Raw genomic sequence first — 576716 nt, 5'->3', positions numbered from 1 at the left:
CCCCTTATATTCAACTGGCACTATGTCCAAGCTGAGGAATATTACCATGGGTCCCAGGCCTTCCAGAGTTGGCCCCTTTGGCTTCTCCACCTTGACTAGCCTGGACTCCCTTGATGCATTGTCAGTCTTCACTGTAGCATCCCCTTTTGGCCATTGCCAACACTTGCCCAGCTCGTTGGGGACCCACATGGCCTTTTTGTCTGGGGTCTCTACAGCCCTTCTTACAAGGCTCTAGGATCTCTGACTCCTTGCTAGCACCTCTCACCAACCACTTGGTACTTTCCTCTTCTGGGCAAACTGCGTTGCCCTCTCCTGGACTCTTTTGAGTACCTTACAGGGCTTTATTTGGGACCTCCTGTAGTACCTATCTCAGTCCTCTCTGCAGCATCCCACTTAGCATTTCCCTGCTGCATTCCTCCACTTTCAGGCCCTCCAGGGTTTCCAGAGCACACTGTCCTAGTTTGCTCATTAGTACAGTGTTCTCTCTGGCAGCTTGCTTTAGGTCCACCTCCCATTGGTTCACCTCTTTAGCTATCTCCTGAAGTGCTGCGATCAACTGCTGCCACTTAAATCTATCTTTCACTTTCTGGGCATCCCTGGCCTCTGAGAGTGGCTTCATTACTATGCAACTCTCCAAAGCCCTCCAGCTCCTCTTCCTTCTCCTTCCCAGGAAAAAAAGCCCTTGCACGCATTTCTCTAGGGATAGGGAAACAAAAATAAAAACCTGCTGACCTCTCCGGCTCTTACTCACTGCTTGACCCTTGACTATACAGGCGGGGATAGCCCCCCTTGGCTTGTTGCCAATGCTGGGTGTATGTGTGTTAGTGGAAGACTCCAGGAAAAGAAAAACCTCTACGTGTTTTTTTTTTCTTCCATTTGCATTTCAGCAGTGTTTCTCTGTGCAGTAAAAGCAAACACTTTCTTAAGTCTCTCTTACTTCAGTATGCTTTTGCACTAGTGTTTCTCTGTGCGGTACTTAGAGCAAACACTTTCTCCCAAAACAAAATTCCTCTCTTCCTTCAGTGAAGCAGAGTTCCTGCCAGTGCAAACACTTTCAAAGACTCCTCTCTTCCTAGACACTTCTAGGAGGCTTGGACTTCTGCCTGTGCAGTCGCTTAGAGCAGAAAATCCCCAATCCTAAGCCATGTGTCACAGAGCACAAGTGGCCTATGACTGGCTGGGGGACAGACTCACAATCTGGACTCCAGTTTTCATCTTGCACAACTTTTATTCTTTTCACATCAAACAGAATTCAAGACTGCTTACCTTGCAGCAAAACACATCAGTAGGTCAGTTATGTTTAAGGAGCTGCCTTTTCCTTCTCCCCAGGGCCTGTCTTGCTCTCCTCTGAGCCTATGCTTTATTCCTGCACACTCTGTAACCGGAAGGCCCTGCGTGAAGGTGGACTGAGCCCAGACTTCTGGGACCGATCTATTAAGGTGTTCTGAGGGTTTCTATAGGGCACTCTGTCACAAGCTCCAAAGTGATCATGCTGGTAGCTTTGCAAATCAAAGTCATTTACTGGTCATGCAGATTATGTTGCTAGCCCTCTCACTGCCACTGGTGGTATCGTGCTTCCTCCCAACATAGGCATGAAAATCCTATCAGGTGTCATGGTGCCAGGTGCATTGACTGGCAGTGGCCATTTCAACTGGTGCCATGAGGCAGTGAAGCGGGGTGGCCTTTGCATTCAGCCCTGAAGTTTCCAGAAGGCATTCATTATGTCTGTACTCGAACTGGCAAGCATTTAGGGGCAACAGGCTGGCCAGGATTCACTGCCTTCCAGCTATGCTGAACCTCATTCAGTAGAGAAAATGTCATAATGCCTCTGCATCGCTCCATGGTGAGACCGCACCTTGAAAACTGTGTACAATTCTGGTCGCCGCATCTCAAAAAAGATATAATTGCGAAGGAGAAGGTGCAGAGAAGGGCTACCAAAATGATAAGGGGAATGGAACAGCTCCCCTATGAGGAAAGACTAAAGAGGTTAGGACTTTCAGTCTGGAGAAGAGACGGCTGAGGGGGGATATGATAGAGGTGTTTAAAATCACGAGAGGTCTAGAACGGTTTGATGTGAATCTGTTATTTACTCTTTCAGATTATAGAAAGACTAGGGGGCAAGTTAGCATGTGGCACATTTAAAACTAATTGAAGAAAGTTCTTTTTCACTCAACGCACAATTAAACTTTGGAATTTGTTGCAGAGGATGTGGTTAGTGCAGTTAGTATAGCTGTGTTTAAAAAAGGATTGGATAAGTTCTTAGAGGAGAAGTCCATTACCTGCTATTAATTAAGTTGACTTAAAAAATAGCCACTGCTATTACTAGCAACAGTAACATGGAATGGACTTACTTTTTGGGTTCTTTCCAGGTTCTTATGGCCTGGATTGGCCACTGATGGAAACAGGATGCTGGGCTTGATGGACCCTTGGTCTGACCCAGTATGGCATGTTCTTATGGTCTTATGACATGAGGAAACATGGAACTTGGAACTCAGAACATGGAAATCAGATGAACAAGGACAAAGGTAGCTTGGAACTCAGACGAGACGAAGACATGAGGTAGCTTGAAACTCAGATGTAAGACGCTCAGACATAGATTGAAGATCAGAGATGGATTCTAGAGAGTCAGGTGAGGATTCGGATACTCTGATGAGGACTTGGAAATTGGGAAGACTCAAGCAAGGATAAGGACTCAGGATACTCGGAGACTTAGACAGGCGCTGCCCCTCAAGGTGCCCTACACAGCCGACATGGGCTGGTCACGGACCACTCTGTCCCATGGTGCGCCCTACACAACCTAAAGAGGCTGGTCACAGACCACGCGGAGAGTGGAGCGAGCATACTATACTCACGAATGGACTCTGACTCTCCCAGGTTAAAGCACCATTAAGCTTTAACCCGTACGCCCTATGGTATCACTTCATATTTATTTCCTGCCTTATCTTCTTTCCAGCTTGTTGCAAGCTTCCAAGTTCTCTTCCCTGTTGATTGTAACTTTGACTCATTCCTACCTACTGTTTATCTTTCGTTTACTTGAATAGTTACCCCAGTTTTATTCTTGTTAATTGTAAACCGATCCGATATGGTTATTTACTATGAAGGTCGGTATATAAAACTGTTAATTAAATAAATAAATAAATAAATAAATAAATAAGATTGAGGCTCAGGACAAGGAAGGAATCCGGGAAGTGCTCAAAGACAAATCCTTCCGGAAGAAGGTTCCAGCCACCAGGAAGGACATCGGATTGTGACGGATTTACTCCCAGGGAAAGTCAGCTGAAGACGAGGACCGGGGCAAGCAAAGCTAAACCCGGAGCTTGGAACTAACGGAACATCAGGAACAGAACTGGACAAAGGACATCAGGATCAGGACTTGGAACTTGGAACATCAGGAACTTGGAACTCGGAACATCAAGACTTGGAACTTGGAACATCAAAATCAGGACTCAGAATTCAGAACATCAAGGTCAGGACTAGGAACTCGGGACTTGGAACATCAGGGCTGGAACATAGGACATCATATACAAAGGAACATCGGTACCTTGGCACATCAGGACATCTAGGCCTCTGGACATCAGGAACCTCAAGAGAGGAGGACCTCAGGGACATCTGAAACATGAAGGACGAAGACATCAGAGGACAGAGATGTCTGGACATCCGAAGACAAGGGGACATCGGGATGTCTGGACATGGAGACATATGGACATCAGGACATCTGGAGACGTGGACATCTGAACGAGAGATCAAGGGACATCAGGACGAATGGACATCCGGACATCTGGTTGCAGACGAGGAACTCCAAGGCTTCAGGAAGGGAAGCCAGGGACTGGAACATACCATGAAGGAGATCCAACGAGGGATGAGACCCAAGACATCGGACGGAGACATCAAGAACGCGAGGAACATGAAGTCATCTGAACAGGAGCAGAAGATGGATTCCTTGGAAGCTGAAGCAGGACCAAGGGAGATGTGATTCGGAGAAGGTAACCGATCTGAAGGCCCTGAGGGAATGAAGCAGGGCCTTTTTATAGGGCAGGTCCAGGAAGTGCCCTAAGGACGTCAGGAGGAGGGCCGAAGGGTGCTTCCTGCTTCTGGCCCTTTAAAGCCTAGAGGATCCCCGGTGGCAGGTGGGTGGAGTCAAAGCCTGCAGCGGTGTCCTGCCATGAAGAGAAGGATAAACAGGCCAGTCCAACCAAGAAGAGGAGCTGAGCTGGGCCAGGCCGTGGCTCCGAAGAGAAGCGGGCTGAAGCGGCGGCTCCTGGCCACTGAAGAGGGCTCCAGCAGTGGCGTTCGGCGGCGTGGGCGGAGGGAGTCCTGACGGGGACTTCCCCACTGAAGGAGGAATCGGTGGCGCAGCATCAGGCCACTCAGAGGAGCAGTGGTAGTGGCGGCAAGGCCACAGAGGAGAGCGGCTGTGTCGGGCAGGCCGGGGAGAGAGGTGACAGCCTGTCTGCAGGATGGGGTCCACAGACAGGATCGTAACACTCCCCTAGGGTAGACTCCATCAGTCCTTGTGTTCGTGGAGCCTGATGCCTCCACTTGGGGAAGAAGATGTTAGTGGGTAGGATTTCCCTCCCTTAACTCCAGGAAAATAAATGGGACTATGAATAAGGCTGGCAGTATGTTCATATATACACAGGTTTATTAGACTATATAAGTATATACAATTCTACATGATTATGTACAGCACTAATAGGATATCAAACAGCACACTTATCTACTCATGATTAGTAATCTCAGGCCACGCAACAATATATATTTCTACAAGATAGCAAGAACATTTAATATTTGGCAATTTGGGATTATTGGGCCCCACAGTATACCACATATACTTGTGTTCCTGCTTAATTATTATTACTGTACTCCCCTTTTTATCCCAAGGCTCACCCATGTGAAAAGATACAACTTGGCTGGTAGGCAGTGCTGGCTTGAGGGGGGGGTCCATGTTGACTAAGCCACTGCCATCTCCTCTGTGCCACCTCTGCTCCACTGAAAGCTCCGTGCCCTCTTTAGAGGACTTGGCTCTGTCTCCTGGTCCAACGCTGGGGTCTTCATCCTCCTGGGGAACCCAACTCCAGATCTGCCTCTGGAATCCCCTTCCTCCTGGAGGACCACTTGTTCTTCTGCTGGGGTCCCCTCCCTCCTGGGGGACTACTCAATCTGCTGCTGAAGTCCCCTTGCTCAAGAGGAAGCTGGGTCACCTCCCAATCTGCTGCTGTCCTTCAGTACATCTTCCTCAGTAGGAGGGTTTTCTCTGGCTTGGGTTTACAGCTCTACTAAGCTCATGGCTTGTTTAATATTCAGTGATTCAGGCTCTCCACAGTCTTAGCTTTCAGTGATTTTAGCTCCAATAATCTCATGACTAGTCATTTGCTGTTACCCAGCCTGGATGGATCAACTTCTCAGTCAAAAAACCAAGACCCAGGCAGGACTATGGAAACAGAATATGTGCATACCCTTCCATCCTGCCTGGTCTTTTTTTCTATTGTCTGAGAACCGGGTACCCAAGGGTCTGACTCCCCTTGTTAGTGAGAGTGAGAATCTGTGCCTTAGGACTGTTTTTCAGTACATTTTTCTCACACATCCCTCTCTCATTCAGAATTCTCCAATGTATGACTTTTCCAGACATAGTTTTATAATTTAAGATTTTGCTATCCTTTGATTTAAAGTGATATTTCACTGCAAGTTACCAACAGAAGTCCAGGGGGCTATGACATGCAGATCTCTACATGAGTCTCTGACTCATCTATTCAATGGTGATTTAAGCACCTTTATAGTAAGGAGCCTGGCAACCTCTTCAATCTCATTCTGGGTTTCCTGGGCTAGTGGCTCATGTTACATAGCTCTATTGTCCTCTTTTTTTTTTCTCTGCTGCAATTCACTTAAATGGTAGCATGCTCTTTAACTACCATCTCCCTTGGGAGGTAGGTTTCACTTGTTCATTATAAAAAGCTAGTCAAAAGATAGGAAAAAGCTTAGAGTTTGTGTTATAAAAAGCTAGACAAAAGGTAGGAAAAAGCTTAGAGTTTGTGTGTTCACCTTTATCTACAAGTTTATTCACCCCTACTAAACTGTAGCAGATTTATAAGGCAAGACTTCCCTTGGGTAAATCCATACTGGCTGTGATTTTATTCTTTATAATATTTTCCACAATTATTCCTGGTACTGAAATCAGACTCACTGGTCTATAGTTTCCTGGATCACCTCTGGAGCCCTTTTTAAATATTGTGGTTACATTGCCCACCTTCCAGTCTTCAGGTGCCATCTAGTCCAGGTGATTTGCTACTCTTCAGTTTGTCATTCTGGCCTCATGCATCTTTCAGGTTCACCGTAGTTCAGTTCATCTGAATCATCACCCTTGAAAACTGTCTCCGAATTGAGGTATCTCCCAAACAGTTTCATCAGTAATGAGTAAATGACCATTTTTTTCCAGGCAGAACAGTCTTCTGAGCACTCAACAAAGTAGCATCAAAGCACCAATGCTGCGCAAGCACTCTTGTGATTAATCTCCTCATTCAGGCAGGCAAATTTAATTGTGATTTATAGGTCCTCCACGTCTGGTCACTAGTATAGGTAGACAAGCTTTAGAGGAAAGCAGTCCTATAATGTTTTGGACACGTCACCTTATCTCAATTTTTCAACATTCATTATAACCTCTCTTTGTGCATGTTATGGTTTTGAGGTGTTTGAGTGGATTCTTGGGTACTGTGGACGATGACCTCGCCCACGGGGAGGAGCCCCGTGGGGAGCCACAGTACTGGGCTAGATTCAGGATGCACAAACACTGAATTGTCTTTTATTATATAGCAGATGTAAGCCACCAGAGGTGGCAGTAGTGAGCAGGTCCTGAAGTAGCAGGAGGTTCCGATGTAGGTTCCCCAGCATGGCAAAGCTGTAGATGAGACAGACTGAGAATTAGATTACTCACTAGATGGTAGCTGTAATGTTGAAGGTTTTCACAAGGCAGAAGTAGATGGTTCCAGGCACCAAAGCAGGGAGAACAGGCCCTCGAGGAGCGAGTACCTGATCCCAGTAAGGCACCTGAAAGAAAAGGAAGGGCCCCCAAGGAGCTGGTACCCAGGTTAGCAATTACCCCGAAGGGCAGAGAGAGAGAGCTTCCAGCGGCAGCACAGAAGTGGCTGAGCAGCGTAGACCGGACGAATCCAATCCTTGCTAACTCAATGAGCTAGCAAACAAGCGAAGGCTAAATACCCGGATGTTGTGACGTCACTCGAGGGGGACGCCCCCGAGGTATGTGCCATAGCTGGAATAAAGATGTGGGAGAGAGTGCGCGCGCACCCTAGGAGGTCCTTGGGAGGAACATGGCGGAAGGCAACGCCATAGCCATTCCAGGGACATCGGAGAGGGCGACTTGCAGATGCGGCGGTGGCCATCTTCCCAAGGCTAGCGGAGAGAGCAGAGAAAAAGGTGAGGCACAAGGGTCGAAGCCATCTGAGACCGATGGATGCAACAGTGCGCTGTTACAGTAATACATTCTTTACCCAGATCCAGCAACTCTTGCAAACCTCGTGCTATAATAGTAATCATATTGCTTACTGCAAGGTCTCCAGACTGAACGCTTTGCAATTTAGCATAGCTATGCTTGCAAATCACATTACTTAGCCTGTTCTCCTCACACTTCCTTGCCAAAAATGTTTTTTTTGTTGTGGATTTGGGTGCCTTAGGCCTGGCTGGCAGACTAAATTTCTTCTGTTTTAATTGGCAAAGGTGGTTCTACTCACAATAGTGGCCTCTTGCTGGGCTACTCACCACTGAAGGGTGGCAGAGTTGCTATTTGGTGGTTAGCTATTAGGATAGCTACATTTAAAAAAGATTTGAACAAGCTCCTGGAGAAATAAACAATAAACCATCATCAAAGTGGAGTTCCAGAAATCCACTGCTTATCCCTGGGATATGCAGTATAGACTCTATCTTCCCCTTTGTGATCCTGCCAGGATCTTGTGACTTTGAATAGCCACTGTTTGAAGCAGAATACTGGGCATGATGGACATTGGGCTGACCCAGTATGGCAAATCTTATGTTCTTATGCTTTTACCCTGCAACAATGCCTTTACTCTCTGACCAACCACATATTGCCCATGATTTGGTGTGACCAGGTATTCCCGGGATGCCAGTCTTGAATATAGGTTAATCTGTGCTCCTGCCTTCGAGATCCCAGGGAAGCAATGCAGGGGCATAATAGCCATGGCACCACACCTCAGGCCCACCACCCCACTTTTCAGACACTATGATGAGGATAAAAAAGTTTGTCTCCTGCAGCTCTTGCAACCCCACACCCAAGAAAGTGAGTTTGTTACAACGTAGGCTAGGGACCCATCATTTTCTTTATGGAAGACCTATTCTTTCATCTCACAATAGCTATGCATCCGCATCTCAGAAGTTGTACTGCTGTCTGAGGGCCTGCATTTATCCGCCATTTTTCACAGTCCCCTTAAGGCTTTTAATCCTCTATGAGGACACTTCAGCCCCTTGTGTGCAATGCGCATTCAGTTATACCCAAGAAAGGTACTGTGTGGCCCCCTTGAGGATTGAGTAATTTAAAAAATACCATATTCCCTCGAGGCATACTGTGGTTAGATGTGGCCAAGCAAATGTTACTTTCTATCTGGGCTATAGTCCGGGTGGCCTGAGTTAAGCACATCCTTGTTCTGCCGGCGTCATTATATATGGAGCTAAAGGCCAAGCAGCCTGCACTAAAAGCATCCTGCTTCTGTGGGCAGCACAGTTAAAAGCATCCTTGTTTCTGCAGGCAGTGCATAATATCTGATATACCTAGTGGTCACTAGCAACAAGCAGCATCATTAGGTTATGGGTGGGTGATGCACAAACATAGTGTCACGATCCTGTTCACGGAGCCCATCCCGCAAGCAGGAACCACCGCCGGTACGCCTCTCCACGGCTGGTGCCGCCGCTGGGACGTCCTTTTCTGCACCTGAAGCCACCATTCTTCACGGCCTAGTGCCGCCCTTGGGAGATCTTCATCTTCGCGGCTCTGAGCCACTGCCACTGACTCCGCCTTCGGTGGGGGAAGATGCTGCCGAGATACCTTTAGGCAGCAGGAAACTGCCGCTGCCTCCTATGCTACCTGTACACCGCCACCAGGACCTCTCTCCTCTACGCTGTAGGGACATCGCTGTCCTCAGACCTGCTTCCACTCCTGGGCCCTTCCTAGGCACCGGTGTGCGCCTCTTCAATCTATTTAAAGGGCCAGTGGCGGGAAAACCCCACGGCCCCACCAGAAGCCAGCCTTAGTCCACTTCCTGCTTCAGCCCTATAAAAGGGCTCAGTTCCTGTTCCTCAGGGCCTTCGGATAGGAATCCATGGTTGTCCATGTTCTTCCTTGCCGGTCAAGGTCCTCCGTGGTCTTCATTTGTCTAAGATGGCTCTTCGTTCCATGTCTTTCATGTTCCTGGTCTCGTTCCTCATCGAAGCTCCTTCGTTGCCTTGTCCTAGTTCCTAAAGTCCTGATGTTCCTGATGTTCTGAGTCTTCCAATTTCCGAGTCTTCCAGCTCTTCAAGTCCTCTAGATGGCCACCCCGAGGGTAAATCTGAATAGATCCGGTTCCTGTTTCCGGTCATTGGAGCCTCGTTTGGTTGGATCCTCTTCCGGCGCTTGTCTCACTCCTATGTGAGACCGTGACCAGCCTTCCCAGGTTGTGTAGGGCACGCAAGCAGACAGGGTGGTCTGTGACCAGCCCCTGAGGGACAGTGCCCACCTGTACCTTCCAAGTTCCAAGTCCTCGTCTGAGTCTTCCAGTTCCAAGTTCTCATCTTGTTTCTGCTCTCAGCCTCTGGCCTCACGCACTTGTCATTCCCAAGCGGCAGGTCCGGAATGGCTTCCGAGTGGCCGGAGGCTACTCCTAAGACCAGCATTGCGTTGCTGGGTCTCATTGGTGCGTGTAGGTCCAGCGAAGGGCTGACTCAGACTTGTTTGTTTATTTATTTATTTTAAATCTTTTCTATACCATCATTAAGATGGGTACCGTCACAACGGTTTACAGAAAGGCACATAAAAGTAGTGATACTAGAATCTGTCCGTTTACACAGGTGCTATAAGGTTGGTAACATAGTTTGTAATCACTATTTATTGTTAAATGTGATAAATCATGTCCAGGTCTCCCTATATCAGTTTTGAGTGCAAAACTAGTTTTATAATTGTAACTTATCATTTAGTGATGAACTATCAATTAAAAACTACACACTTAGTGATTGCTGTAGTGTGTGCAGATGTTCAATTGTTCGTACCTTGCACTTCCCTGGGTTCTATTCTCCCTTCTCTTTTTGAAAAGCTTGTTTAAAGAGCCAGGTTTTTAAATTTTTTCTAAAGGATTTGCTGTCTCTTTGTAATCTTAACTCCAAGGGCATGGAGTTACATAGAATGGGTCCTGCCAAGGATAGCACCCTTTCTCTTACTTGTGTTAGTCTTGCTGTTTTGACTGATGGAATAGTTAGGAGTGCTTTGTTGGCTGACCTTAGGTTTCTGTTAGGGATGTGTACGCGAAGGGCTGTGTTCAGCCAGTCTGTGTTTTCGTTGTGTATTAATTTATGTATGGTGCCTGGTGTTTTGTGCTGTATTCTTTGTTCAATGGGAAGCATTTGTTCAATGGGAAGCCATTGTTCTGAAGTTCCTTGCCTTAATTCTAGTGCTGCCTTGTTCCTGCTCCACCCGTTCTTGCATGCTCTCACCTCCCACGGTATGCCTTGGGGCTCCTCCCTGAATCGTACCGTGGTTCAGGGGTTCACGCTCTCCCATGAGCTAGCGACTGCGCCTCTGCGCTCTCAACACCAGCCATAGGCCTCGCCCGCAAAAGGATCCGTAGGCCTCGCAGTCGCAACTGGAACCGAAGGCCTCGCGGTTGCAACACATAGGGCATTCATGTATCTGGTATTAGGGGTGGGAAGGGAGGAAAATTTAGTTTACTTTTGGGGGGGCATTTTCCCCATGAATTTCATTTTGTGTGATGTTTAATTTGTTTCTTTAGCTTAAAAAAATGAAATAAACATTGGAAAAAAAAAACAAATTTGGAAAAAAATAGAAAGAAACGGGGCCTCCCCGGGCCTCCAGTGTCCCCCACCCATCCTTTCTATCCAGAAAAATGATTAGGCCAGGATCATTCCTGGCCCCTAATTATTCAGTCCAGAGGGGATCCACAGATAAAGTCTAGGCCCCGGCTCAAGCTGGGGTGTTCATGGGGCCTAGGCCAAGGTCACGGTGACCTACGACAGCCTAAGTCTATGCAAGGCCAGGGCTTCGGCCTGGGCCTAAGTGTTGAGGTCAGCTGGTCCCGAAGCCTCGGACTTGCATAGACCTAGGCCACAGTAGGTTGCGGCAGACTTAGCCAAAGCTTCCTTCAGGTCTTCTTTGCCAACTGACACCATCCGCTGGGGTCTTTGCCATACATCAAAAAGTCATCTTCTGCTGCAGAGGATGCACTAGAGTTAATTAACTCTGGCACAATGACCCCAGCAGACAGCCTCAATTGGCAAAGAAAAACCAAATAAAGAAGTCACTGAAGAAGAGCTCTGAGGCCTGGACTGAGGCCCAGGTGTCGGGACCTGGCCTCCGAGTCACACCTTGGCATCGGACCTGAGTCCAGAATGAGGCCCGGGGTGATGGGCCTGGGTCCAGGCCCTTGATAAAGCTGAGACTCAGGCATCAGGACCCAGCTTCTGGACTGGGCCCTGGTGAGCCTGGGACTGGTCTGAGGCTCTGGCATCAGGATTGAGGTCAGCTGGTCCCGAAGCCTCAGACTTGCATAGACCTAGGCCACAGTACGTTGCGGCAGCCTTAGCCAAAGCTTCCTTCAGTTCTTCTTTGCCAACTGACACCATCCGCTGGGGTCTTTGCCATACAGCTTCTGGACTGGGCCCCGGCGGGCCTGGGACTGGTCTGAGGCTCCGGCATCGGGACCCAGCCTCCTATCTGAAAGTTTGCATCATATCTCCCCTGTGCTATCTCTCTTCCAAGGTATATATATTTAGATCCTTCAGCCTTTCCTCATAAGTCTTCTGATACAGACCCCAAACCATTTTGGTGGCCTTTCTATGGACCGCCTCCATCCTACCATTTCTATCCTTTTTTAGATATGGTCTCCAGAACTGAACATGGTATTCCAGGCGAGGGCATTAAGAAGAACATAAGAACATAAGAAAATGCCATACTGGGTCAGACCAAGGGTCCATCAAGCCCGGCATCCTGTTTCCAACAGTGGCCAATCCAGGCCAAAAAAACCTGGCAAGTACCCAAAAACTAAGTCTATTCCATGTTACCATTGCTAATGGCAGTGGCTGTTCTCTAAGTGAACTTAATAGCAGGTAATGGACTTCTCCTCCAAGAACTTATCCAATCCTTTTTTAAACACAGCTATACTAACTGCACTAACCACATCCTCTGGCAACAAATTCCAGAGTTTAATTGTGCGTTGAGTAAAAAAGAACTTTCTCCGATTATTTTTAAATGTGCCCCATGCTAACTTCATGGAGTGCCCCCTAGTCTTTCTACTATCCGAAAGAGTAAATAACCAATTCACATCTACCCGTTCTAGACCTCTCATGATTTTAAACACCTCTATCATATCCCCCCTCAGTCGTCTCTTCTCCAAGCTGAAAAGTCCTAACCTCTTTAGTCTTTCCTCATAGGGGAGTTGTTCTATTCCCCTTATCATTTTGGTAGCCCTTCTCTGTACCTTCTCCATCGCAATTATATCTTTTTTGAGATGCGGCGACCAGAATTATACACAGTATTCAAGGTGCAGTCTCACCATGGAGCGATACAGAGGCATTATGACATTTTCTGTTTTATTCACCATTCCCTTTCTAATAATTCCCAACATTCTGTTTGCTTTTTTGCTTGCTGCAGCACACTGAACCAACAATTTCAATGTGTTATCCACTATGGCACCTAGATCTCTTTCTTGGGTTGTAGCACCTAATATGGAACCCAACATTGTGTAATTATAGCATGGGTTATTTTTCCCTATATGCATCACCTTGCACTTATCCACATTAAATTTCATCTGCCATTTGGATGCCCAATTTTCCAGTCTCACAAGGTCTTCCTGCAATTTATCACAATCTGCTTGTGATTTAGCTACTCTGAACAATTTTGTGTCATCTGCAAATTTGATTATCTCACTCGTCGTATTTCTTTCCAGATCATTTATAAATATATTGAAAAGAAAGGGTCCCAATACAGATCCCTGAGGCACTTCACTGTCCACTCCCTTCCACTGAGAAAATTGTCCATTTAATCCTACTCTCTGTTTCCTGTCTTTTAGCCAGTTTGCAATCCATGAAAGGACATCACCACCTATCTCATGACTTTTTACTTTTCCTAGAAGCCTCTCATGAGGAACTTTGTCAAACGCCTTCTGAAAATCCAAGTATACTATATCTACCAGTTCACTTTTATCCACATGTTTATTAACTCCTTCAAAAAAGTGAAGCAGATTTGTGAGGCAAGACTTGCCCTGGGTAAAACCATGCTGACTTTGTTCCATTAAACCATGTCTTTCTATATGTTCTGTGATTTTGATGTTTAGAACACTTTCCACTATTTTTCCTGGCACTGAAGTCAGGCTAACCGGTCTGTAGTTTCCCGGATCGCCCATGGAGCCCTTTTTAAATATTGGGGTTACATTTGCTATCCTCCAGTCTTCAGGTACAATGGATGATTTTAATGATAAGTTACAAATTTTTACTAATAGGTCTGGAATTTCATTTTTTAGTTCCTTCAGAACTCTGGGGTGTATACCATCTGGTCCGGGTGATTTACTACTCTTCAGTTTGTCAATTAGGCCTACCACATCTTCTAGATTCACCGTGATTTGATTCAGTCCATTTGAATCATTACCCATGAAAACCTTCTCCATTACGGGTACCTCCCCAACATCCTCTTCAGTAAACAATGAAGCAAAGAAATCATTTAATCTTTCCGCGATTGCCTTATCTTCTCTAAGTGCCCCTGTAACCCCTCGATCATTTAACGGTCCAACTGACTCCCTCACAGGCTTTCTGCTTCGGATATATTTTTTAAAGTTTTTTTACTGTGAGTTTTTGCCTCTACAGCCAACTTCTTTTCAAATTCTCTCTTAGGCTGTCTTATCAATGTCTTACATTTAACTTGCCAATGTTTAAGCTTTATCCTATTTTCTTCTGTTGGATCCTTCTTCCAATTTTTGAAGGAAGATCTTTTGGCTAAAATAGCTTCTTTCACCTCCCCTTTTAACCATGCCGGTAATCGTTTTGCCTTCTTTCCACCTTTCTTAATGTGTGGAATACATCTGGACTGTGCTTCTAGAATGGTATTTTTTAACAGTGACCACGCCTCTTGGACATTTTTTACTTTTGTAGCTGCTCCTTTCAGTTTTTTTCTAACAATTTTTCTCATTTTATCAAAGTTTCCCTTTTGAAAGTTTAGCACGAGAGCCTTGGATTTGCACACTGTTCCACTTCCAGTCATTAAATCAAATTTGATCATATTATGATCACTATTGCCAAGTGGCTCCACCACCGTTACCTCTCTCACCAAGTCCTGTGCTCCACTAAGAATTAGATCTAAAATTGCTCCCTCTCTCGTCTGTTCCTGAACCAATTGCTCCATAAAGCTATCATTTATTCCATCCAGGAATGTTATCTCTCTAGCGTGACCCGATGATACATTTACCCAGTCAATATTGGGGTAATTGAAGTCTGTATAGAAACACGTGGTATTTAAAAATATGAACAATCACAACGCTATGAAAATTTATCATGTATGTTTAAGGACCATCATACCACCCACAGTGCTGACAAGTCAAACTTGCCTCTCATGCACTTTCACATCAGCACTGTGGGTGGTATGATGGTCCTTAAACATACATGATAAATTTTCATAGCATTGTGATTGTTCATATTTTTAAATACCACGTGTTTCTATACAGTTCATTTCAATCGTGGGATTTCCCATTAAGAGAATTTGTGTGTTTGGTAATTGAAGTCTCCCATTATTACCGCACTACCAATTTGGTTAGCTTCCCTAATTTCTCTTAGCATTTCACTGTCCGTCTCACCATCTTGACCAGGTGGACGGTAGTATACCCCTATCACTATAGTTTTCCCCGACACACAAGGGATTTCTACCCATAAAGATTCAATTTTGTATTTAGTCTCATGCAGGATGTTTATCCTGTTGGACTCTATGCCATCCCGGACATAAAGCACCACACCTCCTCCCGAGTGCTCCTCTCTGTCATTGCGATATAATTTGTACCCCGGTATATCACTGTCCCATTGGTTATCCTCTTTCCACCATGTCTCTGAGATGCCAATTAAGTCTATGTCATCATTCACTGCTATACATTCTAATTCTCCCATCTTACTTCTTAGACTTCTGGCATTAGCATACAAACATTTCAAAGTTTGTTTTTTGTTTGTATTTTCATTCTGCTTTTTAATTGATAGGGATAAGTTAGAATTTTTTAGCTCAGGTGAGTTTTTAGTTACAGGCACTTGGACTACTTTTCTAATTATTGGAACCTCACTGTCGGGATGCCCTAATTCTAATGCATCATTAGTATCCTTTAAAGATACCTCTGTCCGAACCATGCGCTGCTGAGTGACTGTCGGCTTTCCCCATTGTTCTAGTTTAAAAGCTGCTCTATCTCCTTTTTAAAGGTTAGTGCCAGCAGTCTGGTTCCACCCTGGTTAAGTTGGAGCCCATCCCTTCAGAAGAGACTCCCCCTTCCCCCAAAAGGTTCCCCAGTTCCTAACAAAACTGAATCCCTCTTCCTTGCACCATCGTCTCATCCACGCATTGAGACTCCGGAGCTCTGCCTGCCTCTGGTGACCTGCGCGTGGAACAGGGAACATTTCAGAGAATGTTACCCTGGAGGTTCTGGATTTAAGCTTTGTACCTAAGAGCCTAAATTTGGCTTTTAGAACCTCCCTCCCACATTTTCCTATGTCGTTGGTGCCCACATGTACCACAACAGCCGGCTCCTCCCCAGCACTGTCTAAAATCCTGTCTAGGTGACGTGTGAGGTCCGCCACCTTCGCACCAGGTAGGCATGTTACCAGGCGATCCTCATGCCCACCAGCCACCCAGCTATCTACATTCCTAATAATCGAATCCCCAACTATGACAGCCGACCTAACCCTTCCCTCCTGGGCAGTAGGCCTTGGGGAGATATCCTCAGTGCGAAAGGACAATGCATCACCTGGAGAGCAGGTCCTTGCTACAGGATCCTTTCCTGCTGCACCTGGTTGGTGCTCTCCCATCATGAGACCTTCTTCCTCCAAGGCAGCACCAGGGCTGCCAGTCTGAAGTTGGGACTTGACTACTATGTCCCTGAAGGTCTCATCTATATACCTCTCTGTCTGCCTCAGCTCCTCCAGGTCTGCCACTCTAGCCTCCAGAGATCGGACTCGTTCTCTGAGAGCCAGGAGCTCTTTGCATCGCATGTACATGTACAACTTCTCACGATTATTACTTCCTTATTCCTTTCTTTATGCAGCCCAGCATTCTTCTGGCTTTAACTATTACCAATGCCTTGTCACACTGCTTTGCTTCCTTCAGATCGCCAGCCACCATTACCCCAAGATCCCTCTCCTAGTCCGTGCACATTAGTCTTTCACCTATCACATACAGTTCTTTTGGATTACTGCATCCCAGATACATGACTCTGCACTTCTTGCATTGAATCTCAGCTACCAAATCTGTTCAATATTAAGTCCCAAAGGACTCAAACACTGGAGCTTATGTATCCAGCATTGCTCCAATTGGAGTAATCTCAATGCCTGATCTCCTCCTCACCAATCAGAAAGCCTCATACACCATACACTATTACACAAAAACGTACATCTTCAAAAGACTGGGTTTGCTGTGCACAATGTGAGACTAGAGGTGCTGCTGAATGTACACATAAAAGCAACTCCTATATTCAATCATCTTAGTTTTAACCTTACTTGTCATCTTGCCTACATACATTTTATCACGTGGGCAAGCGAATATGTAAATGACATATGATGATAGACATATGGTGCCAAAAACTTAGGTGTATATTAGAATCTATTGAGGATATATAAACTATATGTTGCATCCGTCGCTGCTCGACGCCCTCACTCCACCCTCTTTACCTCTGTGGCGACTACCTCCGGGTCTGATGGACGGATAGCTGCCGCGGCGGCGTCTGGAGTTCTCCGTCCAGCGTCCCCGGACCGGCACAACGCTGCGGATCCGCCATGTTGCCTGATGATGTAGGGCACGCGCTCCGATTGATGTACCAGCAAGGGCGCGAACCTCGGGGGTGTTCGCCGAGATGACGTCATCCGCTTCCAATATAAAAGGTATCAGTATTCGCTAACGAATCGAGTTAGCAAGCATTGATAGCGGAGATTGATTTGGACTCACTTGTCTCTCTACGCTACTCTGCCTCCTCGGACTTACCAGGGGTACCTGCTCCTCAGGGGCCTCGCTCTCTTTTCTTTATTTCAGATTGCAGATAGGAACCGGTACTCGCTTCTCGAGGGCCCATGTTCCTGAACACTCTGAAGATTCTCTATTGCCTGGAAGCTATCACAGATACAGACATTTGTGAGTTATCATCACTCTCTCAGAGCTTTCCCTAGAACCAGGTACTTGCTCCTCGAGGGCCTAACCCTTTCCAGCTACTGAGCTTCCGTAAACCTTATGTGAGTTTTGTCATCCAGTTCTGGCTATGAACACAGCATACCCTGTCTACTCACTATCTATAGTTTCTCTACAGCTCAACCCTGGGATCGCTGTTCCAGTTTCTGAGGGACTTCAGCCCTGCCGGGCATATCAGCTCACTACTGCCACCTCTGATGGTTCTACTATCCTGTCTAATAAAAGAACTATCTGTGTCTGTCTCCATACCCAAGCCTAGCTGGTGGTCCCTCTCAGGATATCCTCCTGGGGCTGCAGTCATCTGACTTCGGCCCAAGGATCCACCTATCTATATTCTTCTACAGCCGAGTGCCCTCTCCAAGCACTCCAGTGATAACAGATTGCTACTCCTTCCCCATCAGGAGTCTTCAGCAACAGATTCATAACAGATTGCTAACTCCGCAGTCTATACCTTAACAGATTGTTAACTACTCTCTTACAGGAGCTGAGCATATCAGATTGCTATCTCCTCCTTCCACAGGAGCCAGTTCATAACAGATTGCTAACTCCTCCCTTCTTGAAGAGTAGAACATACAGATTGCTAACTCCTCCTTCCATAGGAGCCGATTCGTAACAGATTGCTAACTCCTCCCTCTACAGGAGTCGAACCTTAACAGATTACTAACTCCTCACGGAGATCCATAACACTATATTCATATTCATTGAGATAGCACATACAGTACAACCTCCACAAGGGCGATGTCCAGATATAAAATCAAGTGTAATCATTAAGACACCCCCTACAGTAGAGCTTGTTTATTTGATGACATGTAATGGTGTGTTAGGCAGATAAAGACCAAAATGTCCCATCCAGTCTGCCCAATTAAGATGTAGTCCCTTCTTGTGTTAGTGTGAAATCTATAACCAAGACTGGTGGAGAAAACAAATAATTTAGAGGGAGGTAACTTACAGAAAACAAAAAATAATTATTCTTTGTATGCATCTGATGGCTGACTAAAGAAGAGATATAGAGATGGGCCAGAAAATCACAATTATGAGCCCTGAAGAGGAAAGCTTTGGAAAGGATGGGGAAAAGGCAAGCCCATTATATATATGACTAACTTATTAATATTCCAGTTTTACTAGATTGTTTCTCTCTGATCTTAGATCATGATCCACTTAACCCAGCTCATCAGGAAATAGTTGGATCATAGATACAGTTTTGGTTTGTGATTGTTTACCATCACTAATTATAATCATTCCCAACCTTAAGCTCTTGTGTAAAATATTAAGTTCCTTAATATTTACCATGCATTCATCAAGATAGAGGGTCTTACCCTTGTTTGGAGTTTTACTGGGTGGGTTTTGCCTTCCATTTCCATCCCAAGCAGCTGTCACCCAACTGTCTACATTAAAACTTTTGTCACTTTAAAGCAAATATGGCCTTAAGAATATTTGGTATTCCGAGAGGTCTTTTGGGAAACCTTGTGCAGTCACAAGAAAGCAAGCTGGTGGTAAAGTAAATCAATACAAATAATTATATGGGATTTATTTACTACAGAGAGTCAAGCAGAGAAATTGTTCATGGCTCCTCTCAAGAGAACTCCGTAACTTCTTCTGCAGGTAATTGTAGTGTAGAAAAAAGATGAAGAATCCTGTTATTTACATTCTAGAGCAGACATTTCTGAGTAGATATGAGCAGTAGCCTACTTAGAAGATAAAATAGGCATGATGACCATTCATTCAGAGCCATTGTAATTATGATGTACACAAGGATAATCATCTGTGTTTGTGAAATTAAAAAATAAGATACAATATGAAAATGCCTTTGTTGCGCAGGCCGGCCGCATGGCCGCGCGGCCGACTCCACTTACCAGCGCAACCCGCTCTTCTGTGGCAATTCCCCGGCTCACTCCCCGTGTGCCACCCCCCCCCCCCCCCCCCCGCTCGGGTCGCCGACACAGATGCCGTCAGACCCGTGTGCAGGCAGGCCTACAGACACTCGTCCCCACCTCTTAAAGGGGCCTGGGAACAGGAAATGCCCCGGTCCCAGGAAGTGACGTTAGGACCGGCACCCTATCTAAGCTTGGACCCCGGCAGTCTGCTTTGCCTTGCAACGGGTCTTCCTCCGTGTGAGCTGCTGACTGCTGAGCTTGGCATCTCTGTTCCTGCTTCGTGCCCCTGCCTTCCATCCTGCCTCTGTGTTCCTGTCCCAGCCTGCCTGTCTCCGTGTTCCTGCCCTTCTACCCATCTCCTGTCCGGCTTGTCTTCAGTCTTGACTTTGGAACGCCCCTGGATTCTGCTTGCCTACCTCTGACCTCGGAACGCCCCTGGATTCTGCTTGTCTGCTGCCTGCCTCTGACCTCAGTACGTTCCTGGATTCTGCCTGCCTGGTACCTGGCCGACCTCTCCTTCACCTAGCGTTGTGGGATCTTCTTCATCAGGAACCCCACTTAAGTCCTTCCTGCCCCGACACCCAAGGGTTCAACCTGCGGGGAATGAGGGTGGGTACAGGTGAAGGCCCAGCTCAGGTTCCTGCTCCAACCAGTTCCGCCTGCCAACAACGGGGACTTGCGGGGCTTCCCTGACAGGTAGCGCTAACCTCAACTTGGCCAAGGGTCCACACCTCAGCTGGCAACAGCCAACAGCCTTAAGTAATATTTTCTGCACAGTAAATAGGAGAAGAGCCTCATAGAACATTTTGATCATGTTGTACAGCTGTTTTTCATTTTAGGCTGCCTGGTACCCTAGCAACATTTGACATAGAAATGACATTTAAACAGTAATTTACTATTTGTGTGTAGAGTGTGCCGCTGTTTTTACCATGGAAAAATGATGATGCTATGTGAAGAGGTCATGTTTTTCCAGCTTATCTGGGATGAGTTTCCAAAAATAAAATACCAATATATATAAAAATTAAGGTGTCATTGATGGAGTCAGGCCTCTCTGCACACCACCATAAAGCTGTCTCCCAGATTCGCTGCCCTTTATATGCAACACTGGGGTTTATTCTATTAAAATTGGAAGCAAATAACAATGATATCCTATATTAATGCTAATTTTTGTATCTACACATCACCATATTGGTTTGTTTACAAGAAGAGTGGCCCAGGCCCTAAATCATTTATCCTAAATTTTCTCATGTAATCTCTTATGTTTGGTTATGTGAGATTTTCTCACTGCCTCTTTAACTTATACTTTTTTTTAATTTACTTTATTTATCTTCCGCCTTTCATACACTTCAAAGCGCATTACATCTAGGTACTGTATGTAACTAAATGTGTGAGAGCGGACCTCGAGGTGGAGTCTGCTCTGGTTCAGTATAAGGTTGTGCTGAAAATGGGAGTGTGTGAATTTGAATTTGGGGATTTTTTTTCTGCAGCAATTCCTGGTGAGTCTGTGGGTTTACCTGGCCTAGCAATTCCAGAGCATCATGAAAAGGAAAGTGCCATCACTTGGCTCCTAGGCAGTGCCCAGTGGCAGCCTATCTGGGACCACAATGTCCTTGTGGGAAACAGCTGAGAGAGGTTCCTGTGAAAGGATGCAAGCACTGATAAGAGCTTGCTGGAAGAAGTGACTAAGCCACTTAGGATGTCTAAGAATCTGATTAAGATCTGGAACATGTAGGTGTGGGTTTGACGTGTGAGGCTGACAGTCAAAGTAAGAGCACGGTGACAGATTTACTGTTATAGGGGTGCAGTCAAATGATCACAGAGAGGAAAGGGAGGAACTGGCACTTTTCCCTATCCATCATGAGAAACACAGCTCTTGCCTTTGGGCCAGGTCCACTCAATCATCTGCTTAATCATTTGTATGATTTTTTTTAACCCACAGAGGCAAGTTACAGACTCTGAAATCCAGCATCAGACACTTTTTATTTTATGTGCCCCAGCCTGGGTTACATAGGAAATTAAAAGTTAATTTGTTGCTCAACAAAAGCTTTAAGATGCTCAGGAATAAAGAAAATATAAACATCTTGATTTTTCTTAACAATACATTTACAGGGATATCTGAGGGTAAATGCAAATCCCATTGCCAGCAATTCCTGAGCATCTTAAAGCTTTTGTTGAGCAAAAAAGAATAGCCATGTCTCCAAGCTTAATCCAGTAAAAAAGAAAAATATAGCAGGAATACAATGCAAGTTTTGAATAAATCAATATTTCTTAATTTTCTCCCTTAGTTTGCTATGCCTCTGGTTATATACAGATATTTAGAAATGTTATCCTTTGATTAGATCATAATTAGACCAATATATGTTATTTAAAAACAAGGTTGGATTTATATTTATAATTTGAATTATGGTGTAATTATATACCTATTTTTTGTTGTCTAATACTGAAAAATCAATAAAAACTTCAAATATAAAAAAAAAAAGTTAATTTGTTAACCAGGAAAGCCAGTTACTTTGTTTTCAAGAGGCACAGGAAAATAAAGTTTCTTAGAAAAATCACAAAAAACAGATGGCATGGAAGAATCTTGAATTCATAACAGCATATTAAATGGAGACTAAAGACTGAAATGCACATCCATCTGCTCAGTCGAGAACTGTTCCCTTTGGATAGATGCACATATAAATTCTCATATGCTGACCTCTCACTACTTTTCCTAAAACAGCCCTCTATATCTGTCCCAAGCATCTCCAAAATCCATTATGGTGCTGGCTTCCACCTCCTTGGCTGGCAGGCCATTTCAGGCCTTGCTATCTTCAACTTTGTTTTTTATAAGACCAATATTCAAGCCAACACCCAGGCCCCATACCATGTTTTGTAATAATCCCAACAGCGACCAAATAGGGTCTTTCATCAAAATGCGTTAGGGCTCTAATGCACGTTAAATGGGGTCTAATGTGCATTGCATGCACAATAAATAGTGCAACGCAAACTAGCATGCAAATTTTAATTTTAGTATACAAGTGAAAGGAGTTAATGCAAATTAAGATGACCTACCGCATTCCGTGATAGATTAATGCACACTAACGCGGGATTTTAACGTCACCTTTATTTTGTGGTACAAGGGAAAAAAATGTTTTTATCATGCGTTCTCAGCCATTATCACAGATCACGGCTATTAGCGCAGCTATTATTTCGCTCAATAAAATGAGGTCTTTTATCAGACACACCTACCAAGCCCTTCTAGGCCAATAAAAACACCTTTTCTTACCTAGCCTGTTCTCCTAAACCTATTATGTTTGTGGCAAGTTTACTTGTTGGGAGATACTGGATGCTTCAGAATGCTCTCTGCAGACAACAACAAAAACATTAACCAAAGAACAGGAAGGAAAGTTCCAGGCCCTACTAGGGAAGTCTCTGCACCAGAGCCCGAGCCACTGGCCCCGCAGGGAGAGTGTCGTGGCCCAAGGCAGCACTTGGCATACAGGCAGCCAAGGTGGAGGAGATAAAGAGAGTGCATCTTTCCTCCACGAGTTTCATTGCTTGCCATACCAGAAGATTATGTGGTTGGCAGGTAATGCCTCAGCTCTCAGGCTATCCTGGAATTATATCAAGAAATCCGAGGGGATCTGGGTCCGGTCACAGAAAGGTCCCTCTCTATACCAGGGCTCACCAAACTATTGGCTACCCTGCATTTCCTAGTATCTGGCTCCTTCCAGGTGACAGTAGGGGTCGTCCGAGGATTGTCCCAAACCACTTTTTCTCGCTGTCTGGGTCAGGTCACAACAGCTGTATCTGACCGCATTAATCACTACATAGCATTTCCTCAGGACCTGCAGGACTTGATGGAATTGAAGAAAGGCTTTTATGCCATAGCTCATGTTCCCAATGTTCTGGGAGCTATCATCCCACTTCGTGACAGGGAGGAGATCTTCTGCAACAGAAAGCTCTTCCACTCCCTCAACGTGCAAGTGGTCAATGGTGCTCAACTGCACATCTTCGACATGATGGCCAGGTACCTGGGAGCTGCACACAATTCCTTTATACTTAGACAATCGGGACTCAGAAAAATTTGATGATGGCCTTTATGGTGACGGTTGGCTCGTAGGTAAGAGAGATGCCTCTTTATCTATTCCATCTCTGTCTGTGTTTGCAGCAAATGGCAGGGGGGGGGGTGGATCGTGGTGATGTAACAGCATTGCTGACACGACAAGTGAATCTGCATGCCATTGTGCCAGGGCCTGCTTTTCTCTCCCCATGCTTGAGAGACCTGCTCTTCTTGTGAGGCCAAACAATGCACTTGTCATAAAGCTTGGTGTGTAACAGCCACTACACACTTTCTACAGGTTCACTTTAAACAATGGTCTTTCCAATCCTCCCATTTTGAGCAATTGAAATCTCATTGGTTAATCACAACCTTTAAGTGTCCACACTACTGGTACTCGCAGATCAGGTGTGCCCTGTTAGTGATGGGTCAGCCAGGATGTCAGGTACAGTTTGTCTTGCCCATCACACAAGTAAACCAGCAGCAGCGGCCTGTGCATTTTTGGGCCTAGCATATTCCCTGTGGTCAGGGATAACAAATTTGTATCGCTGGAGGACCTTCTGGAGAGCAGCCAGGGACTTGGACATTCAGACCACAAGTTAGATTTCTGTGCTAGGACAGGTGTGGCAGCTCTGATGTACTGCTTCATGGTTTGATGATTGCTACAAATGAGTGGCCTTAGCTTAGTTGTGAGGGGCTGCTACACATTTGGTGGAATCTTCAAATGCAGTTTACTAGTCTGAAAGTCTGACCCAGATTCAGCTAGTGCTATAGTCGTCTTATAGTGTCATAGAAAAAGGTGCCATGCACTTAGGTTATGGAAATAGGCTTTTAAGACTCATGCTAAGCTAGAGGTTACCTTCTAGAGTCTTATAGCATGCTGTGGTTTGGCAGCCATATCTCAAAGTGAATGTGGTGTGAATGATGCCCCCATTCTGTCTTTGATGCAGGAAATTTGAGATATGGTTGCAGTACCTGGCTTCTCACTCCCGTTAACTATTCCCAACACGCTGGTGGAGGCAAGGTACAATGAGGCCTTATGTTCTACCCGCTGTGTCATAGAATGCACCTTCAGAGTTCTCAAAAGTCAATTTCACTGTTTGGACAAATTGGGTGGAGCTTTAATGTATGCCCAAACCAAAGGAGCAGATAATGCTGCTGTGCAGAGTATTCCAAAATCTCACTCTATGCCATGGAATACCAATGGAGATATTTCCGTATTTACTAGGGATGTGAATCGTTTTTCAACGATTAAAATTATCGTCCGATAATGTTTATATCGTCTTAAATCGTTATAGAACACGATACAATAGAAATTCTAACGATTTATCGTTAAAAATCGTTAAATCGTGTTAGTGCGCACTAACTCGAGTTAGTGCGCACTAACTCCCCGTTAGTGCGCACTAACTCGATTTAGTGCGCACTAACTGAAAATGATACAAATAAACACTTTCCAGGTCACTGAAGGTCAGTTAGGAATGAATATGTGTTCCTATTGGCTGGCTGCCCTCTTATCTATTGATGTTACCAAGGTTACCACTGAGGTGATGGTTGGGGGGATGGGAAATGGAACTGGAAACTAACGAACACCAACAGAAAATGAAACAAAGTGTTCACACTTCCCAGGTCAGTAAAGGTCACTTAGGAATGAATATGTATGTATGTATTCCTATTGGCTGGCTGTGCTCTTATCTATTGATGTTACCAAGGCTAATACTGAGGTAATGGTTGGGGGGATGTGAAATGGAAACAGTTGGAAGCTTGACAAAAAAAGTAATGTAATGATCAGCACTCACGTGACTAGAACTTGTTTGTTTATTATTTTTGTTAGCAGGCACCTGAAATGCTAGTGCATGTTGAATTTGCCAATCACTGTGCATTTTAGAAAGGTGGTCCTGGCTGGAACTGTACACAGTTCAAATATATGTAATTGATTGTTGGTAAGTGTATTTTTTAAGTAGCCACACTGGCACAAGTATGTTTACTTTTCCTCCTACTTAACTCACTAGCTCAGCTTTGTAAGAAGGGCTTCTCTGCTTGTGTGTTGTTTTTGTTTGGTGTGAGGAGAGCAGAAACATCAGATCTTTATTCAATCTACTACAGTCATCTCTTACAGTGCCCTATCCCTATTAATACCAGGAGTGTTGTGATCTTCCTGCACACAGTGCCCTAACCCTGATACCAGTCTGAGACAGCTCCCTCCCTGCATTACTAGTGAGAGGCTGGCTTCACAGACAGGGGGGAGCTGCCTGACCCTCACTCCTGACTTCCCCCATGTCCCAGCTAGTGAATGGTGTGTGGGTGAGGGGGGGGGGGGGAGGATGGTGAAGTCTGAGACAGCTCCCTCCCTGCATTACTAGTGAGAGGCTGGCTTCACAGACAGGGGGGAGCTGCCTGACCCTCACTCCTGACTTCCCCCATGTCCCAGCTAGTGAATGGTGTGTGGGTGAGGGGGGGGGGGAGGATGGTGAAGTCTGAGACAGCTCCCTCCCTGCATTACTAGTGAGAGGCTGGCTTCACAGACAGGGGGGAGCTGCCTGACCCTCACTCCTGACTTCCCCCATGTCCCAGCTAGTGAATGGTGTGTGGGTGAGGAGGGGGGGGGAGGATGGTGAAGTCTGAGACAGCTCCCTCCCTGCATTACTAGTGAGAGGCTGGCTTCACAGACAGGGGGGAGCTGCCTGACCCTCACTCCTGACTTCCCCCATGTCCCAGCTAGTGAATGGTGTGTGGGTGAGGGGGGGGGGAGGATGGTGAAGTCTGAGACAGCTCCCTCCCTGCATTACTAGTGAGAGGCTGGCTTCACAGACAGGGGGGAGCTGCCTGACCCTCACTCCTGACTTCCCCCATGTCCCAGCTAGTGAATGGTGTGTGGGTGAGGGGGGGGGGGAGGATGGTGAAGTCTGAGACAGCTCCCTCCCTGCATTACTAGTGAGAGGCTGGCTTCACAGACAGGGGGGAGCTGCCTGACCCTCACTCCTGACTTCCCCCATGTCCCAGCTAGTGAATGGTGTGTGGGTGAGGGGGGGGAGGATGGTGAAGTCTGAGACAGCTCCCTCCCTGCATTACTAGTGAGAGGCTGGCTTCACAGACAGGGGGGAGCTGCCTGACCCTCACTCCTGACTTCCCCCATGTCCCAGCTAGTGAATGGTGTGTGGGTGAGGGGGGGGGGAGGATGGTGAAGTCTGAGACAGCTCCCTCCCTGCATTACTAGTGAGAGGCTGGCTTCACAGACAGGGGGGAGCTGCCTGACCCTCACTCCTCCGGGGTATTGTGATCTTCCTGCACACAGTGCCCTATCCCTGATACCAGGGGTGTTGTGATCTTCCTGCATGCAGTGCCCTATCCCTATTAATACCAGGAGTGTTGTGATCTTCCTGCATGCAGTGCCCTATCCCTATTAATACCAGGAGTGTTGTGATCTTCCTGCATGCAGTGCCCTATCCCTGATACCGGGATGTGTGCAAGAAGATCACAACACCCCCGGTATCAGGAATAGGGCACTGTGTGCAGGAAGATCACAACACCCCCAGTATCAGGAATAGGGCACTGTGTGCAGGAAGATCACAACACCCCTGGTATTAGGGATAGGGCACTGTGTGCAGGAAGATCACAACACTCCTGGTATTAATAGGGATAGGGCACTGTGTGCAGGAAGATCACAATACCCCTGGTATCAGGGTTAGGGCACAAGTTCTAGTCACATTGACTGATCACATTACTTGTTTTGTCAAGCTACCAACTGTTTCCATTTCCCATCCCCCATATACTGTCAGTAGGAAACTTGGTAACATGAATAAATAAGAGGGCAGCCAATAGGAATACATATTCATTCCTAAACTGACCTTAACTGACCTGAAAAGTGTCAAATTGTATCATTTTCAGTTAGTGCGCACTAACTCCCAGTTAGTGCGCACTAATCGGAAAAAAACGATTTTTAACGATTTTTTAACTAAAAAATCGTGCCTAAGACGATTTTCTTGCCCTGCCACACGATTTCTATCGTTAAGACGATATGGAAAACGATTCACATCCCTAGTATTTACCCCTGGATCTCCCATATGCACTCACACAACCTGCACTTGTCGTGGCAGCCAGCTTCGGCAAAGCCTCATAGAAAGCTACTTTGCCTGTTAGGCCTCAACTAACCTTTCCCCTTCCATGGAAGGGAGGCCAGTAGTGTTTGCAGCTGCTCTCCTCTCTATCATCTTTCTTTGACTCACTGCTCCTCTGTCTGGGTCAGTGAGTAACAGAAACCACGTATGCTTTCTAAGGCTTAAGAAGTTGCCAAACTGGGTCAGACCAAAGGTCTATCAAGCCCAGCATCCTGTTTCCAACAGTGGTCAATCCAGGTTACAAGTACCTGGCAAATACCCAAACACTAAGTAGATCCCATGCTACTAATGCCAGAAATAGCATCTTGACAATGGAGCAGTAGACTGTACTTGAAAAATTGTAGTCAAAGTAAAGATAACACCAAATACATGTGACTGGCCTAAAGGTTTCTGATTGATAGTGAGTCTAAAAGAGGCATGTATCACAATAGAGTTCGTGTAGGACTGCCAACACAGTGTACATAGCTTGGCCTAGCTTGCAGCATTTTGCTTGGCGGGCCTACCTCTAGGACCCTGTCTTACCCCTCATATGTGGATGACATAGTGCCATAGGTGTGATGAAACTGCAGCTGGGTCTTGAACAGAGAAAGCAACAGCTCTAGAAATCCTATAAATCCAAGTAGCTCTGAAGCTTAAAGGCACAGCCTAAAGCTACAGGTAGACAGTTTAAAGTATCAATCATAGAGTTGCTATTTTACAGCCTCATCCCATAGCTGACAACTATGTGCATGTGAAGCTGTTTCAGAGCCAGTGCTGACATCAGAGTGCTCACCTAGCAGGCCTTCAGTTATAGCCTTTAGTAAAATGCCTGTCCAACTGTTGCGTTCGTGCCTATTCTCACCCTTGCTCCACCCTCTCTACCTTTGTGGCGACTCCCTTCGGCTCAGATGGACAGATGCAGCCGTGGCTTCTCTCCGCATCTTGGTCCCAGTGTCCCCGGGCTGGCTTGACGCTACGGATCCGTCATGTTCCTGATGACATAAGGGCGCACGTGCGCGCGCGTTCCAGACTTTGTACCAGCAAGGGCGCGAACCTCGGGGGCATCCCCCCTCACTGACGTCATCGGTTTTCAATTTAAAAGGTCTTTGCTAACTACAAACGAGTTAGCAAGGAACTCCAACGGGACTTGCTTGGGCAGTCCACGCTACTTGCAACCACGCTCCGAGTCAGCAAGGGGAATTCTTCTCCACTGCTCGGCCTTTTCAAACATACCGGGAGTACCCACTCCTTGGGAGCTCCGCTCTCTATTCTTGATTTCAGATTGTTGGATGGGATGCGGTACTCGCTCCTCGAGGGCCTACGTTCCCGAAGACTCAGAAGACTCCTACTGCCTGGAGGCAATCGCAGACATGAACACAGTGAGTCCTATTATAGACAGGAACTAGGAATGTGAATCATTTTTTGACGATTTAAAATATCGTCCGATATATTTTAAATCGTCAAAAAATCGTTAGGGCCACGATACAATACCAATTCCCCCGATTTATCGTTAAAAAATCGTAAATCGGGGGAAGGGGGAGGGCAGGAAAACCGGCACACTAAAACCCCCTAAAACCCACCCCGACCCTTTAAATTAAATCCCCCACCCTCCCGAACCCCCCCCCCCAAATGCTTTAAATTACCTGGGGATCCGGCGGTAGTCCAGAACGGCGGCGGTCCGGAACAGTCCCCTCAATAGAATCGTGTTGTCTTCAGCCGGCGCCATTTTTCAAAATGGCCGCCGCAAAATGGCGGCGGCCATAGACAAAAACGATTCGACGGAGGAGGTCGTTCCGGACCCCCGCTGGACTTTTGGCAAGTCTTGTGGGGGTCAGGAGGCCCCCCCAAGCTGGCCAAAAGTTTCCTGGGAGTCCAGCGGGGTTCCAGGAGCGATTTCTTGCCGCAAATCGTTTTCGTACGGAAAATGGCGCCGGCAGGAGATCGAGTGCAGGAGGTCGTTCAGCGGCAGTCCGGAACCCCCGCTGAACGACCTCCTGCAGTCGATCTCCTGCCGGCGCCATTTTCCGTACGAAAACGATTCGCAGCAAGAAATCGCTCCCGGAACCCCGCTGGACTCCCAGGAAACTTTTGGCCAGCTTGGGGGGGCCTCCTGACCCCCACAAGACTTGCCAAAAGTCCAGCGGGGGTCCGGAACGACCTCCTCCGTCGAATCGTTTTTGTCTATGGCCGCCGCCATTTTGCGGCGGCCATTTTGAAAAATGGCGCCGGCTGAAGACAACACGATTCTATTGAGGGGGCTGTTCCGGACCGCCGCCGTTCTGGACCACCGCCGGATCCCCAGGTAATTTAAAGCATTGGGGGGGTTCGGGAGGGTGGGGGATTTAATTTAAAGGGTCGGGGGTGGGTTTTAGGGGGTTTTAGTGTGCCGGTTTTCCTGCCCTCCCCCTTCCCCCGATTTACGATTTTTTAACGATAAATCGGGGGAATTGGTATTGTATCGTGGCCCTAACGATTTTTTGACGATTTAAAATATATCGGACGATATTTTAAATCGTCAAAAAACGATTCACATCCCTACTAAAAACCACTTCTCAACCACAAATTCATATAACTTTATTGGCATGACAATTTTACATATGTTGCAAAGGTAATATACATAATGATTAAGATAAAAGGGGAAGAATAGAAAGGTTGAAATTAAAAAATAATAATAAAGTAAAGGTATGGGTTACAAGTCATGGGAAGTACAATATTAGAGATAAGTCTCAAGTTTTGGTGCTGGCCCATATTAAGAGCATAAGAACATAAAAATTTGACTGAGGGTCCAACAAGCCCAGCATCCTTTTTCCAACAGTGGCCATAGGGATGTGAATCGTTTTCCATATCGTCTTAACGATAGAAATCGTGTGGCAGGGCAAGAAAATCGTCTTAGGCACGATTTTTTAGTTAAAAAATCGTTAAAAATTGTTTTTTCCGATTAGTGAGCACTAACTCGAGTTAGTGCGCACTAACGGGAGTTAGTGCGCACTAACTGGGAGTTAGTGCGCACTAACTGAAAATGATACAATTTGACACTTTTCAGGTCAGTTAAGGTCAGTTTAGGAATGAATATGTATTCCTATTGGCTGCCCTCTTATTTATTCATGTTACCAAGTTTCCTACTGACAGTATATGGGGGATGGGAAATGGAAACAGTTGGTAGCTTGACAAAACAAGTAATGTGATCAGTCAATGTGACTAGAACTTGTGCCCTAACCCTGATACCAGGGGTATTGTGATCTTCCTGCACATAGTGCCCTATCCCTATTAATACCAGGAGTGTTGTGATCTTCCTGCACACAGTGCCCTATTCCTGATACTGGGGGTGTTGTGATCTTCCTGCACACAGTGCCCTATTCCTGATACCGGGGGTGTTGTGATCTTCTTGCACACATCCCGGTATCAGGGATAGGGCACTGCATGCAGGAAGATCACAACACTCCTGGTATTAATAGGGATAGGGCACTGCATGCAGGAAGATCACAACACTCCTGGTATTAATAGGGATAGGGCACTGCATGCAGGAAGATCACAACACCCCTGGTATCAGGGATAGGGCACTGTGTGCAGGAAGATCACAATACCCCGGAGGAGTGAGGGTCAGGCAGCTCCCCCCTGTCTGTGAAGCCAGCCTCTCACTAGTAATACAGGGAGGGAGCTGTCTCAGACTTCACCATCCACCCCCCCCCCCCCCTCACCCACACACCATTCACTAGCTGGGACATAGGGGAAGTCAGGAGTGAGGGTCAGGCAGCTCCCCCCAGTCTGTGAAGCCAGCCTCTCACTAGTAATGCAGGGAGGGAGCTGTCTCAGACTTCACCATCCACCCCCCCCCCCTCACCCACACACCATTCACTAGCTGGGACATAGGGGAAGTCAGGAGTGAGGGTCAGGCAGCTCCCCCCTGTCTGTGAAGCCAGCCTCTCACTAGTAATGCAGGGAGGGAGCTGTCTCAGACTTCACCATCCTCCCCCCCCCCCTCACCCACACACCATTCACTAGCTGGGACATGGGGGAAGTCAGGAGTGAGGGTCAGGCAGCTCCCCCCTGTCTGTGAAGCCAGCCTCTCACTAGTAATGCAGGGAGGGAGCTGTCTCAGACTTCACCATCCTCCCCCCCCCCCCCCTTACCCCACACACCATTCACTAGCTGGGACATGGGGGAAGTCAGGAGTGAGGGTCAGGCAGCTCCCCCCTGTCTGTGAAGCCAGCCTCTCACTAGTAATGCAGGGAGGGAGCTGTCTCAGACTTCACCATCCACCCCCCCCCCTCACCCACACACCATTCACTAGCTGGGACATAGGGGAAGTCAGGAGTGAGGGTCAGGCAGCTCCCCCCTGTCTGTGAAGCCAGCCTCTCACTAGTAATGCAGGGAGGGAGCTGTCTCAGACTTCACCATCCTCCCCCCCCCCCCCCCCTCACCCACACACCATTCACTAGCTGGGACATGGGGGAAGTCAGGAGTGAGGGTCAGGCAGCTCCCCCCTGTCTGTGAAGCCAGCCTCTCACTAGTAATGCAGGGAGGGAGCTGTCTCAGACTTCCCCATCCTCCCCCCCCCCCCCCCTCACCCACACACCATTCACTAGCTGGGACATGGGGGAAGTCAGGAGTGAGGGTCAGGCAGCTCCCCCCTGTCTGTGAAGCCAGCCTCTCACTAGTAATGCAGGGAGGGAGCTGTCTCAGACTGGTATCAGGGTTAGGGCACTGTGTGCAGGAAGATCACAACATTCCTGGTATTAATAGGGTAGGGCACTGTAAGAGATGACTGTAGTAGATTGAATAAAGATCTGATGTTTCTGCTCTCCTCACACCAAACAAAAACAACACATAAGCAGAGAAGCCCTTCTTACAAAGCTGAGCTAGTGAGTTAAGTAGGAGGAAAAGTAAACATACTGGTGCCAGTGTGGCTACTTAAAAAATACACTTACCAACAATCAATTACATATATTTGAACTGTGTACAGTTCCAGCCAGGACCACCTTTCTAAAATGCACAGTGATTGGCAAATTCAACATGCACTAGCATTTCAGGTGCCTGCTAACAAAAATAATAAACAAACAAGTTCTAGTCACGTGAGTGCTGATCATTACATTACTTTTTTTGTCAAGCTTCCAACTGTTTCCATTTCACATCCCCCCAACCATATTGGTAACATCAATAGATAAGAGCACAGCCAGCCAATAGGAATACATACATACATATTCATTCCTAAGTGACCTTTACTGACCTGGGAAGTGTGAACACTTTGTTTCATTTTCTGTTGGTGTTCGTTAGTTTCCAGTTCCATTTCCCATCCCCCCAACCATCACCTCAGTGGTAACCTTGGTAACATCAATAGATAAGAGGGCAGCCAGCCAATAGGAACACATATTCATTCCTAACTGACCTTCAGTGACCTGGAAAGTGTTTATTTGTATCATTTTCAGTTAGTGCGCACTAAATCGAGTTAGTGCGCACTAACGGGGAGTTAGTGCGCACTAACTCGAGTTAGTGCGCACTAACACGATTTAACAATTTTTAACGATAAATCGTTAGAATTTCTATTGTATCGTGTTCTATAACGATTTAAGACGATATAAACATTATCGGACGATAATTTTAATCGTTGAAAAACGATTCACATCCCTAGTGGCCAATCCAGTATACAAGTACCTGGCAAGCACCCAAACATTAAATAGATCCCATGTTACTAATGCTGATAATAAGCAGTGGTTATTCCCTAAGTCAACTTGATTAATAGCAGTTTATGGACTTCTCCAGGAACTTGTCCAAACCTTTTTTTAAACTCAGCTAAGTTAACTGCCTTAACCACATCCTCTAGCAATGAATTCCAGAGCTTAATTGTGCTTTGAATGAAAAGAAATGTCAACAATTTGTTTTAAATGAGCTACTTGCTAATTTCATGGCATGTCCCCTAGTCCTTATATTATCCCTGGTCAGATTTCTTTTCTGACATGGTGACAGGATGCCACATATTTTGCTGGTATATTTGCTCTTTCTCCAGTTTCCCCCACAATTATAAAGAGTTTTCCCACTCATTCTTTTGTGTGAAGTCTTTGATTTTCCCTGTCTGCTTTGAAAAATGTGCGTCCCTGATATCTTTGTCTTTTGCACAGCATAGGAGAAAATGCATTTCTGTTTCTCTTGGGGTTTCTAGTTTAGTATTTTGAATCTGTGATCATGCATTCTGCATTTGGTGAGGGCCTGTCTATTTTTTTGAATTTGTGACCACGATAAAGTATTCTATTAGTGTGTATTTCTTCCAACACACTAAATGATCTTTATATTATTAATGCTCTGTACAATATTTGGTAAACAATATGATAGCATAAATTGATATGGTTGTGCTTTCCTAATTTTATATTTGTATTTTTGTCTTTTATTCCTAATTCTGTACAATGAAAGTGCACATGTCGATATATTTGCCAAGACCTATTTCCCCAGAGACATAGACAATTAGAAATGAAATGCCTTAAGGCTGGCCCTTTCTGACCAAATGACAAAAAGTACTGACGTATTGAAAAAAATAACCATTAAGAAATTAAATCTGTTTCATTTTTTTATGAAGTTTATTAAGACAAAATATAGAACACATTTTCTCTGCATACAATCCTTTTTTTCAGAGGTTCATTATATCTCTTTAATCCCATATGAACATCTGTATACCTTAATTATGAATGTGAGGCATGGTCAGCTCCAAATGCAAAGTTTACTGATGCCAAGCTTTAATGTCAAAGAGTTCAGCAGAGACAGGCAGACTTTACCCAGTAATAATCCAAACTTAAAGATGGCAAGATACATTTAAAAAAAGGACATCAATTCAACATGCCTTAGCTTTACTTCTTCCTATATTAAATTTATAGTTTCAGTGCCCTTCCATTTGCCAGCAGATTTTCCTTCACTGAAAGCGGTCCATTTTTTTAAAAAAAAATCCTTAAATATAGCAATTAGTAAAAGCATTCACCATGGGTGTTGCACATTTTAGGGTTGTGAAAGTATCCCAATTTCAAGATCGTAATGTATGATGAGTAGGAGAACGGATGTCAGCAGGAGAGGCTAGCATGGAGGAAGAGGAGGAGTAAGAGAAGCATAGAAAACTGGGAAGGAAGGGAAAAGGAGAGGAGAAAAAGGAGAGTGACAGTAGGGCAAGGAGGATCATCCGTGCTGAGCAGTGGTGGGAGTGATAAGAGAGGAGAAAGTAGTATGAGTGTGGTGGACAGGTTAGGCTCTAAGGCAAATGGTGCGCTGGGCAAAAATTGTCTATGGCACACCCCTCCCTTCATGTATTCTCTTTCCCCTTTCCCTCCAGGCATGCTCTCCCTTTCTTTTTCTCTCTCTCTTCTCCCTATCCCACACCTTTCCCATCCTCTTCCCTTCATTCTTGCTTTCTCCTTCTTCCTTCCCTTTCTGGGTCTTCTTTTTCTATCCTGGATCCTTCTCTCTCGTTTCATGTTCCCACCCCAAGTCTTCTCTTCCTCTCCCTAATCCTCACTCCATACTAACCACTCCTTCTTCCTCTTCCCACTACCATCACTGCATGTAAGACTCCCATTTCCTTGACACCTCCACCACCGTTCCCATGTACGACTACCACTCCTACATAGTCTCTTATCATGCCCCCCATCCCATATAATCTCCCTCCCCTGTCACCCACCACCCCAGATGTATTATATTTCACTCTCTCTATTTCTCCATCACTACCACTACCATCACTCCATGTAGATCTCCTTCTCCCTGTTCACCCACCACCACCTAATGAAGGTGTACCTACTCCTGTCCCTTTCACGCCCCATGCACAGCCTCTCCCTGTTATCTACCACCCCATATCATTTAGGGATCCTCCCCCATACTCCTATTCCCCCATATAACAAAAAAAGACAAATAAAATATAGGTCTCCCCCAAATTCCCAGCATTATCAGTCTTCTCCTTCTTTCTCTGTAGTCATATCTCAGCAATTCTTTGAGCTCATCTTTGGCTGGCAAGAGGCATGGTGCTTAATAGTGCGCCAGCTTCCTCTGCTGCATGGATCAGTCTCGCAGTATGACCTACAATATTATGTGATCAAGACTGGCCCTGCGCAGCAGAGGAAGCTGACACACTATTAAGCACCACATGATAGGGGCTGGACTGAAGGCTGATCCAGTCCAGTCTAATGGACGACACAGACCCAGGATGTCCCTTGTCTCATAATGCCTCAGGCAACTGCCCAGCTCACCCTATTGTAAGACCAGCTCTGGCAGGAGATGGAACAGAGGAGGGGTCAGCATCATTATTAATAGTGAGAATACATGAATGAATAGCATGAGCATAGAGGTAGTTAAATCACAAGCAGATTGTGATAAATTGCAGGAAGACCTTGTGAGACTGGAAAATTAGGCATTGAAATGGCAGATGAAATTTAATGTGGATAAGTGCAAGATGATGCATATAGGGAAAAATAAGCCATGCTATAGTTACACAATGCTAGGTTCTATATTACCACCCAAGAAAGAGATCTAGGTGTCATGGTGGATAACACATTGAAATCTTCGGTTCAGTGTGCTGCGGCAGTCAAAAAAGCAAACAGAATCTTGGGAATTATTAGAAAGGGAATGGTGAATAAAACGGAAAATGTCATAATGCCTTTGTATCTCTCCATGGTGAGACCGCACCTTGAATACTGTGTACAATTCTGGTCGCCGCATCTCAAAAAAGATATAGTTGCGATGGAGAAGGTACAGAGAAGGGCGACCAAAAGAAGGAGAATGGAACAGCTCCCCTATGAGGAAAGACTAAAGAGGTTAGGACTTTTCGGCTTGGAGAAGACGGCTGAGGGGGGATATGATAGAGGTGTTTAAAATCATGTGAGGTCTAGAACAGGTAGATCTGAATCTGTTATTTACTCTTTCAGATAATAGACTAGGCGGCACTCTATGAAGTTAGCATGTGGCACATTTAAAACTAATCGAAGTTGCCAAGGGGATGGACTCAGGAAAAACATCATAAAGTATGTTGTCATGGTAAGGCTGGTGGTATGCCCTGTTGAAGGAAGTGGTGGTAAATTTTTAAAAACCAATGGTATAAATATTGAAGAAACCTGGAGATAAACGGATGGTAATGCAACCTCCAAAGGCGGAACAGGAAAAGGAGACCATTAAAAAAAGACCCTCTCTCATAAGAACATGCCATAATGGGCCAGACCAAGGGTCCATCAAGCCCAGCATCCTGTTTCCAACCGTGGCCAATCCAGGCCATAAGAACCTGGCAAGTACCCAAAAACTAAGTCTATTTCATATTACCGTTGCTAGTAATAGCAGTGGCTATTTTCTAAGTCAACCTAATTAATAGCAGGTAATGGACTTCTCCTCCAAGAACTTATCCAATCCTTTTTTAAACACAGCTATACTAACTGAACTAACCACGTCCTCTGGCAACAAATTCCAGAGTTGAATTGTGCATTGAGTGAAAAAGAACTTTCTCCAATTAGTTCTAAATGTGCCACATGCTAACTTCATGGAGTGCCCCCTAGTCTTTCTATTATCTGAAAGACTAAATAACCGATTCACATCTACCCATTCTAGACCTCTCTTGATTTTAAACACCTCTATCATATCTCCCCCTCAGCCATCTCTTCTCCAAGCTGAAAAGTCCTAACCTCTTTAGTCTTTCCTCATAGGGGAGCTGTTCCGTTCTCCTTCTTTTGGTCACCCTTCTCTGTACCTTCTCCATCGCAACTATATCTTTTTTGAGATGCGGCGACCAGAATTGTACACAGTATTCAAGGTGCGGTCTCACCATGGAGAGATACAGAGGCATTATGACATTTCCGTTTTATTCACCATTCCCTTCCTAATAATCCCAACATTCTGTTTGCTTTTTTGACTGCCGCAGCACACTGAACCGACGATTTCAATGTGTTATCCACTATGACGCCTAGATCTCTTTCTTGGGTGGTAGCACCTAATATGGAACCTAACATTATAGCATGGGTTATTTTTCCCTATATGCATCCTTATCCACATTAAATTTCATCTGCAATTTCGATGCCCAATTTTCCAGTCTCACAAGGTCTTCCTGCAATTTATCACAATCTGCTTGTGATTTAACTACTCTGAACAATTTTGTATCATCTGCAAATTTGATTACCTCATTCGTCATATTTTTTTCCAGATCATTTATAAATATATTGAAAACTAAGGATCCCAATACAGATCCCTGAGGCACTCCACTGCCCACTCCCTTCTACTGAGAAAATTGTCCATTTAATCCTACTTTCTGTTTCCTGTCTTTTAGCCAGTTTGCAATCCACGAAAAGACATCGCCACCTATCCCATGACTTTTTATTTTTCCCAGAAGCCTCTCATGAGGAACTTTGTCAACTGCCTTCTGAAAATCCAAGTACACTACATCTACAGGTTCACCTTTATCCACATGTTTATTAACCCCTTCAAAAAAGTGAAGCAGATTTGTGAGGCAAGACTTGCCCTGGGCAAAGCCATGCTGACTTTGTTCCATTAAACAATGTCTTTCTATATGTTCTGTGATTTTGATACTTAGAACACTTTCCACTATTTTTCCTGGCACTGAAGTCAGGTTAACCAGTCTGTAGTTTCCCAGATCGCCCTTGGAGCCCTTTTTAAATATTGGGCTTACATTAGCTATCCTCCAGTCTTCAGGTACAATGGATGATTTTAATGATAGGTTACAAATTTTTACTAATAGCTCTGAAATTTCATTTTTTAGTTCCTTCAGAACCCTGGGGTGTATACCATCCAGTCCAGGTGATTTACTACTTTTCAATTTATCAATCAGGCCTACCACATCTTCTAGGTTCACCGGATTGGTTCAGTCCATCTGAATCATTACCCATGAAAACCTTCTCTGGAACTGGTATCTCCCCAACATACTCTTTAGTAAACACCGAAGCAAAGAAATCATTTAATCTTTCCGCGATGGCCTTATCTTCTCTAAGTGCCCCTTTAACCTCTCGATCATCTAACGGTCCAACTGACTCCCTCACAGGCTTTCTGCTTCAGATATATTTTTTAAAGTTTTTACTGTGAGTTTTTGCCTCTATGGCCAACTTCTTTTCAAATTCTCTCTTAGCCTCTCTTATCAATGTCTTACATTTATCTTGCCAACGCTTATGCATTATCCTATTTTCTTCTGTTGGATCCTTCTTCCAGTTTTTGAATGAAGATCTTTTGGCTAAAATAGCTTCTTTCACCTTCCCTTTTAACCATGCCGGAAATCGTTTTGCCTTCTTTCCACCTTTTTTAATGTGTGGAATACATCTGGACTGTGCTTCTAGGATGGCATTTTTTAACAATGACCACGCCTCTTGCACACTTTTTACCTTTATAGCTGCTCCTTTCAGTTTTTTTCTTACAATTTTTCTCATTTTATCAAAGTTTCCTTTTTGAAAGTTTAGAATGAGAGCCATGGATTTGCTTACTGTCCCCCTTCCAGTCATTAATTCAAATTTGATCATATTATGATCACTATTGCCAAGCGGCCCCACCACCGTTACCTCTCTCACCAAATCCTGTCCTCCACTGAGAATTAAATCTAAAATTGCTCCCTCTCTTGTCGGTTCCTGGACCAATTGCTCCATAAAAAAGTCATTGATTCCATCCAGGAACTTTATATCTTTAGCTCTCACAAGAGCTGCCTCAGGGGCTACTGTACCAATGGTTGCTTGTATTATCTCACATTGCGATGTAAGAACTTCACAACATATCAATTGGGAATGCAGTTATAATGCAGTTGGTATTTTTTAGAATGGATTACCACTACTGGTACGATGTATTTCTTTGTCTTTTTCTCCAACTACGTGACATAATACAAGCAACCATTGGTACAGTAGCCCCTGAGGCAGTTCCTGTGAGAGCAAAACTCGGCCAGAGTCGGGCCAACACCAATAAAGAATCCCTGATTATACCGATCACTACCGTTTGTCCTGCTTTCCAGCATTATTGATCGGCTTCCGAATTGTTTCTTGGGCATGTACCGATGATACATTTACCCAGTCAATATTGGGGTAATTGAAGTCTCCCATTATTACCGCATTACCAATTTGGTTAGCTTCCATAATTTCTCTTAGCATTTCACTATCAGTCTCACCATCTTGACCAGGTGGACGGTATTATACTCCTATCACTATAGTCTTCCCCAACACACAAGGGATTTCTACCCATAAAGATTCAATTGTGCATTTAGTCTCATGCAGGATGTTTATCCTGTTGGACTCTATGCCATCCTGGACATAAAGCACCACACCGCTTCGCGGGTGCTCCTCTCTGTCATTGCGATATAGTTTGTATCCCGGTATAGCACTGTCACATTGGTTGTCCTCCTTCCACCTTGTCTCTGAGATGCCAATTAAGTCTATGTCATCATTCACTGCTATACATTCTAATTCTCCCATCTTACTGCTTAGGCTTCCGGCATTAGCATACAAACATTTCAAACTTTGTTTTTAGTTTGTATTTTCATTCTGCTTTTTAATTGTTAGGGATAAGTTAGAATTTTTTAGCTCAGCTGAGTTTTTAGTTACAGGCATTTGGACTACTTTTCTTATAATTGGAACCTCACTGTCGGGATGCCCTAATTCTAATGCATCATTAGTATCCTTTGAAGATACCTCTCTCCGAACCATGTGCTGCTGAGCTACTGTCGGCTTTCCCCTTTGTTCTAGTTTAAAAGCTGCTCTATCTCCTTTTTAAAAGTTAGCGCCAGCAGTCTGGTTCCACCCTGGTTAAGGTGGAGCCCATCCCTTTGGAAGAGACTCCCCCTTCCCCAAAAGGTTCCCCAGTTCCTAACAAAACTGAATCCCTCTTCTTTGCACCATCGTCTCACCCACATTTTCCTATGTTGTTGGTACCCACATGTACCATGACAGCCGGCTCCTCCACAGCACTGTCTAAAATCTTATCTAGGTGACGCATGAGGTCCGCCACCTTCGCACCAGGTAGGCATTTTACCAGGCGATCCTCATGCCCACCAGCCACCCAGCTGTCTACATTCCTAATAATCAAATCACCAACTATGATGGCCGACCTAACCCTTCCCTTCTGGGCAGTAGGCCTTGGGGAGATATCCTCGATGCGAAAGGACAATGCATCTCCCTCACCTTTCCTCCAATGGCAGTCACACATAGCAGAACACTTCCTTGTATTGTGATTATTAATATTAATATAACTAATATAATTAGCTTCCCTGGAGATAGGGGAGAGAAGTACGTATCATAAGATTTTGTTGTAGAAAAAAAAAATAAATAAAATCCTGAAATACAATGTGTTACTTCACAGCAATAAATTCCTTGACTCAAATTCTTAAATTTAATAGAATTTATTTAATAACAGAACATGAATTGAAGAGAACTTATTTTGGTAACAAGTAAATTTACTTTAAATACTTTCCAGGAACAGATTTTAACAACTTCCAATGAAATGTTCAACAAATAAGTATATTTCCTTTAACTGTTTGCCTTTCACTATTAACTACTTTCTTTTGCCTTTCCAGGTTATTTAAAGAACTTCAAATATTAACTTGTCTTTTTTTTTTTTTCTTTTATCGTACAGATACAAGAAATCATCATTGACAACAAAAAAGTCAGATAAGTTTCAGTTCAAATGATCCACAAACTTATAGTGCAAAAAATTTCTTAAATCAAGAATATGATCCATTTCTCAAAATATTTTCACTCTTTGTTTCTTGCAGGTTTCAGTTCCTACTCAGAAAATCAACAAGTAAATATACATTATCTTCAATACTCAAGAAGTGAGAACACTAAATTTCTGTCAGTCTTTCCTTTTGCCTCACTCTGGGGCAGATTTTTAAAAAATAAACGAGCGTGTACTTTTGTTCGTGCACCCGGAGCAAACAAGAATACGCCGGATTTTAATAGATACATGCATAGCCGCGCGTATCTTTTAAAATCCGGGGTCAGCACATGCAAGGGGGTGAACATTTGTGCACCTTGCGCGTGCCGAGCCCTGCACGCGCTGCCCGTTCCCTCCCAGGCTGCTCCGAAATCGAAGCGGTCTTGGAGGGAACTTTCCTTCTGCCTCCCCCACCTTCCCCTCCCTTCCCCTACCTAACCCACCCCCCAGCCCTATCTAAACCCCTCCTACCTTTATTATAAAAATTACACCTGCCCGAGGCAGGCGTAACTCGCGCGCACCAGCTGGCTGCCAGCGCGCGATTCCCCAGTCCGGGAGCAGTTTTGGAGGCCTCAGCCATGCGCCCAAAACGCCCCCAGGCCGGAACCACGCCCGCGGCCCCGCCCCGGATAGCCCCCCGATGATGTTCCGCCGCGACTCGCCCCCCGGGATTCATTGCCAGAGGTGTGGTTACAGCAGTTAGTGTAACTGGGTTTAAAAAAGGTTTGGATAAGTTCCTAGAGGATAAATCCATAAACTGATATGACGGTAATTAATAAGAATTAGTAGCTTGTGATCTATTTAATGTTTGAGTACTTGCCAGGTATTTGTGACTTGGATTGCCCACTGTTGGAAACAGGATACTGGGCTTGATGGACCCTTGGTCTGTCCCAGTATAGCAAATCTTTTGTTCTTTTGTTATTCAAAACTGTGAAGGACTTCAAAGGGGCGTGGGATAAATACTGTGGATCCATAAAGTCTAAAGGAGGTGAATGAAGAGAAGAGGCATGGGGGTAGTTTGCGGGAATTACGGCTACTACCTGGAGATTAATACCCTTATTCAATAAACATACTCACTGTCAATGCAACTCCAGCATTGCTCTATGCTTCAAGGGCAAGAGGAAATGTGGAAAAAAAGGATTTGCATTCACAAAAAAACCAGGGAGTAGCTTGCTTTTTGTGGCGGTTACTACCCCAAACCAAATAAGTCTGATACTTCACCTTCAGTGCACATCCAGCATAGCTCTCTGCTTCAATGGCAGGGGGAATGAGGAAAAGAGGATTTTTATTCAGGCAACAATCAACAAGGAATGAATTACATAGACTGGGTAAACAAATAATTATGGGAGTAGCTTGCTTGTTACGGCGGTTACTACCCTGAATCAATTAAGCCTGATACTTCACTGGGAATACATATCCAGCGCTTCAACAGCAGGGGGAATAAAGAAAAGAGGAATTTTATTCAGACAACAACTAACAAGGACTGAATGGCACAGGCTGGGTAAACAAACAAGCGTGGGAGTAACTTGCTTATTGCAGCAGTTGCTACCCCTGACCAATTGAGCTGGATGCTTCGCTTGGATGCAGCTCCAGCGCTGCTCTCTACATCGATGGTGGGGGTGGAGGGAAACTGGAACCAGGGGGTTGCTGATGGGGGCCAAGAGTAACAGATAAGTATGAGGAAAAAAAAAAGTGTGAAAGCTTGCTGGGCAGACTGGATGGGCTGTTTGGTCTTCTTCTGCCATCATTTCTATGTTTCTATGTTATGTTCTTAATCTTTGATCATCTGGTCCTCGGTTCCATGTCTGGCCACACCATCTACTATCCTGAGCTTTACCAAATCATAAAGAGAGATTATCTCCTCTTTATGCTAGTTATCTTCCAGAAGAATCTAGGTATGTGTATGCCTTATTTGCTGGAATCATGCAGAACTGGATTGAACACTAACTAATAAAAAAATAAACAATAAAACATTGTGTCCTTATCTAATTTTTGTTAGCTACTCTAATTTACTTTCTTTCTCTGATTATGTGTCTATCGGTTTTAGTAGAGAAGGATTTTAGTTAGCACAGAAATCTTCATTCAATTTTCACTCCCCAATTATTGAGTAGGAGATTTAGTTCCAATCAAACACTGTGCAGGTGTCAAAGAGAAACTGCCTTTTTATAACAGCAGTTCTCCCTGCCGGGGTACATGTGCTTCAGCCAACTATTAAAGTTTCTGGATTTAATACCTGCCTCTGACTGAACAAATCCTTGGATTTAGTGTCCAAATTCACAATTAAACAGATCCCATTTGAGCTTTTTCTCAGTCAAACTTTTAATTAGAGCAAATTACTATTTCTTCACATCTCTGCTGGTGAACTTTAAACTAGGTTCCATTCCATTCCTTTTGCTTACTGTCTCTTTTATGGTTTTCCTTTCCTATTAGAGCTGTATGACTGGGTAAAATGCAAACCACATCTGCCAGGGTTAAGGACCATCCTTTGCTTTCTAACCAAAAAAAAAAATACTTTTCTTTCTCACTATCTGCAACTAGACAAATCTCCAAATCTTTGCAATCTGGCTCCAAATTGTTCTTTTTCTGTGTGCAGAAGCAATAAACATGAGCACTGCTCAGCTCAACTGCTTGTTTACTTTTCTCCCCCTCTGCAAGTGATCTTTTTAAGAAGGCTCTATAGGTCAGTAAGCAATTAATTAAAAAAGCACAGATCTGTATTAGAGCTAATGCAACTCTACTTCTCTCTCTCTCTCTCTCTCAGGATCATTCTTCAGGGGCCCGGGCAAATAAATTATTATTATTTTGTTAACTCTGTTACAGTAATGAATACTGGGTAACCTGCATGGAGTGGTTGTTCAGCCAATAACTGCAGAGGTATAATTGGTTTGTGCTTCCAAGAATGAATTGGGATAACCTGCACGGAACAGTGGTTACAACGTTAAACAATTAATAGAGTTGTCTGCACAGAGCGGCAGTTACAACCCGCAAAAGCAATAGTATAATGTCATCTGGTATCCAAGAAAGCATTGGGGTATATCTTCATGGAACAGCAGCTATAAGCATAAACAGCAATGGTACAGCAGCATTGGGCTTCCAGGAAGGTGGTGTGATGACCAAGGGGAGGCTGTATCCTTTTTTACCATAGCACCACTAACCTTGATGTTTGTGGGGATTGATTATTGCAAAATTTGGTAAAGAGAAGGGAGGGGAACCTGTGTATTGGCTTGGGTATTGGTTTTATGGGAAACAAAGGTGAAGATTACATGGCCTGAAATGGTCTACTGGCAGATGTAGAGGAGGCCATCACTTTGGCATATTTTGGGCATCTTAGGTCAAATATGAGAAAAGGTTGAGAGACAGGACAATGTGGGATTGAGAGGACAGGTAAAAGACTTGGAAAGGAGTTGGTAGTGGGTTGAATAAGGGACTTAATGTATGCATCTCTCTAAATCAGATTAATCTACTGGTCAGACTAGATAGACCATTTCAGTCTTTATCTGCTATCATTTACTGTAACAATGTTACTATGGAACTAGTCAAGATAATAATAAACTGGAACATTCCCAAATCTGAAAAACCTGGAGACTTTAGGATTTTCTTCAATTTTTTTTTTTAATCTTCAGGGACACATCAGAAATCTCTGGATACTGCCCTGCATCGAACTGGAGAGAGGTAGCTTCAACTGAATTGACTCAAGCTAGCAGTGGTTCTCAATGTTTTGGGTCCCATCGCTCAGAGAAAATCTTTCTGGCAGTAGCATGGCATTCAAGTGTGCTCTTATTGGCATAGCAGGCACCATTGTGCATCTGCATGGTTACGGCCACTGCTGCTGTGCCATCTCCTGCCCCTGCAATCATTGGCTGCAATCATCAGCTGAAGAGAACCCCAAAAATAGCACTACAGGCAGGAGTGAAAGAGTTGGTGGGAAGCGGCAGGTAGCACCAACCCATTAGCACTTCCTATGGTCTTGGACTTGACCTCTCTGAATCCACTTCTGGTCTCATCAGTTGGCATCCCCTATAGCCCGACACTTCCCTCAGAATGCCATTGACTCTCTTCCTCCTTCCCCTCTACCACTTAGAAGAAAACTCTTACTGCCCTAAAGTTTGTTTATGCTCTTTTTCCTACATTGTCTGAACAGAGCCCCAACTTTCAGACTTCTCAGCCTATCTATCTTCCTTTCCTTCCTTCTCTCCCTACACTGCAGACCAAGTTTAGCAAAGCATCATGGAAGTCTTTTTCCTGCATGCATTGCTGCTCAGACTGAGAGGGAGCAGGAGGGCCTGTGCTCCTGGAGAAGAGCAAACTTGTGCTGTTATGATGCTTTTAAATGCTGCCATGTCTCTTTCTTTTTTTTTTTTTAGCTCCTGGACCCAAGAAACTAGAAACTCTCTCAGAGATCTGAGACTCTGGTCCAATGTGAGAGGTCCAAGTATGTTCTCCAAGGAGATTTCATAGAGAGATTTCTGACCATAGCGGGTGATGTTTACCTGGAAGGAGAGAGGAAAATAATAATATTCCTTTTGGTTAAAAAAAAAAAAAAAAAAAAGGGGGGACTTTTCCTCTAGAGAGGGAGCGTAGGTAACTGCTCTTCTCATGTAAATTGTGTTATTGAAACACTGCTAAATAGTAAAATGAACGATGGACTGGCAGTAGAGAATAGTCTTTTCCACAAAGAGATATTCTAGAGGGTCCTAGAGGAGCTGGAGTGAGTGTGCATGGGCACTGTGAAGCTTGCATAGTAAGAGTGAGTGGGCACTTTTTCACTTGGCCATAGGTGCCAAAATTACCTGGCTCCAGCTCCAGCGCTGGAGTCCAGCCTGAGGAGGAGGGGGAAGAGGAGAGTGCTGGAATCTGGCTTGGGGTGGGAGGAAACAGGAGAGTGCTGGAGTTGTTTCTGGAGGGGAGAGAGAGTCTATGAGATAGAAAGAAAGAAGGGTGTGTGCGGGTGTGAGAGAGAGAATATGCAGGGTGGGATGTGGTGGAGGAGGGTCATGGAGAGGTGAAGCTTCCTTCTAATTAAAAAATGGCCTTTACTGGAGCTATGGCCCCATAAGCCTTCATTTGCAGGCTCTCTCCACCTTCTTTTTTTAAACACTTCTCCCCCATCCCCCCTCTTGTCTAGCCTAGCCATCTCAGCACCATTCCTTGACCAGGGGCTACAGACCATGGCTCCCTCTGGAACCTGGCACATGTGTAGCCTGAATCTGGCCATAGAGTGCTTCCATTAAGAGATGGCTGAGACAACGTCCCCTGTGAGAACTGTGAAAAAGCCCTGCTCAGCATCCCTAGGCTTAGCCAACTCGACAAGTAGGAACCAGGCCTGGGAATGAAATCCAGATCTTCAAAGAACAACACATAGCACTGTCGCTGAAACATCAAATTAGCCATGGTTTACAAACACTTCTGTTCCCATGCAGCCAAGGTACTTTCCTGGTACAGTATGGATATGTTAATGTTTTTAGACTTACAATGTTTTGGTCTTGAAATTCTGCTTATTTTTGCTTTCAATTCTAAGTTTCAGCAGGTTTTTCCTTTCATGTAAACTTAAAACTCTAGTTTATAAAAAGTTATATTTATTGTAAGTTTAAAATATTTTAACAATATGCATTTACTAGATTATTACAGGCATTATTCACAAAGGACTTTCTCCCATTCTGTATCTTGGTAAAATATCTTTTGTGGATTGGTCCCTAAGGTAGAAGAATAGGAATACAAAATATTTAGAATGAAATTTGGAGGAGGGAATATTTCTTTATCTATTTTGCCTTTCTAATTTCTTTCCAAATCTCCTTTGTAGTGTATCTGTTGCTGTTAATGCAGATAAATAATGAATTCAAAAATGCCATGGCAACCTCTTTTTCTATCTGTTGTTGCTACTACCCTGCAGCTAACTCAAATGTTTTATAAGATAGAATGACATTTATAGCTTCCTGGAAATAAATTATCCAAAATATCCCATATTGTCAAGATTTTTATAAACCGATGTGTTTCAGTGTTGCTCATTCCTGCTGAAAAAATAGAGCTTGAATCATAATAGATGATGCATTTACATTCTACTTTAGGCCTGTCTTTATTTAAAAGTTGACAGCTGGACAGACAGACAGACAGACAGACAAAGTGAAACCATAAATACTTTTTTGTATTTTTTTAATAAAATGTGCCTAAGCTGAAAGGTAAAACTGAAAGGATGACAGAAATGAACGAGAATCAAAAAATGAACATAATAAATTACCCAGACACACCAGAAAGACTGGTGTGTCTGGGTAATTTATTTTTATAATGTTAAATTTTTATAATGTTAAATAGATTTGCATTTTATAATGTTAAATAGATTTGCATATTGAATAATGTAAACATATGTAAATATTCCACTGAGTTCATGAAGAATTTCTAAACTGTTGACATAAAATTTTCTAACTCTTGCTCCAAAATTCACTTTGAGCCAATGCAGGAAACTGGAGGCTGCACTCGCCGCTTATATGCATAGCTTCGGTCACAGGCACATATTCAGTAACTGCCTAATTTTAAAAGGGCCACGCGCATAAATAACAGGGGCTATGCGCGTGGCCAGGCCTTGCACAGGTTTTCGGAAAAGTCCAGCCACACGCATAACCCCTGTTACGTGCCGAAGTGCCGGGCCTCTCCAAAGGAGCTGGCCGAAGCCAGGGCAGGGGGCGGGAGCAGAAGTATGAAAAAAAGGGGGGTTAGGGAGGGATAGTTTAGGGGTCGGGGAAGAGATGGGAAGAGGGAGGAAGGATAGGGTTAGGAAAGTTAATTGGAGCAGACTGGGAGGGAACTGGGCAAGGCCTATCTGCAGTCCCCACGCATAATTTTTAAGATCCCCTCCCGTTGCGTGCTTGACACTCATCCACCTGCACATGCGCATGCTATTTATAAAATCGGGCGCACATGTGCATGCAGAAATCCTATTTTATAACATGCTTGTTCCAACGCGCACGTTCTTTAAAATAGCCACATCCATGTGTGCGTGCCGGGAACTGCGTGCACATGGACACCCACGGTTTGTTTGTTTTTTTAAATCGATCCCTTAGCTAGGTAGTGAACAAGTTATCCAGCTAAAGTTAACCTGATAGCCTGTCTGGTATATTCAGCAGGATAAATGTCCCGCTGAACATACTTCCTAAAATTATTTGGCTACACAGAGTTAAATAATTTTAACCCTAACAGGCCTACATTTGAATATGGCTGGTTAGGCCTAAAATTATCCAGCCTTGTGTGATTAGATAACTAGCTACTTAATTGGATATCTAAGACTAGAGCTGCCTCCTCATCCCAGATTGTTATGCTCAGGCTTGTGGACCCTTGGCCGACAAGAGGATGGTATACCTTTCAGAGGGTCCGTAGGGTCTCTTGTCGGGTGGCAGAACAGGAGGAGGGACCAGCTGACCCTTGGCACTGGAGGCTTAGACAAATACAGAGGCGATGAAGAGACGAGATGAGGCGCTGAGTCTTCACCACTGGTGGTCTGCGGTCCCCCCGGGAGGAGCCCGTAGGGACCCGACCACTGGGACTTAGGTGGACCTAGGGAGGTCAGAGCAATGGTGCAAAGGCCAACTGGAGCTTCGCCCTGGAAGCCCACGGTCCCCCCAGGAGGAGCCCGTAGGGACCCGGGCCGCTGGGACTTAGGTGGGCCCTTGGAGACGGAGTCTTGAAGGAGTCCTAGGTCGAGTGCCAGAGGGTCGTCGCTCACCAGTCCAAAGTCGTGCACCAGAGAATCACCGCTTGCCAATCCGAAGTCAGGAACCAGAGAATCACCGTAAGCCAATCCGAAGTCAGGAACCAGAGAATCACCAAGACGTAACAGGAGCAAGCAGCAGGAACTCACCGAGGCAAGCAGACTCAAACAACACTCGCAAGAGACGTTGCCAAGTCAAGGAATGAGCAGAGGAAGCCTCCCTATATACTTCCTCTGCTCTGGATCATTGGACGCAGGTGAGTCTAGTTAAAGGGACCAGGTCCCTTTAAATGCAAATGAGTTGACGGGGGCCATCTTGGATCCCATGGTGGCGGCCATCTTGAATCTTCCCGGTGCAGGAGAGACGCCGCTGGGGGAAGCAGGACGGCTTCCCCTGCAACGGGCAGCACAGGCCCAAGTCGGAGCCCTCCCCCGGGGCTCTCATGGCGCTGTGAGTCAGGTAGGGGGACGCGGTCGTGGGGCACCACGGCCGCGAAGCACAACACAGATGAATCGAACAGGCAGCGTCTTGGATTTTGCCCCATTGCCTGAATGGATTTGTAGTTCTGGTTTTGTATAGAACTCAATGGGATAAAACCAGGACTGGATCTTCCTGTTTCATTGACCAGGGTTGAGATAGCAATCCTAGCCCAAGAATGTAAATGGAATTTTCCCAAATCAGCCAAAATCAATGACCCAATCTGAGCAAGAATTCTTGATTTATAGCAGTTTATCTGTGTAAAGGCATCACCAAAGTGTTCCTATTGACTTTAGTACCCCCACAGACACGGGTAGATGAGGTCAGAGAGAATCGGACTACAGTCATGCGTCTGATACTCCCCAATGGGACGTGTCTATCTGAAGTGAATGGTTTAACAAAACACAAGCTCATTTGGTTTGGAGTTCCTTCCTTCCTTCCTGCCTTCTTTCTTGAGATGATGGCTGATAGACCCAAGGGTAGTTTTCCCAGGCCCTTAGGATCAGGGAGAGCTGTCTTGGGGGTCCAAGATTGGACTTCTGAAATATTCCGAGGAACCAGAGAAGAGGTCTAAAGGAAGCGGGAAGATTGGATTTCTGAGATATTCTGAGGAAGTAAAGAAAAGTTCTAAAGGAAGAGGGAAGTTCGTCCCATATGCCTCATCTGCATTAGAGAGATCTCTTTGGCTTTTTGGAGAAAGTGGATTTTGTTTGTGGGGTGTCGGAGAGAAGATTGCCTTACAGGGAGAAGGTCTTACTGAGCTGCTGCTGAAAGGAAAGCATCAGCACGGGAGTTTCTAAAGTGGATCAGGAGTTTCCAGTTTCCTACTGGAAAGGAGTCTGCATCCAGTTTGCAGGTACCATTGGGAAATTGCCCAGGGAGGGTCCCTTGTCAGGAGCATCTGCTGTAAAGGTGAGCAGATTTACCAGTGGCGGTGTCTGTGATTTTCTTTGGAATTTTATTTCTGTAGTGCACCCTCTATAAATTTTACTTCAAAGTGCACCCTCTATAAATTTTAATCTGCAATCTAGTACAATGTTATTTTTAAACAACTGATTTGTGCAATGTATTTCTTTTACTGGAGGAAGCAGAAGACTCCTACAGGAAACCTAGGGCCTTGAAAGACTTTACGTTTCCCCCTATCAGGAAAAGAAATGAAAAGCATTGATCAAAACGTAGCCCCAGCACTCCCCAGTGAGCATCTAAGAACTTCTAGCCAGAGAACAGGGGCTACGTCTGATTTCCACTTATCCCATAATCTAAGACCCTCCTTCACCATTCCTCCTTCCAAAACTAATTAGTACGCTGCTCATTACACAGGGAATTTCTAAACTTTCACTATCACATAATTTTGAAAACGTTTTGGTTCATATAAGTACATTTGGCATACCACACACACACAAAACTAATTACTATTGTCTCTTGAAAATAATTTGATTTATTAAAATGATCATCAGAAATTTACTGGATGAATGGTCAAACAGACTAGGAGATAATTAATCAAAGTTGAAATGATTTATTATTAGGTAAACTCTTCCTCATTTGAATTTACAAAAGAAATGCAAAAAGTACATGAAATGAGTTGAATGATAAGAGTTTATTTATAGGACCGGGTAGGTAATTTAAGTATAAAATGAAGTTTTCAACTCTAAGAGTATTCAAAGCATGATCTTTCCTAATCTAGAAAGAATGATCATTTTATTTATTTTTTTATATTTAATTTTCCACCTTTCCTTGGTATGGCACAAAGCAGATTACAATAAATGCAAATAATAATACAAAAAATACAAAATAATACAGTATTTCCAATAAAAACATAATAAAAGCAATACAATCATATCATTTATAAATCAGCCTCATAAGATGGAACACTTGAATTCTAAAACAGAGACTACTCTACCTAAAAAGAAATGTAATTAGAACCCCGAAATTGAATCCAGTGTATGTGTTTAATACTTTGTTAAGTTATCCTGCCAACAAATGTAGATGTAAGGACCCAGTGGTTACTTACCAGGTACAATGTGCCTCACAGTGATGACATATTGTAGTTAGGGATGTGAAGGTCCAAAAATTTAATTTTTTTTTTGTTTATCTTTTGAGAGTTTTAAATCCAAAAATTATTTTATTTAATATTTATTTTGTTTCAGTATATTTACCTAGACAAAATAAACATTTTAAAAAACACAAAAACTGAAATCCCCCAAAACACTGGGGAGCCCCCCGCAGGCCTGCAGCCTAACCTGTAGCCTGCACTGGAGCTTCCTCGGACCTCTCCCTCCCCCCTTTCCAAAATGATGCTGTCGGCCTTGAGACTGGCTCCTTTGAAACTTTAGAATGGCTCCAGTCTCAGGGTCAGCTGGCTACATTTTCTTGTATGACCATACAAACATTTGGCCCTACAACTGACTATGGTGCCAGTTTCAGGGCCAACCTGCACCATTATGAAGAGTACATAGATGAAGCAGGAGACAAGTGGGCATCCCTCCTGCCCCTTTTACTTTGCTGACAACCCCACAGGAGAGGTAAATGAGAGGCCGGAGTGTTTCCTGGCCCTGGCATCATTTCAGGAAGGGGGCAGGCCATGGGCTAGCAGGGCAGGCCACAGGTTAGGCCGCAGATCTGTGGGGCAAGCTGCGGGTTAGACCTGGTTCTGCAGGGCAGGCCACAGTTCAGCCAGGCACAGAGTTTTGTTATTTTTTTTTCAAAACTAAAATAAGAACAACCAACAAAATTTGTGTTGGTTGTTCTTTAATTTCAATTTGAAAACATAATGAAACAAAAAAGGAAATGTCAATGCCATTTCCTATTGATGAATGCACATCCTTAATTTTGGTTGGATAAAGAAAACAGTGAGGTGGTATCATTTGCTAAGCATCCCCCACAGGGTGTGCTACAATGGTTCATTCCACTGTTTTAATATACTGACCCATAGACTTCTCCAGAAAACAGGAGAGAGAGGTTTTGTGAGTTTTGCATGGAGCAGGAACACAGGCAATAAGGTGTTGCTGTGTGTTGGGCAGGAGCTTCAGACCCATTTATTTATTTATTTGGTATTTATATACTGTCAATATCGAAACCCAAAGTGATAAATAATAAAAACATACATAATTAAAACAAAAGAAGAAAAAAGCAAACTTCGACAAACTCATCAACATAAATAATAGAAACCCGATCACAGCACAGTCAAAAACTAGCCCAAGCAAGGAAGTCCAGAACTTAATCAAAAGTTACCCTAAATTAGTACGTTTTTAAAGCACCTTCAAGGTTTTAATGTAACTTGCCACATGTAGCTCATAAGGTGAGGAATTCCAGAGAATTGGAGCCATCACAGAAAATGCTTGCTCTCTTGTTTCTGCAAAGTGTGCTTGATGTACAGAAGCAATGTCCAAAAGCCCTCTCTGGGAGTATCACAAAGTCCGGGATGGATTATAAATCTGAAGAAGGCCATTTGCCCCTGGAAAAAAAATTCATCAACAGTAACTTATGGACTAACATAAGAACTTTATGGAGCACTCAAGACTGAATTGCAACCAATATAAGTCAAGTAAAGGAAAAGTATGGTCTCTCATGGAACGACTGGAAATTAGTTTAGCTGCACATTTTTGTAAAATCTGCAATGCTCTTAAAGCTGATACAGAAAGACCTACATATACCAAGTTGCAATAGTCTAATAGTGGTAGTATCAGAGCTTGTACAATGGAGTGGAAGTCGACAGGAGATAATATATCGCACGTAGCTTAAAGAATCCTGATCTGAATTTATTTGCTGATTTAAAGTAAGACCAGAGTCAATAATTACAACTGAGCTCTTCACCACAGATGACGTCTGTACTGAGATGTTCTCAGTTTTGATAGTTTGAGGCATTACAATAGGACAGGGGTGGCCAACTCCAGTCCTCGAGAGGAACAACAGGCTAGGTAGAGATAGATTTACATACATGCATATTCATTGTGGATATCCTGAAAACATGGCCTATTTGTGGCTCTCGAGGACTGGAGTTGGCCACCCCTGCATTAGGATTACCATGCTGGAGCAATACAATTTTGTTTTTAGCTAAATTCAAAGCCAACTTGTGAGTGTGCCACCATTTAACAGCAGACATTAAACAGGATATTAAGGAGGAAGTTTCATCCCATATGGAGCCAGCCTGTACATAAAGTTATATGTTATCTGTATACATTTGGTATCCCGTACAGAGTCCAGCCAATAGTCTGCAAATTGAAGACATATGGATATTGAACAATCAAGGCTGAGCCCTGTGGGCCATTGGTATCCAAAGCATGCCAATCAGAATAGTTTGAACCAATCCTGGCCTGCTGGCAGGACCTGCCAAGTAGGATTGAAACCATTTTAAAACAGTTGCCTGAGAGAGTGATTCTGCACTCTCTCAGGCAATTCAGCAAAATTTGATGATCGATGGTATCATAAGAACATAAGAAATTGCCATACTGGGTCAGACCAAGGGTTCATCAAGCCCAGCATCCTGTTTTCAACAGTGGCCAATCCAGGCTACAAGTTCCTGGCAAGTACCCAAAAACTAAGTATATCACAAGATTTATTGAATGCCACAAGAACATATTTTTTCTCAGAATCAAGACCTCTTCTAAGCAACTCAACCAGAGAGAGTTGAAGAATCTCAGCACTGAGAAATTTTCTAAAACTGAAATGTAGGTGGTCTAGTATTTGGTGATCACAAAGACAATCTGTGAGCTGTTTCAAAATAATACACTCTATAACCTTTACAAAAAAAGAAAGCGAAGATATAGGCCTATAAACTTGTGAGGTCAAAGGGATCAAGTTGTGGCCTCTTTAAAAGAGGTCTCACAGAAGCCCACTTAAGGGAACCTGGATTAATCATGACATCAGAAATGTAACAATGATATCCTTGGTAGCTTTCAAAATAGCTATCTTGCAGGGATTCAAAGGACAAGAGGCTGGTTTCAGTGAGGAGACAGCATTCGAAACCTCACTCCGGAAGACCACATCAAAATCAAACTACCTGACCTCAGCATCTTCAGGCAAGTCAAGAAACCAGCCGGAGACACTAAAAAGATGACTAAAATGTTTTAAGTGACCAAAAAAGTCATAAACTCATCATCCAAAAGAGATTTATGTGATGGGCGATGAAAGACTAATGCACACAGACTGGGAGAGGGGACCTTGGTGAGATAGTGTCTGATGATCTGAAGATGGCGAAGCAATATGACAAGGCAATAGCTAAAACCAGAAAGAGGCTGGGCTGCATAGAGAGAGGAATAACCAGTAAGAAACAAGAGGTGATAATCCCCTTGTACTAGTGTCTGTATCTCAAAAAGGATAAAGTCAGGATTAAAGGCAGTCCAAAGAAGAGTGACTAAAATGATGAGGGTCAGCATTGTAAGACTTATGAAAAGAGGCTGAAGGATCTGAATATGTACATCCTGGAAGAGAAAAGGTGCAGGGGAGATATGATACAGACCTTCAGATACCTGAAAGGTTTTAATGATGCACAATTGTCAAACCTTTTCCATTGGAAAGAAATCAAAAGAACTAGAGGTCATGAAATGAAACTTTTTAAGATGTCGCTGGCCGTCCATTGCTCCTACCATGTGACAGGGGCCGGCCAATGGCACCGATAGCCCCTGTCACATAAATAAAGAAATCAGAAAGTATAAACAGAAACGTGCTAAGAACTGATCTGGAACCCCCACTAGCCAGCCTCTATATGTAGAGCAACAATGGAAAACCAGAAACATTACCATCAACCTAATAAACGAAGGTTGACCGACGTGCCGCAAATGCGCAGTAGAGAGCAGCTCTACCGCGCATGCGAGCACGTCGGTCACAGTGTGCCTCTTAAAAATAAAAATGGTGCTGTAGGAGCGGCGGCAGCGGCGGCCCGAAGACCCGGAGCAGCGGGAGCGGCGGCACCGGCCCAAAGACCCGGAGCGGCGGCGGCCCGAAGACCCGGAGCGGCGGGAGCGGCAGCGGCGGCCCGAAGAGCGGCGGCGGCGGCACCGGCCCGAAGACCTGGGCAGGAGCGGCGGCAGCGGCGGCCCGAAGACCCGGAGCGGCAGGAGCGGCGGCCCGAAGACCGGCGGCGGCGGCGGCCCGAAGACCCGGAGCGGCGGCGGCGGCCCGAAGAGCGGCGGCAGCGGCGGCACCGGCCCGAAGACCCAGGCAGGAGCGGCGGCAGCGGCGGCCCGGAGCGGCGGCCCGGAGCGGCAGCCCGAAGACCCGGAGCGGCGGCGGCATGCGCGCGAGGGAGGGACAGACGGACGGAAGGAAGTCTGTCCCTCCCTCGCGCGCATGCCGCCGCTCCGGGTCTTCGGGCCGCCACTCTGGGTCTTCGGCGGAGATCGACTGAGGGGAGGGAGGGGGGAGGAGAGAGGAGTGACTGAGGGGAGGAGGGAGGGGGAGAGAGGAGTGACTGAGGGGAGGGAGGAGAGAGGAGTGACTGAGGGGAGGAGGGAGGGAGGAGTGACTGAGGGGGGGGAGAGAGGAGTGACTGAGGGGAGGAGGGGGAGGAGTGACTCAGGGGAGGAGGGGGGAGTGACTGAGGGGAGGGGGGAGAGAGGAGTGACTGACTGAGGGGAGGGAGGAGTGAGGAGTGACTGAGGGGAGGGAGGAGGGAGGAGTGACTGAGGGGAGGAGGGAGGAGTGACTCAGGGGAGGGGGGAGAGAGGAATGACTCAGGGGAGGAGGGGGGAGTGACTGAGGGGAGGGGGGAGAGAGGAGTGACTGACTGAGGGGAGGGAGGAGTGAGGAGTGACTAAGGGGAGGGAGGAGGGAGGAGTGACTGAGGGGAGGAGGGAGGAGTGACTCAGGGGAGGGGGAGAGAGGAGTGACTCAGGGGAGGAGGGAGGGGGGATTGACTGAGGGGAGGAGGGGGGAGTGACTGAGGGGAGTGACTGGGGGAGGGGGAGATAGGAGTGTGAGGGAGAGAGGAGGGGGGAGTGACTGAGGGGAGGAGGGGGGGAGAGAGAGGAGTGACTGAGGGGAGAGAGTGGGGGAGGTGGGAGGGAGAATGAGGGGGAAGGAAATGATCCCAAAAAAATGTTAATGTAGCCCGTTTTAACGGGCTTAACGGCTTGTTCTTCATAAAACAAATAATAAAATCAAGAAATATAAAGCAATCATAATAGTAAAATCATATTCATAAAAAGAAAAAATATTTCAAACCAGTTAATGAATAGAATATCCAGAATTTCCCAAACACCAATAAAATATTTCAAAACATCTGATGAATAAAAAAATCTAATAATTAGAAAATATTCTATTCCCCCCAAAAGTAAATATTTTGAAAGAGCTGAAACATAAAATTGTACCCAATAATTAAAACTAATAAGGATTACAAAATTTCTTGCTCACCACCTGGGATCTTCTAATTTCCAGTCACCCTGAGATGGTCATGGATTGGGGGAGGTAGGACCACACAAATTTTATCTTCTCTCTCACACACTTGCACAATAACACATTCATTCTCTTACACACTCCCTCTCTCTCACATTTACAGACTCTCTCTCCCTTACAGATACATTATGTGTATGTGTGTGTGTGTGTGTGTGTGTGTATGCCTGTGAGAGTCTATATGTAACGCATAGGCTTTCACAGGCACACAAACATACACAAACGCAGGCTCTCATTCAGACATTCACAGGCACACAGGCTCTCAGACATACACACACACACACACACACACACACACACACACACATAGGCTCATACTCAGTCACACACAAACACTCTCACAGACTCTCAGTAACACACACCCAGAGGCTCTCACACAATTACACACAGAGGCTCTCACACAGTCACACACAAACACACACATAGGCTCTCACACACACACACACACACGTGCAAGCTCACACACATGGTCTCCTGTTGTCATCGGGCCATAATGGGATGACCTCCACCATAACCCACCGACCTTCCTGCTTGGTGGGGGAAGCAGCGAGCGGAAGCTGTGTGCGGGTACGGGCGCACGCACGTAAATAAAGGAAACACGGGCCTCTCATTTTCAGCCTCCAGGGGGTTGAGCTCCGCTAGCAGCCTGCAGCCTCTTTCCTTCTTCAGCCACCTGCGGGTTAGGCTCTGATGGCGGGCCCACACATCTTCTGCTGCTGCTGGCCCACCGCCCCTCCCCCTCACCGGTATGCACACCTGGTCACACTAGGCCTGCACAAACAAATGCAGTTTATGTACCAGGTGCCAGTAATCATTTATGGAGGTGGATAAGATTGTACCCATCATCAGGTACAAACATCAAGAAACATCACAAGGAGCTCAAGAAGGAGAGTGCCCTTCAGGACAGAGCAGATCATCTCTGTGGGAGTACAAGTACCAGGGATTTTGCCCCAAGTGTAGCAGAAACCTTACCTGTGTAGAGGAGAAGGTCTGAACATTAAATAGCAGCTGGTCTTATTTGTTTATCCTGTTTGTATAAATGTTTAATGATTGTTCATGTACTATTCATTGCCTCCGGTGGTTCTGTTGATTTGGGAAAGTGATTAATAAGAAGATTAAAATAAATAAATAAACAATTCACTCCGAGAAGTCATTACAACTGAACTTTGGAACAGATTTTACAACTTTTTAATGTGAATGCAACGTGTGACAGATAATAAATATTCATTTCTCAGAACTAACAATATGGTATACAATTGTCACTATTTTAAATAACTTGTTTCAGTATACTTTTAATTTGCTGAAATACCAATACTTGATTCCAGTGTAGTTTTTGGACCTGCTACAAAAAGATTTGCATTTAAAGGATGGATCCAAGGTTGCAACTACTAGTAAGAGTTTGTTAGGCCTCAGCAACTCCCAATAGAGATGTTTTGGGTTGTATTCAGTTACAGAAATCCTGTAGTGACTCTCTCCTCAGTGCAAGAATGGGGACTATATAAACTTTAACAGATATTGTCATCTTTTTGATTTCAAAATATTCAACTTCTCTGGACTAGTTTCCAACTTTTATTAATTCATCCCAACTTCAGGGAGTATTTCTGGCAATATGGGTTACCCATATATTTTTAATTTACACAGTTGTGTAGTGCGATTATGAGAGGAGAAGGTAGGACCTTTCACCACAGAAAGGATAACTTTCAAACAGCTGTGCATGCACGCCCATGTATGCATGTATATGGACGCTCCTGTAAATTATAACCTGCACAGATATGATATACACAGGTTATAAAATATGTGGAGGTGCACCCTACAATATGCGCAAATGTATATAAAACCACGTGAAAACATATTGCACTTATCTGGTTGAGTTCCAGCCAGATAAGTAGTGCTTTATAGACTTATCCAGCTATCTGACTAAGGGGGTCATTTTTCAAAATGCGGTAAGGCGTTTTCGCATGCGTTAAGGGCTTATCGCATGCGAAAAGCCCCGTTTTCGCATGCGAAAACGTGTTTACCGCATGCGATCGCACCATATCGTATGGTGCGATGCAAATTCCAAAAATGGGAGGAGAGTGGGCTGGGTTAGCCTCTCTGCGAAGAGCTATCGCACAGCCATAACGCAGATTTTAACTACACCTCTTTGAAATGCGTTAGGCAGTGCGATAGCAGCCGTGACCATGTGGTAAGTTTTTATCACCATTTGTGATGTGTCTCGTAAGGCTTATTTCAGATGATTTGAAGGCTCCAGAGCCCTGGAGGGGTGGGTGGGTGGGTGGGTGGGTGAGAGAGAGAGAGAGAGTGAGCGAGCGAGAGCAAGCACACCTTGCTATAGTGTCTCTTCCCTAGACAGCTATTTGTATCCCTATGAGAGGCTCACCTAGTAACTCGAGGTAGGGATTAGGTATGAGTGTAGGGGGTTGGGGGCCACTTTCACATTCAACGTGAGACGTACGAACAGAACAGTGGTCTCTTGTGAAGATTTGATGGCCTTCGGAGTGAGGAAACTCACTCCAAAATGAGATTTGGGCAATGTTCTCTCAAACTAGCTTATGTCCCAGGGCTTGCTAAAATGGGCGGTCCAGGGGCGTGTCCAGGGGGCGTGTCTGTGGTCCAGGGCGGTCTGGGGGCGTGGCCGAGTACTCCGACACAGCGGCCTGTGTCGGGACCTGGCCAGCTGGCGCACACAAGTTACGCATGCGAGAGGCAGGCGTAACTTCATCGAACAAGGTAGGGGGGAGGGATTTAGGTAGGGCCGGGAGGTGGTTTAGATAGGGGAAGGGAGGGAAAGGTTGGGGGTTCCAAAAAAAGTTCCCTCCGAGGCCGCTCCGATTTCAGAGCGGCCTTGGAGGGAACAGGGAAAGCCATCGGGGCTCCCCTTGGGCTCAGCGCACCAAGGTGCACATGTGTGCACCCCCTTGCGCGCACCGACCCTGCATTTTATAACATGTGCGCGGCAACGCATGCATGATATAAAATCGGGTGTACATTTGTGCGCGCCAGGTAGCGCGCACAAATGTACCCCATGCGCGTAGGAATTAAAATCGGCCCCTAAGTCTATGCTGTGGTACTGCTGCTAGTAATAGCAGTGGCTATTTTCTAAGTCGGGAGATTTTCTAACATGCGTGCAGCAATGAAAATACCAGTTTTACCAACATCAAGCTAGCTTGATGTTACCCAGGTAGAGAGTCCATCAAGCTAGGTTGAGAGAACATTGCACAAATCTCATCTTTGGCTGAGTTTCCTCACTCCGAAGGTCCTCAGATCTTCACAAGAGAGCACTGTGCTGTTCATACATCTCACTTTGAATGTCAAAGTGGCCTCTAGCCCTTACACTAATACCTAAACCTCATCTCGAGTTACTATGTGGGCTTCCCATAGAGATATAAATACCTATCTAGTATGAGGGCATTATGGCTAGTCTCTCTCTCTCCAGGAGCTTCAAAACTACTAAAAATGGTCCACCCACATTTTGCATAGGTATTAGTACACTTTCTGATAAACTGCCTATTATCATTAAACACACCCCTTTTCCTATCGTATGTGATATTTAGTGCATTTTGATAAATCCAGGCCAGAGTTTGTAAATGACCTGGATATAATGCAGGACCAAACTTTTCCTTCATATGCCCATTCCACTACAAAAAATACTGGCACAATTTAAGCTTATGCCAGTGGCATGCTAAATGTCAGATGATGCAGAAATGAACCCAATGTGCCAAGCAAACATGCCACTTTTTTCATTAGTAGGAGTGGAACATTTAATATGCATGTCACGTTTATAAAATATTTGCATGCTAACTTGGATAGATTGCCCTCCTCCCCTGTATTCATCTCTTTACCAGTATAAAAGTTCTTACTAGTGCTAAAGAGTGTCAAACTTAAATTAGCATATTAACTAAGGTTTTTTGCTACTAGGCACAGATTAATTGGAGTTGACTCTGAACTAGCACGAATGTGAGGTGTCAACAAGAAGGATTACTCAGAGCTGTTCTTTTTGTGTCGAAGAATACAGCACAAAAGTGTAAACAGAAAAGGCAGGTAGGTTCTGGTTATTTATTAATGGTATTTTGTCAGTCTTTTGTCAGGCAGGAGCAGCGAAACAGCTGCCTGGAACACCTTTTGATGTCTGCAGAATTTTGGAGTACATCCATAACTGGAAATATGCTTCAGTGTGCTCACGAGAAGCCTTTGGGAAAATAGTAGGGAAGCTAAAGAGTCATACATGGCTTAAAAGGAAAAACAAGCTATGAAAATGCTTTTCTCAAGAGATGATTAAAAGGTATGTAAACCAATTCAGTTGCACTGAGCGAATACAAAAATGTTTCTAGGTTTCTTTTCTGGTTTTGTTTTAGGGTGCGTTCTTTGGCCTTACGGTTTTGCTCCTGATTCTTTGGATTTCCAGCTTAATCGGAGCTGGCCTCCATTGGGCTATAGTCTCATGAGCCTTCATTTGCAACTTCCCCTGGTTATATCCCTTTATATCCCCCCCCCTCCCCCGACTCAATTTGCCCAGTCTATGCAGTTACAATCCTCAGCCAGGAACCATGCATCAGGCCTCCTTCTGGAGCTTGACAATCATGGCCTAAATCCTGTCACTAGATGTCACTGTGGCATGATGACTGGAACTCCATCCCCAGGGGCTGTGAGTGCTGCTTCTGCAGCATCATTAGTCTTGGCCGGTCCAGAGAACAGAAGGCCTGATCAGGGAATCAAATCCAGGTCCTCTTCATGGCTGTGTGCAGCACTGAGCCACAGGGCCAGCCCCTTTTCTGTTTTTAATATATTGTCCTAATGTACAGTAAGTTTCAGAATACCTTCAATTTTCCATTTTTTCCCCACTATTACTACTTTTGGATGAACTGGAGAAACTGCAACAGTTCCTCATCTTTTTCATTTTGATTTTCCACTGTGGCTGTATTTACGCCATAGCTATGGCTCTAGCTGTTTATCTAGCAATGTTAATGTTTACAGCACTGTCATGATCCCAGAACATTAGAGAAAATGGCGCTTTATATGTGACCTCAATATTCATTTACAGGAAACATTCCAAGAAAAATCTGAAGCTGCACCGTACCTGAATCCATGCTTAGTATATATTGATATAGGTTTCATAGGTGTTGTGATTCACTGCTAGAAGCGTGGTCAGGGTTCCCTCATCCAGAAAGCCACTGGTGATCAACAGAGAAGTGGAGAAATTATCGCGGAGGCATTTCAAAGAATATAAGGTATTAGAGCACATACTCCCTGGAGAAAGAATGCCTTACACAGTGATGTTAGTGGCAAAATGCTTATTAATATATGATTCGAGTGTTGGATCATATGTGTGGACTCGGACCCTTTGCTTTGACCAGTAGGGTTCAGATTCAGATAATGTTCCTGACATGATAATTTTACTTGAGTTATGAAAGTAATATGCAAAATGATTAAAACAAAGAGATAAGAAGAAAGGAAAAAATTACAAAATGGTAAGTCTGGTAGGGATACAAGCAGGATGCACACAGATGCAGCAGTTTAAGTCTGCCTAGCATGGAGTCTAACCTCTTCCCTGTTTTGTGTGATAGGAAGAACATTATAAAGTATTATTGATTATTTTCCTTGGTGACCATCAAAAAAGGAGGATAGTGTATCCTTATGGAATGCACTGAAATAATTTCTGGCCATTACTTTTAGTACTGAGAGCAGCAGAAAGGAGAAAGGTCCTGTTGATTATTGTGGATTTGTAACCCTAGTTTACGGAAGAGTTCCTATCCATGAATGGGGCAATATTTAAATCTCTCGGGTGCTTGCAGACCAACCAGAGACATTGCTACTTTTTTTTTCCCTGCCTTGTGAGAACAATTACTGTGTTGCCCCTGCTATTTATTTGGTGGGGGGTTACATTTAATTTGTATTGTTTTTCCAACAATCAACACACAATAGAAACAGTATTTCTGTCTTAATATCTCGCATTTGCTCAGTTTCAGTCTGACACGCTCAGTTAGTATCAGTCTCTGACCCGCGCCCCATTCCTTACCATAAAAAGCCCAGCTCCCTCTAGCAATCCAGTCATTTAAAAAAATCTGTCACCGCAACAAGCCAGACTTTGTATACAGTGCAATGGAAAAGCTGAAACATCATCATTCCTCATTAAACATCAAACACTACTGTCAAGAAATATAAAACAGCAATCATAATAGTAAAAGCATACAAATAAAAAGAATATTTCAAAACAGCTGATAGAGATCATGCAATAATTAAAAACTCATATAAAAAAATGAATTTCCTAAGCACCAATAAAATATTTCAAATCAGCTAACACCCAATAACTAACATTAATAAAGAAAACAAAATCCCTCACTCTCCATACCTGTGAACTTCTAATTTCCAGTCACTCTGAGATTGTTGTGGATTAGAAGGGGTGAGAGGGGCACACAAACTTTCTCCTCTCTCTTACATGCACAAACACACACATGTTCATTGCTACGCATACACATATATGTTCTCTCTCACCCGCACACACACACAATCCCTCTCACTCACGGATGGCCTTTCTCTTTCCTTTCTTCAGCTGCTGGCAGAATGAGCTTTGCTAGCTGCCAACCGGTCTCTCCCTCTCATTTCTTTAGTCACTGGGGCCTCTCTCTCTCTTTCCTTTCTTCAGCTGCCAGTGGGATGGGCTTTGCTCATGGCCTGCCATGGTCTCTCTTTCTTTTTTCTTCAGCCACCAGCAGGATGGACGCCACTGGCTAGCCTACCAGGCCTCTGTTTCCATCTTCGGTCACCAGTGAGATTAGCTCTGCTGGTGGCCCCATTGGGCTTCTATTTTCCACCACACCCCCAGATGTGCTACTGCAGTATTACTTAGGTACCCTTCCAGCATTATTACCTAAGTGTTGCGGGAAGCGGCCAGGATCGCAGAGCACAGCGATCCCGGCACGGGCAATGGGACTACGTTTGCGGATAACGAGTGGGTGGGAGGGTGTCAGCTTGGAGTGGGGGAGGGATGAATTTTTTTAGTGGGGAGGGAGAAGGGGAAGGCCCGGGCTGGCAGCAATCTGGTTTTGGAAGTATCAAAAGTTGTTTTTAGGTTTTGGCCACATTTTGGGGACAGCTGAGGGGGGTAGAGATAAGTGGTGGTGGGAGTTGGGCATTAGTTTGGGAGGCTCATGACTTTTTTTTTTAAGGTGTGCTACTTACCTGGATATTTCTGAAGATATCTGGGTAAGTAGCTAGTTATACAGCTGCACAAAGTTGGATAATTTTAGGTCTAACTGGTCATATTCAACCCATAGCCGGATAGAGTTAAAGATATCTAGCTATATGTAGCCGAATAACGTAATATAAATATATTCAGGGGAGCATTTAACCCACTGAATATACTGGACAAGTTATCTGGCTAACTTTAGCCGGATAACTTGTCCACTAAACGGTATACTGAATGTTAGCCTCATTATGGGGTGAATTTTAAAAGCCTGGCATGCGCCAAAGCCGAGAGATATTCGCAGAAGTCGGGCAGGTGCATGTCACACAGATTTCAAAAGGCACCTGGTACGTGTGTATCTCCTAGTTCGTGTGTATCCCCTAATACACGCACACATTTTGTTTCCCAAAAAAGGGACAGGGTGTGAGCGTGGTCTGGGCAGGGCATAGGCATTCCATGATTTATGAATGAAACCAGCGTGTAAATACTTTAACGCACAACCATGCACTGGGTTCCCCTACCGTGTAACTTTAGTTCTGCTATGGATGGCGTATAAGTTCTAAAACAAAACAAACAAGCTAGTCAGAACGGTTTTAAGGGCCAGGGCTAACAGGGTAAAAGGGAGGCTAATTCATTAGGAGAGAGTAGGAAGTCCTATCCTTTACCTGGGAGAACTGGGAACGAACTGGGAAAACTTGTAATTGCATCAGCACGCATGTCTACTAAAATCTCCCCACTTATGTGGTAGAGGCGACATTTGCGGGTATGTGCATGCATCAGTCTAAACTTACGTGCACATGTATGCACATACAGCCTATTTTATACCATCCACGCATATACGTGCATATGTTATAAAATGAGTAAATAATGAAAACCCGTGGATGCAGCTGAAAAGCAGAATCAAATCACAATATAAATATTCAGCTGGAAAAGGAACTCTTGTTAAAGTGTATTAGCAACCTTCATAGGTTGCTAACACACTTGTCCTTTGGCTGTTTCAAAGCTATCAATCCTGTATATAGAGTATATGTAAATAGTTTAGTCCTTATTCAGTGGCTATTTGTCTTTTCTTGGCTTATCTCTTGTATTCACTAAATAGAGCATCTCTTGTCCCTGTCCAGCAATAGTCGGCAAGCATCGATGGGTCCCTGATACCATTTTTCCATTGCTGCATTGTCCTGGTGAAATCGCTCACCATGCTCATCACTCACTGTTCTGCAGTTTTGTGGAATAAAATCTAAATGAGAGTGCAAAAAAAATGTATCTTTAGCGACATGTTGTAGCCAAGGCTTTCATATGCCTTGAGGAGGTTATCCACCAACCCCTTGTAGTTGTGTGCCTTGTTGTTTCTGAGAAAATTAGTTACCACCAAATGGGAGGTTTTCCATGATTGCATCATTCATTGTTGTATCCATGAAGCAAGTACTGTCCAAACCCAGTCATAGATTTATTCATAGTTTCTATCAAAGATGTAAATTATTCATATCTGGTTTAATTTGAGATCCTTTCCCTTCTTAATTCACTTACCCTCCCCGATTCCCAAGTCAAAAGTCATATATACTGACCCAGGAGCATATCTGGAAAACTAAAACCAATCAACTATTTTAAGCTTCATTTTCGATCTCAGTGACCCAGATATAGTAAAGTTTAACTACACTCATTTCGGAAACATTTTGACTGTAGACCAATATTATCTATCCAGTATTTGAGTTTCACTCAGAGTGTATCATGAAAAACATCAGAGTTAAATCTTGTTCAAAAGAGAGAATAACTGTGGAGCAGGAAATAAAACATTTTCCCTGAATTTCTCCCAGTCTTTTTTTCAAAAAGCAGACTGGTAAATCAGAGTGGGAGCTTCAAGATTATCTAGCAAAGGAGCAGAATTTCCTGCACTGGAGGATTCAGGAGCTGATTAAATACTTATCTGGGAGTGAATCTTGCCTTGAAGCAGGGGATGGACTAGGTGAGTTCTTGGGGTCCTATCCAACTCTTACCTTTCTAGGATTCCTTGATCCTGCAATGAACTTGGTACTGAGGGTACACCAGACATCAGAGCACAGCATCTCCCCACTCCCTTTTAACTCTTCCTGAAAGGCTTGTCAGTGATTGAGCCATCAATCATGATTGAGGAATTGGGGGGGGGGGGAGGGGGGGCAGTTCATGTCTGCTGTCAACATCTCCTCAGCCCAGATATTTAATTGTAGCTACCTTATAAATTACAGGTGTATAAATCCTAGCTGTTTATTTTTCAGTCTGAATTTTCTTTTAACTAGGCAGTAAATGTGGGCCACTTGTGCCCATTCTTAAACGAGGTGCATTTTACCAGAATATATGAATCAGGTCAAAAGCATCCTATAGCTTGTGTAATGACAATGAACACGTGTGCACTGGTCATCATTGTCATTGCCATGGCGCATACCTAGTCATTGCTTCGTAGCATGGCAATCAGTTTTGCCATAGCCAGCCACTATAATGTTGCTGCTGCGGAAACTGAATATTGGAAAGAATGATTACAGCTGTCACTAAATTGCATTTGTACCTCACAGCGTTATCAATTTTTCTTTTTGTCTGCACCCATCTCAGCTCTCTGATGCCTATTACCCTTTTACCCTCCTACATGAACACCTGCTCTACAGAGAAGACCAGAAACAGCAATTGCACTTCTGGGTGCCATCTGTTGATGTTTTCTACCAATTTAGCAGCGCACTCAAAGAGAGATTATGAATTAGCTCGGCCGCAATATCTCTTTAAAGTGGATGATCTTATTATTGGTGTTTAACACAAATGAGGCATTCTGTTCTGTTACAAAAGAAGATATGAAACGTTCTCTGCTCCAAGGAACTTATCACCTAAGTCTGCAGACAGTTTCACTTCACTTTTTTTATGTCATATCTATTATGGGACCTGAAAGAGCAGAAGCCAGCACAGAAAACTTGGACTGGCATGGCCCTTGCATCATAGCTATTACTCCCAACTGTATTTTCTGCAGGCTTTCTTGCCACTTGAAATCCTCTGGTGACACTGCTGCTTTTAAGCTGTACACTTGAAAGACTGCCATGTAATATTTGTTCTTGGTTTGTTACTCAAATATCAAAACAAGTCAGGGAAACTCAAAAGTTCATTCCTGGGATCCATTTTTCTATGAGTAACATTGAGTTGGCCTTTTTCCAAGCCTCATTGGTGACTCCCACCATTGGTCTTTGTGGTAGGAGAGTACTGGAGAACCACCCAAGGGCTGTCAAGAGAAATGCTAAAATGTAATCTCTGACTTTTTCAGATTTCATCTTCTCATGGGGTTTACATCTGATATATCATTTACATGTAAACTGTAAATTACTTTTTCTCTCCTTTTGAAAGTGAATTTCCAACATGATGAAAATCATAGTTCAATGCAGGAACAAAGTGCTGAGTTTGACATTTGAGCTGAAGTTGTTCCTGGGAACAGATGATCTAAGCAGACTTCTAACCTATTGGAGTCTTAGGGCTAAAGGTTTAAATGTGCACTGTTAGTTTAACAGAAAGTTATTGCTGTCGTGGGACCTATGCCGGAAGCTCAAGGCACTGCAAGAGTTTCTAAACTCTTAACTGTCAAGAGAGATGGGCTGGGAAGAATCTCTATTCTAGGAATTTAAGAATGTGTTTACATGTAGGACTATTTTCAAAGCATGATAGATATAGTTTTTTGTCTAATTTAAACACATTTCTCTTCATTCCTATTTCTATGCATCTTGTAAATCCAAACTTTTCATGACCTTATTTACATAGAATTCCTTTCTTCCCCATAAATCTTATAGCTTCTATAGCTATGCAAGGCTATCTCAAGATTTTATTTTTTTTTTTTTTGTTTTGTTTTGTTTTTCTCAGCTGGATCAAAAATGTCATGTCATCAAAATTCAGGAAGTGCAGTTCTTACAGACAAATTCAGGAAAAATATATATAGGCTTAATTTACATACTATGTGGTTCTAAAATGACCATGTAAACTAACAGTATATTTGCTTGTAATTTATCTTGAATAGAAAATTATAGGGTTTGAATGATTGCATGTAAATTAGAGCTCTAATGCCTAAAATAAACCTAAAAATATGCTATAGCTGGTTCTTTTGCATATACACCTACAATAACTGCTAGGAACAGAAGACTTTTAGTCATATAATCTTGTATACATGTGCACTCACGCACTGGTTTGAAAGTTACCGTTCCTATGTTGTCTTACTATTCAGTATTGGACAGATTTTCAAAAGGTTACACATGCCGGGACTATTTTAAAAAGGCCCAGCAGCGTGCGTAAAGCCCCGGGATGCGTGTAAGTCCCTGGGCTTGAAAAAAGAGGTGGGGAGGGGGCAGGGTGTGGGCAGTCTGGGGCGGGGCGGAGGCCAGGTGAGTGGCTCCTGGCACAGCAGCCATTTGCCGCTGTGTCAGACATTGCGTGCCGGCAATCGGCCGGTGGTGCGCGCAACTCGCGCCCGCCCGGAGGCAAGTGCAAAAGGTAAGATAATATTGGGGGGGGGGGGGGGTTTAGAGTAGGGATGGGGGGTAAAGGTTAGGGGAAGGGGTGGGAAGGTTAGGTTAGGGGGAAGGGAGGTTCCTTACCAGGCCACTCTGATTTCGGAGCGGCCTGGGAGGGAACGGAGGAAGGCAGCGCGGTTCAGCGCACCCCCTTGCGCTCGCCGGCCCTGGATTTTATAAAATGTGCGCGCCTGCGTGCGCATGTTATAAAATCGGGCATACATGTGCGCGCGCTACCCATGGCGCGCACATGTAGGCCGTGCGCGCATGTTATAAAATCTACCCCTATATTATTATGTCTTATGGGAGATACACTCTTCTTGTTTTTCTGAAATTGTAACTTTCATCCTTTCTTAATAAAGGAATTCTAAAATAAACTAATTTTGTCACTAACTAGAGCCTCCTTTGTCATGCAAAATTCTTAAGAGTACCAAAAAAAAAAAAATTCATGCAGAGAAATGAGTCTCCATAGGACAGACAAGCAGCCTCCAGATTGGCTCAAATCCGTTTTTTGTAACCTAAGAAAAAAATGTCACGGGCCAAATATCTTCTTCTGCTATTGAGGCAGCTCAGGTAGTTTGCCGAATAAAGGCCAATGTGTGCAGTAAATACTCCTGTAAAGCACATATGGATTGTCTTTCTGCCATGTGTTTGTTGTTAGGAGAGGATCCTAAAAATGCCAGATAACGTGTGGAAATGCCACCAAACCCTTGCATAAACCGACTTCAGTACAAGAAAAGATGTGCTTTGCTTGAGCTCCTGGCAGCAGGCCTGAAACAGAATGAGTACACTGATTGAACTACATTCCTCACAGTTAATTGTACTATTTATGCTTTGTATTTTGGGGCTGTAATACTTAATTGAGGTTGACTGAAACTGTAAAAAGCAAGTGCAATTAGGAAGTATTGCCAGTGGTTGCTCTCTCAATTGGTAGCAGAAGAATGGAAAGGAGGATTCACATTTATTTCCTTTGCTAACTGGTAAAGGTTTAAGGCCTAGATTCATCATTCTGCTATATTTATATTTATAGCAGAATGATGAGCTGTGTGATAAAAAAAAAAGGGGCGGGGGGAGAAACTCTGCAGCTGGCTGCACAGTTTCGCACCCATAGCGCCACGGGAAAAGGTATAGTTATTTCCCGCGGTGCTGCCGCCGATAATGTAGAAAACAGTATGGCCCACAGCGCTGCCGGGACATAACACCGCCCAAACCCCGCCCACACTCCTCCCCCTTCCCCTAATTTGCACTGTACCGTCACGATACCCAGTTTGATGAATGACCCAGTTAATTTGCTGTTTATGGAAGCACTGAAGTAAAGGACAACAAAAAAGCTGTAGGTGATAACTTTTAGTGGATTGACCGAATACATTTTCTGACTAGCTTTATTTGTAAATATCCAAGTGAACACAGCAACTGCACTGTTTATGGAAATAAACTACTACTACTCGATGTCCGCAGTGCTGTACAAACACCAACTCTCCCTTCTCTCGGCTCCTTGCATACACCCCCCTCCCTCAAGACTAGTCCTGCTCCCACTCAGGTCCCCTAAATGGGTTCCCACCATAAATATCACCCTGAAGGTTCCTGATACTGCACTCTTGCACTATAAACTGCCGATACACTGTACTTGATGTTTGTCCTGTACCTATGTCTTTATGTCCTATATGCATTATGTACCCACTGTTATGTATCTTGCTGTAACACACTTTGAATTCTCTTCTTGAAAAGCATGCTACAAATAAACAATAATGATAATGATAATCAACTCCTTCAGTTTTAGTTCCCTAAGACTTGTAACAAACATGAAATGAAAAACCAGTTTAGAATACTCAGGATCTATGCCTTACCTGCTAACTGGAATCATTGCTTAAGGACATAGGGAACAGAGGTTATGAAAATAGTGCTAGGAGATGTGCATCCATGCAGGAAATACGACTGCAAATTATGTTGGATCTTTTGCAACTCAAACAGCGTCCATGTTACAGAGGCAACACATAACTAGGACATTCTTCCATCACAGAAAAACATCTCTTGTCCCACTGCTCAGCAGCAAGGGAAAGGCAACAGACTGAATTGTGCTCTGCTATGCAGCACAGAAAAAGTTTGCAAATTAGGGGAAATATCACTGATGGTCACCTTTACACAACCAGTGCTACATAATAACTGTACTCCCTCCTTACAGCAAGAAAATTCTGAACACGCCATCATTTTCTCTTACAGTTTATTGATTGTTCTGTTTATCATTTATTTTTATTACATTTGATTGCTTTATTTTTTTTGTATGCTGCCTAGATCCTATTTTTTTAGGATATGTGACTTAAAATTATAAATAAAACAAACAATGCAGAATCAGGGCTAGATACAGAAATTGCAGCTTTTTTTTTTTTTTTTTACCTGGCAGTTTCCTTCTGCTCCTTTGGGCTTCCAGCTCATTCAGAACCAGAACTGAGATCTGGTGTCATGAGCTTCATTCACAACTACCTTGGGAATTTATCCCTTATTCTATTTCCCCTCCCAGCATACTTTAGTCCAGTGTTTCCCAACCTTTTCAAGCACAAGGCACACAAACATTAACAAAAATGTTGTGTAGCACACCAACCTCCACTGGACAGGCAATGCGGACATGGAGAAGACTCATATGGCAAAAAGAAGAGCTAAATAAGTCTCTCTTCCAAACTTTAAAACAAAGGGGAAAAACAGGTGGAGTCACACATTCACCTTTCACAATGGACCAGTTCCCTCTATGCCCAAGAGCAGGAGAAGGGAGAAGGCAGTGTCAGATGGGCAGCCAACTCAGTTAGTTACCTTGGCTGCCTCATGCAGCTGTCAGAGCTCCTCCACTGCTACTGCACCCAACACTCAGAGGGCATCACAGCCATTGGCCAGAGCCTGTCCCACTCGGCCTGGGGATAAGAAAGGCTGAAAAGACTCAGAGGGGGAAGTTCACATCGGAGAAGTTGAATTGGTGTCGTATGCTACACAAATCGGGACCTGGCTATCCATACCTTGCATGCTGCCATCCTGCTATTAATTACAACATAAGAACATAAAATTTGCCATCCTGGATCAGTACAAAGGTCCATCAAGTCTATTATCCTGTTTCCAACAGTGGCCAATCCAGGTAACAAGTAACTGGCAGGATCCCAAAAGTTCGATAGATTCCATGCTGCCCTGAAGGTTCCCTCCGGGGGTGCCTCAAGGCAATCTGCTGCCTGAGGCAAGGAAAAGAAATACCCGCCCCAAGATGTGGTGCAGGTCAAATCACAGAGAGAATGGGGGGAGGGGGTTATCGCACTTGGAGTCTAGCCCTCTTGGTGATTTGAAATGCTGGGGAAGGGGGATGTGAGGGTCAGGGCTCCAAGAGGAGTTGCAGATAGATTGCTAGAGATATTCCAGGAAAAATCCTGCAAAAAAGCAAGATACTTGCAACCCATTTGGTATTACGCCTATTGTAAAGTGTGTTAGGTGTGAGATTGGCCCTCAGAAAGCTATGAATAAACAGAATTATAAATTACAATACAGTAAACCTCCCATACCAAAACAGCATTAACTGCCAGAGCTCAAACAGTATCAACCCTACCCATGAAAAGCAACACTGGAAATATTACATCGGGCCCTAAAACACCAACAGACCTCCTATTAGGAAAGCCAAACAAGCCAGGAAGATAAGAACATAAGAAGTTGCCATACTGGGTCAGACCGAGGGTCCATCAAATCCATCATCAAGTCCTGCAGTAGCCAATCCAGGATACAAGCATCTGTCATGTACCCAAACATTAAATACATCCCATGCTACTAATGCTGGCAAAAAGCAGTGGCTATTCCTTAAGTCAACTTGACTAATAGCAGTTTATGGACTTCTCCTCCAGGATCTTGTCCAAACCTTTTTTTTTTTTTTTTTTTTAATGTAATCTTTTATTGACCTTAATAAGTTATCACAAATAACCACACCGGATGTATACATTGCTTCAAAACAGTACTGTCAGGTCATTTTACATGAATTCTAATATAATGACAATACACTTTTTCAAACAACAACACATTGAGACTTGTCATTACCCCTCCTACATCCCACCCACCCCCTCCCCTTTTCTCCATTAGGAACCCCCATATCTGGTATAATAACAGGAGGTAACATGCAATTGGCAAAATTAACAAAATTATAAGGCCATGGGTATCTCCAATGTCAAGATCAGCCAGAGGAGGTAAGAATACCTATAACATATAATAATTAGTTAAGGGACTGATTCTGCAGCCAGTCACTCAGAGGAGACCAAATTACTTGAAATGACTGCAACCTATCCTGCTTAATCGCTGATAAGCGCGACAGGTGGTAATGTGTGTGAAGTCTGTGAATCACAGCTGATAAAGAAGGAGGGTCAAGACATTTCCATGCCTTCGCCAGTTCACACCGTGCAGCTATAAAGATCTGAGTGCAAAGGTTTTGGCACGACTTAGCTAGGCCCTCTACTGGTAAGTTTAACAGGACTTGCTGAGGTAGTAAAATTATCTCTTCCCCGAAGTGTGTAAATATCCACCTACGAATCGTATCCCAAAAAGCTACCACCTTAGGGCAACGTCACCATATATGGATATAGGTGCCTTCTTGTCCACAGTTCCTCCAACACTTGCTAGATGTGGCGGGGAACATAGCATGTAATTTAATTGGGGTCAAATGCCAGTGATATAACTTAGAGCAATGCTCTTGAATAGAGGCAGATATAGAGCTTTTCGCCACCCGAAAAAACACCAAATCCCAATCATCCTCAGATAAGGAGGCATCAAGATCCTGACACCAAGCAGTAAGATGAGAGAACTTATATGGTGAGAGAACATTGAGGAGGGTATATATTTTTGAAATCACTCCTTTGATTTTATCAGAGTGTTCACAAAAGTGTTCGAAGAGAGATTTTGAGGTGCGCAGACCTGATCTCCCTTTAATGTAATCAAAAAGTGGCGAACCTGAACGAAATTCAAAAAGTGCTGAGTGCTGCCTGGAAATTTACTCTGGAAATCAGCGAAGGTTATTATAGAACCCTCCTTCCACAGGTGTCCAATGCAAACAATACCCTCCACAACCCACTTAGAGAAAACTACGGAATCTAATCCCGCCAGAAAACTAATATTGTGGAATAAATGGGATAAATGAAAATATTTAAAGGAGCCACCAGTTTAATCCGCCATTGAGTCCAGGCTTTAAGCGTGTTCCCCAATGACAAGGGCATATAAATCATGGGCCTCCACATCAACTTGGGCTTCCAAGGTAAGGCCTGCAGTGGCATCCTGCCCAACATGGCTTGTTCCAGTCTCACCCATTGTTTTACTTCTTTCTGATTATCAATATCTACCAAGGCCCTGAGTTGAGCCGCACCAAAATACCACATCAGATTAGGAACACCCCAACCACCATGTTGCTTAGAAAGATATAAGACAACTCTGGCCACACGAGGGGGTCGCTTTTTCCAGATGTAGTCAAAAATCTTTTTCTGCCACATTTTTAAAATGTTTGCAGAAATGTGGATGGGTATAGTAGAGAAAAAATACAAAAGCCTAGGTAAGACATTCATCTTAATGACCGTTATTTGTCCTACCCAAGAAAAATGTTCCCGATTCCTGGCGTTGAGATCTTTCTCAATTTTCTTCCATAGAGGAGCATAACTGAGGGCAAATAATTTGGATAGGTTTGCACTCAAATGGACCCCCAAGTACTTGATTGATTTTTTAGCCCACCGAAATGGGAACTCCCTAGCAATGAGTTCTATCTCCATCTTAGATAAATTTACATTTAAGAACTCAGATTTATCGTAATTTACCTTAAATCCCGCTACCTTATGAAAGTGATCTAATTCCTCCACCACCTCCCGCAATGATTTGTAAGGCTCAGTAAGGGTAAGCAGTATGTCATCGGCAAAAAGGGATAGCTTGTACTGAGAGGTCTCAACCTCGACACCCCTAATGCTCTCTGAGTTCCGCACCCGGGTTGCAAAGGGTTCTAAAAAAATAGCAAAAAGCATTGGGGATAAGGGACATCCTTGTCTAGTTCCCCTTTGGATGGGAAAACTAGGGCCATAGCCTCTATTCACCTTCACCCGGGCTTAAGGAGAGTCACTCCAAAAATGCTTCCCAAACCCCAATGTTTGTAATATCTTAAATAAGAACTGCCAGTGCACCAGGTCAAAAGTCTTTTCAGCGTCCATTGCCAGTAAAACCAAGGGGGAATGCCTGCGTTGGACCCAATCCATAATATCAACCACTTTGCATATATTATCTCTGGCCATGCATGCAGACACGAAGCCTATCTGGTCATTATGTATTAGATTAGGGAGAACAGTTTTCAGTCTCTCTGCCAAAATTCTCGCCAAGAGCTTGAGATCAACATTGATCAAAGATATTGGCCTGTAGGACCCACACAAGTTTGGGTCCCTTCCCGGTTTCGCCAAGATTGTTATGCCTGCTATGTTGGCTTGGGTTGCAAGTGAGTCATCAGTCCTAAGGGAGTGAAACATCTCAGTTAAAGGGGTGACTAGAATATGTGCTAATTTTTTATAATAGGTTCCCGTCAAACCATCCAACCTGGGGACTTACCCACTTTTAGCAATTTAATGGTCAATAGTACCTCAGACTCCCTTATGGGGCTATCCAGAAATTCCCGCTGTGCAGGCGTAAGTGCTGTGAGGGATAATGTGGCTAAGTAAGCGTCCATATCTGCCTCCAATATAGTCTCATCAGCTGTATATAAAGTAGCATAGAAATCCGAAAAACTGCTTCGAATGTCTTCAGAGGAGATTACGAACTGGTCATTTGCAGATTTTATTTTTGCGATATTATTCTGAGCTAGGACTGCCTTCAGATGTCTCGCTAGTAGATGCCCTGCCTTATCTCCCTCCTCACAATAGCACTGCTTAGTAATATCTAATGTGTGGGCTATAGCTTCAGCATTTAAGGTTTGCAGGTCTGCCCTCGCAAATTCCAACTCCCTATAGACCTTAGGGCTTTGATTAGCCTGGTGTAACTGGGTGAGTCGAGCTATTGCCGTATCAATTGTGCCCTCCACTCCCCGTTCTGTCGCTTGCAAAAAGTGGCTTGGGAGATAATTAACCCCCTTGCAATTGTTTTAGAACATTCCCAAATCACTGGGGAGGCATGCGTGGTAGTGTTGTTGACTTGAAAGTACTCTCGGACACCCTCCCCTAAGCGCCGTACAAATTGGGGATCTTGTAACAAGGATTCATTTAGCCTCCAAAATCTGACTCCTGGCTGAGCTGTGGTCAACAGCACTTCCATCCAAACTGGTGCATGATCTGTCCATGTAATAGAATCAATATCCATCTGTGTTACTCTATTTTGAACCAGGGCGCCCACCAAAAAAAATCAATCCGGGAATGGGGATACCTCTGCCTCCATATATCATGCAAGCCCCACCTTATAATGAGAGATTTGAGAGATCTATGGGCATGATCAGAAACAATCAAAACTTGCGAAGAGTTATCTAATTTAGGGTTACAGGTAACACTGAAATTACCCCCAAGTATAAGTAGCCCCTCCAAGTGCTTCACTAAGAGGGTATCCATAGCATCAAAGAAGTGGCCCTGGCTGACATTGGGAGCATATACAGTTAGTATATTAATAACTTCCATCCCCAGATGTAACTTTAGGAGGACATACAGTCCATGAGGATCTGTGATGACAGCAAGCACCTCATGGATCAAGTCCCTGTTAATCAAAATGCCCACTCCCGTGTATTTAGATACTTTAGAGCTTGCTGCCAAATATCTATGGGGAAATTGCTGAAATGACAATAAGTGTTCGTATCTTTTGCGTAGATGAGTTTCTTGTATCAGCGCAATGGACGCTCTCTTAGCTAATAACTCCTGCTCCAGGAGAAAGTGTTTGCGGTGATGATTGAGTCCTTTCACATTTATAGAAACAATACGCTCAGCCAACGCCATAAGGGAAGAGTGAATAGATTCCCCTAAGAGCAGTGATAGCAACTCCCATTGACTCCCATCCTTTCCCCCCGCTATATAGTTTAAGAGCAGCTCCCCCTGGAGAAACTCCCTCCCCTCCCTCCCCTCCTGTTCCCCCCCCCCCCCCAAGCTAGACCTCCTATCCACCTGGATTGTCATTTCCTCTCCTCCTCCTTGGAGGGCCCCTGCCGTTGCTAGAGATAGCCCTCCACCCGTTCCCCCCCCCCCCCCCGGAACATTCAAGCAATGTACTATCTTCTGATCTTTTGGTATGCAGAAAACACTAGTTACAATTGATAAGAACCAGAATAATAAACCAACCCCTTTAGGGACTCTGGAAATAATCAAAGTGGATTTCCCTGTCAAGATATTCTGAGCCGGGTAATCCAACAAGTAAACCTCTATTCGAGGAAGCAGAACTTAGTAAATGCAAAAAGATAAAAGTTCAAGCTTCAGCACTGGTCCGAAAGGGCCGCTCTCGAATCCTCTGAGTGTCTCCTTAACCGCCGTCCTCCCTTGGCAACCCGATGCCAGCGCGGTTGGTCATCGATTTTCTGTGATTTGGGTGCCCTCTTAGAAGGAGCGATGTTGAGCTTGAGACCTGCCTTGCCCAGGGCCACTGCTGCTTCAGCTAGAGTTTTTACCCGATGGGTCGAACCGTTCACCATAAATTGTGGACCAAAAGGAAAGGTCCATCGATACCGAATATTTTCAGCCCTCAGGAGCGCCATCACCTCTTGCAAATCATATCACCGCCTCAACGTCAAGTGGCCCTCCCAGGACCAGTTATTTTCTTTTGAGCTGCTACCATAATCTTGAGTTGTTTGCACAAAGCTGTGAAAGCAGATGATAATATCTCTCGGTCTGGTTTCTGACCTCTGGCCCAAGGCCTGGTGAGCTCGTTCTATTTTGATGATGCACTGATTATCAGCTGCCTCACCATCTGTGGACTGCCCCTCATGAAGAATAGATTGGCAAATTTTCTCAACCACCTCTAGAGCATTCGCGAAGTCAGCTGAGTCAGGGATCTCTCGGATCCTAATATTGCACCTGCAGGAACAATTTTACAAGTCTTCCAATTTGTCTTGAAGGTTGGCTACCTCTGTGGCCATCAAACCCTGTTGATCCTGCAATTTATTTAGGGCGGCAGCATGGTTATCCGCCCACACATCGATATCATCCAAGCGGTGGCCCAACGATACCAAATCTTCCCTTAAATCAGTAATGGATGCTAAAAGTTCTTTTTTATGATTCTTGAGATCAGCCCTTATTTCTAAGAACCAGCCCCGAATTTCATCCCGAAGCTGCGGGGAACCTGCTACATTTTCTGTCCCACTAAACTGGAGCTCTCCGACGCCATCTTGAAAATTGAGCTCGGAGGCTCCCGCTGCAGCCTGCTTGGGCCTATTAGCTGATTCGTCTGCCAGCTCCGGGGCGATTTTACAAAAAGAAAACTGCTTTAAGTCAGCAGTTTTACATTTTGTCGCCATCGTGGTCAATCAGGCAGCTTGGTTTCTCGCCGGAAAAGTGCTTTTCGGGGCTCAAGCTGATCGCAAAAAGACTTTTATTTGTTCTGGGAGGAAGAGCTCCGCGATCATGCGGCCATCCCTGTCAACAGCAGAAGAACGCCCCTCCGTCCAAACCTGTTTTAAACACAGATATGCTAACTGCCTTAATCACTGCCTCTGGCAATGAATTCCAGAGCTTAATTGTGCATTTATTGAAAAAGAGTTTTCTCCAGTTTGTTTTAATTATGCTACTTGCTAACTTCACAGAATGCCCCCTAGTCCTTGTATTATCTGAAAGAGTAAACAACCGATTCACATTTACCGGTTCTAGTCCTCTCATGATTTTTTAGACCTCCATCATATCCCCCCTTAACCATCTCTTCTCCAAGTTGAACAGCCCTAACCTCTTTAGCCTTTCCTGATAGGGGAGCCATTCCATCCCCTTTATCATTTTGGTTGCCCTTCTCTGTACTTTCTCCAGTGCAATTATATCTTTTTTGAGATGTGGCAACTAGAACTGAACAAGTACTCAAGGTGCAGTCTCACAATAGTGCAATACAGAGACATTATGATATTCTCTGTTTTATTCACCATTCCCTTCCTAATAATTCCTAACATTCTGTTTGCTTTTTTGACCATCACAGTACATTGAGCCAACAATTTCAATGTATTGTCCACTATGACACCTATAACTGTTTCCTGAGTGGTAACTCCTAATATGAAACCCAAAATTGTGTAATTACAACATGAGTTATTTTTCCCTATATGAATTACCTTCCACTTGTCCACATTAAATTTATCTGCCATTTGGATGCCCAGTCACCCACTCTCGCAAGGTCCTCCTGAAATTTATCACAATCTGCTTGTGATTTAACTAACCTAAATAATTTTGTGTCATCTGCATATTTGATCACTTCACTCATCATTCCCCTTTCTAGATCATTTATAAATATATAGATCCCTATACAGAAAGTACACACTAGCAGAATACTTCACCTCAGTCACACATGCAGAACATATATCCTCACCAAATACAGAATAGGGAGGTCAAATTATAAATAAAAATATGCAGACAAAACAGAACTGAAAACCACAACAAAGCCAGACAAGCAGTACAACAATGGAAAAAGAAAAACATCACCATTCCTTATAAAACACAGAACAATAAAAACACAAACCATTAATTATAATACTAAAACCATACTAATAAAAAGAATATTTCAAAACAGCTAATGAATAGAGCATCCAACAATCAAAATTTGAAAAAGTTTTACAAATTTCACTAATACCAATAAAACATTTTAAAGCAGACACATGAAATACCATCCAATAATTAAAAGGAATAAAGGATTTTACAAAAATGATCCTGCTCTCCATACCTAGGAATGTTGATTCCAGTCACCCTGATATTATTGTGAATTAATCAGAGGTGGTGACCTGCACAAACTTTTCTACCTTAAATAGTCTCCCACCATTCCTTTGGCTTCCTCCTCTGCTGGCTATGTAGTGCTATTCTCTGGGCAAGCTACATAGTACAGCCCTTTTCCCAACATTTTAACCCTGTGAGAACTGTATACTGGTTATTGCAGAACATTTGACATTCACAGGAGAGCACACAGAGGTTTTTTTATTGTATTTTTTATATTCCTTCACCTTGGCTGCAGCAGCTTGTAGTCTCTGCAGGGTTGAAAACCCTTTTTGACAGGTCCAAAACACATCACACAGATCCAGACACAGCTTCAACACATGATAAGCTTGTGGGGACAGGAACCTGGTTTATAGTAGCTTGCTACATTTACTTGGCAGATACATCAGAGAGACAAAATGATGGGTTTAGCAAGGAAACCAGATTATTTAATTAATTCGAAAACACAGTCCCTCTAGAACAGGGCTTCTCTGGTCATCCTTCATGCTGCCATGCCGAGGACCTTGCTGTACATGTCAGCATACAGAGCAAGGTCAGGCATGGCTGGAGATGTTGTGCAGGCAGCATTTACAGCCTCAAGTGGCAGAGAGTCTCTGTCATTGCTAAAACATGTGCAAGGGTTTTATTTTTTTTTCTTTTTGTTGGTGGGGGGGTTTCATACATTTGGTTTTCATTTTGTTTCATGTTTAAAAAAAAAAAAAAAGCAGTTAACGGTCATCCCCAGGCTTCCTTTCCCCTGCTGCAAAATGTGCAATTCTAAAACACAAAACAAAATCCAACTGAGCCTTTCCCCATCCCCCCCTGAACCTCCCCTCTCCCCAGCTTAAAGCAATTGTGTCTTCACAGAGCATGATTGATCCATAGATGTTCCTGCCTTGCCAATTCTTTACTCAAAATGGCACTGGTGGGCCCTGAGAATGGTGCTATTTTGTTGCATGGAGGTATTACTCCTGGGGGAATTCTGCGCTACTGCGGAATGCAGAATTTGCACAGAATTCCTCCTTCGCGCAGATTTCCTCCCTCGTCACAGTTCCCGCAGATTTCCTCGCCACCGCACAGATTTCCTCCCTTGCTGCCCTTCCTCACACCGTTGCCTCGTGATTTCCTCCCGCCCCGGAAAAGGAAAAAAAAAGCAGAAGCGGCCAATCCTGGACAGCGAAGTCAGGTGGCGCACGGAGAATGGGGGCATCGCATTGCAGCACGGCACCAGCGGCTCGAGGTTAGCAAGCTGTACCATGCTTAAAACTAAAAACAATCGAAAATAGAGGGGAAGGGGGAATGGAGAAAGAGGGGAAGGGGGAATGGAGAAAGAGGGGAAGGGGGAAAAAGAAAGGAGGAGAAGAGGGAGAGAGAGAAGAGGGGAATAGGGGGAGAGGGAGGGAGAGAGAAAGAAGGAGGAAAGGAGAAGAGGGCGAAAAAGAGGAGGAGAAGAGGGAGAGAGAGAGAAGGGAGGGGAACAGAGAGGAGGGGGAAGGGGGACATAGAAAGAGAGAAGGGGAAAAGAGAAACAGAGAAAGAAGGGGGAAGGGGAGGGGGAAAGAGAGGGGATAAAGAAGAGACCCAGGCCCTGGCCCTGAGACTGTATTGTTTGAGCCCTTGTGTTTGTTGTGAGTCAATGGGTAGGTGTCTACCTGGGAGTCTGTATGTGGGTGGGTGGGTGGAGGGGGGAGTGTGTGTGTGTGAGAGAGAGACAGTTGTATGTGGGGAGACAGAACATGTGTGTGACAGATGGCATGTGAGAGAAAGCATATATCTGATATCATGTAAGAGAGACAGTGAGCATGTTGGGGGGATTCATCCCAAGTCTCCCATACAGCAGTGCATGATGCAACCATTAGAGAAGCCACTTCCACGCCACAGAGGTGGAGGTGCAGTTGCATCAGAGCCCATGCAGTGAAGGGGCCCTGGTATGGATGCTTAGGTGGAGAGGTTAGCAACAACTGCAGCAGTCCCTGCCAGCTTGGCTCATCTGCCAGCAGCAGCAATTGGCTCATCTGCCAGCAGTGTCAAGTTGCCAGGGACTGGATTGCACTGAAATGCATAAGAATTTGCAAAACATATTGTGTTATTTAGAAAAATAAATGTGCAGAATTTTGCAGAATTCAGAAAATGTGCGCGCAGAATTTTCAATTTTTTGTTGCAGAATTTTCAATTTTTTTGCACAGAATCCCCCCAGGAGTAAGGTATGGCTTTACCTCCCTAGTCAGATGCCTCTGTTCAATAAAATGGCACCGGCCTCAATTTGAATAGGCACCAGCAGGGCAGGGGTGTCTGAGATTTGCTCCTGCCCCGTAAAGACACTTAACAGTGTGGGTAAGCTTGGGAGGAGGAATGGGAGGGTGAGTAGAGGGGATGGGGGAAAAGACCTGGAAGGACTTTGTTTTATTTTATTTATTTTTTTTAATTTTTTTTTTTATTGCATTTCTTAGTGTATTACAAACAGTAATTCTGATACAGAAGTAAGGAAAAAAAAAAAAGCTGAGAAAAATTCACTTATAATACAAAAATATCCTCAAACTGTACCAGTAACTAGGATAATATAAGGATAATATTAGTGAACTTTGACAAGTTTGTAAACAATTGGAGCAAAATTAAAGAAAAATATTACACACTTGTACCTCCTTGTACTCCCTCATATTTTCATTTATCCCACTTTTTCATACAACCCTTAGGAGTGAGTATCAAGAAATGCACGTAATTGGTCTGGGAAATTAAAGATATATGAATTTCCTTGATATTTTATATAGCACTTGCATGGATATCGTAAGGAGAATTGTGCTCCCTTCTCTTGTACTTCCTTCCGAAGTGCTATAAAATTTTTTCTCCTTATCTGTGTTGTGCGAATAACGTCAGGGAATATTCTTACTGGAGCACCATAGAAGTTTTGTTTTTGTTGTCCAAAATGAAGTTTTAACACCTCATCTCTCTCTGCTTGAGATTGAAACTGCACCAAAAGGGTTGCTCTATTTTCAATATTTGATTCGTATGATTTTTCCAGAAATTCTGTCAGGTTAAAACTTTCCCTAAATTTAACATTGTCATTTTCCTTACTCTGTTGTTGTAGTAAGTAATAGGATTTAGTCAGTTTAGGAATTGAGTTTTCAGAATACTTTAAAATGTTTTTTAAATAACTATTAAACAAGTCTACTGGTGTCACCAGATGGACTATAGGAAAGTTTAGTATTCTTAAATTCAGTTTCCTATTCTGATTCTCTATCATTTCTAATATCCCTTCATGTTCTTGAACTGACTTTATTAGGTTGACCTGAATTTTCTTTATTTCTCCCAGTTTCTCATCTAAAACAGTAATATTTTTTTCTAAACATTCTATGTTACTTTGCATACAAACATTCTTATTCAGAACTTCCTGCACATTCAGAGTCAAATTATTTATCGATTTTTGCATTTTCATAATCATCAGACCCAACTCTTCTAGAGTAAGTTTCTTAGGAGTTATCTCCATTATTTCTGATATTTCTTTCTTTGATACTGTTTCTCCAAGTTGTTGCAAACACTCAGTTCCTCGTCCTGGATCCAAGCTTCCCTTGCCCTCCCAGGACTTTTGATTTTCATTGTCCTTAGAGCTCTTTGTTGGAAAACCAACTTCTCTAGGAGATTCAGGTATAGCTTCCGCTGATATTATAGCTTTTTCAGGTTCCTTGGCTGGAGGAACCGGTCTCTGCGGGGCACCGGGGGTTAGAGATATTTCACTGGCCAAAGTTATATTCTCCTGCTCCTGGCTCATATTACTAGCGGCCCCACCCGGTGTTCTCTCTGAGGGAGTTTGGAAACAGTCAGGAATGGTAGACTGGTATAATTTCACAGGGGTAGAGGTCATGGATAATTCTCTTATTTTTGCCTTCCTTTTAGAATGAGGCATGGCAAAACTCCCAGAGTAATTCAGTTATAATTAATAGCCTCTTCACCAAGGAATAATAAACAAGTCTGTTCCCAAATCAAACAAGGAGGAAAAACGGTTTTACTTAACTTGCCGCCGTGCACTAAGACCGCATCTTCTCATTCAGAAATTTCATCCATTGCCGCCCAATGCCGTCCAATCCGGACGAAGCCGGACAAAGCCGTGCGCGCCCCTTCACCGCGCGCGGCTTAACCGTCGCGCCGGCAGCGTCGCACCGGGGTAGACAGGTTTTAATAGTCTACCCGGCTCCTCCTTCTCGGATGTCACCGACACAGCTGATCCGGAAACCGGCAAGGTATGGCGTTTCGGGCCCCTCAGTCAAGCTGGACCCAAAGAAAGATGCGGCAACGTCCGCCGGGGTAGACAGGTTTTAATAGTCTACCCGGCTCCTCCTTCTCGGACGTCACCGACACAGCTGATCCGGAAACCGGCAAGGTATGGCGTTTCGGGCCCCTCAGGCAAGCTGGACCCAAAGAAAGATGCGGCAACGTCCGCCGGGGTAGACAGGTTTTAATAGTCTATCCGGCTCCTCCTTCTCGGACGTCACCGACACAGCTGATCCGGAAACCGGCAAGGTATGGCGTTTCGGGCCCCTCAGGCAAGCTGGACCCAAAGAAAGATGCGGCAACGTCCGCCGGGGTAGACAGGTTTTAATAGTCTACCCGGCTCCTCCTTCTCGGACGTCACCGACACAGCTGATCCGGAAACCGGCAAGGTATGGCGTTTCGGGCCCCTCAGGCAAGCTGGACCCAAAGAAAGATGCGGCAACGTCCGCCGGGGTAGACAGGTTTTAATAGTCTACCCGGCTCCTCCTTCTCGGACGTCACCGACACAGCTGATCCGGAAACCGGCAAGGTATGGCGTTTCGGGCCCCTCAGGCAAGCTGGACCCAAAGAAAGATGCGGCAACGTCCGCCGGGGTAGACAGGTTTTAATAGTCTACCCGGCTCCTCCTTCTCGGACGTCACCGACACAGCTGATCCGGAAACCGGCAAGGTATGGCGTTTCGGGCCCCTCAGGCAAGCTGGACCCAAAGAAAGATGCGGCAACGTCCGCCGGGGTAGACAGGTTTTAATAGTCTACCCGGCTCCTCCTTCTCGGACGTCACGACACAGCTGATCCGGAAACCGGCAAGGTATGGCGTTTCGGGCCCCTCAGGCAAGCTGGACCCAAAGAAAGATGCGGCCTTTGTTTTATTTTTTGAATCACAATTTTTGCAGTGGGGGAGGGGGTCTGGGGGCTGGCTACTACTATCTTTCCTTTTTTTTTTTTTTTTTTTTTTAAATAAAAATGAACAAAAGCACATCCTTAGTCATTGCACATCTAGTATCCAGATTTAAGGCCCACAAATGTAGTGTTCTGGCAGACTGTCGCTGCAATCCAGGACTAAAGTAAAGTTGAGAGGACATATTAGATAGGGAAATAGATCCCCAGGTAGATGTGCATGAAGGCCCTCAGTACCAGAACTCTGCCCTGCTTCTGAATAAGCTGGAAGCCTAAAGGAGCAGGAGAAATCAGCCAGGTAAAATAAATAAATAAAAAAGAATAGGGGATCTAATTTCTGATCCTCAAAGGCCATAAAAAGGTTTGCTTTTCAAGTAATCAAGCTATGCAAATTAGCTTTGTTTTTTAAACCATTCATTGTAAGTATCCTGAAAACCAGACTTGTATGTGTCCCTTGATGAGAAGTTCTGTTCTAAACATGGTTCAGACCAACTGGAATGGCAGTGCAAGGAGGCGTAATTAGCACATGGGCTTTGGAGGTGGAGCCTAGTGGTTAGCACAGCAGGCTACAAAGCAAGGAGACCAGGGTTCAAATTCCACTACCACTCCTTGTGACCTTGGGTCAATCACTTTGCCCTCTATTGCCTTAAGTAAAACTTAGATTGTGAGCCTTCTGGGGATAGGGAAATAATTACAGTACCTGAATATAATCTGCTTTGAGGTGCCAAAAAGCAGAATATAAAAATCAGATAACTTCCAGTGTGTAGGGGTGCTAGTCTTATCATATTCTGAAGCAGAAATTCAACAGAAAATTAAAGCAACAACAAAAAAAAAAAACAACAAAGGCAAAAGTAAATTTGTGACTTTTTCCTAGTAAGTATAAAATACACTAATTAGGAGAAGTCTAGCATGCAACCATTCAATCTGGAATTTGCTGAACTGCCTGTTTTGAGAAGGAAATTGCTGTTAATCAATTGCAGCAAGCACACAAGCTCAAGGCCATTAAGAGAAAAATCACTTTAACGGGTAAAGCAGATGTTACTTAACTCATTACAAAAGTTAGATGGGCACATGGCCAACGGCTGCACGAGTGATGCTGATCAGGCTTTTTAAACAAAAATATAAAAGAGAAGCTTCTAAGATGAAATAATGTGTGTTGAACTCAAGAACAGGAACAGGATATATTTGATTTTGTGCTATGCTGCACAGATGTGTGCTTTGACCGCTTTCATATATTCACAGTGGGGTAGAATTTTTAAAAAAGCGCGTTTGCGTACTTTTGTTGGCGCACCAGGCGCAAACAAAAGTACGCTGGATTTTATAAGATACGCGCAGCTACGCGCGTATCTTATAAAATCCTGGATTGGCGCGCGCAAGGTTGCCGATTTTGAGCAGCCGGCGCGCGCCAAGCCGCGCAGCCTGCCTCCGGTTCCCTCCGAGGTTGCTCCGAAATCGGAACGGCCTCGGAGGGAACTTTCTTTCGCCCTCCCCTCCCCTTCCCCTCCCTCCCCTACCTAACCCACCCCCCCCCCCCCGGCCCTATCTAAACCCCCCCCTACCTTTATCCATGGATTTACGCCTCCCAGAGGGAGACGTAAATCCACGCGCGCCAGCGGGCTGCTGGTGCGCCGAGACCCGACCTGGGGGCGGTTCCGGAGGGCGCGGCCACGCCCCCGGAACGCCCCGGGCCGAAACCACGCCCCCTTCCGAAAACCCCGGGACCTACGCGCATCCCGGGGCTCTGCGCGCGCCGACGGCCTATGGAAAATAGGCGCGCCGGTGCGCAAGGCCCTGCTCGCGTAAATCCGGGCGGATTTACGCGAGCAAGGCTTTTAAAATCCGCCCATAAAAGTATAAAGGATCCCACAAAGAGGAACACCTAGCAAAACTGAGGGAGACAAAGAAAGAAATAGGAAAGCAAAAGGACAAGTTGCTGTTTGACAAGACAGCTAAACTGACCCAAGTGAGGGAGAGAGCACTATCATTAGCCGGTCCAATATTATGGATCTCAATGCCACCCGAAATAAGATTAATGAGAGATTTAAAACTCTTCAAAAAAAGTTTAAAAACATGGCTTTTCAAAATGAGAGTGGGGAATAGGTAGCACTAATAAACAAGAAAAGGACTCCTACACACAGACAAACAGAAAAAGTCACCAGATAACATATATATGTGTTCTTTTTATTTTATCATACTTTAATATTAATTTAATGAATTACAGTATTTCGCATGTATTACAATCCACATCACATATAGCGTATATTATTTGAATCATGTAACCGAACTATTTCTGGCACCTACTAGATAAATTATAATCCATTACGAAATTATTTATGTGCCTATTTGTAAACCGTTGTGATGGTTATCACTGAACGACGGTATAGAAAAGTTTTTAAATAAATAAATAAACAAAGAATTGCCAAAGAGATAAAGCGAGGTAACAAAACATTTTTCAGATATATCAGAGAAAGAAGGAAGGCCCAAAGCAATATAGTGAAATTGAAAGGTGATGAGAAGCAATGTGTGGAAAATGACAAAGAAATGGCAGAAATCTTAAACCAATTCTTCATTTTGATGTTCACAAAGAAGACTCTGCAGAAGGACTGTTGCTGTTTGACAAGATTGTGGATGGGAGTGGAATAATGCAACTGCCTTTACAGAAGAGAATGTATGGAAAGAGCTAGGAAACCTGAAAGTAGACAAGGCCATGGAGACAGATGAGGTACATCCCAGAATACTGAAGGAGCTGTCTGACCTGTTCAATAGATCCCTGGAAACGAGAGTGGTACCATGTGTTTGGAGAAGAATGCTGTTGATCCCACTTCACAAGAGTAATTGACGGGTTAGAAACTGGTCGAGTGGACAGTGACAAAAGGTAATGGTAAATGAAGCTCACTCCAAGGAATGGGGTTACCGGTATGTGCTGCAGGTCCTTGGTCCTGTTCTCGTCAAGATTTTCATTAGCAATATTGCAGAAGGGCTATCACGAGAGATTTGCCTTTTTGCTGATGATAACAAAATATGCAACAGAGTAGGCACCCTGGATGGTGTGGAAAACATTAGGAGGGATCTAGTGAAGCTTGATGAATGGTCTAGAGAAGTGGTTCTCAACCTTTTTTTGGCCGGGACACACCTGACAGATGGTTCTCACATGTGTGACACACTGAACATGTGACCATCACAGGGCTAAATGTAAACATGCACTCTGCATCCACAGGAATCCCCTCAACACCCAGCAATGAGTGCAGAGCAGATCTAGGGCATTACCCTGTACAACTCGCCATACAAAAAAGGTTCTGATGACATCTCAGTAAAAGCAAAACAAATTCCCTTTACTACCAGGCACAATAGCCTTCCTTATGAAAAACAGTAATTTACCACTACTGCATATCCTATTGAGAAAACACAACAAATAAGATTCATACAAATGCCTACATGCTAGTAAAATACCTCACCTTGGTCACTCACCCAGAACTGATCTTCACAAAGTACAGAAAAACCACAAATTATGGGGGAAGCTGGAGACAGAGGAGAGGAGGGCCATCCAGTTTGCCTAAGTCAAAACAGCCAGTTAAACAACTGCAGAGCTTGCTCTGCTTAGCTGGGACTGATTCAGAGGTGAGCCGAGTGACGTCAGTGACGAGCGACTGCTGGTTTAAAGCTTGAGGCAGAGAGGTGAAACCTCGGGGAAGCTGGAGACAGAGGAGAAGAGGGCCATCCAGTTTGCCTAAGTCAGAACAGCCAGTTAAACAACTGCAGAGCTTGCCCTGCTCAGCTGGGACTGACTCGGAGGTGAGCCGAGTGACATCAGTGATGAGCGACTGCCGGTTTAAAGCTTGCGAAAGTGTGGTGCACCGCTGCCGCCGGCGCGCCGAAAGGGTGCGCAGCTTCGTCCGGTGAGTCTGATGGACTGGGCATGAATTTGGATAGTAATTTGCTCTGCATACATTTTCTCTCCTGAGTAGATGGGGAGAAAGCGGAAAGCAAAAATAATTTCATCCTCACCAGTTATGTATAGAGGCCCAATGGACAATCATGTTCTACGTCTGGTGGAGACGCCTAATGAGGACAGTATGGGGGCCTCTCTAGTAGCTTCCCTGAGTCCTGGCGAAGGGCCATTTTTGCCTCCCCAACCTTTGACTTCATCTTTAGAAGAAGGTAATCAAATATTGGATATTTTACCAGCAAGTAGTAAGGCTAATGAGAAAGATAATTGTTATTCATTACCTGGACTGTTAACACCTAATGTGGGGAGTGAATTGGAAAGTGGGGAGATACATAGGCTAATTCCAATGCCTATTAGTCCCCCCAACAATGTCTCTCTGGTAGATTTATGGAAGATGATCTCAAAGTTAGATATAAATGTTTCTCAAATGAATGCAGCTCTAACATCTATTGTTAAAACGAATAGAATATTGTTTGATGATCAAGTAAAGAAAGTATTAAGTATGGAGCAAGATATAGGGACTTTAACATCGAAAGTACAATTGATTCAGAATACAGAAGCAACATTTATTAAGGATAGTTTGATCATACACAAGGAAATAGAAAATGTTGAAAATATGATTCGCATAAAACATTTATGTGATTAATTTTCCCCAAACAAGATTATTATCGCCGCTAGAGATGTTTAAAAAATATTTGAGGGAAATTTTGCTATATGAAGGGGATGTACCAGCTATCTCTAAGATTTTTTATTTCCCCCAAAAAATTGAGAGGAATGTTGCTAATCGGAATAATAACATAGAGGAGATATCTTTCCTTGAAGAATCAATTAATGTAATCAATAATAGAAATACATTGTTTCCTTTCAACTTGAATCCGATAAAGATAACATTTTCAGAAGTTATTTTCAGTATAGAGAGGTATCTTTTTGTGGGCAGAAAGTACAGATGTTTCCTAATGTCTCCAGAGTCATGCAGGCTTGAAGGAGACATTTCCTATCCCTGAAAGCTAGATTATTAGCCACTGGGGCAAACATTTCCCTTAAATACCCATGTTTGTGTTATATTACCTTTCAGGGAAAATGATATAGTTTTTCTGATCCACTCCATTTAGAAACATTTATGGCGGATAAGAACATAGGAGAAGGAAATGATGACCAGTAATAAAGTGTTGACTCTCTGTCTCAGAGTTAAAATTTCTGAGGAATTATATAAGTCATAGTACACTATGTTACATGATTTCCCCCAAATTATGGGTTTTGAAAGCAGGAATTGTTAAATATTTGTTGTAATTAAGGATAAGTTGAAATCTGTATTTCATTTTCCTGGAATTTTTGTTAAAGAATTTTAATAAAAATTAATAAAGAATAAATAAAAAAAAAAGACAAGAAAAACCACAAATTATAAGAATAGAGACAGAAACTGGAATGGAAAACCAAAAAAGCCACTCTGCATGCAGTGCGAACCAGGAGAAATGGAAAGTTATACAGGTATAACTTTGTGCTGGTTAGAAATATAGCACAAACTAACCAGCACAAAGTTATACCTGTATTATGGAACACACTCAAACAGTAACAACCCTATCTAAGAAATACAACTATTAAACCAGGCCCTAAACACTTATACATTTCCTATTGGGAAAACAGAGCAAGCCAAGCTGCTATAGAGCCCCACACAGAAATAATTGTAAAGCTATACTAAAAATGTTACAAAACAGCTGCTGGACAGAATAACATCCAACAATTAAAAACTCATAAAAATTATTTAAACATGTCCAAATATATAAAATATTTCAAAGCAGCAGTAAATCAAGAAAAATAAATTTAAAAAGCCACCTTTACTTACCCTCTCCAGCAACTTTCCTACTCTTTTCCCTTCCAGGCCAATAGCACTCACCAGAAGCAGCAAGGACTGCTGAAGCTCTGTCTTCACAGTCCTCTTCCTTAGCCCACAACCAGTCACTCACACACACACCCCCACACCCCCAATTAGATCCCATGACCAGCCTCGGTCTCTTTCACACCAGTTACCTTCCTGACCAGTCTCTCTCTCTCACACAGAAACACATCTCCTCCCTGACCAGTCTCTCTCTCAATCACACTCATGCTCTCTTATATACAAGCTCTCAATCATATACAAATGCTCTCACACCCATTCACACCAACTCTCACCCAGGCACCGATTCACACCCACAAGCTCTCACCCAGGCTTCCATTCACACCCACAGACACAAGCTCTCACCCATGCATCCATTCACACCAGCTCTCACCCAGACTTCCATTCACACCCACACATATAAGCTCTCAACCAAGCACCCATTCACACCAGCTCTCACCCAGGCTTCCATTCACACCCACACACACAAGCTCTCACCCATGCATCCATTCATACCCACAGACACAAGCTCTCACCCATGCATCCATTCACACCAGCTCTCACCCAGACTTCCATTCACACCCACACATACAAGCTCTCACCCAAGCACCCACACACACAAGCTCTCATCCTGGCACCCATTCACACCCACACACACAAGCTCTCACCCATGCATCCATTCACACCCACAGACACAAGCTCTCACCCATGCATCCATTCACACCAGCTCTCACCCAGACTTCCATTCACACCCACACATACAAGCTCTCACCCAAGCACCCATTCACACCAGCTCTCACCCAGGCTTCCATTCACACCCACACACACAAGCTCTCACCCATGCATCCATTCACACCCACAGACATAAGCTCTCACCCAGGCATCTATTCACACCCACAGACACAAGCTCTCACTTGGGCACCTATTCACACCCATAGACACAAGCTCTCAGTTAGGCACCTATTCACAACCATAAACACAAGCTCTCACCCAGGCACCCATTCACACCCTCAGACACAAGCTCTCACCCAGGCACCCATTCACACACGGACACACAAGCTCTCACCCAGGCATTCATTCACACCCACCCACACAAACTCTCACCAAAAATGACTTCTTCCTTCACTGGAGGGTTGGGATCCAGTTCTGCCACGGCTTTACTCTGGCGAGCCTTCTTTTTTTGCCACCACGGGTATGGGCTCCCATGGTGGCCTTGGTCGGGGTTAGGTTTCCTCTTCACTGCCATGGGGATGGGCTCCCTGGCGGCCTTGATTTGTTGGGGTCGGGTTTTCCTCTTCGCCACCACGGGGATGGGCTCCCTGGCGGCCTTGCTTCATCGGGGTCAGTTTTCCTCTTCACCGCCACAGAGATGGACTCCCATGGCAGCCTTGCTTCGTCGGGGTTCGACACTGCTATTCCTCCCACCCCACCCCCGGGCTATGCGATGCCTGCTTCACCGGCCAATCAAAGGCTTCCTCCCTTCTTCCTACTCCCACTGGCAGGTAGAAGGGAGGAGGCTTCCAATTGGGCAGTGGGGGTAGGAAGAAAGGAGGCTTCTAATTGGCCCGCGGGGACTGGAAAAAGGGAGAAGGAAAGTACAACGGGGCAGTGGGACACCGGGAGACATGACACACCTCCCGGTGTTTGGCGCACACCGGTTGAGAAGCGCTGGTCTAGAGTATGACAGCTAAGATTTAATGCTAAAAAATGCAGGATCATGCATTTGAGTTACAAAAAAAAAAAAGGAAACAGTGCAGTATAGGGGGTAAAGATTTTCTTTGCACAAAATAAGAATTTTCATATCTGATGATCTTAAGGCAGCCAAATAGATACGTCCATAACAAATGCCAGAAGGATGCTTTAGGAAGAGGAATAGCCAACAGGAAAAAGGAGGTGATGTTGCTTCTATATAAGTCTTTGGTGAGACCTCATTTGGAGTTCTGTGTACATTTTGGGAGACTTCACCTTGAAAAGGATATAAACTTAATAGAGCTAGTCCACTGGGAAGCTATGGGAACAGACTTAAAGATGTAAATATGTACATCTTTGAGAAAGGAGAGAAAGAGGAGATATGATAGAGACATTTAAATATATTCATGGAATAAGTGCACAGGAGGCAGGCTTTGTCTAATGGAAAGAAGGCTCTGGAATGAAGGGTCATAGGATGAGGGTGAAAGAGGGTAGTTTCTAGAGGAATCAAAGGAAATTTTTCTTTACAAAAAGGGTGGTGGACTATATAAAAGGCCAAAAGACCCTCTGGAATATTCCTCGTATAGGCCAATCTCTTTAATAAATGCAGATGTAAAACTTCTGATGAAGATATTATGCCCGCTTTAATCCATCCAGATCAAAATGGATTTATAAAGGGATGGCTTTCCACCAACAACACGAGGTGATTATTTAACATATAGCAAGTAAAAATAGAACGGGGGGAGCCATACTATCTATCGATGCGGATAAAGCATTTGACCGAGTCTCGTGGCCCTTCATGTTCGCAGTATTAAATCACTTAAAAATTCCAGAGCCATTCATTTCTTGGATAAGGGCATTATATACTAGACCAAGGGCAACTGTGGTGTCAGGGGGACTAGTTTTAGAATCTTTCAGGATAGAAAGGGGGACGAGACAAGGATGTCCTCTCTTCCCTCTATTATTTAATATGGTAATAGAACTGCTTGCTCAAGCTTTTAGGGTATCACAGATAATTCACGGAATTCGAACAGGTGGTGAGCTTCACAAAATATCCCTATATGCAGATGATACACTCTTATATTTGACAAATGTTTCCAGTTCTATGGCAGCATTGTGACAGCTTTTGATTCAATATGGATCCTTCTCAGGGTATACTGTCACTTATTCAAAATCTGAATTATGTTGGTCGGAGAGAGAGGACAAAATATGATGGGGTTAGATATGCTTCAGAGGGCACATACTGGTTTCAAGTATCTGGGATTATGGGTATCCAAGGATTTTTCAAAGCTGTATAAAGACAATTATTTACTAAAATTAGAAGAGATCTTGAAAGTGGGATGCATCTACCTGTCTCCTTGATGGGAAAAGTTAACTTGATAAAGATGGTAATACTGCCCCGTTTAGTGTATCCATTCATACCCCTGCCCTGTAATATACCAGTGATGATGTTTAGAACTTTCAAGAGTGCCATTACAAACTTTCTGTGGCAAGGGAGGCCTCCAAGGCTGAAGTATACAGAAATGGTAAAGCACAGTAATGCAGGAGAGTTAGGTCTTCCTGAGTTTCAATGGTATTTTTGGGTGTTGGCTGGCATGTTTAAGGGCATGGATGGGTGCTGACCCACCACAGTTGTGGTTGGAGTTGGAAAGACAGGCAGCAAGGGGATATAGTTTAGCATCGCTCCTTTATATGCCACCTTCTTTGAATACTTTAAGATCAATTATGAGGGATCATTCAATAATAGCAAGCACTTTAAGGGTGTGGAGGTCAGTTCAACAACATATGAATTTACCAGAGGGTTTGGGATCCTACATGACTACTATATGGAAAAGTCCACAGATAACTCAATGTACGTTTTCTCCAGACATGGACAGGTGGGCAATGGTGGGTTTAAAATATATAGGTCAATTGGTGGAGGCCGGACAACTGAAATCTTTTAAGGATTTAATGGAGTTTCAGATTCCATCCTCCACTAGATATTTATACATGAAGTTGCTTAAAGATATTATAAAGAAAATGCTTGTGGATGCCATCCTAGAGGAATGTGAGGGGGGGGTGGGGGTTGGAGGGGTTCTGTGTTGTAAAATAAGAGTGAAACATATAATATTAGTACTATACATATCAATTTCAGCTGGGTTGGGAGAACAGGGGACCTCTTCTAATCTGACACAATCCTGGAATGAAGATCTGGGTGCAGACTAGGATGGCAAAGATTGGAAGGCTATTTGGTGAAGGTCTTGCAGCATAACAATATGCTGTAAGGGGTAAGAACTCTTGTACAAACTGTTACACCGGATGTACTACACCCCAGTTTTCCTTACTAAATTCAGTGAAGTAGGGAAAGAATGCTGGAGAGGTTATGGGTGAGATGGAACATACAAACATATGTAGTGGGAATGTTATGTGCAATCCTTTTGGGCAGAAGTAGCAACCTCTATTGAGGAAATTTGTGTTCAAAGGATGATACTAAACCCTGCCCTCTGTCTTACAGGGTATTGGTCTGACAGGACCAGTAAATGGAGAAATCGAAAGTTGGTTGGTCATCTGTTATATGCAGCCCATCTAACTGTGGCTCAGTTGTGGAAGACATCTCCTACAATGTCATGTTGGAAGATTAAAGTGGCAGAAATTGCTCAAATGGAAAAACGTAGATATATGCTATGAGACAAGCGGATAAATATGATGAAGTATGGGGACTTTATTGGGAATGGTGCAATAAAGATATTACTGGCAGGTAAGAAATAATTTTATGGTAACAAGATGGAAAAGGAAGAATTGGCATTTGTGTTTTGCAAAATTCACAGAAATGCAATATTGACTCTGTATATCTGTAAGTGGTTAATGTAAGCCCATATGTATGATGGTGAAACTATGCATTTTGTATGTTTGTGAGATTATAAATAAAAAGTTATTTAAAAAAGGGTGGTGGACTCATGGAATAGCCTCATTATAGAGATGGTGAAGTCAAGACAAGGGCAGGATCAGATTTCAAGAAAGCCTGGGACAAGCACAAAGGATCTCTGAGAAAGAAGGAAGGACTATAAAGCTGAGCAGGAGATGCGAATCAACAGACTGGATGGGCTGCAGGGTCTTTATCTGCCATCATATTCTATATTTCTAATAGACTTTTTCAGGTTATAACGGGCATGTTCTCTGGTATAAAAATATATCCCATAATAACAGCAGACAGTCTATGTAAGAATCCTTTTAGTCATTGCAGTGGAGAGAGGAATTTGAGAGGTAACTACTGTTTTCCCCTATGGGAAGTTTGTTAATGTTAGACACCAAATTATAAAAGAGAATTAAAAAAAGAAAGAAAAACTGACATTGAATTAGCAATTACACTTTCAATGTTACAAGGTTCACTGCTTCAGAGATAATGGTATTTCTCATAATGTGATGCATCTTTGAAATGTTTATATAAAATGTTATAGTCATTCCTTGCATATGACTGCTGCCAATAAGGAAGTTTCAAACAAAAAAAAAAAGAAACTAGCTGGATAGGATCAAAGAAAATGCATACAAGATCTTTCATTTTAACTTTACATCTGCATGGTTATTTCAAAGAAAGTGCACCACCACCACCACTGTGAAATACATCCAGATATGATCTTGCTTTAAAATCCATTCTCTAGCCAGTTCTAGCATGAAAGAAAAATGAACAGTGAAGCCTTCTCGGTCACCAATTCAAACAGATCTCTTATCATCTGGGGTGAGTTAATACTACATCTAAAAGCTATTTAACTTCTGGTAATTTATGTCTTACTTCAGCTCTAACAGGCAAAGAATATAGCCTAGACAGTGGTAGTAGACCAATTTTTACTATGAACAATCTACCCAAAATCTTTTGAATAATTAAATCCCAAAATCATCAGGGGACTTGGGAAAATTTATTGCACACAAGTTTTTAACTTGCATGTGTTCTCAACACTTTTGTCAGTGTTACGATTCTGGCTCTGTGCAACCTCCTCACAACCAGAGGCCCCCCATGAGCACTCTCCCCTGGCTGGCTCGGCCTTCCTTGCCTACCTGCCCCATATCCAGAACTCTCTATTTAACCCCACTTAGCCCATGCCTCGGTGCTTCGGCATCGAGTTCCTTTGAGCTCCCTGCTTTAGCCATCTGTTCCTTGCCTTGCCTTGTGTGCCTTTGGGTACCCTGCTTTCCTGCCTTGCTTTGTGGCCTATGGGCCTCCTGGTTCTTTACTGATCTTTCTCTGTGGTCTACAAGCATTCTAGTTCTTGCTTGCCTTCTTGTCCCTCCTCTCCCTGAACCCCCTTGTAACTGTGCTATTACTCTTCTGCTTGACCCTGCTTCCCGTAGACTTCTTTGCCTTGCTGCCTTCGGCCATTTTGTGTTTCATGTTCAGTGTAGTCCTTGTCCTGGTTTATCCAGTCCTGTCATTGTCTGTCTTCCTTGCTCTGGTTCCCTTCTTCCAGTTCACACTTAACTGCATCCAGTCTCACACTTACCTGCATGCTATTCTGATTTCACCCATACCTACACTCAGTTCCAGTGTAACAGTTCATGCTTACCTGCATTCACATCCACACATACCCATATTTTGTTCCAGTGTTTCTTGAAGTTCACCCTTACCACCACACTCCCAGCTCCAGAGACTCTTCTCAGCCAGCACCCAGCTCCAGAGACTCCTCTCAGCCAGCACCCAGCTCCAGAGACTCCTCTCAGCCAGCACCCAGCTCCAGAGGGCCTTCTCAGCTGGTATCCAGCTACAGAGAGCTTTCTCAGCCTGCATCCAGCTCCAGAGACTCCTCTCAGCCAGCACCCAGCTCCAGAGGGCCTTCTCAGCTGGTATCCAGCTTTAGAGAGCTTTCTCAGCCTGCATCCAGCTCCAGAGACTCCTCTCAGCCAGCACCCAGCTCCAGAGGGCCTTCTCAGCTGGTGTCCAGCTTCAGAGAGCTTTCTCAGCCTGCATCCAGCTCCAGAGACTCTTCTCAGCCAGCACCCAGCTCCAGAGGGCCTTCTCAGCCTGCACCCAGCTCCAGAGACTCTTCTCAGCCTGCATCCAGTTCCAGAGAATCCTCTCAGCCTGCATCCAGTTCCAGAGACTCCTCTCAGCCAGCACCCAGCTCCAGAGACTCCTCTCAGCCGGTATCCAGCTCCAGGGATTCTATCATCCTGCACCCAGCTCCGGAGACTCTACCCAGCCTCACCAGATCACCTGCAATTGCTCCTGTCCTCCTGTCCTGTGTCACTCCTGCAGGTGGTGTTCACCACACCAGGCTACAGCCCAAACTGTAAGAGTCAGTAGAACATTGCCCCAGACAAAGACTGCTTCACTGCTTTAAGTGTCTGTGTATCTCTTCTGTCTTCTTGGATGTTCTTGCAATATTAGACTCTAGCATTGAAGTGTGGCAATAGACAGCCATAATTCAAAATGGATATTTTACAGATTTCTCATGGCTTTGCCCTGCTGCAATCTTACAAAATGGTGTTTAAGCCTTAATAAAGAAAGGCTAGCCCAAAACTTAGGCAAGAGAGACACCCCAAGCTAAATAGAGCTCTAAAAGGATTATGCCGAGACTTTGGGAACGTTCGATTGACCTCTTCATAAGACTAAGACCTCAAGTGGGCAGAGGAAAGCAAGATAGCAGAGGTAAGCAGCAGCTGGAGCCTAGCAGAGAGAGGGGGGAGACTGGAGATCAATAACCCAGCCACAAAAGCAGACATGGCTAAGATGGGAAATGAAATAAAGCTACTCAGATCAGAAATTATTACTGTGATCATTGAATGTAAGCAGGAGACAAATTACCTGTGATTGAAAACACTGGAGAAAGAATTGATGGATAAAGAGTGCCTGGACAAACATAAAATCAGTTGTGTTGTAGTAATAGAGGTTACTTATTAAATGGATATGTTCTAGTCACCCTTGTGCAGAGGGCAATAATGATGTTATCAAGTGTGTACTGAGCATATTTCAGTCGGAGAGAAACAGAATCTTACAGTACCTTGTGAGGGTTGGCAGCCTTAAAGGTTTCTGGTGTTCTTTGATGCCTGCAGGTCTTAAATTTGCTCACAGAGATCCTTAGCAGTCCTTAGCTACTAGGGATATCCCTGAGAATCCATTCTGGCTGACCTCTCCACTGCAGAGGAATGCATCAGAAATGTATATATATGTGAGTGTTGTGAATCCTGTGCTTACAGTAGAGAATAGTGGATAATTATCAGTTAGGCAAGATGTAGTGTATTACTATTTGGATTTTCAGAAGGCGTTTGACAAAGTCCCTCATGAGAGGCTTCTAAGAAAACTAAAAAGTCATGGGATAGGAGGCGATGTCCTTTCGTGGATTACAAACTGGTTAAAAGACAGGAAACAGAGAGTAGGATTAAATGGTCAATATTCTCAGTGGAAAAGGGTAAACAGTGGAGTGCCTCAGGGATCTGTACTTGGACCGGTGCTTTTCAATATATATATACAAATGATCTGGAAAGGAATACGACGAGTGAGGTTATCAAATTTGTGGATGATACAAAATTATTCAGAATAGTTAAATCACAAGCGGATTGTGATACATTACAGGAGGACCTTGCAAGACTGGAGAATTGGGCATCCAAATGGCAGATGAAATTTAATGTGGACAAGTGCAGGGTGTTGCACATAAGGAAAAACAACCCTTGCTGTAGTTACACGATGTTAGGTTCCATATTAGGAACTACCACCCAGGAAAAAGATCTAGGCATCATAGTGGATAATACTTTAAAATCGTAGGCTCAGTGTGCTGCAGCAGTCAAAAAAGCAAAATGTATGTTAGGAATTATTAGGAAGGGAATGGTTAATAAAACAGAAAATGTCTTAATGCCTCTGTATCACTCCATGGTGAGACCACACCTTGAATACTGTGTACAATTCTGGTCGCCGCATCTCAAAAAAGATATAGTTGCGATGCAGAAGGTACAGAGAAGGGCAACCAAAATGATAAAGGGGATGGAACAGCTCCCCTATGAGGAAAGGCTGAAGAGGTTAGGGCTGTTTAGCTTGGAGAAGAGATGGCTAAGGAGGGATAAGATAGAGGTCTTTAAGATCATGAGAACGAGTAGATGTGAATCGGTTATTTACACTTTCAGATAATAGAAGGACTAGGGAGCACTCCATGAAGTTAGCAAGTAGCACATTTAAGACTAATCAGAGAAAATTCTTTTTCACTCAATGCACAATTAAGCTCTGGAATTTGTTGCCAGAGGATGTGGTTAGTGCAGTTAGTGTAGCTGGGTTCAAAAAAGGTTTGGATAAGTTCTTGGAGAAGTCCATTAACTGATATTAATCAAGTTTACTTAGGGGCGGATTTTCAGAGCCCTGCTCGCGTAAATCCGCCCAAAACCGGGCGGATTTACGCGAGCAGGGCCCTGCGCGCCGGGAAGCCTATTTTACATAGGCCTACCGGCGCGCGCAGAGCCCCGGGACTCGCGTAAGTCCCGGGGTTTTCGGAGGGGGCGTGTCGGGGGGCGGGCCCCGAACCGCGCGGCGTTTTCGGGGCGTGTCGGGAGCGTTCCGGGGGCGTAGCTACGGCCCGGGGCGGCCCGGGGGCATGGCCGCGCCCTCCAGACCCGCCCCCAGGTCGCGTCCCGGCGCGCAGGAGGCCCGCTGACGCACGGGGATTTACTTCTCCCTCCGGGAGGCGTAAATCCCCCGACAAAGGTAAGGGGGGGGTTTAGACAGGGCCGGGCGGGTGGGTTAGGTAGGGGAAGGGAGGGGAAGGTGAGGGGAGGGCAAAGGAAAGTTCCCTCCGAGGCCGCTCCGATTTCGGAGCGGCCTTGGAGGGAACGGGGGTAGGCTGCGCGGCTCGGCGCGTGCCGGCTATACGAAATCGATAGCCTTGCGCGCGCCGATCCAGGATTTTAGCGGATACGCGCGGCTCCGCGCGTATCTACTAAAATCCAGCGTACTTTTGTTTGCGCCTGGAGCGCAAACAAAAGTAGGCTATTCGCGCTTGTTTTAAAATCCGCCCCTTAGGGAATAGCCACTGCTATTAATTGTATCAGTAGCATGGGATCTTCTTGGTGTTTGGGTAATTGCCAGGTTCTTGTGGCCTGGTTTGGCCTCTGTTGGAAACAGGATGCTGGGCTTGATGGACTCTTGGTCTGACCCAGCATGGCAATTTCTTATGTTCTTATGTTCTTAAGAGGGATGACGTTCTATCTACATAGTGCTGAGAGAGTTTCTAAAGCAACATGCATTGAAAAATCAACATTTAATAATAAATAGTATTTTTAGACTACCTTTCCAATTTTAGCTCAAGGTGGTTTACATGTTTTCAGGTATGATGTCCCTGCTCCAAAGATCTTATAATCTAAGTAGGTACCTGAGGCAATAGGAGAGAAGGTCCAAGTGGAAGGTGTGAAATGACAATTAATAAAATATAGCTTCAACCCTTTCTGCTGCCCTATGGATTGAGTTGTTCATTGTAGGGATGTACATTCTTTTGCGACGAAATAGGAAATAGGAAATAGAGACGGTATTTCCTATTTTGTAGCGGTTCGGAGGGGGTGACGAAACAATAAGAAAACCCACAAAATTTCATGTGATTGTCTTATCGTTTTTGTGGGGGGAGAAAGGGCACATTAACAAAAATAAAAAACCCAAACCCACCCCAACCCTTTAAATTTAATTGCATCCCCCCACCCTCCCGACCACCCAAGACTTGCCCGACCCCCCCCCCGACTTACCGAAAGTCCCTGATGGGACTCTTGGGCCATCGGCTGCCACTAATCCAAATGGCGCCAATGGCCCTTTGCCCTTACCATGGATGATAAGGCAATGGCATGGGCTATGGATGGCCCGTGCCATTTTTTTAAGATGGCACTGGCCATCCATTGCTCCTACCATGTGACAGAGGCCAGCCAATGGCACCTATAGCCTGTCAGATGGTAAGGGCAAAGGGCCATCAGTGCCATTTTGATTACTAGCAGCCGACAGCCCGAGAGTGGGAGATCGCTTCTGTGACCCCCGCTGGACCACCAGGGAATTTTGGCAAGTTTTGGGGGGGGTCGGGAAGTTGCAATTAATTAAATTTGAAGGGTTGGAGTGGGTTTGGTTTTTTTGTTTTGTTTTTTTTTTACAACCCCGTTCTAATTAATTAAATTGGAAGGGTCGGGGCAGGTTCAGATATTGTTTTAGGGGCAGCCAAATTAAAAACTGCAGGAAAACAAAATTTCCCGCGGTGGGCTGATAACGAAGGCCGAACCAAAAGGTTCGGCCAAATCACATCTCTAGTGCATTGTATGTACCTTGAATAAAGCATGACAGTTTGGAACACATCCAGAGTGTGAACTACTATTTATTCAATGAGGCTTCGTGGCTACATAACACAAAACAGGGCCATTTTATCCATAGAGCAAACGAGGCACTCACCCAGGGCCCAAATCCTTAGAGGAGCCCAGCTTGATCCCCCAAAAAATTAAAGAAAGAATAAAATGGTAAAGAAAAAAGAAAAGAAGGTAAAATAAGATAGCTAGCTAACATGCCATATTATCTTCTTTAGTCTTATCAAGGATCAGCTGAGTCCATGGTTTGTAAATTGTGCAAAAATGTTATATGGTGAGGAGTGGGGAGGGCCTCATTCTAGTGAGGTTTGCTCAGGGCCTCATAGAGGCTTAAAATGAACTTGACATAAAATAGAAGGGTGAATTGCCCTAGTAGAGAGAAGAGCGCCCAAGGTCCAATTAAAAATCTAAGAAAGTACCCCATTAACCTAATAGGCCCATACTTGATCTAAGACAGTGATGGTGAACTCCAGTCCTCGAGTGCCACAAACAGGCCAGGTTTTCAGGATATCCACAATGAATATGCATGAGAGAGATTTGCATAAACAGCACAGGTCCAATATCAATTCCTGTGGTACTTCATTAATGACCTTTCTGCATTTGGAAAGCTGACCATTTAGTCTCTTTTTCCGGCCTTTTAATCAGTTACCAATCCACAGTAGAACACTGCCTCCTATCCCTTGACTTTATAATTTGCCAAATGCTTTCTGGAAATCCAAATACACTATATCAATTGGCTTACCTTTATCTACATGTTTATTTACATCTTCAAAGGTATAAATAAACTAATATATTGGTATCTTGGGGCCTGATTTTAAAAAGCATTTACACAAGAAAAAATGGTTTTATTTGAGTAAATGCACTTTACTCAAGTAAGTGGACTTTTGAAAATTGCTACAATATATGCCATCGACTTGCCCATAGGATTTACTCGCATGAGTGCACTTTACTCAAGTAAATGGCTTTTGAAAATTGCTATGATAGTATGTTACATTTACATACATAACGCCTTTGAAAACGACCTCCTTATAATCGAAGTATATATCTGAGTCTTGTCTTACCAATCTATTAAATAGGTAAGACAAGATTTTCCCTTGCTAAAATCAGTTGACTGAAGGTACAGAGAAGGGCTACCATGAGAGTCTTTCCCTATAAGGAAAGACTAAAGAGGTTATGACTTTTCAGCTTGGAGAAGAGACGGCTGAAGGGGGGATATGATAGAAGTGTTTAAAATCATGAGAGGTCTAGAATGGGTAGATGTGAATCGTTTTTTTACTCTTTCGGATAATAGAAAGACTAGGGGGCATTCCATGAAGTTAGCATGTGGCACATTTAAAACTAATCAGAGAAAGTTCTTTTTCACTCAATGCACAATTAAACTCTGGAATTTGTTGCCAGAGAATGTGGTTAGTACAGTTAGTATAGCTGTGTTTAAAAAGGATTGGATAAGTTCTTGGACGAGAAGTCCATTACCTGCTATTAATTAAGTTGACTTAGATAATAACCACCGCTATTACTAGCAACGGTAACATGGAATAGACCTAGTTTTTGGGTACTTGCCAGGCTCTTATGGCCTGGATTGGCCACTGTTGGAAACAGAATGCTGGGCTTGATGGACCCTTGGTCTGACCCAGTATGGCATGTTCTTATGTTCTTATGTGTGGTCCCCATTAAGCCATGTCTATCTATATAGCCAGTAATTTTCTTTGTAAGAATGGCTTCTATCATTTTGCCTAGCACCAACAACAGGCTCACTGGCCTATAGTTTTCCAGATCACCACAGAAGCCCTTTTTAAAAATCGGCATCATACTGGCAACACTGGAGATTCTAGATCTCAGTTTCCTATTTTAGAGCCTAAGTTTAGCCTCCGGAACCTCCCTCCTGTACTTTCTTATGTCATTGGTACCTACATCTATCATGACAGTCAGCTCCTCCCCAGCATTTTCTATAATCTTATCTAATGGCTCTAGACAGGCAAGTTACCAAGTGATCCTCACGAGCACTAGCCACCCATCTAGCTACATTGCTAATGATTAAATCACGTACTATAATGACCATCTTAACTCTTCCCTCCTGGGCATATGGCCCTGGAGACACATCCTCAGTGTGAGTGGATAAAGCATCATCTGGAGGGCAAATCCTAGCTACAGGATCAGTTCCTGCGCATATCTCACTTGATTTCAAAAAGGGATATGGTGTGGGTGTGAGCATTTCGGAGCAGAGCCAAGAGATCTGTATGTAAATAGTTGCGTGCCCCAGCATGTGCCAAGGTCTACTAATGCTTAACCTTTACTTCTGCTATGGAGGAGGTGTAACTTACAAAATAAAATAAATTAGCTATTTCTGCCAGGTTTAAAGGGTCTGGGGTAACTGTGAGGAGTGCAGGCTATCAGGGGGTTTGGAGGACCTAGCTCTTAACTGGGCGAATTGGTGGATGAATTGGTGAAACTGGCAATGGCGTGGTTGCAGGCCCATTATAAAATATCCTGACTTATGTAGTACAATCGAAATTTGTACATCTATGTGCGCGCCCATTTAAAATTGGGTGCACATGTACTCATGGCCAGGCTATTTTATAACATGCATGCATATGTACATGCATATTATACAATGGGCGTTCTCTGGGTGCGTGCCAACACACATGTGCACCGGTTTAAAAGTTATCGTCCCTGTGTGTTAATGCAGGTTTGTTGATCAGATGTTTATTTTTGCATGTAAAGCTTGATGATAGGCTTGTTTAACACACTGTAGTGGATAACCTGAGTCTCTTGCTAAAAATCATTCTTCCATAATCTTAGACTGTGAATTATATTCAGATACGTCCAAGCAAACCTCCTTAGTCTAAAAAATTGTCCTATGGGAAGATTTCTTTTGAATAAGGTAAGATGGAACCTCTGATAAGAAAGTAAATTGTTTCTTTCATTAGGTTTCCTATATATGTTAGTTTTCAAAAAGTTGTTCTCTTTTCTAATCAATATGTCCAAAAACGATATTTCTTGTTGATGAAAATTCAACGTAAACTTCAAACATGAACTTTGCAAATTTATCCATTCATGAAGCTCCTGAGGAGATAACTCTGACCCTCTCCATAAGATGAACATATTATCTATGTACCTTCTCCAGCAAAGAATATGTTGTCGCCACCCAGTTCAAAAAATATATTGCTCTTCAAATAAAGTGCCAAAAATATTGGCAACATCAGGGGCCATTGCAGCCACTATAGCCATTCCTTGGACTTGTAGATAATTCTTGCCCTGAAAGACAAAATAATTATTATTCAAAGCCAGTTGAGCTAGTTCCATAATCAAATCCAGTGGTATCCTCTGTGGCTTAATTTGCTTTGAAAGAACTTGCTGTATAGCCTTGTAAGGCTTGATCCTGTGGGATCACTATGTACAGTGATTTAATATCGAGCGTCACTAAGATCATATTTGGCTCCACTTCTATCTGACTCAGCAACTTCAACATATGAGTACTGTACAGGCCTGTAATAATGGTACCATATTTTCACTAATGTTAAATCGTGATTATGTTTCTGCTTCCACAGGGCACTTGATTAAATTGAAAAAGAGTTATAATTATAAATCTTTGTGTGTTGTATATTTAATTAAATGCCCTTGCAATCTATATTATATAAGCAAAACTAAACATATGATTAGAAGCAGATTGTTGGAGCCCAAAAGTTGTTTAAAAACCATGAAATATGGGGGCTCCACTGGATTCTCATTTTGTGCATCACAGTCCTACTTCTACTGAGTTCAAATGGGCTATCCTCGACCATGTGAGGGGGAGACAGGGTGGGTTTAGGAAACAAAAAAGAAAAAGAATGGATTTACCAGATGCATTCTGTGCATCCAAAGAGATTAAATGCTGAGATGGAGTGGAGCACTAGAGTGGGCTCCCAAGCGGTTGAGCGGACGCAGTTCTATAAGATTATGGACTCGACCTTGGTAGGTAAATTTGATTTTGGGTCTTTTATTAATTTATCTTCTCATGTTATTTCTCTGGCTGAATCTAGGATCCTCTAGAAAGGTTTATCTTTTGTACCTATATCTTTTCATGATCTCTTTGTTTTATAGAAACAAAGAAATGACAGCAGAAAAAGACCAAATGGTCCATCCAGTCTGCCCAGCAAGCTTATGGTAGCATCAGCCACACCATACAGGTCTCCCCCCATAATGGTAGCATCTGCTGCTCCATACAAGTCACCCCCATATTTAGTTTCCCAAACCATCAAAGTCAGGGCCCTTGCTGGTTGCTGTCTGAGTCCAATTACCTATTAATTCTTGCCATTGAAGCAGAGAGCAATGTTGGAGTTTCATCACAAGTATAAGGCTTATTGGTTAAAGGTAGTAACAGCCGCATCAGAAAATTACGCCCATGCTTGTTTTCCCAGACCGTAAAATTCAATGTCCTTGTTGGTTGCTGTCTGAAACTAATTCCCCTTTTCCCCTGCCGCTAAAGCAGAAAGCAATAGAGGAGATGAATCAACAGTACGAAGGCTTATTGGTTAAGGGTAGTAACTGCCACACCAGCAAGTTACCCCTTGCACTCTTTTCCTCATTTCCGTCCTCTAGCCTTTTGGGATCCACAATGTTTATCCCGTACACCTTTGAAATCTTTCACCATTTTTGTCTTCACCACCTGCTCCAGATGTATTTATCTTTTTAGGTTCTTTAGGTCTTTGAACCTTAAGTTGTTTTTTTAAGCTCTAAGCCCCCGCCCCTCTGGGGTGTATTCAAAGTGTCCCTCCCACTGTGGTGGCAGAGGCGGCGTTGGAACAGCAATGGGGTTTCAGGTGGTAACAGAGGAATCACAAATTGCAATTGCCCAGAGGGGGAAAAGAGAGAAAAATAATTCTCCTTCTTACCGGGTCTCCCAATATTAGGAATAGGGGTCGGGAACCCACTCAGCAAGTCTCACAGGGGAAGAGAGAGAAGACAGAACCCAAATAGAAAAAACACTTGAATGTAAGCAAATAAAAATTTTACAAATTCTGAGCTATCATCACAAGTTTAAACAGTGAGAAACAAGTAATGAAAATATTATTTATTTAATTCTTTTCTATACTGGTATTAGTGGTTACATCATATCGGTTTACATCCAAACTGAAGGTAGAAAGTACTAGGGATGTGAATCGTTTTTTGACGATTTAAAATATCGTCCGATATATTTTAAATCATCAAAAATCGTTAGAGGCGCGATACAATAGGAATTCCCCCGATTTATCGTCAAAAATCGTAAATCGGGGGAGGGGAGGGGGGGCGGGAAAACCAGCACACTAAAACAACCCTAAAACCCACCCCGACCCTTTAAAATAAATCCCCCACTCTCCCGAACCCCCCCAAAATGTTTTAAATTACCTGGGGTCCAGTGGGGGGTCCCGGTATGATCTTCCACTCTCGAGCCACGGCTGCATTAATAGAAATTTTTGGTTCCTGTCTCCCGATGTCCCCCTGTCCCCCGATGTCCCCCGCGCAGGAGATCGCTCCCGGACCCCCACTGGACTTTTGGCCAGCTTGGGGGGGCCTCCTGACCCCCACAAGACTTGCCAAAAGTCCAGCGGGGGTCCAGGAGCGACCTCCCTGCACTCGGGCCGTATTGCAAAATGGCGCCGGCCGTATGGCCACAATACAGCAATACGGCCGGCGCCATTTTGCAATACGGCCCGAGTGCAGGGAGGTCGCTCCCGGACCCCCGCTGGACTTTTGGCAAGTCTTGTGGGGGTCAGGAGGCCCCCCCAAGCTGGCCAAAAGTCCCTGGGGGTCCAGCGGGGGTCCGGGAGCGATCTCCTGCGCTTGTGACATCGGGGGACAGGAACCAAAATGGCGCCGGCGCTACCTTTGCCCAGGGCAAAGGTAGCGCCGGCGCCATTTCTATTAACGCAGCCATGGCCCGAGAGTGGAAGATCACACCGGGACCCCGCCCACTGGACCCCAAGTAATTTAAAACATTTTGGGGTGGTTCGGGAGGGTGGGGGAATTATTTTAAAGGGTCGGGGTGGGTTTTAGGGTTGTTTTAGTGTGCCGGTTTTCCCGCCCTCCCCCGATTTACGATTTAAACGATTAAAAAAAAAAAACAAAACCGCGACGATCAGATTCCCTCCCCCTCAGCCAAAATCAATCGTTAAGACGATCGATTACACGATTCACATCTCTAGAAAGTACATCAAACAGGGAAAGGGGATGGGACTGTAAGGAACAGGAGAGAAAGGTAGCTGGAAAATGACAAACAAGAGGTCAGAATAAATAGATAAGTTAAACAATGTAACATAACTTAACAAATAAGTTCAAAGTTACCTGATGCAGCAGGCGGGTTGAGGCGCAGGGGATCTAATCTGGGTAAGCCTGTTTGAAAAGCCAGGTCTTTAACTTATTTTTTAATTTGATAGCATAAATGTACTGTAAGTTTTCCACAGTTAACACAACTTGGTTTTCTTTCAATTCCTAGTTAACACGTATTTTAAATGAAGAGAACCATAAAACAATCAGATAAGTATGGTTTGAGTATTAACTGCTATACTTTCTATATCAAGAATTTAGTAATTAATACTACAAAATTTTGTCTTGCAGGTGCAGCAGGACAAAATCAACACTCTAATTGCAGGTAAGTAGATAAGTGTTTTGTGTTGTTTTTTTTCTGTGATGTTTGACTCTGTATGTCTATTTAACACTTTCTCTGTCACTTTCCAGTGAACTCTCCAGTCTCTGTGAATTTTGAGGCTTTTGTACTGCGTGTCCTTCACTTATGTTCCTGGTATATTACTTATGACAGCTGCTGTAATGTTTCTATACTCTCTTCTTTGTGGTGCTGGAAAGGTTTCAGTCTAGCTAAGCTTTGTGGCAGGTATACACTTAGATGATTTTCTTTAGGATGAATCTTCGTACCCTCTGCCACTGATAGGGGACAAGTCTTGCTGCAACACTGCTCATGGGCATGGCTTGAGTGCCAGAGGATCCTAGATGTTGCTCCCCGATTGTGATCCTTGTGCTGTATTGGAGCAGTCAGAAGCCTATCTATACTCTTTAAATAACAAAATAGCATGTTCCTCCTCTACACTAACCGCGTTTATCTTCCGGAGTGTACTAGGAGTACTCCCTCAGTGTTTATTTGTGGCAACTAACAGGAACTGGACAAGCTGACTGTGAAAAGCAAAAGATAATGAAATATCCTTTTTCTAGCTAGCACAGAGGAATTAAATTCAGATGCTCGCTCATGTTTGGTATTGATTATTTTCCCATTTTCTTTCACTCACCTCTCACACTATTACCACAATGCACTGAGTAAAGGTTCAGATGCTCATCAATATGTAATCAGAACGAACCAGTGGCTGTATATTTATATACGTAATCTGAGAAGCTGCCACCAAGTATTTTCATATTGGGGATGTTATAAGTATTAAAGCACTATTATCTGTACTCCTGTGTACTCTGCCTATATTCTCAACCTGGTGCACAGCAATGTCTCAGTGTCAGACTGTTTCCACCTAAGATAAATAACAAAATGGTTCCTCTCACTTTAGAAGCAGCTCTACTGTTTGACACCTCTTTCTTTTCTTTTTTTAATTTTATGTTTATTGAATTTTGTTAACCAGAACACAAGCAGTAAACAATGTTAGGTAATTACACATCATGATGTCCCTCCTATAGCTTGTTCATCATTATCGTAAAGGTTAGCTCACAGGTTACTCCCTCCCTCCCTCAGGATCGTTAGTCCACGAGTTTCTGTGGCAGTGTCTTGGCTCGTGTCTCTCAGGGAATAGTACAATCCTTTACACAGTCTTGTGCTGAAATCGGCAAAGTGTCCCAGTATTTATTCCAGATAGCGTGACATCTGTTAAGAGCGACCGATGACTTGGAATGGGCTGTCATGTAGTCAAATTGTAATAGCTTATAGAGACTTTGTTTCCACCGATCAAAGCTTGGTGGGTTGTCCGATATCCATTCTGTGAGTACTGTTTGTAAAGCCACCAAGAGTGCTCTTTTAAGAAATAATTTTTCATGATCGTCAAGGTGTGGCAGGTGATCTCTGAAGAGGCACACTAAACATATCTCCGGTGTCCTTGGGATTGTAATTTTTAATATATGCCCCAGGTCTCCTGTCACCTTCTCTCAGAATCATACTTGTTCACAAGACCAATACCCATGCAACAAAGATCCTCGTACAGTTTTACATTTCAAACAATAGTCTGTCTCACATAGTTTCGCAGTAAACATCCTGGTTCTAGACATGTACATACATCGAAGTACTTTATAGCCTGTCTCTCTCAAAAGCATGTTTTCCTGTTATGAATCCTCCTGTAGCTATGCTATGGGAGGCTTCTCACCTCTTTCCTGGAGGCCGCTCCGAAGCCGGGGTCTCGCCTACAAACTATCCAGGATTTGCTCCAGGGCCTGGGAAGCCTTTGATGTCCTTGGGGCCTGCCTGAGGCTTGCTTGCATCTGCATGGACTTCCTGGTTTGGGCCACACCTTTCTCCCTAGGGGCCGGCCCGCAGCACATCTCCTCAGTTATAGGGCCAGCTAGGTGTGGCCCATCCAAACTCCTCCCAGGGAGTTGCCTATCTTCAGCCCTATAAAAGGACTTCAACTTCCAGTCAGCTTTGCCTTCGCAATGAGCCAGTCGTCTGAGGAGCTTCTCCTTGGACGCCATGGTCCTGCTCTTGCTTGGTGTTATATAGTTGCAATGCAGAAGGTACAGAGAAGGGCCTTAAACTTCCTGGAGTATTAATAAAGCCCCCACAACTTTAGGAGATTACCTTCTGTTTCACTCTGGAACAGTCTCTCTCTGCTTGGAGGTCTCGGATACAGTCTCTGGTGAAGAGTGTGTGTGTTCTTGGTCCCTGTCGCAGGCTGGGCTGAGAAGGCTCGTCTCAGCCCAGGAGAAGAGAATCCAGCTTTGGTATAGGCAGCCAGGTGACAGCAGGAATCTCTTTCGTGAAGAGGTCTCGCCTCGGAGACTGGAGTCCTCCCTTCACAGCTGGAAGGGGCAAGAGTGATGGCTCATGCATCATCTTCAGGTGTAAATAGTCTTTCTTTAGGTCACCCCCTACCCCTGCACTCTCTTCCCTGTCAATTTTAACAGCCCAGACATGCATATGTAAACTGCTCATGCATTGTCAAGCAGTGGGACAGACAGGATCATTTCTTCATTTCAAAGTGCTGGCTCCCCCCTTCTCCGTCAGGGGTGGATCACTGCTCCTGCTGCGTGGCAGTCAGGTCTGGGGTTCTGTCATCTCTTAACCAGTGCTGCTTTGCTATTCAGCGATTTTCTCCATTTCAGATCGCTGACCCCTCTCTACCATCGGTGGGGGCAGGGGGAGGTCACTTCTCCTGTCTGATGAACTGTCCTTGCATGGGCTCTTTTTATGTTCTGGGTGGATTAAGTTGTTTTTGGAGTTCATTTATTGATAAAAGCTTATAACCCTTAATTCAAACAAGCAGATCAGATAACCTGGGTAGTATTGTTGCCCTGATCAAAAATTCCTCGTCTTGTTTTTCTCTTGAAACATACAGGTCAGCATCCATTTTTTAAAGTCTGTGTCCCTCTGAAGTCAATATTCAAAGAAGTTAGAATTCATATTTTTATAGTGAAACTGCAGTCTTTAAACCAGTGCTAGCTTTTACCGCTATTTTTCCCATGGTTTTTTACATGTTAGTTTTATTGCCCAGTTTTGCATGCTTGTATGGCTTTCCATGGATTTCGAGCACCATTTTGATGTGCATGCCATTAGTTTATAGCATCGAGTGTGCATTCAATAAACAACCCTTTGAAAATTTAAAAAAAAAAAATTGCTAAAATTTGGAACCATTGGGCCAGATTTTAGTAGCTACGCGCGGGCATAGATTTGTGCAAGCAACCCAGCGCGCACAAATCTACGCCCAATTTTATAACATGTGTGTGCAGCCGCGTGCATGTTATAAAATCTGGGGTCAGCACGCGCAAGGGGGTGCACACTTGCGCACGCCGAGCCCTAGGGGAGCCCCGATGGCTTTCCCCGTTCCCTCCGAGGCCTCTACGAATCGGAGTAGCCTTGGAGGGAACTTTCCTTCTGCCCCCCCCCCCCCCCACCTTCCCCTACCTAACCCACCCCCCAGCCCTACCTAAATCACCCCCCTACCTTTATTTTATAAGTTGCACCTGCCTCTGGGCAGGCGTAGGTTGCGCATGCCGGCCAAGTGCTGGCTCGCGATCGCACGGCAGCTGTGCTGGAGGCCTCGGTCCCGCCCCCACCCTGCCCCTTTTTTCAAGCCCTGGGACATGTGCGCGTCGCCGGGTCTATACAAAATAGGCTCCGCGTGTGCAGGAGCGGGTTTAAAAGGGTTACACACGTAACCCTTTTAAAATCCGCCCCATTTTTGGCAAGGCTTTATTATATCGGCCCCTTATGAATATAAGAATTTGACATATTACATAAGACCAAGATCCATCAAACCCAATATCCTGTTCACAAAAGTGGCCAATCCAGGTCACAAAAGATTGATAGATTCCATGCAGTGGATTTTCCCCAAGTCCACCTTAATATTGGTTTATGGCCTTTTCTTCCAGGAATTTGTCCAAATCTTTTTTTAAATGCAGCTACACTAACAGCTATTACCACTTCCTCCAGCAACAAATTCCCAAGCTTAATTATGCATTGAGTAAAAAATATTTTCTTATATTTTTTTTAATGTACTACTTAGTAACTTCATTGCATGTTCCCTAGTCTTTCTACTTTTTGAAAGAGTAAACAACCGATTTGCATTTACCCATTCCATTCCACTCATTATTTTATAGACCTTTATTATATATCCCCTCAGCCATCTCTTCTCCTAGCTGAAAAACCCTAACCTCTTTAGCCTTTCCTCACAGGGGATAATCTTTCCATTCCCTTTATCTTATGGTTGCCCTTCACTGTACCTTTTTTAATTCTGTTAAATCTTTTTTGAAATGCGGTGACTAGAATTGCACCCCATACTTGAGATGCAGTTGCACCATAGGGCGATATAGAGGCATTAAGATATTCTCTGTTTTATTCTCCATTCCTTTCATAATAATTCCTAACATTCTATTTGCTTTCTTGGCTATCGTCATAAACTGACTAGAGGATTTCAAAGTATTATCCACAATGACATCTAGATCTTTTTCTTGAGTGGTGACTCCCAATGTGGAATCTTGCATGTATAACTATAAGTTGGGTTGTTCTTCCCCATCACTTTGCACTTGTCCACATTAACTTTAATTTGCCATTTGCATGCACAATCTCCAAGTTTCACAAGGTCATCATGCAATTTCTCACAATCCTCTTATGATTTAACAACTTTGAATAATGTTGTGTCAAATGCAAATTTGATCACCTCACTCATTATTCCTTTAACAGGTCATTTATAAATAGGTTAAAAAGTAGTGGTCCCAGAACAAATCCCTGGGATACTCCATTCTTCAGCTTACTTCATTGGGAAAATTGACCATCTAGCCCTACTCTCTGTTTTCTATCATTTATTGAGTTCCCAATCCACAACAGGACATTGCATCCTATCTTGTCACTTTTTAATTTCCTCAGAAGTCTCTCATGAAGGACTTTGTCAAATGCTTTCTGGAAATCCAGATATACTATGCCAACTGGCTTACCATTATCTACATGTTTATTCATACCTTCAAAAAAATGTAGCAGATTGGTGAGGCAAGACTTCCTTGGCTAAATCTATATTAGCTTTGTCCCATTAAATTATCACTATCTATATGTTCAGTAATTTTGTTCTTTATGATAGTTTCTTTGTACCATTTTGCCCAATATTGACATAAGGCTCACCAGTCTGTAGTTTCCTGGATCACCCCCTGCAACCCTTTTTAAAAATTGGTGTTACACTGGCAACCCTCTAATCTTCAGTTTCCCCACTTTTGTTTCAAATATCACTAACATACATTGAAAGAACAAGTAAAGTTGGAAATAAAAGCTGCTACAATGTTCTTTTAATGAATACAGCAAAGCAGATAATTTATAGAGGAAAACTGATTACAAAAATAAATGCCATTCAAGAGAGGCATTAAGTCCCTTAGGGTGAATGGTGTCCGGATTGAAAGTCTATTGCTTCTGCTGCAACAACAAAAGCTCCCAATCACCACCTCTATTTGAAAACTTAATTTAGTCAATGACTAAACATATGAGATCTTCAAAACAATGAGAACTGTCCATACAATGCTGAACAACAGATGCATCAAAGTTTCTTTTATGAAGACAGTTTGTGCGTGTAAAGTTCTCTTAGTCTTTCACACATGTTATTAACCACAAGGACATAAAGTGTCATACACCATAAAAGAAGTAGAACAATTAGAAAAATATTTCAAATGGAAAATCGTATTCATGAGTGGATGCACAAAATATTTAAATTCTCAAACACATAGAAAAATGATGGCTTTTAAAATGTTCACATATATTAGCAGACCATCCAGTAGTGACAGAGTTACCAGTGCCACTTTACCAGCTATCACCGTTATTTTGATTATGTGAAAAAGAAAAATGAGTCATTACCAAAGCTTGATGAGTCTTCAAAATATACCAACAATATATAATGATACTCGTAAGTGTAGAAGAGAAAATATAATATTGAAAAACAAACACACATTTACATTTATTTAAATTTCTAAATCACTCAACACAATAAATCATCTTTTTCAATAATAAATCTCTGTTGGCCAACAAGGTGATCTTTTAAGCCTTATATATAACTGCATGAAAACTTATCAATCAAAATCTTGAATTGTTGTTCATATGTGTCCACATCAGAACTTGGTCTGCCATATACAGAACCCATAATGATCTTTCTTAGATCAAGACTTCATTTTCACAGATCATGACTGGAGAGGTTTTCCCATAATTGCTGAATAGCAAAGTACTGAATTAGTTATGTAAATTCCTGTTCTCACTCATGCACAGGCAGATAAATCCTGCATTTAAAGGACAAAAACATTTTATTGATATTAGCATTATTTTATCATAAAAATATTAAACTAAGTCCAAATGTAGTTGTCTCAAGCTGTTTTGTTTTGACTATCCGAGATCCTTCATAATATCATCAGTCACTATTGCAGCAGATACATTTGCATCATCAATCACATCTGCTTGACCAAAGACAGTCTGTTGTTTCACTTTGTTCCAATTCCGAAGCAGTGCTTCATTTTGTAAAAATAAATAAGAAATTGGTATCAGATGATGGCGTGTGTACTGAAGGATTTTATGCTCATTCTGGGGGGGGGGGGGGGGGGGAGGAGATTATCTTTTGAGGCGTTCAGTGTTGGTCACATGTAATTCAGTATTAAGGTCTCTTGTATACAACAGTAATAATCACATTGAAAGCAACTGATGGTTTCCAACTTGGTTTACTGATTAAAGGAGGAAATTTGATGAAAATATTGTTACAAGTTCTAGCTGGCTAATTTTAAAAGGAACACGCGAGTGCTCATAAACGCACGCATCGGCACAAGAGCGGAGATACGCTGAAATTTTATATCGTGCGCGAACAAAAGTACGCGTTCAAGCTAAATTATAAAATCTACCCCTATGTGTGCACATAATCTTAAGAGGCAGCTCGAGTAAATGTCCCATGTATATTTCCACTAGGGCTTTACCAGCTTTTACGTGTATATGCAAGAGAATTTTAAAACATGCTCGCGCACAGGAAAAAAGAGTTTTTCAAATTAGATCATCAGTTTGTCCAGTTGATATTGAGGTCTTCAAGACCCCTCTGGTTCTTCATCCTGTAAGCCCCCCACTTGACCCCAAACGTTCATGCTGTGTTGAAAGCTCTAAAACACGAGATCTCCAGACTTGTTCCTCATCAGGACCAGCAAGGGGGTGGGTCTTGGCTCTTCCCCCAAATGCCCATGACCCACCTCCTTGTTCTTGACAAGCCTGGGTATATACACACGTACTTCGCAGATTCTTAACATTTGTGTTGCTCACATGCAGCCTGCATACGCACGTGTGGCCGTTTTTGTGTATGCAACACTTTTAAAATCTACCTCTAGGTATTTACAGTCCATTTTGTAACTTTGGATCTTCTAATAAATCTGTGACTTTCAGCTTCCAATTTATCTTGTTACTACAATACATTAATGTATCTAACTCCCAATCCTCTCCAATTAATGAGGTAGTTTGGTAGCTTCCTCCTAGAATTTGGTGGATAGGATGATTCCTTCCAATTTAGATGTACTATAGTAAAGTCCCATTTCTCCACCAGGACTTCATACAGTCCATTGGTTCTCTCTAGATGAGACAGATTTCTCCCTTTAGATAGAGCACACTAAGCTCCTGGGTCCTAGGGTACTCAGGCATGTTGTAAAATAAACCTGGAGAAAAGGAACTAAACTAGAGAAAGGAAGAGTGGAACAACTTCCTTCTCTAAAATAAAAAAGGTTCCAAAAAGGCATCTTAAAGATGATCAAAGGCATCCTTTCTACTTTTCCCTACCCAGGCCTCATTCTTAGAGGCCCAAGGGTCCTTTCTACAAAAACAAATAAAAATAGAAGATAGCATAAGGATACGGTGCCTCTATAAGGGATAAACAGAGTCCACACCCTAAAATACTGCACAGGTTTATATATTCTGGAGACTCTACCATATTATCTCCACATGGGAGAGCTAAAACCCGCAATATTACCCTCCTACAATGGGACAGTCCTCTTAGTAGGAACTCAAAGGATTCTCTACATATTCTACCAGGAATTGTATTTGATGGTTGTTGAAATATTTTAGATTGTGGTCATACACTGTGCCAGGAATGGCTAACTCCGGTCAAGAGCCACAAAACAGCTTGATTTTAAGGATATCCATAATGGATATGTATGAGATAGATTTGCATATAAGAGGCAATGAAAGCAAATCTGTTTCATAAATATTTATTATGGATTTTCTGAAAAACAGACCTGCATGAGGCTCTTCAGGACCAAAACTAACTACTCCTGCACTATGTATTCATATATAAAAATAGTAAAATCACAAAAAAGGTCACCCATCTCTCTCTAAATATCCATATCCAAAAGCAAATACCAAGAAAATATAAAAAAAAAAGTTTTAACTTTACATATATTTTTTGAAAGAGGAATTGTGTCAGATTTCAGTGCCAATGCTGTCTTTTGCTTGCAATAGGCTTTAAACCGTAGTCATATTAATGCATTGTCTTTTCCAACATTTTCAATCTTCCTCTATTTTATGATGAAAAAATATAAAAGTTTAACTGTGAACATTATTAACTTTATATTCCATTATATTATTCTCATAAAACAAACGTATCTTTTTCATAAACCAAGAAGAAACTTATGTTCTCAAGATAACCCTGACATTACTGATGTTTTGGCATGACTGTGTCTGCCTCAGAGGAACATCATGAACACTGAAATATAAACACTAACATATTGCAATACCATGCTCTTATTTAAATCTATATATATATAAATTAACAACTTTTCACCTTCAAAAATGTAAATCTCCCCATCCCAGGTTGATACAGCAAATTTTGAAAATGGTGTTTACAAATGAATCCCTTCCTTTTCAAAACTTAAAGGGGCAAATCACATGATTCTTTCCCACCTATCAAAATGGTCAAGCCTCCTACTTTTAATACATAGAACTCCAGAAGGAATATTGAATCATAAAATGAAAACCACCTCAAAGCCAATCAAATGCCCCACACAGGTGACCAATCAAAACATAGTTTTTGCATCCTATCTACATTGACCAAGCAGAATATTTCCTTTGTATGTCACACCACGTCATGATGTAATTTCATTAGATTAGAATCTGCCAATCAGTTTCTTTATTTAAACCCTATGGTTCAACTATACGTAACTTGAAAATCCAAAATTGCTCTCTATGAAGGAGAGATGAGTTGTGATCACCCCCTCGTAATCCTGTGTGAGGTTTTTCCAGCACAGCAAAATGCAGATCCTCAAAATTATGTGATACTGCAAGACAATGGGTCAGCAAAGGTGCCGCTTTCTTTTCACATCACAGACATGAATGATGTTCTATTAACCTCTGAAATAAGTGACATGAAGTCTTGCTAACATATAACAGACCACATGGGCACCAGATGACAAATTACATCAGACATGCCATAGTTCATTCTGATATTTGCTTGCCACCATCGTAGTTGTTGAAGGGATACCTTATCATCCATATGACTTTGATCACAGACTTAACATTGTCTACATTGACAATGTCCCACGTCTTCCTGACTAATGTCACTGTTCGATGTATCAACAAAATCTGAATGAACAATATGGTCTTGAATATTTTTGCCTCTTGTATAAACAAAAATCAAGGCATTTTGAAAATTTGTGTGCAATTGTAATATCGCCCAATGTTTCTTTAAACTCTATTGAACTAAATATGTATGTGGCAAAAATGGTAAAGCAGAGACTAAATGAGAGTTCTTTTCCTGTACGGATGCTGATTGAAGGAATAAATCCCTTTGGGCCCACCTTGCTCAGTAATATTTAACTGTAAAAGGAAAAAAAAAACAGAACTGCAAAGTGAGGGAGAGACGCGATCGGAAGCCACGCCCCTCCCCCGACATCACCAGGGACAGCTCCGACCGTTGAAAGGCGCCCTGCCACCAGGCGCCGCTCATCGCGTGCCAAAAGGGCCCTCCCCTTTGAGCACCCCTTAGTGCAACCTGTAGCGCAAATGCCAGTTAATAGCTTTGCAATTGAATATCTCTCCTTTGTTTAATATACTTCTTGTTATCCCTTTTTGCTCAATTGTTAAAAATCCTGCATTTTGAGCTTTTGTAAACCGCTGTGATGGCTTTACCGAATGACGGTATATAAAACTCATTAAATAAATAAACAAATAAATAAATAAATAAATATGCTTTTCTAATAATGCTCCGTGGATAACCCCATACTGTAAATCTCTTACTCATATCGATTGATTTTTTCTTAAATTCCGCTGTGATGGAACAAAGTTTCCCCAATCTCAAGAACTTTATTTATGTATTTGTTGCATTTATAATCTGCAATATCCAACATTGTTAATCTATGCGGCTTACAGTGCAAAACATACTTAAACATTTATCATACCATAAAGATTTTACAGTATTTAAAAATTCCAACAATGAACCTTGTGGTGAAACAATGGGTCATCTTGGATGATTTTCCAATGATTTATGCACGTTTGGTAATAAATAAAATACCAGTGTGACAGATGTATCCACTTGTAGATACTGAAAATCCTTGCAGGTAATCCAACCCATCTGGAAAGCATCAAACAATACCACATCAATCTGCAATTTTAATGCCATAGTGGCATCTTCCATTAGGAATATGTAAAAAAAACTGTCAGATAATTGACAGCATGCCTTATTGAAATATATCTCCTTAACCATCACAACTGTAGAGCCCCCTTTACCAGCAGTCTTTATTATAATATTTTGATCCTGATCTAGATCAAGCAAGGACCATCATTCTTCTACGGATAAGTTGTCAGATGTTCAACATTGCATCTTTGAATCTGATCCAGGTCACTTTGCACTAATTTCATAAAGGTCTGAATGACCGGATCCATTGTTCTAAGGGGTGTCCATCTAGATGGTTTAGAAATCATAGAGTTGTTGTCTTTATTATCATTTTTATCAAAGAGAAGTTTCAATCTAGATAGTCTAATAAAATATTGCAAACAGATTTCCATTTTCAAATCTATCAAAACAGCATGTGGGTATAAACAATAATCCCTTTTCTAACACACATATAGAAGAGAAGCTGTGAGAACTTTGATAAATTAATAACTATAGATTGCGTCTGTGTTGTAATCCGGTATACATTTGATGCTCTCCATTCATCTCTCGAAAAGTGACCATTTTCTTCCCATTACCTCTAATCCTGTATTGGTCGTCTACTGGTTCTTTGACTCGCACCTGGAGACCTTGTCATGGTGGTAAAAATGAAGGTTATTCCTGTTCATTAGACTCACTATCTTCTCCAGAAGAATCATCAGTAGAGGAGTCAAAAGTGATTTTCTTTTTCTGTTTATGTCCTTTTTGAGAATACTTTCACAAATAAACACAACCCTGTTTATGTTATTGTTTGTAAGGATTTAGGTGGACCCCTGGACTCTGTGGCTGCTGACCATGCCCACGGGGGGAAGTCCCATGAGGAGCCACAGGTCAGGCTCAGCTTTAGGACACCCACACAGTTAGATCTTTTATTAAACAGTATTGAGGAGCCACCAGAGGTGGCAGTAGTGAGCTGGAATGTAGCCCGGCTGGGCTTGTAGTCCCTCAGGCTCTGGAACAGCGATCCCACAATGGCTGTACTGTAGTGGAGAAAAACTGAGATTGTGAGTACAAGCAATATATGGAGGGTTCAGGAATAGAGCCTCGTTGGTATAGTACTCACACAGCAGTCTCTCGGTATGGAGCACAGGAGCTGAAGTAAAGGCAGGCCCTCAAGGAGCAGGTACCTGGTTCCAGGGAATAGCTCTGAGAGAAGTAGATGGCAACTCACTGATGGCATACGCAGCGGTGTCTTCCAGGCAGAAGAGAAGTCCAGGTAGCGAGTCCAGGAGCATGAGCCCTCGAGGAGTGAGTACCGGTTTCAGACAGCGATCTGAAAGAGAAGAGAGAGAGGCCCCTGAGGAACGGGTACCCCAAATAGAGTAGTCCAATAGTGGAAGCAGAGTAGCTAGGTACGGAGAGCGAATCCCATCCGTTAGGAAACCTTTGCTAACTCGATGGCTAGCAATCGCGTAGGCTATTAGTATCCGGGATGCGTGACGTCATCCAGGGGGACGCCCCTGAGGTTCACGCCAAAGAAGGTACTTGAAGCAGGGCCGCGTGGCACGTGCGCCCTAAGGCAACAGGACAGCATGGCGGGAGGCAGCACCCAAGCCGGTCCGGGGACACCGGAGAGGATGGCAGGCAGATGCCGTGGCAGCCAAACGTCCGTCAATCACAGGAGGATTCGCCAGAGCGGTAAGGAGGGTGGAGTGGAGACATCGGGCAGCGACAATCGTAACAGTACCCCCCTTCAAAGGACGGTCTCCTCTTCGGGTACCAGGTTTAGGTTTAGAAGGATGCGCGAGATGAAATTGACGGAGCATTTCTTTATCAAGGATGTTAGCCTGAGGCTCCCAAGAGGTTTCTTCGGGGCTGAAACCTTCCCAAGAAAGAAGGTATTCAAATGTTTTGCCTCATCTTCGGCCATCAAGAATCTCTTCAACCTTGAATTCTAGGTTGTCTTCTGCATTAATAACAGGTGGTTCCTGAGTTTTGGAAGAGAATTCACTGAGAATGAGCAGTTTCAAGAGTGAAACGTGAAAAGCATTGTGAATGTTGAGTACAGGTGGTAGCTTCAGACTGTAAGTGATGTTGCCAAGACGGAGGAGGATTGGAAATGGTCCAACGTAGCAAGGAGCAAACCTCGCTACGTTTGAGATGTTTGGTAGATAACCAGATTTTATCTCCAGGTTTGAAGACAGGCGCTTGAGAATGGTGAGCGTCGTAGAATTTCTTAGTGCGGTCACTCGTTTTGTTTACCATGTCTTTCATCTGAGTCCACAGGTTATGGATTTTATCAGCAGTAGATTCAGTTGCTGGGGACATCACTGAGAGCTTCAGTGGAAGTGGCAGTGTTGGATAGCGTCCATATACCACGTCAAAAGGTGTTGATCCAGTTGATGTTGCTGGATGAGAGTTGATGGCGAATTCAGCCCATGGTGACAGTCCGGCCCAGTTATTCTGACGGGAACTGACGTAGGCACGAATGAACTATTTTAAAGTTCTATTCATCTGTTCTGTTTGGCCATTTGATTGCGGATGATAGGCTGAAGTGTAGTCTAGAGAGATGTCGAATAACTTGTACAAGGCCCTCCAGAATCTTACTGTGAATTGAGATCCTCGGTCTGAGACAATGTGTCTTGGTAGGCCGTGAAAGCGAAAAATGTGCGATATGAAGAGCTTCGCCAGATCCAAGGCTGAAGGTAAGCCAGGCAGCGCCACAAAATGGGCCATCTTGCTGAAGCGATCGACTGTTACCCAGATGGTATTCATTCCTCCGGAAGGGGGTAAATCGACTACAAAATCAGTAGCGATATGTGACCAGGGCTGCTCTGGAACTGGCAGTGATTGCAGCAAACCCCACGGTTGACCAGAAGCAGGTTTGTTCTTGGCAGAGTTGGTACAGGATGCCACATAGGATCAGATATCCTTCTTGATCATAGGCTACCAATATCACTTCTGGATCTTGAGCAGGGTACGGCGTTGACCAGGATGGCCATCCAGCTTGGAATCGTGCACCCAAAAGAGCACTTTCTTCCTAAGGTGTTTAGGTTCGATGGTCTTACGAGTGGGCACAGAATGTGTAGTCGCCAAGATGATTTTCTTCGGGTCAATTATGTGCTGAGGTTTTTCAGGCACATCCTCAGAGAGAAAGGAGCATGATAAGGAATCAGCTCTGGTATTTCTGTCTCCAGGGCGATACTTAAGCACAAAGTTGAAACGATTAAAAAATAAGGACCATCTGGCTTGTCTGTGGTTAAGACGTTGCACATGGCGGAGATACTCTAGATTTTTGTGGTCCGTGAATACAGTTATTTGATGTTGATCATTTTCGAGCCAAGGCCACCATTCCTCGAATGCAAGCTTTATTGCCAAGAGCTCTTTATCGCCGATCCTATAGTTCTTCTCGGTCGGGGAGAATCGTCGTGAGAGAAGGAGCAGGGACGTAAGGCTTTAGAGTCTCCTGTCTGGCTTAGTACGGCCCCCACGTCGACATCTGAAGCATCAACTTCAACGATAAAGGGCTTGTTGGGGTCAGGATGACGCAAGCATGGTTCCATGGAAAAGGCAATCTTCAGTTTCTCAAATGCGGAAATGGCCTCCGCAGTCCATTTTGAAGCGTTGGCACCCTTGCGGGTCATCGCGGTCAAGGGTACGGTTAAAGAAGAGTAGTTCTTTATAAAGCTTCTAAAATAGTTGGTGAACCCCAGGAATCGTCTCAGGGCCTTCAGGCTGGGACCACTTCTTGATACTCAAGTTTTTACAGTCCATCTGGAAGCCATCTTTAGACACGATATAGCCAAGAAAAGGCACTGAGTCTTTGTGAAATTCGCATTTGGAGAGCTTGGCGTAGAGCCGGTGTTCACGGAGTCGGAGTACTTGTTTGACATCATCGAGATAAGTGGGAAAATCCTGGGAAAAGATCAGGATATCATCCAGATATACCATGACACTTTTGTACAACAGGTCCCGCAGGATGTCGTTCATCATGTTCTGAAATATGGCTGGTGCATTGCACAGGCCGAAGGGTATCATTAAGTACTCGAAGTGGCCGTCTCGAGTGTTGAAGGCTGTTTTCCATTCATCATCACAATGAATGCGAACTAAATTGTAGACCCCCTTCAGGTCGAAATTTTGAGAATATTTTGGACCCTTGAAGCCGGTCAAACAGCTCTGAGATTAAAGGCATGGGGTAGCGGTCTTTAATCGTGATCTCGTTCAGACCTCGGTAATCGATACAAGGACAAAGGGCACCATCCTTCTTCCCCACAAAGAAAAAGCCTGCGCTGGCTGGAGACTTCAATGATCTGATAAACCCCTCCTGAAAATTCTCCTCGATGTAGTCGGACATCGCCTTGTTCTCTATTGCTGAGAGAGGATAGACACATCCTTTAGGAGACTCAGTATTGGGTTTCAGTCTTATGGCACAGTCATAGGACCTATGCAGAGGAAGGATGTCAGCAGCTTCTTTGGAAAACACATCACTAAAGGATGCGTATTGGGGCAGCAGTCTCGGCATCGCTGGAGTCGTAGGCATGCAGATGACAGGAGCAATCTCCTTAAGGCACTTCCTATGACAATCTGGGCCCCAGCGGGAGAATTTCAAAGATGCCCAGTCAAATTGGGGTTGGTGGGATTGCAACTAGGGTAACCCCAGGACGATAGGGTGCTTGGCCTTCTCTAACACAAAGAGAAAATTGACTCCGTATGGAAAGCTCCGGTGCGGAGAATTACTGGTACTGTTTAGCAGGGCACGTCACCCGGCAAAGGCTCTCCATAGATGGAAGATAGTCGTAGTGGAACCTTCAAGCTGACGAGGGGAATCCTCAGATATTCCACTAAGCGTTGAAGAATAAAGTTGCCTCCTGCCCCTGAATCCACCAGGGCAAGAGTTTGAACCGTAGACGGTCTGCAGGACTTAGGTCCATCCGTTTCCCGGACAAATTGGGCTTGTAGGAACATCGTGACCGGACTGACCACAGTACATGCCTAGGCCATGCCTCTTCCGAAGTCTTCTCTCTTAGGATGTCAAATGTCCACGACCAAGTTGCATCGGTTCATCTTCACTGGCAGCAGGAATTACTGGAACCATCCAAGGTGCAGGTTTAGCACTGGCCTCTTTCAAACCAGATCCTCTAGTAGGCTGGAGCTCCTTCACCTTATCACGAAACTGGTGGATCGAGCCTAGTAGCCAAAGCCACTAGTTCATCCAGCGAGTCAGGGGTTTCACGAGCAGCCAACTCATCTTTTATGCAAGAATCCAGGCCTCTGAAGAAGAGGGTCTTCAGGCATTTCGGATCCCAGCAGAGTTCTGTAGCAAGAGTCTTAAACTCTATCGCAAAATCAGCCAGTGGTCGGTTGCCTTGCTTCAGGTCCACCTACTCAGAACTGGCAACGGTAATTCGAGCAGGATCATCGAAAATGGATTTAAATAAGTCCAGAAATCCATCTATGTCCTGCAAAATAGGATCCTTGCATTCCCACTATGTAGAGGCCCAAGACAAGGCCCTTCCATCAAGGTAAGATAGAATGTAAGTAGCCTTGGAAAAAGCTGTAGGGAACTGAGAAGGCTGTAGTGCAAAATGCATGCAGCACTGGTTTAAAAAGCCCCTGGTCTTCTGAATCTCTCCCGCGAAACAAACTGGAACAGCCAGCAGTACAGCAGTCTTTAAAGTTACTTCATGTAACTGACTTTCATTGCTGGAATTAGCGCCTTGGGTCTTCTGTGTGTGCAGCTGATGAAACGCTGAAGTGAGTTTCTCCAAGGCATCTTGCTGTTCGGAAATGCGTAGAGCCAGGCCCAGAATGACCTGCAGGGCATTGAGCTGTGCCGGATCCATGGAGTTAGCAATCTGTTATTGTTTGTAAGGGTTTAGGTGGACCCCTGGACTCTGTGGCTGCTGACTACGCCCACGGGGGGACGTCCCGTGAGGGGCCACAGGTCAGGCTCAGCTTTAGGACACACACACACACACACACAGTTAGATCTTTTATTAAACAGTATTGAGGAGCCACCAGAGGTGGCGGTAGTGAGCAGGAATGTAGCCCGGCTGGGCTTGTAGTCCCTCAGGCTCTGGAACAGCGATCCCACAATGGCTGTACTGTAGTGGAGAGAAACTGAGATCGTGAGTACAAGCAATATATTCAGGGTTCAGGAATAGAGCCTCGTTGGTATAGTACTCACACAGTGGTCTCTCGGTATGGAGCACAGGAGCTGAAGTAAAGGCAGGCCCTCGAGGAGCAAGTACCTAGTTCAGGGAACAGCTCTGAGAGAAGTAGATGGTAACTCACTGATGGTATAGGCAGTGGTGTCTTCCAGGTAGAAGAGAAGTCCAGGTAGTGAGTCCAGGAACATGGGCCCTCAAGGAGCGAGTACGGTTCCAGACAGTGACCTGAAAGAGAAGAGAGAGGGGCCCCCGAGGAGTGGGTACCCCAAATAGAGTAGTCCAATAGTGGAGGCAGAGTAGCTAGGTACGGAGAGCGAATCCCATCCATTAGGAAACCTTTGCTAACTCGACGGCTAGCAATCACATAGGCTATTAGTATCCAGGATGAGTGACATCATCACAGGGGGATGCCCCTGAGGTTCGTGCCAAAGAAGGTACTTGAAGCAGGGCCGCACGGCATGTATTCTCTAAGGCAACTGGACAGCATGGCGGGTGGCAGCGCCCAAGCTGGACCGGGGACGCCGGAGAGGATGGCAGGCAACCTCAGGAGGAGTCGCCAGAGGGGTAAGGAGGGCGGAGTGGAGACGTCGGGCAGCGACAGTCGTAATAGTTTATAGTCCTGTTCATCCCTAGAAAAATGACAAACCTTACCTGTTCTACAATAGGATCAAAATATTATAATAAAGCCTGCTGATAAAGGGGCTCCATAGATGTGAAGAATAAGGAGATGTATTTCAGTGAGGTACTTGATGCCTCAATTATGTGACACAGATTTTTACATATCCCTAATGGAAGATGCTACTATGGCATTAAAATCGCAGATTGATGTGGTATTGTTTGATGTTTTCTAGTCGAGTTGGATTACCTGCAAGGAATTTCAATATCTACAAGTGGATACACCTCTTACATTGGTATTTTATTACTGAAAGTGTATAAATCATTGGAGAATCCCCCAGGATGACTCATTGTGTAGTCATGAGGTTCATTGTTGGAACCTTTGTTGTCTTTCATACATTGTTTTTTTCAGGGCTGTGTGCCCAGAATTCCATCTTACCTTAAAGACTCAGCAGAAATTATTCTGAAGATGGAATCATTTACAGGACAATTTGAAAATTTGTGTTTAGTTATTTAGATGTTACTTCTCTTTACACAAATATACCTCAAGACAGAACTTTGCACTTAATTCATGATATTCTTGAAATCAGAGAAGAACAGCGAAGAGTTCCCACATCTTTTATTTGTGTATTGTTTTTCTTTTTAATGGCCAGTTTCTATAAACAAATAAAGAGAGCTGCTATGGGGGCCATGATGGCTCCTGATATTGCAAATCTGTATGTGGGAAATTTCGAAAGACATTATTTAGAAGTGTGCTTTTTTAAAGATTATATTACTGGATGGTACAGACATATCAACATTTTGATATTGTGGACTGGTGGATAGAATAGATTATCATCCTTCCTTGATTTGTTGAATGACTGCAAGAAGAATTTGCAGTTCACTTATGCTGGATTTGTGAAGGTACCTTTTTCGGAAATTATAATTAAATTGTCTAGATCGAGTTTTCAGTTTTCAATTTTTAGAAAATCTACTGACCGTAATACACTGTTAGACTTTAGGAGTTGCCACTTGGTTAGTTTGAGAGAGAATATACAAAAGGGGCAGTTCTTGAAATTGAGGAAACTTTGTTCTACCACAGCAGAATTTAAGAAATGCTCAATTGATATGAGTCAGATTTACAGAACTGGGTTATCCATAGAGCAATATTAGAAATGCATATGGTCTGTTATATGTCAGCAAGACTTTATATCACTTACATCAGCGGATAATAGAAGAAAGGTGCACCTTTGGTGACACTGTTTTGTGGCATCACATAATTTTGAGGATCTGTGTTTCACTGTGCTGGAAAAACCTCACACAAGATTACGAGTGCATTATCACAACTTGTTTCTCTCCTTTGTAAGGAATAGTTTTGGATTTTCAGATTACATACAGTTGAACCAAATGGTTTAAATAAAGAATTGACTGGCAAATTCTAACCTAATGAAATTACATCATGGCATGGTATCGGTTACAAAGGATGTATTCTAATTGGTCAGTGTAGATAGGATGCAAAACCTGTGTTTTGATTGGTCACCTGTGTGGGGCATTTGACTGGCTATGAAGTGGTGTTCATTTTGTGTTTCCATATTCCTTATGGGCTTCTGTGATTTAAAAGTAGGAGGTTTGACCATTTTGATAGATGGGAAAGAATCATGTGATCTGCCCTTTAAATTTTGAAAAGGAAGGGATTACTTTGTAGATGCCATTTTCAAAGTTTGCTATATCAACCTGGGATGGGGAGGTTTACATTTTTGAAGGTGAAAAGTTGCTAAATAAATAATTTATACAGAGAGATTTAAATAAGGAGTGTGGTATTGCAATATTTTAGTGTTTATATTTTTATTATTTCAATGTTCATGCTGTTCCCCTGAGGCATGCACAAAACATCAGCAATATCAGGGTTATCTTGAGAACATAAGTTTCTTCTTGGCATATGGAAATATATTTTTTTTTTATGAGACTAAAATAAGGGAATATAAAGTTAATAGGGTTCATAATTAAACTTTTATATTTTTCACCATATAATAGAGGAAGACGGGAAATGATGAAAAAGACAATGCACTAATATGACTACAGTTTAAAACCCATTGTGGGCAAAAGACTACAAACTGCATCTGGCATTGAAATCTGACACAATCTCTCTTTCAAAAAATATATGCAAGGTCATAACATTTTTAAAAATATTCTTGAGATTTGCTAATATTCACCTCTTTTTGCCTGTGGATATATATTATGGTACATACAAAATATGACCCTTTGGAGTGACATAACAGTGTATTATATGTAGTAACTAGAATGCAATTTCCAAATAACCAGGTAAAGGACTTAACTTGAACTATTAAATGTGAACCTTTTATTGTTCAATCACTCTGCTCTCTCTCAATAGTGCCTCTTAACTTACATGTTATTTTAAGTTGCTTTCACTTGCTCAACAATAGAGTTATAATTTGTTTTTCTTTAATACTGTTATACATTTTCTCAACCAAGCTGCACTATTCCTTAATCTCTTCTCTGTACCTTACATTCGTTTGAGTAAGTGAACATGGTAAATAGTATTGTAATAATTTATAAAACAGCTATTAGTATTAATTCATCCATGCTTTAAAATCTGGAAGCCAGAGTCAGTTCAAGCATTTAACAGAGTCTTGTGGTTTATGACTCAGCTGGCAATGAGACTGCAGTTTACAATCTATCCAGAGGAATAATCTAATTGGTCCAATTTGCCTTGTTTTGCAATCTCTCACGCCACTGGGCCTCCTTGCATTAAGAGTTATACTGAATGTTTTAAGACAGGCAATTTTTAGCAAGTTACCATAAGAAAATTAAAGTCTTCTGTGAATTATAAAAGTATAATTCTGTGAATTATAAAAGTATAATTCTGTGAATTATAAAAGTAAATTTCAGGTTTGGAGAGCAAGTAGGAAAGCAATGCAGATGAAGAAACACAGCAGTAGCAAGAGAAAGTACAAGCATGACAGCAACGTTGAACCTTTATGGACCTCCATGTAGCACATAACAGGAAATGAAACATATAGAAACATAGAAATGACGGCAGAAGACAACCAAATGGCCCATCCAGTCTGCCCAGCAAGTTTTGCACCTTTTTTTTTCTCTCATACTTATCTGTTACTCATGGCTCTTAGTAACCTTTTGGTTCTATTTCCCTTCCACCCCCACCATTAATGTCTCTACATTAATGGTGGGGGTGGAGCAGTGATGGAGCTGCATCTAAGTGGAATATCTAGCTTAATTAATTAGGGGTAGTAACCGCCGCAATAAGCAAGCTACACCCATGCTTATTTGAATACCCAGACTATGTAATTCAGTCCATGTTGGTTGTTGTCTGTATATAGATCCACTTTTCTTCATTCCCCCTGCCGTTGAAGCAGAGAGTTATGCTGGATATGCGTGGATTATCAGACTCCTCCCCTGCCGTTGAAGCAGAGAGCTATGCTGGATATGCATTGAAAGTGAAGTATCAGGCTTATTTGGTTTGGGGTAGTAACCGCCGTAACAAGCAAACTACTCCCTGCTTTTTTGTGAATGCAAATCCTTTTTTTACATTTCCTCTTGCCGTTGAAGCTTAGAGCAATGTTGGAGTCGCATTAACCGTGTGTATGTTTATTGAATAAGGGTATTGTCTCCAGGTAGTAGCCATCATTCCCACGAGCCACCCACTCTTCATTCACGTCTTCTAGACTTTATGGATCCACAGTGTTTATCCCACACCCCTTTGAAGTCCTTCACAGTTCTGGTCTTCACCACTTCCTCCGGAAGGGCATTCCAGGCATCCACCACCCTCTCCGTGAAGAAATACTTCCTGACATTGGTCTGAGTCTTCCTCCCTGGAGCTTCAAATCGTGACCCCTGGTTCTGCTAATTTTTTTCTGACGGAAAAGGTTTGTTGTCGTCTTTGGATCATTAAAACCTTTCAAGTATCTGAAAGTCTGTATCATATCACCTCTGCTCCTCCTTTCCTCCAGGGTGTACATATTTAGATTCTTCAATCTCTCCTCATAAGTCATTCGATGAAGACCTTTCACCTTTTTGGTCGCCCTTCTCTGGACCGCCTCTATCTTGTCTCTGTCTCTTCGGAGATACGGTCTCCAGAACTGAACACAGTACTCCAGGTGAGGCCTCACCAAGGACCTATACAAGGGGATAATGGACAGAATTGCAAACCTTTAGCTTGGACAACCATTTTGGGTAGATGTGAAACATGGATAGCAGTAAATAGTATGTGGAAGAGACAATTTTGAATGGATGCCATCCTTCAATCGAATTAAAAATAGACTAGTCCACAGAAAGCGTTATCTTTTTGGATACCAGCATCTCAGTCAATGGCCATCTATAAATATCTGTGTGTGTGAAACCTGACATCCACAGGTACCTTCACAGTTCTAGCTTTTATGCTACACGTACAAAAAGGTCAATTACACATAGCCAAACCACACAGTATCACCATATATGATCTGACCAAAAAGAACACCTCAAATTCCTAAAAGAATCCTTCAAACAAAAAAAACTACAACCCTAAAAGCATTTCCAGGAAGACTGTATCTCTCTTTAAAACATCCAGGGCAAACCTACTCTGCAATACAAAGAAAGGAAAACCACAGAGTGAGTTACCCTTGTAGTAACAGAGAACCCAAAGCTGCAAAAACTATCAAGAATCATAAAAGAGCTACAGCCACTACTCAAGGACAACGAAGGTTTCTATTCTGAGGGAGTGGTAGGGATTGCAGAGCTGAGCAGTTAGTGTGGATGAGCAGAATATATAGGCCATACGGTCTTTTTCTGCACTCAGGTTTCTATGTTTCTAATCGCTGAAAGAAATATTTCCTGCAGTGCTACAGCTAGCCTATGACCATTATTTCCACAGTTATTGGTGCCACCGCGCCACTGCCCCTGACAAAGAGGACCCTGCTGTCAAGAGAAGAGATCCGGGGCCTGCCAGGGAACGAGGAGGGAGAGTAGTGCAGCAGGAGCCACCATCTCTGGTAGGAAAAAAGGATACATGGATATATTAACTAAGTCAAGGGAAGGGGGACATAGAGGGGGATGCTGGTGGTCATGTTGGTGGCTGGTAGGGGGTGGGAAGGGGGGAGAGAAAGCAGGGATGTTGATAGTGGTGGCTGGGGGAAGAGGAGAGAGAACAAGGATGGTGGTGGCGGCAGCAGGGATGGGGTGGGAAGGAGGGAGAAAGAGCTGGCATTGTGATGGCAGCAAGGGGGTAGTGATGGTGGCGGCTCTGAGGGAATAGAAAGAAGGGTAGAAAAGGGAGGATGGTAGTGGTGGCAGGGGAGGGGAAAGGGAGACGGGGAGGGGGAGGGGGGCCCCACACTTTTTCACATGGCCACAGCTGCCGAACTGCCTGGCTACGGCTCTGCAGTTTCTAACTTTATCTATTGCTTGAAGTAATTAAAGATAGCCTTTACCACCCTTCATCATCAATAGATCAAAACTCACGTCCAAAGATATTATTGTTTGGATCATGGAGATAAAGTATTCTTCCCATTAGGTCCCAAGGAGAAAAATATTTGATAACATTAAGGTTCAAATGCAATACAGTATAGAAATTCCTAGGTTTCCAAATATAGAAAACTGTTCATCTAAGATAGGCAACAATCAGCACAGGTTCGGGGACAACAGTACCTGGAATATCAGCCTCACTGGATGTGTCAATGTTAGCAGAAAATCTGAAAGGGGAATATGATTGATATAGTCTACCTGGATTTTGCTAGAACTGTTGATAAAGTACCTCTTAGACAAGAAACTGGCTGAGAGGGCAGCACCAGTAGGATCATATTTAATAGTATATATTCCAACTGGAATAAAGTGACAAGTGTGTGTGTGTGTGTGTGTGTGTATGGGGGGGGGGGGGGGGGGGTCACACAAGGGTCTTTGCTTTGACTGTTGCTATTTTTCTTTTATCAGTTATCCGGATGAAGGAACAGCCCGCAATATTTCACCACTTTCACAAACTGTAAAAATGTTGCAGTGCGCCAGTTTTATAGTAAAACAAACATAATTAAATGAATAGCTATACAGACAATTGTAGGGTACTACACTCAGGGCACATTAATAAGCAGGATCAATATATTTTGAGTGGCGTAATACTTGTGTTCATAACCACCATGTGAGTAACCCCAGCTATATTAGTTGATGAACTGGAAGCAAGTATGCAAAGCCAAGCAGCAGCAAGCAAACGTGGGTATGTTAATCCACATTAAACAGAGGTTTGAAACAAGGAACACAGATGTTTTCCTTCCATGGCTGAAGGCCTCTGGTGTCCAATCTTAGAAAAGGTATTCAAATATTTTAAATTTACCAGAAAGGGCCTTTAAGCAAATAGCAGAGACATGAGAGAGCACATATGCTGAAAATAGACTCAGTTTGGACAACTGACCTTTGAAAAAAAGATTAGTAATTAATTCATGATGTATAAATCTATCAGTGGACTACACAGGAATGGGATACCAATACAGAAAACATGGAGACAAGCTCTAAATAGTAAGTTCTAGCTCTTCCTTCCTGCAGCAGCAGATACTTGTAATCCTCTCCTTCCCTTTTCTCTCTCTTTTGCCTGTTTTTCCTTCTTTCTCCTTTTCTTATTCGTCCTAGCTGCTTTCACTGTTCTTCCTCCTCCTTCTCCTGCACACCTCATCCCTTCCCATCTATATTATCACCATGGATTCCTCCCCTGACCCAGGATCCTCTCATTCTCTGCCTCCTACCATCCCTGCTCCACGCTCTCATTCCTTTCTCTCCTCTCTGGCCCTTGCTCTCTCCTCGTTGCTCCCTTCCCCTCTCTCCCCCCACCATTCTTGCTTTCCCTTTCCCCTCTCTTCCCCAACCCTTGCTCTCTCCTCTCACTCTCACCACATTCATGTTCCTCCTCTGCATTCCCTCTCCCTTCGCTTCTCTTACACCCACTCTCTTGCTCTCTCCTCTCACTCTCACCACATTCCTGTTCCTCCTCCGCATTCCCTCTCCCTTCGCTTCTCTTACACACACTCTCTTGCTCTCTCCTCTCACTCTCACCACATTCCTGTCCCTCCTCTGCATTCCCTCTCCCTTCGCTTCTCTTACACACACTCTCTTGCTCTCTCCTCTCACTCCTCTCCCAGAACTCACTCTGCTGTTTCATATCACTGCCTCCCTCACACTCATTCTCGCTGTCCTCTCATTGACCCCCCCCCAGCCCCATTTTGATCGCTCACATTCACTGCACACTTTCTCTTCCCTCTCCTTTACCAGGATGATGGCAGGACTGGAGAGGAAGTCTGAGCTTCCCCATCTCTGGCTGCTGATTGAATCTGGCTGTCAGAATGAATCAGAGGTGGAAGGCAGAGAAGATTATCAATAGAGTTTCCTCCTGCCTGGAACTCTGTCCTGGTGCCAATTAACTACTCAGCACAGAAGGAGGAAAGAGGCAGCTAAACAAAGATGATGATTTCTAGACAGAGCCGCAATTCCATTGCAGGTACCCATGGCGGGAAGGGCGGGGGAACGGACGCCCTCTCCCCTTACTCGCTCCTGAGATGGGGGAGGGGAGGTCAACTCCTAGCCGCTTAACTAAAATAGCTGTCTCCCGATCCCACAGTAGTAACAGCAACCTAGAGGAAATTCAGTGTAGGGCCTGCAGTTGCATGCTCAAGGTCCTGTCTCCTCCCACACAGGTGTCCTGTTACTATGGAAACCTGTGGGGGAGGCAGGGCCTTGAGCATGCAGTGGGGGGCTGTTTGCCCCACATTGAATTTCTTCTAGGTTGCTGCTTTTGCCACCACAGGATTGGGACTGAATCATCTTAAGTAAGTGGCTGGGAGGTAGGCAGGCCCTGGTGGAAGCACAGCGGTAGCAGCAATGCCCCGGCATCTTACAAAATTTGGTACTGGAGGTAGTTGCCTATTCCTAAATCCAGGCCTGTTTCTAGGACTTGGAGATCCTGGATGCTCTCCTGAACACCCAGAGAAAGGCGTTTAAACCTGGAGTCTCTGGGTCAAATCTAGAGTTCCCAGATATGCCAGTCTCTCTCTTCTCCTAGGCCAGTGGTTCTCAACCCTGTCCTGGGGACCCCCCCCAGCCAGTCGGGTTTTCAGGATATCCACAATGAATATGCATGAGAGAAAATTTGCATATACTGCCTCCAAAACATGGAAATTTTCTCTCATGCATATTCATTGTGGATATCCTGAAAACCCGACTGGCTGGGGGGGTCCCCAGGACAGGGTTGAGAACCACTGTCCTAGGCCATTCGCACCAGTCTCTCTCCTTTCTTCTCCTATCCAGTGTATATCATTAAGCATTACTTAATATTAAGTTTTATACATTATGAATGATTCTGGTATGCATATCATTATTTACATTATGTTCACATTATGTTCACATTATGTTCACATTTTCCATATATAGCTTATAAATGCATGTAAATATTAAAGAGAAGCATGTGGATGTCCACAAAGCTTTTGGAGGTTGAAAAGTAGTCCACATTCCCCCAAAAAAAAAATATCCAAAGCAAGAAACCTGTGAGGGAGTTGGTTGGACCGTTAGATAACCAAAGGGTTAAAGGGGCTCTCAGGGAAGATAAGGCTATTGCAGAAAGACTAAATTAATTCTTTGCTTCTGTGTTTACTAATGAGGATGTTGAGGAGATATTGGTTCCGGAGATGATTTTCAAGAGTGATGAGTCAGATGAACTGAACCAAATCACTGTGAACCTGGAAGATGTAGTAGGCCAGATTTACAAACTAAAGAATAGCAAATCACCTGGACCAGATGGTATGCATTCCAAGTTTCTGAAGGAACTCAAAAATTAAATTTCAGATCTATTAGTTAAAATTTGTAACCTAACCTTAAAATCATGAAGACTGGAGGATGGCCAATGTTAATCCTAATATTTAAAAAGGGCTCCATGGGCGATCCAGGAAACTATAGACCAGTGAGCCTGACTTCAGTGCCGGGAAAAATAGTGGAAATTATTCTAGAGATCAAAATCACAGAGCATTTAGAATGACATAGTTTAATGGAACATAGCATGGATTTACCCAAGCGAAATCTTGCCTCACTCTTTGCCTCATTTATTTTGAAGGGGTTAATAAACATATAGATAAAGGTGAACCAGTAGATGCAGTGTACTTGGATTTTCAGAAGGCATTTGACAAAGTCCCTCATGAGAGGCTTCTAAGAAAACTAAAAAGTCATGGTATAGGAGGTGATGTCCTTTTGTTGATTACAAACTGGTTAAAAGACAGGAAACAGTAGGATTAAATGATCAATTTTCTCAGGGGGAAGGGTAAACAGTGGAGTACCTCAGGGATCTGTACTTGGATCAGTGTTTTTCAATCTACTAGATAAATGAAGCTTGACCGATGTGCCGCAAACGCGCAGTAGAGAGCAGCTCTACTGCGCATGCACGGGCGAGCACGTAGTTCAGAGCTTGCCTGTAACAAAAATGGCACTGGGAGGAGCAGTAGCGGCGGAGAGGAGCAGTAGCGGCAACGGTGGCGCACACAAGGGAGGGCGGGACCTCCCCTGGAGATCTTCCATCTGCGCCATCCGAAGAGGTTGTGAATGAGCTGAGAGGGGAGGGGATTGAGAGAGGAGAGAGGGAGGGAGGGAGGGATACTAGAGGGAGGGAGGGGAGAATGAGAAGAATGAGGGGGAGAAGAGAATGAGGGGGAGGAGGGGAGAAGAGAATGAAGGGGAGAGGAAAATGAGGGGGAGAAGAGAATGAGGGGGAGAAGAGAATGAGGGGAGGGAGGGGGAAGGAAATGGACCGAAATTTTTTTTTAATGTAGCCCTTTGTTACAGGCTTAACAGCTAGTATATTTATAAATGATCTGGAAAGGAATAAGACGAGTGAGGTAATGAAATTTGCAGATGATACAAAATTATTCTGATTAGTTAATTGATAAGTGGATTGTGATAAATTGCAGGGGGACCTTGCGAGACTGGAAAATTGGGCATCCAAATGGCAGATGAAATTTAATGTGGACAAGTGCAAGATGTTGCATATAGGGAAAAATAACCCATGCTATAGTTACACAATGTTAGGTTCCATATTAGGAGCTACCACCCAGAAAAAAGATCTAGGCATCATAGTGGATAATAGATTGAAACTGTCGGCTCAGTGTGCTGCAACAGACAAAGGAAACAGAATATTAGGAATTATTAGAAAGGGAATGGTGAATAAAATGGACTAAGGGACACACAATGAAGTTTCTAGGTAATACATTTAAAATAAGAGAAAATATTTTTTTACTCAGTGTATAATTAAGCACTGGAATTCCTTGCCAGAGGATGTGGTGAAAGCTATTAGTGTAGCTGCATTTAAAAAAAAAAGTTTGGACAAGTTCCTGGATGAAAAGACCATTAACTATTATTAGAGTTGCAGAAATGCACTGCTTATTCTTGGGATAAGCAGCTTGGACTCTATCTACCCCTTGGGATCCTGCCAGATACTTGTGACCTGGCTTGGTTACTGTTGGAAACAGGATACTGGGCTTGATGGACCTTTCATCTGACCCAGTATAAAAAGTCTTTTGTTCTAATCCTTCAAGAAACCACAGCACTATCTTTAATCTCTGCAGCTTTAAATGCATCCAAATCTCCCACTTTGAGTCAAGATGGTATTAGAATCCATAAGAGACTGAACAGTACCTGGAATTGTTTGCAAATTCCCTTGAAGTAGAGAAAGATTAGCCTTAACGTCTATATCTTGGAGAAGATTCTGAATAATTTGCAGACTGAAAACAGGGTAAATGTCTCCTTCAGGTCTCGAGGATAAAGACTGACCTGCCTTTGACAGAGAAGAGAAATTGTAGAAAGAGGCTGCCTCTCCAGCTTGCACACAGCAACTTAGCAGAAGAGACTTCCAAGAAAGGGCTTTGCAAAGCAATCCCAGCCCTAGCTCCCTCATTATCCCGAATTGTTGCTGGAATTGATGTGATTACTCTTCTTCCTCTCTGCAGTTCTCTCCCTGGTAATAGCAGTTCTCCCATTGCCTGCTACAGTCCTCTCAGATCATCCCATCTGATCTATGAGACATACAAAGTTGTCTATGGGACTGGCCACACCATCCTTAGAGAGGAAGACCCAGACTGTTAGTTTGTGCTTTGGCATTAGGAGGAAAGAAATGTAACAAGTAGCCATAATAAAAGGCCACCAGCCCAAGAACTTTTGAGTATCCACTGCAGAGCAACAAGCCCACAGCTATCTCCTGGGCACTATCTTGCTTCTGGCTAATAGATTTTGATTTGTATTTTGTTAAATTAGGAGTGGGTTTTACTGATCTACACAAAATACTCTACACTTTCTTCATAAAGGAACAATTATAAAAATATTCTAAAATTAAGAAATAAAAAATTTCTCTTCTTTGTCAAAGCTATAAGCCTTCACACCCCTTGGTTCAATACTTGGTGGAAGCCCCTTTTGCAGCAGTAAGTCTTGAGTCAGAAAAATGTCAGTAGGAAAAAAAAACCCATATGGCCCATACAGTCTGCCCATCATTCCAATTAATTTAGCATTATGATTCTCATGACTTCCTTAGAGGTTCCCTGTATTTATCACATGCTTTCTTGAATTCAGACACTGATTTGGTCTCTGCCACATCCACTGGGAGGCTGATCCACATTTTCACCACGCTCTCTGTAAGATTAATCCTGAGTCTACCCTCTTTCAATCTCATCTTATGAACCCCTTGTTCTTGAGCTCTCTTCCATTGAAAAAGGCTCACTACCTGTACATGGAAACCTTTGAGATGTTTTGAATGTCCTTATCATATCTCCCCTTTCTCATCTTGCCTCGAGGGTATACATGTTTAGATCTTTAAGTCTATCCTCATATGCTTTAGAACATAGACCACTGGCCAATGTGGCCATTATAGTAGTCACCCTCTGGACAGACTCCATCCTGTTTATATCTTTTTGAAGATGCGGTCTCTAGAATTGTACACAATATTCCAAGTGAGGTCTCACTAGGGACCTATACGGGGGGGCATTATCACCTCCCTTTTTCTGCTGATCATTCCTCTCCCTATGCAGCCAAGCATCTTTCTGTTTTTTTTACCATTCCTTATATTAAGGAGCTAATTATATTGTTAACTTATGCTTGTTCTTGTTTAATCTATTTTTCCACGCTGCCCTTGGTTAACCCCTCTCCCAGTTCACTTTCCCTGTTAATATGTATTTTCAAGCCTTTTGTTCGAATGTGAACCGGTATGATGTCCCCACTAATACCAGTATATAAAAGTTTCTAAATAAATAAAATAAATAAATAAAATTACTTTATCCACCTGTTTGGCCACCTTAAGATCAGATACAATTACCCCCAGATCCCGTTCTTCCTTTGTGCTTAGAAGAATTTCACCTCCAATACTGTACCATTCTCTTTGGCTTTTTCATCCTAAATGCATTACTCTGTATTTTTTTTTTACCATTAAATCTTAGCTGCCAGTCCTTAAGACTATTCCTCAAGCTTTGCTAGATCTTCCATGTTTTCCACTCCTTCCTGCCTGTCCACCATTTTACAGGATTTTGCTATCATCGGGAAAAAGACAAACCTTTCCTGATAACCCTTCCATTGTATCACTCACAAAAATGTTGAAAAGAACTAGCCCCTAAGGCACATCGCTGCTAACAACCCCCAATTCAGAGGGAACTCAATTTACAACTCCCCTTTGTCACCTCCCACTCAGCCAGTTTCTAACCCAGTCAGTCACTCTAAGATCCATACCAAGGGCACATTATTTATTTATAAGTCTTCTGTGCGAAATCGTGTCAAGGGCTGTCTGGCGCTCTCCCTTGATCAAACTCTGTTCACCCAATCAAAGAAATTGATCAGATTTGTCTGACATGATTTACCTCTGGTAAAACCATGCTGCTTTGGCTCTTGCAATCCAGTGGATTCCAAAAATTGCACCATCCTCAGTTTTAGCAGCAATTCCATTAGTTTGCTCACCACAGAGGTCAGACTAACTGGCCTGTAGTTCCCAGCCTTCTCCTTACTTCAACTTTTATGAATAGCAACCACATCCGCCCTTTTCCAGTCCTCCACAACTACTCCAGACTAATAAAGAAGCATTGAAAAGGTCAGCCAGCGGAGCTGCCAGGACATCTCTAAGTTCCCTTAGAACTCTCAGATGTATCACATCCCACCCCATTGCCTTATCCACTTTAAGTTTACTTAGCTCCTCACCAACACACTGTTCTGAAAATCTATAGAGGTTTATCTCACTTTCAATCTTATTTGCGTTTATGTGGTCCTGCTCCAGGTCCTTCCACAGTGAACATCGAACAGAAATATTTGTTTTTTCTTTATCCTCATCAGCCTCTACATAGTCCTCCCCAAGTCTTACAAAGCCACTTTATCACATTCTTCTATCACTAATATATATTTAAAAAAAAAAAAAAGTTGTCCCACCCATTTTACCATATTTATTTTTTCTTCTATTTGAATTTTCATATTCTTACTTTCCACACTTCTCAATTTTTCCAAATATTGTCACTTGTCTTCCTCTTTCTGTGATCTTTTCTAGTTCATGAATGTTAACCTTTTCTCCCTTCCTTTTTCAGCTACTTCTTTAGAAATCAATCCTTTTCCTCCTCCCTTTATTTACATTCCTAACAAAAAGATTAGTTGCCTTATATCTTTTAATTTTGCCCCACTACCCTTCTACTTCCCCATAGATTTTCCCATCCAGCTAACAACTCCTTGAGGTACTCCCCTATTTTGAGAAAGTTAGTTTTCCTAAAGTCTAGGTCATTTAGGATATGTTTACAAACTTTGCACAGCAAGATAGCACAGTTTTCACCCATTTGTTTTGGCAGAAGTTGATTGGGAATCATCTGTGGACTGCAGTCATGCCACAGATTTTCTATTGGATTTAGCTCTAGGCTTGGACTAGGCCCATTCATGGAAATTTTCTCTTTTCTTGCTGAGCCAGTGCATTGTTGCTTTTGCTTTGTGCTTATGGTTATTGTTCTACTGAAAGGTGAATTTTCTCCCTAGTCCCAGATGCATGGCAGACGAACAGTTTTTCCTCCAGGATCTCCTGTACTTTGCACCAGCCATCTTTCCCTTGATCTTAACAAGCCTCCCTGTCCTTCTGCTGTAAAGCATCCCAACATAATGCTGTAGGGATAGTGTTAGCAAGGTGATATGCTGTTTTATACTACACATATTGCTTAGTACTGAGACCAAAAACTTCCACTTTGGTTTCATCAGACCACAAAACCTTCTTCCACAAGCTTGCAGAAACCAAGTGTTTCTTTGCAAATGTTATGCTGCACATCATATGGATATTCTTCAGCAGTGGCTTCCTTCTTGCCACCCCTCCATTTAGATCATGTTTGTGGAATATTCTTGAAATTGCCAAAGAGACCGCTGTAGTTCTTTTAAAATGATCTTAAGCCTCAAAGTGACCATTCACAACAATTTCCTTACCCCATGGCTCCTGAGTTTAGAGGGTCAGCCTGATCACAGCAATGTCTTGGTGGTGCCAAACTGTTTCTACTTCACAGCAATGGACCTACTAGTGTCCCAAGGGATATTTAAACACATTGACATGTTCTTATAGCCTTCCTCAAGCTGTACCTTTGAATAACAATCTGAATTCTTTTAATAGCAACTTGTTCAGCATGTTTTGACCATTGCTTCAAATTCAAAACACAAAGAAATATTATAGGACTCCCCAAATCTGTACTTTTGAATAATGTTATCCCATAGTTTTTTCAGGAGCTCCATATTTGGTAGATTTTGTCCTTTGCTTCATTATTCACTTCATTCAATATAAACAGCGTGATTCTTCATCCAAAAGTATTCAAATCCTCTCAACTATTGTGAATGGACACAGGTGAGTTCTATTTAAGGGCCAACATTTTGAACTGGAGCTAATTTGAGTTTGTTATGACTAAGGATGTAAAGGCTTATCTAATCAAGACTTTTTTATTTTTTACTTTTGGAATATTGCTACAATTGTTCTTTCTTGATAAAAGTATAGACTATGTTGTGTAGATTGGTAAAACCAAATCATACTTTAACATTTTGATTTGTAATTCTTAGACAGCAGGATGTGAAAAATGTACAAAGGTGTGAAGACTTTTATAAGGCGCTGTCTGGTTTAATTTAATTTGATCACATGAAAGAAAAGCTTCAAATATTTTTTCTTGAAATGCTTATTTAATTTGAAAACTAAAAACCTGAGACTTTGGAGAACCATGTCTTCTGTCCACAGTTTAACAATCTTATGCAAAAAAAAAAAGTCTAGTGTATAGAATCCAGTTACCAGTCATGCAATAACACAGAACTATATATTTATATTCCTTGAGTTTTGCTGCAAACATTTCAAATTTGTCAAGCATTGAGCCATGCTGCAGTGAACTCTTCTTGAAATTCTCTTTTTTTTTTTTTTTTTTTTGGCTCAGTCACCTTCTGCTCCTTAGGCTCCAAATGAATCTGAATTGGACACCTCTGGGCTTTGGCACCATTAAGCCTTTGTTCACAATTATTTGAAGGTTTTCCCTCCCTTATTTTTTTTGTATCTTCCTTTTAACTCACTTAGCTCAGTCATTTTAGCGACAAGTCTTTGGCCAGTGGCCATGCACCAGGGCTCTGGTACTGAACCCTGCAATCATGAGCCCTAACAGCCCAGGTTGCAAATACAGTGTCAGGAAGATCTGACCTGGAAAATGTACATACGTCCGCTGCCTGACAATGCACAGAAGTAGCACTGGGCTCAACCACACTGTCGTTGCTCTGATTTACTTTTTAAAACTTTGCCATGCGCTTGGGTCTTTTCTTCAGGCCTCTCCAGGCTTTCACGGCAACCTCTTGACACTGGTGCGGCTGAGCGCTGAAATTAATTTGATCACGGTCAGACTGCAAAAAGGAGGGAGGGGGTAGAAATCCCCCATGTAGCCAGCCCCTCTTTTCTATCTCAGCTCAATGCTGCCGGCAGTAGGAGGCTGCCTCTCGTCCCGGGCCCACAAAATAAATAAAAATATCAGGACAACTCTCTCAAGGGGTCCTTTGCCTGAATACATCAATGGACCATCACTGCTGGGCTTCCCTAAGCCCATCACAGGACAGGCAATTATTAATTTATATTTGTATCCTCATTTACAGAACTATTTGGTTAAGTGTTGTCTGAATCAAAGCTCAAAAGGACACAGGTCACAACTATTTTTTTTAAACTACAAGAAAGTCAGATAACTCAGGATAAAATAAATAGAAATTGTTTATAGAATGATGTGGGTTGTGCTTTACAATACCAACAAGCCAAACCTAGTCCCAGTGAATGTCTGGACATAACTATAGTACACAAAACAAGCAGGAGAGAAAGAAATGCACTCCAAAAAAATCATCCACACATCAAAAGGAAATGCAAAAAATAAGTACAATCCATGTGTCAACAAACATAGTGAAATAGTTTTTAAATCATTTATTTCTTAGTCACTTGGTACAGCAACTCCATTGCTCATCCTGTATAGGAGATTGTCAAATGGGTCCCCCGACACGGATCCCATGTTTCGCCAGATGGCTGCGTTGGGAGGGACTGTTACAATTTATATTTCCACAACTATAATATAAACAAAAAGAAGAGTCACAATATCTTACAACTTGAGGACTGCAATTTAACAGGGCATACCGTAAACATTACACCAAAACATACCTTAATCCAAGTCCATATTTCAATCGCGCGAACAGTATTGACAAATACAGAGATTTAAAGGTCTGAAAATATGGTGTGGAAAAACCGACCAATGAGGAAGCACCAGTGCAGTGAATTTTGGACCAATCACAGAAAAGAAGTTACAATCTAACAGAAAACAAGGAATCAAATAAAATAATGCCATTCTATTTCATTGTTAAGACCTTTAGAAGATAGGCAATCCAATCCGTGGATCCACTTTTGTTCTCTGCGAATTAACATTTCAGAAAAATTACCTCCCCGAGGTGGAGGAGGTAACACGTCAATTAAAAAGAACTTCAGGTCCGCTTCAGAATTTGCAAAAGCTAGCCAATGAGGGACTAGAGGAGCAGCTTCTCGGCCAGTTCTAATACTAGACCGATGTTCAATGATCCGTGTCCGTACCGGACGAGTAGTTTTGCCTACATACAATTTATAACATGGACAAATAATCACATAGATCACTGCCATGGATTGGCATCTCGTAGAAAAATTGAGTATAGTTTATGGGAAGTAGGGTGTTCAAAAGTTGTCATGGGTAAAACATGGGGACATACCGAGCAATGTCCACACAGTTGGTGACCAGAGTACTGTAGTGAATCAGAGGAGGTCTCGACACTAAGCTGGGAATGAATTAATATATCCCTAAGGTTCCTACCCTGACGAAACGTAAATCTCAAGCGGCAGTCAAAAATCTCATGGAGGGATAATATTGACCAATGACAGCTTATAATCAATGTCAAATCCCGCGCATGGGTTGAGAAGGGCAAAATGCAATTAATGCATCCATCTGAAGAGCGAGCTTGAGGGGTAAATAGTAAATCCCGGTTAGCATAAAGAGCAAGTTTAAATGCCTTTCGAAGGACGCGTTGAGGGTACACTCTCTCTCTAAACCTAGCCATCATCTGCTTAGCTTGATTTATGAAGTCAGATCTCGATGAACAGAGCCGCCGAAGTCTAAGCAAGTGACCCACAGGTATATTCACCCTCAAAAAAGGAGGGTGGTGACTATCAAATTTCAATAAAGTATTGCAGTCTGTTTCCTTTCAAAAAATAGATGTTGAAAAAGATCCTGAGTTAAATGTAACCATAGGGCCGGATTTTCAAAAGGTTACGCACGCTGGGCCTATTTTAAAAAGGCCCAGCGGTGCGCATAAAGCCCCGGGATGCGTGCCCGGGGCTTTACAAAAGTGGTGGGGGTGGGGCCAGTGGCCTGCAACACAGTGGCCATTGCTGCTGTGTTGAGGGATAGTGTGGTGGCAGCCTGCTGGCAGGCGCAAAAGGTAGGATAAAACTTTTTTGGGGGAGGAGTTACAGTAGGGCTGGGGGAGAAGGTTAGGGAAAGGGTTGGGAAGGTCAGGCTAGGGGGAAGGGAACGGAGGAAGGCAGCACGACTCGGCGCGCGCACAAGGTGCACAATTGTGCACCCCTTTTGCGTGCCACCCCAGATTTTATAACATGCGCATGTTTAAATCTACCCCATAATGTCTAAAAAAAAAGAGATCCTCAGGGAATTAATACAAAAATTAAATTGCAGATGTTTGTTACAATTATTGAGCCAGTCTAAAAACAGAAAAAACTGAATGTCAGTTCCCTTCCAGATTAAAAATGTCATCAATGTACCGAAGCCATGTGTGGATGAAAGTGAACCAGAATGAGGGATAAACGAAGTCCTCCTCAAATTTGCTAACATATAAACATGCTAAACTGGGCGCCATAGTGGCCCATAGCAGTCCCTTTTATTTACTGGTAAAATGTTGATTGAAATTGGAAATAATTCCTCGTCAATGCTAATCGTATAAGTGTTAGTAAAAAAGATGTAGGTGTACGGATTGGTCCTAAACGATGATCGAGAACATCCTTGATCAATAAGGCCTCTTCTTGATAAATGTTAGAATATAGTGAAATGTCTAAAGTTACCAAAAAATAAGAACTAGAAGGTGGAGGTAAATCATGGAGGATACCAATAAAGTGACTTGAATCTAACATAAGAGCGACTTTTACACACAAAAGGTTGCAAAAATAAATCCACAAATTGGGACAGAGGTCCCAATACCGAGCCAATCCCAGACACAATGGGGCGACCCGGGGGATTTTGCAGGGATTTATGAATTTTAGGGACGATGTAAAAAAATAGGTATTCTTGGAAAGTCAACCTGCATGGCATTATTTTGTTCGATTCCTTTTCTGTTAGATTGTAACTTCTTTTCTGTGATTGGTCCACAATTCACTGCACTGGTGCATCCTCATTGGTCTGTTTTTTCGGCCATAACTTTCAAACCTTTAAATCTCTGTATCTGTCAATAATGTTCGTGCTTCTTGCGATTGAAATATGGATTTGGATTAAGGTATGTTTCAGCGTAATATTTACGGTATGCCCTGTTATTTTGCAGTTCTCAAATTGTAAGATATTGTGACTTCTTTTTGTTTATATTATAGTTGTAGAAATATACATTTTAACTGTCCCTCCTGACGTAGCCTTCTGGCGAAACACGGGGTCGGGGGACCCATTTGACAATCTCCTTCTATACAGGATGAGCAATGGAGCTGCTATACTAAGTGACTAAGAAATAAATGATTTAAAAACTATTTCACAACAAGTTTGTTGACACATGGACTATACTTATTTTTTGCATCTCCTTTTGATGTGTGCAAAGCTATAGTACAGCCATCAATGGAAGCAGACCAGAAGTTAGCTAATATCACCAGAGCAGCATGGGCTACACAACATAAGAACAAAAGAAATTGCCATAATGGGTCATACCACGGGTCCTTCAAGCCCAGCATCCTGTTTCCAACAGTGGGCAAGCCAACAAGTACCTGGCAAGTACCCAAACACTAAGTACATCCCATGCTACTGATGCCAGTAATAGCAGTGGCTATTCCCTAAGTCAACTTGATTAATAGCAGTTAATGAACTGCTATTAATCAAAACTTCTCCTCCAAGAACTTATCCAAACCTTTTTTAAACCCAGCTACACTAATTACATCCTCTGGCAACAAATTCCAGAGCTTAACTGTGCATCCAGTGGAAAATAATTTTCTCCAATTAGCTTTAAATGTGCTACTTGCTAAATTCATGGTGCATGCCCTCTAGTCTTTTTATTATCCGAAAGAGTAAATGGAGAAATTACTTACCTGATAATTTCGTTTTCCTTAGTGTAGACAGATGGACTCAGGACCAATGGGTATATTGTACTCATGATAGCAGTTGGAGACGGAATCAGATTTCAATCTGACGTCAGCCTACATATACCCGTGCAGGAAGCACTGCTCTTCAGTATTCTCCTCGAAAAGCAATTGTGGATATGTGTGTTTGAATAACTTGATTAACTTGGCTAATTTGATTAACTTGGACTGGTTGAACTGATTTCCAACTGGAGACCGCCAGTGCATTCCACCGAGAAACACAGACACCTGGCAACTATGGGTGTCTTAACCAGGGGTAAAGACTGGCTTACCCGTGCTTGTCTTGCTCTCGGGGATTGTCACCCGAGGTTTCCGGATTTTGGGGCAGCTGTGGGCGGGACGCTGAGTCCATCTGTCTACAACTAAGGAAACAAAATTATCAGGTAAGTAATTTCTCCATTTCCTAGCGTGTAGCAGATGGACTCAGGACCAATGGGAATATTCAAAAGCTATTCCCGAACCGGGTGGGAGGCTGCCCGTGGCCCACTTAGTACTGCCCTTGCGAATGCTGTGTCCTACCTGGCCTGAACATCCAGGCAGTAGAACCTTGAGAAGGTGTGGATGGAGGACCATGTCGCCGCCCAACAGATCTCGGTGGGTGACAGCATCTTGGTTTCTGCCCAGGACACTGCCTGGGCCCTTGTGGAATGAGCCTTGACTTGTAGAGGTGGAGGCTTGCCTGCCTCTACATAGGCCGCCTTGATTACTTCTTTGATCCAGCAGGCTATGGTTGCCTGTAAGGCTGCTTCCTCTTGTTTATTCCCGCTGTGAAGGATGAATAGATGGTCTGTCTTTTGTACAGATTCCGATCTTTTCAGGTATTGGATTAGGAGTCTGCCAACGTTAAGATGGCATAGAAGGCAAGAGTCTTCAGAGTCCTTATGGTTGTCTGGAGATGGCAGCGAGATGGTTTGGTTTAGATGGAACTGAGAAACCATCTTTGGAAGGAAGGAGGGGACAGTGCAGAGCTGTATAGATCCCGGTGTGAATCTAAGGAACAGTTCCCGACAGGATAGTGCTTGAAGTTCGGAGATGCGACGGGCTGAACATATTGCCACCAGGAATGCAGTCCTCAAGGTCAGGAGCCGTAAAGACAGACCATGTGTAGATCTGAAGGATGCTCCCGCCAGGAAGTCTAGTACTAGATTGAGATTTCATAAGGGCACCGGCCACTTTAATGGTGGTCAGATTTGCATGACCCCTCTCAGGAAACAGGAAACTTCTGGATGGGATGATAGACTGATGCCGTTCACTTTGACTCTGAAGCAGACCAGCACGGCCACCTGAATCTTGGAGTTGAGAGACAAACCCTTCTTCAAGCCGTCCTGCAGAAATTCCAGGATCATGGGGATTTTGACTGCCCATGGAAGGATGTCGCGGTCCTCACACCAGGCTTTGAATATTCTCCATATTCATATGTAAGTTAGAGATGTGGAGAACTTGCATGCTCGGAGCAAGGTGTCAATCACTGCCCCCAAGTATCCGCTCTTATTCAGGCGAGTCCTCTCAATGGTCAGACTGTAAGAGAGAATAGAGTTGGGTCTTTGTGGAAGATCGATCCTTGCTGGAGCAGGTCCCTGTGTGGGGGTAGACACAGAGTGTTCCCCACCAGAAGTCTTTGCATATTTGTGTATCATGGCCTTCTTGGCCAGTCCGGGGCCACTAGAAGTACTAGCCCCCTGTGGTGTTCTATCTTGCGGATGATCCTGCCCAGTTGTGGCCATGGGGAAAAGGCGTACAGCAGGTCTTCCTGTGGCCAGGTCTGGACAAGTGTGTCGATTCCCCAGGATTGTGGTTCTTGTCTGCAGTTGAAGAACTTGGGCGTTGGACCGGGTTGCTAGAAGGTCTATGGCTGGTGTTCCCCAGCGGTTTACTATCAGCTGGAAGGCTGTGGTCGACAGCATCCATTCCCCTGGGTCTAGACTCTCTCTGCTGAAGTAATCCGCAGTGACGTTGTCTTTTCCCGCAATGTGGGCTGCTGAGATCCCTTGTAGGTTTGCTTCTGCCCACGCCACGCCATTAGGGGGTCTATTTCCAGGGACACCTGTTGGCTTTTGGTTCCTCCCTGGCGGCTGATGTAGGCAACTGTTGTGGCGTTGTCCAAAGTGACTGACCGATTCGCCCTGGAGTCTGTGACTGAATCAAAGGCAGGCAGCCCTGGCTTCCAGTTGGTTGATGTTCCATCCCAACTCTTCTTTGTCCCATTGCCCCTGGGCCATCAGTTCCTGGCAGTGGGCTCCCCACCCTCGTAGGTTCGCATCTGTGGTGAGCAAGACCCATGTCGGTGGGGTAGTAGTTCTGGGACATTGGGTTCCATTGCGACAGTAGGGAACGTTATAGTGGTCACATGTGGGCCCTTGCCCATGGGACTTCTAGTGTTCATGTCATGAAGCCGAGGACATGGAGGTAGTCCAATACCTTGGGGCGAAAACAGGTCAACAGGTTCATCAGTTTCCTTCTCCTTGTAAGGAGGACGGCCTTCCGACTCCCAGGTAATCTAATGATTGGGAGGGCTGCAGGCAGCTCTTGGTTGTGTTGATGACCCACCCGAGATTCTTCAGTAGATTCTTGACTCTGGTGGTCGCCTGGTGACTTTCCTCTGGAGATTTTGCCCTGATCAGCCAATCGTCCAGATATGGATGTACGAGGATTCCTTCTTTCCTCAGTGTCGTCGCCACTACAACCATGATCTTGGTGAACGTCAGAGGGGCAGTGGCTAGTTCGAAAGGTAGCGCCCGGAACTGGTAGTGATGGTCCAGTATCGCGAAGCGTAGAAAGCACTGATGTTCGTGATGGACCGGGATGTGGAGATAGGCTTCTGACAGATCCAGAGAGGTCAGAAATTCTCCCGGCTGTACTGCCCTTATGACCGAGCATGTAGTACCCTCCCAGACTTGAGGTCCAGGATGGGCCGGAACGTTCCCTCTTTCTCGGGGACGATAAAATAGATGGAATAGTGCCCAGTATTTTGTTGGTGCGTGGGCACCGGTGCTATCGCCCTTAGGGCGAGTAGTTTTGTCAATGTGGTTTCCACCACCGTCCTCTTGGAGGGGGCGAGGCATGGTGATTTCACAAATTTGTCTGGGGGGAATACTGTGGAAGTCTAGGTAGTATCCCTCTCGAATGATGGTTAGGACCCACTTGTTTGAAGTTATCTCGACCCATCTTTGGTAGAATAGGGCAAGCCTGCCCCCCTATGGCTTCTTCCTGTGGATGGGTCTGTTAATTCTCATTGTGGGGTGTGGCTGGGGCCTGAACCTGAGCCGGCTTCCCTCTTGTTGTGTCTGTTCCAAAAGGACTGGCCCCTGCCTGCGAGGCGAGGTGCTTGGTATGTGTTTTTGTATGGTCTAAAATGCTGGGATCCTCTGCCCCTGGATCTTCGGGGAGAGGGGCGTTGGTTTCGCTTGTCCTCCGGTAACCGAGGTACTGGGGATTCGCCCCATTTGTCGGCTAACTTCTCCAGCTCGCTTCCGGACAGGAGGGCTCCTTTAAAAAGCATTCTCGTGAGTTTAGTCTTGGAAGTCGCATTGGTTGACCAACTTCGGAGCCAGAGTTGCCTTCTGGCTGCCACTATGGATGAGACGCCCCTGGCTGAGGTGCGCACCAGGTCGAAGGTCGCATCTGTGAGGAAAGATATTGCCTGTTCTAATGTTTTGATGGATGTGGTTGCGTCCCTGGACAGCAACAAGCAGGCATGTGTCACCACGGCGCAGCAGGCAGCGATCTGCAGGGACATAGCTGCGACAAATGACTGTTTAAGGATGGATTCCTGACATCTGTCCTGGGCATCCTTGAGTGCAGCTCCTCCTTCATGAGGCCTGACTGAGCCCGACCAGAACCGGGTTCGTCTTTGGCTCCGCTGCGGAGCTTGTGCCTGGGTTGGCCAGCGTCTTCAGGCTCAGAGACACGAGATCTGATAGCTCGTCTTTGGAGAAGAAACTCATCATGGTTCGGTATGGTTCCGTCCCTGGAGGGATTTCCCCTTCCTCCAGGGAGTCCAGCTCTTCCTCCGAGGTGTGTGTCCCCAAAGGGGAAGCTTTTGTCCGGAGGAGGCACATCTCGAGGAGGTTAAGGGGCCTGGAAGGTTTTGCTCTTCTGGCGGAGACTGTGGCTGTGTCACAGGTGGCACAGATTGCGCCTGGATGAAAGTTTGCAGCCCTTTGAAGAATTCCACCCAAGAAAAGGTCCCTGGGTCCATATTGAATCCAGTGGTGTTCCCCGAGGAGCCCATCTGAGGAGGGCCCGAGCCGGGGATAGAGAGGTCCGGTATACTGTCATTGGTGGAGCCGTATTCCTCCAACTGGCAGAGAGGGGCCTTGCCTCAGTTCCCCCAGAGCCTCTTTGCACTGTAGGCACAGGGCAGAGGCCACTTTGAGTTGCGCAGCTCTCAGGTGCCAGGCTGGGCAGAGGCCTTGTCCCTTGGCTGGCGGTGCCATGATTTGTGCGCGTGGAGCTGTTCAAAACTCGAGCAAGATGGCGCTCCCCCCCAAGAGGGTCTCCACGTGGAATGACCCTCGCACCGGATCAGGGCCTAGCCTGGATGGGGCTGCTCAACCCGATGGAACAGATGCTGGATGGCGATCTGTGCGGCTCACCGAGCCTCGAAGGCCGGAGACAAATAAAGATTTCTACCTTACCTTGTTTCGGCGCTTCCCGGTCTCGTACCGGGCGGTCTCCGGCTACGGGGGGAAAGGGGAATACTTTCACCGCTGCACTCTGTATTGCACCCGTTGCCTCTCAGCCACTCCCGTTCCTGGGGGCTAAGTCCACGCCGGGAACACGCTTACCTCTGAGGGATCTCGAAAATCACCTCAGGAATTCTCAACTTGGGGAGGGACCCTTAGGTCTCACTGCAGGACAGCGGGACTCTTCTTGTAGAGGTAAGATTTTTTTTCTAACGCTGTGCAAGCATGTGTAGAGTCCCAAACTGCTAAGGAGACGGAGAAATACTGAAGATCAGTGCTTCCTGCACGGGTATATGTAGGCTGATATCAGATTGAAATATGACTCCGTCTCCAACTGCTATCAGGAGTACACTATACCCATTGGTCCTGAGTCCATCTGCTACATGCTAAGAAATAACCAGTTAACATTTACCAATTCTAGACCTCTCATAATTTTAAAGATCTCTATCATAGCCCCCCCTTAGCTGTCTCTTTTCCAAGCTGAACAGCCCTAACCTCTTTTAGCCTTTCCTCATAGGGAAGCTGTTCTACAGGAAACGAAATTTATTGGGATCAAAATAATAACCTAGGCAGAATTTTTAAGGGCCATAAAATCCACTCTGGACATGGGAGTGAAGTTATCTTATGGTCTAGCTGTGGATAGGCAACTTCATTTATAGGCATGAGGGCAAAGGAAGAATGTTATAAATAGAGAGGGCCAATTGTTTTAAATAGCTCTGCTCCTTTACTATAAAGTTCTAGATGACCATGAGAAGCTCCTCTTGGTGATGGTACAAATCACAAAACATATGGCTCCCTTATATCTACTTTATGTTTAGAGAAAAACTGCACAGCTACATCAAAGGGAAACAGGCATGATATAATGCATATATATATAAACTTCATTCTGAAGGACTAGTTGAGAGGGTGATCTAATCTCAAACACTGAAACTCCCAAAATAAGTTACTTTATGAAAAATAAGTTTACTATAAAGCTTCACTGTATACTAGAGAGCATTTGGGTAAAGTCAAGAAGCTGGATTAATGGTCACATATGAAATCTTGGAAATGCAACTTTTGAAATCAAAGCCTGGCTATTTCATTTGCTGTAGATAAGGGTCTCATTCATCCCAGTCTGTAATAAAACACCCACACAGTGACAAGAATGAGACTTTAATCAGTTTTAAGTGGAGCTTATAACACTAAGAGATAAAGGGTTGTTAAACACATACAATAACAAATGGACATCTGATTTGTATGAGGCATTATCCTATACACATTTTGTTGAATTTTGTGTATCCTCAGTGCATAGCATTACACACAGAGCCACTGCTGCACAGCACAATAGTATCTGAAGAGGCTGAATTAAAGTAAGGCTGTTTAACAGACTGAAATACTTTAGTATATATATTCTATACGAAGAGATTTAGAATTTGAACTGCATTAAAGGCAAGTGTGCCACCCTGCAGTTAAAGCCCCTTTTTAGTGCACAGTTCCACCCCTTCCATCTGCATGCATGACAAGTATTTAACAGTATTTAAGGTAAACGAGGCACTTTGTGGCAACCACAGGCATCGTTAAAACATATTGCACAAATTTGCTAGAACTCAACATGAACTTGCACACTGGCACCCTAGTTTTAAAGCTGAAACATTTGATGCTGCCTGTGAACTTCACTTAAGTTTACAACTTGCGCCACAGCAGAAAATTTTGATGCTTTGTACACAACTGCCCTTTTATAACTGTGGCAACAATATTTCAAGTGGGGCTACAGATGACTAGGGATGGTACAAAGCTCACAGTAAGCTCTTTTAAAAATGATGCCCTCGAGTATTTTTGACACTTAAGCTGCTGCACATCCAAAGGTTTAAGCATACAGTCCAGAAACTCAGAGATTATCTACAAAATGCATTTTGAGCTAATTATGAATACTGTCATAAATAAAAGTTTCAGTAAAAATTTGAAAACTTTTCAGTCATAGCAATTCTTGTCAAGATCTATGAGGGATGGTAAATGAAATATAGGAGAGTATGTATAATATATATTTTATATATATACATATATAATATATATATATAATGCCATTTTTCCACTTCCAATGACTAGACCATAAAATGTAAGCCAGGCTTATCAACTTCCAAAATCAAAACCCTCATTTGGACCTTCACATTCCAAGGAAAAAAACAAAACAGAACAGTGCAAAAATCCATTACAAGCATTATTTGAAACCTAGCCCTCAGTGTTGTATACTGGAACCTTACAAAGTAAGTTTTAATACCACCATAAACCCCAAAATGGGACTTAAAACAGTGCCAATATTGAAGCCTTTAATGTATGCATATTTAACTTAAAAAAATACTTTCACATGGCTTAAAATATATAAGAAAAATGTAGAACACAAAAATTTAAGTGATGAAAAAACACAGGGAAAAAAGTGCCATATTTTAAAAAGTCCTGCTGGTTAGTTTCACACATATGACCATATCTTGACTGCTGAATTAACAGTCTATACATATAAAAAAAAAAAGGGGTCATGTGGCTCAGATTGTAGCATTATAGAGCCACAAGTGGAGGTCCTGATTCAGATCCCTTATCAACTGTGCCTGAGCACACTGGAAGGAAGGTACATGTAGGACCTGGGAGGGAAGGAACGAAGGAAGGAAGATGGCTGCCACTGTTATGGTGGCCCCAGTTGGTCAACCAGCAAGTGCTGAGGGTGCAGCTCAGATGTGGCACCATTCCACCCTCTTGGGCCTGCGAGGGCTCCCTGGCCCATTGAACACACTGTTTGGGGTGGGAGAGTGGCATATGGAAAAAAAAAGGGAAAGAAATGAGATCCTTTAAGAGCTTTTATAAAAAGATTAATAGCATGAATGAGTAAACAGATACCAGAGAAATATGCTACACTTACAAGAAAGCTGCATCTTCTCTGCACATGGCAAATGCTCAGCATGTATCAAGTGAAAACAAGACTTAACTCTTTCAAGTAGTTCCCCTGCTTTCCTAGGAGCAGTGATGTTTTGAAGACTCAAAATTACATCGGACACAATAGTATCCCACTGATTTATGCTACACGGGAGATTTGTGACATCATGCCAATACAGACCACTAGGATCCAGTATCAGCAATGTAATTTGTAACTCCTGTGAACATGGCTGCTCCCAAAAGTTCAGGTGATTTTTGGGAAAGCTGGTTTAAAGAATTTGAAGAATGATACAAAGTTTTTGATTGTTACAAAATGAGTATCATTACACTTGCCATGTGTACTTTAGAAATACTGCCCCATACATAAGAGGGTATAAATGTCTGCGTATACTTTTTAATAATGCTGTTCTGGGTCCTAAAGATTCCAGTTAGGTCAGAAAATAAGAAAAGAATGACACCACCAAGAAGCAGATTAAAATATGGCTTTTCATACTACACTAATGTGTACATTAGGGACACCTAGGTAAAAATATTATAGGTAACACGGTGTATTTTCAATTTAATTGAATTTCTGGGAAATGTAAAAGATTTTTTAAACACCATGATCACATTTGTAATACAACTGTAGTTGTACCAGGTTTACATTTTCTGCCATCTAGGCATGACTCCCATAAGAAACTGAAGCCTTGCCTACAACTTTATGAACAAATAATACAACACTGCCAAGTTAGAAATCTATTCTTTTAATAGCAAACATAGGATAAAGTATACTTGGGACAATTAATATTTCTAAGTACATGTCTTTATATCTGTGCAGTGTTGAATATGTATCTCAACACTGGTTTACTTTTTACCATGTATAACGTTTAAAAAACAAAAACAAACAAAAAAAAAAGACATTTTAGGTACTAAACATTCTTCAAGTAAAAATCCCTAACAGTTAACGACAATAAAACAAGTGTGCAAAACTGCAAAACTCATTGTAAGAGAATGTGTAAGGTCAAAAGGGTGGAACTGCTGATAGCTAATTGAATGAATAAATGCACTGTAAATCTTTTTTTTTTTTTTGGGGGGGGGGGGGGGGGGGGGAAGAAACCCACTTGCTGTTATATCCATTTTAAATTTCCCGTGCACCGTTACAAAATATTTTATATTAAAATGAGCAAAAGAAGCTTGCAGGCAGCACATGAAGCATTCACAACAGATATATGATTGGAAAAATAATAATATAACTGTAAGATGTGGGCAGATGTATATATTAACATCTGACTTTCAGCACTGGCCTCGATTACACAGGAGATGGAGCAGCCATTACAACTGAGGAAAAAAAAAACTGACAGTGATATCTTTTTCTTTTTAAATATAACGATTGTTTCAATTCCATTTTGGAATGATAGCCTCCACATTTGTATGGTTAAGTCATTGTTGCTGAATTTATCATCTGTGATTCCATTAATTTTAAATACCTTCATTTTAGGTCTTTTAATGTGTTGTGGAAGGTTCATTCCTGTACCCCATACAGAATCGCTCCCTCTAGCTGCCTTTTCTAGCACCATAATGCTTAAAAAATAAAATGCACAAACAAGCAGCAGCAACAGCGGCCGATTCCTCAAATGTCCAGGATTTAATTACTGTAGCATGCTAAAGAAAGGTGCATGGAAGTAGCTGGAGATGGACCCTGTTCCAGCACAAACCCTATTCCGCTCCAAGTATTTCTTTCCATTTCCATCCAAAAGACATGCATTAGTTTGTCAGAAGACCCTTTACAAACTTCTCTTAGCTAACTGCAGACTGTTCTGTTGCCACAAGTGTGAAGGGGCAGGACGTGAACCTGTAGATTACAAAGCGCTTTAGCAACTTCAATTGGTGACAGAACACAAAAGGAAAAATTCCTACAAATGCACATTTAATCTGTCTCCACTTTTATAAAACTGGAATAAAATGTGAAAGTGCCATCTTTATATTCCTAATTGAGATTTAAATGTCCATTTGACATGAAAAGGTATATACATAACATAGCTACGTAACCTTTTTTTTTCAACTGGACAACAGTGTCAAAACCCTGTAGATGTATGGGGCAGAACAAGATTGGTCAGGATAACATAATTGTTCCTATAACTGGTAATCTGACACAATGTCCTATTGCCATTTAAAAAGGTTCTTGGTTTATTTTTTTTTTTCAGTTTATTCAAGTTTGACTCTTCTGTGGTATATTTTCCCCTTGATAAAAAAAAAATTCAGACTTTTGTAATCTGTGTATGCTGATCTTCATCAAAAGGTTCATTCTCTGGATCAGAGTCAGTGGTGTCAGAATATCTATAATGATCAGGTTCATTGTCACTAACGTCCGGTGTTACTGAAGTTGAACTGCTGGCCTCTGAGTTTGACGTTTCTTCTACTGTTTTTGTGAAAAATAGCTTCACCTGGGAAAAAGGAAGACAAAACAGAATTAAGAGAACAGTGAAGTTTACACAACTGTGATAAACATTTTCCATGCAAAACCTAGCATATGAACTGCAGATGAAAACAAATTCTGGCTAATTGAATAGCCATCCAACTGCAACCTATGGTAAAGCAACAGAAAGATGACCTCTATTATAAAATAATCCGTTACATGAATACATCCTTGATGTAGCAAATCTAATTTTTCTTTCTAATAAGTGCTCCTTGCATACGCCATCCTGATAGCTGCTTTTGATGAACCAGGATACCCTGCTGACCAAAGGCAGGGAAAGCAACCACTTTTCTTAAACATCAGCTTTGACTACCCATTGATCTGCCTCCCTATCACCTAAGAATATCACTTCTGTGACCAACATGAATCCACCAACCCAGAGGAACAATCAAGCTATAAGACAAATATTCATGGAAACTGTGTGAATAGCCTATCATAATAAAACACAATTTTACTGTATATATCAAAGTTCTGCAGCTAAGGATTTCATTCTGTTGCTAAATTAACAAAGATGAAAACAGAATCTCAACTTCAGTCAAAATTTCATCACACATCTCAGACGTAAACATGTAATTCTTAATACTGGAACTTGCCCTTTCAATGCCTTGTAAATATGATTTTCCAGCACAAAGCTCTGGTATATTTTGCATTATGTCTAGCAGCACACGTTCAGCATTCAATGTTTTATCAGGGTACAGGGTACACGCCTAATCAGCAAGGATAAAGACTTCTGTTTTCCATTTTGCAAAAATACTTACTATAAAGAATTAATTTTTCCTGAGGCATTATTTATCTGTTTTATATAATACATTTATAACCTGTGTGTGTTATGCTATAAGTTATAAACAAAAACACATGCACTTGATTAATTCTAGAAAGTTCCTATATAAGTGCGAATGCATTTTGCCAACAATGGAGAAATTACTTACCTGATAATTTCATTTTCCTTAGTGTAGACAGATGGACTCAGGACAATGGGTATAGTGTGCTCCTGATAGCAGTTGGAGACGGAGTCAGATTTCAATCTGATGACAGCACTACATATACCCATGCATGAGGCTCTGTTCCTCAGTTTTCTCCTCGAAAAGCAATTATGGATATATGTGTTTGGATAACTTTGATTAATTTGGTTAACTTGATTAACTTGAACTTGATTACTCGGATTGGATGACGAGGTTTCTAGCTGGAGATCGCTGGGGGCATTCAGCTAAGAAGCTGAATGCCCCAGCGATCTGGGTGTCTGAAGTAGAAATAAGGGTTGGCTTACCCGTGCTTGTGTTGCACTCGGGGGGAAGCTCCCCCGGCGCTTGATTGCAAGGCAGGCATGGGCGGGGTGCTGAGTCCATCTGTCTACACTAAGGAAAATTATCAGGTAAGTAATTTCGCCATTTCCTAGTGTGTAGCAGATGGACTCAGGACCAATGGGAATATTCAAAAGCTACTCCCGAACCGGGTGGAAGGCTGCCCGTGGCCCATTTAGTACTGCCTTTGCGAATGCTGTGTCCTCCCTGGCCTGAACATCCAGGCGATAGAATCTCGAGAAGGTGTGGATGGAGGACCAGGTTGCCGCCAGACAGATCTTTGCGGGTGACAGCATCTTGGTTTCTGCCCAGGACACTGCCTGGGCCCTTGTGGAATGGGCCTTGACTTGTAGAGGTGAGGGGCTTGCTTTCCTCTACATAGGCCGCCTTGATTACTTCTTTGATCCAGCGGGTGATGGTTGCCCGTGAGGCCGCTTCCCCTTGCCTCTTCCCGCTGTGAAGAACGAACAGATGGTCCGTCTTTCGTACAGGCTCCAATTTTTCCAGGTATCGGACTAGGAGTCTGCCGACGTTCAGGTGGCGAAGAAGGCACGAGTCTTCTAATTCCTTATGCTCGCCTGGAGATGGCAGCGAGATGGTTTGGTTTAAATGGAAGTGAGAAACCACCTTTGGCAGGAAGGAGGGTACAGTGTGCAGCTGTATGGATCCTGGCGTGAATCTGACGAACAGCTCCAGGCATGATAGTGCTTGAAGTTCAGAGATTTGATGGGCTAAGCAAATTGCCATGAGGAACGCTGTCTTCAAGGTCAGGAGCCATAGGGACAGACCGCGAGTTGGTCTGAACGAGGCTCCCGCTAGGAAGTCTAACACTAGATTGAGATTCCATAAGGGTATCGGCCACTTTAGAGGTGGCCTAATGTGCTTGACCCCTTTTAAGAAGCAGGAGACGTCTGGGTGGGCCGCTAGGCTGTTGCCGTCCACCCTGGGTCTGAAGCTGGCCAGGGCGGCCAGTTGTACCTTGATGGAGTTGAGAGACAACCCTTTGTTCACGCTGTCCTGCAGAAATTCTAGGATCAGGGGGATTTTGACTGTCCGTGGAAGGGTGTTGTGGTCCTCGCACCAGGCTTCGAATATTCTCCATACTCATATGTATGTTAAGTAGGTGGAGAACTTGCGTGCTCAGAGCAGTGTGTCAATCATTGGTCCTGAGTATCCACTCTTTTCAGGCGAGACCTCTCAATGGCCAGACCGTAAGTGAGAATCTTGAGTCTTCGTGGACGATCGATCCTTGCTGGAGTCTTCGCATATCCGCGTACCACGGCCTTCTTGGCCAATCCGGGGCCACTAGAAGTACCAGCCCTCTGTGTTGTTCTATCTTGCAGATGATTCCTTCCAGAAGTGGCCATGGAGGGAAGGTGTACAGTAGATCCTCCTGAGGCCAGGGTTGGACGAGGGTGTCAATTCCCTGGGACATTGGTTCCCGTCTTCGGCTGAAAGAACCTGGGAACCCAGGCGCTGGACTCGATTGCCAGAAGATCCATGGCTGGTGTTCCCCAGTGGTTAACTATCCACTGGAAGGCTGTTGTCAAAAGTGTCCATTCCCCTGGATCCAGACTCTCTCTGCTGAGGTAGTCTGCCGTGACGTTGTCTTTTCCCGTGACGTGGGCGGCTGAAATCCCTTGTAGGTTTGATTCTGCTCACGTCATTAGGGGTTCTATTTTCAGGGACTCCTGCTGGCTCCTGGGTTCCCCCCTGGCGGTTGATATAGGCCACTGTTGTGGCGTTGTCCGATATGACTGACTGATTTGCCCCAGAGTCTGTGGCTGAACCGTAGGCAGGCTAGTCTGACTGCTCGGGCTTCCAGTCGGTTTATGTTCCATGCCGACTCTTCTTCATTCCATTGCCCTTGAGTAGTTAGCTCCTGGCAGTGGGCTCCCCATCCCTGCAGGCTTACGTCCATGGTGAACAAGGTCCATTCCGGTGGGGATAGGCTCGTTCCCTCGCTCAGGTGGGCTTCTTGTAGCCACCACTGTAGTTGGTTCCGAACCTTCGCCGGTAGCCGGAGGGAGGCGGAGTAGTTTTGAGACATCAGGTTCCATCGAGACAGTAAGGGCCGCACGTGGGCCCTTGCCCACTGGACAACTTCTATGGTTGATGCCATGAGTCCGAGGACTTGGAGATAACCCCACGCCGTGGGGAGAGTGGAATTCAACAATGCTCGTAGTTGTTCCATCAATCTCCTCCTCCTTGTCGGGGGGGAAGGGTGACTTTGTTCCCTTTGGTGTCTAACCGGACTCCCAGGTATTCCAGGCATTGGGAGGGCTGCAGGTGGCTCTTGGGTGTGTTGACGACCCACTGAGGTTCTGCAGTAGTTCATTGACTCTGGTGGTTGCCTGCTGGCTTTCCTCTGGCGATTTTGCTCTGATCAGCCAATCGTCCAGGTATGGATACATGAGGATTCCCTCTTTCCTCAGTGCTGCCGCTATTACCACCATGATCTTGGTGAACGTTCGGGGAGCCGTAGCCAGCCCGAGCGGTAGGGCCTGGAGCTGGTAGTGATGGCCCAATATCGCGAAGGAACAAGTATGGAAGCGCTATTCTAAAATGATATTCAAAGTATATATTACTTTAACTTTTCTAAGAATGAAAGCACTTGGAAATAATTTGGTGATCATAACATGTATGCATCTCTTGCAAATTCACTATTTAGCTCTAAATTTAGCATTCTGGAGTTTCAAAATTGCAAAGCAATCAGTGAACTCTATAAATCTTTCATGATATTTGAAAATGCAATTGACATAGTCAAGAAGATATTGAAAATCCAGAAGTGTAGTCCTAACAGCATCAAGAAGTACAATGAAAGGATAACCATTTTCTCTAAATCTTCTCTCCAAAATAAGATTGTCATCATGTACCAACCTGAGCAGAATATTCTAAATTTTCCATATTTTAAATAAATTGAAATATGCTACAACAAGCAATCAGTTATCAACAGGGCAAATTATACTACTTGTACAAAATTTAAATTCTAGCAAAATATGCAATAAATTCAGACTATCCATGCGAGCTGTATAAAGCTATAGCAATCTTAGGAAGATCCTGTTATAACCAAAATAATGAATGGATATATTAATTCTTAACTTTGTGTTAGAAGTGTTTAGTTTCCTTTCCTTACTTTGATAATTTTCCTGGGGCTTTCAGGGTTTTTTTTCAACTATAAATAAGCACCCATGCCTTAAATTAAAACAAGACTGTTGAGATCTCTACATATTTTATAAGAATTGTATAATATATTTGATCTGCATTAACAGTTTAAGCAATGTTCATCTTTTATGCAAAATGTCAATGTATTGATTTAGAAGTTTGGCTAGCTTGAAACAACCCTTGCAGACTTATTGCATTAAAATTCAGTACCATACAATAAAAGTGTTGTAGCTCAGCACATGTTGAGAGACCTGTTCTTCCCTTCCAGAGTCAACTCTCTGATAAGCTTAACAGACGGTTAAAGAGATATGACAGAGAAGCAAGTCAGTCTTGAGTTGGGAAGGAAACTTCTGTAGGTATTTTCACATACAGCATTTCAACTTAGCTGAAAATCTCTTTGAGCATAAGAAAATTTATCATTAAAGCAGTGAACATATTCCACTGAACAAAGACTTGAAAATTTTAATTTAATGCCCTAGATCATAACACTATTATCGACCCAAGGCACTACCTTGCTTTAGCACAAGCACAATGACAACTACAGCAGGAGAACACTTGAGGCAATGTAAAGCAGGATGTAACTTCACACATGGGTGACGTCATCAGATGCAGAAAACTTGAGACAAATATTCTTGTTTCTTTCGCTCTCAAAAGTTGACTCCGCTTCCACTGATTGTGGGAGTGAAAGTGATGTCGAGTTTGTCCAGTCTGGAATAGTGAATTCCGGGCAGATAAGTTCTTTGAAGTGAGATGGATATTCGGTGACTGTGATCCAGTATCTGAACTGCCTGTTCGTAGAGGTTCCATGAAAGGCTCCCTCTTTTTTTTGGAAAGAGAACAATGGAAGTTGGATTCCTTGGGAATCATGATTATCTTTCTCTTGTAGGGGATCATGAAGGTTTTGTGCAGTGTTTGTTAAAAAAAACAACCCAAAAACAAAAAAAAATAAGTCGACAGAGCTTGTGTCTGAAATTCGTTGAGAAGCTGCGGTATTAGTTGGGCTTGAGGCCACAGTGCAGGTGGTGGATATGCAGGCACGTATGCGGAACTGCGCAGATGGGTGCCTTATGTGCCCCAGAACAGTTAGACCATGCGGAGAGTGTGTGTCTTCGGGTGAGAGAGGAAAGCTCTGCCATGAGCTATGCGATGCAGGGTCCTATGAACTGCAGTATGAATAGGCTGAAATATTGACTTTTTTTTTTAGAATAGGAATCCTAAATTGTCTAGGCAAGAACAATTTGCAAAGAAAGCTCCTTAGTAGCGTTGGAGCGGATGGCACTAGAGGTCTATCGTCTAGATAGGGAAGTATTACTCCCTCTGATGAGAAATGGTGCGGCACTATCAGTACCTAGTATGTGGTGAAACCGTAGAGGAAGAAGCAAGGTCGCATGGAAGAATCTTGTATGGGGCGGAATGGTTGCCCGCTTGAAAAAACAGAGATAACATGAGGTACTGGGGTGTATCGATATAAGGGTATATGCCTGTTTCAAAGACAGTGCGATTCCTGGGATGAAGGACGGAAGAATGGACTTGAGTCATTCTGGATGTATTAGTATTACGTTTTTTTTTTTTGGTTTTTTGGGTTTTGTTTTTTTTTTTTTTTTAGAGAATCTGGTAAACTTTATCCCAGAGGTGATGATGATGGCCTTATGATTTCCAAAAAATGATAGGGGTTTTGGGGGTTGAGGATCTGTAGGATGCTGCGGCTGGCAAGGCGTCCTAGTATGCTGATGTGGTGCGTGTTGTTGATCAGCTTGTTGCTTTTATGGGTGGTAAGACGGAGGCTTATAAGAGGAGTACGGCTTGAAGGTTATTTCTTCTTTTTTTTTATCCTCAGTAGAGAGCAGAGGCTGAATATTGACGTCGCAATAAGATGGACGTTGAGAGATGATATGAAAGGAACTACTGTTTTTTGTTCCCGAGGGTTTGTGACAGTATCGGTGAACTGAATTTCGAAGTGTCTGGACGACCTGGTAAATATGCCCAGTTGTCGTGAAAAACAGTCTTTCCTGGCGCTAGCACTTAACCGTGGCAGATGTATGGCAGCCCAGGCATTTGCTGAAGTCTTAGAAGAGATTTTCAAGCTTTGGAGAAAAAACGGCAATCAGGAAGTGCCCCCTGCTTTTCTCGAGGTGAAGGTGTTGAGGCAAGGCTTGTTGGAAATGTGATTCCTAGAACCTTTCGATTATTAAGATATGTGCGATGCAAATTGGTGGTTGCATGCAGGGTGTAAGCCTGTCCGATGAAATTACTTTACCTCTTTTTTTTTTTTTTAAGTCAGCCATTGATTTATTCTCAGTTGGTGGTGTATTGGAATGGATCCTGGAGCATGAGACTTTTGCATCGTCGACTCTTCCCCTCCAGAGTGATGTGGAAGGTGAACGGTAGTATGGAAAGACGAATCTTACATTTGAACTTTAAGCCGATGCTAGGAAAATATGTTGCAGGAACAAACAAGGGAGTCTTCCAGGGATTTTCCATTAAGGTTGTCAACTGGGAATTGTGGTAGGGTACTGGTTCAGTACCACCACCAAATCTCTGATATGCCCAGTAGCCCTGTTCGTGGAAGTGGAATGCAACTGGTGTTTATGACAGTACTGGACCAACCTGTACCGACTGCATAGGTGGCATAACCTGCTCAAGGACAAACTTGGCTCCAGTATGCCCGTCTCCGTCGGTAAAAATGTTTTTGTTGGGGGGGGGTGTTGGTGCTCCATTTTCTGAGCTCCGGCTCCCCCGCCACGAAACAAGTTTGTTGTGTTTTTTTTTTTGTGGCAAACGCCTTGGTGTTAAGCAGGCGCTTGGCGGCCATAATTGCGTGTGCGAGGTCGGTGAGCTCTGCGCTCACGTTGGCAAGTGCTGTGCCCTCTTTAAAATTGCAGTGGATGTGTCGACGCTAGTAGTGAGGCCACGTCTCCTCTGCATCAATGCCTTGCTCCCGCACGCATCAGTGGGTCGGGGGGGCACCCTCCTCAGAGTCTTCGCTCCCCCACTTTTACCCCCTTTTTAAAATTATTTTTTGTAGCTTATTTACTTATTTTTTGTAGCTTATGCCCATGTCGGGCTTTCGCGCTTATGAGGGCTGGGATATGAGGGCCTCTGTGCACTTGTACCTTTGTCAGTCCAGGAGCTGGCGGGTGCATCAGCGCATCCTTGGAGGTATTGGGAGTAGCCAGTAGTCAGGCTTTGGGAACGCCTTTGCCCTTGATGTGCTTTCAATGTGCCGGCAAACACGCATGAACGCAGCCGGGCGCCGACGCGCGGACACGCCGATGCACCGGCGGACATGCCTGTGCATAGATGTGCTGGCGTATTCATTTCACCTCCTCAATTTGGCATTGATGCCACGGGAGCTCGATTCTGTGCCGGCCCAGTGGGACTCTGAGGCTACCGAGGAGATCAGCTAGAAAGAGGGGCGCATGGCCTGATGGGAGTCCTCAGAGACAGGGGATTCCCAAAATTGCTGCCACAATGAAGGAGGGATTGAAGCCTCAGGTCAGCCTGTTTAACTGCCATGAGTCGAGTGACTGTGGCATTAGCGCCCCTCCCCCGGGTTTCACCGGCCCCGGGTGAAACATGAGGCCCACCGAGAGGTTGAAAGTCAATAGGCTGGAAGGGGGGGAGGGGTGGCCCGAGATGTATGTTACAATCTCGTAAGGGCAAGTCATCTGAGGCAATTTTTTTTTATTTCCTTCTTCTCTTTCTTCTGTTTTCTTATCTTGATATGTAGATATATTAGTTGTGTGTTTTATTAAGTAAATGTGAGAAGGGAGAGCTCGCGCATGCAGGTGCGTGGAAAACCTTTGACTGAGGAGCCTGAGATGATCCTGTCAGGATACAGGAGGGAGGGAGTGACTAGCTAAAAGACTTTGCGAGCTCCGCCACCTAGTGGCACGGAGGATGTACCCATACAGCATGGCTAATTCAGCTGCTTTTCTACGTGAAAAGGAATGGGATAAACAGTGGAAGATGTGAAGGCAAAGCCTATGATTTATGTTATTCCAACAGGAAGGAAACTGAGCAGACTTAATGGGCCTCTCAGATCTGTTCTGCTGTCATATTATGTTTGCATATGCAATTAATTAATAGCATTTTATAGTCTACCCATTCAACTATTTTTCTGAATTTACAAACCTTGAAGTTTGGAGAGAAGTATCTGTTGGCCTTGTCTTTATTAGCCTTGTCTAGATCATTCTTTGTTAATGTGAGAATAAGATATTCCTTGTCATTATCTGAGCGCTCTGTACTGTAAATACCATCAAGTTCTGATTCTCCAAGTAAACTCCCATTCTCTACTTTTTCTGAGTAGTCTTCAGGTCCTGGTATGAAGAATGTGTTTACCCAAAAATGGAACATTTTATCCTGAAAAACACAAAAAACCCAAATTATATAATCTATGAGATTTATCGATATAAAAATTAATTTTGCTAAAATGCAATATCATATTGGCCTTGAAAAACATTGGTGTCCTAACAGATAATGTATTTGGTAGAATTAAACAAAATAATGCAAATATAAAACCAATAAGGCATGAAATTTAAACAATGTTAAATCCTTAGACATTTAAAAAAACATGTCTTGAGATTGTTTGCAACAGATGCAGAAAATATTTTGTAAAAATATAAAGATGGGATGTATATAGCCTGAAAGCTCATGTATAGTATCTTTAGATGCTATTAGAACCTACAAGAATCTAGGTTTCTACATGACCAACAGGGTACTGAAAATTTGCACAGCGAAACTTAAGGAAAATGTCTCCTTAGGTTTTAAAATATTTACAACATTTGTTTTATACATCTGACAGTTTCATTTAATGTGAACGTAAAATGAGGAGCAACACACTTATACCAGTTATCAGATTTTTGAGTCCTTTCCCACTTATAAAGGAATCAAATTTTTGTTCATGCTATGTTGCATATATGCCGTATTTTCCGGCGTATAAAACGACTGGGCGTATAAGACGACCCCCCAACTTTTTCAGTTAAAATACAGAGTTTGGAATATACTCGCAGTATAAGACTACCCCTCTTCCAACGCATTCAAACATTCACAGCAGGAGGGAGTGACTCGAGGAGCGAAGGCGCGCTGCCCGATTGGCCGGTGCTGGGCAAAAGGGGCTTGCCGAAGCAAGCCCCTTTTGCTCAGCACCGGCCAGAATGAATTTTTTTTAGTGTCCGGTGGGGGGAGGGAGTGACTCGAGCGAAGGCATGCTGCCCGATTGGCAGGTGCTGGGCAAAAGGGGCTTGCCAAAGCAAGCCCCTTTTGCCCAGCATCGGCCAATCGGGGAGCGAGGGAGCGGAGAATGAACTTTTTTTTAGTGTCCGGTGGCTGGGAGGGAGTGACTCGAGCGAAGGCACACTACCTTCCCTTGCAGAGCAGAACGAAACAAGGAGGGGTGGCGGTGAGATGATCTGAAGCTGCTTGCTCCGTCCTCGCAGCACAGAGGTCAGCGCTCCACAAATGGTTCCCGTCGCCCTAGGCAGCGAGCGTCCGGTGGGGGAGAGTGTGACTCAAGCGAAGGCACGCTGCCCGATTGGCCGGTGCTGGGCAAAAGGGGCTTGCCGAAGCAAGCCCCTTTTGCCCAGCACCACCCAATCGGACAGCGTGCCTTCGCTCGAGTCACTCCCTCCCCCCTACCGGACGCTGTAAAAAAGTAAAAAAAAGTTCATTCTCCGCTCCCTCGCTCCCCGATTGGCCGGTGCTGGGCAAAAGGGGCTTGCCGAAGCAAGCCCCTTTTGCCCAGCACCACCCAATCGGACAGCGTGCCTTCGCTCGAGTCACTCCCTCCCCCCTACCGGACGCTGTAAAAAAGTAAAAAAAAGTTCATTCTCCGCTCCCTCGCTCCCCGATTGGCCGGTGCTGGGCAAAAGGGGCTTGCTTCGGCAAGCCCCTTTTGCCCAGCACCGGCCAATCGGGGAGCGAGGGAGCGGAGAATGAACTTTTTTTTTACAGCGTCCGGTGGGGGGAGGGAGTGACTTGAGCGAAGGCACGCTGCCTTCCCTTGCAGAGCAGAACGCAACAAGGAGGGGTAGCGGTGAGAAGATTTGAAGCTGCTTGCTCCGTCCTCGCAGCACAGAGGTCAGCGCTCCACAAATGGCTCCCGTTGCCCTACGCAGCGAGCTTTACACCATCCTATACACCAGCAAATATTCGCCCTTTAAGACTACATCCGGCGTATAAGACAACCCCCGACTTTTGAAAAGATTTTCAGGGGTTAAAAACTCGTCTTATACGCCGGAAAATACGGTAGTTTTATATTCTTTACTATACAAACAGTAACATCAACAACTTAAATTTACCACACTACAGTAATAAAGATACAAGATAATGTTTATGAACAAATATTTCTAATGAAAAAAACAAGTCTCAGGTTTACACAATCCTTAAAATTATTACTTCATTCAAATATATGAAATCTCCAGTGAAAGATCTTTACATACAAGACCTCGTAACAGGCTCTACAATCGCTTTCATAGCCTTTACTCTAATCATTGGTCAGTTCAAATATTTTGAAAGAATTTTTATATACTTTACATATTAAAGACAATACTTATCTCCCAGTGCTGATCGGTTCATATAAATCCCACTGTGCAAGGAATAGGAACCCCATAAACATTTCTATCAATTTTTTAAAATTCAGAAAGCACAAAAGAAGAGCATTAGACAAAATGTGTTTACTGGTTTCATTTTTTTTTTATTATTATTATTAAAGTTTAGCTTCTCTCCTACAGCAGCACTCTCAAATCACAGGTCACAGAAGAAAATCACAAAAGAAAACCAGATCCGAAAAATAAAAGCTAGAAATACAAGCCAGGTTTCAGTATGCTTTTAGGTAGAATTAACAGAAAGTTGTGATATCAATTATAGCTTGTGAAAAATGTTTGTGTTTGACAGCATTCTCACATATGTAAGCTGAAAAATTATTTTCAAAACATTAGATTTTGCAGAATCCCCTGATTTTATAATAGCTTTTTACTTCTAAGTAAAACAAACCTGGGGACCACTGTCCTGACCCTTAAACTCAAACACTGAATGCAATAACTGAAATTTAAGTATGAAAAGTTAATAAATGAAGCAGTAAAGACTGGCAAGTTGTGTAGATACCAAAGTAAAAAAAAATATGTATTTATCTTCCATAAATGCCATATATTTTATGTATTTATTTATTTATTTATTTACTTTTATATACCAATTATATCAGGCATGAACTAGTTCAGTGGTTGTACCAGTGTGTTGGGACACACTGGTGTGACACCAAGAGGTGGAAGGTGTCTCACCAAAAATTTGACATAGCAAGCCTATACTTTGTGTAAAAGCTACATGTGTCTACTGCTTCAGGAGAGGAGAGCGGGGGGAGACTGGTAATTGAAATTTTCCATCACTGCTCCCTGTTGCTGCTTTTCCCCCTTACCCTTAGCAATCACTACCAGAACCAGCACAAACCAGAAACATTGCAGGTTATGATGTATTTATTTTTATTTATTTAGATTTATACTACGCTTTTCACACTTTTTTCAGTGCTTCAAAGTGGATTACATTCAGGTACTGTAGGCATTTCCCTATCCCCAGAGGGCTTACAATTCTCCCCTTCCCCATCAGAGCTTCTTGGGGTTTCAGTTTTTCTCTGTATGCTTGTTTCTAATTTATGGCCTCTTATTCTGTATTAGGTAAGGGCCAGCCTGTATTCTGCATGTTTGATAGAGGTGAGGGAGTCTGCTAACTAGCATGTAGCTTCTGTGTTTCTACAGCAGTGTGGCTTGATTTTCCAATAGGAATTGTATTGTGTTCTATATTGCAATGTTGCCTTTTCATAGGAAAGGTTGCTGTTCGAATCCTCGGTGTTAGTACTCTTATGGTATGCTATATAACTTCTAAGTGTCTTTTTAGCAGGTTTTCATCTTATTTCACAAAGTGTCTGGCAAGGGAGGGCTTTTGAAGTGCTGTTACTGAGGGGACACAAGAAACTGAATTTTTTTTTTTGTATGGCAAGTTGAAAGGGAAAGTTCCAAACTCTGCTCTGCATAAACTACAGAAGAGGTTAGAACTTCTTTAAGTTGCCAGTGAGATGCACAAAAGTTTGTCTGTATCATAAAACTGTATGTAGCGTATCAGACCCAGATTTCTCACTAATGAAAAGCAAAAGTTAAAACGTTTCTGAATAAAATTTAGTAACTTTTTACAAGCAGTTATTGATATGAAGGAATATCTTTTTTTTTTTTTGTTGCAACATTTTAAATAAAAGCTGCTAAATGTAGTGAGTAGTGTTTCATGCACATGAGCATCATCTGTCAGGTGTGTCATGATGGAAAAAAGTTTGAGAACCACTGTACTAGTCAATTCCCAGCATTATTGCAATTTGATCGTAAAACAAGTTGCCTACTTGTAACAGGAAGTCTCTGAAGACCAGTCACATGTGGGTCATGTAACCATATTTGGTGCCAGACAGATTCAGTCAGAATTTTCTGGAAAGGGCAAAAGATTTCACTGCTTATAGCTGGTAGTGCCTGCCTTGCCACAACTCTCCAGTGTTACATATAAAAGCTTGGACTGGGGAGAAAAGATCTGTGTGACTGATGAATCCCTCAAAGAGACCTAGAAGAATTGCCAGCCCAAATCTACTGGAAATCTAACACATTGTAGGCAGGAACGTGGAATTTGGGTGGAACATCACCCTATTACGATAAGTAGGTTTTAAGGTCAGACTTTGAAGGATGCAAAAGATATTCAAGCAGTTTTTGAGTGGGATGAAAAAGGATTTACAGCAGAGATCTCACCTTAGATGGTAAACCTCCACTTAAAAGTATAAGATCTTCCAGTAGATTCCATTTTAGAGAGAAGGATGTCAGAGAAAGCAAGATATATTATATCCCTTCAACATCCAGGCTGAGAGACAAGAGAATGAATTTTGGGATGGATTAGTGGTCCCTGGCTCTGCATGATCCAAGTTGGGTTAATTCACAACTTGATTGGTTTACTCAGGAATAAGACCCAAAAAGTAGAAATCAAACCTTGGCCAAAGGGAAGATTGGAGGTCATAGCTCCCCAGCCCATTCTAAGTTTTATCAAGATATTAGCCAGCAGAAGTACAGTAAACTACAGGTAGTAGAAACGACCTGTCACCCAATGAAGGTATCTCATTTCTTCCTTGAGCAGAAAACTATTTCATTTCATACATCTTGATCCATGGACCAGTGAGGAAGTCCAGATGCTAAGATGTCATCTCGTCCTGCCAGGTGTGCAGCTCTTAGGTTGTCCCATGACAGATACCGTTCTAAATACTGTCAGTTTCATGAGAAAAGAAGATGGAACCTATGCCTCCAGGATTATTCAAGGCAGAACAGGACCACCTTGTTCTCTGGACTAGGACAATTTTGTTAGCCACTATAAAGCTTTTAGAATATGCAAAACTGTCTGTACCTCCAGTAGGCTAATGCGCAACCTTTTTTCCTGGAAAGATCAGGTGCCCTGGATACAAATCCCTTGTAGTTATGCTCTCCAGTTCAGGATACAAGCCTTTATGAGAAGAATTTGAAAGCATAAACCCCAGGTAAAAATAGAATGCAGGTGTCACCAAGACAGTTTTTGAACTCCTCTGTGGCACAGATTATCTCCTGGAGTCTTGTTCTGCTAGGATACTAGGATCCATTGGGCTTATCACATATGGAGATGTTCTGTAAGAACATAAGAAATGCCATATTGGGACAGACCAAAGGTCCATCAAGCCCAGCATCCCATCTCATGTGATGATCAATACAAATCACAAGTAGGATCCCAAAGAATAGGCCCAATCCTTCTTGCTCATAACCAGGATAAGTAATGGCTTTTCTAAGTCCAAGGGAGTAGTGAATTGTAGAAACTATAAGACTCATTATTTTTAGCAAGGGCTATCCGAAGTATCTGCTGACAATTATTCCTTCCACTGCTGCAGTCCTACTGGAGGAGAGGTAAATCATGGCTTGAGTCAAATCTACAAGTAATATACCATATACCTGTGTGTGTGTGTGTGTGTGTGTGTGTATATATATATATATATATATATTTGGGTATACTGATTTTGAGGTTCAACTTAAGTAGTAAAAAATTCTTTTATTAGATGATGGTATGATGTATAAAAAAAAAGCAAAATTGACACTATGTTATACTTTCAATAAAGCATAATAATTTTTAACTAAATGATGAAGTTGTGTGGTTAAAGCAAATAAGAAGTAATAGTGCTTTCCTTTTCTCCCCAAAGATTTTGGTTTTGGGGGTTTTTTTTTGTGTGTACATATATATATATATTTTTTTTTTTTTACATTTTATTGTATCAAAATTCTAAAATGTCACAATACATATATACATCAAATCAATTCCACTCATCCAATCACTCATACACCACTCACTAACAAAAATATTATTACATATCATAATTTTACAAAAAACAGATACAACTTAACATACATAAATCGATAGAATCACAGCTCCATTAGTAGCCCTATTAAAATACAATGTTCATATTTTTTCTATCTATTCCTCCAAGGAAAAAAAAGATACAATCCTTTCACTCTTCTAAACATTCCTGACAAGGGACCCTTGTTTCACCAATGGTTTCATCAGGGGATTAATTCTCATCATGTAAAGAATCACCACATTTCTATACAAGAGCCATTTAAATTCCTATCCGTCTGTCTACTTCAATCTTCTTCAATCCCTACTCTCCAATCTTTATTTAAAAACCTTCTCCCCAAAATCTACTTACAAAAAGCACACATCGCATCATTTCTCAACTTCAAAGTATACATTTTCCATACGCAATCATTAGTGGAAAATAAAGGAGTTTTTCTTCTTTTTAGCTTCCCAATGCTACACACAACTTCAGCACAACACTGTCGGAGTCCAAGTTAAAAAAAACGCAGCGGCTTTTCAGTCAAACCTAGCAAGTTCCCTATAAATTTCAATTGAGCTGTTGCGCTCAGTTTAGATTTGGGGTAGTCAAACCCAAGTTATTGTAGCACTCAGATGATGCTCTGCATGCATTTGTTTGCTCCCGCCCAAGATTTTCTCTTGATCAGTTAATCGTCCAATTAGGCAAACAAATCCCCTGCATAATCTGCACAGAAATATTGTAATGACTGCAAGACATTTTGTAGAATAACAGTGGGGCTGAGGTTAGGCAAAAAGGCAAAATAAAGTACTGAAAGTGCTGCTTTCTTACTAAAAATCTGAGATACCTCCTGTGACATGTTTCTATATTTATCTAGTTTGCACATCTGCCCAAATAAGGAGAAATTACTACTTACCTGATAATTTCCTTTTCTTTAATGAAGATAGGTGGATCCACACCAGTGGGTTATACACCTCTACCAGCAAATGGATACATTAGCCTGCCAGTATTCTCTGTAAAAGTCAATTGTGGACAAACTAACAAAATTTGATTATAAACAGACCAGCACTCAGCTAACAGGAAGCCACTGAGCTAGGACAAGGAATGTAACAACACTAGTCTAGGGACTGGATTCAAATTTACCAGTAACCCCGGGAACACAGGACGACAGTACCACAACCATCCAGGCAGCCAAGGGCAGGAAGGCGGATCAATCTATCTTTATTAAAGAAAAGGAAATTATCAGGTAAATAGTAATTTCTCCTTTCTTAGTATTCAGATGGGTGGATCCACACCAGTGGGATGTACCAAAGCTACTCCCAAACAGGGCAGGAGGCTACCCACGGTCCGATCAATACACCACACGTACAAAGGATGTGTCCTCCTGGACCTACACATCCAGGCGGTAATGCCTGAAAAACGTATGTAAGGTCACAGCTCGGTAAATCTCGACAAGAGACAATCTAATCTCTGCCCATGACACTGCCTTTGCCTCTATGGCCAGTTTCTTTTCAAAACTGTAAATATAATTTGAATTATGTTTGCTTGAAAGAAAATATATCCATATTTTCATCCATTTTCATTTATTAAACTTAAGTTTAGGCAGAATTGTGAAGTAATTAGTGTTTTCCTTGCACAAGTAAGGTGGTTGCCCAAAAATATTCAGGCAAAACCTGAAGACCTGGTTCTTCAAACACGCCTACACCTAATACTCACACATTTACCCTCACCCCACCCCCCCAACTCCCTTCCTCTCCCCTTCCCTCTCCCCCCTCCTACTTTCCACTTCCTATCTACCCCCTCCCTTTCTACCCCCTCCCTTTCTACCTCCTCCCTCTACTTAAACCTCCCTTAAAGTGAATCTTATCAGGACAACATATTGTATATAAAAAATTTGTTCCCAACCATGTGTATATATACCTCCTCTAAGTGTGGATACCCTCCTATATACCAGATTCTCCCCCGCCGCCCCCCCCCCCCCCCCTTTTTAGATAACCTCTTGCTCGTATCCCACTTTGCTAATTTCTACTTGTATAATTTAATCTGTTATTTGTATGTTCTTAATGTTCCTTATTTAATTATGCAATAATTGTAAAGCCTGTTGCTAAGTTCTGTTATATGTAAACCGGCGAGATGTTCCCAACGTTCGTCGGTATATAAAAGTTATTAAATAAATAAATAATAAATAAATAAAACAGCTTTTCAGTAAAGCTGAAGAAAGTCAAATCTGTTGAAATGCATGCTTCCCATTATCGACTGTCCTCTGTAAACAAGCAACCTTAATTGATGCACATATGGAAATATGGAAAATGTTGGAGGAAATGAACCACTCAGCCACCTAAGTCTACCCATTTGTATCATTCTGCTGTCATCAAGATCCTTTTTAATCACTGATCTCCAGCCCTTGCTGTGCCTACCACTGAGGTGCCTTTGTGCCTCTTCCAGATTTGTTTCCTTCTGAATGTATCCTAGAAGATGACAACAGATAAAACCAATTGCCCTATCTAGTCTACATAGTTTTTCTGGCCTGTTCTGCTATGGATATATCCCAGCTGCCAGATATTACTGCTTATCCAAATAAGTTTGTTTTCTTCTTTGTTTCTCTATCAACTTGAGAGGATGAGCATATTTAATCTAAAACCCAGGCCCTCTCAGATCTCATTTCTTGCCACTGAAATGAATAATCTAAGCAGCTACCAAAACTAGTGGAAAAAATATTCTCGGTCATCAAACAGGATGATCAGCAGCACAAGTGGCCGATGTCATTTAATGGCTGACACAGAAAAGTGTTCTCAGAGCTTGGAAAAGCTTTTCTGAGCATGAGCAATGTTACTGTACAGTCACTGCCATATAAACCAGCTTGCTATACTTTTGTCTGCTTACGAACGGACATGCAAGTTTTTTCTAAGGTTTTTATGTGGCATTTTTAACTTTTTCTTATTGAAATTGCCTCTCTTTTTGCAGTAGGCTGCATCTGTTGTCCCAGTAGTTTCCTAGTTAGGTGTTTTTGGCAGTCCTTTTTTTTAACCTTACAGTTGGAATCAGAGCTGAGATCTGGGGCCGTGAGCCTTGATTCCCAATTTTATATCTTCCTCCTCTACCCCACCTCCAACCTACCTTGTCCGGTTACTTCAGCAATCGTCCCACGCCAGAGAACATGTACAGTGCCTCCATTTTTCTAATTATAGATCAGTTGCCAAAATTCTGTTTCTGGCTAAGATCATGGAGAAAATTTAATGTCTAATTAACATCTTTTTTTTTTAGAGGAGGGTGAGGGGCTGGATAATTCTCAAGCAGGCTTTTGGTTGGGTCACAGTACTGAAATTGGGTTTTCTTTAAATGATATCTTATGCTGGGTTAAGAGAGGGGAAGAGGTTTTTCTGGTTTTAATCGGACCTCTCCTCATTGTTTGACCTAGTATACCATTCTATTTTACACAGGTATGAGTCAGTGGAGATAAAAGGGCAAACACTGCAGTGGAAAACATCATTTCTGTCTGCGAGATCAGCTTCTATATATGTCAAGGAGTCCTAGCCATCTATTCTGTCTGATAGACGTAGTGACCCCCTAGGCATCACTTGTGTCTCCTTTGTTTAATATATTTATAAAGCCTTTTGGTATGTTCCAGTTGTTAGGGCTACAAGGCTATTTGTATGCTAGTAATATCCAGCTCATAGTGCCTTGGCAAAAAAAATGCCTCTGAAGCACTTTCTCAGGTTAGTGGTAATTTATCTATCATCACTGACTTGCTAATGCAAAATAAGGAGGCCTTAAATTCCACCAAAACAGATTCTTAAAAATGGGCATACTGGGTTGGATGCAGTTCCATTATCTCTTATTACTGAGTCAAATAAAAGTGAAGCCAAAGCCGCTCCCCCACTAACAGCTGGCCTATCACAAACCGGCAGGGGCCATTTAAAATTGCGACGCTCCCCGGGGCGTCGCGTGCCTGAAGGAGCGCGACCTAAGGGACCTGCCCCTTAGAGAACCACTTTGTGAGCCCCAGGACCCAGGACAGGAGCCACCCTCCACATACATCCATTTCCCATTACCACAACACTCGATCCGCCGTCACCATTCTTCCAGCCTCTTCCTGCCTCTTCCAGCCTCCATCCAGCATTCATCTAACCTCTTCCAGCCCGCATCCAACACTCATCCAGCACACATCCAGCCTCTTCCAGCACACATCCAGCCTCTTCCAGCACACATCCAGCCTCTTCCAGCACACATCCACTCATCCAGCCTCCTCCAGCACTCATCCAACACTCAGCCTCCTTCAGCATTCATCTTCCTTTTCTTCCTCTTCACAACAAGAAAAATACTACATCACCTCACAACCACCAGCCATCTCAAATATCGCTATAACACCCAACATGTTTCATAAGAAAAGACAGATACCTGATAAATATCCCCCTCAAGAAATATATCAAAAACATTGTTATATCTCACCTTCTCTTATAAACATCCAATCCTTAACCAAAAGATTCATGTTAATATCAGACATTCTTCAAGAAAAATATCCTGACTTCATCGCCATAACCGAAACCTGGTTTAAAAATACTGACCAAGTAATAACAAACCAACTAAACAATAAAACATATGACATATTTTCAATCCCATGTAAATCCCGCAGAGGAGGGGGATTACTCCTAATCATAAAAAAACAGTTCTCAATGAAAATGATCCCACACTTCCTCCCGAGACAATATGAAATATCCCTCTTCAACTCAGAAAAACTGCAAATATGCCTAGTATACTGCCCTCCCAAATTTCTGGATAACGAAATCTCCCCCCTCTTAGAATTCCTAACAACAAACATCAGTATGAAAAAGCCTACAATCATACTTGGAAACTTCAACCTCCACACAGACACCAGCCCCAGATCGCAAAACTGCGAAACCATGCTTGACATGCTATCAAGTTTAAACCTCAACCAACAAGTGAACAACCTCACACACAAAGCGGGCCACACACTGGACCTGATTTTCACAAATAACTTCTTTTCAGACACATCAATAGCATATAAACCAGTCCCATGGTCTGATCACTACCTCCTACAATGCAAGACACAAGCAAACATCAACATGACGACAAAAACAAATGAATCTTTATCTTTCAAATACCGACCACCCTTCCAACCCAAGATTCTCCAACAAGAACTCAGAAAACAATTAGCAAATCTAGATCTATCCAACAAACGCCGCCATACAATCCTGGTTCCAACTTACAGAAGAGACTCCATTGCCATAACAACGATCAAAAATATCGAATCATCAATAACCAAAACAATAACAAATCGTAAACCTATCCCTCACCGAAGGAAACTACCCAGAATGCCTAAAATCAGCAATCATCAAACCCATACTGAAAAAGAACAACCTGGATCCTGAAAACCCACTGAACTACCGACCCATATCAAACCTACCCTTCACTGCCAAAATCATTGAGAAAATCATCCACTCCCATCTCAGCGACTACCTTGAAGAAAACAACATCCTACTACCCACACAATTTGGCTTCAGGAAACAAATGAACACAGAGACACTACTGCTATCATTAAACGACACCATACTCAAAGGTTTCGAAAATGGACAAAGCTACCTTCTAGTCCAGGGGTCGGGAACGTTTTTGGCTGAGAGAGCAATGAACGCCACATATTTTAAAATGTAATTCCGTGAGAACCATACAAGACCTACCAAATTAATTTACTACAACCCCCCACCCTCCTGACCCCCCCCCCCCCCCCCCAAGACCTGCCAAAAGTCCCTGGTGGTCCAGGGCTCGCAGACAAATCTAATAAAAAAGTAAAAATCTAACAAAACCCCCCACCCTCCTGATGCCCCCCAATACCTCCAAAATTAATTTACTACAATCCCCCACCTTCCTGACCCCCCCAAGACCTGCCAAAAGTCCCTGGTGGTCCAAGGAGCAGTCCGGGAGCGATCTCCTGGACTTGGACTGTCGGCTGCCAATAGTCAAAATGGCGCCGACGGCCCTTTGCCCTCACTATGTCACTGGGGTCGATCAATGGCAGCGGTAGCCCCTGTGACATAGTAAGGGCAAAGGGCCATCGACGTCATTTTGATTACTGGCAGCTGATGGCCCTTTGCCCTTACTATGTCACAGGGGCTACCGTCGCCATTGGTCGACCCCAGTGACATAGTGAGGGCAAAGGGCCGTCTGCGCCATTTTGACTACTGCCAGCCGACAGCCCAAGTCCAGATCGCTCCTGGACCCCCGCTGGACCACCAGGGACTTTTGGCAGGTCTTGGGGGGGTCAGGAGGGTGGGGGGTTGTAGTAAATTAATTTTGGAGGTCTTGGGGGGCGTCAGGAGGGTGGGGGGGTTTGTTAGATTTTTACTTTTTTTTATTAAAGATTTGTCTGCGAGCCAGATGCAGCCATCAAAAGAGCCACATCTGGCTCGCGAGCCATTGGTTCCCGACTCCTGTTCTAGTCCTACTCGACCTATCAGCAGCCTTTGACACGGTAAACCACTCTATCATGATTGAATGACTATCAGAAATTGGTGCAAAAGAAAAAACCCTACAATGGTTCACATCATATCTATCACAAAGAATCTACCAAGTATGGATCAATGACACCCTTTCAAAAAAATAAACTTAGACACCGGAGTCCCCCAAGGCTCCGCTCTATCAGCGACACTCTTCAACATTTACCTGCTTCCGATATGCCACTTCCTCTCAAACCTTATCTGACCCACTTCATATGTGCAGATAACATTCAAATATTAATCCCAATAAACAACTCATTGGAAGAAACCTACAATAAAAAAAAGCCACTTACCTAAACAAAATAAAACAGCTACCAACATGAAACTCATACTAAACTTCGATAATACTGAAATAATAATACCCGATAGAAAAAAACACCCCTCAACTACCACCACTAAACCTAATGAACTAAAAAGTGGCTCTCTCTCCGGTCAATCATGCACGCAACCTTGGAGTCATAATTGACAAAGAACTTTCCTTCAAGAACCACATCACAACTAAAATCAAAGATGGATATCACAAACGTCTAGCACTACGTCAATTAAAACCTTTCCTCTCCCCCAATGACTTCAGATCAGTCCTTCAACTACTCATCTTCTCCAACCTGGATTACTGCAACTCCCTACTATTCAATTTACCCCTTACCACCATCCGACCACTCCAAATCCTACAAAACGCAACTGCAAGAATACTCACCGGATCCAAAAAACATGATCACATCACTCCTACACTAACTGGACCTTGGTAATTTGGCACTACTCTTCCAGGAAGGCTTGGATTCTCCCCCTAACTGGAGAGGTCTACTGTAGAGCAGAGATAGAGAGTCAAAAATTGGACCCTGGCTTGGTTTGGGTCTGTGCCTTATGCTGGAAGTGCTCTTACTAAGGAGCACGAGCCAGAAGCTGCTGCTGCTGAGCCAGAAGAGATGGGAGCCGGTATATCTGAAAAGACTTTAATGGGTGTCTTTGGCAATGCGACCTCTTATAAGAGAAGGAACATCTCAATGAGGATGGCTGCTTGGGTGCCATCAAGAGAGAATGGACTGATACATTTTGTTCTTTTATTTGTCTGACATTTCTCTTAGCTTTCATGGATATCATTGCGAATATTGCTGATTCTTAACCATGCCATGTCAAGCTCTAATTGAGGCTTTCAAGGTACATGAGATAGCATTAAAGGAGTCAGACTGAGCTAAGATGTCATATACACTCATCTGCATCTAGCAGCAGCAAAGGATAGTAATTTCTGTCCTCAGGTTGAAGGTGGGAGGAAATGCTTCAACTTTTATATGCAATTGTATAGGTACTGAACTATATAAAACTGGTGAACAGAGATTTGAGCAGTCAGCATTGAGCTCTGAAATACCTTCTTGCCAAAGTTATCTAGTAACCTGGGATTCTTGCCTGAAGGTGAGTTTCAATAAATTTGTCTTCTTTGCATTTTTCAGGGTGGACTCCACAATGACCAAATGATGAGATAATAGGACTAGACCAAATCCACGTGATTTCTTCATTTAGATCTAACTTTCTTGTTGTAGGAACTTGAGAAATGGTGTTTTCCCACATTCTCATCTGTAGCTGACTGATGATAATGTGAACTGGCAGAGTCGCTGGTTCCAATGGAGCATCCAGAAGTTGAAGAAGTCCAAAGACCTCCACCCAGGGTTTTTTATCCTTGTGTACATTAACTTAGAGTGCTTTTCCCAATTTTTCTAAAATCTTGGCAGTCTTCTTGAGGAGAAGTATGTCCTGGGAGGTCTGGAAACGGGTCAGAAAGTATACCTGTTGAGCCTTCTTCAGATCCAAAGGCACAGAAATGCTAACCTAGGACCCCAATGGTTAAGACAGTGAATATGGGATTTTCCTTCAGTTGTCTCTGAAGGGAGTAGCCCTGACCTACAATCTCTGAATGGCTTGACTCAGCTGCAGTCGAACAGGATGATAAAATCCTCTTAGCAGAGGCTCTGATATGTTGCCCCTCACAGGCGAAACTGGGAATCCCTGCTACAGGTTTGTTGAAGCAATATTGGAGATAAGTGCATGGATGGTATCTTCTGTCTCCTTGGTCAAAGAGATAAAAAAAATAAATAAAAATTCTCCAAGCCCGCTATTTGGTTGAATGATTGCTGTGTCCTCTGTACTGGCGTAGGTAGTGGGATATCTTCACTGGAGACAAGTATAGGTTCTTGTTCCTGAATAGGAGGCCAGTTCAAATCAAATGGCATTAGCGAACATCTAAGGTTTAGTGTTTCAAGACATAACTCCTGTGCCTTAAGTCTTGATGTGGTAAGGACTCTAGTGATGGGAGGAGGTAGCGGCAATATCTCCTCCTGCACCTGATCCTGGCCTAACAGCATATAATTGTGTTGATAATTCTGCATCATGATGTTGGGTCCAAAGCTCAAAGCTGTGAAAGAGTAGGGGACAAATGCTGAGAAGGCGCTGGGTATTTCAAAGCCTTTGATAAAATTGACTTTGAATGCCATGAGCCTTGCTTTGAATGTGTAGAGTCTTGTTGCGTCAATGAAGCTGGTGCAGAGTGGAAGTGCGTCACTGATGCATGCGAAAGCATGAGAACTACTTGCATGTATTGCACCCCGATGCTGTATATCCGTGTCTTGTACACTGAGGAGCCATGCATTGGCGGGACTGAAGCACCATGCCTCGGGACCAATGCACCATGCAGATGGTATTGATGTACCACATTTTGACTTATGCTTCTTTGCTGGTTGCTCAGACGGTCCTGCAGACTGATGCCGCTTCTTCAATACAGGGCGGTCTGCGCTACTTGACCCCCGAGGCTCCAGTCTATTGTATGGAAGCGGGAGATTTGAGGGGCTCTTGCTCAACTCATGACCCATAAAGGCAGACAATGATGCACTGATGGAAGAGGATCTACTGTAGTTTCTGAGGCTTACGTACTTCCTCCATTTTTTATGCCCTGAAATGTTGAGTATGCAGGGACATCCATCTGCAAGCGAAACAATTCATTTGGTTGTGGTCCGGACCCAGACATCAGTAACAAAGCTTATATCCGTCTGTCAGGGACATTATTTTATCTCAAACACAGCTTTTGAAACCGCTCACGGGGGGCTTTTTCTTTCCGGACATCTTGAATTTCTCTTTTTTTAATACAGCACTGAAAAGTCCTGTTGTGTGTGCTGCAGAAAAAGTGAGGCAACTGAAAAGATATTTTAAAGAAAACTTGCAGAATTCTTTGCAAAAACACTGGAGAGATTGAGTACATGCCTGTGCTGTGCAAGGATAAAAAAAATGATAGGCGGCTCATGAGGCAACACCCACACAGGAATTCCTGAATATGCTCAGTAGAGCTTAAAGTTCTACTAGCTAGGAGAGACAAGTCCATTCAATGTCACTGGATGACATCACCCACTTATCATGGCTAATTCAGCCTGCTTATCGACGGAAAACACGTATTTACTTGGAAACTTCTGCTTCAGCACTTGTCCCTCCCCTCAAGTTTGTTTGCTAACTTTCAGGCCGATTCAGTAGGGTGCGTTCAGCTGAGTGCACTGTTAGCTCCCGGTTTGAACGTGCGTTTTCCATGCGCTATTACCCCTTATACAGTAAGGGGTAATAGTGTGTGGAAAACATGCGTCCAACCTCCCTGAAACTAACAGCGCCCTCAACATGCAAATGCATGTTGATGAGCCTAGTTAGTCCCGTGCGATACAGAAAGTAAAATGTGCAGCCAAGCCGCACATTTTACTCTCAGAAATTAATGCCTGCCCAAAGGAAGGAGTTAATTTCGGCTGGTTTTCTGTACACCCTCCAACTTAATCTCATAGTGATATTAAGTCTGAAGCCCCAAAAATAATAAAAAAAATATCTTAAAAAAAAATAAATCTGCCCACAGGTTGGAAGACGGATGCTCAATTTTGCCAGCATCCGTTTTCCGAACCCATGGCTGTCTGCGGGTTCGACAACCTGGTAAAATTAAGCACTGGTTGTCAAACCCGCTGACAGCCGCTGCTTCTGCCAATAAGGAGGCGCTAGGGACGCGCTAGTGTCCCTAGTGCCTCCTTTTTACCGCGGGTCCTCATTTGCATAGAGAATCGCGCGCCCAGGAGAATGGCCTAGGCGCGCGTCGGGAAAGCAGGGCGCTAACCTTGGATCGCCGGCTCTCTGCGCATTTTACTGAATTGGTCTGTTTGTCTCTGCCAGTTCTATTTCCCTGATCCTGCACAGCATGGTTTGTGGAGAGTTGTGCAGATAGGGGCTGCAAAGCAATGTGGGGGAAGAAAAGAACAAGAATCATGCCACTAGCCAGGGGCCTGGGCTGCTGAATCTGGCAACCTTGGCAGGTCTGCATGCTTGCTCTCTACTTCCCTCAGCTCTATCCCCTCCTTCACAGCAGAGACTGATGCATGCACCCAATGCTGTATGTGTTTATCTCTCTGCTCTTCCCATGTTATCCTGTACTAACTTCAAGAAAGACAGGTGAAAGCATTCCTGTTAATCCTCTAAATTTACCTCCTCTTGTGGGGGGGGGAGGGGGTAGAATTGGATTTACGGGACAGCTTGCTCTCTTGTCTGGGGGAGAAAGAAGCTTGGTCCACACAACACCTTTGCTTTCTTGTGCAGGACAGGAGGGAGTCTATCTGTACAGCACACACACATCTAGGAGCTGCTGAAAAATGGAATTCAGCTATGTTGCCTCCCCTCTATGGACCATGTGAGGTGCCCTGCAATGTTGTCTAGGCCTTGGCGGTCTCCCTCCAAAGATGCACTGCAAAGAAATGCCACCTGGTGCTGCAGCCACTTCTTCCTGGTGAATTAGGGAGATGGCAGCTGTAAGGGTGGATGAGACAAGGGATGGGATGGAACAACAGGATTTGCAGATCACAGAAGGATGATTTCTCATAGGTCCATACAATACCGGATGTCTTTTTCTGGGAAGGTAGGTGGGTCAGAAAAGTGTGCTCAGCAGACCAGATTTGGCCTGCAGGCTGAAGCTTGCAGATTCCAGTTATAAACTATTCTCAAAACAAAACATGGTCTTAAAAAAATTAAGGCATCAATTTAGTTTTAAAATAAAATTAATTTACTTGATAAGAATAAGCATGACAAATATTTCATTCTTATGACAACCAGTGGGAAAACTTGTGAGATCTGTAAACCAGTAAACCACCAAAAGAAAAGGAAACTTAAAAATATGATTAAAACAAAGAGCAAACCTTTTTCATCATCTTGTTCTGTTTGTGGAAGAATTCCACTTTGATATCACCACACACTGGCAATGGCTGAGGGAACTCAAAGTACATATATTTGTCTTCACGTCTTGTGGGTCCCATAGGAGAGGTGTAAATCTTCACTTTTAGTTGGTAGACCACAAACTGGGGATCTGCATGTTCAACAGAACAACGTCAATGTACAGGAAGTGCTTTTAACCGACAAAAAAAAATCTAGGTCAGCTATGGAGCACAAAGGTCATTCTTAATCAAAATTTACAGTAAATGTACAACTAATTAAAATGTTCAACATTATAATTCTTGGCAATTGTCAGTAATTTTATTCTGCCTGCTGCAGGATTTACTTGAAGATTAGAAGATGCACTAGCAGTTAAGATTTGTTATGCCAACCATAGAAAAGTAAGTAGCTGAGACTAGCAAGCTGGATCTGTAAAAACACTGGACTACAATTTCTTGCTTTTCAAATTGATACTGCTGTTGATATGAGACTTCATGATCCCCAAACTAATATACTACAGTGACTGGCTCAGCTGGACACCAACCTATAGCTCTAAGAACATGGTCTATCAGAAGCGCAGCATATATATATATAATGCTGTCAACCTTCCCGCAACAAGGAAACTGGAAGTTGCAAGGCAAGTTACTCAGCATCAAAACCACAGACACCTCTTGTGCCACAGTCAGCAATGAGCATTATTTCCATGTCAAAGAGAGTTTTCCAACCACCTACTAGGATGCCTGGATTTTGCAAACCGTTCCTAAGGAACTACAATGCAAAGATAATGCCCATGCATTTAGCCCTATTCAAATTTAGTACTAAAAAATCCATTTGGAAGTGAATGATCCCAACATAAATCCCAGGTACGTTTTTGCTGCTGTTAAAAAAAAAATAAATAAATAAAATAAACTTGCAGAGAAATTATGCATTAAGTTTTAAATCACAACATGAAGTGCTACAAAACAAATGACAAATTAAAAAAAAAAAGTAGACAAAGAAAATCTATATAAGAAAGGACTTGAGCTAGAACAGTTAAAGTACTACATGAAACAGCAGACAGGTTTAACTTTTGCCACCCAACCTCATTCCACTTAGAGAACCAACATAAAAATGCATTACTAAGGAAACTTTTAAAATAGATAGAAAATGTTCCATTTTGCCCATTCTAATTATTAGCTTGAGCAGTAATTTTGTTCACTACTGGGTTTCTGAACAATTTTCAGCAGATGTATAAAACCAAAGCAGTGACACAATGGTGAACAGGAAGGGAGGAGAACTTCTACATCAGTACAAAAAAGCAATGAAAAACCACAAAGGCCAGAACCTTCATAAATATTCTTTAAAAAAAAACAAACCAAAAACAAACAGTTGCAGTTTTCACCCATTTTAGCTACATTAAGACAAAGTTAATTTTTAACTAAGGAATGACATAATGCTATAAATTAATGCCACATTAGATATGAAACGATGTACTAAAATGCAACACATCTTAGTAAAAATATGTGAAGATTTTGCTTTGTACTACATGTCTAAGCAGTGTGGCATGCAAATTAAAACTAACTAAAATAAACATATGCCTTTTTATTTTAATAGAACCATCATTGAAAAAAAGATATTAGAGTGGAGGAGGATAGGTTATCCTTCTACCTGCTGAAATTTAATTTTTCTAACAAGAATATATTATGCTTTAAATTTCACTGCCATGCACTACAGAAGCAGCTCCAATCCTCAAGTGCCACATAGCGGTCTAATTTTGCGGATATGCACAATTAATATGCATGAGATATATTTGCATACAATGGAGGCAGTGCATGCAAACATATCATGTATATTCATTGTGAATATCCTGAAAACCAAACCTGTTTGCGGCACTTGAGGACAGGAGCTGCCTACACCTTTGATATATAACACACACCAAGCCCCATTACCTATTTTAGTAAAACCAATACTTAAGAAAAGCCTTGTATTACAATAAAAAAAAATACATACATTACAATGATAACATGGCAAAAGGCAGCATTATAATTCACTGAGTCACTTCACAGCCAGACAGCAAAGAGCAATAATCATGTTTTTTCTTTTTAAAATTAATTCCATTCTATTTTATGCTGTTCTGAAAAACGCCACCTGTAGGTCTAGGCCAAGGGTGGATTGTCATTGATTTCTCTCATCCTGTGACCTTGTTAACACAAGTTGGCTTTCCACACTGTGTAAGAATTTTACTTCATAATTATTACAGTAAGTTATTAAACTGAGTGCTTAGAGTCATTTTCTGAACAAAATAAATATAGCAGTAAGAGCTTAGAACTTTCAGATTACAAATGGCTGAAATGTATTAATATAGAACGTCACACACGAGATGATATATATTGTATATTAAAACAAATCCACTACCTTCAACAAGACGCAATGCATCCCAACAATATCACTTTTGCAATTATGAAATATATTCATGAAGATTTTCTAAAGATCTAAACTGCATTAAGATTAAAGAAGAGATTCTACAGTTAGGCATACAAACTCAAAGTCAATCACTGCCTGAGATTTCCATGCTTACATTATGAAGCATGACTTCAAGTATAACATATCATAAATAGTTATACTATAAAATGAATTATATGGAAATACGATATGGAATCACTTGCTGGGAGCCAGCCCATGAGGCCAGTGCATGCCAAAGACCTGGCCTCATTTCCAGTTAAGTCTGGGAAGTTGCTCTTAGAAACCAGCATCCTGCACTTGATGTTACAACAACCGTGAGGTATCTATAGGGAAGGGATATGGGAACAAACTGAAAAAACTGGTAGCAGCGTTTCAGATTCTTTGATGGGAGCTTAATGGGAAGGGCATGGAATAAAACAACCCCCAAAACAAACTTTGCAAGGATAAGTAAACATGAAGACAAGAAGCAGTACTTACTACATGTTCCACCACTGAACATTGGAATTGTTTCAAACATCATCTTATGGAACAGCAGTGCCACTGGTCTATAATCCAGATTCTTCTTCAACAGATAGCTATAGTAAAACACATATCGCCTTTGACTGGGAATTGTTACTCCCTAAATAAAGAGAAAGTAGTTCACAGCTGTTAAAAAGAAATTTTAAATCCTAAACCACTATTTTTCTGCAGCACAGTTTTCAAAGTTCCACGTTATCTGTGGCAAATTAATAAATGTTTGCATAAATTTACACAATATGCACAAAAACAATACTTGACAAATTCAATTTAATATTTTCATTTCACAAATAAAATATTTTTGAGCTGGCCCTATGGCTCAAGGCTGCAATGCTCCGTGTTGTGGTGAGGGGGACCAAGTTTGCTCTCCAAATGGAGCCTTGCAAGTCTCAGCATATCAGAGATAGTACATTCAGGCCCAGAGACAGAGAGGAAATGGCTGCTGCTCCTACTACACTGACAGCTCCTATTTTAAAGGCCTAACTGTGGCATTAGAAACAAGACAGCAGAAAGAGACCATGCGGCCTATCTAGTTTGCTTATCCATACAAAACTGAGAGACTACATTGGAGATGGTACCCTTCCAGCCCTGGGGTCACTCAGGTATGACCTTCTGGGAAAGTAATGAGAGAGATCTCAAAATGCCAGTAAAGGGCACAAGAGGGAAAGATGACCTCTTCTCCACCCCCCGCAACAACCCCACATAAATGCTAATATTGTGTGCTAGTGCAGTGAGATCCAGGTTCTCATGGATCCTCTTCTCCTCCTCTAAAGTGAACTTTTCCACCACCCATCAGCCTTTCGCAATCGTGCTGACATTACACAATTCAGTTTTTCTTTTGAGAGCAGCAAGATGCTGACAATAATTCTAAGCTCTCTCAGTTTACTTTGAGAATGTGGTGTGTTACAGCTCATGCAGGAAACAAAGCAGGGAGAACATAATCCCATAATTTTCCTGCATTAGCTCTAAAGGCTAATATTAAAATTTTCTATTTTACCAGTAAGCACAATACAAATCAATTTTTTGAACGTCAAGCATCATGGGCAGTGAAAGCCCTATTTCTTTTTGCCATTTAGTACATTTGTCATCAATAACTTAGGTTGCAAAACATACTGTACCCAAGAATACTGAGCAAATATACAATTGTTAATTCAGCCTCTGATGAACTAATTGAAACCGAAAGCCTTGTCAACACATTTACACTGTGTAATTCTAAGAGCCCTATATTCAGGCTAAACAGCTTTGAAAATATACAGGAAAAAAACTGCTACTTCAAAAATCAAAATAACCTTTTGCTTTCCAACCTCATTTTTTTTTTCAACTTTTCATATTTAGCCAAACAAAATTTGACATCCTAGCAATATTTGAACAATATATTTAAACAGAAAATAAGTAAAACATATCATATAAGCAATCTGTTCATTATGAGACCTCTATTAGGACTGTTAATCAATGCAATAAACTCAAGAAATTACCAGCAATTTATCTAAATATCCGTTTATATTTCTCGTTCTTCAACACTTGAACTAAGAGGAAATAATTGAGAGGATTTCTCTATTCTGCAAAAACTTTTCCAGCTGTTCAGGGTCAAAAAACAAATACTTTATAGTTCCTATTCTTATTAAGCATTTGCATGGAAATTGTAATTGAAATATTGCTCCAATATTTACCACTCATCTCATTAATAAAAAATTTTTTCTTCTAATTTGAGAGGTTTTAGCTAAATCAGGAAATAAAGCCAATTTCTGACCGTAAAACATTTTCTCGGGTGACCGAAAAAACATATTCATGGTCCATATCTTATCATGCTCTAAGGCAAACACCACTATTAAGGTTGCTTTACCCACTATCTCATCTTGAGATTCCTGCAAAAATTCTGTCAAATTTTCCAATGGAGCTGTTTGTATAGGAATATTATCCTGATGTTCTGCTGCTTTAACAGGAATATAATAAGCTTTAGTTATCGGAGGTATAACATCTTGTGAAATTTTTTAACACCTCTATATAAAACTCCCTAATCATTTCAATAGGAGTCTTTGTTAAGGATTTTGGAAAATTCAGAATCCTCAGATTTAGCCTCTGGGTTATTTTCCAAAGACTCCAACCTACGGTTGTTAACCTCCATACCCTTTATCAAAGCCACATCATACTTTTTCAAATTGTTTTCAATCTTAATAGATTCTGTATTACTTTTAATTTTAGCATCATACTCTAACACCATAGGTTGCAATGTTTTTACATCTTTTGAAATACCCTCAATTTTCAAACCAAGGGAAATTTCTAAACTTTTGATTGCTGTCCAAAGTGTTTCCAAAGTGATCTGTCTTGGGATCTCAGGCAAAGTTGGAATACTCTGACGGAATCATAACCACAGGGTTAATATCCACCTATGGCGCCTAGGATCTTGTATCTGCAGAATCCCCCATCAAAGATGGACCCACTGTGATACTACTAATTTGTCCCGGGTTCACTTGCAATCCTGCATTTAAGAGAGTCCAAAATTGGTGGAGTATGGACTTTGGGGGCTGGAATTCCCTGAAGTAGAGGGTAAGGGTACCCCTCTAAATATTCCATTTTCCCCTAATGGTGTGCTGGTATCAGGTTGCAAAAAACCGACAATGGACTGTTGGGACATCGAGAGAGGAGGTGCTGTGGGGATTGATGGGTACACTCTCACAAGTTCCTTTCCTCTTCTTCCCCATTGACCAATCAGTTTTGCAAATAAAAAGGAGACGAGAGATGGTCACTTACTTCTGGGGAGTGGAGGAGCCGTGCTCCAAATCAGATGTTATTTTTGGGACAAAGTCGCACGCCCCTTTGGCACGCACGGCTTAGGCGACGTGCCGGTGGCAGCTGCGCGCTGCAGTAAGGCCGATTTTAAGGCCTTCCTGTCTCGCTCTGATGACGTCGGGATCCGACCACTCCCCAGTTGCTGCTCCGGAGGTTCGCCTGAGCTGACCACTCTGGGAAGGCACCGGTCTCTCCAGTCCCCCAACCTCATATTCTTGACAATACTAAAACAGCAGTACTAGCTAGCTACATTCCTCAAAATATCAACTTGCTGGTTTGTTTCTACTGATTCTTTATTTCTTGAGACAGAGAACATGATGGCAGATAAGGACCATAAGGCCCACCTAGCCTGCCCAACTTCATTCCTGGTGCAGTACCATAGATTCTGGTTTATCGCTGGCTTTCACCTCACTTATATAGTAACATACTGATTGACGGCAGATAAAGATCAAAATGGTCTATCCAGTCTGCCCATAAATTTTATTTTATTTTTTTGAAGGGTAGAAGCAACTGCCGCTCCCCTTGCAGGCTATCCCCAAACCTTCTGTTAATAAATAGTAGTAACTGCCACTCTATGCAGGTTACCACCAAGCAGATATGTAAATTTTAGGGGTATTAGTAGTTACCCCATTTGTTTATTTCCATTGTCTAGCAAGCAGGGATCCTGTGTATTTGTCCCTTGCCCTTCTGAATTCCATTACCTCTCTTGCCTTCACTACCTCTTCTTCTGGGAGGGCATTACATGCATCTACCAACTTTTCCCTGAAGAAATATTTTCCATTATTATTCTTGAGTCTTCCCCCTTGGAGTTTCATATTATGACTCCTAGCTCTGCAGCTTCCTTTCCATTGGAAGAGATTTGAGTTTTGCACATCATTAATTCCTTTTGGACATTTGAAGATCTATCTCTCTCCTGTCTCTTCTCTTTTCCAGAATATACATATTAAAGTCCTTCAAGTTTCATCTTATATCGCTTTCTACACAGACCCCACACCATTTTGGGCTCCTTTCTCTGGACCACTTTCATTTCGTCCTTATTCTCTTTGAACTGAGTTCTCCAGAACACAATACTTTAGGTGAGGCCTCATCAATGATCTGCACAGTTGCACTATCACCTCCTTTTCCTTCTGGTTATGCCTCTTTCAATGCGGCCCAGCATTCCTCTGGCTTTAGCCACTACCGACTTTGTCACACTGCTTTGCCACTTTCAGATCAGATACTAATCACTCCCAGTTTGTGCACATCAGCCTTTTGCCCAACACATACAACTCCTTCAGATTGCGTACCACAAATGCATGACTCTACACTTCTTGGCATTGAATTCCAACTGCCAAAACTTTGACCACTTCATTTTTTCTAAGTCACTTCTCATTCTCTCTACTCTTCAGGTGTGTCCACTCTGTTACAGATCTTAGTATCATCTGCAAAAAGCCAAATTTTACCTTCTAATTCCTCTACAATATCACTAAGAACATAAGAAATTGCCATGCTGGGTCAGAACAAAGGTCCATCAAGCCCAGCATCCTGTTTCCAACAGAGGCCAAAACCAGGCCACAAGAACCTGGCAATTACCCAAACACTAAGAAGATCCCATGCTACTGATGCAATTAATAGCAGTGGCTATTCCCTAAGTAAAATTGATTAATAGCCATTAATGGACTTCTCCTCCAAGAACTTATCCAAACCTTTTTTGAACCCAGCTACACTAACTGCACTAACCACATCCTCTAGCAACAAATTCCAGAGCTTTATTGTGCGTTGAGTGAAAAATAATTTTCTCCGATTAAGTCTTAAATGTGCTACTTGCTAACTTCATGGAATGCCCCCTAGTCCTTCTACTATTCGAAAGTGAAAATAACCGAGTCACATCTACTCGTTCAAGACCTCTCATGATCTTAAAGACCACTATCATATCCCCCCTCAGCCGTCTCTTCTCCAAGCTGAACAGCCCTAACCTCTTCAGCCTTTCCTCATAGGGAAGCTGTTCCATCCCCTTTATCATTTTGGTTGCCCTTCTCTGTACCTTCTCCATCGCAACTATATCTTTTTTGAGATGCGGCGAGCAGAATTGTACACAGTATTCAAGGTGTGGTCTCACCATGGAGCGATATAGAGGCATTATGACATTTTCCGTTCTATTAACCATTCCCTTCCTAATAATTCCTAACATTCTATTTGCTTTTTTGACTGCTGCAGCACACTGAGCCGACGATTTTAAAGTATTATCCGCTATGATGCCTAGATCTTTTTCCTGGGTGGTAGCTCTTAATATGGAACCTAACATCGTGTAACTACAGCAACGGTTATTTTTCCCTATATGCAACACCTTGCACTTGTCCACATTAAATTTCATCTGCCATTTGGATGCCCAATCTTCAAGTCTTGCAAGGTCCTCCTGCAATGTATCACAGTCTGCTTGTGATTTAACTACTCTGAATAATTTTGTATCATCTGCAAATTTGATAACCTCACTCGTCGTATTCCTTTCCACTCACAAAGACATTGAGAAAACCATTCCCAGAACTGATCCCTAAGGCACTCCACTTATCACTTCCTTCTTCAGAAGAGATTCCATTTACCACTACTTGCTAACATCAGTCAGCCAATTAATAATTAAGAAACTTCTGTGATTAACCCATGTTTCCTTGAATTCTGTTACAATTTTTGTTTCCACCAAATCCATAGGTAGGCTGTGCCAGAAATCCATCATCTTCTCTATGAAGAAATATTTTCTGGTGTTACTCCTGAGTCTACCCCACTGGAGCCTCATATCATGAACTCCTGATCTAGAGCATACTTTCCTCTGAAGGTTTACTTCCTATAATTTTGAGGCATATGAATGTATCATTTCCATTCCTTATCTTTTCACATCTCTAGGACAGACATATTTAGGTCCTTAAGTCTTATCTCAGATGGTTTTTAGTGTAGATCTTGTACATTGCCGCAAGACAAGTCTCACAGTTCTGGCCCCCAGCAGCAGGCAATGACGTTGGGATAAATGACACTCCTGCTGCCTAGAGTTAGGGACGTGTGTTGCCACTGAGCGGATCGGGCAGGGGTTTGGTTTATCCCTGCCCAATCCGATGTTTGACTCTGGAAGCAAGGTGAGGCGGGGCTGTGGTAGAGGTGTTTTGGAGGGGCACTTTTTGCCACTTCAAAATTCTTCCGCCTGAGGCCGCCCCTTCTTACCCTGCCTCGTGACAGAACTGTCCCTGGAAGTCTCCCTAGGAAATTTAAATATTAACCAGGGAAAAAGGTTTGCAAGGGATTGCGATTGGGCAGTGAAGGTTGGAGTGGTATTTGGGACAAGGGGAGAAACACATTAAAAAAAAAAGTAGCTACGAAGCTAGCTTGGACAGAGAGGCTTAAATCACAAGATCATATATTGTGGCAGATCTTCCACAACCCACTTCCACTTCCTAATCAAAGCTCATCTTGGGTTTGCTCTGGAGTCTCCCATCTGGGTCTTCCCTTTTTTTTTCTGAAAAGGACATATTCTGAAGAGAGCTTACAAAAGGGATTGATATTGTCATCAGTATTTCTTCCTTTTCTTAAGTATCTTTGTGCTCCCACTGCTCAGTTTTACAGTCCCTCTGCTGGTTTAACTCCAGGTAGGTCCCAAAGACTGATCCAGTCCTGGTTTTAACAGCACACACAAACAGCAGGAGATGATCTCGAGATAAACGCAACTCCTGCTGCTGCCGCCCACCCCACAACTGGCTACCTAACAGGCCGATACAGTAAGGATGCGTTAGAAAGAGTGCGGCAGTGCCGGGCGCACCCTCGTTTGCTGCACGCACAGTTCGGATCACATACCGCTCGATACTCTATTTAAATTGCTTGCAAATGCAAGCCGAGTCCAACCCGCATCCATGAAGCGCAATCCATTTTACTGTATAGGCGCTTTATACATCGCCTATACAGTATCCTGGGTGCGCTGGTACCTGTCATTTCAAATGACAATTGAAATGACAGGTACCAGGAAGTAGATCCCAACTTTAACCAAAAGAAAACCTAAAAACCTAAAATCCCCTCCTCCCGAAGCGACTCAACATGTAAAGTATTGTGAATAAGTGTAACCAAAGTTAACTTACTTTTTCTTTCTTTCAGCCCTCTCTACTCTTCTCCGGAGGCACCGCGGCGTACGTTCATACGCTTCGCTGGCTTGAGCACCCAAATTGACGGGCGCTCAAGCCAGCGAAAGCACACGAACGCCCGGGAGGCAGGGGAGCCGCGGCGCCTCCGGAGAAGAGCAGAGAGGGCTGAAAGAAAGAAAAAGTAAGTTAACTTTGGTTACACTTATTTGTGCTGTCAACTACTGTTAGTGAGACCCCCCAACCTTGGAGGATCGCATATGTCGGGTATACTACTCAGTCTGGTTATCGTAGGGAAATCCCCTTTCCTTACATGGTTCGCTTGCAACGACCACAGCAGATGCATGCTGATCTCCACCGGTAGGCAAAGCCATATCGATTAGTCCTAAGGCTGAGGACTCCAATGAACCAGCAGAGTGTGCTGTAGAGGGCGCATATGCGCCCTTGCCTATGGAACCACGTCTAGAGCACCTGTAGATAATGCCATACTGTCTTGTGACATTAGCTTCTGAATGCGGTCCTCCAGCAAGAACACCCTGCTTTGCTTTGTGTCAGACTGAACCCTGAAATTACTCCAGTGTCTGGGATGGCTATAGACTGTTCTTGGTCAAGTTCATCACCCAACCTAGCTCCTGTAGCAAGGAGGCAGCTTGCATGAGAACGGAAAGCTCTCTTTCAGACTCTTGGTCCAAATCAACCAATTATCTAAATACAGGTGAACCAGTATGCCATCTTCTCTCTACACTGCAGCAACCACTACCATAAACTTGGATGGATCTGAGTGCGGAGGCCAACACAAAGGCAGTGCTTGAAACTATCATCCCAAAACAGCAAAATACAGAAACTGTTGATGCTCCAGATGAATGGGAATATGAAAGTACACCTCTGACAAATCCAGACATGTCAAACTTCCCTGACTACACTGTCATTATCACTAAGCGTAAGTCTTCCATGCGAAAATGAGTCACCCGCAAATGACGGTTGAATAGGATGGGGCAAAAGGAGCCCTCATTCTTGGGCACAACGAAATAAATGGAATACCGGCCCATATTTTCTTCTGGCATCAGGACTGTAACACTAACCTGCAGGCTGAAGAGCCTTGTCAGCGTATACTCCACTGCTTGCCTCATCTGCAGAGAGTTGCAGGGACACACCATGAAAAACTCCAGAGTGTAGCCAACTCTTAACTGAAAATCTAACTGGCATGATGTGATCTTGACTCACTTCTAATAAAAAAAAACCAAAAACAAAAAAAAAAAAAAAAAGAGACATGCAATCCTCTAATTCCTGTTCTCGGGGATAGGGTGGCACATCTGAATTGAAAGGCTCGGGGTGGGGCACCACTGCCCCAGCCTGTGCCCCTTCTGGGCTACCTGGGAGGAAAGGACTGAGACCTACCCACTGAAAAGCAGCTCCTCTGCAGGGTCAAAAGAGTGTAAAATCCCTAGCACGACTCTCATATGCTGAAGGAGTGTAGCGTCTGCTTCTTATCCTCTGGTAACTGAGGAACCTGGGACTCACCCCCCTGATTGGGCATTTTTTTCCCAGCTCACTCTAAACAAGAGTGATTCTTTACAGGGCAATTTCGCAAGATTAGACTGAGATTGTATCTGCTAAAGTGCGGACCAGATCACAGTGCGCATCTGCCAAAAAGGTGTCTGTCAGTTCCATCACTGCCCTAGAATTCACACCAAATTCATCAATTTCCTGAAACAAGAGTGAGCCACCAAGGAGCAAAAGAAGCTATCTGCGAATTCATTGCCACTGCTTCAAGGCCTGCGCACACAAGTACATCCACTTTCGGAAGGGCAATTGCTCTGTTGCAGCCCGATCCATTGAATACAGTCCTTCCAAAGCTTATTCCCCTTAAAATTAGCTTCTGGGATGCCCCATTCAAGATCAATCAATTCTTGAATAGCCTCCATAATAGGGAAGAAGAATGTTGAGATTACTTACCTGATAATCTCCTTTTCCTTAGTGTAGACAGATGGACTCAGAACGAATGGGATAGTATCCGCGTGCTAGCAGTTGGAGACGGATCTGACTTCAGCACGGGAGTATATATATCCCCACAGGAAGCGTAGCAACTCAGTAATCTTCCTTGCAAAAGCTGTTATGGAAATGTGTACTGACGCTCAGTGAAAAGTGAAAACAGGATTCCCCTGACCGATTGATAGTAGCTGGAGACCGCCAGCATTCCCAACCGGAAGGCGTTGACACCAGGTAGAGTGTACACTCTTATGGAACAGAAGACATGGCTTACCTTGAATCGGTGAAACCCATGTACACAGGCAGCTGGGCGGGATGCTGAGTCCATCTGTCTACACTAAGGAAAAGGAGATTATCAGGAAAGTAATCTCAACATTTCCTGGCGTGTAGCCAGATGGACTCAGAACGAATGGGATGTACAAAAGCTTTACTCCCAGCCTGGGTGGGAGGCTGCCTGAGGACCATGTAGTACCACCCTCGCAAATGCTGAGTCCTCCCTGGCCTGGACATCCAGACGGTAGAATCTGGAGAAGGTATGGAGGGAGGACCACGTCGCTGCTTTACAGATTTCTGCAGGCGACAGCATCCGGGATTCAGCCCAGGATGCCGCTTGTGCTCTGGTAGAATGAGCCTCGACTTGTAGAGGCGGAGACTTCCCGGCTTCTACGTAAGCTGCTCTGATAACTTCTTTAATCCAGCGGGCGATGGTGGGCCGCGAGGCCACTTCACCTTGCTTCTTCCCGCTGTGCAGGACGAACAGATGGTCTGTCTTTCGTAGTTGCTGTGTCACTTCCAGATATCTGGGCAGCAATCTGCCAATGTCGAGATGGCGCAATAAACGCCCTTCTTCAGATTTCTTCAAACCTGCCGTGGTAGGCAAGGATATAGTCTGATTAAGGTGAAACTGTGAAACCACTTTAGGTAAAAAGGAGGGAACCGTGCGAAGATGGATAGCCTCTGGAGTGATTCGCAGAAAAGGATCCCGGCAGGACAGTGCTTGCAGCTCTGAGATGCGGCGTGCCGAACACACAGCCAGCAAGAACACCATCTTCAAAGTGAGAGACCGGAGAGACAGGCCCCGAAGGGGTCTGAAGGTGGATCCCGCGAGGAAATCCAAAACAAGGTTGAGGTTCCACAAAGGCACAGGCCACTTCAGTGGCGAACGAATATGCTTGACTCCTTGCAGGAAGCGAGAAACATCTGGGTGCTTGGCGATGGTCTTGCCATCCCTCCTGGGACCATAGCAAGACAGCGCAGCCACCTGGACTTTGATGGAACTGAGGGAGAGACCCTTCTGAAGTCCATCCTGCAGGAAATCCAACACAATAGGGATTGTAGTCACATGTGGATTGGTGCCATGAGTGTCGCACCATGCTTCAAATACTCTCCAGATCCTTACATAGGTGAGGGACGTGGAAAACCTACGAGCTCGGAGGAGTGTATCAATCACGGGCTCCGAGTAACCTCTTTTCTTCAGTCTAGCCCTCTCAATGGCCAGACCGTAAGAGAGAATTGAGCTGGATCCTCGTGGAGGATGGGACCTTGACGTAGAAGGTCCCGGAGAGGAGGCAGGGGAAGAGGCTCCCCTGCCAGTAGTCTTCTCATGTCTGCGTACCAGGGTCTTCTTGGCCAGTCTGGTGCCACTAGAAGAACTAGGCCCCGGTGTTTCTGAATCTTGTGGATGATGGCGCCCAGCAGAGGCCACGGAGGAAAGGCGTATAGCAGAGTCCCTGGAGGCCAGGGCTGGACCAGGGCATCGATTCCGTGTGAAAACGGGTCGCGCTTGCGGCTGAAGTATCTGGGTACTTGAGCATTGGACTTGTCCGCCAGTAAATCCATGTCCGGAATCCCCCAGTGATCCACAATCATCTGGAAGGCTGTGGGTGACAGCTGCCACTCTCCCGGATTTAGGCTTTCTCTGCTGAGGAAGTCTGCTGTGGTATTGCCCTTCCCGGCAATGTGGACGGCGGAGATGTCCTGAAGATTCGCCTCTGCCCAAGCCATCAGTGGGGCGATTTCCAGAGATACTTGTCGGCTTCTGGTTCCGCCCTGACGGTTGATGTATGCCACCGTGGTGGCGTTGTCGGACATCACTCTGACTGCTCTGTTCTTCAGTCTGTGAGCAAATCGAAGGCATGCCAATCGGACTGCCCAGGCCTCTAGACGGTTGATGTTCCACGCTGACTCTTCTCTGTTCCACCGCCCTTGTGCGGTGAGTTCTTCACAGTGTGCTCCCCAGCCGCTCAGGCTGGCTTCTGTGGTGAGCAAAGTCCACATGGGTGAGGACATCTTCGACCCCCTGCTCATGTGGTTGGACTGCAACCACCACCGCATCTGGGTCCGCACTCTGGCTGGCAGATGCAGGTGCGTGGAATAGTTCCGTAGACGGGGGCTCCAGCGAGAGAGCAGGGAGTGTTGTAAAGGTCTCATATGGGCCCTCGCCCAAGGCACCACTTCCAGGGTGGATGCCATGAGACCAAGAACCTGCAAATAATCCCAGGCTATGGGCCGACTGGCTCCCATCAAATACTGGATACGCTGCTGAAGTTTCAACTTTCTCTTGGAAGTGAGACTGACTGTGTCCGCCCGGGTGTCGAACTGTACTCCCAGGTATTCCAGGGACTGCGAAGGCTGTAGGCAGCTCTTGCTGAGGTTGATTACCCAGCCCATGCTTTCCAGAAGGGCGATCACTCTGTCGGTTGTCCAAAGGCTCTCCTCTCGAGATTTCGCCCTGATCAGCCAGTCGTCTTAAGTAGGGATGGACCAGAATTCCTTCCCGCCTGAGTGCCGCTGCTACCACTACGACCACCTTGGTGAATGTCCGTGGTGACGTGGCCAACCCGAAGGGCAGAGCCCGAAACTGGAAGTGGTGGCCTAGAACCTTGAAGCGTAGGTAGCGCTGATGATCCGGATGGATCGGGATATGCAGGTATGCCTCTGACAGGTCTAACGCCATGAGGAATTCTCCTGGCTGTATTGCAGCCTTGACAGAGCGCAGAGTCTCCATGCGAAACCTCGGTACCCGCAAGTAGCGATTGACCGACTTGAGGTCCAGCACAGGCCGAAAGGTGCCCCCTTTCTTGGGTACCATGAAATAAATGGAATAGTGTCCAGAATTCACTTCCCAGGCAGGTACTGGGATGATGGCTTTCAAGGATAGGAGCCTCGCCAGGGTAGCTTCCAATGCTGCCTTCTTGTGTCTGGGACATGAGGATTCCACAAACTTGTCCGGAGGGAGATGATGAAAGTCCAGATAATATCCCTCCCGGATAATGGCGAGGACCCACTGGTCCGACGTGATCTCGACCCATCTGGGGTAGAAGAGGGTTAACCTGCCCCCTATGGCTCCGTCCCCCAGATGAATCGGCGGATTCTCATTGTGAGGCGCGGCCGGGACCCGAGCCCGGGCCTGCTCCCCTCTTGCGCTGCTTGGACCGAAAGGACTGATTCCTGGCCTGAGGACGTGGTGCCTGGTAGCGACCCCTGTAAGGAACAAAGTGCTGTGAACTCCTGCCCCTGGAGGGCCTTGGCAAGGCGCACTGGCCCCTTCTGAACCGATCTTCCGGCAGTCTAGGCACTGGAGAGGCACCCCATGTACTGGCCAGTTTATCAAGGTCGCTGCCAAACAGGAAAGAGCCCTTAAAGGGCAATCTGGTGAGGCGTGTCTTTGAAGGCGCATCAGCTGACCATCTCCGGATCCAGAGCTGCCTCCTGGCGGCTACGGAGGATGAGATCCCCTTAGCTGTTGTCCGGACCAGGTCTGATGCAGCATCTGTGAGGAACGAAAGAGCTGACTCCATGTCAGCTGCTGGAGCGTTGTTCCTAACCTGTGACAAACAGGCATGCGTCACCACTGTGCAGCAGGTCGCGATCCGCAAAGATAGAGCTGCCACCTCAAAGGTCTGTTTCAGAATGGCGTCCAGTCGCCGGTCATGAGGCTCCTTGAGGATCGTCCCCCCTTCAACTGGAATGGTAGTGCGCTTGACCACAGCGCTAATCAAGGCGTCCACCTGAGGGCACGCCAGCAGGTCCTGGATAGCCGGTGCCAATGGGTACATGCCCGTCAGGGCCCGGCCCCCTTTAAAGGAAGCCGCCGGTGCTGCCCATTCTAGATCCATCAGTTGTTGTGCTGCCTGCAAGAATGGAAAATGGCGGGCTGTAGGACGAAGACCTTCCAGCAGGGGGTTCTGCGCAGAGGGTACCGTAGCGCTGGGACCTGTAATATCCAACTCCGCCAGACACTGGGACACCAAGTCGGAGAGATCCTCCTTAGGGAAGAACCGCCTCATGGTTCTATATGGTTCAATCCCTGGGGGAAGTTCCCCTTCGTCCGGGAGTTCGGACTCGTCCGGTGAAAACTCCTGGTCTGACTGATCTGGGCTGTCCAGCGGCGGGAGGTCCCGCTCACAATAAGGGCGTGAGAGTCCAGGAACAGGATCCGCAGGAGCCGCCACAGCAGCCGCGGCCACCGCCGGAACCGCAGAAACCGCAGGAACAGCTGGAACAGCAGGAACCGCAGGGCCTGGATGGGAAGCCGTCTGCATCTGTACAAAAGCATGAATCCCCTTAAAAAGATCCACCCAGGAAATTGAAGCAGCCTCTAATCGCCGGGGTACAAGATCCCCCGGGATTCTCGATTGGTCGAGAGTGCCCGCTAAGTCCGGGGTAGCCCCTGGGGAACTGTCAGCAAACCGCGGCTGAGACGGGTCCTGGCCCGAGGGTCCCACGGCCTCCTCACATTGGGCACATAGGGAGTCTGGCTCTTCACTGTGTGTGGCCCGAAGCTGGCATGCAGAGCAGAGGCCGAGGGCTTTAATGCCGGAGGCAGGCGGCGCCCCCGTTGAAGACGCAGAGGCGTTTTGTTCCATAGTATGCGCTGAATGAAAAGCGGCCACAATATACGCGTAATACAACAGGCGCTTAATACTATGCGGCAGCAATAGGCGCTCAATACACAGGCGCTCAACAATATGCTGCAGCAATATACGCTTAATACAACAGGTGCTTAATACTATGCGGCAGCAATAGGCGCTCAATACAACAGGCGCTCGATAATATGCGGCAGCAATATACGCTTAATAGAACAGGCGCTCAATACTATGCGGCAGCAATAGGCGCTCAATAATATGCGGCAGCAATCTACGCTTAATAGAACAGGCGCTGAATACTATGCGGCAGCAATATACGCTTAAGAATGCTAAAAGATATATCATACGCTCTCAGCAATAGGAGATCAGGAAGACACGTTCAATGGCACTCAATCAGCTCTTAGCAATATGCAATTTAGCAATAATGGCATTCAATATGCTCTCAGCAAGTAGGCGGTTTAGTAACACACGCTCAATAGTTAGGCCATATGCACTCAGCAATATGCAGTTAGTAATAATGGTATTCAGTATGCGCTCAGAAAATAGGCGGTTTAGTAACACACGCTTAAAGTCAGGCAATATGCACTCAGCAACATGCAGCATTCAGTATGCTCTCCACCGTTAGGCGGTCAACAGCGCTCAATGGCATTCAATATGCGGTAAGTAATATACAGGCCGCAACACAGTCTTAATAGCATTCAATAAGCTCTCAGCCATATGCGGCAGGCAATACCTCACAGTAAGAAGGTAACTTGCCTGCCTGGTGCGAAGGTGGCAGACCTCACGCGCCACCTAGATAGGATTATAGACAGTGCTGGGGAGGAGCCGGCTGTCGTGGTACATGTGGGCACCAACGACATAGGAAAGTGTGGGAGAGAGGTTCTGGAAGCCAAATTTAGGATATTAGGTCGGAAGCTAAAATCCAGAACCTCCAGGGTGGCATTCTCTGAAATGCTTCCTGTTCCACGTGCAGGACCCCAGAGGCAGGCAGAGCTCCAGAGTTTCAATGCGTGGATGAGACGATGGTGTAGGGAAGAGGGATTCAGCTTTGTAAGGAACTGGGGAAACTTTTGGGGAAAGGGGAGACTTTTCCGAAAGGATGGGCTCCACCTTAACCAGAGTGGAACCAAGCTGCTGGCACTAACTTTCAAAAAGGAGATAGAGCAGCTTTTAAACTAGAACAAAGGGGAAAGCCGACAGTCACTCAGCAGTGCATGGTTCGGAGAAATGTATCCTTGAAGGATACTAATGAAACAGGAGAGTTAGGGCATCCCAACAGAGAGGTTCCATTAAAAGCAAATATAGTCCATATGCCTATATGTAAAAAATCACCAAAACTAATGATTTCCGAATTATCCCAAACAACTGAAAAGCAGGTTGTTAAAACAAACAAAAAACACACTTTGAAATGTCTATATGCCAATGCCAGAAGTCTAAGAAGTAAGATGGGAGAGTTAGAGTGTATAGCAGCAAATGATGAGATTGACATAATTGGCATCACAGAAACTTGGTGGAAGGAGGATAACCAATGGGACAGTGCTATATCAGGGTACAAATTATATCGCAATGATAGGGAGGATCAACTTGGTGGGGGTGTGGCACTTTATGTCCGGGAGGGTATAGAGTCCAACAGGCTAAAGATCATACAAGAGACTAAATGCTCAGTAGAATCTATATGGGTAGAAATCCCATGTGTGTTGGGTAAGAGTATAGTGATAGGAGTATACTACCGTCCACCTGGACAAAATGGTCAGACAGATGATGAAATGCTAAGAGAAATCAGGGAAGCAAACCAATTTGGCAGTGCAATAATAATGGGAGATTTCAATTACCCCAATATTGACTGGGTAAATGTAACATCAGGACTTGCTAGAGATATAAAGTTCCTGGATGTAATAAATGATTGTTTCATGGAGCAATTGGTTCAGGAACCAACAAGAGAGGGAGCTATTTTAGATTTAATTCTTAGTGGAACACAGGATTTGGTGAGAGAGGTAACGGTGGTGGGGCCACTTGGCAACAGTGATCATAACATGATCAAATTTAAACTAATAACTGGTAGGGGGACAATAAGTAAATCTGCAGCTCTAACACTAAACTTTCAAAAGGGAAACTTTGATAAAATGAGGAAAATAGTCAGAAAAAAACTGAAAGGTGCAGCTGCAAAGGTTAAAAGTGTTCAACAGGCTTGGACATTGTTTAAAAATACAATCCTAGAGGCGCAGTCCATATGTATTCCACGCATTAAGAAAGGTGGAAGGAAGGCAAAACGATTACCGTCATGGTTAAAAGGTGAGGTGAAAGAGGCTATTTTAGCCAAAAAATCATCCTTCAAAAATTGGAAGAAAGATCCATCTGAAGAAAATAGGATAAAACATAAGCATTGTCAAGTTAAGTGTAAAACATTGATAAAACAAGCGAAGAGAGAATTTGAAATGAAGTTGGCCATAGAGGCAAAAACTCATAATAAAAACTTTTTTAAATATATCCAAAGCAAGAAACCTGTGAGGGAGTCGGTTGGACCATTAGATGACCGAGGGGTTAAAGGGGCTCTTAGGGAAGATAAGGCCATTGCAGAAAGACTAAATGAATTCTTTGCTTCCGTGTTTACTAGTGAGGATGTTGGGGAGATACCAGTTCCGGAGTTGGTTTTCAGGGGTGATGAGTCAGACGAACTGAACGAAATCACTGTCAACCTGGAAGATATAGTAGGCCAGATTGACAAACTAAAGAGTAGCAAGTCACCTGGACCGGATGGTATGCATCCCAGGGTACTAAAGGAACTCAAAAATGAAATTTCTGACCTATTAGTTAAAATTTGTAACCTATCATTAAAATCATCCATTGTACCTGAAGACTGGAGGGTGGCCAATGTAACCCCAATATTTAAAAAAGGCTCCAGGGGTGATCCGGGTAACTATAGACCAGTGAGCCTAACTTCAGTGCCGGGAAAAATAGTGGAAACTATCCTCAAGATCAAAATTGTAGAGCATATAGAAAGACATGATTTAATGGGACACAGTCAACATGGATTTACCCAAGGGAAGTCTTGCCTAACAAACCTGCTTCATTTTTTTGAAGGGGTTAATAAACATGTGGATAAAGGTGAACCGGTAGATGTAGTGTATTTGGATTTTCAGAAGGCGTTTGACAAAGTCCCTCATGAGAGGCTTCTACGAAAACTAAAAAGTCATGGGATAGGAGGCGATGTCCTTTCGTGGATTACAAACTGGTTAAAAGACAGGAAACAGAGAGTAGGACTAAATGGTCAATTTTCTCAGTGGAAAAGGGTAAACAGTGGAGTGCCTCAGGGATCTGTACTTGGACCGGTGCTTTTCAATATATATATCAATGATCTGGAAAGGAATACAATGAGTGACGTTATCAAATTTGCAGATGATACAAAATTATTCAGAGTAGTTAAATCACAAGCAGACTGTGATACATTACAGGAGGACCTTGCAAGACTGGAAGATTGGGCATCCAAATGGCAGATGAAATTTAATGTGGACAAGTGCAAGGTGTTGCATATAGGGAAAAATAACCCTAGCTGTAGTTACACGATGTTAGGTTCCATATTAGGAGCTACCACCCAAGAAAGAGATCTAGGCGTCATAGTAGATAATACATTGAAATCGTCAGCTCAGTGTGCTGCAGCAGTCAAAAAAGCAAATAAAATGTTAGGAATTATTAGGAAGGGAATGGTTAATAAAACAGAAAATGTCATAATGCCTCTATATCGCTCCATGGTGAGACCACACCTTGAATACTGTGTACAATTCTGGTCGCCGTATCTCAAAAAAGATATAGTTGCAATGGAGAAGGTACAGAGAAGGGCAACCAAAATGATAAAGGGGATGGAACAGCTCCCCTATGAGGAAAGGCTGAAGAGGTTAGGGCTGTTCAGCTTGGAGAAGAGACGGCTGAGGGGGGATATCATAGAGGTCTTTAAGATCATGAGAGATCTTGAACGAGTAGATGTGACTCGGTTATTTACACTTTCGAATAATAGAAGGACTAGGGGGCATTCCATGAAGTTAGCAAGTAGCACATTTAAGACTAATCGGAGAAAATTCTTTTTCACTCAACGCACAATAAATCTCTGGAATTTGTTGCCAGAGGATGTGGTTAGTGCAGTTAGTGTAGCTGGGTTCAAAAAAGGTTTGGATAAGTTCTTGGAAGAGAAGTCCATTAACTGCTATTAATCAAGTTTACTTAGGGAATAGTCACTGCTATTAATTGCATCAGTAGCATGGGATCTTCTAGGTGTTTGGGTAATTGCCAGGTTCTTGTGGCCTGGTTTGGCCTCTGTTGGAAACAGGATGCTGGGCTTGATGGACCCTTGGTCTGACCCAGCATGGCAATTTCTTATGTTCTTATGTTCTTATGTTCTAATATACGCACAAGGAGGAATAAACCTGCGCCTATTGCAGGCGCCCTACCTGAACGAGGCCCACAAAATGGCGCCCTCCTTGGCGTGCCACGCCGCCGATCCTCCGTTCCTTCGAAGACCCGAAACAAGAGATGTACGCCTCACCTGAACCACGGCGCTTCTCGGCTGGAACCCAGGTGGTCTCCGGCTGCGGGGAGAGCGGGTAAGTACCTTCACCACCGCGATTGAGGATATGCACCCGCTACCTCGTCCACGTCGGGACCGAGGTGCCTTGTATGCCTCACCCGAACCTCGCCCGGGGGCTATGTTCCTGCCGCGCTTCGGCCGGACCGAGGACTTAACCTCCGGGGGGATCACGGAAATCACCCTGGGCAACTCTACTGGGGGAGTGACCTTCGGGTATCACCGCAGGAGTGTGGGGCTCGATATTTTTGTAGAAAGTAGAATCTAGAATTATAAGAAAAGAGAAAAATTAAAGTAGTCTTGGAAAGCACGCTCAACTAGTGTGCAGGCACTCCAAACTGCTTTGGAGACGGAAATTACTGAGTTGCTACGCTTCCTGTGGGGATATATATACCCCCGTGCTGACGTCAGATCCGTCTCCAACTGCTAGCACGCGGATACTATCCCATTCGTTCTGAGTCCATCTGGCTACACGCCAGGAAATGAGGCTTTATGGCAAGAAATCAAAACAGAATTTTTCTTTGGCTCAGACATGGCTTAAGGTCCTGGTATGCTCAGTATCTTCAATGTCTGAGAATTCAAATCCGGTAACTCATCTCTAAGAAAGAAACGCAACATAGTTCTATACAGCTCCAGTCCTGGAGGAATTGTTTCCTCCTTCTCCAGGGAGCAAGAATCGGCTTCATCATCCGTGCCATCCAGGTCCCTATCAGCATAACCCGCAAGTCTAGTTGTATCCAAACACTTACTTGCAGCACCAGACGAGCGGGAAATAGCAGTCTGCGATCCTGATATGTTAAGATTGGCTGGGGCAGACGTCTGCGCCTGAAAAATTCTACCCAAGAAAAGGTAGAGAGGTCCATGCCAAAACTAGGAAGCGTCGGTCCTGCGCCCACTGCACTACCTTCCCCCGCTACTGAACCAGTTAGGGGAGCCCTAAATACAGCTGAACTTCTGGCAGCTTTTTTTCTTTTTAATTCATTCCCGTATCATGCTGGGAAGGACCAGGCTTAGCTAAATCAGAGCCAATTCTCTCTGAGCCTCAAAACAGTGTTGACTTAAGTTAGAGGGAATGCAAGGCTAAGATGCCCAAATATGGCAAGCAGCACAAAGGTTAAGCACTTAAGCTTCTTTGCCATTGGCGCCATAGAGTTTTCAGTATATTCCAACATGTGTGAGAACTGTGCGCCCAGCTGTGCTCGCAATAGGCGCTTGAAAAAAGTATGCGCTCAAAAATTATGCATCTTATCCATCACCTGAGCGCCTATCTTTAAGCATACCACTGTTCGTCCACCTAAGCGCCCCTATGCGCACAAATAGACGCAGTCGGGCATGTAAATGCAAGCAGACATGCTTGAATAAGGCAGCCTTATGCGCAGAAAACAGCTCGCAAACTCCACCGCAGCCTACCACGCAGCAAACAATCCAAACCTGAAAGCGGGGTCTAGCTCAGGCAGCTACTCAACCCACCTAGCTGCCCAAGCTCCCCTGGAGGTGGGAATGGACATCAGATTGGAGCACAGAGACTGGAAGGGAGAGGAATCCCTAAAATCAACTCTCCCTTACCTCTTTTTTTTTTTTTTTAACCTAAGCTCAGTCCGACCCAGCCGAGTACAGTGTCTGTCTCTGGCTGCATCAGGAGAGGATATAGACCTTCACCGCCGTGCTTGGCTTCCTGCACCCGCTTGACTTTCAGCTGCCTTGTTTTTTTTTTTTACAACTAAGTCCATGCCAGCAGAAACCAGCTATTGGACCAAGGCACTCATCTGAGGGAAGGATTAAAAGATATCACTTCAGGAAAACTCGACTGAGGGAGGATCATAAAGTATCACCACAGGAGAGTGGGGCAAATCCCCAGTAGGGAGATGCATGTCCATCTGCTGGATACGGAGAATACTGGAGGCCTGATGTCAGTACAGGGGTATATATATACCATGTCGTCAGCTTTTCTCAGTCTCCATCTGCTGGTAGAGATGCATAACCCACTGGTCATGGATCTACCTATCCAAATGGCATGTACCTCAGCATGACGACCAAAATCAACAGAAGCAGCAGAGGGATATGACACCCGGTTTCCCTAATTCTCAGCTAAAGACTAACTAGTTGCCTACTCGTCCACTTCTGTGTGAGGCCATCTGCTGAACACATGGGCTGTTACAAGGCAGCAGCAGATGGTGCAGTGGTATGGAAGAAGAGGAATGACCCCTGAGTAAGGCCAGGGGATCCTCCACCTCAGGGAAATGTTACTATCTCCCCTGTGAGGCTACTCTTTGCATCCCCTACCCTATCAGTAAAGAAATATTTCTGACAAATACTACCAAAATCACCCACTATCACTCTCGTCCTATGACCTCTTGGGTCGGAAGGAAGCTCTAGAATCAACAGAGGCTCACTTTCCATGCATGAAAACCTTTGAGATAACAAAATATCTCCATCATATCTTCTTTATTTTAAAAGCTTGTATCCAGCACATAGCTTTAAATTTATGACAACTGCCATAATTCACCCTTCATCCAGGGTATACATATTCAGACCCTTAATTTTGCTATGCTTTTGAATGAGGACCACTGAACAACCTCAGGACCTACTGCATCTGGTTTATATTCTTTGAAGGTGCGATCTCCAGAATTGTATGCAGTATTCAGAATGAAGTCTCACTGGGAAATATCACCTCCCTGAATCTGCTAACTCTTGCCTGCATAAAGTGGGCTAAAAAGTCCAGGACACAGACCGTGTGGCTAATTAATATGCATTCCAAGAATGGCTGATGCTGTAAAATCCAATTAAAACTATGAAAAATGTTTATCTAGCCTGGCAAGGCACACCTGCAACCAAGCTGCTGAAGCTATGTGGGTGATCTGCACGCTTCATATATACCTCTTTGGGATTACCTCTGTACTTGTAGAGGAAGGCCTCAGCCATTTCAGCTGCCACTGCCGCCTAATGGCACTTGCGCTGGTGGGACCGAATTTAACATCTGCTTATGAGCCAATTGCGCCTGAACCTCCCGAACTGCAGCAAGCTCTTTCCGTATGGTCTGAGTGTCCCATCATGCAGCTTATCTACTATACCCTCCCAACAAACACACTCTGCACTGGCAGGGAAGGGGTGGGAGCTGCTCCTGGAGGAAAGCATGTCTGGCAATGGACTCACTATGCAGGAGCCCTCAAATGCCCGAAAACAAAGGAAATTCTGTGTTGCATGGGAGAGACCTGCAGCAATGGCAATGGGATAGGAAAACCCTCCTCCTCCCCCCCCCCCCCCCCCGACTCCGGCACCCTAGCTAGCAATACACTCATCTTACACTCAACTGTGTGCCACAAAGCACCACTGGCTACAAAAGGAGCAATAGGCGCAAAATGAGAACTTGTTTCTGGGGGTTGGGTTGAGTCAGGGGGGTAAGTATCAGTCAGATGATCCCCAACCACTCACCATGCAGCCAGCCCATACTTGATCCCAAACGAGGAAGGCTCCTATTATTTCTTGGCAGCCAGGTCAGTATCCTCCAATGCTACTGCATACTCCCAAAGGCATAAAAGGGGTACCAGACTGCCTACAAACATGCCTGCATAGGCATGACATCATTGTGCCAGCTGCCGCTAAGGTGTGTGAGGGTAAGACACTTCAATGGTGGTAGAATGGAGCTCCCCACCTGAAGGTCAACCATGACTACCTTTTCTCTGAGGTGGAAAGGCTGAACCACCGCCACACTCTGGGTCCTGCACCACCAACTGGAACACTGGCCCTGCCATGGCCACGCCGACACGGGGGGTGGCAAGGAAAAGCAACAACCCAGGCAGGCAAAATGTACACACTACCTCCCCTAACCTGCACGACCGACACTCTGCCCGCTCCTGGAGCAAAACCCCAAAATGCGACCTGAGGTGTCCCCATCGCTCGGTGGGGTAGGGGAAGCCCGAGCAGTACAGAGGCAGCAGAGTCAGCAATAGGTGCCCAGGGAGGGGATGCATGCTCCCAGGCCACCCAACACAGCCGCACACTGCAAGAGCCCCCACAGGATGTACCCTGCAACCAGAACAGAACTACCTTTTTTTTTTTTTTTTAAATAAAGTTAACACGCAACATAAATAGGCCATCTCCCTTGGACCTCATCACACACATGTAACCGAGCAGTGAAATGCAACCCACCATCTGATGGGCGAAGTCCCCCCTCCTTCTCCAGCAATCCCAGTGGCCTATGAACAGGGTTCACCAAACCAATGACAGCACTGGCCACGCTAGAAGCTGGCTTTCCTGGCAGCCATGACCCCAAACAAAAGGAACCCAGACAGATGTGACAAGCAAGCATGCGCCAACGAAATGCTCTGTGTCCCTCACAAAATCAAATCACACATAAGAACAGCCAAAGAGAGCAAACAATCCAGCAAGGGGGTCCCCTCACCCAAACCACCCGCAATGTGACTGCTGCCCTCAGCCTGCCTCGGACCAGGATCCAAAGGTAGGCCGCAAATGGGGGAAGGGCCCAAACATCGAGATTTACAAACCTTACCTAGCAAAACTGCCGAAAGAAAAGGCCTTTAAATTCTGTTCGCTGGCCCAATCCCCAGCCTCTGCCCCCTCCCTTCCTCCAGAGGAATCGCACCTCCGCAGTTGTGGCCTCCCTGTCTTAGTTGGGGCAGGTCAGCTCCTGAATCAAGATGGCAAGTGGAATCAGCAAATGTTGCTTACCTGATGTAACAGGTGTTCTCACAGGACAGCAGGATGTTAGTCCTCACAAATGGGTGACATCGAGGATGGAGCCCACCACGGAAAACTTCTGTCAAAGTTTAATAGAACTTTGACTGGCCCCTACTGGGCATGCCCAGCAAGGCACTGACCCTGCAGCCACCAGGGGTCTCCCTTCAGTCTGATTTTCAAAGCTACAGGCAGTGCCTAAAAAAGTAAAAACTAAAACGAACCCAATACATTGTCTACTCCCGGCAAGTAAGTGGCCTTGAGGTACATGGAATGGGAGAGGGCTTCTGCCCAAATCTGCGCAGCTTCCTGACACAGAAGGAAGGAGCCTGTGCCTCCCTGCTTGTTTATGTACCACATGGCCACTTGGTTGTCTGTCTGGATTAAGATTATCTGATCTGATAGATGATCTTTGAAAGTTCTGAGCGCGTAGCGAATTGCTCGAAGTTCCAAGAAATTTATCTGGTGTTCGGCTTCCTCTGGCGACCACAACCCTTGGGTTTGTAATTCGTCCACATGGGCCCCCCAACCGATGTGGGAAGCATCGGTGGTTAGGATTACCTGTGGATCTGGGAGGAGAAAGGGTAAGCCCTGAAGGAGATTGACTTGAGTCGTCCACCAGGTTAAAGACAGGCGTAGCGCTTGTGTAACTGTGACGATGTAGGACAGAGGCTGGAAAGCTTGAAGCCATTGGTGTCGCAGAGTCCATTGCGTTCCTCTCATGGCTAGTCGGGTCAAGGGAGTAACTTGAACCGAGGATGCCATGTGTCCTAGGAGGATGAGGAATTGGCGAGCTGTGGCAGTGTGTTGAGACTGGAGCTGGCGAGCTAGAGACATGAGAGTTTGGACTCGTTGAAGTGGAAGGTAGGCTTTTGCCTGTAAGGTGTCCAAGTCTGCTCCAATGAAGGATAAGGTCTGAGATGGGACCAAGCAAGATTTCTCGTAATTGACAAGAAACCCTAAGGAGAGGAGTGTGTGAATTGTCAACTTTAGGGAGGATTGCGCAATTTGAGGGGTGGAGGCCCTGATTAGCCAATCGTCCAGATAGGGGTAGACGTGGACACCTTCCTTCCTGAGAAATGCTGCTACTACTACGAGACGTTTGGTAAAGACTCGTGGAGCAGATGCCAGCCCGAAAGGTAGTACCCGGTATTGATAATGGTCGTGGCCTATCAGAAAACGCAGATACTTGCGATGAGATTGTGTTATCGCAATGTGGGTATAAGCGTCCTTGAGGTCGAGAGAGCACAGCCAATCCCCCTTTTGCAACAGAGGGAGCAAGGCGCCCAGGGTTACCATCTTGAACTTCTCTTTTTGCAGATACTTGTTGAGGGCCCGAAGGTCCAGAATTGGACGTAACCCCCCTGATTTCTTTGGTATTAGGAAGTATCTGGAATAGAATCCTTTCCCTTGTTGACAAGGAGGGACGGGTTCTATAGCATTTGATTGTAGAAGAAGGGATACTTCTTGATGTAATTGAGTCAAATGGCTGGTTAGACTCCATGCCTGAAGGGGCGGGGAGTCTGGCGGAAGTGTTATGAAGTTGAGGTGGTAACCCTGTGCGATAATTGCTAGCACCCACTGATCTGAGGTAATCTGTTTCCAACGGGGTAAGAAGTGGTACAGCCGACCTCCCACAGGGATGTGTGGAAGAGGGAGTTGGCATGTGCTCAATACAGGGAAGTCAAAGGCCCGCCGCAGGCCCAGGAGGTGGGGCTACAGTAGGTCTTTGCTTTCTTGGCTGACGAGGCTGAGGCCTGTTAGAGGACCGTGCAGGACGAGCCCTAGTTGACGGAGGGTAGTAGCGGCGTGGTCGAAAGAACGACTTCTTAGAGTCCTTCTTTTGCGGTTACTTGGAGGTCACCTCAGGTGGGACAGATGAGAGTTGTTTCAACGTCTCATGGTGGTCTTTTAACTCCGCCACAATCTGTTGAATTTGCTCTCCAAACAAATTGTCGCCTAAGCAGGGCAAATCAGCAAGACGATCTTGGACCTCTGGGCGAAGGTTGGATGACTTTAACCAAGCCCAAAGTCTGGCTGAGATGGCTGTGGCTGAAACCTTCGTGGAAGCATCGAAAATGTCGTAGGCAGTCCTAATCTCGTGCTTCCCTGCCTCAAATCCCTTGTGAAGAAGGGCTTGAAGCTGCGGTTGGTATTGGTCCGGCAACGTGTCAGCATAGTCTTGCATCTGCTTAAGGATGGCTCTGTTGTATTGAGTCATGTAAAGTTGATATGAAGCTATGCGTGAAATCAACATAGCTCCATGATACACTTTCCGTCCCACACTATCCAGGAACTTGTTGTCCCTGGTAGGTGGGGTAGAAGAGTGCGGCTTAAGACGCTTGGCCTTCTTCTGCGCGGACTCAACCACAACAGAGCGATGATCCAGTTGAGGTTTTTGGAAACCTGGTGCTGACTGGACAAGGTATGTGGAGTCAGCTTTCTTGTTAACTGGTGACACCGATGAAGGAGATTCCCAGTTTTTCTTGAGCAGATCCAAAAACACCTGGTGTATAGGGATGGAAGCGATGATTTTTGGAGCATCCAGAAATTGTTCCATCATCTGGTGTCTGTCATCAGCTTCAGATTGTAGTTGAAAAGGTACAACTTCTGACATCTCTTTCACAAAATTAATGAAAGATAGATCCTCAGGAGGAGATCTTTTTCTACTCTCTGTAGGAGATAGTGGCGAAGGCAAATCTGTGTCAGAAGAGGTATCATCATCATCACCCCAGGTATCGTAGGGATCATGTGGGGCTTGTAGCCCTGATGGACCTGGCTGAGGCTCTGAAGGCATCGATGGAAACCGAGGTGGAATCGGTGCGGTAGGTGGAACCAGAAATGGCATCGATGGCTTCGGTGCTGCCGATGGAATCGGTGCCTGGCGCGGAATCGATGGAGCCGAAGGATAAATCGGTGGAGATATACCAGAAGGTACCGATGGAACTACCCCGGAAGGGGGAATTCGAAACGGTGTTTCTCCTGCCGATGAGAAACCAGTCGGAGACGGTGGTGTTGTCGATGGCACTGGAATCAGCGATGGAAGGGCCGTCATGAGTGCCTCCATGCGGCTCAGTAGCGGTGCTAGCGCTTGTATCAACGGCTCGGTGGTCGGTTCTCTCCTCGGTGGCGAAGCCGGTGCCGGCGTCGGTGGCGGCACTGGAACCGGTGCCGGAGACGGTACCGATGGAGGTTGTAATTTCTTCATCGCTTTCTCGATGGCCTCCTGGACCAGCCGGTCCAGTTCTGCCCGGAGACCAGGGGTAACCATACCCGGCTCGATGGGAGAGGGAGGCTGAGGCAGGGCCGGAGGGACCACCGTAACCGGTGGGATCACGGCCCCCACACCCCGAGAGGGTGAGGGTTTCCTCGATGCCGGCGAACGAGACGTGGAGGGCGTCCGGTCTGTTCGCGGCTTCTTCGTCGGTGGCTCGGCTTGAGCAGAGGTCGATGGCTGTGGATCCTCGACAGGCCGAGACTTGTGCCGTCGATGGCGGTGCTTTTCCTTCCGATCCCCTCGCCCATCCGGGGAAGGGACGGGAGTCGACGGCCGAGAAGCGATCGATGGCGGACGGTCACCGGAGGGTTGACGATGATGGTACAACTTCGACGGTGCCGGTTCCGATGACGTCGATGCTATCGATGGCGTTGGGGTGGGTGCATGGAAGAGGAGCCCCATCTTCTCCATCCTGGCTTTGCGACCCTTGGGTGTCATTAAGGCACATTTGGTGCAAGTCAGGACATCATGCTCACTACCCAAACACATTACACAAACCCTGTGGGGGTCTGTGATGGACATAGTCCGGGTACAATCCGGACAACGACGGAACCCCGTTGCCATGGCTGGAAGCCAAAATTTAGGCTGGGGATCGGTAAGTGCCAACAGGCCTCGAGGGCCAAATTCGACGGCAGTCGATGGAAGAAGGCAAAAAACTTACCGGGTTCCGTAAGATGACTAAAAAATTTGTCAAAGGGAGACCCCTGAGGGGCAAATTTTCTTAGGAAATTAATTTCCAAATTCCTGTCAGGAACGTGGTTAGAGAGCTCCTTTCACCGCGTGGCAACTGCTGCGCGGAAAAAAGAAGACTGAAGGGAGACCCCTGCTGGCTGCAGGGTCAGTGCCTTGCTGGGCATGCCCAGTAGGGGCCAGTCAAAGTTCTATTAAACTTTGACAGAAGTTTTCCGTGGTGGGCTCCATCCTCAATGTCACCCATTTGTGAGGACAACCATCCTGCTTGTCCTGTGAGAAAGATAAAGATTAAATGTAAGGATAAAATAGACTCCTGGGGAACATCACATAACAGTCTATGAGAAGAGGATAAATCAGGGCAACTCACGTGATATGCTGGATTTTCCAAGAACAAAAGAAACCAATTTAATCCAACCAGCTGAATGCCAATGTCCTTTAATCATATACTGTTAATTCAGAGGTAAACAGTATCAAAAGCTGCTCTCATGTCTAGGAATATCAAAAGTGCAACTTTTCCCATTTCAATATTTTGTCTGACTTCAATCATTAAGGCCACAAGTGCAGACTTGGTACTATGGACCTTCTGGAAGCCAGATTGCCTAGGAAGATAAATGTTCTCTAAAAATATCTGAAAGCTGATCAAACATTTCTTTTTAAGAATCCATAAGTGACAAAGTTGAGACAAATCTAAAATGATTAAGAATGCCCATGAAAAAAATAGTTGCAGGCAAGCAACTCTATTTTGTCCTTGGACAAGCAGAATATAGTCAATAACACACACGTGGGGATTCCCAAGCTGAGGGCTGTCTAGTAGTCCCAAATTACAAACCACCTCAGTCAACCAGCACAGTGGGTGTTCTGTGGGAAGGAGTTAAAATAAAATATTTGAGGTCTTAAACAGGTTTCTCAAAACTGACTGACAGAACTTACTGTCATGCCAAAAGTCAGCATCTAAAAATAATGTGAGGCAAAAGTATGGACAGAAAATCATGTGGCAGCTCTACATATTTCTTCAAATTTAAGAGTAGGTGAGTGAAGGAAGTTGTTATTGACTTGACATTGTGAGCCTTTATATGAAATAGTTCTACACAAGCACAGGGAAAGGATATTTAGTCAGAAATCCATTTAGCTATTGCACATTTGGTGACTGGTAGAACGGGACTGTTATGATCAAATGAGGTGAGTAGGTTATCTGGAACTGTTTGTTCTGTAATTTAGAAAACCAAAGCTCTCTTACAATCCAAGGTGTGTAAGATAGATTCAGCTTTTTGAGTATGAAGTTTAGGGAAAATATCAGTAGAGCAATAGATTGATTTAAGTAAAAATCCGAAACCAGCTTAGGAACATATTTTGGATGTGTGTGAAGCATAACTATTGCAGAACAATTTAGTGAAAAGAGTGTACTAATGCTCAAAGTTCACCAACTCTATTAGCAAAAGTGATGGGAAATACCACTTTTCACGACAGAAATTAAAATTGGGATGTATTTATGGGTTGGAATTGTGGCCTCATCAGTTGGGAGAACACAACATTAAGATCCCAAGAAATTGTACATGGTTTTCTGAGAGGTTTGAGATTAAGTAAATCATTCATAAAATGAGAAATGAGTGTATTTGAAGAGATTGGTTTCCCCATCCACTAGCGTGTAGAGGGCATTTACTGCACTAAGATAAACATGAACCAAATTTTTGTCTACAGACCAGATTCTGGAAAAGTGAGAGTTGTCCAAAAGAATGGTGGTTAGGCAAAAGAGAGTCTGTTTTTGTTTGAATACCATAATAAATCTCTTCCATTTAGAAGCACAGGAAAACCTTGTTGAGAGGTTTCTAGCTGCAAACAAATCCTGGCATACAGAACATTAACAACCTAGTGAGGAAGTTAACTGGCTCTCAACATCCATGTTGTTGGACCTAACAACTGAATGCTGGAATGAAGCAATTTATTTTTGTGACAGGAAGGTTGGGAGAGATGGTAACTGAATTGAATGTATGATTAACAACTGAAGGGGGACCAGAGATCTTAGGGTTTACATTCCCCAGCCTAAGTAGTTAAAATAATCTAATATGTAGGTATAAGGAAAGGGAGAGCCTATAGTTAGGTTGTCCTACTTGGATCAGATACCAGGACCATAATATTAGTATTGAACAATTACATTGGCTGCCAGTTCAGTACATAATTTTTTAAAGCTAAGACTATAACATTTAAGTTCCTCCACAATTTGAGTCCTTCCTACTTCGGAGACTGTTTATTAAAATATCAACCTAGCTATGCTTTAAGATCTGCAAATAATGTGCTAGTAAAAGTAATATTGGTTATTTTAATACTGCTCCCATTTTGGATTATTTTCAGCAACAGCTGCAGGTTTGGATGGAGCTCCCCATATCTATTTGGTAGAAATGCTCTATTCATGATGGTGTTGCTTCCAAAATTATTATATCGCTTTCAAATGCTTCCTCGTTGGTTAACTCACAGGGATGAGGTGAGATTGAAGTTTTTGTGTAAAAATAAATAAATGCATATCAGCCATGTTACTTTATTTCAGGTTTAGTAGAAATGCTTTATTCAAGATGGTGGTGCCTCAAATTATTATATTGCCTTCAAATGCTTCCTCGTTGGTTAAACAAATGTTCATAGTTTGGGCAATAAAATCCCAGATCAGCAGGCCCTAATGGTGGAGGCAGACTGACACTGTTGCTGTTATGGAGACATAGTTCATGGATTCTCACGATTGGGATATGGTCATTCCAGGTTATAACTTAAGGAAAAACAGAAAGGACAGAAAAGGGGGAGAAGTAGCTCTTTATATCAAAAACAATATGCAAGCAACTGAACTGCAAGGGGCATGGGGTAGAGAAGAAACATTAAGGGACATCCTAAAAAAAAAAAATAAATGATGGTGCATGCATTTTTACTGGTGTGAGCTACAGGCCTCTGACTCAGAAGAACTGGACAGAGATCTGGTTGAAAGCATTTGAAAATTGGGAAAGAAGGGAGAAGTGGTGCTCGTTAAAGATTGTAATCTGCCGGATGTAGACTGGAAAATCCCTTCTGTGGAATCTACAAGAAATAGAGAGATAGCAGATGCCCTTCAAGGGGCTCTGCTCAAACAAATGGTAATGGAACCCACAAGGGAGGGTGTGATAATGGGGATAATGTCTAATGTCTGGGTGGGAGCCCACCTGAGCTCCAGTGATCATCAAACAGTATAGTTTGATATCGCATATAGGATTTGGAGAAGTCACATGAAGACCAAAGTTTTGAATTTCAAAAATACAGACTTCGTCGAAAAGGGGACATACCTGGAGAAAGAACTAGAAGACTGGGAAAAAATGAAGGAGGTGGAAAAACAGTGGGCCAAATTTAAAGGAGCTATTACAAAGGCAACAAATCAATATGTTAGAAAAGTAAACAAAAGTAATAGGCATAAGAAACCGATCTTGTTCTCAAAAGAGGTGGATGAAAAAAATAAAGGCAAAAAGGACAGTGTTTAAGAAGTACAAAGGATCCCAAAAAAGAAGAACAAAGGGAAGAACACCTGGTGAAACTGAGGAAGACAAAAAAAAAAAAATCAGGAAAGCAAAATGTCAAGCAGAAGAAAGAACTGCCAAAGAGGTAAAGCGAGGTGACAAAACATTTTTCAGATATATTAGAGAAAGGAAGATAGGTTTGAAGTGGTATAGTGAAACTAAAAGGTGACAAGGAGCAATGTTTGGAGGGCGAAGAAGAAATGATGACAACATTAAACAAATACTTCAGTTCAGTGTTCACTAAATAAAACCCTGGAGAAGGACCACTGCTGATTGACAAGAACATAGATGAGGATGGAGTAGACAAAACTCAGTTTACAGAAGAGAATGTATGGAAAGAGTTAGGAAAACAAAAAATGGACAAGTCCATAGGGCCAGATGAGATACATCCCAGGATACTGAAGAAGCTCAGAGATGTGGTGGCCAGCCACTGAAAGACCTGTTCAAATAGATCCCTAGAAACGGGAGTGCTGTCATGAGATTGGAGAAGAGCAGTGGGTGTCCCGCTTCACAAGAAACTACAGGCCAATTAGCCTCCCCTAGATGGAGGAAAATTAATGGAGAATCTGCTGAAGGAATGGACAGTGAACTATCTACAATCTGGTAGGATGCTGGACCCAAGGCAGCATGGATTCAACAGGTCCTGTCAGACAAATTTGATTGATTTTTTTTTTTATTTGGTGACTAAGAGAATTGGATCGAGGAAGAGCACTAGATGTGATTTACTTGGATTTCAGCAAAGCTTTAGATACAGTCCAGAATAGGAAAGTGAAGAAAATGAGAAGCTTGGGAGTGGGTGCCAAGGAAATGGCATGGATTGCAAACTGGTTGTTTGACAGGAGACAGCATGCAATGGGGTAAATGGAACCTACTCTGATGAAAGAACGGCGTGCCATAGGGATCAGTTTTGGGACTGGTTCTCTTTAAATATTTTTGTGAGCGACATTGCGGAAGGGATAGAAGGTAAAGTTTCTCTATTTGCGGATGATACTAAGAATCATGACAGAGTGGACACACTTGAATGAGTAGAGAGAATGAAAAGTGATTTAAGAAAGCTTGAAGACTGGTTAAGGATTTGGCAGCTGGGATTCAGTTTCATTTGCCAGTAAGTGCAGAGTCATACATCTAGGGTGCGGTAATCCAAAAGAACTTTACGTGAAAGACTGATATGCACGGACTGCGAGAGGGACATTGGGTTGGATAAGAACATAACATAAGATATGCCTTACTGGGTCAGACGAAGGGTCCATCAAGCCCAGCATCCTGTTTCCAAGAGTGGCAAATCCAAGTCAAAAGTACCTGGCAAATACCCAAACATTAAATAGATCTCAAGCTACTATTGCTTATTAATTAATAACAGTTTATGTATTTTTTCTCTAGGAACTTATCCAATCCTTTTTAAACCCAGGAACACTAACTGCCGTAATCACATCCTCTGTCAAACAATTCCAGAGCTTAACTATGCGCTGAGTGAAAAATAATTTTCTTCAATTTGTTTTAAATGAACTACTTGCTAACTTCATGAGTGACCCCTAGTCCCTATTATATGAGAAATAAATAACAGATTTACATTAACTTGTTCAAGTCTTTTCATGATTTTCTAGACCTCTATCATATCCTCAGCCCTAACTTCTTTAGCCTTTCCTCATAGGGGAGCCATTCCATGCCCCTTATTTTGGTTGCCCTTCTCTGCACTTTCTCCAGTGCAACTATATCTTTGAGATATGGCGACCAGTATTCAAAGTGCAGTCTCATCATGGAGTGATACAGAGGCATTATGACATCCACCATTTTATTTGCCATTCCCTTTGTAATAATTCCTAACATGATTTGCTTTTTTGACCGCCATAGCACACTAAGCTGATGATTCAATGTATTATCCATTATGACACATAGATCTCTTTCCTGGGTGGTAACTCCTAAGACAGAACCTATGTATGGCACATTGCAGTAATTGAGGGAGGTTAGGATTAACGATTGTACTACTTTTCTAAAGTAGTCTGAATCTAACAATGGTTTTATGTGACGAAGAGCGTAGTTTATAGAATAAAGACTTTGTAACAGTTTTCATATGGGGTTGCATGGATAATGTCGAATCTAATTGAACATCAAGGTAGCAAACAGTATTGGAATTGGCAATAGGCTGATAAGTGTTTATTGATCTGAAGGCGGCGATGCAAAGTGACAAGGTGATATCTAAAGCCAAGAGAATGCTGCGCTGCATAGAAAGAGGAATAACCAGTAAGAAAAAGGAGGCACTGATGCCCTTGTACAGGTCCTTGGTGAGGCCTCACCTGGAGTACTGTGTTCAGTACTGTAACTCTTATCTCAAAAAGGATAGAGAAAGGATGGAGGTGGTCCAAAGCAGCACACCCAAAATGGTGTGGGGTCTGTATCAGAAGACTTATGAGGAGAGGCTTTTTTTTATTATTTTTTTTTATTTTATTTTTATTAGTTTAAACAAAATTTACAAAGGATTATCACTTTGTACAGAAACAAAGAAACATAACTTTCTCCATTTTTGCATCTTTACAGTTACATTAAGAAGAAGAATAACATTTTCAAATATCTTGGCCTCAAATATATAACAGAGGGTGTACAGCCAGAAATAAAAGAGGAGATATTCTTTAGAAATTCTTACTAAAGGAAAAGCTTAACGGTCAATAACAACTATTCTTCCTTTTCTATGACTCCACATTTGAAGCATCCTGAACTGGGGGATTACAAGGCAATCTTTTCCTATTCTCTAATAATTCTTTCATTTGTTCAGGTACAAAGAAAACATAAGTAACATTGTCTAGCTTTAATATACATCGACAAGGATACCGGAGTACAAAACTTGCCCCCAGCGAGCAGGCATCCTGTCTCATTGACAGGAACCCCCGCCTTCTCTCCTGGGTAGCCTGTGCCAAATCAGGGAAGACCTGCACCGATTTACCCATGAATTCTGCTCTCATGTTGGAAAAGTAGTTCTTCATTACCAGACTGAGGTCTTGAGAATAAATAAAAGAAACTAAGAGCGTAGATCTCTCTATTACTTCTGGCATAGAGGTCTCCAGAAAAGTTAAGTTAGCAAGATCAAGCTCTGGAGCAGCTTCTTCATCTCTAGGCCTTGCATGAGGCATAAAATACACCTTATTCAAAGCTGGAATATTTTCAGGTGCAATCTTCAAAATCTCCACCATGTACTTCCTCAAAGTTACTCTCGGTTGTTCGCCCATAACCTTTGGGAAATTTATAAACCTAAGGTTTAAATTCCTTGATTTATTTTCAAGCTGTTCCAATTTCCTATTTATGGCGATACGATCTTTCAACATTGCTGTTTGCAATTCCGAGACTTCTTTACTTGCTCTTCCAGCCTGATAATCTTTTGTTGATGTTCTAAGTATTTTGCATTGTATTCCTGGGTAAAACCTCCAATTTTCTGGGTCACATTTGATTGTTGTTGAGCTACTTTATATAATGCCATCCCCATTTTGGTTATCAGCTCCCAGAGAGCATCCATGGATACAACCTCAGGTTTAGGGAATAAAGCATTTCCTGCTTCGGGCTCAAATTTAAAGAAATCTTCACCATTGAAGGCATTCATTGTGGAAGCAAAGTCCAAATTCAAGCTTGCCGCCTGCGGCCCTGCCGTCCCTTCTCCTGTCTCCTCCAGGCCTGCATTTTCTCTCCCACTCCCCGCGGTGGTTCCTGCTGCTGTACCCAATTCCCCGATAGGGATCGATAAAGCACTCACCGGGCTCGAGGAGTCTCTGGGGACCGGCACTGGAGGCATCCTGGGGTCTGGAGGACTCAGAGTGGTTTCTCCTGGGTCTGCCACGGCTCCTCCAGTGGCAACCTCCGCAGAACATGTCGCCTCCAATTTTGAATAGTTTGCAGTCAGCTCTGCTATCGTGCGCTGCCCGGGCGGCAGGGGTAACGCTGCAGGATACACGCGAACCCGACCTTTCCTTGTCGGGGGCATTTTCGGATATTCTCCGATGAAGAAAACAAGCAAGTGAAGAAATCCGGAGAGCATCTGATCAGAGCTGCTACACCGCCGCCATCTTGGCCACACCTCCGAGGAGAGGCTTAAGTAAGATGGGAGAGTTAGAGTGTATAGCAGTGAATGATGAAATGGACATAACTGGCAACACAAAGACCTGGTGGAAGGAAGATAACCAATGGGACAGTGCTATATCAGGGTACAAATTATATCGCAATGATAGAGAGGATCAAGTTGGTGGTGGTGTGGCACTTTATGTCTGGAAGGGTATAGAGTCGAACAGGATAAAGATCATACAAGAGACTAAATGCTCAGTAGAATCCATAGGGGTAGAAAACCAACTGGCCAAAATCATCAGAGAAATCAGGGAAGCTAACCAATTTGGCAGTGCAGTAATAATGGGAGATTTCAATTACCAAAAGTCAACAGAGGCAAACCTTGCACATAAGCAAGTCCACTGAGCAACAAGTGCAAGCAAAAAGATAAAGTTCCATTCACAGTTCAAAAGTGTATTTATTGTATATGCTGGTAATCAAAATTCATTCAATCAGGCAACTCCTTTTCGTGAACAGAAGCAATTTTCTAAATATGCCCCCCGACACGGTCCGTGTTTCGTGTTAACTGCATCAGGAGGGACCACGGCATAGTATAATCTTAGCGCTCCTGCATTGAATCGCTAAGATTATACTATGCCGTGGTCCCTCCTGATGCAGTTAACACGAAACACGGACCGCATTGAATCGCTAAGATTATACTATGCCGTGGTCCCTCCTGATGCAGTTAACACGAAACACGGACCGTGTCGGGGGGCATATTTATAAAATTGCTTCTGTTCACGAAAAGGAGTTGCCTGATTGAATGAATTTTGATTACCAGCATATACAATAAATACACTTTTGAACTGTGAATGGAACTTTATCTTTTTGCTTGCACTTGTTGCTCAGTAGATTTCAATTACCCCAATATCGACTGGGTAAATGTAATATCAAGACATGCTAGAGACAAAAAGTTCCTGAATGGAATAAATTACATGCTGCTTGGAGCAATCAGTTCAGGAACCGAGAGAGGGAGCTATTTTAGATCTAATTCTTAGTGGAACGCAGGATTTGGTGAGAGAAGTAACAGTGGTGGGGCCACTTGGCAATAGTGATCATAACATGATCAAATTTGATCTAATGATTGGAAAGGGGACAATATGTAAATCTACAGCTCTAACACTAAATTTTCAAACGGGAAATGAGGAAAATAATTAGAAAAAAACTGAAATGAGCAGCTACAAACTTTAAAAGTATACAACAGGCATTGACATTATCTAAAAAAATTTAATTTTCGAAGCACAATCCAGATGTATTCCTCGCATTAAGGAAGGTGGCAAGAAGGCAAAACGATTACAGCATGGTTAAAAGGTGAGGTGAAAGAGGCTATTTTAGCCAAAAAAAAATTCTTCAAAAATTGGAAGAAGGATCCATCTGAAGAAAATAGGAAAAAGCATAAGCATTGTCAAGTTACATGTAAAACAAGCTAAGAGAGAATTTGAAATTAAGTTGGACATAGAAGCAAAAAAATAAAAACTTTAAAAAATATATTCGAATTAGGAAACCTGTGAGGGAGTCAGTTAGACCATTAGATGAATAAGGGGTTAAAGGAGCTCTTAGGGAAGATAAGGCATTGCAGAAAGACACATTCTTTGCTTGTGTTTACACTAATAAGAATTTTGGGAAGATACTCTTTCCGGAGACAGGTTTCAAGGGTGATGATGCACATGGTGAACCTGGAAGATGGAGAAAGCCAGATTGAAAAACTAAAGAGTAGCAAATCACCTGGACAAGATGGTATGCACCCCCAGGGTTCTCAAGGAGCTCAAAAATGAAATTTCAGATCTATTTGTTAAAATTTGTAACCTATCATTAAAATTATCCATTGTACCTGAAGACTGGAGGGTGATTTACATTAACCTGTTCAAATGCTTTCATGATTTTGTAGATCTCTATCATATCCCCCCCTCAGTCTCTTTTCCAAACTGAATAGCCCTATCTTCTTTAGCCTTTCCTCATAGGGGAGCCATTCCATGCATCTTATGTTGGTTGCCCTTCTCTGCACTTTCTCCAGTGCAACTATATCTTTTTTGAGATATGGCGACCAGTATTCAAAGTGCAGTCTCATCATGGAGCAATACAGAGGCATTATGACATCCACCATTTTATTTGCCATTTCCTTCCTAATAATTCCTAACATTGTTTGCTTTTTTGACCGCCATAGCACACTAAGATAGAACCTATGTATACACTAAGATAGAACCTATGTATAGCACATTGCCATAATCAAGGGAGGTTAGGATTAATGATTGAAATACTGTTCTAAAGTAGTTTGAATCTAACAATAATTTTATGTGACAAATTGCGCATAATTTATAAAGACTTTGTAACAGTTTTCATATGGAGTTGCATGGATAATATTAAATCTAATTGAACACCAAGGTAGCGAACAGTATTGGAAATAGCAATAGGTTGAGAATCAAAATAGATGGAAGCTGGAATTGGATACGGAGTTGAACGACCTAATACTATGATCCCAGTTTTGTGATTCAGTGACAGTCTGTTATGGGTGAGCCAAGCTTTGGTAGAAGACAGACATACCAAAATTAGATTTTGTCCAGGAGACTGAGATCAGGAAAAAGAACTGGATATCATTGGCATAGATACGATAAGATAATCCTAAGGTACCTAGAAGACAACAAACGGGTGCTGTGAAAATGTTGAACAGTGTGGCCAAAAGGGCTGAGCCTTGGGAAACACCTGTTGTGATGGGAAACCAGAGGAAAGTATTAACTATTTTTATTTGGAGTAAAACTTTCAGCGAGACGACTATGTCATGATTTAATGTATCAAAAGCAAAACTGTCAAGAAAATCATGACGTAGGAAGTGCCAGTGTCAAAATCCTTGGTAATTGTGTCAATGGTAGAAAGCAACAAGGTTTCTGTATTATGATACTAACGAAAACCGAACTGGTACTGATCTAACACTGCGTGTTCATCAAGAAATTGTGCAAGTTGCTTAAGAACAGATACTTCAGTTATTTTAGATAAGAAAGTAAGTGATGAAATTGGACGATAATTTTGGAAATCAGTGGGATCTGCGTTTTGTTTCTTCGGTACTGGAGAACTGATGCTGTTTTCAATGAGGCTGGAAAAGATCCTAAGGAAAAAGGAACGAGATGAGTTGGTAATTAAGGTTACTTGTTTAATGAACTCTCTAGAAATGATTTTCAATAATCCAGTAGAAGAAGAGTTCAGAGGACAACTGGATGGCTTCAATAATGTAATAATTTATAATATTTGACTGTGATACTTTTTAAATTTTGACCACAGTGGAGTTATGTCATTTGTTGATTGAAAATTTTGAAAGCTACAACTGTGATTTAGAAGTAGTAACACAAATATACTTCTGGTACCATCAATACTACAGAACATGGATAATGTACAGCATGTGGATGATAAAGGTCACAGAGGATGTAGACTGTTTTTGCCAGATTATGATGCAGATATTTTTGTGAATCCACTGAATAGGCAGAGAGATTCCCTAATATTTTCTTCGGATTGTAATACTGCCTATGTAGTTTGTTATAAAGTGCCCATGCCAGTTACTATATATAGGTAAAATAAAGAGGAAGTGAAAAACAAGATTAGTGGAGCATAAAAGTTGTTTAGCCCATCATTGTGAAGAAGCATCAGTGGTTCGGCATTATTTAGACCAGTCACACAGCTTTGAACAATTGTGACGCGATGTGATGGATGTGGTGTAAGCACATCTATGAAGGGGAGATCGCAACAGGAGTTTATTGCAAAGAGAACAATGGATTTATTGTTTAGTAAATTATACCCTAAAGGTCTTAATTCAATTGTGGAATGGCCCATATTTCTTTAAGATTCACAATGTGAGAAACATGGCTTTCTCTCCACACTGTCACATTTGCTGAAAAATAATGAGAAATATACTACTTACACATTTTCAATATTATTAAACACTGAGGAACAGTACATTTATCTAATGGACAAATAGCGAGATGGAAGGATAGTGTTTTCAACATTTGATTGGTTGCTTTATAATGTGAGAATCTTTGAATGTGAGGATAGGTGCATCCAACATCTGATGAGTGCTTTTTAATGGAACGCCTTTTTCTTTTCAGTTTTAAGAAGTCTGCTGAGTGGTAATATGCCTGGAATGGATTTGGTGCTAACATCAGTTTACAATAACACCCTGAAGCAGCTGAATATAAATAGCACAAGTTTCAATATCAGCATATTTGTGTTACTAAATATATCATAATTACAGCATACCAAGACAAAAGAAGAGAATATATCTGTGAGATTATGGACTATGTTTTTAAGTATTTGAGATAAACATTTAAATAAAGCAATAAAAAGCTTTTTAACCAGTGATGGCAGTGTAATGAGCATATTAAGTACTATAAGAGAAAACAGGGATTTTGGGGCTTATACTATCTTGAGGTTTTTCCTTTTATTTTCAAAAATATGTGAGCATGGAGGAAGTATTAATTTGGTAGAGGTACTTAAATTAAAAATAACAATAAAAATATATATATAAAACAGAATTGTTTACCAATGTATATTTCATTTGTCCAGACAGATACCCATGTGAGAAGTGATACTTAAAAGGTGTTGATTCAGAGGAAATGAAACAAATCTCAGTGAACATGGAAGATGTAATAGGGCAAATTAAACTAAAGAGTAGCAAATCACCTGGACCAAATGGTATATATCCCAGAATGCTTAAAGTACTGAAAAATGAAACTGCAGACCAAATATGTAAACTATCATTAAAATCAGCTACGGTACCTGAAGACTGGAGGGTGGCCAATTTAATACTGGTTTTTAAAAAGGGTTCTGGGGTGATCTGAGAAACTACAGACCAGTGTGCCTGACATCATTGCCTGGAAAAACGGTTAAAAGTATTCTAAAGAACAAAATTACTGAACATATAGAGAGATAGTTGAATGGGACAAAGACAACATGGATTTAGTCAAGGCATGTCTTGCTTCACCAACTGGAGAAATTACTTACCAGATAATTTTGTTTTCCTTAGTGTAGAAGGATGGGCTCAGGACCAGTGGGTTATGTGCTCTTCTGCTAGCAGATGGGAGACTGAATCAGATTTCAAAGATGATGTCACTCTAGATATACCCCTGCAGTAACCTCAGCTCTTCAGTATTCTCTTTGAATAGCCATTGTGGATATATCTTGCTCAATTAACTTGATTAAACTTGATTGAACTGGTTCAACTGATTTCTAAACTGGAGACCACCAGTGCACTCAACCAATTAACACCGACACTGGACAAACTGTGGGTGTCTTGAACTAGGGGTAGGCAGTGGCTTACCCATATTTGCTTAGTCTCGAGGTTCGCTTTCCGAGGTTCTCCTTCTCTGGGGCAGCCGTGGGCAGGATGCTGAGTCCATCTGTCTACACTAAGGAAAATGAAATTATCAGGTAAGTAATTTCTCCATTTCCTAGCATGTAGCCAGATGGACTCAGGACCAGTGGGATGTACAAAAGCTACTCCCGGACAGGGCGGGAGGCTGTCCGTGGACCACTTAATACTGCCCTTGCAAAGGCTGCGTCTTCTCTGGCCTGAACATCCAGGCGGTAGAACCTGGAGAAGGTGTGTATGGAGGACCATATCGCCACCCGAAAGATCTCAGCGGGTGACAGCAGCTTGGTTTCTGCCCAGAAACTGCCTGGGCTCTCGTAGAATGAGCCTTAACCTGTAGTGGTAAGGGCTTTCCTGCCTCTATGTAGGCTGCCTTGATTACTTCTTTGATCCAGCGGGCTATGGTCGCCCGCGAGGCCGCTTCTTATTTCTTTCCGCTGTGAAGAACGAACAAGCGATCCGTTTTGCGTGCTGGTTCCGATCTTTCCAGGTATAGCACCAGGAGTCTGCAGACATTTAGGTGGCGAAGAAGGCGTGAGTCTTCCGAGTCCTTATGTTCATCCGGAAATGGCAGGGAGATGGCCTAGTTCAAATGAAACTCGGAGACTACTTTCGGTAGGAAGGAGGGGACCGTGTGCAGCTGTATGGTTCCAGGAGTGAACTTAAGGAATGGTTCCCGACAGGATAGTGCCTATAGTTCAGAGATGCAATGAGCTGAACATATTGCCACCAGGAATATCGTCTTCAGTGTTAAGAGGCATAGTGAGAGCCCACGCATTGGTCTGAAGCAAGCACCTGCTAGGAAGTCTAATACTAGATTGATGTTCCATAAGGGCACCGGCCACTTTAGGGGTGGCCGGAGTTGTTTAACCCCTTTCAGGAAGCGGGACAAATCTGGATGAGTTGATAGTCTGATACCGTCCACTTCGGCTCTGAAGCAGGACAGTGTGGCTACTTGGACCTTGAGGGAGTTGAGTAACAACCCCTTATTAATACCGTCCTGTAGGAAGTCTAGAAACATGGGAATCTTGGCCGTCTGCGGGAGTATCCCGCGGTCCTCACACCAGGCTTCGAATATTCTCCAGATCCATATGTATGACAGTGATGTGGAGAACTTGCACGCTCGGAGCAGGGTGTCAATCACGGCCTTCGAGTAACCACGCTTCTTCAGGCGAGTCCTCTCAAGGGCCAGACCATAAGAGAATCGAGCCAGATCTTCATGAAGAATCAGGCCCTGCTGGAGCAGGTCCCTGTGTGGAGGTAGGCACAGAAGGTTCCCCGCAAGGAGTCTTTGCATGTCTGCGTACAATGGTCGCCTTGGCCAATCCGGGGCCACTAGTAGAACTAGTCCCCTGTGATGCTCTCTCTTGTGGATGACCTTGCCCAGAAGTGGCCATGGGGGGGGAAGGCGTACAATAAGTCTTCCTCTGGCCAAGAGCGCCCATCCCCTTGGGAGTATGGCTCTCATCCGCGGCTGAACCTGGGGACTTAGGCACTGAGATGGGTGGCCAGTAGATCCATGGTTGGGAGGCCCCAGCGATTTACTATCAGTTGGAAGGCTGTGGTCGACAGCGCCCATTCCTCCGGGTCCAGGCTCTCTCAGCTGAGGAAGTCTGCTGAGACTTTTTTCCTGCGATGTGGGAGGCTGAGATCCCTTGTAGGTTTATCTCCACCCATGCCATGAGAGGGTCTATCTCCAGAGACACCTGCTGGCTCCTGGTTCCTCCCTGGCAGTTGATGTAAGCCACTGTTGTAGCATTGTCTGACATTACTTGAATCGCTTTGCCTCGAAGTCTGTGGTTGAATCGCAGACATAGTAGTCTGACTGCTCGAGCTTCCAGGCATTTTATGTTCCACTCTGCTTCTTCCTTGTTTCATTGTCCCTGGGCAGTCAGTTCCTGACAGTGGGCTCCCCACCCTCGCAGGCTCACATCCGTGGTGAGCAAGGTCCAGTTCGGTGGGGATAGGCTTACTCCTCTGCTTAGGTGTTCTTCCTGTAGCCACCACTGGAGCTGAGAACATACCTCTGCTGGTAGATGGAGGCGAATTGAGTAGTTCTGGGATAGTGGGTTCCATCGTGACAATAGGGAACGTTGGAGCGGTCGCACGTGGGCCCTTGCCCACAGGACGACTTCCAGGGTTGATGCCATGAGGCTGAGGACGTGAAAGTCCCATACCTTGGGGCGTGTATTGGTCATCAATCGTCATAATAGTTTCACCAGTTTCCTTCTCGAGGGAGGGAGGAAGACTTTGTTCTGTTTGGTGTTGAAACGGGCCCCCAGGTTCTCTAGAGATTGAGGGCAGCAGACTGCTCTTGCCCGTGTTCATGACCCAATCGAGTTCCTGCAGTAGGTTCTTGACTCTGCTGGTCACCTGCCGGCTCTCTTCCGAAGACTTTGCCCCGATCAGCCAGTCGCCCAGGTAAGGGTGTACTAAGATCCCTTCCTTCCTCAGTGTTGCCACCACGACCACCATGATTTTGGAGAACTGGGGGCGGTTGCTAGTCCGAAGGGTAGCACTCTGAACTGGTAATGGTGACCCAGTATCGCAAAGCTTAGAAAACGCAGGTGATGTTGATGGACTGGAATGTGAAGGTAGGCTTCGGAGAGGTCCAGGGAGGTTAGAAACTCTCCTGGTTGTACTGCCATGATGACAGAACAAAGGGTCTCCATGCGGAAGTGTAGTATCCGCAGATGGCGGTTGACGTTCTTCAGATCCAAGATGGGTCGGAATGATCCTTCCTTCTCGGGAACAATAAAATAGATGGAATAGTGCCCCGTATTTTGTTGGGGCGTGGGAACCGGAGTTATTGCCTTCAGACTGAGTAGTCTTGTCAGGGTGGCTTCCACTGCCAGTCTCTTGGTGTGGGAGTGGCAGAGTGACATAAATTTGTCTCGAGGGATGCTGTGGAACTCCAGAGAGTAGCCTTCTCGAATGATGTTTAGTACCCATTTGTCCGACGTGATCTCGACCCATCTTTCGTAGAAGAGGGCAAGTCGACCCCCTATTTCCTCTTCCTGTGGATGGGTTGGCCCATTCTCGTTATGGAGCATGGCTGGAGCCTGCCCCCAGGCCTGCTCCTCTCTTGGTCTGTCGGCTCCAAAAGGGCTGGGACCTTCTGGAGGGACAAGGTGCCTGGAACTGTGAGTTCCTGTAGGGTCTAAAGAGTTGCAAGCCTCTGCCCTTGGTTCTCCTGGGTGAGGGATGCTGAGATCTTTTATTCCCATCTTCCAGTAGCTGAGGTACTGGGGATTCGCTCCATTTGCTGGCTAACTTCTCCAATTTGCTTCCGAACAAGAGATCCTTTAAAAGGCATTCTTGTGAGGTTCGCTTTAGATGTCGCGTTGGCAGACCAATTCCGTAGCCATAGTTGTCTTCTGGCTGCCACTACCGAGGCTACACCTCTGGCCAAGGTACGCACCAGGTCTGAGCTTGCATCCATCCGGAAGGCTGCTGCAGGTTCTATCGTCTCACTGGTATACATTCCGGAGTTATTTGCCTCTCTCGAGAGGAGCAAGCAGGAACGTGCCACCAGTGCGCAGCAGGAAGCAATCTGCAGCGTCATTGCTGTTGCGAAGGCCTGCTTAAGAATGGATTCCAATCTTCGATCCTGAGTATTCTTCAATGCAGCCCCTCCCTCAATGGGAATCGTTGTTCGCTTTGAGATGGCACAGACCATGGCATCCACTTTCAGGAAACGCAGGCATTCCTTTGTCGCGGGTTCTAGAGGGTATAGGGCTTCCAAGGCCCAACCCCCTTTTTGAAGCTGGCCTCTGGGGCATCCCACTCCAGGTCAATCAGTTCCTGGATGGTTTCAATCATTGGGAAGTAGCATGAGGCTTTACGAAGGACACCAGGATGGGGTTCTTCTTTGGTTCCGTCATCGGGTCCGTGCCTGGAATAGCCAGAGTCTTCAGAGTCTGGGAAACAAGGCCTGGTAATTCATCCTTGTGGAAGAAGCGAAGCATGGTTCGGTATAGTTCCAGGCCTGGAGGAATTTCTCCTTCTTCCAGGGAGTCACCATCATCATCTGAGGTGTCTGGGTCCCTGATCGGAAAATTCTTGGTTAGGCGAGGAATGTCTCGAGGCATCCAAGCAGGGCCGGGAGGATCTTGTGCATCCGGCAGGGGTTGAGCCCGGGGCGCAGCAGGGGCTGACTGCGCCTGCACAAAGGCTTGCAGCCCTTGGAAAAATTCTAACCAGAAGAAGGTCTCTGGGTCCTGTTAATACCAGGGGGAGTTGGCAAAGGTGCCCTCTTGTGGAGAAGCCATCTCAGAGATGCATAGATCTGGGGAACTATTGTCTGTAGTAGTTCCGGACCCATCCCCAGACAGTGAGGGACCAGGCTTTGGTTCCCCCTGGGCTTCCTTGCAATGCTGGCACAGGCAGGATTCCAGTTCAGGCTGCGCGGCTCTTATGTGGCAGGCTATGTAAAGAGTGCCTTCTGGCCTTCTTGGGTGCCGGTGCCATTGCCTCTAGCTTCAATGTGCGCATGCAGCTGTAAACACGGCTGTGCGTATAGTTGTGCACGCGGGGTGCACTCGGCCCAGTTGTGCAGGCAGTTATGTGCGCCGCTGTTCGTGCACAAGTTAGGCGCATCGGCTGCCCAGCCTGCCCTGAGCGAACCGCCAGTCGAGAAGGGAAGATGGCGCAGACACCCCCCACGTGTAAGATGGCGCCCCCGAGGGTCTCCACGTGGACCTCTGCACGGGATCGGGGCCTAGCCCAACCAGGGCTGCTCAACCTGATCGGTACTCCCTTTTACCTCACCGGGAAGGAAATCGAATTGCTATGGCAATCCGAGCCTCGGAGACCTGAATTTAAAGTTTTCTGCTTACTTGTTCTCGGCGCTTACGATCGAGTGCCGGGACAGTCTCCAGCTGTGGGGGGAGAGGACTTTACCTTCACCGCCACACTCGATTGTGCGCCCGCTGCCTTTCAGCCACTCTGGGGGCTAAGTCCACACCGGGAACTGGCTACCCGACCAAGGCACACCTCTGAGGTATATCGGAAATCACCTCAGGAATTCTCAACTGGGGGAGAGACCCTTAGGTTTTACCACAGGAGAGCGGGGCTTGATCTTGAAGGTAAAATTTTCTTCTTTGCTGTATTTGTTAACACTATTCTAGTGTGTGGGATAGTGTCTGCATCTGCTAGGAGCCGGAGAGATACTGAAGAGCTGAGGTTACTGCAGGGGCATATCTAGAGTGACGTCAGCTTTGAAATCAGACTCCGTCTCCCATCTGCTAGCAGAAGAGCACATAACCCACTAGTCCTGAGTCCATCTGGCTACACGCTAGGAAATGCTACATTTTTTTTGAAGGTGTGAATAAGCTAAGCCAGTTGATATTATGTATCTGAATTTTCAGAAAACATTTGACAAAGTACCTCATGAAAGACTCTTGAGGAAATTAAAAGTCATGGGATAGGAGACAATATTTTGCTGTTGACTGAGAATAGACTAAAAGATAGAAAACAGACAGTAGGGCTAAATGGTCAATTTTCTCAATGGAGAAAGGTGAATAGTAGAGTTTCCCAAGGATCTGTACTAGAATTGCTACATTTTAACATATTCATAAATGACCTAGATATGGGAACGAGAAATGAGGTGATCAAATTTGCTGATACTAAATTATTGAAAGTTGTCTAATCACAAGAGGATTGTGAAAAATTCCAAGAGGACTTTGTGAGAATGGGCATCCTAATGCCAGATGACATTAAATATGGACAAGTGCAAAGTGATGCATGTAGGTAAGAGCAGCGAAATTATAGCTACACAATGCAAGGTTTCGCTTTGGGAGTCACCACCCAAGAAAAAGATCCAAGGGTCATTTTGGATAATATATTGAAATTCTCTGCTCAGTGTGCAGCAGTGGCCAAGAAAGCAAATAGAATGCTAAGAATTATTAGGAAAGGAATGGAGAATAAAATAGAGAATATCATAATGTCTCTGTACTGCTCCATGGACCCCGAGTACGGGGTGTAGTTCTGGTCATCAAATCTAAAAAAAAAAAAAGACATAGCAGAATTAGAAAAGGTACAGAGAAGGGCGAACAAAATGATAAAGGGATGGAATGATTCCCCTAGAAGGAAAGCCTAAAGAGATTAGGGTTCTTCAGTCTTAAGAAGAGATGGCTGAGGGGAGATATGATAGAAGTCTTTAAAATGATGAGCGGATTAAAATGAGTAAATACGAATCAATTGTACTTTTTGAAAGAGTAAACAAAGATTAGGGGACATTCAATAAAGTTATTAGATTATACATTTAAGACTAATAGGAGAAAATATTTTTTTTTTACTCAATGCATAATTAAACTCAAACTTATTGCCAAGGGTGTGGTGAAAGCTGTTAGTATAGCTGGGCTTAAAAATGGTTTAGACAAGTTCCTAGAAGAAAAAAGTCTATAACCCATTATTAATGCAGACTTGGGAAAATCCACTGCTTATCCCTGAGATAAGCTTGGAACCTACCGACCTTTTGGGATCTTGCCAGGTACCTGGATTGGTAACTGTTGGAAACTGGATACTGGACTTGATGGACCTTTGGTCTGATCCAGTATGGCAAATAGCAAATGTTGCTTACCTGATGTAACAGGTGTTCTCACAGGACAGCAGGATGTTAGTCCTCACAAATGGGTGACATCGAAGGTGGAGCCCACCACGGAAAACTTCTGTCAAAGTTTAAAAGAACTTTGACTGGCCCCTACTGGGCATGCCCAGCACGGCACTGACCCTGCAGCCAGCAGGGGTCTCCCTTCAGTCTGATTTTCAAAGCTACAGGCAGTGCCTAAAAAGGAAAAAATAAAACGAACCCAACACCGCGGGGTGGCGGGCGGGTTTCGTGAGGACTAACATCCTGCTGTCCTGTGAGAACACCTGTTACATCAGGTAAGCAACATTTGCTTTCTCACAGGACAAGCAGGATGGTTGTCCTCACAAATGGGTGAGTACCGAGCTGAGGATGTCCTGACTTGCACTAAATTCACCCAACGGCGTGCAACAGGCACAACAACTGAGGTAGAATTTTGGAAAGGGCATCCGCACCCTACCGGGCAGGTGGAAGGGTGTTGGTACATCAGATTGGAAAAAGGTTACGCAAGACAGATTGGCCGAAGATGGAGTCCTGTCTTCCAGCTTTGTCCAAACAATAGTGGGCTGCAAAGGTATGGAGAGAACTCCAGGTTGCAGCTTTGCAGATGTCAGGAAGCGGCACCGAACGAAGGTGTGCCACTGAAGTCGCCATGGCCCTCACAGAGTGTGCTTTAACACGGTCTTGAAAAGGAATGCCAGCTTGCTGATAGCAAAAAGAGATGCAGTCCGCCAACCAGGAGGAAAGAGCCTGCTTACCCACAGGTTGTCCTAATTTGTTAGGATGGAAAGAGACGAATAACTGAGTGCTCTTCCTGTGAGAAACTGTACGGTCAAGGTAAAAAGCTAGAGCCTGTTTACAGTCTAGGGTATGCAGAGTCTGTTCTCCGGAGTTGGAGTGGGGCCTGGGAAAAAAGATAGGTAGTATGATGGATTGATTGATATGAAACTCCGAAACTACCTTAGGTAAAAATTTAGGGTGAGTGCGGAGTACCGCTCGATCCTGCAGGAGCTTAGTGTAAGGCGGATAGGTAACTAGGGCCTGTAATTCACTAACCCTGCGAGCTGAAGTAACAGCCAAAAGAAATAACACTTTCCAAGTGAGATATTTCAAGTCACAGGAGTACAGAGGTTCGAAAGGTGGTTTCATTAGACGACCAAGAACCAGATTAAGGTCCCAAGATGGGGCCGGAGGACGTAAAGGTGGCTTCAGATGGAGCAAGCCCTTAAGAAAGCGTGTTACCAGGGGTTGTACTGAAATAGGGACACCCTCGATACCTTTATGGAAGGCGGCTACCGCTTTGACATGCATCCTTATGGAAGAGGTTTTAAGACCTGATTCCGATAGATGCCATAAATAGTCCAAGAAGTCAGAGATTGGACAGGAAAGGGGATCAAGGGAGTGAGAAGCACACCATGATGTATACCTTTTCCATTTGTATGAATAGGACCTTCTGGTGGAGGGCTTTCATGAAGCTATCAGGACACGAGAAACTGAATCGGAAAGGTTAAAAGGCTGAAGGACTAACCTTTCAACATCCATGCCGTCAGGGACAAGGCTTGGAGGTTGGGATGGAGGAGGCATCCGTCGTTTTGAGTGAGGAGATGCGGGTCGTTTCCCAAGGGAATGTGCCTGCGGATGGAGAGATCCTGGAGTATGGGGAACCATACTTGGCGTGGCCAGTAAGGTGCTATCAGGATCATGGTTCCTCCGTCCTGGCGTAGCTTCACGAGAGTCCGACAGAAGAGGAAGTGGAGGGAATGCATAAAGCAGACCGGTTGCCCACTTGAGGGAGAAGGCATCCCTGGGCCGAGAGTGTTGGCTCCGAATGAGGGAGCAGTAATTGTCCACTTTGTGGTTCTGAGGGGACGCAAAGAGGTCTATGTGGGGATAACCCCATTTGTGAAATAGAGAGGTCGCTACTAAGGGATTGAGTGACCACTCGTGTGGTTGGAAGACACGGCTTAGTTGGTCTGCCAATACATTGTCCACTCCCGGCAGGTAGGTGGCCCTGAGGTACATAGAATGGGAGAGGGCTTCCGCCCAAATCTGCGCAGCTTCCTGACACAGAAGAAAGGAGCCTGTGCCTCCCTGCTTGTTTATGTACCACATGGCCACCTGGTTGTCCGTTTGGATCAAGATGACCTGATTCGATAGGTGAGCTTGGAAAGTTCTGAGTGCGTAGCGGATTGCTCTCAGTTCCAAGAAATTTATCTGGTGTTTGGCTTCCTCTCGAGACCAGACTCCTTGAGTTTGTAAAATATCTACATGGGCTCCCCAACCGATGTGGGATGCGTCGGTGGTTAGGATGACCTGCGGATCTGGTAGGAGAAAGGGTAAGCCCTGAAGGAGGTTGACACGATTTGTCCACCAGGTTAAGGACAGGCGTAGCGCTTGTGTAACTGTGACTATGGAGGACAGAGGCTGAAAAGCTTGAATCCATTGGAGTCGCAGAGTCCATTGTGTTACTCTCATGGCTAGTCGAGTCATGGGAGTGACTTGAACCGAGGATGCCATGTGTCCTAAGAGGACGAGGAACTGGCGAGCCGTGGCTGTGGTTTGAGACTGGAGCTGGCGAGCTAAGGATATTAGGGTTTGAACCCTTTGATGAGGAAGGTAAGCTTTTGCCTGTAAGGTGTCCAAGTCTGCCCCAATGAAGGATAAGGTTTGAGATGGGACTAAGCAAGATTTCTCGTAATTGACAAGAAACCCTAAGGAAAGGAGTGTTTGAATTGTCAATTTTAGGGAGGAGTGAGCAATCTGTTGGGTGGAGGCCCTGATTAGCCAATCGTCCAGGTAGGGGTAGACGTGGACACCTTCCTTCCTGAGGAATGCTGCTACCACAACGAGGCATTTGGTAAAGACCCGCGGTGCAGATGCCAGGCCGAAAGGAAGTACTCGATATTGGTAATGGTTCCGGCCCACCAGAAAACGTAGGTACTTGCGATGAGATTGTGTTATCGCAATGTGGGTATAAGCGTCTTTGAGGTCGAGAGAGCACAGCCAATCTCCCCTTTGCAGCAGAGGGAGAAGCGAGCCTAGGGTTACCATCTTGAACTTTTCTTTTTGAAGGTACTTGTTGAGGGCTCGAAGGTCCAAAATAGGTCGTAGCCCCCCTGATTTCTTTGGTATTAGAAAGTACCTGGAGTAGAATCCCTTTCCTCGTTGAGAGGGAGGGACGGGTTCTATAGCATTTGATTGTAGAAGAAGGAATACTTCTTGTTGTAATTGAGTCAAATGGCTGGTTAGACTCCATGCTTGAAGAGGCGGGGAGTCTGCTGGAAGAGTGACGAAGTTGAGGTGGTAACCCTGTGCGATAATCGCTAAAACCCACTGATCTGAGGTGATCTGTATCCAGTGTTGTAAAAAATGGTACAGTCGACCTCCCACAGGGATGTCTGGAAGAGGGGTTTGGCATGTGCTCTCTACAGGGAAGTCAAAGGCCCGCTGCAGGTCCCGGGGGTGGGGCTACAGTAGGTCTTTGCTTCCGAGGCTGGCGTGGCTGAGCTCTGTTGGAGGACCGTGCAGGTCGAGGCCTAGCCGATGGAGGATAATAACGCCGTGGACGAAAGAACGACTTTTTAGTGTCCTTCTTTGGAGGTTGTTTGGAGGATACCTCAGCTGGAATGGAAGAGAGCTGTTTCAACGTCTCGTGGTGATCTTTTAATTCAGCTACAATTTGCTGAATTTGTTCTCCAAACAAATTGTCCCCTAAGCAGGGTAAATCAGATAGACGGTCTTGGACTTCTGGGCGAAGGTTGGATGATTTTAACCAAGCCCAACGTCTGGCTGAGATTGCTGTGGCCGAAACTTTTGTGGAAGCATCAAAGATGTCATAGGCTGTTCTAATTTCGTGCTTCCCTGCCTCAAAGCCTTTGTGGAGAAGGGCTTGAAGCTGTGGTTGATATTGATCCGGCAAGGTGTCAGTGTAGTCTTGCATCTGCTTAAGGATGGCTCTGTTGTATTGAGTCATATAAAGTTGATATGAAGCTATGCGTGAAATCAACATAGCTCCATGATACACTTTCCGTCCCACACTATCCAGGAATTTGTTGTCCTTGGTAGGTGGAGTAGAAGAATGTGATTTCAGACGCTTGGCTTTCTTTTGCGCGGACTCAACTACAACCGAGCGGTGATCTAGTTGGGGCTTCTGAAATCCTGGTGTTGACTGAACGAGATATGTTGAGTCAGCTTTCTTGTTAACTGGGGAAACAGATGAAGGAGATTCCCAGTTTTTCTTCAACAGATCCAGAAATACCTGGTGAATAGGGATGGAAGCGATGATTTTAGGAGCATCCAGAAATTGGAGCAGTTCCATCATCTGGTGTCTGTCATCGGTTTCAGATTGTAGCTGAAAAGGTACAACTTCCGACATCTCCTTCACAAAACTAATAAAAGAAAGATCCTCAGGAGGAGAACGTTTTCTACTCTCTGTAGGAGATGGTGGTGAAGGCAAATCGGTGTCAGAAGATGTATCATCACCCCAGGTATCGTAGGGATCATGTGGGGGTTGAAGCCCTGAAGGACCTGGTTGAGGATCCGCCGGCATCGAGTGAAATCTTGAAGGCATCGGTGCTGAAGGCGGAATTGGGTATGGCATCGAGGGCTTCGGGGGCGCCGATGGAATCGGTGCCGGTCTTGGAATCGATGGCGCCGAAGGATAAATCGGTGGAGATATACGAGAAGGCACCGATGGGACCACCCCAGAAGGGGGAATCAGGAACGGTGTTTCTCCTGCCGATGAGAATCCAGTCGGAGACGGTGGAGTCGTCGGTGCTACTGGAATCACCGATGGAAGGGCCTTCATGAGTGCCTCCATGCGATGCAGTAGCGGTGCCAGCGCTTCCACTAGAGGCTCGGTGGTCAGTTCCCTCCTCGGTGGCGGAGTCAGTGCCGGAGTCGGTGCCGGAATCGATGCCGGAATCGATGCCGGTGGAGGTTGGAACCTTCGCATCGCTTTTTCGATGGCCTCCTGGACCAGCCGGTCCAGTTCTGCCCGGAGACCAGGGGTAACAATACCCGGCTCGACGGTAGAGGGAGGCTGAGGCAGAGCCGGAGGGACCACCGTAACCGGTGGGATCACGGCTCCCACACCCGGAGAGGGTGAGGGTTTCCTCGGTGCCTGCGATCGAGACGTGGACGGTGCCAGGTCGGACCGAGGCTTTTTTGTCGGTGGCTCGGCCTGTACAGAGGTCGATGGTTCTGGATCCTTGACGGGCCGAGACTTGTGCCGTCGATGGCGATGTTTATCCTTCCGATCTCCTCGCCCATCCGGGGAGGGAACGGGAGTCGACGGCCGAGAAGTCATCGATGGAGGACGGTCACCGGAGGGTTGACGATGATGGTGCAACTTCGACGGTGCCGGTTCCGATGACGTCGATGCTATCAATGGTGTTGGGGTGGGTGCATGGAAGAGGAGCCCCATCTTCTCCATCCTGGCTTTGCGACCTTTGGGTGTCATTAGGGCACATTTAGTGCAAGTCAGGACATCATGCTCACTACCCAAACACAAAACACAGACCCTGTGGGGGTCTGTGATTGACATAGTCCGGGTGCAATCCGGACATCGACGGAACCCCGTCGCCATGGCTTTAGGCCAAAATTTAGCCGCGGGATCGGCAATTGCCAACAGGCCTCAAGGGCCAAAATCGACGGAAGTCGATAAAAAATGGCAAAAAACTTACCGGATTCCGCGAAGCTGAAAAAAATTTGTCGAAGGGAGACCCCTGAGGGGCAAATTTTCTTCGGAAAGAAAAGAACCGAATTCCTGTCAGGAACGTGGTAGAAGAGCTCCTTTCACCGCGTGGCAACTTCTGCGCGGAAAAAAGAAGACTGAAGGGAGACCCCTGCTGGCTGCAGGGTCAGTGCCGTGCTGGGCATGCCCAGTAGGGGCCAGTCAAAGTTCTTTTAAACTTTGACAGAAGTTTTCCGTGGTGGGCTCCACCTTCGATGTCACCCATTTGTGAGGACAACCATCCTGCTTGTCCTGTGAGAACTTATGTTCTATTTAAAATGGAAAGCAGACCCAAATGATGAAAATACACAAACACTAGCAAGTTAGATATAAAACAGTAGTTAGACAAGCCAAGAGAGAATATGAGAAGCTTGCTAGGAAGGCAAAAACTAATAAAAAATAGTAAAGTACATTTGAAAGAAAAAAAAGTGTGTGAAGGAGTTAGCTGGACCTTTAGATGGCCAAGGGGTAACAGATGTGCTCAAGGAGGACAAGGAAATAGCAGAAAAACTGAATTCTTTGCCTCAGTCTTTACTGAGGAGGATGGTGGGTACATAACCACACCGGAAACATTTTTTGATGGGGATGATTCTAAGCAAATATAACAAATCTCTCTAATAATGGAGGATGTAATAGATCAAACTGAAAAAGTGTAGCAAGTCACCAGGACTGGACAGTATTCCCTCCAGAGTCCAGAAAGAACAAACATGAAATTGCAAACCGGTTACTAGTAATCTGCAACCTATCATTTAAAACAGCCACAATACCCGAAGACTGAAGGGTGGCTAATGCAATGCCGATTTGCTCTAGGGGTGATCTGGGAAACCACAGACCGGTGAGCCTGATGTCTGTGTAGGGTAAACTGGTAGAAGCTATTCTTAAAAACAAAATTACAGACCATAAGAGTAAATATCTTAATGGCGAAGAGCCAACATGATTTTAGCAAAAGAAAGTCTTGCCTTACAAATCTTTAGATTTCTTTGAAAGTGTAAAACATATAAAGTAGAGTCAGTTGATATAGTGTATTTGGATTTTCAGAAGGAATTTGACAAAACACCCAGAGACTCAGGAAATTAAAAAGTCAGAGGAAAGGAGGCAGTACCCCATTGCAGACTGGTAACTGGTTAAAAGAGGTAACAGAGCAGTTCTAAATGGTCAGTTTTGCAAATGGAAAAGGGTCATTAGCGAAGTGTCACAGGAACCTGTAACTGGGAACCTGTGCTTTTTAATATTTATAAATGATCTGAAAAAGGGAACATATTTTTGTTCTGTAAATTTATATTATAAATAAAAGAAAAAAATTTGAGACCGATATTCAAAAGCCAATTAGACAGATAAGCTGAAAAGTTATCTGTCTAAATGGCTTAGCCGCGATATTAAATGACTTATCCGGCTAAATTCTAGCCAGATAAATCAGGGGTGTTCCTGGGGCAGGAGCTAATTCTGGCTGTGCTGTAGGGCTGGTCTAAAGTTAACTGGATTTAGCTATCCAGCTAACTTTAAACATAGCCAGGTATGTTCAGCGGTGCTGCTGAAACGCTGAATATCCCGGTTAGTTTAGCTAGATAGTTAAGTTAGCCAGATAAACCTAACTGCTCTGCAGCTGAATATCAACCCCTAAAATATCTAGAAAAAGAGAATAAGTGCTGAAATAATCAAATATGCAGATGACACAATTTTTCAAATTTGTTAAAACAGCAGCAGATTGCGAGGAACTGCAGAAGGACCTTACAAGACTAGGAGACTCATCATCTGAATGGCAGATGAAATTTAATGTGGAAAAGTGTAAAGTGATGCACATAGGAAAAAAAATCCCAACTATTAGTACACAATGCTGAGCTCTGTATTAGGAGTCACCAGCCAGGAAAAGGATCTTGAAGTCTTTGTGGACAATATACTGGAATCCTCAGCTCAGTGTGCAGCACAGTCAAAAAAGCAAACGAAATGTTACAAATGATCCAAAAAGAAACTGAAAATAAAACAGAAAACATCATATTGCCTATGTATAGATCAATGGTGTGACTACACCTTGAGCACTGTGCACAATTCTGGTTGCCCTCATCCCAAAAAACACGTAGAACTAGAAAAACTGCAAAGGATGGCATAGTTCCCCTATGAAGAGAGGTTACACAGGTTAGGGCTCTTCAGCTTAGAAAAAAGATGACAGAGAGGATATGAAATGTATAAAATCATGAGTGGGGTAGAACCGGTAAATACAGAACTATTATTTACCCCATCAAATAATACTAAAACAAGGGAACAGTCCACAAAACTAATCCCCAGCAGATTTAAAACAAATCACAGAAAGCACCTTTTTTTAAATTTACCCAAAGTACAATAAAGCCATGGAATCTGTTTCCTGAGGACGTGTTTAAGGCAACCAGTATAGTGAGGTTTAAAAGAGAGCTGGACAAGGTTCAAAAGGAAAAAGTCCTTAAAACATTAGTGAGTAGACTTGGGAAAGTCACAACTGTCCCTGCGAATGAGTAACAGAGAACAGATTTACTTTTTGGGATCTACCTCCTACTTGTAACCCAGACTGGCCACTGTCAGAAACAAGTTGCTGTGCTTGATTTACTGTAGTCTAACCCAGCATGGCATTTCTTATGTTCTTAAGATCATCTTGGAAAGACTTATGAATTGTATCCTGGCAGTTCAGTTTATAGGAAGATATCTTGGATCTGGAAAGTATCCCTAGAATGGGATCTGCCTTCCTGTTCTTCTCAGGTTTGTTTGCCTGTAACATTAGAATCAATGCTATTCATCTGGTTAACGGTCCTCTCTACAATTTTGCTAACAATCAAGGCCTTCTGACCACGGACTCTTCTGATTCAGAGGGCAGCTCTCTCGGAGACACTGGAGATCCTTCTCTAGACAAGGTCCAAGACTGCAAGGGATCTGGAACAGACACTGAGAAGCCTAATCCTTCTCTTCTCTCTCTCAGGAAGATGTTTTTTGAGTGGGTCCTTACCTGAAAAGCTTGTTTGCCTCAAAAATGTTTAACTTAACCTATAATAAAGGTGTTCAATATTTTTAACATCAGCCCACCCACCTTCAACTCACCACACATACAGGATCTTCTTTACTCCTACTTGTCCCTCCTATTCTCTGGCATCTTTCCTTGCTTTCTGAATCTGTCCCTTAATAGACAAGACATACTGATCTGGAACTAGTGGAATACATCAATTCCCTACATCTACATAAAGAGGACTAATGGTGGTTGTCCTTATTACAAACGTACGTGATGGCAAAAAAAACAAAAACAAAACGAAACAAAAAAAAGACCATATGGCCTATCTAGTTTGCCCATCCTCACCAACTACTCTGATTTCTTCTTTCTTGAGGGAAATACAAGGATCTTTTAAAATAAAATGTGGGTTGTTACTTGCCCATGCAGCTGATACAGGACTGAATGTTTACTAAAGATAAGCATTGACACCATGGCAGCATCTTCTCGCTATATGGTCATGTCCTTTAGGAAAGTGAATCAGATGATCAAGCTAACCACGGTAGTCCAAAGTTGTTGTGGCTGGATGTTTTAACATATTACAGTTCCCATGGTTCTTTACAACTTCTGATGCAGTCCCCTGTGTCACAGAGACTTACTGTATGATCATCATGGCTATTTAGATAGGCTTCAGTTGCACTGCATGTACAAAATAAAGGCTTGCAGTTTGAGGATCCTCTCTCTGCATGCCAGAAAAACAAAATGACTGAGGGTGGAAGAACAATTGAAGAGATTCTGAGAGCAAGTCAGTATCATAGGAACTCCTCCTAAGACGAATAGAGGTCTGCCGAGCCAGCAGATAGCAATGAATCCTATATAGTTAAGGACCTTTGTTTTCAGTTTTTATTTTATTGTTCCTGGGAAAGCAGAGCTGCTTACCTTTAACAGGTGTTCTCCTAGGACAGCAGGATGTTAGTCCTCACACATGGGTGACTATCGGATGGAGCCCTGCACTGAAAACTTATGTCAAAGTTTCTTGAAACTGACACACTGAGCATGCCCAACATGCCACTATCCATGCGGCGGCCCTCTTCAGTCTCATAACACAGAATTACAAAAAAATAAAACAAACATAGGAGAAATCCACCTGGACGAGGTGGCGGGCGCGTTTCATGAGGACTAACATCCTGCTGTCCTAGGAGAACACCTGTTACAGGTAAGCAACTCTGCTTTCTTTTAGGACAAGCAAGATGGTAGCCATCACATATGGGTGAATCCATAGCTACAGGCTGTTCCTGAATGAGCAAGACCAACAGACACCTAACCAGGTGCCAACGGGAACAACACAGGTGCTTTTGGTAACAGAGGGTGTCAGCCTGAACCCGAAAAAAGGACCCTACGCAGGAAGAGTTGGGTTCTATAGCTGCTGTCGTGTCTGCCATCCCTGTCCAAGCAGTAATGGGTGGTGAGTGTGGAGAGAACTCCACATCGTAGCCTTACAGATCTCGGCTATGGGAACCCCTTGCAAGTAGCAACAGTAACAAGGGATAGACATAGTTTTAGGGTACTTGCCAGATTCTTATGGCCTGGATTGGCCACTGTTGGAGACAGGAGGCTGGACTTGATAGACCCTTGGTCTGACCCAGTATGGCATGTTCTTAAGTGGGCCACCACCGAAGCCACCATGGCTCTGACATAGTGAGCCTTAACATGGCCTCCAAGCTGAAGGCCCACCTGCATATAGCAAAAGGAAATACAATCCATCAACCAGTTTGACCGTGTTTGCTTGGTAACTGCAACTCCTAATCTATCCGCTTGAGGTAGAAAGCTAAGGCCCTTTTGCAATCCAAGCTGTGCAGAGCCCGTTTGCCCTGGTGAGAGCGAGGCCTGGGAAAAAAAAGTGGGCAGAATGATTGACTGGTTAAGGTGGAAATCAGTCACCACCTTAGGTAGGAACTTAATGCGAGTACACAGGACCACCCCTATCATGAAAGAATTTTGTATAGGGCAGATACGTCACCAATGCCTGAAGTTCACCGACCCTGTGCGACAAAGTGACAGCAGCCAAGAAGATAATCTTCCAAAGATCAGGTACTTCAGATCACAGTGGCTCGAAAGGATCTCACATGAACTGAGCCAACACCACATTGAGGTCCCAGGACACAACAGGAGGCTGCAGGGAAGCCTTCAGTTGAAGCAAACCCCACATAAACCGCCACACTATGGCCTATACAGAGATGGGCTGTCAACACCCTGGTGGTAAGCACCAATGGCACTCAGGTGTTGGTTTTTAGAAGAGCATCCGAAAGGTGCAGCAAGTAGTCAAGCAACTTTGGAGTGGAGCCACTTCAGGCTATAAGATTTAACATCATAAGAACAATCCATACTGAGTTAGACCAATGGTCCATCAAGCCCAACATCCTGTCTCCAACAGTGGCCAATCCAGGCCATAAGAACCCGGCAAGTTCCCAAAAACTACGTCTATCCCATGTTACTGTTGCTAGTAATAGCAGTGCTATTTTCTAAGTCAACTTAATTAATAGCAGGTAATGGACTTCTCCTCCAAGAACTTATCCAATCCTTTTTTAAACACAGCTACACTAACCACATCCCCTGGCAACAAATTCCAGAGTTTAATTGTGTGTTGAGTGAAAAAGAACTTTCTCCGATTAGTTTTAATTGTGCCACATGCTAACTTCATGGAATGCCCCCTAGTCCTTCTATTATCTGAAAGCGTAAATAACAGATTCACATTTACCAGTTCTAGACCTCTCATGATTTTAAACACCTCTATCATATCGCCCCTCAGTCATATCTTCTCCAAGCTGAAAAGTCCTAACCTCTTTAGTTTTTCCTCATAGGGGAGCTGTTCCATCCCCTTTATCATTTTGGTCACCCTTCTCTGTACCTTCTCCATCATAACTATATCTTTTTGAGATGTGGCGACCAGAATTGTACACAGTATTCAAGGTGCGGTCTTCACCATGGAGCGATACAGAGGCATTATGACATTTTCCTTTTATTCACCATTCCCTTTCTAATAATTCCCAACATTCTGTTTGCTTTTTTGACTGCCGCAGCACACTGAACAGACGATTTCAATGTATTATCCACTATGACGCCTAGATCTCTTTCTTGGGTGGTAGCTCCTAAAATGTGTAACTATAGCATGGGTTATTTTTCCCTATATGCATCATCTTATCCACATTAAATTTCATCTGCCATTTGAATGCCCAATTTTCCAGTCTCACAAAATCTTCCTGCAATTTATCACAATCTGCTTGTGATTTGAATAATTTTGTATCATCTGCAAATTTGATTACCTCACTCGTATTTCTTTCCAGATCATTTATAAATATATTGAAAAGTACTGGTCCCAATACAGATCACTGAGGCATTCCACTGCCCACTCCCTTCCACTGAGAAAATTGTCCATTTAATCCTATTCTCTGTTTCCTGTCTTTTAGCCAGTTTGTAATCCACAAAAGGACATCGTCACCTATCCCATGACTTTTTACTTTTCCTAGAAGCCTCATGAGGAATTTTGTCAAACGCCTTCTGAAAATCCAAATAAACAACATCTACCGGTTCACCTTTATCTACATGTTTATTAACTCCTTCAAAAAAGTGAAGATTTGTGAGGCAAGACTTGCCTTGGGTAAAGCCATGCTGACTTTGTTCCATTAAACCATGTCTTTCTTGGTGGAAGGCTTCCTGGACGCTACCAGGACCCAAGACATGTTGTCAGAGAGATCAAGTGGCTACAGAACTAGCCTTTCAACATCCAAGCCATCAGAGATAAAGCCCTGAGGTTTGGATGGCGCAGCCTGCCCTGATCCTGCATGATCAGGTTGGGGGAGGTCCCCAGACCGATCGGTTCTCTGACAGAGAGATCCTGCAGGGGCGAGAACCAGACTTGATTCGGCCAACGAGGGGCAATTAGAATCATGGTCCCCCCTTGTCCTGCCGGAGCTTCAGGAGAGTCTTCATTACCAGAGGAAACGGAGGATACACATACAGAAGGCCCTTGCCACAATGGTGGGCAAAGGTGTCTGAGGCTGGTTTGCCATCACCCTTGAACAGTGAGCAGAAATGCCTCACTTTGCTTTTGCAGGGGGAGGTGAAGTCTATGTCTGGGATCCCAGAGATGGAAGATGTGATCCACCACTGCTTGATCCAGGGACCACTTGTGGGGTCGGAGTGCTCGACTCAGCCAGTCCGCCACCACATTCTCCAGCCTGGCCAGGTACATGGCACGGAGCAGAATACCCTGGGTCTGCACCCATGACTAAATTTGAACAGCTTCCAGACACAGGAGGAATGACTCTGTACCTCCCTGCTTGTTAATATACCACATCACTACCTGATTGTTGGTCTGGATCAGGACCGCCTTGTTAGATAAGCAATCCTGGAATGGCCAAAGATTGTAGCAGATCACCTGCATTTCCAGAAAGTTGATTTGGCACTGAGCTTCCTGAGCAGACCATAAACCTTGCGTGCTGAGGCAACCCACATTCGCACCCCAGCTCAAGGTGGATGTATCTGTAGTAAGCACAACCAGGGTAGTGGGGAGACTGAAAAGGAACCCCCTGCTCCAGATTGGGAAGTCTCTCCCACCAAGACAGGGAAATCTGGAGAGGCAGCGTGATGCGGATGCATATACTAAGGTCCTGGGTGGCCTGCCGCCACTGAGACCGCAGGGTCCATTGAGCCCTGCGCAGATGCAAGCGAGCGAAAGGAGTAATATGGACAGATGCGGTCACGTGGCCCAGAAGGTGAAGCAAGAGGCAGGTCGAAACCTGCAGACTTCAGTGAACCAGACTCGCCAGAGACGCCAGAGCAAGCGCCCAATCGCAAGGCTGATAGGCCCGGGCCTGAGCCATGTCCAGCCAGGCACCAATGAAGCTCAGTTTAGGCGATAGGGTAAGATGGGACTTCGGGTTGTTGATGACAAAACAGAGGGACTTCAGCACCCGAATGCTCAAGTATAAGGAGCAAAGCGCCCCCCCTCCTGGTGGCATTCTGGTCCAGCCAATCGTCCAAGTAGGGAAACGTGCACCCCCAGCCAGCGGAGGTGCGCACCCACTACTGCCAGACACTTGGTGAAGACCCAAGGGGCCAAAGCAAGGCCAAACAGCAACACCCTGTACTGGAAGTACCTCTCACCCACAAGGAACTGCAGATACTGCCTGTGACTGGGGAAGATCTTGATGTGGGCGTGTGCGTCTTTGAGATCGAGGGAGCAAAGCCAGTCTCCCCCCCCCCCCCCCTTTGCAGGAGGGGAATCAGTGTGCCCAGCGAGACCATCTTTCTTTTTGCAGAAATTTGTTTAAGGCTCTAAGATTCAAGAAGGGACAGAGTCCCCTTAAACTCTCTGGAATCAGGAAACAGCGGGAGTAGAATCCCCACCCTTGCTGCCGCAGTGGTACAGGTTTGACTACTCTGACCATTACAAGGGCAGAGAGCTCCGCCAAGAGAATTTCCTGATGGGAGGACTGGCCCCAAGATGAAGGGGGGGGGGGGTGTCAGTGGGGACATCCAGGAAGTTCAACCGGTGCACTCGATGAATGGAGAGGACTCACTGGTCCGAGGTAACCAGGGGCCAGCAGTCCGCAAAGGACCACATCCGACCTCTGACTGGAGAGCCCAGCATTGAGGGTACTGTGGATTGGCTTATGTTCCACCGGAGCCAGTCAAACCTTGTAGGGGGGCTAAGCTGGGGTGCTGGCTGATGTCTAGGGGGTCTGCTGTTGCCTAGAGCAGCCCCAGGAGCTCATGTGTGGAGTTCGAGCATGCGAGGTAGGAGGATAGTATTTCTTCTGTCAGTTGAAGGACCTCTTGAGTCCCTGACTCGAAGATTTCCTGGTGGAGGATGGCGGGTCTGAAGTACTGGCCGAGAGATGCTGAAGTGTCTCATGGTGATCCTACAACTGAGCCACTGCATCTCCCATCTTGTCCCCAAACTGGTTCTCACCAGTACAGAGCAGGCTCGAAGCCACACTTAGCCACCATCTCAAACACATCGTAGGTGGACCATACCTTGTGTTTACAATACTCCAGACCTTGCTCGGCGACTGTGAAAAGGCATCCTGCTGCTGCTGGGGGAGGCAGTCAGACAATTCCTAAACCTGCTTCCAAAGGTTCTGAGTATACTGGGTCATGTATAGCTGGTAGGAAGCGATATGGGCAATCAACATAGCACCCTGGAACAACTTCCTACCTAAGGCATCCGATGCCCTGTGCTCCTGACCACGGGGCACAGATGCATGGGTGCTGAAAGCTTGGCTTTCTTGAGAGCCAACTCCACCACTACTGATTGATGTCGGAGCCAATGCCTCTCAAACCCAAAGGCCTGCTGTACTAAACAGACTGCATCTGTTTTCTGATTTACCGGAGGAAGAGATATGGGGTGCTCCCAGATCCGAAGGAGTAACTCCTTATATATATTGTGGACAGGAACATCCACCACCTCCTTTGGGGCATCGACAAACTGGAGGACAAACTGGAGGACCTCCAGCATCTTATGTCGGGCATCTTCTTCCATTAGGAGTTGGAAAGGAATGACTTCCGGCATGGCCCGGACAAAGCCTGCAAAGGTCAGGCCTCCAGCGGGGTCCGGCACCTCTCCTCAGGAGTGGACAGGTCCGAAGGAAGGTCCTCTGAGCCATCAGGGAAAGACTCGGAGATATCATCCCCCATGGGTCATACGGGGCATCCTCCTCACTGAAGTCCCCCGGGGACCCCCATGGTGGGCCTCTGCCCAGACCCCTCGGTTTAGGCACTGAGGGACCGGGAAACACCAGACATGGTACCAAGGACCCCAACGGTGCTGTGGGCCGCAACAACTCATCCTCCTCCTCGGATTCTACAATAGGAATTGCCCCGGAGGTATCGATGGATCCTCGGGCACCGGCAGCTGCTGCATAGGCAAGACACCCAGGAGGACAGAGGCACTCCAGCAATGGTGCCAACATCGCAGGTGCCTGCTCCGGCACCAGTGGAGCCAGTGGTTTGATGCCCTGCAGGACTCAGATCACCGCCAGTTGCACTCTGCGGTCCAGCTCCTCTTGAAAATCTGCTGAAGACAGAACGGATGGAGGAGAAGATGGAGAAGGCGTCTCCGGAACTCCCTTGGAGCCCCAAGGGAGATCAGTGCCCGGCACCAGTATCAGTGGGAAATGCCTGGGTCTCCCGGGTTCGATGGGGGTCGATGCCTCCTCTCCATGGGATTGCTTCGGGGGCATCACGGCAGCCGCCGGTGCAGACGCTTACGGGTCTTCCATCGGTGATCAGCCCGGTATCTCCCCGGGACCGAAGAAGACAGATGATCCTGACATCCTAGAATGCGATGACACCAATGATGGCCTATGCCCAGCACCTCTCTCCCGAGAGGGCCCCGGTGGACTTGACAGTGAGGATTCTGTGCCCATCGGTTCCCCAACGCCGGAGTCGATGGATCAGATTTTTTGGACCTGAAAAGTTTCTCCATCTTATCTGGAGTGACATGACGGCCCTTGGGGGGTCATTTGATTGCAAAAACGGCACCCCTGAATGTTGCGAGATGCACCAAGGCAGAGGATACAGACCTCGTGTGAATTCGTGGAGGCATCAGCAAAAAACCGGACACTGCCATAAAAAGAGTCAGCGAGCAGTCGATGATCGGTGGCCATCGAGGAGCAACAACTGGGAATAGTCCACAAGGAAGAAAAAATCTTACCGCGTTGCCCTACCGAGGCACCGACTGGGAAGAAGAGGGTACCCCGGTGCAGGAATTCAGAAATAGACCAGGAAAAACAAAAAAGATGATGAAAATATGATGAAAAGAGCAGAGCTCCACAACCATGAGATGAAAGCTTCATGGAAAAAACGAGACTGAAGAGGGACCCCGAGTGGACGTGTGGCATGCTGGGTATGCTCAGTGTGCCAGTCAATGTTTTAGAAACTTTGACGTAAGTTTTCTGTGCTGGGCTCCATCCGATGATGTCATCCATGTGTGAGGATTACCATCCTGCTTGTCCTAAGAAAATGTCAATGCAATAACAAAAGATAAATAAATCGATCAGTGGAAAAATTCACTTTTCCACTGATTTTTCTCCTATGTGTTATAACAAATTCATTTGTTATAACAAACAACATAAAAACAAATTCATTGTTTTTTGTTATTTTTTTTAATTACATTGAAATTCCCAGGATAAATAAAATAGAAACTGAAAACGAAGGTCTCTATACAGAGTACAAACTAGTAGAGAGGTAACAGAAATGGTGAATATGCTTACCTGTAGCCTCAAGTGCTTCCATATTAATTTCAAAGACTTGAACTAGTTAAAATTGTCAATATCCAATATAAAAAGACTCCCAAAAATGTACTGAAGCATTAAACACTGACCTTTTTGTCTCTGGTCCGTACTTCGCCATAGAAATCTAGGGCTTCTTGTGCCTTTAAAAATTTGCTTCGATGTAGCAAATATGCACAAATCATAACACCCGTTCGTCCTTTTCCAGCTTTACAGTGGATTGCTGCAACATGATTGTCATCTTCACTTAGCCATTGGTCAAGATCTTCACAAAAAGGTTTGATAAGCTCTAGCTGGGGTGGATTATGATCTTCAAAAGGATACTGTGCAACTGTAGTACAAAGATTCTTTTAGTATGGCAATTCAAATTAACCAAGTGGTCAAATTCACAAGAAATAAAAACTAACATTTAATACATGATGGAAGAAAAGTTTGAGATTTTAAATTGGTATACGCATTACTTGTACTAGATCAAATACAAGTTATTTATGGGTCACAACAGATTTTAGCTTACATTATAATCTAAAAAATATACACCCCTAAAATATCTGAATATTCACCACCAAGTAATCAACACATTTGCAGGAAGATCCAAAATATTTACATACTCAGTACTAAATTTCTAAAATATGACACATACATACCGTATTTTTCGCTCCATAAGTCACACTTTTTTCCCCCAAAAGTGGGGGGAAAATGTATGTGCGTCTTATGGAGCGAATATAAAAAAAACCTAAAAATCTAACAAACACCTCCCCCCCCCGCCGACCTGCCAAAAGTCCCTGGTGGTCCAGGAGCGGTCTGGGAGCAATCTCCTGGACTTGGGCAGTTGGCTGCCAGTAATCAAAAAGGCGCAGATGGCCTTTTGCCCTTAGTATGTCACTGGGGCTGCCCAATGGCAGCGGTAGCCCCTGTGATTACTGGCAGCCGACGGCCCTTTGCCCTTACTATGTCACAGGGGCTACCGCTGCCATTGGTCAGCCCCAGTGACATAGTAAGGACCGTCGGCGCCATTTTGATTTCTGGCAGTCAACAGCCCAAGTCCAGGAGATTGCTCCCGGACCGCTCCTGGACCCCCGCTGGACCACCAGGGACTTTTGGCAGGTCTTGGGGGGGTCAGGAGGGTGGGGGGGTGTAGTTAATTAATTTGGCAAGTCTTGGGGGGTCAGGAGGGTGGGGGGTTGTTAATTAATTTAAAGGGTTGGGATGAGGTTCCCACAGAAAGAGAAAGATAAAAGTTTTCTGATCTGGGGAGTGGACCGAAATGGCCCTCCCCAGATCCGAAAACAAAATGGGGAGAAAAAAAAATGTTATGCACTCCCCTAATTTGCTCCATTAGACGCACAGATGCCCGGGAACAGAGCCGGTTTAGCACAAATTTTTTTTTTTTTTTTTTTTAATTTTCCCCCTCTGAATCTTAGATGCATCTTATGGTCAGGTGCATCTTATGGAGCGAAAAAAATATGGTACACACATACACACACATTATATATATATATATATATATACACATATACACACACACATATATATGAGTTAATATATATTGTATAAAGCATTTTTTAAAATCTATGCTCAGCAAAAAGATTAACTAAAAATAAAGTGCACCAAAAATACAACCAAGCATTGTAGTTACTTACCTCTGCAGTTAAATTTGTTGGTATCATAATGTCTTTCAGCACATCTGCAATACAAATGTAAGAATTTAAAAAGTTAGTCAACAATTCACTGAATTATACTTGAGAACTTCATAATAAACTGCCAGAGATGTAAAGAGAACAGCTAAAAAAAATGTTGAGGATAATACACAGTGAATTTCAAAAATACAGACTGTCAAAATGAGGACGTACCTGGAGGTAGAACTAGAAGACTGGGAGGAAATGAGAGAGGTGTCACAACAGTGGGCCAAACTAAAAGGAGCACAAAGGCAACAAAATCTGTGTGTGAGAAAAGTAAACAAAAGTAAAAGAAATAAGAAACCGATCTGGTTCTCAAAGGAAGTGGCTGATAAAATAAAGCAAAAAGGACAGCATTCAAGAAATATAAAGGATCCCAAAAAGAAGAACACAGGGAAGAATATCTGGTGAAACTGAGGGAGATTAAGAAAGAAATCAAGAAAGCAAAAAGAAAAGAGGAAGAAAGGATTGCCAACGAGGTAAAGCGAGGTGACAAAACATTTTTCAGATACATCAGATAAAGGAGATAGGTTCGAAGTGGTATAGTGAAACTGAAAGGTGACAAGAATTAATGTGTGGAGAGAGACGAAGAAACGGCAGAAATATTAAACAAATTCTTCAGCTCAGTGTTCACTAAAGACAACCATGGAGAAGGACTGTCGCTAGTTAACAAGACTTTGGATGGGGGTAGAGTAGACGAAACTCTGTTTACAGAACATAATGTATGGGAAGAGCTAGGAAAATAAAGTGGCCAAAGCAATGGGGCCTGATTAGGTTCATCCCAGGATACTAAGGGAGCTCAGAGATGAGCTGGCAAGTCCGCTGCATGACCTGTTCATCAGATCCCTGGAAATGGGAGTTCTGCCAAGTGACTGGAGAAGAGCAGTGATGGTCCCACTTCACAAGAGTGGGTGCAGACAGGAGCCTGGAAACTACAGTCTGGTTAGCCTCATCATGGTGGTGGGAAAATTACCATATTTTTCGCTCCATAAGACACACCTAGGGATCCAGAGGGGAAAAATTTAAAAAATAATAATAATGGTGGGCTAAACCGGCTCCTCTGTGCATCTTATGGAGCGAATATAAAAAAAATAATTGAATTAGCTACAACCCCCATCCTCCTGACTCCCAAGACTTGCTGAAAGTCCCTGGTGGTCCAGCGGGGGTCCTGGGAGTGATCTCTCCCTCTCGGGCATTTGGCTGCCAGTAATCAAAATGGCACCGGTGGCCTTTTACCTAGGCCTGTGTCACATGGTAAGGGCAAAGGGCCACTGGTGCCATTTTGATTACTGGCAGCCAAATGCCCGAGAGGGGGGAGATCGCTCCCAGGACCCCCGCTGGACCACCGATCCCAACACCGGGACTTTTGGCAAATCTTGGGGGGGGGGGGGGTCAGGAGGGTGGGGAGTTGTAGCTAATTCAAATTTTTTTTTTATATTCGCTCCATAAGATGCACAGACATTTTCCCCCCCACTTTTGGGGGGAAAAAAGTGCGCCTTATGGAGTGAAAAATACAGTAATGGAGACTGTTAAAGGAAAGGATTGTGCACTATCTACAGTCAGGAGGATTGCTGGACCAGAGGCAACATGGATTCACCAGGGGAAGATCCTGTCAGACAAATATGATTGATTTTTTTGATTGGATGACTAAAGAATTAGATCGAGGAAGAGTGCTCGATATGATCTACTTGGATTTCAACAAAGCTTTTGATACAGTCCCAAATAGGTGGCTTGTGAATAAAATAAGAAGCTTGGGAGTGAGCACCAAGGTGGTGGCGTGGATAAACTGGTTGACGGATAAAAAACAGCATGTGATGGTAAATGGAACCTATTCTGAAGAGAGAACCGTGTATAGTGCCACAAGGATCGGTGTTGGGACCGGTCCTGTTCAGTATCTTTGTGAGTGACATTGCGGAAGGGATAGAAGGTAAAGTCTGTCCATTTGCGGATGATACTAAGATTTGCAACAGAGTGGACATGCTGGAAGGAGTAGAGAGAATGAGATGTGATTTAAGGAAGCTTGAACAGTGGTCGAAGATATGGCTACTGGGATTCAATGCCAAGAAGTACAGAGTCATGCATCTGGGGTGTGGTAATCCAAAAGAGCTGTATGTGATGGGGGTGAAGGGCTATTTTACACAGAGCAAGAGAGGGTTCTTGGGGTGATAGTGACTAGCAATCTGAAGATGGTGAAGCAATGTGACAAAGCAATAGCTAAAGCCAGAAAAATGCTGGGCTGCATAAAGAGAGGAATAACCAGCAAGAAAAAGGAGGTGATAATCTCCTTGTACAGGTCCTTGGTGAGGCCTCACCTGGAGTACTGTGTTCAGTTCTGGAGGCCACATCTCATTTTTTTTTTTTTAATTTAGCATTTGTTTATATACAGAGGTACAGCTGACATAGCCTTCACTCCGGTTAAGGGACAGAGTCAGGATGGAAGCAGTCCAAAGAAAGGTGACAAAAATGGTGGTGGGGTCCTCCATCACATTACTTATGAGGAGAGGTTGAAGGACCTAAATATATATACCCTGGAGGAGAGGAGGTGCAGAGGAGATCAACAAGGGGTCACAAAATGAAACTCCAGGGAGGACGACTCAGAACAAACCTCTGGAATTATTTCTTCACAGAGAGGGTGGTGGATGTCTGGAATGCCCTTCCAAAGGAGGGTGGTGAAGACAAAAATGGTGAAAGATTTCAAAGGGGCATGGGATAAATACTGTGGTTCCATAAAGGCTAGAGAATGAAATGAAGAAAAGAATGCATGGGGGTAACTTGCTGTTGTGGCAATTACCACCCTTAACCAATGGGATAACTTGCTGTTGTGGCAATTACCACCCTTAACCAATGGGATAACTTGCTGGTGTGGCGGTTATTACCCTTAACCAATGGGTTTTCATACTGTTAATGCAACTCCATTATTGCTCTTTGCTTCAATGGCAGGAAGTGACGGGGAGTTTGGACAGACAGCAACCAAAGGCGGCGCTGAATTTGAAGGTTTGGGAAACTAATTATGGGGGCAACCTGTATGGCGTGGCAGATGCTACCATAAGTTTGCTGGACAGACTGGATAGACTGTTTGGGCCTTTTATGCCTTCACTTCTATGTTTCTTGTTTTTCCTTTTCAGATTTTGTTAGTGTAGAGTGTAGATCAGAGGTGGGCAATTCCGGTTGTGTTTTCAGGATATCCCTAATGAATATGCATGAAATAGATCTGCACACAACTGAGGCAGAGTGCATGTAAATCTCTCATGTATATTCATTATGGATACCCTGAAAATTCGACTGGTTTGCGTGGCTCTCAAGTACCAGAGTTGCCCACCTCTGGTGTAGATTCACAGAGATGTGTTTTATTGACTTCTGTAATGTTGACAACACTGTGGAACTATAAAATACCAGGAAAGATGATCACTTTAAAAAAAAACCCAAAAAAAAACATGCTAGTTTACTTATACAGGATCAATACAAATTTTACAAGCTTATGCACTGTTTTCCAACACTCATCTGGTGAAGTTTGGTCTCTGCTTTTTAGATTATCCATTTTACAATTTTTAAATTGAATATTTAATGAATTGTAAACTATTACAAAAATTTAGGTAACATCAAAATGTGCTAAAACTAATAAAACAAATTCACTTTAAAATGAGTAGCAAATTACTACTCTGATTTTGATTACCAAAATCAATATGTCCAGTAATCAAAATTTAAGTGAGATGATGAAAATGAAAACAGTCAAAATTCAAAAGGGCATGGGAGAAATACTGTGGATCTCTAAAGGCTAGAGGATGGAAATGAGAAAATCATGCATGAGGGTAACTTGCTGGTGTGGCAGTTACTACCCTTAGCAGAAAGCAAAGAGAATGCTACCCTTAGCTATAAGCCTTGATGCTTTAAATGCAAGTGACATATAACCCACACACACACTATGATTCTAGGAGGGAATCTTCACCATATAATGCTTCCAACGCTATTCCCTCAGTTCTTGTTTTTATTCCCATAAATATCTTCAATCTTATTTCAATCCAATCCCACACTAATGTGTTATGCTTTTTTATCACAACAATTATAATAGATGTTATCTATAATGCAAGATTCAACATTTTTTTTGTGAAAAAAAATTTTAAAGATGGAGTGGGAGGTTTCATACATGGATATTATGCCATTACTGGCATCATCTGTCATAGCAAAGTCTATTCGCCAACATTGGCATATTTTACACTTGCACAATGACTTCAAAGAATCCCCACTGATAGTCACCACAAGGGGGAGGAACAAAAGGGACAGACTGATATATGCACAGTCTTGGGAAGACCATGATGGAGTAAATATTGGGCATTTTAAATGCGAGCAGTGCTCACATTGCGAGAATTGCATCGAGGGCGTACAATGGGTGGATCCGGGGTCTAAATACAGAGTAAATCGCAAAACGATCACTACTTTTAACTTGGACCATGTCGTGTATGCACTGGTATGTCCATGCCCAAAGGTTTAATATAGGAAGAACCACACATAGGATGAAAGTCAGATTGAATGAACACAAGTCTCGCATATTTACACACAGACATTAACAGCACTTATGACACACTGTGTCCAATATCATTATGAGTTGAAAAGATTAAGTGGACATGGATGGGAGCCGCCACGATCTCCTTAGGAGAATCGACAAACTGGAGTACTTCCAGCATCTTATGTCATACATCCTCCTCTGTGAGCAATTGAAAGGGAATGGCTTCACCCCACCCCCCCCCCAGGGGGCAACTGGCGCCGTTCCTCTGGCGAGGAGGGCACCAAGAGGGGGTCATTCGAATAATTGGAGGACGATTCCATGGAATCATCTCCCCAAGGGTCGAAAGGCCCTTCCCTCCTCACTAGGGCCAGCGCGATACGGGCGAGGCCTATGAGGGGCATCAGCCCTGGGCTCTGAAGGCTTTGGAGGCCTTGAGGGTACCACGGGAATCAACGATAGCCCTGGAATCGAGGGGACCAGCGGACGTGGGAGGCCGGAAGGACCTGGCAGGGGCTCGGGGAACTGTGGTCTAGGAAACATGGTACCGGCCATATTATCCTCCTCGGAGGACCCAAGAATCGGGATCGCTCCGGTGGCCATTGAGGAACCGAAGGCCCCTCGAGCACTGGCTGCGTTGGAAGGGCGCCTAAAAGGATGTCCAGATGCTCCAGCAGAGGTGCTAAAATCAACGGCGAAGGTTCAGGCACTGGTACGGGGGCCGGTGACACTGGCAGCTTGACGCTCTGAAGTGTCTTGAGCACCGCAGACTGCACCCTGCGGTCCAGCTCCTTCTGAAAGTCCAGTGTGGCCATGACCGAGGGAGGGGTACGAGGCATCACCGGCACTTCCTCGGATCTCCGAGGTGGCACAGTGCCTGGCACCGATATCGGTGGGGAACGCCTGGGACATCGGAGGATGGGAACTCCAATGGCCGGTGTTGCTTCGGTGGCGATCCGGCAGCCGCCAGTGCCGCACCAGAACTGGAGCCATGCACCAACGGCGACTGGTGGCTATGCTTGCAGGATCTCCCATGGTGCTTGGCCCGGTCTTTCCCCAGTACTGAGGAAGCAGAGGACCCCGATGTCCAGGAGAGCGGTGAGACCACTGTGGATCTATCACCGTTCCCGCAATCCTTTCAAGAGCTAGGGAGAGGAATGGCAAGAGGCTCCCCACAATCTTTCGGCATAGAGGGACCCTACGCAGGAGTAGAAGGAGCAGACTTTGAAGAACTGAAAAGTTTCTCCATTGTATCAAGGCATGCCAGACGGCCTTTGGGAGTCATCTAGTCACACAGACGACATCCATGGACATCGTGTGATGCTCCCAAGCAGAGGATGCAAACCTCATGCGGATCCGTGATGGACATGGTCCCCGGGCACTAGGGGTGCAAACAAAAACCAATCAACGCCATGAAAAAACACCCAGCGTGTGGTCAATGACCGGCAGTCACCGTAGGACGAGGAGTTGGGGAATCAACCCCAAAATTGAAAAAGGCAATAATAACCTACCACACTGAGGAGGCACCAGCCGCGAAGGGGGACAAGACAAGGAAAAGACCAGATATGGTGGTAAAAATATAAGAAACAGAGGAGCTCCACGAACCGTTAGGCAACTGCACTGCGGAAAAGAAGGGACTGAAGGGGGACATCGCTTGACGCATGGATAGCGGCATGCTGGGCATGCTCAGTGTGCTGGTCAAAACTTCTAGAAACTTTGACAAAAATGTTTTCTGTGCTGGGTTCCATCGGATGATGTCACCCACTTGTGAGGACTACCATCCTGCTTGTCCTAGGTGAAATATTTTTTCATACACACATTTTCATTGCTATTAGTAGATATTAGGCAATTAATTTAAGGGATGGGCTTAGCCCATGTTCCCTTTAAGGGGAGCATTGACCAGTCCCAAAAGTAGGGGAATGGCCAAAAAAAGCAAATTCTACCAGCAGATGGAAAAAGAGAAAATGTTGGTAAGGGAGTGAAGTCTTCACTATACCTGAAAGTTTGGGCCTTCAATTTCTCATTTTGATTTCTTCTATAAGGACATGACATGCCAGTATAGTGGATCAGACCAAAAGTCCATCAAACCCAGCATCATGACACAGACAGAGGCCTAATTCAGGTCTTAAGTATTTGCTGGATTGTAAAGAATACGCAAGAGTTGCTTACCTGTAACAGATGTTCTCACAGGACAGCAGGATGTTAGTCCTCACATATGGGTGACATCACAGAATGGAGCCCAATCACAGAACACTTTTGTCAAAGTTTCTAGAACTTCGACTGGCACCTACTGGGCATGCCCAGCATGGCACTAACCCTGCAGCCAGCAGGGGTCCCCCTTCAGTCTTGTTTAAAAGCTACAGGAAGTGCCGAAAAATAAAATAAGAAACATAACGAACCCAACACCAAGGGGTGGCAGGCGGGTTTCGTGAGGACTAACATCCTGCTGTCCTGTGATAACACCTGTTACAGGTAAGCAACACTTGCTTTCTCACAGGACAAGCAGGATGGTAGTCCTCACATATGGGTGAATACCGAGCTGAGGATGTCCGAATATTAACCAAATGTACCCAGTTGTGCAAAGACACTAGGACTGGGGTGGAATTTGGTGGAGGGCATCCTGAACCCTAACGAGCAGGCGGAAGGGTGTTGGTATGTCAAGTTGTAAATAGGTTGCGCAAGACAGACTGGCCGAAGATGGAATCTTGTCTTCCGGCCTTGTCTAAGCAATAATGGGCTGTAAAGGTATGGAGAGAACTCCAGGTGGCAGCCCTGCAAATGTCAGGAAGCGGCAAAGAGCGTAAGTGTGCTACTGAAGTTGCCATGGCCCTCACAGAGTGTGCTTTGACATGGTCTTGAAGTGGAATGCCTGCTTGCTGATAGCAAAAGGATATGCAGTCCGCTAACCAGGAGGAGAGAGTCTGCTTACCCACAGGCTACCCCAATTTGGTGGAATGGAAAGAGACAAACAATTGAGTACTTTTCCTGTGGGCAGCTGTACGGTCTAGGTAGAACGCTAGAGCCCGTTTACAGTCAAGGGTATGCAGAGCCTGCTCTCCTGGATTGGAATGGGGCCTGAGAAAAAAGGTAGGTAGTATAATGGATTGATTGAGATGAAATTCCGATACTACCTTAGGTAAGAATTTAGGGTGAGTGCGGAGTACTGCCCAGTCCTGCAGAAGTTTAGTGTAAAGTGGATAGGTAACTAGAGCCTGTAACTCACTAACTCTGCGAGCAGAAGTGATTGCCAAAAGGAAAATCACTTTCCATGTGAGATAGCGAAAATCACAGGAATGGAGAGGCTCGAATGGTGGTTTCATGAGCCAACCCAAAACCAGGTTGAGGTCCCAAGAAGGGGCCGGAGGGCATAGTGGAGGCTTGAGGTGAAGCAAGCCCTTCAGAAAACATGTTACGAGAGACTCTACTGAAATAGGAATGTCCCCGATACCTTTATGGAAGGTGGCTACCGCAATGACATGCATTCTGATGGAGGACCTTTTTAGACTTGAGTCTGACAAGTGCCAGATATAGTCTAGAAACTTCGAGGTAAAACAGGTAAAGGGGTCAAGGGATTGAGAAGAGCACCATGACTGAAACCTGTTCCATTTGTAAAGGTAGGATTTTCTCGTGGAAGACTTCCGTGAAGCAATCAGGACATGGGAAACTGGTTCCGAAAGGTTAAGTGGCTGAAGAATTACCCTTTCAACAACCAGGCCATCAGTGCCATCTTCCAGCTGCCATCTAAATTTTAATTGTTCTGTCTACATTCTCCATTTAGTACACAAAAGTCATCAGTTCACCACACCAGGTTACATCAATCCAGTAATGAAACACATGGCTGACAGCATAAAATACAAAATGGTACAAAAGTTTCCATAAAGATTAATTTTAGAACATCTTATAAGGATGGCAAATCTTTTCCTGTTTAAATATTTTGAGTAAATAAATGATGAAACCAAAATATCCAAAGGATAAATAGCTTAATTATTGTTTTAAAAAAAACATTATAGGAAGAAAAGTACACAAAGGCAAAACCTTCCATTTATAGATTTTAATGCAGAATAGTATGAACCAAATAGTATTTCTGAAAATAAAAATAAAATATGGGTGAAAATCTTAGCTTTAGTTCACAGGAAGCAAAGGCTATATTTGGCTTAAAATAAACAAAATCTTAAAATTGTTCTCTAAACTGAAAATTGAATAGTTGCAATAGTTTAAATGAACAGCTGACATAACAGTGTTCTGCCTGACAAGCAATGAAGTTTTTAATGCACATCAAGCAGAGCTTCAAGCATTCTTAAAGACGTGACTTCATCTTCCCAGTGATTTACCATCAGAATATAAGCGTACAACCATTTAAAATTTGGAAAAAGGAGTCGAGGATGAAAACAGACCCATAGAAAGAAAAAATTAAATACATACATAATTTCTACAGAAGTATCAAAGGTATGCTGGTTCATAACAAAGCAACAGTAAATTGGATTAGGGCAAAAAATGATTAATAACCTGGATAATCATTTTGAGGAAAACTTAAACCTAATTAACTCAATATCCCAAGATGTAATGCACACAACATATCATTGCACAAAAGATATTGCACTATATCCCCACTTAAGCACTAGAGCAATTAGCAGTTTAATAAATGATTTAACATAGCTCTTTGTGTACACACACTAAGAAAAGACCCACTTAAGATATCACACTGTCCATTAACACAGGGCTCATCCTCAATATATACATACACACACACACTTAATTTAAAAAAAAAAAAAAGTTTTACTTCTATGTTGTCTTTGGGTCCAGCTTAATACTGTTCCGAAGGCTACTACAAGCTCTTTGGCCGTGGTACTTTCTCATGCTCCACCCACTGCACTGCCCTGTTATTTATCAAACTATGTTAATGTGCCTCCAGCAGCTTAGGTAGATTTTTTTTTCCAGGAATTTCAATTTTGCAAGTCTGGAGTCCAACAAGGACTAAGCAGTCAGTCATGCTGATCTCCTCCTGCAGTTAGTTGTAAGCAGCACAGCAGTTTTGAACTCTGAGAAATTCTACATCTTGAATAAGCCAGTAAAATCTCTCAAGAAAAGTCTTAAACTGGCAAACTTTTTATACCAGCACCATACACTATATATTATTGCTCAGAATTACTAAAGAATGTCATTTTTTTGCAGGTAATTTTTCAAAACCTTCTTGAGATACAGAGTGCCATTTCAGGATTCTTGAAGTTAGGTACACAAAATGATCAACAGTTCTTATCACCATTTTGTCTAGTGGACTGTGCAGAAAAATGTGACAGAACAGATTGCAATTTGCTTAGTTTCCTGGTTGAGGAAACTGCAAAAAGAAAACTACTACCTGAATGGTCATAAAACATACAAGCTGAACCCATACAGCTGGGTGCAAAAGTTTAGACATCTCTGGTCAAATTGTAGGTTTCAAAACACTAAGTAAACAGAAGCTGACACAACCCCTACATGAAATAAAATTAAACGTAATATCTTTCTGCAAAGTTTAATGCAAAATTCCTATTTACTTATTTTTAACAGACTGAAAATTTAAAAAAAGTAAATATGGCATGTGCAAAAGTTTGGACATTCTTCCAGTTGATTCATTATTACTTTTTATTTATTTTAAAGTTAACAAGGCCCAAATATTGACTCATTAGGTCTTTAATTAGTCAGATGAAGACAAGTCCATATTTCAACAAACACTTTGTTTGTCTACTTTCCACACCATGAACTCTTCTGAACAACCGTCTGAACATTTGAAATTGAAGATAATTCACACTTATAAAGCAGGGAAAGGCTATGAAAAGCTCTCAATGCTTCCCACTAGCAAAACTGTCAGAAAAATTGTTAAGAAATGGAAGTTACATGGAACTGTTGATATAAGGCAAGATCTGGAAGACTAAGAAAAATCTGTGAGAACTATCTAAAACAGAGCTTTCCAAACTTTTCATGTTGGTGACACACTTTTTAGACAAACATAATTTCGTGACACAGTAATTCAGTCTACCAGCAAACCAGAAGTTAAAGGTTAAACGAACAAAATGTATTTCAACAATTTATGTATGTTTCCTTAAATATATACATAAATAAAATGTTTCACAACACAACCTATCTCATAATAAATATTTGCAGGCTTCCACTTCCTCCATGCTGATCTCGTACATTGTGAGATCGACATAGAGAAAGTGCTACTCTTGCACATTCCCAAAGATTACATGTGTCAATCACTAAAAAGTAATTTTTTTTTTTACCTTTGCTGTCTGATCTTAGTTTTCTAATCGGTCACAGGCTTTTATTTCCCACCTTTCCTTTCTTGTTTTTTTGCCAATTCCTTTTACAGGGTCTTTTTTTCTATTTCTTTTCTCTCCATCTGTCTTCCCTCAAACACACAATCAGGTTCTCATTCTCACACGCTATCTCACACATTCTCACACACACAGGCTCTCACTCACATGCAATCTCACACATCCACAGCTCTCACGCTCATACATACATACATACTGTCTCTCTCGTGCACATGCTGTCTCACTCTCACACACACAGGCTCTCTCACTCCTACATGCTCTCTTGCTCAAGCACAGGCTCTCACTGGCACATGCTGTCCCTCTGCACGGGTTGCCGAAGGATGGGCTCTTCAGAGGCCCTGATCTTCCCTGGCCGTGACATGGGATCTGCAGCGGCCCTGCTATCGGGTTTCCTCCTCATCTCGGGCTGCCGCGACGTGGGATCCGCAGTGGCCCTGCTATCAGGTTTCCTCCTCTTCTTGGGCCGTCGCGACGTGGGATCCGCAACGGCCCATTAATGCTGCTCTTCTTCTGTACGCAGATGCTCCTCCTCCTTCCTGCCCATGCGGCTCCGGCAACGTTTTTCTTCCAGGGCTGCACAGGCAGGAAGGAGGAGGAGTGAACGTGACCCTTTTCTTCGGGCCGTGGTGATGTAAGCTCCACCACTGCCCGCCGATCTTCCTGCTATAGTTCCCTGCTTCCGCCGGCCCTGTGGACCGGGCGACACACCTCCACACTACAGGCGACACACTAATGTGTCCCGACACACACTTTGGAAAGCTCTGATCTAAAAACTGATCAGATTTGTAAAACAGTGAAAAATCATAGCAGACAACCTGCTCGAAAGTTTAGCAACACCAGAAAAGCTGTCCACGGTACAATGTTGCTTATACAAGTGTTAACCAATGTTTTCATAACCAAAGCATACCTGCACTAATAAAAACTGTGTGGCACACCAGCCTCCAACAAAGTAGGTAGTGCAGACATCAAGAGGACTCATAGTAACAAAAACAGCTAGGAAAGCAAGGGAATAGTGAATAAAATGGTGGAAGTCATAATGCCTCTGTATCGCTCCATGGTGAGACCACACCTTGAATACTGTGTGCAGTTCTGGTCACCGCATCTCAAAAAAAAAGATATAGTTGCACTGGAGAAAGTATAGAGAAGGGCGACCAAATGATAAAGCGGATGGAACGGTTTCCCTATCAGGAAAGGCTAAAGAGGTTAGGCTGTTCAGCTTGGAGAAGAGACAGCTGAGGGAGGATATGATAGAGGTCTACAAAATCATTAAAGGACTTGAACGGGTAAATGTGAATCGGTTATTTACACTGTCGGATAATACAAGGACTAGGGGGACTCCATGAAGTAAGCAAATAGCTCATTTAAAACAAATTACAGAAAATGTTTTCACTTAATGCATAATTAAGGTCTGGAATTCACTGCCAGAGGATGTGGTTACGGCAGTTGGTGTATATGGATTTAAAAAGATTTGCATCAGTTCCTAGAGCAGATGTCCATAAACTATTAATCAATAAGGATTAGTAGCTTGGGATCTATTCATTTAATGTTTGGGTATTTGTCAAGTACTTATGGCTTGGTTGGCCACTGTTAGACACAGGATATTGGGCTTCATGGACCCTTGGTCTGACCCAGTATGGCATATGTCTTATGTTCTATAGGCGCCAGATTGTCAAGTAGGTTCAAAAGGCAACTGTTTTTTATTGGCCACTGTAACCTTCACCTTATCCTCAAAGAGATTCTCTATTGTATGTGTATGTCAGCTAGTTGCACCTGCACCTCCAGTCTGAGATCTGAGGCCTGCAGACAGAGTCTGTGGGTGCCAACTGCCGCTGCAGAGACCCTCAATACCACCAGACCCTTATGCACCAGTGACTGGAGGGTGTTTTGATGCTGCCGAAGTAGTTATTCAGCAACCTTCTGCACCTGCTTCAGGACGTCGTGCATGTACTGGCTTTTGTAGAGCTGGTAGGCTGCTATGCGGGCCTTGGAACACTTTCCTACCAAGAGCATTCATCGCACTCTGATCTTTCCCCAGAGGCACTGAAGAAAGGGTATGAAAGCATGTGTCCTTGAGAGCGAATTCAACGACCACCGATTGGTGGGGCAGCTGCATATCAATTCTGAGAGCCTTTTGGATGAGATAAATCGCATCTGCCTTCCTGTTAACGGGACGCCCCAGTGAGGGGGTGTACCCACATCCTCATCAGTACTTCCACAAGGATCTCATGCACTGGGACTGCCACAATCTCCTTGGGAGGTTCCACATACTGGAGGATATCTGCCATTTTGTGCCTCTTCAGTCATGAACTAAAATGGGATGACCTTCACTATCTCATAAAAAAAAGAAACATGCAAAGGAGAGGTCCTCCGGCGGAGATGGTTCTGAGGGGGGACCATCCGAAACATCATCTGAAACCATGGAAGATTCATCTCCTTAGAGATCATAGGTGCCCTCATCTCTGCTGTCATTGACTGGTAACAGGGCCTAGGTGCTCTGCCCCCGGCCAGAGGTGTAGGCACCACTTTGATTGGATATTTTGTTCTGGGCTCCTGTGCTGCTTCTAGTATTGGGGGTGTCTCCTTTGAGGAACAGGGGACAACAACCAGATCGGCTGGTAATAATGCTGGTGCCCCACAGGGCATCGATGCTGCCCCGGGAACAGACACCAGGGACAGTCGGTAACTTACTGTAAACATATGCCGGGATTCAAGGCGGCTTGAGGAGCAACAGTACTGATGCTGTTGGTTCTACGATGTCATGCATTGTCCTCTCCAGTTCCTGCTCGAAAAATCGCTGATGGCAGGACAGGCTCCCAGAAGTTGTAACCAGATCCTCTTCGGAATAGAGAGGAGGATCAGTGGTGGGCATCGGGACCGGTGGACACTGTGGCATACCCCTGGCATCGATAGAGGACTAGCTCTCCTCACTATGGGAGTCACTTTGGGGGCATCACAGCAGAAGCTGGTGCATCCCCATGCCTGGCACTGTGCATAGACAGGGATGGATGCCAATGCTTCCTCAGTTTCCCTCTATGCTTGGATCGGTCCTTCCCCTCTGCCGAGGACGACGAATCAAACATCCTTTACCTGGAGGAACCTGACGACTTCGTTGGCCATTGTTGGACACAGGATACTGGGCTTGATGGACCCTAGTTCTCACCCAGAATGGCATATCTTATGTTCTTAGGCTCATTTACAGTCCCAAACTATGCAGTGCTTGTTCACCATGGAACGAATGGGGCCTGGGAAAGAATATTGGCAGGACGACTGACTAGTTAAGATGGAAATCCGTCACCACCTAAGGCAGGAACTTAGGGTGCGTAAGCAAGACCACCCTGTCATGATAAAATTTAGTATAAGGTGGATGAGTCACTAAAGCCTGAAGCTCGCTGACCCTGCGTGGTGAAGTGACCGCCACCAGATAGGTAATTCAGGTCACAAGTGCGCAGTGGCTCAAAAGGAGCTTTCATCAGCAGAGCTAACATCAAGTTGAGGTCCAGCAAGATGCCTTAGGGAAGGCTTCAATAGAAGCAGGCCCTGCATGAAACATACAACTATAAGCTGTACAGAGATGGCTGTACCATCTACACCATGGTGGTATGCCCCAATTACACTCAGATTAACTCTAAAAGTTGGTTTCCAAGCCAGCCTCCGATAGGTGTAGAAGTTAATGAAGCAGTATGTGTGTGGGGCAAGAGAATGGATCCAGGACCTTCTGCTCACACCACAAGGAAAACCTCTTCCATTTCAGCCTGTAGGACTTTCTAGTAGAAGGCTTTCTAGAAGCCACCAGGACCCAAGACAGATCCTCTGAAAGATCAAGTGGCTGCAGAAATCAACCTCTCAACATCCAGGCTGTGAGTGATAGGGTCTGGAGGTTGGGATGCCACAGCCTGCATTGATCTTGCGTGATGAAATCTGGGGAAGTCCCCAGAATGATCTGTTTCCATATAGCCAACTCTTGCAGGAGTGGAAACCAGACCTGTCTCAGCCAATGAGGGGCTATGAGAATCATAGTCCCCCTGTGCACACAAAGCTTCAAGAGAGTCTTCGCCACTAAGGGAACTGGAGAATATGCATACAGAAGACCTTTGCCCCAACGATGTGCAAGGGTGTCCGAGGTTGGTTTGCCATCTGACCTGTATAGAAAGCAGAACCGAGGCACCTTCCTATTGCACGGGGAACACGAACAGAACTACGTCTGGGCTTTCCCAGAGGCAGAATATCCAATTTGCTACCCCCAGTCCATGGACCACTCTTGGAGTCTGAAGGCTCGACTCAGCCTGTCACTTCCACATTCTCCGTCCCAGCCAGGTACATGGCCCTGAGCACCATCCCGTGGGACAGGGTCCACAACCAGCTCTAGACTGCTTCCTGAATCAGGAGGTATGGTCCCATGCCTCCCTGCCTGACATACCACATGACTACCTGGTTGTCTGTCTGGATCAGGACAACTTTGTTGGACAGCCGATCTCTGAAAGCCCATAGGGTGTACCTGGTCGCATGAAGCTCCAGGAAGTTGATTTGACAAGAAGGTTCCTGAGCAAACCAAAGACCCTGGGTACAGACCCCATCTACATGAGCTTCCCACCCCAGGGTAGATGCATCCGTGGTTAGAAAATTTGAGTGGGGAGACTCTGAATCAAGATACCCTGCTCCAGATTGGAAAGTACCCGCAATCAGGAGAGATGGGGTGACTGCTACAATCCTGGACGCTCTGAGTTGCTTGGCGCCACTGTGACCTCAGGATCCATTGTGCTCTGCGCATACGTAAACATGCCAAAGTAGTAACAAGGATGGTTGTGGCCATATGGCCCAACCGCCTCAACATGTACCAGGGCTCTGTGAATCTCTGCGGCAATTGTCCCCAAGGCGACAGCCCTCTGTCGGGGCAGAAAGGCTTTGGCCTGAGCCGTGTCTAGCAAGGCTCCTATGAAGTCCAACTGAGATAATGGGCTGAGATGGGACACTGGGTAGTTGAGAACGAGCCCTAGTGACTAACACCCAAATGGTCAACCGCATGGACCTGATGGCCCCTGCCTGAGACATGCACTTGACCAGTCAATCGTCCAGATACAGGAAGATACACTCCCAGTGTGCTAGGTGCGCTGCCACCATGGCCAGGCATTTTGTGAAGACACGTGGAGCAGATGCGAACCCGAATGGCAACACACAGTTCACAAAAGTGCCCTCTTTCCACCACAAATCTGAGATACTTCCTGTGACTGGGGAAGATCTTGATGTGAGTTATGCATCCTTTAGGTCGAGGGAGCATAGCCAGTCCCCTTTTTGTAAAAGGGGGATCAAGGTGCCCAGGGAAACCACATTGAACTTTTTTTTTTTTTTTAAAGAAACTTGCTTTAAGGCCCTTAGGTCTAGGATGGGACAGAGTCCTCCTGTTCTCTTTGGAATCAGGAAGTACCTGGAGTAGTATCCCCGCCCTCTTTGCCCTGGTGATACAAGCTTGACTACTCCGGCCGTTGAGAGGGAGGAGAGCTCCACTTGTAGTACCTCCTGATGTACTACCGGCCCCAAATGCGGGAACGGAGGGAAACTTGGCGGGACACCCAATAGATTCAATTGGTACTGCTGACGGACTATGGACAGAACTCATTGGTCTGAGGTTACACTGGGCCACTGGTTTGCAAAGAACTGCAGCCTGTCCCTGACTGGAGGGTCCATTTTCTCAGGTACAAACAACTGGCCTATGCTCCCTACGACCCAGTCAAAACCCCATCCCCAGAGTTGACTGAGGAGCTGGCAGGGTTTTTGATGCTCTTTGCTGCCTGGAACTGCCAAAGGAGCTCTGACTGGTGTTGATGGGATCGATGAGGTGGAGGATAGTACTTCCTCTAGTGAAAGAAAGACTTCCTTGGCCCGGGTCTCAATGGCCTCCTGAATGAGGATGGATCTGGAGTATTAGCGGAGAATTGTTGGAGGGATGCGGTGGTCCCCAAGTTGGGCCACAGCATCCCTCAACCTATCTCCAAGGAGATTCTCTCCAGTGCACGGCATGTCAGCAAGTCGTTCTTGTGCCTCCGGTTGGAGATCCAAGGCCCTCAGCCATGCCATTCTGCGGGCGCCCATTCCCATTACAAAGACTTGATACAGTCTCAAAAACATTGTAGGTATACAGACCTCATGCTTTCCACACTGCAGACCCTTGTGCACCAGCGACAGAGTGTCTTGCTGCTGTTGAGGCAACTGCTCAGCCACCTCCTGCACCTGCTTCAAGATGTCTGCCAAGTACTGGCTCATGTAGAACTGGGTAGGCAGCGATGCACGCAAAAAAAGCATGGTGTCCTGGAACCCCTTCCTCCCAACAGCATCCATCGCTCTATGGTCCTTTCCCGGGGGTGGGGGGGGGGGGGGGGGCCAAAGAATGGGTCAGAGAGCACTTAGCCCTCTTGAAAGTCTATTCAACCACCACCAACTGGTGAGGCAACTGACATTTATTGAATCTGGCATTCATCTGAACGAGGTAGACCTGTCCACCTTCTTAATGGGAGACACTATGAGGGGGTGGTCCCATATCCTTAGCAGTAACTCATTAAGGATCTTGTGTACCGGGACCATCACAATCTCCTAAGGATGCTCCATGAACTGGAGGATCTCTAGCATTTTATGCCTGGCATCCTCCTCTATCAAAAATTGTAAAGGGATGGCCTCTGCCATCAGCTCACAAACCCTGCGAACATTAAGCCCTCAGTTGGAGACTTTCATTCATCTGAAGGAAAAGGGTCTGATGGAAGTCCATCAGAGTCCTTGGAGGAGTATTCAACAGATCATCCCCCACAGGGGTCATAGGGACCCTCATCCTCACTGTATGCTACAGGGGATGGGGCACTAGGTGCTCGGCTTACATTCAGAGGTGCAGGCACTGGTAGAACTGGATGAGGGGGCTACAGGTCTTGGTGTCTCTGCCAATCTCGGTGGAACTTCCTCCTCTGAGGAACTGGCAATAGCCACCATATTGGTAGGGGGTGGTTTCAGTGTCCCACGGGCATTAATGCTGTGAACAGACACCAGTGAGCACAATGAGCTTCTCCAGAAGCAGTACAAGGATGGGCAGCACCGGCTCCAGTGCCACCTGTGCCACAGGGCCAAAGCCCTGCAAGCACCCGATCCACTGCCAGCTGGACTCTGCGCTCCAGTTCCTCCTCAAACGTTGCCGATGCCGACTGGATGGAAGGAAGGGTGGCCAGATATTTGGACCCGTGAGGGGGATCAGCAACTAGCACCAGGACAGATGGTGACCATCGCAGATCCTGGGCTTATAGAGGATGGGCTCTCCATGCCACGGGAAGCTTTTGGGGCATCGTGGCAAAAGCTGATGCATCCCCTTGGACCAGTGCTGATGCTTCTTAGGCTTCCCTCAATGCTCGGCCCAGTCTTTCCCAGGTGCTGATGTCCAAGATGACAAACCGGAGTCCTCGGCCTGGTGGAAATCAATAGCAGTCGATCTCTGGCACCTGTATCCACCAGCGGCATTGACAGAACATACTGTCCCACCGATGTTGATGGCGTGGTGTCCATCGGTGCAGCTCCAAGGTCCTTCAATGTCGATGACTTGGATTTCCCTCTACCCCAAGAGCTGATCTATCTTGTTAAGTCGCAGCAGACGACCCTTTGGGATCAGTGATAGACATGGTCCTTGGGAACAGAGGTAATCGGCGAAAACCAGACATGGCCATGACGGGGTGAAACAAAAGGGCCGCAAAGTTGAAAGCGATGGCAGTAGGTGTCAATGGCCGGTGGGCACAGAGGCACCACCACCGTGGGGGGAAATCAACCATGAAAGGAAACTTACCTGAAATGTCGAAAACCCAGACTAGGGACGCTACAGGAAGGCACAGATAGGAAACATAAAAGCAAACATTTTTCCACAAGGCAAAAAACAGCCAACGTGAGCTCAATCATACCGCGAGGTTTACAGCCCCGCAGAAAATAAGAGACTGAAGAGGGACCACACATGGTATAGGGCAAGCTCATGTGAAATTTTGACATAAGTTTTCCGTATCAGGGCTCCATCTGTAGTCACTTATCTGCAAGGACTATGATCCTGCTTGTTCTCTGCGAATACTCCTGCCCACCTGGCCAAAATGGTTAGCCGGACTGTGAAATGCTAAGAGAAATTAGGGATGTTAACCAAATTGGTAGTGCAGTAATAATGGGAGATTTCAATTACCCCAATATTAACTGGGTTAATGTAACTTCAGGACATGTTAGAGAGATAAAATCCTTGAAGCAGAGATTCTCGATGCCACTTCGAAAACATCGAAGGTTGAGCAGACCCAGTGTTTTCCCACACTTTAGACCCTTGTGCACCAAGTTCTGGAGGGTATCCTGCTGCTGTTGCAGCTTCTTGGCCACCTCCTGCACCTGCTTCAGGATGTCCTGCATATACTGGCGATAAGCAAAGCTATCTGAAACACTTTCTTCCCAAGGGTATCCATTGTCCTCTGATTCTTTCCCGGGAGTGCTGAGTAAATGGGTCCAAAAACACTTGGCCTTCTTGAGAGCAGATTCGAACATGACCAATTGGTGTGGCAGCTGCCACCTGTTGAATTCAAGACCCTTCTGGACAAGATATATTGCATCCGTCTTCCTATTCATGACAGCCACCAAGAGGGGTTTTCCCCACATCCTCATCAACTCCACTGGGACTGCCATGATATCCATAGGAGGCTATATGTACTAGAAAATAACCAGCATCTTGTGCCAGGTATCCTCCTTTATCCATAACATAAATAGGATGGCTTCCGCTATTAACATGACAAAGCCTACGAATGAAATGTCTTCCTAGGGAGATTTCCTTCTGCCCTTGAGATGAGATGGTCAGAGGGGAGGCCATCAGATGAATTGGGATCTGAAACATCTGAGGAGCCTCCCCCAACCAGGGGCCATACGGATCATCATCCTCATTGTCATTCACAGGGGACAGACCCCTAAGTGCTCTGTCCCCGAGGCCACCCCAGTCACTGGGGGAGCTTTCTCCTCCTAGGAACTGGGGACGTCCACTGGATTGGTTGATGGCGGCTTTGATGCTGCCCTGAACACAGACACCAGTGAAGGTATCTGTAGCAGTCCAATGAGCACATGCAGGGATTTGAGCAGCGGCTTGAGGAGACAGGCACAGACACTGAGGCCTTGAGGTGCCTTTTCCACAGCCTGCTGTACTTCCCTCTCCAGCTCCTCCTCAAAGATCGCCCTCGCCAAGACAGATTGGGATCCAGGAGACATGACCAGACCCTCTGGAACCAAGAGGAGGATCAGTGGCAGTCACCAGGACCAGTGGAGGCTCAGAGGTCCCTCGCTGTCGATGGCTTGATCCTTCCAGAGCCTGAAAAGCTGGTTCATCTTCTCTAAACAAACCTGGCATCCTTTTGGAGTCATCTGGATGCACATGCTACAACCCTGAATGTCATTCGATGCCCCCGGGCAGAGGACACATCTATCATGGGGATCCATGAAAGACATAGTCCTTGGCAACAGAGGGCATTGCTGGAAGCCCTTCGATGACATCATTACAAAAGAAAAGGGACACAACTTCCAAATTGATGATAGCAGCCGTTGATGGCCGGTGGACACCAAGCGCACTGCCACGTCAAGGGATCAAGTGAGAAAGGAAACTTACCGAAACGTTGAAAAACCTGGCAGACATTGAGAAGAGAATTGGGGGGACCCTGCATTGACCATGCGATCCCAATGGTGCAAAAAACTTTCAGAAAACAGTGAGAACGCCAAAATATTCCAGAAGGAGAAAAGATTTTTAAGAGACTAAGCTTCGCCGTGAGACACTGGGCTCCGTGGAAAAGAAGAGACTGAGGGTACATCACATGGATGCGAGATATTCTGCATGTTGGAGCGTGCTTAGAGAGGCTCAGTCAAAGTTCCAGAAACTTTGACATACGTTTTGCGTGCCAGGCTCCAGCAGATGAGGTCACCCATGTGTGAGGTCTGCCAACCCTGCTTGTCCTTGGAGAATCTGTGATTAGCTATCTAATACTATATTTCCAGCGGGAGAAAGCAGGAACCTTACTAATGAGCTTCTGCTTCTACTCATGTATCATCTAACCCATATTTCTCTTTCAAGTTGTTTGCTTAGAATTATACATAAAAATAAAATGTTTAAAAGCCACAATATTACCTAGAAAAAATTCCCAAAACCTACCAAATCATATTTATTCAAACAATTGGACTTGTGCTTTCTTGCACATTTTAATGCTGTCTAGAGCACAGGTAATCATGTTAACAGCACTGGCTCCACGGAGGTACAACACATCTCTACTGTACCATCCTAAGCTATATTATTAATGTGAGTTCATGTGTTGCACATAGCTTCTTTTTTGATCATTTGTTCCAATAATTTTATATTTCTTATGCCTTCTCAACTCCTCTCATCTATATACTCAGGGTTTATGGAAAACCATACCGTAGACACACACACACACCTCTCTTTCTCTCTCTAACTTTTATTGAATTTATTAATTGCACATATCCTGGGCTATGTACATAAAACAAACAACAGTAAACACTAAATCAAAATCAACAAAAACAAAAGATCTCAAAAAGACAACAAAGACCATCTGTGGACTTAGTAAAAAGCTTGTCTAAACAGCCAAGTTTTTAGCTGGGTCTTAAACGTCTGAACACTGTCTGCTGTGCGTAGGGCTTCTGGGAAATAATTCCAAATAATTGGAGCAGCCACAGAGAAGGTACAGTCTCTGGTTATGCTCAGCCTGGCATGCAAGGAAGAGAGTACATATAGCAAGCTTTGTTGTGTAGAGCAGAGCTGACAGGACGGACAATAAAGCCATAGAGGAGCATTGTTCCAGGGTGAGGTATCAAAGGAAATAAGATTAAAGGTGATCTTTGCAATTGTATTTAATACGTTCTCCTATCGGAAGAAGCCAGTATAAATCGGCGAGTACTGGGGAGATGTGCTCACGCTTGTTGGTACTGGTTCTCTCTCTCTCTATATATATCTATGGATATATAAAATTTTTCAGTAATATCTAAAATAGGAGCAATATACACAAAGCAAGACATTTCTTGTAATGCACACACACCTGCATTTAACCCAAGCAGTGTAAACAGAGCTCAATTGCTATACACAGAGGTACAAAACTAAAATACATTTATGCTGCTTTTTTCTGTACACAACACATCATTAACGCATAAACAGAAGTCCAACAGTTAACTGCATTTCAATTTACCTCAGGGTTACTGGTTCTAAAAACAGGCACTAGTCCAAGTCATTTAATATTTATTTATTTGCAGCTTTTATATACCGACATTTGTTTAGTAACATCACATTGGTTTACAATTAAAATAACGAGTAGCAACAACTGAGTAATTGAACTAGATAAGAGTAATAAAGCAAAAACGAGGCTAATTACAACTACAGAACAGTTGAAAGCATAAGAAAATACACACTAGTTAAATCAGAGATTAAGCAGCAGAGCAAACGCATTTAAGAAAGGTGGTAAAAGAAAGGTCATAGTACAGAGAAAAATAATAAATGTTACAAAGATGAGCAGATGACTGCTGCTATAGTGGTTAGGAGGAAGATTATTAAGGCCTTGCTAAAGAAAAGAAGGCTGAGAGGAGGTACAGAGGGGAAATGTCCACTGCTGTTGTGAGGATGCAAGAACATTAGGTAAAAGCTTATAAGAAAAGCCATGTTTTAAGTTTTTGTTTATATTTTTTTGGGCATGATTCCTGACGGAAGTCAGGAGGCATATTGTTCCAATTTGACGGCCCAGCTATGGATTAAAATATGAATTAAAAGCCATGAAACTACACCAAACTTCAATTTAAACTCATCAATTCACATAATCTATCAGTTTTCCCTCAAATTTCTTGAACTGTTTCAGGACCAACATTCAGCAAAACATTATCTGCTTGTCCTTAATTATATAAAAATTAGTCACTTTCACATATAAGTTATTTTTCAAACAAGTTATTCTGCAAAGTATGCATATGAAAATATACTTACAGATTGTATATCTTGTAATGGTTTTTATGTTTTGAATCCAAAAACCTTCAAAAAAGAAAAAACTCATTAACATGATTTCAGTTTTGCCTCCTAATTCACTACCTTACACACTTAGCATATTCTTTGTTATTCTTTACTGATGAGCGTGCAAGCACATAACTGTCAATCAATGCCCCAAAAGTAGAAGCCATATTTAAAAATTTAAAAAACATTTAGTTCAGTACTACCGAAAAGGCAATTCTACATAGAAAAAAAGTTTCTGATAAAATTAGTTTTAGTTCTTTATGTACTAAAAAGGCAACAAATGGGTTGGTTTTTAATGAATATTAAAAAATCTGGATCCCAACCAGGCCATAAAGCAAAGTTGCATATCTGTAGTAAGATTATTCTGAGGGCATGGCTTGCCCTGGTCACAGCGTGCCTTTATCTACACCAAGGATGAGACATTAAAAGGTCATGCAAATAGATATGCTTGAAAATCAATACTCAAAAAGGATAATGCTGCTAAAGAATGTGTTTCATAATTTTGGTTACTTGGATTATGATGATCTGAGTAAAATCTAAACTACTCTTTACATTCTTATCAATTAAAATTTAATAAATTGATAAATATTCTGAGTTCCACAGCATGTATACAAAGTACACATGGTCTTTAACATACTTAACTACATACTTTTTCCAGACCTCCTGAAGTGTAGAACCAATATTTGAATTTATTTTTGCTTTAGCTTTTCAGGATTTTAACAGCTCATGTTTCTTTTTTAATTTGAACAGCATGCCCTACCATGACTAACTTAACTCCTTATGGCAGACATGTAAACACACGTTGTCAATGTTAAGCATAAACATGACTTTGGTAATTTCTTATTGAATTTTGCCAAGTGACAGTGCAGATACAATCGCTGGAAACTGTATGGCCAGTTTCAGCCAGGCTCCTATATGAAAGCATCTGCATAACCATGTTTGCATTAAGGCTTGAAGCATCACGTGAATTATGGTAACCTCAGAAAAATGTCTACTATAAATCAGTTCGACCGATTTTGACACTAACTTTTGCAAAATAACTAAAATGTACATGCTTATCTCATACTAGATTTTCAGACTACTCTTGAATTCTGCTATAGCATAGCTACTGACTCAAAAATTACGCTTTGTAATTAATGGCATGCAAATAAGCATGTATCAGTCCTTCCTTTTTGGATCCACAACAAATATTATTGGAAATGTTTACTCAGGTATACAGAAACCCATGTGTTTCCTGGACTTAGTGTTTCACTGGATTTCAGGCACCATGTTAAGCATTATAAGCATGGCACAAATAAATAGCCCCTGCAGGCTTTACCATGATGCAATATTGCCTGTGACTATGAACTTCAGTTCTAAGGTGAAGAACAGTCAAAGGACAATTATCACATGACAGAGCCTGCAAATGATTTTTTTTTTATTTGGTTTCCTAACAGCTGCAATGCATAGGATGATGTTGGTAAAGTTACAACAGGTTGTGACCATAGTTTGATGTTCATTAAAATATGTAGCTAATTATTTGCCCCAGGCGCAAACATTTTTTTTGGTTTAGAAAACATTCACTTAACCTGAACCCATTAACACTGATGAACAAAACTGAACAGAAAAATCATGGTTGAAAACTTTCACATTGTCTTAGTATTTAATTATACACATTTGATATTCTGCCTTTTTCTACAAATGGCCTCAAGGCAGATTACAAAGCAAGTTTTAACTAATAGTTAACAGTACATTGGTCTAAGGACATTTACAATCACAGTTGATCAAATTTACAATGACTAGCATAGAGGCCAAGGTGTGTATAACTTATCGTCCTTATTCTTTGATTTAGGTAGATAGGTTGGAGAGACTGAGCACCTCTGCCAAGGGACATGAAAGGGAAGGCGAGGCCAAAGAGGGTTTAACTCACAACCTATCTGATTAAATTGATTAGGTCAGGGGTGGCCAACTCCCGTCCTCAAGAGCCACAAATAGACCAGGTTTTCAGGTTATCCATAATGAATATTCATGAGATAGATTTGCATACAATGGAGGCAGTGCATGTAAATCTAACTTATGCATATTCATTGTGAATATCCGGAAAACCTGGCCTGTTTGTGGCTTTTGAGGACATGAGTTGGCCATCCCTGGATAAGGTGAAGTCAGAAACAAATGTAAATCCCCAGTTGATGGGCAGGATTTTGAATGTAGTTTTGGCCTCTCTTGCTATACAGAAAAGTCACTAATAAGAATGATGTTCATTGTTGGAACCACTGCATTTGGCATGGAAACGGTTATGTTCATATTTACGTATTCCCTCACTATGCGTTTATTTACTTCCCATATAAGGTAATGCACGGTTCATACCGGGTTCCCAGGCCACAGGCTTCATGTTTTGGGCACATCAAGGTATTACGCAGCTGGGCCATGTTTTGGATGGGAAGGGGGCGCTACTCCCATTTGCCAAACTGAGTGCTCTATACGCCCTGCGACCCACTCAGGTCTTCACATACCTGCAGCTCCAGCATTATGTGGGCTCCTTATCATTGGAATGTAAGGCGCCGGCGGTTTTTAAGGTAGTGAGTGGGATTCTACGGCTGGAGAAAACAGCAAAACTGACCTTGGTCGAAGCACATAGGGGCTTGAAGAAATTAGTTCTAATGGCCCGGGGGGGCCAACTGGCAGAGAAGTGGAACTGTGACGGGGTATTCAAGGTCTCCCCGGGACTGATTCAGACAGGGTTTCACCAGATATCACGGGTTTCCAGTAATTCCTCTTACTGGGAGATGCAATATAAGTTTCTGTGGAGGGCTTATTTATCTCTGAAGCTACTACCGTGTTTCCCCGAAAATAAGACAGTGTCTTATATTAATTTTTGCTACCAAAGATGCACTAGGCCTTATTTTCAGGGGATGTCTTATTTTTCCATGAAGAAGAATTCTCATACATTGTTGAACAAAAAAATGAACATTTATCATATTCTGAATAGTTGTCTGGTTATGCTGGTTTGTGATGACAACTAACTGTGAATCCTGCAGGGTAAAAAAATCACAGCTGCATGCTCTGGTGTTCTGTGCGACGGGCAACCTCCCAAATAAAAACTTTGCTAGGTCTTTCTTTCGGGGGAGGTCTTATATTTAGCAATTCAGCAAAACCTCTACTAGGTCTTATTTTCGGGGGTTGTCTTATTTTCGGGGAAACAGGGTATGTAGGGTAGGCTTGAGGGAGACAAGTCAATGTACGAAATGTTATGTTGACTCTCGCACTTTATCTCACTCCTTTTGGGGTTGTCCAGAAATCAGAGGCTATTGGGCTGCTATCACGGCCTATCTGGGGAACCTGTTGGGCACTCCTGTTCCCCACTCACATACAGTTCTTCTATTTGGTTGTAGAAGAACCAAATGTTCTTCTGTGGTTCGTGGGCAGAATCCCACTTATTAATTCAGAAGGCCTGCTTTGTGGGGAAAAAGCTGATTTTGTTGCATTGGAAAAGTGCAATCACGCCCTCCCATTGGATGTGGAGGAATGCCTTCCATAAGTTACTGCAGTTGGAAAACAGCCTCCAGAACGTCACCGCTCCATCAACGTAAATTCTTAAAGATTTGGAATGTTTACATACAATCTCTCCCACATAAAGCATGAAGCTTGATCCTCAATGAGTAACTGCCCACCTTCAGGAGTTTTGCTACCCCGCTTGGATTGTATTGTATGTTTGGCTTCCCTTCTTAGCAGCCTATGTGAAACTTGATTATCAATATCCATGATAACTGGGGTAAAAAGGGGGGGGGGGGGCGATGGAGGCTGAGAGGGTTGATCAGTGAGGGGGGAAATAAAATTTGTATATGCGCTCTCTGTTACCATGTGAGATTTCATGTTCCGGGATGGTACTAGAGTACGAGCCTCCCTGGTTGTATGTTTTCCTTTGTCTATGCTCAGTAAAAAATTGTTTAATCTAAGAATAATGTTCATTGCAGGATCAGTTAAGCTTTGCTTCTCAAATACTGATTTCCAGCTGCATGCACTGGAATTTCCTTGAGGCTTCAATTGAAGAATTCAGGAATTCTTTGAATCAAATATAAGAATGTTATCTCAATGATGCATTGAGCTTTGGATCAAAATGGAGTTTTTATAGGTATTATCACTATAACAGAAATCTTTAAGGTCCACTGACTCAAAATCCACCAGTACTGGTAAAAAAAAAAAATTTATGTCATTTGTAGGCAGTGAATCAGATTGTGTGTGTTTGCAACTGACTATAACACTGAGGATTTGATAGAGATTGCAACCTTTAAGGTGAGAATAAATTAAAAGCAAGTCCCATTTAAATTTTGATATGATATTAAGGTTCACTGGTAATAGAATTCTTAACTTTCTTAAATGAAGTATGGCATACATGATCTGGCCAGTCACATTCACTCACTGCTTCTCTGACCTGGTAATATTTTGCATAGATTCATAACCTAAATAACTTTTCCTACACCTCAGATCAATGCCAATTATTAAAACGATGGATGTCATAATGCCTCTGTATCACTCCATGGTGAGACCGCATCGTGAATACTGTTTGCAATTCTGGTTGCCGAATCTCAAAAAAGATATAATTGCACTGAAGAAAGTGCAGAGAAGGGCAATCAAAATGATAAGGGGCATGGAACAGCTAAGGCATTGAAAGGTTAAGGAAGTTAGGGCTGTTCAGTTTGGAGAAGGCACAACTGAGGGGGGGGATATGATAGAGGTCTACAAAATAATGAAAGGACTTTAACAAGTTAATGTATATCAGTTATTTACTATCTCAAATAGGACAACTAAGAGGTACTCCATGAAGTTAGCAAATAGCTCATTTAAAACAATTCGAAGTAAAATTATTTTTCACACAGCTCAGAGTGAAGTTGCTTACCTGAAACAGGTGTTCTCCTAGGACAACAGAATGTTAGTCCTCACATGTGGGTACCATCATCCGATGGCGCCCAGCACGGAAAACTTATGGCCCAGCATGCCACTATCCATGTGTCCACGTGGGGTCTATCTTTAGTCTCTTAAGTAGATCATGAAAAAATAAAACAAACCAAAGGAATCCGACTCTATGGGGTAGCAGGCGGGTTTCCTGAGGACTAACATCCTGTTGTCTTAGGAGAACACCTGTTACAGCTAAGCAACTTCGCTTTCTCCTAGGATAAGCAAGATGGTAGTCCTCACATGTGGGTGAATCCCTAGCTTCAGGCTGGACCTAAGACCAATGGGACCAACACACACCAAACTAGATGCCAACGGGCACAACAGAGATGTTGTTGGTAACATCAGGAACAGCCAGAACCCAAAATGGGGCCATAGGTAGGAAGAGTTGGATTCACAGCTGAAAAAGATTTCTAGGGACAGACTGGCTGAATCTGCTATCACAACGGCTGTCCCTGTCCAGACAATAATAGGCCGCAAAGGTGTGGAGAGAACACCATGTTGCAGTCTTGCAGATCTCCCCCATGGGAACTGCACGCAGGTGGGCCACAGTAGTGGCCATGGCCCTAACAGAATGAGCTGTGATGTGGCCCACCAGTTACAGCCCTGCCTGGCCATAGCAGAAGGTGATGCATTCAGCTAGTCAAGTGGAAAGTCTGCTTGGTAATAGCCATACCCAGCCTGTTGGAGTCAAAAGAGAAACAGCTGGGCAGATTGTCTATGGCCTGCTGTCTCATCCAGGTAGAAGGCCAAGGCCCTTTTACAATTCAGTGTGCGCAACGCCCTTTCCTCTGGGTTGGAATGAGGCCTGGGGAAAAATGGGCAGGACAATGGACTGGTTAAGGTGAAATTCTGCAACCACCTTCGGCAGGAAATTAGGGCGCATTCGTAGGACCACCCAGTCATAGAAAAACCTTGTGTAGGGAGGATAAGTCACCAATGCATGCAGCTCACTGACCCTGCATGCTGACGTGATCGCTATCAGGAATATGACCTTCCAGGTCAAATACTTAACAGAGGAGCGCAGCGGTTCAAACGGCAGTTTCATCAACTGTGCCAGCACCACATTTAGGTCCCAGGACACTGCGGGGGCCCATAGGGAAGGCTGCAGTTGAAGCAATCCACGCATGAAACACCCTACAAGGGGCTTAACCGAGAGGGGCGAGCCATCCACCACATGGTGATCACCTATGGTGATCCTTCAGCTGTGCGACTGCCTCCTTGACCTTGTCACCAAACAGGTTATCGTCTGTGCAAGCCAAGTGAGCTAGCCAGTCCTGCACCTCTGGATGAAGATCTGAGGCACGAAGCAGGCAAGACGCGCACCAAAATGCCTGCCTCTGCAACTCGACCCGCTGTCTCAAATACGTCATAGGTAGCACATACCTTGTGCTTCCCACACTCCAGGCCCTGCTGGACAAGCCTACTGAGGCTGCTGCGCCAGGCCATCCGCAACTTCCTGGACTTGTTTTCAGAGACTGTGACTATATTGGGTCATATACAAAAGGTAGGAGGCAATACGGGCCACCAACATGGAGCCCTGAAACACTCTCCTACCCATAGCATCCCATGCTCTGTTGTCCTTACCAGGAGAAGCAAAGGCATGGTCTTTCAATCACTTTGCCTTTTTCAGCACAGATTCAACTACCACCAATTGGTGGGGAAATTGGCACTCTCACGCCCCACGGTCTGCTGTAAAAGGTACACCCTATCAGCCTTCCATTTCACCGGGGCTACAGAGAGGGGGTGCTCCCAGAGCTGAAGAAGCAGCTCCCTGAAGATCTCATGAACAGGCACCGCTACACCTCCTTCAGGGGTCCATGAACTGGAGGATCTCCAGCATCATATGGCAGGCACCTTGCTCAGTCATAAGCTGAAAGGGAATGGCTTCAGCCATCGTCCAGACGAACCCCGCGAATGTCAAGTCCTCCAGTGGCACTCCTCCAAGGGGGAAGGATCTGAAGGAAGATCAGAAGAAACCGATAAAGAATAAGAGGTGTCCTCCCCCCAGAGTTCGTACGGGTCCTCAGGCTCAACTCGGCTGCCCAGAGATGATGGCCAGGGAGCACTGGGCACATCCCTAGGCAGGGGTACCGAGGGACCAGAAGGCCTGGGCCCTGGTGTCGGTAGAGCCGGTCAGGGAACAAGGGGGCCCCATGGAGCAGAGGGCATCGACGAGCCCTCTTCCTCGGAGGAATCCCTCAGGAGAACAAGGTCAGACGCCTTGCGTTTCAGTGCCCAATGGCCCACAGAGGAATCGCGTGGCACTGGCAATAACTGGGTTGGGAGGACACCGAGGAGGACTTCAAGGCAATCCAACAAATGTTCCAACCCTGGTACCATAGGCAGCATGGCGCAGGCACTGGCCTCAGGGTATCTGTGATGGCAACGGCATCGGGGAAGGTGCAAGCCTAGGTGGCGGGAGCACCGGCTCCCTGGCGTGCAAAGCACGTTCTAACACCAGGCGCACCCAACATTTCAACTCTGCCTCAAAAGCCTCCGATGAAAGGGCAGGCTGAGAGGGAAGGGAGGAGGCTAAGTCCTCTTTGGAGCCCCGAGGAGTATCGCCATCCAGCACCGGGACCAGTGTGGATGGCCTCGGGCCACAGGCATAGAGGGAGGATCGTGCCTCCTCTTGCCATGGCCACTTGGGGGCAAGGCGACAAGCGCTGTAGCCAGCCCGAGCCCTGTACTGCGTGTGGACGGGCCAGATGATGGTACTTTCGAGACCTCCCACAGTGCTCAGTCCGGTCCTTCCCCGGTGCACAGGAAGACTATCCTGAAGTCCATGACCTGGAGGAGACAGACTGGGCGATTCCTGGAGCCTTCTCCCCTCCCTTCCGCCAAGCCTCGAGGGAGGAGTGGTCATCAAGGACGAACGGGTCCCCTCGGTCCTTAGGTGTTGATAATATCAATGCCTAAGTGGAAGGTTTGAATTTTTCCAAAACAAAAACCATCTCCATCTTGTCCAACCCTTCCCAACGGCCTTTTGGGGTCACTTGAGTGCACCATTTGCAGCCCCGAACAAGGTGCAATGCCCCCAGGCACAGGATGCACACTTCGTGTGGATCCATCAGGGACATAGTCCGGGGTCACCAGGGGCACCAACGGAAGCCAGAGGCTGCCATGACGCTCACCGGGTACCACAAAAGGCATGATGATAGGCAGATACGGGAGAAGCATGAAAAAAAATACTCCACCGACAGAGAAAGAAGTGGGAACTGGAGAGAGACCCAGCGCAGGGAAAAAAAAAATGAAAAAACTCACTTAAGTTTCCCGAGAAAAAATGAGCACGAGCTTTGCGGAGGTGGAGGTGGACACGTGGATAGTGGCATGCTGGGCATGCTCAGTGTACCAGTCAAAGTTTTTAGAAACTTTGACTTAAGTTTTCTATGCTAGGCTCCATCAGATGATATCACCCACATGTGAGGACTACCATCCTGCTTGTCCTAGGAGAAAGTTAAGCTCTGGAATGCTTTGCCAGAGGATATGGTTACAGCAGTTAGTGTAACTGGGTTTAAAATAGATTTGGATAAGTTACTAAAGGAAAAATCCATAAATTGCTATTAATTAATAAGCAATAGTAGCTTGAGATATATTTATTGTTTGGGTACTTGCCAGGTACTTGTGACTAGGATTGGCCATTGCTGGAAACAGGATACTGGGCTTGATGGACTCTTGGTCTGACCCAGTATGGCATATCTTAAATTATATTTAATATATATTCTAGATGGACATAATTCCCTTTCAAAACACAATCTACAGTTATAGCCAAAAGAAACCATAGAATACAAGTGTGCTTGTAATTCCTAAATATCACATATTTTCACGCTGAATTCTATTTTGTACTAGCCATATATTTACTTTAAATGAGTTCAGAAAACCTGCTGCTGAATAAATTGGCAAAAATAGTGTGGTATAAACAATTTAAACAATCAACAACCAAATAATAAAGGTGAATGCATCAAATAGGAAAGTGTCAGACATCAGCTTGACACTGTACTAATGTGAAGCAACTATCCATTTAATCATAGCTCCCCATGTCAAGACCTTTTTTGGGAGTTATTTTAGCAGATAAAAATCATACTCTAATGTGGCTTCAACAGTATTTCTTGTAAAAAAAAAACAAACCCCAAAAAAACCTTTATCAAATAGGAGTTAAATACGTTTTCATGTGGAATCAATGGCATTATGTCCTCTCTATCAGATAAAGCTCTTTATGAAGATAAGCAGTAATAGGAATCAATGTCCAAATTGAAACTCCTCAAATGATAAAAACCTCAAGAAAGCATCAATGTTCAACCTGACATGGTCCATGTTTCAAAAAGAAGATCTACATCAGGGGTACTTCAAGACACACCAATGTCCTATATAGCTGAATTCAAACCAAAGTACTTTAAAATTAAGGAAATATCATCTGCCAATTTACAGAACTGCTGGAGAATTTCGTGCCTGAAGTTACTGTCTCCGTGGACATGCTATCCAGACAGCAGTGGAACAGAAGTATGAACAGATGATCAGGTAGCAGCTTTGTAGATGTTTTCCATATAAGTGGTCCTGAAATGAGTCGCTGATGTCACCATGATTCTTACTTGAGAGGTCTTCAGAGTTTAATCCACAAATTACTCTATTCAATGACTCCTGTCTGAAGGAATTAAATTTTTTGCTTTTATAAACCTTCAAGAGCCTCAAGATCAGTTAATAAAGGTTTATTAGAGGTTCCATCTTCTTTCTGAAGTGAAAATCTGAACTTCTCAGTGGCGGGACCTATTGTCTTAAATCAACTTCCAGAATCACTGTGTTTATTAATTGATAGCTCGTACATTTTGTGGTCATTGCTTTCCCATGCAGTTTTATAAATGCACATTGACAAGCAAATTGACCTTATAGCTTATGTGATCATAGCTCTCCCATGTATTTTTATAAATGCATACTAATTTACTGTATTTTATAAGTAAACTGATAGCGCAGTAGCTTATCTGTAACAGGCGTTCTCCTAGGACAGCAGGAAGTTAGTCCTCACATGTGGGTGACATCATCCGATGGAGCCCAGCACGGGCTCCATCGGATGATGCTGAATCTGCTTTAGCCAGCAGATTCAGCATGCCCAGCCTGCGTCCATGCAAGGTCCCCCTTCAGTCTCGTAATATAGCAAAAGAAATGAGCGAAAAAATAAAACAAACCAAAGGTGAACCCAATATTGTGGGGAGGCGGGCAGGATTCCTGAGGACTAACAACCTGTTGTCCTATGAACACCTGTTACAGGTAAGTAACTGCGCTTTCTCCTAGACAAGTAGGATAGTAATCCTCACGTGGGCGAGTACAGAGCTCCAGACTGCCCCTTTCAATCAGCGAGACCAACAGCGGCCGAACAAAGTACCAACAGGCACAACACAACTGCGGACTGTGGGAAAACAGGAGGCGGTCTAGTCCCACAAGGAGCACGAATGAAGAGAGTTGGGTTCAAGTCTGGAACAGGATGCGCAGGACGGACTGACCAAAGGCACTTGTCCTGATGGCTATCCCTGTCTAGGCAGTAGTGAGCTGCAAACGTGTGGCGAGAACTCCAGGTCGCAGCCTGGCAAAATGTCAGCCAATTGGAGGCCTGCCTGCGTGTAGCAGAAGGCAATACAATCCGCCAACCAGTTTGATAGTGTTTGCTTACCCATTGCTGCACCCAGCCAGTTGGGGGTCAAATGACACGAAGAGCTGGGTGGACTGTCTATGGCTCGCTGTGCGGTCTAGGTAAAAGGCTAGCACCTGATTACTGTCCAGGGTATGGCGAGCACGTTCCCCTGGGTGGGAATGTGGCCTCAGAAAGAAAGTGGGTAGAAAGATTTACTGAATAACGTGGAAATCAGTCACCACCTTGGGCAAGAATTTAGGAGGATCATGCACTCAACATCCAAGCCGTGAGGGCTAGTGTCCAGAGGTTCGGGTGTCGCAGAGTGCCCTAGTTCTGCAATATGAGGTCGGGCGCATGCCTAACGGCATGGGCGCAGGCACCAACTGGTCCTGAAGGAGCAGGAACCAAACCTGCCGGGTCCAAAAGGGAGCTACAAGAATCATGGTCCCCCCTTGTCCTCCTGAAGCTTCAACAGCACCTTCGAGAGAAGCAGGAGAGGCGGATACGCATACAGGGGGCCCTGTCCCCAGTGAAGGGAGAAGGCATCGCAGGCAGAATCTATTCACCTTGTGGTTGAGAGGGGACGCAAACAGGTCCACATCCGGCGTACCCCAGCGGCGGAAGAGGCTGGCCGATACCATCTGGTTGAGGGACCACTCATGCAGATGGAAGGACTAGCTGAGATGGTCCGCGAGCATGTTGAGGAGACCTGGCAGATAGGTTGCCTGTAGATACATGCCTTGGGAGAGGACCCAGTTCCAAACCTGTACTGCCTCTTGGCAGAAGAGGAACGAGCCCGTGCCCCCCTGCTTGTTGATGTACCACATCGCAACCTGGTTGTCCCACTGGATCAGAACTGCTTTGGACAACAACTGATCCCGGAATGCCCACATGGCATATCATATCGTCCGAAGGTCTAGAAAGTTTATCTGACAACGTGCTTCCGCAGCGGTCCAAAGGCCTTGAGTGTGTAGGCTGTTCGTGTGGGCTCCCCACCCCTGAGGAGAAGCATCGGTAGAGAGGGTCACTTGGGGAGGCATAGGCTGGAAGTGAAGGCCGCGTTCTAAATTGGAGAGGGCTTCCCATCAGGCCAAGGGATAGCTTGAGAGGTACCCGAGATGCCTGCCACCACTGGGACCGCAAAGCCCACCGAGGGCTCCTCATGCGGATGCGGGCTAAGGGAGTCACGTGGACGGAGGCCGCCATGTGGCCCAGGAGACGGGCTGGCACCCTTCTGCTGTTGCGAGGGTGCGGGGCAAGGGCAATCGCCCAGTCCCTGGGCAGGAAAGCTTTCACTTGTGCTGCGTCCAACCGGGCGCCTATGAAGTCTAGCTGTAAGGACGGACAGAGGTGTGACTTGGGGAAGCTGATAACGAACCCCACCGTCTGCAGGTGCTGAACCGTCAGGGCCAGAGCTTGCAAGGCACTGGAGCGGGAGTCGATCCTGACTAGCCAGTCGTCCATGGAAACCCATGAACAGAGTGACGCCTGAGGTAGGCAGCCACCGCCAAGCATTGGTAAAGACTCGGGGGGGGGGGGGGGGGCCTGATGCCAGCCCAAAGGGCAGCACTCTGTATTGAAAATGTGCATTCCCCACCAGGAAGCGGAGGTACTTCCTGTGGTTGGGGACAATCGCAATGTGTGCATATGCCACCTTCAGGTCGAGGAAGCAAAGCCAATCTCCTCTTCGGAGGGGGGGGGGGGGTGTGGGATCAGCGTGCCCAGAGAGACCCTCTTGAATTTTTCTTTTAAGAGAAATTTGTTCAGTGCCTTGAGGTCGAGAATAGGGCACAAGGTGCCATTCCTTTTCAGGATGATGAAATACATCAAATAGAACCCTTGGCCCTGCTGTTTGTGCAGTACCAGTTCCAATGCTCCCACTGCGAGGAGGGCGGAGAGTTAATTTTGAAGAGCGACCAAATGGGCGGATTAATCCTATGATGGACATTTGGGGGGGGGGGGGGGGGAGGTCTCAGAGCCAGCCGAAGCACAAATGGTACCCCCATGGCAGACGATGGAGAGGACCCAGCAGTCGACATGATCCCTTCCTCCCTTCCCAACGTCGGGGGAAGCTGAGGAGCCTGCTGCTGACTGGGGGATTGGGTGCCAAGGGGGTTGCCAGCTGACTTAAGTTCCCTCACCGCTAGTCAAAAACCCATGGCCTGGGCTTGCTGGGGTGGCGACCCCTGGAACTGATCCGGGGTGTGAGAGTTCGATCGCCAGGAGGCTAATACTTCCTCTGCTGGTAGAGGGGCTTAAGAGAGCCTTGTTTGAAGAATTTCCTGGCTGAGGATGGCCCTTCTTAGAGACTAGTGGATAACTGCTGGAGGGTACCATGATGGTCCTTCAGCTCTGCCATCTCATCCCGGAACTTGTTCCCGAACAGATTCTCACCTGTACAGGGGAGATCGGCGAGCTTATCCTGGACTGCAGTCTCAAAAACATTGTAGGTGGAACCCACCTCATGTTTTCCTGCTTCCAAACCAAGCGAGGCAATAGCTGCAAGTGCTTCTTGATGCTGCTGGGGTAGGCCCTCCGCAAAATCCTGGACTCGCTTCCAGAGATTGCGGTTGTATTGAGTTATGTAAAGTTGGTAAGCCGCAATGCGGGCGACCAGCATGGTGCCTTGGAAGTATCCTCCCTATGGCGTAGAGTTCCCTATGCTCACGTCCCGGAGGAGCGGAGGCACGGGTCTTTTTTAAGGCGGACTCCACTACCACCGACTGGTGGGGGAGCTGCGTCTTCTCCAACTGTATGGCCTGTTGTACCAAAGAGTTGGCATTGGCCTTTCTGTTAACTGGGGAAATGGAGATAGGGTGTTCCCACATGTGAAGGAGAAATTCCTTAAAAATATTGTGGATCGGAACTGCCATGATCTCCTTAGAAGCATCAATAAACTGGAAAACCTCCAGCATCTTGTAATGTGGATCCTCCTCCGTGAGGAGCTGAAAGGGAATGGCCTCAGCCATAGCCCTGATAAACCCCGCAAACAACAGATCCTCAGGCGGTGAACGGTACCGCTCCTCCAGGGGTGAAGGCTCAGAGAGAGAGTCGTCAGAGTACTTGAAGGACAAGTCTGTGGAGTCATCACCCCAAAGGTCGTAAGGACCCTCTTCCTCACTTGGGCCAGGACTGTGAGGGACATCAACCCTGGGCTCCGAGGGCTTCGGAGGACGCAGGGGTACCGGCAGCACCGATGGCTCCCCTAGCATCGAGGGGAGTCATCGCTGCAGCAAGCCAGAAGGGCCCAGCAGTAGCTCGAGGAACTGTGAGCGAGGATGCCCGACCCCGGTGGCCTCATCCTCCTCGGAGGACCTGAGGATTGGGATCGCTCCGGTGGAAAGCATTAGTGGCCGATGGGGTATCGACTGCATCAGTAGGGCACCTAAGATTTCCAGACGCTCTAGCAGGGGTGTCAACATCGATGGCGGAGGCTCGGGCACCGGTATGGGGGCCAGTGGCACTGGTAACACCACCTTGCATCGCTTTGAGCACTGCCGATTGCACCCTGCGGTCCAGCTCCTCCTGGAAGTCCTGAATGGTCAGGAACTGATGGAGGGGGACGAGATTGTCCATTGTGACATGAGTGTGCCGGGGTCAAGATGCTCCTTGGGACGCTGGAGTTCCCAGAAAGCTGTTGCCTGTCTGAAGCTTGCTCAATTTGCCACCCCAGAGCTGCCTTCCTGCTTCATCATAGGAATGCTGATGGATCACCGATTCCTTCATCCCCATAGCACCTCTTGACCCAGTGGCATGCTAAGCCCCATCCATCGTGACATCAGGACACCGGGGTCAAGAGGAATTGCAGAATGCCGGAGGCACCCCATGCCATGGCAGTGTGAGCTTTTGTTATATGCACAAAGGCGTTTACCCTTTGTGTACACTGAGTGCAATCAGTCCTGCAAGACAGACCTGGACGAATGTATTTACACTTTACCTTGTTCTTATTGTCTATCAGGATGTCTATGAAACTTTCTTTGCCTCTAAATGAGGAAAACAGGCTTGAATCTAATACCAACTGTTATGGACTACCCTTTACCTGCAAAACATCAATAAAGGACATACCACTGTCCAAGGACCTTACTACAGGTCAATATGAAACCTTTATCATTTGTACTAGCCATATCCTCCCTTTATTTTAATATTCAGTCGATAAAAAAGAAGATTCCTATCATACATGATCTTTTGCAAACAATTCCCTGACTGCCTCTTGTCACTGAATCATGGTTGTCAGACACAGACAATGTTCTTTTAAACCAATTATGTCCACCTAGATCAGTCTTACCCCTTCGAGACTCGTTATTGCCTCTTCCCTTGTGAACATCTGTTTAGTGCATTGTTCTCCTGCATTACTTTTGCACAGTGTTTATCCTCATTAAAACTAGACTTACAATCGATTATAGTTCTTGAAGATTTTAATGTACAAATTAACAAAGATCCACCACCAGCTGCTGAGATTTCTTTACTGACACCATGTTCAGTCTAAGTTAAGAACAGTTTGTCAAATTTCCAACTCATATGCAAGGCCATACATAAAGACCTTTTTTCATGAACTCAAACATATTAGCACAATCTCCATCTCTACTTCAATCATTACAGATACCTTATTCCAATCATGCTCTTTTTACATGTAGCTGTAATTTGAAACCCAAGATGGTTTATAATAAAATAAAGACTCACTCCAATAAGAAAAGAGGCCACTTTGACATTGACAAATTCAAGGAGCTACTGATACCTATTATTGATAACTTTTCAATGATCAATGTTGAACAAGCTGTTTCCTCTTAGTTAAAATGCTTTTATCCATTCTACATGAAATAGCCCCTGTTAAGTCAATTTATCCAAAGTGCAAGAATTATGCCCCATGACATAACCAAGAATTAAAAGCTTTAAAACATAAGCTTAGGAACAATGAGTGTAAATGGAGAAAACAGCCATCAGAAATAACAAAATCAGCCTATTTGACATAATTATCCATATACAGAGATAACATCAACTTGGCCAAAAAAATGTTATGCCACAAAAATGCATGCTGTAAGCACAAAATTTACAGAATTATTCTTAGTTGTAAAAGCATTATCCAGTCAAAAAAATCACCAAAGTTTTGATCCAAACCCTATATCAAGCAATTAGCTGCATTTTCCCCCAATAAAATCTGTGCAACATGCAATAGTTTTTCTTTGATTGCAAGTAAATTATACTGTCTCTAGTCTATCAAATTCTTGCATCATCTCCAAAATGAATAAGTTGTCTTTACTTCTAAATTCATACCCTACAGCCATCTTGAAACTGATTAAAAATGAGATCAGCTCAATGTTGGCTAAAATCAGTAACCTTTCCCTGAGTACTGGCATAGATCCAGCATTACTAAAACAAGCATCAATTAATATTTTTTTTAAAAAGCCAGTACTGAAAAAAGCAAAAGCAAACTACCATCTAATTTCTTTTCTACCATTTCTGACAAAAATCACTGAAGCAGCTGATTTGACCAACTAAATAACTTCTTTGATGAGAGACAAACTCTCGACCAATGTCAGTTTGGATACAGAAACTCAAAGTTCTGAAACGTTATTACTTTCTAACCTTGATACAATTATTAGAGGTTTTGACATGAATGTAAATTAACTATGTCCTAGTCTTACTAGACATAACTGTCCTTTGACACCTTGGACCACATTATCCTGATTTCTAGACTGCGATCCATTGGCAACTCCTCTACAGTTCTCAGCTGGTTTACATATCATATCTATCAAACTGCTCACAACAAATAAAGATTGTTAACTCAGGGACAGATTGGTATCCCATTTTTTCTGTGTTCCACAGGGCTCTTCACTTTCGGTGACCTTGATATTTACATTGTCCCACTCTGTAAATTACTGGCTTGTCTGATTGGAAACAAGAAATTGGAGGCTTATATACACACACACACAGGCTAACACTCATGCACACACATGGCCCTCTCTTCTCTTCAGGCCGTGGTGAGATGGTCTCTACCGCGGCCCTCACCTTGCCCACAGATTTCATTTTCCCTTCGGGCTGCAATGACATGGGCTCCACTGTGGCCCCCACTGGCCAGTTTCTCTCTTCAGACTGTGATGAGATGGGCTCCACTGTGGCCCCCACCATTCTCATTTTTTCTTCGGGCTGCAGTGAGATAAGCTCCATCACAAGTAAACATTGGCTGGTGGATTGAGAAGAAGAGAGGAAGGGAGACCACTGCAGCAGAGTAGGTATCTTGCTGCGGCATACCATTGTGCCGTAGCACAGTAGTTGAGAAGCTCTGGCTTAGATTACTGCATAGCATTATACCTTGGTTTGTCAAGGCCCTACAGACTGTACAAAACTCTGCAGCCAGAATATTATCCGGTGCCAAATTACACAAATCACATTTACTCCTGCTCTCTGTTCACTCCACTGATTACCTATACAAGATTGCATTCAGTATAAAATAGCTAGTATCTTTCATAAAATTCTTTACATTGACAGCTTACCTGGACTCTCCTCATTATTGAGGCTCTACAAGCTACAAAGAACACTGCGGTCCATGAACGTTATTAGGAATAGCTTCACCAAAAACTGGCGTATTTAAATATTAACAGAGATATGGCTTTCTCTGTTGCAGGCCCATGACTTAATTTACCAGATGTACTATGGTCCATCCCTTGTATAAAGCACTTCAAGAAAGCACTTAAAACTCACTTATTCTCCTTAGCATATAAAATACTAGCTAGAGGTGAAATATAGATTTACTGAATTCCCATAGCTCAGCTTTTCTCATACTGATTGTTTGATGGTCTGATTTATTCTATGTTCTTATTTATTATGTTTGTATAAATCTTAAGCTATTTTGAATGCGACAAATGCAGAATACAAATTCTTTTATACACATAAAATTATTTAGTAGCCTTTTTCCCTTTAGAACATGAGAAAATGTCTTTAAAGCACACTGAATCACCCTGAGTTCCAAGAGGTTGATTTGGAATGAAGCTCTACCAGAGACTAGACTCCCTACCTTGGTTAAATCTAGAAAGGGAGGTCCTAGAGAGGAAGACCTATTTCAAGAACTATTGGGTCCAACCACCATTGAAGATGCTCTCATTTCTGGTGTAAGCAAAATGGAATAGGGATCAGTTCAACTTCGCAAAATTAATCACAAATCCTAGCAACTAGAAGAGTTGAATGGTCACTTCCAGGGATTCGAGAACACTCTCCTGGCAAGGACCTGTTTCTAAGCAGTCATCAAGTATAGAAAGACACAGATCCCCCTTTGACGCAAGTGGGCCATTACCAAAGCCAGGCATTTGGTGAATAGCCTTGGAGTCGCCAAGAGGCCAAAGACGACCCACTTTGTATTGATAAAGCTAGCTCTCTACCACAAAGAAGAGAAATTTCCAGTGCGATGGATGGATTGGATATGTGCATATTCATCATTTAGATCTAGGATGCACGTCCAGTCTCCTAGAAGGATGAATGGGAGAATAGTGCATAGGGAGTTCTCTCAAACCAGGGATTTGTTTAGTCTCCGCAAATCTAAAATCTCTCTAAACTTTCTCTCCTTTTTTGGAATGAGGAAATAGAAAGTAGAACCCTTGGTCCCATTCCTGTGTTCCCTGTGAAGGGTCAATTCTACTTCCCAACAGAACTGGGTTGAATGAAAAGAGTCTGAATTGAAGATATTATGATGTTGGAGGTCAGAAGCGCAAGAGGTAGCCACATTCTACATCTGTGGGTATCAGCGATTCCTGGTGATCGCTCTCCATTCCTGAAGGAACAGCTGGATCCTTCCCCCAACTGGAGGACCTGGGAATTTGGGTTTCAGCCTCATCGCAAAACAAGTCCTGCTTTAATTGGTAAAATATTTTTTGCTACCTTTCTCTTGGATGGTTTCTGGATGGAAGCTGTTGAGGCAGCTTTGGAGGTTTCCTGTTAATGCTGATACAAGCAGAATGGATTGTCATTGAAAATATGGCTTCTATAGGAAAAGAATAGACCCTGGGCCGAGGAGGTTGCTTCAAGTTCCCTATAGACAAACTGTAGAGCACCATGTTCTTTGAGAGATGATCTCCCTATCAAACAAATTATTCCCTGTACATGGGACATCAACCAATCTATCACAGACATCTTCCTGGATACCACTGGTTCTCAACCAAGCTGTTTATTGGGCAGATGGGCAAACTAGATGGGCCATATGGTCTATTTCTGCCATCATATTTCTGTGTTTTTCAAGCCCTAATTGTCCCTGCTAACTCCCCTGGCTGCAGTGTCAAAGGACTCATATACCAAGCATATGAGGTGTTTTTTTGCACTCCTCTGCATCCAATACTGCTTGGGAAAACCCTAAATGATCCTGGTCTATTTGGCCCCTGCAAAGAGTTTAATCCTCTTGATGCAGTCTTGCAAATATTGCACCATAAAGAGTTGGCTTATTGCAATCTATGCACTCAGCATTGAGCTCTGAAAGCTTTTTTCCCCCAAAATAGGTCCAATAATTTCTGGTCTTTTCTTGGTGGAGAGAGAAAAGAGAACAAGAGCAAGAGAGAGAGAGTCAGAGTGAGAAGCATCCATGCAGTGGCTCAGACAAAAACAGACTGAAGGGCTCACTCACAAGGCAGTATGGGTGGAACTCCCTCGCATACTCAGCATTTACTGAGCTAGAGAGGTGGGTCCATTTGGTGCTGTTGGATGATGTCACCCATGTCATGGCTAAATTCAGACCTGCTTGTCAGACAACTAAAAAAATTTACAGAAGTATTAATGAAAAAAAATCATCAGAAGTAGTTTTCTTCTAAGCCCATTTTCCTCTCCACTCCTCAAGGTCACTCGAACTATTTCCCACCCCTCAACCAAGCCTGCCTGTCCCATCAAGAAGTCACCTGATTCAGGAAGCTGTTCCACAAAATCAGTTTACTATTTAAGGAAGCCTGCTATCTGAATTATGAAAAACTTTACAATAGGGCAGCTACATTACCTACCAGTGAAAATTCTATGCTTTGCATTTTATTTGAATTTCATATTTACAGTAAATTCCAATTGAAAATAAGATCCTGCTGTAGCTGAAGACATGAAGTCCATCACATTTCTTTCCCATGTAGGATCATCATATTAGGGCCAAGACCCTCAGTGAAATAAAATTACTAACTGCAGAATAGGCAAAAACCATTCCAGAGAATTAAATCACTATGATTAGATTTTACTGTTATCTTACTCCTGGGGGAATTGTACAAAAAAATTAAAATTTTTGCACAAAATATTTTAAAATTATTCAAAACTCTACATATTTTATTTGTCCAAACACAATATAATCACTGAGTAATTAATTTAAAATGCAACAGAAAAAAATATTACTAAGAAACAGAATTGAACTTTTTTGTACAGAATTCCTAATGACATGGATTGGCCATTCTCAGAGACAAGATGCTGGACTCAATGTACCTTTGGTCTAACCCCACGTGGCACATTTTATAATTCTTAATTCCCCCATCATAAGGCCCAGTGCTCTTCCCTCCCCCAGGCTCAAACCTCTAGGCTCAACTCTCCCCTCTAGGGTCAGTCACCATATCTAGCTACCCTATCCTTATTTTGACCCTTCCTTCAGCTCCCTTTTCCCCCCAACTCCCAGATTTCTCTATCTTCCTCCAGGCTTGACCCTCCATCTCAGATTTCTCTTTCTACCCCATCTGAGGTACAACCTTCTCCAATTCTCTCTTTCCCCATCAAGATCCCCAGATTTTTCTCTGCCTTCTCCCCACCAGCTCATTCTCTTCACCCCCAATCCCTTCCACACCCAGTTTAAGTCCCTGCCCCATATAACTTACAATCTAAGTGGAGTCCTGAGGCAATAGGAGATAAAGTGACATGCTTAAGGTCACAAGGAATGTCAATGGAAGTAGCAGAATTTGAACCCTGGTTTGCAGTCCATTGCTTTAACCATTAGGTCAATTTTCCTGAAATACCTTAAAGCATTTTATAAAGCAGACTAATGTTTTTACTAATCTTACAGAACAGTGAAAATGTAGAAAAATATAATGAAATACTTATAAAAGTTACCTTACCTTACTACATCATCAATGTTGTTCCTGTATACACCTTCAAGTCTTTCTGCTGGAAATCCCATGGCAATTATGTTTGGATAAATATCTGAACATTAAAGTCAAGGAAAAACATGGACACACAAATTAAAATAAATAAATAAATAAATAAAAATGTTGAGTTTACTAATCCTTCCTGTTGCGGTTCAACATCAGCTGAAGAATACTGACAACATACACAACATATTTAGAGGATATTCTCATTATAGAAACATTTTTTCAAATGGCAGGGACAAACCTATGAGTAACCCTTTCACTTCTGAGAAACGATGTACATCTTTCCTTGTTGACAGCCTCAACTCCATCCCTCCACAAAATGTTTCCACATGCCAAACATGAAAAAAACATCTCATGGACTTCACATGTTTTGTATTTCACTTAAATGGCTAACACAGCTCTCTTGTAGCTGTGCTACTAATAAGCAAATAATTCAAAATTCACAAAACATAACTACATAAATTCTAGAAGCAATATATTCCCTATTATACAACATGCTCAGTGTTATCACAAAAAAAAAAAAAGAGAACTATTATGCCTTAAAATATCGTATGTTAAATTACAGTACGTGAATTTTTAATATGTTGCTGCTTTAATATAAAAATGGAGCCCTTCAGAATTCAAAATGCAAGAATTCATACAAAGCCAATTTAATTTCTACATAAAATTAAGAAATCACTATGAAAACAGATGCAAGAGAATATTAGATGTATTGAAAATATTTCAGTAAAATGACAAACCATACAGATTATGGAGTGATAAGTAATTCTGTTACCTGAACTTCAGTATAAAAAAAAGTTATAATAAATAAATAAATAAATTATAAAAGTATACTATTCCAACTGGAATAGACCTCTTTCCTTTTTCTAGCTTACATCAAAGATGAAAAAAGCAAATGTTGCTTACCTGTAACAGGTGTTCACAGGACAGCAGGATGTTAGTCCTCACATATGGGTGACATCACAGGAAGGAGCCCAATCACGGAACACTTTTGTCAAAGTTTTCAGAACTTTGACTGGCCCCTATTGGGCATGTACCCATTGTTGTAATTAAACAAATTTAATTCTTTATTACAAATCACTTGTTAAAAGACAAACATAACATATCATATATTAGGGATGTGAATTGGGCTTCGGACGATTGAAAATATCGTACGATATTTTCAAAATCGTAAGAAATCGGGGGCTCCCCAAAACGATAGGAAAACCCCATGATATTGTTTGTGGTGGTTCTCTTATCGTTTTGGGGGAAGGTGGAAAAAACGGCACACAAAAATAACCCCTAAATCCACCCCAACTCTTTAAAACTAATCCCTTAGCTTCCTCCACCCTCCCGACCCCCCCAAAAACTTTTTACGGGTACCTGGTGGTCCAGTGGGGGTCCCAGGAGTGATCTCCCGCTCCATCGGCTGCCACTAATCAAAATGGCGCCGATGGCCCTTTGCCCTTACCATGTGACAGGGTATCTGTGCCATTGGCCGGCCCCTGTCACATGGTAGGAGCACCGGATGGCCCGTGCCATTTTTAAAGATGGTGCCGGCCATCCAGTGCTCCCTCCATGTGACAGGGGCCGGCCAATGGCAAGGATACCCTGTCACATGGTAAGGGCAAAGGCCATTGGCGCCATTTTTATTAGTGGCAGCCGACGGCCCGAGAGCGGGAGATCGCTCCCGGGACCCCCACTGGACCACCAGGTACCTGTAAAATGTTTTTTTTTGGGGGGGGGGGAAGCTAAGGGGTTAGTTTTAAAGGGTCGGGTAGGTTTTTTGTTTATCGGCTCAGGTGCAGCTGATAAACAAAACCGCGATCGGGCTGGACGAAAAAAAAAACCACGCTGTGAATCGGAACCGGAATCCGAACCGATTAAGGTTCCAATTCACATCTCTATCATATATTATGCAACCATTCACACCACACATTCATCCATAAAGACAATACATATTAAATACATGTTAAAACTTGCTATTAACACAGTATTTGTTAAATACGTTTAAACAATATTTTTTATTCCCCCCAATTTCATTTGCAATTTACTTTCTTTTATAATGCCCTTTATATATATATGACACAACTAAAATGTTCCCTTTCTCATCATCCCAATGTTTCACAATTCCACAATGTGTTCCCTTCCAATATTCAATTTCTTCTAATCTTCTATTCTTTTATTAACCTATTCTTCAGAGAAATTTCTCCCAATTCTCCCGACTGTTTCCTCAGGGGATCAGCTTTATCACCACTCTATTATTCCATCACATAGGGAACATCCAATGAATATATATCACTAATCACTTCTTATTCATATAGGGAATATTCAATTGCACCTCTGATCTTATTATTCAATTGTGCTTCCAAATTCAATTGTGCTTCCAATCTTCACTAATCTATTTTTATAATATAAAGCAATAATTCCAATTTAAATTTGACAAGCCCTAATCTATTTAAAATACTCAAACATCTTAAGACCCTCAAACATTTTATACCATTAATTACACGTTTCTTCTAGTCACTCTCAAATTCAAAAGCACCTCACTCACCTTCATTTCTTTACCACAAACAGTTCTGACAAACATTTTCATTCTCCTGTTACAGTTTCTTCATAAAGCCACCATACTATTCTAAGGAAAATTTTAATCATGTATTTTACCTTCAACATATTAGCAGACCTTTATACTATTTAATCAAACCAAAATCTCAAATACTGACCTTCTTCGCCTTACTCCACACGTTATCAAACCAGTCTACCTTTTCCATCCAAGACGCCGCAGCTGCGCATTCACCATATAGCCTACCCTTTTTAAACGCCTCTATACGTTCACGTCATGTACGTCCTTTACGTGTTCCACACCTGAAAATACCATCACATTCCCTTCCTAGTCCCAAGTATATTAAATAAGTTAATTAAGTAAACTAATTTGTGAAGGACTTCAAAGGGGCGTGGGATAAATACTGTGGATCCATCAAGTCTAGAGGGCGTGAATAAAGAGGAGGCAGCAAAACACTGCACGGAGCAGCAGTAGCCACAGAGGCATTCACGGAGCGGGATGCCAGTGGTTGGTGTTCCACCTTCACGGAGCGGAAGGTTGGAGGGCTGCCATCTCCAAAAAAAAAAACAAAACAAAATAAAACAGGGGTGGGTAAGAGTATGGGGCAGGGGTGTGGCCTGCTTGTTACAGCGGTTGCTACCCCTAATTGAGCTGGATGTTCACTTGGATGCAGATACGGTGCTGCTCTCTACATTGGTCGTGGGGTGGAGGGGAATTAGGGCTGGAGGGTACTAGAAGCCAATAGTAACAGGTGGGAGAGAGAAAAAGGGAAATAAAAAAATGGATAAAGTGCGTAGCTTGCTGGGCAGACTGGATGGGCCGTTTGGTCTTCTGCCGTCATTTCTATGTTTCTATATGTTTGCATTTTAAATAAACACATTCCATTCTACATCTTGGTTTAATCCAGATTGCTCCATCGTCCCCCAACGGAAAATGTATCGCTATTCCTTTTGCGTCAAAATCTTAGAAATATTTCCCCCTCTTTTTAATATAATCTGGTTCAATATGCAAAATCACAAATCTTGTACCTTATGTTCTTTTTCCTGCCAATGATAAACTAATGGGGTATTTTCTCTTTTTGTCCGGATATTGCTTAAATGCTCAATTATCCTTACTTTAATGCTTCTCTTAGTTTGACCAATATAATACAATCCGCAAGGGCACATAATTAAATAGATTACTTGTGAAGATTTACAATCAAACCTTTTAGGCAAATATGTTTCACCCATCGATGGAATCTGTACCGATCGTGTTTCCTGTACATGCGGGCACACCACACAGCCTCCACACTTGTATTGACCAATCTGTTCTGATTGGTCAATACAAGTGTGGAGGCTGTGTGGTGTGCCCGCATGTACAGGAAACACGATCGGTACAGATTCCATCGATGGGTGAAACATATTTGCCTAAAAGGTTTGATTGTAAATCTTCACAAGTAATCTATTTAATTATGTGCCCTTGCGGATTGTATTATATTGGTCAAACTAAGAGAAGCATTAAAGTAAGGATAATTGAGCATTTAAGCAATATCCGGACAAAAAGAGAAAATACCCCATTAGTTTATCATTGGCAGGAAAAAGAACATAAGGTACAAGATTTGTGATTTTGCATATTGAACCAGATTATATTAAAAAGAGAGGGAAATATTTCTAAGATTTTGACGCAAAAGGAATAGCGATACATTTTCCGTTGGGGGACGATGGAGCAATCTGGATTAAACCAAGATGTAGAATGGAATGTGTTTATTTAAAATGCAAAGATTGGGGGTTCCCAGAACACCCTATCATCACACAAAACTGACCAATGTTGGTTCACAATTGCTTTAATATCTGAAACTAGGTGAGAAAACGGTAATGCACAGACTATCCTTGTTAAAGGGACCTTTTGTCCTGTTACCAATAAGTTGTCCCTATTCGCGTATAAGGCTTGTTTAAACGTTTTTTTAATAATATTCCGCTTATATCCTCGCTCTAGAAATCTATCAGTCAATTCTTGTGCTTTATTTCTAAATTCACTGGTGGTCGTACATAATCGCCTAAGCTGCAAAAACTGGCCAACAGGAATGTTTTCCTTTAATCGTCTTGGGTGAAAGCTAGAAAATTCCAATGTCGTATTTCTATCCATATTCTTTCTGTAAGTTGTAGTATATAATTTATTCATAACCTTGTATACCATCATATCTAAAAAAAGGTATACACTTTATCTATACTAAATTCAAATTTTAAATTCTCATCCTTAGAGTTAATCCAAACCTTCAATTCCTCTAACCTTTCCTTTGTTCCAGTAAATATGAAAAAGACATCATCTATAAACCTTCTCCACACGGCTATCTCCCCGCAAAATTGGGACTGACAAATTCATTTTCAAAGGCTGCCACATATAAACAGGCTATCGATGGGGCCATTGAAGATCCCAGCGGTATACCTTTTATCTGATGGAAGTGTTTCCCCTCAAATTGAAAAAAAATTCTTCTTGAGCACTATGGTTGACAATTGGTCCAACAAATCTCTCTATCAGCCATTTCAATCTTACTTAACACCTCATGTACAATTTGAATAACTGAATCTTGGGGTATATTTGTATATAAACAGGAGATATCAGCTGTTACTAACCACCACTCTTGTTCAATCCCTTCCAATTGATCCAACATCTTTATAAAATCCGCCGAGTCTTTAATATACGATCTAATTTGTTGCCTTGGGGGTTGTAATAAATGGTCCAAGTATTTGGATATAGGCTCAAAAAGCGAGCCAATTATAGAGACAATTGGTCTTCATGGTAGGGATAGCAATTTTTTATGTACTTTTAGGTACTATATAGAAGACTGGATTTACTGGACAATTTTCATATAAATAATCACCCAATTTCTTATCAATGACTTTATATTTCTATCTGGATACCTTCCGTGGGATCCCTATCCAACGAATAATAAAAATTACTATCATTCAACTGTCTATTAACTTCTTCTATATAGGCTTCCCTATTCATAACCGTAGCTCCCCCCTTGTCTGCAGGTTTTATTATGATATTACTATCCTCTAGCAAACTACGTAATGCATTTCTCTCCTCCTCCGTTATATTACTATAAACCCATAAATTAGATTGTTCCAATTTCGACAAATCCTTCAAAACCAATTTTTCAAACACTACCAAAAATGGATCTTGAGGATCAAGCAGTATCCATCTTGATCGTCTAACAAATTTCAATCTTGCACCATATTCACCCTCCTGTTCTGTATTTGGAAAAAAAAAACTTTAGTTTTAGTCTCCGAAAAAATTTATAAAGTTCCACCCTCGTATCAAAAGAGTCATAACCCACCGTCGGGACAAATGTTAATCCTTTGTTTAAAACCCTTACTTCTTCCTGAGGTAAAATACGGGAGGACAAATTAAAAATTGATCCCTGTGTCACCTGTTTTGTCTTTGATACCGATAATTCCTGTATCGGTATCCTGTGTTCATTTGTGGTGCCCAATTTCTTCTCTCCCCACGGTTCTGCGATCTTAAAAAATACTGATTTTCATCATTACCATATTCACTGTTCCCACTCGAGTTATCTTCTAGAGTGTTCACTAAGGGTTGAGCAAATGCTACTGATCTTTTCTTAATTGGTTCGACTGTTTCTATTTCCTCATCTGATGAATCTGATGAGGAAGAAAACATCTTTCCCCCTCCATTCTTTTTATTTTGTTTATTCATCCATGGATAGATGTAACCTTTAGTGTAGTCCATCTGATCTTGCATGAATTTTTTCACTTTTACTTCTCTTGTTTCACCCTTAAATTTATCCAATTGTTCCTGTGCCTGTTCCAATTGTTTATAACTTCCTTCTGTGAACACTCATGCAGTAACTTTAATTGGGTATCCAATTCACTTTGCATGGTAACCAAAGCATGTTGTGTTCGCTCTATTATCAAGACCATTAGGTCATATGAGCATTTATTTAATACTGCATGCCATTTAAGAACAAAATCTTCTTGATCTGCATACAGTAATGGTTCCTTTAACCCCGTGGGATTCTCTTCATTTTGCAATATTCCGACAAATGCGCATGCAGTTCCATCCAAATATTTTTTTTCTTTATCCCAATATAATCATCTAAACTCCCTGATGCTGTTACTAAACTTTCTTTCTCAAATAAACTGAAATTTGATGTAATTGAAGATACCGTGTGTTCAGAGAAACTAAAAAAGGAGAGTGAGGTGGTTTTGAATTTGAGAGTGACTAGAAGAAACGTGTAAATAATGGTATAAAATGTTTAAGAGGGACTTAAGATGTTTGAGCATTTTAAATAGATTAGGGCTTGTCAAATTTAAATTGAACTTATTGCTTTATATTATAAAAATAGATCAGTGAAGATTGGAAGCACAATTGAATTTGGAAGTACAATTGAATAATAAGATCGGAGATGCAACTGAATATTCCCTATATGAATAAGAAGTGATTAGTGATATATATTCGTTGGTTGCTCCCTATGTGATGGAATAATAAAGAGTGGTGATAAAGCTGATCCCCTGAGGAAACTATCAGGTGAAACAGGAGTTTCTTGTCGAGAGAATTGGGGGAAATTTCTGTGAAGAATAGGTTAATAAAAGAATAGAAGATTAGAAGAAATTGAATATTGGAAGGGAACACATTGTGGAATTGTGAAACATTGGGATGATGAGAAAGGGAACATTTTAGTTGTGTCATACATATAAAGGGCATTATAAAAAAAATTGCAAATGAAATTTAGGGGAATAAAAAATATTGTTTAAATGTATTTAACAAATACTGAGTTTTAATGTGTATTTAATATGTATTGTCTTTATGGATGAATGTGTGGTGTGAATGGTTGCATAATATATATGTTATGTTTGTCTTTTTACAAGTGATTTGTAATAAAGAATTAAATTTGTTTAATTACAACAACGGGTATATTTTGTATAAACTCACATATGTAGAATACCTGTAATGAACCCATTGTTTGGTATATATATTTGACCCTACTGGGGTCCCAGCAGGGGTCCCCCTTCAGTCTTGTTTAAAAGCTACAGGTAGTGCCGAAAAATAAAATAAGAAAACGTTACAAACCCTACACCGCGGGGCAGCGGGCGGGTTTCGTGAGGACTAAAATCCTGCTGTCCTGTGAGAACACCTGTTACATGTAAGCAACATTTGCTTTCTCATAGATCAAGCAGGATGGTAGTCCTCACATATGGGTGAGTACCGAGCTGAGGATGTCCGAGAAATGCACCAAATGTACCCAGGTGTGCAAAGCACTAGGACCGGAATAAAATTTGGCCGAGGGCATCCTGAACACTAACGAGCAGGCGGAAGGGTATTGGTACGTCACTTTGTAAATAGGTTATGAAGGACATACTGGCTGAAGATGGAATCTTGTCTTCCGGCTTTGTCCAAGCAATAGTGGGCTGCAAAGGTGTGGAGAGAACTCCAGGTGGCAGCCCTGCAAATGTCAGGAAGCGGCACCGATCGTAGGTGTGCTACTGAAGTCGCCATGGCCCTCACAGAGTGTGCTTTAACACGGTCTTGAAATGGAATGCCCGCTTGCTGATAGCAAAAGGATATGCAGTCCGCCAACCAGGAGGAGAGAAGTCTGTTTACCCACAGGCTTCCCTAACTTGTTAGGGTAGAAAGAGACAAACAATTGAGTGCTTTCCCTGTGGGCAGCTGTACGGTCTAGGTAGAATGCTAGAGCCTGTTTACAGTCAAGGGTATGCAGAGCCTGTTCTCCTGGATTGGAATGGGGCCTGGGAAAGAAGGTAGGTAGTATAATGGATTGATTAATGTGAAACTCTGATACTACCTTAGGCAAGAACTTAGGGTGAGTGCGGAGTACTGCCCGGTCCTGCAAAAGTTTAGTGCAAGGTGGATAGGTAACTAGGGCCTGTAATTCACTAACACTGCGAGCTGAAGTGATTGCCAGAAGGAAAATCACTTTCCATGTGAGATAGCGAAGATCACAGGATTAGAGAGGCTCGAATGGTGGTTTCATGAGCCGACCCAAAACCAGATTGAGGACCCAAGAAGGGGCCGGAGGACGCACTGGAGGCTTGAGGTGAAGCAAGCCCTTCAGAAAACGTGTTACAAGGGGTTGTACTGATATGGATACATCCCCGACACCTTTATGGAAGGCGGCTACCGCACTGACATGCATTCTGATGGAAGAGGTTTTTAGACCTGATTCTGATAAGTGCCAGAGATAGTCTAAAAACTTCATGATAGGACAGGTAAAGGGGTCAAGGGACTGAGAAGAGCACCATGACGTAAACCTGTTCCATTTGTAAGAGTAAGCTTTTCTCGTAGAAGGCTTATGTGAAACAATCAGGACACGGGAAACTGGTTCCGAAAGGTTAAGTGGCTGAAGGATTAACCTTTCAACATACATGCCGTCAGGGACAAGGCTTGAAGATTGGGGTGGCGGAGGCACCTGTCGTTTTGAGTGATCAGAAGAGGGTCCTTTCCTAAGGGAATGTGCCTATGAATGGAGAGATCCTGAAGTATTGTAAACCTCACTTGGCGTGGCCAGTGAGGTGCTATCAGTATCATGGTTCCCTTGTCCTGACGTAACTTCACTAGAGTCTTCGAGAGAAGAGGAAGTGGAGGGAATGCATAAAGTAGACCAGTTGCCCATGAGAGGGAGAATGCGTCTCTGGGTTGAGAGTGTTTGCTGCGAATGAGAGAGAAGAAGTTCTCTACTTTGCGGTTTTGAGGAGACTCAAAGAGGTCTATCTGAGGATATCCCCATTGTTAGAAGATGGAGTTCGCTACTGAGGGGTTGAGAGACCACTTGTGTGGTTGAAAGATGCGAATCAGCTTGTCTGCCAATACATTGTCCACTCCCAGCAAGTAGGTGGCCCTGAGGTACATCGAATGGGAGAGAGCTTCTGCCCATATCTGTGCAGCTTCCTGACACAGAAGGAAGGAGCCCGTGTGTCCCTGTACCATATGGTCACCTGGTTGTCCATCTGGATCAGGATAACTTGATTTGAGAGGTGATCCTGAAATGCCCTGAGAGCATATCTGATTGCTCGAAGCTCCAGGAAATGTATTTGGTGTTTGACTTCCTCTGCAGACCAAGATCCTTGTGTCTGCAGATTGGCCACATGGGCTCCCCAGCCGAGGTTGGAAGCATCTGTGGTGAAAGTTGAGGGTCTGGAGTCTGAAAGGGCAAGCCTTGGAGGAGATTGATCTGATTTTTCCACCAGGCAAGAGACTGACGGAGTGAGTCGGTTACATGGACAATGGTCGACAGGGGCTGAATGCTTTGAGTCCATTGAGACCTTAGAGTCCACTGCATGACTCTCATGGCCAAATGGGCCATTGGTGTGACCTGAACTGAGGACGCCATGTGTCCCAGGAGGATGAGAAAGTGGCATGCAGTCGCGGAGTGCTGAGACTGCAGCTGGTGCACAAGAGACACGAGGGTGAGAGCTCGCTGTCGAGGCAGAAAAGCCTTTGCCTGAAAGGTGTCCAAGTCTGCCCCAATGAACGACAAGGTTTGAGATGTGACTAAGTAGGATTTGTCATAGTTGACGAGAAATCCTAATGAAATTAGAGTGTGTAAGGTTAGATTGAGGGACGACAGAGCAGCTTGCTGAGTGGAAGCCCTGATTAACCAATAGTCTAGATAGGGGTAGACGTGAACACCTTGAGTCCTGAGGAAGGCTGCAACTATTACAAGGCATTTTGTGAAGACTTGTGGCGCAGACGCTAGGCCGAATGGAAGCACTCTGTACTGATAGTGCTTGGGGCCTACTAGAAACCTCAGGTATTTGCGATGAGATGGAGTTATTGCAATATGAGTGTATGCGTCCTGGAGGTCCAGAGAGCAAAGCCAGTCTCCTCTTTGTAGAAGAGGAAGAAGCGAGCCTAAGGTTACCATTTTGAATTTCTCTTGCAGGAGGTACTTGCTGAGGGCCCGTAGGTCCAGAATAGGACGAATGCCTCCCGAATTTTTGGGGATTAGAAAGTACCGGGAATAGAATCCTAGGCCGTGCTGAGAATAGGGTACGGGTTCTATTGCCTTGGACTGGAGAAGGAGGGAGACCTCCTGATCCAGAAAGATGGAGTGATCGGATGCTCTCCACGTCGGTAGAGGTGGGGAGTCCGGTGGCACGGAGAGAAAGTTCAGATGGTAACCCTGAGCAATTATCGCCAATACCCATTGGTCTGAGGTGATTGAATGCCATATGTTGTTGAAGTGGCACAGTCGACCTCCCACTGGTATGTGAGGCAATGGAAGCTGGCTGCTGCTCTCTAAGTCAAAAACCTGAAGCAGGACCTGGTTGAGGAGCTGCTTGCGGTTCTTGCTTCCGTGTCTGACGAGACTGGGCTTTTAGAAAAGGTCTCGTGGAACGGGATCTGGTTGGTGTCGGGTAGGACTTCTTCAGGTGGAAGAATGACTTCGAGTCCTTTCAGAAGGGCTGTTTTGAAGAGTAGTCAGAAGGCATCAAAGAGAGCTGTCTTAGGGTCTCATGATGGTCCTTAAGTTCCGCCACCGTCCGTTGAATCTGTTCGCCAAACAGATTATCTCCTACATAGGGTAGGGTTGGATAACCTGTCTTGTACCTCAGGGCGAAGGTCGGAAGATTTGAGCGAGGCCAAACTCCTTGCCGAAATAGCAGCTGCAGATACCCTAGTAGCAGTGTCAAAGATATCGTAAGATGATCTGATCTCATGCTTGCCTGCCTCAAAACCCTTGTTTATTAGGGTTTGGAGCTGATCTTGAAATTGCTGAGGCAGGGAGTCTGTGAAATCTTATATCTGCTTAAAAATGACCCTATTATATTGGTTCATATAGTGCTGATAAGCAGCAATTCGGGAGATGAGCATTGATCCTTGGAAGACACTGCGACCAATGGTATCTAGAAATTTCTGTACCTTGCAAGGGGGAAAAGAAGTGTGAGGCTTTGATCTCTTTGCTCTTTTGTGTGCAGATTCTACCACTACAGATTGGTGATCCAATTGAGTTTTCTGAAAACTTGGAGCTGACTGCACCAAATAGGTAGTGTCAGCTTTTCTGTGGACTGGAGCAATGGAGCCAGGATGTTCCCAGTTCTTCTTGAGGAGATCCAGAAGAACCTGGTGGATAGGGATGGAGGTTATTTCCTTGGGAGCATCCAGGAATTGTAGTAACTCCATCATCTGATGTCTATCATCCTGTTCAGTCTGTAATTGGTAGGGAAGCAATTCAGACATTTCCTTCACAAATTTTATAAAGGAAATGTCCTCTGGGGGAGAACACTTTCTACTTTCAGTGGGTGAAGGTGGTGAAGGCAAATCATTGGTGTCTGGGGAGGAATCATCAGTCCAGGTATCGTAGGGATCAGCACCTGCCCCTCTAGGAACTAGAGGAGGAAGGTTGGTTGGATACCCGAGGGTCCTGATCTAGGCTCCGAAGGAATCGAAGGAATAATTGGAGGCACCGATGAAGGCATCGAAGGCACCGGCGCAGGCATCGAGGGCATCGATAGATGGCTCGGTGGCGCCGACGGGCATATCAGCACCGATGGTTGGACCGGTGGTGATGGACGTATCGGCATCGTAGAACTCCCGATGGAGGGATGCAGAACGGTGTTTCTCCTCCCAATGTCAGAGTAAGCAGGGAGGGCACCAGAGCCATCGGCAACCCTGGGTTCATCGGTGGAAAAGCGGCAATGAGCACTTCCATCCTGCAGAGCAACGGTGCCAACGCTGCCGGAATCAGGTCGGTGGGCGGTTCCACAATCGGTACCGGTGTCTGTGCTGGAAGAACCTGGAGTCGTTGCATCGCCTTGTTGGCCGCCTGAACAATCTGGTCCAGTTCTTCTCAGAGACCTGGAGCAAGCAGCCCTGGCTCCGGAACAGAAGAAGGAGGCAGAGGCATAGCCGGAGGGACCACCGTTAAAGGCGGAGTCGCGGCTCCCGATACCCTGTCGGGTGAGGGTTGCCTCGGAGACCCGGTCGCCGAAAAGGTCGGTGCCTTTTCTGGACGGGGTTTCTTCGACGGCAGCTCGGACAATGGCGAGGTCGATGATTTCGCTCCCTCGATGGTCTGAGACTTTCGATGTCGATGGCAATGTTTGTCTCTACGATCCCCTCGGTCCTGAGAGGGGAGTAGAGGGTGTCGAAGGCCGAGATGTCGTCGATGCTGGACGGTCACCTGAGTTGACTGAGCCGGTTCTGACGATGTCGATGCAATGGACGGAGTCGGAGTTTGAGCAATGGACGGAGTCGGAGTTTGAGCACGGAAGAGAAATTCCATCTTCTCCATTCTGGCCTTGCGACCTTTTGGTGTCATTAGGGCACATTTGGTGCAGGTCAAGACATTGTGCTCTCGCCCAAGACACATAACACAGACTTTATGGGGGTCTGTGATGGACATGGTGCGATTACAGTCTGGGAACCGACAGAACCCTGACGCCATGGCAAAAATTGAGCCGCGGTACAGTCGACGGCCAGTAGGCCGCGAGGGCCAAACTTGACGGTAATCGACGGAGAATGGGTAAAAAACTTACCGGAGTACCGCGGCTTGAAAAAGTTGAAGGAGGGACCCCTGTGAGGCAAATCCTACTTTCCCTACTTGCAGAAATAGGTATTGCAGGCACTGCATTATCTTGGTTCTCCTCATACCTCGCTAATAGAGAATACATAGTAAAGATTGACAAAGCTGAATCTTCTCACATCTCCCTCACACAAGGAGTTCCTCAGGGGTCCTCACTCTCTTCCACCCTTTTCAATATTTATATACTGCCCCTGTGCCACCTGCTCTCTGACCTAGGATTGAACTTCTTCCTATATGCCGATGACGTTCAAATCCTCATCCCTATCCAAAATACCCTAAAAGAAACCCTCCAACTATGGGACTCCCATCTTACATCCATCAATTCACTCCTATCCAACCTCCACCTTGCCCTTAATGCTTCTAAAACCGAGATACTCATAATATCCAATCAACCTGAACTATCACTCCCTAATATCACATCCTCTCTCCACGTCCCACCACCAACTGTCAGAGACCTCGGTATCGAACTTGACCAACGCCTCGACTTCAAAGCTCACATTAAATCCATTCTTAAGGGGAGGCTTTTACAAACTCCACATCATGAAAAAGCTAAAACCACTGCTCCACACACAAGATTTCCGTCTAGTCTTGCAGACCACTATCCTCTCCAAAGTGGATTACTGCAATTCCCTCCTCATTGGCCTTCCACAGTCGACCATCAAACCCCTACAAATCCTGCAGAACGCGATGGCGAGAATCTTAACGAACACCCGAAAAAGAGACCACATCACCCCCATACTCAAGAGACCTCCACTGGTTACCCATCTCTTTCCGTATACAGTATAAAACCCTCACTATACTACACAACCTCCTCTACAAAATCCAACCCCTGGCTCAAGGACTCACTGCACTTCCGCATAACCAATCGTCCTACCAGATCCTCCCACACAGGTATCCTACATACTCCCTCCCTCAAAATTGCTCATCTCACCTCCACGAGAGAAAGGGCCTTTACCATAGCAGGCCCTTCACTCTGGAACACTCTCCCCACCTTTCTCCGCCTTGAACCCTGCCTGGCCACCTTCAAAAAAGGCATAAAAACGTGGCTTTTCAGAAAGGCCTATCCGGAAACCAATCAAACCTAGTCACTCCTACCCTAGTTCCTCTCTTACAGCCCCCAGCCTTAATCCCTCACACCTGCCAGCCCTTTAAGGCACCTCCTTATCGCCTCTCCTTTGCCCGCCCTCGTTCTACTATTTTACAAAATTGCTCATTGTATCCGATGTAATTAATCTATTGCTAGTTGTAACTGCTGTAAATAGTCCCTTCTGTAAATAAGTTCCTCCTATTTCTTATTTTTGACAGTTGTTCCTTACTCTCTTTCACACGCTACCTATCTTTCTCTCTCTTCTCCTGTCTCCCTTACCCCCCTCCTTTTTTCTGGCCTGCTCCCATTCCCTGCCCCCTGTTCATTGTAATTTCCTCCTTTAATTGAGTTACTTGTAAACCGGCGTGATGTGCCATACGAACGTCGGTATATTAAAAGTTGTTAAATAAATAAATAAATAAATAAAATTAACTTTTAGTAATTCTGGGAGGAAAATTCCTGTCAGGAATCTTTGCAGAGCTCCTTAACCGCGAGGCTACTGCTGCGCAGAAAAAAGAAGACTGAAGGGGGACCCCTGCTGACTGCAGGGTTAGTACCATGCTGAGCATGCCCAGTAGGGGGCCAGTCAAAGTTCTGGAAGCTTTGACAAAAGTGTTCCGAGATTGGGCTCCATCCTGTGATGTCACCCATATGTGAGGACTCCCATCCTGCTTGTCCTGTGAGAATATTTATTACAATATACACTCCCAATATAACAGATTCAAATGAACTAGGGTGCTTCTTTACTGTTCATAATGAAGTCTATAACAGTATTACTCAAATACAAAACTATTATTTATGCAAAGACAGTTAAACAATAGGCTGTAACAACAGTAAAAAATATATATATATACTGAATAGATTTATGCCACGGAGACAGAATTGGAACTAAGAGTGACCAAAACAAACATACACAACCCACCATAAAAAAAAAAAAAAGTATTAGTAACTGCTCACAAAGCCAATAAGGTTAAGGCAACCCTTTTAGTTAGTCTAAATAATAAAAAAGAAAAACACAAAATAAGCTCAAAAGATTTTTATAAAACAAAATGCTTCAGACAGGCTCCTTTACCAGATGTATGCACAAGGGCTGAAATTATTCTTTACCTTAACCATAGCAACGTCAACTAGATTTAGAATGTAGATATTTTAAAAAGAATACACCGTATGTACTTTACAATCATTTTACATTGCAAGATAAAGCAGACAGAAGTCTTAATAAAATTCTGACAAATAAGAGGCATCTCTTTTTTTCTCTTGCATTCTTTCTCCTTAGTATGCATGTAAAATATCTGGAATCCTATTAAGAAAATACTGATGGCAATATTGAAATAGGACTCCAAAAGAGAAAATCAAATGTGGTAGTGATACAGCCAAATATAAAAATAATCCACCATACTACAAACACACACTGAAAGTATTAAGACCAAAGATCTTCATAACGCAGAGATCAACGCCAACATTTCATGGCTAGGCTCTTTATTATAATCACTGCCTCCAACTGTCCTGTCTTTTTTTTTTTTGCACTTAAAAATCAAAACCTAATATCAATTAAAATACTTATTGCATATATGTTCAATACTTAACATTATTTAAACTTGAATATATAGGTCAATTTTTCAATATCAGAATATACCATAACATTAAGTTGAAATTCCTCCCAAAATCATAATAAGAACAATGGGAGACCAAGAAAGGAAGATAGGGCAGTAATAAAGAAAGCATAACATCTTTTCCTGCACAGTTCCACGCTCTATTACTTTAATTGCCAACCCCAGGCAAGGACTCTATGAATGAGTGTCCAGAATTAGACGCAATTGTTCCGGTTTATTGAATATGTATCTTGAATTATGATATATTATTAAACACTTAGATGGGAATCGAAGATGATATTTAGCATTCCTGGATATAACCTCTTTCCGCATACTCAAAAACTGTTTTCTTCTTTCCTGGGTGGCTTTCATTATATCAGGAAATACACAGATTTGCTGACCAAAAAATTCTTGCTTCTGGTTTCGGAATGCCATTCTCAACACAGTGCCTCTCTCAGAAACAAATACAAAGGTAACCAAAAGTGTAGCTCTGGTATCAATAATTATTTCCTGAGACATTTCAAGTATGGCAGATAGATTCAACAAAGAGTCATTCAATATATCAACTTTCCTCTCACTTTTAGAGGGGATGTAAAAAAATTTTTGAAATTGCAGGAACTGCTTGTTCGGGAAATTTAAGAACATTGACTAAATAGCTCAAACATATCTCTCGCGGTTACCATTCTCGACTTAGGAAAATTTGTTATTCTTAAATTCGCTCTTCTTAATTCGTTTTCTACTGTTTCCAATCTTTTATTACAGATGCGCTCTGATTTGATCAAATTGTTTTGAACCTCATGGATCTTTTCTGTTTTGACGTCCATTTCTTTCACTGAATTTTCACAAGTATCCAACCTCTTATTCAGAATTTGAACTTTATTCATACTTTCTTTAGCCATATAAGTTAATGTGTTCAAAATACTGTTAACAGAAGAAAGTACATTCCAAATCTCCTCCAAGGTGATCTTTGGAGGTCTCAACAAAGGTTTATTACAAATTACCTCTAATTTTGGTTCCTTCATTCCTTTCTCTGCCTGGCCTTCCCCTCCTTTCTGGCTGACCTGCGCCTCTCCCTTCGCGGCCGTGGAGCTCTCAAACACTGAGCTCACTGAAGGCAGCATATCTCCTCTGCTCCTTCTCTGGGCCTCATGGTCCTCTGAGGCAGTTCTCCCCCAGCTCTGCAAACCCATCCCCCGATACCATCGGGGATCCGGGCAGAGGGTCAGGAACGGCTGGCGCGCCGGGGCTCAAAAATGTCTCTTCTGCCATGAGGATCGGCGTCTGCCCCACGCCGATTCCTCCTGCGGCTCCTCCCTTCGGCGAACTCAGAGCATGTCGCACTAGGATAGAGTCAATTCTCGGTTGTCTTTCGTCCAGCAATGGCGTCGAGGTAATATTCTCTCTTATTCTTGCTTTTCGGTTCGTGTGAGGCATAATAGGAAATATAATGTAGAAAGCGATTTGAAAAAGTAAGCTAGATTCAGGACCCAGAGAGACACCAACACTAGCGTGCGCACCATGCAGCGGCCATCTTGGTCTATATCAGTATTACTCAAATACAAAACTATTATTTATGCAAAGACAGTTAAACAATAGGCTGTAACAACAGTAAAAGAAATATATATACTGAATAGATTTATGCCACGGAGACAGAATTGGAACTAAGAGTGACCAAAACAAACATACACAACCCACCATAAAAAAAAAAAAAAAAAGTATTAGTAACTGCTCACAAAGCCAATAAGGTTAAGGCAACCCTTTTAGTTAGTCTAAATAATAAAAAAGAAAAAACACAAAAAAAAACTCAAAAGATTTTTATAAAACAAATCCTTCAGATAGGCTCCTTACCAGATGTATGCACAAGGGCTGAATTTATTCTTTACCTTAACCATAGCAACTTCAACTAGATTTAGAATGTACATATTTTAAAAAGAATACACCGTATGTACTTTACAATCATTTTACATCGCAAGTTAAAGCAGACAGAAGTCTTAATAAAATTCTGACAAATAAGAGGCATCTCTTTTTTTCTCTTACATTCTTTCTCCTTAGTATGAATGTAAAATATCTGGAATCCTATTAAGAAAATACTGATGGCAATATTGAAATAGGACTCCAAAAGAGAAAATCAAATGTGGTAGTGATACAGCCAAATATAAAAATAATCCACCATACTACAAACACACACTGAAAGTATTAAGACCAAAGATCTTCATAACACAGAGATCAACGCCAACATTTCATGGCTAGGTTCTTTATTATAATCACTGGCTCCAATTGTCCTGTCTCTTTTTTTTTTTGCACTTAAAAATCAAAACCTAATATCAATTAAAATACTTATTGCATTGTCCATAAGTCCAGACCAGACACAGACCTTGTGTTTCGTTAATCTGCTTCGGGGTAAATTCATTCTAGCTGGTGTATTCACTGGCATACATGGTGCCTCACTGAAACATTACAATACATTTTTGTTATTTAAAAAGTCACTGTTTTTGAACACAAACACAAAAAGAAACAAACCAAAAATTAAATTTTAATAACCCAACAAAACATACAATAAAGAGAAAAAAAGTGAGTGATAAAAGAACATTTTCCCTGTCTCCTAAAATGTTCTGATAAGCACGTAAAATTTCAAAATAAGCAGAATTGCTTACCTGTAACAAGTGTTCTCCTAGGACAGCAGGATGTTAGTCCTCACACATGACTGAATCCCTAGTCTGAGCAGGACAAAGCGGGAAAACGCACAGCGCAGAAGCCCTACCCATCTCCGTTTTGCCTGTGAGGCAGCCAACCCACAAGGGGTCCAAGCTGGAGAGAGCTGGGTTCCACAAAGAAAAATCATAGAGATGACAGACACAAAACCCTCATGTGTAGTAGGAGCGCCTAAGGCAGAAGAGTGTTGCGAGCACGAGAGGAGGCATACTCCACATCATGGAAACTTTACATGCAGGGTATCGGATCAGTAAACCTGACAATGAAATAGGCCTAGAACCTTCTGGGTACAAGAGAAAGCCTAGAGATGTTACAAAAGAAGGACTCTTGGATGAAGACCACACAGTTTCTGGCAGTGTAGAAAACAACCAAAAACCCCAATGGGGCCTAAGAACAGCCCAGAAAGAAACTGCAGTCCACTGACATCCGAAGGACAAAACATCTGTGCAGAAGTGTGCCCATGTGCAACAGATAGGTACAATGGGCAGAAAAACACAAACAATGCTTGGAAAATAATCAGCAAAACGCAGGGCCTGAGACAGACCCTACATGCCAAAGTACAAGATCTAGCTGACCATACAGGTCAGCGTCAAGAATTCCAGGGGATGAACCTCTGAATAGATCGCTAGCCCAAATCCCAAGCAGGGAGAAGAATTAAGCCTGAAGCTCACCCACACTGCACCCTGTCAAGGGCAGGGCCATCCATGCTGTCTACAGGAACACCCAGGTGAGCAGGAAGGCACTTTGGGCAACCTACTAAAGGGAGAAAGCTAAAGGCAGCAAGGGTCAGAGTCTGGTGAAAATACAGGGAAAAACATGGTGTATCTTTTCACTGCAGGTAAACACTAAAATATATCATGAAAGCCTTAGCTTTTCTTCCTCTTCCCCCGACATTCCAGCAGGAAGTCAGAGAGAGCGAGAACACATGGAGGCAGACTGCTGGACTGCTAGGGTAAGCCCAAGTCACTAGGTGGTATATCCCAACCCCAAGCGAATAACTCACTGCTGAGTCCAGTAGGGAGTTACCCACTGAGACAGAGCCCTCAAGTTGCTTGGAACAGCTTAACAGAGCGAATTCTCCAGGGAAGAAATCCAGAAAAACTCCACTAAGAGATAGGAAGCCAGGTTGTCATAAATGCAACCCCGTCTAACAGGATTTCTACACTGGCCTGGAAACCCAAAGGGCACCAAGGCAAGGCCAGAGTGACCTCGGAATAGACTGCCATTCCCCTGGCAAAGGTATTAATACCCCAGCCATGAGTGCAAATACTTCCCCCAAGGAAGCATGTTGTTCAGTAATACAAAAATCGTTACTCGAACCAGGATTCCCCTGACCACAGACAGGGTTATCTCCAAAATGGGGATGTATAGCTTATAAGCCACTACAACAGAGTAGAACTACTGTTGCAGGGTCCCTCATTCCCCAACTCCCTTAGCCATGGATACAGCGAGAGGCTGAAAGGCATATTCTCCAATTAGAGAGACTAGAACCCTCCTCACTGAGGAAGTGTCCCGCAGGCGAGAATGACTGGCCAGAATGGCCCTTTGAGCTCAGCAGGCATCAAGGTAATACCTGGGTGGGAGAGACTCTTAAGGTTCACCTGGAAGCTAGAGAGGTTCCCGCGCGAAATAGTCCTGCTGTGCCAGAGAATGAACTAAGGAGAGTGCCACTGCTCGACCGGCTCTCAGAGCTCGCAAGGAACCAAGAGCAACTGCCAGTAGAAGCAGTTACATCTCTTCTCCGGGAAAACGGAGAACGAGGGACACACCATGCAGGGGTGGACAATTAGGCATCCAAAGGGGAACCCATAAGGGTTGCCCTGGAACCCGGTCGCATCTCCCCTCCTTGAAGGGAGCGGAGCAGTGGGAATCAGGACCTCAATCCCAAAAACCTTCAATTCTTCTAAGGAGAGTTGAGGTACAATCACTGATTGCAGAGGTTCAGAAGCAACCAAGCCACCATTGGCAACTACCCTCGGAAGGGTGGGTCACAGTAATCAGAGGAGCCCCAGCAAAAACAGTCCAACAACCACCTCTGCTGTTCCCTGGCCTTGGCCTCCCAGGAGATGCTCTGATTCAAGAATCGAGACTGCAGCTCATAGATAAACATGCCAGAGACGGAACCTCAGGGGCTTCCCCACGAAAGGAGTTCGGGACATGGGTGGGGGGGGAGGGGGTCGAGACATATTTCTCTTCCAAGGGAGGAGAGGACTCCCAACACTACCCTCCCAGTGCCCACTCCCCTTAGGGTTCGATCAGGAACACAGTCCTAGATAGCCCTGTGGCTGTGACGCACAACTGGTTATGCTCGCCAAAGGGAAACACACACACACAAGCATAGATACACCCATACAGCAGAGAGCAACTGGAAAAACGAGCCCGTCACTGTAAAACACACTGACCAGTATTCATACAGTGGTATCCACTTGCTGGAGTAGGTGGTTATGTGCCGCCCAAAAAGCAAACAGCGTGTGATGACACCTTCTCCACCAGTGCTTCTGAGCACTTTGTGGGGCAGAACTGACTAGGAGAAAGAGACCATGATGTGACGATGGCAGAACCCTGTCTTGGCAGAAACTGCACAGACAGGGAGAATGCTGCCTATCACCGCCCAACATGCATGGAGTAAATGCCTTCCATACCCAACCACACATGCTGTGTTTCGTCGGCACAGTAACTCACAGTGGAGTGAACAGGAACAGTGTGACGACGATGTTCCCAGGAACTCTGGTGCTTTGGGCATGGCATGGCGGTGGGTGTCATTTCATGGTGTTGCCCTCTGAGAATGCTCCAAGAGTCTAGACATAGCCCTTGCAACTGCATCAGAAATGGCTCACCTTCGTTTCCCTTAAGGAATGATAGTAGCGAAGTCCATGATGACCGGCTGTGCCCATGGAGCCCTGCAGTTATGTCCCGTGGCATCCAACAATATCCACTGGTGCCCAGAATGGTGACAGTACCCATAGGGCCCATAGCGCTATCACGAGTACCAACGAAAGGCTCATCAAGAGCACCGAACACAGCACCCAGGGCTTCAATGGCACTTGACTGAACTGGGATCAGATTGGCTGTATATAGTGCTTTCCCAGTCGCCACAGGCGCCCGCAGACCTTGACTGCATGGCAACACCTGATAGAGCACTCAGTGCCTGAAGGCATCCATGGACCAGCGGTACCAGGGATGCCAGGGGCACCTGCAGGAAGAGGCTCAGCAGCCCCAACACAGCACATAGATGCCCAAAGGAACCAATGACAGCCAGAGCCATCGACTATCCCTCTTGACTCATGTATTTATCCGAAGGCGTCGGCATGACTAGCTTGATGGCGTTTCTCATCAGCAGCTAGGGCTGATTATAGCTCCGCTAGGCTGATCCCAATGGCTCAGGGTCCATAAGATCACTGGAATTCATGGGCTGTGATCGGCGATCGATGCATCCAAGGTAGAAATTCCTCTCGCCCAAGGGCTTCCGTGGCACTCGCGGGGCCTCAAGAGCTCAATCAGGTGATGCCTCAAGGAAGACTAGGGCGCCCAGTGGCAATTACAATGCCTTGTTGGTGCTCACTTATAGCCGAGAGCAGCAATGAAATGCACCGGTAGCCAACACGCTCAATGGCCTCCATGATGGCCCTGCACCCCGATAGCACAGAATGCACTGATGGTTTCAAGTCAGCTCCAATTCGTGACAGCATCTAGGCCGCACCTTGCGATGGCAGCGCGGCAACTCACGACGGCTTTAAGGGCAGCTGCAGCATCAAGGCCATGCATTGAGGTGACATACTCTGATAGCATTGGGGACAGCCATGCACGCACCTCGATGGAATCGGGGGCATCAATGGCCCCGCGATCACTATGGTATCAATGGCACCAAGGCCTCAAAAGCAGTGAAGGTGTCGACATCGAGGTCAGCACTGATGGCATAGAGGGGAACCATGGCGCCCGATGGCAGACCTGGTGCCCGATGTGAGCCGCTACTCTGCCACATCGCTGCCTACAGCATAGAAGGCCCATACAGTACCGAGGGTGGTTCCATACCTCAATGACCTCGCGGGCATCTTGGAACCTGGACAGCATCAAGGGTGACCATGGTGCTCGATAGCAAACCTGGTCCCCAACGCGGTCCTGACATTGATGCATCAGAACAATGGTGCACTGGTCGCAGATGTTCACGGGCAACCATTACTGGGCATGACGCCAATGGTGCAGCAGCAAGCTGCTTGCCCAGGCTCCTGCTCACCCTCTCTCCAAGGGAGACTGACTGCCATCACCGGCAAAGCAGGAGGGGAAGCTACTTCGTCCAAGGCTCCTGCCCGTGGAGACTAGTTCCTTTGAGTGTGGGGAGAATGAGCTCTCTTCCCCCACAGGAACGGTAGGGTCCTCGATCTCTTCACTGCCTGACCTCTTCAATCCCGATTGATCAGTAAAACGACATTGAACTCCTGCCTGGGTAGAACTCAGGCGAGTCCCAGGCTCAGCAGCCTACACGTGTCACCCACGGATTACACTCTGTCAGTCCTGCCAGCACCGGACAAAAGGTACAAAAACAGACAGAGCAAGGAGAGGACACAGAAATTAAACTGCAGGTGAAGTTAAAAAAAAAAAATAATTTAAGGAAGAAACAGACTCTGCCAATCTGCACAGGGACTAAGGCCCGCCATGTGGCTGGCAGCAGTAAAAGAAAGAAAACAGCTACAGCTCTAGAAAAAAAATCACTTACAAAAACTGTAGAGAAAGAGAGCAAAGCTGAACACCATAAGCACACTACATGGCTTCATGGGAAAAAAAAAAAAAGACTGAGGGACTCTGCCTAGGGGGCAGGGTGATGACTACAGTTGCACATGCTCAGTAGGGCATGTCGAAAGCTCTAGATTCTTTGAGATCAAAGTTCCATCCGATGATGTCACCCATGTTTGAGGACTACCATTCTGCTTGTCCTAGGAGAATATTTTTTCACACTGTCACCCAGGCACATCCAAAAATAAAGTTATCCAGCTGCCATTGGTGACCCAAAATTATAGTTGATAAGACAGGAATTGCAGGAGTCATTCTCTCTCTCCTGCCTGACCACCATTTGCGATTGGGTTGCTAACTGGCTCCAGATTTTCAGGACAGGTTAAGCCAGTCCTGGTTTTACTTCCCTGCATGCAGGTACTTATAAGCATTGCTTCTCTTAGGGAATGCAATAGTAAAATCAGAATAAGTCCCAGCATGCAATGGGGTAAAACCAGAATTGGATCAACCTGTCCTGAAAATCTGGAGCCATAAGAACATAAGAAAATGCCATACTGGGTCAGACCAAGGGTCCATCAAGCCCAGCATCCTGTTTCCAACAGTGGCCAATCCAGGCCATAAGAACCTGGCAAGTACCCAAAAACTAAGTCTATTCCATGTAACCATTGCTAATGGCAGTTGGCAACCCTTATTTGCCTCACTCCTGGCCAAAGTTGGCTCAAGTCAAAGGAGCTACTGTTGAGGCTCAGGAGGTAAAGGACTTAGGTGGGACAGCTGCTAATAGCAGGTGGAAGAGGAGCTACAGGGGCTGCCCACTACCACTTGCTACTGAAAAGAAGCTGGAGAGGATGAATGGGGTAGAAAAGTTGAAGAGGGTGGTTAGAGTAAGGCCAAGGAAAGTTTAAATAAGCAGCAAAATAAGCACAAAAAAAAATATCCAGTAAAAATAAATAAATAAAATTTACTTTAACAAAGCAGCTATATGGATTCTCCCACCCCCAGCTCCGAAAAATGTGGCATCCAAGTTTTACAAATATGGTCTACTCCAGCTCCTGTCTGCATCGCTAAGTACCACTGTCGCACACTTGCATCCCTCACACCCCCTCCCATTCCTAAGAACCATTGCCACTACCTGGAACGGGACTCCAAGGAGCCGATCTTCAAACCTGCCCAGCCAAGCTACCCTGAGAACAGCTATGGATAGCATCTCTCCCTGACCAGAGGGGACATGAAGAACTGAGGAGGGAGATACAGAGAGGACACTGACAGTTTTTGATGGGGGTGGGATGGGGTGAAATAGGAAAGATGGCAGAAAGAAGGCAGAAAAAAGGCAGAAAAAGGCAAAAGAGGATAGAAGTTGAAAGAAAGAAATAAAAGGACAGAAGAAAAAAGAAAAATAATGTCAAATGGAGAAGAAAGAAGAAGAGGGAAAGCTTGGAGGAACAGGAAGCAGCTGAAAGGAAAGGAGGTGAAGGAATGGATTCTTGGTACCTTATTTTGGCTTGAGACATATCTTGCTGGCTACTGTCGCAGGTTTATGCCACTGGTCATTCACCCAGTAGCAATCCAGCTGGAATCCTCAGAATACAACAGAAACTGAACCCTTGGTTAAGTCTATATTGTTTATTCTCATACTGATCCTTCAAGGGTGTCAAGCTACAGGTTCAAATCCTCTCACCTCAATTAGTGAGCAGGGCTTAAATAAAGTCCCAGCTACGGGTTGAAATCCTCAGTCCTGCTGGTGAGCTGGGCTTAAACAATCTCAGATTATCTCAGTAGTTTAAAGTCTCTAAGGCTTTGCTTTATCAAAACACAATCTCCAAGTCATACAGTAAGAAAGCAACTCTCACTTTAATCTTCCTGCATGCTGTTCACAGTTGCTTCTTGCACACCTTACACTTGGCTGCACTCTAGGGCCTGGCTCTTAGGGAACCAAGATCTACTGCCACCTCTCACTGTAGTCTGTGACTCCCCATTCACTATGACTCCAACTACATCTACCCACCAGCAGTGTTCTCTTAAAAATCCTGACCTACAGTCTCCATGAGGGTCTCTCCTCAGGGCAGCTCAATACTTCAACTTCCATCTCCTCTCTCTCTCTCTCTCTCTTCATCTGGTTCTAGTAGAGCTGCTCCTGTTCCTGCCCACCCTCCTTCAGACAAGCTTCTCACCCTTCTCCCACCAGGTCCGGGCTCTCTCCTCATCTCAATAGGATAAACCTTGGGAAGTTCTTTTCCTTTCCAAACACCTATGCCTTCTGGGCGCTGGACGCTGACTCTTATTCTCATTTCTTTTAAATACTCGATCTCCTTCCCAGGCTTTCCTTACAGCCTGCCTTCGTGCATTAACCAGGGGAATATAATGTCCATCACACTACCAAATATTTTGAAATTTCTGGAGCCTTTTCCCCTCATGTTTACCACAAATCAGATCTGCTTTTCAGCTCTGAAAACCTCCAGTTATCAGACACAGCAACTTCTGGGGATAGGGAAATACTGCAATACCTGAATGTAATCTGCTTTGAAGTATCACTATAGTAAGAAAAAAACATGCTATATTTTAGTTACTAATGCCTGGTTATTTGTACTAAGTATCTACATATGAAGTACAAATAATGCATATATACAGGTCAATGGAATACCGTGCACTGCGGCCAGCACACGGCTTAACATGTGACTGGACGCATGTCCATAACCCCCGATGCAATATTGGGAGGGGTGGTGGGGGGGGATTAGTGCATCCAAAACATGCATCCAATTGAGCGCATAGCTAATAGCGCTCATCAAATGTAAAGTACATGTAGATGAGGCCATTAGCTAATCCCCGCAATTCAAAAGATTTCCTACAAATTTTACGCCAGCCTGGGGCTGGCATAAATGTCTGCTGTACTCAAGGGCTCATTGGAAAAAGCAAAAATTCCTGCTTTCTGCGATTCCTCCTACTAGTATTGTCACGGTTCTAAGTAGGAGGAACCACAGAAAGCAAAATTATGTTAAAAAAAAAAAAGTTGCAAAAAAAAAAAAAAAAGATTTCTGGGCACCCAATATACACAGTCCAGGCCATGTATATTGTGGGTGTATATTGTGCCAGTAGTGGGAGAAAACAGATGCTTGTATTGAGCATCCATTTTCTAACCCACACTGACAGCCACCTTTCCTGGGTGCCCAATGTCGAGGAGGCACTAGGGACGCACAATTTCCCCTAGCACCTCCTTTTTACTGAGGCAGCTCATTTTAATATTAAATTGCACACCCAAGAAAGATGGATTGGCGTGCCTTAGGAGAGCAGGCGCTCAATGAAACTGATATTGCATTGGCCCGATATAGCTTAAGACAGTTGCAGAGTACCACATAGTGCTCACAAATATACTATACAAACAAGCACTTGACTTCTCAAAACTGCTTAAAATTCTGTGATAAAACTGAACATTTTAACAGTTGCTTGTTCTTTCACTATGTACATAGATACAAAAAACAACAAAACTTCTAAACAAGATATGAAACATACAGAAAGGCAAATGTTACCGCATATTTACATGGTCTGAACTAATTAGTGTGTCATTTCTCCATGCCATTTTGCATTGTATAATATCTTAAACCAGACTGAGGCAACTCTGGTCATCAAATGCAGCAAAAGCAGGCTGAGTTTAAGATAGCCATATGGAATATTCATGAGATGCATTTGCATACACTGTCTACACTTATTGTTGACATCCTGAAAACCTTACCAACATGCAGCCCCTCAAGGACCAAGTTGCTACCCCTGTCTTAAATGTTTCAACAGTCCCAGCTCAGGGGTGGGCAAACTTTTGTACTAGGACCGCATTACAGGTTTTCTTCCGCAACAATGGCCAAGAGAGGGATCCCCCTTGGAGTTTCTATAGATGGGGGTGGGATCCTCCTTGGTGAAACACTAAGTAGTACTATGCAAGTGAGTGCAAGTGAGTGCACGTGAGGTGTATGTGATTGCCTAGGAATGAGTGAGTAAGTGATGGTTTGTGTGAATGAGTGGTGGTGTATATTATACACAATGGGCAGAGGGTGTGCTTCAGGGACAGAGTGGAATGTGTGATTAGAGTAGGTAGCCAGGGGGCTGCATGAGTGACTGAGTGGAACGGCTGTGAGTGCATGCATTAAGTAGCTCTCTACCTCTAGCCCCCTCTCTCCCAACCTTCCCCCTTCCCATTGTGCTCAAAATCCTCCTCTCTCTCCAAACCCCGTCTTCTCCCCCACCTCCCTTCCCTCTTGTCCCACACTACTATTGTCTCTTTTCCCCTCCTTCAGCAGGTATTTTTCTCAGAATGGACCAGATAAAAAAATATTCTCCTTAGTCAGGTTCAGCTTGAGGATTAACTTGCTGGGTCTGTCTCTTCCCATTCTCTTAGGTTTTGCAGCAACTCCTCCACACCATGGTGTGTAGCTACCTGCAGGCTGCCCCCCCAACCCCATAATCCCAGTGCTGGAGACAGCGAGCAGATTTCAGGCCTATGCAACTCCCACAACTGCCCCCTGCAGCATTTCAGCTTATCTTCTTGGCTGAAGTGGGAGAGAAGTCGTCAGCAGCAGTTGAAAACACAGCTGCCGTTTCTGCAAGTTTAGTCTAGTTTATTAAATTTACTTATCACTTAAGCCAAGGGTACTAAGTGATGTATAGAGATACATGCATAAAACAATGTACAAAAAAACAAGACAAATACAAAAAGTACATCTATAACCTGCTAAGTTACAGCCGTTAAACACAAAGAGGCTCCTGCTGCCTCCAACTGGCTACAGAAAAGGTACCAACTGAAAAATCTTAGACCATTTCCAGAGATTGCGGTTGTACTGGATCATAATACAGTTGGGTAGGTGGTGGTGCGGGCACCCAGCATGGTGCCTTGGAAGATTTCCTACTCAGGGCATCCAGCTCCCTATGTTCGCATCCCAGAGGAGTGGAAGCATGGGTATGGGAGCGCCCGGCATTTTTTAAGGTGGATTCCACTAGCACAGACTGATGGGGGAGCTGTCTCTTATTGAACCCCATGGCTTGTTGCACCAGACAGGTGGCACTGGCTCTCCTGTTAAACGGGGGAGACAGAGATGAGATGCTCCCCACATGTGGAGGAGGAGTTCTTTGAAAATGTCGTGGATTGGAACCGCCACTATTTCTTTAGGAGCGTCAAACTAGAGAACCTCCAGCATTTTATGACACAAATCTTCCTCCATAAGGTGATGATAAAGCGGGTCATCTACTAGTGCAACACTAGTTGGGAATGTGTTACAGAGCTGCAATCTGTCGGAGGAAGCAGAGTTTTATGGGATTGTGAAATTGCAAATGAATTTTGGGAATACTATATTAGGTTATATATTCGGAGATTTCTTACTCTAAGAGCCTTGTCTGGATTTTTTTTTTTTTTTTTTTTTTTTTAACAGGGGCTTGATCATCCTACCCTTTCAGAGGCTGCACAAGGTTCTTTGGACAAGGCTATTTCCCTAGTGGAAATTGAGTTGGTGAGGAATTCCTTGCCTGTGAAGAAAGCCCCCAACAATGGATTCGCAGCTGAATTGTATCGGAAATTTGGGTCCATTTTCACTCTTTGGCTTCATTAGCTGTATGCCCAATTTCTGGATATGGGTATGGTGTATGAGTGGGGAGGGTTCTTTCGCAGCCAGGATTTGCTGTGTTCGAGAAACCAGAAAAAAAAAATCAGTTCAAAATTACAGACTAATCTCCCTTATTAATATGGATTGTTAGATTTATGCAAAAATTCTTGCAACTCTGTTAAATGTTTTAGGCTCCATTATACTTTGGGGCCAAAGTGTGTTCATGTTGGGCCTTATGACTTCTGATAACTCTAGGTTGCTTTGCAATCTATTTTCTCTTGTTAAGGATAGTCCTCAGCATCTAGTGCCATTGTCCCTAGGCTGGTTTGGAATTACATTGATAGAAATTATTAAATTCCATTATGCTGCTCCACAGGCTTGCTTGTTTGTCAATGGGTCTTACTCTGATTTTTTACAACTATTTCAGGGCACCCACCAGGGATGTCTGCTGTCACCATTGCATGCCTATGACGTCCAGCAGTGTACCAGCCGCGGAGGAAGGAGGGCTGGCAGCGGAGGAGTATGCGAATAGGCGGCCCGCGGCCGAAGGCAGCACAGTGCGTCAGCAGCAGTTCCTCACTGTTGACAGGGAACCTGGGCCCAATCCTGCCACGGAGCGGCAATGGGTAAGGGAAGCCAGCCTGAGGCTGGCAAGCGCAACATGGCACGTTCTGATATCTTCTATTCCCTGGTTATTAAATAAGGTTTCTACCTTAATTTGTCTGGCTACAGGTCACAAGGGCTCCCTTTGTCTAATGTTACAGTTCTGGCAAATGTAGAGGAATTTCCTTTTGCTTTGATGGAATCGTGCATTAAGTAGCTTGAAGTATGGTTTGGTCAGGATATAGAAGCTACTACCGTGTTTCTCCAATAATAAACCCTACCCTGAAAATAAGCCCTAGCTTGATTTTCAGGATTTTTGGAGTAGGGCTTGAAATATAAGCCCTACTCCAAAAATAAGCCCTAGCTTTTAAGAGGATGAGCGGTTCCACCCCAAGACTTGCCTGCCCCCCCCCCCCCCCAAGACTTGCCGAAAGTCCCTGGGGGGGGGGGGGGGCCGGAACTGGGGGGCAGACGGAGGGTTGTTAAAAAAAAAAACAAAATAAAAAAAAAAACCCAAAAAAAAAAAGAAAACCCCAAACCCACCCCAACCCTCTAAATCTAATTCATTTCGACTCCCTCCCCCCCCCAAAAAAAAAAAAAAAACAAACTGTCACATGCTCCTTCCAGAATGTCTTATTTTTTTTCCATGGTTGGTGAATGAAGACAAGGCTAAGCCCACCTCCTCTTTCATTCACCAATCAGATTCAATTTTCGGCTGAACCTTTTGGTTTGGCCTTCTTTTTCGGCCCGCCGCAGGAAATTTCATTTTCCCTCCTTCCATGTGACAGAGGCCGGCCAATGGCGCAGATAGCCTGTCACATGGAAAGGGCAAAGGGCCATCAGCCACTTTGATTGCTGGCAGCCGACGGCCCGAAAGCGGGAGATTGCTCCTGGGACCCCACTGGACCACCAGGGAATTTCAGCAAGTTTTGGGGGGAGGGGGTTTGAAATTAATTACATTTGGAGGGTTGGGGTGGGAGGGTTTACAGCTCTCCGTCTAGCCCCCCCCCCCCCCGGGACTTTCAGTATGTCTTGGGGGGGTTTGCAATGAATTAAATTTGAAGGGTTGGGGTGGGTTTGGGTTTTTTTTTTTACAACCCCCCATCTGCCCCCCCCCCCCCCCTTCCCAGGTTTCTGGCTTCGTTTCGGGGGGGGGGGGCAGACGAAATAAAATCACGCCAAACCGCGGGAAAACGAAATTTCCTGCGGCGGGCTGATAACGAAGGCCAAACCAAAAGGTTCAGCCAAAAACTGAATCAGACTGGTGAATGAAAGAGGAGGTGGGCTTAGCCTTGTCTTCATTCACCAATCATGGAAAAAAAATGAGACATCCCCTGAAAATAAGCCCTAGCCGTTTTTTCAGAGCTAAAAAAGAATAAGAGACCTATCTTATTATCGGAGAAACACGGTATGGATCAAAATGTAGCTCAATTAATGGCTATAGCTTCTGATCTTACTCTGAAATGGTCTGCTTTGAATCTGTCTTGGTGGGGAAGGTTAGACAGTTAAAATGGTGATAGCTTCCAAAATGAATTATATTCTTGGCATGCTTCCTATACCAACAGGTCATGTCATCTATTAAAAAAAAAACAAAACTACTTATTGCCTTTGGGAATACAAACTTCCTAGAATTGCTCTAAGCTGCAACTGCCTAGGGAGCTTGGAGGGGTCAATTTCCCTGACTTTTAAAATCATCATGCTGATTTTAAGACAAGGTAGTTTGTGGATGTAGTAAGGGGCTAGTGATGATACTCCTGTTTGGTTGCTGTAGAAGCAGGCTTGTGTGTATCTGTTTCCTCTGTTTCTGTTGCCTAATACATCTCTGCCTTGACATTTCAAAAGCAATCAGATACTGTGTACTACTGGAGATTTTTTTCATAGATTAGCTCAAATTTTGATCTTCTCTTCATCTGTATCTGAAGAAATTTCTATTTGGTTTAACCCCCTTTTTCATATTAACAATGCTGTCCTAAGTTGGATCCAATGGCAATGTCGAGGAATTTGGTGTCTTGGCCAACTCCTGACCAATAGGAAGCTGAAATTGTTTCAGGTTCTGCAAACAGAATTTTTTTTTTTTTTACCACACTCCCGATTGTTTAATTGGGTACGACTTGGGCATTACATTTGGACAAGTGGGTTGCAACTTCAGAGTTTAACGAAAGATTTGCATTTGGTCAAAGCTTGTGAATTAATATAGGCTTCTTCCAAACAAGTAGCTGGTTTTTTATAAGCTAAGGCGCTCTTATTCCAGTAAGTGCTGCACTGACATTAAAAAAAAGTAGAGTAAAGGGAGTTGGTTGTCTCTCTGTTGCAATGGGATTATTTTTGGGATAAATCCATATGGGTCTCAGCCTCTGCTCTTTATTGCCAATAGGGCTATTTAAACATTAGAGAAGGTGGGTAAACTGAATGGGACAGGCTTTGATCTCATGTACATCAGTAAGGGTACTTTAATATCTATTCTTCTGTCCAAATTTACATGCTTATTGGTCAACTGTTTGGGAACAGGTTTGCAATATAATGGGTTTTCATAAGACTTATTTTCTATTATTTGGAGAGCATGCAGGCTGTCTATACTTCTATCCAGATATGGGCAGAAATTGGTTGATTTTCTTCTCTTGGTTGCCTTGCATTTAATACATTACACTTGAAGGGTAATACTGCATGGTCAGTTCATACTTGGTGGAACACTGTTCTTTTGTATTGTAAATATGAAAGGATGGCTACTGAACGCGTTTATGTCATGGATGCTTATTTGAACATGTGGTCTCCTATTTTGCAATATGTTCATTTTATGTTCTGAGGCCTGAATGGAATATTAGTTTGTCCTGCTGTTTTCTGTAGTATTCTCATTCTTTTTTTTGTTGTTCTCTTGTGTTTCAAATCATTTTTTCTACAATGTAAAATTTATTGAACATAATAGAACTAAAAAAAAAAATGTGTATATATATATATATATATATATATATATATACATACATACATACATACACACATACATACACACATACATACACACACGTTTTTGCTGCCATAGCAAGCTTTTCAAATTCTGTCTTCGCCTTCCTGTCAATGCCTTGCATCTAACTTTCCAGTGCTCATGCTGTCTCCTTCATTCGGATCCCTTTTCCATTTTTTAAAGATTTTCTTTTGGCTAGAATAGCCTCTCACACCTCATCTTTTAACCATTCCGGCACCTTTTTGGCCTTTCTTCCACCTTTTTTTTATAATGCATGGAATACATCTGATCTGGGCTTCCAAGATAGTATTTTTAAACATCCATGCCTGATGTAAACTCTTGACCTTTGCAGCTGCTTTCAGTTTTTCCTAACCATTTTTCTCAGTCTCCTTTTTTAAAATTAAAAGCTATCACAGTAGATTTAAGTATCCTCCATCCAGTTATCAAATAAAATTTGATGTTATGATCACTATTGCTATGTGACTCTAACACACCATTACCTCTTGCACAAAATCATGCATTCCATTAAGGATTAGGTCTAAAATAGCTCCCCCCATTTCTCAGTTCTTGTACCAGCTGCTCCTTGAAGCATTCATTTATCTCATCTAGAAATTTTATCTCCTTAGCATGTTCTGATGTGACTTTTTTATGCTATTTTACTATGCTACCTATCCCTTTTACCCTGTTACAAAATATACCTAATGATAATTATTGTTACCCTGTTACTCTAATATTTACTACTATTTATGTAATATATTCCTTTTGCTATACCATTATTATGCTATCTTTTTGGCACTGTTTTTACCCATGTTGCTACTATAACTTCCTATATTTCTCTAGTCATTTACTGTACCTGTCAAATTATTTGTAAACCGATGTGATATGTAAATCGAACACCGGTATATAAAAACAAATAAAATAAATAAATTTACCCAGTAAATACTGAGGTAATTGAAATCACCCATTATTACTGTGTTGCTAATTTTGTTAGCTTCCCTAATTTTTGTTAGCATTTCAGTATCTGTTCATTCTGGCCAGGTAGACTGTCATACACCACTGTTATTCTAGTCCCCTTCTCACACAATTTCTATCCATAAAGATTCTGTGTGTATTTGTTTTGTGTAGACTTTTATCCTGTTTAACTCTATGCCCTCTAACATATAGCACCACTGGGTGGCAACTTAATACACTGCCCTCGACTCTGGTGATGCACAGGTCTCTGGCATCAAGCCATTCCATGGCGCCTTCAATGCTCTCTGCAGAGGAACAAGCTTCGGAGGGGGACTCCTAACAGTTACCTTCTTCTGTCTTGGCACCCTTGTTTCTGTATTTCAGCCTTCCAGGACCCCTTCACTGTCATTCACTCTTGGACTGCATTTACCAACACTGGATCCTACCTGTTCCATTTTATCATTGGTCTCTATGTGGCATTCAGTTCAAGTCAGCTTAAGACTGAGCCTCCTACTGGAGCCAGTAGATGCTTCTCAGGAAGATGACCCTGCACTGGTTTCAGAGGATGTCGTCTCTTCTCCAACTCCAGGCCAGAGGATAAAACAGTCCACAGACCATGTGATTGAAATGGTTAAGACTTTCTTTACTGGTGGCCAGTAACAAGGAGGGCCCTTCAGCCTCTCCTATCCATGATGTTAGATTTGTTTCCTCAGAGTCCCTGTTGCCTCGAGAGCTCCCATAATGATGGAAAACAGTCCACCTCATCCCTCTCGGACCTGTCCCTCTAATCAGAATTCTGTGGTTGGAGCACAAAACACCACCTGGAACAGGCCCCAGGAGGTCCTTTGAGACGACAGCTCCTGCCCCTGACCAGCATCATAATCTGGGTCTTGGGTTAGTATTCCTTGACCTCTCAGTTCTGAAGAAGAGTCTATGGGGTTTCCCTCAGACCCCTTATCTTACCTGCTGGAACATTCATCTACAGACGTTCTCTCATACTCAATTCCTGGATAAGCTAGTTAAGGTGATCAGAGTCTATGTTCTCACTACAAGGTAATAAACTGGAGAAGGCGATCAGACAAAATCCCTACTCCAAGGACATTGGACAACCTTAGGATTCTGTTGATGCCTTCCAATCCATTCAATCATGTGGGATTTGCAAATGAGAATGTGAGATAATTCAGCCTCCTGCCCCTCCAATAGTCAGGAAGCTAGACGTTAAAAGCAGAGTTCAAACCCCTGGGTTTGGAGTAGTTCAATTACCGCACCAGTCTATGGTAGTGGAGTCAGCATTAAAACAAGTTAAAAAGAATAATTTTTCATCACCCAATTGGTAAGAACTCTAGGTTATTGGACAGTTTTTGGAAGAAATTTTCCAGAGCTTGATGCTCAACACCTGCATTGCGACCCATCAACTGTACATGGTGCAATACTTATACAACTGCATCGACAAGCTGAAGTCTCTAACAGATTCCCTCAACAGGAAACAGGAAGGCTATCAATAGGCTTTTATGGATGTGGAAGCGTGAGCATACCATCTCCTCCAATCAGTGTAAGAATTGTTTGACACTGTGGTTAAGATTTTCTGCAGTAGCTTGCGTGAAGATGTTCATGACAAGTTGGCCAATATCCCGTGTTTCAGTGGGTGTCTCTCTGGGAATAAAATCAGAAAAAGTCATCCTGATTTTATGATGCTATAATATGTGAACCATCAAAGTATTTAAAATTAAATTGCCTTATAGTGGTGAGAAATGATGTATTGGGATTTGACTGGTTGTTGTGATCAGTTATATTTGACCATTTTGGGTTTAATATTTGTCTAGCTTTCATTAATGCTTTGATACTTCAATTTATTTCATGTTATTTTAGTATTTATGATTTTTAAATTTCCTGTTTTTTGTTAGTTGGCAGCACTGCAGAGCTCTGAAGTTTCCTCTTTTTTTTTTTTTTTTCCATTCCAATTAGTATTTCCAGGTCAGGATGGTAAGGAAAAGAAAGGACAGGGTAACTTACCCCCTCTGAGTCCCTGACACCTTATTCTGTGCCACTACAGAGCTTCCTTGGGCCCTGACCCACTGTGCAGCCCTCTGTGCAGATTCCACCGGGAAGGCTGAGACAATAGTGCCAGAAAAGTCAGTGTCATTGGGCTGGGGATGTCCTGAGGAGCTGCTGCTTCCTGAAGGGTTTCTTCAGTTTTCTGCATCAGAAGCTTCGCTGTCATTTCAGGGCAGGTTGCCCCAATACCAGGTGGAGTTGGAGGGGACTATACCACAGATCTGCTGTGATGAGAAGGCAGACATTTTGCATGGGAAATCAATGTAGCCAACTGATTCAACAAAGACATCCAAGTTGGATGTATTGCCTCAGGTAGAATATACTGTTGTGAGTATGCAGAGAACAACTTTGATTCCCAAGAAAACTTTGATGGGGATATTCCAAAGGCAGTTAGCCTTCCAAATTTTAGTACTTTATCTTTATAGGTCAGCCTCACAAGCCCTAGAAAAGGTCACTCTCCAAGACTTGTAGAGTGATGGCTAAAATGGAAAAATTTGGTTGGTTGTGTTGTCCAGCTATGTAAGCATACATCTGAAGAAGAGTTCAAGTTCACCAATCAGGAAAACGAGCTATTTAGGAGTGCAAAAGGAATATTAAAGAAACCCAAGAACAGACTGCTGTGTTACAAGGTACCACTATCGTCTTAGTGAGGGATATGAAATCATTATAGTAAAAATCACAATAGTAACACGCATACAGTGCTGGGACTCTTCATACATCAAACCGAAAAAAGAGATAGAAGAATCTGTAGATGTACTGACTCAAAACTTCTCCAAATCTAACTTACCTACTAGAGAATTCTGTACATGAGTCAAGACTAGGGGAACTACAGTTGTATCTTTTGCCATGGACAGAGATCCAGTTTTGCATACTTTTAAATACAGGAATATATTATTTATGGGCCATATGGTCAATATTTATCCAGATCCTTCTAAGGGTACCCAAAGTCTCGGAAAGACATTTTTGGGTCTGTGTTAACAAGTACTCAATGTTGGAGATACTTTTTTTCTTAAATATCCTTGCAAATATATAGTGTGATTTCAGGGAAGTACTTACATTTTGTTATACCTGATCATTTCCATTAAAAATAAGATAACAAGAACCATCTCAGCTCCTTCCTCTTAAATATGCTTTCTGTGCTTGGTCAAATAGATTTGCTGGCTAAGATATTAAACTTGATATTTTTTCCTTTTTCCTTACTGTAAGGCCTATAGGCTCCCATTGTGGACATTGATTCACCAATTTTATCAATGTGTTTTATTTTGTTTTTTCTTTTGGGCAATAAGATACTTAGGGGATGAATTACTTCTTCATGACGTTATATTCATGTGAATTTAAAAAGCACATAAAAGGAAGTGACATCATCCTGACATGGTGTCAGCATAACTCGTTAGCTCCGTGGGACTGCTTTCTTTAAATTGCATCCAGCACTCAAAGTCTCTGCATCTCATTGCCGGACTGTTCTAAGGTTCCAGACGATGGCAAGTCATAAAAAGGCAGTCAATCTCCATGAATTTTCTTTCACGGGAGCAGCTGCATTATTGAAGGAGGGAGGCCTAGATTGCTGTGACAATCACGCAGTAAATACTGTACCTGCCAGTCCTGACAATAAGGCTGGCCCTGAGAAGAGCGGATTGATAAGGGCAGACTTTTTGGGCTGGTTCCTCCATTTAAAATCAGACATTACGGCGGCGAGACAAAAAATCCAGGTGGCAGTGGGAGAGATGAGATAAGAGATGGCAGAACTTGGACAGAGAATGCTCAAGATAGAGCAGAGGGCCAACGAGCAATTGGAAGAGGTAACATCATAAAAAAGATTTGGGAGTTAAAATCCGGGCATCAGGAGCTCTTAACTTATTGGAGGACTTTAAGAATCATTCTAGGAGGGGAGCATTCGTATAAGGGGAAAGCTAGAGAAGAAGGAATTTTCTGATAATGCCCTGATTGTGAAAGATATTTGCAGGCTTGTTTTTCTGAAGGGCCTACCCAATGAATCAGCTCCTGAGGTGGTGGTAGGTCGAGCAGAGACCTTTGGGGAAAGCTATTTGCAATCATCCCAGAGATATTGCCTGCCTTGATTATATTCCAGTGAAAGATAAAAATCTGGTTACAGGCATGGGAGCTATCACTTGGGAGGATAATTCTATTCAGATTTTTAATGATGTTTGGGTTACCACGTTGTAGAGGCACAAAGGCATGAAATACCTGACTAATATGCTGCAGACAGAAAACATTTGTTATAAATGGCTATACCCTTTTTGGTATTTCATTCACTATCAGTGGAAATACCTCAAGTGTAATCTCTGGAAGCAGCAGCATCCATTTTGCAAAAAGCAGGTATAAAGATGCAGGAGCCAGTTACGGAAGCCAAACCGCAGGACCATCGCAAGATGTCTAGATGACAATGCATTGGCAAAGCAGGAAAAGATTATGGTGGAACTCTGATGGTGATCTACAATTAAAGGATCTTAACACTTAATCTGTGAATTCCACTACTGGAACAATATACTAATCTTATTTTCAACCGTGTTGCATTGTAATTGCTGCTTTGTGTAATTTGGCAGCTAGTTTTGTTGTAATATAGATGTCATGCTGAGACAAGCAGAGAAATGTTATTTCATTTTACATTATGTTACATTAGTTGCTCTGATTATAGCAGAGTGGTTAGATGCTGTATATGTATGTATCTTTACTATGGGGAGTTACGGTCATCACAGGGTGACATCATTCCTCCAGGGTAGTGCACATTTATATTTTGAAGAGTTGGAGTAATGGGGAGTGTGTGTGTGTGTGTGTGGGGGGGGGGGGGGGGGGGGGGGGGGTGGGGGGGAGTATGATTAGAGGATGGGGGAGGCAGGAGCTCCCTGGGAGGTTGGGATGATTGCGTGGTGGATTATTGGTTGAGTGGGGGACAGTATGCAATAGTTTCTTGCTATTAGAAAAATGGTCAATATAAAATTTGTTTCTCTTAATGTGAAGGTCCTAAATTCACCTAGAAAATGGCAACTGTTTGAGGAAGCCAAAAATACTAGGGCCTCCATATTTTTAATCAGGAAAACCATTTTAAATAAAGAGATTTACTAAGAAATTATTTTTTGCTTTTAATCATTTAAGGCTTAAACGTGGAGTAGGGATCTTTTTTCTTCATACATAACAATGTATGTTAAGCTCTAGGAAAGACAAAAGAAGATACTTAGCTATCAAAATATGTATATAAGCAATGTGATAGCTACAATGATAAACATATATGCTCCTAATACATATCAGGGGAATTTTTATTTGAAATGGGGAGAACATCTCAGTGATTTTTTAGAGGGCTATGTGGTTTTCTTTTTTTTTTTTTTTTTCAGGAGGAGGGGGGTGATTTCAACTTGACTTTAGAGAATTGGATAGTTATTTCCTTTATTTATCTACTTAAAGAGCACAGAAATAAGCTGAAAGTTTTCACTTCTTCATGGAGGCTTGCTGATATATGGAGGCTATGTAATCCTTCTCATAGGAAATACACATTTTTCCTCTAGGGTTCATAAAATCTTACTCTCAAATTGATCTCTTTTTTCTTAATACATCAGGGGTGTCAATATGTAAGTCAACCAATATCAGATCTATTACATGGTCAGATTACACGACAACAAATTGTGAGCTTACACTGCTACCAAAAGAACAGGGCCAAAAATATTGGAAATTAAATGATTCTTTATACAGGTATGTACAAAAATTTGGGAAGATAAGGGAGTATTTTCATTTCAATGACAATGGAGATGTTTCTCAGCAGATGCTGTGGGATGACTTCAAGGTTGTTTTTTTTTTTTTTGGGGGGGGGGGGGGTCGGCTAATAGCTAAAAGCAGTGACTGTTAAACAAAAAGATAATTAGATTGCTCACCACTGATTGATTTATTCGCTAAGGCGTTTCCATCACCAGAATCGTAAGAGACTAACCTCCAAGTAGACAAAACACCAAGAACTTTAGCCTGTGAGATGTTTTTAGAAGCAATGGAAGCCCTGGGATGGTCACAATTTGTCTCAAAAGCCACTCAAAGTGGGTCACACTCTACACCTATTATTTGCGAATTTCAGTAATTGCCAAATCAATACATTGAACACTATATTGCCCTGGTCTGATCACCAATTAATAAAGGCAGAAATAGCCTTACCCACCCAAATCCATAATAGTATAGATAATAAATTTACTTTTACCTTCAGGAAGGACTTGCTGAAGCAACAGAAAATAAGCTCCATGAACCAATTCCACATCCGCTTTTGATTCCTGGGATCAAATTGTCAATGACATAGCTGAAAACCTTAATCCTGTCCAGATGAAAACTAGTAGCAAAGAAAGGAATAACTCCAAACATAAGAAGCTCTGGTACAATGATGAATTAAGATACATTAAACAGAACCTTAGAAAATTAGAGAAACAATGGCGGAAATGCCCATCAGCTAAATCCCTAGGAAAATATAAATCTTTCCTTACAAAATACCATACACTAACCAATAAAGCAAAAAAGGTTTATTATGCTAAGCAGACTCACAGGGTTATATTTAATTCTAAAATACTCTTTGAGGTTGTTAAACATTTAATTAAAGACCTGACAAATCTTCCATCTCGAGAAGCTACAACTTCACAAAGGCCACTTGTAATGAATATGCCACCACAGTCTTAGATAAAATCAATAAGTTGAAAACACAATTCTCTGTTCTCCAACGAAAGCACCTGAAGATTCAAATGGCATAGTTAAGTAGTCCACATTTGACAGAGTATCGAAACTGGAAATTAGTAAATCATTACTAAAATTAAACCTATCAATCACCCATGTGACCCAATTCCAGCCAGTTCCTTGAAACAAGTACACGGGGTTATCATTCTGACAATCACAACATTAATTAACTTGTCTCTCTCAGAAGGAACTGCTCCAAATAGGATAAAACAAGCTGTGATAAAGCCGATCCTAAAAAATAAGAATGTTAAAACAGACGATTGGGACAACTATAGTCCAATATCCAACTTGTCTTTTCTCGCAAAAGTTCTTGAGAAAGCAGTGTTATCCCAGCTTATAAATCACCTAGAAGATCAAAATATTCTCTCCCCAAATCAATTTGGATTTAGAAAACATCACTCAACAGACATTACTCCTCTCATTAATGGACTCTGTTTTACGAGGGCTTGATGCAAATGAATCTTGTCTTGTGCTAACTGACTTAACAGCCGCCTTCAACACTGTGGACCATAACCTGTTGAGCCATCAGATGAGAAACACTGGGATCGATGGCAGGGTTCTCAGATGATTCTCTTCACTTCTATCTAACAGAACATTTGAAGTCAAACTGGGCGACCATATAGTTGATACTTTCCAGTGTGATAACAGCTGTCCCTCAAGGCTCAGCCCTCTCAGCAACACTATTCAATATCTACATACTCCCACTGTGTAAATTACTGACAAATCTAGGAATTACTTTCTTCTTATATGCTGACAGTTTTACATCCCACTTACCAGATCATTTGAAAATACAGCTTCGATACTCACTACCTATATGAAAGCAATACAAGAACTTTCACAATTTAAATTAACATTAAACCCTAAAAAGACATCATTTGGCTGAGTAGAAACTCATCAATAGTTTAACCATCTGCCCTAAACCGAGTAATTTTCAAATTAATCCCTCAAATCAAGTACGAGATTTAGGTATACAGCTAGATGAGAATCTTAGAATGAAAATGTACATCGGTAAATTAATCAAGACAGGTTACGCCAAGTTGCATTTATTACATCGGTTGAAACCATTAACCTTTGAGGACTTCCGTACTGTAAACTCTAATCTTTTCAAACCTAGCTTACTGTAACTCCTTACTACTAGGTCTTCCAGCATATCACTTAAAACCACTACAACTATTACAAAATTCCGTAGCAAGACTCTTAATAGGATCTAGGAAATATGATCACATTATACCCTCACTGATGTCACTGTACAATCCAGAATCTACTATAAAGCAAACAATAATATTCAACATCATTCGTTCCAATAACACTGGCTTGTTAGGAGTGACACTACAACCAAACAATCCACAGTGAGCACTAAGATCTGAAACTAAAGCACTATTAACACACAATAAGGAGAACACATTGATGAAAATAAGAGCTCGGGTGTTTTCTATAGCGGATCCAAAACACTGGAATTCTCTGCCTGAGACATATTTTACCAAAGATTTAAATCTAAGCTAAAAATATGGCTATTCAAAAACACATATAAATTAACTTAACATCAGAATATATAGAGCCACAAAGACAAAAGATAATAGAATCATGAAGAATAAATCAAAGGAGAGAATGTAAGGTTCTCAAAACAACCACTGACAAAGATGTGAAAATTTATTTTGTTTTAACTTTCAAGACTTTGCCTCAAGAACTAGATTTATAAATATGTACTAGAAAATTTCACCTGATAAATATTAATGCCTGTCTATGAATACCACCTCTGCATCCAATCATTGTTTGTTGTCAAGTTATAACTATGAATGTCACTTTGTAAACAATCGTGATCTAGACATGGAACGATGGTATATAAAATGTCTAAATAAATAAATGAATGAGAAAAGAGCTAGATTGCAAGCATGTAAAGAGATCCAATACAGAACAGACATGACCTGCTAGGAATACAATAAATGAGGAAATAAACCCAGTAAGTTATTGGCTTGGCAATTAAACAGTTCAAAATCAGGATTTTGAAAATAAAGTATATTGGTGTTGTTTTGTATGATAATTATTAAATAAGATAGCAGTTTCTACAATTTTATCAGGAATTGTACATAGTTGAAAATAATATATTATAAGTGGATATGGGTGGTTATTTGGGGGAAATTTCCAACCCAGTGTTTCCCCAGAGATAACCCTGGTGCTTGACAGGGATATTACAAGTATGAAGATAGATAGGACCATGTCTACTCTAAAGACAAATAAGTCACTGGGGTTGGATGGTTTCCCGGGATCATTTTATAAAAAGTTCAAGGATGTGTTAGTCTCACATCTTCAGAAGGTATTTAATTCTATATCAATAAATCCTCTATTACCAAGTTCTATGTGTCTAGCAGGTAACACTGTGTTACCTAAGCCAGGTAAAAAGATGCTACCTTGTGGAGCTATTATAGACCCAATTCACTCAAACAGATTTGAAAGTACTGGCAACGATATTGACTGCACAGTTGAATTCGGTATTACCAGATTTGGTCCATATTGATCAATCTGGTTTCATTCCGGGGAGACAGGCATCAGATAATATTTGTAAAATTGTAAATTTGATTAGAACAGAGAAAGAGAATAAAACGGCAGTGATGCTCATAGTGGATGCCAAGAAGACACTTGACTGTGTACATTAAACAAATTCCCAAAGTATTGGGCAAAATTGGTTAGGGCCCTAAATTTCTAAAAAGGCTGAGAGCAATGTACTCTTCCCCCGAAGCATGCATTAAAGTGAATGGTACTTACTTTTCTATTTGTGAGCTGGGAAGAGAGACCAGGCAAGGGCATCCCCACTGTTATTTGCTTTGGTCATGGAGCTATTTGTGGGGAAAATTAGGCAAAATGGTGACATACATGGTATAGCTGTTGCTCAATCCCAGTTGAAGATCTTTTTATTTGTGCATGATATTCTGTTTACCATTGAGAATCCCTCCTGTCTCTGCCTATTGTGGTTAAGGAATTGGAAACGTTTAGTCAAATCTCTGGATTTAAAGTGAATATGGGGACATCAGAATTATTGAGTTTAAGGCTGGATGATTCTCAAGTATCGCAATTAAGGACTGCATTTCCTTTTAATTGGGCTAAAGGAAGTATTAGGTGATCAACTGGGAGCTAACTGGCAAAAATTATTCCAGTTAAATTATTATTAACTATGATAGAAAAAGCTACTAAGGAGTTGGAGTTATGGTCTTTACATCATTTTGACTAGGCAGTTTAGCAGCGATCAAAATGACTGCTCTATTTAGATGGCTTTATGTTTTTCAAACCTTGCCTATTGAAGTACCTGATGGATTTCTGAAACTTTTACATAAAAGGGTGTTTCAATATATTTGGCAAAAGAGACCTCCAAGGACAGCTAGATGGATTCTGTGTAGGGACAAAGCTAAGGGAGGGTTGGCAATTCCTGACTTTCATTATTACTATGTAACATTTATTTATTTTATTTATAATTGAAAGCTGTATTACATTGGTTTCCTAAAAAATAAAATTAAACAAAGGGTATATATATCAAGCAGGGGGAGTTTTCTGAGGAGTTCTTGTACTCTGTAATGTGGGCATATTCCAAGGGAGCCATAGATAATCCCTTTACAGCATTAACTTTAAAAATATGGGCTAAGCAAAAGCTGAGACTAACTGGACATCTTAAGTACTCTCCATTAATGCCAGTGGGTATTTATGTAGATGAATTATGCACATCAGATTCCTTCCTATATTTCAAATGGTGGAATCACAAGGTAAATTTCAAGGTATCTCAAGGTATCTCAAGGTAAATTTCTCAGCTTTGCTGCTTTATTGGACAAGTATCAGTTACCTTTTACTGAACATTTTAGATATGTGCAATTAGTTTACTGTTTATCACAGAACTGGATTAAGAATCAGGTTTCTAGAGTTTTTACTGATTTTGAAGATTGTGGGTAAAATATATTGGCCGAGGACTGCTTTCTAAATTATATAAATTGTTAGCGCCTTTGTTGAGAGGTAAGCAGCGGTATTACTTGAATGGGAAAAGGATGGGGGGAGGCACTGGGTGTAGATGTATGGGAAGACTGTTATATGCAATAGCTAAAAGTTCCATTTCTTCAGCCATAGTTGAATCTAATTAACAATTTACGCATCAATAGTTTTTGACACCTGGTAAAATTTGTAAGATTTACTCAAATTATCCGTCTGCATGTTGACGGCAATGTAATGCTGAAGAAACGTTTTTTCATATCTGGTGGTGATGTCCAGGTATAATGTCTTTCTGGAAGAGCATTGGGAGAATGGTGGAGAACCTGACTGGTATTCGTATGCATTGTGACTCCAAGATCTATTTACTATCACATTACCCAGAAAGCTGGTCAGTGGAGCTGAAGTTTTTGATTAACCATGTCTTCTGTACAGCTTACTGTGAAGTAGCAGTGCACTGGAAACATCCATGGCCTCCTACAGAACGTGGAATATATGAGTTATCTTACTGCGATTAGGAAGGACAAGGTTCCAAAGCACATACATGTTGGGGAATCATTCCTGAAATTATATCGACATTATTGACTTCTGTTTGACTTAGAGACTGATCACTCTACCATTGATTAAATTTTCCGTATCCCTGGGAGGGAGGGGGGGGGGGGGTTTCATATTGAAATTGTATATCATAGCCGATTGGATATTGGGTATCTTACAATGTTACAGCTTATTGTTTTGTACTCTATTCTATGATTAATTAAAATTGTATTGCATATGCTACTAGCCTGATCTCCTCCTGGAGCAGAAAACTGGCACCTTCCTATTCAGGAATGTTGCAAACAGATCCACCCTGGGTAGTTGCCAAATAAGAATGAAACAAATTATTATTTCAAAAGAAGAAGTGTGACCATTATAAGGAGTGAACGCCATTCAATGAAGCTGAATCTGAAATCAAGCAATGATCTGAAACAGCAGGAAGAAAACAATCACTGAATGTCTAACTTGAGAGACTAAAAGGGCAGATATCAAAGAAAAGTTTGGAGTGCAGAAACAACTGAAGGCCTAAACTGGTGATAGCAGCAGTCCAGCCGGAGGCTTCCTCTAACAGTGGACAACAGACAAGGTGAAGAAAAATAGATTGGGGGCATGCAGAAAACCTCTGTGCATCTTCAAATATTTTCTAGGAAACCTCTGAAGGAGTACTTCAGCTCTGCAGACAGTGTGGTTCATTACAGTTGCTTGTCAAAGAAATCAAGGAACAGAATAAGGGGTTAATTCACCCCTGCTTGGGAACATTTCCCACTAAAATCATATTTGCTAGACTCCATACTGGCAATGGATCACAAACTTTTGTCTACTCTACTATCTGACCCATAGTGGAATATTTGCCCTCCAAACCAGGAAGCAGACTAACAGACCAGTGATTTTCAAACTTTTTCATACCCTACTCACCTTTCCCCATATGCACAAACACACATTCCCCAGCCCAACTGTTCACTTTCACTATCACCCAAATAAACTACTGCTAACTTTCATCACATCTCTCTTCCCCAGTCCCCACTGCTCACTTCCCCCTCCAGCCCATTACTGTTCAATCTGACAATGTCTCTCCTCCCTACAGCTCTATCACACACTAATCCAAATACCCCTAGCACCACCCCTGTATTTTCTGACTTCCCAGCTCTCATCTTGAGAACAGTGCTGTGAGCATGGGCACCTTGTGATTTTCAGGAACTATGAGCCACACAGTACCCATATTCTCAGTGCTGTGCTTGTGATGAGGGCTGAGAAACCGATACGTCGCTTTACCCTCCATTGCCTCAGGTACAAACAGACTAAGCCCTCTGGGGATAGGGAAATACCTACAGTACCTGAATGTAAATCGATATGATGTCAGATTGAATGTAGGTATATTAAAAAAAAAAAGAAAAAAAAAAAGAGCTGAGAAGCCCATGAGTGCAGGCACTGTGTGGCTCAATCATTTTGAACCCATGGAGCAGGAGTCGGGAACAGAGCTGTGACCCAGACACTGAACTGTGACCACAGATTTTAAAACTGTCAGACCACGGATCAGAAACTTTTGGTACACTGCCTAAAAAAATTGCAACATCTGCTTATAAAATGTTGCTGTGCCAAATAAAAATTTGGAGGGTGGACAGGAGTGGAGTGGAGTAGAGTAGGAGTCAACAGGGTTTTTCCATTACCATCTGTCTCATAGCTCTCTCTCTCTCTCACCACCTCTCTCTCACATAGGCTTGTGGAGTTGGGGGGGGGGGGGGGGGGGAGAAAGAAAATAAAGGGAGATGTCTCCTAGAAGTCTCGCCAGCTTATGCTTGCTGGTACATCTATCCTAGTAGGCTCACTCTTTTGGTATCTGTCTTTTTTCCTGCTCTGTGTGGGATTAAAGGCTTCTCTGTAAAGAAGCACAAGCCAAGCTGATATACAGTATCTGAAAAAGCAACTTTTGCATTGCCTGGTCCTATCATATGCCTATCATATACATATCCTACTGTGTCCCAGCAGTTGAAAATAAGAGTAACCCTGCAGAGGACAGCATGTGCTGTAGATGAAGGGCAGGACCAGGCTGATACCTCCCTTAAGGTAGTGGTATCTGACTGAGCAACAGAGGGCAGAGTGCCCAAGCAAATGTTTTTATGTGCCAGTCTGGCATGCTTATCAAGGACTGCTGATTCCTGCTTTAGCTGTGGGGTGTTAAGGGAAAAGATTTTGCAACTGTCCCTTCAACATAACCAAAGGGGCCCCTTCCGCCACTGATTAAACTATTCCCTTTGTTCAAAGGCCAAAAGGATGCCAGAGTCCCTCAAGGAGCCTGATCCAAAAACAACTCTCAAAGAAGGTGGTCACCCCCCACCACTACCACAACCCAGGTCTGCGGTACGGAGAGAGTTCCCAAGGCCCCATGAACTTCCAAACATGAGGAAAACCGGGGGAGCAGAGTGCCACGACATGGGATAATATTCAAAAAGGATGAATTAGTGGCTAAGATGAGAGAAGACTTATTTATGGTCAGTCACACGCCAAATGAGCATGGCTGAAACAGGATTCCCCTATCCCAATTAACTGTTCCTGCAAAGCTAGAATGCAGAGAATATCTGGGGATAAGAAAGGCAATCACTCCTGTTATTAAATTACGCTTTTTTTTATTTACATTAGAAAACTACACAATCCATAGGACAGAGACACTCTCCTTAGCATCCTGTTAAAGTAAACACTTCTTGCTAAGTATAATCAGGACTGTTTCTGGAAGTCTGCAGTTCTGTGCCTGCATCAAAAAAATAGACCATCTACTACTAAGCAGTGCTTATAATTAGCAGAAATTTTTGCACCTTCGCCACCTTCACAAAAAGGGCAACTGACAAAAAAAAAGAAATCACAGACAACCAAAATGGACTATAATAATCTAATAACCTAGCGCTCCTTCCTCCCAGAATGGCAATGATCCTTATTGGAGCCTAAAAGCTACATGTTTGGATGATAAGCCACCTTGAAATATGTAAAATACACTTATATTTGATAAAAATCACCATGTAAACATGGCATGCTATGCCCAGTTTAAATAATGGCGATGCATTTTCTCACATCAAAATTCAGTGAGGATTATTTCAAGATTATCTATCATCATGTTTTGTTTTCTTGGGGGCAGTTTCACCAAATGGGTTTGTTTTGCACATATCTTGACAGGCATGAACCTCGTTCATATGCCTGATCTAGGGCGACCGACAGCCAGCTGTGTAGGCAATATAGAGGACTCTTCTGGTCCAGAGCTCGATGCGATTGTGAGACTATAAGAGTCATGGAATCGATGCATGGAAGCTGCAGAAGAATGTTTCTTCAAATGCTTCAAGGGGGCCTCCCTTGAGCTGTGCCGACAAAGTTGGCAAGGAGCAGGGATGTTTTTTCGATGTATGCATCCGCTGCATCAGGATCATTAGTCTGGAAGGAACCCAGATGCTGTGTGGTATTCTGCTATACACAGAGATCATATAGACCTGCTGCACTACAAGCACTCTGCTTCAATCCATCAAGATGTGTCAAAAGAGCGTGAGTCCCATGCATAAAGAGCTTTGATGCATTGCACGTCAAGTGTACTGGTAGGCTATGTGCCCAATGCACTGGTAGGTCGTGAATCCAATACACTAGTAAATCGATGGTGCCAAAGCACCATGCTTCGAGGATTTGACACAGCTCTGATGGCCCTAGAGAGTGATGCCACTTGCACTACTCAATTCTGCGGAGTCTGCTTGTAATGATTAGCCAAGCATGGGACACCCCTGTGGTCAGCCTCACTCACGCCAACACCGCTAGACACCACCAAGGCCGGAACTGCTCCTTTACATGTGCCTCGACTAGTCTTGTAAGCCCTACAGCAGGAACTCAAGCCACGGCACCTGTGGATGACATAGAAGCGACTGGGCATTTAAATCCCAGCTGCACTTCTCGCCGGTGCCTCAGCAACATTTCCCCTGCTGGGCGCCTGCCGCAGAGTAAGTTGCTTTGTCCTACCTGTTCCTGTCTCCTCCCTGCTGTGCCCATGTCTTCCTTCCTTTTTTGGCACTAGTTTCTGCTCATGTCCTTGTGTCTTCCTGGTCTCTGCCTCTCAGTCTCTCTCACCACTGCTACCTTGGACTAGACCCTGACTAATTTTTTTACTGCCTGCCACAACCTTGGAATGGACTTCACATCATGCCTGCTGCCTGTAATGACCTCAAATCAGATCCTGATGATGCTTTGCCTGCCACAACCTTGAACTGGATCCAGACCATTTCCTGCCTGCAGCCCATCACGAGTAGGGTAAGCTATCACTTTCCCCTCTCGCTGGTCCAAGGGGCAACTTCTAACCTCGTTACACTGTTCAACTGTTTACCTGGTGAGGAAGATGCTGCAGCACTGCGGGAAGAGGACCTGCAGCAATTCCGAAAAGATTTAAAACAGCTCCTCGATTTTAGAAGCCCTGGAGCACTAGGAACGTGGGGATATCAGTCCACAGGCATAGCAGATTGCCTGATCGTGGTTCGGCCCAAGGCATCGATAGCACAGTTCATGCGTATCCATAAGGGACATTACCTAGCCACAGAATAAGTTTCTGAAACCATTAACGATAGATTTCTTCTTGCCAGACATGTTGAGGAGGCAAGTAGCAGCTTATTTTTTTTTTTTATTAGCACTGAAACGTGCTATTAAAATATCTGTGTACTGCATAACCAGTAAATATACTATAAAAGCAGTTTACCAGTTAAAAACATGAAATACTCCTCCCAAAAATCAACCTTGCTTATTTCCACCCTGACAACCACCTCCAACAATTCATAACACCCCCTTCATGCAGCTGCCCCAGCCCTCCACTACTACCATTAAAAAGGAAATAAGCTTTACCCAGCTTACTAAATTTAAGATAATTTAATTCATTACAAACAAATCATGACATTCTGCTCCAAAGCTGATGAATAGGCATGCTTTGAGACTCACCAAGATTTAAACTTAAAACCATATGGGATTTCTAAACAAGCCCACTGTGAAGTCCAAATTAACCAACCAACTTCATGCAGATATTTTACCTGTTAAAAACCTAAGTCCATTGGAACGGAGAACACAAAAGACTAAAGTTACGGTAACTTGAACTTTGCTCTTTCTACAATAAGGAGTCAATGCAGTGCAGCTAACAAAGGTGAGACTCAATCCTCTTGGTCCTCCTAAACACTAGTCTCACAGCACTATTCTGAATAAACTGCAATTTTTTTGTCTGCCAAACAGGTAATCCTACTAACAGTCCATTACAACAGTGTAAGGGTAATACCAAGATCTTAAAAAGCTCTATTATTCAAACATGGTTTCATCTGCCTAATTATTTTAACTGTTGTGGGTGCTGCAGAGGCAGCGAGGCAAAACATTGAAGAACAAAATACTTGGAGAGGCTGAGTATATATGTCAGTGCTTATCCTCCGACAAGAAACGACAGAGGACATCACAAAGCAACTCCTGCATATACTCAGAAGAGCTAAAAACTCTACTAGCTAGGAGAGACCAGTCAGTTTGGTGCCAATCACATTTCCCACATGTCATGGTTAATTCAGCCTTCTTACCAATGGAAAACAAAAACATGCAGGCTGAAGGGACTGCCACTAGTAAACAATCTTTTGGGTCAGGCTCAGAAGAAATTGTATACTTAAAGGGGCTTTCATCAAAATCATACTGAAGTCCCATAACACTGTGGGTGGCTTGTTGGGAGGACGTCAAATAAAGCAAGCCCCACATAAATCTTGAATAAGAACATAAGAACATGCCATACTGGGTCAGACCAAGGGTCCATCAAGCCCAGCATCCTGTTTCCAACAGTGGCCAATCCAGGCCATAAGAACCTGGCAAGTACCCAAAACCTAAGTCTATTCCATGTTACCGTTGCTAGTAATAGCGGTGGTTATTATCTAAGTCAACTTAATTAATAGCAGGTAATGGACTTCTCGTCCAAGAACTTATCCAATCCTTTTTTAAAAAGGCTATACTAACTGCACTAACCACATCCTCTGGCAACAAATTCCAGAGTTTAATTGTGCGTTGAGTGAAAAAGAACTTTCTCCGATTAGTTTTAAATGTGTCACATGCTAACTTCATGGAGTTCCCCCTAGTCTTTCTATTATCCAAAAGAGTAAAAAAACGATTCACATCTACCCGTTCTAGACCTGTCATGATTTTAAACACCTCTATCATATCCCCCCCCCTCAGCCATCTCTTCTCCAAGCTCAAAAGTCCTAACCTCTTTAGTCTTTCCTCAAAGGGGAGCTGTTTCATTCCCTTTTATCATTTTGGTAGCCCTTCTCTGTACCTTCTCCATCACAGCTATATCTTTTTTGAGATGCGGCAACCAGAATTGTACACAATATTCAAGGTGCGGTCTCACCATGGAGCGATACAGAGGCATTATGACATTTTCCGTTTTATTCACCATTCCCTTTCTAATACTTCCCAACATACTGTTTGCTTTTTCACTGCTGCAGCACACTGAACCGATGATTTCAATGTGTTATCCACTATGACGCTTAGATCTCTTTCTTGGGTAGTAGCACCTAATATGGAACCTAACATTGTGTAACTATAGCATGGGTTATTTTTCCCTATATGCATCACCTTGCACTTGTCCACATTAAATTTCATGTGCCATTTAGCTGCCCAATTTTCCAGCCTCACAAGGTCTTCCTGCAATTTATCACAATCTGCTTGTGATTTAACTACTCTGAACAATTTTGTATCATCTGCAAATTTGATTACCTCACTTGTATTTCTTTCCAAATCATTTATAAATATATTGAAAAGGGTCCCAGTACAGATCCCTGATGCACTCCACTGCCCACTCCCTTCCACTGAGAAAATTGTCCATTTACTCCTACTCTGTTTTCTGTCTTTTAGCCAGTTTGTAATCCACAAAAGGACATTGCCACCTATCCCATGACTTTTTACTTTTCCTAGAAGCCTCTCATGAGGAACTTTATCAAATGCCTTCTGAAAATCCAAGTACACTACATCTACTGGTTCACCTTTATCCACGTTTATTAACTCCTTCAAAAAAATGAAGCAGATTTGTGAGGCAAGACTTGCCTTGGGTAAAGCCATGCTGACTTTGTTCCCTTAAACCATGTCTTTCTATATGTTCTGTGATTCTGATGTTTAGAACACTTTCCACTATTTTTCCTGGCTCTGAAGTCAGGCTAACCGGTCTGTAATTTCCCAGATCTCCCCTGGAGCCCTTTTTAAATATGGGGGTTACATTAGCTATCCTCCAGTCTTCAGGTACAATGGATGATTTTAATGATAGGTTACAAATTTTTACTAATAGATCTGAAATTTCATTTTTTAGTTCCTTCAGAACTCTGGGGTGTATACCATCCGGTCCAGGTGATTTACTACTCTTCAGTTTATCAATCAGGTCTACCACATCTTCTAGGTTCACCGTGATTTCGTTCAGTCCATCTGAATCATTACCCATGAAAACCTTCTCTGGAACTGGTATCTCCCCAACATCCTCTTCAGTAAACACCGAAGAAAAGAAATCATTTAATCTTTCCGCGATGGCCTTATCTTCTCTAAGTGCCCCTTTAACCCCTCGATCACCTAACGGTCCAACTGACTCCCTCACAGGCTTTCTGCTTTGGATATATTTAAAAAAAAATTTTACTGTGAGTTTTTGCCTCTATGGCCAACTTATTTTCAAATTCTCTCTTAGCTTGTCTTATCAATGTCTTACATTTAACTTGCCAACGTTTATGCATTTTCCTATTTTCCTCTGTTGGATCCTCCTTCTAATTTTTGAATGAAGATCTTTTGGCTAAAATAGCTTCTTTCACCTCCCCCTTTTAGCCATGCCGGTAATTGTTTTGCCTGCTTTCCACCTTTCTTAATGTGTGGAATACATCTGGATTGTGCTTCTAGGATGGTATTTTTTAACAATGACCACTCCTCTTGCACATTTTTTACTTTTGTAGTTGCTCCTTTCAGTTTTTTTCTATTTTTCTCATTTTATCAAAGTTTCCCTTTTGAAAGTTTAGCACGAGAGTCGTGGATTTGCTTACTGTCCCCCTTCCAATCGTTAATTCAAATTTGATCATATTATGATCACTATTGCCAAGCGGTCCCACCACCATTTCCTCTCTCACCAAATCTTGTGCTCCACTGAGAATTAGATCTAAAATTGCTCTCTCTCTCGTCGGTTCCTGAACCAATTGCTCCATAAAGCTATAATTTATTCCATCCAGGAACTTTATCTCTGTAACGTGTCCCGATGATACATTTACCCAGTCAACATTGGGGTAATTGAAGTCTCCCATTATTACCGCACTACCAATTTGGTTAGCTTCCATAATTTCTCTTAGCATTTCACTGTCCGTCTCACCATCTTGACCAGGTGGATGGTAGTATACTCCTATCACTATAGTCTTCCTCGACACACAAGGGATTTCTACCCATAAAGATTCAATTGTGCATTTAGTCTCATGCAGGATGTTTATCCTGTTGGACTCTATGCCATCCTGGACATAAAGCGCCACACCGCCTCCCGGGTGCTCCTCTCTGTCATTGCGATATAATTTGTACCCCGGTATAGCACTGTTCCATTGGCTGTCCTCCTTCCACCATGTCTCTGAGATGCTAATTAAGTCTATGTCATCGTTCACTGCTATACATTCTAATTCTCCCATCTTACTTCTTAGACTTCTGGCATTAGCATACAAACATTTCAAAGTTTGTTTTTTGTTTGAATTTTCATTCTGCTTTTTAATTGATAGGGATAAGTTAGAATTTTTTAGCTCAGGTGAGTTTTTAGTTACAGGCACTTGGACTACTTTTCTTATTATTGGAACCTCACTGTCGGGATGCCCTAATTCTAATGCATCATTAGTATCCTTTGAAGATACCTCTCTCCGAACCATGCGCTGCTGAGCGACTGTCTGCTTTCCCCTTTGTTCTAGTTTAAAAGCTGCTCTATCTCCTTTTTAAAGGTTAGCGCCAGCAGTCTGGTTCCTCCCTGGTTAAGGTGGAGCCGATCCCTTCGGAAGAGACTCCCCCTTCCCCAAAAGGTTCCCCAGTTCCTAACAAAGCTGAATCCCTCTTCCTTGCACCATCGTCTCATCCACGCATTGAGACTCCAGAGCTCTGCCTGCCTCTGGTGACCTGGGCGTGGAACAGGGTGCATTTCAGAGAATGCTACCCTGGAGGTTCTGGATTTAAGTTTTCTACCTAAGAGTCTAAATTTGGCTTCCAGAACCTCCCTCCCACATTTTCCTATGTTGTTGGTGCCCACATGTACCACGACAGCCAGCTCCTCACCAGCACTGTCTAAAATCCTATCTAGGTGATGTGTGAGGTCCGCCACCTTCGCACCAGGTAGGCATGTTACCAGGCGATCCTCACGCCCACCAGCCACCCAGCTGTCTACATTCCTAATAATCGAATCACCTACTATGATGACCGACCTAACCCTTCCCTCCTGGGCAGTAGGCCTTGGGGAGATATCCTCGGTACGAAAGGATAGTGCATCACCTGGAGAGCAGGTCCTTGCTACAGGATCCTTTCCTGCTACACCAGGTTGATGCTCTCCAATCATGAGACCTTCTTCCTCCAAGGCAGCACCAGGGCTGCCAGCCTGAAGTTGGGACTTGGCTACTATGTCCCTGAAGGTCTCATCTATATACCTCTCTGTCTGCCTCAGCTCCTCCAGGTCTGCCACTCTAGCCTCCAGAGATCGGACTCGTTCTCTGAGAGCCAGGAGCTCTTTGCATCTCATGCACATGTACAACTTCTCACCGGTGGGAAAAAATTCATACATGTGACACCCGATGCAAAAGACTGGGAAGCCCCCCTCTTGCTGCTGGACTGCTGCCTTCATCTCAATTTTAATCAGTACCTAGTTAAGTTTTAGGTTGCTGTGGGAGTAGGAATGTGTCTACTTAACGTCCTTTAAAATGTATTAGTGAATTCACTATATGTCTGGTAGTGGCCTACAGGGGTCTAATCAAATTCTTTTTGGTGTCGTGGGGGGTTTTTTTGTTTGTTTTTTTTATGAAAGTGGCACCTGCCTATAAATTAAAGGATGAGCTAGGGGTGGGCGAGGGGTGGGATGGGTGGGAAATACAACAGTCTAACTTCAGTTAGTCAGCTAGAGTGACTCACTGCTCTCTTGATTAATAAATGTTGGTACCTATTCAAAAGACAACGACAAACCTTTTCCGCCAGAAAAAAATCAGCAGAACCAGGGGTCACGAGCTGAGGCTCCAGAGAGGAAGACTAAGAACCAATGTCAGGAAATATTTCTTCACGGAAAGGGTGGTGGATGTTTGGAATGCCCTTCCGGAGGAAGTGGTGAAGTCCAAAACTGTGAAGGACTTCAAAGGGGCGTGGGATAAACAATGTGGATCCATCAAGTCTAGAGGGCGTGAATAAAGTGGAGGCAGCAAAACACTGCACAGAGCGGCAATAGCCACAGAGGCATTCAAACACTGCACGGAGCGGCAGTAGCCACAGAGGCATTCACGGAGCGGGATGCCAGTGGCCAGTAGTTATTGTTCCACCTTCACGGAGCGGAAGGATGGAGGGCTGCTATCTCCAAAATAAATAAATAAATAAATAATAATAACAACAACAGGGGTGGGTAAGAGTATGGGGCAAGGGTGTGGCCTGCTTGTTACAGCAGTTGCTACCCCTAATTGAGCTGGATGTCACTTGGATGCAGATACGGCGCTGCTCTCTAAATTGGTGGTGGGGTGGAGGGGAATTGGTGGTGGGGTGGAGGGGAATTAGGGCTGGAGGGTACTGGAAGCCAATAGTAACAGGTGGGAGAGAGAAAAAGGGAAAAAAAATGGATAAAGTGCGTAGCTTGCTGGGCAGACTGGATGGGCCGTTTGGTCTTCTTCTGCCGTCATTTCTATGTAAAACCAAGTCACAATACCTCAACACCTTTCCAAGGTGAGTAACTGGACTGAACTTTTCAACCTTTTTACTTAGGTATACACTTGCTCCTAGCTTATTTCTAGCTTCTGGCTTTGTTTTTTTGTTTTGTTTTTTTTAAATACAAACACTCAGTTCTGCTTACTAGCTACCTTACAGACTTTTAAAAATAAACACACTACCTACTGCTTACTAGATGCCTAATTGACTATTTAAAAATACAAACAGTCTAACTTGTTTATTCACGGTCTTACTGACTATTAAAAGCACAAACACACAAAATAATATTCCCAAATAGTTAACTTTGCCCCAATACTTTTAAGAAAGACAAAGTCCCAAGCAAAAACTTAGTGATTCCTTTCTGCCACCAGCAAGGTGATCCTCTCCTCTCAGTGTTCCCACTGAGTTGAATCTAAGAGCTGTCCAAAAAATAGGTCTTCCTTCTACACAGTTATAAAGTTCACCTACAGAGAAATGTACCATGACAGATTTGGTTTTAAATCCGACTCTGAGCTATGTAGTAGATATTTAAGAAGTTTCTGTGTGGGACAGGAAAAAGGATCTAGGACTCTGACCTCACACCAATTTGCAATTATAAGACCTTCTGACAGACTGTCTAGAAACACTGAATCAAAACCACAGAAGCACATTACTTCACCTTCAGCATCCAAGTTATGAGGGCAAGAAATGCATTTTATTATTTATATATTCATAAATCACTATATCCAAAGATCTATGCAGTATACAACATTCATATAAAAATAATATAAAAAAACAAACATAACCAGCACAGCAGAAGGAACACTAAACTACCAAGGGACTAAGGAAATAACTTATAAGCCTGTGGAAACAAATGTTCTGATTTTTTTTTTTTTTAAATGGCACAAACAGGTCTCCTTTCTTAGATGCTGTAGAAGTGAATTTCACAGCAAAGGACCAGTAATGGACAAGGTATGCTCTCTAGTCTCAACCAAATGTGTCAATTTTACGGATAGATCATCTAATAAATTCTGACCTGCTGATCTCAAGGCACATGAGGACCTATTAATTTTGAGAAGCAAACAAAATATCAGGCGTATTAGAGCTTAAATTAAAAACATAAAATATGCCATACTGGGTCAGACGGAGTGTCCCATCAAGCCGAGTATCCTGTCTCCAACAGTGGCCAATGCAGGTCACAAGTACCTGGCAAGTACCCAAACATTAAACAGATCAGATGCTACTGATGCCGGCAACAGTGACGATTTCCTATTGATTAATAGCAGTTTATGGACTTCTCCAGGAAATTATCCAAACCTTTTTTAAATCCAGCTACACTGACTGCCTTAACCACATCCTCTGGCAATGAATTTCAGAGCTTTGTGAAGTAGTGACAATATTTTAAAACAATATGAAATTTAACAGGGTGCCAATGCAAAGAAAAAAGTATAGGTGTTATATGATCTCACAACTTAACGCCAGAGATAACTCTTGCAGCTGCATTCCACAGAATTTCAAGGGTTTTAAGGGTCAAAGCAGGAGGCCCTAGGTAAACAGAGTTGGAACAGTCAATGTACTGCACCACAAGCACTTGTAAAACAGTTCTAAAATCATCTGCTGGGAGCAATGGTATTAGTTTACTCAACTGACACAGTTTAAAGGCAGTAGTCTACCACATTTTTCACCTGGGGGTGAAACAATATAACTGGATCAAAAATAACTCCCAGGTTAAGAAGCTGTTTTAAATTCAGGATTTGCAGGCATTGAAAAAAAAAAATATGCAGCAGGTACTTCTTTAGAAGTAAAATGTCTCAGAATTATAATCTCAGATTTATTAATATTTAAGGCTAGTCTTATCAGATAGCTATCTATTACCTTAAAAACAATCAAACTGTCAAGAACAGTACTAAAGGACACAGAAGGTGGAACTGATACAAAAAATGGGATATCAATGTAAAGATGATAAACATCAAGATTGGCTAGAATCTTACAAAAAGTGGAGAAAGATAAATATTAAAGAGAAACGCTGAGAGAAGCCTTATGGGATGCCCGTATTTAAAACCACCATAAAAAAAAAAAAGAGACTGCTCCGATCCTGATGCACTTAGACCAATCTTTTAGATAAAAAGTGAACCACTGGAGAACAGTCCCTGAAATTCCAAAACCCTCCAACCTGGCTAATAGAATCTGATATACCATATCAAAAGCGGCAGAGATATCAAGTAGTAGAAGAATATAACTGGTGCCACCATCAAAACCGCAATGGAAGACATACAGGCTGGACAGCAAAAGGGTCTCAGTGCTGCTTCCAGGCCAAAAACGGAACTGAAAATGATCAAGGATATGGTGAGCATCTAGAAAATCTTGCATTTGTTTAAAAACATTTCTCCAGAACTTTAGAAGTAAAAGAGCAATGAGACAGGGCGGTAGTTATTCAAAACTAAAGACAATTTCTTGAGAATCTGGCGAACTGAGGCACATTTCCAAGCAGGGAACACAGCCTGCAGACATGAAACATTAATAACCTATACAAGAGTCGGCAATTTCCATACAAAAACATTACAGCCAGACAAGAATTAACTGGACAAATAGAATTGTTCAAAGAATTGATACATTGTCTAAGAAAATAGGTTCAAATTGAGACCGTTTATCAGAATCAGAGATAATACAGGGCTTGCCTAAACAAACTGGATTAGTAAATCCAGAACAGATCTTCTCAACTTGAGAGATTGAAGTGAAGTAGTTCCTTGATTCTCTTATCAGGGCTGAAAAAATGTCCAACTTGACTGGTTCCCTGATGGATAAATTTCAAAGGACTGGAAACCAAATATGTAGTTCCCCAGTCTCTTCTGCATTTTACTATGTTTTTTGCCACCAGAAGTACCAGAGAATGTGTGCAGAGAAGTCCTTCTGCACAAATAAAAGAACAAGGTATCTAATATTAGTCTGCTTTCTGATCTCCCTCTGGAGCAGAAAGCTGGTATTTCCAGTTCTGATTTGTTGCAAACAGATTTCAGGAGCTCCCCAACACAATACCTGATGTCCTGACTCAACTCCCCTGGCACTTTAATATCCACTGGGCATGTCTCATATGGAAATGTGCCCAGCATCCTCAACATGATCCAGATTGATGTCTGAGTCCACATCATGTCCCTCCACTGCAGACACTAAGTCCACAGACAGCCAAGAAAAGCTGCAGCTTGAGTCTTGTTTAGCAGAGCTCCTACTTTCAATTGAGGTGAGAAGCTAAAATTGGACTTCAGATAGTTGATGGCAAACTCTAGGAAATCATGTCTGCTTCTGCCTGAAATATGCTCTTGATCTCCCAATTATTCAAGTAGGAAAACATGGGAAGTCCCAGATTATATAGAAATTGCTATGATGACAGCTAGACATTTCATAAAGAACTACAGAACTAATGGTAGTCAAAAGGCAGTTTACCATATTTATGGATGGTGTTTTCTTTGGACAAATCACATGTATCAGTAATTATAAACCTCCTTCAAATCCAGATAAAATAACCAGTCTCCATTGTTTAGAAAGGGCATAGGTGTGTCTAGGGTAAGAATCTTGAACTTTTATCTCATGATGTACTTATTCAAGTCCCTTTGGCTAGAATGAGAGGGTATTCCCTTAGTTTCCCATGGAAATATGTGGAGTCAAATTCCACCCCCGTCTCATGGTGGTAAAGGTTTGACTACTTTGGCTTGAGATTTCAAACCTTGGCAGGACCTAGGTATTTGCAAAATAGCAATGCTCTCTTGGGAGGGCAAGTTAGAAGATATTGCAATAGGCATAAGTTTTAGCCCTCTGATATTATCAGAAAGACCCAGATGTCATATGTTACAATGATCTGATAAGTTTGCATACTACCTGAGCTTCCCACCCATAGGAAGTTCTTTTGGATAAAGTTATGGAGCGCTGGCTATAGCTCTGCATGAAGTAAAAAAATCTCTGGTTTTGAAAGAGTAGCAGTGTGAGGCTTAGAGCTGCTGCCTTCAAGGAGGCAAGATTTGAAATCCTATTGTTGCCTGGGGTAACATCAAACTCTAGAAGCATTATTTTGCTGGAAAAATGGCTTCTTAAGTTATTCCTGAAGAATGGTTCGGAGGTGGACATAGAGCGTATGAGCATGATGTGGTGGTCTTTCAGTAAATCCACAGTCTCATTTCTTTTAGCATATATTAAACTTTTTTTGCACACCCTCTCAGAGGCCAAATGCACAATGCTGTAAGAATACGTATTCATTTATGGCCATGGCTGAGGTCCTCAATGCCAGCTCAAAACCAATGGCTGTTTTTCCATAATCTTCACTTTCAGCCATCAGCAAACGGAATTCACTTTAATTCTCTTGAGGGCATCCAGTGAATCCCTGTGCTCTTTCCAGATTAGTATGCAAAATGCTAGATCACACAAAGCTGATTGAATGCTATGCAGGCTTGAACCAAAGATTTCTGAAAATGTCTTCTCCCAAAATCATCTAAGATCTGAAAACTCATTCCCAAGAGTTATGAACATGTTTGTCTTAGAATTCTTAGACCTTTCCTGAGTGAATTTGACTAAACGTGTGGTCATGCCTTTGGGTTGTAGAAATACAAGTGAGTAGTACACATTGAAGCTGAAGAGCTGATCGGTACCAACAGTGTGATAAGGCAATGGCAAGAGTCAGAAGAATGCCAGGGTGTATAGGAAGAATTAAACTCTGGAATTTGTTGCCAGAAGATGTGGTTAGTGCATTTAGTATAGCTGTGTTTAAAAAAGAATTGGATAAGTTCTTGGAGAAGTCCATTACCTGCTATTAAGTTGACTTAGAAAATAGCCACTGCTATTACTAGCAACGGTAACATGGAACAGACTTAGTTTTTGGGTACTTGCCAGGTTCTTATGGCCTGGATTGGCCACTGTTAGAAACAGGATGCTGGGCTTGATGGACCCTTGGTCTGACCCAGTGTGGCATGTTCTTGTGTTCTTATGGATACCATTTAAAGAAGCATAACTGGGGGAGGGGAGGAAGGTGATGACAATGTAGAGGTAGTCAGTGAAATATTTGTGTTCAGTTCTGAAAGCTATATCTCTGAAAAGATATAGACAAGCTAAAGGCAAGCTCAGAGAAAGGCAACTACAGTGATGCAGGATCTGAATCAAAAACCATGAGATGAGACTTGAGGACCTAAATATGTATACCCTAGAGAAGGAGTGGGACACATCTAGCCAGTCAGATTTTTCAAGACATCCATAATGATTGCAATACAGATCTGCCTACAATGGAGACAGTGCATTCAAATCTATTTCATGCATATTCATTATGAACATCCCAAAAATCTGACTGACTAGGTGTTTCCGAGGACTAGGTTAGAACCACTGTCCTAGAACAAGAGGACCCAAACATTTATTTATTATTTATTTATTTATTTCTTTTATATACCAACATTCAATCGAGATATCACATCGGTTTCCAGATAACCAAGAGAATAGGGCGTAGTCCGCCCTATTTTACATTATAACATGGTAACCAAAAAAAAAACCAAAACACATGAATGTGTTGTTGATAAAATAAATTTAGGATTAGGGACTTGTTGGTAAGGTAATTTAGGAATAGAGGTGGGGGGGATGAGGGAAGGGAGGGGGGAAGGTGGGGTGGGAGGAAGTAGTGGAGTGAGGGATTCAGGGGGGTGAGAAGACTGAGTATGGGATGAGGTGTGTTGCGTTCGGGCAGGTTAAGGGTCAGGTGGGAAGGCTTTTAAAAACAGCCATGTTTTTAGGTGTTTTTTGAAGGTTTGCAGTGATGGTTCATTTCTGAGACAGGTGGGGAGGGTGTTCCATAGGGTGGGTCCCGCTATTGTTATGGCTCGTTTGCGGGTTGCGTTGAGGTGTGCAGATTTGAGATTGGGGATGGCTAGGAGGCCAGTGTTGGTGGATCTGAGGGTTCTTTGTGTGGGGTGTGGATGTATTGCGTTGTTTAGCCAGTTCATTTTGTTGTTGTGTATTTTTTTGTGCATGAGGGTGAGTGTTTTGTAATGGATTCATTTGATGTCAAGGGCCACATAGAATGTTTCACATTGCCGAGAGAGCTGGGAGGGGAGGAGGAGGATAGTCCCCTCACCCCAAAATCAAAGTTTGCTGAGTGGGGGAAAAGGGGGAGTCAGTGGAAGCATTGTCTAGCCCTCTCAATGATTTGAAGTACTGGGGGAAAGGCGAATCATGGGAACTCTGCCTACAGAGCATCTGCCCTTCTCTCATCCTCCTCTCCCTACAGTATCTCTTCTCTCTTCCCTCCCCCAACAGCATTTCCCCTTCACTCTTCCACCAGCATCTTCTCCCACCCCACCATCAGCATCTCCTCTTCTGTCTTCCCCAAGCATCTACCCTTTGCATTCCCATTACCCCATCCCTCCTTCCTCCTCCCAGCATCTTCCTTCTTAGTTTTTGGGTACTTGCCAGGTACGTATAGCCTGGATTGGCCACTGTTGGAAACAGGATGCTGGGCTTGATGGACCCTTGGTCTGACCCAGTATGGCATGTTATGTTCTTATGTTCTTAGCTACTGTGGTGGCTCCAGCATGGGCCCATCTCCTCACCACATGTTGCTGCTGCTGCTGGAACACCAAGATCTCTCTTCACATGCCACCACTTCTGGAACACATAGGCCTCCTTTTCATGCCAATGAAACATCATGGCTTCTTTCCACAAACCTAGGCTTCTCTCTTCATGCTGCCAGAACGCCAAGGCTTCTCTACTTATGTTGTATACATGAAGGTCCCCCTTAGATGAAATGCACACACCGGTGTCCCCCTTTGATGATACACAGCTCTTATCAGTCTCCCTCCAATGTCTCAGCTGCAGCAGTTTCAGTCAACAGATTTATTCTTTTGATGTGCCCAGAAGCTGGATATTTTCTTAAAAAGTAGGCAGACCAGAAAAATGGTCTCAGTAAGCCAGATTTGGCCTCTGGGTCGCAGTATGGGGATTCCTGTCTTGGAGGAAAGGAGAGATGGGAAGCAGGATGGGTGAGAGATGACATGAGATAAAAATTAGCATATCTGAAAAGTATTAATAAAGCAAAAGTAGTAAACATTTGCTAATAGAGAGGAGGTTTATAGAACTACGGGTCATACTAGGAAGCTCCAAAAGGGGATAACGTAGAAACATCAAGAATTAATTTTTTTTCAAAGAAAAGACTGGCAGATACCTGGAATGCCCACCTGAAAAGAGATGGTGAAAGCTAGAATAGTAATGAGATTTAAAAAGTTAGGGGATAAACAAAGGATCCTTGCTTGCAAAATGTAAAGGAATAGTAGAAGCACGATTTATGGCAAAAGCCATGGCATAATCTCAAAGCAATCGATGGAATCATAACAGCAGTGGTATGGCTGCATCAGGCTTCCAAAGAAGGCAGTGGAGTAGCCTTATTGGCATGACCAAGGTCAAAACACAAAATTCAATGAGCACGGGGAAAGGAATGTAAAGAAATAAAATTAAACCTAAAGATGAGAGATAAGTGCAGCACAGATTAATGGACTACTGGGCAAGATGGTACACAGCAAGCATAGGAAAAACTAGAAAATCTGACACATGCAGAGCCTGTAGTGCAGAACTGGAGACCATATACCATCTTGTGCAATGTGCTAATGTCACAAGGCTTGTGTACAGAAAGGTACAATATGAGCATAGCTCATCCACTGAAAACCATGTAAAAATAACATTGTAGTGCCAACACTGGTATAACAACCCTGACAAATACAGAGAATAAAACACTGATTATATGGAACATTTCCATACCTATCGATAAAAAGCTTTATGTCAAAAAAACTAGAAACCATGGTAAGCACAAGGCAGCAGTGCTACATCAACTGCACTGGCTTTCAGATGAAAGCAGGATAACATTCAAAACTCTGTTTTGTTTACAAATGTGTGAACAAACAAATACTCAAGTACCTCCGAAATTTTCTCCTCCTACACACCCACAAATATCTTCATTCCTTCCAAATGGCTCTTTCCTTTCCTCTGGCTGCTGCCTGATTGCCCTGTACAAGACTTCATACTTTCAGCTGTTATGCGCCAAAAATTTGGAACAAGATACCACTACCCCTACAACTTTCAGGGAAAAAAGCTAAGGCATGGGATTTCAGTCAGGTCTTCCCTGAAAAGGCCCCATTCCACCTGATTAAGAACTTGAAGTTATATATCCTGGATTCCTAATGCTATTCTGATTCCTATTGTAAGTTATTTCACTTGCAATTTGTTTGATCAAAACTGACTGTAATCCATCTTGAGGCCATTATTTGTAAAAGCCAGAATATCAAAGGTCTTAAATAAATAATTTAAGTTTCCATAGGGCACAGGATTAAATGATCAATTTTCTCAGTGGAAAAGGGTAAACAGTGGAGAGCCTCAGGGATCTGTACTTGGACAAGTGCTTTTTAATATATTTATAAATGATCTAGAAAGGAATAAGACGAGTGAGGTAATCAAATATGCAGATGATACAAAATTATTCAGAGTAGTTAAATCACAAGTGGATTGTTATAAAATGCAGGAGGATCTTGCAAGACTGGGCATCAAAATGACAGATGAAATTTTATGTGGACAAGTGCAAGGTGATGCATATAGGGAAAAATAACCCATACTGTAGTTACATGATGTTAGGTTTCATATTGCAATCATCGGCTCAGTGTACTGCAGCAGTCAAAAAAGCAAACAATGTTAGCAATTATTAGGAAGGGAATGGTGAATAAGACGGAAAATGTCATAATGCCTCTGTATCAGTCCATGGTGAGACCGCACTTTGAGTAATGTGTACAATTCTGGTCGCCACATCTCAAAAGAGATAACAGTTGCAGTGGAGAAGGTACAGAGAAGGGCGACTAAAATGATAAAGGGTATGGAACAGCCTCCCAATGAGGAAAGGCTAAAGAGGTTAGGACTGTGCAGCTTGGAGAAGAGACGACGGAGGCAAGGAAACAATAGAGGTATTTAAAATCATGAAAGGTCTAGAACGGGTAAATGTGAATCTGTTATTTACTCTTTTGGATAATAGAAGGACTAGGGAATACTCTATGAAATTAGGAAGTAGTATGTTTAAAACTAAACTAATCTGAGAAAATTCTTTTTCACTCAACGTACAATTAAGCTCTGGAATTTGCTGCCAGAGGATGTGGTTAGTGCAGTTAGTATAGCTGGGTTTAAAAAAGGTTTGGATAAGTTCTTAGAGTAGTCCATTAACTACTATTAATCAAGCTAACTTACAGGCCGATTCAGTAAAATGTGCGGGAGAGCCGGTGCTCCATGGCGAGCGCCAGCTCTCCCAACGCGCGCCCAGGCCACTCTCCTGGGAGCGCGATTCAGTATGCAAATGAAGGCCTGTACTAATAAGGAGGCGCTAGCTAGTGCCTCCTTATTGGCAGAAGCAGCGGCTGTCAGCGGGTTTGACAACCAACGCTTAATTTTACCGGCGTCGGTTGTTGGACCCGCTGACAGCCACAGGTTCAGAAAACGGATGCCAGCAAAATCGAGCGTCCGTTTCCAACCTGTGGGCAGATTTATTTTTTTATTTTTGGGGCCTCCGACTTAAGCAGTTTTTTCTGCTTTTCTGTACATTTTCCCGGTGCCGGCCAAAATTAACTCCTGCCTTTGGGCAGGCGTTAATTTCTGAGAGTAAAATGTGCAGCTTGCCTGCACATTTTACTTTCTGTATCGAGCGGGACTAATAGTCTCATCAACATGCATTTGCATGTTAAGCACGCGCTATTAGTTTCGGGGGGGGGGGGTTACACGTGTTTAAGGGGTAATAATAGCGCGTCGAAAATGTGCATCAAAAATGCGCATCCAAACGGGGGCTAACAATGCACTCTGCCTGAGCGCACCGTACTGAATCGGCCTGTTAGAGAATAGACACTATTACTGGCATTAGTAGCATAGGATATTTAGTGTTTGGGTACTTGTCAGATTCTTGTAGCCTGGATTGGCCACTGTTGGAAACAGGATGCTGGGCTTGATGGACCCTTGGTCTGACCCAGTATAACAATTTCTTAACAATTTTGTCATCTGTTTGGAGAAACAGAAGATCATCAAGTGCCAAGAGATGTGATTAGAGACCAGGAATATGTGGCAGAAACATGCAGAAATAATCCTAAATTGCAACCAGCCTGATTAAAAATCGTCCAAATACACCTCCATATATTGCCTTTATTTATTGCACCTTACAAACTCCAGCAGGAAGTCTTCTTTGGCACAATGCACAATAGCGTAGAATCGGAGGGGCCAGGCAATAGGGCGGCGCCTAGGGAAAAAGGATCCCATCCCATCCCACCCAGCCAAGCAAAAGCCTTGTGGCCACCAGGGATCCCATCCCGCCCAGCAGCCCAACTGAAAGAGAGGGACTGGAGCAGGCCCCGCGCGAACAAATGTGCACACAATGCATTTGCATAGGCAGCACACCTGGGGTGGAGGAAACAGATGAGGCTGTGGGATACCAGCGGAGCTCGACCCAGCAGCGGCCAAAAATCTTCATGAGCGCCCATGCACAATTTTTCCTTGGGCTTGCACAGCTTCTGCTCCACATCGCCACCCCCCCACCCCCCTCCCATTCCAACCTAGGATGGCTGCAGGGTTGTGTGGGAGCTCAAACCACCTTGGATGAAGTCAGGAGGCGGCCCGCAGGTGGTGGAGCTTATCCTTTTATGGTCCGAAGCGAAGAGGAGTCAGTGTGTGCATGTGTTTGTGTGAGCATGTATGTGTGTCTGTATAAGAGCCTGTGGCCATGTCTGTGAGAGCCTACGCGCATGTGTGTCTGTAAATGTGTATGTGAGTGCCTATGTGCACATGTGTATCTGTGTGCATCACATATAGGATCTCACAGTTACATATACACACAAATAATGTGTCTATAAGGGAGACAAAGCCTGTGTATGTGTGAGAGAGGGAGTTTGTGTGAGAGCATAGGCATGTATATGAGAGAGGGAGTGTATGAGAGAATAAATGTGTTACTGTGCATGTAAGAAAGAAAAGAAAAAGTTTGTGTGGCTCTTCTTCCCCAATCCATGACAATCTCAGGGTGACTGGAAATCAAAAGATATGGAGAGCAGGTATGAGAACAGAAGATTGTTTTTCAATCCTTATTAGTTTTAATTTTTAGGTGTCATTTGATGTTTCTGCTGTTTTGAAATATTTTTTTTGAGGGAAATTACAACTTTTTAATTACTGGATTTTTTTATTCATCAGATGTTTTGAAATATTTTGTCTGGGAAATTTTGGATATTCTATTCATTATGGGGTCGATTTTAAAAGGGTTACACGCATAAGTTATGCACGTAACCCTTTTTAAAAAACCCTGCACGTGCCGAGCCTATTTTGCATGAGCTCGGCGGCGTGCACAAGCCCCAGGATGCGCGTAAGTCACGGGGCTTTGCTAGGGGGGCGTGTCGGGGGCATTTTGGGGGCGTGGCCGAGGCCTCCGAAATCGCTCCCGGGCCGGGAAATTGCGTGGCAGCGGCCGACCGGGGCAGGTGTAACTTTTGCAATAAAGGTGGGTGGGGGGTGGCCGCTCATATCTTATAAAATCCGGCGTACATTTTTTGCGCCGGACGGGCGTACTTTTCTAAAATCTACCCTTTTTGAAATATTTATTCTTTTTATGAATATGATTTTACTATGATTGATGTTTATATTTCTTGATTTAATGTTTATGAAGAATGTTAATGCTTCTTTTTTCCATTGTTGCTATGCATGTAGAGGCTGGCTTGATGTTGGTTCCAGTTCAGTAGTTCTCTGTATGCTTCTATTTATACTTTCTGGTTTCTTTATTCTGTATTTGTTCAGAGTCTATCTGTGCTCTGCATTGTAACCAAGGTAAGGTATTTTGCCTGCATGTGGTTTCTGTGTAGGGATCTATAGCAGTTTGATTTGTTCTGTTTTCCTAATAGAGGGTGTATTGGTATTTTAGGGCCTGATGTAATATGTGCAGTGTTAACTTTTCATAGATAAGGTTGTTAGTGAGAGCACTGGCAGTTAAGGTTGATTTGATATGGGAAGTTTATTATATTGTAATGGTAATTCTGTTTATGCATGGTTTTCTGAGGGCCAAGCATTTACAAAATGTCTAATTCCATAGGAGTTCCAAGTGTCTTTTTTGCAGAGTTTTCCCAAGTGGCACCACAGCAGTGCATGTAAATATAATATGCACGCTATGATTTTTTGCCTCAGAAAACTTTTTGAATGTTCTTTTTCATGTATAATTTGTGTATGTCTGAACAGGGTGTGTACTGGGGGAGAGGTTTGGCATGCGAGCAAGGCTGTAAGTTTTATCTACAGTATCTAATACCCTTCCCTTCACCATGGGTTCTGTGGGGAGGCAGGAGGATGTCAGTTTGTTTTGGTTCTTTTAAATTGCTGGAGGGATTTGGGCTTTATTTGATGAGCCCAGGACAGAGACCAAATGAATCGGGGGGGGGGGGGGGGGGAGAAGAACAGCCATTGTTTGCACAGGATAGCAAAAAAAGCTAGCACTGGTCCTGGACTAGAGCCAACTTGTGTGTGGGAGGAGGGGGAGTGGAACGTGTGTGTATATGTGTGTGTGTGTGTGTGTAGGAGAGAGAATGGAGCCAGCATGCGTGTGCCTGAGAGAAAGGAGCCAGTGCATGTGTATGCCTAAGATAGAGAACCTATGTGTATGTGTGTGTGTGTGAGTCTGAGAAAGAGGGAGCCAGTAGGCGAGTCAGAGAGGAAACCAGCCAACATGCGTATCTGTGAGCGTGTGTGAGTTGTGAAAAAGTATTTGTGTGCGCCTGTGTGAGTATGAGGATGAACGTGTGTATATATTTGAGAGGGGAGAATATTTGTACACCTTCCTTCCCCCCACCCCTCCACAACAATCTCAGGGTGAACGGAAATGAAACGTTCCCAGGTATGGAGAGAGTGATTGATTTTTTTTATCCTCATTGATTTTAATTATTTGATGTGTTATTTGAAGTGTGTACTGTTTTGAAATATTGTATTGGTGTTTGGGAAATTTAAAAAATATATTACTGGATATGAATTTTTAATTATTGAATATTCTGTTCATCCACTATTTTGAAATATTTTTATTGCTATGGTTTTACTATTATGACTGATGCTTTATATTTCTTGATTTTAATGTTTGATGTTTTCTGAGAAATGGTGATGTTTCTGTTTTTCCATTGGAGCACTATTTATGGAATCGGATTTGTTGCGGTTTCCAGTTCAGTTTATTGTCTGCACTTTTCCATTTATAATGTATGGTCACTTTATTCTGTATTTGGTGAGGGTCAGTCTGTGTTCTGCATATGTGATTGATATTTCTATGTAGGAATCTATAGAAGCTTGGTTTGTTCTGTTTTCCTAATAGGGGGTATATTGGTGTATTAGGGTCTGATGTAATGTTTGCAAGGTCACCTTTTCACAGGGTTATAACTGCATGCTGGCAGTTAGTGCTCCTTATAGAATGGGAGCTTTATTATATTGTAACTGTAGTTTAGTTTGCTCACGACTTTCTGAGGACCAAGCCCATACCCAACATGCGTTACAATAGTCTCAATACCTTATGGGTTTCCAAGTGCCTTTTTTTGGCTTTTATGCAAGGTTTTCTGGTTCACACCACAGCAGTGCATGTAAATAAAAATATCACAACAGCATGTATAATGTATTTCAAAAGGCTATACTGTGTCGTTTTTCATGTCTAATCTTATTATAAATGCATAATTTCAAATTGTGAGTGGAGAGCACATGGGGGGGGGGGGGGGGGGGAAGGCTGGGTATAAAGCTGTAAGATTCACTTAGGGTGCCCAATATCCTTGCACGGACCCTGATTAGAAAAAGAATACAAATTACATGTTGGGAAAAAAGAAAGAATGAGCAGGGCCAGCACAGTAATTGTTTGCACAGGGCTACAAAAAACAGCACTGACTCTGCTGGCAGGGTTCCCACCCCTCCCTGGTGAAAAGAAACCCTGCGCAGTAGTGTGCTGGCAGGTGATAGTTGGGGAGAAGGGGGTTCAGGAGAGAACACAAATGCATTGGCCCCCAGGTGCCAAAGACCTTAGCTATGCCTCTGCAATGCAAGTATAAAAAGAAGTACTAGCAATAAAAGTTAGAGACTGAGATCGTAACAAACATATACTAGCTTACGAATGAGGTTCATTCCTACTATGCCATATATGTGCAAAAACAAACTCATCTGGAGACAATACCAGGAGAGAAAACACATCAACAGAAAAGATCTTATGCCTACCAACAGCCACTACATTAACAAACATTCCTGTGGGAAAAAACTTAGCCAGATAATTGCATAAGGCTAACATTTACAGAAGAAAACCTTAATACGTAGAGAAGCAAGTGGGGCAAATAAGGACTATTGTACTTTTGGATGGGTTAGCTATGAATCTGTATTTATTTCTTTCCTGGAAATTTATAAGAACATAAGAAAATGCCATACTGGGTCAGACCAAGGGTCCCCAGTATCCTGCTTCCAACAGTGGCCAATCCAGGCCACAAGAACCTGGCAAGTACCCAAAAACTAAGTCTATTCCATGTTACCATTGCTAATGGCAGTGGCTATTCTCTAGGTGAACTTAATAGCAGGTAATGGACTTCTCCTCCAAGAACTTATCCAATCCTTTTTTAAACACAGCTATACTAACTGCACTAACCACATCCTCTGGCAACAAATTCCAGAGTTTAATTGTGCATTGAGTAAAAAAGAACTTTCTCCGATTAGTTTTAAAAGTGCCCCATGCTAACTTCATGGAGTGCCCCCTAGTCTACTATCCGAAAGAGTAAATAACCGATTCACATCTACCCGTTCTAGACCTCTCATGATTTTAAACACCTCTATCATATCCCCCCCTCAGCCATCTCTTCTCCAAGCTGAAAAGTCCTAACCCTCTTTAGTCTTTCCTCATAGGGGATTTATTATGACAAGATTTATTATTATTATTATGACAGGATTTATTATGACAAGAACAAAAAAAATAAATGGAAAAATGACTCATTTTTCCAGATAATAAAATTTATTTTGGTTTTTTTTAATTTGGTCTTTGTTTTTGTCTTGTTTTGTTATTTTTTTCCCTTTGACTTTGTCCTTTATTTTTTCTCTTATTTCTCTCCTCTCCCCTTCCAGGCACTCTCCCCATTTTCTCCTGCTTCTTGCACTCATACCTTTCCTTCCCCTCCCGGCACTTCTTCCTTCCAAATCTCTCCCCCTCTTTCCCCCTCCCTCACAGCACACTTAGCGACAGGGGTACCCACATTTTTTCCAGCCCTAATCATTTCTCACCTACTCTCCTGGTGCAATCATATCTCCCTCTCCCCCCTTGTGCAATCATCTTTCCTACCCCTGCCCACCACCATCACACACACACACTCCCCTGGCACAATAATCTCTCACCATCTCCTTGGCCACTTACAGTTTCAATATTTCTCCTCCATCTTCTCTGGCACAATCATCTTCACTAACCCTTAAATTCTTTGTCTGCTGGCACAATCATTTGTCCTCCTTCCCCATGATCTTCTACCCCAACTTTGAAGGAAATCTCATGAGGTGTGCAATGTGCAATCAATGGAGTTCAGCAGACAGCATTTCTTATTTGCTGCAGACTCCTCCTCTTCAGACTTTTCCTCTGCAGTTAGAGCCATATGGCACCAGTGGGTCTCACGAGACCATAAGGCCCTGCAGTTCCAGTTGCAGAGAGAAGCCCGAAGAGAAATCAACAACAGCAAGCAAGAAGTGATGCTTGTTGATGCCTACTAGCTGGAATAGTTAAAGCAGGAATGCTCCTTTTCTGAGGGCTGCAATACAGGCCCATCCCCTCTTCTCTCTGACAGCAGCTGGCTGATTTAGGGGCAAAAATAAGGGAAAAGCTGGCTTTACTCTGGGTGGTGGTAGCACTCACCTGCCACCGGTTTTTCTCTGTGGCACATCAATGTGCCATTGCACACCATTGAGAATTGCTGAATTAGGATAAAAAATGGTTTAAGCTGATTTTCATCTTTGCAAAAATCCAGGCATTTATGGGTGAAAAATTGATTTAAACTGAAAATGAAGAATCCCAGCAATGAATGAGTAACCAAACTGACAAAGTGAACCGTGTCCAGGGGCATGAATTTCAGGGAAGATTCAAAACTTTCTATTCAAAATGTACTTTCCTTCAATTCTAAAAGTGCAGAGTTATCAGTAACCTCAAATGCTAACACTCAAGATCTTATAAGCCAATTAAAACCAGGACTGTCCCAGGAAATCTGAATGATTTTTCATAAGATGCAAACAATACTTATATATTGTTCATACCATGCAAAGTCCAAACTGTGTGACCAATAGTTGTGCTTTAAGTGTTGACATAAACCCTGCAATATTCTAGAAAAGTTTTAAAAAAAAACAGCTATTTTAAAAGCAGTAAATGAAAAATTAAGTTCAGAAACAATAGCTACTATTTTGAAACCCTCTCCAAAGCATCTGGCAAACACTTTAAACAGTTATATTTATACAACAGATTGTGTGCTACAATAAATACATTTTTGAATACGTCTCCTTAGTCACTCATACCATTCCAGATCATATCATAACAATGAAAACTTACTATTGCTTACTGTAAAAACAAATTTCTTATTCTTACTGGAGCACCTGACTCACCTTTTTGATATGCCTAGCAATTCTTAATATTAACCAGAGGCACCTTAGACTTTAACAAATATCATGCAGAACATGGTTTTGCTAATCAATTTATAACATGAGGGAGTAGCCGAAGTCCAAAATAAGAAAGCTATATGCCTATGGATCACAATATGGGAATTTTCTGATGGCATACTGGCAGCATTGTGCATGGGTGACCCTGGTTTTAGCAACTTGGACTGGCCAGGGAAGGGGCTGCTGGCAAGTCAGTATCTACAGTCAGAGGGAGAGAGCCCTAGCTATCAGGCTGCAGACACTCCTAACCAGCCAGTATTCAGCATTCTAATACACTGCTCCAAAGGATAGCGGGGTGGGGGATGAAGGTGGAGGGAGGACGGGACATAACAGGAAAAAGTCCTGGCAACTGAGGATGAAGCTTAACGGTGTCTGAAGAGGCGGTCAGAAAGTAGCAAGACCAGTTCTGAACAGCAATGAAAACCTGCTGAGTACCAAATTTTAAAGTATCACTATAAAATAAAATAAAATCTCTGCTTAAAAAAAGAAAGCACCCCCAAGAATGAAAACAAATGGAGTATGTATATACGGTAGTTAAAAAGACAGGGAAATAGATTTTTAGAAGATTTATCACAATTAATCTAACTTTTAGAATTCTTGATTCTAAGAAAATTAAGTCTAGAATACCAACTCTCACTTAGCCATTGTCAACATGTACCTAAGGAAGAGTGATTCTCCACTTTACTATGCTGGAATGGAAGTCTGAACACTAATTTTGCTCGAGTTCCACACTGAATACCTGAAATTAGATGGGCAAAAATGAAAAATTGCAGGTGCAGTAAAAACCGCAATTCTGCAACTTTTGGCTTCGGAATTCATCTCACAAATTCTTTTCCTTTTTATTAAACTTAGTTGATACTTTTGGCAGGATCAAAGCATTGCACATTTGATCAAGAGAGGTTCAGGTTGCCTATCAACTTGAACGACTAAGATACTCATAAGAACATAAGAAAATGCCATACTGGGTCAGACCAAGGGTCCATCAAGCCCAGTATCCTGTTTCCAACAGTGGCCAATCCAGGCCATAAGAGCCTGGCAAGTACCCAAAAACTAAGTCTATTCCATGTTACCATTGCTAATGGCAGTGGCTATTATCTAAGTGAACTTAATAGCAGGTAATGAACTTCTCCTCAAAGAACATATCCAATCCTTTTTTAAACACAGCTATACTAACTGCACTAACCACATCCTCTGGCAACAAATTCCAGAGTTTAATTGTGCATTGAGTAAAAAAGAACTTTCTCCGATTAGTTTTAAATGTGCCCCATGCTAACTTCATGGAGTGCCCCCTAGTCTTTCTACTATCCAAAAGAGTAAATAACCGATTCACATCTACCCGTTCTAGACCTCTCATGATTTTAAACACCTCTATCATATCCCCCCTCAGTCGTCTCTTCTCCAAGCTGTAAAGTCCTAACCTCTTTAGTCTTTCCTCATAGGGAAGTTGTTCCATTCCCCTTATCATTTTGGTAGCCCTTCTCTGTACCTTCTCCATCGCAATTATATCTTTTTTGAGATGCGGCGACTAGAATTGTACACAGTATTCAAGGTGCGGTCTCACATGGAGCGATACAGAGGCATTATGACATTTTCCGTTTTATTCACCATTCCCTTTCTAATAATTCCCAACATTCTGTTTACTTTTTTGACTGCCGCAGCACACTGAACCGACGATTTCAATGTGTTATCCACTATGACACCTAGATCTCTTTCTTGGGTTGTAGCACCTAATATGGAACCCAACATTGTGTAATTATACTCAGATATGGAGAGGCATACACCACTCATTCCAACCCTTAACCAAACTAAAAACTACACAAATTCTGCAAGAAATGTACCTAGGTACCAAGACTTATTTGCAATTTTCATGCAAATTTTCTGCAATGATTCATCAGTTCTAAGTAGAGAGATTTTCCACTGCAAAAATTCTGATAATCCCTATGTCATACAAATAAATATGAAACAGTTAACATACCCAAGGTAAATAATGAGGTAAACAGAGAATTTTAATTTACCTTTTTCAATAGGATTAGGAATAGGGGACACACCATGAAGCTAATAAGTATTTATTTTATGTTACACATTTACATTCTTCAAACTGTTCACGGCACAGAACAAAATTTAAAAAAAAAACATAACATGAGAAAAGACAAAAATAAAATACATAAACCATTTAGTACAATTTATTTTATTTACTTATTTATACAATATTTGTATACCGTTGCACAGTATGGTTCCATCGCTACGGTTTACTTAAGACAAAAATTAGTTCAAAAATATTTAAAACTTAATTTGAAATATCAAAATTAACATGCTAAAAACAATTATAGTTTTAAATATTACAAATTATTCTGGATGGCGTATTTGTTTATTTAAAATATCTTAAAATTAATTCTAACACACAAATACAAACTCCTTCCTTGTTGTCACTCTCGTATGCCTGAAAAATCAGAATGTTTTTTTTCACTCAACATACAATTAAATTGTCGAATCTGTTGCCAGAGGATGTGGTCAAAGTAGTTAGCATACTGGGTTCAAAAAAAGGGTCTAGGCAAATTTCTGAAGGAAAAGTCCATAAGTCACTGCTTATTCCTGGTTATTTGCAAGAAGGATTGGACCTATTTTTTGGGATTCCACCAGATACTTGTAATCTGAATTGGCCACTTGGCTTGATGGTCCTTTGATCTGACCCAACATGGCATTTCTCATGCTTATGTTTGACCATATTCTAAGTCTAGAGTTTCCAATCTTTTAGAAGCATGGACTCCTTTTCAACCTCCAAAAATTTCAGACTTCCCTATGCTTCTCTAATTTTTACAAACAATTTCTGTTGTGCAGCCAAAATTGTGGAACATAATGCCTGAACAGTTAAGGATGCTCTGAGATCATAAACTATGTAAGAAAGCCTTAAAGACCTGGATGTTCAAGCAAGCTTTTGGAGGGAGATTGTGAAATAACTGGAATATGACCTAGTATCAGGGTAAAATTTGAATTTATGGTATGACACAATAGTGTAACATCTGACTGATGTGTCTCATTTTAACTATGATTAGAGTATGCTTTTGATGTTAGTCCAATATTTTATCATGTAATTTTTTTTTTTCTGTTTAATATATCAGGTATCTGCTTATTGTAAACCACCATGATCTTTGGAAAGGTGGTAAAAAAAAAAAAAAAAAGATTTTAAATAAACAAATAATATGCCATCCAGAATCATTTGTAATGTTTAAAACTAAATATTAAATGTATACTGATATAAATTGTGATATAATTGTGTTCTCACTTCTGTCATCCCCTCTCAGCCCCTCATGAGTCCTTATTACTTCCCTATCCCCAATCCTAGCCGTCATGGACTTTCCTGACCTGCTCCCTTCACCCACAGCCTCTTTCTGAGTGCTTTCCCCCATGACCCATTATGGAGTGTTCTTCCCTTCTGCCCTACTCCTAATAGCCACTTCCCAAGTACTATCTCATCTGCAATCCTTTCTCCCTCTTTCTTTGTTTAAGAACTGTCCCCCCTCACTCCACAGTCCTTTTCAAAGTGCCTTCCCTCTTGCCAGTTTGTTCCTCTTGCCCTCCCTTGAGACGTCTTCCTGAGTGCTCACCCTGATTCCCCCCACCCATGGCCCCTTCTCCCACATGCCTTCCCATTTATCCTGTAGGGGTGATAGTAAACACTTAATACTAACAGCCGTTTGGGCTGCACATCACTTGTACTTTGAGAACTGAAAACCCAGCTGAATTTATATAAGAATTATTTAAAGCATTTGTTATTCACCTATAACAAAGTTGCATTAGGCGAAGACACCTTATAAGGAGCTATGCAGCTTACCAAACAAATATCAAGTAAACCCCAGCTCAGAATGTCTGATCTGGTACAATCAGTTAAGTGCATCACCTCCCCCAAACCTACACACAAATGAGATCGTTTGTTTGCATAATATATTCTAACTAGTAAAAATTCTTATTTTATCTCACATATGCTAATATTATTGCATTCTTGTAACTCTCATGATTTTTTGTAAACTGAACTCAGAAGACAGAAGCAAAGCTTAATCCTGACCTTTAACATACTGGTTAAGCTTTAGCTTACTATTAGCATTTCAACAGCCTTGGCTATTTCTACAGGTATGATCAGTTCTTTTTTGGTTTACCTTTCTATTTCTTCACCACCATCAGCCAGTCTGTCTCCATAGAAAACCCCTCAAAACATCTCACATTATGCTCCCTCCTTTGACCTCTTCCCTAGTTTTGTCCCTTCCAAAATGCTCTTCACCCTGCCCTTCCTCCATGGCCTCAGAGTGTTACACACAGCACCATGTTCCCATGTCCCCCTTCCCCAAGTACCTTCCCCTCCTCTCGTGGCCCATTCTCAATTATCTTCCCTCCTGTTCTTTCACCTCCCCCCAAACAACCCTATCCCGAGTGTACTCCTTCCTGCTCTCTTCTCTCTGTGGCTCTTGCCCTCCTTCAACCCTCACCCTGCCACCATGGCCATACTACTCACTCAGTGCAGCTTTTTTCCCTGCAAGGCCAGCAGACAAGAGCACTTGCACCAGTGGTCAAAAATTATTCTCGGGCTATCGCTCTGCTTGCCTACTCCTCTAGGCTAGTCATGTGGAGCAGCAAACGCTGAAGGAGATGATGGCAGCGAGCCTCCCCTCCTCCTCAGTGCAGATTCAGGCTTCTCAGGGCGATGATTCTGCATTCTTTCCCCAACTCCTTTCCATGCTAGTTTAGGCTCCCTGAAGCCTTGTCGTCTCCTCCTCAATGGATCAAGCAGTGAGATTATGTAATAGCAGAGCTCTTCAGAGGTGAAGTCAGTCTGCTTTTTCTCAGCAACACTATTGATTGCTTCCCTTCCAACAGACCTTAGGTTGGGAACCACTGTGTGTATTAACACACAAACTGGACCAGATGGTTACAGCACCTGTAAGGTCAGGAGTGGCCAACCCTTCACACAAACAAAACAACCCCCCACAAAATTGGGCAAGATGGCTTCATGAGAACGGACAGAGATACTACTCCATGTTTCCTTTTGTTTCTTTTCAGTCGTGCCATCCAAACACAAAGGGAAAGTTCGGGTCTTCCCTCCAGATGTACCCCTCTTATCCTGGCAGCAGTTTCTGCCAGCTTTCTTCTTTGGTTTGGCAGTACAGGGGGAATCTGTAAGCTCCGTTGTGTTTGTGGGTGAAGGAGCACCCGTTTCGCCAGGAGAGGTCACTCTTAGTCCCCCGGATCTTCGACCCCCACCAGCTCAGAGTCTCACTTCCCCTGTTGCAACCCACAGCACTGCGGGATAATGCACTGTCGCGCCAGTGGAAGGGAGTGCGCATGGAGACTCAGTGTCTGAGCAGCCACTGCTGCCTCTGTTGCTTGAGGACATGGGTGGGGCCAGTGTTGCTGTGCGCCTGGCTTCTTCCTCTCCCATCAAGAATCAGGGGCAGATGGTGGATTCATCGGCTCTTATGCTGACTGGTACTCCAGGTCCCATCCACTCTGGGCCCCCTGGTGAGTCTACATCTTTGCCACCTAAGCCGGCAGTGGTCACACTAGATGCAATCTGGGACTTGATGGCAAGCTTCGATCACTCTTTGAAGGACTGTAACCCAAAAATTGATCTTTCTAACAAAGTCAATACTATGGGGAATATCTATGACTCCCAGTTTGGTGAAATTAAATCCAAGATTTCTGCTGCAGAGACTGCTATTGAAAGTATTCAGACCTTTAACTCAACAGTTGTTAAAGACAGAAATAATCTCCCTCGCAGGCTCAAGTTTCTTGAGAATCGAATCAGGCATTTAAATTTACGATTTTTGCACTTACCTAACTTGGTGGGTGAGAATTCCCACCACACTTTGAGAAAGTATTTTCTTGAAAATCTTCACTTTGAGCCTGACGCACTAGCTTTACCCCTTATTCAGTAAGGGGTAATAGCGCGTCAGAAACGCGTGTCCAACCCCCCCCCCCCCCCCCCCCCGAAACTAATAGCGCCCACAACATGCAAATGTATGTTGATGGCCCTATTAGTTATTCCCTCACAATTCAGTAAGTAAAATATGCAGCCAAGCCGCACATTTTACTTTCAGAAATTAGCGCCTACCCAAAGGTAGGTGTTAATTTCTGCCGGCACCGGGAAAGTGCACAGAAAAGCAGTGAAACTGCTTTTCTGTACATCCTCCGACTTAATATCATGGCAATATTAAGTCGAAGGTCCTAAAAGTTAAAAATAATTAAAAATAAAAAAATTTTAATATCGGCCCGCGGCTTGAAAACCGGACGCTCAAACTCGCTGACAGCTGCCTCTTCTGTCAAAAAAGAAGCACTAGGGACGCGCTAGTGTCCCTAGCGCCTCTTTTTACCACAGGCCTTAATTTGAATTTTTTTTTTTTACTGAATCACGCGCACAGGAGATTGGCCTGCGCTCGCCCGCGACTTTTACTTATCGGCCTGAAAGTGAATACTCAGCAGTCTCAGTCTGCTCAACTGCCTAATGTCATTGAAAATTTGACCGATTTTCTTGAGGATTCTAGGGCTGAGATTGAGCACTCATCATTGCTTGTTTCTTTTATTTCTGAACAGGATGTGAGTAAAGTGATGAGAAGATATTTCTTCCTTATTTCTTGGAAAAATGATTTGTATTTTTCCTGACTTTCCTCGTTCTACACAAGGGAGAAGAAAAGGCTTTCTTGCTCTTAGGTCTCAGGCTTTATCATTAGGGTGTTCTTTTATTCTTAGATATCCCTGTAAATGTGTTATCACGTATCATGATTGTTTTATGTTCTTCCTTTCTGAGCAACTCCAATCTTTCATTAATTTCAGAAGGGTTCTATCTTTTGTTTCTGGGATTTAATAGGTCTAGGGTTTGATCCTTGAGATACTACTGCTTGATAGGGGTGTGAATCGTGTGATCGATCGTCTTAACGATCGATTTTGGCTGGGGGGGGGGGGGGGGGGGGGGGGAAATCTTATCGACGTGGTTTTTTTTTTTTTTTTTTTAAATCGTTAAAAATCGTAAATCGGGGGAGGGCAGGAAAACCGGCACACCAAAAAACCCTAAAACCCACCCCGAACCTTTAAAACAAATCCCCCACCCTCCCGAACCCCCCCAAAATGTTTTAAATTACCTGGGGTCCAGTGGGGGGGGTCCCGACGCGATCTCCCTCTCTCTGGCCACGGCTGCGTTGAGAGAAATGGCGCCGGTGGCCCTTTGCCCTTATGTGACAGGGCAAAGGTAGCGCCGGCGCCATTTTAAAGATTGGCAATACGGCCCGCGTGCAGGAGGTCGCTCCCGGACACCCGCTGGACTTTTGGCAAGTCTTGTGGGGGTCAGGAGGCCCCCCCAAGCTGGCCAAAAGTCCCTGGGGGTCCAGCGGGGGTCCGGGGGCAATCTCCTGGATGCGTGACGTCGGGAACCAGGAACCAAAATGGCGCCGGCGCTACCTTTGCCCTGTCACATGATAAGGGCAAAGGGCCACCGGCGCCATTTCTCTCAACGCAGCCATGGCCAGAGAGAGGGAGATCGCGTCGGGACCCCCCCACTGGACCCCAGGTAATTTAAAACATTTTGGGGGGGTTCGGGAGGGTGGGGGATTTGTTTTAAAGGTTCGGGTGGATTTTAGGGTTTTTTGGTGTGCTGGTTTTCCCGCGCCCTATTTAACGATACAATACAAATGCCCCTGACGATAAATTAGGGGCATTTGTATTGTATCGTGCACTCTAACGATTTTGGACGATTTTAAAATTATCGTCAGATAATTTTAAAATCGTCCACATCCCTACTGCTTGATTCTTAAGTTAATGCCAGTTTCTTTTAAATTATTTCCTTTTTTTTTTAATCTCCTATTCTTTTTCCACCATCCTCCTCCGTTGCTGTTTTACTTGATAAAGGGTTTGGAATTATGTATTTTTTCTGATTTTATATTGTTTCTTCTGTGTAAACTGTATAACCATTCAATTCTTTTTTCCATAAGGTGTATTCCTTCTTCAAACTTTTTGAAATTAATAAAGTTTAAAAAAAAAAAAAGCCACAAAATCAGAATTGCACAGTAGCAGAGCCCACCACCTATGAGGAGGAATAGGACCTCCCCCCAAAGAAAGGGCCAACTCTTTTGTCAAAGCCCCCCACAACCATCCCCACCAGTTTCCCTCTCTTCATGCCAACCTCCCCTGGATACCACCTACCTCCAAGGAGAACTTACAAAGCCCAGGCTCTCCCAAGGCAACTTACTCTTTTGCATGCCTGCATGGATGAAATCATGCTCCTTTCTCTCTCTCCCATGCAGCCTGTTCTCCTCTCTAGCCCGTCTGTACTCTTCTGGCAGGCGACAAATCCAAGTGCACTGTACTATGGTTGTTTCTGCTGCTCTTCTTTGGTGGGGGGAGTTCCCAAATCAACTCATGCTACAACTCTTCTCCTGGGGAGTCTGCCTGCTGCTCAGGAGCTCTTTGTCAGAAAGAGAGGATGGAGGGCAATGCAGCAACTAGCAAATTAACCAGTGCCACAGGCCTCCTCCTGCAGGACCTAGCCTGTATCTGTCTGCCACTGTGCTTCTCTGGCTGTGGGGAGGGGATAGAATGAGTGCCAAATTAACCCATGCTGCTGCTCCCACTGGATTTCCTCTTTATGCTGCAAGTACAGCATGCAAAGTTGGAATCCATTTACTGGTAGACCCTCGAACCAAGGCTTGATATGCACCGATTTATATATGTCCTGGGCCTGCAAACCAGGCAGCACAGATGCCTGTCAGAGCTGAAGGTCATGTGCTCCATGGGTCCCAGCGGGAAGTGAGGCCTTGTGTTGCGGCTGCTCATTTTCCTAACAGCTCACGTGGGCGGATGATGCAGCCTTCTCTTTAGCTATATTCCTCTTCCTGACTGCTATTCTTGCAATAGGAGTTGTACTTTCCCTTTCAACAAGCCACATGTGGCTCATGAGACACCAGTTTGTACCCCTGTACTAAGTTGAGACCAGAATCATTTTGAGATGCTTTAGCGAGACTAACAAAAAGGAATTATCAGATAAGTAACTTTATTCTGCTATATTTCACATCAGACTCTGTAGCTAGACACTACCACAGCAAAGGAGGGCTTATCATAGCTTGGAGAACTCTGCTTCAAACAATGCATTTGCAGATGCCAACTTCTAGATGCCATAATACAAAATGAAGATGTGCAATGACCTCCATATAGTTACTTGGAAGATTTGCCAGTAAGGCTTCTGCTCTCTTTCCCTAAGAGGTAGCCATAGTTCTCATAGAAAGCTTTCATGAAGTCAGGCATCTGATTGTTACCTACCCTGAAGATTTCAAAAATACGTTTTTTTTTCCCATCTAAAAATTAAAGTTGTGACAAAACAAGGATTTCAAAGTGCTCTATAATTCCTTCTATTGCCCTTAGACTTGTTTTCTTCTCAGTAAGACCTTTCTCTTGTAATCCTTGGACTGACAGTTATTCAGCAGCCCAAATCTTGCACTGCAGTTTCTGGCAGCTAGGACTCATGTTTCACCTACCACATACCCAAAAGTGAAGCTTGGAATGCATACTACACCAGTCTCCATGAAATGTAAAGTTGCAGCATTCTGTGAGGTGTAATGTATCAGGAAACCAGTGGCATGTGCTACCATTGGTTATACAATATCAGCTATAGTGGGAACTAGCCTAGAACTCACTAGAACTCTCCAGTTTTGGCTGGGAGAACAAAGGAATCAGATCTATGCAAAGGCCCTCTCCAAACTCTACAAAACTGAACTTTCCTAGGCACTGACAAGTATACAAACTTGTCAGTGCCTAGGAAGGCACTGACAAGTTTCAGTGCCCTCCTAGGCAACGAAACTTATCTAGACAGCATTAACTGTACAAATCTTTATTTTACCTGTTGGCTGATTCTTTTTTCTGTTCAATAAACTTTGTTAGCACTGTCTCTGACTGATTAGTAATCCCAGAATTTTTTTTTCCATTCTGTCTGTAGGTACATTGCTAGGAACTGTGCAACCTCTGGGCTTTGTAGAATCTCAGTGTTCCCAAAGGCAAACAGGAACCCAATTAGTGGAAAATAGGTTGCCAGTGTAGAGGCATATGAAAAGGTGCAGGCAGTCTGACCCAAGTATCCACAATGTTAATTCTGAATAGGTGTTAGGGGTAATGCTACAAATAACTATTCAGCTATATGAATGAGGAGGTTCTGTGTTATAACTTCAGACATTTCTTGACATCAAAACTGCACAAGTTTCTCATTAAATCCGACTCAAGCTATGGGCATATGGAAAGAGCAATCTCCTGGTTTACATGAAAATTACAGCTGACCTTTGGAACAAAGCTTGGTAATGTCCTATCACATTCTCCAGGAAAAACAAAACAAAAGACAAAGGATAAAGATTGCAATTCACTTAATGTTTCTGGCTGAACAAATGGCCACCAAAAATAAAGCCAGCGTTCAGCCATTCAAAGATAAGAGCCTTAAAAACAAAATTATAGCAGCAAGAAGGTAAGGACTTCAATACCTGCAGCCAGGTTAACCTGGCTTCTTTGAGGTCCTGGAAGAAGAGAACCCATAATCAATGTCCTCTGTAAGCTGTGCACGCATGCACAAGTCATAAAACAAGTACACACTGGAAAAGACAGCATACACAAAAGAAAAAGATAGAAATTAGAATGGCATTTGAAAGAACCACACACAAATTTGTATACTACACTGAAAACGAGAACTTTTTTGCACATACAGCCTACAAAAAATTAAAGAAACTTTGCCCGTGATAGACAGCACAAAGAGAGGAAGAGGTAAAAAAAAAACCAAAACAACCCAAACCTCTTATTGCTCCCCAGATTAACATTGTTTTGACCCAGCAGTTTCCTCCTCATTTGGAATGAGCCTCTATTAGGCAACAGTGCCATGAGCTTCATGCGCATCTACCCAAAAATGTTCTCCCTATTTTATACAGGCATCCTACCTCACTCAGCCTAGTCACTGCAGAACAGTTCTCATTTAGGGGCCATGCACCAAATTTCTTTTGGAACCAAAAAATTGTGGACCAAGTCAATTATTTCGTGTCACTGCTGAACAACGACTAGGATTGCCTCCCCCCCCCCAAAGTGGTGAATGCTGCTTCCACAGCATCCCCAGATGACTCACAGAAAGATCACCAAATCCAGGAACAGAACCCAGGTTCTCCATATGGCAAGGCTAAGAATACTGATCTATTAATTACCATTATTTTAAAACAATGACGAGTTCATTTCAAAGAAATGATTCCTCCAATTTAACCATTTTGGAGTAGCACATTACTTCAGGCCATTAAAATACAGCTATCCTATAAAATCATACTGCTTTTAAATTTTCAGAGAAGATGTTAAAAACAGAAGTCTTATCTGGCCAAGTGGATTACTTACTAACCATGCAAACCATCTACAAACACAGTGATATTCACTTGTAGCCACTTTTTTCAAAACTACTTATTTTATGCTCTGTGAAAGTACCAGTACAGCCGATTAGTCCTGTGGGAATTCTGCACTACTGCTAAGCGCAGAATTTCCCTCCTGCCACAACTGCACAGAATCTGCAAAATTTGGCAGGCCCCAGTGTGCCACGAGTGGGATGGCCTCTGATAGCAACGCACACCTGGGTCTGCTTCATCTTCGCTGCTAGTGGGATGGCCTGCCTCCTAAACATCAAGAAGAAATACAGCACAAAGAGTTGAATTCAGGTAGATTTTTTAAAGCTACAAAAGTATTACTTGATGAAAGGTAGCCACACAATGAAACGGGTCATTTTCAGAACTCTCAGATCGACCATTATGCTCCTGATTCACTGCACTTAATAAAAGCATATACGTAACTGAGCTGCACACCCAGCTTTTGTCACTTCGCTTCCCAAGTGCAGTTTTTTCTGTTATTTTGAATATTTTGAGATAAAAATACAATTACTATCAAATTTTGTCAGTGAAGGCACATCTCCACCAACAGCACTCATAATAAAATGTATTTGTAACTGAAGTATAAACTCAAAAAAGGAAAATGTAAGCGTGCGCAATAAAAAAAAAATAGCTTATTTCAAAAAAACAAACATATGTACATATATATACACATATATACATATCTGTTCAGAATAAAAGGAAGCTAAGGAATAATCATGAACAATGAAGCAGCAAGTATAAACAAACAGGTAAGTTGATATTCTGAGAAACTGTAACTGTGCATTAATTTATGCCCATACTTACATCATCAAAAGAACTAGATTCTGACTTCTTCATGTTGCTATGGAAGTAGTTTTACCTTTTAGCCTGGAGAAAATGGTATGTTTAATGATCTCCTCCACTTCTAGGTTAGACCCAATGCCCATGAGGATTGTTTAAAAAACAAAAAATCCACACATTATTGGGTTTGATGGAGCCATTATTCTAGTTAGTATCAGTCAGACTCTTGGTGACGTCTTCCACCCCAAAACACACCAGGGCTCATCCCTTACTGAAAAAAAGAATCTCAAGATTCTCATAACAGTAATAATTGGCCTATTTCTATTATTCCTTTCACTGCTGAAGTTATTGAGAAAGCAGCAGTGGTTCATTACAAAAATCCTTTGCTAGTACCAATGTACTACATCCCAGGTAAGGCGACAACACTGAAACTGTTCTTCTGGTTCGATTTAACAAAGACAAAGATGCTGAAGCGCTTATTTTGATTCACCTTTGATACCATCACTAACTGTTAATATCAAGGCTTGCTGAACCAGGCATAATGGGAACGGTACAAAGGCGTGGTCACACCATGAATCCATACTAAGGCATTATGATAGCTGCAGCTTGTTTTCTGCTCATATCTAAGATTCCTATTATACTATTCTGTTTGGGGTTTTTTGTTTGATTGAAGTACTGCTGTACAAAAGACTATTTCAAATGTATCGACCACAATAAATGCAACATCCTTTTCATGAGTGTTAACTCTTAATGTGGAACCCTGCATTGTATATAAGCAAGGCCTACTACTAAAGGCTTCTCTCCCATTGTGTGCGCGCGTGTGAAGACAGCTTAGTACATAAGGCCCACAGTTAGTATTATTTTCTCCCAAATGTGCATCACCTTTCCCTTATCCAAATTAAATTTAATCTGTCATTTTGATGCCTAATTCCCTAGTCTAGAAGGTCCTCCTGCAATTCATCACAATCTGCTGTGTTTTTACTCCTTTGAATAACTGTCTCATCTGCACTTCTGATCACATCACTCAAATCTCCCCTTTCAAGATCACTAATTAATGTTAAACAAAACTGTTACCAGCACAGATCCCTGGGGCACTCCACCGGAGTGCAGGAGCAGCCATGGGATTAGAACAGCAGGCTGAGAACCATGGAATCCAGCATTCTAATACCACTTCCCCCAATGACACGCCTTGTGACCCTGGGCAAGTCACTTCATCTTCCATTGCCTCAGTTAAGAACCTGGACTGTAAGTCCTATGAGACAGGGAACTATCTTCTGTATCCAACTGTAACTTGCCTTGAGCTCTGATTTGGAAAGGCAGTTAAATACAAAAATCTAAAATTCCAAACTTGACCATTTAAGTCCTCCTCTCTTTTCACCAGTTATCAATTTTTTTTTCCATATTATTTTTATCAATTATACATTCATAATCAAATGCATATAAAGAAAACAAGGATTTACATTACAACATAAGAAAATATTCTTTCCTTAAACAAACATATAAATCCAAATCTACTCCTTCCAAGTCCACATTATAAAAGGGGGATGGGTTCACAAACCTCATTACAATTTTCACAAGGAAAAAAAAAAGACTGGCTGGACTGTTATAGAGAGGTATCTCTTAATTTACATATACGACAGCAGCATTCGTTATGGAGTTTGCCCAATTATGCAGAGCTTACATCTTCATGTGATTTATTTGCAAAAAAAATTTAACACTGGTTCTTGTCGATGATGAAAATACAGTCTCATAATCCAATCTTTGTCAGATTCTATTAGAAAGGTGACAATTGTAGATGGTACTAATAATTCCTCATTTGTTGATTCTAGTATTCCAGATATATTCATCAGTGGAGAGGCTGGTGAAGGTGTTTGAAAGCCCTCCAGATTTAATGGGCCTTTTTTAAATGGTGGTATGAAATATGCCTTAGACATTACTGGCAAAAGTTGTTCTGAGATTTTGAGTGTTTAAAGCATATATTTTTTTATAGCGTCCTTAGCCGATATCAAAGGTTCTTTCGGAAAGTTCAATATCCGCAAATTTTTCCCCCTTATTACATTTTCCAATCTTTCCACTTTATTTGATAAATCTCTATTTTCTTTAATCAAATTTATCTGAAGATTTTTATTTTCTTGGATTTCTCTCTTTAAAGTCAAAATATTTTCAATCATATTCTGTTCTATTTTATCCAACCGTTGTTCCATAACTTTTTGGGCTTCTATCACCGGATAAATTTTCATCTGTAAACTTTTATTTAAAGTCTGAATGGCTTCCCATATTTCTGCCAAGGTAATTTGTTCAGGTCTTACCATAACCAACGGCTCAATGCTCCTTGGGCGAACTTCTCCGTCGCTTGTCGCCTCTCCGGGCATGGCAGGCAGTACGGACGGAATCCCGTCTCTTCCAGTTGAGGGCATCGGCATGGCTGCCTCCAATTCGGCAGTCCCGTTTCTTTCCCCTAGCTCTTTCTCCTGGAGATGCTCTATCAGCCTCGCTCCTGTTGGATTCTCCGGAGCCGTACGTAAGATCGGGGACAACGATGTTTGTAGTTTATGCAAGGCCCCGGTTTCCTCTTCCTCCCAGGGACCTTGCTGCGAACCTCCTCTACCTGATTCCATGCCTCTCTGAATCAGGTAAGTGTCCATCGGCCCAGATATTGATATGGTTTGGGGCGCTGTAGATGTTTCACGCTCCCTAGCCCGGCGCTTCTGCGCTGAATGCAGCATAACTCACAACCCAGGGAAAAACGCTGAGGAACCACTCTCACCAACAACCAGTCCAGTCGGCCATCTTAACTCTACCCCCTCACCAGTTATCAATTCTTAATAGGATACTGTCTCCCAATCCAAAACATTTTAATTTTCTCAGGAGTCTTCCTTCAGAGACTTTGAAATGCCTTCTGAAAATCCAGATATACTATATCAACCTTAATAAGGCTCAATCTTATTCATATAAATTTGCTTACCGTAAACTGTGTTTTCCATAAATACCTTTTATCCAATATCACCATTTAATACTTGCTAACATTTACACAACTACAGAAAACCAAAATAAAATAGACCTCTTCCCCTTCCACCCTCTTGCCAAAAAGCAGGGAAGCTGCAGCAACAGCAATAAAGACTGTGTCCGGGTTTACAGTCTAAGAGAAAGCCTATGTAGAAGAAGGGGGTGGAGCCAGTAAATATGCTCTGATTCACAGGTCCCACATTGACTACTACTGCTGGTCACAGTGGAGGTCCATGTGAGAAAAGAATTCTATTTATGTGACCTCACCCACCGATTCTGCAACCTCATTTGGGGTTCTGACCTACTGTTTAGGAACCACTAATCTAGTATCTCTTCAACATTCATACAAATTTGCTTCTTTTGCTCTGAACCATCATCTACAAAGAATGGCTCAGGCCAGTATGAGAAGAGAAGAACTTTATACAATATAAATCCACCTTAATTTTTTTGTTTCATACGGTGACTATCACCTATGATTAAACTTAAAAGGTAGTTTACTTGGATGGAAATTGTGCTGATTAACAGTCAAATGTTGCAATTATATGATGATCATACAATTAAGATTTTTTTCATTAAGAATTTGAGTGGATCTATATTGTATAATAGTTTCTCTCTAACATCCTCTGCAGTGAAAACCAAAGCAAAAAAATGTATAATTTTTCAGTTACGGAGTTATCCTTCTTGAGCGCCCCACTCCCTTGTCATCTACTGGCTCAAAAGACTCCCTACCCCACCCTTCTTTCTTTTCATGTACCATATTTTCTGGTGTATTAGTCATGGGTTTTTCCCCCAAAATATATCTGGTGTGACATACATTGGCATGCCATCTGCTGCATTTTCTCTCTTTCCCCCCAATCTGTCCTCCACACACACTGTGCACATCCGCATACATGCCCGGTTGCCACAAGCTTTGCTCTCTCCCCCCAGTTTGTCCTTCACATGCTGTGCACATGCACAAACATGCCCCGAAACTACGCAGCTCGTACACATGATCCACCAGTGCGCCATCAGTTGCTATCACTGCATCGGTCAAGCGGGAAATGGAGAGGTGCGTCTTATCTACTGGTATGTCTTATCTACAGATTTTGCATGCAAACGTCCTGTTCAGGTGCAACATACACCTGAAAATACGGTACTTGAAAACATTTATATTATTCATTTTTGTCTCTTTGCAAATTTCTTCTCAAATTCTCTCTTAGCTTGCTTTACATCTAATTTGCCAATGCCTATGCTCTTCCCTATTTTCCTCATTAGGACCTGCTTTAATTTTTTTTTTTTTTTTTTATAAAGGATTCCCTTTTGGAATTCTAGAAAGCTTGAGATAAACTCAGAGAATCCTTAATTGTGAAGAAATGAAAGATTTGATGTACCAGAAAATAAACTAGGCAGACTGTATAGGCCTCGTCTTTAAGGTGAATTTTAAAAGCCTGGTGCATGCCAAAACCGGGAGATATGGGCACCAGTCAGGTCAGCACAAAGCAAGCGGATTTTAAAAGCCATCCACGTATGCACATATTTGCCGCTATGCGCACAAATGAAAAGTTCCAAAACAAAGGGTAGGGTGTGGGCACGGTCTGGGCATTTCTGGATTTCACACTGAAATCTTCACGCAAATACTTATGTGCACAGGCGCACGCCAGAGTTCCCTGCCGTTTATGTAACCTTACTTCCTCTATCAGTGGCGTGCAAGTAATAAAATAAATAGGCAGATCGGTGGGGTTTTAAGGGTCAGGACTAATAGGGGAGAAGGGAGGCTATTAAACTAGTGGCGGTTGGAAATTCTATTCCTTACCTGGGCGAACTGGGAATGAACTGGTAAAACTGGTAACGGAGTTGGTGCATGTCTTTTAAAATCCCCCACTTGCATGGTAGAAGCAACATTTGCACACATAAGCATGCGGCCACTTAAAATCGCGTGCACAATTACATGCAGTCAGGCTATTTTATGACATGTGCATGCTATAAAATTGCTGCATCCCTGTGCACGGACTGAACATGCACGCACGTGCCTGTTTAAAAGTTATTGTTTATCTGCTGTTAGATTTATGCGTTGTCTATGTAATATAAAAATGTCTCACAAAAACAGCAAAATACATATCTACTAAGGCAATAGCCAAGAGTGAGCATGTTAAACAAGAACTATCAAGGCAATTTTTCTTTAAATGGTTCCATTCTTTAAAAAGCAGTTTCATTTAAAGAAACCTCCAGTATCTGACTTCCTCCTCTTTTTATTATAGCATGAACTAGTAAAGAGCAGTCATTTCAAATGCAACCAACAGGTGCTCCAGTACATCATGCAAATTAAAAGGGAAGGAATATTATAGGCCCAAAATATTGAATGTTTTTTTTTTATAAAGTATTTTGTTAGTATTACTGTTTTAAAGTTGACCTAAGAAGCATAAATCAATATTTTGGAAAGGTAATTTTATGATCCACCAAATTTCAGCATCTTGGTACAAAATGAGATATACATGAAATAGTGCCAGTCACAAAATAAATATTGGCTGAAAAACATGATAACTTAATATACTATGTATCAGGACTGCAGTTGGTGTGGAGGAGTAGCCAAGTGGTTAGAGCAGAGGGCTGCTCTTGTGACCTTGATAAAGTCACTTCACCCTCCATGGCCTCAAGTACAAAACTTAGGGCCTGATTTACTAAGGTTTTTCTCTCATTCTGTGTCTAAGGGATAAATGCTTTAGTAAATGAGGCCCTTAGAGATTGTGAGCCCTCTAGGGATAAGGAAATACCTCTAGTTCCTGAATGTATTCTGCTTTGAAATGCCTAAAAAAAGTGGAATATAAATCTTGATTTCTCATTTAAAAAATTCCTTCACAAATAACCGTATGCTGTTAAAACTAATTGTTTACAAGAAATTATTGCACTAACCTGTCCTCAATTTCCAACATCCTGCAAAGCTCAGTAAAAGTGAGCCTGATGTTGGGATGTCTTGGCATTGCTTGGCAGCATTATGCACTAGGGATGTGAATCGGGCTTCGGATGATTGAAAATATCGTCGATATTTTCAAAATAGTCAGAAATCGGGGACTCTCCCAAAACAATAGGAAAACCCCACGATATTGATCGTGGGGCTTCCCTTATCGTTTTGGGGGAGGGCGGGAAAAACAGCACACAAAAATAACCCCTAAACCCACCCCGACCCTTTAAAAGTAGCCCCTTAGCTTCCCCCACCCTCCTGACCCCCCCCCAAACCTTTTTACAGGTACCTGGTGGTCCAGTGGGGGCCCCGGGAGCGATCTCCCGCTCCGGGCCGTCCTCCAGCTACCGGGCCGTCTTTTGCCCTTACCTTGTGACAGGGTATCTGTGCCATTGGCCGGATCCTGTCACATGGTAGGAGCACTGGATGGCCGGCGCCATCTTGTGCTCCTACCATGTGACAGGGGCTGAATGGCAATGGCACCGGTAGCCCTTGTGACATAGTAAGGGCAAGGCTATCGGCGCCATTTTGGTTCCTGGCACCCCACGGCACGAATGCAGGAGATCGCTCTTGGACCCCCGCTAGACCCCCAGGGACTTTTGGCCAGCTTGGGGGGGCCTCCTGACCCCAACAAAACTTGCCAAAAGTCCAGCGGGGGTCCGGGAGCGACCTCCTGCACTCGGGCCATACTGCCAGTATTCAAAATGGCGCCGCCGTTAGCCTTTGCCCTCATAGTGAGGGCAAAGGTAGCGCCGGCACCATTTTGAATACTGAAGGCTTTGCCCTCATAGTGAGGGCAAAGCCTTCAGTATTCAGTGAGGCCTCAGTATGCAGTGAGGCTTTGCCCTCATAGTAAGGGCAAAGGTAGCACCGGCGCCATTTTGAATACTGGCAATACGGCCCGAGTGCAGGAGGTCGCTCCCGGACCCCCGCTGGACTTTTGGCAAGTCTTGTGGGGGTCAGGAGGCCCCCCCAAGCTGGCCAAAAGTCCCTGGGGGTCCGGGAGCGATCTCCTGCACTCGTGCCGTCGGGGGCAAGGAACCAAAATGGCGCCGATAGCCTTGCCCTTACTATGTCACAGGGGCTACCGGTGCCATTGGTCAACCCCTGTCACATGGTAGGCGCACAAGATGGCGCCGGCCATCCAGTGCTCCTACCATGTGACAGGATCCAGCCAATGGCACGGATACCCTGTCACAAGGTAAGGGCAAAGGACGGCCCGGTAGCCGGAGGACGGCCCGGAGCGGGAGATCACTCCCGGGACCCCCACTGGACCACCAGGTACCTGTAAAAAGGTTTTGGGGGGGGGGGGGGGGGCGGGGGGGGGTTTGTTTATCGGCTGGGCAGCCGATAAACAAAACGCGAACGGGCCCGATGGGAAAAAAACCACATGTGAATCTGAACCGGAATTTGAACCGATTCCGGTTCCGATTCACATCTCTATTATGCACTCCTCAGAGGAGACACTTGACAATGAGAATGTGAATAATTTTTCTGGTCATTTTCTATCAGTTTAACACAGCAATTTAGTAATGTGGCTAATTATTCCAAACTTTCAATTTCTGTCACTTTTATACTTCAATTCAAGAGACCTGAAGTTTTGAAAATAATATTTGAGGCTTGAGTTCTCACATATCACTTTGACAATTTCTGGGTCTAATGATGGGTTTTGGGTTTTTTTTTAAGACTTAAGATATTTAAGACACAACCACTGCTGGCTCGAGGAAATGCCACGTTTCCGTACTTCCAACCGCCCTTGCGGGTACCCTCCATATCCCATCCCTCAAAACTGCTCACCATGCCCTTATCAGACAAAGAGCTTTCTCCACTGCTGGCCCATCCCTCTGGAATTCCCTACCTTCCAATCTCCGTCTAGAGCCCTCCCTACGTAATTTCAAAAAAGGAATCAAGACATGGCTTTTCAAACAGGCCTACCCTGATTCGAACCAAACCTAGCCAAATATCTAATTTTCACACCTTTATGCTTGCCGTTAATTCCCTTCGCCTTTCCCGCTTCTCATAGTACAGTCTCCTGCCCCCCTTCCCTCCCACTAGAACCCAGCATTGTTACTTTGTAAGATTGTATATGTTACTTGTGTTTCTTATGTACATATCCTGTGATGTTTTTGTAGTCACATAATAAGGTTATTCTCCATCTCTCCTACCATCACCCTTGACTGCCTCCCTACTCCCCCTACCCCCATCCCTGTCCTCCCACCTCTCCCCCTGCTTACCCCTCCATGCTTCCCCCGTCCACAAGATTTATGAATAATTGTGAATAATTACCTAAGATTAACCCACAGCCGAGCTTAATCTAGCTGATTTTGTATCACTGTCTTTGGTTTTCATTGTTTTCAATGACTGTTTTAGCACTCTTCAGTTGATATCGTTTTAAAATATCTTTCCTGTCCTCCAGCTCCCAAGTTTTTCGCTCCGTTTGATGTAACTTTTACCTTCTATATAGTTGTTAATTGGTTTCCCCTGTTCTATTGTAAACCGGTACGATAAGACCGCGTCTTGAGTATCGGTATAGTAAAAGAATTTAAATCAATAAATAAAATAAATCTCTCCCCATATCACTGTTCCTATTTAATTTTCTTCGCTAGCTCTTCATTCTCTCTCTGCCTCTTCCACCTTCTCCTACTAGTCTGCTCCCCCTTCCCCCCACCCTGTTCATTGTATTTTTTCATCCTTTATAATTAATTGTAAACAGGCATATAAAAGTTTATAAATAAATATTTGTGAAAGATGGGGAATACTTTTTAGTTTGATCAGATCCATTTAAAAGAAAATCTTGGGAGATCATTCTTGGGCTGCCTAAGATATATTCAAACTTAACATGCAACAATGTCATTGCCTTTATGAGACTGTACATAGCAGCACCCAGTTTTATAGTTCCTAAAAGTATTCAAAACTAGTATCACATGAGCAATTAATGAAAAAATAAGGACAGATAATTCTATTTTAGAAACAAAGTGAATTCCCTAAAAATGTTACTGTTCTTGTTTTAAGATTCTTTATCAGAAATCGTTTGAACTATATCTTTTTTCCTGGATGTTCAGTTATTTGCAAACATTTAGGTACCTCTGGTCACACCAATAGATCTAAGTGAGCAGAGGATGAAACAACCTAAACTGCAGTGCTTGGCTGAATTTCAACTGGCCCCCAGCAATGGTAGAAAGAGCTTGATCTGGCTTGCGGTGGCAGCAGTGGGAGTGCATTCTGCCACCACCACCAACTAAGATACTTTTAAGTCAGAAGTGCAAATATCAGCACATCACAGCAACACGGGCAGGGCATGCTGGTGCAAAATCATAGTTGACTAGCCATGTTATGTATCAGCTGCCGTTTGTGCAGGTGGAGCCACTTGAGCCAAAGGAGAGAAGATGAAGCACAGCCATAAGAACATAAGAAAATGCCATACTGGGTCAGACCAAGGGTCCATCAAGCCCAGCATCCTGTTTCCAACAGTGGCCAATCCAGGCCATAAGAACCTGGCAAGTACCCAAAAACTAAGTCTATTCCATGTAACCATTGCTAATGGCAGTGGCTATTCTCTAAGTGAACTTAATAGCAGGTAATGGACTTCTCCTCCAAGAACTTATCCAATCCTTTTTTTAAACACAGCTATACTAACTGCACGAACCACATTCTCTGGCAACAAATTCCAGAGTTTAATTGTGCGTTGAGTAAAAAAGAACTTTCTCCGATTAGTTTTAAATGTGCCCCATGCTAACTTCATGGAGTGTCCCCTAGTCTTTCTACTATCCGAAAGAGTAAATAACCGATTCACATCTACCCGTTCTAGACCTCTCATGATTTTAAACACCTCTATCATATCCCCCCTCAGTCGTCTCTTCTCCAAGCTGAAAAGTCCTAACCTCTTTAGTCTTTCCTCATAGGGGAGTTGTTCCATTCCCCTTATCATTTTTGTAGCCCTTCTCTGTACCTTCTCCATCGCAATTATATCTTTTTTGAGATGCGGCGACCAGAATTGTACACAGTATTCAAGGTGCGGTCTCACCATGGAGCGATACAGAGGCATTATGACATTTTCCATTTTATTCATCATTCCTTTTCTAATAATTCCCAACATTCTGTTTGCTTTTTTGACTGCCGCAGCACACTGAACCGACGATTTCAATGTGTTATCCACTATGACACCTAGATCTCTTTCTTGGGTTGTAGCACCTAATATGGAACCCAACATCGTGTAATTATAGCATGGGTTATTTTTCCCTATATGCATCACCTTGCACTTATCCACATTAAATTTCATCTGCCATTTGGATGCCCAATTTTCCAGTCTCACAAGGTCTTCCTGCAATTTATCACAATCTGCTTGTGATTTAACTACTCTGAACAATTTTGTGTCATCTGCAAATTTGATTATCTCACTCGTCGTATTTCTTTCCAGATCATTTATAACACTGGCTTGTTAGGAGTGACACTCAAACAGATTTGAAAGTACTGGCAATGATATTGACTGCACAGTTGAATTCGGTATTACCAGATTTGGTCCATATTGATCAATCTGGTTTCATTCCGGGGAGACAGGCATCAGATAATATTTGTAAAATTGTAAATTTGATTAGAACAGAGAAAGAGGAAAAAAACAGCAGTGATGCTCATAGTGGATGCCAAGAAGACACTTGACTATGTACATTAAACAAATTCCCAAAGTACTGGGCAAAATTGGTTAGGGCCCTAAATTTCTAAAAAGGCTGAGAGCAATGTACTCTTCCCCCGAAGCATGCATTAAAGTGAATAGTACTTACTTTTCTATTTGTGAGCTGGGAAGAGAGACCAGGCAAGGGCATCCACTGTCACCACTGTTATTTGCTTTGGTCATGGAGCTATTTGTGGGGAAAATTAGGCAAAATGGTGACATACATGGTATAGCTGTTGATCAATCCCAGTTGAAGATCTTTTTATTTGTGCATGATTGTCTGTTTACCATTGAGAATCCCTCCTGTCTCTGCCTATTGTGGTTAAGGAATTGGAAACGTTTAGTCAAATCTCTGGGTTTAAAGTGAATATGGGGACATCAGAATTATTGAGTTTAAGGCTGGATGATTCTCAAGTATCGCAATTAAGGACTGCATTTCCTTTTAATTGGGCTAAAGGAAGTATTAGGTGATCAACTGGGAGCTAATTGGCAAAAATTATTCCAGTTAAATTATTAACAACTATGATAGAAAAAGCTACTAAGGAGTTGGAGTTATGGTCTTTACATCATTTTGACTAGGCCGTTTAGCAGCGATCAAAATGACTGCTCTATTTAGATGGCTTTATGTTTTTCAAACCTTGCCTATTGAAGTACCTGATGGATTTCTGAAACTTTTACATAAAAGGGTGTTTCAATATATTTGGCAAAAGAGACCTCCAAGGACAGCTAGATGGATTCTGTGTAGGGACAAAGCTAAGGGAGGGTTGGCAATTCCTGACTTTCATTATTACTATGTAACAACATAATTGAAAGCTGTATTTCATTGGTTTACTAAAAAATAAAGTTAAACAAAGGGTATATATATCAAGCAGGGGGAGTTATCTGAGGAGTTCTTGTACTCTGTAATATGGGCATATTCCAAGGGAGCCATTTCACGTAAAATAGATAATCCCTTTACAGCATTAACTTTAAAAATATGGGCTAAGCAAAAGCTGAGACTAACTGGACATCTTACGTACTCTCCATTAATGCCAGTGGGTATTTATGTAGATGAATTATGCACATCAGATTCCTCCCTATATTTCTAATGGTGGAATCACAAGGGATTATAGTATTGCAAACTTTTTTCTCAAGGTAAATTTCTCAGCTTTGCTGCTTTATTGGACAAGTATCAGTTACCTTTTACTGAACATTTTAGATATGTGCAATTAGTTTACTGTTTATCACAGAACTGGATTAAGAATCAGGTTTCTAGAGTTTTTACTGATTTTGAAGATTGTGGGTAAAATATATTGGCCGAGGACTGCTTTCTAAATTATATAAATTGTTAGCGCCTTTGTTGAGAGGTAAGCAGCGGTATTACTTGAATGGGAAAAGGATGGGGGGAGGCACTGGGTGTAGATGTGTGGGAAGACTGTTATATGCAATAGCTAAAAGTTCCATTTCTTCAGCCATAGTTGAATCTAATTAACAATTTACGCATCAATAGTTTTTGACACCTGGTAAAATTTGTAAGATTTACTCAAATTATCCGTCTGCATGTTGACGGCAATGTAATGCTGAAGAAACGTTTTTTCATATCTGGTGGTGATGTCCAGGTATAATGTCTTATAGAGCTGACAGCGAAAACCAGATATGGATAGTGGTTCTTGGGACTCCCAACTGCACTGCCATTTCTTCAGAGCTGTGGGGGAGAGGGGCCATGGGCATCGTCCCCCAAGGATGCAGGCTTTGTAGGAACAGAGTGCAGAATGCTTTAATTATAACCCAGATACCAAGTCAGAAGGATCTCTCCTTGGATTAGAATCTCCATGGGGTATTTTGGTCATACCACGAACCTGGCACGTTGCAAGAGAGAGAAGTGAGAGATCTGGGGGTAGGGGGAAAGGATGAGAAAGAAGACTTAAGAAAGGGAGCATGGAGGGCGCAAGTGAGAGTGCACCACACAAACTCACACACACAAAACCATCCTGCCATCCATTCACACTCCACTCTCCTCTCCCCTCTGCCTACATCCCTAGGCATGCAGATACTGGGGAAATGGGGGAGGCAGGGGGCAAATTTGCTGTGGGTGTGGAAGGGTTGCCAACTTTGGAGAAGTCTAGAAATATTGCTCACACTATCTGCCATATCTCTGTACCTCCCTGGAAATCCTTTCCCCTGCCTCCCCCAGCATTTCAAAATCATTGAAAGGGCCAGGTATGGTCCCTCACCCCAAAACCTTTTCAGCAAACTACTGAGGGCCCCCCCCCTTCAGCTCAAACCCCAAGGTGGATCCCCTCCACCCCCACCCTTCTTAGTGATTTGAAATGTCCTATTGGCCCTTTATTGAAAGCTACATGGTACAAAGTTAAACATAACACAACAAAAGAGCCAATACAAATTTGTGAATAATCCCCAAATATTCAGACGCTATGACTGGTAGTAAATAGTATCTTATATTATCATGACCTTCATAATTGAAGCCTATTATGAAGGTCATGATAATATAAGATACTATTTACTACCAGTCATAGCGTCTGAATATTTGGGGATTATTCAAAAATGTGTATTGGCTCTTTTGTTGTGTTATATTTGATCTCCGATACAGTTTGGAACAAAATCGGTTCATATCCTCACTTTGATCACCTCTTAGTTGATCACAAGAACCGCCCTTACAGGCACCCTCCACACCCCATCCCTCAAATCAGCGCACTCATCTCTCACCAGAGGGAGAGCCTTCTCCGTCGCTGGTCCCACCCTCTGGAACTCCCTCCCCACCTTCCTACGCCTAGAGACTTCACTTCACAAATTCAAGAAAGGAATCAAGACATGGCTTTTCCGACAGGCCTACCCCGATACAAATCAAACTTAAATTTCCTACCTTTTCAGCTCCTACCGGCTCGACCTTCTACCCCCGTACCCCCTCCCCGCCCAACTCACCCTCTGCCCCTCTACTACCCTTCATGTTACCCCAGTTACCCCTGTTTCCCCCATACCGCCTCTAATTCCTTCTAACCACCCCCAAATCACGTTATATTGAAGTGATTACCATCGTTCAGATAATACAGCCAGTATCTCAATACCTCCTTAGCTCTACATAAGTTGATCATAACTGTACATATTGTCAACTGTATATAGTTTTCCTCTAGTTTGTTTCTTACTTCTTCTATCAGTTCTGCCTTTCCCATCCCCCTATCCCCTCCCTCTCCCACCCACCCCCCCCCCGTCTCCTCCTTCCCCACCCTCCTCCCTTGTTTTATTGCTCTATTGTTTTATTGTCCTATTGTTTTATTGTAACTATCCTCCTTGAGTTCATTGTAAACCGGCATGATGTGCTTCACGAATGTCGGTAAATAAAAGTTAATAAATAAATAAATAAATATTGCAAAATTACTAGATATTTGCCAATTGATTCATTACTACTTTAAGAAAAGTTAATAAAGCCCAAAAACTTGACTGAGGATATGCTTACAGCAGTTAGTGTAGTTGGGTTTAAAAAAGGTTTGGATAAATTCCTGGAGAATTAACCATCAATCAAGTTGGCTTAGGCATTAGCCACTGCTATTACTGGCATTAGTAGCATGGGATCTAATTAATGTTTGGATTCTTGCCAGATACTTGTAACCTGGATTGGCCACTGTTAGAAACAGGATGCTGGGCTTGATGGACCCTCAGGGTCTGACCCAGTATTGCAGCTTATGTTCTCAGGCCCTCAATTAGTCAACTCTCAGTTTGTGATGTTCTGTCTTCTTTCAATAACCATAGCCTCTTTGTCTACTTTCAACAAGCAACAGCAGTCTTGAGCATTTGAAAATGAAGCAGGGGGGAGGCTATTTAAAAAAACAAAACAAAACAAAAACACACCTCCAAATGTTTTCTGCTAACAATTTCAAGCTTCGGAAAGATGGTTAAGAAAAAGAAGTTACATGGAACAGTTGAAATCAAGACATGATCTGGAAGACCAAGAAAAATCGGACAGAAGTGCCCCAAAATTGGTGAGATCTGAAAAACAGAACCCAAATGGGTTGCTGAAAAGCTGAGCTAATGCTGGAGTAGCTGTCCGCAGATGCACAGTAAGTACATCACTGCTTACACAACAATGATCATTGGAGTGTTGTCAGAAACCATTCCTATAACACCATCATAAAAGTAATTGTCTTAAGTATGCAAAACAAATCCTTGATAAGCCTGAAACTTACTGGAACAAAGTACTTTGCTCTGATGAAACGAAAACTGAACTGTTCAGCCACAACTACACAAGGTACATTTGGAAAGGGTAAAGCATTTGAAGAAAAGAGCACCTTACCAAGTACTAGTGTAACCGTTTGGGGTTGTGTAGCAGTCAGTGGCCCAGGAGATATTTTGCAGGTGGAAGGAATAGTGGATTCTACTAAATATCAACATTATTTCAACAAAAAAATAAATAAATTAGCCACTAGCCAGAAAAATTAAAAACAGCAGTAAAAAAAACAAAACACACTACAACAGTGGTGGATTTGTAGTTGTTGAAACAAGCATTATAAACTGAAACAAGGAGAAAGTATATTCTTACAATGGATGTATGGGACTAGCAATTCTTGTACCCTGGGCAACGTCTAATGACTAAAGCCTGTGCACCTTTTCTCTTCGCCTAGCTGACACCCTCTCCCACCTAGGTGTCTACTGTTATCTCTGGCTATCAATAGTTCTCTGTACTGTCATCTATTCTGGGATCCCTTGCCACCGATGAGAACTCCAGCTGACTCTTAAATTCCAAATATTAGAACAAGGACATGAGGATACCCCTGCTATACCTGAATGTACAAGCTTCCACTTGGAAGTAGAAACAGGAAACAGACAGATGGACATAAGGTGTTTTCCATTATTTTAATACAAGAATACTTAATAAAAATTAAATGAAACCAATATACCCCCCCCCCAGCTACAGGAAATTCACTACCCTTCCCCCTCTCCCAAAACAACAAAAAAAAAAAAACCCTGCAACTTCAACTCAATGCAAAAAGTGTTCTGACAAGCATCTGCCTCACCAAGATGAAAAATTTTGAGAAGAACGTGATGTCTTCAAAAGTACGCTTCTTTCTGTTTTCTTTAGATCTGTCTTTTTGTAAGTGATATCAGTCAATCCTACGGAAAAACATATTATCCTAGGTGTCAAGAAGTATGATGCAGCAGCCTTTGAACTGATTGATAGTTTGTAAATTGACAATTGTTTGTAACAGGATATTAAGACCTTGCATAAAGGAATTGTAGACTCTAAATGGCGATTGGTTGCAAATGTTTCTACAATGCAATTATGAATCAATCAACAGGAAAATGTTTTTGATTCACAGAAATGTGTTCATATGACTAATTCAGCACAGATTTTAAACTGGCTGTTTCACATCACTTTACCTTTTTAAATTGAGACAGGAACTATGCATTTTTAAGTTATGCATTATGTTTGTACGTAAGTATTCCGCTTCACCTTTAAAATGTACATGTCAGGCAAAAATTCCATGAAGCTGAGATGTCATATTTTAAAGAGAAGCCAGCACCTACAGGAAAATCTCTCATAGGTTTAAATGCTCATCGTTGTGCCCTTTATTTTACTATCGGGCCGATACAGTAAAAGTCGTGGGAGAGCGGGCGAGCGCACAGGCCACTCTCCTGTGCGCGCGATTCAGTAAAAAAAAAAAAAAATATTCAAATTAGGGCCCGTGGTAATAAGAGGCGCTAGGGACACTAGCACGTCCCTAGCACCTGTTTTTTGACAGGAGCAGCGGCTGTCAGCGAGTTTGACATCCGACGCTCAATTTTGCCGGCGTCCGGTTTCCGAACCCGTGGCTGTCGGTGGATTTGAGAAACAACGCCGGCAAAATTGAGCGTCTGGTTTTCAACCCGCAAGCCGATTTTAATTTTTTTTTAATTTTTAATTATTTTTAACTTTTGGGACCTCTGACTTAATATCGCCATGATATTAAGTCGGAGGGTGTACAGAAAAGCAGTTTTTACTGCTTTCTGTGCACTTTCCTGGTGCTGGCAGAAATTAACGCCTTCCTTTGGGAATAACTAATAGGGCCATCAACATGCATTTGCATGTTGCGGGTGCTATTAGTTTCGGGGGAGTTGGACGTGTGTTTTCTACGCGCTATTACCCCTTACTGAATAAGGGGTAAAGCTAGCGTGTCGAAAACACACGTCCAAACGCGGTTAACACTGCGCTCCGCCAGAGCACACTGTACTATAACAGCCTTACTGTGATTAAAACATGTTGGGGGGGGGAAAAAAAATCTGAGAATGGACAGAAACTCTTCAAAACAACATGAATGATACTATACACTATCATGGGTGAGACCAGCTCAGGACCAATTTGGATTCCAACTATTGAGACCACCCAGAGCTAGGAACACTTGAAGACAACACTTGCTGGGAGAGAGCGCACCCAATTAAGAGATAAGTTGCAAGCTCTGCAGAGACAGCTTCCCAAGCACAGTGTTTAAGCAAGCAGTAGGACTGCAGTACAGTGTACTAAAGGAAAAAGCCTTAAGTTCACAAGTCAAGGACCTCTAGTACCCTATTTTAAATTCCTATGTTCTCTGTCACAGAGCTACCAGCCATTCAGAAATGCACAGTACATGAAATTAATTCAGCAGTATGCGGAGGACACGTCTTCATTACTGATACTGGTCTACAGGAGGAGGCGGGGGCATCACAAGGGCCCACTAGGAAAGGAAAACAAAACACAGAAATCAAAGCTGCAACAGCAAGCAACATGGGATGCCTGTGCTATGTCTATCAAACAAAAGCAGGTGAGCTCATGGGAAATAGGACACTTCCAAGAACAGTTGCCCTAACAGAAATAAAGGCAGAAAAGGCCCTGTAAGCTTAAGGTAGTAACTGCCACTCTGTGCAGGTTACTCCCATGTTTCTCTCGAGGGTAGTAACTGTCACTCTGTGCAGTTATTCCCAAGCCTTATGATAATCCATAGAAATTGAAGCTAGCAACATTTCTAACTGGGTGATGAGCTTTCTTGAAAATTCAGACAGTGCTGCCTGACGTGCTTTGCTTATGAATTTGGTCGTAGAAGCAGGCCTCTGCTTTTTCCCTTATGTCTGCGTATCAGTATCCCGGACCATAAAAGTCAGAGCCCTCTTGATTATTGTCTGAATCCAATTCCCCTTTTCACCTGCCATCGAAGTGGGGAGCAATACTGCAGTTGCCTTAAAAGCATCAAGGCGTATCGGTTAAGGTTAGCAATCTCCATGTCTTCTGCTAAAAGTAGTAACTGCCACACTAGCAGTTTACCCCCCATGCACGCTTTCTTCATTTCCTTTAGGACTTGGCCGTAGAAGCAGTCATGTGCTTTTCCCTTATATATCTGCATATCAGTATCCTAGACCATGGGATACGGTTGTTGTCTGAATCCAATTCCTCTTTTCCCCCTCTGCCGTCTAAGTGGGGAACAATGTTGCAGTTGCATTAAAAACATAAAGGCATATTGGTTAAGGGGTAGTAATCAACATGTCTGCTGCTAAAGGTAGTAACTGCTGCACCAGCCAAGTTACCCCCCCTGCATGCTTTTCTCATTTCCACCTTCTATCCTTTAGGGATCCACAGTGTATCCCAAGCCCCTTGGAATTCTTTCACTGTTTTCGTCTTCACCACCTTCTCCAGAAGGACATTCCAGGCATCCTCCACCCTCTCTGTGAAGAAATATTTCCTGATATTGGTTCTGAGTCGCCCATCCTGGAGTTTCATTTCGTGACCCCTAATTCTATTGTTTTCTTTCCAAGGTTCAAAGTTCGTGCATCATTAAAACTTTTTAGGTATCTGAAGGTTTGTACTGTATCTCCCTCGCACTTCCTCTCTTCCAGAGTATACATATTCAGATCCTTCAACCTCTCCTCATAGGTCTTCCGAAACAAACCTCACAACCATTTTGGGCGCCAGAACTGAAGTGAGGCCTCACCAAGGACCTGTACAAGGTCATTATCACCTCATTTTCTTACTACTTATTCCTCTCTCTATGCAGACCAGCATTCTTCTTGTCATATTGCTTCGCCATCTTCAGATCACCACACACTATTAACCCAAGATCCCCCTTCTTTGTCTGTGCACAAGTCTTTCACTCCCCATCATATATAGATCTTTTGGTGCAAAACAAATTCAGAGAAAAAGAGTAGGGATTGCTCAAATTACAGGATCTCTTAAATTTAATGATGAAGCGCATCTTTTTCCTCAAAAATGAAACAGAAATGAGACTGCAGAAACATAACAATTCTATATTGTCTGCCCATCAACACAAAATACTCAGGTCAACAATCCCAACCACCCCCTTAGAGATCCTCTGAGCTTGGACTCATGCTTTCTTGAATTCAGATACTGTCCTTATCTCCATCCATCCACTAGAAGGCTTTTCTATGCATTCACCACCCTCTCTGTAAAGGATTATTTCCTTAGATTGCTCCCAAGTCTACCAAATTTCATTCTCATCCCATGACCTCTTGTTTCAGAGCCTCCTTTCTGTTGATACCCTGAAGATAATTAAAATGTCTCTATTATATCTCTATCCCATCATTCCTCTGGGGTACAGATTTAGATTTTTAAGTCTGTCCCCTATATGCTTTAAAACAAAGAGCACAAACCATCTTAGCAGCCACCCTCTAGACTGACAGCATCCTGTTTAAATGAGTCAAAACAGCCAAATACACTAATTACAATAGCAGCAAATAACTAGAATTTCATATCAATGAAATTAACAGCATTCATTTTTCACAAGTCCATAAATTCAAACTTAGGCCGAAAAAGGGGACGGGGTGGCAGGCCTGCGAAAGGCTGCAGCCATTCGCAACGCTGCGGTGAGATTTCGCCGGCCGCAGTGCGGCCAGCTGCAGCCTTTCACACAAATAGCGCCACCGTAAAAGGTAGTGCTATTCGCTGCACTACTGCCGATGAGAATGTTCCTCAGATTATCGCCAGCAGCGGTGCCGTGGCAGACTCCTCCCCTCCCGGTCATTTACATCCTATGGCACGCGAAAAGGCCTTAACGCACATGATAAACCTTTAAAAAAATAACCCCCTTAACTTGGAAGATTCTTACTTATTTAAATTTTAGAGTTCTGCAGTTGTTCCACTTTACCAAAGTTAATATAAAACATACTAGCTCTACGACTATGTAGGCATTATATAAAGATAACTGCACTATTGCTTCTATTTAGTTTGTCCTTGATTACCCAAGATCACTGCAGCTTACAATAAATAATGAAAAGTATAAATTGTTTTAAGTAAAACTAACACTACAACAGAAATAATCGTCTGCAAAATATACTGCAAACTGCTAACTTTCAGTCACTCAAGAAAAAGACCAGAGTGGAAAAGCAGCAGGCTGTGAACCAGGGAGGCCAGGTTCAAATCCCACTGATGCTTCTTGTGACTTCGAGCAAGTCACTTCATTATTTAATGTTTGGGTACTTGCCAGGTACTTGTGACTTGGAATGGCCACTGGGGAAACAGGATACTCTGCTTGATGGACCCTTGGTCTGAAGTAGTATGGCGTATCTTATGCTCATCCTCCATTGCTTCAGACACAAACTTGGAGGTCTATTTACTAAAGCTTAAATAGGGCCCTTAGATTATAAAACCTCTAATACAGGAAAATGCCCTCTGTACCTGAATATTACTTGCCTTGATTCACCCCATAAGAATCAGGTGCTTGTGTTTGTTTTCTACAGCCAGAAAACTGGCCAGGCCATGTTCAATATGAGATGTGGTTCTCCCATTTGTAGGCAAGCTTTAAGAGTCTGAAAATGCAAACAATGGAAAAAGTTTGCAAAAAGCCTCAACCTTTTCTAAACTATTGCATGAAATCACAATACTGTTTGAAAACACTTTATATTACAACTATGCCTAAAATTAGTGCACACAACTCCAAAATATAATTAGATTTAAAGTTTTATATTAGAACACAGGTAGCAGCATTTCAATTTCAAAATAAATGCCAGCAAAATTATTTTCTTAAGTAGCTTTACAATAACCATTTCAACTGATATGGATAGCTACTACTCTCCTACATTTAAAATAAACTATGTAGTCTCTAAGTAACAATAGCAATTTTATGTATACAAATCTTAACTGCTTAGCAATAAAATGCATAAAACTAAAAAATACTATTACTTTATTGAACAAAGCTTATACTACATAAATGATGAAAATATTTTTAAAAAATGACAAAGTAGATCCCATGCTGTCTTAAAGAGGTTATTTTGGAATGCAGGTATTCAGTCAAACTATTCAGTCAAACTCCTTTCGCACCTTTACATTCAACACTGCAACCTTGCGGTTCATACACTAGAAGAAATCAAGGAATCATAGCTTATCAGGTGTGTGACAAGTACAAAAAAAGTGATCTTGATTGTGAACTTACATAACCTCTGCTTACAGCTTCTGGAATTAAATTACTAACTGACCACACAAAAATTACAGATGTAGCAGATTAACAATTACAAAAGTCAAAATTATAAAATGTAATTTGTTAGATAAATTTGTTTAGAATACATACTAATCTCTGTTCCAACCAGTTTAGTTGAACTGGTCATTGATACTAGGACCCTGCTGGCTTCATGTGAGAGCATGTAGATGATTCAATATGTAAACACATACAAAGCAGGAAAGCATCAAAAATATTTTGGATAGGGCCATATTGTTACCTTACTCTTCATATATAGGGAACTTCATTTTCAGTTTTTCTTGGGAATTTCAATGTTATAACAAAAAAAAAAAAAAATCAATGGAAAAATAACATAGGAAAATAATCAGTAAAAAAGTTATTTTCTACTACTTTATTATAACTGAAATTACCTGGAAAAACAAAATAAATGAAAATGAAGGTCCTTATTCTATGTTAAAAAATAAAACAAAGCAACCATAGCTTACTGGAGAGAACATGTAACTATCAAAATTAAATTTGCATTCTTAATTGTACATGTCTATGGCTATTTAAACAAGCAAATTTAAAAATATCAAATTAGACACCTTAAAAATGTCAACATGTTAAACTGTTAGTACCATCTACCTAAACTATTTTCTGATGAAATGAACCTGCTTTCCATACATTTTAGTCTCAAAGAATTACTATAAAAACTGCAGACTAATCAAAACTAAAGCAAAAGAAAATAAAAACATAAAATGATTTAGTTTTACAAATGCAGTTATGAGGGAAATATGACCCTATTGTAATTAGCAGTCAAAACCAGAGCCAAAACCAGAGCCTAACTAAAATATATTTTTAAATATGGATGCTATTTCTGATGTCATCTACTAGGTTACATAAAACCTTTCCAACCCAACTACTCTTATAATAGAACATAAATGCAGATAAAAATGTCTCAGCTACTGCAATAACAGAAACACTTTTCAGTTAAGTTAGCTCTGTCTACAAAGCCCCAATACAAAAGTAAGAAAATGGTAATTTTACAGTATACCATCGACTTCACAAGGCCTTAGGAGCAAGAGGATAAATACAGAAGTTTTGACTAATCAATGTTTTCAACAATTCATATCCTAGCAATTTTTACAGTGAAAATGTCATCTGCACTCATCTCTTAAGAATACCTCCTTAAGAAAGAGGAAATATATTTAAAAAAAAAAACCCACTGACGTGGACCTTTAACCAGCATATATCAAAAAAGAGAAACTAGATTTTGTGGGGTTTTTTTTTTTTTTTACTTACTTTGTGAAGTTTCAGACATTGTCACAGGATTTAAAATAAATGTGCTCAGAAATTATTCATTTATTTTAACCCATCAGAAACATAATCAATACATACTTCGACCAATCATATATATATTCTTTTTAAATGCATTTAAAAATACAATACTCAACAAGCTGTTCTAGTAGCCGAGATTTTGGCAATATGAGATGAAAAATTACAATTCACATAGCTGAATTATTCAGTTTTAAAACACAAGTCATACACTGCATTCGGCTGAGAAAAACCTAACGGTCATTTTAATCAATCACTAGGCCTATACATTTCTCTTTCCTGGTAGCTAATTCATATCAAATAGATTCTCATGTTATGAATGTGCCAAAATGTTAGCAGCGTGATGACTTAAAAATACTAAGATTTAAATCAGACATAAAATAAATTTTATTTTTCAGATATGTACAACTGAGCCAAATATCTAGTTAAAATATGGATTCACCAAAATAAGGCAAGTGACAAGAAAGCTAAACCAAGTATGAACTACAGGTGCTATATTACTTTTTATTTCAAGCACTACATTTGGTCTTACAACCACAATTTGATGCAAAAAAAACAAAAAAAAAACCCAGATACAGCAAAGTACTCTTAGTATATGCAACCTAAAATGCCTGCTCAACATGCATTACCAACAAATATTTCATAAATACTAAAAGGCCAATAACCAGTGCATGATAAAAAGCTATTTTCGCACACAAAGATCGCATACAATTTCTAAGCCCTTAAAATGCATTTTTTAAATATTAGCTCCAATAATCTGCCTTCTAAAACTATCTTTTTTTAAAAACTCCTGAGCTGTCAAATTTGGCGATAACCATCCACTTATGTGCTATCAAGGAAACAAAAAAAAAAATCACTGCAAGGTTCTGATGCAACACTTGTACGTGCAACACTAATTTTCATTTTTATCTGAGCCATATCCGTAATTTAAGGCCTAGGTCAAGAATGCCAATAGCTCTCAAACTTCACATGTACAGCCCTTCATTTTAGGGCTTAGCAGGTGACACTACGTTTTTAATCATTACAACGACAAGATCTTGGATTTTAAAATACACTAGTCTCGGAGCTCGCTTACAACTAGATGCATGCGAGACTCCCTAAACTGACAGCTCAAGCTGCTCAGACTTTCCGTTTAGACGAACACACCCTAAAACCCATATCAACGCGGCCTAAACCATGCAAAAATTAAAAAAAAAATAGAACATAAGCAAAATGTAGATTTAACCAAAATAAAATTAAAGCACTACCATCCAGTAGCAATCCAGAAATACCAATGTGAAGCAACCATATCCATCCAAGGAAAGAAACCATGAGCAAAAAAGGGATACAAGTCAAGTCTAAATCGAATCCATCCTCTTGATATCTCCTTTTGTTTCTGCTAACGATTTCTTTGATGATGGCAGTCATGTCTGGGAGGCTGGAACTAGTTCCTCTGCGGTGCGACGACGGCGGCGGCGCGGCTCCCCGGCCTGGGTGCACACGGCGCCTGTGTTTCAGCCCGAGGCCCGGCCTGGGAGGGCGGAGAATTCCAACAGCCGCTTCTTCCAGCAGCACGCTCCGGCCGCCCGAGCCTCGGCCTCTCCTGCTGCCGCCACCGTCACCACCGCCGCCGTCGCCGTCTTTAAAGCTAAAGAAGCGGAGAGGAGCCCTTCCTCAGCCGCTCGCGCAGCACCCCCAGGCAAAGGGGGAATAGTGGGGTGGTAGGAGGTTGGGAGGGGGGGGAGCGTGCAACTGCGGCTCACGCACCAAGACACCAGAGCAAAAAAATTATAATATTAATAATTATTTTAAAATCCGCGGAGCTTCAACGCTCCCACTGCTACTTCTTCTTTGCTTCCTCCACCGCCGCCAGCCAATACCGCCTTCCGCGCGCGACACAGATGAAAATGTGCCGAAAGCCTGCAGAGCGGGCGCTGGGGTAAGAGGGGCCGCGCGCCGCTCATCTCCCTCACACCGACACCCCGACTTCCATCATGGCTTCCGCGAGCCGCACAGAGAAAGAAAAATCGAAAGCGCCACCAGCGCGATCCCTCCGCCGGCCTACAAACGAGTTCCGCCACATCATTCTCCCGCCTCCTTACAAACCGCTACCCCAATCTCTAGCTTTCCCCTCCCCACGCCTCCTTCACGTCCCAACGGCTCCCCTCCACTTTCGCTCCCTGACTTTTTCTGTTTTAGACAGAGAGAGAGGAGGGAGGCTATGAAGGGAAGTTGGGTTTTTTTTTTTTTTTTAAAGACCAGATGTAAAAGTTCACAGCGCAGCGATACTATGAACGTTTATAGGGACTATTTGCCTTATCCCGAGTCACGTGGACGAGAACTGGGGAAGTTTGTGAACATTAATTGTGCTTCCAATGCGCTGTTTGCTTGTATACTGGGCATTATTTTGACAGCACTGGAGGCGTGCGCGATGCTCCTAGCTGACCAAAGTGGCCGCTCACGGTGTGCGTTCCTGCTTAGAAACACCTACAGATGGGCTTTGGGTGCGCAGGGCCCGGATTTCCAATGCTGGCGTGGGGCCCAACAACTTGGTAAAAAGTGCGATGGTAAGCGTGGAAGTGCACAACAGTCAGGGAGGTAGAAAAAGGCTAACGTATCTATATCCATAGCGGGCTTGGCCAGTCCCGAGGCCGCCCGTATTTAAGGGTATTGTGCAGCAGAGTGTTCTAATGCGCAGGTAGCAGCAAAAAGGTTCGGGCATGGCGTCTGTGCGCCCCCTACTGGCCTCGCAGCTCCTGTTGAGCCTACAGTCTCTTCCAGCCGCTTCCTGACCAGGTGCATGCGAATGCAGGGGCAAAGTCCGGATGCTTGGTAGGTCAACTGGCGCTGAGCCCGCCCCGCACCTCGGCAGGTTTTGTCAGTAGCGCGTCAAGGACAGGAGACGGCTCCCGCGTAGCGGTGATAGAGAAACCAGTAACATCCATTTCAGTTGTCGGTGCTCTGTTGACTGCTCTGTTATCTGTTCTTCCTCCTGCGCTCATATTGCGTTCGTGTTTGTTTTGTTGTTACACATCTACTTTGCGTAATCTGAAGATCGAAGAGTATAGGGGGGAAGGATCGAGCAGGTCACCCTGGCTAGGGTCTCGTGATCATCGCCTAAGTTTTTGCAGCAGGAGCCGTCTATGGGAGGGGGAAAGCACCTAGGTGATTCTCATTTCACTTCACGTGGTTTTGGTTTTCAGATAAGAGAAAATTCGTTTATTCTGCTGAAAACAAGCCTGTCGAGCTGCTCGCTGAAAACGTTTTCAAATAAATAAATAAAATGTAAACACTTGTATCATTCCAAAATTTGCTGAATGTCACTGCTTGAGTGAGAACATGTTATCGGGGTGACGCTGCTGTCTACAGGTTAGCGGGTTCCAATGAAGGCATAACATTGTAGAGGTACTCTACCTAATGGACATATATGTGGATACATTTACAGGTATATAAACAAAATTGAGTTTCTGTATGTTATATGTGTAACCCCATCTTTGGGAAGCTACTAACCACCAATGGGGGCCCATAAAAGAATATTAGTCTCTGGGGCTGGTTATTCTGGCTAGTTCTTTTACACACTCTCTTTTTTCCCAAGGCCCAAGTCCTTTATTGGTGGGGGGAAAGAGAGTCTCTTTCAGGGCTGGTGTGACAGGGATGGCTAGGGTACTCTTCCCTGGGGAGGTACACTGAATTTTCACACTGTAGGTGCGGTAAGTGTAAATAACCACACAGGAAGCTTTGGTTTAGAGTCCAAATATAGCCTTTACTGATGGTAATCAGATGGAATAGCACAAATAACAAAGTCCTCAGTACCACAGCAATTCTCAGAATACAATCTTTTCCCCTCAATCTGTGTAGGGGTCTCTATCACCAGGATTGAGAAACACTTTCCAAGGAGTGGAGATGTTGAGGCTCCCATGTGGGTAGGGTATCCTTTACTGGGACAAGAAAAATCCCTCCAATCTGGCAAAAACAAAAAAAAACACAGTCTCTACACAGACATTCCAAATCCTCTCTAACCAGGGGATGAAGGCTCCAATAGAGAGTCCTTGGATGTAACTTGAAGATCTTATTGTTAGTTGACTTTTTTCTTTCGCTTGAGTTATTTGAACTTTTCTCAAATCCCACAATGGAAGGGATCCACTTAGAACATGCAGCTTGAGATGTTCCTCCAAAAGGACAAGAAGAGGCGCAGGCAAACCCTCCCAGCGCTTTCAACAAAAAGGTCCTTTACCCGAGAACCAGGGGCAGATTGGCCTATCAGGGGATCGGGCATCCCCCAGTGGGCCAGTCGCTCCAATCACATGGTTTTTCCTGCCCTGACAAGAAACCTGCGGAGCAGCAGCAGAGCCCATCCTGCCGTGGCCCTAGAGGTCCTGCACGGCCACAGCAGAGCCCTTCCTGCCACAGCCCAAAGAGAGGCCCTCCCCCCACCACTTTGCAGGAGCCTTTTTCCACCTCCCTTCCAGCATTGAGGAGCAGCAGCTGTTTGAAAACTATATATGTGTGTGCTTGTGTGTATGAGAGAAGACTGCATATGTGTGTGTGTGTGTGCGCGCAATAGAGCCTGCATGTGTATGAAAGTCGACAGAACCTGTGTATGTGTGAGAGACTGCGTATGTATGATAGTGCCTGTATGTGTCTGTAAGAGCCTGAGACTATGTGTGTGTGTGTGTGTGTGTGACAGCATATATGTGAGTGAGAGCCTGTATGTGTGACAGCATGTGTGTGTGTTTGGGGAGGGAGCGAGAGGTAGATTGTGAGGCCCCCTCCTCCAATCCACAACAATCTATGGGTAACTGGAAATCAAAAGATCCCAGTTATGGAGAGCTGGAAATTTTTTATCCTATTAATTTAAATTTTGTTTTAATTATTGGGTGGTGTTTGATGCCGTTTTGAAATATTTTATTTTATTTTTTTAATTTTCCAATATTATATATTTTTAATCATTTGATGTTCTGTTCATTGGCTGCTTTTAAATATTTATTCTTATGAGTATGGTTTTACTATTATGATTGATGGTTTATATATCTTGACTTTATTGTTTAATGAGGAATGGTGATGCTTCTGTTTTTCCATCGATGCACCACACACGGAGTCTGTCTTGTTGTGGTTTCCAATTCAGTTTTTGTTTGCATGTTTCTAGTTAAACTTTATCTATTCTGTATTTGGTGAGGAGCTATGTGTTCTGCATGTTTGACTGAGGTGAGGTATTCTAAGTGTGTAGTTTCTTTGTAGGGATCTATAACAGATTGGCTTGTTCTGTTATCCTAATATCAGGTGTCTTGGTGTTTTAGGGCCTGCTGTAATAGAGTAGGTAGGCAGTGCACAGCCTGAGGAACTATAAAAGCAGCAAACTCTGTAGCACTCAGTCAATGGGATTGCACTGGAATGATGAGAGTATGGAGAAGTGGAGGTAAGTTACAGTCACAGAAAGGGATGGGGTGAGCCAAGAAGAAGTACATATGCAGTGTGAGGAGACTTATGTAGGCTGGGCTTTCCTCCTGAAAGGGTCAACTGATTGCAGAAACAGTAGTCTCCTGGAGTGAGAATTGGAGAGGGTGAGTCACCTGTAGGCTGGGGAAGGGTTGACTGCGAGAAAAAACTTTTTAGATTATCATGTGGGGGTACTCACTGAGCATATGAGCAACAGCACAATGACAGAATGTGTCTTTTTTTTCTCCCTGACACAGAAAAACACCCATACACACACTTTCTCTATGACATACCCATACACTGTGAGCAAGAGTGTGTGTGTGAGCATCTTTGTGTTTGAGAGGCTCTGTATATGTCTGACGTTGGCTAGCAATGTGGTTGTCACATAACTTGGCAACTGATTCAAGAGCTGATTGGTTGTCAAGAGACTTTAATACCAGACCAGGAATCCAAGCTATAATTATGACAGATGTAACCAGACTTGTGAGCAGATGGCAACCAATTGCATGGATGGAAGAGGACCATCAGCTCCATTTGCTCACCTCTGGTCTAGGGTGTGTTCTTTTACTTAGTTATTTAGGAAAAATATGACATGTATGTGATATTCCTATGAAGGGTCAGGCTGGCTTGCTTTTAGGAACTGTCGAAACACATGCTGCAGAGAAATTGCACAAAGGAGTCAGACAGATAACTTGTGGGCCGGTTTTGAAAAAAATCCCCCCCCCCCCCCCCCCCCCCGGCTGATATTTTCCTGCAATCTGCCCCTGCCAAGAACTGATTCAAAAGAGCGGAAGACGCTGCAGTGGGATACCACCATTCCTCTGCTTTCTTGGGAAGTCACTGTGGGGCAAGTCTTCCCTATCCACGGCCTGCTAAGAAGAGTTTTCCCCCAAGACCTCTCCCTGAGCAAAACGCTGGAGCCTCTGTGTTCTTACAAATAAAAATCTTCAAAATCCCAAAAAGCAATCCAGGACAAACCGCCCTGCACCTAAGAAGTGTGGGATACAGGAGTGGAGTCCCCGACCCGTCCTAAGGACCACATGCAAAGTCGGGAGCCAAAATTCCAAAGAAGGGAAAAACCTCCAGACTTCCTCCAAACCTCTACGCTCAACTATACTGCCTCCAGAGCTCTCAGGAGAGAGCTCCTTATAAATTCTGTCAAAGGGGGGACAGCCATTCTGCCACTCTCAGTGGGAGAGGCTATACAGAATGGTGCCTCCCCATACTATCCTAACCTACACTGCACTAGCTGAACAGGGACTTACCAAGGCTTACAGGTAAAGAGCCGGGGGTGGGGGGCACCATTACATATGTTTGGGCTCATTTTCTGTCCTCACCCCTTGGGTCAACAAACTTTATTTAGGATGCACATTTCACAATATGTTGGAACACTATAAGTGGTGTCTGCCACTCACAGTTGCAGTTCAGTGTCTCTTCAAAAATACAGTGCATTTTGCTTTCTCAGTACCGCATTTCTTCACAGCCTGAGGATTCTGGCTCAGGCCTGTTGGTAATGGTTGTTCCACCAAACCCTGAATTCACTTATGACTGTGCCCGGGGATAGGTAAGAAGCTTTGGTTTCAGTTTTAACTTTATTTTGCCTGGGAATTAGTGTTATAACAAAAAAAAAAATCAGAGTCAAAATCACACTTCCACCCAATTTTTCTCTTCTGTGTTATATCAGTCATTTTTCCACTGACTTTTTTTTTTTTTTTTTTATTATAACATTGAAATTCCCAGGCAAAATAAAAACTGAAAATGAAGATCCATAGGTGTAGTTGCCCTCCCTACCTCTTTACTGGGATGTTCTCACCTTCCCCCCTCCCCTCCCCCTGGCCAGGGTTTCCCTATCAAATGCAGGAACTTCTCCTGTAGAGAGCCCCAGCCACCCACTAGCAGAGTTTCATTCTCCTGCCTCTTATTTTTCAATAGCACCCCAAGTAATAAGGTGAGGTTAGCTGTGCCCACACTTTTTGTGCCTACAACTTTACTCCCACTTTAACAAGGAATTTGGTGCACAAATTAGCTCTAAGCAAATTCCAAGTTATTTAAGGTATTAGCTGTTACTCTTCAGAAAATATCTTTTTCTGTTGTTAAGCAGGGCTGAATTACCCATGATCTGTGGGTGATGTCATCAGGCAGTTTTGAAAGGAAATACTGCATAAAAAAAAAAAAAGCATGGAATGTCAAAGCTTTCAGTGCACTGGAGCACCCAAGGCACACCATAGTGGAGTGCACGGTGCATCGAAGTGCCCAACACATTCAGCATCTAATTGAAGCATGATGCAAGATGCACCAGTGCACTCAACATGCTCCATCTATGTCCATACAAAAATCCAAATCTGCATCAAAACATACCATAAAAATGAAATCTGCAGAAAAGGGTCAAAAACGGTCAAAACAAACTGATAAAATATAAGCCCCGGAAGTTCTGATGATGGACCCAACCCTCTCATCGCTATCTCACCAATCTGTAACATCTAAGGGATCCAAGAAACAACGAGCATGAATATATATCTCTGCAGAGTGATCAGATAGTGTTTTTAGTCATATGTCTTACTTGTTTTAATGTAGTCAGTTTTTATGCTTTTGGTTTTATTTTTTTAAATACTTAATTTCCAGTTTTTATTCTGTTATATTTTATGAATATATTAATAGGCGGTCTAGAAATTTTTAAAATAAATTTTCACCTAGTGCTAGCAGTTCAACCAGAAGAATGCTAGCTAGGCTCAAGACATATTAAGAGCTGCTTTACCAACGCAGAGATATGCAGCATCTATCCCAATCTCAGTAGAACCCGGGCTACAGTTGCCAACACCTATTACCAGGACCATGATGGTCTCTAGGTTATTGGGTGAAGGGTTACACCTTCAAACCACAGATCCTATTTGCTCATGCCTTTTGACACTGTCTAGGGATTTAAATTTTCCCTTATCTGGATGACTCTGTTAATGCTACATTGCCTTCATTCCCTGGGTTTTCTCATCAACTACAAGAAATCCATTCCACTCAACATCTTAAATTTATTGGAGCTCAAACAAATATCCGTTCCTTCCCCAGACAGTGTGTTCATGTGAGACCAGGCCAAGATTATCTTAATCACACTGGCATGGTTGAGACAACCATGGTATGCCTATCTGGTGCAATTCACTGTAAATTCCTCTGTTTGGTTGAGTGATGTCCCAAGAACCCAGTTTGTTATTTCCAACGCTGTCAGCCCTGAATCTTAACAGTTTTTAATGTTGAACTCCCTGTCCTAGCACAATAGTCTCTATTGGTGCTTGTACAAGATATCCTACTCTCAGCAAGAAAACCATCCATGAGACAGTCATCTTTTCAAGTGGAAATGTTATTCAGAATGGTGTAACTTGCATAACCTAAAGCCTTTCAGTTGTGAACATCAGCATTTTCTATTTTATCTACATCATCTTTCCTAATCTGGATTAGCAACTATTTTGGAATGAGTACACCTTAGTGCCATTGCAGCTTATTCTCTGGAGAATGGAGCACCTATTTCCATGCATCCTGTAGTCTCTAGATTCATGAAGGGACTCCTACATCTACACTAGCCAGTTCAAAAACCACTAGTACCCTGGGACAACAACATAGTTCTCACTTCACCAATGAAACCTCCTTTTGATCCTCTGGAATCTGCACCTCTAAAATACTTAAGGAAAGTTGTTTTTCTAGTAGCAGTTATCTCTGTGCGAAAAATTAGTAAGCTGCAGGTCTTAGTCCATTACCCATCTTATATGCAATTCTTCCATGATAAGGTAGTGCTCAAAGCACACCCAAAGATTTTACTAAAACTGTCTGCTTTTCATCTGAATGAATCAATTGTGCTTCCGACATTCTGCCCAAAGCCTCATGCACATGATGATGAGAAATTGCTATGCATGTTAGACTGCAAAAGAGCCTTGGTGTACTATACCAAGTATTGTATCATATGATTCCAACAGATTGGGCACACCTGTAACTAAACAAACACTATAAAATTGGATAACCAGTTGCATACAACACTCCTATGCAGCAACAAGGCTTTACCTCACCAACCCAGTCAAAGCTCACCAAGTACAGGCAGCAACCTTTATTTATTGCGCACCTCAGAGAGGTACCCATTGAGGTACATATGTTCATATCTCACTACTGCCTAGACGCCTTTGTTCCTGCAGACAGTGCAGTGGGACAAGCAGTCTTGCATCACGCAGTTTCCAAATCGTCTGCTCTCCACAGAGGAGTCGGTTGCTTACCAATAAACACTATAAACCCTCAGCTCGGGGCATCTTACAGATCATGGTTAATTCAGCCTTGCTTACTGACAGAAACAAGTTTGCTTACCGTAAACTATGTTTGCCATAGATAGAATGAATTAGCCATGAAATGCCCACTTTCTATTCTATTAGTTTTAAAACAGCCTGAGGAGACTCTGAGGCAACGCCCACATGGGAACTCCTGCACATGCTCGGTAGAGTTTAAAGCTCTACAAACTTGGCAAGAAAGTTGCGTCACCCAGAGTTCATGGTTAATTCATCCTGCTATCTACAGAAAACATCATTTATGGCAGTGGTGGGCAATTTCGGTCCTCGAGGGCCGCAAATCAGTCGGGTTTTCAGGATATCCTTAATGAATATGCATGAGAGAGACCTGCATACACACTGCCTCAGTTGTATGCAAATCTATTTCATGCATATTCATTAGGGGTATCCTGAAAACCCGACTGGTTTGCAGCCCTCGAGGACCGGACTTGCCCACCCCTGATTTATGGTAAACAAACTTGCTTTAATTCACTTTAAAGTTTCATAGATTTAACTCATGTTTCTGGAAGTTTAACTTCTGATCAGAGGTGGAGTAAACTTTCTGGGGCTAATGTTAGTCTGTGGGGCTGAACCTGAAGATCATGGTAGGGAGGTAGGTCCCATACTCAGGATTTATGTGTGTAAATCATGTTTTCTGTCTGCTAAGCACATCTTAAGTTAACAACATTTAAGTTAACTATGTTTTGCAATGTTACAATGTATCAAAGTAAGACTCTTTAGTCCTACTAGTTATTACTGATATAATATTGTACAATGAATGTCTGTATATAAAAGCAATAAAATAAATAAATAAATCTTTGTGCTCATATTTTGGGTTAGTGTGCCTTTTTTGAAACTGCTACTGCATTAGTTATACTATTAGTTTGCTACAACAGAAGGGGAGGGGGTGTTTTTTTAATTAGCACTAATAAAATGAGGACTGAAGTTCAGCACACATTTTTACACGTCTTACTACGTCTTGGCCAATGATTATTGTGCATTTAGAGACAGCAATTAAACTAATATCACAAACTCAGCATACTTGCAGTTCATCTGTCTTTTTTAGGTTCTTTTTGGGGGATTGTCTAATACTGGCCACAATTAGCCAACCTCAGTCAGCAAAAAAACTCTCAGGGTAAAAGGTTGCAGAGAAGGAAGATGTCTATAACACCTGTTGCAAATGCTGTAATTTTTAGAGAGTCCTCTCTAGATGTCTCTGGGAACTAAAAGTTATTTTTTTTTTCCAAAGACTATTCTGATACTGAAAATGTTTATGTGCTGAAACTATGAGAACTGTTAGCCCAAGGTCAGACCAGAAACCTGGGAGTAAGGGGGGGGGGGGGGGGGGGGAGCAGTAAACCAGATAGTAGGACGATGTGTTGGATTGTGATAAAAACAGTAGGAAGAAGGGGGACTCTGCTCCAGCTTTTTGCAAATTACGATAAAATTAAGCAGAGCTGTGAGAGCAGTGTCTCCTGTTACTTATTTCAGACTTCTGGAGCTGAAGAGAATTTCTTGGGCCCATTTCATCTGTAATTAGGAACATAAGATGTTTGCTATCTTTAGATGTATCTTTTAATACCTCTCTTATTATTATTTGCTTGCAATCCCCTCTCCAGTGCTTGCTGTTTACCATTTGTGGTATTATCTTCTTGCTTAGTAAGTGCTCAAATAAACTTTCCATCTAATACCTGGATCCTGGTGTACCGACTCAGTATACTTGTACATGTTTGTGTATTGGAAAAGCCCCGAGGTATAGAAGCTCCTTGATATCTCCCTCTTTCCTGAGAAGTAGCCCTGAGGTAGGCCTGTGGGAGTACAGGCAAGGCCCTCTGTATATTCTTTGTGTGTTTGCGGTCAGAACCCAGAACAGTTCTCAGGTTCCTTGATGCTCTGGAGAAGTGGTTCTCAACCCTGTCCTGGGGGACCCCCCCCAGCCAGTCGGGTTTTCAGGATATCCACAATGAATATGCATGAGAGAAAATTTGTATACACTGCCTCCAAAACATGCAAATTTTCTCTCATGCATATCCATTGTGGATATCCTGAAAACCCAACTGGCTGGGGGGGTCCCCAGGACAGGGTTGAGAACCACTGCTCTGGAGGAAGGGAGCTAGAGGATGGGCTACATGAGCTGGCAGTTTTGCTCTGTGCAGCACTGAATGGGAAAGGGGCAGAGCAGAAGCAATACTGGTTGCTAGGTAGTTGGAAGAGGAGTGTGCATGCACTCCCACTCATGTCTAGGGATGTGAATCGGGCTTCGAATGATTAAAAATATCGTATGATATTTTCAAAATCGTCAGAAATCAGGGGCTCCCCCAAAACGATAGGAAAACCCCATGAAATTGTTCGTGGGGGTTCTCTTATCGTTTTGGGGGAGGGCGGGGAAAACGGCACACAAAAATAACCCCTAAACCCACCCCGACCCTTTAAAACTAATCCCTTAGCTTCCCCCACCCCAAAAAAAAAACTTTTTACAGGTACCTGGTGGTCCAGTGGGGGTCCCGGGAGCGATCTCCTGCTCCCGGGCCGTCGGCTGCCACTAATCAAAATGGCGCAGATGGCCCTTTGCCCTTACCATGTGACAGGGTATCCGTGCCATTGGCCGGCCCTTGTCACATGGAGGGAGCACTGGATGGCCAGCACCATCTTTAAAAATGGCGCGGGCCAGAACCGATTCCAGTTCCGATTCACATCTCTTCTCATGTCTACAATACCTTCTTTCTGCTATGCTGAGTCCATTCACCATATTGCATTTCCCATCTTAGTTACATCTTTTACATGTCAAATTCATTATTTAGATCAACACAATATGCATAACATTATTAAGTCAATTCTCAACTTTCCCATATCATCCACAATTTAGAGTTAACAGTCCCTTTCTGTACTTTGGTCACATGTGCCATCAGGATGTGTGATTGGGACTTGTGTTCCTCCCCCTCCCCCCTCAGGCCTTGGCCTGGGGAGCCAGGTAGACTATCTGACTCCCAACTGGCTTCTGAGGATTATTCTGCCCCATTAGGGATGACCACCCTGAAGTAAGGATTTCTCCCACAGACTGGCAGGACCTTGGTCCATCCCATCAGGATTCCAATTTTCCTGGTCCTTTTAATCCAGTTTTTGCAGCTCTTGCCACTGGCACAAGAACCTTCAGGTCTGGTTCATTCCTTGGTTTGGCAGCCGTGTCTTGCAAGGTTGCTCTTTTTTACCCTAGAACCATAGTGAGGTCCTGCAGGTGACCTGTCTAATTGGTTATTCTCTTCTAACCCAAGTCAGGAAACCATCTCAGAAAATCTTTCCAAGTCATGGTCACTAACAGCAAATACACCCTGATGCTGTACCAAGATTGACAGTCACAGACTTTTTCCTAGCGTGTAGCCAGATGGATTCAGGACCATTGGGTATTGTGCTCTTCTGCTAGCAGATGGGAGACGGAGTCAGATTTCAAAGCTGACGTCACTCTAGATATACCCCTGCAGTAACCTCAGTTCTTCAGTATCTCTCCGTCTCCTAGCAGATGCGGACACTATCCCATACACTAGAATAGTGTTAAGAATTACAGCAAAGAAGAAACAAAATTTACCTTAAAGAAGATTGAGCCCCGCTCTCCTGCGGTGATACCTAAGGGTCCCTCCCCCAGGGATAGATTTACAACTAAACTCGTGTTTTTTTTCTTTCTTCTGGCTGCCCAGTTCAGGAGTCACTTTTCTAGCTGGCAAAGGGCTAGATGAACGGGAACATTTTCCTATGTCTCTCTTCTTCACAATGAAAATGTGACATTTGGTTACTAAATTAAGACTGGGAGTACACAAGTGGCAGGTTTGAATTCTTCAATCTTCAGGGTCAGCTGTTCCAACTTGTCACAGATCTGGTTCATAGTTCTTGCTCAGGAGCCTGTTCTGTTGCAGAGAACTGCATCCTTTAGACAGAAGCAATACTGCCTTCTAATGTAGGTCTCCTTATCTGGCTAAGCACCTACAAACTCTTTGGATGTAGCTTCTCCCCAGGTAGCTTAGAAATTATTATGTTCATGTGCCTCGACTACTTGCTTGTACTTCCTAGGATCATGTTATGAGGACAGCATCAGCCACAAGCTGATCTTAAATCTTGAGGTCTACTCCCAGGTAGGTTCTGGTAGCTAGGTGGCACACCTCCTTGGCAAATTCTGCTTTGGTCTCTGTTCTGTTGGAGCTATCCCAACGTTTTGCATATAGTGGATGGTGGTTGTCATTGGCCAAACTGCTGAGCTAGCTGCTCTATCAATAGGGTGTAATCTTCCAGGAGTGAGTAGATGTAGTAAATGGTCCCACAGGCATTCATAGAGGTAATCCACCCTCTCAGCACTCTTACAAGCATGGCCCAAAATATAGATGTAAATGGCACTACAATAGATTCCTAGTCTTCCTTGAAATCATAAGTGGCCATCTTATTCTTAGGCATTCAAGCTGACAGGGTTGGTTGGTGCATCCACATGTCCAGTTTGCTGCATCCTTTACAGGTATATAGTCTTCTCTCTGCCTGGCAAACTTGGCGTCCTAAGTGCTCCAGAGAACACTGCATAGCTGACAGGGTTGCTATAGGTAGGTGAATATCCACAGGTGAATAGTACTGTATTGGATGCAGAATAGGAGGTCACTGGGTAACCTGGTCTTGTGAGATCTATGGGAGAGTAAGATGATATGTAGGGAAGCCAAGAGTAGTCATGGGAGTTTGCCTCCCTTGGTAGGTGCCTTTCCCATGTCAGTTGTAAAAACTGTTTTCCCCCAGCCCCCCTTCCCATTCACATGGATCTTGATACAGTCCTTCATCCACCCTCCTTCATGTGGTATGGCACAGGGCCCTTATAGACTGTGACCACCATGAGAATATCTGTCCTTGGAGCATTAAGGTCTACTCAGTCTCTGAATAATGAGCATCTAAAAGGAGTCTGGCGGATATCCATTCCCTCTCCATCTGTGACAGTTGCAGCCAACCATTTGGAAATCCTCTCCTGGTCTTCGAAGTAGTCTCGGCCACACTGATTTCCATCAGATATTTTGGGCCACTAGTGGGTGTTTCTTGGCCATTAATGCCAGTTTTGACACCAGCTGTTAAATGTTTGTGCCCCTATCCCTTCCCTTATGGCCATGGGTTTTGTGATGGGGTGTAACAAAATGGGTTTAAGGAGGAGAAGGGTCCAACAGACTTTATTTATTATGCACAATGTACCACAAGTTACAACACTGTAGGCAGGGCCTACTACTCAGTCTAATTTTTAAGTCTCCTCAAAACACAGGGTATTTTAGTTTCTCACTGCTGCATTTCCCCACAGCCCAGGGGATGCCGACTCAGTCCAACTATCAGTAGCTGCTTCACAGCACACTTGTGGCTACGCTCAGGCATGGGCGGATAACACCAGTCCTCCTTCATCTTGTTACTGTTTGGCCCTCCCAGCCTTCTCACTGGGATGTTTCCATCCTACCCTTTCCCCAGCGTAAGTTTCACTATTTAGATGCAGGGACCTTTAAAAAAAACAAAACAAAAAAACAGCAGAACTTCAAGCTTTCCTGCCTCTAACTTAAAATAATTCCTAATTGATTCTACACAAACTAATTACACAACCCTTAAAAGTTTGCATGTTAAAATTATTCTGTCTTAGTTTCTCAGGATCTCTGGTGCCCCCAGCAGGTGGTCCTGTCCTCAGCTATGAAACCCTGCATGCTTATATACACAAAATCATAATTTAAAAAAAAGGTAAGCACCAGGGAGCTAGAGGGCAGGCACTGCTGCTCTGCCTGCAGCATTGGCAGCAAGGAAAGGGGGGAAAGGGGCTGAGTAATGCTGCAACAGCAGTGGTTGCCTGGTGGAAGGGGATGCACATCTTCCTGCCCAAATTTACTTTATTACATCATTTAAAAGAAAAAATGTAACCATTTGTGCTTGAATACCTACATTTAAAAAAAAAAAAAGTATCCATTTTTTACTTTTTATCTTTTCTTTTCTCACCTCTTATTCCACTCTCCTTACCACCTATCTGCCCTTTCCAATGGTGCCTCTCTCCCCAGTCAGACCAATCCAGACAGATGGGTTATTCACACTGACCAACAGATGGAGACAAAGAACAACACTCCCACTGATGTCACTCATATGTATTTGTGCTGACCTCAGCTTCCAGTATTGCTCTGGCTCCACCAGATAGTACAGGGTGCATCTCGAGCTGTGGACTTGAGGCCTGGTTAGACTGAATAGGAACCTCTTCACATGATTTGCTCCTAAGATGAAAGACTAACTCTCCCACCTTCATTTGAGCTGGGTACAAATGGAGCCAGATTATTAACATCTTCTCTCTTCTGTCCTTTTTTTTAATAATCTGGGTCAGCTCCTGTGAAAGCCCTGGTTCCCTCTCAGTTGGGCAAGTATTGGACAAGGGAGCTTCTGGACTAGTTCTCCTTACCTTCTTCTTGCCCTCCCCCCCCTCCCCCTCCCCCGGCATTTCATTGTTTGCTCCCTGGACTGCTTTACAGTCATAAAGTTAAAGAAAAAAAAAAAGAGCAGCATAATCCTAAGATACAGATTACAGCAGCTTCTTCTTAGCAGCATGTTGTGCCTCTGGAGGTACGGTGTGAGTTGGATGAGTGCAGCTACAGCACTTTGTGGTAGTGCGGGGAGAGATCCCATTTTGAAGCAATTGGCAGCAGCACAGGATTGTGGTAAGAAGACTGAGATCTGAGCGGGCTATGGAGCCCTGAAGGTAGCTGTGGGGAGTCATTCTAAGAAGACAATGCTGCTCGATTGAGTCAGTGTCTATGGAGGGTCCTATGCCATTGGAGCTGATCAGGCATGTCATTTTTTCTGGGCCTAGTGGAGTAGAACATGGCAAGGTGTCCATTTTGTTGCCACATACCTGTGAAAAAGAGCTTGCTCTGCCCACCTTCCACAGAAGGCTTGATGCGGGGGGGGGCCTACTGGAACCACCAATTCAGAGGCTTAGTTGGAAAATTCTGCTACTGCTCCCATAGATGGATGTCTCCTCTCAAACTTGGTAATTCTTTTCAGCAAGCCTTTGTGATGGCGCAGGGGTCTGCACTGGCTCCTGGACTCTCTAGTTGTGCACTGGTGGTTTCTGGCTCCTCTCCAGTTTTTTCTCGATCCATTCCAGGTGTTGCTGTTTCAGTGGGGACAGGGAATCAGTCTAAGAACAAGCCTAGAAGACTTCAGGATGCGGATCTCTATGAGGAGTAGCTCTCTGGTTCTGAGGACTGATTGGTTGGGTTTAAAATAATTCCAATAAGTGAACTGGAGGGAGGAAGAGTTACCACCTGAAGGAGAAAATTGCTCAGCCATGCTTTGCCTCTTTCGTAAAGAGGAGTAGGCGTTAACATTGCAAGCCTTATCCACGCTGAACATAGCAACAACAAGGAGGATGATACCCCTAGTGCTGCAGAGGATCCAGTTATGGTCATTCTCAGGAAGCCTCCCTGATTGATCTAGAATGGGTTTCACCAGAGACTAATTTTAAAGGTCGGTCCCTAGTTAAGCTACACCTTCTGGTTTCACAGGAAAGGGATAAGCTGCATTTTCCTAAAGTGGATGCTTTGGTTTGTTCAGTTATGAAAAGCCCATGATTCCAGTAGAAGGTGGTGCTTCCTCGAAGGATGCTTAGTACTGGAAAATAGTCTATTTTGAAGCAGAATTTGAGGTGATCGACATGGCCTTCCAAGATTGCAGCTCGTACTTGCATTGTGGCAAGGTCTGGTTTCTGTCTAATGAAGAAGGCTCAAGAAAGCTGGGGCATGAGTCTCTACAGTTGAAGTCCAGCACAGTTTATTTTACGTAAACCTCTTTGGATATGGTACAAGTGGCAGCCAACGGTATGGCTTTCATAATGGCTGCAAGGAGGCTCTTGTTGCTGCATAAATGGACAGCAGACTCTGTCTCAAAAGTCAGATTTGACCAACCTACCCTTCAAGGGTTAGGTGCTATTTGGAGAAGAAGTGAAGATGGCAAAGGCTTGGTGTGAGTCAAGGTACCCAGGCTTCCAGAGGGCAGACATAAAGGTTCTATTCCCAGTCCAGACAGATGGGAATTAACCAAGCTACTCTGCAGCTCTCCTATGAGGAAAGGCTAAAGCGGTTAGGGTTATTCAGTTTGGAGAAGAGACAGCCGAGGGGGGATATGGTAGAGGTCTTTAAAATCATGAGAGGTCTATAATGGGAAAATGTGAATTGGTTATTTACTCTTTCGGACACTGGTCCCTGATGTAGCAGATCTTCCTTCTAAGTGAATCTGAGCAGGTCCTCCCTTTTGACCCTTACTAAATCCACCTGCCATGGATACCTTGCCCAGTATGGGGCTACTAGTATGACCAACCCCGAGTGATTCGCAATCCTCCTCAGAATCTTTTCTATCATCAGCCAAGGTGAAAAGACAGGCCTGCATTTCTGGGCCAAACATTTGTCAGAGCATCTATCCCCCTGGATCTCCATTCTCTTCTTCGGCTGAAGAAGTACTTTGCTTGGGCATTCTTGTGAGTCACCATTAGATCGATCCCACTAGGAGTGCCCCCATCTGGTCACTATTTAGTTGAAAGCCTCCTCTGCCTGTTTTCATTTTCCTGGGTCTAATCTCTGGTGGTTTAAACAGTCTGCTTTTATGCCGAGTGCTCCTGCTATGTATGTTGCTAATATTTCCAGTAGATGTTCCTCCATCCAACTTATGAGCTGTTCTGCTTCCTCTGTTACCTGTAGGCTCCTACGTTTCCCTTGCCTGTTGACATAAGGTACTGCTGTTGCATTGTCTGACAATATTTTTACTGCTTTCCCCTTGACTTTCGAAAGGATGCTTTTTAGTATCAGTCTATTTGCTTGAGTTTCTAGGTGATTTGTTGAAAGTCTCTTCCCTGATCAACCAGCATCTTTGCACCACCCTTTCTTTGCAATGTTTCCCTAATCCAGTCCTATCCTTGCTTCTGTAGTCTGTGGCAGTAGTGTGTAGTCCCTTTGTCAGGTTGGCTCTGACTAGCCACCACTGTAGGCTTTCCCTGGTCTGTCTTGTCATAGGGAATATCCTATTGAATTCCTGGCTCTTTGGCAACCCTCTGGAAAATAGGCTCTGCTGTTGTCAGAGGATGGCAACGACTACTGGTGTTATGAGTAAGAGGAGTTGGAGGACAACAACAAGAACAACCCAAATACCCCAAAAGAACATAAGATAGGCCATACTGGGTCAGACCAAGGGTCCTTCAAGCCCAGCATCTTGTTTCCAACTGTGGTCAATCAAGTCACAAGTACCTGGCAAGTACCCAAACATTAAATATGTCTTAAGCTACTATTCCTTATTGATTAATAGCAGTTTTCTCTGGGAATTTATCCAAACCTTTTTTTAAACCCAGTTACACTAACTGCCATAACCATATCCTCTGGCAATGAATTCCAGAGCTTAACTATGCTTTAAGTGAATAATGTTTTTGATTTGTTTAAATGAGCTACTTGCTAATTTCATGGAGTTCCTCATTAGTCCTTCTATTATCTGAGAGTGTACATAACCAATTTACATTAACCTGTTCAAGTCCTTTCATGATTTTGCAGACCTCTATCATATCCCCCCTCAGTCGTCTCTTCTCCAAACTGAACAGCTCTAATCTCTTTAGCCTTTCCTCATAGGGGAGCAGTTCCATGCCCCTTATTTTGGTTGCCTCTCTCTACGCTTTCTCCAATGCAACTATATCTTTTTTGAGATGCGGTGACCAGAATTGTACACAGTATTCAAGGTGTGGTCTCACCATGGAGCGATATAGAGGCATTATGACATTTTCTGTTTTATTAACACTCCCTTCCTAATAATTCCTTTTTTGAACGCCACAGCACACCGAGCTGACAATTTCAATGTATTATCCACTATGATGTCTAACACTGTGTAACTATAGCATGGGTTATTTTTCCCTATATGCATTACCTTGTATTTGTCCACATTAAATTTCATCTGCCATTTGGACGCCTAGTCTTCCAGTTTCGCAAGGTCCTCTTGCAATTTATCATAATCTGCTTGAGATTTAACTACTCTGCATAATTTTGGGTCATGTGCAAATTTGATCACCTCACTTGCCATGCCCCTTTCCTGATCATTTAGAAATATATTAAAAAGTACAGATTCATAAGGCATTCCACTGTTTAGCATTTTCCACAGTGAAAACAGACCATTTAATCCTACTTTCTGTTTCCTGTCTTTTTTAATCAGTTTGCAATCCACAAAAGGACATTGCCTCCTATCCCATGACGTTTTAGTTTTCTTAGAAGCCTCTCATGAGGGACTTTGTTGAACGCCTTCTGAAAATCCAGATATACTATATCTACTGGTTTACTTTTATCCATATGTTTATTCTCCCCTTCAATGCTGGCTGTGTCCCATTAAACCATGTCTAGCTAAATGTTTTGTGATTGTATTCTTTATAACAGTTTCCACGATTTTTCCTGGCATGAAGTCAGGCTCACTGATCTTTAGTTTCCCAGATCACCCCTGGAGTCCTTTTTAAATGTTGGGGTAACATTGGCCAACTTCCAATCTTCAGGTACAATGGATAATTTTAATGAAAGGTTTCAAATTAATTGTAATAGGTCTGAAATTTCATTTTTTAGTTCTTTGAGAACCCTGTGGTGTATACTATTCACTCCAGGTGATTTACTACTCTTCTGTTTGTCAATCTGGCCTATCACATCTTTCAGGTTCACCGTGATTTGGTTCAGTTCACCTGAATCGCTACCTCTGAAAACCATTGCTGAAATGGGTATTTCCCCAACATCCTCTTTAGTAAATACGGAAGCAAAGAATTTGTTTAGCCTTTCCACAATGGCCTTACCTTCCCTAAGTGCCCCTTTAACCCCTCGATCATCTAACAGTTCAACTAACTTCCTCGCAGGCTTTTTGCTTCAGAAATATTTTTAAAAGTTTTTATGAGTTTTTGCCTCTATGGCCAACTTCTTTTCAAATTCTCTCCTAGCCTGTCTTATCAATGTCTTACATTTAAGTTGCCAATGCTTATGCTTTTTCCTATTTTCTTTAGAAGGATCCTTCTTCCAATTATTGAATGAAGATCTTTTGACTAAAATAGCCTCTTTCACCTCACTTTTTATCCATGCCAGCAATCGTTTTGACCTTCCTTCCACCTTTCTTAATGGACTGTGCTTCTAAGATGGTATTTTTTAACAATGCCCATGCTTATTGCACACTCTTAACCTTTTTAGCTGCGCCTTTCACATTTTTTTTAAACTATTTTTCTCATGTTATCAAAGTTTCCCATTGGGCCTGACAGAATGCTTCTTTTACTGGGGCTTTTAGCTCAAGATCATATACCCACTGGATAACTTCTAGGGCCCACTGATTCCCCATAATATGGGCCCACTTCTTGTAATATTGTTACGGCTGTTCTCCTACCAATAGGATTGAGGAGTGGTTCTGAGCACAGTCACTGGCAGCCTCTACCTGCTGTGGGCCCAGGGGCAGATTGCAGGAAAATAGCCCCGGTTTTTTTTGGTTTTTTTTAAACCGGCCCACAGGTTTTCCTCATGTCAAAACAGGCCACAAACATCTAATAATTTTAAAAAGTCACAAATTTGTTCTAATATTTTCCAAATACCACTAAAATATTTCAAGAGTCGTCACCCCAAAATTCAAAATAGGATTAAAAAATCTCCAGCTCTCCATACCATAAAATAAATAAATACCAGGGATCTTTTGATTTCCACTCACCCAGAGATTGTGGATTTGGGGGAGGGGGGGAACACAATCTTTATCCTCTGTCTCTCCCCTTCACACACAGCATTCTCTCTCTCATACCCATGCAGGTTCTCACTCTCTCATGCACTCATTCAGGCACACTCATATATATGCAGACTCTGTCATACAAACATGCAGGCACTCTCTCACAAACATATATAAGCTCTCTCTGTCTCTCATACACACATTCAGGCTCACACACACAGGCTGTCTCATAACACTCCTGCAGGCGCTCTCACACACTCGTGCAGGCTCTGTCTGATTATACACATTCAGGCTCACACACAGGCTGTCTCATAACATTCATGCAGGCGCTCTCTCTCACACACACATGCAGGTTCTCCCTCTCTCATGCACGTTGGCTCTCTTACACACCCACATAGGCTCTTTCATATACACAGTCTTGCAAATGCTCTCTCTCGTACACACATACCTTAGGCCTCCTCCTTTCGGCTGTGCCTTGGCCACCTCGGCGCTACTCCTCATTTACTGCCAGAGGGCAAGTGGGAGAAGGTCAATGTTCTGGTGGCCCTGCAACCACCAGATGTGTCTTTCTTCCAGCCCTGTAGGCCTTTCTCTTCGAGTCACAGTGGGTAGAGCTCTGTCACATCCCCGCCGAGCCCTTCAAGCTGTGGCGGGTTGCACTCTGTCATGGCCCCACCGAGATATTCTTCCACAGCAGCCCCTCTCAGCAGACCAGTGCTACCGAGGAATGCCCATCCCCCAATAGGCCAATCCACCCCTGTGTGGGCCCCTTGGTGCCCTTATCTGTGCTACTGCACCTGCTTCCTTAAAAGGCTGTATCTGGTCTAGTTGTCTAGATTTATGCTGGACAAGAGACCTGCTATTAATTAAGTTGACTAAGAAAATAGCCACTGCTATTACTAGCAACGGTAACATGGAATAGACTTAGTTTTTGGGTACTTGCCAGGTTCTTATGGCCTGGATTGGCCACTGTTGGAAAAAGGATGCTGGGCTTGATGGACCCTTGGTCTGACCCAGTATGGCTTGTTCTTATGTACTACCTGTACTCCTTTGGTCAAGCCCTACTGGAGGTTCCTTTGAAATTAGTCCTGCTCTTATCTTTGGGCAATCTTTGTGGTTTAAATTCTCACAGATCTTTCACTAACTTCTCTAGCTTCTTCCAAACAGTAATCTGCCTTTGATTGGGAGTCTCTCCCGTCTTGTCTTAGAGCCTGAACCTACTACCCAATTTTACAACCATAGTAGGTTCTTGGTCTTCACAGTCATGGCCACTTCTTTGACCAATGCCCTGACTAAATCATAAAGGGTGTCTGCTACACAAGCTGCTGCTGACTCTAGCTGTGCTGACTGCATGTTACTGGATTGTGATGTCTTTGGGTCCTTGCCCCAAGGGGCTGTTGCATCCACCTGACTAGTGCTCTTGCTACATATTCTCTACAGATGACTACCTACCGTGAAAGGCTTGCAATTTCAAATTATCTCTTCATTGTGGACTCCACCTTCCTATCCTACGAGTCCTTTAAACATTGTTCCGCCTTTGACCAGAATTGTGGTTCTTTTGATCATCACTGCAACTGTGGCATCTACCGTAGGCAAGCAGAATACCTGGTCCCTCTGTTGTTGCAGCAAGTGGTTTTTCCATAGCCTTTCTACATTTAAATGTTGCATCAGAGTGTTCCCACTCAACTCCCAGCATTTTCAATATTGCTATATGGACTGGAAATGCCTATCAGAATTGGGTCCTTTTTGGGCCCTTCTTGTTCAGATTAATCTTCCTCCACCTTTAAGAACCGGGATAATTTGTAGATCGACTATCATGGTTCCTCACATGTAAATAGTCCGGTCACATCTGCTGTTCTGCTACCTTCCTTTCCTCGTGTCCCACCACTTCCCCTTTCTCCTATCCACCTGGAAATCTAGCAGGGACTCTAGTTTAACCTTTCCTGAAAGGGAACCCTTCTCCGGGGGCAAACACTTGTCAAGGAGCAATTTTGGTTTCTTGTGCAGGTGGGGTTGTTTCCACAAGTGAAGAAACTGCCTGCTCTTTCTTCCTGCCTTTTCCTGCACTGTAAATGGCAAAAGGCATTGTGTGTTGTCATCACAAATTCCGAGTAAACTCCTGTTCCTTACTCTTCCCCAGGTCCCATGGTTCTTGTTCCAGCTGTGGGATATCCCAGGAATAATTCTGAGTCAGCTGAGGAGTGCCTGGAATGATTTGCCCCTTAGGTCAGCGGTAGTTGCTCTATCTTTTCCTGCACTGTATATCTTTACGTGCCGCGGTATATAAAAATCACTAAATAAATATCTGTAACCCCCTTCCCTTCCCAGCACTGCATTTGAATCAGTGCCATCATTCCTCCTGCAAAAGGTGCTGGCTCCCCGACCAACACAGCAGGCCTTGCACCCCCCCCTACCTGCAATCCAGGGGCGGAGTGCTCCAAGTAAGTCACTGCCTTGGGCTGCCACTTGTTATTGTTGTGGCTTTTTCTTTAAAGGTGCAGTCCTGTAGCTCTGCTCAGCAAGTGAAATACAGGGACCTATAGCGCTGCTTGCTCTAGGGGAGGAAGAGCAGCCACCTTATCAAGTGTTGACCAGGGACTCCAATTCCCTGCTCAGCCAAGCTCTCTAAGGGGAAAGCAGCCTGTGTCAGAGACTGTTGCTCCAGGAGCCTCCTTCCTTCACCCTCAAGCTGTACCAGACTTCACCTGCCATCTGCTGGAGGTAGAGAATTACTAATGCCTTCCATGCCATATAGGGAGGGAGATGAATCTCACTTGTCTGCAGGCTGATGAGGAAAAAAGAATTATTCTGATGCAAGGCCCCTAAAGGGGGATCTATTTGGCATTGCAATACAAGAAAAACAGTGCAATATAGACAAATACTTATCCAATAAACTCAAGCTAGTTTTTAAAGTTTAGATCACTGGAAGGAGCTTGACTTATTTTTAAAGGCCCAGGGCAGAGACTGAATGAATCAGATGGAAGGAGGAAAATTGCAGTAATTGTTTGCACAGAGCAGCAAAAAAGCTAGCAATGGCACTACTCCCGTCTCTGCCCCTCATATTCCCCTACCACCCATCTGCCCCACTAACTCCCCTCTAGCCACCAATTCTTTGTTCCTCTGCCCTCCCTTTGTTCCCCCTTGTCTTCTTTGCCCCCTTACCATCCACACTTCCCTCTCATGACTCTTCCCTTTCTGCATCCACAACCTTTGCTAATTCTACTCGACACTGCCCGTCCCCACAACCTTCTCTGCCTTTACTCTTTTCATGGTGTTCAATATCAACTTTTTCTCCAACCCTTTCTATCTCCCTCTTGTCCTTTACTTATCCTACAGTGCTACTCTTTTTTTCCCCTTCCCCCAGGAAGCTAATCCTCAGTCAGGCAACAAAAAAACCCCAAAACTGCTTCCTTTAATTTCACCTCTTGCGTGTCTCCCCTTTGTAGGCAGCAGCTCGGGTAGGAGGCTTTAGCAGGGTAAAGGGGGGAAGTTAGTAGCTTTGGATTCAGGGCCCAGCTAAAGGGAGAATTCAGCACGTGCAGAGGTGAAAACAGAAAGCTGTTTTCTTAAAAGCTGAGAGTAGCATGATGGAGGTGTGCGGGTAGAGCTCTCCCTCTGTGCAGCTGCGCACACCTTCCTCTTCCTTCTGTGTCTGCAGTAACAGTCACCTGCTGCATATGTCCTGCTGTGCCTGTCACCGCTGACTGGCTGCTGCTGCAGTCGTCGTCGCCAATGAGTCATCACTCTGACTGCGGGCTGCTCTGCACGAGACAAAGAAAATGGCACCAGCAACATCGAAGGCTGCTTCCAATCAGTTACCAGGTCCAAACCTAGCCCAACCCACTTAAAAATATTTTTCCTGTACAATGGGAAAAAAAGCAGCCACATTTGGCTACTGTTTTTCCCTTCAGAGGACCAAATAAAACTAATATAAATGGTATGTTCAATAATAATTGTATTTTTTGTGTATTAAAACATACAAACTTGTGTATTTACAGAATGTCAACAGGTCCATTTACAAAACTGCATCCATACAATAAATAAATATTGAAATCCTTCTCTCACCGTATTATACACAGCACATTCCGGCATTACTCAGTCCAACTGAAAATAGTTCTGACTGAAGTTAATTGTAAATCTTCATGAGGCAACATATTTCTCAGCAACTAATTTTTTAAAAAAGTTTTAAGAGAAGACGGAGAAGGAGGGAAAGGGAGGGAGAGAGAGGAGAGAAAGCAACAAAGAAAGCAACAATAATATTTTTACTAGTAGCCCTTCCTAATCTTTCCAGCTACACAATATGCCCAACAGCAACCCCATCTCTCTCTCACACCCACCATCTTACCCCCCTGTCCGCCTCCAGGTCCAGTGCTATTGGGTGTGCATTGGCACACCAGGGGATGGCAGCAGCAAACTGTAAAGTTGGCATCAGCCCTGTGCGGGGCTTATAAGCAGCAGTTGGCACCTTCAGTCCAATGGGTCTGAACGCAGTGATGGACAACACAGGATGAGCAAGAAGCTGCTGGCCTGTGGCACCGGGAGCCGTTGTCTTCTGAAGAATCATGCAAAGTGATAGACCGTGTATGAAGAAACATGTATTGCCCAATAATACTTTTTTAGAAAAAAATATATTATGAACTTATAGATTTGGGACCATCATACCATCCTTTTTCATCTCTTAGAACATGAGCACAATGTTCCATCAATAACGCTTTTAAATAATTTTTAAATAATGAACACCAAAAAGTGAAAAAATCAATTACTTCCCCTTTTTTTGTTGTGTAAATTGTAGTCTTGTCAAGCTTCAATTTTTGGTGTTCATTATTTAAAAATGTAATACTTAGACCTTTTAGTTTTTGCTATAGATTGGGCTTTTGCTAAGTGATAGACCATGAGCATGAAGTCTAACAGATATAAGCCGCTCCCACATAAGTGTAGCAAACATGAGATCTTAACAGCATTATTCCTTGTTTCGCTTTGCTGCTGCTGACCAGCTGCCCCTGCACTGCTGATAGCGAGGTTGAGAGCAGCAGGGGCGAGCTGTAGATAGGGCAGTGGTGCATCAGTGAGATGACTTGAGTTCCTCCAGTGGCAAGATTGGGGGGGGGGGGGGGGGTGAGGCAGGGAGAAACTGAGGCAGAGTCTGCCTATGGTTCCTGCAGTGCCCAGCTTAGACTTTGTTTTCATAGGACCTACTTCAAGAACTGCAGAGGCCATATATTAGGTGAGGCAGACTTTTTGCTGCTGTGAGAATCCAGCAGCAGAAACAGGAAGAAAGACAACACCCAACTAGAAGCCAGGAGGTAATGTGCTGGTACAGCCAATCCTGTAGTTGGTGTGAGCGAGAGTATGTATGTGAATGAGTAGGTGAGCAGCTTGTGAGGGAGAGTAAAGAAGCAGTCTTGTGAGAGTGAGAACATGAGTGAGGGAGAGAGCATGTGTGAGATATGATGAGAAGGGTAGTATATCTCTATTTTATAAAAGTGTTAGGGGCCCCAGTAATCATTGTGTTGTGTCTGCACATGTATGATATGACTATATCCAGAGAAGGAGCTATAGGCAGCAATGGTGGCATGTGGGCATTCACAGTGCAGGGCCAGTGAGTGCAGCAGCAGTACCAGAAATAGAAAAGCTGGTGGGATTTCCTGAGCCTCATCAGCAAAAGCGAACCAAAACAAGAATAGCAAATGTAAACACCAGCAGAAGAGTAGCAGCAGCACTGGTAATAGAAATGCTGATGGGGGTTCCAAGGCACAAGTTATCTGGCTAAATGCCAACTTTTGAATATTTTTCTTACTTATCCAGATAAACCTTAGCCAGATAACTTTGGGGCATTCCAGGCCATTTCTGAGAAGAGTGAAGTTAGCAGGCTAACTCTCGGGCTGATAACAGTAAAAACCGCCATTCTCCTGGGCACACGATCAAGTATTGAAAAGAGGGCCCTCGGTAATAAGGATGCACTAGGGACACTAGTGCATCCCTAGCGCCTCCTTATTGTCAGAAGCAGCAGCTGTCAGTGGGTTTGACAGCCGACGCTCAATTTTACCGGCGTCAGTTCTCGAACCCGCTGACAGCCGTTTGGAAAACGGACGCTGGCAAAATTAAATGTCAGTCTTCCAACCCACGGGCAGATTTAAAAATTTTTTTTTTATTTTTGGGGTCTCCAACTTAATATCACTATATTACCCCCTATGATATTAAGACAGAGGGTGTACAGAAAAGCAGTTTTTTCTGCTTTTCTGTACACTTTCCCGGTGCCAGCTGAAATTAACGCTTCGCTGTACATTTTATTTTCTGTATCACACGGGAATAACTAATAGGCCCATCAACATGCATTTGCATGTTGCGGGCGCTATTAGTTTCGGGGGGGTGTTGGCAGCTCGTTTTTCACGTGCTATTACCCCCTTACTGTATAAGGGGTAAAAATAGCATGTCAAACGCACAGCCAAACGGGGGCTAACGGTGCCCTCGGCCGAGTGCACCATACTGAATCAGCCCGTCTGATATTAAGAGTTAGCCAGATAGTTTATACGGTTGTGCCAAAGAACTGACCTAAAGTTAGCCAGATAAAAAGTATCCATCTTTAAGATAGCTGTCTATATTCAATAGTGCATCTGCACTATTAAATATACCTCCAGAGTTAGCTGAATAAGTTTATCCTTCTAACTACACCATCCAACCTGTGACTGAATATGTCCCTCTGCATACATTTTTGGGAGGGAAACGGAGGAAGCATAGTTGTTTGCATAGAGCAGCATAAAAACTAATGCCAGGCATGCTCTCAGGCTCCCCACTGTCCTACTGCCCTCTTGCTCCCCCACACTCTCCTCTCTGCTGCTCACCTTTGCCCCTTACCCGCTTCTCTTGCCCCTTTCTATCCCACTCTTGTCCTCCCCCCCCCCCTACCCCCTACAGTTACTTCTTCTCTCCCTCTTCCCTCATGAAGCTAATCAGGCGAAAACAAAAAGCTTCTTCCTTTAATCTCGCCTCTTATCCCTTTTTCCCCATCCGAAGCAGCAGATGGGTTAGTAGGCTTCAGCAGGGTAAATTGGGGAGGTCAGCAGTTTCATGTTCAGCAACCAAATGAGAGGAAAATTTAGCATGTTCAAAGCAGAAAGCAGTGCTTTCTTAAAAGCATTCGTACGTACACTGTTCTGCAGCAACAATCCCCTTTGCACACCCTACTGTTCCCGTGATCTCTAAATAGCTGCCGCCAATGAGTCATCACTTTGCGACTGCCGGCTAAGTTGCCCAAGGCAAAGAACAAAAAGCGCCAGCAACGTAGAGGACTGTTAGCACTCAGCTACCCAATCGGCCTAGCCCGACCTGCACACAAATTTTTTTCCCGCACCAACGGGAAAGAAAAGTAGCCTAACTGGGCGCGAAATAGCCAAATCTGGTAACAGCAGCGGCTGCAGCCGGTCACGTGGCCTGCAATATTACGTACTTGTGACATCACTGGTCTTGTGTCCGTTAATCTGTGTTGTGGTCAGTGTGTTTTGTTGCGCTGCAGCCTTCATTCACGCACTGCGGATCTTTCTTCTAACGCCCAACACCTTGGAGAGTCTCTTTTTCGTGAAAGTTGTGGAACCGGTGTCGGTACCTTTCGCCCGGGAACCGGTTAGCTCTGGCTTGTGTTTCCGGCGGGCGAGTAAGGCAGCTGCGACCGGACGTGGAAGGGACCTGCGGCTGCTTTTGGTTTTACTGCCTGAATCACTGAAGATCAGGGCGGGTGGGAGCCGCAAATAGGGAGGTGAGTGTCCGGAGCAGCCTCGCCTTCTCCCGCATACACTCTGTAACCTCTGCCCGAGAGTTGAGTATGCGGAAACACTCTACTTCACTCGCACGGATACTATCCTGCTCCGTCTCTGTTCGTCACATGGTTGTTGGAGGTGGGAAGACCCAATCCAGGCTGTTCTGTCATTTTCTGGAGTTGGTGAGGAGAGCCAAAGGTTTGATAATAGGTTATTTGTTTGCATTTATTAATCGCTTCTGTAACATTCTCGAAGCGATTTGCAAACACATTTTTATCTCAAGCTGCTTGCAGTCTGACATGGATTCCTGTAGTAGATGCAAGTACTAAGATAATTATGAATGGGCTTTCAAGTATAACTTATTTCGATGTTTGTATTGCACCCTAAATCAGGTACAAGTCCCTAAACCAAAGAGGATGTAAGTGAGTACCTGAGGCAACAGAAGATAAAAATGTCTTGCCCAAGGTCACAAGAAATGTCAATGGGAAAAGCAGGATTTGAACCTGCGTTTCCTGGTTTGCAGCCACCAGTCTATTCTTCTAACTGGGGTGGCCAACTCTGGTCCTCAAGAACCACAAACAGGCATGGTTTTTGGGATATCCACAATGAATATGCATGTGATAGATTTGCATGCACTGCCTCCATTATATGCAAATCTGTCTCATGTGTCTCTTGTCTGCCACTAGATGTGAATTCTGTCTATAGCTTCCATACAGGTGTGAATGTAGTATCCATACCTTTCAATCAGGCTGATACAGAAAGAAACGCGGGAGAGCGGGTGAGTGGGCCCGTGGTAAAAGGAGGTGCTAGGGACACTAGTGCGTCTCTAGCACCTCCTTTTTGACAGGAGCGGCGGCTGTCAGCAGGTTTGACAGTCGACGCTCAATTTTGCCAGCATCAGTTCTCGGACCCGCTGACAGCCACGGGTTCGGAAACCAGATGCCGGCAAAATTGAGCGTCCGGTTTTCAAGTTGTGGGCTGATTTTTAATTTTTTAATTTTTAATTATTTTTTACTTTTGGGACCTCCAACTTAATATCGCCATGATATTAAGTCGGAGGGTGTACAGAAAAGCAGTTTTTACTGCTTTTCTGTACACTTTCCCGGTGCCGAGAGAAATTAACGCCTACCTTTGGGTAGGCACTAATTTCTGAAAGTAAAATGTGCGGCTTGGTTGCACATTTTACTTTCTGAATCGTGCGGGAATAACTAATAGGGCCATCAACATGCATTTGCATGTTGCGGGCGCTATTAGTTTCGGGGGGGGGGGGGGGGGTTGGACACGTGTTTTCAGCTCGCTGTTACCCCTTACTGAATAAGGGGTAAAGCTAGCGCATCGAAAACACGTGTCCAACAGCGGGTTAACTGTGCACTCTGCCGGAGTGCACTGTACTGTATCGGCCTGAATATGTGGAGCGAGTTCTTGAGAAACTTGCTTGCAAGCCCCCTAAATGGAAGTAGCCTTAATAGTTTTGTGTGTGGGACACAAGTTGCCACTGCTGCTAGTGTAGCCCAATGTAAGCACACTGCTGCTGGCTCATCAAAGTAAAGGAACTGCTACTATAGCCTTGGACAGCCTCCTGCTGTGATGCAATGGAAGTGCCAGTTTGGAGATGGGTAAGAGAAGAAGAGGAAGAGGCCAGAAAGGAAGAGAACAGGAATAGGCTAAAGGGAAACAAGAGAGGAAAAAAACTAGAGAAAGAAAGGGAGGGGGAATAGACTGAAAAGAGGTGACAGGGAAGATGGAGAAAAGTGAGCAAAGGAAAATAAAAATAGCGCATAGAAAAATGAGTTTAGTTGGGGAAAGTGGGAGCTGCACATCACTGTTGGCATGTCTGTGTTAGTAAACTCAAGCCATTGCTAACAGATTTTTGGCTCAATTCTTGAGGGTGTGTATCCTTCCTTTTTCAGGTTAATGGCATTACCTTCTTACAGAAGGCATCCTTTTTTATCCTGATAGTTTGTCTCAACAAAAGGCTTAAACTTCTCCTTCAACTTTTTTTGAGAGTAATCTCCATGCTCAGTTTAGGATATGTGAAGAGACCTTTGCCTTTCTTGTTCTTGCAATATCATTTGCATAGAGGGGTGGTTCTGTGTGTCTTTCCAGCATGAGAAGAAATTGCAGTAATATATTTTTAAAAATATCACTTACAGTATGAACACGTCCTTAGCCAGTAACCTTAGGAGTAGCTTGTGGTCTGTTCGGCTCTCTCCCTTACACCCATAGGTTTAATCATGGAACTTCTTGGCTCCCCTATATTGAATATATTTATAATTTCTCTTTCCCTGTACGTACCCGGATCAGTCCAGACTCCTGGGTTTTGCCTCCCCTCCAGCAGATGGAGACAGAGAAGTTTTCACAAACTCTGCTCTATACCTTGAGGTGCCCCCCACAGTCCATCAGTATTCCTCTGTCTCCAGTAGATGGTGGAGGTGCAAAACCCACAGTCTGTTCTGATTAGTTAGTGTAAAAAAAAAAAAAAAAAGGTTTTGAGCTGATAGGAAGTTAGCAAGGTATATAAAAAAAAAAAAGAGGACCAAATTTTCATAGGAATCGGAGGACCGGTTTCCTCTGCCGCCCAGAGGGTTGTGAGGTCCTGAGGGGACCATCATCCTCTCTGGTGTTGCAGGCAGCTGGTAGGGGTCGAGGGCCCTATTACCAGGAGAATCTACCTCTGGGGGTGATACTGGGGAGCCCGGCTCACTCCCCCCAGAAGGCGCAGGACCAAAGGAAGTCTGGACTGCCAATTAGCTGATTTAAAAAAAAAAAAAAAACCCAAACTGTTTTTTCTGTCGCGCCGACTCTCCCTTCCCTGCTTGCTATCTCCGGCTGGGTCGCTGTTAATTTTGCTGTGTTTAGGTGCTTTTTCTCGGTGAGTTAGGAAAACAGACACTCAATTTTACAAGAATCTGTTTTTCTAACCTGTGCACGGGTTAGGAAAATGGACGCTCATTAATTGAGGGTTCCTTTCTCTAACTTGACCGCCTGACTTTGTTTTAAAAAAAAAAATTTTTTTTTTAATTCTCTTCCTTTTTGTTCCTCCAATTTAATATCGCCATGATATTAAGTCGGAGTAAGTACCGAAAAGCAGTATTTTCTGCTTTTCTGTACAGTTTTTGGGCTGCTTAGAAGTTAACGCCTGCTCTGGGCAGGTGTAAATTTCTAAGGGTAAAAATCTGCGCATCGGGCGCACCCTTTTTTATCGGAGGAAAATAGCTAATAGCCTCATCAACATGCATTTGCATGTAGTGAGTGCTATTAGTTTCATGGGGGGTTGGATACACATTTTGGACTTGCTAATCCCTTTATAGAATAAGGGGTTGTGGACTTGCGTCCAATCATGGGTTAAACAGTGCGCTCTGCACACTGTATTGCATCGGCCTGATTTTTACTATTAATTTTGTGCACGTAACATTACGATTGGCTAAATTAAAGGTTCTTCAGTTTTGAATTCAGGAGATTTTGCTATCAGCTCGGCAATTGTATAAAGATATATTTGATTGGAGGCTAATTGAAGAAGTTGATGCAAGACTTACACAGTGGAAATTAAACAAGGAATATATGTTGTAGGATGTTTTGGAAAGTGATACTGCAAAGTATTGAGAGCTTTTTTCTTAATTTTAGTATTTTAATATTAATGTATAATGTGGGTTACAAGAATGGTTGACCTGTTATGTGAATGTGGGTTGTGTTTGTTTGGTTTTGGGGTTTTTTTGGACAATCTATTCCTGTAAAACTTAAACAGCATTATGCAATTTATTGTTTGTTTTCTTTTGTTTGTAGTTTGTTTTGCCATTGTATGCTAGTTTGATAAACATTTTAAAAAAGAAAAGGTGCTATGCTCCACAAAAATGTTCTTCCATCTTGGCAATTTGGTTATTTTCCCCCTTTTATGTTAAAAGACAACCCTTAGCTAGGGATTCCCACTTGTGTAGCTGATCATCCTGTTTGTTGATGGAGAAAACCTACATTGTTTTTCTTTGTAAACAGCAGTATAGTCAGCCACATATACCCCCAGCCTCCCCTAGGACTGAGGAGGTGATAGGTGCAGGGCAACACTCATGCACGCTCAGAAAAGCCTTCTAGGCTTTTCTAAATTTAGCTAGTAGCTTTACATAAGAACATAAGAAATTGCCATGCTAGGTCAGATCAAGGGTCCATCAAGCCCAACATCCTGTTTCCAAAAGAGGCCAAACCAGGCCACAAGAACCTGGCAATTACCCAAACACTAAGAAGATCCCATGCTACTGATGCAATTAATAACAGTGGCTATTCCCTAAGTAAACTTGATTAATAGCAATTAATGGACTTCTCCTCCAAGAACTTATCCAATCCTTTTTTAAACCCAGCTACACTAACAGCACTAACCACATCCTCTGGCAACAAATTCCAGAGCTTTATTGTGCGTTGAGTGAAAAATAATTTTCTCTGATTAGTCTTAAATGTGCTACTTGCTAACTTCATGGAATGCTCCCTAGTCCTTCTATTATTCGAAAGTGTAAATAATCGATTCACATCTACTCATTCAAGACCTCTTATGGTCTTAAGACCTCTATCATAACCCTCTCAGCCGTCTCTTTTCCAAGCTGAACAGCCCTAACCTCTTCAGCTTTTCCTCATAGGGGAGCTGTTCCATCCCCTTTATCATTTTGGTTGCCCTTCTCTGTACCTTCTCCATCGCAACTATATTTAGTTTGAGATGTGGTGACCAGAATTGTACACAGTATTCAAGGTGCGGTCTCACCATGGAGCAATACAGAGACATTATGACATTTTCCGTTTTATTAACCATTCCCTTCCTAATAATTCCTAACATTCTGTTTGCTTTTTTTGTCTGTTGCAGCACACTGAGCCGACGATTTTAAAGTATTATCCACTATGATGCCTAGATCTTTTTCTTAGGTGGTAGCTCCTAATATGGAACCTAACATCATGTAACTACAGCAAGGATTATTTTTCCCTATATGCAACACCTTGCACTTGTCCACATTAAATTTCATCTGCCATTTGGATGCCCAATCTTCCAGTCTTGCAAGGTCCTCCTGTAATGTATCACAATCTGCTTGTGATTTAACGACTCTGAATAATTTTGTATCATCCGCAAATTTGATAACCTCACTCATCGTATTTCTTTCCAGATCATTTATATATTGAAAAGCACTGGTCTAAGTACAGATCCCTGAGGCACTCCACTGTTTTCCTTTTTCCACTGAGAAAATTGACCATTTAATCCTACTCTCTGTTTCCTGTCTTTTGACTAGTTTGTAATCCACGGAAGGACAACGCCTCCATATCCCATGACTTTTTAGTTTTCTTAGAAGCCTCTCCTGAGGGACTTTGTGAAACACCTTCTGAAAATCCAAATACACTACATCTACCAGTTCACCTTTATCCACATGTTTATTAATCCCTTCAAAACAATGAAGCAGATTTGTTAGGCAAGACTTCCCTTGGGTAAATCCATGTTGACTTTGTTACATTAAACCATGTCTTTCAATATGCTCTATGATTTTGATCTTGAGAATAGTGTCCACTATTTTTCCCGGCACTGAAGTCAGGCTCACTGGTCTATAGTTACCTGGATCGCCCCTGAAGCCTTTTTTAAATATTGGGGTTGCATTGGCCACAAATTTTAGCTAATAGATCAGAAATTTCATTTTTGAGTTCCTTCCGTACCCTAGGATGCATACCATCCGGTCCAGGTGATTTGCTACTCTTTAGTTTGTTAATCTGGCCTACTTCTACATTTGGTGCAGTTGATGACATCACCCACTTGTTTGACCAATTATCCTGTCTACGGAAAACATTCGTTCCCTGTACGTACCCGGATCAGTTCTGACAGTGGGTTGTATCTCCCTTCCAGCAGATGGAGTCAGAGAAAAGCTTGAAGGGTTCTCTCTTATAGCCTGGAGTGCCCTCTGCATCCCTTCAGTATTTCTCTGACTCCAGAAGATGAAGGTTGCAGAACATACGGTTCCCCATTTCAGCTACAGCAGGATAGAAGTTTAGATTTCTCTCATTCCTTCTTAAATTCTTTCACTGTCTGGATGGATTTCTGGCTTCTCAGTCACTTCCAAACTTGCAGGCAGAACTGGTAGCAGTATTACCTGGCCTTTTTCAGAGTAGATTTGGTAAGTTTTTGTACTTTTTCCTTCTCGGGCTTCTCTGACTTCCAGGGGTGAATGTTGGTGGTCCAATCTCTCCTCCCTCATGACAGCACGCTGCCCTGAGATGCCGCCTTCTTCGGGGCAGCGCTAGCAGAGAGGCAACATTTCCTCTGCTTTTTGTAAAAAGCCAAGTCATTGTTTTCTGAGTGGAGGTTCTCTTACCTGCTCCTGCCAGGCTCCGGGGATGTTTCTCATTTATTACCAGACTTTGCCGCTCTCAGGGCAATGTGCTGCCTGCATAGAGCCTGGGATGCGGCTCTCCCGCGAAGGCATTTGTTCGAGTGCATCCCCATGGGGAGGGTCTTTCTAGGCTGGCTGGACATTCGGCTTTGCGCTCCCAGACGCGACTGCTCACTGGGGGGCAGGCCCCGATCCCGTCTAGTGCGGGAATGGTGGCCATTTTGTTTTCAGAGCCGGGTGCTCCTAGGCAGCCAAATGAGGATTCAGACAGTGTTTTTTCTCCTTTCCCACCGGTTTTAACTCTGGTTAACCCCCCAGGCCAGGGGGCAACACCAGGGGGACCTTCCTGCCATTCCTCACTCGGACATCCATCGGGACCTCCACCTCCCAGCCTTTTTTCAGCGGATATTGTGCTTCTTTTGCACAATGCTTATTTGGCTAGTTTGGAACTGCACCAGGATGCATCTTTAGGCCCCTCTCCTCCTAAGGTGATTAGATTGACAGATCCTCTGCAGTCCGCGGCAGTTCCTCAAGGGTCCACTGCACCTCCTCAGGGATCCTCCTGAATCAGGGTGGTCCCCCATCCGGATCCTTCTCCCCAGGGTGCTCTGGGGCCGGACCAGGTCCAGGATGATCTGACTTCTCACATGCACATGGAAAGGGATGACTCTAGGGTCTTTCGCCATTTTCAGAGGGATGAACTTGATCCTCTCATCCCCCATGTCCTAGCAGAGTTGGATATTGAGGCTCCACAGGATCCACCTGGCACCAGTACGCGGGCTACAAAAGGGGACCCCGTCCTTGCCGGAATGCATCCACCAGCGAAAACATTTGTTTCACCCTATGCTCCTTCAGTTGCTATCCAGAGAATGGGATTCACCAGAGTCTAGTCTGAGAGTAGGAAGGGCTATGGACAAGCTCTATCCTCTTCCGGAGGAATTCCTAGAATTCCTCAAAGTCCCCCAAGGTCAGTAATGGCGGTCACAAAAAAGACTACCATCCCAGTCACGGGTGGAGCCGCCCTCTGAGACCTCCATAATCAGAAGCTCGAAGTCTACCTCAAAAGGATTTTTGAGGTATCAGCCTTGGGGGTAAGAGCCACAGTGTGCAGCTCTTTAATGCAGCGCGCAGGTCTCAGATGACTCTAACAGCTGCTCAGTGCTCAAGACCTGCCACAAGAGGAAGCGCAACAGGTGGAACGTCTAGAGGCGATAATAGCTTATGGAGCGGATGTGCTATATGACTTACTCCACATCCTGGCCAGATCAGTGGTGTCAGTAGTCTCTGCCAGGCATCTCCTCTGGCTCTGTAATTGGTCGGCTGATTCTTCGTCTAAGACTCAGATGGGATCTCTCCCTTTCAAAGGCAAATTACTGTTTGGTGAGGATCTTGAACAGCTCATCAAATCCCTGGGAGAGAACAAGATGCATAAGCTGCCGGAGGATCGTCCTCTGACCTCCAGGACGTTCAATTCTACTACTGTGGCAACAGGCCCGGAACGAACCCTCCCGCAGCAATCGACCCGCCCCATCGCCTACCTCACATCCGGCTGGGGGGAACTTTAAAAGTAAGAATCCTGCGACGACTCGCCCTCTTCCAAGCCCGCCATCGCTCCCGTCTGGCTCGGCACAGTCGGCGCCCTAGACCCATCGGGGTCCGAGCACAGTGAGGCCTGCGGCAACAGGCCCGGAACGAACCCTCCCGCGGCAATCGACCCACACCATCGCCTACCTCACATCCGCCCTCACCTGGTTCTATAAATTTGAACTTCCATACAGGCGTCTCGCGCTGTGCGTCTCGCGCCGAAGGAGCGCAACTAAGGGGCATGCCCCTTAGTGCGCCCCTTCGTGCCTCCCCTTGTGCCTCTCTGTGTGCCTCCCCCCTCCCTTTCCCCCCCACCAGACAACCTCGCTCACACGACAACTACACACAATGGCTACAGCACACTACATTCCCAAACTACCCCACCACTACAACTGCCACCACACCCCCAAAACCCCACCCAACACCAGGCGCCTCACCAAAATCCACACCAACCATAACATACCCCATACTACACTCACGCTCATCACTCTCCTCCTCATCAACGCACAGTCGATCACCAAAAAAATTCCAATCATCCATGACCTGCTCACTGACTCCATACCAGACATATTCTGTATTACAGAATCCTGGCTGAAACACACCGACACAGTCCTACTAAATCAACTGCCCAAAAACACATACAATATATTTTCCATTCCCAGATGCAAAAGAAAAGGAGGAGGTCTATTATTCCTTGCTCACAAAAAACACAAATTTTCCTCCCACTCCCTAAACTTACCACCCCCTTTTGAGACCAACTTATTCAAATCGAAAAACCTCCAAATTCTTCTCCTCTACGCCCCCCCAGGTTGCCTACAGCACAACCTTTCCACCCTGATTGAAACCATTACATCCCACATCAACTTACAGGAGCCCGCCATCATACTAGGAGACTTCAATCTCCATATAGACATCAACCCACTATCTCCCACCAGTGAACTACTCCTATCTACTATGTCCGCTATTGGTTTCTCCCAAATCATCAACACTCCCACGCAAAAATCTGGCCACACCCTAGACTTAATCTTCCTAAACGACAAAATATCCGCAACAGGATCACCCACTGTAACCCCCACCCCTTGGTCCGACCACAGCCTCATCCAAGCCAAGCTTCAGCTCCAATCTACCCCAATGAAAACAGACATCCGCTTCATTGAATTCACCAAACCATGCTCCAGGGAAGACCTCGCTGAAATGTTACCCGAAGCCCTAAAGTCAATTAACCTAAATGATGCCAACTCCGCCACAAACTCCTGGTTATCCATCAATGCAGACATAGCCAATACAATATGCCCCACGATGATAAAGGAAATCAAACCATCAACAAAGCAAAAATCTCCATGGTACACCCCAGAATTGAAAACATCAAAGCGAACACTGAGACAAACCGAAAAGCAGTGGAGACGAACTCCTACCCCAAACCTGCAGGACAAATACAGAACGCTTCTACACAACTATACAGCTGACCTCAACACAGCAAAGCGCAACTTCTACACTACAAGAATTCATGAATTTCAATTCAACCCGAGGACCCTCTTTGCCTACGTCAAAGACCTAACCAACCCTATCCAGAACGACACAACGCCAAACTCCAGTAACATCTCCAGTGAAAAACTAGCTCAATTCTTCAAGGACAAAGTCGACAACATCATTGCCAAGATTCCACAAATCCACACCGACTCAACGGACATCCTCCCTCCCATCCACACATGGTCACAATTCACCCCCGTTGCATCTACAGAAATTGAACCCATCATCAAAAAAACCAACCCAGCATCCCACCCCTTAGACCCCATCCCGATCAAAACCCTAAAACTAATTAGAGAAATTATTGTCAAACCAATCACCTACATCATCAACCTATCACTTGAGCAAGGAATCTTCCCAGACAAACTAAAAAACGCCATCATCAAACCAATCATCAAAAAACCTCAACTTGACAAAACTGACCCAGCAAACTACAGACCAGTCTCCAACCTCCCATTCTTAGCAAAAATCATCGAAAAAACAGTCAACAACCAACTGACAGATCACCTTGACGCTCATAATGTTCTCCAGCCAACACAACATGGTTTCAGGAAATTCTTCAGCACTGAAACCCTTCTCCTCTCTCTCTCCGATACCATCCTCAGAGGACGCGACAAAGGCCAATCTTTCCTCCTGATACTCCTTGATATATCAGCCGCCTTTGACACCATCAACCACAGAACCCTCATCACCAGACTCAAAGAAATTGGTCTACGAGACACTACAATCAAATGGTTCAAGTCCTACCTCTCAAACAGATCTTACATCGTCAAGACAAACACATCAGAATCCACCCAAGTACCCCTCACACATGGTGTTCCTCAAGGATCTTCTCTATCCTCAACCCTCTTCAACATATACCTCCTTCCTCTCTGCAAATACCTCTCAGATGCAAACCTCACCTACTTTGTTTATGCAGACGACATACAAATATTACTCCCCATAAGCAAGTCCATTGAACACACCATGGAAAGATGGAGCAAACTCAGCTCAAAACTATCACACCTGCTATCTCAACTATCTCTCTGCCTCAACCAAGCCAAAACAGAAATCCTTCACATCCACGATGACCGTCCCACATCCCCCCTCAACATCACCCCCCCAAACTACTCAGGAAACTCAAACAACCCAGCGGTCCCATACATCCCAGGAAGCTCACTCACGCCAGCCACAAGAAACCTAGGCGTAACCATCGACAACCAACTTAACCTCAAATGCCACATCTCCAATACAATTAAGGATGGATTCTTCAAGCTTCAAACACTTAAAAAACTTAAACCCCTACTCCAAGCGCACGATTTCCGAACAGTCCTTCAATCTATTATTTTCTCAAAACTCGACTACTGCAACTCCCTCCTCCTTGGCCTTCCAGAAATCCACATCAAACCCCTCCAAGTTCTACAAAACGCTGCCGCCAGAATCATCACTAACAGCAGAAAATCCTCCCATATCACACCCACCCTCAAAGAACTCCACTGGCTCCCCATCACACAAAGAATCCAATATAAAACCCTCACCCTCATACACAAAAAAATAAACAACAACGAAATGAACTGGCTAAACACTGCAATTCGCCCATACCCCACACAAAGAAATCTCAGGTCCTCCAACACTGGCCTTCTATCTGTCCCCAATTGCAAAACTGCACACCTCAACGCAACCCGCAAACGAGCCATATCGATAGCGGGCCCCACCCTGTGGAATTCCCTCCCACCCCAACTCAGAAATGAACCCTCATCGCAAGTCTTTAAAAAACATCTCAAAACATGGCTGTTTGTTAAAGCCTTCCCACCAGATTCCTAACCTGCCCGAACGTACCTCACCCTGCCTCACTGTAGCCATCATCCCCCCCCACCTCCCACCCTTACATTTGCCCACCCTCTAGCCTCCTAGCATTCCTTAAACCTGTATATATATACTATTTATGTTAAACTATACTATTTATGTTAAACTATTTATACCACCTACTAGCATTCCTGATACCTGTATATAGATACATTCTATGTTAAACTACCTATACCGCCTTCTTCTCTTCAAATTTTAACCACTCTTGTTACTTAAGCCATAACAGAATGTTCCCATGTTATTTTGTATTTTGTTTCCATGTTATAATGTTAAATAGTTAATATACCATGTTATAATGTAAAATAGGGCGGACCCCCCCCTATCTCCCAGTTTCCTGTAAACCGATGTGATATTTCGATCGAATGTCGGTATATAAAATAAATAAATAAATAAATAAATAGTAGCCAATTCTGGGGTCAGCGGCATTTTCAACAGTCAAGACTCCTTCCTCACGGTCGCAGTCCTGGTCTCATTCCTTTCGCGGTTGAAGACCAGCTCGAGACAGCCTCTTCCAAGTCTTCCCAATGAAGAATTGCCGGCCCACTCCTCGACCCCCAGGATAGGGGGGCGTCTCTCCCTCTTCTACAAGGAGTGGGTCAAAATTACCTCAGACCGATGGTTTCTGGATATTCTACAGCACGGCTATGCTTTAGAATTTGCTTGACCCCTAAGGGTCAGGTTTCTCTTCTCTCCCTGCGGCCCAGTGAAGAAACAACATGTACATCAGATGCTCGACCGGCTCATGGACTTAGGTGCCATCCTCCCGGTGCCCCCGAAGGAGCAAGGGTTAGGCCATTAGCCCGTCTACTTTGTCATCCCCAAAAAGGAAGACTCCTTCTGTCCAATCCTGGATCTCAAGATGGTCAACAGGGTCCTCAGGATCCCACATTTAAGGATGGAGATGTTACAGTTCACTGCGGAGAATTCCTAGCCTACTTGGACTTGATGGAAGCTTATCTCCACATCCACATCCTCAAGGAACATCATCGCTTCCTTCGCTTCAAAATCCTCCGTCAACATTTTCAATTTCAGGCCCTACCCTTCGGCCTAGCGACCACTCCCCGCACCTTCACCAAGGTCATGGTGGTGGTGGCAGCAGCCCTACGGAGGGAGGGGATTCTAGTCCACTCCTACCTGAACGACTGGCTCATTCGAGCAAAGTCCCTGGACCTTTGCCAGTGGGTGGTCGACAGAGTCGTTGTCAGTTTTGCCAAGAGCAGCCTTACTCCGTCTCAGACTCTCGACTTCTTAGGAGCAAAGTTCGATACCAATTTGGGCAAAGTCTTCCTGCATCAGGACCGTGCTTGGTCGCTTATCTCTCAGGTACAGCACTTCCGTTGTCTCTCACTCCCCACAGCATGGGACTATCTCCAGGTCCTGGGCTTGATGGCTTCAACTATAGATTTGGTTCCTTGGGCCTTTGTGCATATGCGTCCTTTGCAGAGGGCGTTACTCTCCCGCTGGAAGCCAGTGTCTCAGGAGTTCCAAGCACTCCTTCCGCTGCCGGAAGTTGCCAAGGACAGCCTGAGCTAGTGGCTCAGTCTGGGTCACTTGCTGCAGGGAGTGGACTTGGAGATCCCACAGTGGATGATCACTCTCTGGATGGGGAGCTGTGTGTCAAACGCAGTCTGCACAGGGACGATGGACGTCAGTGCAAGCGACGTGGCCAATCAATCGTCTCTAAACCAGAGTGGTTCGTCTTGCTTTGAAGCATTTCTTCCTCCTAGTTCATCGCCAAGCCGTAAGGATACTCTCTGTCAATGCCACTATGGTAGCATACATCAACCGTCAAGGAGGAACAAAGAGCTGCCATGTCTCTCAGGAAACGGACAAGTTAATGGCGTGGGCGGCACTCCACCTCTCCCGCCTGGCGGCATCCCACATAGCAGGAGTGGACAATGTCCAAGCGGATTTCTTAAGCCATCAACACATAGATCCCGGAGAGTGGGAACTCTCCGAGAAAGCAGTGGCTCTTCTCTTTGCCTGGTGCGGGACTTCCCATCTGGATCCGCTGGCCACTCAAAAGAACGCAAAGGCTCCGTGCTTCTTCAGTCCTCCCACGTGAAGGAGTGGATGCCCTAGTTCTCCCATGGCCGCGAAACCTCCTACTTTACGTGTTCCCGCCATGGCCCTTGGTGGGAAAGGTGCTTCGAAGAATAGAAATAGAAGGTCCTGTAATTCTAGTGGCGCCAGAATGGCCACGAAGACCTTTGTTTGCAGACCTAGTCAACGCGGTGGACGGATCTCTCCGCCTGGGACATCTTCCCATCCTTCTGCGTCAGGGTCCTGTATTTTTCGACCAGGCAGATCGCTTCTGTCTTGTGGTCTGGCTTTTGAGAGGCGCAGGTTGAGGATATGGGGCTATCCAGAGGATGTTATTTCGACCCTCCTGAAGGCTAGGAAGACTTCCACTTCCACCTCCTACGTGCGGGTGTGGAAAGTCTTTGAGGCCTGGTGTGAATCCACAGGTATATCTCCACGTCGCGCTTCAGTAGTCCAGATACTATCCTTCTTACAGCGAGGCCTGGAGAAGCGATTGGCATACAATTCCCTGAGGGTTCAGGTGGCAGCCCTTTGTTCCCTCGTCCGTCACCTGGATGGAGCTCCTCTTTCGTCACATGCTGATATAGACCAGTTTCTAAAGGAGTTCGGATTCTAGGTGGTCCTCCTTTCGAGCCGCTGAGAAGAGCTACCCTCAAAGACCTCACTCTGAAGACAGTTTTCCTGGTATCCATCTGTTCTGCCTGCCGGATCTCGGAACTTCAAGCTTTGTCATGCAGGGAGCCTTCCCTCCGTTTCACAGATTCGGGAGTATCCTTGAGTACAGTTCCATCTTTCCTGCCAAAGTTGGTCTCTGCCTTTCATTTGAATCAATCGGTGGAACTATCATCCTTCCCTGACGAGGATCCCAGAGAACTTAGATGGCACGATGTCAAACGCGTCCTAATTAGATATCTGGAGGTTACGAATGAATTCTGCCTATTGGACCATCTCTTTGTCCTGGGGAGCGGACCCAAAAGGGGAAACAAGGCTTCTAAAATCACAATTGCTCGCTAGTTAAAGGAAGCAATCACTCCAGCGTACGTTGGTGCTGGTCGGCCACCTCCAGAGGGCATCGAGGCTCATTCGCTCCGTGCTCAAGCAGCTTCCTGGACAGAAAGCTAGGCAGTCTCGCCGCAGGACATATGCAGAGCAGCTACCTGGAAATCGTTGCACACCTTTGCACATCACTGTCGCTTAAATCTCCAATCACCGGGTTTTTGGCTCCTTTGGCTCTCAGGTCATTCGAGCAGGGCTATCCGGGGCCCATCCTACGTAGGGAAGCTTTGGTACATCCCACTGTCTGGACTGATCCGGGTACGTACAGTGAAAAGAAAATTATTCCTTACCTGCTAATTTTCGTTCCTGTAATACCACGGGTCAGTCCAGACACCCACCCTAAGAGTAGATATGGGTTTTGAGATCGTCTGCACAGTACTTTTGAATATCAGCTCGAATGATTAACAGTATGAGGACTGTTCGTGTATTGCCAGTGGTTCCTTTTGCAAGTTTGTTCTCACTACAATTTCTAATCAAAACATTCTTGTACATTGTTACAGTCTGAGGTTGGTTTACTTGATCCATTCCATGGTTTCTTCTTGCTTTGATATACTCAATACTGAAGGAACGCAGAGGGCGCTCCAGGCTATAAGAGAGCACCCTTCAAGCTTTTCTTTGACTCCATCTGCTGGAAGGGAGACACAACCCACTGTCTGCACTGATCCGCGGTACTACAGGAATGAAAATTAGCAGGAAAGGAATAATTTTCTTTTACAGGTAAGCAATTTATTTTTTCTTATAGTTTGAAGGTTTTCTTTAAATGGGGTAAAATTTACTTTAGGGACACTATTGCAAATCAGTTTTTTTTTAACAATTGCCACAAACTTGTACAAGTAATTTAGCTGAGTTGAACATCTTATTCAGGGGTGGAAATTTTTTCTAAGACCTTTGGCCCCAGACAAAGGTTGTTTTTTAAAGGAGCCAAGGGGAAACTTCCCTTACCCCACACAGCCTCTAATATTTTTTTTTCAGTTTTTTATGAATTTATTTATTTATTTATTTATTTATTTATTTTTGGTTTTTATATACCGGAAGTTCCTGTATACAATACATATCACTCCGGTTCACATTTAACAGAAATAACTATCGCCGGGGAGGCGGTTTACATGGAACATATCGAAATAATGAACGGATAATATATAATAAAGTACAATCTATTGGGAAAAACAACTAAGATCAACTTAGAACACAACTTGGAAACATATAACTGAAGTAATATAAACATTAGATTATTGCTGTAAGGCAAGGATGGTTGTTGTTCTTCTTGCTTTTAGCTCTCTGGGAAAGCTTGACGGAAGAGCCAAGTCTTGAGTTTCACTTTAAAAGTAGTATGGCACGGCTCAATGCGGAGGTCCGGTGGTAGGGAGTTCCAGAGAGATGGGCCCGCTGTGGATAGAGCGTGTTTCCTCAGGGTAGATTTTGCAGGTTGGGTGATCATTCTGTTCTGGTATGCCCTTCTGGTTGGTTTTTTAGAGGAGTGTAGTTGAAGCTGGAAGGTTAAGTTGAGTGGAGAGATGTTATGTAGGGCCTTATGAATCATCATGCAGGTTTTGAACTGAATCCTATATTTGATGGGCAGCCAATGGAGATGCTGGAGGATCGGGGTGATATGGTCCCTTTTTTTGGCGTTTGTAAGTATCCTTGCAGTGGCATTCAGTACCATCTGGAGTGGTTTGGTGGTGTATGCGGGAAGGCCCTGCAGGAGTGAATTGCAGTAATCTAGTTTAGGGAGAATGATGGCTTGGAGTACTGTGCGGAAATCCCTATAGAGTAGAAGAGGCTTTAGTTTCTTTAGCACTTGTAATTTAAAGAAGCATTCTTTTGTAGTGTTATTTATGAATTTATTGAGGCTGAATCTGTTGTCTAGTAGTACTCCCAGATCTCTGACTTGAGGTGCGGTGGCATATCCTGAGGTGTCTGGAGAGTTGCTGGATGTTGGCGGGGCAGGTTGATCCAGTGCTATTATGAGTATTTCCGTTTTGTTGGTGTTTAGAACCAGGTTGAGGCTGGTTAGAAGATCGTTGATGGATGAGAGGCATTTTTTCCAGTAGTCCATGGTTTTGTGTATGGTCTCCGTGATAGGGATGAGAATTTGTATATCATCCGCGTATAAGAAATGGGTGAGCTTGAGGTTAGTAAGTAGATGACAGAGTGGGAGAAGGTAAATGTTGAAGAGGGTGGGGGAGAGTGATGATCCTTGTGGTACCCCCATCTTGGCTTGGATGGGGTGAGATTCCTTGTTGTTTATCTTAACTTTGTATGTTTGTATTTTGTCTTTTTTTTATTTTTATAATTTTTATTTTATTTCACTTTTTTCAATTCTTTCCTTTTCTTCCTCCATTCTACCTCACTATTTTCTTTTCTCCTGGGCCTGCATCAGCAGTGGCCATTTTGCCAGGTCTGGACCTGTGACAGCTTCTCCCAGCCTGAGAACCAACTGCACTGGCAATGGCTTCTCCTGGGAGGAGGAACTGAGGCTACTGCAGAATTTGTGAGTGCATGTTGACTCTGTCTTGTGCTCAATATAACCTTCCTGCCGGTTCTGTTCCACACTTCTATCCTTATACCCATCAATTGAGTGTTGGGGCAGGGAGGATGGAGGGGAAATAGAAATGTGAGACAAGCAAGTCAGGTTTTCTTCTAATTCTTGAATAGTGTTTTCCAGGGTCAATGTGGTACTAGAACTCTGAACTTCTAAGAGAGATTTAGTCAGAAATTGAAATTGTACCAACCAGCTTTGCTTGTTAATAATACAGGAGCATTCTTTATCTTGTGTGTTTTTTTTTTGTTTTTAAGGATTGATGATAAAAATGGTACATGCTGAAGCCTTCTCTCGTCCCCTAAGCCGCAATGAAGTTGTTGGTTTAATTTTTCGTTTGACAATATTTGGTGCCGTGACGTACTTCACTATCAAGTGGATGGTAGATGCCATCGATCCCACTAGAAAGCAAAAAGTAGAAGCTCAAAAACAGGTACGTTATCTACATTGGACATTATTCTTTCATTCCTGAATAATTGCATTCATACAAATATCAGGCAGTGGGAGGGAGCTGTATTTTTTTTCTGGCTCCCCATAGGCAAAAGGATATGTCATGTACCCTATACGTACCCGGATCAGTCCAGGCTCCTGGGTTTATGCATCCCTGCCAGCAGATGGAGACAGAGAAAGTTTAACTGATACTGCTTCATAACCCCTGGTGCCACCTGCAGTTCCTCAGTATTTCTCTGTCTCCAGCAGATGGTGGCTGGTGCATAAACCTGCAGTTCCATAGTCAGCACATTTCTTTTTCCTTTCTTTTTCTTGCAAGCCTTCCTCCCCCTTTGCACCAGCAGCCTACTACCCTGCCAACCACCCACTTCCTCCTCCTGAAATGTGTCTCCCCGCTATACCCATCATACACTACCCCATGCGACATATTTTCCGCCCAACACACAATCACACCCTCACACAACATAAATCTCTAGTGCCCATCATGATCACACCCCTCACCCAACTACTAGGTCTGGCCACCTTAGCCATCACCCTCTGCAACGCCCAATCAATCATAAAGAAAGCGCCAATCCTACAAGACCTACTCACTGACACCTGCCCTGATATTTGTGCCATTACTGAATCATGGCTAAAGAATTCAGACCAGGTCTTCATTAACCAACTCCCAACACAGACGTACGACATCTTCTCCATCCCTAGGCCCAAGAACAAAAGAGGAGGTGGCATTCTCCTAGCCGCCAAGAAACACCTGAACCTCAAACTACAAACCGGCTCCCCCTCCCCCCCGAGACTCGAGATTGGGCTCTTTAATTCCAAAGCCCTGCAGGTCTGCCTCATCTACGCCCCCCCTGGTATGCTGGAACAGGACCCCTCCCCCCTCATTGAATACATCACCAACAATATAAAGCCAGACACCCCTGCAGTGATTCTTGGAGATTTCAACCTCCACGTAGACACCCACCCCCTCACCACATCTTGCGAAACCTTAGTTGTCTCTCTCAAAGCCCTGGGCTTCAAACAGCTCATCTCCAAACCCACGCACAAAGCTGGGCACACACTCGACCTCCTTTTTGTTAATACCTGCATCTCTACACCCCATGCACCAATCCCCACACCCATCCCCTGGTCCGACCATTACCTCATCAATGCCCAACTCACCATCAACAACAATGCCTCCAACACAAAATCACATAAAAAGACAATCTCCTACCACAAACCATGTTCCTCGGAAGAACTCTCCCAAGCCTTCAATAAAGTAAGTGAAAACCTCGACCTTACCAACCCAGATAATGCCCTCCTCTCATGGGATAAGCTCACCGCTGACATAGCCAACGACACCTGCCCCATCATCCACAAAGTAATAAACCCCAACCAAACAGAAAGAAAACCATGGTATACCAGTGAACTAAAAAAAATTAAAACAAGACCTTAGAGCCAAAGAACGCTCCTGGCGTAAGCAACCCACCCCTACACTCAAAACAGTCTACAAACACACCCTACACCTATACCGACAAGCAACACTCCACGCCAAACGTGACTTCTATGCAGCAAAAATTCACAACTACAAATTCAATCCCACCGCCCTATTCTCTTATGTAGCAGAACTCACAAAACCTACTACCCCATCCCCCCAGGAAGATAATAGCATAGAGAAATGCAATAAACTCACAGATTACTTTAAAAATAAAATCACCAATATTCTCACTCGCCTCCCCCTAACCCCACTCCCGTCGATCTTCCACCCACCACCAACAACATTAACCTCACATCCCTTGATCTCACCACCACGATGGAAGTCGAATCCATCTTAAGAAAGATGCGGCCAGCCACCCACATCGCCGACAACATCCCATCTAAACTCCTCCTCAATATTCCTTCCGTCATAGCAAGACCCTTAGCGGATATCATAAACTGCTCCCTCACCTTCGGGACGGTTCCTGACCCGCTTAAACTCGCCATTGTAAAGCCCCTACTGAAAAAACCCACCCTCGACCAAAATGACCCTGCAAACTATAGGCCCATCTCCAACCTGCCTTTTATTTCTAAAATCCTGGAGAAAGTGGTCAACACACAACTTACCGACTTCCTAGAAGACAACAATATCCTCCACCCCGCCCAGTACGGCTTTCGTAAAAACCGAAGCACGGAAAAGCTCCTACTTGCATTAACAGATACCATTCTAAACGGTATGGACCACGGCCAGTCATACATTCTAGCCCTCCTAGATATCTCAGCAGCTTTCGATACGGTGAACCACAAAATCTTAATATCACGCTTAGCAGAGATAGGCATCGCAAACACAGCCCTATCATGGTTCTCCTCTTACCTTGACCACAGAAAATATTTAATCAAACTCGATAAATCCGAATCTACACACATTCCTCTTGCACAAGGCGTTCCCCAGGGCTCCTCCCTTTCCTCCACCCTCTTTAACATATATCTACTCCCTCTCTGCCACCTCCTATCTAAACTGGAACTAAAATTTTTCTTGTACGCTGACGACGTACAAATACTTATCCCCATACAAAAATCACTCAACGAAACCCTGCACTTCTGGGAAACATGCCTTGCATCTATCAATTCCCTCCTTTCCAACCTACACCTTGCACTCAATACCTCAAAAACTGAAATTCTTATTATTACTAATCAACCCAGCCTTTCCATCCACCAAACGCATCAAAACACTTCACAAAATCTCACGCATCCGCACACTGTCAGAGACCTAGGAGTTTCCCTAGATACTCAACTAAGCTTCAAATCTCACATCAACTCGCTCCTAAAAGGGGGCTTCTATAAACTACAAACCCTCAAAAAACTAAAACCTCTCCTCCACGTACACGACTTCCGCACTGTTATGCAAACCACCATGCTATCAAGACTTGATTATTGCAACTCACTGCTAATAGGCCTTCCCTCCTCCACAATCAAACCCCTCCAAATCTTACAAAACGCCATGGCCCGCGTCCTCACAAACTCAAGAAAGACTGATCACATCACTCCCATACTTCAAGACCTCCACTGGCTCCCAATCACCTATCGCTCTCAATACAAAACACTCACTATCATACATAACACACTATACAAAAATAATTCCCCATGGATCGAAGATATGCCACACTTCCGCCAGGCCAACCGCCCCACCAGAAACGCCCTTGCTGGCACCCTCTACACCCCTTCACTCAAAATCGCTCACCTCACCACCACCAGAGAGAGAGCCTTCTCCATCGCCGGCCCCACCCTCTGGAACTCCCTCCCCGCAGAGCTCCGACTAGAACCATCACTTAATCAATTCAAAAAAGGAATCAAGACCTGGTTATTTAAACAGGCCTATCCCAACACGTCACAATCCTAGCTCTGTAACTCCTTCGCAACACTTTTATTTCCCCACACCCTCACTGCTTCCCCTTCCCTCCTGCCCCCCCCCCTCACCTCCCCCCACCCACCTCCACCACCCTCCTTCCTCTAAGCAGCCTCCTCTTACTGTTACCAACTCACCATCCTCACCGTTACCCACAGCTCACTTGTACAGTTTCACCCCCCTCCCCCCCACTTATTACACCCTTTCCCCCCGCCTCTTGTACAATTACTCATAATGTTCGCCATATCCCGTGTACAGCACCCCTCCCTCCCTCCACCACCCTACCCTCTTCCCCCCTCCTCATTATTGCCCCTCCTCCTCCCCCCCGCGCCTCACCATCCACTCCCCACCCCTCGCACCACCTCCCCTGTACTTAATTAATTTTGTCTAACTTTGTATAATATTATCTAATTCTTGTCTAATATGGTTTATCATATATAATCGCGTTTTAACTGTGACGCATGTTGGCACCACAGTAAAGTTAACCTACCTTTTAACTATTTATCTTTCCTCCACCTATCATTGTAATTTCCTTTCTCAGTTACATGTAAACCGACATGATGTTTTTTACGAATGCCGGTATATAAAAGTTATAAAATAAATAAATAAATAAATAACCCTTCCTTGTTTGGTCGAGATGGGCAAGCTGGAGGTCGGTGACCTTTTTGTATGCTCACTCCAGTTTGATCCATGGGGTGTAAATCTGGTGGTCCAGATCCCTCCCCTTCACGAGGCCGCTTAGGCGGCTTGTTGGCTCTGCTCAGCTGCTCTTTGGGTTTCTCCCTCTCATTGTTGTTGGCTGAGCTGTACAGCTCCTCTCAGCTTTAGGAGAGGGGAGCTCCTTAATGTTTGTTTAAAGTTTATTAAAAAAAACAAAACATCAGGGTAAGCAGCTGGAGCGGCTTGAATGGTAAGCTTTTCAGGGCACTGCTGGGCGGCTTTCCTCTCCCTGTGTGTTCAGCCAGCTGTGAGGGACGGGATCTCTGATCCTTCTGCTTCTCGGTGGCGCTTGTGTTCGGCAGGGGATGATCGTTTCCCGCCGCGTGATCATGATTCATGGTGTGGCCCTAGTGCGCTTAGGCTGCCTCGGGCTGTGTTCAGCATGTGTTTCGGGGGGTGAGGGGCCGTCGCAGCTTCTGGTCCCCGTGAAACGCAAAAAATGCAGTGAAAGCTCAGCCGCGATTAGGTGTCCTTCCAGGGAAAGCTCCAGCTACATCGGGCCCTTGAGCTCCACTGACACAGGAATGGTGGCCATTTTGGGTTCCCCGGTGCTTTTGCCAGCGGGGGGGACTTTCCCCGGTCCACCCGGGCCCAGTTGAGGGGCAGGGGAGGCAGTATTTCTGGACCTGCTGCCTGCGGGGAGTATCAGGGCTCGGGTACCACCTTGGCCATCGGCTCCCCACTCCTTTTCTTCGGAATTTATACTGCTCCTACACCATGCGTATTTGGCGCAGCAGGTGGTGTTAGGGTACTAGCAGGCAGGACTGGTATCCCCAGCTTCATTCCCGGGGGTTTACTAGTTGGCTACTGGACCTAGTCAATCCCGGGGAACCCTGCCTTCTGGGGTGCAGTGTCTGTTGGGCTCCACTTGGACGGACGATAACTCTGTTGGGTCCCCGGGGATGATGTGGAGGCTGTTCCAGCGTCGGAGGGGGACAACCCCAAGATTCTTCATTTGTTCCGGCGGGAGGAATTAGGTCCTCCGATTCCTCAGGTCTTTGGTGAACTGGGCCTAAAGATCCCTCAGGAAGACTCCGACATGGATGGGGCAGATCCAGTCCTGGATGGGCTTCGTGGCCCCCCCCCATCGGCATTCCCTTATAAGTTCATGAAGAAGATGGTGGATCGGGAATGGCTTGAGAGTGAGAAGGATGGTGTCGAAGCTTTATCCCTTGCCTGAACAGACCTTAGAGCTTTTTTTTCTCTTCCAGAAGTGGACACAGCGGTATCTGCAGTCACTAAGAAGACGACTATTCCCGTGGCTGGTGCTGTGGTGTTGAAGGATGTTCAGCGTCTTAAGCTGGAGATCCATCCCAAAAGGTTTTTTGAGGTGTCCACTCTGAGTCTGTAGGCAGCCATTTGTTCCAGCTTCATGCAGCAGGCCTGTCTGCACTGAGTACAGCAGCTTCAGGATGGACAGGTGAAGTCAGGTGATGAAGAGAGTAGGGCAGAACGTTTGGAGGCATTGGTCGCGTACATAGCGGGCACTTTTTATGATTTGGTGAGGATTTCATCTTATATTATGGCCTCCACTGTGTCTGCCAGGCATTTATTATGGCTGCGTAACTGGTTGGCGAATGTGTCGTCCAAGTCCCAATTGGGTTCGCTGCCTTTCAAAGGTCGGCTTTTGTTTGGTGAAGACCTAGAGCAATTGATCAAGCAGTTGGGTGACAATAAGGTACACAAGTTGCTGGAGGTCAGGCCTAGGAGTAAGCAGTCCTTACCATCATGTTTGTGTTTTCAGGAAGGCAGAAGGTCTCGTCTTACAAGAGGAGTCCTAGCTTCGCAAAAGCAATTATCTGTCTGAGGTCAGGCCTGGTGGCAATCTTTTCATGGCAGTTGGAGGCCCTTCAGAGCTTCCACAGGCGGTGGGGCTACAAGAGCCTCCTAATGAGGCGAGACTGGCCCACTCTGTCGTTCTTTTTACAGGTGGGCGTCTATCTTGTTTTTATGGGAGTGGACCAAGATCACTCATGACCAGTGGGTGCTCAGTGTCATAAAAGACGCTTGTGCATTAGAATTTGTGCATCCCATTTGCGACCTCTTTCTAGTCTCCCCCTGCGGGTCATTGGAAAAGCATTGACCGGTTCGGGAGACTTTAGACAGGTTGCAGATATTAGGGGCCGTGGTTCCGGCCTCTCTGGAGGAACGGGACAAAGGTCGATATTCCATTTACTTCATGGTTCCAAAGAAAGAGGGCACCTTTCGCCCCATTCTGGACTTGAAATGGGTAAATGCAACGTTAAAGATTACAAGATTTTGCATGGAGACCTTGAGATCGGGAATTACAGTGGTGCGCAATCGAGAATTCCTGGCTTTGTTGGACTTGACAGAGGCATACCTGCACATCCCCATTCGTCGGGATCACCAGCGTTTTTTGAGATTTATGGTTCTGGGTTAGCATTTTCATTTTTAGGCTCTCCCTTTTAGGCTGGCCACAGCGCCACGTACCTTCACCAAGGTCATGTTGATTATGGCGGCAGCTTTACGGTGCAAGGGAGTGTTGGTACACTCTTATCTCGATGATTGGCTCATCAGGGCAAAGTCGAAGACCGGTTGTCCCACCACGGTCCAGAAGGTAATTCATACTCTGGAATCTCTAGGCTGGGTGGTGAATTGGGAAAAGAGCCACTTGAATCCCTCTCAGAATCCCGATTATTTGGGGGTTCTGTTCGATACGGAGAAAGGCAAGGTTTTCCTGGTAGACGAGAGAGAGTGTGCAAATTACAGACACAAGTTTAGTGCTTGCTGACATTGCGAGTTCCCAGAGCCTGGGATTTTTTGCAGGTCGTGGGCTCCATGGCCTCAACGCTCGAATTGGTTCCCTGGGCCTTTGCACATTTGAGACCTTTACAGAGGGCTCTGTTGGCGAAGTGGTCTCCATTGTTGGAGGCTTTTCATAAGCCTATATCGCTCAATGCTTGTAAGCAAGACAGTCTGTCTTCGTGGCTACAGAGTTCCAGTCTCGTACTTGGTGTAAATCTGGAGGTCCTAGATTGGGTAATTCTCACTATGGATGCCAGTCTTTCTGGTGGGGAGCAGTATGCAAGTGGCAATCGGCCCCAGGGCACTTGGTTGGCGGAAGAGGCCTTGTGGTCTATCAATTGCTTAGAGACAAGAGCAGTGAGGTTAGCGTTACTGGCCTTTCTGCCTTTGGTTCAAGGACGCTCGGTGAGGGTCTTGTCAGACAATGCGACAACCGTAGCACATATCAGTTGGCAGGGCGGAACCAAAGGTCAAATGGTGGCACAGGAGTCTCAGGAGTTAGTTCTTTGGGCGGAACAGCATTTGGTTCAGATAGCAGCATTTCATATCGCAGGGATCGAAAACGTTCAGGTGGATTTTCTAAGTCGCAGAATACTGGATCCAGGAGAGTGGGAATTGTCAGAGTTGGCGATGCAGCGCATTCGAAAGAGGTGGGGTTTTCCCCATGTGGATTTAATGGCGACTTGTCTCAATGCAAAGGCATCTTGATTTTTCAGCTGCAGGTGGGAATACGGGGGCGAGGGGGTCGATGATTCGTTGGCCTCAGGAGGTTCTGCTTTACGTGCTTCCTCCCCCTCCCCTTGGCCGCTGGCAGGCAAGGTCTTACATCAGATAGAGAGGACCAGGGGAGGTTGTGTTAGTAGCGCCGGAGTGGCCATGTTGGCCATGGTTCACAGATCTGGTCAACTTTGGCAGTGGACGGGCCGTTACAGTTCAGTCATTTTCCTCGCTCCATCAGGGCCCCATATTTTCAGACCAGGCAGATCGCTTTTGAGAGGTTGAATTTGAGATGAAGAGGGTACCCAGAGGCGGTTATAGCTACCCTTCTACAAGCTAGGTGGACATGTATCACTAAAGGTATTCAGGCCTTACAGTCTTCGGTGTCTCAGATTTTATCTTTCCTTCAAGACAGTTTGATCAAAGGCCTAGCTTTCAACTCCCTCAGAGTTCAGATAGTAGTTCTGGCTTGTTTATGTGGTACAATTGAGGGTAGCACATTGTCCTCTCATCCAGATGTCGTCAGGTTTCCTTGGGGGGTTAAGAATTTGTGCTCTCTGCTGAGGAGAGTGTGCCCATCTTGTAATCTTAATCTTGACCTCAGAGTTTTATGTGAGTCACCTTTTGAGCCTCTCCACGGAGTGACACTTGACTTTGAAGGTCATTTTCCTGGTAGCCATTTGTTCCACGAGGAGAATCTCTGAGTTGCAGGCTTTGTCTTGCCAAGATCATTCCTTCAGATCTCAAACTCAGGAGTGTCTTTGCGGATGGTCCTCTCGTTTCTTCCGAAGGTGGTATCTGCTTTTCATGTTAATCAGATGGTGGAGCTTCCAGTTTTTCTGAACTTGGATGCTTCTGCACCGCATACATGGGAGCTTAGACGTTTCGATGTCCTTAGGGCTTTGCTGATGTATTGCAAGGTGACAAATGAATTTGGGAGATCTGATCATCTTTTCGTTTTATGAAGTGGTGTGAAGAAAGGTACCCAGGCTTCCAAGGCTACCATTGTGAGGTGGCTTAAGGAAGCTATTGGTTTGGCATACGTTTTCAAAGATTGTCAGGTGCCTGAAGGTTTGAGGGCTTGTTCTCTGCGGTCTCAGGCGGCCTCATGGGTGGGGGCTGAGTTGGTTTCGCCACAGGAAATTTGTAGGGCGGTGACTTAGAAGTTGCTTCATACCTTTGCGAGGCACTACGGTCTAGATGTTGGGGATCTGGAGTCTGTCTTTTGGCAAGAGTGTCTTGTGAGCGGGGCTCTCCAGATCCCACCCTATGTAAGGAGCTTTGGTACATCCCAGGAGTCTCTACTAATCTGGGTACTTACAGGGAAAGGAAAATTGGTTCTTACCTGCTAATTTTCGTTCCTGTAGTACTAGGATCAGTCCAGAACTGACCCAGTTTATGGAGGGGGAGAGTCGTCCACTCAGCTGTGATTGCTTGAGGTAGTCTTAAGATTTTTTTCTGTTCTAATCTTGGTTAGGGTGTTTGGCTATTTTTCTTGCAAGTATTTTTTGGCTTGGATACAATTTAATACTGAGGAACTGCAGGTGGCACCAGGGGTTAAGAAGTAGTGTCAGTTAAACTTTCTCTGTCTCCATCTGCTGGCAGGGATGTATAAACCCAGGAGTCTGGATTGATATAAGGTACTACAGGAACGAAAATTAGCAGGTAAGAACCAGGCTGCAGTGGATAGGAAACAGGAACTGCTTCTCTCTAGCCGCAGTGCTGACGAAAATTGCTTTCTGCCTTTTTCATGCAGCCTGTTCATGCTTGAGAGGTGGTGTAGTGCTGGGCCTAATTGTATAAGATAGATCTGGAAGAAAGTCCAAATAGGAAGAAGTGGCAGGGTAGAGCAAAGGAGAGGCAGAAGAGGGAGATAGAGAAGCAAGGGTAGAAAAAGAGGGAGGCATATTTGAAAAGAGTGAACAAGTGGGGGAAAGATAGAGCAAGGGGGTAAAATGGGAAAAGAAAAAAGGGGATGGGTAATGAGGGTGATCTGGGCACTTGGGAATTGGGGGGTTTTACTCATCATGAGATCAGTGAGGGCTGGGAGTAGGAAATTCACTTAGTATTTTCTGGTACATATCAAAGTACTAGAAATTACATGTAGGTGCTGATGCATCTTCACAGCAACAGGTAGGGGCCAACAAGATTAGCAGAAAGAAACCAGAGGAGACTTAACTTGTTGATGGAACCAACTTGTAGGAAAAGCACATTCGTGCCTATGCTGCAATTTATGGACGATCATACTCGAGGTTTCAAAAATCAGCAAGTGGATTTTGTAGGCTGGCAAGATGGCTCTGGAAGCAGAAGGCAGTAGTGACTTCATCCCTAATTGGGAGAGTTTGGGAAAAGGTATAATTATCTTTCACCTCAATTTGGTGGAGAGGTGTTGCATCCTGAGAGGTTGCAGAGGGAAGAGAGTTGCAGCAGAGGTGACAGTGGAGGCAAATTGTGTGGGGGAAAGAGTGAGAGGGATGATAAGTGGGAACTGGAGGAGAGAAGAGAGGGCTGCAGTTGGATGGGTTGGGGAGGACAGTGAAAGAGCTGTATGGTGATAATAGTGGTGGAGGGGGGAATGGAGGAGTGTGCAAGGAAGAAAAGCCTTCACTGTATATTCCCATCCCCCTCCCCATCCCCCAAACATTATTGGTGGGAGAGAGAGAAGTAAATGTGAGAGCATTTGTTCCCAGCAAGTAAGTCTTGGAGGAATTTTTGAATCCCTGATTGTATATACCAGAAGAACACCAATCATATTTCCTTCTCCCCCTAGCCTTCTCCCTCCTCTTTACACTGATCTCAGGGTGAGCAAATCTAGCAAACAAAAACATTTTTTAACTGGTGTAGTTATAACTGAAAATTCATGCCCTGATTTTTCTGTGCTTGCAACTTGGAATTTGCATTTCATCTCCTTCCTATCCTGATGCAGCTAATCTAGTGCCCTCGGAACAGCTCTCTCCTGTGGTTTATAACAAGGCTCGATCCTCTCGCCAACTTTATTCAACATTTATGGCCCTTCTTGGCAAATTCATCAGAGACAAGCACATCACATTACTCCTACGCTGATGACATACATCAATTTTATTTAGTTTTTTGTTTTACTACTGTATCTAATTGTTCTTTGTTCTATGTAAAGGCTATGCCTATATATACCCTGGTTTTAAGTTATATGTAAACCGACACGATGTGCAAACGGTTGTCGGTATATAAAAGTGTTTAAAATAAATAAATAAATACAACTTCTGGTACTCCTCAGTACAAACCTTGACGCCACCATCTGTAACCTAAACAGCTGCCTAACATTTAAATGCAAGTTGCTTACACCATAACATACTTAGTCTCAACGCAAACAAAATAGTGAATTTATGGATCGTAAAGAGAACCCTATCCACCCCTTCCTGAAAGTGGTCCTTCTTGGAACAATCCTATTATTCACTATCCAAATGTGAAATATAGGATTTTTCCTAGATTTTTCTGGATGGCACTTTTGCAACTGTTGTGCAAGTTTCCCAAATAGTCTACTGAAATGCCCTATATACCAGAATCCGAAGCACCCTTAATTGCAACTTACAGCAACTTGTATAGATGCGGCAGCTGATGATAAAAAAAGACAAATTTGAGCATATTAACCCTGTTCTAAAATCAGCACACTGGCTCCCAGCTTGCTGACGAAATTCAGACTCCTAGCCTACCAAACACTCGCATGTTTGGCAACTAGCTACCTACCTCTCTAGGACACTATTCCCTACACACCTACTCGCCAGCAACAATCACAAACACACTTACACGTAGTGGTGCCATCACCCAAAACTATGAGCCTCTTTAGAACTAGGAAAAAACCTAGCAGATATAACCTGTCCAGATATTATGGAATGCCCTTCTACTCCACATCAGACTTGCCCCCAAATCTTTTATCCTCAGGAAACTGGTAAAGACCTCACTTTGAAGAAGCATTTGCTACTCACCAGTGACTCATGCCCTCTAAGAATTCTGCACGTAATCTTTAAACTACCCCACAAGGTCTCTTGATAGAATTTAAGCTAACGGTAGTCACTTTAAAACCCTGAAGCTAGCTCCACAATGTCATGTAGAAAGCAATAAGATATAGCTAACTTATGTATGCATATAAACTTTTAAGATGTACATAATTCCACTATGCCTACCATCATCCTGGAGCCTACTCCCTATTGTATATCCTTAGTAACCTTTTTAATCCTGGGGGCATTCTACCACAACATTTTATAATTCTTTGCGCACAAATTTAAAATCTGCAAAATTCTGCATACTTTTATATTGGTCAAAATAAAACAATATACGTTACAGTCTGAGTAATTTAAAATGTAATACAGAAAATGATTTACTTAAAGATGCAGAGTTTTAAATATTTTTGAGCAGAATTCCCCTAGAAGTACAATGAAGAGTGTGTCCCTACTCCCCTGGCCAGACCCCTTTCACTCTGCCTTTTCAGGCCTGAACTCCTCCACTCTACTATCTCTCTCCTCCCCCACCAAGCTCAACTCCTTCCACTCTGTCTCCACCCCTACAGCCCTTCACTTCTAGAGTTTTACCCCCATCTCACACAGATGTTCACTCTGTCTCTCTCACATATGTGCACACACACGTATACTCTCATACATGCACCCTCTTTCTTGCATATACCCTCCCCTTATACGTGCTCCCTCTCACACACAGGCACATCCCCCTCAGGCAGACTCCCTCTCATACTCTCTTGCGCACGCAAACGCCCCCTCAAACAGGCTTTATCTCACTCACAAACACACCTTTTATACAGGCTCCCTATTTCCCAGACACACACACACACACATATACACACGCTCCCACTCCCAATCTCTTACTTACATACACACTCACAAGCTCCCTTTTTCTTTCTCACACACACACTCACAAGCTCCCTTTTTCTTTCTCACAAACACACTCACAAGCTCCCTTTTCCTAGTGTGTAGCAGATGGACTCAAAACAAGTGGGTATAGTGTGCTCGTGCTAGCAGTTGGAGACGGATCCGACGTCAGCACGGGTACATATACCCCCACAGGAAGTGTAGCAATTCAGTAATTTCCGTCTCCAAAGCAGTTTGGAGCTACCTCACGCTCGCTGAGCGTGTTTCCAAATTCCACGAGGATCCAGCTCAATTCTCTCTTACGGTCTGGCCATTGAGAGGGCTAGATTGAAGAAAAGAGGATACTCGGAGCCGGTAATAGACACACTCCTCTGAGCACGCAAGTTCTCCACATCACTGACATATATCAGGATCTGGAGAGTTTTTGAAGCCTGGTGTGACTCTCGCAGCACCAATTCACATGCCGCTAAGATTCCTATCATTTTGGACTTCCTACAAGATGGACTTCAGAAGGGTCTGTCCCTCAGCTCCATCAAGGTTCAGGTAGCAGCTCTGTCTTGCTACGGTTCCAGGAGTGACGGCAACACCATTGCCAAACACCCAGACGTCTCACGTTTCCTGAAAGGAGTCAAACACATTCATCCGCCACTGAAGTGGCCAGTGCCCCTGTGGAACCTCAACCTAGTGTTGGAATTTCTGGCGGGATCCGCCTTCAGACCCCTTCGAGACCTGTCTCTCCGTTTGTTGACCTTGAAGATGGTGTTCTTGCTGGCTGTATGTTCAGCACGCCGCATCTCAGAGCTACAAGCACTGTCCTGCCGTGATCCGTTTCTCAGAATCACTCCAGAGGCTATCCATCTTCGCACGGTTCCTTCCTTCTTACCCAAAGTAGTCTCACAATTTCACCTCAACCAAACCATATCCTTGCCAACCACGGAAGGTTTGAAGAAGTCAGAAGAAGGTCGAATACTGCGTCATCTCGACATCGGCAGAATACTGGCCAGATACTTGGAAATTTCAGGAGCAGTACGAAAGACGGACCATCTGTTCGTCCTTCACAGTGGGAAGAAGCAAGGAGAAGCGGCCTCACGGCCAACCATCGCCCGCTGGATCAAAGAAGTTATCAAGGCGGCCTACGTAGAGGCAGGAAAACCACCACCTCTACAGGTCACGGCTCATTCTACCAGAGCGCAAGCAGCCTCTTGGGCAGAAACTAGGATGCTGTCGCCTGCAGAGATATGTAAAGCGGCGACATGGTCCTCCCTCCATACCTTCTCCAGATTCTACCGTCTGGACGTTCAGGCCAGGGAGGACACAGCATTTGCGAGGGCAATCCTAAACGGACCTCGGGCAGCCTCCAGCCCAGTCCGGGAGTAGCTTTTGTACATCCCACTTGTTTTGAGTCCATCTGCTACACACTAGGAAATGTGTATGCAGATGGACTCAGCATCCCGCCCGGCTGCCAGTATACATGGGGATTCGCCGACTCACGGTAAGCCATGTTTGCTTATATAGGGCTTCCACCTTGCCGGTTGTCGACGCCTTCCAGTTGAGAACACTGGCGGTCTCCAGCTACCATCAATTGGTCAGGGTAATCCTGTTCATTTAAACGATCGGTCAGTCACACATATATCCATAAAAGCTTTTGCAAGGAAGATTACTGAATTGCTACACTTCCTGTGGGGGTATATGTACCCGTGCTGACGTCAGATCCGTCTCCAACTGCTAGCACGAGCACACTATACCCACTTGTTTTGAGTCCATCTGCATACACTAAGGAAAAGGAGATTATCAGGTAAGTAATCTCAACATTTTCTTTCTCACACACACAGGTGTACACATTCTCTCTTTCACTTTGTCTCATGTGCTCTCATTCTGGGGCTTTCTGTCTTTAGCTGCAGGTGTGAAGGACGACTCCTGTAGCTATCCCAGCTTTTCTTCTGTGTCTAAGGTTGTAGGAGGGATGGGCTCCACCTGTATTTCTGCTGGGCCTAATCATCCTACTCACAGTGAAGGGCTCCGCTTGTGGCCCATCGGGCTTCCATAATCTTCGGCCGTGAGCGGTATGGGCCCGCTTGTGGCCTGCCAGGCCTCTGATCTTTGGCTGCAAACGGGATGGGCTCCACTCATGGCCCACAGGGCCTGTCCAAATATGAGAATTCTGTGGAGGGGAATTCAGCACAAATTCTGCCTTATGCAGTTCTGCATAATTCCCCCAGGAGTACCTCTCTCTTCATTTCTGTTATGTAATCCTGAATTTGTAATTTCAACCATGTAATCATAGTAACTCTATTTAGTGACTTCTAACATGTATTGTACATGTGTGTATTGTAACATGCCTTGATCTCTCTGGCTGGAGAGGCATGAAAGAAACCATGTTGAAATGCTTAATAAAGGGTCGGCCTGCTGGCTCAGGGATAGTGCTATGTACTGTCATTCAAGAAACCTGGGTTTAATTCTCGATCCGGTCCCCAGGCCAGCTAGAGCTGGGAGTATTGTATAGCAGGGAATGTCAACCATTATCCAACAGTGAGGAGACAAAGGAGTCCATGGTAGCCAGGATCCAGAGGGAGTTGTGGCTTGTGGCCCATGGCCAGGGATAGAGTTGGAGAAGATATAAAAATCCTCAAGGAGTTCAGTTCTGCTTGAGTTGGAAGTCCAAAGGAGCAGAAGGAAACCGCTGAGCTAAAAAATAAACAATGAATAAGAACCCAATCATTCTGATATGGCTGATGTTGAAGCTTGATTAGTTTATAGTATTATTTTGAGAGAATATTTTACTTAAATATTTATCATGATGCAGCCCTACTGATAAAACAATACAAAACCAGAATAGTGACTGAATGAGGCACACAATTTCCTGGACCCTTCCTGAAGGGGGATTATATCATGCCAAGATCTTAATTTTAGATAAATTATTTTTTTTTGGTATAAATAATGTACCATCCAAACCTTTTATATACCAAAATGAGTCTGTACTCTTTCTAGGCATTTTTTGGGGGGCTTCTTTGAGACTGGCAGCAGTTTTGTGACTAATCTTCAACTGGTGTGGACAAATTATTTTTATTTTAATACCCAATCTGTATCTCTGAACAAAAAAGCAAAATCAAAATGGACTCTTTTTGACACCTCTTCCACTATCCAAATCCAATCAATTATCAAAAAAAATGAACCCGGCTAGCCATCCTTTGGATAGCATCCATATTACAAGCCTAAAGAATATTGAATCTGCTATTACAAATACAATCACAAAGATCATCAACCTATCTCTTACTGAAGGTTCATACCCAAATTCTCTTAAGTCAGCTATAATAAAACCTATCCTAAAAAAGACCAACTTTGACCCAAATGCCCAATTTCAAACCTTCCCTTCATTGCCAAAATAATAGAAAAAGTAGTTCACTCACAACTTGATGAATACCTTGAATCAAACAATATATTATCTCCAAACCAATATGGTTTTAGAAAAAACCTCAATACCAAGACGCTCCTTTTATTAAATGATACCATATTAAGAGGTTTTGACAATGAAAAACAATACTTGACCTCTCTGCAGCATTTGATACTATAAATCATCAAATACTTCTAGATCGATTATCAGAAATTGGTCTAGCTGGCAATACTCTACAATGGTTCACATCATTTCTTAACAGGAGCTACCAAGTCTCATTCAATAAACCTAAAAACGTGGCTCTTCCGGCAAGCCTTTCCAGAATCGCAGGAACACTCCGACACCGGTCAAAGAGCAAAATAGTCCACTATAAGTTCCACGATCGCCCATTTCCCCTCAAAGCCCGATTCGCCTCTTCTGGACAGCCCACTTGTTTTGAAAGACTCCTTTACTAATGCATTAATTCTTTTGCTCATGCATTACTCATGTTTATGCCCATCAACACTGTTTTCTGTTACCTGTATATCCCAATTTAGCCTACCCTCTTTTCTTAGCTACTCCCTACATTTATTCTCGTTCCTTTGAAGAATTATTGTAGTCTATTTAATATTTAATTTATGTTCTTATGTTCAGAAACTCTGTTTAATGTAACGCCTTAACCACGACAGTTTTGTTATATGGAAACCGACCTGATTTGATATTTGTATCGAGAATGTCGGTATATAAAAATACTAAATAAATAAATAAATAACGTATCAAAGAAAATTGACCTCAAAACTGGAGTACCACAAGGATCTGCATTATCTGCCACTCTCTTTAATATTTACCTTTTACCAATCTGCCAACTACTAGATGATCTTCAAATAACATACTACCTCTATGCAGATGATATACAACTTCTTATTCCTATAAAAAAAAAACCATTGATGAACATACAAAGATACTTCCATGATTCTTGGCGCACTAAAACAACTCCTTTCAAATTTAAAACTAATAATCAATATTGATAAAACTGAATTAATTATCATGAACAAAAAACCTAACTTAATTCCACCACCTCAATTCACCACTAACAATCAAATCAACTTTATTTCCCCTGTCAATCATGCCAGAAATCTTGGAATTATCATGGATAGGAACCTATACTACAGTATACACATAACAACTAAAATCAAAGAAGGATATCATAAGCTCCTAGTTCTCAGACGTTTAAAACCTTTTTTAAATTCAATGGACTTCAGAACCGTCTTGCAACTTACAATTTTCTCAACAATAGACTATTGTAATTCTCTTCTGATTGGCCTTCCATCAACAAGCATCAAACCTCTGCAGATTCTTCAGAATTCAGCAGCTAGAATTTTAATAGGAACAAAAAAATATGTTCACATCACCCCAATACTAATGTCGCTTCATTGGCTTCCTATTACATCTCGAATAGATTATAAGATCCTGATCATCACTCACAAATTAATACATGCTGATCATCATAAACATACTGGTTTAAAAATCACTCCACAAATTACCAGAACAAATCTTCGATCTAACAACACTTCTTGTCTAAAAATTCTTCCCTTTAAAAATGCTCGACTATCAACTACTAGAAACAGAGCATTCTCCATTGCTTCCCCAAAAAAATGGAACTCTGTACCGCCTTATTTAAGAACTCAAATCTAACATCAAGAAGTTCAAGAAGGACCTAAAAACTTTCCTCTTCCATACAGTCTACATCAATGATCATCCTTAACAACAATCCATCTACAATCAATTCAACCATTCAAACCCAAAAAAGAAAAAAACAGTAACTACAGCTGGCATCAACCTTAAGTATTACAATTTCAGAAATTTAATATGAAGCCCTCCTTTAAGATGAATTAATACTATTTTTGTTACTTTCCTTTTTACATCTTTCCCTTCTCCCCCTCTTTACCCCACCAGCCTCCTCTACCTATCATTTCACTATTGTTATTGTTTTCTTCTTTTGCATAATTTGTATAATTACATATGCAACATATGTATAATTTATCTGATTGTTGTTTTGATTCTGTAAACCGTTGTGATGGCTAAACCGATTGACGGTATATAAAAATGAATAAATAAATAAAATTTGGTGCTAAACTCAACCCTTTCCCTTTTCCCTTCAGGCGGAGAAGTTAATGAAGCAAATTGGTGTAAAGAATGTGAAGCTTACGGAATATGAAATGAGCATTGCTGCCCACCTTGTAGACCCCCTCAGCATGCAGGTAAGAGACCCTTTTTTACCCTCATTACTCTTTTTCAGTAGAGGAAGTCTAGGTAGAAGGAGCACATGCTCCCCAGAATTCATATTGCCATAGATAATTCACTGCGTGGTTTCAAGGAAATCCACGCGGTGGCTAGATATAGCAGTCGCTGGACAACAGGGGGTACTTTACAGCTGGGAAGGCCTGTTCCAAACAAACCCATGTGGTGATGCTACCTCCCCCGACAGCTTTCAGATCAATGTGTGTCTTTTCAGTGTATATAAACATGCGTAGTGTGTGGATCAATTCCAAACATCTCTCTTCAGGTAGAAATTTTAGTTTCATTATACTGTATTTGGAACCTATGAAGTTTCTTAAAGCATAGTAGAAGCTAGATTGCTCAGGTAGTGATTTGCCTGTTTTGCAGCTCTCTTGCTTTCTCTTTGGGATTTTTTTTTTTTTTGTTGTCGTATTTTTTTTAATTTTCATTTTATGATTTTGTTGGTGTGAAGGCGATGCCCACTGAGTATTTACTCAAAAATTAAATAAAAATCAGAAATAAGGCCTTGATGAGCTAGAATACTGCTAGTGTGTATATCATGAGGTATTTCCTGTAGAAAAAGGTAATAATGACTCGAGTCATTACCATAATACATTGATATATTCTGCTGCCTATTGTATACTTGCTGCTAATTTGCACTGGTATGACAAAGTCATAGCTCGAGATCCTCGGGACCAAATTTATCAGCGTCACCCCCCTTATATAAACTATAGACTGCAAGGGCATTTTATTACATGGAGCCAAAGCTGTGGAATGCATTACCCTGCTGGAAGTGAGAGCTGAGAGGGACACTACATTATTAAGGAAAAGGGTTAAGGTACTTTATTTTCAACAAGCATGTTCTTATGGGCAAATTTTAAATGTGCGGTGCGTGTAAAAATCGGTACTTACGTGCACAAGTGCCAGGTTTTGAAAAAGGGGTGGGCCAGGGGATGTGGTCTGGGCGGGACGGAGGTCAGCCCGCATGTGTAAATTACTTCTGCTCCTGAGGAATAGTAAATAATAAAATAACCTAACCTACCTTTCCTCAGTTTTTTTTAGGGGGTGGGAACGAAGGGTTAGGCAGGGGGTTAGGGAGGTTCCCTCCCAGTCCGCTCCTTAATTGGAGCAGACTGGGAGGGAACTGGGGATCGATCGATTTGTGTCGCCGGACGTAATTTGCAAAAATTCACCACCCCTTGTGCGCACCGCCCGCACAGATTATAAAATCTGGCACACATGTGCGTGCAACCAATGGATTTTATAACATATTGCGCGCATGTTGTAAAATCGGCTCGTCCATGTGCACGCGCCAGGAACCGCATACACATGGACGTGAGCGCGTATCTTTTACAATCTACCCCTTAATGTTTTAGTTGGTTGTGGATTTGTGTTTTATGTGTTTCATGATGTGTTTTCTGGAACCCGCTCTGGACAGATTTTATGAAAGATGCGGAATATAATATTTTATAGAAAATGAAATATAGGTCATTGGTGAGACTTTATCTATAATATTGCATCTGACGAAGTGGACGGTGTCCTCTAAAGCTCATGTCATGCCTTAATAAATTTGTTAGTCTATAAGGTGTCACCTGCCTCTTGTCATTCTTGTCTATAATATTGTCTAATTCTGGGGATTAAATCTCGAAAAGGATATAGGTTGTGCAGAGAGAGTCCAGAAAGAGGCTTCCAGAAGGTGTAAGATCTACTGCATAAGCCATATGAAATGAGACTTAAGGATCTAAATATACTGTGTGTACTCTAGAAGAAGGTGTGGGGATATGATGGAAATGGATACAAGAAGCTAACAGTTTTTCAATAGAGAAGGATGTTCTGGAACAAGGGGTTCTAATAGAGGCTCAAAAGAGGGTAGCAGGAGCAAACTGAGGAAATATTTTTTTCACACAAAATGGTACAACCCCCCACCCCAACCCAGTGGAAACTCAAAAAAGCCTGGAATATCCTTAGCTGCTAGGATGTGAGGATAAAGCTGGAGATGGGATAGGTTCTCTGGTGTTACAACAGGAATGGGCAAACTGGATACTGATCTCCCTTCATTTTGTGTGATTTGAAATCATTAAAATTTCTTTAACATTCTGAGGGTTCGTCCAGCTAAGTTTTGGAGTTAGCTGGACAAAACCTGAGATTTTGAATATTTTCACTCACTTCTCAGCTAAAGATTTTTTTTTTTTTGGTCTGGACATCTTATTGCCCACACAGAATTTATCCAGGTAAAAAAAAAAGCATGTGCTGAGGTATTTCTGGGTGCGGTTTCACTTTCTTTGCAGTGCTGATATTCAGCGCTGCCTAGAGTTAAATGGGTAAGTCTGGTTGGACAAATACCTGTCAAATTTATCTCCATGCAATACATATCTATGTAACTTTCCCACCTGCTGACTTGCTCAATGTAGATCTCCTTGTTTTTAAGTATTAACTGAATTATGTGAACATAATTTGTGGGCTATATTCTCTAACCAATTTTGCTTATATGGATTTTGTGCTGTAGGTGACATGGAGTGATATTGCTGGTTTAGATGAAATTATTACTGATCTGAAAGACACAGTAATTCTGCCTATTAGGAAGAAACGTTTGTTTGAGAACTCCAGACTATTACAGCCTCCCAAAGGTAAGGCGAGAAGTATTGCAATTAAACTTGAGTTGCTGATACATACAGGGGTTGACCTAGTAGTAATTGTTTTGTAGTTAATAAATTTACATTTCCTCTTCATCCGGGCAGGCCAGTCCACACAATTGGATTATGCATGTCAACCAGTAGATGGAGACAGAGATCAACAAACTCGCTGATGTCGTCTTCATGTACTCTTGCACTGACATCAGCCTGCCAGTATTCTCTGTCTCCAGCAGATAGTGGACATGTATAACATGCTCTTGATGTAGGACTGTCAGGATTGGGCCTGGGTGCTTCTGAAGTGATAGTTGAGTCTTCCTCCTTCAGTTGAACTAGACCCAGCAGCTGCAGATTCGGTGCAGAGGGATCCCAGAAGTGAAGGCAGGTGTCCTCTGTCTCTCATGAGAATTGGATGCGCTTTCAGGAAGATAAGGCAGTTTTGGTCTTGTGTCTCTCTACCTAGCTTTCCCTTCCTATTTGTTCTGGAGATCTCTCTTCTTTCCTATCTTGCTCTCTTGCGCTCTCTCTCTTTCTCCCCCTCCCCGAGTGAAGCAGTGGTAGAGGTGTTCAGAGGCCAGGACCCTTCAGGCTTTGTGGTAGGGGGAGGAAGGGGGCTGGCCTCACAGCTGCAGCCAAGGAGGAGAGGAAATGCACAGCTCTTCACAGTGTCTTCAGGGCTGGTGCAGGAAGCAATTTTGCTTGGAGTGCTGGCAGAGCTGTGGGTTGAGGAGGCCATGTGACTGCATGCAACAGGAGGCCATTGGAAACAAGGTGATGCCAGGCAGCCAGCACAGGAAAAGACCCGCAATGTGTGCTGTCTGCCAACTGAAATCAGTACAGCCAGGAAACCATTTTAAATTATGCCTTGCTTGCTCCATGACCCCAGGGGAGGTTTCTGTGAAGGAATTCATGGTTGCAGGGGTGTTTTAGTTGCCAGTATCAGGGATGTTGAAGGTCTCCCCGCTCCACAGAGGAAGGTAGCCGGCAGAGGTTTCTGTAGTAAAATAGATGCAACATCAGGATCTTGATCCTTCTACAGTTTTTGCTGCCTCTCCGGATCCGTGGAATTGACTACCACTGTAGGTATGCCAGCGCCATTGGTGCCTTGTATGGATTTATCTGCTCTCTCGAGTGAAATGTTTTAAAGGTTTGCATAATTTCTCTGTGCGGCAGGAAGCTCCATGTTCGGGCTCCATAGCACTTGTTGCTCCGGGACTCTCTCCTCTTGGGACAAGAAGCGGTCTGCCCTCCCTGGTTCTCCTTCTCAGGAGAAAAAGCATTTTAGAGAGAATTGAGAGAGACTTAAAGATGAGGGTAATCCAGGAGATTCTGAGGATTCCCTAGATGCATAAAGTTCTCAGAGGACAAGCAGGATGGCAGTCCTCAGATATGGGTGACATCATTGGATGGAGCCCTGCACAGAAAACATGTGTTAAAGTTTCTAGAACTTTGATTGAGCCTCATTGAGAAAGCTCAGCATGCATTATACCATGCATCCTGTCGCTTTGTGATTGGGTCAGAGTCTGACTTTTTCTAGCTTTTTGGTCTACTTTTGCCTGTTTTGGGAAAATGTTTTTGAAATTAATTGCATCATGCGGTTGATGCAGGGTCCCTCTGATTCTCCCATTAGTGTCCTAGGTAGATTTTTTTTTTTGTCGTTTATTTTCATAGTCAATACTCCGAGGACAGAAGTGGGTTCTGTGCCTGCCAGCCATCAGTTTTGATCTTGTAACTGTTTTATTTCATGACGACATGTCCACTTTGGGATTTAAGCAATGCCGCCAGTACACGAAGACCATCTCTATCATGGACCTCCATGCATATGCGCCAGGATGTCTCCAAATGTATGTAAGATTGAGCACGACAAGATGGAGCTCCTCTTCGGGCCAGAGAAGACCAATGCATTGGCATCAAGGGACCTCAGAACCACACCAATGGACACCGAGCTATTGACATCGTCAGTTGCATTGAGGTCTTCGGCTGAAAAGGACACTGCAATCCAGCCATGATCAGGCTCCTCCAAGTTGAAGATGTTGGGTTCCTTGTCATCGGTCTCACAATGGTGAAGGACCGTGCTGAACATTGGAGGAAGCCAAAGAAGCATCAGCATTTGTCCCATTGATGCATGGGGATGCACCAGCTTCTGCTGTGAAGATCCCGTAGCGAGTAGAGGCAATCCTCCATCGAGGCCGGGGGTGCACCACAGACTCCATTGGTCCTGATGCCAGCCACCAATCCTCCTCTCAGTTCTGAAGAAAATCTGGTTACACCTCCTTCATCCCAGCCAGTGTTAGCATCAGCGATGTTTGAAGAGGAACTAGAAAGTCATGTGCAGCTGGCCTTAGAGAAGGCGATGCATGGCACCGTCACTCCTCAAGCTGCTGCTGGAATCGCTGCATGCACTCATCAGCATGTGTCTGTTCTGGGATGGTGTCTGTTCCTGGGATGGCATCTGCCCTGTGAGGCACCACTGCCACCTCCTACCGAACCGGTCATCATTGCTGGTTGCTTGGAGGAGGAAGCTCCCTCTAGACCAGCAAAGGCACTGGGGCCTGCAACCCCACATCCAATTCCATCGGTGCCAGCACCGCTGGGTAAAGGCCAAGCACCCAGGGCTGCATCCCCAATCAGTAACGATGGGGATGGGGCAAAACAGCCTCAGTTGTCCTCGCCTTACATTGGGGCAAGGGTCTCTTGTATGTGTATCCTCCAGCTCCACTGGTAGCAAGGACTCTCTTGAAGCTTTGCAAGGACAAAGGGACTATGATCCTCATAGCCCCTCATTGGCCGAGACCGGATTCGTTTCCACTCCTTGGGGAGATGTCCATTCGGAAACTGATCAGACTGGGGACTTGCACAGATCTCACCACACAGGATTGAGGCAGGTTGCAACATCCCAACCTTCAGGACCTGTTGCTTGCATCCTGGATGTTGCAGGAGCCACGTCCGACCATGCTTACTTCCCCGGTCGCTGCCGTTCCGACCCGCTGCGGACCGCCAAAGCCGCCTGCAGCGCACCACATCGCTTTTGCTGCCTGCTTGGGCATGCAGGAACACCGCCAACTTCAGGCTCTGGCCTCTGGTGCCTGATAGCACGCATGCCACACAAGGGAGATTTAAAGGGCCCAGAGCGGGAACCCTGGCCCAGCCTCCCAGATGACATCATCCTCTGAGGGGTATTTAAACTTCTTCCTGCTACTCCTCTCTGAGTTAGCAAGAACTTGGGATTGGATCACCTCCGGTCTAAGCTACTCTACCACTTCTGTGCTGCCGAAAGAAGCTCTCTCTGCCCTTCGGGGTATTTCTCTAACTTGGGAACCCGCTCCTCGGGGGCCCTTTGCTTTCTTTCAGGTGCCTATCTGGGATCAGGTACTCGCTCCTCGAGGGCCTGCTCTCCCTGGCTCGGTGCCTGTATACAACTACTTCTGCCTGCTGGCATCTCCACCTATACAGCTACCAACTTAGTGAGTAATCTAACATTGTCAGTCTGTCTCATCTACAGCTCTGCTGCACTGGGAACCTGCATCTGGGTTTCCCTATACTATCTCTGTGAGACGGGTCTCCTCTGCCGAAGGCCCCAGGACTGCTACCTCTGGATCACCTCACTGCTGCCACCTCTGGAGGTATATCTCAGCTGTATAATAAAAGAGAAATCTGTGTTTGCGTGTCTCGAGTCTAGCCTAGTACTGTGGTCCCTCATGGGGCTCTTCCCCGTGGGCGTGGCCATCTCCACAGTACCCAAGAATCCAGTCAAACACCTCAAAACCATAACATCAGGTTCTGGTAGCTTCCAGACAGTCTTCCACTATGGAGGAGGTTTTCTGTGTAGTGTGAGCAGACTGCCCTAGATCCATTTTTCTGCTCCTCAAAAAACCTGCTTGATTACCTTCTACCCTTATCAGAGACTGGCTTGAAGACCAACTCTGTTAGAGTTCATTTAAGTGCATTGGTGCGTACCACTGTGGTGTAAATGGTACGGCCATCTCTGTACAGCCTATAGTTGTACATTTCATGCGTGGCCTGCTCAGTTGAAGCATCCCTTAAGGCCTCCCACTATTCCTTGGGACCTTAACATGGTGTTAGCTCAGCTGATGAAAGCTCCATGGAATCTGAAGTGCCTGACCTGGAAGGTCATATTTTTGGTGGCGGTCACTTTAGCATGCAGGATCAGTGAACTCCAGGCCTTAGTGACTTATCCACCTTACACTTTTTTTTTTCTTTTCATGACAGAGTGGTCTTACGCACACCCCAAATTCCTGCCTAAGGTGGTGTTGGACTTCCATCTTAACCAGTCCATCATCCTGCCAACATTTTTCCCTAGGCCCCATTTTCACCCAAACAAACGAGCCCTGCACAGTTTGGACTGAAAAAGAGAGCCTTGGCCTTCTATCTGGAATGGACAGAAGCCCATAAACAGCCCACCCAACTTTCTTTTGATAGGAATAAGTTGGGCATCGCCGTTGCCAAACAGACAATTTCTAATTAGCTAGCAGACTGTATCCCCTTCTGTTATGCCCAGGCGGGATTGGATCTTGGAAACCATGTCAAGGCTTACTCTGTCAGAGCTATGGCAGCGTCAGGTAGCCCACTTGCAAGCAGTTTCCACAGAGATCAGCAGAGCTGCAATGTGGAGTTCTCTCCACACGTTCACATCACATTATTGTTTGGATAGGAATGGCTGACATGACAGCAGGTTTGGCCAATTTGTCCTTTGGAACTTGTTTTGAGGTGTAGAACCCTAGGGGCCATTGTTTTTGTTCAGGCTGCCCCCCCCCCCCCCCCCCACCAACAAAACTAGTGTTTGTGCCAGTTGGCACTTATTGTGAAGTTTTGTTGATCCCCCTTTTATGTTGGGGGCAGCCTGTAGCTAGGGATTCACCCATGTATGAGGACTGCCATTCTGTTTGTCCTTGGAGAAAGCAGAGTAGCTTACCTATGACAGGTGTTCTCTGAGGTCAGCAGGATGTCTGTCCTCACAAAACCTGCCTACCACCCCAAAGAGTTAGGTTTCAACTATGTGGGTTTCTTCTCCTTATTTTATTCCTGAATTCTATATTATAAGACTGAAGGGGACCCCAAGTGGACACATGGTATGATGCATGCTCAATGAGGATCAGTCAAAGTTCTAGATACTTTGACATACGTTTTCTGTAACAGGCTCCATCCAATGATGTCACCCATGTGTATGTGAGGATTGACACCCTGCTGTCCTCAGAGAACACCTGTTTACAGGTAAGCAACTCTGCTAGCCTTTCTCACGGGTGCTGGAGAGGGGGATTTAGAAGAGGGAGAGATTCCTCCCAAGGAGGGAAACCCACAGGTCGTTCCTGAGACGATTCCATAGAGATGTTATCTGCTTTGATTTCCCCATTGCTGCGCACATTGCGAATAGAGGAGGAGGAGATGGATTCATCTAAGCCTACTAAAGGGGGTCTTATAATGGTTAGACTGCGGAAGACATCCTGTTTTTCCCTCTGCATGAGGCAGTGCAAGAACTGATTGATTTGGAATGGGCTGCCACTGAGGCTAATTTTAAAGGGGGAAGATCCTTGGTGGGCATGTACCTCCTGGATCCATAGACGAAAGAACAGTTTCTTTTCTCAAGAGTGGATGTGCTAGTGTGTTCTGTCACTAAAATAACCACCATTGTGGTGGAAGACAGAGCTACCCTCACCAACTCTCAGGATTGGAAAATAGTAGCATAGCTGAAGCAGACCTTTGAAGCTATGGTCATGAATCTGCAGATCTATGCTTTCTACTGTATTGTAGCACTTGCAGGCTTACATTTGTCCTAGGAAGCACAAGAGGAACCAGGAGAAGATGGGCCTTCCCTGGAACCATGGGCAAGCTCTTTGGTGGACACGGTTTAATGCATACCATGGCTCGGGGGGTGTCTTCTGTGGTGGCGGCTCAGCATCTGTGGGTGCGCAGCTGATCAACTGATACCGTTTCAAAGTCTAATTTGATGAAGCTGCCTCTAAAGGTCCATCTTCGAAGATTGAATCTCTGGAGGATTCAAACATTTCTCAGCTACTGGAAGATGGAAAGGCTTCCTTGCACTCCTCCTCCTCCTCCTTCAGGAGTTGATTTCATGACTCAATTTCGATCAGGGAATCAGTGGTCTCTCTTAATTGGTTTCAGTCTTTTTGGTCAAAGATGCCTGGGAAGGACAAGAGCACCAGGATCGGAAACTCTAGTTCTTCGCAATGATGTTTTGGCAGTCCAGCCTCAGGTTCTGGAGATAAGCAGTCATTTTTCTCAGTTTTACGAGAGGTGGACTCAAATTACTTTGGATCAGTGAGTTCTTGATTTGGTCAGATACAATTATGCCCTGGAGTTTGCACGTTCCATTTCAGATGTGTAAGAACATAAAAATTGCCATGCTGGGTCAGACCAAGGGTCCAGCAAGCCCAGCATCCTGTTTCCAACAAAGGCCAAACCAGGCCACAAGAACCTGGCAATTACCCAAACACCAAGAAGATCCCATGCTACTGATGCAATTATTAGCAGTGGCTATTCCCTAAGTAAACTTGATTAATAGCAGTTAATGGACTTCTCCTCCAAGAACTTATCCAAACCTTTTTTGAACCCAGCTACACTAACCTCACTAACCCCATCCTCTGGCAACAAATTCCAGAGCTTAATTGTACGATGAGTGAAAAATAATTTTCTCCGATTAGTTTTAAATGTTCTTATGTAAGTATGAGTCTTGCAGGCATTAAGCTGCCCATTAGTATGATCTTATTTGCAGACTCTTGGATCCATGATGGTAACTAAGAACATAAGAACATGCCATACTGGGTCAGACCAAGGGTCCATCTAGCCCAGCATCCTGTTTCCAACAGTGGCCAATACAGGCCACAATAACCTGTCAGGTACCCAAAAACTAAGTCTATTCCATGTTACCATTGCTAGTAATAGTAGTGGTTATTATCTAAGTCAACTTAATTAATAGCAGGTAATGGACTTCTCGTCCAAGAACTTATCCAATCCTTTTTTAAACACAGCTATACTAACTGCACTAACCACATCCTCTGGCAACAAATTCCAGAGTTTAATTGTGCGTTGAGTGAAAAAGAACTTTCTCCAATTAGTTTTAAATGTGCCACATGCTAACTTCATGGAGTGCCATCTAGTCTTTCTATTATCCAAAAGAGTAAAAAAACCATTCACATCTACCCGTTCTAGACCTCTCATGATTTTAAACACCTCTATCATATCCCCTCTCAGCCATCTCTTCTCCAAGCTGAAAAGTCCTAAACTCTTTAGTCTTTCCTCATAGGGGAGTTGTTCCATTCCCTTTATCATTTTGGTAGCCCTTCTCTGTACCTTCTCCATCGCAATTATATCTTTTTTGAGATGCGGCGACCAGAATTGTACACAATATTCAAGGTGCAGTCTCACCATGGAGCGATACAGAGGCATTATGACATTTTCCTTTTTATTCACCATTCCCTTTCTAATAATTCCCAACATTCTGTTTGCTTTTTTGACTGCCGCAGCACACTGAACCGATGATTTCAATGTGTTATCCACTATGACGCCTAGAACTCTTTCTTGGGTAGTAGCACCTAATATGGAACCTAACATTGTGTAACTATAGCATGGGTTATTTTTCCCTATAATCATCACCTTGCACTTGTCCACATTAAATTTCATCTGCCATTTAGATGCCCAATTTTCCAGCCTCACAAGGTCTTCCTGCAATTTATCACAATCTGCTTGTGATTTAATTACTCTGAACAATTTTGTATCATCTGCAAATTTGATTACCTCACTCCTCGTATTTCTTTCCAGATCATTTATAAATATATTGAAAAGTAAGGTTCCCAGTACAGATCCCTGAGGCACTCCACTGCCCACTCCCTTCCACTGAGAAAATTGTCCATTTAATCCTACTCTCTGTTTCCTGTCTTTTAGCCAGTTTGTAATCCACGAAAGGACATCACCACCTATCCCATGACTTTTTACTTTTCCTAGAAGCTGCTTATGAGGAACTTTCTCAAATGCCTTCTGAAAATCCAAGTACACTACATCTATCGGTTCACCTTTATCCACATGTTTGTTAACTCCTTCAAAAAAGTGAAGCAGATTTGTGAGGCAAGACTTGTCATGGGTAAAGCCATGCTGACTTTGTTCCATTAAACCATGTCTTTCTATATGTTCTGTGATTTTGATGTTTAGAACACTTTCCACTATTTTTCCTGGCACTGAAGTCAGGCTAACCAGTCTGTAATTTCCCGGATCTCCCCTGGAGCCCTTTTTAAATATGGGGGTTACATTAGCTATCCTCCAGTCTTCAGGTACAATGGATGATTTTAATGATAGGTTACAAAAATTATTACTAATAGGTCTGATGTTTCATTTTTTAGTTCCTTCAGAACTCTGGGGTATATACCATCCGGTCCAGGTGATTTACTACTCTTCAGTTTATCAATCAGGTCTACCACATCTTCTAGGTTCACCGTGATTTGGTTCAGTCCATCTGAATCATTACCCATGAAAACCTTCTCCAGTACGGGTACCTCCCCAACATCCTTTTCAGTAAACACCGAAGCAAAGAAATCATTTAATCTTTCTGCGATGGCCTTATCTTCTCTAAGTGCCCCTTTAACCCCTCGATCATCTAACGGTCCAACTGACTCCCTCACAGGCTTTCTGCTTGGTATATATTTTTTAAAGTTTTTACTGTGAGTTTTTGCCTCTATGGCCAACTTCTTTTCAAATTCTCTCTTAGCTTGTCTTATCAATTTCTTACATTTAACTTGCCAACGTTTATGCATTTTCCTATTTTCCTCTGTTGGATCCTTCTTCCAATTTTTGAATGAAGATCTTTTGGCTAAAATAGCTTCTTTCATCTCCCCTTTTAACCATGCCGGTAATTGTTTTGCCTGCTTTCCACCTTTCTTAATGTGTGGAATACATCTGGATTGTGCTTCTAGGATGGTATTTTTTAATAATGACCATGCCTCTTGCACACTTTTTACTTTTGTAGCTGCTCCTTTCAGTTTTTTTCTAAATATTTTTTTCATTTTATCAAAGTTTCCCTTTTGAAAGTTTAGCACAAGAGCCGTGGATTTGCTTACTGTCCCCCTTCCAGTCGTTAATTCAAATTTGATCATATTATGATCACTATTGCCAAGCGGCCCCATCATCGTTACCTCTCTCACCAAATCTTGTGTACACTGAGAATTAGATCTAAAATTTCTCCCTCTCTCGTCTGTTGCTGAACCAATTGCTCCATAAAGCTATCATTTATTCCATCCAGGAACTTTATCTCTATAGTGTGTCCCGATGATACATTTACCCAGTCAATATTGGGGTAATTGAAGTCTCAGCAAAAAAATTAGTGGAAACCAAAATAACTTTGTATTATAGCCTAAAAGGTGTCAGCAAGCCTGTCGTTGTGACACTTAAAAAGTGACCAACCGGTCTATACATCACTCACCTTCCAAAGTCCTTTTTAATGAAATAGATATTTTTTAAATTTAAATTTTTAAATAGATATTTAAATTTAAATTTTTAAATAGATATTTTTTAAATTTAAAAAATATCTATTTCATTAAAAAGGACTTTGGAAGGTAGGTGAATGTATAGACCGGTTGGTCACTTTTTAAGTGTCACAACGACAGGCTTGCTGACACCTTTTAGGCTATAATTCAAAGTTATTTTGGTTTCCACTAATTTTTTTGCTGATTATATTTGTGTGGTATACCACTGACTCTCCCTTTTTTGATTAGGTAATTGAAGTCTCCCATTTTTACCGCACTACCAATTTGGTTAGGTTCCCTAATTTCTCTTAGCATTTCACTGTCAGTCTCACCATCTTGACCAGGTGGACGGTAGTATACTCCTATTACTGTAGTCTTCCCCGACACACAAGGGATTTCTACCCATAAATATTCAATTGTGCATTTAGTCTCATGCAGGATGTTTATCCTGTTGGGCTCTATGCCATCCCAGATATAAAGCGCCACACCGCCTCCCGGGTGCTCCTCTCTGTCATTGCGATATAATTTGTACCCCGTTATAGCATTGTCCCATTAACTCTGGAATTTGTTCTGTGGATCAAAGTGAACATGCACCCTCTTCAAAGGTCCTTGCTCTCTCAATAGCGTCTTCAGTTCCATGACTACATGGTGAGGCTTGCTCTTCCAGAGGTGGTGAAACAGAGCTTACTCTGGTGGTTTCAGAGAGGATGTGTGACCAAGGGGATGGTCTTAGCGGCACTAGCATGGATAGTGGTGACCACAGATGCAAGTCTCAGAGCTGGGGAGTTCACTATCAGAAACTGGGGGCTCATGTTCAGTGATCTCCCGAAGAGGCAAGCTGGTCTATCAATTGCCTGGAGGCTTGAGTGATTCAATTTGGTGCTTCTGAGTTTTGTGGACCAGCTAATCGGAAAAGCACTGCGAGTGATGTCTGACAATGCAATGGCATATACAGAAATCACAAGGGGGGAACCTACAGTCAACAGGTTTCTCTGGACATGAGTATTCTTCCGCTGTGGGTGGATTGAAATATTCAGGCACTATCAGTGTCTCATATAGCAGATATCAACTGTGTCCAAGCAGATTATCTCATTCCCTGGACCTGGAATAATGAGAGCTGACAAGTGAGGTTTTTCAGCTGATCATTTCCTGATGGGGTTAACTATTATTGGATTTGATGGCAAGTGGTGTGAATGCAAAGGTACTTTGGTTTTAAGGTCAAAGAAGGAGGGATCCTCAGGCAGCCGATATCGATGCCTTAGTGCAACTTTGGCCAAAGTATGTGGTTCTGTATGTCTTGCCTCCTTGGCCTGTGGTTGGCAAGGTTCTTCAGAAAATAGCAGATCACCCAGGATTGTTTCTTCTGGTGGCTCCAGACTGGCCTTGAAGACCTTTGTATGCGGAATTTTGGCATTCGTTGGTTGACAATCCTTTGCTTTTGCCAAAGCACGGGATTTGCTTTGTTCTTCATGAAAATAAGGATCAGTTTTATCTTATGGTTTGGCCCTTAAGAGGCTGAAGCAAGGTTACTCCTCTGCTTTGGTGAGCACATTGTTAAAAGCTTGTAAGTTTTGTACATTCTTGGCTTACATCTGAGTCCGAAGGATATTTGAGGATTGTGCTCTGAACGGAAGTGTCTGACTGCTCAGGTGTCAGTCTCTATGATTCTGGAGTTTCTACATGAAGATTTGAGTAAGGGATTGGCCCTTAACACTATGAAAGTGCAGGTAGTGGCTCTGACTTGTTATAGAAGGCACATTCAAGGTCGAACCATCTCCTCGTACCTTGATGTTTCCCAGGTCTTGAGGGATGATAACCGTATTTGGCCGCCACTGCAGATTCTGGTACCTCTGTGGAGTCTGAATTTAGTTCTGATCTTTTTGTCAGGGCCACCCTTCCTTCCCTTAAGCAGGTTTCCTTTTGTTTGCTGACATTAAAGATGATGTCCCTAGTCACGATATGTTCGGTGTGTCAGATCTCAGAATTACAGATGCTTTCTTGTAGGGAATCCTTAACGATTACTCAGGACAGGGTTCAACTCCAAATGGTTCCTTCCTTCCTTATCGAAGGTGGTTTCAGAGTTTCACTTGAATCAATCAATTTCATTGCTTTCTTTGGATAAGCGAATAGATGAACAGGAATTTAAGCAGCTGTGTCCTTTAGACCTGAGACAGCATCTTTTGTGTTATCTTAAGGTTACTAATGCTTTTTGTAGATTGGATCATTTTTTTGTCCTTCATGGGAGTGTGAAGAAGAAGGAGGAGGCAGCCTCTCATGCCACAGTGGTGCATTTGATTAAGGAAGTGATAACAACTGCCTATGTGGCTTCTATTATGCTTTAAGCAAAACAGCTTAGGGCTCATTCTGCAAGAGCACAGGCTGCATCTTGGGCAGAATTGCAGTTAGTATCTCCATGGAAGATATATAAAGTAGCGACATGGTCTACCTTACATACTTTTCCAGGCATTATTGTCTGGATGTTCGAGTTAAGGACGACACATCCTTTGTGCTGGCAGTATTGAAGGGAGCTGTGGCAGCTTCCTACCCTAAGAGGAAGTAGAGCTTTGCTACATCCCAGTTGTATGGCCTGGCCTGCCTGGATGAACAGAGAGGTGAAATTACTTAACTGATAATTTCCTTTCCTCTAAGACAGGCAGGCCAGTTCATGCTCCTGCCCTATGCTGCCTATACTCCCTTATGTTTGTGAGCTTTTCAGGTGTGGGAATGTGATGTCTGGTTCAGATAGGCATAAATTTACCAGGTCCTTTTCTTTCCCACTATCACTCCATTTCTTGATCAAGGTCTTCTTGCTCTGCTAGAAGAGAAAAAAAAGGATTAATACATATATAAAGATGAGAACATTAATTGTTATAGTTAATTTGTTTGTCCAGTTGTCAGTATACGAAGTGGAGATCAGCATTTTGTTGATATGTCTTCATTTGTGGTTGGCGTGCATAACCGGTTGTGTGGCCTGGCCTAGAGGAAAGGAAATTATCAGGTAAGAAGTAATTTCACCTTGAAAGGCATACCCTTAAGATATTAAAAAAAAAAAAAAATACAAATGGTTGCACTCCCTTTCCCACTGTAGGTTCTGTATGAGATTTTAGCAGCCCAAAGATTGCAGTTCCTTTATACCGCCACTAGGAGGCCTGCTTCTCTTCAAACATGAGCAGAACAGTGTAAGCAGGGAACAGCACAAGTTCATCTCTTAAATTGGAAGCTGCTACTTTAATTTATTCACTTACTAACAGCCAGACATGCCTGAGATCTGCATGGCTGCTGTATTTGAGGAAATTATGTTAACTGTGATTTTTCTAGCTCATTTGTTTTGCAAATTTGAATTGTAATCGCCAAAATCTCAGGCAAATACTTGGAGAGCAGGCAGGAATTCTAATCAGAATCATTCTTTCCTTTGTCTTGCTTTCTTGTCTGGCTGTCTGTCTTACACCCTGGGGAGCTGTGCACAGAAGAAAAAACACAAAATTATGCAGCTGCTCATCCTCTGGCTGAAATAGTCAGAAAGTTCATTAAAAATCCTGTCCAGGGGAGGGGCAGTGCAGTATTAGTGCTGGCCTTACAGCTCATTCAGGAAGTAGCAGTGGAGGCGACAGTTCCTCCTGTTCCCTGAAACTAAGAGCGTGCAACAGAAATGGTGGCATTGAAGCCCACACATGCAGGCTTCTGCAGATATTCAGCGTCTGACTGAGGCAGTGCTTTTCTCCTTCTGCCTTGCTCCTAACGTCAGGCCCTAGCACCGCTCTGTGTGCTTCACCAGCAGGGCCCTGCCCCCTTCTGCTTGTCTTCCTCCACTCTATCAAGAGACTTGCACACAGTACCTCGAGCCACTAAAGCCTTGCCCCCTCTTCTTTCCTTCCCATGAGGGCTGATATCACTGCCACTCTAGGGAATTATGCAAGTTAGTGTGATTATGAATGCCGTCATGAATTCTCTGCAAAATTATGCAGGTCCATAAATTCCTGGGGTGTTATCTGTGTGTGTATGTGCACATAACAAGCAATAAGATCCACAACATTCCCATAGAAAGGTTTTAAGATGTACTCCTTTTTGCAGTGCACAGAAATTTCATATATGTTTTGTGCCTTGCATGCTGCTTAGTCTGCTGCACTGTTCATCATTACAGATGGACAGACAGCCGCATGTGTGAGGATGGACAGAAACACTCAGTATTAAGTGGAGTTTACTCCTTCTGAGGACTAGCAAGAATACTTTTACCACCTAGAGTCGAGTATATACTACTCAGATTAACGAGACCATGTGGTTATAAAGGACATGGGGCGCTTTTAGCACACATACTGTACACTAGTTTTCCAACCGAAACAATGCAGGGAATTTCTTTTAAAATTTGTGCAAAGTGCATGCATTAAAAGCTGTCGTGTACTTTTATTTTATTTATTTGTTCACATTTGTGATTCACCCTTCCCCAAGACCCAAGTGGGTAAAATAGTACCCCGACTTCAGTAAATTAATTGTTTATTATATGCTCTTATAGCAGATAAGATCAAAGTGTGTTACAAAGCTGCAGAAAAGGGTCTGCACCAATAACATTTTACATAAAACAGGGATACTACTACAAGTCCAATGCTTGTCATCCCAGACTAGCAGAGTCACTAAACAAATCATAGCAACAAAGGAAATAATAAAATGGTCCTGTTCAAAAGTTTGCGTACCCTTAGTTCTTAATATCGTGTATTGCCCCCTTTTGCATCAATGACGGCTTGCAGTCTTTTGTGATAGTTGGAAATGAGGTCTTTCATTTTCTCATATGATAAAACTACCCATTTCTCTTGGCAAAGAGTCTCCAGATACTGTAAATTCTTTGTTTGTCTAGCATGAACTGCATGTTTGAGTTCTTCCCAAAGTGGCAGAATAATGAGATCAGAAGACTTTGATGGCCACTCCAGAACCTTCACTTTCTTCTGCTGCAGCCACTGAAGGGTCAGTTTGACTTTGTGTCAGATCATTGTCATGTTGGAAAGTCCAAGTGTGCCCCATTTGCAGCTTCCTGGCTGATGAATGCAAACTCTCCTCCAATATTTTCTGATAGGATGCTGCATTCATCCTGCCATCAATTTTGACTAAATTCCCTTTGCCGCTGTAGCTCTCACGCTCCCAAAACAGCAAAGATGCACCTCCATGCCTCACGGTAGGGATGGTTTGCTTCTCTTCATAGTGTTTATGGTTGTGACCATAACGTTCAATTTTGGTCTCATCCCTCCAAATTATTTTGTTCCGGAAGTTTTGAGGCTTCTCTAGGTGCTGTTTGATGTATTGTAAGTGGGCTGTTTTGTGACATTGTTTGCAGCAATGGCTTTTCTGGCAACTCTACCATGCAGCCCATTTTTGTTCAAGTATCTCCTTATTGTGCATGCTGAAACACCCACACCATTTTGTTTCAGAGAAGCCTGTTTTTCAGTAGAAGTTGCTTGTATGTTTTTCTTTCCATTCTGATATTTTCCTGGCAGTTGTGTCTGAAATCTTTCTTGGTCTACTTGACCTTGGCTTGGTATTAACAGAACCCATAATTTTTCACTTCTTGATCAGAGTTTGAACAATAATGATTGGCATTTTCAAATCTTTGGATCTTTTTTTTTTTTTATATATCCTTTTCCTAATTTATAAAGTTGAACTACTTTTGCTTGCAGATCCTTTGACAGTCTTTTGCTTTCCCCATGCTTCAGTAACCACCAAAGTCTCTGCAGCCCTGGATGAAATGCACCAGGGATTCTCAGGAGCTAAGAAACTCATTGACACTAATTACAAACAAGGCACAGGTGTGGATAGCAGGTTCATTGCCGCGTCAACTTGAGTGTATTTTATTAGCCCAAATATTCAAGGGTATGCAAAGTTTTGAACAGGACCATTTTATTATTTCCTTTATTGCTATGGTTTGTTTAATGATTTTGCTATTCTGCGATGCATAATAGTTTAATTTGAAACACATTAAAAGTAACAAATGTGTTTTGTCTGATCACTCATGTTTTCTTAAAACTGTACACATCTTACAAATTCTGCCAGGGGTATGTAAACATGTGAGCACAACTGTATCTTTAGATTTAAGCTATCTGGGGAAACAACCTCCATTGCTCCATCCACTGGGTCTAATTGACTCAAGGGCCCCATGGTTGTAATCAGCTTTAAATATGGGCAGTAGGTAAACTGGATCCATATTCAAAATGTCTAAGAAGTTACTTCTTAGCATCTCTTGGAGCGATATTAACTTATTCTGGAGAAGGTTTAAAATGTATAGGTTTCTGTACCGCAGTGTAATCTCTAAACGATACAACTTTTTATGTAGATCACAATTCTTTGAATTCAGCCTTCCAGGATTCCATTGTTTCCATTTTGCTATTACAAACACACACAGAAGAGTGACAACCCTTAATGCTGCTATTTTATGCTGAAGTCTTGGAGATAGTTTCACTAGAAATTTTACAAAGCTGAGTGAAGCAACTAGATAAAGCTACCTCAAGCCGAGTATTCAATTTCCTAAGTTCCAAGTTGGAGATGTCTTTGACAGGCAAGTGGCTAGTCTTTCTCCTCCTGCATGTAGTCCAGCAAAAGTCGCTGTTTTCAAAGGCATATCCAGAGCAGTAGAACTTACCACATAAGTATCCGCTGCTCCTTTTGATGTACTAAATTCCCCTTCTGCTCCCCAGAGGGACATCTACTGAGTCTCCAGCATTGTTCTCTGCTCCTTAATGGCCTGCGGGTCTGTCTCCTGTATGCCCAGCCTCACTGTGGTTCCTGCTGACTTTTGGGCAGGAGCAGGGAGGGGTGCTAATCTCTGACCATTCTGTCAGGGAAACTGAATCAGCAAACCCAGTGTGGCCAGAACATCATCCAGTGTTCCGTCGGGCTGAGGGAGGCTTCCGAAAACATCACCGGCACCCTCCCCTCATCCTTTAAGCCACCAGCTGTGAGCAGCCACAAAGGAGTCGACAGGGTCAAGAACAGGTGTCAGGGTCACTGAGGTAGGTCTTAACCTTGTCCTTTAAACTTTTTCATCTCTGCTCAAAACCTCACAGGGGAAAAAAAAATAATCAAGACAAGACTTCCAGCTTGTGTAAGCCTCATGGCAGCATGTTGTCTCCAGCTCCCTTGGATAGATATATATATTTTTTTAATTATAAAAACAAACTAGATTTGACCCATATTCTTATTTTAAGAAAATTATTTTTAGTGAAGTAATAACCATCTTTTTTTGAACAATTCCTTCCACAGTAGACTTTAATTAAAAAATGGCTGTCCAGTCACTGTAACTGAATGTTTCTTTTTCCCCAGGAGTTCTCCTCTATGGGCCTCCAGGCTGCGGTAAAACTCTGATTGCCAAGGCTACTGCAAAGGAAGCAGGTTGTCGATTTATTAACCTTCAGCCTTCCACGCTGACCGATAAATGGTATGGAGAGTCTCAGAAACTGGCTGCTGCGGTTTTCTCCCTTGCTATAAAACTGCAACCTTCTGTCATCTTTATTGATGAAATAGGTAACGTATGATGAGTTTGGGGATTTGTTTTGCATGCATATAGATGGTCTGCATTAAGCATGATGCTCATGATGATACATAGGAGAAAATGTCTGTTGGCAGGCAGTATGCTGTATACTTGTGACTAAGATGACTAGAGAGTTGGGTCTTCTACAAAAAATGTTTTCTGTATCATTGTCCAGAGTGGTAGCAGAGAAATGTAAATGTTTTAGAACAGGGATGTTTGTAGGCATGTTAATGGAAAAAATATTTGTTTTTGGTTTTTTTATTATTATTATTTTGTTTTTAATTTCATGTTTTTATTTTGGTTTGTTTAATTTACTTAAAGTGAAACATCAGAGTGAAATATAAAAGGAAATAAAGAGGCTTGGTTCTTCATCTCCTCCTGCCATCAAACTCCCCACCCAGTGCCACCAAAATGAAAGAAAAAATTAATTCTTCCTTGGCCCATTTCACCCCGTCCATGGATCGCAAAAAGTCAGAATAGGACAGGAACAATCATCTGTCGCTTCGATCCCGTTTTCAAATTGGTACTGGCAGGCCCTGAGCCAGGCAACATTCTGTTATACAGCAGTACTATAAAACGACGCCGGGCTCAGGATTCATTTATTTAGGCATTTTTATTCCAAAAGAAGATCACAACAGTTTACAAAGACATCGTCCATATTTTAGGATGTCATGCCTCATCCATATCAGCGTTGTTGTTGGTTCACTACCATTCTGGCAAATGAGCATACAAGTTCCTGTGCAAAAACCAACACCCAGCCCTTCACTTCTCACTACTGTCCTCTCTCTGATCCAAGAAGGCTTCAGTTCTATCACAGTACTGGTTTGTACTACCTTTGCTAGTAGGATATTCCAGGCATTTTCCATTCTCTTAAGTAAAAAAAAAAAAATATATATATATGTATATATATATATCTCCCTGATCCACTAATTTTGTCAACTTTAGAAAGAAGTCAAGATTAATTTATTTATTTATTTGAGGTTTTTCTATACCGACCTTCGTTGTTGGACATCAGATTGGTTTACAGGTAACATGGGGTCAGCAACAGTGCTTTACAGTGTAACCAATGTAACAATTTTACAAGGTAACTATAATGACATTTTAACAGTTTACAGACAACATGTAGCTGGCAACAGTGCTTTACAGTATAACCTATCTTACATGACATTCTTCCCTTTGTGAAACCATATTGTCTGGTGTCCTATATTCTGCCTATTTCACAGTTTGCTAGAGAAGTGGGAAGTTGCTTGCTTCCTTGTTCTCATATTTGTATAGTGGAACTGCGTCTGCTCTCCTCCAATCTGTTCAAAACTTTGTTTCCAAAGGCTGTGAGAGATGCAGTCAGCATGTTGTGGGTTGTTTGTTTTGGGTTTTTTTTAAGCTCTTTAAGTATCCTGGGTATATTCCAGTGGGTCCCGTTGCTTTATCTACACCCCTTTATGTAAATACTTAAGAGCCTCGTCCTCTGTGATCATTTCCATCTCCTGCCTTAAGTATGGCCAAATGTTTCTGCTCTCTTTTGGCCCTCGCTATTGCTATTGTGGGTTTTCGGCTCCTTTTAGGATTGAGCAGCTCTCTCCTGGTTTGAGCCTTTGCTTGTATAGCTGTCCTCCATGCCTCCCTTTGTTTTTCATGATAATTCTGCTGGTCCTCCTGCCTGTGGTTTTAGATTTTCTGAATGCTAATCTCTGCTCTTTCTTCCATAGTGAAACCATCTTGGGATGAATTTTCAAAAAGTTATACACACAAAACTTAGGATATATGCGCATAAGTAGCCTCTACTTGTGTATTCTATACTTTATAAAAATAAAACATACATGCATATTTTCACTTTCGTGCACACATATACACACAGAGGGGGTGGTCTAAGGGATTTCTGGCATGGGACCAACATAAGTTGCTATTTTAAAAAACATGCATGTACATTTGCCAACTTAATCACATATTTTACATCTGATAATTATCTGGCATAAGTGATATTAAACACATTTTATTGCGTAATATTGACTGGGTGGGAGGTTTGGATGAACTGGGGGAAGCTCTGAGTGAAGAACTAGGAAGGGGGGTCTTGGTGACCTGGAGAAAGACTAGGTGAAGTGTTCTAATCTGTAAAATGGTTAATTTCATTTACGCACATGTTTTAAATTTAACTGACTTGCATCTGTAAATTGGGACTTGAAGAAGTAAAGTTGTATTTTACTTTTGCGTACGTATATTCTAAAATTAGGTAGGAACAGGATGCGTATTCAGTGCATTAATATGCGCTTTCAATTCCTTGCATGTGTTTGCATGTTGTGGGGTAGAGAGATGTGTGTTTTGTTAAACGCAATTGTATCATATGCACAGGTTATAAACTGCTTCTGCAGATCTGCTTGCAGCCATATACATGCACGTGTGCCGCTGCATGCATTTGTTTGAAAGTTATTCTCCCTGTCTCCTATTCTTCTCTTTGTGGAGCTGTCTTACTCAGAGATTTCTTGCCTTCTCAGTGCACCCTATTTTTTTTTTTTTATTGCTGCCTACATTTCCTCTTTGCCCTTCAGATCTTGGATTGCTGAAAGGGCTTCACCATCTTGAAGTCATCCCTTGATTCTGAAGTCCAGGACCTTACTCTTATTATAGATCAGTTCAGGTCTGACCCCAGTATTGGACCATACAGTATGATGATCCTAAATGTTCCCTCACATGCTCCGTATATCCTTCAGGTTCCCTTGTGCTAACTAATCCAAAGTTTTTTATAAGATCAATTATCCTGGGGAGTTACCCCCACACCCTGGGCAGGAGGACAGCTGCTTTTCTAGGTTCGGTCTAGCACTGCCTTTCTGTATGGTTCAGAGCTTGCATAACCACTAGGCAGTGCCAGATCGCACTGGAGACCAAAACAGAAAATGGTAAGATGCTTTTTCTCCCACTAGCCAGGGGATTGGGATTAGCAGGGGGCTAAATTTCTTGTATGAAAAGTGTATGTGAAATTTTAACTCTTGGTACTGGGACCTGATTAATGAGATTTGTTTTCCCCTTATTTTTTAAATGTTTTATGTACATGGTGGATGTTATATTTTAACATTCCTACATAGGTGCTAAAAGCATGTTTTGGCCTACAAGAGGAGAAAAGCTTTGTACATAATGGGGCGGATTTTAAGAGCCCTGCTCGCCTAAATCCGGGCGGATTTAGGCGAGCAGGGCCCTGCGCGCCGGTGCACCTATTTTACATAGGCCTACCGGTGCGCGCAGAGCCCTGGGACTCGCGTAAGTCCCGGGGTTTTCTGAGGGGGGCGTGTTGGGGGGCGGGCCCGGTCGGCGCGGCATTTTGGGGGCGTGTCGGCAGCGTTTTGGGGGCAGGCCCGGGGGCATGGCCACGCCCTCCGTACCCACCCCCAGGTCGCGTCCCGGCGCGCAAGCGGCCCGCTGGCGCACGGGGATTTACGTCTCCCGGGAGGCGTAAATCCCCCGACAAAGGTAAGGGGGGGGTTTAGACAGGGCCGGGCGGGTGGGTTAGGTAGGGGAAGGGAGGGGAAGGTGAGGGGAGGGCAAAAGAAAGTTCCCTCCGAGGCCGCTCCGATTTCGGAGCGGCCTCGGAGGGAACGGGGGTAGGCTGCGCGGCTCGGCGCGCGCCGGCTATACGGAATCGATAGCCTTGCGCGCGCCGATCCAGGATTTTAGTGGATACGCACGGCTACGCGCATATCTACTAAAATCCCGCGTACTTTTGCTTGCGCCTGATGCGCCAGCAAAAGTACGCCAAATCGCGCGGTTTGAAAATCTACCCCAATGCATTAAGCTTAATGTGTTTTCAGTATATAGGCACACACACAGCTACTTTGTCTCCCCCCTCTCTTTTCCCTGTCGTTATGAAGCTATTTTGCTCTGGAATAGTCACACTACAATCCAGAATTCCATTATATTAAGACTTGATTGCAACTTCATCCAAGTCTGATCTTGCCAGGGGGCCTCTAGATCTGAATTTGTCAATAAGATAAGATGATGCTCTGGTCCTTACTTTCATTATTCTCTTTTTGTTCCATTATTTAACTACTGTATTTTATAAGCTATTCTTCCTGATTGCTTTTAGACTTTTATCTCTTCAAGCTTTATGTATATCTCAAATATATTTACTTGTGGGAAGAGAATTCGCTTCTCCTCCCTTCAAAAAAATGAAGCAGATTTGTTAGGCAAGACTTCCCTTGGGTAAATCCGTGTTGACTGTGTTCCATTAAATCATGTCTTTCTATATGCTCTACGATTTTGATCTTGAGAATAGTTTCCACTATTTTTCCTGGCACTGAAGTTAGGCTCACTGGTCTATAGTTACCCGGATCGCCCCTGGAGCCTTTTTTAAATATTGGGGTTACATTAGCCACCCTCCAGTCTTCAGGTACAATGGATGATTTTAATGATAGGTTACAAATTTTAACTAATAGATCAGAAATTTCATTTTTTAGTTCCTTCAGTACCCTAGGATGCATACCAAGACAGTCCAAGTGAGGGGTAAGCTTGGGTAGTGGAACCTCCTGAGCATCCCAATGAAGGTTTGCTGACCCATCCCCGGGAAAAGGAGATAGGGGAAGCCTTTCTCTTTTATCAGAAGTGGGTTGAGCTTACATCTAATCAGTGGGTCCTGGAGATAATATGAGCAGGATATGCGCTGGAGTTTTGCAGTATTCTTTGGGATGTGTTCATTGTGTCTCCCTGCCATTCCCCGCAGAAGAAGCAGACAGTCGAGGCTACAGTAAGATATACCATTTTTTTCATTGTGCCCAAGAAGGACTCCTTTTGTCCCATCCTGGATCTCAAAGGAGTCAACTGTCATTTGTGTGTGACTCACTTTCACATGGAATCATTGCACACAGTGATAATGGCCATACAGTCGGGAGAATTTCTGACCTCCTTGGATTTGTCAGAGGCGTACATCCATATTCCTATCTGATTGGAGCACGAATGCTTCCTGTTTTTGTGGTGCTGGGGTGCCATTATCATTTTCAGGCACTGCCTTTTGGTCTAGCCACCACTCCCATAATCTTTTCCAAGATTATGGTGGTAGTGGTGGCAGAACTGAGAAAGGATGGGGGTCCTTGTACACTCGTATTTAGATGACTGGTTGATTTGGGCCAAGTCTCTGGAAGAGAGCCATCTGGTGATGCTCAAAGTGATCTCCTTGTTGCAGGAGCTCTGTTGGGTGGTGAACCTAGCCAAAAGCACTCTTCAGCCATCTCAGTCATTGGAGTATCAGGGTGTGTGGTTTGATATGAAGCAGGGCAAAGCTTTTCTTCCGGAAGCTCATATTCAAAAGTTGATGGCGCAGGTGTGTTTCTTGGTGAACACTTATATGCCTGACAGTATGGTCCTATCTGCAGGTGCTCGGGTTGATGGCAACTCTGGAAGTAGTACCATGGGTGAGGGCGCTTATGCATCCACTTCAGATTTCCCTGCTCTCTCGATGGAACCCGCAGACTCTGGGACTATTCGATTCGGCTCCACATGCCAATAGAAGTCTGCTCTTACTTCCAGTGGTGGTTGCAAGCGGATCATTTGAGAAAGGGAGTCTCCTTGATGTTGCTGGACTGGTTGGTACTAATGACAGATGCGAGCCTCCAAGGTTGGGGAGCGCTAGAATACAGAGGAGTCTTTCTGGAACATAAATCAGCTGGAAACCAACACAACAACGGTGGCTTATATCAATTGGCAGGGAGGAACCAAGAGCCAGCAAGTATCGGAAAAGATACACTTCCACCCATTCCATAAGTTGGTCTGTCTTAAGGAGATCTCAGCCTCACACATTTCAGGAAAAGACAATATGAGAGCAGACTTTCTCAACAGGGAGAGTCTGGACCCAGGACAATGGGTATTGTTGGGCAAGGCATTCCAGCTGATAGTGGATCACAGGGGCTTTCCATTTCTAGACCTGCTGGTGACTTCTCGCAGTGCAAAGGTTCCTCGATTCTTCAGTCGCAGGAGAGATCCGTAGTCCCTGGAGATAGATGCTCTCGTGCAGGCCTGGCTGGAAGGCAAACTGCTGTATGCCTTTCCCCTGTGGCTCTTATTGGGAAGAATGGTTCAAAGGATCGAAGGCCACAGTGGCACAGTGCTTCTGATGGCACTGGATTGGCCCAGGAGGCCATGGTATGCAGATCTGCAAAGACTCCTGGTGGAAACTCCCCTTTGTCTTCCACCATGCAGGAACCTGTTGCAGCAGCGGCCTGTCCTTCACAAAGATTCGACTCAGTTTTGTCTTACGGTATGGCCCTTGAGAGGGTTTTCTTGTTGAAGTGTGGCTATTCTATTGCGCTGATTGCCACTTTGCTACAAGCACGAAAGTTCTCCACTTCTTTAGCCTATGTGTGGGTTTGGCGCGTGTTTGAGGCTTAGTGTGAAGATCAAGGAGTGCTTCCTCATTCAGTTAGGATCCCACTCATTTTGGAATTTTTGCAGGATGGGTTGAATAAAAGGTTGGCCCTTAATTCTTTGAAGGTACAGGTAGCAGCTCTTGCCTGTTTCAGGGGCCAGGTAAATGGTGAATCATTATTGTCTCATCCTGATGTGGCCCGTTTCTTGAGGGGAATGAAACATCTTCGCCCTCCATTTCGGTTACCGGTTCCTTTGTGGAGTCTTATCCTGGTGTTGGATTTCTTGGCGGGCTCTGTTTTGACCACTGAGTAGCCTTTCCTTGCAGTTACTGACCTTGAAAACGGTGTTTCTGGTGGTGATTTGTTTTGCGCGAAGAATTTCTGAGCTGCAGGCCTTGTCTTGCCTGGAGCTGTGCCTTCGGGTGACTCCAAGGGCAATACAATTGCATACTGTTCCAGCCTTGAATCAGTCTATTTCCTTATCATCTTTGGATAAGGAAAGAGATGTGGAGGAAAACCGCCTGTTGCGTCCCTTGGATGTCAAGAGGAGACGTGAGAGATATGAAGGTTTCTAAACCTTTCCAAAAGTCGGATCCACCTGTTTGTCCTTCATGGTGGGGGGGAAACAGGGTGAGCCAGCTTCGCGGGCTACGATTAAGGTGGTGGTCACGGCCACATATGTGGTGGCTGAAAAGCCATTGCCCACTTGGGTAAGGGCTCGTTCCACTAGGGTTCAGGCAGTGTCATGGGTGGAGGTTAGATTGTTGTCTCCCGTCAACATTTGCTGAGCTGTGACATGGTCCTCTTTACACACCTTTTCCAGTTATTATCGTCTGGATGTGCAGGCCCGGGGGACGCAGCTTTTGCACGTATGGTTTTGACTGGCTTGTGGGCAGCCTCCCACCCTGTTTGGGAGTAGCTTGGGTACATCTCACTGGTTCTGGATTCCTCTGTATGGATGCTAAGAAATGAGAAATTGCTACTTTACCTGATAATTTCCTTTTCTTTAGGATAGACAGATGAATCCAGATTGCCTTCTTTGGCTGCCGAATGATTGTGCTATGGTCCTCCTGCATGGCTATGTGTTCCAGGGGTTACTGGTAAGTGTTAGTCCAGTCCCTAGACTAGTGTTGATGTATTCTTTTTCTGAGCTTCCTGTTGGCTGAGTACTAAAATGGTAATCTGTTTTTAATCAAGTTTTTTGCTAGTCTGCCATAGTTGCTTTTTTTTTTTTTTCTTCTAAATTTATGCTTTAAGTTTCTTAAACATTTTACAATGCAAAAAAAAATAAGAAACTTTTGATTTGCATCATCAATATTTCTAACAGAGGTAATACTTTTACTAACATACATATAATGTAAATTCAAATACTTCAGCCCATTTTATAGGTGAGCCATCCAAGGAAATATACACACAAGCAAAATTCATACCAACATGAACTAATAGGAGATAAGCCTTCATTTATTTACCGGTTTTTAATTCCCAAACTAGTGGGTTGTTACTATGCCTTATCCACCTTTGGATAGGTTCTAAGAAGACAAATTTATTTTTTTGGAAGATAATCAAACATTTGCAAGGAAATTTGAGATAGAAAGTGGCCCCTAGAGCCAAAACTCTCTGTCTCAAAAGTAAGAACTGTTTCCACCTTGACTGTGTATCTTTAGAAACGTCTGGGAAAACTTGAATTTTCTGGCCACAGAAACTAAACTCTTTGTTCCTAAAATGTATTTTCCAAGCTATTGTTATAATGTAAACCTATGTGATGTACACACTAACACCGGTATATAAAAAAATCTTAAATAAATAAATATTAAAGTGGCTCTAGTTTGGATGTCATCCACTGAGGCCTCTAAGAAGGCTGTTAAATTAGGACTATCAGTAGATATCACATCCATTTCCCCCTCAGGGGCCAATACATCTCTTCTCTTATTTGATATATAGTACATTTTTGAGATAGTAAGATCTTTTTGTAATACCCAAGATTTATTAAACAATTCTTGAGCCGATAGTAATCTTGTATTCGGGAAATTCAAGAATCTTACATTTTTCCTCCTCATTGTGTTTTCTAGTCCCTCTAGTTTTTTATACATAATTAATGAATCTTTAATAAAAGCAGCCCCAGTGGATTGCAGTGATGTAATCTGCGAAGTAGATGTCACTCCCATTGTCTCTAATTGCATAATACGTTTACTATGGTCTTCCAGATTAATCCTTGTTTCCGCCATAGTTGCTTTTGAAGATAATACTGGCAGGCTACTGCTACTGCAGGAGTATATATACTGTGTTGTCAGTTTGCTCTGTCTCCATCTGCTGGTAGAGGTGCATAACCCACTGGTTGTGGATTCATCTGTCTGTCCTAAAGAAAAGGAAATTATCAGGTAACTAGTAATTTCTCCTAAATAATCACAAAACACAAGGCATTCTTTCCTAGGATCTTGATAGTTTGTGATGCATTCACCTACAAAGTCACTGAGTGATGGAATATAACTGTTACACACCCTCTTTTTAAAATCTTTAGATTGATTAAAAAAAATGAATAGCCTTCCAGACATGATTGGGTCAGGATCACCTTGTCTCCCTCTCCCACCCATGACTCTGAACAGTTTGATTAAAGATTTTATGTTTTAAAATGAAATCTCTTACTAAGTTTTATTACCCAGAAATCGCACATTCAATAAATCCACTGAGTAAACCAGGGTATTTTTATGGGGGAAGACTGATTTCCTAATAAAAACAGAAGTTTAAAACTAACTGGTGGCAGATTCAAAGCAAATCGTATAAAGTATTTTTTCGCTCAATGCACAATCAAGCTTTGCAATCTCTTGGAGGATGTGGTCAAGGCATCTAGCATGGCTGGCTTTAAAAAGGGTTTGGACAGGTTCCTGGAAGAAATGCGAAGTAGACATGGGGAAAACTGTTGCTCGATTCCTGGAAGTGAGCAACAAGAAATGAATCTGCTAGGTAACTCCTGGTGATCTGGATTGACCACTGTCCAAGACAGGAGTCTGGGCTCCATGGACCTTTTCTCTGACACGGTATGGCACATCTTTTGTTCTTATGAGCATATGGCCACTGTGCTACAGATATATTATAAAATATTATTCATCTGTTAGTGATAAATGACCACAGAGTTGGTGAGGGATGTCTGCTGCTCTGATTTCAACAAAAGTGGCATAAACTAGCCTGCTGAAATCTGTCCCACTTTACATAGAGAGAACTGAACCAGATAAAGCAGAACCTCTACTTGCTTGCCATTTGTGTGTCACTTTCTAAAAATTGTACAATGCTGTATAAATATAATTGCCATACATGCATTCCAAGAATAATAATCACATAAACTTGGATTACAGCTTTCAAACTGTTTTGGGTTGTTTTTTTTTGTTGTTGTATAGATTCTTTCCTTCGAAATCGCTCAAGTTCTGATCATGAAGCTACAGCCATGATGAAAGCTCAGTTCATGAGTCTCTGGGATGGACTAGATACAGATTTCAACTGTCAGGTAAGTTGAAAGTGTCCAATTCCTGGGGTGGCTGATGACTGGATGCTGCCTTACAGGAAATCTGAGTTTGAATCCTGAACCCAGCTTCTGACTGGGGGTGTTGCAGAGGCAATGTTCACAGCCCGGGGGGGAGCAGTTCTCAGCCATTGCACAATGGCAGCCTTTAATGGCCAGACTCAAGAGGCAGGCTTGCCAGGATCAGCATGTGGCCTCTCACAGAAGACTGTCATGTGAGGGCTAGCAACAGGGAATGAGTTGTAAAGGAGGGAAACCTTGGGTAGTTGTAAATGAAAGCTTATTGCATCTTGGACCAACAGAGTGCTGGAGGTGGAAGCCTGAAGGAACAGGAGGAAACTGCAAGGCCAAAAAAATATATATTGTCAACTGAGGAGGAGCCCAGTGATTTAGAGACATCTTGCGTACGAAGCAACAGGCTAGCTGCTAGAGGAATTGCTTTAAATTGAACTAATATACAGCAGGTGCTTTAAACCCCAAAGCATTGCAAATTTCTGACTTCAGTTTATGTTCTCTAGTGCCTTGAGTATATAGTAAGGGTATTGGTCCTGGAGAAAGCTGGAGGATTTGTAGCTGGTGACTCCTTTAATGAGACCAACAAAAAAGCTTTTGTAGTACTTTGGCTTTGGAGTCAATCCCCTCCCCTCCCCTCCCTCCGCTTTTTCAAAAGCTGTTGGTAAAGCATGTGTGCATGCATTATTGCAATATATACATGCCTTGTGCAGGAGGTGCTCGCTGCTCTGAGGGCTCAGCCTATTCTTTGCCACTCAAGTCCTGATTGGGTGATGGCTTGGTTCTGATGTATAATTTTTATTTTTTATTAAGATGGGAAGTAAATATAAGTACAGCCTTTTTTTTTTTTTTCACTAGTCGCCCTCCCCTGCCATTTTGCAAGCACTCTTATGAATGGGTGATCTGCAGGACAATTGTCATAATGGAGTAAGGGGATAAAGGAGGATACAGTGCTCTGTGCATCTGGTACTAGTAAAATACAGTCTAAAGACAAGCCGGATATAAAAAAAAAAAAAGTGATACTGAGGAGTGCAAAAAGCTTTGTCTTTTGCCTGAAGTCACAAAAGAAATGAAATAATCCAGAAAAGCCAAATTTTGTGACAAATGGAAAAACATTGTCCATGTTTTATTTTGAACTTTATTATATAATGGGGGGAGGGAGGGGAGGGGAGAACAGAAAATGGTTGAATAGTGGTGATCTTTGCAGATTTTTGCCAAGGTTTTATATTAAATGTATTTATATTTGTGATATGCCATAATACCAAGGCCCTCAGGATGTGGAACCACAACATTTTAAAATTTAACCTATGTATACTGTTATGCTCAGCTGTCCGTGGCCTACCCCACAGACCGCCGCTCGCGCCTGGCCAAGTGACCCTGAAAAGTGGCAGGACGTTGCCAACGATCCCAACGCAGCAGGACAGCGCTGCCCACTCCTACACGGTGCATCCTCTTTAGGCGAGCACATGCACCTCTTGTCAGTATTTAAAGAAATTGTGGTGGGAAGACCTTCAGGGCCCCTAATGATGACGTCAACCCCACGGCCCTATATAAAGGCAGAGTTCTGGACTTAACTTGCCTCAGCAACAGGCCCTCCCGAGTAGAGCATGTTGCTCCAGCGTCATGTCTTCCGTTCCATCCCTGTCTTCCGTTTTTTTTTTCTCCTTCATTGCCCTCCTGTTCTTCTCCTTGCCTGCCCTGCCTATCTGTCCCTCCTCTCAGATGGATGCCTGGTGTGACCTCGGCCTGATCTCTGATACGCCTAAGCCCTGCCTGCCTTTGACCATTGCCCGGATCTTGGACTCACCTGACGGCCTCCTGCTTACGACCCAAGCTATCCAAGGACCACCACTTCTAGCATCAGCAAAGACCCCCATCTTAAACCTGCCGGCCCCAGCACCCAAAGGCTTAACCCGAGGGGAACGAGGGCTGGTATAGGCGAAGTTCCCACCAGGTCTCTGCTTCACCGGGTCTGCCTGCCAACTGTGGGAACCTGCAGGGCTCCTCCCTGCAGGCTGTGCCAATCCTGCCTCGGCCCAAGAGTCCACAGACACAACAAATATAATGAAATACATTTAAAAACAAATATCAATGACATAATCCAACCACCAGTACTGTGCCAGGGCAAAGATATAACATCAACAATAAATAATCACATTACATACAATAATATTTAGGACAGGCAGCGTATACCAAGAAGGTTGAATACTATTTACAGCATATACCATGTTCTGCATCCATAGCGTATGTTATCACTTAAACTAAGAAGAATAAGAAAAGTTTCCAGAATCCCACCAGGAAAGTGTTACCCCAACTAAGCAGGCTTAAAAACATTCGGGCCGATACATTAAAGTCCGCGGGAGCGACAGCTGTCAGCGGGTTTGACAGCCGACGCTCAATTTTGCCGGCGTCTGTTCTCGAGCCCACGACAGCCACGGGCTCGGAAACAGGACGCCGGCAAAATTGAGCATCTGGTTTTCGACCCGACAGCCGCGGACAGACTTACAATTTTTTTTTTTTTTACTTTTGGAAACTTTCGGGACCTCTGACTTAATATCACCATGATATTAAGTCGGAGGGTGCACAGAAAAGCAGTTTTTACTGCTTTTCTGTGCACTTTCCCGGTGCCCAAAGAAATAAGCGCCTACCTTTGGGTAGGCGCTAATTTCTGAAAGCAAAATGTACGGCTTGGCTGCACATTTTGTTTTCTGAATCGCGCAGGAATATCTAATAGGGCCATCAACATGCATTTGCATGTTGCGGGCGCTATTAGGTTTGGGGGGTTGGACGCGCGTTTTCGGCCCCTTACTGAATAAGGGGTAACGCTAGCGCGTCGAAAACGCGCGTCCAATAGAGGATTAACTGTACTGTATCGGCCCGATTTGTCTGTACAGTGCTCCCCGGATACATTAAGTCTCGACCAATATCCCAACCCCACTACTTGAAGTAAAGGGTTGGGGAGTACCCTTAAGCCTTGAAAACATCAGCCCTCAAGAAGGATGATAGCAATCTTAAGATAGCGCTGATTATTATATACACCATCTGAAGAACCAAAAGAACCTATACACCTGTAAAGCTGACAACCCTTAAGTGCTACTGAAGCATCAGCTCAATAAAGAAGACAATCAACCACATCCCACTGTATGGATACTGAGTCAACGCTGGATCTGTTAGTTGAAAGACAGAAAAAGCTATGCCTTGAGCTGTTTTGAAAATGGAGGTACTTCATAGGGAAGTTTGTTCCAAGGTTGGGCAAAGCAGCAGAAGGCTCTTGGCAAGTAGCAGCCAGCCTGTCACTGTGACTGAAATGCACAGAGGTATTGTATGTGTTTCATTACTTCCTTAGGTTGGCTGTGCTGGAGCAGTCCAACACCCTATAGGTCAAACACAAGATTTTAAAGTGACCCTAGCATGAACAGGAGCTAGTGCAAAGCTTTATATATGGGGTGATATGATCATCCGGTGTTAGCCTACCAGAAGGCAAGCTAAGGCATTCAGAAGTATCTGCAGCCATCTAAGATACTTCTTTGGAAGACCCTCATACAGGGCACCCTAATAGTCTGTGCAGAACATAACAGCAGCATTTAACAAGGTGGTGAGTTCATTTTTATTAAACCACAGTTTTAACTCCCATAATAAATGGAAGTGGAAAAGGCACTGCTAGTAACTTTTTTTTTAAATATATAAAATTAGCTCCAAGAGGTGTGTCCAGACTACGGGTATCCTTTCTAATCAGAAGGTGCTCCCCATTTAAGAACAGTTTTTTACCAAAAGAGTAATGGGAGCTTGATTTCTCACCATTTTATTTAGGTTCAGTTTTAATTTATTGGTTCATGCTCAGTCCCACAGCTGTGAGGCATACATTTAGATTACCCATGATCTTATTGTCGTCTGTCTCCAATGTCACATATAGGTGAATATCATTGGCATAAAAATGAGCTCCTACTCCAAACTTCCTATTTGAGGTGGTCATTTAGTAAGCATTTTTCCCGTAGACACAGAACGGAAGAAAATCTTTAGTAAATAAGCCTTTAAGTTACCTAATGGCTGTAAAAAAAAGAATGAAAAACACAGGAAATAATCAAGACCCCACAGGCTAGAGAAACAGGTGAAGAGCAAAATTTGCTTATGATCACCACCTGTGACTTTCCCTCCAAGAATGAAGCACTCCACTTGTGCACAGTGCCCTGAATACCCAGGGACAGTAACCTGGCTGACAGCAACTGACTGTCAATCAAGTCAAAGGTGACTGAAAAATTGAAGAACACTAATACAAATGTCCCTTTATTTGCTGCTCACAATAGCTTATCCATTTAGCCAACCACATTGTCTTGGTTCCCTGACCTGCACGAATTGCTGACTGACGGGAAAAGGATATTTTGATCATGAAGGTACTGGAACAAAATGGCTGAAACAGGACAATAATCCAGCAGCAGCTACAGATTGAAAGGTTTGGGTTTTGGTTTTTTTTTAGTGGATGGACCACAACCTGCTTAAGACTGAGGCATCACACCTTCCCACATAGAGGTGTTATTGATCAGATCCAGCTATTTCATGAACCCACCCCTAATTAATTTCAGTATGACTTGAAGTAAAGGATCTAAAAAGGGGGCAGACGACTTTTATTGCCAAGATTAGCTTAAGATCTTATTTCCTGGAGCATCATTAAAGGAACTCAAGAGTCTGTTCCTATTGTGATTCTTGGGCTGAATTCTCAGCACAATCTAGGGAATCGTGGCCCTTTGTGGGTTTTGATTTTCATCCATAAATTCCTGGATTTTTTCAAAGGTGACATTCAGTTTAAACCAATATTCACCCTCATTTTAGGCTGACTAAAAAGCTGCTCCAGAGCTGCAGATGCAGTGTTGCAATGCCTCCAGCCACTGCTGGAAGCCATTACTGGCCAAAGTGCATGCTACGTTTCAAGTCCCACTCTCCTCCAGTGAAAGCACTTGCCCTCCAGTGCCAAAATATTTCAAGTTCTGCCTCCTCACCCCCCCCCCCCCCCCAAGCAGCTAAAGTACCTGCTGTCTGGTGCCATGAATGCATTTTAAGCAAGCCCTGTCCACCAGAAGCACTTACCAGCAGGCTCCCTGGCCCTGCATAAAAGCAGAAGGGCAGTGTTGCAGAGCGAGGGCATCTCAGTAAATATGCTGCTGAAGGCGAGAGAAGAAGCCTAGAGCCACCACTAGTAAGGATGAATGCTGTTGCAGTGTGTGTGAGGGGGGAGCGATATTCTCAGTGGGTGAGAAGAGAGAAAGAGGGGCATATTAGGCAGGGAATGGGGTAGAGAAGATGCCGCTGAGTGGCTGGGTGGGAGAATCTGGTCATTTATTATCCTGGCTTCTTTCCACCAAAATAAACTCCATATTTACCAAGAAAAATGTCATTTTTTTTTCAAATGCTTTTCTCCTGTTTTTGTTCTTATAATAAGCCCTAATACATTTCTGGGAAAAATAAAGAGCAATAAAACCCAAAATGAAGGTCCCTAATCATTGGTTGAGTCTTGGTGGAAGAACAACAATTGGGCTTGCTAAGAGTAGTGCAGGTATCATTAGTGGTTCTTCTGAAATCAATTTCACATGAAGCTTAGTAACCTCTTTTGAAAAGAATAATGCAGGTCTTGCACAAGAGATAAATGAACACCCAAATGTGTCTTCCACAATATGTTTCAGCAAGTTGTTGGCTGTTTCAAGGGCTTGGAAGAGCTGGAGATAAGGGTAGAGTAATCTTTTTTTGCCTTAACAGTTTCCTTATTGTACCAATCCCAATGGTATTTCTAACAGCCCTTCCTCTGTACTTAGGCAGGCCAATCCATACTGGTGGGTTATGCCCTCCTACCAGGAGATGAAAACTGAGTAAAACTAACTTGCTGATGTCACTGACATATAGCCCTGCCCCGACATCAGTCTGCCAATATTCTCAATCTTCAGTAGATGGTGGTCATGCTTCTCCCATGTGTGGATTTCTCATGTTAAAAAATATATAAAATAAAAATCAGAGGATAAAAGATGATGAATTAGATGCAGTGCTTGAGCTCCTGAGGTGACCCCTGATTGATCCCTCCTCAGTTGAGTAGATTAAGTCTTGAAGCCAGGCTAGGCATAGACTTATGAATTACGAGGTTGTGCTCGGCAGTGAAAGCTTGTGCCCTTCCCCCCCCCCCCCCCCCCTCCCAAATAGCTGGTTGTGCTCTCAGCCAGGGAAGAGCTAGAGTGGCAGACCTGGAGAAACTGAGTCAGACAGAGGTATGTAGATGAAACCTTCAGGAAGATAGCAGCCAAATCCCAACTCCAGTCTGGAAGCCCTGGTGTTACCTTGGAGGAGGAAGATCTCCTGGTCAGAGAACATCAATTTGGTGCTGCAGGAAGTAATCCTGTAGCAAAGACCTGCTCTCCAGATGATGCATTGTCATCTCAAACTGAGGATGTGTTTCCCAGGGCTACTGCCCAGGATGGAAGGGTTAGATTGGCCATCATAGTTGGTGATTTGATTATTAGGAATGTAGATAGCTGGGTGTCTTTTGACGTGAGGATCTGTTGGTAACATGCCTGCCTGGTGCAAAGGTGGCGGACCGCTCACATCACCTAGATAAGATTTTAGACAGTGATGGGATGGAGCCAGCTGCCGTGGTACATGTGGGCACCAATGACATAGGAAAATGTGGGAGGGAGGTTCTAGAAGCCAAATTTAGGCTCTTAGGTAGAAAGCTGAAATCCAGAACCTCCAGGGTAGCATTCTCCGAAATGCTCCCCATTCTACATGCAGTCCCCAAAGGCAGGCAGAGCTCAATGCATGGATGAGATGATGATGCAAGGAAGAGGGATTCAGTTTTATAAGGAACTGGGGAACCTTTTGGGGAAGGAAGAGTCTTTTCCGAAGGGATGGGCTCCACCTTAACCAGGGTGGAGCCAGGCTGCTGGCGCTAACTTTTAAAAAGGAGATAGAGCAGCTTTTAAACTAGAACAAAAGAGAAAGCTAACAGTCGCTCAGCAGCACATGGTTCAGAGGGAGGTATCTTCTAAGGATACTAATGAAGCAGGAGAAAAAGTAGTCCATGTGCCTGTAAGTAAAGAATCACCTGAGCTACCAAAATTCCAAATAATCCCTGTCAGCTGAAAAACGGGCTGTTAACACAAATAAAAAACACACTTTAAAATGTCTGTATGCCAATGCCAGAAGTCTAAGAAGTAAGATGGGAGAGTTAGACTCTGTGTAGCAATGAATGATGAAATAGACTTAATTTGCATCGCAGAGACATGGTGGAAGGCTGAAAACCAATAAGATAGTGCCATATCAGGGTACAAATTATATCACAATGATAGGAAGGAACAGCTTGGTGGGGGGTGGTGCTTTATGTCTGTGATGGCATAGAGTCCAACAGGATAAGGATCCTGAAAGAGTCTAAATGCACAATAAAATCTTTGAGTAGAAATCCCATATATGTTGGGGAAGAGTATAGTGATAGGAGTATACTATCATCCACCTGGCCAAAATGATGAGACAGATGATGAAATGCTAAGAGAAATTAGGGAAGCTACCCAAATTGATAGTGCAGTTACTGGGTAAATGTAACATCAGGACATGCTAGAGAGAGAAAGTTCCTGAATGGAATAAATAATAGATTTAAGGAGTAATTGGTTCAGGAACTGACGAGAGATCTAATTTTTAGTGGAGCGCAGGATTTGGCGAGAGAGGTAACGGTGCTGGGGGCTGCTTGGCAATAGTGATCACAACATGTTCAAATTTGAATTAATGACTGGAAGAGGGACAATAAGTAAATCTATGGTTCCAGCTCTAAGCTTTCAAAAGGGAAACTGATAAAATTAGAAAAACTGAAAGGGGCAGCTACAAAGGTTAAGAATGTACAACAGGTGTGGATGTTTAAAAAAAAAAAATCTTAGAAGCGCAGTCCAGATGTATTCCACGCATTAAGAAAGGTAGAAGGAAAGCCAAACAATTGCCAGCATGGTTTAAAGGTGAGGTGAAAGAGGCTATTTTAGCTAAAAGATCTTCCTTCAAAATTGGAAGAAGGACCCATCTAAAGAAAATAGGAAAAAGTATAATCATTGGCAAGCTGTGAAGGCTACGCTGAGACAATGGTATATAAATGACAATAAACCTTAAACATCAATAAACCTTAAGTTAATTATAAAACATTGATAAGACAGGCTAGAAGGAAATCTGAAAAAAAGCTGGCAAAAACTTAAAAAAAAATAAAAAAAATAAATTATATATATATATATATATATATCCAAAGCAGGAAGCCTGCAAGGGAGTTGGTTGGACTGTTAGATAATCGAGGGGTTAAAGGGCACTGTGGAATGACTAAATTAATTCTTTGCTTCATTATTTACCAAGGAGGATGTTAGGGAGATACCCGTTCTGGGGACAGTTTTCAAGCATTACAGTTCAGATGAACTGACCGAAATCATAGTGAACCTGCAAGATGATGTAGTAGGCCAGATTGACAAACTGAAGAGTAGAAAATCACCTGGACTGAATGGTATACACCCTAGGGTTCTGAAAGAACTCAAAAATGAAATTTCAGACCTTTTAAAAGTAACTTGTAACCTATCATTAAAATCATTCATTGGCCGCTTTCCATTCTTCAGATGCAATGTAACATCAATATATTAAAAGGGCTCTAGAAGTGATCCGTGAAACTGTAGACCAATGAGCTTGACTTCAGTGCTGAGCAAAATCGTGGGAACTATTTTATAAAGAATAAAATCATAGAACATATAGATAGACATGATTTGATGGAACATAGCCATCATGTATTTATATAAGGGAAGTCTTGCCTCACAAATCTGCTACTTTTTTTTTTTAAAGGTGAGAATAAACCTGTGGATAAAGGTGAACCGATAGATGGGGGGTGTATTTGCGTTTTCAGAAGGCATTTGACAAAGCCTCTCATGAGAGGCGTCTAAGAAAACTAAAACTTTATGGGACAGGAGGAGATGTCCTTTTGGGGATTGCAAACTGATTAAATGACAGGAAACAGAGAGAAGGTTTAAAAGGTCTGTTTTCACAGTGGAAAAAGATAAACAGTGGAGTGCCTCAGAGATCTGTACTTTGACCGGTGCTTTTTAATATATTTATAAAGGATCTGGAAAGGGTACGATGTATGAGGTGAACAAATTTGTAGATGACAAAATTATTTATTTTATTTATTTATTTATAGTTTTTTTATATACCGCCGCTCATCAGAGATATCACGTTGGTGTACAGTGAACAAGAACTTACGCCGGAGCATTATACATTTAACAAGAGTTAATATATAGGTATTTGAACAAAAAACAAGTTGAAGCAATTAAGAACAAAACAATCATTAGTTAAATCTCAAGCAGATTGTGATAAATTGCAGGAGGATTTTGCGAGACTGGAAGATTTAGCACTTTGAAGCGCTGAAAAAAGCGCAAAAAGCGGAATATAAATAAATAAATAAAACCATATGGCAGACAAAATATAATGTGGATAAGTGCAAAGGAAAAATAACCTATGCTATATTTACATGATGTTAGGTTCCATGTTAGGAGTTACCACTCAGGAAAAAGATCTGGGAATCATAGTTGATATTACATTGAAATCATTGGCTCCGTGTGCTATTAGGAAGGGAATGGCAAATAAAATGGAGGATATCATAATGCCTCTGTATTGCTTCATGGTTAGACCACATCTTGAATACTGTGTGCATTTCTGGTCGCCACATCTCAAAAAAGATATATTTCCTAGCATGTAGCCAAATGGACTCGGCCAAGATCTCCATGATTCTGGAATTTTTACAGGACAACCTGAAGAAAGGATTGTCCCTCAATTCCCTCAGGGCCGAAGTGAACGGAACCAGTCTGTCGGCACATCCGGACATGGCCCATTTCCTAAAAGTGGTTAAACCACTCCGACCACCCTTAAAGTAGCCGGTCCCCCTATGGAACCTCAATCTAGTATTGGACTTCCTAGCAGGACCTTCCTTCAGACCCCTGCGCAGTCTGTCCCTACGTCTATTAACACTATAGACGGTATTCTTGGTGGCAATATGCTCAGCCCGTCGCATCTCGGCACTATCCTGTCAGGAACCATTCCTTCGATTTACTCCAGGAACAGTACAGCTTCGCACTGTCCCCTCCATACCAAAGGTGATTTCGGAGTTTCACTTGAATCTGTCCATCTCCTTACCATCACTGGAGGGACACAAGGACACAGACTCCCGCCTTTTTTGCTATCTAAACTTTGGCAGACTCCTAGTGCGGGACCTGGAGCACTCGGAACCGGTCTGCAAAACAGATCGATGGTTTATTCTTCATGGCAAGAAAAAACAGGGCGAAGCAGCTTCGCGAGCCACTATAGCTCGCTGGATCAAGGAAGTAATCAAGGCAACTTACATAGAGGCAGGGAAGCCTTTACCCCTTCAGGTCAAGCTGATTCTACTAGGGCGCAGGCAGTATCTTGGACGGAGGCTAAGCTACTGTCGCCCGCCGACATCTGTCGAGCAGCAATGTGGTCTTCCCTACACACCTTCTCCAGGTTCTACCGCCTGGACGTCCAGGCTCGAGAGGACGCAGCCTTTACAAGGACGGTGTTAACTGGACCATGGGCAGCCTCCCGTCCCATTCGGGAGTATCTTTTGTACATCCCACTGGTCCTAGTGGAGGTGGTGGAGACAAGGACAGTATCTGAATTCAAGAAAGCATGGGACAAGCATAGGGGATCTCTGAGAGAGCAATAGGGATTATAGAGGATGGTCAGACAAGATGGACTGTGTGGTCTTTTTTTTTTTTTTCCCCCTGCCATCATGTTTCTATTGGATATTTTATGCAGCAGTAACCTGTTGGGCCTTCAAAAAAGAGTAAAGCCTCCTTTGGCTTTTCCTCCTTTTGAATGCACCACCCCCAGGCAGACTGGCTCTTGAAGGTACCAGCCTGGGAATGATCTCTGAGGTAGCAGGGCTTCTGCCCCCTGTGTCCAGGGAGCATGGCATCAGATGTGATGCCTTGGGGCAAGAGACAATGTCCCAGCAGCAAACTCCAAGCCCCTGATAGTCCAGAGACCGAGCGAGCTGGCTGACGACAGAGGGAGTGAGGCTTCTACCTCGTGCATCCAGGAAGCAAGGTGATTGTTGTGGAACCTTGGGGAGGAAGCCCCAGCAGCAAATCCCAAGCTTTTGATTTGTTCTGATCATCTGAGTTTCCATTTGTTTTTCCTTTCTCTCTGTGGATATATTGAGGATTGTAGAATTAAAAATCTGTTGTGTGCTGCTAACTTTGTTCCGCAGGTTACAGCCAATATCAAAGCTGAATTCAAAGCAGTTTTTTAGTATGGTTTAATGAGGAGGACAACTGGGCAGACTGAATGAGCCAAATAGTCTTTCTGTACTGTCATATATTATGAAAGGGTTTGTCAGGATAATAAATTCAGGGCTTAGCCAAACAAACCCTGAGTTTTAATTTCACGCCCCGCTGAATGGGTACATTTTTAGCCAAGTAAGTCCTGGCTAAAACCTGCCCGAATGAAAAGGCTGTGTGGAGGCATTCTGGGGGTGGGCTTTAAATGTAGCTAGGTAAAGATAATTGAGGTGGAAAAGAAGGTCTAAAGTTAGCTGGGTAGACTAATCCTGCTAACTTTGGCTGGGAAATTCAGTGGGAAACTTAACTGATAACTTGGCATATTCAGAAGGACTTTAAGTTAGCAAGGTAAGTTTACCCAGCTAACTTCGCACTGTTCAATATTACCCCGTAAGTTACTATATAATGTGCTAGATAGCATTTCTCCTGTATTATGCATAGAAAGATGTAATGTGTAGGACACGTGAAACCCATGTCAAGCTTCAGACATCAGCAGATTAAACTTTTGAATGAGGTGAGCAGTATTTCTAAAGCCTGAAGCTAACATGAGGTGAGCAGTTTTCCTCTCAGTCCCATTTAACTGGCACTTGCCAAAACTCAGTGAGGCAGTTTTGATGACAGGAAGCTCATTGCCATTGATGTATTCTCCCCCCGGGATCTGAAATCTCTCCCTCCTTTTCCAGTGTATAAAACCTAGCAAGAGCACTGAAGTCCTGGTCATTTACTGCCATCCCATATTTAACTTGGATGGCAGCTTCATGGTGAGAATCATAAATAATTTTAAACAAATTTGTATGTGGGAGGATCTAAACTTGTTTCCAGCACTGACCTCGGTCTACATGAGTTGAATGAAGTATAATGTTTGCAGGAAATCCATGCTAAGATTCTCATTTGATGTTCTACTGTAGGTGATTGTCATGGGCGCTACCAATCGTCCTCAGGACCTGGACTCTGCCATAATGAGAAGAATGCCCACCCGCTTCCACATCAATCAGCCTGTAAGTAAGCATGCGGGTTCCATTGTCAAGGCAGTTTGACCTATTCTACCAGCTTGTAACCCCCTGGCTCCCAGCAAGGACTCTGCCTGCACTGTAACATCAGCATATTAGCAGTGCCAGTGCCGTACTCTCCCTTGCAACTGAGACATAAAGAAACTCCATGACTGTTGTCGATATTGGGGGGGGGGGGGGGAGAGAGAGATATAGGGAGTAAAATAAAGTCTCATAATAGGTCAGGCTGAATTAATACCATACTGAATTGCGTATCCCTATTTTTGGGTCCTTTCCCCATATTGCAAGAGAATGCATGCATACTCCTGCTGCTGGACACTGTATAGATATGGGCAGTTTTATGACGCTAGCGCCTGCTGTTTTGGAAACAGCAATTATAACATTGGAATAAGAATATTCTTTTAAATGGCTGCCATAACGGACATTAATGACCAGAAAATAAAAATAGGTTAATTAATAGCCTGAAAGCTATCAAAAATCAACACACATACACCCACCCACATATCAAATGGTGACTTTTTCTCAAGTAGGAACACTTTTTCATCTTCATTTTGAGATCTGAACCAGTCCTGTTAACACCCACAGCAGCATAAGAATGGAGATAATTTCAAAAAAGCAATTTTATCTTGTTGCAGGATAACGGAGAGGAGGCTTATTCCTGTATAACTATACATATCCCAAAATTGTGATTGATATCCAGATATGAAAAGTTTCCCCAGCCCAGAGCTTTTGAGCTACAAAATCTTATCAATGAACCATTCTGACAGCACAATATAATGTGCACTGGACCAGTTCTTTCCATTGTGATACTGTACATATCTTTCTTCACAGGCTTTGAAGCAGAGAGAAGCAATTTTAAAACTGATCTTGAAGAATGAAAATGTAAGTAAAACATTGGGGAAGACCTCTAGGAGCCATTAGCTAGATGGTAAAATCTAGGGGAAGTAGAAGAGCACTGGACAAAAATAAAAAAGATATCATAAAGGCAAATCATCTTTTTATTAGAAAGTAAATAAAGGAAAGAGAGGATGCTAGTTTTATAAAGAAGAAGCTGAAAAGGTAAGGGAGAAAAGGTTAGACTTCTTAAACTACAAGAAATCACAGAGAGAGGAAGACAGGCGATAATATCTGCAAAAACACTGGGCAACAAATTTTCACAAAAGTCATGTTACGGAAATGAAATTAGTCAATTCTTATACATTTCCATGTGCTAAACATGAATGTGGACTGTGAAAAATGCAAAATTGGCTCTAGTTTTTTTGTAATATGCAATAATATAATTACATCTTGAATTGTATGCCAATAGTAAGAGACCTATGGTTAATACCGTTTGAAAAATGAAGTCATAGACTACATCTTAGATTTCTTTGCTTGTCTCTTGTACACCTGTTCGGGAGCATCTCTGTGGAGTGTCCAGCAGCAGTCAGCCAGCATGAATATTTCAAATGCTCACCCTTTCTGACTGGGCTTCATATAGTACACTGCTCATGTCAGCTTACTCAGCAGCAGCATGGCAGTAGAACTGCATTGCATCAGAAAATGATGTAATAAACTCTGAATGATGTGTGCATGATGGTATGATGTAATATTACATCATTCTAGGCTTATTTACAGTCCTACTGGATAAATTTACATGACTAAACATAGAACGTGAACTATATTAAATATCTTCAAAACAAGAGCCAATAAAAACTTTTCATGGTCATGTTCGTGTTCAGCACATCAAGATACTACAGAGTAGGACCTTTTTAGGTCAGTAACACTTTCATTGTTGCCCAGTGAAATTAATAGAAGCTGGGAAAGTAGTCATGAATGCAAAAATTCAAAAGAGAAAAAAATAGCAAATATGGTAAAATGGGAGGACGACTTTTTTTTTTTTAAGATATGTTAGTGATAGAAGAAAGTGCAAAAGTGGCATTGTGAGATTCAGATGAAGGAGAGTAATATGTAAAGGCTAAGGGAAAAGCAAAATTGCTTAAGAAATGTTTCTGTTCTGTGTTCACTGTGCAAGGGCCTGAAGCAGGACCACATAAAATGAACAAAAAATAAGTTTGGAAGTGAGATAAACTTTAATCAGTTTTCAGAACAGTGTGTTCGTGAGGAGCTAACTAAACTTGAATGTAGATAGGCAATGGGGCTGGATGGATACATCCAAGGGTACAAAGGTAGTTGTACTGGCTGACATTTTCAGTGCTTCTTTAGAGTCAGGAATAGTTCTGGAGGCGGGCAGATATGGTTCCTGTTCATTAAACTGGAAGTAAGGAGACTAGGAACTACAGACCAGTTATTATGACCTCTGTGATGACCAAATTAATGGAATTGCTGCTAAAACAGAGGATAGTAAAGTTTTTGAAATCCAGTGGATTGCAAGATCTGAGGCAGCATAGTTTTATCAGAGGTAAATCTTCTCAGACCAATCTGATCAATTTCTTTGATTGGGGTGACGAGGAGAGTTGGATCAAGGGAGAGTGCTAGATGTAGTGTACTTAGATTTCAGTAAGATTTTGACACAGTTCTGCATAGGAGACTTATAAATAAATTGAATGCCCTGGTATGGGACCTAGAATGACTGACTAGGTTAGAAACTGAAAGAATGGAAGGCAAGAAAGCATAGTGGTAGATAGTTTTCTCTAGGAGGCAGGGATGTTACTAGCAGTGTGCCTCAGGGATCAGTACTTGCACCAGTTCTTTTCAACAGTTTTGAGGATTGTTGGGAAAGGTTTGTCATTTTATCAATGATACCAAAATCTGTAACAGAGTAAATAGCCAGGAAGGTATGGCAAACAGGAGGAGGGATCCAACAAAGCTTGAGAAATGGTCTAGGGTCTGGAAGCTAAGATTTAATGCTAAAAAATACAAAGTAATGCTTTTAGGATGCAAAACCCAAGGGAGAGGAACAGGATTGGGGGTGAAATTCTTTTAAGCATGAAGGAAGAGTGGGATCTGGGGGTGATTGTATCTGATAATCTTAACAAGGTCAAATAGGTGGATAAAGCGATGGTAAGCCAAAAAGATGCTTGGCTGCATAGGGAGAGGAATGATCAGCAGAAAAAGGGAGGTGATATTGCCCTGTATAGGTCCCTGGTGAGACCTCACTTGGAATACTTTATACAGTTCTGGAGACCATACCTTCACAGGTGGATGGAATTTGTCCTGAGGGTGGCTACTAAACTGGTCTGAGGTCTTTGTTCTAAAACATATGGCGATAAGACTTAAAGATCTAAACATATATATACCCTAGAGCAGAGCTTTCCAAAGTGTGTGTCGCGACACTTTACTGTGTCGCCTGAGGTGTGCCGGTGTGTCGCGCAAGCCCGGTGCACGTGACACACCGGCAAGTGCAGGGGCCGGGAACCCATGGCTCCGAGCCAGATATGGCTCTTTTGAGGGCTGCATCTGGCTCGCAGACAAGTGTCGCCACACTTTCCCGCTGACCCAGCTGCTCCCCGGTCCTCCCCCCCCGGGGGGAGGGGAGAGAGAGTGAATGAGCGGCTCGCTCATTCACTCTCTCTCCCCCCCACCTCCACCCCGGGAACTCGCGGCAGCAGCAGCCTCCTCCCAACGCTAACCTCTTCATTTTCAGCGGAGGCGGAGTCCCATCGGCCGCGGTTGAAGCTCTTCATTTTCCTCCGAGCCGCGCTGCAGTCTTCTTTTCTTCGGGCCGATGCCGAGCGCACTAGCGTGGCCTCTTCTTGCCGCTCACTCACCCGATACTCTCCACTTCCTCTTCCGGGCCGCGGGGGGGGGGGGGGCGTGTGTGTGTGTGTGTGTGTGAGTGTGAGAGATTGCATGTATGTGAATGATTGAGAGCCTGTACATGTGAAAGAGAGTATGTCTGTGATTGAGAGCCTGCCTGTGAGAGAGAGAGAGCATGAATGTAAGTTTACCATTGGGAACCTGTATGTGTAAGTTTGTGATTGAAAACCTGTTTGTGTGAAAGAGTATGTGTGTATGATTGAAATCCTTTGTATGTGAGAGAAATCATGTGTATGTATGATTAAGAGCCTGTGTTTAAATGAGAGAGAGAGACCATGTGTGTCTGTGTGTGATTGAGAGCTGGTTTAGGTGATGGAGCAGGTGAGTATGTGATTGAGAGCCTGTGTTTAAATGAGAGAGAGAGAGCATGTGTGTCTGTGTGTGATTGAGAGCTGATTTAGGTGAGGGAGCATGTGAGTATGTGATTGAGAGCCTGTGTGTAAATGAGAGAAAGAGAGGACATGTTTGTAAGCATGTGAATGAGAGTCTGTGTGAGAGAAAAGGACAGCATGTATGTGTGTGATTGAAAGCCTGTGTGTGTGTAAGCGTGAAAAGATAGACAGCATGTGTGTAAATGTGTAATTAAGAGCCTATATAAGTGAGAGAGAAAAAACATGTGTATATGTGAGTACTGAGAGCATGTGTGTATAGGTGTGTCATTGAGAGCCAGTGTGAGAGAGAGCGCTGGTATGTGACTGAGAGAGGAGAAAGTTCCAAGCAAACCACCCCTCCTCCTGCTAATTCAGAACAATCTCAGGACACCTGGATATCAAATGTTCCCAGGTATGCAGAGCAAAAAAATGTTTGTATCCTTATTATTTTTCATTACTGGGTCTTTGTGTCTGCTATTTTGAAATATTTTGTTGGTATCTGGAAATGTTTTATATGAGTTTTTAATTATTGGATATTCCACTCATCAGCTGTTTCAAAATATGTTCTTTTTGTTAGTACAGTTTTACTGCTGATGATTTTATATTTCTTGATTTGTTTTATAAGGATGGGTGATGTTTCTTTTTTCCTTTGTTACACTGCATACAACCTCTGGTTTGCTAGTAGACTGAATTACTGTGTCCCGAAATTATGTTTGTCTAAAAAGTGTGTCACCAACATGAAAAGTTTGGAAAGCTCTGCCCTAGAGGAAAGGCAATATATGGGAGTTATGATAGAGACATTAAAATATCTGAAAGGTTTCCATGCACAGAAGATGAGCCTTTTTCAATGGAAATGAGGCTCTAGAATAAGGGTCATGGGTAGACTCAGGAGTAATCTTATTTCTTTACAGAGAGGGTGGTGGATACATGGAACAGCCTCCCAGTGGAAGTGGTAGAGATAAAAATGTCTGAATTCAAGAAAGCAAATCAAGAAAGCTAAATCAGAAGGATGAAAAAATATGGAAACATAGAAACATGTTGGTAGAAAAACAACTGGCCCATCTAGACTGCCCATCCACCCAATTAATTTAGCTTTATAATTCTCAACTCTTCCTTAGAGATCTTCTGTCTTTGCATCACTGAGGTCTTGACTTCTAAAATAAATGACTTAGGCTTGTTCGATTACACTAGATTTTAGACAGTGCTGGGGAGGAGCCGGCTGTCGTGGTACATGTGGGCACCAACGACATAAGAAAATGTGGGAGGTTCTGGAAGCCAAATTTAGGCTCTTAGGTAGAAAACTTAAATCCATAACCTCCAGGGTAGCATTCTCCGAAATGCTCCCTGTTCCACGTGCAGGTCATCAGAGGCAGGCAGAGCTCCGGAGTCTCAAGGCGAGGATGAGACGATGGTGCAAGGAAGAGGGATTCAGTTTCGTTAGGAACTGGGGAACCTTTTGGGGAAGGGGGAGTCTCTTCCGAAGGGATGGACTCCACCTTAACCAGGGTGAAACCAGACTGCTGGCATTAACCTTTAAAAAGAAGATAGAGCAGCTTTTAAACTAGAACAAAGGGGAAAGCCGACAGTCGCTCAGCAGCGCATGGTTCGGAGAGAGGTATCTTCAAAGGATATTAATGATGCATTAGAATTAGGGCATCCCGACAGTGAGGTTCCAATAATAAGAAAAGTAGTCCAAGTGCCTGTAACTAAAAACTCAGCTGAGCTAAAAAATTCTAACTTATCCCTATCAATTAAAAAGCAGAATGAAAATACAAACAAAAAACAAACTTTGAAATGTTTGTATGCTAATGCCAGAAGTCTAAGAAGTAAGATGGGAGAATTAGAATGTATAGCAGTGAACGATGACATAGACTTAATTGGCATCTCAGAGACATGGTGAAAGGAGGACAACCAATGGAACACTGCTATACCGGGGTACAAACTATATCACAATGACAGAGGGGAGCACCCGGGTGGCGGTGTGGTGCTTTATGTCCGGCATGGCATAGAGTCCAACAGGGTAAACATCCTGCACGAGATTAAATGCACAATTGAATCTTTATGGGTAGAAATCCCTTGTGTGTTGGGGAAGACTATAGTGATAGGAGTATACTACCGTCCACCTGGTCAAGATGGTGAGACGGACAGTGAAATGCTAAGAGAAATTAGGGAAGCTAACCAAATTGGTAGTGCGGTAATAATGGGAGACTTCAATTACCCCAATATTGACTGGGTAAATGTATCATTGGGACACGCTAGAGAGATAAAGTTCCTGGATGGAATAAATGATAGCTTTATGGAGCAATTGGTTCAGGAACAGACGAGAGAGGGAGCAATTTTAGATCTAATTCTCAGTGGAGAACAGGATTTGGTGAGAGAGGTAACGGTGGTGGAGCCGCTTGGCAATAGTGATCATAATATGATCAAATTTGATTTAATGACTGGAAGGGGTACAGTAAGAAAATCCATGGCTCTCGTGCTAAACTTTCAAAAGGGAAACTTTAATAAAATGAGAAAAAATAGTTAGAAAAAAACTGAAAGGAGCAGCTACAAAAGTAAAAAGTGTGCAAGAGGCGTGGTCATTGTTAAAAAAAAACACCATCCTAGAAGCACAATCCAGATGTGTTCCACACATTAAGAAAGGTGGAAAGAAGGCAAAACGATTACCGGCATGGTTAAAAGGGGAGGTGAAAGAAGCTATTTTAGCCAAAAGATCTTCATTCAAAAACTGGAAGAAGGATCCAACAGAAGAAAATAGGATAATGCATAAATGTTGGCAAGTTAAATGTAAGACATTGACAAGACAGGCTAAGAGAGAATTTGAAAATAAGTTGGCCGTAGAGGCAAAAACTCACAGTAAAAACTTTTTAAAATATATCCGAAGTAGAAAGCCTGTGAGGGAGTCAGTTGGTCCATTAGATGATTGAGGGGTTAAAGGGGTATTTAGAGAAGATAAGGCCATCGCGGAAAGATTAAATGATTTCTTTTCTTCGGTGTTTACTGAAGAGGATGTTGGGAAGGTTACCCGTGCTGGAGAAGGTTTTCATGGGTAATGATTCAGGTGGACTGAACCAAATCACGGTGAACCTAGAAGATAAGGTAGACCTGATTGACAAACTTAAGAGTAGTAAATCACCTGGACCGGATGGTATGCACCCCAGAGTTCTGAAGGAACTAAAAAATGAAATTTCAGACCTATTAGTAAAAATTTGTAACCTGTCATTAAAATCATTCATTGTACCTGAAGACTGGAGGATAGCAAATGTAACCCCAATATTTAAAAAGGGCTCCAGGGGCGATCCGGGAAACTACAGACCGGTTAGCCTGACTTCAGTGCCAGGAAAAATAGTGGAAAGTATTCTAAACATCAAAATCACAGAACATATAGAAAGACATGGTTTAATGGAACAAAAGTCAGCATGAATTTACCCAGGGTATGTCTTGCCTCACAAATCTGCTTCACTTTTTTGAAGGAGTTAATAAACATGTGGATAAAGGTGAACCTGTAGATGTAGTATACTTGGATTTTCAGAAGGCATTTGACAAAGGTCCTCATGAGAGGCTTCTATGAAAAATAAAAGTCATGGGATAGGTGGTGATGTCCTTTCGTGGATTACAAACTGGCTAAAAGACAGGAAACAGAGTAGGATTAAATGACAATTTTTTCAGTGGAAGGGAGTGGGCAGTGGAGTGCCTCAGGGATCCTTATTGGGACCCTTACTTTTCAATCTACCTTATAAATGGCCTGTGACCGACGGCCCGCAAATGCGCAGTAGAGACCAGCTCTACCGCGCATGTGCGGGCGAGCACGTCGCTCTGAGGCAGCTTCAGAAAGAAAAAAAAATGGCGGCGTCCAGTGGCAGCAGCGGGCGGCGGCGGCGGTACCGGCAGCGGGCGGCGACGGCGGTAGCGAGCGGCGGCGGTAGCGGGGGAGGGAGAAGAGAGAGAGAGGGAGGGACGGACTGAGTGGGAGGGAGGGACGGAGAGAGAGAGTGGGAGGGAGTGACTGAGAGAGAGGGAGGGACTGAGTGGGAGGGAGGGATTGAGTGAGGGGGAGGGACTGGGACTGAGTGAGAGGGAGGGGGGGGGACTGAGGGAGGGAGTGGGACAGGGAGAGAGAGGGAGGGAGTGGGACTGAGGGAGAGTGAGTGGGACTGAGTGAGTGAGAGGGAGGGGGGGAGGGAATGACTGAGTGGGAGGGAGGGATTGAGTGAGGGGGAGGGACTGAGGGAGGGAGTGGGACTGAGGGAGAGAGAGGGAGGGAGGGAGTGGGACTGAGGGAGAGGACGGAGGGAGTGGGGACTGAGTGAGTGAGAGGGAGGGAGAGAGGGGGGAGGGAGTGAGTGAGACTGAGTGGGAGGGAGGGACTGAGTGATAGGAGAGGGAGGGTGGGGAGGAGTGGGTGAGGGAGGGGGTGGTGAAGAGTGAGGGGAGAGAGAAAGAGGGGGAGGTGAGAGACAGAGGGATGTAGCCCGTTTTAACGGGCTTAACGGCTTGTATATTTATAAATGATCTGGAAAGAAATACGACAAATGAGGTAATCAGATTTGCAGATGATACAAAATTGTTCAGAGTAGTTAAATCACAAGCAGATTGTGATAAATTGCAGGAAGACCTTGTGAGGCTGGAAAATTGGGCATCAAAATGGCAGATGAAATTTAATGTGGACAAGTGCATGATGCATATAGGGAAAAATAACCCATGCAGAAGTTATACAATGTTAGGTTCAATATTAGGAGCTACCACCCAGGAAAAAGATCTAGGCATCATAGTGGATAATACATTGAAATCATCAGTTCAGTGTGCTGCAGCAGTCAAAAAACGAAACAGACTGTTAGGAATTATTAGGAAAGGAATGGAGAATAAAATGGAAAATGTCATCATGCCTCTGTATCGCTCCATGGTGAGACCACACCTTGAGTACTGTGTTCAGTTCAAGTCGCCGCATCTCAAAAAAGATATAGTTGCACTGGAGAAGGTACAGAGAAATGCGACCAAAATGATAAAGAGGATGGAACAGCTCCCCTATGAGGAAAGGCTAAAGAGGTTAGGGCTGTTCAGCTTGGAGAAGAGAAGGCTGAGGGGGGATATGATAGAAGACTTTAAAATCATGAAAAGTCTAGAACAGGTAGATGTAAATCGGTTATTTACACTTTCAGTAATAAATGATTAGGGGCATTCCATAAAGTTAGCAAGTTGCATATTTAAAACTAATCGAAGAAAATTCTTTTTCACTCAACGCACAATTAAGCTCTGGAATTTGTTGCCAGAGGATGTGGTTAGTGCAGTTAGTGTAGCTGGGTTTAAAACAGGTTTGGATAAATTCTTGGAGGAGAAGTCAATTAACTGCTATTAATCAAGTTGAGTTAGGGAATGGCCTCTGCTACTACTGACATCTTTAGCATGGGCTGATCTTAGTGTTTGGGTACTTGCCAATTTCTTGTAGCTTGATTTGGCTACTGTTGGAAACAGGATGCTGGGCTTGATGGACCCTTGGTCCGACCCAGTATGGCAGTTTCTTATGTTCTTATGTCTTTGTGTCCAATAGCTTAAATTAATATCTACTATATACAGCAATATATAGATATATCCCAGTACCCATAGGACAGGAACCCAGTCTGTTTGATTTGTAGTGATCATGCTGTTGCCAATGCTTGAGTAGTGGGAATAAAATAAGGCTTAATTCTTTTGCTTTAAAAATGCATTTCATGTTATGTAAAGCACTAAAACTTGCTGCTGCTTCTGCAGACAGTGCAGCTCAGCAGATAGGAGTAGGTTAATCCGCTCTAGCTATAGAAGTTACAAAATTATGCATTGTGTAGCTTCAGAGTTGTCCTTTTCAGCTGTGTTTCAGTTGTCTTAATTTTGCCATAACAAATGAATCCTGCAATAATGCACAGAACAGTTATCACTTCAGCAGACCTTAGTTACAAAGATTGTGCGAGTCGGGTACCAGCAAAGTCACTGTCGCCTCTGAAGTTCCATGTTCCCTGGAACATCGTATCTGCTTTCTGTGTATAGATACGGGGAGTTGAAAAAAATGACAGGAGTCCAGTGGCATCCTATAGACTTAATCAATTTATTGAAGCATGAGCTTTCCAGGACTCAGTCCACTTCATCAGATGCACGAAGTGATGTACAGCAGATGGATAAAATATATACACAACAAAGAGAAGGCATTGGATTAGACAGGACAGACAGTTCTCTTTAGAAACCTCTCACAAGTGTAGGATAGCCATATAAAATATAGAAGGTAATCTATGGAGGAGTATCCTAGTGGTTGCTCCTTGTGACCTTGGGCAAGTTACTTTACCCTCTGTTGTGAAAAGCTGAATTTTAAAAATATAAATAAAATAATCTATTTATAATGGAAAGATTGAACAGCTAAATGCCGCTATCCACTTACATACTCCCCAATGAAATCTGAGATCCGCGAATAAAGGCCTATTGAAAGTTCCTTTGGTTCGAACCTCACACTTAAGCGAGGTAAGAGAAATCTATATCAATTGCTGAACCAAAATTGTGGAATTCTCTCCCCACCGAATTAAGGCTGCAAAAAAATTTTTCAGTTTTTAAGAAAAATTTGAAGACTTGGCTTTTTAAACAAGCATACGAGAGTGATGCTTAAGTTAATGCTTTGTTACTTGTGTCAGTGGAATAATTATGATGGACCTGGAATGAGGAATGATTGAGGCTTCATTTCCTTTATTTTATCTTCTTGTTTTATGTGTCTCTTAGTTGCTTTTCATTATATAACCCAAGTAGTAGTATTATATTGTAATCACTTTATTATCTTTGTTGTTATTACTATGCATTTTATGACTTAATCTATTTGTTCTTACTTCTATCTTTTTATTCTGTAAACTGTAGTGATTGGCCACAGAATGACGGTATATAAATAAATAAATAATTTATAAGTGATATAAAACAGGTTCGAGGATTTACTGTGTATCATGGGAGAAACCACTCCACTGGGATGAGAAAGCACCTTGCCCTCTACTGACATTTCTTTCTGGAAATACGAGGCCCCCTAAAGTGTCTCTTTGTTTATTCTCTAGTATTTGAAGTGTAAAGATTTTCTTTAGACTTTGAAGCATCATCTTGTTTTCTCTTTCAGGTAGACAAACGTGTGGATCTGCAAGAAATCGCTAAAGAAACAGATGGATTTTCCGGAAGTGACTTGAAAGAGATGTGTCGGGATGCAGCACTGCTCTGTGTCCGGGAATACATTCGTTGTACCTCGGAGGACAGGTGTGTGTGTTTGTGTTTGTGTATATGCAGAATGATATCTCAGGTTACTAAAGGAATGTTGGTTTTAAATCTGATCTGTGACTAGAGACAGTTCTGCCCATGATATCCCAGCTTGCATTCCATCTTGCCTTGGCTTCAGTTTTTATCTGGATTTCTGAGACTGCTGAATTCAAATCAAAATCTGCAGATCCTCACCCAATATGCAATTTGGTTTGAACTTTGTAAGTAGTTGAATTTGACTTTTAAAGCAGCAGTGTCTCTTCAAGGTATCGCCAAAAATTCTAATTTTCTTTCAACTCCTAGAAAGTTTTCTATATCAGTTTCTTCTGAATTTTTATTTTTTATTTTTAGTATTAACATTCATTTTCGTGGGTGTCCCGTTAAGGGTTTGAATCTTAGAGTAGCTGTGCTGCTCACACTAGCAGAGTAAAGAAGTGCTGTCAGCCACATGGTGCTTCCTGCCGCTGTGTGCAGCAATCACGGAGACACCCCTGCAATTCAGCATTACAAACAGCCTTGGATGTGCCCCTGTAGTCAGCTGGAAGGCCTCTCTAAAGCCTTTGACAAACATAGGAGTGAAGAGATGTAAGGTAAAATGAGCAATAGCAAAGCCTGCAAAGAATGTAGAGTCTGCCTTTTTATACATGCTCTTCCAGACATGGCAGAATGTGCATAGCAGGGAAGAGTCTCATCATCCAACCCAGACTTGCTTCTCTTTCACTGTTGTCTCCTGAGTTCTGCCAAAATTCTTTTCTATAGATTTTGGTCTGTTAGCATTTAGGGTTTCTTTACAGGTCCTTGGTGATGCCTCACCTGGAGTACTGTGTTCAGTTCTGGAGCCCTTATCTCAAAAGGGATAGAGACAGGATGGAGGAGGTCCAGAGAAGGGTGACCAAAATGGTGTGGGGGTCAATATCAGAAAACCTATGAGGAGAGACTGAAGGATATGAGTATGAATACCCTGGAAGAGAGGAGGCACAGGGGTGATATGATACAGACCTTCAGATACCTAAAAGATTTTAATAATGTGCAAACATCAAACCTTTTCCGTTGGAAAGAAGTTAGTCGAACTAGGGGGTCACAAAATGAAATTCCAAGGAGGATGCCTCAGAACCAGCGTCAGCAAATATTTCTTCATGTAGAGAGTGGTGGATGCCTGGAATGCCCTTCCAGAGGAGGTGGTGAAACCAAAACAGTGAAGGAATTCAAAAGGGCATGGGATAAATACTGTGCATCCCTAAAGGCTAAAGGATGGAATTGAAGAAAAGAGTGCATAGGGTAACTTGATGGTGTGATGGTTATTACCTTTAACCAATAAGTCTTGATACTGTTGAAGCAGAGAGCAATAATGGAGTTGCATCAACAGCAGGGAGAGAAGGGGAATTGGATTCATTCAGCAACAAGGGCCAGACTTTTACGGACTGGGGAAACAAGTATGCGACGGTTACTACCTTAAATAAGACTGTTACTGTGATGCAACTCAAACACTGCTCTCTGCTTCAACAGCAAGGCAGAACAGGAAATTGGATTCAACAGGAATCAACGAGGGCTAGTGTGGAAAACTGTTAAGCACGGGAGTGAGGAGGTGTTAGCAGGGAACTGGATTCAAATAGTGACCAACTACGGCCCTGACGTTTTTGGTCTGGGAAACATATAGCATGGGGTAATTTACATGGCTTACCGGATGGACCATTTGGTCCTTTTCTGCCTTCGTTTCTATGTTAAGTTATATTCCATCTTTCGTGAGACTTCAAAGTTATATTGTAAACCGCCCAGAATAGATGTCTGGTAATTGGGCAGGGTAAAAATTACAGAAATAAATAAATAAAGCAGATACTTTCAAGTACTGTAGGTATTTCCCTCTTCCCAGAGGGCTTTCTGGGAGTTATTTACTAAAGGTTCTCTCCAATTTTCTGTCTATGGGAAAATGCTTAGTAAATAGGACCTAAATTTGTATTTGAGGCAGTGGAGGTTGAAGTGACTTGCTCAAGATCACAAGGAGTGGTAGTAGGATTTGAACTCTGGCTTCCTTAGTTCAAAGCCTGCTGCTCTAACTGCAATGTTGTTCCTCCACTCCAATTTCTTTTTTTTTTTTAGCTTTGTTCTGTGTTTTGAAAATGCTTGTTTCTGGCAAAGTTATCAAGAGTGTTAATGATTAGAAACAGGCTTCTTTATTCTTTATAGTATTTCAGTTTTCCACTCATTGCTCCCCCCCTTTGGGAGCTTTTATGATATGGATGCAGCTTTACTAATAAAATGTAGTGTGTTCAAACCCTCTTTGGAAGAAAGGATCTGTATAAGTCCACATTTTTTCTTTTTCTTTTTATGAATTTTTTGAACTCCTTGCTTCAACTAAAAAAAAATTGATTTTTCCTTTGTTACTCTGACGAGCCCTGAACTGAGTTGCACTAAGTTGTTCTCTGCCAGACTTTCATTATTTTAGTATCAGGAATTCCTGGAAAGCTAGAGGCTTGCATAATAGTGTAATATCCTGATAGCATAATGTTCTCTGTTATGGGTGTTGTGTCTTCAATATTTGATAGAAAATGAGCACATATCCTTTATGGCTTCCTTCCAGATCTTTGTAAATTTTGTAATTGTTAGCAGAATCACTGATAAATATGAGATCATAGAGCAGTGTTATTCCTAAAACCTAGATCTAGAATGCAAAACTAAAATATAGAGCACATATGATTAAAAAGAATTGAGGGGGGGGGGGGTCACATAAAATGATCGAGTGAGAACATGTTTCTTGCTGGCTCCGGGTGTCACCTCCCTTTTTTTTGTGGCAAAAAGGTAGTTTTTTGAAATTTAAGAGTTGGTTCATTTTCTGCCTTTTTACAGCGCACATGAGCAATGACACCTATATGTCAAAATCTCTCTCTGGCATGTTGCCAAGACCTACGAAAAATGATAGAGAAAAATCAAAACTGGGAGATTCTAAGATGGCCGCGGTGACAAACAGAGGCCTGTAAGGGCCTGTTGACGAAGCGATAGTGAGCACCTTAACATTAGCGGTTACAGCAGCGATCACTAATAGGCTGGATTCTGTTTCGGAATAAATTGCGGAGGTAAAGACCTCTCTATCCAAATTTGGTCCCAGGATGAAACTACTGGAAGGGCAAGTATCCTCTGAGGATGACGCTTTCGCTAACACGAGGCAAGTGGACAAATTATGAAAGACGGTGGAGGCTCAGGACAAAAAATTGAAGAGCTCAAAAACAGATTGCGCTGAAATAATCTGGGATTTGTGGGATTCCCTGAAGATGTGACAGAGAGCAATCTGGGGGATTCTTTGCTTACCTGGCTTCCTGAGGTGTTGAACTTGCCGGCTTTAGTGTCTGATCTGGTGATTGAGTGAGCTCTTTGACTGGAGATCAGAAGAGATGGAGACTCCTGACAATGAGTGGTTATTGCCCACTTTTTGAATTACGACCACAAGGAAGCTATCTGGAGGGCATCCTGCAAGACCTCATCTCTGCAATTCCACAGTTCCTCCATTGAAATCTTTCAGGATTTTTCAAGTAAAGTGCTCAAACGGAAGGAGTTTGTGCCTGTTTGTTTGCAGCTAGCCGCCAAACAGATGAAATTTGCTTTGTAGTACCCGGCGAAACTTCGGGTGTGGCATAATGGTACAGCACACCTTTTTGTTTGACCAACTGAAGCGTAGCAGATTGCGGCTTAAATTGTGGCAACCTGAATGTTTTATTTTTGTTGTTGTTGTTAATTTACTTGTTTTCCCTACCGTGGAGTAATGGAAGGCGAGCTGCATGTTGGCTTGCTGCTCTTGCTGTGGTTTTGTCTAGAGCGGTGGCATTTGGTTATCGGTGACTTTGGCTTACAATAACGACTTTTTTTTTGTTTGTTTGTGACCTCACCGTGAAGGCTTTGGAATCCTGTTTTGGGAACTCTTGCTCTAGTTTGCCAGAACTCTAATCTCTTCTCAAACATTATATTTGCAATCAAGGTCTACGAACCTTGCTTTCGTGCACAGAAGTCTCATTGGACAGACTTGGTGTACCATGGGACCTTAGGTGGTAGGTCCCATATGCTGATATGTGATTTACTATACCTTTTTGCTTTTCCTAATTTATTGTTTTTCATACCCAGTTCTTTTCCTTGTCTTCCTGTTCCATAGGGGAATTATCTGGCATGTGGGTGTTTCTTTTGGGAAGACCTTTCCTTTGTGAGTTGGGGAGTGACACCCGGGCACATCTAAGTATCCTTGACCCTTTGATCGTAGGGAGATAGTGATAGCTGTTTTTTCCTTTGGGGGATTTTATGGGGGGGTATGGTGGGAACTGGGGAGATGTTCGGGGAGGTTCACTTTTAGGGTCCATCCACAGAATTTTCTTTGGGCTATACTGGGTAACCTCACTGCACAGAATCTGGTAAGAACATGCCATTCTGGGTCAGACCAAGGGTCCATCAAGCCCAGCATCCTGTTTCCAACAGTGGCCAATCCAGGCCATAAGAACCTGGCAAATACCCAAAAACTAAGTTTATCCCATGTTACTGTTGCTAATAATAGCAGTGGCTATTTTCTAAGTCAACTTAATAGCAGTAATGGACTTCTCCTCCAAGAACTTATCCAATCCTTTTTTAAACCCAGCTACACTAACTGCACTAACCACATCCCCTGGCAACAAATTGCAGAGTTTAATTGTGCGTTGAGTGAAAATGAACTTTCTCCGATTTAGTTTTAAATGTGCCACATGCTAACTTCATGGAGTGCCCCCTAGTCCTTCTATTATCCGAAAGAGTAAATAACCGATTCACATCTACCTGTTCTAGACCTCTCATGATTTTAAACACCTCTATCATATCCCCCCTCAGCCGTCTCTTCTCCTAGCTGAACAGTCCTAACCTCTTTAGTCTTTCCTCATAGGGGAGCTGTTCCATCCCCTTTATCATTTTAGACACCCTTCTCTGTACCTTCTTTATCACAACTATATCTTTTTTGAGATGCAGCAACCAGAATTGTACACAGTATTTGAGGTGCGGTCTCACCATGGAGCGATACAGAGGCATGATGACATTTTCCATTTTTTTCACCATTCCCTTTCTAATAATTCCCAACATTCTGTTTGCTTTCTTGACTGCCGCAGCACACTGAACCGATGATTTCAGTGTGTTATCAACTATGATGCCCAGAGCTTTTTCTTGGATTGTAGCTCCTAATATGGAACCCAACATTGTGTAACTATAGCATGGGTTATTTTTCCCTATATGCATCACCTTGCACTTTTCCACATTAAATTTCCTCTGCCATTTAGATGCCCAATTTTCCAGTCTCAGAAGGTCTTCCTGCAATTCATCACAATCTGCTTGTGATTTAACTACTCTGAACAATTTTGTATCATCTGCAAATTTGATTATCTCACTCGTTGTATTTCTTTCCAGATCATTTATAAATATATTGAAAAGTACGGGTCCCAATACAGATCCCTGAGGCACTCCACTGCCCACTCCCTTCCACTGAGAAAATTGTCCATTTAATCCTACTCTGTTTCCTGTCTTTTAGCCAGTTAGCAATCCACAAAAGGACATTGCCACCTATTCCATGACTCTTCACATTTCCTAGAAGCCTCTCATGAGGAACTTTGTCAACCGCCTTCTGAAAATCCAAATACACCACATCTACTGGTTCACCTTTATCCACATGTTTATTAACTCCTTCAAAATAGTGAAGCAGATTTGTGAGGCAAGATTTGCCTTGGGTAAAGCCATGCTGACTTTGTTTCATTAAACCAAGTCTTTCTATATGTCCTGTGATTTTGATATCATCTGCAGATGGTACTAAATTATTCAGAGTAGTTAAATTATAAACTGATTGTGATAAATTGCAGGAGGACCTTGTGAGACTGGAAAATTGGGCATCCAAATGGCAGATGAAATTTAATGTGGATAAGTGCAAGGTCTTGCATATAGGGAAAAATAACCCATGCTGTAGTTATGTTCCATATTAGGAGGTACTGCCCAGGAAAGAGATCTAGGTGTCATAGTGGATAATACTTTGAATTTGTTGGCTCAGTGTGCTATGGCAATCAAAAAAAGCAAACAGAATGTTAGGAATTATTAGGAAGGGAATGGTGAATAAAATGGAGGATGTCTTGATGCCTCTGTATCGCTCCACGGTGAGACCGCACCTTGAGTACTGTGTACAATTCTGGTCGCCGCATTCTCAAGCAAGTTATAGTTGCAATGGAGAAGGTACAAAGAAGGGTGACCAAAATGATAAAGGGGATGGAACTGCTCCCTTATGAGGAAAGGCTAAAGAGGTTAGGGCAGTTCAGCATGGAGAAGAGACGGCTGAGGGGGGATATGATAGAGGTCTTTAAAATCATGAGAGGTCTAGAACGGGTAAATGTGAATTTATTTACTCTTTCGGACAATAGAAGGACTAGGGGGCACTCCATGAAGTTAGCATGGGGCACATTTAAAACTAATCGGAGAAAGTTCTTTTTTAAGGTAAAAGTAAAATAATATGTTTATTGATATACAATCTTAATTCTAAGTATTAAAGGTATACAGTTCTAAGCACTAAAATATACAATTCTAAGCATGTACAGTTCTAAGCATGTACAGTTCTTAAGCATTATTGCTAAGCATATTCATCTGTATCCGTGCACAATATTCTGGTCAATACTCACAACACCCTTTTCATCAGCCTGACTGAGAGACAGCCCACCACAGGCAAAAGGGGTCCTGTCACTTCGTACGTCTACAAAGGACACGCAGCACTTTGCATACCAGCAAAGTGAAAGTATGTTTCTCGCTCTCCCCGTTTTGCAGCCATAGCTGTTCGTCCTTTATAGTCCAATGTCAACAAGTGTGCGTGCAGGATAGGATTACTCACTATCCCTACCAGCAGTTCCAGTCTAAACAATACTCAAGGATAGATAGTCAGGTCATCTCTACTCCAGGCCGATATGTCAGTGCTGCAGCTGATTCTGCAGTTTCCCTTACAGCTTCTCCTCCCACTTAGTCCAGCGATAATGTAGAGTTTATTCCATTGGTTGACATGGAATTCAATTACTTTTGCCTTGCAAATCAACTATATCAACTTGTCCTTATGCAGATATGAAGTGCTGTTCACCATAAGCAGGAAAATAACTTAAAAATACACAGGCAGCGCCACATAATTCTGAAATTATGTGCTGCTGCCTGTGTTCCCCCAAAAGGCATATGAGAGACAGTTCCAGAAACAGACCTCCCTCTGAAGACCTAGCATGACATGCCATTGCTGTCAGGGAGAAAACATGACAGTTCCTGGCAGTTATTTTTTCTCCTTAATGTATTTAACACTATAAAGTGTTGCTATATAAATTTACAGGGGAGCACTTCAACATAGCTAACATTTGAGTTGACTCTGAAGTGCTGCTTTAAGGTGCCAAAAAGTTCAAATACTACTCAACTAGCATATTACAAGCAGTTTTAAGAGGACTCCACATACCCATAGCAGGACTTTAATGCATAAAATATGCATGTAAGTGTTTGAGGCTCTCCTTCTGTATACTGCCTAGGAGAAGACAAGGCTTGATTCCCAGACCTCTAGTCACCAGGTTGACTGAAGATATTACAGGTAGCAGCATGTATAGTTCCCAGGGCTAGGGAATTTCAAAACCTATGGATGGGACTTGGGGTACCTCCTATCAAGGACAGTTCCTCTGCACTCTGGCAGGCCAATGGGTTATGCACCTCTACCAGCAAATGGAAACTGAGTAAAGCTGACTCTCTAACATCACAGACATATAGCCCTGCCCCATCAGCCTGCCAGTATTCTCCATCTTCAGCAGATGTAGACATGTATTCACCTTACTGGGGGATTACTTGTGGAAAAAAAAAAAGTTATAGGAAAAGATAAATTTTGGAGCATCACTTGAGCTTCTGAGGGTAACACCTGTTTAGTCCCTCCTTCAGTTGAGCATTTTAAGCCTGGAAGCCTGACTGGCATAGACTTTAAAAAATAAAAAATGGTTTGAGGATGAGGGATTGCTCAGCAGTGAAGGCCCAGATTGGGCTCTCAGCCAGTGAGGGCCTAGCTCAGGTTAACAAAAACAAAAAAAATTCTATGCATCTCTCTCACTTCTCTGGGAAGGTAGTGTAGAGCAGAGGAGGCTCAGGCTCGGTGGGTTGATCAGTCTTGGTAGGTCGCAGCGGCAATTTTCCCATGTGTAGGCGTGTGCTCGCATTCTTGCTGTGTGGAGATGCACTGATGTTTGTGGGCATGCGTGCGCATAAGGCCCCAAGCCTATATTTTTGCGTGCGGCGGTATCTTGTGCACGTATGACCACAGTCTAGTTCGGGGCAAATAGATATGCACAGAGTACTTGTACGCGTACAACCACAGCCTATTTTTGGGCGCGTATCTGCATGTGTTCTCTCAGATGCTGTTGGTGAGCACGCAAGAGGCCACCTAGAGTCCAGTGCAGGAAGACTATGGTGCCACAGAAAAACGGTCTAAGCACTTAGCTAGCTGTGCAGCTTGTTATATAAAGGCACACCAGCCTTCGCTTTCTTTATGCCTGTGTCAGCACTGCTTGGATGCTCAAGGCAATTTGGCCACTATGGATTTTGCTGATGTTGGGCCATCCCCTTGGGAGGTGAGTGGGGTGGAAGGCGATGTGGCAGATGTGTCCCCTCCCCGTTGTTTCCGATGACAGAAACATCTCCAACAGAAGGATCTGAGAGTGACAGGTTTGGACCTGTGGGGCCCCAGTTTGGATCCATCCTCCTTTTCCTGCCTGGCATTTTTCCAGGATCTGTAGACCTTTCTGCAGGGGTGCAGCAACCTATTAAGAAGGGTTTGCATGCTCGGGGCTCCCACTTGTCAGCCACTGAAGGCAAGCGCTGCAGGAAGGCCATCCCTGGTACATTGGATAACTCCAATGTGGAATTGGATTTCTCTCTTTTGGAGGAGGGAGAAATTCCACCTGATCTAGAGCCGCATTGGACTCTGCTCCGTTTTTTTCACAGAGATGAGTTGCTGAGTCTGACGCAGACCCTGAAAATGCTAGGTGTGGACAGGGGTGACGCTGTGGACTTGCAAAAGAAAGATCCCATATTGGTCACCTTACACAAGGCATTATGTTTCTTTTCCCTCCTGGATCCAATTCAAGAGTTGATTGACCTTGAATGGAGCACCACGGAGGCAAATGTAAAAAAAAGGGGGGGGCGCTTTAGCAGATTTGTACCCCTTGGATCTGAAGGCAAGGGATCAGTTGCGATTCCCTAAGGTGGATGCCTTGGTATGCACTTTCACCAAGCGAACTGCCATTTCAGTGGAAGGAGGGGCAGCTCTAAAAGATGCTCAGAATAGGAGGATTGAGGCTATCCTTAAGCAGGCCTTTGAGGCCTTGGCAATGAATTTGCAGATTGCTTCTTGCTGCTGCCTAGTGTTGTGGGCTGGTTTGTGTTCACTCAGGAGATGCGAGGGACAGGGTCTGATGGCGGATTGTGATGGAACTGGGGGCGGCATTCTTAACTGATACGGGCTGTGACTTGGTGCAGATGCTGTTTAGAGGTGCTGCTTTCGTGATAGCGACTAGATGCTAGTTGTGGCTGCAAAATTGGTTGGCAGACACTTATTTCCAAGTCCATTCTTACAAGGTTACCCTTTAAGAGGATCCCTTTTATTCAGCAATGAATTGGAGAAAATGGCAACTAGCTGGGAAGAATCCAAAGTTTCTTGTTGACCCACAGACAAAAAGGCGGCATTGCATCCTTTTGGGGCGAAGGAAAGCACCATGGATTCCCATCTGTTTTATCCTTACAGAGGAGCATTTACTCAAAGGTCTCGTCATTACAGAAGATCTGTCCTTTCAGCCTAAAAAGCTGGGACCAGAGCACCTCTGTCTTTACAGTGAAGGTATGAGAGCTCACCTGCTGATTCAGGACATAAGTAGGCATGGGTGAGTGCAAATTACGATAGACCAGTGGGTCCTGGATGTGGTGAGTGATGGTTATGCTCTGGAATTTCGCCGAATTCTTCTGGACGCCTTTATGGTCTCTCCAGGCAACTCTCAACAGAAGAGAGACTACATTAAGTAGGCTGTTGGATTTAAAGGCCATAATTCCTGTTCCAAGACTGCAGGAAAATACAGGGCACTATTCCAGGAGAAGTCTCTTCGGCCCATCCTGGATCTCAAGGGGGTCAATCGACATTTGCATGTGACTCCTTTCCAAATGGAAACTCTATATTCTGCAATAATGGCGGTGCAAACGGAGTTTCTCATGTCTGTCGACCTGACAGAGGCATATCTACATATTCCTGTTCTCCAGAAACATCAGTGTTTCCTATGCTATGCTATTCTGAGCTGTCATCATCAATTTCAGGCTGTACCCTTCAGGTTAGCTACTGCACCCAGGACCTTCTCCAAGGGTCATGGTGGTGGTAGCAGCGGCTCTGTCCAAGGAGAGCATTCTAGTCCATCCGTATCTGGATGACTGGTTGATTCGGGCCAGAATTGCAGAAGAGAGTCGCTTGGTTTCTTGCAAGTGATCTCCTTGCTTCAAGAACTAGGCTCGGTGGTGAACTTTGTCAAGAGCAGTTTACAGCCAGCTCAAACACTAGAGTATTTTGGTGTGCGATTCAGTACGGAGCAGGGCAGAGTGTTTCTGCCAGAGAGTCGCATTCAGAAGTTAATTTCTCAGATTCAGACCCTGAGAAGTGTCACGATCACGCCCTTCCGCTCAGCACTCTGTGTGGGCTTTGCTAGGCCTCAGGACTCCCTCTCCGCTCATATACCACTGTCTGTCCCCTCGTACAGCTCCTGCACACCGCTGCTATGGACTGGTCCAAGTCTCTAGTCAGAGTGCCAGGCCTAGTCCTGGCACTCCCAAACAGTACACAGAAAAAGGTCTTTATCACAAAAGGGTTTAATGTGTTCCTGTAGCCTCACCGGCTGCAGTCCTGTAATAATGCCTGGTTGTCCTTACAAGCCCCAAGCCTAACCGCTTAGGTTCTCCTTAACAAGCCCAGAGTTAAACAGCTTTTAAAACCACAATTCCCTTCCAACCTTTCTCATACATCCATTTACCAACACAGGATTTACCATCCCCCAACCTCCTGGTTATTCCACCTCCATAGAGGAACAGCTGGAGCTTTCCTCTCCCCAGCTTACCTCCATCTCCTCCTCCTCCTCCTCCTCTGAGGAGCCGGGCTTTTGTGGCCAGCTCCACCACGGTGGCACACCCTCTTCCTCAGCTTCCATGGGTTCTGCTGAGTCATAGGGATCAGTCCCTATTTCCTCCACCTGTTCCTGCTCACCCTCCAGCCAGGGGTCATGTGCCGGTTCAGGGAACCTGGGAAGTGTAGTCTTTGTTGCTTTCCTCAGCGCCCTCCGGTGGATAGGTTTGGTACTGCCCGCTTCTGCTTTTCTGTATCCAGGCTGTTTCTGCCCCTGGCCAGGTCGTACTGCATCACAGAAGGACTATTTGCCCAATGGTGTGGTTTTATCTGCAAGTCTTGGGGTCGATGGTGGCCACTTTGGATGTTGTCCTCTGGGCAAGGGCGCATACGTGGCTCCTTCAGCACAGGCTGTTCTTCTGGCGGAATCTGCAGGCACAGGAGTAAACAGTGAGACTCCACTTGCCATTGGAGGTGAGCGTCCAGTTGCAGAAGTAGTTACAAGCGGATCATCTCAGGAAGGGGTTTTCCTTGATGACATCAGACTGGTTAGTGCTCATGACAGATGCGAACCTTCTAGATTAGGGAGTTCACTGTCAGGAGTTGATGGCACGTCACTGGAGTGCCGAGGAGCGGTGGTGGACCATCAGTCAGTTAGAAGTGCATGCAGTTTGTCTGGTATACTTGCAGTTCGCCAAGCAACTGGAAGCTCGAGCAATGAGGATAATGTCGGTTGATGCCACAATGGTGGCCTATATCTTTCATCAAGGCAGAACCAGAAGCAGACACATGTCTTTGGAAATAGATGCGCTCATGGAATGGGCACATCGACATGTTCAGAACCTATTCGCTTCCCACATTGCCAGGAAGGACAATGTAAGGGCAGACTTTCTCAGCAGGCAATACTTTGAGCCAGGAGATTGGGAATTGGCAGATGAAACATTTCAACTCATAGTGGCGCTCTAGGGTCGCCCATATCTGGACTTGCTGGCGACATTCGGCAACATGAAGGTGCCATGGTCCTTCAGTCGCAGAAGGGAACAGAGTGCGCTGGAAACAGATACTCTCATTCAGGTCTGGCTGCAGAGCGGAGTGTTATATGCCTTCCTTTCATGGCCAATGATAGGCAGGATCATTTGAAAGATTACAAGTCAGATCGCAGCTGTACTTCTGATAGCTTCGTATTGGCCCCGGAGGCCATAGTATGCCTATCTTCAGAGATTTCTGGTGGATAGTCCTCTCAGACTGCCACTCAGGACAGATCTATTCTGTCAGGGACCCATATTGCATGACAATCTGGGTCAGTTTTGTCTTACGGTTTTGCCCTTGAGAGGGCTCTGTTGCTAAAGCATAGCTATTTTTTGGTGATGATTTCCACTTCGCTCCGAGCCAGGAAATTGTCTACATGTCTAGCTTACATTAGAGTTTGGAAAATGTTCGCAAGCTAGTGTGAGGAGCGAGGTTTTCATCTTCACAAAGCTGAAATCCTCTAATAGTGACATTGTTACAGGAGGGCTTGCTTAAAGGCTTGGTCCTTTACACTCTCAAGTGCAGGTAGCAGCTCTCGCTTGTTATAGGGGGCAAGTCATTGAGGAAGCATTGTCTTCCCATCCTGATGTGTCCAAGTTTTTGAAGGGAATTAAGCATCTACGTTTTTCCTTGCAGCTAATGGTGCCTCTTTGGGATCTTAATCTGGTCTTGAGTTTTTTGACTGATCCCAATTTTCGGCCACTCCATGATCTCTCTTTGCAGATGCTCACCTTGAAAACAGTTTTTTTCTCGTAGTAATCTGTTCAGCACAATAGCTCTCTGAGCTGCAAGCTCTTTCTTACCATGAGCTGTTCCTACAAATGACTCCAGGAGCAGTACAGCTTAGAACAGTTCCTTCCTTTTTGCCGAAAGTGATTTTACAGCTTAGAACAGTTCCTTCCTTTTTGCCGAAAGTGATTTTGGCGTTTCATTTGAATCAGACTATTTCAATGCCCACGCTGGACAGGGATAGAGATGAGTTGGATTATAGTCTGTTGCATGCCTTGGATATCAACGGCACCTAGTGCGGTACTTAAAGATTAATAAATCTTTCAAGAAGTCTAATCATCTGTTTGTGCTCCATGGTGGAGGTAAACAGGGTGAACTGGTGACCTAGATAACTATTTCCATTAAGTAAAAAGACATCATAGCTGCCTATGTGGAAGCAGATGACCCATTGCCTAGACAGGTTAGGACAAATTCCATTAGAGCTCAGGCGGTATTGTAGGCAAAGCTTCAGTTGTCTCCTGTTGAGATTTGCTGAGCAATGATGTGGTCCTTCTTTCATGCTTTTTGCAAGCATTACCACTTGAATGTTCGGGCCCAGGAGGATGCGGCCTTCGCATGTGCAGTGTTGACGGAAACAAGGGCAACCTCCCACCCTTTTTGGGAATTGCTTTGGTACATCCCACTTGTGTGGCTTGGCCTGCCTGAGTACAAAGGAAGGAGAAATTACTACTTACCTGATAATTTCCTTTCCACTAAGGAAGGCAGGCCAATCCACAACCCATCCTGGGCTGCCTACTTGCTTTTAGTTAGTCCCTTAGGTTGGGCGACGAAGAGTGTTATTTCTTTTAATTCGTTTGACTGGTAAGCGCCATAACCAGCTTCTACGTTTGGTGCATGTTAATGGTTTTAACTGAGCTCAGCATTTTCAATTGTTGGAATCATGAGTGGTTTATTTATTTATTTAGGGTTTTTATATACCGATTTTCTTGATACAGATCAAATCAACTCGGTTTACATAGAACGATAGTACATTAACAATAACTAGTCAAACCTCAAAAGAGGAGACAGATAGGGAGCAGAAGGTAAAAAAAAAAAAAAAAAGTTACATTATAACAAGGGTGAGTAACTTGGAATTGGAAATGAAGAGAAAGATCATCAAAGTAGAGAGATATAACAGAGGGAAAGAGGCTTGGAGCCAACCTCAAGAGAATAACTCTAGCATTATAACATGATTATATGATATTCTGCTAGTTATTGAAGCACAGCTGATTGGATAATATCTTAGTAGAATATAGTCTAGGAGACAGGAAAGGCTCTACCGAAAAGCCAAGTTTTCAGTTTCTTTTTAAAATTTATGAGGCAGGTTTCCTGTCGGAGGTCTGGGGGTAGTGTATTCCAAATGGTGGGGCCTGCTGTTGAAAAAGCCCGGTCCCTGATTGTTAATCTTTGTACCATTTTGATTGAGGGAACATGAAGGGATCCCTTATAGGCATCTCTCAAAGGTCTAGCTGAAGAGTGTAATTTGAGAGGGTGTAGTAGGTCTAGGGGAGTCTGGTGGTGGATGTTTTTATGGATGATGGTGAGGGATTTGTGAATAATTCTAAAATTAACTGGAAGCCAATGTAGGTCTTTTAGTATAGGCGTGATGTGATCTCTGCGCTTAGTGTTGGTCAAAATCCTAGCAGCTGCATTTTGGAGTAGTTGCAGAGGTTTTAATGTAACAGCTGGTAGACCTTGCAGGATCGAGTTACAATAATCGACCTTAGAGAACAGGATTGCTTGGAGTACAGTCCTGAAGTCATGGTGATATAGGAGAGGCTTAAGTTTTTTGAGCACCTGTAACTTGTAGAAGCATTCCTTTATAGTATAATTTATAAACTTCTTTAAGCTCAGATGATTGTCAATTATAACTCCAAGATCTCTAGCATGAGTGATGAGGGAGGTAGTGTGCAATTGTTGTAAATGTAGACTATTTTCAGGGGTGATAAGCAGGAGTTCAGTCTTAGCAGTATTTAACACCAGGTTGAGGCTGGTAAGGAGATGGTTAATAGTTTGAAGGTGAGATTCCCATGATTTGATTGCTGAGTCTAAGGAGCCTGTTATAGGAATCAAAACTTGGACATCGTCTGCGTATACGTAGAATTTCAAATTTAGCGACGAGAGGAAATGGCAGAGAGGGAGGAGGTATATATTAAATAGGGTGGGAGATAAAGAAGAGCCCTGGGGGACTCCATGTGGGGAGTTAGTGTGAGGAGATTCCATGTTATTGATTTTAACTTTATAACCTCGATTACTGAGGAATGAGTCGAACCATCTGAAGACAGATCCTGAGATTCCTATGTCGGATAGCCGGTTTAATAATATAGTATGGTTGACTGTATCGAAGGCTGCGGAGATATCAAGGAGTGCAAGCAGGAAGGAGCATCCTTTGTCAATTCCCAGGTATACTTGATCAAGGAGTGATATGAGGAGTGATTCCGTACTATGTTCTTTCCGAAATCCATATTGTGAAGGATGAAGGATATTATTTTCCTCCAAGTAATTTGATAGTTGATTATTTACTACTTTCTCCATGATTTTGGCTATAAACGGTAAATTAGATATTGGTCGATAGTTGTTTAGATCATCTGGGTCCAGGTTTGGTTTTTTGATGATAGGTTTGAGAGTTGCTAGTTTGAGAGTGTCTGGGAAGATACCTTGTGAAAGTGAGCAGTTAATAATGTCTGCTAGGTATTTGGAGATGGAGTCTGGTATTAGAAGCAGTAATTTAGATGGGATATGATCTTGTGGGTGAGTGGAGGGTTTCATTCTTTTGAGGATAGTTTCCACCTCTGTAGAATAGGTGGGCTCGAATGTTTCCAATGCTGTGAATGAATTGGGGCGGTAGAGGGGATCTAAAGAAGGTGTGATAGGATTGGAGGGTAATCTAGCCAAGGTATTAGCGATTTTACTCTGGAAGAAAATGGCCAGTTCATTGGCCTTTGATTGGGCTATATCATCAGAAATCGGTGCTGAAGTAATCTTGGTGAGGTCTGAAACATAAGCGAAAAGGGCCTTTGCATCGAAGAACATATCATGGATACGGTGGGCGTAAAAGTCTCTTTTGGTTCGCAGTGTCATGGTTCTGTAATGGTGGAGAGCTGCTTTGTAGATGGCTAGGGATTGAGGATTGGGGGAGTTCCGCCATTTCTTTTCCTTCTGTCTTAGGCTTTGTTTTAATGTGCGAAGCTCCAAAGAGAACCATGGTTGTTTATGTTTCTGCGATGGATTAATATTCTTTGATGATAGAGGACATAGATTATTTGCTATGGTTTCAGTAATATTTTGCCAAGAAAATATGGCTGCGTTAGGGTTCGAAAGATCCAAGTTGGGTAATTCTTTGCATAGAGAATTATCAAGGGCTTCTGAAGGACAGGATTTCCTATAGTGCAGTGTTGTTGGTAGCAGGGGTGCAAGGGATCCTGTCATCGTTTTAAAAGTGGAGGTGATCATAAAGTGGTCTGACCATGGTACTGGAAGGCAGGAAGGGGATGAGAGTTGTATGAGGCTATTATTTGTGAAGATAAGATCAAGGGTGTGACCCCCTTTATGAGTGGGTTGGGTGATAATTTGAGTAAAGCCCATGGCTGAGAGCGAGGAAAGGAGAGCTTCGCAATTAGATGATTGAGGCCTGACGTCAATGTGTAGATTAAAGTCCCCAAGGATGATGGAAGGAGTATCCAAGGTCAAGTATTTAGCTATGATTTCCACTAAAGGCGATACATCGAGGTCTAGCACCCCAGGGGGGGCGTAAATGAGGAGGATCTGGAGAGTTTTTGATTTGAAAAGGCCTGCCTCCAATTTAGATGTTGAATTGATGGGTTGTTGGGTAAGATTAAAATCTTTTTTGGCTGCTAAGAGAAGTCCTCCTCCTTTTTTCTTTTGTCGAGGTATTGAAAAGACGTCATATATCTGGGTGGGAAGTTGATTTATTAAGACTGTGTCTGTCGGCTTCAGCCAGGTCTCTGTGATCGCACAGATGTCTGGTTTGGAATCAAGCAGGTAGTCATGTAGGATATGGGTTTTTTTGGTAATTGATTGCGCATTGAATAGAGTTAGAGAAAATAAGGCTAGCCCGAGGAATTGGGTAAGTGGTGAGATCATGACTGGAATGAGGTTTCTATATGGTTTGAATTGGTATTGCATTGGAAATTTCATCTTAGTAGAGGGACAGTGGTATAGGATGGGTATTGTGTATCCTTGCATCATAGGTGGAATGAGACTCTAACCTCGTCAGATGTTGGCACGTAAATTTATTCTTTAATCTTTGTATGTGTGTGGGAAAGGGAAAGTAGGTTTCCTGTGGAGTAGATTGTCAATAGATGAGTGCTGGTCTAGCAAAGGAATGTAATAGAGGATTTTAGTTCCTCTTGGGAATGGTGGAAGGGTCAGCTTTTCAATAGGAAAAATTGTAGTATCAGGAGATATTAGGTTAGAACATAGGTGGTCGATTTAGAGAGAATAGAGTATTTCACTGCGGGGCCGCACCACGGGGCTGCACGAAGGGGCTCACAAAGGGGCCAGCCCCTTTGTCGCGCTCCTTCGGCGCGCGACGCCTGGCTGGTAAGCAAAATTTAAAAGTCCCGCCGGGCCTCAGCCGATTGGCTGCCCTGTAGCCGTCGCCTGATTGGATGCTTGTGCTGGGGAGGGCGGGGTTCGGGCGCAGCGAAGTCGGGGCCGGGATCCTGCTGTCTTAGCCTCGCGGTCGGCGGCGGCTCTGCCTGGGTGAGGAGCGGTGAACAGAGAAGGCCTTACCCCGGTGGGAACGCCGGCGCCAATTGCGCAGGCCTGACCGCTGGATGAGCCGCTTCTGCAGACGATCCTGGAGGCAGAGAGGGACTTCGCTTGCTGGTAAGAAGATTTAAAAGTGGTTGACTGTTAATAGTCATGTTCAGGTATAATCAGTTTGTCCAGTTTGGTTTTTCCAGAGAATACTGGCGGGCTGATGTCTGGGCAGGGCTATATGTCTGTCATGTCAGCAAGTCAGCTTTACTCCATCTCCGTCTGCTGCTAGAGGAGCATAACCCACTTGTGTAGATTGGTCTTCCTTCCTCAGAGGAAAGGAAATTATCAGGTAAATAGTAATTTCTCCTTGCTGGATTTAAAATGCCTAATCAGGGTGGGATGGAGGGGAATCTTAGGGTGCTTCAGTGTCAGAGTGATAAAGGGCCACAAGTGCAGTGAGACAGGTATTCACTGGGCTTGGAAGCTCAGCAATGAAGGAAGATGAGCCAGGCTAATGCCCCTTCCTCTCCCAAAAGATGAAAAAAAGCAGTGTTTAAAACTTGAATTGTGTCAGCAGGTGCTTGAGGTCCCCTTTCTTCTCAACACTGCATGTTCATTTTAGTGCATTCTTTCAGAATTGTAAAATGTATTTTTTTTTTTTTTTGAAATTTAAGGTTTATTAGAGAAAGATAATACCGACAATACAAAACCATACAGCATCTGTGAAGCATGTACAATAACAAAATTGACAGTAGAATAGATGCAATAAAGACTTACAACAGATTCTCTGCTTTTCTCAGTTATTGTGTAAACATATCCCCCCCCTTCTGTTCCCCTCACCCCCCACCCTTCTCCCCTACCATCCCTGGGAGCTCCTGCAAAGGTAGTATGAACAAATAACATAAGAGAAAATCAAACATAAAAGGAAATCATATCTTCTTCTGTTGTTGTTGCCATGTTAGGTATAAAGACCAGGTACGCTGAAAGGCCCCTATTTGTTTCCGACGGTGCGCCGTAATCTTACTAAGGGTACAAACCTTTGCCACCCGTGACTGAACCTGCAATAATGTAGGTACACCCTGAGACTTCCAGTGTAAAGCTATCTCACATCGAGCAGAGGTGACCACCAATCTAACAAAACGCTGTAAGGCCGTGTCGAGCTGTGGATAGTCTGAGTTAAGCAGGGCAACTATGGGGGTTAGAGTAATAGAAACATGCAATATGTCTGAAAGCCACACAGCCAGTCCCTGCCAAAACTGGGAAACAGCAGCACACTCCCACCACATATGATAAAAGGAACCTCGCTCCCCACAACCCCTCCAGCACCGATCCGAGGCCGTGGAATAAATTTTATGGAGTTTAGCGGGGGTATAATGCCACCGATAAAGGAGTTTGAAACTATTTTCCAAGTAGGAGGCTGAGATAAGACCCTTACACCCCACTGTAAAGATAGTGTCCCAAAAGTCGTCACCCTGCGGGGACCCCAGATCAGCCTCCCAGGCGGACAGGTATGTTGGGCGCGTTCCCATACCCTGAAGGAGCAGCTTATAAATTTTGGACATTAAGTGCTGTACTTTGTCAGCCGCTCGGCAGAAATTCTCAAAGAGACCAATTGGCTGGAGTAAATCCCGGGAAATATGGGTCGCTCTTGCGTAACTCATTAGTTGGAGGTAGCGATAGAAATCCCCCTGAGGTAAGTCATGCCGGGCCTGGAGAGTGGAGAACGTCACCCACGAGGAGTGCTCCCAGAAGTGACTATAATTATAAAGACCCTTAGCCAACCAATCTGCAAAGACCTGCGGAGCTGTACCCCCCAAGAATGACCCAGAGTGAAAGGGGGAAAAAAGGACCGACCCCACCTTGGACCCCACCACCTGAGGCTTCCATTTATACCAAAGGTGTAAGGTACACTGAATCGTGTCCGGTAGGCCTTCCAATTTGGGCCCAGAGCTAGGAGGTTGCCAGAGGATATTAGTCAGCAGGTGTGGCCCGATAAGTTCCTGCTCCAGAATCGCCCAAGGTTTGCGGGCGGTGGTTCTGTGCCAATCAACAACAGCTCGTAATTGAGCCGCAACATAATACCGTAATAAGTTAGGCACTGCAAGGCCCCCCCGCACCCGAGGTTGAAACAATACTTTCTGGGCCACCCTGGGGTGCTTCCCCTGCCACAGGAATTTCATAATCCTGCGTTGCCACTTGAGAAGCAGTGCAGTTGGTATGACGCAAGGAATGGTCTGGAAAAGGTATCCAATCCGGGGCAGGATGTTCATTTTAAAAGTAGCAATTCGTCCCAGCCACGAAATGTGGTATCGATTCCACTCCTCCATTTCCCTGTACAATTTAGCGAGAAGAGGTGGATAGTTAAGCCTAAAAACATCAGAATGAGCCCCTATAAATATACCTAGGTATTTAATTTTCTCCTTTGCCCATTTAAAAGCAAAACGGGCTTTCAGATCCCGTGCCTGGTCCTCCGGTAACGTAATATTAAGGATTTCAGTTTTGTCCCAATTAATGGAGTAGCCAGACACTTGACTGAAGGTTTTAATAATCTCTACCACGGCTGGCAACGATTGCTGAGGGTCCGCAAGGGTCAGAATGACATCATCAGCAAACATCGCCAACTTGGAGGAATATGACCCCACACTAATGCCCATCACATCCCTCGACAACCGGATCCGTTGGGCCAAAGGTTCTATAAATAGGGCAAATAGTAATGGAGAGAGCGGGCAACCTTGGCGGGTGCCCCGCTCAACAATAAAGAACGGGGAATAGCCCCCATTTACCTTAATGCAGGCCCTCGGTTTATCATATAATTTCTGAATCCAGGTAATGAAAAAAGGCCCAAAACCCATGGTATGCAAGACTTGAAATAAAAAAGGCCAGTGAACCAAATCAAAGGCCTTTTCCGCATCCATAGCCATAAAAAGAAAGGGGATATGATGGCGCTTAACCCACCAGAGGGAATCCAACAACTTCCGCACATTATCGGACGCCATGCGACCAGGGATAAAACCGGCCTGATCCGGGTGAATGAGTTGTGCTACATAACCGTTAAGCCTGTTAGCCAGAATTTTAGCCAGAAGCTTGAGGTCTATGTTCAGCAATGAGATGGGCCTATAAGAGCCACACTTGGTAGGGTCCCGTCCCGGCTTTGCAATGATCGTTATACCCGCCACATTAGAATTAGGATTCAAAACCCCCTCGTGTCGCAAGGCATTAAACATGGCCGTAAGTGGGTTAAGTAAATCACCGGCAAAGCATTGATAAAACCGGGCAGTAAACCCATCCAGCCCCGGGGACTTGCCAGCCTTAAGTTGCTTAATGGCAAATAACACCTCAGATTCTGAGATATCCTTGTCTAGCGTATCCCTGGCGGACTCTGATAACTGGGATAAGGGAGTGTCCTGTAAAAAGGATTGTATGTCCCTGAGCTCTATAGAGTGGTTATGGGAATACAGTGCAGAATAAAATTGTAAAAAGCAGTCACGGATCGCATCATTGGAGGTAAGTGGTGCACCATGAGCACCTACAATTTTAGTAATAGTGTTTTGTAAGCGTTTGGCTCTCAACTTATGCGCAAGCAACTTCCCCGCTTTATTGCCCCCTTCAAAGTATACTTGTTCCGTTTGCTCCAGCTCATGCGCAATTTTGGCCGCATCTAGCGCCCCAAGTTGCGATCGGTAGTCAGCTAAGGCCAAACGGAGCACTTCAGTGGGGGTTTGCTTGTGGTGCTGTTCTAAGTCCAATAATTTGGCAGTCAGGAGCGAACGTTCCCGCTGGGTCTCCTTTTTAACCCAAGAGGCCCGAGCTATAAAAGTCCCCCTAAGCACTGCCTTTAAACAGTCCCAGTAAGTGATGGGCGAGATGTCAGGGTGAAGGTTATGAGAACTGTAATCTGTAAGTACCCGCCGACATTGATCCACAAAGGAGTCACTGTCAAGTAAGCTATCGTTTAGGCGCCAAAAGCGTTGGCCTTTGTCATAATTAGGGAAAGTCAGCTCAGCCCACACCGGAGCATGATCGGACCACGTGATCGACTCTATAACCCCTTTGCGCACATTTTGGATCACTCCCCTATCCACAAAAACATAGTCTATCCTAGTGTATAGGTTATGGGGGTTCGAGAAAAAAGTATAATCCCTCTGGGTGGAATGCAAAAAGCGCCACACATCTACCAGCTGAAAGTGGTCCAAAAAAGCAAGGAGGCTATTGCGGTCTCTTTTCAAAGTAGAACATCGCCCCCCCGAGGAATCAAGACCAGGGTCTAAGGGCAGATTGCAATCTCCCATCACCATCAAGTGACCCACTTTTTTCAAGAGGACCAGCTTCACCAGCGCATCATAAAATTTGGCTTGGTGAACATTGGGGGCATATACGTTAAGCAATGTATACGAGACCCCAGCAATATTAAGGACCAGCAATAAATATCTACCCAAAGGGTCAGCAACACTGTCAAGCAATTCAAAAGCAAAGTCCTTGTGAAATAGAATCCCCACACCTGCATATTTAGCAGCTTTAGAGCTAGCCGCCCAATACTGATGCGGGTAAAGGGCAGAGCTCATTAAATGCTCATAGCGCCGCTTTAAATGTGTCTCCTGGAGACAAGCAATCGCAATATCAGCACGCTGCAGATCTTTATATAGTAATTTACGCTTACGGTGCGTATTCAGTCCCTTAACATTAAAGGACTGTACCTTAAAGGTAGCCATCCGGACAAGTGATGGTGCATTTCAAGTGCCCCAGCGTATATAGAGCAGACAGAGATAAGAGCAGGAGAGGTCCCCCCATGAAACAAGAGACAACTAAACATAGTACCAAGCAGCACGTAGCCCTCAGTGAGCCGGGCAGTAAACAACAAGGCAATGCACTCCCAGAGAGGAGATCCCCACTATTCCCCATTCCCCCCCCTCCCCCCCTCCCAAAGGAACCACAATCATCTCTTGGGTCCCCCATCATCTAGGGGTGAGTGAAGACAGCGTCCCAGGTGCCGTCCCACCCGGCAGCATCAGCATATTATCAAACATATAACCAGTAACCAAACCCTCCACGTCCGGTGCGGCTTAACAAGAAACAGTGTCAAAGCCTTCAGAGCCAAAGCAGCCAGATCATGTAGGGGCTCTGTTCGCGATATCTGGATCCGGGGTGCGTCGCAGTCTCTTTCCCCCCTTTCCCATCCGCTGCCAGCGAGGTTCCTCCCTGCGGTCGGCACGTGGCGAGGAAGATGGCGGCAAATCCGTCACAGTATAGCCAAGGTCCTTCAAGATGCCCGCCGCTTCATGCACGGATTGTGCCTTGTGCGTTGTACCTTGCACAGTAAAGCTGAGGCCAAAGGGGAAGAGCCAGCGGTACCGGATGTTTTCTTTAATCAAAACAGCAGTAATAGGTTTCATAGCCTGGCGTTTCTTCATAGTAGTCGGGGAAACATCAGCATAGACTTGCACATCATGTCCCTGCAGCTGCACCTTCCCCCTCTGGCGCGCCAGGGCCAGGATCTTCTCTTTCACAGGGAAATCATGGAAGCAAGCGATCACATCCTTGGGTTGATTAGGAGCTCTCTGACCCTGGACCCTGTGAGCCCGTTCCAGCTTGACCACTAGAGACCCTCCAGAGCCTGCAGCATTTTGGTTTGCATCTTGCTGTAATAAATCAGTGCAAAGCTCTGTAATAACTTGCACACAGTTAGCAAAGTCAGAGGTCTCAGGAATGCCCCGAAAGCGCAGATTAGCCCTCCTATTCCTGTTTTCTAAATCTTCCAGTTTGGAGGAGAGTTGCTGAATTTCACTAGCCATTTCCTTATGGCTATTCTGCAGCGAGCTCATTTTATCTGCCTGAGATTCAGTGAGGGTTTCATACTCAAAAAGCCTCCTCCCCATTTCACACAGTTCCTCCTTCATTTCACCCACCGTTTCACGGATCTCAGATTTAAAAGAATTGAGATCGTGGCTGAGCTCCCGAAACCAAGCCTTAAACTCACCCCGAGTAGGGATTTCCGAATCGGGGAGTGCCGGTGCTGCAGCTGAGGCCTCAGAGATCGCTTCTCCCGTCACGGCGGCCATTTTGTTTTTTTCAGGAGAATTTTCCCGGGCCGATTTCTGGTAGGAAAACTTGCAAAAGTCGGGTTTGGGGGCCCGATTCGCCATCAGCAGCCTTCGGGGGTGAGCTTGGTGTTGGAGCCGCGTCAAAAGGTGGAGGGATGGCTACGATATTATCTGGATGCTATCCGGCATAGCCAGGAGCTCCAGGCTAGGCTGCCACTCGAGCCGCTGACGTCATCAGCCTGTAAAATGTATTTTTATCTGAATGTGTTTTACCATTTGAAATTTATGCTGTTACAAACCCTGAGAAAAGCAAAATGTTAATAATTAAGAAAGCAGTTGACTTGGAAGTAAGTGCAATAAAATGTATATTGACAGAATTTTAGAAGCATTTTTTAAATTAAAAAGTGTAGTATCTGTCGTCATGGGAAGGCAAAATGGCTGGCTGAAACCATTTGTTCTGAAGCAATTAGAATGCAGTTTCTCACTGGGGTCTTTCTGAAGATGTGGTTTTAGAATAACTGTTAGAACTCATACTATATATTATTTATTTTTAGTTTTAATGTTTAAAGAATTCAAGTTGCTTTTATGGATGAATTTAGTGCCCTTAATAGCTGGGGACACTGGAGTCCTCCATTTATCCACAGAACAGGTCCAGCATGGGCAGTGACAGTGCTCGCTTGCCCACCAGTATGCCTTGACCCTGCTGTGAAGGGAGCACCTCTAGGGGTAAGAGGCTCCATTTGGCCTGCATGCCTGAACAATGTTTGGCGCCTCTGCTGAGACTGCCAACAAAGGTGCTAGGTAGTGATAATGGCTTCAGTGATATGGATACTTGTCCACTGGACATGGGATTGAGACCACCAATTATTATTATTTTTTTTTTTCATACAAACCACCAACCAGCTTTCAGATGATGCCTTGATCACTAGGTTGGATTTGAAGTTCCAAACCCCTATATCAGTTCCCTTGCACTGTCCAGTCATAGTTCTAATAACTGGATAAAACACAGCTGGTGTAAGTAAAAGAAAGAAGAGGGTTCTGCTTCAGTATTTGCTTTTACGGAAGTCTAGGCGTCATAGTGGATAACACATTGAAATCGTCGGTTCAGTGTGCTGCAGCAGTCAAAAAAGCAAACAGAATGTTGGGAATTATTAGAAAGGGAATGGTGAATAAAATGGAAAATATCATAATGCCTCTGTATCGCTCCATGGTGAGACTGCACCTGGAATACTGTGTACAATTCTGGTCGCCACATCTCAAAAAAGATATAATTGCGATGGAGAAAGGTACAGAGAAGGGCTACCAAAATAAAGGGAATGGAACAGCTCCCCTATGAATAAAGACTAAAGAGGTTAGGACTTTTCAGCTTGGAGAAGAGACGGCTGAGGGGGGATATGATAGAGGTGTTTAAAATCATGAGAGGTCTAGAACGGGTAGATGTGAATTGGTTATTTACTCTTTCGGATAATAGAAAGACTAGGGGGCACTCCATGAAGTTAGCATGGGGCACATTTAAAACTAATCGGAGAAAGTTCTTTTTTACTCAACGCACAATTAAACTCTGGAATTTGTTGCCAGAGGATGTGGTTAGTGCAGTTAGTATAGCTGTGTTTAAAAAAGGATTGGATAAGTTCTTGGAGGAGAAGTCCATTACCTGCTATTAAGTTCACTTAGGGGCGGATTTTAAATGCCCTGCGAGCGTAAATCCGGCCAGATTTACTCGCGCAGGGCCCTCGCGCACCGGCGCACCTATTTTGCATAGGCCGCCGGCGCGCAAGTCCCGGGACTTCGTAAAAGGGGCGGGGAGCGAGCGTGTCGGGGGCATTCCCGAAATGACGCAGCGTTTCGGGGGCCTGGCGCTGGCCCGGGGGCGTGGTCGAGGCCTCCGGACCAGCCCCCGGGTCGGGTGATGGCACGCCAGCAGCCCGCTGGCGCGTGCAGATTTACATCTGCTTTTAGCAGGCGTAAATCGTGCAACAGAGGTAAGGGGGGGGGGTTTAGATAGGGCCGGGGGGGTGGGTTAGGTAGGGGAAGGTGGGGGGAGGGCAAAGGAAAGTTCCCTCGGAGGCCGCTCCGAAATCGGAGCGGCCTCCGAGGGAACAGGCAGCGCGCGCTGGGCTCGACGCGCGCAGGGTGCACAAATGTGCACCCCCTTGTGCGCGCCGACCCCGGATTTTATAAGATACGCGCGGCTACGTGCCTGGTGCGCAAACAAAAGTACGCGATCGTGCAAATTTTTAAAATCTACCCCTTAGAGAATAGCCACTGCCATTAGCAATGGTAACATGGAATAGACTTAGTTTTTGGGTACTTACCAGGTTCTTATGGCCTGGATTGGCCACTGTTGGAAACAGGATGTTGGGCTTGATGGACCCTTGGTCTGACCCAGTATGGCATTTTCTTATGTTCTTATGTTCTTACATAGTGGCTTAGCAGTAATAGAAGTGTTCTCACAATATTTTTCAAGTACAAATCTCAGTATATTTATGGTCCTGCCGTGGAGCCTTCTCCACGGCAGGACCATCTATCTGGAATGCAATTCCCCCGGACCTCAGACAGGAACCTTGCTTATTAACATTTAGAAAAAGACTTAAGACTTGGCTATTTAGACAAGCCTTTCCTGAACCTCACTGACTCCGCCAATAGACCCAACAGATTGACTGCAACAACCACCAAGTTACATTCCAGTACTATGTAAATAGTTGTTCTTGTTATTTGTTATTCTCATTCCTAAAAACATTCTAGCCTCTTGTCTTCTCCCAGTTCCTTCTTCCCCTGTTTTATTGTAACTTTTTTGCTTCTCGTCACCTGTTAATTGTTCTAGGTTATCACTCCCCATTGTTACTTGTAAACCGGCATGATGTGATTCTATCATGAATGCCGGTATAAAAAAGCTTTAAATAAATGAATATATATATATATACATTAATGTTCCCAACCTTTAATTTCTTCTTTCATTTTAGCCATGATGAAGATGATGATGATGAAGAGATTCGACCAATACAGCAGCAAGATCTTCACAGGGCGATTCAAAAAATGAAGAAATCTAAGGATATGGCCTTTCAGAACGTTTTAATGCATGTTAGCTTGGATTGAGGCTGATGACCATTTTACTGTGTGCAATTTTTGACATGACCAGTTTTTGGCCCTGTATCCCATAGTTTAACTAGTTGGTGGGAAGGGGGTAACCTCTTAAGAAGGGGATTAAATATTTGAGTTTTTATACATGGATTTCTAAGTTATTGAAATTCAATAGCTGTAAGACAGAGCACGTGCCTGTTTGAGATCATGAGGTGGATTCAAATAGAGTTTTTAAATTATATTCTGTCCTGTTTACCAGGTCATTGTTGCAGCCTTAAGTTAAATATAAGGATTAGCTGGACTGGTGAAACATGATTTAATGTCCGCCCCTGCACAAATAGGAATGTAAGGAAGAATTATTCTTCACTGAGAGCGGATTAGATGCAAGGGTGGCCAACTCTAGGTCTCAGCAGTTGCAAACAAGTTTGGTTTTCAGGATATCCACCATGAATAAGCATATGAGAGATGTGCATGCACTGCCCCTGTTGTATGCAAATCTAGCTCATGCTTATTCACTGTGGTTCATGAGGACCAGAGTTGCCCACTCCTGATTAAGTAGCTGGAGGGTTTTTTTGTGGGGTCAGGGTGAAGGGGTTTTGGCTTTTGTTTTATGGTTTTTGTTTTTTTAATCACAATCCACTGGGATCAAAGTATTCAACTGAGGCAACTGCCTGAGTTATAGCCATGGCCATGCTGAGTGTGTGTATGTGTGTGTATCTGTGTATGGGAATGTATCATTTTAAGGAATTGAATACTGGGTTTTGTTTCAGGAGTTTGAAACAATGCATACCTGACAAACAAGAGTCATAATGAGTGCAATAAAAACATGTATGTAACTACTTGAAGTGATGTGTTCTTTTTATTTCACATCCACAAAGTATGGATTATGTGGTAGGCAGAGTCTTGTGACATGAAAAGAATAGGTATACATGAAAAATATACCTGTTTGAATATTACATGATTGTCATGATTCTCTTTGTTCATGTGAAATATAGATTAATACATATGTATGTGTGATGTAAGTTTCAATATGGAACCTCTGTTTTTATACATAGCTTCTGAATCAGACTAGGATGTGTAGAAAATCAAAGATTAAAAGATCCAAGTGTATTCAACAAATTGGGTTCTGTTTCATTTACTGTTAAATGATAACCTAAATGAAAACAATTTATCTGCTGTGATCAAAGACCAGTGGCACTCACCTTAATGCATTTGTTATGGTGTGTGAGGGGTTAGAAGGAATAACAAAATAGATATTGTATTACGTGAGCTTTTGAGACTACATAAGAACTTTCTTCAGAGAATCAAGTCTGTCCTTTTTATTAAGGCTCCAGTGGCCATCCACCTGCCTTCCTGCTGTTAAGTTTTCCCACTTGCATTTCCAATGCAAGTGGAAAACTTAATAAAACATTTTCTGTCACATAAGTAAAAAGCTTTTATTTTTAGGTTCAAGGGATCTATTGGCCTAATTCCACCCAAATGTAGCTAGGTCACTGAGGGTCAAAATTTCCCCCTCTGCATATTTAAATCTAGCCTCTTAGTTTCAGGAGATGCCTAAATTAATTTATTCATGTATTTCCACTTAGCAAATGTTAAGGCCTAGGAGTCTTTAGTGATTTACAACAAGTGCCAAATACAAACATCATAACCATCAATAAATGTAGATATAAAATCATCAATAGTCACCTACCCACCCAATATGATTAATCAGTACATCCATCAATACATATATCATAAAATCAAAAGTTCATAGAATAATTTCCCACTTAGTTAATCTTTTTAAGGGTCCTTAAGAAGTGAAGCACTGTTGAAATATCCAAGTCTTAACCTGTTTAAAAAAAACAAAACCATAACCATGGTTCCCAAGCTGGGGACTGAGAGACTATCACAGGGGTTCCCCTGGAAAGGAGAAAATTGGAATACAGCTGCTGAAAAAAACAGGCTGACCTCACCTGTAGTGAGTTCTGTTCTAAGGCTGCTGCGGGATCATCTCTCTGCCTAATCCCATGCGAAGAGGCGATTGAAGCTTACAGTCTCGGGGAGCCCAACCCCAAGCAGAGAGAATTGATCGGAGTACAAATCACTATGGTGAGGAGATGGAGAAGACCGAGGCTAATTGCTTGCTTCCAAGCGGAGTCTAAACTGGCACAGAGAGTAGGAGAGAAGAGTGCAGGTGATCACCACCGCAAGCAGCTTGAAGTCACACAAAAAGGAAGAGGGGAAGCGTGATGTTTCCCACATACAATATAGCTGCTACTGTTTGTGACTGGAGGCGGAGGCGGCAAGCAGGCGAATAACCCTGAGGAACATTTGTGAGCATTGCTGCATATGCTCTTGCTGCCTTTCTGTGCGGACACTGAGAGAGAAAAGCTGCACTGAGTTAATATGGCTGTGGGAGTGGGGGAAGGGAAGGGGAACAGGAGGACATGACCATTTGGGAGCCAACACGGAGCGTGGAGGGAGTAAAGCAAGTACTCTAGAAGGGGCCAGAGGGAGAAGAAATCATGGGGGAGATTGTTTGGGAAGATGCTATGGATGGAGGGCAGCAGGGAAGGCATTTGGGAAGAGGCCATGGGAAAGGCAACACTCAGGAAAGAAGGCAGGAATGAGAGCATTTGGAAAGGGCTATGAGAGGGGACGGGAGCAGGAGAGAATGGCCAGAAAGATGGTCCAGAGAAGACACAGAGAAGGACACTTGTAAAGGGTTAGGGAAAGTAGGGCAGGAGCATAGACCCTGAGGAAGGAGACTAGGAAAGTTGTTGCAGGGGAAGATGGCAGATGGAAGGCATTCAGAAAGAGGCCATGGGTGGGTAGCGCAGAATAGGAGAGAGAGTATGTGGGAAAGGAGAAGACCAAGAGATATCAAGAGGAAAGGAACTCAGGAAGAGGTCAAGGGTGGGAAGAAGCAGGGCAGGAGTGAAGGCATTCAGAAAGGAGTCACAAAGGGAGAGAACCAGTGAAGGGGATCACAGGGAAATATGGCAGGAGAGAAGACACGGAAAGGGTCATGGGACAGGGACACAAAGGAGAGGATCACAAGGAGGGTGGGGGTGGGTAACTGCCAGAGATCAAGGAAGGGGTTGGGAGGGACAGACAGTTACCAAGATCATTATGAAATCCCTGAATGTAAAGTCTAAGGGTACTAAAGTACGTGCAGTGTCACCTGCTCCTGAATGATCAAAGGCACGCTCCAAGGGGAGAGAGGGATTGGGGGAGAAGAAAGACTAATGGAAAATTACTAGTGAGGGGCGTGAGACTGATGGGGATAGGATAGGAGTCCCTAACATTTTTAAATGTTGAAAAGGGGTCTCACTTTTGAAAAGGTTGGGAACTCCTGCCATATAATCTTCCAGATAGCTGACACCAATAGGAAGGCTATTCCATAATGGAGGGGCCAAAAGCGAAAAGGCTCAGTCCTTTGCCTTCTGCAGACAAATAGTTCTCGCCAAGGGAATCTGCAACAAACTACCCTAAGAGGAGCATCAATTCTGTTCAGGTGATTGGAACCTCAACTTCCCAATAAATAGACACAAACTTCCATTTAAAAAAAATTTAAATGACATTGTGAGACCTTTAAACTTGCAACATGCCATAGTGGACAACCAGGGAAGATTTTTTAAAGTAGGAGTGACACAATCTCTGTATTTCAGCCTTCCTACAATTTTGGCTGCTGTATTTTGCACCAATTATAATCAATGAATGTCCTTTTGCAGGTAAAATATAGAAACATAATGGTGGGAAAAGACCATATAGCCTATCTAGTCTGTCCATCTGCTCAACTAATTCAGCTTTGCAATGCCCATCATTCCCGCAGAGATCCCCTGTGTTTATCCCATGTTTTCTTGAATTCAGACACTGTTTTTGTCTCTGCCACCTCCACTGAGAGGCTGATCTACCCTCCTTGTAAATAAATATTTCCTAATATTAAGCCTGAATTTACCCCTTTCACTCTCATCTTATGACCCCTCGTTCTAGAGCCTCTTTTTGGCTGAAAAAGGCTCACTTCCTGTGCCCAGAAACCTTGGAGGTATTAAGTGTCTCATACCTCATACCTTGGAGGTATTAAGTGTCTCATGTCTCATATTAAGTGTCTCATATCATGTATATAGTTCTAATTATAATTATTATAATCAGCATCTACCCACTGATGCTTGTTATATCTAAGGGCTCCTCCCAAAGATTATTTATATGTTACTGAGTTCACCATGTTTATCTGTTATATGTAAGGGCAATGCCCAAAGTTTTGTGTTCACTGTGAACCGATACGATGTGCGAACGGATATCGGTATATAAGTAATGTTAAATAAATAAATAAATAAATAAATCTCCTATCTAAACTTTCTTCTAAAGCAGGGGTGGCCATCTCTGGTCCTCAACAGCCACAAGCAGGCCTTGTTTCAGGATATCCACAAAGAATATGCATGAGGTAGATTTGCATGCACTGCCTCCACTGTGTGCAAATCTTTCTCATGCATATTCATTGTGAATTTCCTTAAAACCTGGCCTGTTTGTGGCTTTCAAGGACTGGAGTTGGCCATCCCTGCTTTAGGGTATATGTTTAGATCTTTAAATCTATCCCCAAATGCTTTAGAACGAAGACCACTGACCATAGTAATAGCCACCCTATGGACCAACTCCAACTGGTTTATATCCTTTTGAAGATGTGGTCTCCAGAATTCTACACAGTATTCCAAATGAGATCTTACCAGGGGCAATATCATCTCTCTTTTTCTGCTGACCATTCTTCTCCCTATTCAACCAAGTATCTTTCTTTTTGCCGTCACTTTATCTGTTTGGCAATCATAAGATTATCAGTTACAATCATTCCCAGATCCCGCTCATCTGTCATGCTAGAAGAATTTCACTCCCAAAAGTGTACATCTCTTGGGTTTCTGCACCCTGAATGCATAACTCCACTTTTTAGAATTAAATCTTAACTGCCAAACCCTAGCCCATTCCTTGAGCTTCGCTAGATCCCTCCTCATATTTTCCACACCTTCCTGGTTGTTTATCCTGTTGTAGATTTTGGTATTATCAGCAAAAAAAAACAATTTCCTAGTGTGTAGACAGATGGACTCAGGACCAGTGGTTTATGCTCTCCTGCCAGCAGATGGCGACAGAGCAAGCTGACATCACAGTATATATACTCATGCAGTGACCCTAGCCTGCCAGTATTCTCTGTCTCCAGCAGATAGTGGACATGCATTTCTCTATGGGAATTGCTGTGAATTTTGAAATAATTTTTATATTGAGGGAACAAAAGCCCCGCTTTCCTGTGGTGATACCTAAAGGTCCCCTCCCCCGGTTGAGAATTCCTGAGGTGATTTCTGTGGTCCCTCAGGTGTGCCTTGGTCTGGTAGCTGGTTCCCAGCATGGACTTAGCTGCTTGTACAGCTGAAAGGCAGTGGACACAGAAGGCAGAGCGTGGCGTTGACGGCAGATGCCCTCTCCCCCTGCAGCCGGAGACCATCTCTGTACTTAGCCGGTAAGTGTTGAGTTCCAATAAGTTTTCAAAAATAAAATAAGGAGCAACTTTTGGCTACAGAGATATTTAGGGGGTTTTAGGCCTTCCTTCGGTTTCTGTGCTTGGTGCACTGTCCCAACGTAGTTCTCACTCCCTTTGGGGTTAGAGGAACTGGGCGGGTTGAGCAGCCCAGGTGGGTTAGGCCCTATGGTAGGCTTTTCTTGGCACGCAGCATGTTAGGCCACAGTGGCGTTTTTGTGCGTGCTTTCTGCCCTCTACATGACGTCAGTGTGCGCAGTGCATCAACGCTATGCACCGCACTAGTGGCAACTTTTGCATGTATAACTTTTTTTGAGCTTGGTGATATGCTCCAGTAGAGCGCACTAGTAGTGCGTGCGCCTTGCCATGCTTGTTGCTGGGGCACCTATAATTTGTGCGCATAACTTTTTTGAGTGTGAGCCATTTGAACACACAGTTACCGCCGCTCAAGATGCCGGTACACAAGAAGCCTAAGCACCTTTCTCTTTGTGTTGCCTGTCATATTAGGGCTTCTCAGCCTGACCTGTCTTCCAACATGGTTCAGTGCTTATTCAGATGCTCAGGGAGAGTTGTCTTCCTCGGATTTTGCTAAACCTGCATCCTCTCATTCTGATGATGGTATGGTTATGGTTTGGGCTGGAAGTGCGCCAGATCTTGGTACTCCCTTGACTGGCTCCTCCGCAGGTGATGGCAGTTCAGTTGGGCCCATCCAGTACCTTCTGGGCTTGGTCTGGATCTGGCTGCTTTTTCTTGGGTGGAGTTTTTTCAAGATTTAAAAGCCTTTGGTCAGGCGCAGCCCTCCACTTTGCTCACTTCGGTAAGGTCGGACTCTCAGCCGATGGCCCCTCCCACTGAGGTATGCCTCTGTTTGCCACAGGTATCCCCGATGGGGACCCGGATTGCATGGATGATGAGGTGATTCCTTGAAAAATGATGAAATTCCTTCCGGTTTGGAGTCGTATTGAACCATCATAGAGATTGTGGCTTAACGCATCTTATTGCATTCATACGCCACAATGCAATTTAAAATCAGCAAATAAAGATTTTTTAACTATCCCTTCTGTTCGGTCAGCCCATTTAAGTAAAGGGAAAGAGCAATATCTATACCTGGACTAAAATTATGGAACTCGCTTTCGATTGATTTAAAAGTGTAGACTGATTTTCTAACTTAAAAAAAAACAACTAAATACCTGGCTATTTAGACAAGAATTTGGAGAATAATCAATATTATGATTTATTTTGGACATTGAGTTGGACTGTTAGCATGAGCAAGTGAGGCTTTTTATGATGGTATTCCATTTTTATGAGCATTTGAGTTTGATGTATATTTTATGTGTTTTAAATTGAATTTATTGTACATTTTATTTTATTTTTCTTAGTTTACTTTTATGTAGTAATATTTATATTGAATTTTTATCTAAAATTTGTTTGTGATTTTATTTGTATTTATGCTATGAACCATTATGATTGTTACCAGATATTGGTATACAAAATAATATAAATGATTAAATAAGATGAACTACCAGCCCTGATTTCCCTGGGGCAGATTCTATGTCAGAAGCAAAGAAGAATCTCATTTTGATCTTGCGTAAAGCCTCTTGCTTTTTTCCTGTTATGGATGCCATTCAAGAATTGATTGATCTTGAATGGGACACACCGGAGGCAAATTTCAAGGGGGGTCGGGCATTGGAAGGCCTATACCCTCTGGATCCAGCTGTGAGGGAGCATTTGCGTTTTCCCAAAGTGGATGCTCTTGTCTGTGCTGAATCTAAATGGACAGCTATCCCTAAGGAGGGAGGAGCTGCCTTGAAGGATGAGCATGATAGGTGGATTGAATCTATCCTAAAGCAGGCCTTTGACGCAGTGGCAATGACCTTGCAGATTGCTTCCTGTTGTGCTTTTGTGGCGCGTTCTTGTCTGCTTCTCTCTCAGGAGGTGGATGATTCTGGGGTAGAGATGTGAATCGTGTCCTCGATCGTCTTAACGATCGATTTCGGCTGGGAGGGGGAGGGAATCGTATTGTTGCCGTTTTGGTGTTTAAAATATCATGAAAATCGTTAAAATCGTGAGCCGGCACACTAAAACCCCCTAAAACCCACCCCCGACCCTTTAAATTAAATCCCCCACCCTCCCGAACCCCCCCCCCCCCAAATGCCTTAAATTACCTGGGGGTCCAGCGGCGGTCCGGAACGGGCTTCTGCAATTGAATTGTGTTGTCTTCAGCCGGGGCCATTTTGCAAAATGGCGGCCGCAAAATGGCGGCAGCCATAGACCAACACGATTCGACTGCAGGAGGTCGTTCAGCGGCGGTCCGGAACCCCCGCTGAACGACGTCCTGCAGTCGATCTCCTGCCGGCGCCATTTTCCGTACGGAAAACGATTCGCAGCAGGAGATCGCTCCCGGACCCCCGCTGGACCCCCAGGGACTTTTGGCCAGCTTGGGGGGGGCCTCCTGACCCCCACAAGACTTGCCAAAAGTCCAGCGGGGATCCGGAATGACCTCCTGCAGTCGAATCGTGTTGGTCTATGGCCGCCGCCATTTTGCAAAATGGCGCCGGCTGAAGACAACACAATTCAATTGCAGGAGCCCGTTCCGGACCGCCGGTGAACCCCCAGGTAATTTAAGGCATTTGGGGGGGGTTCGGGAGGGTGGGGGATTTAATTTAAAGGGTCGGGGGTGGGTTTTAGGGGGTTTTAGTGTGCCGGTTTTCCTGCCATTGGTTTAGGGCAAGTAAGTAAGTTCCTGCCCTCCCCCTTCCCCCGATTTACGATTTTTTAACGATAAATCGGGGGAATTGGTATTGTATCGTGGCCCTAACGATTTTTGACGATTTAAAATATATCGGACGATATTTTAAATCGTCAAAAAACGATTCACATCCCTATTCGGGGGTGAATTCCAGAGCAGTTCTGGAACCCGCTGCCGCCTTTTTGGCAAACACGGGATGTGATTTGGTCCATACCTCAGCCAGAGGAGTGGCTTTAGTAGTGGCGGCCAGACATGAGCTATGGTTGCAAAATTGGTCAGCTGACACAGCCTCCAAGGCTAATCTTACAAAAATGACCTTTAAAGGTTCATTCTTGTTTGGGAGCAGTTGGAAAAGCTGGCCATTAAGTTGGGCTATGTAGGATTATTAGGGTTGGAATGGTGTTAAATGTTGTGTAAGATGAATAAGGGTTCAAGGCACTAAACTGTGTTAAAATTGCTACCACAGGGGTGCTCAAATTGGTCCTCAGGCCTCCACCCCTGAGTCAATTGGGTTTTCAGGATATCCCTAATGAATATGCATGAGAAATATTTCCATACCTAGGAATGCAAATACATCTCATGCATATCCTGAAAACCTGACTAGCTGGGGTGCCCCAAGACCTCTGTGCTACTGCACCAAATTTTAACACAGACTTTAGTAGCAATTTTAATGCTTAGTGTACTAAAGGGGGTGTGACGCATCTTCTATCAAGGAGCCCTTCTTGTTACTTAAGAGAGCCCTAGTTAGAATTCTGGGTGCGGAAGATTGCCTGGTTTTCACTCAAGATGCTGCTGTAGTGTGAGATAATATTGTAGAATGGTAAAAACCTTGTTTGAAGGCTGTGGTATGATGAATGACCACTAGATGGCATTCATTCTGATAAATATACCCAATGCATTTATACTGTGTGAGTGTGACAGGTTGGAAAATGTTTTTATAAAAGATTTCACTTTAAGAAGGTGGGTGAACAAGGTCCAGTGGAGAGGTGGATCTGTCACCCATTATAAAAGATTTTGGCAGGTAGATTCGGAAGAGTATCAAGATGGATTATTAGCAGGGGCAGTTTGCCTTATCGGGGGATCGGGCTTCCCCCGGTGGGCCGGTCTTTCCCATTACGTGATTTTTTTTTTTTTAAACTTCCCAGCACACCTGGGAGGGCGGCAGCAGCAGGAGAGACTGCGGGGTGGTGAAGACACCTGCCGAAGTAAGGCTGCCATGGGAGCCCGTCCCTGTGGTGGCGAAGACCCCCTGCCGAAACAAGGCCGCCATGGGAGCCTGTCCTTGTGGCGGCGAAGAAGGGGTTTGCGGTGAGCCACGGTGCATGCGTGTGAGAATGGAAGCTTGGATGTTTTCATGGGCCTGGGTGTTTGCATGTGGAAATGGGCACCTGAGTGTGAGAATGAGAGCCTGGGTGTGTGTGTGAGAATGGAAGCTTGGATGTTTGCATGGGCACCTGGGTGTTTGCAAGTGGAAATGGGTGCCTGGGTGTTTGCATATGGGAATAGGCGCCTGGGTGTGTGAGTGAGAGTAGGTGTGTGTGGTAGACCATGGGAGAGTGAGAGTTTGTGTGTGTAATGAAGTCTTTGAGAGAAAGCATGAGCCTTTCTGTGTGTTTTGTGTGTGTGTTTGTGTGTGTGAGAGAGAAAGAGGAAGGGGAGAAGAAGCAGAAAGAGAAGAGTGACCCTGGATAAAGAATTAGGAAAAGACTAACAAAGGGAAAGTGGAAAAATGGGACATGGATCCAACTGATTAGAAAAATAAAAAGGACAGATGACAAAGGTAAAAAAAAAATATATATATATATATTGAGATTTCCATACCTGGGAACATTTGAATCCTGCTCACCCTGAGATTAGCGGGCGGGAGCGGCCATTTATCACCATCATTAATTATCATTCATATATTCATAATCATTGTTTTAATCACCAATTAATCATTATTATTCAATTCACTATTATAAAATCAATATAATCAGTATCAATATTTAATATTAATCATCAGTTCATCAGGCAGACCAATGAAACCCTGCCCAACCCACCCACCCTGAGTTGAAAGTGTGCTCTTACTGTAGCCACAGAGGCATTCACGGAGCGGGATGCCAGTGGCCAGTAGTTGGTGTTCCACCTTCACGGAGCGGAAGGATGGAGGGCTGCTATCTCAAAAAATAAAAAAAATAAAAACAGGGGTGGGTAAGAGTATGGGGTAAGGGTGTGGCCTGCTTGTTACAGCGGTTGCTACCCCTAATTGAGCTGGACGTTCACTTGGATGCAGATACGCGCTGCTCTCTACATTGGTGGTGGGGTGGAGGGGAATTAGGGCTGGAGGGTACTGGAAGCCAATAGTAACAGGTGGGAGAGAGAAAAAGGGAAATAAAAAAATGGATAAAGTGCATAGCTTGCTGGGCAGACTAGATGGGCCGTTTGGTCTTCTTCTGCTGTCATTTCTATGTTTCTATGTTACTGTGGTGTGTGTGTGTGTGTATATATATATATATATATATATATATAGTCATCATGTTTGCCTTCTTATAGTTCTCTCTCTCTCTCTCTCTTCTGCCCCCCCCCCCCGTGAGAAGTGGGTTAAATCTGGAGAGATCCCAGGTATGGAGATTTTAGCAATTGGAATACGCCCTCTTTGGCATTTCTTATAATTTTGTATTTTGCAATTTAGCCTTCCACTGTTCAGTCTGGTTTCTCAGGCTTTCTATTTCGGTTTTGTTTGCATGCCTCTATTTCTAATTTGTAGCCCTTTATTTCTGTATTAGGTAAGGGTCGGTCTGTGTTCTTCCTGTGTGTGACTGAGGTGCAGTACTGCTGCTAGTGTGTAGTTTCTCTGTAAAGATTTGTAGCAGTCTGGCTTGTTCTGTTATCCCAGTAGGTGGTTTATTAATGTTCCAAAGCCCAATGAGGTTTTTGCATTGCTTCTTTATCATAAGGTTGCTATTATTTGAGTCCTGAGAGTCCGTTCTATTATATGGTAAAGCAAGGTTCTAGATTGTCTTTTTTTTTTTTTTTTTTTTTGCAGGAGTTTGTGTTACATCACAAAATATTTATTTGGGTTTTTTTTGTTTTGTTTTTTGTGAGGTAACCCCAGAATTTGAATATAGCTTTTTTTTCATGTTGGATTGTTGGGTTTACTATATTGTAATGGTAATTCCATTTATTCATGGCTTTCTGAGGGCCAAGCCCACACCCAGCACACATTACAAAAAATGTAATTCCATAGGAATTCTAAGTGTCTTTTTTTGCAGGATTTTCTGGTTGGCATCACAGCAGTGCATGTTAATATAATATGCATGTTGTAGGTGATATTTTGCCTCAGCAGAGTGTACTTTTTAATGTTCATTTTTCATGTAAAATCAGTTATAAATGCATAATTGAATTGTGTGTGTGTGTGTGTGCACGCAAGGCTGTAAGGTTTGCTTAGGGTACCTAATACCCTTCCCTTGACCATGGGTTCCGATTTGGGGGGGGGGTGGTGTCAGTTTTTAAAAATATAGATTGCTGGAGGGAGCTGGGCTTTTTTTGATGGGTGCGGGGACAGAGACTGAATGATGCCCGGGGGGAGGGGAGCAGCACATTCATTGTTTGCACAGGGCAGCAAAAAAGCTAGCACCGGCCCTGGAGGCCTGCGATTCCATGACAGAGCCCATCCTGCAGCGGCCAGAAAATACATGTGCCGCAGGGAAAGTGCATGAGGGTGTAAGATACCCCATGGGGCAGTTTTGAAACAATCCTCCTGGCCGATAATGTCCTGCAATCTGCCCCTGATTATGAGGTGGGAAGAAACCAGCTGGGGACTAGGTTCAGCCCAGGTTAGCGGAGCTTTTCCCCTCAAGGAGGAAAGGCCTGAGACAGAATAGGCGTTTCTCCTCAAGAGGAAGGGTTGCCAGCTGTCTGGATTTTCTCCGGACAGAATGGAATATAAAGGCAGTGTCCGGAAGCCTTATGGTGGGCTTAAAATGTCCGGAGATTGCCCGGATTTTTAACCCTCCAGCCTAGCACAGTAGGTACACTGGCACCTGCATCTCTCAGCTTGAAGGTGCTGTGGTTTTATTCCACACAGTGGCACTAGAGTTGACTGCACAGATCCTCTCTCCCTGCTTTATCAAACAGCACACGCATGAGGTCCAGGATCCAAGTCACCATTTTGCTGGCCGCAGTAAAACAGTAAGAAGCACAGCCGGGCCGCTGACACCTCCCCTCCCCACTGCGGCCCAGCGGCCGCAGGCACTTACTCTCCCGCTAGCAGCACAAGTTAAAAGCTCAGCGGCACTGTTTCCTTTAAGTTGCAAGCTTGCGCAGCCGCACACAGCTTTTATTCCCCCCCCCCCCCCCAGCCCCGTGCAGAAAGATTGGCAGGGCTGTGATGGAGCTCATCCCAACAGAGCCCGAAGAAAACAAGAAATCCCTAAACTTCCAGGTGTTCCTTTTCCTTTCTTCCCTCGCAGCCCTGGAAGAAAAATGTTGCTGGAGCTATGCATCAAATTTTCAATATTCAGCTAGAAAAGAGCTCCTAAGTGAATCTATCTAGCAACCGTCATAAATAGCCTCAAAGAATGTGTGGCTTATGAATAAAGCCTGTAATACTTAAGGCTTGGTATAATCATAGGTTGCAGATAGATTTGTTTATGCACCTACCGGTGCGATAAGGCTGGAGCACAATCACTGTATGCTTAAAGTCACTAGTGAGTGCACTTATCTTAAAAATGCCACGTAGAGAGAGTTGGCTTGCACGGTCCTGAAGTTGCCTCCGACACTAAAGTGTTTCGGAGTGTTGTACTCCTTCCTCAGGGATCTCCAGGTAAGAACGAGCCATCTACATGGATCTGCGTGGAAGATAATACAGCATGAGAGTTCTTTGTATGTCAAACGACTAAAGCAATGTGTATAATGGCGGTCAGAGATGGAAAGAGAACTTACTCCATGATGCCTGGTCAGTACTTAGCTTTAGAGCGGCGAATGCTTATGCGCTGTAATGATTAAAAAATAATAAAAAATGATGGAAATAAGAGAAACATTCATTGAATGTGAGGAAACAACTTCAGTATATTAGGATCGATATGGGTGGTTGTGCAGTTGTACTTACGTGCACTAGAATGAAGTGACCTGCCAGCGTGCCGTCTCAATTACTGACAGCTCGGGCGTCGAAAAGACGCCGAATTTAAAGAAATTCCATCGACCAAAGCGGTCGGAGGAAGTGACGTAAGTATAGCATCGTAGTGTGATCCTTAAAAGGTGATCGACGTCAGGTGGGGATGTCCTTAATTGTTGATACCAAATATGGTTGATGACGCGATATGGCGGCCATATTGGCTGGGGGAATACCTGTTTGTTAATACCAAATGTGGTCAATGACGTGGCTGAGGCAGCCATTTTGAAAGAAGTGAGAGTGGAACTCATCCGGGGAGTAGAGCGAACTGCCTTAGGGAATGTTTTTATTCAGATCAGGGAAAACCACTCAACCTTCTCATTGAGTCCTTGAGGTTCAACAGATCGCAAACGAAAAATCCATCGATTCTCTTTAAAATTAAGTAGAGTCGAACGATCTCCCCCTCTCCAATTCGGGGGATGTGTTCCAAAATGACCCACTTAAAATCCGCAAATGTATGTAGACATGTGATGCAGTGTTGAACTAAAGGTGCTTTTAAATCTTTAGTATTGATCCTGCTGCGATGTTCTGTCAAACGGGTGCGGATCTTGCGTCTGGTGCGTCCCACGTAGACTCTGTTGCAGGGACATTGGAGAGCATAAATGACAAACTCAGTGTTGCAATTCACTTGAAATTTGATGGGAATCTTAAGACCAGTTTGGGGGTCTTGCCAATGTGTGCCAATGTATGCCTGAGAGCAGACTGAACAATTGCCACATGCTGTTTGCCCAGCCCCCTGTGGGTAAAAAGGGAGGACCCTATCGACTGCCCGAACTATCCTTTGTTTGATGTTGGTACCTCGGGAATATGCAAACATGGGAGGGTCTCGGAAAATGGCATGGGGACTGAGTACGTGCCAATTGTTCAAAATGGCTGTTTTAACATGGGATGTGAGGTTGGTGTATGGTAGGACACAGATAAGGTTGGTGGCTTCATTTCTTTGACATAAACAAATCTATCTGCAACCTATGATTATACCAAGCCTTAAGTATTACAGGCTTTATTCATAAGCCACACATTCTTTGAGGCTATTTATGACGGTTGCTAGATAGATTCACTTAGGAGCTCTTTTCTAGCTGAATATTGAAAATTTGAAGTATTCTGTTTTTCAGCTGTACCTTTGGGTTTATTGATTTTCTATTGCTGGAGCTATGCAGGCATGAAGGAGGAGGAGTGTCGGCCTGCATGCAGAAGAGGATCAGCATCTTTGGCAGGGCTGCCACAGATCCCAACTCGTGGTGGCCTGAAAAGAGGAGGCCCGGTAGCAGGTTTGCCGCAGAGCCCATCCCGAGGAGGCCCAGAGGGGAAAGGGAGGCAGAGGAGGCCCTGTAGAGTGTGTGTGTGGGAGTGAGAGCCTGTATGTTTTTGAGAAACAGAGAGACAACATGTGAGAGTCTCTGTGTGGGAGTGAGAGAGACAGCATATGTGAGAGTGTGTGGGTTTGGGTGAGAGCCTGTGTGTGTGAGACAGCATGTGACAATGAGAGCCTGAGTGTGTGTTTGAGGGAAGAAGTGAAGAAGACAGGTGGAGAGAGAAGAAACAGAAAGGAAAAATAGGGACCCTGTAAAAGAATTGGGAAAAGACCAAGAAGGGTAATGTGGAAAAAAAAAGCTTAGGAACATAGAAATGACAGCAGAAGAAGACCAAATGGCCCATCCAGTCTGCCCAGCAAGCTTTCACACTTATTTTTTTTTCATATTTATCTGTTACTCTTGCCCTTATAAATAACTTTTTGGTTCTATTTCCCTTCCACCCCCACCATCGATGTAGATAGCAGTGCTAGAGCTGCATCTAAGTGAAGTATCTAGCTAATTGGTTAGGGGTAGTAACCACCGTAATAAGCAAGCTACTCCCACGCTTGTTTACCCTGCCTGTGCAATTCAGTCCTTGTTAGTTGTCTGAATATAAATCATCTTTACTTCATTCCCCCCTGCCATTGAAGCAGTGAGCTCCGCTGGATATGTATTCCAAGTGAAGTATCAGGCTTAATTGATTTGGAGTAGTAACCGCCGTAACAAGCAAGCTCCTCCCCTGCTTTTTTGTAGATACAAATCCCTTTTTCCACATTTCCTCTTGCCGTTGAAGCATAGAGCAATGTTGGAGTCGCATTAACCGTGTGTATGTTTATTGAATAATGATATTATTCTCCAGGTAGTAGCCATCATTCCCGCAAGCAAGCCATCCCCATGCCTCTTCTCTTCATTCACATCCTCTAGATTTTATGGATCCACAGTGTTTATCCCACGCCCCTTTGAAATCCTTCACCACTTCCTCCAGAAGGGCGTTCCAGGCATCCACCACCCTCTCCATGAAGAAATACTTTCTGACATTGGTTCTGAGTCTTCCTCCCTGGAGTTTTAAATCGTGACCCCCTGGTTCTGCTGATATTTTTGTAACGGAAAAGGAGAAGCAGGAAATGAAGTTAGAAGACAAGATGAAAGCAAAGAAGAGACCAAAGAGAGAAATCTCAAACAAGCAAGATAGAGAAAAATGCATTTTAAGAACTGGAATATGAATTCCAGAAGTATACATTATTTTATCTGTGCAATTTATTTGTAGTGTTAAGTATTGACAAATAGTACCGCTGCACTCATTCACATGAAACATGTAGGCCTAGAATGCAATCACACACTATTCTTTTCAGCATGTTTGGGTTGTGAGGAAGGAGTAAGGTGGGTGGGGCAGCATTCACATGTAATAGTCTTCCTCCACATCTCCCGAAATTGAGCAATGTAAACTTGGGTTGTCTGCCACTCCCTTCTTCTGGCACCAGTTTGCAGCTCTATTCTCCCCTGAAGCTTCAAACTGGTGCCAATATGTCAGGAAGAGACAATTTAGCACTGCAAGAAATGTGCTCTTCAATTACCTCAGTAGCACTACAGTGTCACTTCCTGCTAGATTTGGTTTGAATTCAGCAGCATCAGCATCTGATATGAGTAGGCTGCTCCTTTAGCAGTTAAATGCTATTGAAATATAAGCCCAGATAGCACAGTGAAGTGCAAATTATTATGAATTTTGAATTTGTTATGATCTTCAGGGTACACAAAACATCTCAAATGTTAGGAATCGAGCGGGACTTTGCCTGTTTTCGGTGATCCTGCGGCGCAGCAATGGCCGCTGTCGTCGGCTTCTTCAGAGAGGAGCACGACAGGAAGTGCGTTCCATCGTGGCTCCCCCCCACCCCCCTGTCACGCTGAAGTTCCCACAGTGAAAGCGGGAACATTTGAGATTTAAACGCAATCTCTGCTGCATATCCCTGTCTCAGCAACAGGCTTGTGTAGTACTTGGTTTCACTGTCGGTGAGTTTCTTCATGACTGCCTCGACCCCTGACTGGACTTGGATTTGATTCATCTGCTGCCTGCCTCGACCCCTGACCGGACTTGGATTTGATTCGTCTGCTGCCTGCCTCGACCCCTGACCGGACTTGGATTTGATTCGTCTGCTGCCTGCCTCGACCCCTGACCGGACTTGGATTTGATTCGTCTGCTGCCTGCCTCGACCCCTGACCGGACTTGGATTTGATTCGTCTGCTGCCTGCCTCGACCCCTGACCGGACTTGGATTTGATTCGTCTGCTGCCTGCCTCGACCCCTGACTGGACTTGGATTTGATTCGTCTGCTGCCTGCTTTGACCCCTGACTGGCCTTGGATTTGGTTTGTCTGCTGCCCGCTTTGACCCCTGACTGGACTTGGATTTGATTCATCTGCTGCCTGCTTTGACCCCTGACCGGACTTGGATTTGATTCATCTGCTGCCTGCTTCGACCCCTGACTGGACTTGGATTTGATTCATCTGCTGCCTGCTTTGACCCCTGACTGGACTTGGATTTGATTCATCTGCTGCCTGCTTTGACCCCTGACTGGACTTGGATTTGGTTTGTCTGCTGCCCGCTTTGACCCCTGACCGGACTTGGATTTGGTTCGTCTGCTGCCTGCCTCGACCCCTGACCAGACTTGGTTCATCTGCTGCCTATCTTGAATCCTGCTGGATAGGGGACTGGATTGTGTGTCGAGCCTCTTCACTCCTCTACAGGCACCGTTTGGACTCCAGTTGAGGTAAGGTTGTTACTTCCTTCCTTGGATCCACAGAATCATAATATCAAACTCTTGAGCGGCAAGTGAGAGGTAGCAGCAAAGCCATCCACCACCTCCAGCACAGGAGTAGAAGAACTCAGGAGAGTCAGCAGGTACCACGAGAGTCACAGAAAATACCGTGCTTCCTCCTTTTCCTTCTACCTGGCGTCATTTCTAATCAGGAAGCCCATGCAATAGGAAGACAGGAAGAGGCGGAGGGCACAGCAGCTTTCATTATCCCCTGGGGGGTGCCTGCTGCCTCTGCTTTAGTTACTCCACTGGCTGCCTCTCCTCTCCCCCAGGTGTCGTGAGGTAGGGAGGTGCTGCAGGTGACCTGCAAAGACGTACAGATCAGTGCTGGGAATGAGGTTGGCCATTCCTGCAGCAGTGGAAGGTGGTTCACTCTTAAAGTCTGGGCTCCCTTCTCTCAAGCTGCAGCAGTGAACTGGCTTTCTACCCCCCTGACAGGTTTCCACATACCCCTGGATGACACCTACTGATCAAACAGAATATCCCAGCATTTTCATTCAGAAAGACACCAGGTTAGCCAGAAGCATTGTATCAGGTAATCTTAGTAAAGCACAACAGGATTTACCAATGTACGCCTCTGTACAACAATAAAGAAGCTTATTCAAAGTCATCAAATCACTGTAAAAGCTGTGAATTGAAATTTCAATTCGGTTTTCTGTAAATTAACTTATATTGCCATGCACATTCAGAGAAAAATGTTTAAAATATTAACTTTCTGTCTCTGCGTGACTCATTTATTTTGCTTTCATCTTCCTAGGCAATGCAGCAGCACAGACATGTAAATCACAAGAGTACTGGCCTAGTCTGCGGATTCATTTTCTACGGAGCTGCAGCTAAGACGCTGTTGCTTCACTTCACTTTGCACATTTTTGTTGCTGAAACATGATGATACGTGTCGGTCCAGCTATTTCACCTACCTTTAAATAATATAGCCAACGGCAAAAACACGACGGCACTCTACACACCAGAGAAAGTGCATGGATTTAAAAAATGTTCTGCAGTTTGGGGTTTGGTGTAGCTTAGACCTCAGGGCTGCTTCCCTGGCAGCGCTCCAAACCCCTATTGCAGGTATTTGACTCTCATACAGCAGCGAAACAATATGTGGAGCAACTTGAATCTTCGCTCGGCACACTAAATGCTTGTGTACAAGTTTCGTTTGTTCGTACTGCCAAGATGGAGCGACTTCATTTATACTCACTATACTGTGACCTGTGTGGACTAACAACTTTCTTCTGTTTTTTGGTGGTTCGCCTCTTTTTTTTCATTTATAGACAATTTGTTTGGGCCACCATTTTGATAGGTTTTTGTTTGTTTTTTTTTTTTATTTTGGCGATTCCGGGGCTCAGAGGATGTTGTTCAACGTCCCTGTTTTGTCTGGACGGCATAGCAGTCTCTGGTCCTAAGCAGCATTATTTTCAGCATTGCGACAGCAGAAATATTTTTGCTGTTTTATAATTATTTATTTTCGTTCTCTAGTGCTCCGGACTATGCCCTTGCAGAGGTACTTGCCAGGTTCTTATGGCCTGGATTGGCCACTGTTGGAAACAGGATGCTGGGCTTGATGGACCCTTGGTCTAGGTCTGACCCAGTATGGCATTTTCTTATGTTCTTATGTTCTTTTTCACAAGGCGCAGTGGCTGGCCCAGTAGTTTTCATATGTAAATTTTATTTGGGGTAGGACACCCGGACACCCTTAAGTGACTCTGGCTCTTCCACTAGAGAGCATCAGCGTGAGCTGTGTGATATTTGGGGGTGGGAGAGAATTGTTTCCTTTCATGGTCAGTTCACATTGGTATACTATATATTACTTGTAATTACAGTTTATCTGCCATTTTATTTTCATCAGCTAGGGCTTTTCTGGAGTTTCTGTTTGTTTCTTATGTAAGCGATTCTGTTTACAATTTATCACTCCTAAGGGTTAATGGCTAAGCAGCAACGCTACAGGAGTTGGGATGTAGCTGGTCTGGGATCTCTAAGCGTGAAAAATTCTTATCTCATATTCGGCGCGGTCTAAGGGGGAAATTATATTTCTTCAGGAAACACAAATGTCTGACAAAGAGCATGGTAAATTGAGAGTAGGGGTTGTCTTTCTCAAGTTTTTTTCTCTTCTGGGATGGCTAGGAATAAGGGGATGAACTCATGGAAGGACTCGGAAGGTGGATTATCATGGTGAAGGAGGGGGCTCTTTTTGGGAAAGAAATTATTTTGATTTCTGCTTATGCACCAAATCGATATAATCACTCTTTTTTTTTTTTTTTTTACCAATATTGTGGCGGGGTGTTCCCAGTTGGAAGGTGGAGTAGTGATTTTGGGTGGGGATCTAAACTGTGTCCTTGATCCAGACATGGACCGTTTGTTGCGCATCCCAGCTGCGCTGGTGCCGCGACCGGGCCTGCTCACCTCGGGCTGCCCTCCTCGGGCTCCGATCCGTCCTCCCTAGCCGCAGCAGCCAGCTCTCGGCGTCCCCAGCACCTGTCCCGAACGCCTCCGGTTTCAGAGGCCTCACAATGGAGCTCCCACAGGCGATCCAGGTCCTTGGCCCCGCCCCTAGGCATGTGCGTGGCCAATACTCCGCCCTTTAAAGGGCCCAGGGCAGGAACCTCAGCTCGGATGCCTCCCGATGACGTCACCTGAACACAGAATATAATGCAAGGCCCTTCCCTCAGTTCCTCGCCTTAGCAAACGGGTCACATTTATGTGAAGTTAGTTGCCGTCCTGTGTTCCTGCTTCCTTGATCCTGTGCTTGTTCCAGTGTTCCTGTGTTTGTTCCAGTGCTCCTGTGTTCCTTCCAGTGCTCCTGCGTTCCTGTGCTTGTTCCAGTGTTCCTGCGTCTGAGTTCCCGTGGTCCTTCCTGTGTGCCAGCGTCTGTTCCTGATTCCTGTTCCACATTCCGCTACCCAGGTTGTACCTTCTCGGACTGATTCATGGTACTGACCTCAGCTTGCCTCTGACCACCTTTGGACTGATACCCGGTATTGACCTCTGCTCGCCACTGACCACGTTTGGACCACTGCCTGGAGCTGACCTCTGCTCGCTACTGTCCACATTTGGACTACTGCCTGGAACTGACCTCTGCTTGTCACTGACCACGCTCGGACTGATACCTGGAACTGACCCTTGCTTTGGCTGACCACCCTTGTACTGATACCCTGGCTTTGACCCTTGCGCTTCACTCGGACACTTTCTTCGCTTCTCCCGTGACCACCAGGCCTGCCTGCTCTGACGCTACCCATGGCCTTCTACAAGCTAGACCACTAGGCGCTGCCTATCCTGCCCGGAGGACCTTCATTTCCTGTTCCCTTCCAGTGGTCTCTGGTACTCTCTGTTCCGGTCTAGCTCATCTATTCTCCACTAGTCGTGCACCTTTGCTCTTGGTGGGCACACCTCTCTGCTTCCTCTCTGGGAGACCCTCAGAGGCCCACCTAAGCCCAGGCGGTCCGGGTACCCAAAGGCTCAACCTACAGAGCCCCTGGACTGTTATTGGTGAAGCTCCAGCTAGCCTCTGTCTCCTCGTGTGCTCCACCTCCTGGTTGCAGGCACCCTCTGGGACCTCCCTGAGGGCTGTACCAATCCTGCGCCAGGCCAAGGGTCCACCTCCAGTGCAACACCGTTATTCCTCTACTAAGATATCTAAGTTAGGGAAACATAAAGGAGTTCAATTTCTCTGTATTAATCTTTCTCTTGTTGATGCTTGGAGAGCTTTACACCCAAGCGAACGTGACTTTATTCACTATGCTAAAGCTCATACAACTAAGTCTAGAATTGATTATCTCCTTTTTTCAGAATCTCTTTTTAATAATGTTGCCACAGCTGAAATTGGAAATCAACTTATCTCAGATCATTGTCTGATATTCTGCTCCTTGGATATCATACGAGGGAATCCCAGTTTATTCCAATGGTGCATGCCGGAATGTTTAAATTTGGACTACATCTTTCGAGACTATTTGATTAAAAAGTGGCAGCTCTATGAAGAGATTAAGGCAGTTTATCATGAAGATCCTAGTCTTTTCTGAGAAACGGCCAAGCCTGTTCTTAGGGGGAACATAAAAAGTTTTGTAGCATTTAAGCGAAAATCAAGGAATAAAAAAATCTTAGCCCTTGGGAAACAATTGATGTATTATAAAGACCAATGGAACAAACTGAAATCAGGCTTTTGGAGGGATAAATTTCTCTATGCCCAGTGTCTTTTTTTTTTTTACACAGGATTGGTTTTTGGCCCAGCAAAGCTTTTGCAGCACATATAACTGACTCCAGTGGCTAATCGAAATGTGCACAGCCATCTGCATCCCTCTTACATTGTTTATGGGATTGTAGGGTTATACATTAATTTTGGGTTGAGGTCCGATCTTTTTTTGAATCCATACAGATCTCTACCAAAATTTGGTCTTCAGCCTTTTGTATTCCCGGGCTACTTCTGGGGATCTCTGACCAGTGCAGCCAACATACATCCCTGCTCCTCAAAGGTTGTCTAGTTGCTTTGCATCATATCTAGCCGCTCAGCCATGCCCTCGAACACATCCAGTCCCAGCTGCTGGATGAGGCGCTCCTCCATGGATGTGAGCACAATTGGAAACGAGGCTCCTCCATCAGTCTGCCGGAAGTACTTATTGCAGCTGCTGACCTTCATCTTTAATTGTGCCTTTATGTCCCGGTACCTGTGGGCCACCTGCTCGGCACTATGCTGGACACTGCTCCACCTGGATATTGCCTGCACAATGGTACGCCAGATCTGGCCTTTCAATGCCTGGGAGGTCCTGGATGCACAGTTTCCAAAAAGGAAGGGGTAATGATTGAGGACGCCAGCAATAATCAATCACATTGTCCTCGATGCTGAACTTGAGAGCCCTCAGCCGAGGGCATCCTGCCTGGCTGCCAGAATGGGGTGCCACTTCCCCTTCCAGAGATGTGCCCTCTCTTTCCTCACTCCCACTTCCTCTCCCATCTCCTCTCCCTTCTATCCCCACTCCTGTTCCTGCCCTGCAAACTCCCTTCCCCTCTGCTCTCTCTCCCCCTAGCCTGCCGTCCTCCTCCTTCCATCATCGCCTGCCTATCCCCTTCCATGTCTTGCCTCCTCCTATCCCTTCCTTCCTGCCTATCTCTACTCCTGGCCCTGTACCTACTTCTACTCCTATTCTTCTTTCCCTAGCAATCCTGCCCTCGTCCTGCCTCTTCATTTCCTCTCCATCCTCTCCTCTCGCCTCTCCTCTCCTCTTCCCCATGCCTCTCATGCTCCATCCTGTCCACAGCCACCACTCCTTCACACTCTTCCACACTCCTCCCCACACACTTCCTCACTCCTCCTCCACTCACTTCACTCTTCCCCACACACTGCTGTACTTGGATCATTGTCTGATATTCTGCTCTCCACTCACCTCCTCCACTCCTCCAATGCCTCCTCTCTCTTCCACTCCTCCTCTGCTCACTTTCTTACTCCTCCACTCACCTCCTCACTCTTCATCCACTCTCCTCCACACACCTCCTCATTCATCCACTCAGCTCCTCACTCCTCCTCTCCTCCTCCACTCTTCTTTCACTCACCTCCTCACTTCTCCCCACAAACCTCCTCACTCTTTCACTTACTCCTCAGGCCTCCACTCCTCCTCCACCACATGCCTCCTCACTCCTTTACTCCTCCAAATGCCTCCTCACTCCTCCACACCACCATTCTTCCACAGAAAAAGACCAACAGACAAACGTGACAAACAAAAACTTTCACACACACAAAATGACAATAGAGACCAAGGGAAAGGCAAACACATAATAACCCTAAACAGGACAACTCACTCAGTAATCGTACAAAAACCTCCAACTACCTTCACCAACTCTAACAAATCCTCATCTCCGCTCTCCTACTCTGGACACACTTTCAAAGAGGCAGCTGCAGGAAGTGGGTATAAAGATAACAAAGATATTGTGCAATGTGCAGAAAACCAAGCGAGATGTGGCTAATGACGCACGTCACACTGACGCATCGCTGAACGTGGTGAAGTAGTGCGTGATGCGATAACTTTGCTCACGATGCAAAAAATACCTACATGATGAGTGAGATGGGAAATTACCCTAACTATGCCCCTGTTTTTATCACAGGCACTATTTCTGCTATAAATAAATATAGCATTTTGATAAATCTAGGGGTTAGATTGTATGTCCTATGGGGATAGGGATATACCTACAGTATCTGAATGTAATCCACTTTGAAAAAAAGGTTTCTGAATGCCATAATATAATGTTTGCCAGTAATGGGGTCATCCTGAAACCAAGAACACTCAACCCAGGAGGCCAAGGGCCTCTGTAGAGACAGGCACACCACTGTCTATAACACTGCAGAGGGAAACCCAGCTGCTGGCGCTCAGCCATGTTCCATTGCCTCTGTAAAAGGTTTCCCTGCTCTAATGCAGTACATGTTGCTCCTGCATTGATTCCTGATTCTGCCTTGGTTCCTGTCTGCTTTGCTCAGCCTGCCCTGCCTTGCCCAGCCTGTCCCACTTTCCTCAGCCTACCTTGTCCGGTTCAGCCTGCTCTGTCCTTGGTCCCTCTTCATCTCATTCCTTCTTCAGTCTATTTGCCATTGACCTGTGCCTTGGACCCAGATCTTGCTCTTTCCTGCCATCTGCCACTGACCTCTGCCTTGGACCCAGATCTCCTTTTTGCCTGCCACCTACCACTTATCTCTGCCTTGGTCCTGGTTCTCCCTTTTGCCTGCCATATGCCTCTGACCTCAGCTATGAACTCTGTCTATACCCTGCTTGCCATCTACCTCGACCTTCAGCTAGGTCCTGGTAATTGTCTCACCAAAACCTGCCCAAACCTTGGCCTTGCTCCAGACTCTCTCATTCTATATGCTTTGTGGGACCCTCGCCTAAGTCCTGCCAGTCCCTGGAACCCAAAGGCTCAACCCACAGGAAACGGGGTTGGTATAGGTGAAGCTCCAGTCTAGTCCCAGTCCAGGGCATTTTAGCCAGTTGCTAGCATGGGCCTAGTAGGTTCACCTACTAGGCTATGTCAACCACACCACAGCACAAAGGTCCACTATCCTGATGAGCAGGACAGCTATTTTAGATCTAGTCCTGATTGGAATACATGACCTGATGCAAGGGGTTACTGTGTTGGGGCCACTAATCAAATTTGACATAATCACTAGAGGGAAGACAAGTAAAACTACTGCTGTAGCATACAACTTTAAAATGAGAGACTTGTATAGAATGAGGAAATTAATTAGAAAAAAACTAAAAGAAGTAGTTGTAAATGTTAAACGTTTGCATGAGGTATGGACATTGTGAAAAAAAATACCATTTTGGAAGGGCAGATAAAATGTATTCCATGCATTAAAAAAAGGTCGAAGGAAGACCAAACGTCCGCCAGCATGGTTGAATGGTGAGGTAAAGGAGGCAGTTAAAGCTAAAAGGGCATCATTTAAAAAATGGAAAGTAAACCGAAATGATAAAAATATGCAAGGTTTTGGCAAGTGAAATGTAAAACAGTAGTTAGAAAGGCCAAGTGAGAATTTGAGAAGAAGCTTGCCAATGAGGTATAAACTAATAATAGAAATGTTTTCAAGTACATTCAAAGCAAAAAGCCTATAAGGGAGTCAGCTGGGCTGCTAAATTACTGAGAGGCAAAAAGAATGCTCAGAAAGGACAAGGAAATAGCAGAAAAATTGAATAAATTCTTTGCCTCTATCTTTACTGAGGAGGATGTTGGGGACATACCCACATCTGCCTTACCAGTATTTCATGGTGGAGATTCTCAGCAACTAAAACAAATATCTGTGACAGCTGAGGATGTAATAAATCAGATTGACTAACTAAAGAGGACCCAGTCATCAGGCAGGATGGCATCCTAAAAGAAGCAAAACATGAAAATGCTAACCTTTTACTAGTAATCTGTCATTTAAAGCAGCTATGACACTTGAAGATTGAAAGGTGGCTAATATAAGGTCGAGTTTTATAAAGGGCTCCGGGTGAACTGGTAAATTTGTTGAGTGTCAGGCAAAATGACAAGCCATTCTTAAAAACAAAATCACTGGCCATACAAATAGATATGGCTTAATGGAGAAGAGTCAGCATAGTTTTAGCAAAGGGAAGTCTAGTTTTACCAATCTTTTAGATTATTCTGAAGGTGTAAATAACCTTGTAGATAAAGGTGAGCTAGTTTCAGAAGGCATTTGACAAAGCCCCCTATGAGAGACTCCTCGGGAAATTAAAGTCATGGGATAGGAGGCAGTGTCCTGTTGTGCATTGGTAACTGGTTAAAAGACAGCAAACAGAGGGTAGGAATAAAAGATCAGTTTTCCAAATGGAGAAATGTCTTTAGTGGAGTACCACAGGAATCAGTACTATGACTGTGCTGTTTAACATATTCATAAATGATCTGGAATAGGGAACGATGAATGAAGTGATCAGATTTACAGATGACACAAAATTATTCAAAGTTGTTGAAACTTTGTAAGGTACTGCAGAGGGATCTTGTGGGACTAGAAGACTAGGCAACTGAAGAGCAGAGGAAATTAAAAGTGGAAAAGTGCAAAGTGATGCACATAGGGAAAAATAATCCCAACTATATGTAACCCATGGGCTGAGGTCCTCAGTGAGGAATCCACAGGTTTAAGATTTCCAAACATCCGATACAGGCCTTAAGTCCCTCTGTTTTCCAGGTCCCTTTTGGGCATTGTATAAAAATGTAACACATGCAATAATAATCACCCTGGAAGATTAATGCGGCTCCAGCATAAATTTACTGATAATATAAAAATGAAGTTTATTTCATTTTATATTCTGCTTTTTTGGCACTTCAAAACAGATTACATTCAGAAACTGTAGGTATTCCTCAGGCCCCAGAGGGCTCACAATCTAAGGGGCTGATGCAATACAGTGCGCTCAGCCGAGCACACTGTTTAACCTGCAGTCGGACGCAGGATAAATAGGCACTAATCCACCTCCTAATGCAATAGGGGGATTAGTGCCTATTTAACGCACGTCCCACACGGAGTGAAGGCAATAGCACTCATCACATGCAAATGCAGGTGATTGAGGCTATTACTCATTCACTCTGCATTAAAAAAAAAAAAAAAGTGTGCGTCTCATATGCACATTTTGCTCTCAGATATTAACTCCTGCCTGGAGCAGGCGTTAATAGCTGAGCACATGTAAAAGAAGTACAGAAAAGCAGAAAAAACTGCTTGTCTATATTTCTTTTTTTTTACTTAAAAAAAAACCAAAAAAAAACCTCGGCAGACCGCCGAGTTATGAAGGCCGATGCCGGTAAACTCGGCATCGGTTTTCATAACCGGCCGTCTGCCAGAAATGAAAACGGACGCCTTCTGCAGCGTCCGTTATCATAACCTGCAGCCACGGCAGGGTCGCGTTAGCAAGGAGGTGCTAAGGTCTATGCTGCCTCCTAGTGCGACCCCCTAATTTGGGTATAGCATGACCCCCCCCCCCCCTTGCGGGCGCCATGGGTGCATTAAGAAAGCGGACGCTGACTTTTCAGCGCCCGCTTTCTGCACTTTTTATTGCTTCGGCCCCTAAGTTTCCTCTCCATCCCCTAAGGCAATGGAGGGTAAAGTGATTTGCCCAATGTCATAAGGAGTGGCAGCAGGATTGGAAGCCTGGCTTCCCTGATTCATAGCCCACTGCTCTAACCACTAGGCTCTATTGCTTAATTCAGTTCTAATAAGTTTGAGACTCTTTATGGCTGTTTTAATTTACACTTCTGTTTTCACACCCATTTCCAACTGCAGTTTTAGAGCTCCCTCCTAGAAGTGGTGGAACTGGATTCTTCACTAAATGGCATATGATACAATTCCACTTGTCATACTTTGATGCAGATGACTCCTTATCCAAGCTCCTTCAGTATATCTTGATGATATGTGATGGTTTAGCTCTGCATCGGTGCCATCATTCTCCTTTCTTTATTTTCTCTCCTTCTTCCAGAAATGGCTGTGAATCAATTCTTCCTGCTGACCTTTGATTGGTCCTTTGGATCTCGCTGAGTGAGAGACTCCTTAAAAACTCCTTTCATTCTGACAGCGCCTAAATTCCCTAGATCTTTGGGGAATTTAGTTGCTGAATCAAACAGAATAATCCAACTTTTCAAAAGCAACAGGAAGGTGAAGGTGGACAAAACTTCCTCTAAAACAAAGTCCAAAACAGAAGTAAAACAGTTTCTCAAAAGGGAAGATGAGTTACCCTTTCTTCTTTTCTACCCAGACCTTACCCCTCCAGGTCCAAGGGTACTCATTTCTAAATAAAAAAGGGATAAAACTGAAGCATACCTCAAACTCCAACCTGTGTTCTCAAAAGTGAGCTAAAAAATCCACGCCCTCACTCTACATTTCTCCTTCTTAAGGAGCAATCAGCATAGAAGTCAATATGGAGGAGCTGTACATCAAGTAAAGATACTTTTCTTTTACCTTTACAGTTGGTAATTCCTTTTAGTCGAGACCCAGTAAGGTTCTCTACATACAATGATGGGTTCTGTATTGAGAGTCAGCACTCAGGAAAAGAACCCATGGACAAAATGTTGAAATCCTTGGCTCAGTGTTCTGCGGTGATCAAAAAAGCAAACAGAATATTAGGAATGATCCAAAAAAGGAATGGAGAATAAAACAGAAAATATCACATTGCCACTGTATTGAGCCATGGTGTGACTGTAGTTTGAGTATTGTGTGCAGTTCTGGCCACCCTATGTCAATGAAGACATAGTGGAACCAGAAACGGTGCCGAGGAGGGCATTAAAAATGAGAAAGGGGATGAAACATCTCTCCTGTGATGAGAGGCTATGCAAGCTAGGGCTCTTCAACTTGGAAAAGAGACAGTTGAGAGGGGATATGATAGAATTTTATTAAATAATTGATGGAGTGGAATGGATAAAGAAAGGATGATTATTTACCTTTTCAAAACATATTAAAACAAGCAGACAATCCATGAAATTAACCACAAGCAGATTTAAAACAATCATAGAAATTAACTTTTTACTCAGTGCACAAACCGTGAAATCTGCTGCCAAAGGATGTAGTCAAAGCATCTAGCATAGCAGGGTTTAAAAGAGTTTTGGACAAGTTTCTAGAGGAAAAGTCCATAACATCTTAGCCAAGTAGATTTGAAGAAAGCTATTATTATCCATAAGAGTAACAGGAATTAGATCTACTTTATGGGATCTTTTGGGTACTTGTGATCTCGATTGGCCACTGCTGGAGACAGGATGCTGGGCTTAATGGACCTTGGTCTGACTCCGCATGGCATTTCTTATGTTCTTATGATTGCTATTGAAACTCTTTTCAGTAATACCAATGAATGTGTCTTTTTTAACCTTTGCAAGGAATGCCAGCTTGCTGTGTGATAAAATGAAAAGAAAACTGTTTCAGTGTCATTTATTGAGCACATATAAGCAAAACTGCCTACTTTTAAAAGCTTGTTACCTTAACAAGGGAAAAGTTGGATTCCTGCATGGAAACTACCTAATTAAATTTTTTTTTTAAATTATATTCCACTTTTCATGACTCGTTAGCTACTTCAAAGTGGATTCCATACATGTACCAGAGGTATCTCCCTGCCTGATCGGGCTTACAACCTAAACTTTATAAGGGCAGTTATGAAAACTACTTGTTTTGGTACAGAGTCCACAGACTCTCAGACTTTGCTCTAGTTTACAAAGAGAAAGTACGAGTGCACTTTTCCTATGAAAATTGTTGCAGGAAAACATAAAATTTGCACCTGCATTTTTCTGCTGTTAGTCTTCCTGTACAAAACACCTTGTGGGAAATTATTTTAAAGAGGAAGTTAGCTTGCGGAAGAGTATTGTACCGTGATTAGAAGTAATGAAGCAGAGAATCACTGATATTATTAGTGTAATTATTTGATATAAGGCCTATAAGTTCTGAGAATAAATATGCCATTTTTCTTAGCCTGCTTGTAACAAAAAACAAGTCCTGAGATCAGATATATTGAAAGAGCAGTTATTCAGAATGCTAACTGTGCAGATATCTGAGGAAAACAGGACTTAGCCTCTCGGCCATACCTAGCTGTTTGTTACTGATGCAATAACGTACAGTTGAGGCCTCAATGAGCATATGGAGAGTGGTCTGGAGAAAGAACTAGGACAAAGGCCAAAAGAATTAACTTAAAAAGAGCAACATGAATCAAGTTGTTTGAAATCAGAGAACAGCTCAGATAATGCAGGCATCCAGGACATCGCTCGTTCGCATCCACCCCCGTTCACACCTTGAATAAATGCGACTGACAACAAACTTTGGGTTAACTGGGCCGCAGCTTTAATAACTTGGAGGTCCGAGCCATTGAATTAACATAACATTTTAACAACATCTCCGACCATCGTCCGCCACTCCTCTAGCAGGACGATCCCCCGCCAGCCATACGGCTCGTTCCTCGACCCTTCCCGGGTTCCGGCCCCCGCCATCTGCCAGCAAGGAGCCAACCCGGCGGCCCCCGCCGCTGACGAGCAAGGGGCCAGGCCAGGGGACTCCCGCCACTGACGAGCAAGGAGCCAGACCAGGGGACTCCCGCCACTGACGAGCAAGGAATCCACATCCGACAACTATCCCAGTTGTCCACCGTTCATTAATTACCACATAATTCCATCTTACTCATTATGCTATACAAGCTGTACCGGCTCGGGCCATCCGCCAACTGCGACAAACAAGGAAACAACAAGTACAAACCAAACAAATTAGAAAAGGGTGGGTGGGAGGGAAAACAGTCGACCGGCTCTCAGGGCAGTCGCGGCGAAGTGAAACCAACGCCGCCCTGCCCCGAGACTCCGCCCCCTCAAGATCCCCCTCTGGGCTTCCCACCAATTACGGCCTGCCAACACCGCAGCCGTGCCTTGCCTACCCCTCCTCCTTACTCCACGCCCTCTGCTACTTCCCCTGACCCCTGCCTGACCTAACTGCCTCCCTTATGTGCTCCCCCCCCCCCCCCCCCCCCCCCCCCCCCCGCTTTACCCTGCTCCCGACGCGCGCCTGAGCCTACATTATCCTGGCCAGCTGTGCACGGGGCCCAGCTGACCTTCCATAATGCAGGCATCCAGGACATCGCTCGTTCGCATCCACCCCCGTTCACACCTTGAATAAATGCAACTGACAACAAACTTTGGGTTAACTGGGCCGCAGCTTTAATAACTTGGAGGTCCGAGCCATTGAATTAACATAACATTTTAACAACATCTCCGACCATCGTCCGCCACTCCTCTAGCAGGACGATCCCCCGCCAGCCATACGGCTCGTTCCTCGACCCTTCCCGGGTTCCGGCCCCCGCCATCTGCCAGCAAGGAGCCAACCCGGCGGCCCCCGCCGCTGACGAGCAAGGGGCCAGGCCAGGGGACTCCCGCCACTGACGAGCAAGGAGCCAGACCAGGGGACTCCCGCCACTGACGAGCAAGGAATCCACATCCGACAACTATCCCAGTTGTCCACCGTTCATTAATTACCACATAATTCCATCTTACTCATTATGCTATACAAGCTGTACCGGCTCGGGCCATCCGCCACAGACACGGGCATACATGTCCCGTGCCCCCCAAAGATGCGGCCCAACTACAAGGGAAATACCGTCTCCAAGGCCTCCTGAATTGAATTAAGGAATAAGTCCATTCCGATAAAGGACAGATGTACTCCATCCTTGCCAAAAAGTCCCGTGGCCGTCCCCCAAGACCAATCATACTTAATATGCCGCCCGCCCTGGAAAACCAGCCACGAGCCAATTTGCTGGTTCGCCTTGGATCTGCTCCTGCGCCAAATTACCTTATCCAATTCAGCCGGCCTGGCGATAATATCCGACCAAAGCAAAACAGTGGACGGCAACAGCAGAGATACCAACATCAGATCCTGACGGACCATACTGATGAACTGCCGTCCCGTCATTTTGCCCCAGTCATTCCCTCCCAAATGAATTACCAACGCCCTAGGGGCACCGAGCCGCTCCAAACCCTCCCGCACGCAAGGAAGCAGCTCGGCCCACACCATACCCCGACGCCCCAACCAGTGCAAAGCAACCCCCCGCGTCTGTAAGTCCAGATGCGGCCCGTATGGCCGTCCGCAGGCATGCCTGTGCGCCCAATAGGTGAAAGAGTGCCCAAGGATCCACCCAGCATGTCCTGCAGACTCCGTACCTGGAAGGAAAAACAGAGTTAGACCCGTTCAAAACTACCCCTGACCCGGACGCACATAACTGCGGAACGAGTCCGAACGCCACCGCCCAATCCTACGAATCACCTCCCCGGACAAGCCAGCGGAGTCCGCGGCAGTCGCTGCCCCAATCCGAAACGAATGGGTCCCAAAACGACCAACATCCAAGCCCAATGACGACAACGCCGAACGCA

General features: G+C 43.8%; 2 protein-coding genes and 1 long non-coding RNA gene across 7 annotated transcripts; 2 read left to right on the top strand and 1 right to left on the bottom strand.

The window, feature by feature from the left end:
- The first annotated feature begins 61933 nt into the window (after positions 1–61933).
- On the top strand, positions 61934–66891 carry LOC115095413. Its single transcript, XR_003857762.1, has 3 exons — positions 61934–62092; positions 65862–66010; positions 66631–66891. It is a non-coding gene; the product is annotated as an uncharacterized LOC115095413 (long non-coding RNA).
- An 84222-nt stretch (positions 66892–151113) lies between these two features.
- On the bottom strand, positions 151114–402287 carry PTEN (phosphatase and tensin homolog). The gene is made up of 9 exons (XM_029609813.1): positions 401534–402287; positions 293482–293566; positions 272848–272892; positions 249996–250039; positions 248448–248686; positions 184808–184949; positions 181876–182042; positions 163937–164164; positions 151114–155304 (listed from the first exon to the last, which is right to left on the bottom strand). The coding sequence occupies exons 1-9, from the start codon at positions 401610–401612 to the stop codon at positions 155119–155121; spliced, it is 1215 nt and encodes a 404-aa protein (XP_029465673.1). The 5' UTR covers positions 401613–402287; the 3' UTR covers positions 151114–155118.
- A 260-nt stretch (positions 402288–402547) lies between these two features.
- On the top strand, positions 402548–545985 carry ATAD1 (ATPase family AAA domain containing 1). Of its 5 annotated transcripts, none has more exons than XM_029609808.1 (10): positions 402548–402751; positions 446604–446779; positions 464749–464847; positions 467373–467493; positions 484290–484490; positions 494234–494340; positions 506621–506710; positions 507554–507604; positions 517967–518100; positions 544755–545985. In XM_029609808.1, exons 1-10 carry the CDS (start codon positions 402616–402618, stop codon positions 544885–544887), a joined length of 1248 nt encoding a protein of 415 aa, XP_029465668.1. In that variant the 5' UTR covers positions 402548–402615; the 3' UTR covers positions 544888–545985. The 5 variants fall into 5 exon arrangements, with proteins under 5 accessions (XP_029465668.1, XP_029465670.1, XP_029465671.1 ...); XM_029609810.1 differs by lacking the exon at positions 402548–402751 and adding an exon at positions 402871–403016 and having other exon boundaries at positions 544755–544887; XM_029609811.1 differs by lacking the exon at positions 402548–402751 and adding an exon at positions 428911–429404 and having other exon boundaries at positions 544755–544887.
- The last annotated feature ends 30731 nt before the right edge of the window (positions 545986–576716 follow it).

The sequence above is a fragment of the Rhinatrema bivittatum genome, chromosome 7, assembly GCF_901001135.1.
Source record: "Rhinatrema bivittatum chromosome 7, aRhiBiv1.1, whole genome shotgun sequence".
Taxonomy (NCBI): domain Eukaryota; kingdom Metazoa; phylum Chordata; class Amphibia; order Gymnophiona; family Rhinatrematidae; genus Rhinatrema; species Rhinatrema bivittatum.
The sequence above is the reverse complement of the archived record's forward strand: the minus strand, read 5'-3'. Positions and strand labels throughout refer to the sequence as shown.

Coding starts and splice junctions, on each gene's coding strand:
- PTEN (XM_029609813.1), bottom strand. CDS start 401,612: ATGACTGCCATCATCAAAGAAATCGTTAGCAGAAACAAAAGGAGATAT. Junction 250,040..272,847: donor CATTACAAGATATACAATCT/GTAAGTATATTT, acceptor TTTGTATTGCAG/ATGTGCTGAAAGACATTATG. Junction 182,043..184,807: donor GTTCAGTGGTGGAACATGTA/GTAAGTACTGCT, acceptor TTGAACATGCAG/ATCCCCAGTTTGTGGTCTAC.
- ATAD1 (XM_029609808.1), top strand. CDS start 402,616: ATGCTCCTAGCTGACCAAAGTGGCCGCTCACGGTGTGCGTTCCTGCTT. Junction 506,711..507,553: donor GCTTCCACATCAATCAGCCT/GTAAGTAAGCAT, acceptor CTTTCTTCACAG/GCTTTGAAGCAGAGAGAAGC. Junction 507,605..517,966: donor TGATCTTGAAGAATGAAAAT/GTAAGTAAAACA, acceptor TTTCTCTTTCAG/GTAGACAAACGTGTGGATCT.